Consider the following 576,716-nt stretch of genomic DNA (forward strand, 5'->3'; position numbering starts at 1 on the left):
AGAAACAGTAAGAAAGAAAACCCAGCTGGCTAAAGAAACTATGCGACCATCTATAACAAGAAAGGTGTAGGCATGGCATCCTCCTTTAGAAACAAATGCCCACAGAGGTAGAATTTGCCATTAGATTCAAAAGAGATATAGTTTCAGTCTGGTTTTAAAACTTCTATATACAACAAGTCATTTATTTTTGGCAAGTGTCTATCAGAGGCTATATAATGTGCGTGTAACATAAAAGTTTAGACAGAGTCACCTGAGGAGACAGAAGCTGCTTCATTTCACGCTTTCATTTCTCTAGCTAGTGAGATAATTTCAATATCTTTTTTTCATGGAAAAGGAAGGCAGTTCCTCACAATCATATCCAGTCACAACAAAATTTGTATTTTACGTTCCAAAACAGCCAGATGATACTGAAAGGTAAAGTCTGTAGTAAATCTCCAAGCTTTAAAGAGCTCATTGATGTCAGACTTTTTCACAGAGTAATAGGAAGAAATACCATGATAAAAATACAAACAAAAATGTTCCAAGACAATAAATTTGACAAGGAGATTTAGCAGAAGCTATGGTCCTTGAAATTTATTTATTTCACTAGTTTTTAAGCCCTTCAGATTCCTTCTAGAGTCATACTCTTCTAGAATGGCTCAGGAAAGCAGATGGGCAGAGGCCAGGATCGGCTCCAGCCTCACCAGGACTACGTCCTGGCTTCCTCAGCCCTGCAGAGGAACCAGAGACGTTCCTTAACCTTCCCCTGCGGGAGCATCTCAGGGTCCTGGGGCAAACGTCTCCAGGGGAGGTGGCATGAAGTGTAAGAATGACTTTGGATGGGCAGACAAAGGCACACAGCTGCATTGCACACCACAGAGACTTTCAGGTAAAATTAGGGGAAGCAATGGCAGCAGCTAGAGCCAGAGAGGCTCAGGCTCCATGGAGAGATAATGGCTGGGGGGAGGAAGAGGAGGTCAGCAGCCAGGTGTCAGCTGCAGCCATGGGGGTGAAGGAGAAGGTGCAGGGTGTCCCCCTTGCCCCAGGAGCCCAGTCTGGCTTCAGGGCAGCTGTTCTGGTAATGCTAAGTGTTTGTCACAGCATCTGGTAGCCCTGAGCCTGTCACCGCTTCGTGTGCTCGCGCCTTGCTGCTGGGTGTTAGCTGACAACATTGTTCCTACAAAGAAAACCAAGGTTCTTGGAAAGTTTGAATTGCAGTCCCATTTTACGGCAGCTCTTTTAACGACTGTGATCTGCAGTAAGCCAGTACATTCCTAGAAATGTGCTGTTGCCAGCAAACGCATGGTTATAAATGGCCAATTCCTGCATTTGTTTCCCTCAGTGAGATTGACAGTATTTTCTTGAATGAGAGACAGCCTTATCTCCGCACGCTAAACTTTAGCCCTCTGAAACATAAACACAAACTCAGTCAAAGGACTGAATAAAAAAAACAGCCAAAGATTTCAACTCCTGAGCCCTGGAGCAGAAGGTCACTGGGCTGATATTCGGTATGAGATGTCTATCTGCAGTGTTAGCTGTGAGGTTTGCATGTATAAATAATACAGTAACTGTGACTATGCCCTGAGGATCTTTTTTTCTACGGTATTCCCAGTGTTTTATGAACACTAATCCAGACTCTTAATCAGATTGCTTTGATGGACAAAAGAAAATTAGTTGAACAACACATAATTTGGTGATGAGAATGACAGTGGATGGGCTAATTCAGAACAGCTTGAAGGTTTTACTCTTTACTAGAAGGTCCTTTTTATACTCTAGCACTGGGAGATCTGGAAACATGGAAATACGAAATACCACATCAGTCAGATAAATATTTAATGTAGTGCTGGAAGCTGGGGAGATATACCATGTGGAGATTCACGCTAAAAATACTTTCTCTTCTGTAGTCCTTCCCAAAAACATCTGCTACTATTTCTGGAGTTACAGTAGTGAGCTAGATGGATATTGGTTCTTGACACAGTATGGCTGATTTTGTGTTCTTATACATATGTATTGGCTTATTCTTGCTTGTTACAGCAGTATATCTCCAAATTGCTGAAGAGTTAAAAAACGAGGAATGAGCAAAATGTGTGGATTGGAGGACAATGAGCATCCAGCATAGAAATGCTATTTAAACGTTAACAGAGAGGGTGGGTGCAACACAATAGCGAATAAAACTGGGTAGTGAAAGGTGCTTTTTGACCGTGAAATATTATTTTATTGCTTATTGCATTCAAATCTAGCTGGCACTATGTGTTATTTTGTATCCTGGGCCACACTCTGCTTGCAGGTTCCTGGTATTCACCTGGTAAACAAGTATTCTAATTGCAATATAGATTTTGAGATGGTGCTGTTGGGAACAGAACTGCACCCTAAGTTAGTTTTGAATTAGCCAGCCTAGAACTAAAGACATTTGCACGTTTTCAGTGAAGAAAACATACAGATCATAGCCATTGATGAAATTCAGCTGATGAGAAAGATGCTCAGTTTAGATATGAGTTCTAAATATGGAAACATGAATAACTGTCAGTATGTACATTTATCTATAATATTTTTTATGGTAGCTTCATAAATTTGTATTACTTTATTAAAGTAAAAATGTGAACTTATGTTATGGCTTGCTAATAAGTGTGATGACCACTTTTCAGAATTTCCTGTGTACTGTTTGTTTCCCCAGGCAAAAAAGAATAGAGAGCAGAATTTATCTGAGGTGATATCACTCAACACATACAATAAACCATTTCCTCTAATATAATATAGCTGACTTATTTTTCCACAAAGCTGATTTATTTTGTTCTGGAAAGCTCATCTCTGGGAAGGATGTTCCGTAGGAATTTGGCTCTCATGATGATCCTTTGCTACCTGCTGCTCCTGAACGAGTTGGGGAAAGGGAGCAGAGCTACCCAGAACTGCTCAGGGGAGATGCCCTCCCAGGATGCTGCTCCCGAGCACCTTTTGGATTTATAGCACTCTGAGACACTCCCAGACCACAAAAGAAAAAGGTGATTCAGAAAATAACCTTGAAATGAGAGTGATATAAAAGTGATACTGATGCCACCTTTCCAATCTCTGACTTGCACTCTCCAGTTTTGCTACACCCAGCAAACAGGCCCACTGTTATACTTTTGAAAAAGCGTTATTACAAGTTGAGGCAGGTTAGTTTAGGCAACACTCGCTTTAAGAAGTCATTGCCTTCAGACGCCTATGCACACGCCTATTTCTTTGTCCATAGATAATTATATGTATATTAGATTATTCTGAATCCTAATTCTGACATAAATTTGATAAACTTGAATGAAAGAGTGTGTGGATATTATATTTGGAAGTGAGTTAATTTTTAAGTTTGAAAAACAGGCCTGAGAGAGGCTGATTTCACTGATAACTTATTTCTACAGTTCTCTTTTTTTATCCACCTGTTGTGTCTTCTTGTAACACTTACTGAGGTAAGAGCTATTTCCCCAGAGTCTGGAAGGCTCTCAGTACAGCAGGACTGCTAATCTTGATTGGAGCCCATAGGCACTAATATCTGCAGAGCGAGAGGCAGTCGAGCTAAGGACTGGGAAGAAAGCAAGACAATTTATGAACCTTCCCTGTCTTGTGTGCCAGCCATGCCCACAAGACCCAGGGACCCCTATCAACTCTCCTCATTTTTCCTACCTCAGTAGTTACCCCAAATTAGAGATATTCCATGTACTGCAAATTAGTCACAATACTTTGATAGTTGGTGTCTGATAGATAGCTGATAGGTGTTCCACATTGTGGAAAAGGTTATCCTGTTCTTACTGATAATGGAAGAATATTCTCTATCTTCCCTTTAATTTACGCTGAGAAGGAAACATTTTTCAATCTACTAACTTAAATGAAAAGGCAGTGACCTTGGAGCTTACAGCTCTTAAAATACATCTCTTGCTCTGCCAGTGATTCACTCCATGGCCCTAAATACCCCCCAGACTTCAGTTTCCTCCTCTGTCAGAAGGGGAGATGAATACTTACTTGTGTTTAACTGCAGTGATGATGCAAGACTTAATTAGCTATGCTTGTTGAAAGCTCTGAAAATGTGGAAATGTCACTGCTCTTGATCATCTTGAATAGCTGATGGCTTGGCTTGTCAGTGTATTACTGTTGGGCCCCCTCTTCAGAAGTGGAGACATGAAATCCTCCGCATTTGTTTTTCTGCCTTGCCTGGCCTTCACGCACAGCTGAAGCTTGGTTGAGTCTTTAGATGTCTAAGTAGGTGGACAGAAACTCAGTGGTTTCAGAAGGGAGGGTCACATCCCACCTGCTCCTGGGCATGCCGGTTCCCGGTTTCCTCTGGGGCCACGCTAGAGAAGGTGCTATGAGTGACTGCCTCCTTAGCCCCGGGTTACATCTGCCTGCTCTACAACTACATTTTCTCATCTTCTGTTTTGTTAACACGACAGCTCATTGGTGGAGGCTATTAAGAAATTATGGCTCCTCTGGCAGGACTCCGGCAGCAGCTGTACCAGCAGAGAACTGCCTAAACTTACAAAAACAAATCAGAGAGGAATGTCATCAGAGAAGAAAATCTTCCATGCTAGTGACTAGGAACTTTCGAAATATGAGTTTTTTCAACCCTTTTTTTTTTTTTTTTGAAATGAGGATGCTCACCTGATATCTGTGGGTGCGGCTTGTTCTGAGCACCCTCTTCCTTGGGCATGAACAACCCTTGGGGAAAACCCTTGCTCAGGGCTGGAGGCTTAGGCAGGCTACAGAAGGAGGAAGACTCAATTCCACAAGGTTGTCGTACCATGCTGCAGTCAAGTTTCATACACCTAAGCTGTAAAATGGTTCTTGATGAACATTTAAGCCCAAACATGGCCAGTTCTTCCTATAGATGTACTGGAAGGAAGGAGATAGAAATCTGAGTTTTGGATACAGTCGTAGACCTTGGCATTTCTTTATGTCTCCATTATATAAGAGCCTATATACTGTATTTATTAGCTCATATTTCACATAGCCTATGCATTTCACATGTCCCATGCAGTATATTTATGCAGTTCATACATTGCCCACAGCTTTAGTGGTGTTCATTAGTACATGAAAGGTTAAAGTCATGCTCATTTGAAGAACAGGTGGAGTAAGTCTGTGCAAGTTACGAAGGCTTTCAGTAGCTTAAGTTTGTGGTCCATGGATCTCTGAGTTGTTGCCACTAAGAAGTAGCAAGTAAAAAAAAGCCTCTTATTGTCAGTAGGCTTCAAATTTTTATGGAATGGTCAAAAGATCCATTGATACTTTTTTAGGGGTCTACATACTGAAAAGGATTGAAACCACTAAACATAAGTTACCCTTAAGAAAGGTAAATAAAGTGGGTATCATGCTATCAAACACAGATGGTCCACAAAGAGAAACGCCCAAGCAAGATGAAACAGTTACAACCTAAAATTAATCTTTCTGTAGTTAAGCTCATATAATTTTGTGGTCATTGAATTACAGAATAGAAAGAAATGAGAAAAATGCCTGGGGACAAAGTACAATTTTGGTGATAAGCAATTTGGGAATAATAATTTAAAAAAAAGGTTATCATGCCCACCTAAATATAGGTTGAAAAACTTAAATTTATTGCCTATTACATATATTTTGACAAAGTTAAAAGTACATACACATAATTAACTGTCTTGGAGGTTTTAAGTGACAATAATGAGACCTGCTATTTTGTAGCTTTCCTTTTAAGTTGTATCAGCATGTCTGTACTTGAAAACTGTTAACAGTTTAGTTGAAAAATCTTGCTATGATTGGCCACCTTTTTATAAGCTGCAATCTGATACCCAGTTTGAACATCTAGGTAAATATTAACCACATGCAGGCAATAAATCAATATTGGGTTTGGTTTTCTTTTTTTTTCACTCTGTGACTAGCCTGCTACAGGTAAGTCACTCGACCCTTCTTACCATCTCTAAAACATACCTTCTCTGAACAATTCACAAAATGAAGACTTTATACGGTGACCTGGAAATTCCTGCAAGGCACAGTGCTACGTGGCATGCACGAACGTCCATCTCCCAGCTGCTGTGAAGGAGCAGAATGGTTTTTCTTCCACAGAAAAAATCATCATCACTCAATTTTATTTTTACAAGACTGCAACACCATTGCTACTACCTCTCTTCTCTCCTCCCCAGCAGGCCACCATTTATTTCTACTTTGCTGAAAATGAAATTTCCATTTCCACCTTCTCTGTATCACCTTGATACTCTCGGGCTGCCCCTGGCCTCTCCTCTGAGCTCACTCACAGGCAGCGGTTGTGGTGGGCGGTCGTATTATTTCAAGCTCCTCAAGCTGGAAAACTTTGCCAGAGTGAATCACTTTGCTTTCTTATTACTGCAGTTAGAAGCAAGCTGAAACTTGCCATTCACAAGGTAACTTTCATTTTGTTTCCCGCATTGTTTCTTTGCCCTTGGCTTCCAGAGCTGAGGTTTTTTTTTTCTCTTCTGCCAGCTCTGCTTGGATCCAAAAACAGGCTGAGTGAAGTAGTTACTCATCTTTCAAACTAACCTGAAAGCTGCCTGGATTCAGGTTACTGCTTAGGATATTTACTATTTGCACAGTTATCTATATTTTAAACTTGCTGGACTCTTCTGGTTGACGTGAACAGTCAAGTTCAGTGCTATGGGTTATTCCACGGTCTGATGAGAAACTGGTGATGAAATCAGGTGTGTCTGTGGCACAGTCCTGTTTATTTATAATCAAAGCCTTGTTTTCCATTAGTATAGGGTAGATCTTAGAAGCAGTTTCTCAGATCTAAATCCTATTTCAGGCTCACTCAAGTCTATTTGTGAGGCTTTTTCTCAGGGCCATAAATTTTAATGTTCTTCTATAGCTTGTTCTTTCAGCTTCATGAACTTCCCATCCCTCTGTTAGACACATCAGACATCCTAAAATAATAGTAAGGAAATTAATCCTTTTACACAGGTCTCTCTTTTGGGTGGTGACATACATAACAAGCTGCTGGTCACAAAGTGGAGTTGCAGCTCCTCTTCATATTCAGCCCACTTGATTACAAATGTTAACACGGTCAGATGGGAAATCATTGCAGTGCCAGGGAGAGGTGGGAACAGTCAGGTAGGGGAGACAAAGGGAGTCCAAAATCTGTGTCCACGTTGCTTCTGGCAGAAGAGTTTTGGCCAGAGAGACAGACGTTAAGAGGAAGAAGAAAACTGGTCCTATCAGCCTCAGGGATCACTGTTGTTCTCTGGATTGCAGGAGAAAAAGGAGATACTTGAGATAATAAATAGGGATTTTGGGCAGGGAGGCGTTCTGTGGTATTTTCTCAGGGAGAGCTGCGCTTTACCAGGTATCTTTCATCATCAGGTGAGAATAAAACAGAGAAAAGCTTCTATAAAAATGACTGTTGAGAAAGTCCGCGCTGGTGGAAGTTGGAAGCGTGGATGGGATTAGGCAGCTCTGGGAACAAAGTGCTGGAGTCCAGAGGAACACCTGCCCCCAGGGAGGGCAGGACTGCCTGGATGTGTTAGTTGCTCCTTGGTAGTAGCAGTGTAATGCTCAGAGCAGATATTCAAATATGAATATGAGCCTGAGCCTCGTGACTCGGTGTCAGTGAGCCAAATGTTCCTGCAGTGTGAAGGCACATCAGGCTCACGACGGATCCATTCCGTTCCACTGTAGACACTAAATCTCAGCTGGAAATGTTGCATTACTGTGCAAGCTCTCTTGTAAGTCAAGGGTGTTGGACTAAAGGCTTTGTCTCGGGCATACCTTTATTGAAAATGACCACTGATGTTGTCTGTTTTGACTGATGAAACCAGTACCTCTGAAACGTTATATATTTCACATAAAGAAAGCTTTGACTGACAGTCCCAGATAGAGCCAATGGCTGGGTGTTGTTGCTTGACCAGTGGAAGCTACAGAGCACAATAACAATATATTCTGCCTCTGCCCTTAAATAAAGTCCACAGAGTTCAATAAAATAAAAATATACTGCATTTCATGTATTTGTTTTAGGATTTCACTACAATTGTTAAAATATTGTGGGGCAAGCTAAGAAATAAAAAGGGATTTATTAATTTCTTAGTTTAAATGACAGTTTAAATAACTGTCATGTCTCTGGTTAGTAAAATAACACAACATGCATTTTTTCCTAAGCATTTCCAGAGTCCATAAATACTGAAAAATGTGTATTTGTCTCTGAGGAAGTACAGCACAGGACTGTTCAGAGCTGAGTGTGTTTGTGCAGTGCTCTCCAAAAACAAATTAATGGCTTCCCTGGTTTGATGCATAAGAAAGCTTGTTAATTTGCTTAGTTGCGGTACCAAACATATATTGAATAATTTTGCATACATACAAGTGCTGACTCCACAGCAGAATAGGCAGACTCCAACAAAATGATGCTGTGAATACTCCTGCCTATACAGTACCTGTCTGGTGAAGAGAAACCTTTGCCTAGTCATTAGTGCTGCAAAACAAGTGTGCTAATGATTATTAAATCAAAACTCCCCAGTCAAACCAGCAATGGTGTTTTACACCATTTTTAGCATAGGTATAAAGCACTACACAAGCGAAATCTAGAGCAACATCTTCCATGTCTGATCAGTCTGGCACCTTTCACTATCACTAAAATTACCTCCAGCCTCCCACACACTAAGACGATGCTTTACAATTAGTTCCACCTGCACCAGTGAGAAGTCTCCTGATGATGCTGACAACTGCAGCCGAGTTTATCCTTCAGTATTTACAGAGACAAGGGTCAAATCCTGCCTGCTCCCACCTGTGCAGCCTCAGGGAAAGCCCTTGCTCAGCCCATGCGTTTGGATATTTGGTTTCCTGTCCCTTCTTTGGGCACTGTGATTAAAGGGAAGCTTTACCTTTTCTTTAGTGGCCGAAGAAATTTGAGACCACGGAGGACTGTGGCTTGCTGTAGGGATGGTTATTTCTCGGCTCTGATGATTGGCAGCAAGAAACATTTTGAGAGGAGAAAACTTCTGAAGGAGAAAAAGGCTGCATTAAAAAAAGATAAACAGAAAGAGAAATCATGGTAGGGATGGGAAAACAGAGAGGCAATGCTAGCAAAAAGAAGCTTCTTCAAGGGCTTTATGTACACAGCTCACACGTCCCTCAGTTGGGCATGCGTTTGTGTCTGCATTAGGGATGAAAAGATTTTTTTAGCAAGCAGCTGTGAATTATTGAAGATATCATGGATCAGTATATGCAAGGAGGAAACGCAAAAATAGAAAAAGAAAGGAATATCAATATTACATAAGCAACAGAAAATCTGAAAAAGTCAAAGGGAATAGATGAAATTGAGCTCTGATGAAACAGAGAAACATGCAACTAGGAAAGTTAGTCATCATATCCTAAAAGCTTGAAACATTAAAAAAGGCAAGAAATTATACTCATTGTATAATAATTAAGAATGCAAGAAGATGCAGCGAAAACAAAGCTGTCCTGTAAAGATGGGCAGAATATATAAAATATTTTTATGATGAACTGCAGGAATCCAAATTTTCAATCACTACAAGAGACGAACAAGTTCAGATAATTGCTCTGTGCAAAACAGGGTGCATGGAAGTAGAGAAGGGAGAGATCTACACATACTAGATGTTTCTTGTCTGGAAAAAACAACCCTTAACTAGGTGCATCAGTAGAAAAGTCTGAACCAAGATGGAAAGGATGAGATCAGACTGAAATTTCTCAGAAAAAAATCACTCTCCCTGCACACAGGTTTCTAGTGAGGCTCTTTATTTACTAGGCTGTCAAAATGATCCTGGCCAAGCAGTGGGCCTTGTGGCAGGCATATAAGTCAAAGCAAATATTAGGCGGTTAGGTACTGACAGAAATCACATAATGTATGAGCAGTCACACTGACTATCTTACCCTTACGATTTTGCTCATGCACATATACAGGCATTCAAATTAATCAGTTCACTGTGAATTTTAAGGCTTATGTGACTGAGCTAAATTTATTCAGTTCATTTTTTGTGTTGTTTAAAAAATATCAAATTATATGGTAAATCTGTATCATAAACCTTTTTCAATTTTTTGACACCTTCTAGCAGCTCCAAGCACAGGTAAGGATTTCAGTGTGTGAAAATATGCAGAGATAGTTCCTTTCTGGAACAAATACAGTGTAAAAAAATGTAAGCCACTTAGACAATGTTGCTAATAGAAAAAAGATAAGAAATTGTCCACATGCTTTGCTTACAGTTATTCACTCAGCAAAAAATAAAGCAAACCTCAGAGAATAGGCAAAGGCAGAGGTCAAGAACACACCAACAAAATATACTAAAAATTCCTGCTAGATCTAAACCAGGCTGAGATCTACAGATGGTAAGTGGTGAGCATTTAGTGTTTCAGAAAATCTGGACAGATAGAATCAGATAGATGTCTCTCAGGCATTGGTAACACCTTCCCTTTAGCCTGAACCACGCAGTTCAAAGCTGTGTGAAAAGCTCCAGCCCGAACAGAGTACTGATCTGTGTAACGGCTCCCCATAATGCTGAAATGAGCAGGGCTAAATATCAAAGCTGTTAATCTCAGAAGACAAAACCAGACAGCCCTCACAGATAGGATGGTGACTCACGAAACAGGCAGCCCAAAGCTGTAACCGGCGACCGCTGCCTGTCCTGCTGTGGACAAAGACAATTTAGCATCACGAAAAGCAGCTCTTGAACTGCTATGGTTTATCGGCCAGTATTCTGAAGTATGTTGGCCATTTCAGGTTGCCTTCGGACATCGTGATCTAAACTGCAGTGATTCAGAGTGTGGCATCTGTCCATCTGCAACATGAGGTCAGCAACCTCCAGGAGCGAGGTGGAGAAAACCCCCGGGCAGGGTAAACTGCTTCTCTCCAGCTTTAATGTACTGGTGTCTATTGCAGCTGCACTTTGCAATGGTAAGAGCTGGAAAACATGGACTCTGTCCGCATCCCCACTCGGTAGTTTTAGATTTTAAAATCTATTTCAGGTGGAAAAAGTATAGAGAAAGCAGCATTCAGTGCATTCTCATTTCAGACTGTGAGCTGGAGTAAGTATTGGATTTAGTAAAGAAAAAAAATTGGAAAACTTCAGCAGTGTATTGATAAATCTTGCAAGGAAGAAAACGCATTTGCAAAACCATGGGCTAATCACCTCTATCTACTTTGTTATCAGTTTCACACTTTAGCAAGAAATTGTCTTCCCTTACAGAAAATAGTTGTTTGACCCTGGTAGATTTTAATTATTAAACTCTTGCAACAGCCTATCTGTAATTAAACTCTTTGTCAGCTTCCCTGGATTTCAGGTGAGGTTGTGCATTGGTAATTTCTGTGGTGTTGGAAAGGCAGCCAATTTTTCATTCCTTGAAAGTGGTTATACTTTCTTTGGTTATAATGCACAAGCATACTAATATCCATGTTTTATTTCCACTGTCATTCTGTATTAAACAATATCCTGTACTAGTAATTCACTGCACTTAAACTCATCAACTTGTGATATAATTTAAGTTCTGAATAACTTATTAGTAACAAGTGGGCTTTTTTTGTTTGTTTTGTTTTGTTTTTTTTTTTCCCAAAAAGAGAAAATAAACTGTAGAAAATATTACTGAAGCATATATAATGCACATTTACTTCCATACAAGGGAATAGCTATTAAACCCGGGATAAACTGAAATCCTAGAACAGATGTCATGATGGATGTAACACCAGTGTCAGCTGGATTAGTGTGGAGCCGCAGTGTGAACTTCTGGCAAATTAGAAGGCTCCTGAGTTGGTAATTCCCCGACAGCAGGAAGTTCGGCAGAGCTAATCTTGTCTGTCTGATCTATCTGTTTTGGTTTGGATGCGTGAATTAATCTGCTCTAAATTCTGCTCTCAAACCTAAATACACAGCCCCTGCAGAAGGCAGCAGGACCTGTGCTCAGGAATGGTCCTGAAGAAGACCATTCTGTAGTTTTAATGTGTGATAAATCCTGCTTTTTAAATACGTTGCTAAGTGTTTCCTTGAGTCCTGCAATGTCAGTTGCTGAAGGGCCTGTGTAGAGGATGTCTTTTTGCTCAGTGAGACAAGATGAGACCTGAGTGAAGACTTTGTCATTGAGCAGTGGCTCTCAAGCTGCTCTGCTGCTGCCCTCCACAGAGACGCTCCTGTGCCGTGCTGTTTTCCATGCATTAGCATAGTCAACAACAGATTAAAAACCAAAAGCTGATCTTATCAAGTGATTTTGTTGTCACTGATGTCAGCTCTTCTTGCCTGTTGCACCTTGATGGACTCGATGTCCTACCTGCACCAAGGCTAAGTTAGTCATCTTTGTGTTGGAGAAGACAAATCTTTGCAGACCAACTTAAGCTGTGGGGCTTCTTCTGTGAAGAATTAAAACATCCTTATGCTGTAAAACACTGCACTGAATTTTGGAAAACTTACTCATTTACTGTCATTATCTTTCAGTCTTGAATAAAATAGATTCCTGGCGCTATGTGACAATCTGTCATGTATTTTAGCTCATGGGGATTTTATTTCATTTGAGACTTCTTTTTACTGATTTCAGCAGCTGCAAATACTTTTAAGGAAGACAAGAGCAAGGGAAGGCAATAAAAGGATGTGAGATGAAAGGAGAAGTGGGATTGGGTATGGAAAGTTGAATGAAGTAGAGAAAGAGGAGGAGAAGAAAGGACATTTTGAGGTTCATGAAAGGAAAATGGGAGAAAGAAAAGAATGAAACAGAGCACTTGTCACCTCTCTCTGATTCTCTTTTTTTTTTTTTTTAATTTCATCTTCTATAAGTAAGGTGCGAATGATCTTAAAAGCAGTGTCCAAAATTCAGCTCAAAATTTCAGTGTCAAAAGTAGATACTTTTGCTCCATTCCTCTTTAAAGGGAGCCACAGATGCTCAGAAGTACTCAACTCTGGTCATAGCGTGTATCTGGAATTTTTTGGAAGTTTTCGGAGAGCAGTTTTGCAGCAGCAGTGAAGGTGACCGTGTGCATCCTGGTCTCACTCCCTGCAAGTAATCATGTAATTAATTCCCTGCTGGTCCTTCATGCTTTGACACTTGTATACTGGCTTGTGCACTACAAAAGGCTTTCTGCAGGTGCTACAGGACTTTGCTCGGGAGCAAATATTTATGCAGGAGCGATAGATAGTGTGTGTTATCAGCATGAGTAGCAGCAGGAGTGCATTTAACTCGATGTGTAACAGAGATGAACATGTTCCAAGTGCATGTCTGTATTTATATCCCTCTAAATTCCTGTGCAAATTGGAAAGTCTCTGCTGCAATATTCTTCCCCCATGCAGTTCTCCCTGTTACCATCAACACAGGGAGAAGCCGAGCAGAGGATATATTTCCCTTCATGCTTTATCAATATTTTCCTGCAATCATCAAGATAACTTGTTATTGAAAGCCGTGACACTATCCCATTCCCTTTCAGTCCAACAAGGATGAGAACAGGGTGAGAAATTAAATAGGAATCCCTAAAGAGGAACACCAGCTGAGAAGTACATTCTTAGTATGTTTATAAACCACATGAATAATTTGTATGGTGGAATATATGTACTATCATGTTTTGATAGGCCTTTTGACTAACATACCCCGTGGGTGTTCCTCTTCATGTCACAGGAAGGTATTTTTTCAGGAATGCTCATCAATAGATAAAACCTGATTGTGGCAAATAATTTGGCATAGCTTCTCCTCAGCAAATGGGTTCCTCTGACAGTATCTGAACTAGTTCCAGCTCTGGCAAGTACTTGACAAACAGAGCCCAGTCCTGTAGCCCTGTGTTGATATTGATTATTCATTATTTGAGTAGGGTAGATAAGGCCCTAGGGCCTGATCCAAAGCCCACAGAAGTCAGAGAAAAGACTCCACAAGCCTTTTAGTTGCTGGAATCCTGTATTTTGTGTTTCAGAGTTTGGAAATTCATGCCAGCAACTTCATTGATATCTGAAAGGCTGGAAGAAAAGCAAAGAGCAAACTTCTGGACAGGCAGAAAGAAGGAAAGGAGAATGAAAACATCCAATAAATTCTTAGCAGAGACAAAATGTCTCCAAGTAGCTTTTGTAGATGAAGGTTGAAAAGATAAGTAACCTCTGATAATTTTAGGAAAACACCAAGTTTCTAAAGACTTTAAGACAAAACTGAAATGAACATCATAGGGTCTTAAAATCACATATTCTACAAGTACCCCATAGTTCAGTCTTCTGTAAATTAAACACATGCACCTTGATTTTTTGTTGTGGTCATAAATCTCTCAAGTTCTATTATTTTTAACAGCTTTATTTTTAGAGTTTTTAATGATAATTGCTGGTAATTGAAAAGTTGCTAAAAACTTAATTTTACTAATGATATGTTTATATGTTTGTGCTCAATAAATATTATAGCAATGACCCCTCTACTTAGATTGTCTAGTATTTTCCATAGTGAGAAATGTTGTGATTATTTTTTCATTTGATAGTTCTTGTTGGGAAGCTCTGATGACTGAATGTCTGGAGCTGCTCTTTGAAATTGGTCAGGGATGAAATTCCAAATCTGTAATAGTGCTTTTTCTTTGTCCTGTGAAATTCTGTTAGGATTTTCTGGTCTCAGCTGCTGACATTCACTATTCCCCTTCTTCCTTTTCCTTTCCTCTGTAAAGCTTGCTGAAACTATAACTGATGGTGGACTTTGGGGATAACTGCGCTCACATCCCCAAAACAAACACATCAGTCACACTAGCATGGCTAGAGCCTGCAGAACAGCTTCCATGGAAGGGCATGGGAGAAGGTGGCAGATCATTCTCCTCCCAGCGCAATCCCTGTGGTGGCTTGCTGTCACTGAGGGCACAGAGCTGCAGACTCTCCATGGCCCTAAGGGCAAATAAAGAATGGCCAGCTCCAACATCTGACTTAGATACATGTTTTGCAGTACAGTGGCATTCAGAACTTCACCTGTATCGTTATGTGAATATGATTCTACTCAGCCCATAGCATGAATACAGTACATGGTACGAGAGCTGGGGCTGGGTATAGTTGCATGAAATGTTTTCCTTACGACAATTCATAGCTCTGGGTATAGGCCCACAGCACCCTTAGCATACACAAAGACTGTTTGGGCATCTGACGGTAATGCCCCTTTCTGTGCTCTGGACACCCTCCGTATCTTCTCTCTTTCCGTATAAGTCATGTTTTTCACTTCTTAGACTTCTAACGGTTCTGCTTCTTTCCCTGTGGATTGTCTCCAAGTGCCCACACCAAAAAGTGACTCAGTATTCTAGCTCAGGCCTTCCCAATTCACAGCACAATGAAGCCATTACTTGATATATCTTAGAGAAAGCACTTTCATTTAAAGTTTGATGATGGCAGAAAACCACTGGAAAATTATTAAGGAAACTATTAAACATCCTTGAACACAAATATTTTAAAAAGTAGTATAAGACCAGTATGGATAAAGACAAAAAAAGCAAAATCACCTATACTCATTCCTTAACCCTAACCACCTTTTTGCTTCCCGAAGTTGCTTGAGGCGCATGTTGGAGCCCCTGGAAAGTTCAACTGCCTTGTGTCTTTTCCTCAAAATCATGGATTCTTCTTTGCTACAATTTCTTCCTTCTATTATAACACAAAGAAAGTTCTTGTCTTCCCAAACTTTGTGAGTCTGCATCTCCTAAGACTGACATTAACACCTGAATGATTCTGTAATTACTTTTTAATGATTTGAGGACTTTCCATTCCCCAAATCCCAGCCTCTTATGAGAAGTTGTAGAAAATAATTTTTTATTCAGCCTCATTTTCAGGCCAGAGCTAGCCACAATTGCTTAATAAGGTTTAATGGTTGTCTCATTTATAAAACAAGATGTTAGGAACCATTGCCTTGCTCCTTTGTGGAAGTACTGTCAGTATGTAGAAAACATCACAACATATAACGGCAGAGAAGTCAACCCACTCCCATAGTTAAAAAGTTATCCACAGAAAGATCTCAAATAGTCACAGAAGTTTTTAATTTGATAACATTAAAGACTCAGTAAAACGTAAAGGATTCAGAGCTTTAAAAGCCAAATTTTTGAAGGTATGGAAAACAAGTTAAGTCTTTACCTAATAACTAAGCAGGAGGAGAGTTATAACAGGTAGGTATCTTAAATCATCAAATCATCATGGTAGCATTTGGTATATTCCCTAAGTGATTTTTACAAATGGCACTTTGAACGCATATCCGGTGCCAGAGTATAATTTTTTTTGTCTGCTTCATATGACTTAGCTACCCCATTTTTTTTTTTTAACTTTGACTTCTATATGATTTTCATAACTTTTTTGTGAAACTTTAATTCTTTGAGGAATACTATTACTCTTCAGTTTGACATTGGTCTTTCCACAGTTCTGAATTAACTCTACTTGGCTTAAGGAAACTTCTATATTTAAAATTGTGTGAACTTCAAACATATTGTACACTGAATCAGTGTTTTCTTGCCAGACCAGGGAATATCTGTATGCCATAGACAGACTACTAAATCTGAACACATACAGAATTATTCCAGAAAACTTCTCTGATATAGGGTATAAAGGCAGGATAAATCGTGAAATAGCTCTGGATTCCACTGCCTGAATATTTTTAACATTCAGTTAAAAATTACTTTTGGTCGTCTGCATTGAGTTGCAAGATTCTTACTCCTTGCATGTTTGCAGTGTCTACAGAGGGGATTTCAACCTGGTGGCCATTTTGAACAGAACTTGAATATTAATCATTAGTAACCACAAACTCTGATTCTCTCCATTCCATGTTCCATCTCCCGCTTCTTCCTGTCAGACAGATAATTGCCTCTTTATGGAAATATTCCAACAATGTACCGGTTAATAAATGAATTGTCAGGTTCTACGGTATATTAGCCCAGAAAAGCTCAACATTCAGAACTATATATATGCCACCCATACTGCAACATGGTGTCCTCTCATTAAGTACATGGAAAGTAGTTGTAATTTTTGTAAACTAGCAACTCTTGCCAATTTTTCTCCTGATTAGTATAATCCTTTTCTCATAATCTCTTATAATAATGTTTTATACTTCATTTATCTTACATAATTAGACCTTGGACAATCTCACAGCCTTGTTACTTTTGTTTGTTAAAGTTCATTCTTCCTTCTAAGACATCAACAAACACTGTACTTGGTAAATTGTGTTCAAAATGCTTTCAGAATGATGTATGTATAAGTTGTGCATGTGCATCTAGTGGGAAAGAAACTCAAATCTCAGAGGTCCTCATTCCTGTTAGTACTATCACTATTCATGTGTGAGTTTTTAAGTTTTGGCCTTAAATCAGATCCTAGAATATACTTGTTTTCTTTGTACTTCACTACTGAAGTTTCCCATTTTACACATTTAATAGAAAAACTATCAATATTTCTTTCTAAACTGTTTTATGGTGGTTTTTTTTTTGGTTTTTTTTGTTTTTTTTTTTTTTCCAGGAGACTGTTAGAACAGCTGGGAAAACTGCCAAGAAACTTGCTAAAGACAGTAAGAGCAGAAATTAAATCACAGAAAAACATGAAAAACCTGTAGCTGTGTCTGAACAGTGAAACAATTACTGTCGACCAGCAACTGTATCTAAGTTTTATAGCTGTGTGGTAAAGTTCCTGATATACAACATTATGTTTCAGCAGATAAATGCAAATGACAACTGAAGTATAATGTCGAATATTACGAAGTCTATGCCACTGTAAAATTGCTTGTTAAAGACAGTCTTGGAAGACTCTCCATTAGACTTCACATTTTTACAGCTGTTTCTGCAAGTTTCTCAGGTGATGTCTATTAAACCAAGAATTTATACCTCTTTCATCCTCTCAGGATGTTCCCACCAGCTCTTGTGATCATCTGCAAAGTACAGGAACAGCAGGTTAATGGAAATTTTCAAGATTTTCCAACAATAAATTTGATGAGCTATGGCCATAAAAATGTGGAGTGTGCTCAGTTGTATCAGTCATGAGCTGTAAGCTGTTTACTCTGGTTTTATTTCATTTCTGCCTTTCTGAACTCCTGCATGCTGCCTTTATTCCACACAAGTGAACACTGGGGATATGATAAAATATAACATGGCAGGTGTGCTTGTCTTCTGCTTTAACAGATAGATGTACTGTTTCTCATATAGAATTCAGATCCTCATCTATATTATTAGTTTGGATAACTCAGGTGGGTAATGGCAATAAAATTAACATCTAAGCTTAGAATTATCTGTAGGTCACCAGATGGACTGTTTGATCTAGTGAGCATCCCAAAGCTTCCCAAAAATGCAATGAGTAGAAAAAGTTCTACGGATTTCGATTAAATTGGACCAGACACACGTGGGACCAAACTAATATAAACTGCCTCCTCCATTTTCTTCACTGGAAGCTGATAACTAGGATACAAAGGGTTAGGGATGCCATTCTCACCTTACCCTTGACTTAATCGGGCAACAATTTCACCTTTGATGTTTTAAGAATGTTGTTAATTCTGCTCCTTAACTGTGTACCTACTAAACCGCAGATAGCTTTGCTGTTTGTATCAGGTTTGAAGTTCTTAATGTTACTAATGCTATTGCTATGGGAACAAGAGTGGACTGCCAGCTGAGACGGCTGCCGGGCAGGGAGCACCAGAGGAGACTGCTGAGGAGCTCTGTGTAGGAGCAGAAGGATGTTGATGTTATGTGCTACAAAGCTTACTTGAACTTCATGTCTTTAGTACCGTGTATGAGTTCAGGAAAAAAAAAAAAAAGCGCTTTCTTTCCTCTGCCTTCCTGTTCTCCAAAGTCTGCCTGCGCTCTGCAGTTAATTTGACTTGTTTCACGATTTCTACCCAAAAGAAATATGTTGTCAGGCCATACTGAATGCCCAGTGAACCGTGCAACTCCATTGTCCTCAGCGAAATCCATGAAAAAACGTGAGTAGTATCTTTGAGTAGGAAATTGCTCAGCGGTTCCCTTGATGCTGACGTTACTGATGATGCACCAGTTTCGCTCTGTGTTGGTTCTGTTGCCTTAGCAGACACCCAGAGGACCACGAAGACCATCGGATTTCGGCTGCGTACGGTGGCCCTCCCCAAAGACCAGCGGGGACAGCCCAAAGCTGCCGTTTCCAGCCGCGCGCGTCCCCCGCCGGTTCCAGGTGTCGCTTTCCCCGCGCTCGCGTCCCTGGGGCAGAGCAGCCGCAGGCAGCGCCGCGGGAGGAGCCGCACAAGCAGCGCCCAGTCCATCCGCCGAGTGCACCAACGCGGGGCGAGGGCCGAGGATTTCCCGGGGCTCCTTCTGCCGGTTCGGCACCGGGTCCGCGGCCACGGGCCCCCGCAGGGCAGAGGGAGGCGGAGGGCGCCGCACCCGCGGGGGCCCGGCCCCGGCACCCCCCTCCTCCCGCCCCGCTCCGCCCAAGCGCCGGGCGGGTCGCGCTGCCGCCGGGTGCTGAGCCTGGGCCGCCGGGCCCGCTCCCCGCTCCCCTCGCCCCGCTCCCCCCGGCCGGCGCTGCCCGGCGCCCCGCGGAGCCGGCCGGCTGCCCCCGCCCCGCCGCGCCGCCCCACGCCCCCGGAGCGCCCCGCCCGCCGCCGCTGCGCGCCGGGGCAGGCGCCGAGCAGGTGGCCGCAGGCAGCGGGCAGTGCCGCGGCATGTGAGCGGCCGCCGGGTCTCGCCGCTCGGCCGCGCTCCCTCGGGAAGGCAGCACCGGCCCCCCTGTCCTGCTCTGCCCTCCCCTCCTCTCGCCTCCCCGGGCCGGCCGCGGAGGCAGGGCGGCAGCGGCCGGGGGCTGAGCGCCGCGCCCCGCCGGGGGGCGGCCGTGGCGGAGGGCGGAGAGGAGGAGGAGGAGGAGGAGGGGGAGGAAGGGGAGGAAGGCTGCGCGGGAGCGGAGGGACGCGGGAGCCCCCCGGCCGCGCAGGATGAAAGTCACCGTGTGCTTCGGGAGGACGCGGGTGGTCGTGCCCTGCGGGGACGGGAACATGAAAGTTTTCAGCCTGATCCAGCAAGCGGTGACCCGGTACAAGAAGGCGATCGCCAAGGTGAGGGGCGCGGGGAGCGGCGCCCGCGATCAATATGGCGCTTCCCGGAGCGGGGAGGGAAGGAAGGGAAGGGGAAAGTCCGGGCTGCCCCGCCGGGGCGGCGGGCGCGGGGCCGGGGGCGGCCGGCGGCGGAGCCCTGCGGGGAGCCTGTGCCCGGCGCCGCTGAGGGGAGCCGGGGGGGGTGGCGGGGCGGCCCCTCCGCGGCGGCCAGCGCGGCCCCCGCGCGACTCCCCGCGGGCGCCCGGCCGGGCCTCGGCCCTTTGTTCGCCGGTGCCTGGCGGCGAGGTGGCGGCCCCCGGGGGTGTCGATGCGGGGGCCGGCCGTGCCGGGTCAGACCCAGGGCGGGCGGCGGGGCCGAGGCGGCGGGGGCCGGGCGGGAGTCGCCGCGAAGCGCTGGAAATCCAGCCCCAGGCTTCCCGGCCCTCCAGGCCCGGCGGGGAGGGGGAGCCCGCCGCAGGGGGTCCGGCGGCGCCCCGCGGGCCGCACCCCCTTCCCGCGGCGGACCGGGGGCCGGGGGGGCCCCCGCAGCGGCGCGGCCGCCCGCGCAGCCTCCGCGCCTGCCCCGCTCCCGGGGGGTTGTCGGGGGAAAGGCTCCGCCTGTGTGAGAGGCATCCGCGGTGCCCCGGGGTGCGGGGAGCGCCGGCCCGGCCCGGCCCGCGGCGGGGCTGATCCGCGGTGCCGCCTGCGCCGGCCTCCCTCAGCCCCATGTTGAAATCCCGGGCTGTGGGTGTGCAGGCAGTTGCACACTTGGCTTTCCCTCCCTCCCTAGGCGACTTGTTGGGCTTTGTTTCTTTTCTTTCTCCCCCACCCCCCTTTTTTTTTCCCCCCTCTCTACTTTCTTCTTGTCGCTGCAAACTTCTTTTTAATCGAGTGGTTTGTTGGGGCACTATGACCACTGCTGGCTGAGAACTTGAGCAGCGCCTTTCCCCTTTGCTCTACCTGATCCATCCAAGCAGTTGAGTGTGCTTTTTCCCCTTAAGCCCTTTAGACACGCTTTACCCTTCTGAACCTGGAAGTTTTGCTTTGACAAAATGCTGACTTCCACACTCTCTGAAACCTGCAGCGGAAGGAATACTGTGAACAGTATATTGATTGGTTTGAAGCGATTCCCAAGAAAATTTTTAAGATCAGTTTTCTTGGAGGGAATTCAAGTGGCTGGGAGGAGAAAAGCAACTGAAGTTCCCATTGCCTCCCTGCTGGATTTCTGAAGAACATGGTTTTGGAGAGGACAAACGTATGCTGTCTGTATTTGTATTATTCCTCTTGTAACGCAGTTGTGATTCTGGCTGGAGAAACAGTAAAACGATTCACTAGGATATGGCAGTGGCTGCATACCAGCTGTTATTTATATACGGCAGTTAGTGCATGTGCCATTTCTACCTGCACATAAGAGACAGTGGCCAAAAGTACGTTTCTGGTTAAGGTAAACCAGTGAACAGTAAAGTGTGTCCCTTGGGGGAGCACTGAATGTCTCATCGGGCCATTTAGGTGAAAAGTGTTTGCAGAATTTGTTCATCAGCGTTGCAACATTAATAAAATTAATTATTTTGATGTGTTGTATTTCAAAACTGTGGCCTGTGTAACTCATGTGGCACTGGACTTGTGTCCTCGTTTCCAACTGTTAAATTGCATTAAGGGATGGCAATTGCGTTCTGCAGTATAATGTTAAGCTTGGAAGTGACTGCAGTAGTTAGCACAGGAGAAACACATGCCAGTCACAAGGAAAAGGTTACATGATTGCAAATGGTGTGGGTTTGTTCAGGAAAGAAGTGGCCCACCTGTAGAAACACAGAAAAATAAAAATATAACTCTTGTTTGAATATGTTATTGTATTTACTATAAGTTTGCAGAGGTGCAGCCAGACTTTGACTCGTCCCTAGTCCCCAAAGCTCTCAATCCCGGGTTTAAAATGACATGGTGGTTTTATTTATTAGTATTTATATGGTGGTTATGCTATATGCCACTGGTGTGGACCTGAGGTAGCCGTAATTACTGAGATTATTGTTTCTATTATATGGAAATACTGTGGTTGAAAACTCAGTAGCAGAGTCCATGGGCTTTCTCTGTTTTATACAGTCACTGTCAAACCTTTTAACTTAAATTTGCTGAAGATTTTCTGTGGTGATGTTTAGGTAGTAAGGGGGTGGATCCTCAGTGTCTCGTGAGTAAATGTATAGTGCTGTTTGCTGTGCTCGCTGTAGAGTAACATAGTAATTTTATGGTTTCAATGGCAGAACTTCATAGATCACTGTCTTTTTATAGCAGTTAGGTGGTTTCTTTCTATGCTAGTGTAGCAGATGAGAAAATCTTCACTTCAGAAAGAGACGAGAGGGGACAAAGTAATTCCTAAACTGAGAGGATGAAAATATGTGTGCACATATGAACGTACGATTTGGCAGCTGGTACCAAGCTGACACTGAAATCTACTTCACCACCACTGTGCTGTTATGGAAAAAAGCATATCTGGTGGAAGATTACTCAAAATATTTGAATTAAGTTTATGGTTTTCATACTTACAGGGAAACCAGCATTTCTCATCCTGCAAAAATGTGTGTGTGTCTGCTGTGTGCAGCAGTTTCTTCAGAACTACTCGAAGCCTCTGAGAATGGAGTTGTCAGCCCTTCCCAGATTACCTCCCGCTTTGTCATGGTTTCCAGGTTGTGATTAGCAATAAGTGATCTGCACGACGAGCACTTCTGATGTACCTGTGCAATCGTGCTGAGGCAGCCTGACATCGTGCTTGCAGAGTGCCAGGAGCGAGTAACTTCAAAATTTGACCTCGGTTTTCTGGCTTGGTGTTATTTAGGTGGAAGAGACATGTCGAGAATGGAAAAAAATACTTATGGAAAATAATCCACATAATAGTAAGGTTCTCCTCTCTGTAAAATTTTAAGACTTAAAAAGCATATAGATAACATACCTAGTTACTGTAGTTAGTTCTGAATGCAATTGTCTTTGCTTAGGATTCATAAATCTCAAAAAACTCATTATGGGTTAACACTGCTGTCAATACTAAATCTTTAGGTGTGGAATAAGTTATTAATATGACAGGCTGTGCTTGAAGGTTGGTCTGTGTAGCGTGTATAGGAAATCTTTCTGTTCCTTTGCTTTTATTTCAAAAGGAGCTTTGTGTCTGAAGCTTGATTTTTCTTTTCTGCAAGTTGTGTGTAGGGAATGAACAAGCAAATGATAAGAGATATTTGAAAAGTCCACCTTGTCCAGGGCAACTGGAGTCAGCAAAAATTGATCACGCTTGCTGAAAACTTGTTTGCATGGTGGCACACTAATGATACTCTGTTTGTGTGGGTGGACTGGTGCAGCCTCTGGCACAATTTCTAAGTGAGTGTTAAATCAGTACAGTTTGGGCAGGGGGCAACTGGCCTGAGAAATGGTAGGTGCGTTTTCCAAACCCTGTTGATCTGGGGCTGTGCAGGTTTTGTGTTGATGTAGTTCTGCTTATGGCTTCCTAGCAATTAATTTAATGATGATAAAATGCTGGCAAGAAGGTAAGAGGGATTTTGAAGAGGGGAAGTCAGCTACACCTGACTGGTTTCATGTTAGTGGGCAAGAGAAGATGGGCTGCTCTAAAAGGGAGCAGACAGACAGGCAGCTGAGATGAAACATGTTTATCAAATGGTTGACTATAACCTAGTGTTAAAATGTGGAAAATTATTATAAAAATATGTATCAAGTAACCTTTTAGCAAAAATAAGTAATTGCGCATCCTGCACCTTTGGTTTGATCTAGTTGTAGCCAGAGACGTTTCTGCCTTTTTTTGGCGATTTTTGACTGTCACCATAATCTTTGTGTGCTTTGGCTTTTTTGGGATATTGTAAGTATTTCACCATTTATCTTCTTTTTCTTGCAAGTATAAATAAGCATGCATAGGTAATGAGTAGGTATAACTTTAAAAAAATTTAGCATTACTATATTGTCTTTGTGTGATATATCGCACAAACACAGTAAACAAGAATAGAAAATCATAGATTTACAGGAGTTGTTCAGTCTCATCTTCAGTCCCTACAAGGATCGTACGGTCTCTATGATAGTTTATAGTCTGATGTCTTGTGTATCATGTGCTTGTAGCGATGTTCCTAGACCTTGTATGTAACCCTGATTTTCTAGTTAAAATAACTAAATTAACAGTTTTCCAGCTGAATCAGAAAGAATTTAGGAGGACTCTTATTGAGACACCTTTCCCCTCCTCCTCACCAAATGCTGTGGGAGATGAAGTTTTTGGGCATTTGTGATGTCATATGGAACAATGCTTGAATTGTTAATTTAAAAACTGTGATGTGTTAATATTTGTGAAAAGAAATTGTAATCTGCTCTTTGATAGCATTTGAAGGCAGTTGCTGATAAGAGACCAGAACTCAAGGGAAGTTGGCTGTGTAAGCAAAGGTAACAGGTGTCAAATGACCATATTCTCACTTAATTTGTACATAGGAAGCTTGGGCCACCCAGAAGTTAAAGCTCCACCTCTTTGGTAGGTCTGATATTCATCAGCAGGGAAGTGTGAGAGGCGAAGGTTGTAGTCAGTGAATGTGTGAAGCTTCTTTTTTTCTGTTTTTGTTTTTTTTTCCCAGTGTCAGCTAACTGGGACTTCTCAGATTATTTGCTTAGAGCTCAGCTCCCGGACAGCAGGTTGTCTTCCAGGTGCACAATGGCGACTTTGATGCTTTTTACATTCTGCAGAGCAGTTTCACAGTTGCTTGTGAGTGTGTCACTGGGGCACTGTTTATAAGTCCAAATATATAGGGGTGGGTGGGTTGGTATGAAACTGCCAATTTTACTTGGGTTTTGTACTGGTCTCAGCACATTCCCCTCTTGAGCCTGGTGGCTAGGTTTTGGGCACAGGCTTAGCTGAGTCCTCCACAGTGTCCATGCAGAGACCCCTTTAGAATTGTAATGAAAACCCTCAAGGGCGGTGGTGGCTGAATTTAGCATTAAAAAGATTTAAAAATTTTTTTTGGAGTTAGATTTTGTTTTGATATCTGTGTAAATCTTGAGCCTGTTTTAAGTAGAAAGAAGTCTTAAAGACTGTTTTCAGAATGTGCAGGTACCCTCTCCACCCCAAAAAAGAACCAAAAGCCCCCAAAATTCCTTTCACCCCTGCTGCTCAGTTGACTGTCGGTTTACTTCTAGCTGACACCACCAGGATGAAGTCTCTGGGCTCCACATTTAGTATTGGCTGGGTAGTATTTCAATGATTTACCTGAGGTCAACCAGGGGAGCCCAGATTCCCTGGGCCTGCTGGCAGTTTTCTCAAGCTGACTCTTGACCTCTTTGCTGATGTTGGGCTCCCAACAGCGGCCGTGAAACACAGCTGACGGGTAACATCACTCTGCTGCAGCTTGGTGAAAGCAGTGGAGAGCTGCTAATTTAAGGAAGAAGAGTACTGAAATAGGTTACGATTGCTTCATGTTTAGAAAGCTGTTGTGTGATCCTGCAGGTTTGGCAGTTGGTGCTGGAAATGCAAGGCTATCTCTTGCACATAGTGATTTAATTCCCTCCACTTATTACGGAGAACTTTCTTTTAACCTCTTGTCTCCAACTCCCTCTGTGTTTTCAGCCAAATGAATGTTTTTCTGTCGTTGTCCTTATCTGTGAATACAGGTGACTCTCACGCATTGCATGAGAAGTTGCAGGGTGAAGGTAGAAACGAACCTTTGGATCGAGCATGGCAGCGGCTGTGGAGGTCCCTTGCACGGGGGCTTTTCTGTACAGCGGTACTGTGCCCGAGGGGACCTGTGGCTCGGGAGGCAGGAAGCTGCACAGGCCCTGCCGTACCCCAGGCAGGGCTTTGCCGCAGTCCCTCCCTGCCAGGTCTTGCCTGTGTTCAGCCATCTGTGGTATGAGGCAGGAGCCTTGTCTCTGGGAGTCCTGAGAGCCACGCTGGGGCTGTACCCTTGTTGTTTGAGCAGGCAGGGTAAATGCTTTTGGGATTATTCAAGGCTAGTAAAGAGGAAGACTAAATTCTGTGGCGCTTATGAAGAGCGGCGTAAAAAGTGGATAACATGAAAGCCCTTCAACTTTGAAGGTGTTTTCAGTAAAGGGTATGTGTGGTACTACCGTGGTTGGCTGATGTGAGCAATACCTATCTTTAGCTGGATGGGATACATCGTTGATTTCAGTTTGGCATTATGTGGTTTCTCAGTATTTCAGTGTTACTTAACGGTGATCGAAGTGAAGTGTGTTTGTGGAAGAGTGGCTTGAGAGTGATTTCCCTTTGAGCAAACGCACCGTTCGGCTGCTGTGAGCAATTCCTGTAGCTCTGAGGGGACAACTGTGGAGGAGCCTGTGAAAGCACTCAGCGTGTTCAGAGAACAGTTCCTGGAGGCAATTTGGGGTTTAGGGAGCTGCCAGCCTTTCTTCTTCTGGGCGATAGCCTTCCACCAGTGGAAAATCATCTGATTCTCATAGCTTTTTACACTTTAACTTTGGTTATAAGAGTCACAGATGTTTTAGTTCTATTATAAAAACACCACTGGAAGTAACACTTTCTTAGTCGTACCAGACTATGACATCTCTTGGTCGTAGCACATTTAATCCAGTAAAATAAGATGGAGTAAATGGGGGAGAAACGCTGGTGATGTTAGTTATACAGAATACGGTTCATGTAGCTTTAAAACAATTTCCTGGTTCTTCAAAGGAAAACAAACCTTTTCATCCAAATATAAATTGAATGGATAAAACATGCAACAATGCTGAACCAATGCTTATGTATATTGAAAATAAAGTGGAATTCTTCTAACATCAATCCAGAGTATAGCACAGATGTTCTCACTCAGAAATATTTTGTGAGCAGTAAGAAAATAAAAAGTGGAGCAAAAAGTATTAAAAAATTCTGCAAGATACTTAAGGGCATCTGTGCTTTATTTTTTTTCTTCCTCCTGTTTAATATACATTGTGTGTTTTCCTTGTTTCTTTGAGGTCATTTTACTGTAATGCTCAGCAAGCCCGGTATTGGAAGATAGTTAAAAAAACACCAAAGAGCTAAACTGCCTTTGAGCTAAGTTACATAATCTGCTAGTGCTGTTTATAAAAATGAACAAGAAAAAAAGAATACAGCAGCACAGACATACACAATAATACTTTTCAAAATGATTGATATTACTAGTGAAAGAGAAATTTTAACTTGGGGAAAAAATAATTTTAAATTAACAGTGAACATCAGGGCCTTTTTGTTTTTTAGATAATCACATTAATTTTACTTGTTGCAATACTTTAGCAATGTCAGATTTTTTTCTTACTGGTAGCCTTAGTTATTTTCTCAAATTGGTTCCAGATATTTGTTAAATTGGAAATAATTTTAATAACTATTTTGTTGCAACATTTGCTGTTCTTTTTTAATCAGGTAACAGGTACATGACAGTAACTTATTTCTTACTTCAGTTTCTTATTGTAAAGTGATACACATTAATAACCTATTTAGTCCCAAACAAAAGGAGAAATGGATCCCTACTAAAACTCCTGGACTAGATCCCCCACCCTATGTCTCATGGCCAGGGTCTCCAGTGGAGGGGAAGAGTAATAAAAACCAAGTGTGTTTCTGTGCGAGGGTGTGCAACTCTTGCTGCCCAGGAGCAGAGATGAGTATCCCGTGGAGCTGGGCCCTGGGGTGCTGCTGTGTTCCTGCCAGGCACTGTGCTCTGGTGCTGGAGCAGTTGGCTGGTGTCACCTCCTGGATCGCTGTGTCTCCAGCTCCTCAGGACTTTTATGGTAACAGAGACAGGGCTGGCGGAAGGGAATTGATTGTGAGGAGAAGAGTGGTCTTCTGCAGGGGATGAAAAAAAGGATGGGATGTCCTTGGAAACTGGTGAAAGGAAATGCTTTTGGGGTAATGATAGATGAATATAACTCCTGGTGTCTTTTCTTTGACCTGAGAGGGAAACAGGAGTTTGCATGGAAGCAAGACAGTAACAGAGTAAATTAAGTACTGACAAATATAAAGAGCTGGAGATGGGAAGAAACTGTTTAACTTGCTGCCCTGGAGGTAAGTGGTCAATTTAGGAAGAGGATGAAAAATTGACCTCAATGACACAACAGATGTCACCCAAAAGGCTTTCTTTTTGAAAAGAAACCTGTGGAATTTATTATAGGAAGCTTCCCTTTTCGGGCAATAAGCTTAGTGAAAATAGTGAATCTCTGATTTGGTGGGGAAAATAGACACTATTTTGGAAAAGCGATGTCACGTTTTTGGCCATACTTTCCACATTCTCTCATGCTCAGCCTGTTGCTGATGCAGCGAGATTTTGAATCCTTTGCAGGAGGAGCGAGCTGGTACATCGTTAGCAGTTTTCTTTTTAAGTGGCCACATTTATAGGATTTTTGTTCCGGGTATGCATGTCTTTACAGACTCAGAATGGCAATTTAAAATGTTTCTGGTATTCATGTTGTATTACTAATAGGAGAAAAAAAAAGTTACGTGGGTATAAATTGTTTTAAATGGAGATAGGCCTTTTGGGAGTGCCTGTATGTTTGCGTGTGCACCCACTTAGGTGTTTTCATTTGTTTGAAGAAACGTAGTCACACTTACTAAATGAAAAAGTAGTTTCACCTTACCCCATCTTTTTTGCATGTGCTTTCAAAGTTGTTGAGTTACTCTATCTTCCCCCTAGGCAAAGGCCACATAATGTTTTTTTTTCCTTCTCTATTAAATGTCAGAAGCAATATCCTACTTGTGAGAAACTTGCAGAGATACACTTCTTTGTGCATGTAATGAGAAGAATGACTTTGTTCCAAGTTCTCTGAGTCCTTCTGAACAGGAAGGAGCCAAAGCAGAAGCTAATGAAATACGGAAAAGTTACTTCTAGGGATGCTGAAGTGTCTATGAGACCAGGTAGCCTGAAAGTTTTGTTGCTATAACAACTTAAATGACTTTTTTTTTTTTTAAAAAAAAAGAATAAATTGGAAGCTTCAGAACCTTTAGCTTCTTTAATAAACCGCTAAGTGGAATAACAAGGCTTGATTTAATTTGGTCTCTTCAAGAACCTGTTGTACCAAATGTTATTTGCATTTTTTTAAGTGTGCATTTGTTTGTGCTGTCAGTTTTTTCCCCTCTGCCTTCCTGTGAAGACTGCTCGCCTGCAGCTGCGAGCGCTGGGAAAGCGGCCAGCTACCAACTAGCAAAAGAAGTAGAATTTAGGCAGCCGGGTTGTGGTGGCCAGGCTGTGGTGGCCAGCCGTTCCTGGTGAATAAGCCTCTGGCCTCAGTGCTGTGTACAGCCTGTGAAGATGAAGAGGGAGAGGATTTTACCCCCCTTGAAATGTCTCCATCTTTTGGCAGTACCAGGCTGCTAAAAGACTACTAGCCTGAAGCATTAGGCTTTGCTGAAAGTTAAAAAATATTGTGCAATCGTAATAATTTATCCAGTTGGAGGGTAGTCATCTCCATACATCTCACTTGTTCTGCTAGATGTTTCTGCCTTTTATTATAGAGGGATGAGGGCTGGGTAAGAGGACTCATGTTGCTGCTTTCTGAGGGAGATGAGAGGAGCCCAGCTTGGCCATGGATGTGGCTCTCCCGGGCTGAGCTTCCCACTTCTACAGGGCTCCTGTGAGGTGTGTGTGAGGGGGCTTGGTGCTCAAGTGGCACTTCAGGTTTGGATCAAGGTGAGGGTGTGTCACAAGTTAATTGTTTAATGCTGATGAGGGTGCTACTTCTGTTGCCCCACTGTAGGTCTGAGACAGCTGGGGATGGAAGAAAGGAAAAGCCCCAGCACAAGAAACTCCTCCATTCTTGCTCAAACTGAGAGTCCTGTCTTCTGGGCATGGTGCAAGTTCAGAGCGTGGTTTATAAATCCTGTATTGAATGTGTTTTTTTCTTTCTGGCATTGAGAATACTAATTTGAGAAGATAGGTTTGATGTTTTCTCACTGAGTTTTCTTAACAGCAGCTTTTATTGCTTTTTCTAGTTTTTCTTCAAATGAAAAATAGCACAGATAAATGTGGTCTGTAATAATTCTGGAAAATTTGAAGTCTGAACTAAGAAATTGCAAGAAAAAGTGGACTGGGTAAAGTAAGTAGAGCTTTTAAATTTGGAGTTGTCTGTTAGTGTAAGCTCTGTGTTGTAAAACAGTCAGTGAATGTGGTTTTAAATGTCTCTAACTGAATGTATGCAAAATATTTGTATGTTTAAGTGGTGCCACTTGTTTAAAGAGAAAACCTGGATTTTCTAGACTTAGCTAACCTGGTCTAAAAAGAAAATGTTATGCTCAGTATGTAAAACAGTGTATTTAACTTGCGGTTGTATTAGGCAATGGAGTAGTCTCACCCTGTGCCCAGCAGTCACTCAAGAACATAATGCTTTGGTAAACTAAACCCAGATGTTCTTATATGTGAAATGTTATTGTAATCAGTGTCTTATAAATCTCCCCTTTATTAGTATAGTTGTTTGAAGTAAATGCCTGATGACCCTTTTGTTGCTTTGGTGTTGCCACAAAATATCTGTTGTTAGCTTGAAGCCCCCTGCTAAATTGTAAGCCACAGATAATGAGTATCCAATATTGTATCTTTTGGAGTTTATAAAATATTTAGGTGAAAAGGCTCCCAGTCCTCACCCTGTATCTGGAGGTAAGAAGTTTCCTTTGCTGGTGGAATTCCCTAGATGGGGAATGAAAGCAGCAGAGAAGGGGAGCTAGCTTGTACAAAGAGCTAATTTGTGCTGAGTTAAGTATTCTTTTGATATTTGAATATGAAGTAATTAGCTTGGATGTAGTGCTGTTTACCTTTTAGCATCTGGAGAAGTCTAAACAAGCTGCTGAAGGGAACCGTATCATAAATCTATGTCCAAAATATTTTTGACAATCATGTATTTCAAATTGCTTTCCCTGGTGATATTTTTCTGGTGGCCAGTGACTTGTGGGAAAAGTGCTGGGCTAAAGGGTTAAGGAAAGGTTTGGGCAGTGGTCTGATGTCTTTCTGTGGGCCATATGGGGTGATCAGATAGACTCATGTGGAAGTCCCCTTTCTAAAAATGCTCTGAAGGTGGGCCTGTAATTGCTTACTCATGGATGCTACTCTCTCCACTTTTGTTAAAAAAAGGTAGTTCAATATTTACCATAGCCATCTATTGTACTTGAGTCCAATTTGTAGGAGATGGTCTATTTCGTTCTAAATTATTTCCATTTCATAATTCAGCACTTGCCTGGTCTCATAGAAGAACAAAATTAAAAGAGTTTTTTTTTCTTTGTTTTATGTGAAAGTTATTAAATTATTTTGAATCTGTAAATCATAATAGCTAATTTTGTAAAATGTATGTCCTGTTTTATGGGTGGTCTGTGTTTCCCTTTATTAGACCATATATTTTGTCTATGATTACACAGTGTGTGAAGACTGCTCTACCTCTAGCTGCCCTCAAGTTGCTTCTGATTCAGTGTGCCAGTGTTTTGTTGCCTTCTGAAAGGCTTTGTTTCCAAAGGTTGGTGGATGCCAAAGACATTGTGAATAGAGGTCCGTTTTAAGACACAATGAGTACACATTTTTTTCTTGATCGCTTTTGGAGAGTGAAGTTGTATGGGATACTGAAATTAAAAAAAAAAGTTTTTCTGTAATTAAGTTATGTTTTAGAAACATGCTGGTTTTTATCCAGAATTTTCCTGTCACTTTTTCCAAAAAGTGCGTTGTTCCTTTCTGAACTCAAGTGTGGAGTGTAATAATTCATTTTGTGTTTTGTGTTAGTCTTCAGTGTAAGCTACCAGCTGAGATAAGAAGCAGAGATCTGAAATCAGTTTATAATAAACAGCCCTTTGTAGCCTGCCTTTCACCTGATGCGCTTCTCAGAAAGCTGGCCTTTGGTGAAGACCGCATAGCTTCAGGTTTGTAAACTGTGCCTAGATGCAATAAATAGGATGGTCTGTTCATTGCAATTGCAAACTGTGCCTTTCTCAGTGTCAGCAGCAAACAGGAGTGCCCAGTGCCAGCCCAGTGCTGCTCACCTGCTTGCTTTGCAGCTTGTGAGGAGCTATAAAATCAAACGCTGAGCTCAAAGATGCCAAGATTTATCTGTTTTAACTTTGTATCTCCCCTCTCCCTCCATTCCCCTGAATAAGTAGGCCTACAAATCCAACATGATATGTAAAAGCAAAGTTGTGGAGTCCTCTCTCCCATGTTTTGCATCCTTATATATAGTTTGTTCCACAGACCAGATTGTCACACCTGCTGCCAGCCTCTTTCAGAGAGCAGATTGCAGCCTTGCAATTAAGTGCTCCTGACATCTGTTGGTGATACGCCAGCAGCAGGACAAGGCTTTTAGCTTCAATCGGCTCTGCTCGTTGGGAATGTTGTTAAATGGAGAAGGGAGAAACAAAATATCAGAGCAATTTTAAAATAAATGTGAAGTAAATACACAGAAGGAAAAAGTGGAACTAATAAAATTTACCACTTCATTTTTTTTTTTAAGCATGGATTTTAATGCATATTATGCTCAATATAGAACTTCTAATTAAAACTAGATCTGTGTTTTATTACTACTTAGGTCACTTTAATGGTGATGATACTGTTTAGCAAGAGCTTCATATCACTTTTCAAGTAATTTTTATAGCTGTGTACTGGCATTGGACCTGTCCATTTGGGAAGCCTTTGGAAATCAGCTAATAAAATCCACTTGAAATTCAAATGTTTAAAAGCATGAAGACTTTTCCTCTTTGTGTCTTCGTGTCACTCTTGCCCAGGTCATTGCCGTGGACTTGAATTTCCACAGTCTGTATCCAGACTTGCTGCTGCTGTGCTGTGCTTGCTGTGTGCCATAGAGGCACCAGCTCTCTTACTGTAAGGTGAGCAGAGGCTCTGATTTGAAATGTGGTTGGGCTGCCATTGGCGTATTCCTCTCCAGTAGATAATGTTTTTTATAGCTTGCTTTCGTTATAGAATGGAGTACTTTGAATTGCCTTTAACATGGAGGAAAATTATGCATGCAGATTGTACAAGTTGTTAGTAAAGACCAAATCTTTTTTGTCCCTACACAGTTAAAAGATTCACTAACTGAGCTGGAACTCAGAAATCAGAGTGTCTTCAGAGAAGTTTAATGTGACTTCAGTAATATATTGTAAAAAATCGAGGGGTATTTGTTTTATGACAACTATTCCTTACTCCATTTTAACAGATTTTCAAGTGCACAGGAACCTGAGGTATGAAAAGAGGTATATGTAGAAATGAATAGGGGAGGCTATAAATGCTGTGGCTAGTATTTAAGAAAATGGTTGTAGTGCCTTTTGGTTCCTTTCAGAAGCATGGGCTGAATCCTGTGGTGAAGATACAGGAAATATCTAGTTAGTTTTGCTTCACTGATGCTGTGACTTGAGAAGGGAAATGTATCAATGCCCTGCTTTTTCTGGTGTGAAATAGGCACACAGAGTTGGAACAGGCTCCTTTTAATCACTGTTGTCCCAACACAGCCCCACATTAACTGGGAAGCTGCATAGATTTATTCCAAATACAGATCATGGAGAATAGGAGTGCTCACCTGGGAGCAGCATCATGTATTCCCGTGGCTCATTCTCTGCCAGGACCTCGTTATCTGTGTTTCACAACAGCACGATGTTAATTGCAGTGAGTGGGTACTTGCATGAAGTCCTTCTGTGGTTTTTCTCTGCATCTTTGTGTTACCTTAGGAAAGAGGAAAGTACTTTGCTATACTGGTCGTCTGTGCTGCAGCAAAGCTGCGATACACCCATGAGTTATAACAGCATGCAGCACCCAAACTAGGAGCAAGGAGGTGACTCTCCAGAGCCTTCTCCTTTTAATTGGGTAATTTCCTTCTGCACTTCACCACTTTATCCCTTCAGAACCCAAATCTGCAAACAAATGTGGTAGCATGAGTTTGGAAAGTATGTAATTATCCCCACGGAGTGTGTGGAGAAGAGAGGCACAGGAGGTCTCTGGCTGGTCCAGGGCTGCACAAGCAGTTGGGCACTGAGCTGGAAATAAGAGTGCCAACCTGCTGACTCCTTAACCACAAGACTATCTTTCCCCTCTAGTAAGGATGTGGCAAATACTGCTGTATTTAATCCTTCTGCTCTCCTGTAGCTCAGCCTCTGTATGAAACGACCTGCTGTGCTTTGCCAAGCTGAAAAGGGAGTATCTTGTGGTAACTGGCTGTTTAAAAAGGAAGTATCTTCCTCTTAAAAAAGTATGGAGTCTGTCGTGTTAAAGCTGCTTAATTTTTGTCGCTTATGTAATTTTTTTTTTCAATTTACTCATTCTGTGGTTGAAACTTTTATATAGAAATCTGTACTTGGCAGTGAGGATGTTGATTCCAGTATTGCATACTTGTTTAAATGTTCATAGCTTAGAATGAAAGCAAAGGAAGTCCTTATGTTTGACTTCAGTATAGCTATCTAAAGTGATTTATGAATAGTGATTTTAAAATTCTTTTTAAAGCTAAGCCAGAAGGAGATCTGTCAGTGATGTATTTGCTTTAAATATGAAAAATTTAGAGAAGGGAGAATATTGATCCCCGCTAGTGGAATTTAAGTCTTTTTTTTTTTTTTCTCATTAAAGTGCTGTAATTTTCTTCTGATACAGAAGTGTTGTAAATAAGTTGGTAATGAGCAAAAAAATCTGAGGTAATCAGTAAATGCTCTAAGTGTTCAGCTGATTCTGGTAAAAAAGAATTGTTTTCATGCCTATGCATTAGTTTTAGATTGATGGGGTTAATTGCCTTGGTCTCAACTTTGCTTGTAGACTACTGTGCTACTGATGCTGATTTAAAAGGAACTCAATCTACCAAAACTTTTTAATCCCTTCTGCATGCAGTGCTGAAGAAAGCATGTTTTCCCCTTGTAGATGTAAGCTTTCATGATTATAATGTCATATTCAGGATCTCTATACTAGGGATAAGGAAACATGCAGAGCTGCAGTAGGGCTTGAGAGAGCAAACACAGGAGTGCTTCTATAGTACATATTAATAATGCTAAACCCTGAAAATTGGGATTTTGCAATTATAATTCTACCCTAAACCATCTTTTTTAAAATGACTAGTTTGAGTTTAGTAAGTGGTGATTTATTTGTCTTTTAAAAAACATGCTACAGCAAAACTGCCATTTATTATTACTTCTTTTGTTGAAGCCTTCAGGTTCTGTTAACAGCTGTCATAGTTGTCATGTTATCTTCAGCATTGTGCAAAAATGCAGCTGGTGGACTATGCAAATGGAAGCATTTACTAAATAATTTTAGATGACATTATAACCAATTGTTCATCTTTTGCCTCTATGTATTTTCGAGTGACTCTGTATGCCTTAACAAACATGCTGTTATTAGGCATGAGGACATATAATGCGAAGTAATTTCTTGAAACGGGATAGCCTGACTGATTTCAAATGAAACTAGTAGCAAATATGATTTACATGCATTATTTTGTGTGTGTGTCTTGTTGTGGCATATCCCTCTTATTTTAGACATCTCTCTTCATTAGAAGGTCTGTGAGAAAGTAAAAGCTGCTTGTATTCAGATTTAACCATCCTGAAGTTAACAGTGAAGATTCTTCGCTTCCTTTGCTGCCTTTGGAAACAGCTATTTCTGACCTGTTCAATGGCATCATTGTTCTTGGCTTTTTCATCAAAATCAATTCTGTTCTACTAGTTTATAGCCTCTGCTATTTTTTTTTTTTCTGGTGTTGTTTCTGATTCTTGCAGTTGATTGTTGCATAACAATATCCCCTTCTACACGCTATATGCACATCGAAGGCTCTGGTTTAGAAGGTTTCCTTGTGCATTACTGAGTTGCATAATGATGCTATGGAAAGAAATCATAGGGAAAGTAGTACTTCAGTTGTGGTTGTTGCTTCATCTACTGTGTCCTGCAGTAAAGGAGGAGAAGGTCTGTAAGAGCTTATAAACAATGTATAAATATCTCTTCCTTTACTCTGCCACATATATGTATTTTTTTTTGGCTGTCTTTTAGGCTTTGAGCTTCTTTTTTGCTGTCTTACTTAGGCTATTCCATATACCAGGAAAGTAATCAAGGAATTCTGTACTGTCCTATTAATCTTGCATCCTGATTACATGAGCTGTTCCGTAAGGCATGCAATAACAAAACAAAAGGGGTGGCTGGTGTGCAGGAATGATTACAGCAGCGTACTTTCTGTCCAGACTCTGTCATGCTCTTACGTGCTGCACTGTTCTCATATGCCTGAACTCGCCATGTGAGGAGGATGCAGACGGACAGATTTTTCAGCTACCAGCAGTACTGTCATGGGAGTCCTGCAAATGCTACTGAGTCAGGACTTTTAACAAAAAGTTGAGTTTTATTGAAAGCAATTGAACTGCAATGCATGGTGATGAATGAATATGTGATGGTAGGACTCTGCCAGTTCAGATGTTGCTTCTTTTCTGTTTGCTCTGTAGTTTGTAAGTGGGATATGTTTCCAAATAGCGATTGTTCTGAGAATGATTTAAAAGGATATTTCTGTGTCTGTTCTGTCCCAGGATATACTTAGATTGAATTTGTGCACTCTTAAATAACTTTAACCTCGTGTATGTTTTTTAACAGCTAGTGAAACTTTTTTTCATGTAAACACTTTTACTAATGTTAAGAGGATGTGTAGTCAGCATTTCAGCAACAACAGACAGAAAATGTATTGGATGGGCTTATTGCCAAGGAAGCTTGATATAGAAATCAATATTAGGAAAAAAAAACCCCAAATGATCAATGTGAAGGAGGGGAAATAGTTTAAAATGTAAGTAGGTAATTGTCTGTATTATACGACTGTATATTTTTCACTGAAGTACAAAGCCTATAAAATCAGGTATGCTCGCTGATATACAGGTTGCTCAAACATGACTGTGATCTGAGTCAACTGAACTTCTTTCATAAGAGGAAGCAGCATATCCTGAGGATCAGAAACACTGAAGGACACTCCTTTTTTGAATCTTATGTTTCCAGATGGAAAGGGAAATGTTCTTATTTTCCTCTCTCTTTTTTTTTCTTTTCCCTCCCTCCAGCCCCCCGCCAACCCCCTCCTCAGCTGATTGTAGCTGTAGAGCTAACAAGTCCAGACTGTCTGCTTTCAGAAACCAAGCACACTTTCATACAATTGTGCTATTTGCTTGCTGCTTTATCAGTCCAGGGCAAACTGTTCAATCTATTTTTTTACAACACCTCTTTTTTATTACACTTGCACAGAGCATGGGCTTGGTTGTTAACATTCAGCTGGACTGTGTACAAAAAAATAAATAGGAGTCATCACAGCTCTACTGGCCATTGAAATACATTATCTTCTTTTCTGTTTTAAAAAGCCTATTTGCATTTTTTCCCTGTATCTCATCTGCAAAGCACAAAAACTTTGCAAACATCCTGTAGTTCATGCTGTATGAGTGAATGGAGAAAATAATCTGCTACGTGTCTGGAATTTGATATTTGCATATCAAATCTGAAAGGTAGAGCATCTGAAAGAGAAAATTATCTTGACCCAGCTTCTGCTGTACTCTGTGAGAATATCACACTTACTAAATATAAAACCACTTTGAGTCTTGGGATGAGCATATATGGCACCAGTCCCCTACAGGAGAATGATTGCTCTGTTGTTGTGTGTTATGTGATCAGGATCACATTTGGGTAGAAACAGGGTGGAAGCACCCTCAAATCAGCAGAATTATGTCCAGACAGAGGGATGTGTCAGTACAACTGCTTGTCAAATTCTGGAGCTAACTCTTTAATGGTATACATTTAGCATTATATGACTTGCAGTTCCTTCAGATAGCAGCCCTGTGGTTGGATACATGTCATGAAATCCATGCAGTGCAGCTCCCCACCATGAGCAGAGGTGGTCTTGATCCCAAGGGTGATCCTGTGCAGTTCACAGCTCTGAGCAAGGCTGGTGCTTTGGGTATGTGTTGATCACTGGGGATTACTGGTGTGCAGAGGCAGCAAGCAAGGAGGGTGCGGAAGAAGAGACAGAAGGATGTATTTGTATTAAGCCATTACACGGACTGTCCATATCTGTAATCCTGCTCTTTGGAGGTGGTGAATGTCACTGATGTCACTTGCTTGGGTCACTCTGCAGTAATACCCATGGAGGGAAGTGCTACATAGGTGATTGTGACATCTAGGGTCAGAGGGGACCTTATGCTTTGTTAGCCTGACTGAGTGTTGTTACCCTTCCCGGAGTCCCTGTGGGGTGATATGCCTGATTGAGCAACAGCCACTCCTGGTCTCCTGTCAAAGAGGTTCCCTACAGTTGGCTCTGCTGTGGTTTGAAGGACCTCTAGTGAAGTCGAAGCCAACACATTTTTAGGTAAATGTTCTGCTGAGTGATTTTCTTGCTATCGAGAATGTGCACTTTATTTCCGGTCTGAATACAGAACATCAGTTTTCAGCCTTGTTTTATGTTGAGGCCAGTGTGGTGGGTCTTGGGTTTTCAGGACCAGATTCTGTTCAGAACTTTTCTGGTGGTGCTGGAGGACCCCATGAATCAAATTCTTTGCCTGTGAATACTTGTGGGCTCTGTGACGGCATTTGTTTTTCCTGTTCTGCATAAGTCGTTTGAACTAAGTATCATTGATATGGAAAACTGAAGAGAAAAAGGGGTCATGTGATAAGAGGCTACATTTGATCTTGCAATGCCTTCTCTTCAAATGTAGTCTCACTATCTTTATTTGGGCTCTGGATAATCACAGGATTGAATTTAATTGGATTTCAGTTACAGGAACGGAGTCCATAATTAAGGAGTTAAGTGTATGGTCCTGAGGATCAGGTTACTGATGTTTTGAGGAGTTAAGTGATTCTGCTTAGTTTTTGTTCAGGGGTTGAACTTTTATGGAGTTTTACTAATTTATTTTGGTATTTTTTTTCATTGTCACTCTCACACTTGCACACACATACAGAGATCCTTCTGAAATAGAGTTTAGTTGACTTACCAAGAAAGCATTTGGGTTTTGTTCTCAACAAAACCCCAAAGTTTCTAGAATGTGTTTGGAGTGCTCCACTGAAATGTGTATGAATGCTTTCCTGTGACAGAGAGCCTCCAGACGGGTACCATTTCTCTTCAGGGTGAAGGAGTGGTGGCGCATGGAAATGCTCAGGTATTTAGAAGTCTGTCTGCTCCACTGTTACAGGTTGGGTTGAGCATGCAGATTGGTTTTGGGGTGATTTGGTGCTACTGGCATCAGCTGCTGTAGACAGCCTGCTTCCCCTCATGGCCGAGGCTTGAGATTTCAGTCTTCCTGCTGGTCCAGGTGATGTGGTCCCAGTGAGAAGGCTGTTCTTCAATTGCTGATAAATCGCATGAGTGTAAGGATCTAGAGAAGGGCTCCCTCCTTTCTAGAGAAAGCAAGCCACAATGATGTAAACCAGTGATTTTTTTCCTTCTAAATTGTATTTTCTGCAGTTCTGCTGAATTGCTATTCATGCTCATGAGCAATGCACACGCTTTCTGCAGTGTCTCTGCCTTTGCAGCTTTGTGCCTACAAATGTTAAAACTCTTTGAGAGAAGCCTGTTCGCTGGTGAATGGAGTCAGCGATTCAGATAGCTGTTTGCAAGGGCAAAAGAAAAACCAGAAAATCTGAGCACAATTTTGTGGTGTTTGGAAATCAGTTTTCTCACAAGAAATGAAGCTTTCTTTTAGCATTCACAAGCACTGGTGTCTCTAGGCTCTCACAAATATACAACACTTGCTCCTTTAGTAATACACGGCTCTTGCTCAAGTGGGACAGGGAATGGAGCCAGCCAGCCCCAATTTGGGATGAGAGATCTAAGAAATCACAGGTTTCATAACTCCGCACACTCGAGAGTCAATGCAGTGATTGCTTTAGCACATTTATTCATTTTATATTTTAGATTCAGGATCATAAATGCTGAGTTCTTAAGTACTGCATTCGTGTAGCCTTGCGTATTGACAACTGTCCTTCAGTCTCTAGAAACACATTCTGTATCTCATTGCCTGGAAGCCACCTCAGATACAAAAGTTGCCCTTGCTCATTTGCTGCACAGAAGCGCTGTAGTAATTGTAATAGAACAAGCTTAGAGATATTTGATTATAATCAAGCACTAGCATATCTCATGTTCTTTCCTGGATATATATCACCCCCCCCCCCCCCCCCCCCGTATGATTTAGGTTAAAAAATTGTTCATTTGCAGCAGTAAACGTGGTTCTGAAGACTAAGCAAAATGATCATTTTAACATGGGACATCTTATGTTTCCTGGACTGAGTCTTGTTGGAGAACATCCAGACTCCTTCTGCTACTGCTGTTTCACAAAATTAATACTCATCCCCCAAGAAGTCAGTATTCTTAAAATAATGATAAAAAAATCCCCAAACTTTACTATCCTGTGATACACAGTATCTCTTTATTTAATGAAATGATGCCAGACACCTAGTGAGCACTCTGAACTTAAGTAATACAAAATGTGAATCATTGTGAAAGAAACCAAACCCAGTATCATTGCTGAGGGTAAATGCACTGCTGGTTAACGGTGTATCTTTGCAGTTGGAAGCCAACAATAAACGCAATAACGAATCAGCTAGCATGATAACTGAGTCAGGCAGCCAGCCCTGTTCGGGTGAGGGAGTGTGTGTGTGGACTCTGAGCGCAACAAGGCTGTATTGAAGCTGCAGGCATGTATTGAGAGAGCATGTTGAATTTATGCACTCACACTGAAGTGGGAGTGTGTACCAAGGTGTCCATGAGAAGGAACAAAAGGGTCACATTGCCTTCAACAGGGAGAATAAAGATGTAGAATTTTTCATTGAAAAGGCTTGTACTTGTCAAGATTTAGTCATAGAGACTGTTTGCCACTAGTAGGTCTAATATCAGAGTGTGTGAGAGCTGTTGCACATCACTAGATGTGCACACTGCCACCACCAAAATCCTTATCCCTGTTTTTGTTTCATATTCCATACTGAGAATTAAAACTGAGTTTGGAAGAGTTACCAGGTTGGTCTGTGTAACTGTCAGTATCTCTTGGATAGTTTAAGATACTTTTGTAGCACAGTTTCTTATATTAAATGCTGTTGCTGTACACAGGGACTCGACACAAAGCTGTAATTGCAGCTCTTTTTCTTACTGATGTTACAAATCGATATCCTCATGCTGAGATAGGTTATCTTCACCTCCCTCACCCCAGCTAAGTTTGATGTGTAGAGCAGAGTTCATGTAACCTAACTGTTAATCTATAAGATTGGTGTCTACAGCTGGTCTGGGCACCACAGACTCTGTTTAGAGGTGGTGCAAGAAATACATAATTTTAAGATGTGATTCACCTTGTCCTGAAGCAGCCATGTGAAATAGCTCGTTTTGTAGAGTTTGGGAGCTGGCAGCAGCATGCCTGTGATTACTTAGGCACACACACTTCCAGTGCAGACTGTCCAGATTGCTCCAGTGGATCCCATCCATTACATATGTCCTCTTGTCACAGGTTCCCTTTTATACTAGCATGTGATCTTGCTGAGTGGCTGCTTGCTACATGTGAAAGTAAGCATATGCATTGGAAAAACCCAAACTACCTCCCTGAAAATCTTTGCTGCTAGCTCATTGTATGGCCATAGGTAGGTTGCACTTTTTCTTTACTTTGGATAAAAATGTTCATGCTTTGCAGGATGTTGTGAGAGCTGGACGATATCTGTATGAGATTTTACTTCACTCATTGATGAAGTACAGAATTCTCTGTACTCTGGGGGAGTACTCAACTCCATGGAGCTGGACCATGTTGAGAAAGGCTTCTTTACATCTATTCTCAGGAGGAGGGATGGGGACTCCCCAGCTCCTCTCACCTGAGGCATTTAATCCTATTTCATCAATAATTTGACGATTTTTTTTTTTTTTAAGGTCAGCCACTTATGAATCAAAATGTTTAGAAAAATCATACATGTATTTTTCTAAATAAGCTCAGATAAACTTTTCAACCCCAACAGGTGTTAGTTAAGGTTTACAAAAGAGCCTGTTCATATTGATCATCTAGTGTTTCCCTTTGCTGCTTCTTAGTTGGATAAAACTTCACGCTTTGTTACAAATGATAGAGGAAACAATTTAAAATTTCTTATTTCAACCAAATAGCGTACTGAACTGAAATGTGTTTCAAGGTCTGCATCCCTGCTCTTTCCACAGCTTTGAAACCAGATAGCTAAGTGGTGATCGGATAGAGGCAAGTGGGTTCTACATGTGCCTTACTCTTACATATGAGATGTGATGAATAAATATTGGGAGCCCTGGAAAAAAGTGCAAGAGAAGTACCAGGGTTGTATAACCACTTTTGTGTAGTGAAAAGTAGTGTCAATCAGATACATAGGCGTGTTGCAGCAGATCTAGAAGCTGCTTGAAAATAAATCAGGGCAATTGTTTCTTCTAATGTAAACATTTTGTAACTCTAATTAAAATGTATAAGAAGAAAACAGTTGTTTCTGCAAGTAGGGAGTTGTTATATAGTGTGTTGGGGGAAACAAACTGTATTGTTTTGCAATTTATAGACAGTAATTTAAAAACTAAAGTTGTTCTTAGTGGAATGCCCTTATGGATGTAGTCAGTGTCAGGTAAACCTAACCTACAGACAACCTGTTACAAAGAAAAGCAGGTCTATAAAGTTACAGGCTGTTACTTGCACTTTTTTGGAGGAAAGTTGAAGCTAACGGCTTGGCAGTATTGGTAAATTTGGCAGTAAAACTTTTGACAGTTCTTTATAAGAGTGTAAGAAGGAAAGTTTTCATTATATCTATAATGTCTTGGCATAAATACTATCACACACAGTCAAGTTGTCACTGTATGTTGAATTCAGAAGTACTGGGAGGCGAAATACTCATTTGCAGTCTTGAAGTGTAATGTTTCCAGTTCAGGATGGGCAGGCATTCGGAGTTTTGTACCACTGCTAGTGTTATTCTTGAACAGAGATTTTTGTAATCCCTATTGTTACAATATTTATTGCTTGCTATTGCTCAGCAAAATACTGAGAATTGTTTCAGGGCTGTGAACCTCTCCCATTCCAAGCCTGCAGTTCACCACTGAAACAAAGTTTTAACTGCCAGAGCTGTATTGTGTTGCAGTTACAGAGTCTGGAAGATCAAAACATATTTCTGTTGGTTGCTTTGCAAGCCACGTCTTCATTTATGTGAGCAATGAAAAACCCAACTACCACCTGGTGGGTCTTACCTTAGTGATTATAAAATGGTTTTAAAAAGACTTTTTTTTTTTTTTTAAATTAGAAAACCTCCACAAACCCCACCTTCTTTCTCAGTACTGGGTACTGGTATGTCTATCGGGGAGCTTTCTCTTTGGTTCTGCACTGCTTATCACTAATTCTTCATAATCCTCCCTCTATGTATCACTGGTTTACCATTATTATTCTTCCCAGTGTGGGTCTTACCCAGTGTTTTTCCTCACGGTATTTAAGTGTGTGTTTGTTGAATTAGCAGATAAAGCGTGTGTGCTGGTGGTCACTGAGCACTCAGGAACAGAACGGGTATTTTAAAGCAGTTCTGCTCCTCAGTGCAGATGGGCCCTGTGATCTTTACCTGTTTTTCCTCAGTTTCCATTTGGCATTTTCCTGCTCTGTCCTGGTGAACACTGATGCTTATACCTGTGTATACTGAAGTTGAGATACAGCATTGTTTTGTGAAGCTGGAGGAGCTGTTTATGTGATGCTAACAGTGTGTGTTTTTGAACTCAGAGCTGCTCATGTCCTTAAAGATGCTTTGCAGCTGGGAGATTTTTTGTGAATCTGTCAAATAGAAGAGCCAGCATAAAGGTGAGGAATCTGAAGTTACAGCATTTTTCCTCTGGGTAGTATGAACAAATACAAAGTATCATGAATAGCAATTACCATGAAACAGTAAATTTGGGCGTAGTGAGTTAGTGATCAAGTGCCAGAGAACCCATTGGTACAGCTAAAGGCTGTTGAAGGGTGAAAGATGCTTTACCACCTGCAGTGACCTCTGAAGCAGTCTGGGTGGCACGTTGTGCGTTCAGGGTAAAAACCACATTCCTTGCCAATGCACAAAATTTGCCTGGTCAGGCCTTACTAGTGTGAAAGTTCACACCAGGTAAATCCTAAAATTCTGAGTTCAGTACTTACTTCCTTGAAGTTTTTAATTTCTCGGATTATTCTCTTCAGACATTTGCACAAATTTGAGATTCTTGGAACTCTTGCTGTGCCAGTGTTGCCAGGCCAATACAAGCAGGCTCTGAACATCTTGAAGTTAGCAGTGGTTTGAAATGAAATATTCCTGTTAGCAACTCCCAGCCTTAAAAGGGACTGCTCTAAAATCTTTATGTTCTGCATGGTGGATGTTCAACATAGAATTTATTATGAATTATTTAGGATGTCTCTGCTCATTAGGTGCTGGTATCCCAATGAAAAGAATACTGCTATCTAGCATTGTAAAAATACATACCAGTATCAATACTGGCTAGAAGGAGGAATTCTTCCCGGGAAAATTTGTTAGGCGTATATCTTTCAAATACATTGCATTCAGATGTTGCTTATTTTACTGTAAGTTAAAATATTATGGGGGAAAAAGAAACGTTGTGGGAAACTCTCCAAAACTAGGGAGAATTAGGAGAAATTGCAGACTTCATCAGGGAGGTTGGTCTACAGTTGCCCGCTGTGATTTGGCTTTCTCATTTCCACTGTTTCCTCTTAATTCAGAGTGGTCCTCTAACCTGGATTTTGAACTGTGGTCTAAGAAGATTTATAATAACTGCTATTGCTTTGTAAAATGGGGTATACTTCCAGAACTGGTAGGTAGGTGGGGTGGGGTTTCCTCCAACTTTCAGAGTTTTAGGGTATTTTATGGATACCACTGGCAGTGAAATCAATAGCAGGTCCAGGCTCTATGTATTTGTCATCCTAAGAGTGGTTTTTGATCTTAAAACATGAAACGTGTTGATTCTCACCTGCACCAGGAGCCTATTGCAAGTCAAGATGCTGACTCTCGTAGAAGTAGCAGTGCTTCCCTCCTGTACAATGGACATGGGGAGGGAGCCTGTGCACGGTGCTTGCCATGGGGCTGTGGGGATGTTACTTGTGGAGGGGACAGAGTCTTCTGCTGTGAATGGGTTGGAGTCAAAATGGAGAAAGGTGTGGTGTTTTTTTTTTTTTTTGGAGTGAGTTGAGCAAGTGGTCGCTCTAGCAGAAGCTGTGGAAAATGTCAGCAGCAGTAGGAATGGGGAAGAACCTGATGAGCAAGTAGAGTAGCTCCCAAATGGAGAAGGGTAGGATGTTGTAGCCAGAGGCAAGGAATAATAAGGCCAAGAAGGATAATCATCCCTCCAGTAATGCCTGTGCTGAACAGGGAAGAAGGTTCAGTTACAGCCCTGCCAGCAATGCTTTGAACTGGACCAGAAACTCCTGTAGCCTTTGGACAAAATTTGTGAAGAAAAAAAGTTGTGAAAGAAATTTTTTTTGCTTAAAAGTTCATTGGACAAAGCTGGGGGAGGGGAAGGGAGGACAGTCTGCCTACAAGGAGCAGAACCAAGGAAGCATTTGTGCTGCGTGTGAAAATAAAGATAGGAACCAGGAAAGGAAATGTTTGAAGATTGCAAGTTTGTGTGTAATCATGGGAGAGCTGGAGGAAAGCGAAAATTGCATGAGTGTACACCAGGGTGACTTGGAGTTAAAGTCAACATGGGGTCAATTTAATGTCCTCCTTGAGCTTGTGAAGGGATTACCATGCTGATGCTGCCATCACTGTGGATAACAAAAACCTACCCAACCCAGAAAGCCAACTCCCACTAAGAAAGACTGTCCTTCCCTGCAGCCAACTTTTTGTTTCATTTGGTTCACATTGTAATAGGGCATTAATAGCACCAAATGCATGCAGGCAATGTCTTTCTATCTTTAAATACTTGCACACTTTTTTCCCTTCCCCTATTTAACAGGAATGCTTGATATTCACATTCCTCTTTCTACACAAAGCGAAAACTAGGGCAGCAGAATGTTGGGGCTCTATTTCAAATACTGTGCCCCTACAGATCCCAGTGAAATCAATAGGAGGAATATGTAGAGGTTTTTCCAAGTTTGAGCTGTGAGTTACTAATCTATAATTATTTTAAGAAATATTGGACCTGGAGTCAAAATTCCTCCTTTTTGGCCATCACTGTCTTCTGCCTCTCTGCAGCAGAGAAGCTAGTAGGTCTTTCTCTCCCCTCATCAGTTATGCTCATGTCTACTCCTTTATAAATTATTGGCGTGTTCTCCAGTTAGTTCTTTGATGACAACAAAAAGAAGCTTGTATCTTGTTTCAGTAGACAGCAATTTCCCTGAGGTGAATATCTCATTGCTTTTGCATTGCTGCATTGTCAGCTTCCATGATCCCTGGTTCTTGCTTTGTAAATCGATTTTGAAAAGAAAAATAAAATAATGAAGGATAGAAATGGAGTGTTTTGTTCCATTACAGGCATTACGTTATCTGAATGATGCAGCTGAGAACAGAAGGAGAGGGGCTGGAGGTATCTGCTTTTATGGAAGGAGCAGAAGGGTTAAAAATAAGATGGCTTTCAAGGATAATAAATAGGAGGGATATAATTCCAGTGATGTGGAATATGGGCATGTTTGCTTTGGGGAGGGGATGCCCTTGTGAGGATGATAGCAAACTGATTACAAGCCTTGATTTTGAGTGGTGGTGATGATTTTACTGAAGTTTAATTAGTCAGCATGCACCCTTGTTTTTGCTGTTGAGCTACTGTAGTAGAGAGGGATGGGCTGGAGCCTCAGTGTTAAGCAAGGTGGGGATAGTGAGGTAAATGAGAAACAGAAAGACCTGAGCTAAGTGAATCTGCTCATCTTGTATTGTGTCTTTGTGCTGCGTCAGAATGTGGAAATCCTGCTCTATTTGAGACACACACTGTTTTTCTTAGTAGTGTGACCAAACTACTACACAGACTCCAGAGTGGTAGGTGATAGGATACATACATATTAGTATTTTTCATCTTTAACTGAGATTTCTGAGCTCTGTCTGTGAGCTGGACTCCGTCCCTGACTAAGATATCTGGAGGCAGAGGAGGAGACAGTGAGATGTGCAACTGCAGAAACCAGACTCTTCCACTGAGGTTTGTTTATAATGCTGCCTGCCAGCCTCAACAAGTGACTCTAAAACGTGTCATTACTGGATCTGCAAATAGATCTGCTGTAATGTAGAAATCTGCTGTTTTTCCTGGTGGTTGGTACCCATCTCTGCAGCTGATGCCTAGTAGTGTGACTGCCCCACTCAAAGGGAAGAAATGGGGTTTCATTGTGTGGTCCCACTAAAATATGTACACAGTGTCTCGAAGGTGGGATCTCTCCACATCCTGTCCTGGTACTATCATGCTTTGCCTTCCTCTCAATTTATTGCTCAGGCATTTATTAATTTTGTTTATTAATGTGTTTATTAGCAGAGGTATTTGTGAACAATTACATTAAGTTTCATTGTTACTTTTTTTTGGAGGCAGTCTTGCTATTTGTCTAGTCACCTGCAGGGTTTTCTGCTGCTGCTGAAAAATTTCAAGTTCAGGATCTTGCTAATAAAATATTTTAGTATAAAATCAGTTGTTGTTGAAAAAGGGAAGAAGACTCTACTGGTGTGACTTCATTTTTCCAGTAAAATTACAAATTCTGTAGTAACCTCCGGGTGGGTGGAGATTGTTGTTTTAACCACTGAAAAACTTCAGGAGATACTTCTGAAAATAAACAGAAGTTGGTAAATCCTTTCCATGGAGTAGTAAATCCTGATGAGGCAGATGACAACAGCATTAAGGTTACCCTCATGTGTGTTTCATTGCTTTGTTACAGGTGCCTTGATTGAGAGGCCTGTGCGTTCAGCCTTGTGCATGCTACAGTACTGCTGATTTCTGTTAACTGGCCAGAATTGCCCCAGTCCTGAAACAAGTTATGAAGAAACTTATAGTGACTGAGAAAGAACTGTACTGCAGAGTAGATGCTTGTAGAGATTTAAATTTACTGAGGAAGCTCAGTAAGTGGTGCACTGTCTTCTCTGGGACCCTCTACACCTGCAGTAGTTCTTCCCTTTGGCAGTGACTCCTTGGGCTTCCCTGGACATGGTGTGTTGGTCAGTCATGGCCCCAGCAGTGCTCCCTTCTCTTTTGCCCTGTCCCTCCTGTCCCCACTTCAACTCCCCACTCTAGCAGCCCGAGCTGGGTGTACTGGTTGTTGGAAGGATTCGAAGTGTTGCCACCCTACCCGTGTTTGCAGGTGTGCTTGCTGTTTGTGGCACCGGCAGCAGCTCCTTGCATGGCCGTGCTGCCGTAAATCATGTGCAGCACTTAACAGTACAGATATTTGTGGCAAGTGGTATAGGTGCCCATTTAAAGTTTGTAATGTGTTTTGAGCATCGCTTGTGCTTTTCCACTGGTAGGGTATCTGTTTAGTAAACATAATAATTTAGTTAACAGAGAAGATACATAGTATTTATAAGGATGCCTAATACTGGAAGCTTTTGTAAGCTTGTGGAAGGCACAGGATTTCATGAAAAAATAATTTTTTTGTGATGTTTCACTTACACTGCAAAATTCTTCTCACTTGAGGTTATAAAAGTGAGAGTTACTGCTCCAAATTTTCCAGTAGGAGTATTCCCATCAGATGCTGTAACAACAGAAGGCACTGAGCATTCTGCCTGTTTCGTTAGAACAGAGTTCTCTATAGAGTTTTTGAAAGGCAATTCTAACTATATTTATACAGCATTATGTTAAATGTACTTTGAAATGAAAAGCAGGTATTCCCAAATCCACTGCTCAAGTACTGTTCTTGCAGAGAAATTATGCTTTTCTCCTAAATCTTCTGACACTAGAGGATAGCTGTGAAGTTAAAATAATAATAGATTAAAAAAAGCACAACAAAAAGCAACACCCAAAAGCAAACCCCAAAACCCCAGGCATGTATTCCCCATACCCTCCTCCACTCCCTCTGCTCCCACTGTATTTACTTTTTTTTTTTCCTCTCTCAAGTGAAAGAGGCATGTTCTTTCCAGACAAAGTGGGGGAGACTTGCCCATAATTTTTCTTTCAGATTTAAAAAATACGAATGTCTTTCAGTCTAAATCAATGAAAAAATGTAATAATGAAAAAACAAATTGTTTGCATGTACTTAAGTTTGCTGGCAAGTGGATAGTGTGTTTTTAATGGAGGCAGGAATTTGCAGAAAATGGAAGAGACTGCAGAATATACATGGCTGTTGCAGAGTCTTTTTTGCAGTGCATCGTAGAGGGTTTCTGGCACCAGTTCTGAACACAGCCTGTCTGCGTTTCAGAGTGAGCTTCCTTTCTTAAAGCTCTGCACTGGAGAGAGATGAGACACTGGCGAGTATAAATGTGCACTAAGGGACACTGGGAAGGGAAGCCTGAGCCCACTTAAGTGGAATGCACATCATTGATTCCTGCAAGAAGAATTGATTAATCATAAGCATTTAAAAAAAAAAAAAAAAGCTGAGCTTGTTTAAAGTACAAGCTAGTAAAAAAAAAAAGCTAAGTCAGGATGCTGTACAAGGCCTGTAAATGTATCTCAATGATACATGGATTCACCAGACTTTTAATCAAAGGAATAATTTTATAATAAAAAAAGCACCTGTGGGGAACAGAAGGAAGTTGGAAGAACAGAGGTAGCACTTTACTGTCACCCATCTATATTTCCTTTACCTGTCTTTGCTGCCATACTTCAAACTGCATTTGCAGTGAGGTGTTTACATTCACAGTCCAGTGACTCTGGGTGTGAATATTCAGTGGGGTTTTATTTACTTTTGTGTAAGTCCTGTTTACTTCTGGTTTGTAAGTTGTAGATATAAGAAACAAAATGAGATACCCAGGCTCGTTATTTAAAAAATAATATATCAAAAAAACAGTCTGCAGGAGTTTTTAAGACCAGACATCCATAACACCAGAAGCCAGAGTGCTGGCTGGGTGCTTGTGCACGTGCTTTGTGCAGGGGGGAGCAGCGGTCTGGCCCTGCTGGGTTTCTTGTTTGTTTTTAGTGACCGGACTGGGATGAATCTGTGAAATACTGCTGAAAGCAAACCCAGTTTGCTATAAATTATGATTTTCTCTGTCTTACCTAGTGAACTCAGCTAACTGAGGAAGCTAGCTTACATTCGTTTTGGTTTTTGTCATTTTTGTCGTGGTTTCCATATTACATGATGTAGCAGCTGAATTCTTGGGTATGGAACAGCTTTCTACACTGTGCAGCAGTAACTGCATTTTAATGCACCAATAGATATATTTCTCCAGCTAACCTCTGTTATTTTAAAGACTCCGATAAATCAGGTATTTTTTTGGTAAGCATTTTTGGATGTAATTAGCTTTAAAACTTGTGTATACAGGCAAAGGCACATTAATAATACTGTAAGAGTTGGAGGAAAGCAGACGAAGTATTTGCTTTGTCCACAGATTCACTTCCCATCATTGTGGAGTACTTGCTTAATTTCCTCTGAAATTGTAATTTGATGGAGCCTGTCATTTGACTGTCAATTTTGCTGCTTTCTGACATCTTTAAAAAAAACCCAACTTCCCTCCAGTGATGTATGCTACAAACCACTCTTTTTGGGGGGGGCAAAGTGGTGGCTATTTCTGATTTTGTTACATTTTTATTTATTTTAATATTTAAGACATTGCAGTATCAGCAAAGCAAGTAAGTTACCAGAACAGCTTAGCGTTCTTCTGCAAGATTTCTTGCAAAATGTGTAGGGTTTTTTTTTTTTGGGTGTAATGCTTGTTTGCCAGATGATCAAGGCTTGATCAGAGCCAGGGTGTTTTGAAGGGCTCTGTGTGAAGTGATACAGATGCTGAAGCCCTTTGGTATGTACGTGGTGAATGCCAAAATGCTGCCACAGGTGTGACAGGCTTGGGCACGTGGTGTTGGCAGGAGAGAGGAGGTTGGAGCTTGGGTGGTTGTGGGACACTTTGTCTTAAGGATCATTGAAATAACTGGATGCATGTGATTACTCGGTGAACTTCCTTAACCCACAGGAGGACTGCCTTCTCCCTCTGCATTTCTCACCTGCCAGTAATGATATGTAAGGAGCTGGTTGTGGTTGTGGATTCATGCTACAAGCCTCAACAGTGCATTTTGTTGGGAATGACTCCTGTTGTTCTCTAACAAGCAGCAGGGATGCAGTGTGTAAAAACGGCTGCTCAACAGCAATGTAGTATTTGGGCAGTATATTTCTGAGTGTATTGAAGACCATTTGTGGCCTCATTCTCTATGATCACTTGGTTTACAGTAGCTGCGGCATATGGGTTTTTTCTTCCCCCAGAGATAGGTAGTATGCATCCATGATTTCTGCTATGGTATCTTTTCCTTGGTCTGTGTGGTTGTACTCCTTGCTTGGCAGAGGGCTTGGAAAACCCTACATAGCTTAAACTTTTTTTTTTTTTAACAGGAGAGGGGAGAAAGTTGGGAAGGATCTTGTTACCTTTTGCCAACCTACAGTGAATTTGTCCACTGATCCTCCCATCCTCCCTTACCTGTATGTTCTGTGATAGTCCATGGCAAAGTGGAGGAGGCCTCCATGCCTCTTTGGTTTTGTTTACCTGAGGTCACATGGTGCTGGCTCTGGTGAGAGGAATAGCTGTTACCATCCAGCAGACCGAGGGTTGTTGGTACTGTTGGCCAAAGTGCCTGTCGGTTGAATTTGAGGCTGCTTTATAGCTGTTGAATCCAGCCTGAGCTGGTGCTACCACTGGTGTTGCATTCCCCGCTGTGCTTGGCTTTGCTGCAGAGGCAGCATTTGGGAGCCACTTACCTGCACAGTGCATGAAAGTCAAGTGAGGAGACAAAAGGAAAGACCCAGGTCGTGCTGAGGGATGCAGAAGCAGAGCTTGGGGAGGCCTGGGGACCTGAGCTTGCTTAATGTGCTTGTATTGCCAGGGGCCACCCATCACAGCACCTCTGGGGATGAGTGGCATTGGCTGCGGGTCAGCATTAGGTGTGTGGAGAGCCCATCCCATCCAGTGGGTTGCGATTAGAGCCTTGCTGATGCCTGCTGTCCTGAGGGGAACATGCTTCCCTGTCCAACCTGTCAGGCACCTCCACCTCCCTTCCATCCCCTCTGGATTGGGGCAGCCCTATTGCTGCTCCTCTTCCCTGTCCCTACAGTCATGTGTCACCCACTCCAGGAGGCCAGACTTCCACAGGTGGTGGTGCATAAATAAATTACCGCAAGAATGTCAGTGTTAGCATTTTGTTTTGAAGACTGAACAGGTAAATAATACGTTCTTAAGTGTGCCTTGGTTCTCCCTTCTGCTTTCCAAAGCAGCTGGAAAAAATCTGTATCATGAATTACAAGATAATTTTAGTCTAGATTTTACTTTTCTGAAAACATTTTCCAGTATTAATTCAACTACAGTAATCAAAACACTTTTATCAGCATAAACAGGAACAGAATAAGCAACAAAAATGTATATAAAGAAAAATGAACGGGTGGGTGGCTCAGACCTTTGCAGTGATGTTTTTCCAGGGACAGGCAGTACTGTTGTGCTGGGGAACATCATATATGACCTCCCGTTGTTTCTGTCTTACACGTTGTAGCTGACCAAAACTTCTGGTAATAACATTACACTGAAATTCCTTAATTTATTCCCTGCTGTCCCTGAAGTCATGTGTGATATGTCTGAGAGTTTTCTTTTAGTTGTCATCTGTAAACCGAATCTGCTCTCATCTGGTGAAGGAGGGACTCATATAAACTAATGAGCCGTCTATTACATAGACATCTTATGTATAATGACACACTTTCATTATTTATTCGTATGTGCCAACTGTCCTGTATCACAGCACAGTACCTGCTTTATAGCAAAATGACAATTTTCCTCTTTACTCATCCCATGTGTTAGGAATCAGATGTATTTCTGAACTTCATTTACTTTGTTTCCTGAGTCATTTTTGTGTACCTGGAGTTCAAAATTCTGCAAATGTTTGTTAACATTGACCCATTGTAAAGACATAGCATGCAAGAATTTCACTATAATAAAACATGGTCTTCTATGCCAAGTTAAAATGCTTTCTGAGGGTGACCAAGAAAAACAATGTGGATGTGCTATACACATCTTGGCAGAAGACAAGGGCTCTTTATGGTATATCTACCATCACTGCCTGAGCCTGGCAAAACATTCCTGTAGCATATGTATATGACTTTTCAGACAAATGGTAAATAGAGTTTAATGTGGTGTTCAAGTGCAGGCTGAATGTCTCTGGAGTTGGGGGCACTTTCTCCTGACTTTAGTGCCATTTGAGCCAGACCAATTATGTGGTTTCACGTTTATCTTGGCCTTTCAGGGTAAGTCTCTTTTGGATTTGGTCTGTAATCAAAAGAGAACGTAAGAAGCAGAAGTCTCAAGTAAACTTTCCCTGATCCTCTTTTGCCTTTAAGATTTGAAACAGGACTTATGTAGACAGAAATATTCTAAAGCTAAATACAAGTTAATTGCACAAAACCCTGCGTTTATCTCCTCTGTGTCTGAGCTGCACTGTGAAAACTTGAGCTGTGAGTTGTAGTCCAAAGACAAACTGTATTTTTCAGAGTTTGGCTGAAATGATGATGATTTTTCCTTTTAAAGGACATAGATCTGCTAGTGATGACAAATTCTGTTGGGTTTTTTTGTTTGTTTGTTTTTTTATCTTTTCCCTGTGACACTTTTGTGCTGTGTTTAGAGCTGCTTCTGCACATCTTCAAAAGATGGCTGAACATCACCCACTGAACTGCATCCTCTGCTCTCCTGCTGCTTGGCCTGGCTAACCCATGTCTCATCCATATAATTTAGACTCTTAAGGCTTCTTGGTGTAGGACAAAACCCCTGATTCTCTGAAGGGACTGCAGTGGCAGTGGTTTGTGTAATTTCCCCAAACTCTTTTGCTGCTGGTTAGAGTATACTAGTGTTTACTTCTGGTCTGAAACCCTATTTTATTTTCTTCTTTTGGCTTCAGAGGCAGCCAGGAGAGCAGAGAATAGAGAAGCGAGGGGGGAAGAGCCCTTTTCCCATGCAGTGTAACAGGCGTGAAGGCTGTACTTCAACCCCATCAGAGAAGTGGAAAGTGCTTCTTACGTCATTGAGCTTGCACCAAAATAGGCTGTGGATGCCGATTCCAGAATTAAAAGTAGCTGTCTTTGCACAGGTTGACAGGTTACGAGCACCTCTTACTTGTGGGACACCACTGTCCATGGCACAATCTTCTCTGGAAATAGTAAAATGAGTTTTAAGAAATTCAATTAGGTAGGTCAGTATAATTTCAAGTAGATCAACTAATAGCTGTAAGCTTTGGGAGGCAGATGCTCCCATCTTTGGGAAGGCAGGACTCTGGTTCCCACTGAAATCTCTAGCTGCTGTGGTCATGTCAGTAATAAGCTGCGGTTGGAGGAGGAGGACATTCCACTGAGCTTCTTGTCTCTGTCACCACACTGCCACGGGCAGTGTGCCCGCACTGTCCGTGCTGCTACTCAACTGCAGTTCTGCTGCCTGCACCCCTCTGGAGCTGAGCTGGTGGTGCCCTGTGCACTCCGCCTGAGCTCTGTTTCAGTTAAGCATTTTTAACAAGTACCTATAGCCTCGCTTGTTTCTGATGCACGCAAAAAAGGTGAGCTCAGAGTAGAGCTTTGCATCTATATGTCTTTGGATTTTGAGGTGTGAAAATCCTAAAGCAAAAGTTTCTTTATCCTTTTTGATCATGATGGTGGTGTGAAACAAAATACAGGCATCTTTTCCGTTGTGACCAAGGTCCAAATTTTGCATCCTGAATATCTCTGTACAGATTAATATATGCAGACATAATTACTTATGGAACTATTTCTGATGTCTGTCAGTGGTATATTGGTCTTAATTGTTCCAGTGTAACATTGTCTTTTGAGCACATGTGAGTATGAAAGCTTAAGTGCAATTTTTTTTTTTAAATGTTTGGAAGAGTAGCTGTTGTGAAGACATGCCTTTTTTCCTGTGAACCTTGAAAGAGGTGTGTAGCTTATCGAACGCCATGTGGTGGACTACTAAAATTTCAAGGAAGTCTTTACTTTTTAGACATCTTTAAAATGTCTTTAAATCAGTCATTCAGATAAGACTGATTTAAAATTCAAAGTATAAGAATTTTTGTTACATTTACGGTGTATGAGGATATAAATTATCACTAAAACATCAGTGTGCTAAATTCTAATTGATGTGTTTGATTTTTACAAAATACGGCATGTTCTGAATTAACAGCATAAACATGTCTGCTTTTACTCTTACTTTACAGACCAGTGCAGGGAACAGCTTGAATATGTTCTATTGTATTTTGCAACGGGACTGTACTTCTCCTAGGAAGTATGAAAAATTCCAGAGTTAAGAGAATGTGCATTTTTTTCCCATCTTATAATTTTAGGAGAATGTTTGACTATCACAGTATTATGTTTGATCTCATTTGATTTAGATACTCAGTCTGAAAAGAAGGTTTTCTATGAACTTGAGAGGTCTGAAATTTCTGAGTCCAAGGCAGTTTAAATTTTTTTTTTTGTTTTGGCTAAAGCTAAGTAAATTTTAAAACAACTGTGGTTTTAAATAGAACTAGCTAGGGAACAAGTTTTGTATTCTGTGAAAATAAGATTTGAGTTTCTTTACAGCATTTCAATGAAGGGGGGAGCTTTTGTAAAAACTGTTTCCTAAAATGCACGAGAGGGCTGTTTCAGAGAGGGAGTCTCCATGGGGCAGGAGGCTCAGCTGGGACGTGGGAGGTCCAGCAGCAAGGCCATACTCTGCAGAGTGCTCCACAAAGCTGCATCTCTTTCAACCCAGATGTCAGGTGTCTTAAACTCTGACACTGGTGTGTCTTTTAGAAAAATCTTTGTATCAAATGAAAGCTTTGCTAGAACTGACATTTTTACTTCAAGTTTGTTTTCAAGAAGCTTTCATTTAAGAAAATTTTCTCTTAAGGGTGAGGATTCCTAGTATCTCTAAGCTGTCTGAAATATTAATCTTCTCTGAAATGGCAAAATTTTACTTTATTACTGATTTTTGTGTTGTACTTTGTCTTTCTAGACAGGAAGGTAACTGCATTCCTAGTGTAACAACCTGCATGCTATGTAAAGGAACACAGTAAAATGAAATCAGCCTTTTAGGAAATAGGAAGCATAGAAATGGTACGAGTCATCCAGCAAAATAAATTGGTATTAGGGCTAAACTTTACTGTTCAGTGCAAGCCTCCTGATGAAATCCATGCGTGTGAACTTGGAACAGAAGTTTGGCCTAGCTGAGAGTGTTACTGTGAGTCACTGTCTGATTCATAACAGCCAGGAGAGTGTAATCCCTCCTCCTGCATTACTGTGTGTGCCCTGTCTTTGTGTCCCCCCACCTACTTCATGGTCATGCAGTCTATTGAGATCTATTACATCTACTTGTATAAACAGTCTGGTTTTTAAATTGAGGACTAAATGAATAGGTTTCTTGCCTCTTCCTTTTCTTCAGCACTGATGCATAAAAATCCAGCAAAACTTTGATATATATTCCCCCCCCCCCCCCTTTAGTTTTGAAGGGATATGGGGCTGTGAATTGGAAATGCTGACTACCTGGAAGATAACAAAGGCCCCTGGCCAGCTTCATCTGGTGGCTTGCAGCCAGTAGATCTTGCTCCATGGTTTACCAAAGTAAGAAAGTTCATGATCTCTCAATATCTGAACAGCTTGCTATATATAGACTGGGATCTTCCCTGAGAATTCTCGCAGCAGCCTGGCTGGCACAGCCATGGAGCAGCTCAGTCCCCAGGTGACAATTTAGGTGGTGTGTATAAGTGACTTGGATGTGCAGTTGACTTGTCCTGCCTGTGCTGGGGCTTTCATCTGTACGTGGTTGCGAGTTACTTGCCTGTAGCAAAAAAGCATGTAAGAGCAGCTGTATGACTTTCTGCTGAGTTGCAGAATTCTCAGCTAAAAAGCAAGCCCCCTGCTCCTGGAAAATGAAAATACATGTTTAGGCTCTTGACAATTATTTTCTTTTCCTGACTATTTTCAATTGTGTGAGCATACATAATTCTTTTTCTAAATCAAAATAGCGCATGACAGAAATCTGAGAATCCAAATACAAAAATCGTTTGTGGCATGTTTCTTCTTTAAGAACACTGTTCTTGGCTTTAAGAACTGGAGAGTAGGGTTTGTATAGAAGAGTGGGCATATATATATATATACACACACACACACAAAAGGTGGTTGTTTTGATGCTTGTAAGCTTCTGTCAGCCCAGGCATCTTGCTATTTAGAACAGTATGAGAGATTTTAAAAAAAGTATATTTTTATCCCAGTTATTGAAACTCATTGTATTTTTAACAGTGCTGTTACTATTAATATAGAAAAGACATAAAAAAGGCCTGTTGATTGTTAGGGGAAAACTTGCAAAGTTAAATTAATTTGAAGTGTTTTGCAAAAACACATGGATGGAGGCTTGTGGTTAGATGAAATGGTTTAAAACTTTGGTTAGCTTGATGCAGTAGTGGCTGGGGAGCTGTTAGCGTATACTATCTAAAACTTATGCTAAAACAGTCAAAAAGATGCCATATTTTAATCTATTTCGATTCATTAAGCTCTTCCTTTTGTTCTATTATGTGGCAGAACAGCAAGCAGTTTTTTCTCTTCAGTGGAGCCTAAGATGCTGTCTTAATGTACGTAACAACAGCATTGGTTATGCACTGATTGTTCGAAGTTACCAAGAGATGCTAGCACCTTCGGTCTGCATTTTGGTGGGGCACCAATTGGAGAGATCCCAGGTGAATAATATAAAACAGGTTTTCTGAAAAAAAAGTTGTGTGGTTTCTAAGAACCTGTTTTTTTTTCTACAGCCCATTAGACAGTGTTTGCTGCTTGTTCTTAGTCTTAAATATACTGTATTTGTTTTAAAGGAGTTAGTTACAGAAAATAAAATTTGCAGTACTTTAAAAAATACTGCTTCTCTGAACATGAGCTGCACATAAATGAATAATGAATTTTTCTAATTGTTTTTGTTTTTAATCAATGCTATATGAAACTTATTTTTGCCATTTGTCATGAAGAATTCTCAGATTCTGTATATATATATATAGGGGTGTGTGTGTATATAATTATGCTGTTACTTTGAAAACATTTTCAGTAAAGTCAGTTTCTCAAAGGACATAATGAACTAGAAACAGGAGGTTTCAAACTCAGGTTTGACCAAGTAGAGGATACTCTCATAATTTGTCTGGCAGAAGAGAAGAAAGATAATGGCTTGGGTTTTACAGGGCTTGAAGGTATAATTCTAGGTGGAATATTATGGTACATTTGAGTATTTCTAACATTGTTACTCTGCATGCAATTGCAGTCATTACTCTGTGTCTTCTGCCAAGGTTGACTTTGTTACAAAGATAGGAATTTCTAATTTAGACCACATTATAAGTTATGACTGAGAACACTGAAGTGTCATATCATTCTTATATTAATCAAGACTTCTAGAGTACAAATTGTGGTGCCCTGAGCAGGAAAAATTAAGCAGTTTTTACTGTTTCCTATATGATATACTCACAGCTCAGTTGAGAAGACTTGAAGGTTTACCTCTTGTTCAAAATAGGGCTTGGCATTGCTTCACTGGTTTTAATGGTTATTTTTTGTTGCTTTCTTTTCTGGTCAAGAAGACTAGCTGGTTTTGCTTCTCTCTTAATAAAGTCTTCTGCCTTAATTTTGACGAGTGCAAACATGCTGTTAGAGCTTTAAGCAATTTTGAAAGATGTGTAATGGGTTAGAGTTCAGTGTACTGCTGTTAGCTGCTCCCTATCACTGAAGGTGACAAGGGAGAAGATAACTAAGGACGTAAAAGGAGGTTTTATATGCTAACCCCTGTCTTCCTGTGTTAGTGGATTCCTTGTCAGGGCTTAACTTGGCAAGCTTTGCTTATGTTGATGTTCACTAATGCAGCTAGGTTTGTGAGGGTATCGGAATGTCAAGTTGGGAGGAATACTGGTGTAGCAAATGGAAGGGACATGCTCTTAAATAAGTCTTTTTCAATTAGTTGTCATCTGTTTGTTTTAATATCTTGGAAATGCTCTCTATTTCTACTGCTGCTCAGATATGGAGGTGATGGTGAGCCACAAGTAAATGTGGATGATGGAGCAGAAGAGTGGGTTTCAAGAAACCATAGGAGGAGGGAAGGTTGCAGTGCACCTGGCAGCCATGGGGGGGGTGGGTGATTTTTTTTATATCAAATTCTGTAACTGGATATGAGATTGAGGGAGGAGTTTGAAAATGAGGAGAATCACTGGTAAGTTGAAGGTTCAGGGCAAGGAGAGGAGTTAGGGTTTTCCTGTTATGGGCTTTCTTCACTACTCAAGAGTGTGGGAGTGGGATTCTGTTTTTTTCTGGTTAAACTGGGGCTAGCCTCAACCTTAAACTCGACCTGACCTTAGTTATTGATTTGAAAAAGAGGATTATTGTGGATTTGTGAGGAGGAACCATAACTGATGACCTTTGAACAAAATATGGATGTAAATTGAAATGTCAGGAAAGGTAAAATGCAGAGTTGGTAGCACTCAGTTAGTTATGTCTTTATTTTTCATAGTGAGGTCTCCAGCCTGCAATGGTGCTAACTGCATTTAAACGTGGTAATACCCTGCAGCATGGTCAGACAGTAGGAGTAGAGCCATGGTAAACCTAAGGTTACCTTAGGGTCAATTTTTTTAAAACAAGTCTTTATCTTTAGGAGTTCTGAATGCATTTGAAATCAAAACAAGTAATCCTTGAGATTACTGTTTTTAGGAGTTTGCTTTTGAGGTATTTTGCCTCCTTCACCCTAACGTGGAATACTGCACAACATTTCCTGCTCTGGATTAGCAGTAATCAGAACTCTGAATTCGAGAAGATTTGACAGATCTGTTTTATTTAACCTTATAAAATAATCACGCTTATAGTAGTTCAATTTATATAGTGATTGTTCTCAAAGTTTCAGAGAAATGCTAGGCATGTTTAGAAATGAGTGACTACACACTTAAATCAGTACCACAAGAAGGTATTGGAATTACACTGCCTCAAAAAGATTGGGGAATTTGGAAAAGTAATAGATAAATATTATTGCTAAAAATTGTTCCCCAGAGATGAAAATAAGGCCTGTTTTGGTTAAAGTATCTTGAAAAGTATTTAACAGATAAATTAACATGCTACTGTGATTATTTCCACATTGCCTTTGCAGATACTAACTGGAAACTAATTTTCCTTGGTGGGTTTGACCTGGAGGCAGCTGCGTGTGTGTGCACAGGCATATGTTAAACAGAGATTGTTCCGTGGGTGTCTGATCCTTATGGGTGAGATGGTGGAGTGGTGGTGTGCAGGGGTCCTCCGGCCTCATGGCAGCCTACTTAGGCAATGTAGCTTTTTGTAGGAGCTATAATGTGCACGTAGGTGTGGAGAACAAAGGGAGGGAATATAGTTACAGTCTTGAGAGCAGTTTTATAGGGCACAGTGGAAACTGCTGAACCTTTCAGTCCCCCACTCACTCTCAGCAGGGTTTTCCTACAACACAAATCAGTAGAAATGCTCTGCATGTCTATTCAGGGTCCTAGGACCCAGTATTGATTTGTAGGTCTTTTTCAACATATATTAGTTTATCACTTTTTATTTGTGCCATATACCTGCTTGATCCAACAAACATATGTGATGCATTGCTTCTCCTCTAAACCAGACAGGGAATTACTGTGTCGGCAGCAGGCGGTGCCCAAGCAACCTGCTGCTCATGTGCGCAGCTGTGCTGAGGTGCAGGGAGCATGGGGGATCTCTTCCCACATGCACCCTGATTATAGCAACTGCAGAAGAGGCAGGGAGAGCTCATGGGTGCCCCTCTGCATGGCTGACCGGGTGGCAGGGGAGAGTAAGGCATCTGGGATGCTAAAACTCTAAATCCTATCAGAAACCTAAGATACTGTAGCTGACCTAAATTGAGATAAACTTTCCTGTGATTCACATAACTTGTGCATTCCTTCCACATGGCTCAGCAAAGCTGTTTATATTGCAAAGTCTTACCCACCAAGCATTGACTTTGAAGCTCCCAGAGGAATAATAGTCATCAGAACAGAGAGTGACATTTCATATTTTTTCCTAACTTCATAGTTACAGTGTGTCAGAAATATGAGTATATAATAATGTTTTTGCAACTCTCTCTGTATATTAATCATTGGTTAGAGTTCACATACTACAAGATTAATTGACTGTGCCCACTTGGGAGCACATATCAAAATTGGTTGTTTCCATCTTTAATGGGCAGTACAGTGTTATTCAGTGCTCGCGGCACTGACATGAGGGAGTTTAGAGATACAATGTTAACTCCACTCAATATATTTTTCTTGCATATTTAATTCTTTTCCCCCTAGCAAAGAGAAGATTGTTTCTGCTGTGCACAACTATCAGTAGTCATGGTAGAAATGTGTTAATCTTCCATAGCTTTATGGATTTATTTCTATAAAGCTTTATTCTTAATTTATTAATTCTGAGTTGGTTGCCACATACATTGCAGTGGCAGCACAAAATAACGTTTCCATTTTTGTAGGTGCCTGATTTGACACTAATAGCAGAGTCCAGTTGTTGGTGGGGTGCTCAGGAGCCTGGACCTGCGCTTTGGTGGTGGCACCTCCTAGTGGTTAGAGGGCTGTGTGCTGTGAAGAAATGTCACTAATGTTGCTCATTGTCAAAGCTAGTGACGTTTGCAGTGCAATATTTTTGGAATAGGCTGCCAGGAGCCATGTGAAATGCAGCCAGAACCCCAGGGCCTGGGGGTGTTGGTCGACAGTCAGCTGAATTATGAGCCAGCAGTGTGCCCATGTGGCCAAGAAGGCCAATGGCATCCTGGCTTGTATCGGAAGTAGTGTGACCAGCAGGACTAGGGAAGTGATCATCCCCCTGTACTCAGCACTGGTGAGGCTACACTTCGAATACTGTGTTTAGTTTTGGGCCCCTCTCTACGAGAAAGACACTGAGGTGCTGAAGTGTGTCCAGTGAAGGGCAATGAAACTGGTGAAGGGTCTAGAGAACAAGTCCTCTGAGGAGTGGCTGAGGGAACTGGGATTGTTTAGTCTGGAGAAAAGGAGGCTCAGGGGAGACCTTATTGCTCTCTACAACTACCTGAGAGGAGATTGTAGTGAGGTGGGTGTCAGCCTCCCAAGTAAAAAGTGATAGGATGAGAGCAAATGACCTCACATTGCGCCAGGGGAAGTTTAGACTGGATATTAGGAAAAACTTCTTCACCAAAAGGGTTGTCGACCATCCTAACGGGTTGCCCAGTGAAGTGGTTGAGTCACCATCCCTGGAGGTATTTAAAAGACGTGTAGATGTGGCACTTAGGGATGTGATTTAGTGGTGGACGTGGCAGTGCTTGGTTAACGGTTGCACTTAAAGGTCTTTTCCAACCTAAACTATTCTGTGATTCTGTGCCCAGGCCTGCACTGGGGAAGGAGGACACTATGTAGTGACACAGGCTGAGGCTGGGGCTGGAGCTGCCCTGGGGCTGGGGATCACAAATGGGCAGAAACCAGCTCTGCACCATGGCAGCAGGCAGCGTCCTGCGCTGGATCAGCAAGGCATAGCCAGGAGATGGGAAGGGATCAGCCCCCTCTGCACAGCATGCGTCGGTCTGTGTCCAATTCTGGAATGTCCTGAGGTCCCTTCCAATCTGAATTATTCCATGATGTTAGGTTATCGGGTCATATGGAGATGATGTGCAATTTAATAGGTATATGCAGCATGTAGGAAAGTTGATTTAAATTAATGATAGGATTTTTCGTGGATTGGTATAGATTGCTTCTAGGTGAAGTGGATGAGTTAAAAAAAAAAAATCCAGACTTCTGTGATGCACAGAGTTAATGCATTAATAGGAAGAACTTGCATATCTGAAGACACAGTCTTTTGTCTAGAAAATTGTAGGGTAGGAAAACAGGAAGGGTAGCTCTAGAGTACATCTTGGACTACTTTACGGATTTAGGAAATCACCATTTCTTTTCATAAAAGCAAGAGATTCATATATATTTGAAAGTTTATGCAAACTGTGTAGTGGCTAACAGCCAAAGAAAATTTACCATTTTTAATACCAACCTTTTGCTGTTTAAAGCAAGATCCCAGTAGTTCCTTGAATCTTCTTTTGTGCTCCAGTAGTAATGCAGCACAACTCGATATGTAGTAGTGTTCCAGTGGTTTACTGACCATATTATTTCAATTTAGTGGGTTTTAGGAGACATTTAATTGCTTTAAGTGGAGGACTACTTGGCTTATTTTTTTGGCTATTAGACTTCTATGCCGAGGGCTGAAACTGATAGTGTAATGTGATCAGTTTTTAAGTAAATTACTGTTGAAAGTGGACATGCAGGATGCATGGAAAACCTAACATTACTTTTTTTTTTATTTCATAAACACCCTTTCCAACATTTCAATGTCTCAGGAAGAGTGATACTGGCCAGATGTTCAGTTTTTGTCTTGGATGGATTTCTGGTAAGTTAAAGCCCTTTTAGCAAGGCTGGGAAAGCATTGGTGAGTGTAGAAGTCAAACAAGATGCTTCAGTGATTGGACTTGCATGTTCTTTTCTTTTTCATAATTGGTTCATATCTGGGATCAGTATATACCTCTTGGTTGAAGATATATATATACTTGTATGTTTGAAAAAATTGAATCCATGACCAAACCCTCCTCTAATGGCATTGTTTATAACCTTCCTGGGTGTTCATCCCTACTTCTCAGTAATACAAAATACCAAGAAATTAACATTAGTGTGGTACATCCTCAGAACAAAGAGCAGTTTTAGAGGTTAAGGAATAAAAAGGTGAAAGTAATGAGGCTTATTTTTTACTGTACGGCATTCAGCTATTTTCTGTAGTCTTCTGTAGCCCTGTTTCTCTTGACTTCATGGGACACAGGACAAGGTGGAGTAAAGGTATAAGGGGAGTGATTGCAGATGGAATGTGGTCAGAAATGAGAAAGGTAACTGTCCCTCCAACTCGGCGCCTGGTAACTTTAGAGTTGTTACAGGTATTGGTTGCTTTCTGAGGCCTACTGGGCTACTTTCATTAATGTTAAGTATTTTGCCGGCTTGTGCCCTTGCAGGGATGGTGAATGTACTTACGTTGTATCATTACTGCCAACTGTCTGTGGTGCAGTATCAGCATACCTTAGAGAGTACAATTGTCTTTGAAGCCAATTTTTCTCCTGTTGCTGCTGTTGTGTGTTACACAGCAGGTCTTTGTGTCTGTAATTTGAGGAGACAGGTGATGGGAAGAAGATGCAATTCAAACCCAGGGACTTGTTCTTGTTGGGCTGTGGAACGTAACTGGAATCCCGCTGACATTGTGAGTGTTCATGACTTTCCTTTGGCACCTAACTGCTTGTTTTGATGGTTCCTTCCTGCAGCACAGAGCTAGACAGGGAAATGAATGAATTCACTGGCAAATTTTCAGATATATTAGGTTTTTTTATAACCATTATTTTCCTTTCAGACTGTGTTAACACACCCAAGTGCCATATGCTGCTGAGCAGACAAGTCTGGTACACAAGCCTGATGATTTAGTTGGTCTTGATCTGCGTGTACTCTTTTGTATGAAGGCTTTATCTGTTCTCAGAAGACTCAAACCAGTGAAGATAGCCACACTTGTGGCCATGTAATCTTAGATTCCAGATGGTTTTAAGCAGAAACTGAAAATATATACTTACTTTCCCTTTATCTCCTCTCCTCCCTTATAAATGAGAATTTATATTGATACCATTGGATCTGCCTCTGTGCTTTCACTTGGCCTGGTGGCGAGTTCATTTTCCTTTGAGAAATACACTGAAATACCTGTGCACGACTGGTCAGTTGACAGTGTTTTTTAAAAATCATTTAAGGATCTGTGTACTGAAAAAGATCTTAAAGCAAAAAGCTGTAAATTATATCTAAATTTAAATCCCTTCAGTTTTAGAAAGATGATCTCTGATAGGCACAGAGAGCCTTGGTGAGCTCAGCTTGGAAATGGCAATTCGTTTCCCCACTGCTCAGTGGTAAGAAATACTCTTCTTATTTTGGCCTGAAGAGTTTAGAAAATATAGGGATGTGTGGGGGAAAAAAAATCTGGTTTACTTGATTTCGAGATGTGTAACAAATGGTAGTGACAGCTACAGTTGCTCTGCACCCAGCTGAAAGTTGCAGTTGGGAAACCCGAGTTGTTATGGTCAAAGGTTAAGAACAGACACCTCTTGGGGAGGGCTTGCTGTCCTACCCCAGTAGTGCTCTCTGGGTGGGCTTCAAACCAAACACAAGAAATTACACCCCCCCCCCCCCTCGACATCCCACCCACAACTACATAATTGTAGCCATGCAGATAAAGTGATCTTCTTGATGCTTCAGGATATACTCCTGGCAGGCAGGTGAGATTAAGTAACAGCAGTGGGCATAATTTGTAAACACTAAGCATTGTAAGGTGGCTTTTTAGGAGCCTGATTTTCTGCTGTTAAATAGGTGGCTACTCTTCTTGGACGTATTCTCTTGTGGTGTTCTCTTCTTGGACGATACAGACAAAATATTTCAAAAAATAATCTTATTGTAACTTTTTATGTTAAAGATTTCTATACACTTTTGAAAAGGGTACATTTAGATCTAAAGGAATAAGAAATCTTCTATGCCATTAACAAGAACACATTGCAGTTTCCATTCCTATTTCTAGATACTGTTTTCCACATATGGTCCTTGTTTCCATTATGTGGGACTATCAAATTGTTAGCTACAGAATACTGAATGGTATTACTTCAACTAATGGTTTTCTCAGTTTTTCCTTTGTGCTTTTTAGAAGTAATGTTATATGGAATAAACAGAATATGAATGGCTGCATTCTTACTGCCTTTGTAATGTGCTCTTGCTTCCACTCAGTGCTGGTGTTCACTTAGCAAATATTTATCTTCTATTATAGAGGACTTTGGAGCAGAAAATGTAGTGCTCATGAGTTTAAATTATAAATACCTTCATAATCATAGCCAAGTAGAATAGTTAAATGGGTGTACACAGGAAAGAGGAGATCTGACTTGCTTAGACTTGAGCTGAGTGATGCAATATTTAAATGAAGATATTGTAAATCAGGTTTAGCATTACTTCCATCCATGTATTCAATGAAGTGAACTTGCTAGTTCTTCTGCATGAACTAGTGACAAAGGCATCTATACAGCTTTTACAAAATAATTGCACATTGCTAATTTACACGTTGGTGGAGCAATGTAGCTAATGAGTTTTCTATCAAAGCATGTTTTTATATCTCTAAATGCATTGCAGATTTGGAGAGTGCAGTACCCTTTTACCCAATTGTAACAGTGCGAGAATATAAATGTGGCTTTTTTGTTGACCAAATGTTAAAATCTAATTGTAATATACAAATTCAAATTTTGAAACAACAGCAAAGCTTCTGACTCTGGGATGTTCTCTTAAACCAGAACAACTCTGAAGCAGGTTTCTTGAAAAGCTTCTGAGTAATTTTTAAAGTTTTGTTTAGTATTTGTTTTCATCTTTACGGAAACTGACTTTTGTAGTCTTGATAAATGTTGCACTTTCCTTGTTTTATAACTAGAAGACATTTTCCTTTTCACTTGTGTAAGCACCCTGTTACGTGTGCCCTGAAGCAGGTCATCTCTCTGTGGGTAAGTGTTGGAGCCAGTCCCTTGTTTGTGACATCTCACTTGAGTGCCTGGCACTGCCACCTGGAGAGGGTGACCCCAAAGGTGTTTTGGGTGTCCTGAAGGAATGATTTGGGCCCAGTTTACCCTGCCGTTGAAGTTGTGTAAACTCCAGTAAAGTCGGGTAATTGCTGATTTCCACTTTATGACTCAGTTACTGGTCTAAGCCAAAACAATATTTTTGACTGCTTCAGAAAATGCTTGAAGACTGACTGTATTACTGCCGTTGCCTAGGGAATTATGAGTATCTGTTTACTGGCTGTGATTGAGAAACACAACTTGACAAAGCTGTGAATACAGATACCCTTGTAACCTTGATGTAGTAGTACTTGAGTTCAAATCAGTGTTAAGTTTGGTCCAGTTTCTTTTGTACTTAGCAAACAGTGCATAGGAGCTGACTCTTATACAACATATGTTCATTGTAGACAGAACACAGAATAGGAATTTAAATGTGCACATCTATGCAGTTTGGTTGGTTAATACATAGAATTAGTTGTTAAATTTTTGGAACCATAAATAGCTGTGAATTTTCTTAACTCTGAAAAATCACTAGCTTCAATGTGTGTGTATTTAGGGGTGGTTTTTTTTCAGTATTGTGTAACTAATCACTACAAAATGTGAGTATTCCCCTCCCCCCCTAGACCTCTTTTTCCCTCCCAAGCCTCCTCCACCAAATCCTTGATTTATGTAAAACCTTTAATAGAGTAAAAGGGCCTCAAGAGAACGACAGCTCTGTGAAGTTTGGAGAGGGCTTTAATGAAAAGTTTCATTGTTATTTCATATTTACTTACCAAATCCTGCCAGAGTAAATTCTTGCCAGACTAGTTTTATATATTTCTTGTCTGGTCTTGCTAACGTATTGTTTTGTATCAGGACCTTGTCTGACAGGAATAGCGACCAGAGCAGTTCAGGCAATGGCACAACAAATAGGTGATGCAGGAAAAAAATGAAGTCTAAAATGTCTTATGCAATATTGAGAAACTTTTAAAGGAACTAATTAGCAAAAGTGATGCAGCTTATATATCAAAGCTATTTTTAATGTGGATTGTGCATGCTGAAATAGCACAACAGTACTTTAGAAGTGGGCGTTTCTACTATTGATTCTGTAATCATGCATGTTTTCCTACATTTGCTTTGGAGGTGGGAAATACTTGTGGTAGGAATCAAAAAATAAGGATACAGGAATATTCAAGTTGTAGTTTCACTTTGGGTGCTCTTTGTTTTGATGGATGTAGTCAAGTCACTGAGCCAGTATTGCAGTTATCTTTTTTAATGTTTCCATTCTTCAGTAAGAAGATTAAGTGATGCAAACAAAAATGGTGAAGTGTGTGATATGAGGGATCAGACTGTCTTAAAGCCTAGTCTAGGTTTTCCATTTCTGACTATGGTTCAACTCAGACTTGGCTTTGAGATGGAGAAATTAGCAGAGGAAACCTGAATCAAGTCCTTTAGGAATGCAAGATGCTTCGTAGCTTGTCAGTTTGGTTTTGTCTTCAAAGCCTGGGTCTTCCCAACAGTGTTTCAGTCTCTGGTGTAGGTATGAGAGGCAGAGGAGATTTCTGTTATGGGCGGAAGAATGAGGAAGGATTCTCTTTCTTTTTAGTTTGAGAGCAGAGTTTACAAAGACACCTCTTCAGTTGACTTCCATTTAGAACTTGTTTGTTGAGGAACTTTGAAGGATTTCTGGTGTACACAGAAGGCTTTTTCCAGCCCTGTCTGTAAGTGTTAGTGGAGTATTCAAACTCATCAAAAAGTTCATCCTTCTATTTGCATTACATACCTTTTTTTGCAGAGTAAATTTCCGTGTAGCTGTGTGTGCACCTCTGTATGCATGACAATGTGAATAATGTAGTACTATTTTTAATTATTCCTGAATTCTTACTTTTAAAAAAATGGGTGCTGAATTATCTCCTATAATGTGCTACAAGAGTAAGTGCTGTTTGGGGAAAAGCCATATAATAGGAAAATCAGTTAATTGTATAATAGATACTTGCTTAGAAGAAATGTAAGGTAATGATATTTAATACTTGGTGAAATTAGAGAAAAAAAATCTGTAATTTCTGAAATGACTAGCCTAAATGGCTGTAAAATGTCATTCTGAAATCTGATCATCTGATAATGATGATTTATAGCAGTATTTAAGGTGGATGTACTTATACAAACAATTAAGTAAGTTTCATGATTATCACATTTCTCAAAAATCTTTGACCTAGGCATATATATCACATGCAATTAAACAGAGTTCTAGGATATTAAACCCAAAATTAATATCCCTTGATGTTCTTTCATGCAGCATGCTGTCCAAGATTTTATGCAGCATGTCCTGTCAAGATTTAAAACCACATACGGATTTAGAGGAATTCTGGTGGTCCCATTTCTTGTCCTGTTCCATCCTTTAAGAAATGAGATTATTTTCAAGTTCTTTAAGGGTGGAGTACGTTGGGTTTTTTCGTGGTGTGGGTTTTTTTTGTTGTTGTTGTTTGGGTGGGTTTTTTGTTTGTTTTGGTTTGGGGGTCTTTTTTTTTATTTTTATTTTTTTCTTTTGACTTCTAGACACTGGTACCAGAAAAGAATGTAATATTAATTGCTGTTTTTAGGAAGTCAGGCACTCTGCAAGATGTTGCAAGTTCGAAGGTCGTCCACACATTAGTCACTTTCTGCAGTCCTGCCTGTTCACTGAAAAGCAGGGAAGCTCTTACTGCTAGACACTTAAGAACAGCCTGGGGCATTGGCACTGTTATGGGGGAGTATTTGAGAAGCAAGAAAAGATTATGCATCATGTTCAGGTTGTGTGTTTACAGTGCAACTTTCCCCTGTTAGAAAACAAACCATTTAAGAATAGCTCCTTGAGTACCAAACAATACTCAGGTCATGTAGTGATATGTAGAAGACACTTTGTGAACACAACCTTATTCCTTACGGTTTTCTTTTGTATCAAAAGTAATAATGAAGACAATAGAGCCCATATACTGAAAGACTATGAAGTCTACCAGTTACGGGTAGACACATCTATACACACAAAACCATACATAGAGATATATGCGCATATGTGTCTGTGTGTGTGTATGTATCTTTTTAAAATTAAAACGTGGAAAGTGTTCTTTGTAAAAGGTTTAGATATCCCATCTACCAACTCCACCAAAGCACAGGCAGAAAGCCCTTTGATACCATTTGAATACTGGTTTGTACCCTCTATAGCTGTCCTCTAAAAAACCCCTGCGCTTTACAGCTGTCCTGTAACATTTTGTGCCTGTTGACCACTGTCTGAGATACTTTATTTTTGAGGACGATATATTTTCCTTTTATGTAGTGCATATATTCAGTAACACTGGGAATGCTGTTCCCTTGCGTGTCAGTGATGGGACTGTGACTCATGCAGGGCTGATAAAAGTGGGAAGCGTATGTCTCTAATCTAGGGCAATTTAAAAAAAGAACTTTGGCTTTACATCTCAATTTACATTTATTTACAGGAATATGGCCTAAATGGATGTTTTAATGTCAAGAATTTGTTGGACTGCGACGTTTAACTATAAGGTGGAATAACCTTTTTCTGTTGCTTATGTGATATCTGATATTATTTTCTTCTCCTTTTATGCAGGATCCAAACTACTGGATACAAGTTCATCGACTGGAGCACGGGGATGGTGGGATCTTGGATCTCGATGACATTCTTTGTGATGTAGCCGATGACAAAGACCGTGTAAGTACGAATAGCGATGAAGGCAGCTCAGCACATGCTGTATGTCAGAGTCTCAGCGTTCTGTGTTTCCTGCATGTGTCCAAAAGTGGGAATCAATGCAGATGTTTTAGGTTTTTTTAATATAGTTTGCTTGACAGATGTGAGAAGTCTGTTACTGTTATGTTTTTAAAAAAATACAGGAAATCTTTTACGGAAATCGTGGGTTTTCCATCCTTTTTGGTTCTTTATAAGTTCAAGTAAGAAAAGGAGGCTGCAAGAATGAGAAAACTGTCATACAGTAGAACAATAATGCAAAAAAAAAAGAATATGTTAAGATTTTAGCTTCATGTTGCTGGCTGAATATGTGCAAAAAACCTGCTGTTTTTAAACTGGGGAGTGTTGGTGGATTGTTTCTCAAGAATCTTTTTGGGAGGAACTGCGAGTTACACAGAACTTGAGAAAATAACTATACACTGCTGGGTCTTGAGTGGTTTTATTCTTCTTAAGTAGAAATTTAGATCTCAGTCAGCTAAGAGGTTTTTTTGGTTATTGGCTGGCTGTTTGAAGTTATAGATACTTGCGTCTTTGAATTACATGTTCAAAAAGGATAAGGTAAGAAACACTGTGGCACACTGTAAAGTTGTATGTAAATATACCACTTTTGTCTGCAAAGTTGCATGTGTTTGCTGAAGCTCTTGAGAGCATCTGCGCTTAATACAGACTTCAGTCTGGAAATGTGTTTCAGGACCCTGCTCCTTCACAGACAGGATCCTTAATTGCCTCTGTTGGAAGCAACAGGCACTCTGAAGGCTCCTTGAAAACTGGCCAAATGATGACTCTTAGGTTAATTTTTCAGAAATAAATACTTTGCCTGCAGTTATTTCTTGTGACAAAATTTAATTGCCATGGTTATTTCAAGCAGGACTTCATTAAAAAAAAAAATCATGTGAGGAGTCTTGGGACATGGAGATTCCTCACCGTCTGAAATGTTGGGATTACTCAAGCTGTATAGAGTAACAGTGCTGAGTTTTCAGGAATTTCTTCCATAAAAATAGTGCCCAGCTAAGATTTCACAAAAAGCTAATTAAAACCTCTAGTTAGTTATCTCATATTGAAGTGCTCAGCTGCATGATTAGTTTATCTTTTGCTTACAGGCCTCAAGGAGGCTGGTGCAAGTTGTCACTATATATATATATATACACACACACACATATATGTATTAGTGTGTATATATAAATTTTTAACTTAGTGAATCATGCGCTACTTTAGCTCCTCACATGCTTCTCCCTTCAGAAGGAGAAGTTTGAATTCTGGTGACTTCCAAGACCTCATTCTTTGGCTGTTACCTTTCCATGCCGCCTTCAAGTGGGGTAATTCCTCACGGTGAAACTCTGTGGGTGTTTTTATGTGCATGACTAATAGCTGAAAAACTCTGGCTGCAACTGAAACAGGCAAAGTCATTATTACAATATTGTTTTTGTGTATAGATGGACAAGATACCTAGTAATTAGTAGTATTTATTTCTGCATTTGCCAAGCTTATATCCTCTGATTTGATTCTGTGAATCTGGCATGTGTCTACTGATAGCACTTATCAGTTAAATTTCCTTTTTTTATAGGACCTTGTAGCATTGATTAGGAAGGTGCAATATAAACATGCACTGTGCTATACTGGTTTATATCCTTGAATTAATCATTCTTACTTGACCTTCACGTTTGATTTTTTTCAAGCATTTCAGTCATTAGTCATTGTTTTTCAGTTTTTCATCTTGTATTTTACAGCTGACCTTCCTGGTTCTCTTTAATTTTTGATTGTTAGCTTTGCAGTTGATGCTTCCTCCATAGCAAGTGTGTCAACTAGTTTTGTGTTAGCAGAACCTGATATAGGTCTCATTAATGCAAGGTTCTGAATATATCTCCAGTTAGTGATATTTTGTATATATACACTTAAGCATATCTTGTTAAAAATCACTTAAACAGATCATGCCTAAACATTTAATTATTACTGAGGTCTTCAGGATTAGTTATGCTCAAAAATTAAACAGTCTATATGTATATATTTTTTTAATTGGGACAGAACTATCTAGGATATTACAAAACCGAACACTTAACATCTTTGTGTTCATTTTCACAAGGAAGTTCTTTACATTCTTGAAGACAAGTTTGTTGTGCTATTTACTACCTATCATCTGTACTTTTGAAGATAGGTTTGCTCTTATCATGGGTCTTTAGATGTAAGGATCATTCCCACAGTGATAAATGTATTTTTTGTCTTTTTGAGGTTGCTGTTATGCCATAATTGTTTGTACGGTGTCATATAAGCACAATACAGAATGAGAAACGGCTAAGGACCAGCTTGTCATCTTGATGAATTTATTGCTCTGTATAGTCAACTATATTAGTAAAATAAAACTCTTAAGTAATGTGAAGAATATATTTACTCCTGTTCCACTGTCTCCATGGAGAAAATGTTCTATCTTGTAACAAATACAAAGACCCTTAGAGACAGCAGCTGTTCTGAATGGAATAAGAGAAGTATCTTTCATGTCCCTCACATTAAAATGCAGCATGGTAGGGTGACTTTATTTAGCTGCTTCTGTCCCTATATTTTGGTATTCTCTTGTCACTTACTAAAACTGAATAGACAAGTAAGGGTTAACCAGTTACTTTCTGGAATAATTTGTGATGTTCCTTTCTGAAACAGCTTTTCTTAAGCCCTTTAATGTAGTTCATTGAGAAAGTTCATTTAATGCATTCTAACTTAGCTGGCATGCAGCTTCAACACTCATATTACACAATATCACTACACATAAAGTTGCTGATGAAAACTTGGTTAATGTAGTTAATGGTAGTACCCGTATTAAACCAAAATTAATAAATGCTCATTTGGATAATTTTTTCTTGGAAAACTTTTTTGTAATTGACTGAAGTGCAAATTTTGTCCAGGTTTTATTAAGGAAAGATAGTTTTCGATGGAAATATATCAATGTTTTTTATATTTATCTGTCTCTCTGTGTACATGAATACAAATGGGATGTCTTGTTTTTGTTGTTTTTGAAAGACATTTGGCTACAAGAAACAAGAATCTGTTTTCAACTAGTGGCATCCATTCCAGTCTTAAGTATGAGCATGTTTGGTACTGTTTGAGGAAACTCCTTGAGAAGCTTGGGCAGATAAATATCCAAAATCTCTTTTTCAGAAATGAAGGAGAAATAACTCCCTTTAATTTGCTTTTGGTTAGCTGCATAACCTGTTTTTGTCATTTTAAAAGTGCAGGTTCTTGTGCATTTAGTGATTAGAACAATATTTTAAACACAAGTTAATGAGCTGTTTTGCTTGGGTTTCTGTTACTTGTAGAAGTAGCCCTTTCTCTGAAGGCTCTCAGAAAACATGTCAACTTTGTCAACTTTCCAGCTTGATGATAACATACTTGATCGCCTCAGTTCAGCTCTTAGTAGGCAGACATACTCAACAGCAAAAAAACCCCAACCAACTGAAGAACACCACCCCCCCGCTCCCCGGCTCTCAACCATCCTTAACCATGGTTTCTCCTGGCAGGCTGAGGCACATAGACGCTTCAGTGATCCTTGTACTTTGGGTGTTATATGAAAGTACTTATTCAGGGATCTCATAGGCCCTTGTTTATCCATGGAAAAAAATACTCAGGAAATTGTTATGTAATCTCCCATTTTAAAAGCCCGTGTATGAATATAACTTGCTTCCAGTTGAATTCTCACTGAAAGAGTCACTTGTATTTTGCACAATGTAAAGTAAATTATTTCATGTGCAATTATATGTAATCTTTTCCTGCACAGTAATGCTCAGACTGTTGCTCAGTGAAAGGCTTTGGAGATCAAAATGTCTATGTTTGGTGTAGCTACATTTCTGAAAAATCAGTCTTTCCTTCCCAAGAGAACAAGGATCTGCCATTAACAGCCACTGGTTTTGGTGAGCAGCTGGGCAAATAGAGCTAGTTTGAAACAATGTAGGGTATAAACCTAATGTCAATTATTCATAAATTCACTTGCCCAAATGCATTAGGTTTTTGGTAGCTTGGGATTAGCAATGTGTAAATGTAAAGTCATCGTCATCATTTCCTTCATCACTGTCCTAATAAATTCAACACTCTAGTTCTCAAAAATAACCACTGTATTTTGATGTATGCTTAACATTACAGCCTGGATTTATTTCTCTAAATTAAGGAGTTTGCTTGACTTACCATTTTGAAATATTCAGTCAGCTCTTCACCCTGCATAATTCATACTTACACCCACTGAGTGCAGAGATAAAAACTGGAAGAATATGGTTTGGTGTTGACTGGAGTGAAGTTTCGTGCTTACCACAGTGTTTGTGTGCATGGTGTTTGTATCTGGTCCAGGTCACCGTAAGATCAAGATGATGTTGGTGCTTACTGCTAGTTAGACGTACTTGAACCTTCTAGAAAGGCACGCATGAAGTTGCTGTTTTGAGTGGAATACTGTTGGTGAGAACAGGGTGGAGATTAATTTCATAGATCTGTGCTGAAATGGAGTTTGCAAACATTCATGATCTGGACTTAACTATAAGTGATCAAATTGCTGCAGAAATCCAGGGAGATCAATTATACTTCATTTGTATCTGCCTTTAGAGACCTACAGAGACTCTATTAATATTATTATGAATTTAGTGCCTGCTTACTTCTAGCATGATGGGGGAAAGTCTTTGAGCAGCTTCTTCATGTAATATGAAGGCATATTAGGAGCTTTTCCCAGTGTGGTGGAAAGGAAATGAACTTTTGGTTTTTGTTAAACAGATGGTCAATTCTAAATAATACTGGTGTTTTGTTTACTTCCTCTTGGAAAGCACTGTTGAGTTAGAGAGACATGTGATACACAAAACATGGGTTTGGAAAGGATGACTATTTTGTTTGTAACAAATGTTAACTTGAAACCAACACGAAATTAAGTCTATTTTGAGCAAATGCATTATGATGTTAAAGTTAAAGGCTGGCTAGGGACTGGACAGCTGTGATTACATTATTTTGCCGCTATTGATTTTTGTTCTGTCACTCTTATTTTTAGGGACAGTTATGCAAGACCCCAGTTCTATAGTAAATTCTGTGTAGACCAGTGACAACATGGTGCTGATAGAAAGAATGAGATTCTGGTAACACTGCATCTGTTCATTCTCTCCAAAATGTTAAAGAGCTTTTGAACTTGATGAACGTTGCACAGATAAATTGTGTTCTCTTTACATTTCCATCAGCACATAATCAGAACACTTAAAGTAGTGTTGTTTGTTCTAAATTTGGGTGTCTCTCTGCCTCATTTAAGCAAACTTACAGCTGAATTTACATTTTGAATTCTCTTTGACTCTGCAATTTAAGAATTTAACCCTAAAACCATGAACAGAGAAGAACAACTTCTTGTTTTACTTCTAAAGTTTGTTTCTGCCATTAACAGATTAAAACTGTGGAGGAAACAAAAGACTGTCTAGGTCCAGTGCAGCAACTCCAACAGCAAAACCTAAAAATGTTGAAAATTTACTCAAAAATATGATTCTTAGTATTTACAACACCATGATTAGTATGCCCTTCTTCCTTTTCCCTCAAAACTTTTCCACCAAATTAAACTTCAGTTATTACCGTGATTATCTCTGCAGCTTCTCTCTTCTTGTTCTGTGACTGCCTTCCCTGTATCCCAGGAAAACAGGATGACCTTGAAACAATTTGTTGTTACTCATAAGTGACTTGGCAAAACACATTTTGAGCATAAGGCGTTCTTTTCTTGTAACAGCTTAAAATAACTATTTGAGCTACTGAGCTTGGGAGAGTATTGCTACTGGGAGAAAAGCTTTGTGTAACAATTCCATGATTCTTTTCTGTTAAAAAATTTAAAAACTTCAGTTTAACAGTGAGCTCTTAGAGTCGTTTAATATTCTGCAGTGTTTTTAATTACATTTTTAGAGATTGGCAATTTGATATTAACCGAAGTTCTGACAAATTGGAAAAACCAGAATGTCTCTGTTGCAATTAGGCTTTCTGGCATTACTCTATTGAGTCGTCATTACTGGGATAGCCACATGATTTTTAGATTGTTCTTGCTGATAGATTTAAAGTAGAAAATCAAAGTTTTTACGTAGTCTTTATTCCCAGCTGCTATTTAATGAAAACCTACTTGGAAATAACATACTCCAAATATAAATATTATCTTCTGTCAAAGAATGGAATTTAAATGCTTGTAGTATTTCTAATAAACTAATTTTTAACTTCACAGTGTTTATGGAGGAGACTAAAACCCATGGAACTGAGGAAATACTGGGCAAAACATTAATATTGAAATGTGCATTTTCCAATCACTAAGATATTAGATGTTAACTAAATGTTGTCTCCCATCTGTAGCTCTTAGTTTTTCATCTCTTTCAGCACTGTTCTCCGAATTCTTAATCTCATCATCGTTTACTTTTTCTAGATCTGTGAAGACAGCATTTCCGTTCATGATTTGTTGTTTATTTTTGGGATAAACTGCAATATCCCAGTTCTTTTTCTCTATTACTGAAGTACTTGTATCAATGCAGTAAGAATTCCGGGGAGGGTGAGGAGTGACTTTTGTAAATTAGTTTCCATGGAGATCTGAAGAGCTGCAGGTAAATCTGACATCTGAAAATGGAATAATTTGGTAAAAACTGTTCTATGAGGAATAGCAGGCCCATGCATGAATTTGATATACTGGCGAAGACCATGACAGTGTTGTGAAGAAAGTCATGCCTCACAAACCTGCCCATATTCTCAGCAGAAAGAGAGAATTGAGCAACAGTGACTGGGTTAGTACAGTCAAAAACCCCACAAACTTATTATGGGATAAGAGGAAGGGTCTTATGGATGTGTAACTGGTTGGAAGATGGAAAAAGTATTTCTTATTATATATTGTTTTGAAAAAAGGGAAGGGGGATTTGAATACTGGAGTGTCAAATTACGTTATTCTGTGTGAAACCAAATGTTGATGGTAAATGCTGGTTATGAAGGGTTGCAGAAGCATCCCGTCATTCAGAGGGATACAATAACATGGTGGATGAAATATTTTGGCAAATGTGCTGTGCTTTCAGAGAGACAGTCCTTTAAATGGACGCAAAAAATAATGAGTTTTGAGCTACCTATTACATTTGGGAAAATGTTTTTGATTTTGTAGTAGGTCTCTGGAAATGTCAGCTTACACTGCAAGGTACAGCTCTGTGAGACATAATAAGATCTAAGAAGGCTTCCAGCAGCTTGCCCTTGTGTCTGCCTCTCTTGCACGTTGTCATCCCCGTCCTGACGCTTACCTTGTGCAGGCTCCACCACTCTTTGCACCCTGTCTTGTAGCAGATTTATTCACTAAAATGGCAGAAGACTCCTCCTTGCAAAAATAATTGAATATTTCTCTGCTATTTCATGAGCATCGTCAGTTCACCGAAGCATCTGGCAAGCTGAGGAGGAAAGGTTGAGGACTTTGCTGCTGGGAGTGGTATGAAGTGTGAAGGAAGAAGTAAGAAGAGGGAGAGTGGGAACGTGAGCAGGCTGAGACCTTCCCTTTCAGTGCAGCAAGGCTGCCAGTGGCCGTGGAGCTGCCGGAGAGGTCCTGGGGGTTAAGCAAGGGGTGTAGAGGAGGGAACGGGTGATGGGATCTTGTTGCTTTACGTGCTAGTGGTTGAGCCCTCTTCTTCTTCCAGCCACAAACCAAGCATCCAAAAAAGATTTTATAGAAATAGCGAAAGCACAGAGCAAATGCCAACATTGATTGCAGGTATAGATTAAATGCTTCTTTACCAGCGGTACCTAAATGGACTCTCAGCCTTGAAAAAAGGATGGAAGAAGCAAACTGTAGATGACTGTAAAATCAGAGGTGACATAGAGGAATTGTTCTTTGTCTTTTTCAGTGCAAGATCTGGGGCATCAAATGAAACCTAAGTTTTCATTAGCAAAGTAAATGAAAGGAGATACGCTTTGTGTATAAAATACTACCTTTTTTTTTTTCAGATGGATTTGTTGAGTGCTTCAGATTCTTGTATTTAGGAGAACTGTGAATAAATATAATCCAGATCTTTTTCTGTATCTTTAAAGATTTTAAAGTCTTCTGTCCTTTTCAGTTTCCTTTGTAATTTACTTTCATTCAGAAATCCTTTCATTAACTCTGATCATTCTTGTTATATTTCTTGCACCTGTTTTAGGTCTAATTTTTTTTTTTGTTGAAGTGAAATGATCAGGATTGTACTTGGTATTGATACAAAGTCAGATGCATTTTAATGGATTTTAAAGTTTATTTGTGCCTTTGTCAGTTTTAATTGCTAAGATTTATTTTTGTGCAATCAAGTGTGATTACAGTATGTCATAAGATTAGCTATCTGCAAAAGGTTTTCAAACTTCCCTTGACTTTAGTTTTTATATTGGAATACATGTGAATTTTATCAAAGGCTGCAGATGCTCCAAGAAGTTTTGGAGGACACTTTTTCTTGAGACATCATCGTTTAAAAGCACATGTAATGCTGAATTGGCTGCTTAGTTTTACTCTTCAAAAAGGTGATCTTTGTAAATCATGGGAACTGGTAATTTAAGTAGAGTTTCAATTTGTGAGAAAGAGTCTCCTTAATCTAAACTTTGGTGAAAACCACAGAGACTGTTGAAATGATGATGGTCTCACAGTGTCTAATATTAGTAACACTGAAGGTCAGTATGTGGCTATGGATGATGACTGCTACAGTATTACAAACCCATCACAATTAAGAGATACTTTGTACTAAAAATATTTAATAATAGATTTTTTCTATGTCCTGTAATAATTACAGATTCACTGCTTAGATGTAGTTGTAGATAATATGAACCAGTGCTTTCTAATTCTTCACAGTGTAAATCTCCCCAGAAATCTACAGTGAATCTAGAATTAGGCCATTACGGGTAGTAAATGCATGATATTCTGATAGCTTTTCATTAATTTTAGCAATATGACTTTGTCCTCGAGGTATATTATTCATCCTACAACAAAGGCAGAAATTGCTGAAAAGGTTGGTTATGGGAATTCATTAACACTACCCTCTTACTACTTGATATCGGCAGGTCTTAAAAGACAGGCTCTTCCAACTTCACAGATATTTCCTAACAGGGGTGGTGAGACTCATACACTAGAGGACTGACCCATATTAAAGCTTAATTATAGTAATGGATAATCCTGCAAGTATAAATTATTCACAGTTGTTTTGTATGTGAAATAGCGTCATGAATAAAATAAGGAAAAGTTTCTGGAAAAGACCCGTGACGATGGCATAAGTTTGTCAAAAGATAGTTTTCATCCTTGTCTTTTAACACAGATTTAAATCTGACAGCATTAGGTTTGCAGGCATATGCCCATATGCACAGCTTTGTGCTTTGGATATGTTTTGGTTAATGGAAATCAATAGCAGCAAGTCTTGGGGCTCTACACCCTTGTAGTGTTCCTTGACTAATACGTTATGCAAGGGAAACATTCCTACCTAAACACTGTCCTGGTGCAAAAGTTGCAATCTCAGCTGTCTGATAAGATTCCCACACTGTCACTAGGATGAGAATTCATTAGCGTTACCTTCTTATCCGTTGATACCAAGAGGTCTTAAGAGAGTGCTGTACCTTCATAGTTATTTCCCAGGAAGGATGGTAAGATTCATACATAGGCTTGGACTTTATTTTCTGGTTGGCTTAGTAGGTCAAGTACTTCATAATTTTGTAGCATGAATGTCTTTCTGTCAAAGAGAGAAAAGGGAATATTTGAATTAGGTTAAAATAGGGATCCTAATGATTGAGGCAGCTACCTCATGCTAAAGGTTCCTTCAGCAAGTGCCTTAGATCCAAAAAGAAGAAAAAAACGCTGTCTTTTTTGGGGAGGTTTCACCAGTCTGACTTTTCAGATACCTTCCTAGCAGTAGCTCAGAAAGGAAGGAGTTAAGAAGATGCTTTGAACCCGAAGTCTTCTGCTTCATCCCCACACCCTGTTGGTGTACTTCCACACCCTGTTGGTGTGCAGGGAACTACCTTCCGTTCACCTTTAGCGTGCTCAGCAGGATAGTCACTACATTTTTCAGATTAGCATCACTGCTGAAGCCTGTTTGAGTTTGTACAGCAAGAAGGAGTTCTACCTGCTCTTCAGTGACATACAGCATTGCAGGACCATCAGCTTTTTTCATTTGTACAACCTGTTGGAAGAACTGAAATTGTTCTTAGGTGGGCTCTGTTCCTTGTACTTCCTATAGGATTGAAGACTGTTCCCTGTAAGCTTGGTGGAAGCTTGACGGTACCAAGTTTTTATTTTCTTGGGACGCTGTTTGCTTGAAGGTAACCATACTTTGGTGGATGAAATGGCAGACACACCTAAGAGGAAAATTACAAAGAAGTCATCGTCTTTTTCATACGATCGCCGGAGAGATTCAGTGAAAGTTAGGAGACAGTCCAAGTCTCTTAGCTTTAAGTCAGCTACACTGGGTGCTCAAAAAAGGCACACGCAGAAAAAGCAGGTTTGTATTTGGATATTTCTCAAAAAAAATCCTTACTTCCTAAATTCTTAAAAAGATTGTAAAACTTGCTGTGTTAATACAAAGCGGAAAACAATCTCTGCTGATTTGCAGTCTGTGTGTGAATACGTATGTGTATACATACAAGCTTGTGTGGGGGTAAAGCTGGATTTTTTTGCTATAATATTTATTAAGAGCTAGCTAAACTTGTGGTGCTAATTCTATTGCAAGAAAAGTCTGCATCTTTTCTGCTTTTAAGATGTGATTTATGATTTCTGTTTTGTCTCAAGGATTTGCTCCTATAGTGTGATATGTGCCCTGCAAGCTTTTGGTAGTGTGTTGTCTGTTGTGCTGCAAAACACGATAGGTACTGAAACTTTTGAAATTATTATTCAGGTTACAACTATTTCACTGCCTTTTGTTATTATTGTTATTTTTTTAATGTTGAAATGTACCAGACTGAGAGCTTTAGGGAGTGAAATATTTTACTTATTCCAGAACAGGTAATGCAAGTCAGCAGCAGCAGCACCTGTTCTGGTGGGACCAGTTCTTAGGGTTAGAGGGCAGCTTAATGCTTGGCAGTGCTGCACTGCCATAGTAAAAGACTTTCATACACAGGTCTTTATCTTTTGTAGTTGGGATCTAATTAAATGAAATTTCTCCCAAGAGAAGATACAGTGTGCACTGTAGTAAATGGAATAAAAACAAGTGAGTCAGTTCATGAAATGCTTTTGTACACTGATCTCCAATATAGTATGAAAGCAGCACAGGATCACTCGCTGTCAGCCATCTCTTGCTCTGTATTTGTGTGCACTGGGTGCCTTTTTGTAGGGTTTAAAGGAACTTTCCAGGGAATTTTTAATTGGCTATGTAAAACAAAGTATTTTAATACTTTGCAAATAGTGTTTCCACAGATGCTTTGAAATAGCCTAGATTTTCATTAGCAGTATAAGTGAATTTCTCATGACCAAATAGTTTTCAGGCCTTGACCACCACATCTGCTCCTAAATTTCGAGGGCAGTGTATCTCAATTCTAAGAGAATTTTAAGTTATTGTGTCCAGCATAAACTTTGGTATTAGCTTAAAACCACAATGAATTTGATGTGTGTGGGTTCAGGTTTGTTTTTATTACTATTTCTGTTGTTCTTGAAAGCTTAAAATGTCTATTGGAATAGCGAAATACTGACTAGTACAATACTAGAATTTTCCAGCTTCAGTGTGTTTCTTCAGTGGTAATTATAGTAATACAATTGTTTGAATCAAAGTTCCAGAAGTTTTAAATTAGGAAATACTTGAAAAAATCAGGAACGCCTTCAAAAGAGCACCAAGGTCTGACTATGCTTTTCTTCCTCTATTATCAGATATAATTTGAGAAGTAAAAATTATAAATCAAATTTTACAAAGATGTAAAATACCAAGTGACATCTCTGACCATTCAAGTTGATTGGATCTTTTGAGGAAATGGAAAGACTACTCAAATTAATTTAGTAATTTCATTTGTAGGTGCAAATCAGTGAGTACTCCTGTATTTCAATTTTCCCAGACCTTCGGGTTCTTGAGGCCTCTCATCTTTTGGATAGCTGCCATGGTTATTGTGTGACCTCTAGTGGTTAATGAAAAATATACTCAATTACTGAATTCAAGCTGATGATTGAACAAGTCCTGAATGTGTTTTCTTGTTGGTTTAATTATTTAATCCTCTAAATTCTATTTTTTATCAAAAAGAAAAAGAAATTCATCTGCTTCAACTTAGTCTTTTATGGTGTCACTTCCAGAAAAAGTATTTTGCTAAAATCATTACTCACATGGATGTGTGTCTAAATTGCAGTACTCACAGATGCAGAATTATAGGAATAGTTTTAAGAAACTTTTACTACTTTGGCTTGGTTACAACATGTTAGTGGGTGAGACAGCTGAAATGAAGCACTCTAGCCGAAGCCTTGTTTTGGTCAACTTGCGTATTGGATAGCTCTCAAGAAAGGCCTTTTCTGCCTCAAGAATGTTGGGGTTGTTTTGTGTGTGTGGTTTTTTTTTTTCCTCTAAATGCCCCAGTTAACTGTAAAAAATGTTAATTTTTCCTACAAGCTTGGTCTTGTTTCAGTCTTTAGGTCATTGTAATTGAGACAACGCCATCCTTACCTCTTCCCCCCCTCGGCAACTACTGCTACACGTGTTGAAAATGCTGTTGAACACAGAACACAGCTGCTTACTGTCGAATTTTAAAAATACTGAAGAAAATTATGTGTTTGAAGTTATTAGAATCTGGTTGGTTTTCAACCAGCCAGATCTAACTCTGCTCAGTTCAGTATAACTTGTGTGATTACACAGGCCTTGTTCCAGGCCTAAGTTAAGTGAGCAGTAGTTCAGTTACTGCAGTAGGAGAAATGTTACTTAAAAATGCCTTTTATTGTTGCTTAAGTGTCTTTCTCCTTTTTTATTTGATTTTATTTTAAACATTTTTCTAATGAATGTTTGACAGCTGAGAATATTTAAAGCTGTGCTTTGGTCTTTGCTGTTTTAGGAGACAATACTAGACTTTGCTGCTCACAATATATGTGGTTTCACGTGGGTAGTTCCCTGCAGGAACAAGACTCTGCCTCTGCTTACACAGGCAGTCAAGCCAAAATTAGTTTTCTAAATGTTTTGGTAGATTGATATCAATCAAAGTCTGTTAATAATACTCTACAAAATCCTTTTCTGCTTCTTTGGCCTTTGTATCACTGACATCTCTCTTTTGCAGAGTTTGATTTCCTTTTTCCTTTTTGTGGTGAAATTTCCATTTTGACCTTTTTTTCATTTAAAAAATAAGATTCTTAAATCACTGGTAAAATATTAATGAGAATCTGAGAACATCTTAAAAAGGTATTTGTCACGGTTTCTGAATTACAATCATATGGCTGTGTTGAAGGCAAATTGCTGCACTTCTCTTGCTTTTCTCTGTTTTTTTGTTAGCTTAGCTAATTTATTAGAAATTGAAGATCATAAAGTGTTCAAACCCAACAACGTCAAATATCCATCTGATGTAAAAGTTAACTTCTTCCAAGGTAACCTTCCCATCAAATCACTTACTACTGCAGATCACTTTTTTAATTCTGTTGATTTCCGTAGACCTATCTGTTCTGAGGTAGAAAATCTGATGGCAATACTTTCACTGACTGCTGATACTGTCATATTAGTTAATCTGGATGGAAGACCACATTACAGAAATATGTAGGTGGTAACTTATCAGGTGTACAACTATTATGCAACATAATCTATGAAATGTTTGATAGTTTTAGGAGAAGTTGCCTCTTTTTATGTTTTGAATTAAGAACAAATTCAGTTACATGAAGTAAAACCTATAAATAAGTTTTAAGAAAAATTTAGATCAAGATCCTCATGTGCAAGGGAACGTAGAAGAGATCCAGTGCTATTTTTAGCTGTTTCATGAGAGCCTCTCAAGTCCAATTTCACTCAGTCATCACCAGCTGACTGATTACCATGACATAGGCTGGGGCCTCAGTGGATTAATTAAGATCTGAAACTGTTTTCCTGATAACTACTTATGTTTTGGATATAAGGCTTTGGAACTTGGCAGGGTTTCAGGCTCATACAAGAGTATAAAGAGCTTGCACAGACTGCAGATTCATGGTTTGTTCCCATATATTCCTAGTTTTTTCCATGGAGTTCTATAGAATTGAGCTGAATAACCTTTTTTCCCCCCTTTTCTTTTAAACTCTAATTCCGGAACTGTGTGGGATGTGCCATCCGCTATCCCAGATGCAGAACAATACATACAAAGAGGGTGTTGTTAGAAAACCTCCAGATCCCTGTGTTTAAATATGATTCAGTTAATAGGAGTGCTCCAGATCCCTTGTAATGAGCATCTGAGAGAAGGCAAAGGCCTATGAGTTACACTTTCTGCTTTCTTATTGGAAGGAAACACTGGGTGGAAAAACAACACTGGAGAGGTTGGGGATGTAAAGGGAAGCGGGCTGCTCAAAGAGAGCAGTGGTTTGTCACATTAAACTCTGGTATGAAACATATATAGTAGATGTGCCATGTGCAGTGCTACTGGTGAGTGACAGGTCTGGTGAGCAAAACCCATAGCAACAATGCCAGCAAAGCAAATAATTTGTAATCTATTAAAATACCTAAGCAGCAAAGAAAAATTAGGGATCAGAGAAATCTCAGTTAATTATTGGACATAATTTTTGAAAACCATAATCTGCAATTGCTTTTCTTCTATTGATTTTCTTCCTATGTTTTGCAAGAGCTTGTTTTAAGGTGTCTTGGGAGTCTTGAATGTACTCTCTGGGGAGAAGGAAGTCAGCTTTAAGTGTGAGCCCTCAGGATTTGTTGTGAAAATCTGATCCCATTTCTTTTAAAATGAAACCAGACAAGCATGTCAAGAGAAAAAGTATGTGATGTGTGTAATAGAGCACTATGAGATAAGAGCATGTAGGTTCCTCTGGCAACTGGGTTGTTAGAAGAAACTTGGCCTATCAGAACTCATTCACTCTGAAGCATGGCCTGCTGGTAACTGTGGTTGTTAGCTATTAAAACTGTGATTGTAGCACGGTGAGGTGGGTCATAGTGGGTAAGGTAGGCCCAGCTTGACTTAAACGCAGAGTAAAATCAGAACAGAGTGGTGTGGTAGTGACTTGGCCATCATGAGCCTTGAGTTCCTGCTTTCCTTGTCTTACTGAGGCTTGTTTGTGGAGATTGTGGTAGATGTGTGTATTAGGGTGCTTCCTACAGCAGTATAAATCATCATGCCTTGGTGGTGTTCACTGTGATGGTGTTGGTTAATGCCCTCCTCTGTGCTGATTTCCAGTGCGCTGAGAGAGGAGTCACCCGCTCCCAGAGGCGGCAGGTTCCTTCCCTTGGTGTCTTGTCCTGGTGGTTAATATGGCATCATGTACGGTCATACCATCTTGGGAAATACATTGTGGTGTTGAAATAACAGCACCTTGCCAGGAGCTTTTCAAATTTAATTGGTGATTTCTTTAATACAAACAAAATATTAGGCTTTATTTTGACAATTTTACAAGTTCATCTGATCTAAATTGAGCTATTCTTTTTAATTCTGCCTGAGTAATTGTTGTTATAGCTCATCTAAGAGTTAACGTGATTAACCACACTTTTGGATTCCTAAAGGTGTGGCTTCGTGATGCATTTTAGCTGATCTGAGGCCGTGGTACTGGGAAGGAGGGTGGCCTTGCGCTCCCCCCCAGCCATGGCTGTGCTTCCCACCTCTCCCTGGCGCCAGCATTAGAAATTTTTTGTTGTGCTGAGGGGGGTCAGTGTGCCAATTGGCCTGAGAACTAGCCCTACCAGGAAAAAAAGGACAGTGGTCGTGGAAGAAGGGGCAGAGACAAAGGTCTCTGCTGCAAGGAGCAGTCTGGAGGCGGGGAGCAGCTTTGCTGTTGTCAGAGCCATAGATGTTATGGCAGAGCATGAGTCTCCCTCAGCAGGGGTTCAACCCTGCCAGCCAAGGGAACGAAATAGCAGATCAGGTGTCTCATTTGGCAGTGCGCAATGGCACCCAGTGCAGAGCAGGAAGGAGGTGCAAAGGAAGACGAGTCCTCAGTCTTGCTTGTACCCACAGACACCTGGCAGTGACCCACAGAAGACCAGGTTAAGTTTGACTAAATGCAGCATGCTGAGCTGATAAGTTCTGCATATATTCATCAAACTTCTCACAGCTGGAAATACCCGCTCTGCCATGGTTGATGCTTTTGATCTGCTGTTGAAATGTAGGCATGCACCAAGGAGAGTGAGAAAAGAAAGTGAGTCACAGAATTGCAGGATGATTGAATCTGGAAGGGACCTCTGGAATCACCTAATCCAAACCCCTGCTCCAAACAGGGCAAGTTTTCCTAGGGCCTCTGGGGTGGGGGTCTGAGCATCTCCAGGGATGAAGGTTGCACAGCCTCTCTGGGGACCTGTGTTTGCTGCCAGGATGAAAAAGTGTTTCCAAAGCCTAATCTGAATTCTTGGTGTTGCAACTAGTGTCAGTGTTGCTTCTCCTCCCACTACTGGTCACCTCCCAGAAGATCCCAGCTCTGTTTTCTCTCTGCCCGCCCATTAGGCCATAGAAGACAACAAGAAGCTTCTCTTTTATCCTCCTGTTAAAACCGAACAAGCCCAGCCCTCTTGGCATCTCCTTATATATCCTGTGGTCCAGCCCCCACCATGCTGGTGGCTGTCCCTGGACATGCCAGCTACACTCATGGTGTCACAGCCCAGTCTGCAGGCAGCTGCCTTCACCATGACAGCACACTCCTGACTCGCATTCCAAGTGCTGTTCAGGAGGGATCTGCCTGTCCTTTTCTGCAAATCTGCTCAGCACCCAGCTGGCACCCAGCCAGTACTGCTGCACACTGATTATTAATTTAAAATTCCTGGTGGCATTCCATAATTAGCAAGGAAGCAACATGCTTTTAAAAATAAAATCTCTGCCTGACTTCTGTTGTCTCTTGTATATATTTTTATTGCTGCTTATTTGCTATTTGTGCAGAATTATATCCTCAAAATACCCCTCCAAATACAAACTAGGTGGAAAAAAAACCCAAGAATGTTTTCTGGACACACCTACTGGTAATGCTCCATTTAAAAATGCTTATATTCCCAGCACTTTAGCAGAAATAGAAAACTAGTGTTTTAGTACTCTTCAGTACTTGAAAGTACCTTTTAAGTGCTCTGCTACTGTTTTTGTGGAACGACAACACTTGCATGGCTTAAAACTTGCATTATTTTGTGCTATAAGCAATATTTTGACATGTATTTTGAACAGTTACTGAAGTTCTGAGTGCATGATCTTTGCTTTCATTTTAATAGTATTATTAAAAAGTTATGGTTTAATGTTACGGAATTTGCAGATTGAAAATGATTGTATCTCATTTCCAACTAACGAGTTTGGCACTTCTATAATAGCAACAAAGTTTTGCCTCATGTTATTCTGTGCAAGAGTGAGTGAGCGTTTTGATTTACAGCAGGTTGATTTTAATGTTTCTTGACAAAAAGGAAGGGAAATTAATTCTAATTATCTAAAAATATGTCCCCTGGCTCAAAGTATAGTTCTCAGATAGAAAGCAAGCGATGTTTTGCTTTCTCAGCGATTTCTGTCACTTGAAGCGTGAATTGATCATGGAGGTAATAGCACATGGGGAAAATCCAGTGGGAGCTGTCTGATTTCATATGTGTTTCAGTTCAAGTACTTACGTTCTTTTGATTTGTGGACTGTAATTTTCACTGACAGTATTAGCGGCTTTTAGAAGAACAGCCCCTGACAGATGACATCCATCTAACCAGCTGCTGCCTAATCTGGCTTCAGGTTGCTGATTGCATTATCTGACTGATTTGAAATACAGTAAATATTAATGACTGTTCATCTGTTATTTAAAATAAATAGAAAGTAGTGAGAGAGTGATGGTCATATTTCACGCTTCCACTATAACTTCTTGTCATCTGTTGTGATGGTTTCAACTTTTGTGACTGACAGATTTTCTTCTAGGGTAATCTATATGGGAAAACTCAAGGTTGTTATAATTTTTTTTTTTTCTCCCACAACCTTTATCACTGTAGTTTTTGGTGTGCTCAGAAATAGTGAGATGTCTCATGTGGTGTAAAGTTAAGAAAATAACAGAAATAGTATATTACAAATTTATATTCAAGCAGTGCCAGAACTCGTACAATGGAGTACAGTGGTTTAAAAAAATCTTTCCTTGAGCAGTTTCTGAAGCACAGGATAGAATTTATGACCAAAAGTTGGAAAGAAGTTAAAGTGTGGAACAGGATGGTGGTTATGGTTCTTCCTAATGATCAGAAAAAAATTTGCACAGGAATTTGAACTTATATCTGCCGTACGCTATATGCATTAAAATACATGGTTAGAAAGCTTACTATAAACTAAAATCTCTTTACTTATTTCTGTGCTGATCATCTTTAAAGATGAGTTATGGAAAGTTTTCATAATACAGTTTTCTACTTCATCTGTTAATGCTTTAAAAATTGTTTAAAAAAACCCAAAAAACAACCCCCCCACAAAACCAAAGAAGCCCCACACAATTGTTTCCTGTTTCCTGAAAAGAAAACCCAAGAAAATTGAGGTAGCAGTGACTCTATCGTTTATTTGGTTTTTATTGCTTTCATTCTGGTTTTATTAAGCACAAAATCAAACATGAACTGTCATATCTTTGTGCTTGTGAGAACCGCAGTGTCCCATAGTCTGTCAGTCTTGAAGTCAATTTGTTCATTAAGGATTGTTGCAATTTTTAAAATATTGTAAACTCGAAACATCCCTATTAAGCTTCCATAGATTCTCTTCTACAGTACTTGCTTTACTGAATTACTCTCTCTTCCTCTATTAGTACTTTGGCATGTTAAAGCAGACTACATTGATTTCTTGTTTTAAATATTAAATCATCCTTGTTGCACATTCTTCATCAAAAACAGCTGTCATAAATCTGTCAGCTGTCAGAAATTGAAGTCAGCTTTGAAAACTTTTAAAATATTGCAATGCATTTTCATTAAAACAACTTGTCAGCAGAGAACATATTTCTTTTCTTGACACTGTTATACTGCATTGATGAATGACACTGGGCAGTGGTGTTTCACTTCATGGCATCAGTGGAGTTCGATCCCAGCGTTGCAGATGCAGGTCTGAGACATCCGTCTCTTCCCTATCAGCCTGCTGCACCTGTTTGCTTTGCAGGCAGGTGATGGAGCACTGACATGGCAGTCACTGGCGGACCTGGATAGATTTGCATTGGGGGAAACAGTTGCAGAGCAGTGGTGTAGTAGTTTCTTATCTTCTTAGAATGACAAAGATTTTCTGAATCGTTAAAAATGTTGATGCTTGCTGTTATTAAAACAATTCACTGAGCTATTTAGTACTGTATGTACAAAAATATGTTCACTTACTGAACTGGAATGAATTCCCTTTTCTTCCTCCTTCCATGCTCTGTTAGAAGTTAGGTGGGCTGAGCATAGACACTTATTCTGATGCAGATGAATTAAATAATGAGCATTGCTTTTGGCTTAATGTCTTGTAGTCAGATGACCTTTTAGATACCTGAACAGTTACATTTGGATTACAGAACAGGTAATTAAACTGCTTTTTTTTCCCTTTCCTGTCAGACATCTTAAAAGAATAATAGGTAATATTTACCAATTAGTAAAAACTCAAGACTTTAGTTCTTCCAGATGGTAGAACTCTGTAGTAAACTATTTCATTCTTTGGATATGTAGCTTCCTTATCGTTTAAATAGCTTGCAAGTTAAAGTTTTGGGACTGCAGGCAGCAGCGTCCAACCAGAGTGGGGTAGGTCTTCAGGGCATTTCTATGTAGCCCTTTGCCTCTTGGCTCTCTGGTCTCCATTCAGATACTCAGTCTTTTGAGTGGCCATCAGATGCAAAAGAGTGGGGGTATTCACTAATAATTTAAAGGATTATTTGCTAAAGATGTTACAGAGCTGGTATATGATGTTTAGTGGTGCAAAGATCAGAATGATCATCTTGATGTACCCACTCATCCCTTTCCCTACCCCTTTCCTTTTTAATGGCTGATGAAAAGCAACTATATTTTCATCTACCAAAATAAAAACCAGGCTGTTATGTATATACTCACTTTACTTTTATTGGGAGGAAAAGTGCTTAACTAGCCCCTCTGAAGGTATTGCATTTATCTTATAGAAAGGTTAAGGTTTCCTTCAGATTTCCGTAGGACCTCTTAGATATCATATGGATATTGAATTCAGGTTAAACAAATATTTGGAACTGCTCTTACCTGTTCTTAATAATTTCCAAATGTAGCAGCCTGGCAATATGGAGCCCAGATAGGCTACCTTTAATTCGCTCCTGAAGTTGATAGGTATGTATTGATGTACTCAGTGAATTTATGTGTTGGTAACTTTGCAGGGATTAACACATTAATCTTTTGCTGCATTTTAGTAAACACTTCATTATTCTTATATCCTGAAATTGAAAACCTGTTGCAGATTTGGACCTAGCTTGTCTTTACACACATATTGTTTAGATCAGTGTTTGGGTTGGACTCCTAGAATGTAGCAGCAGCATGTCATGCTTTGATCAACCAAAAAGAAAATCTATAGATTTATGGATTTTTGTTTCAAGTTTCTCTGTTATAAATCTAAAATTTCACTATAGGAATCATAATCTGAAGAAAAAAAAATGTCCCTTTTAAAAAATACTGGTTATATTAATTTCTAAAATGGAGCCTGAATTTTTTAAGTAATTTCTTCTTTAATTTTTTTTTCCAAGTTTATCTTTCCATCACTACTTATTTTCTTAATTCTACTGCTAGAAAAGCTGGTTTTACAGAGAGACTGAAGTGAAAAGGCATATGGCTTTTTATTTCTGTTGCAGGAATTATTCCTGGAGCCATGACAAAATTAGTAAGAGGGAAAAAAATAGCAGTAGGGGTTTTTTTCCTTGGTTTTACCTTCTGCTTCATTATGTGCTTAGTTCAGTAGATAAATCAATAGCAGCATCTGTAACACAGTGAATTAATTCAATGGAAGAAGTTAGGGAGCAGTAAATTAGTGACATGGCAACAATCTTCAGTGTAGACAGAATTAAGGCAGTACCTTTCAAATTTTTCTTTTTTGGATAAAACCTTTTAAAATTATTGATGATCGATAATCAAAGAAAATAAGAAATATTTTATAGATTTAAAAAAAAGAATTCCAGTACAGGTTATAAGCATAATTTACAGAAATCCCAGTGATCTACCTGTGGTAAGATGTTGATACTTTCCAAGTTCAAACATAGTTTTTATTCAGTTTGCAAGGCAAATCTCATCTATGTAGAAGCAGTTATATTTAATTATGATTTTCTGGTTAACAGAAATAGACACTGGGTGAAGGAAAACGAGTAAATGAAACCTCAGATTTTTTAAGTTGCAAATAAGACTGTCCTTTCAAAGAGTAACAGACCAGTGTTAAACAGGAGAACATGTGGCATATAGTAGCCTGGTTTGTTCAACATCTAGTAGCGTGGCTTGTTCAGTAAATTCTTTTTTGAAAAAGGAAGCATAGCAATTTTAAGACTGAATAGTGAGTCGGGAGTATTCGAAGGAGAGAGGAAAGTCAAATTTCTCTTCTGGAAGTCAGTGGAATAACCTGAGTACCTCTGGGGAAAAGTGATGTTTCACTCCTTCTGTAGCTGGCAGTATTTTGACTCTGTCATAAGCATTCTGTGTGACTGTGGGCAAGTCTGTTTCAGAGAAGTTGTTGCTATGACACATGTTGGCAATGAGGAGAAGGAATGCGGTATGGCCAGCTCTGATTTTGTTATACAGTACAATTGCATGTAAGCAAGAATGGGGTCTGAGTTGGCAAGGAACAAACATGAAGGAAGACTTTATAATTGATTCCTCTTCTTACGTGCTGATGTTTTTATGAATCCAATCTTATGAGGAGGGGTTGACATGCTTTCTATCTCATGAGATATGTTTGTTAATATAAGTCATATTTCACAAATCTGTTGGGGTTCCTCTGGTGGGATTAGGATGATCCATTTGATATTTCTTCTTTGAGTTTCTGAAAGCTGTTTGACGAGGTCTGTCTCCAGAAGCTCTAAAGAAGACTTAACAGCCATGGTGAAGGAGAGAAAGTTTGTCTATAGACAAGGAAAAAAAAATTAAAAGTGGGAAATAGAGGGGAAGGGTAAATACCAAGGTTTTATTGTCAACAGCAGAAGGTCACCAGCAGGTTTTTTCAGAGATGACTGATTGAGACTTGTGCTCTTAAACAGAACTACAGATGAGCTATAGAGGGAAGCAGGAGATGGCAAAACTGAGGGATGGTCCGAAGTTGTTTAGAGTGGTAGAGACTGGGTCTGTCACAATCATCATGTTTGGTCCTCAGAAGATTGAGTGTGGGCAATACAACGATAGATGAAATTGAGTTCAGTTAAACACTGAGAGTTTTTTCTCCCCTATCCAATTTTATGTATGAAGTCATGAGCTTTGAGATAGCCATTACAACTGTCTGAGATCTTGTGCTTACAGTTGCTAGTTTAACAAAAATGTCTCTGTGCTCAGTAGCATAGGATGGTGTATTTTTTTTGTTTTTTTTACATTAGATTGATGCTTTTCGTCATGCTGACAGCTTTGTGTAGGTTTTCTATAGAAAAAGATATTTGCTAATGGTACATCAGATACATTTAACTTCCTGTATCAGCACCAATAGATTAATATGTAAATTTACCTTTAAAAATGTAAATTTCACTTACTACTATGTAGTAAGTAATGTATGCTTGTATGACTGAGCTGGCTATAAATAGGGATTTTAAATGCTAAAGATGTTACTTGTTTGTGGATTTACAGTACAGGACAATATTCATCATACTTTTGAGTGACTAGTTTATATAGTACTTCTTATATATCTACAAGGGTGTGAATTTTTTCACAGCAATTTTAAATTATTTTTTCTAATTGTATTGCAAGCATAATTCTTATTGATAAGATGGAGAATAGTTCCTACTGTTCAGTGATGTAGCAGTGTGGAAATGTATTCACTGAGTGTAAATATGATCACTTGTTTGTATTCTGTCTATAACCTCATCGGTGGACTACTTCTTTATCTAGGATACTTATAGTGAGGACTAAATAAGAAGTACAGTAGTTCAGTTTTATTTTCTTAAAACGCAGAAAAATCTGAAGTAGGCTAGGGAATGTTATTGGAGTAACTGCATTGGCAACCCAGTGAGAAGTACTTCCCTGCTCTTGCTGTCCATTTTGTACCCAGCATTTGTAATATGCCCTGTCTGTAGTAGTCAAGACAATTCTTAATATTCATAAATAAAAAAATTCTGTTAAAACCTTTTCAGATAGTATGTTTTGCTTTGTTCAGGCTCTCTTGTGACAGGTTTTGGCTCTGAGTCCTCCTGGAGGAGCAGCCGTAATTTGGCCTCCCTGAGCCATGCTTTGGTGGAACCACTCTACGGTTATTGACTGCCAAGGCAGTGTAAGCAGATTAGTGAGCAGAGCTAAAGTTAGCTTCTGCAAAAGCCTCTGCAGCCTTGTTTCCAGATGCTGTTGAAGGTCCAATTTAAAGAAGTGTCTTGGGTGCCTAAATGCCTAAATCCCTTGACTTTGACAGAGTCCAGACATCTTACTCAGTGCTGCGAATGTGTTTCCCAGAAATGATTAAATTGTAGGAGCATGCTTGTTATCTGTGTGGCTGATTCTCTCTCACACCTCTTCCTGGTAGCAAGCCCGGTCTTGGCATGCCGTCCCAGCTGCTCCTCTCACTTGCCTTCGTCCTCGTCAGCAAAGAAGCCCAAGGAGCCCGTGCAAAGCCGGGGGCTGCAATAAAACAGTTTTCAGTAAGAGCATGCAATTAAGTGGGGGATGATGCAGGTTCTGGATTAGGGCTCCTGTTGCTCTGGGCCTCTTCTGCTGGCTCTCCAGTCAGGTTGCCTGTGTTTTGTTTTGCTTGAGTTCAGGCCAAAATAAAATGGTATCTGTCTGCCCTAGCTGATATTTAATCTCTTTTGGTGCTTCAACGTGTATGTATTTTCAGGATTCGATACCTCTGGTTTGTCTTGTCAAATAAACGTCAGCATTTAATGAGATTAGCTGGGTAAGAGTATTAGCTGAATTACCTGCTTCTCCATGTTAACAGTATGGTGGTGCATGTGGGTAGTGCTAAAGCTGTTGCAGATACCACTCAAACTGGGAAAATTATATTTTCTATTGAGTGGGTATAGCTATGTTGAAACTTGAGTGTGTTGAGCTGCTTAGGTTAAATATATTTCAGTAAATCTACTGAAGTTATTTAAATAAAAATTGCTGGAATGAATCATTGCTTCAGATGTTTTTAACAGCAACTGAAATGGGTACATGAAAAGGGTAAAATGTAGAATACAACAAATTCAGAAATTATGAAAGGTATGCCAGTTTATCTTATTCTTTGCCCTTTAAAATTTTGATAATGACATTTTTATGTGGAGTAAATGAGCTGTGAAAGGAAATCAGAATTGAAACTTAAGGTCATACTTTTTTTTACTATTGTTTTCAACATCAGGAACTACTATAGTTTAGTTGCATTTATATATTTCTCAAGAACATGGTGCAAAGTTAAGTGGCATGGGGTTTTTATCTCAAAACATACACTTAATAGTGTATTTTTTCCCCCTTTTAATAGCTGTGGTTCCTTACGCTTTGGTAAATTTTATACTATAGAAATCTGATGTGGAGTTCACTGCATACCATGCATTAAATGCTTTTGTATAGATAGTTTTTAGCATAAAACATTAAGTGCTTTGAGATCTATTACTGTAAGATTCTGTGTGGGAACTGGGTACTGATACGACAGTAAAATTTGATTTGTTACAGCATTGAGTATTATACATTACAAGTTACACTTAGCAAAATCTCCCTCGCTCTCATTTGTTGCAAAAGAAATCTCTTGTTGATAAAAATAGCTTTTATTCGAAGTACAGAGTTTTACACCATTCATAGTGCTGGTTTTGTGGTAAATATTAACTGGTAAGTCATAATTTCTTCTTTTATGTTTAGTACATTCATTCATTTGAGGAATGTTAGCCTAAAACTGGGATCCTGCCATTGCAGGGGCATGCCTGCTCTAATGATGGAACCCCGAAGAACAGATCATAATCTGAGATTTATGTATGAATGCTTTTGTATGTTTGTATGCACACACAGGAGAAGGTTACATCTTACTTGAGTAGAGAGCGCTTCAGTTTTGCTAGTGTTTGTGCAAAGTTCCTTGTCCTAAATCTGCCTCAGCTGTATGTTGGTTGAGTTAGGAATCGTACCTGTGACATTAACACACTGACTTCTATTATTAGTATTGCAAAAGACAAAATGTCTGTTTTTGCAAGATCTTGGGCATTATTTTCTGATGCTTTGGCATTTAAACAACAGGTAATATGTACAACTTGGATGAATTATAAATTTTTAGATAAGTCTAAAAGTTCTTTATAAAAGCACCTTTTTTTTTCTTTTCCAGCATATTTACTTCAGGCAGGTGAGCATAAGCTCAGTGCTCTCACAACTGTCCTGTAGCATCTGTTTTGAAACCTGAGCATGTGCAGGCTGCCAGGGAGCTAGCAGTCAGTGCGGCGGGGAGCTGCTCCGGCCGTCTCAAGACTTCTGCGGCATGGAGTTGTTGCTCATAATGAATATTCTCTTTCTGTTCTCAGTGTGCGTGTAATTAATGGGAGAAACTATTTGAGAATGAACTACAGACAGGTACAGGTCATCATAGCCAGGTGTTTAATTATTGTCATTAGGAAGCATTTGGAAGTTCCTGGTGTGCATTTTTAGAAACATAACAGTAACTGAATCCCTTTGGATATTGATGGATTTGTCCATTGTATTAAAGGATGATTAAGATGATTAGATGCATAGTGTTGAAGCATTAATTTTCTGAACATCTTTATCAAGAAGAGATGATAATTATAGTTTACTTGATATGTTATACACATCATACTTCGTTTAGCTGATTTTTTTTTTCTGCAACTGTGCCAGATTTTAATTAACATACTTGAAAACAAGTATGAAAACTTGGGCATGTATAATTCTATTTTCAGTAACAATATTATTTGTGCTTTCAAAAAGGTATACTTATGATACAAAGAGGGCCTAGAATTAGGGTCAGTTATAATCATCCTCAAGAAAATACTGGGGTTACATGTGGAGCAGACGGCATTCCTTTTTATTGGGGAAAAAAGAAGCAGCCTGGATGAAGATACTTTTCTGTGTGGATTCAGGGCTTTGTTATGAAATGACTCAGAGTGAACAAGGTGCTTTCCACAGAAACCAGGAACAACCCACTCATAGCTGTCTATGAATGCTTTGAGCCCAGAAAACATCCGTTTTATCCATCTCACTTTCAAAAACACGTCTTTCATTGTGGCGGCTTTATTTGCCGCTGTTCTCGTTCCTGTTTCAGGGTAGAACATGGAGACACTAGCTACCTCTTGTGTTCGGTCTCTTTAATTACACTCATGAGCTTTTCCTGATCCCCCCCCCCGGCTGGGTAACCGCTTGTTTTTGTTAGATTTCAAATACTGTTATGAAAGATTAAAATTGGTAGCGGCAATGCTTTGCTATTATGCAGAAAGGTAGTTGAAAGCAATATTTCTACCTGTATGTCTTTTAGTAAGATACATATTTTTTTGGAAGACCTAATTATGGAAGAGTTGGTCTTTATTTTGCATTGGTGAAAATTAGTAAAAGTTAAGGAAATAAGATCTGAATTCACTAACTTTTTTTTTTACTTTATATTAAAATGTTGCAAAATCTGTAACTTATCTAGAGATACGTAGGTCACTATAAATGAAGATGGATAAAATAACCATAGGTGTGGTTTTATTGTTATGCATTTTCTAGTGTTTGTTCAAGAGATAATAAAAAGTGTATTGCAAATGCAAACAAATGACTGTGAGTGGTGAATGGGTTTTTTTTCCAGGCATTTGGGAAATCTTTCTGTTATATTTAAACTATGTTTAGGGAGAATCTGGCCTGCTAATGTGTAATATCTAGTGTATCTGTTTTGTCTGAAAGGATTCAAATATGATTAACTTCTGTAGAAGGAACACATACTATACTGCTACAAGCTTTTACAGCATATTATAGTGTGATCCATGCTATTGAAATCAGATCATTACTTTAAAATTCAAAGTTCTGTTTTCTCTTTAGGAAGGTGCTATTACAGGGTAGGGCTCTTCAACCTTCTTGGTTTGTGAACTCCTAGACATTTTCCAGTGGAGGCTCGATACCTTTTGTTAATTTCTGAACCGCTTCTTTCTACTTCTCCACTTATTCCAACCATTAGAGACATATCAGATATATGAACCTGTTTTGAATCGGAAATGAAGAAAAGAGAATCAGAATTTTTATAATTTTTGGAGGGCAAAGACGACTAATTCTGAATGATTTGGGGTGGTAACAATATTGCAATGGTAATTCTGTAGCATGTTTATCTTGTTAATCAGTCAGTTTGAAAAGAAAAAATGCTGCTTTATTCCTAAATTAGTTGTCTGCAGAACAGCAAGGTACAGCAGCATGACTGGCGTCAAGTGCAAGTTTATTGCTTCAATTCCAACATTGTACTTGGTGCAAGCCAATAAAGCTGAAAACTTGTGAAAGTATAAAAAGAAGTATCTGTGAGTGTGGTGGTGTGACATAGTCCATTGCCCTGCAACTGTACAGTAACACATCACAGAAAGGGGGAGATGTTTTGATGTTGGTGTAAGTGTTGTGTTTGGGGATTTCTGTTCAGCTTTTGTTCATCCACATATGTGTAAACACGAAGATAGGCTCTCTGTAACTCATTTTTTTTTCAGCGGATATCTAGTGTCAGCTGTAAGGGGGAACGCAAAATATTAATAATGTACAGGAAATGCCAAAAGTATAGGGACTTTTGAGTGCTTGGCTGCAGTCTCCTCCATAATGTTTTAATATTTTTGAACACAGCAGTTCCTGTTTGTATACAAGATTAACTTCTCAGATGATAAAATCTCTCCTTATCAATCATTTGATTCCCCCTTTATCCTTGAATATCTTTTTGCTCTTGGATGCTTTTGCTTTCTTTTATTGACAGATAGCTGAAGATTTTTCATTCTTTTAGTAGTTTAGTTAAGCTCTGAAATGTTTTTGTTATCTGTGGTGTAGTGAAAATGACATGCAAAATATTTCTGCTGAATCTTCTTTTTCTGTGCATTTTGAAACACCAGAGATGCTTGTAGAGACACAAGGAATGGTTTGTTTCCCATTTCAATAAATTGTGTTCTATTAAGCACAGTATTTACTTCTAAGGGATCTCCCTTTTAGAGCTTTATTTCTTACAGCATTTTATATGTTTCATAGATTTGTACTGTCATTCAGACTTGTATATATTTCACGTTGCCTTGGAATATGCTTTAACTATTATTATTTTTCCAAATAAAAATGCACTTTTCTTCATTATGTTATCACAACGGCTAGTGAACCCAGATGCCATTCTTCGGGAGTTTTGATTTTCTGGTAGCTTGTATCCTTGGCTCGTATTGCACGGTTCGGCTGAGGGTGCCAAGTGTTTGAGCTGTCTTACTTGTTAGTTTTGTCTGGATACAGTTTGCTTATGGGTTTCCCACTATTTTCTGATGTGTGCAAGTTTTGCAGTTTATTTGTGCACAAAATCCAGTGCAGATCCCTTATGAGACTTGTATGTGGACATTTATTTAGATGAGAGCAAAATGGCTTAAGACTTACTTTCAGCTGGGATGTGGAAGCAGTGAGCTGTGCTCCAGTGCTTGTCTCCAAGCTCTGGCTGGGCAGGACAGGGCTGCCTCGTAGATTGATCGTGCAATTGCTGATATTAATACTGTTAAATGACACCAGTTTTGCAAAATAAACATTTTCAAATATATGCATTTTCAAATTTTTATTCACAGTGAACAGTTTATACTTGGACATGGTTAGGCGGTTGTTTAAATACACTACGTTGCAGCCTTAGTGTTTTTCTTCATTTAAGAAATTCACTCAGGTTTTATTTTGCTAAATTAAGTATCTTGGTCTGAATTTAAGGGAGTAAAGTGGGTGGCTGCTGCGTGCACGTAGCTCTGGTAGGGAGGCTCCTCGTCAAGCCTCGGAGAGTGCATTTATGCTCCTATGAATCTGGCTGTCTCCGGTAAATGTTGCTCATGTCAAAGCAGTATCTTTCCTTGGAAGACAGCGCTGTTACTGATGGGCAAGTAGGTAAAGTCACTTCAAGGGGGGAAAAACATTTCACTCTTGTTTTATATATTTAGGAAGCTACTGCTGCTTTTTTTGCTTCCCCCTCAAATTCAGGATATTTCAAGTTGTTTTCTAGACAGTCACTTAAATAAAAACAAACAATTTAAAATACATCATTAAAAAATGTTGTGCCCAAAATGGAGTCAATCATGTGTCCCACAGGACCAGAAAATGAACCTTACAATATTATGGACGATTTAAAATGGGCAAATTTAATTATAGCAGGAACATGCAATTACTGAATGAGGTATGAGAGACATGGGAAATGTTCCCATCTAAATAATGACCAGAATGTGCTTGTTCTAATAATATTCCATAACACATTTAGGGCCCTAGGATTACAACACTTTCAGGTTATTAGAAGACGATGATAATAGTGTGTTTTATTACCAAATTACTACCATACTCTCTGAGGTATGAAGTGATATTAATGACCATTTTCAATAAGGAATAACACTTTGCAACATCAGTAGCATTTAACCATATTAAAATATGTTGCATTGTGTAGTAAAGCCCTGGAGTACAGAGATGAAAACTAAGGAGTTTAATTTTGAGATGCAGTTGGGAAATTATTTGGGCATTCAAAAAAGCTTTAGGGTAGAAATACATTAATGAAGAATGTTTTTTAACTATTTGCAATAAATAAAAAGATACATGTATATTACCTGGTTGTAATTTTGGTTTATAAAAATGTTAAAATTGGTGCATGACCTACATTCTGTTTAGTGTGCTATATAAAATTTCAATTATCTAAGTGTCTGTTAAATCTAGAAATGAACCAATAAAAGAGAAAATTAGCACATGTATGTAAATGAATGCTGGCTGGAATGTATATTAAAAATATTTTTCAGAATGGAGGCATCTTTATAGAATAGGTGACAAGATAACATTCAGTTTCTCTAGTAACATATTCTTTTAATGAGGAGCTCTGTGTTCATACAATTTACCAACAGTCATTCCTTACAGATTTGTCTGCCTCTTTTACTGTAAATATTGCAATATTTGTTTTGCCAAGGTCAGATGCTCAGACTTGGTGGCGTTATTGTCATTGATCAAATCAACTGTAACTCTCACACCATCTGGTTAAGTTGTTATGTTAATTCCAAGTAAATAAGTTAATTCCAGTCACTCAGAACTGCCAAAGACAGGAAATTTGATGATGTCAAAATATGTCTCTGAAGCTAAATAAACCCTCTGTACATATTGTATGTTATGGAATGTTGTAAAAACTAAAGATGCATTTTCCTGTGGGAGCATCACTTTCATTCATTCAAAACAAATCTGAGTTTTATTTAGAGCCATAAAAATATGGAAATCATGTTATGGTTTTATAGTCACTATAAAATACCATAAAATATTTGTAACTTACCATCTTGCTGTTGAGTCAACAATTGGAAGAATTGCATATGATATACATACTAACTGTATATGATCTCATATTATACAAGTATTGTAAAACAGGCACAATAGGATACATTACAGATTGGTTTGCAGCCATGAGCTCATATTTAATGTCAGAGGTGGAAGTGTCAGAATCACAAAGCTTGCCATGGGTCTGTACAGAAATAATGGGAGGAACTTGCTATCTGTTGACTTAGAGCCTTAGTTCTCCTTTAAGATATGAAAGTTAAATGTATCCTTTAATTCTGTGCGAGATCATGGGAGCTTCAGTTTTGCTCTCCCTTAATGTTCAAAGATCGTGACATGAGTGCTGAAAATTCAAGAGGTTACCTTTTAAAAATCCTTGGGATTTTTTGAATTGAATGTTGGTCGTGAGAGTATCATTCTTGTAATACTGTATGAGAATGTGTCTTTGAAAATTGAAGCATTTGGGGTTTAAGCAAAAACCTGTGTCATGAAACTCTGGATTAAAATAACAAGAGTTGGGTGAAATTTTAAAGTCCGAAAAACCAGAAAATTTACGTAGGACTTGAACAAGTCCTGCTGTAGCTTCAATTTGTTGTGTATCCTTTTTTTTTTTTTGCCATACTGTGTCGTGGTTTGAGCCCAGAGGGCAGCTGAGCACCATGCAGCCATTCACTCACCCCTTCCCCCTCAGGAAGGGGAAGGAAAAAATAAAGCAAAAGGGTCAGGAATTAAGATAAGGACAGGGAGGGATGACTCACCCATTAGAGTCATAGGCGAAAGACAGATTCCTTAGGGGAAGAAAAAGAACATCAATTAATTCAGATACTAACAGCAGCACCACTTAACAGACAGAGTAAGACAGTGAGAAGCATTACCACATCTTAAAAACACTTTCCCCCACACCTCCCTTCTTCCCTGGCCCAGCTTTACTCCTACTTTCTCTACCTCCCCCAACCTGCTGATGGGGCAGGGAATTGGGGGTGCTCTCAGTCCTGCTGCTGCTTCCTTCTCAGGGGGAGGACTTCTTGCATTCTTCCTCTGCTCTAGTGTGATTCCCCTCTCAGGGGGATAGTCCTCCACAAACTTTCTCTGACGTGAGTCCTTCCCCCAGGCCGCAGCCATTCCCAAGCTGCTCTGGTGTAGGTCCCTCCCACGTGTTGCAGTCCTTCCAGCACCGAACTACAACTTGGTGGCTTCTTCCTCCCCCAGGGTCTTGTCCTTCAGGTACAGCCACCTGCTCTGGTGTGGGGTCCCCCACAGGCTGGAGGTGGCATCTGCTCCATCAGTGACCTCTGTGGGCTGCAGGGGGCAGCCTGCCCTCTCACCACAGGCTGCGGGGTGGCGGGCATCTCTGCTCTGGCACATACCCCACCTCCTTTCTTCCACTGACCTTGGTATTTGCATGTAGGTGTCCTCCTCACAGCTCCCATTCCACTTCCCAGTTCCCCTTCTTAAATACGTTATCACAGAGGTGCAGCTAATTGGCCTGGCCTTGGGCAGAGGTGGGTCCAACTTCGAGCGGGGGGAGCTATGAGAAGCTTCTCACAGAGGCCACCACTGTAGCCCCCTCCCCTGCTACCAAAAAACCCTGTCACACACAAATTCAGCACACACTGTTTTGAAATGTGTCAGTTTGTGGCTCTTCGGCAACTTGGGACTGTTCTAGCCATTACTCTATTGCTTATCTCAAAATTATTCTAGTATTTAAGATTAAAATAAAAAGTTTAATTCTAGTCATAAAAAGAAACTTTTTTAGACTATGTCAGATAATAAAATCCAGAGTCCTGTGTGTCTTCATGGCTTAGAGCTGTAGGGCACAGAAGAAGTGGTGTCTGGTAGCTTTAATCTTGTAGCATGGCCTTGGGAGCCACTGTGTCTAAATGAATGAGTGACTTGAAAGTCTTTCAGGGAAGGATTAATGTTTGGTGGCACAATATGCAAATTCTTTGCTTGGTAACATGGCATGTAATGCAATTTAAGATGGAATTTTAACTAGTCCAGTTTTATGCATATAAACTTAAAAGCAATATAGAGACTTAAAAATTAAACCATTTATGTTGGTCTCCTTGTTTATTATAGTATATTTGACTGGATATTGTTTAAATAAAATCAAGGTGTCATATGGAGGTGCACATTTGGATCAAATGGCTCTTGTAAGCACTGATAAAAACTTGTTATTGGTAAACATTGATAAATCCAAAATATGTGAGGTTTTCTGGTGGCAGAAACTAGCAAGTGAGCTACTTCTTCCTCTTCTGTATTCAGAAGTAGTGCAATCACCTGCCATGCCATACACAGGAAGGAGGTGTGAGCTGTCTTCTCCTTGCCAACTGATGGCCATGTTCAATTGGGAACATTCCCTGGTGGGGGTGTCCTGGTTTTTGTGGTCTCTAACGGCAGAAGGAAAGTTCTGAGCTGTGGTGATTGTGGAGTGCAAAGTACTGTTTGTTTTATAAACTGGCAATTGATGGCAAAATCATCAATGCGTGCTATGTTTTCCTTCATTAATGGCTTATAGAAATGGTATCAAGTTTGATTTATCATTTTGTAATGATTTGTCAAATAAGAGCCTCAATTATCATTTAGAAATGTTCTGTGAATGCACAGGCAGTTGTGTATATATGTGTGTGTACATATATGCATTTATATATTCATATTTATATAGAAATTTGTAATGTATTCAGTAGGACAGACTGCTCTGTGCTTATGTGCGTTCTTGCCTTACTTAAAGTCTTGCTCTGTTGTGTCTTCAAACTCTTGTATTTTCCAAGGGTCTAAATCCATCAGTGATTCAGGTGCAGATTTCTAAAGGAGAATATTGTTAACTGGAAAATCACATTTAAATTTAAAAGATTGTAAGTGTGTAAATAATGAAAAGTATTAAAAAATATTTAAGCTAGAAGAATATGTATTCTTCTATAATGTATTTAGTTTGGCTGTAAATAAAATGCATCATGTCTCTGTGTACAAGTTCTCCATATTTCATTAGAAAAAAGGGATGTGCGAACAAAGCCACTGTTTATTCAAACCAAAATAGTTGAACCATAGCTCAACTGTGTGAGGCAAGGATGAAGGTAGATGACTGAGTCTAGACCTTTCTAATGGTTTTTATGGTGATCCCCATATTCAGGAGAGAGCCCCAGTATCCTCACAAGAGATAAGTTGTGGTTTTGTGTTTTTTTTCTTTTCTTTTTTCTTTAAACTTGACACTAAGAGGAACCACTTTTTCTGTACTGCTCTATGGGCTGAGTGCCCTGAGACACCTCCTCTGTTCCTTCCGGGTCCTGGAGAAAATGTGGCCAGAGTGTCTTAGCTATTTACTTTCTAACAGGAAAAGAAAGATGATGGATTTAAATCTGTGTAGGAAAGAGGAGTCTGCCAGCAGGAGGAGGTGGTTGCTGTGCCTAGTGACAGGAAGAAAATGGAAGCTATAGAGGGAAAAGGGTCTGAAATGATATTACTTCTACCCACCCTCAGGAACAGAGACCAGAAGCAATTTGAAGAGTTCTAAATTTTTTTGGACTTGTTCTTTTTATCCCTTGCCCCTGGACAGACAGAGCTGTGACTTGGAGTTGTGATTTGGCTTCCCCCATGTAACAGGCAGCATAGGAGACTGTGTAGGGAGAAGGTCGAAGAGGTAATTCCCTTCCCTTCCCACTGCCATGCACTGTGGAGCCTGGCTGATGCCAGGATGCCCAGGACAGCACACTGCTTGTCCTGTTCTGCTGGAAGTCACAGCTGGAGAGAAGCAGTGGTCCAGTGTTGGTGAGTCTGGTCTGGACAGCTATACCTAGCCTAGAAAAGAATTTTGAGAAGTGGAAATATTTGCTATAGTTTGAAAAGCATGCCAGACAGAGATTTCTGAATTTTCTCATTTATAAAATCTAAGTTAGTTGTACTGCAGCTAGTGCTGCTCTCACCACAGTCATTTTTTAGACTCTGGGAGCATAAGCAGCCTGTTGTTTAATTTACTGGAATAAGTATAATCCTTTAGTAAACAGTTGAAATTACTAGGTGTAGCCAATAACATTAAATACCTCACAAAGTGACATATAAAGCTTTGGTCCAAAGCTTATCTTTTTCTTTTGGGTTATCAGAAGATTCCTCCTGATACTCTGCATAAAATTTTATCAGTTTAATATCAAATAGAGCTCTGGGTTTTGTAGCTTAAACGGTGACATTCTTTTCAATATGCTGCTCGTGTGGCTGATTTGCAAGTGCTGGGTTTGGCAGTGTAGCTCCATTTTCAGTCTGCGTGGAAGATGCACCGACTGTTCAGTAGAGGTCACTGTGAGTTTGTGGTTGAGACATTTTAATACTACTTATCAAACTGTAGTACTGAAAATATTAATATTATGACTGGGAAATTCTCATGCCTGCATTAGCTTTGAAATGAAATGCTATGAATTTTAAGAAAGATGTTTTTTGTGAAAGTAGAAAGTGGAGGTGACTATAAGATTTCAGTGAAACTTGAGTAGCCTTAAGAAATGTGGCATATATCCAGAATTTCATCATCTTTGGTATTACTTATCAGGATTTATCCAGTTGATGACTTCTGTAGAAGTACCTCGTCCTTTGAAAATGTGTTGCTCCTCCCACCCCCCAAAAGCCAGATGTGTCAGTGGTCTTCCCTAGCACAAATGCTCCCACCTTCCCAGAGTCTACTTGTCCAACACTTAAAAGCCACAAAATGAAGTCAAAAAGGAGCGTGGCTTTCCTGTTTGTTTTGAGCCTTGCTAAAGGCAGCATTGAAATCTTTCTCCTTCATAATTCAGGGACTCAATTAGTTTCTAAATGTATGGCATTTGTTGTTTAAAAGCGATGTTGATCTTCTGCAGCTACTTTTTGGGTGAGACAGAAGTTTATTCTTCCAGAGACAATTAAGAATCCATGTTCTGGACTACTGCCACAGTAGCCATCTCAGAGAAAGGTGATGTGTGCTCCTGGATGTGCAATATTGTGATCTTTCCAGTAAAGGGCATAGCTGCAAATGAACAGGACACACCTTTCTCCCTGTCTGTATTAGTCCTGTCTGTTATTCTCATAACTGAATCTGATGTGAGAGCTTCAGTTCTCTGACATTACTGTCTTATCTCAACTGTTTGTCCCACCAGGTTCCCTCATGGTGCTGCTTATATTTGCCACAAGCCATGTATCTTCTAACAAAGTCGACGGCTGTGAGCTCCATCTATTTTCTGTATGTTTAGTCTTGTTCCCTTCATCATCACAGTAAGCTTGTTAAGATGTATGGCAGCTTAATAACCTTTTGCTGCTGTTTTCCCCCTGGGCTGTGTACCTCTTACCCTGCTATTGTGTTGGGGGGATCAGTAGCAGTCCTCATCATCTGCTGTTTGAGAATGTCCATTTTCAAACAAACTAAACCAGTCATAGAGCTTCTGAGAAGTGCTGGTTTAAATGTTTTTGTTTTCCTGCTACCTATTACCAGTTATAGCTGTGAAAAGTAGTCCTTGGTAGAAATCTCAAAAGTAACCCTACTTCTAAAGACAACTTCAAATTTTGATTAACCAGGATGTCAATAAGGCTTTTGAATCTTTTGGATTTTTCACTTGATATTAGTTCGTCAAGGGCTTGTGTAATCTTATTATGGAAATAGTGCCAACAGATGTTTGCAATTTTGCATCCGCTGCAGATCTATTACTGCATAGGCTTGGGAGACTGGAAGTTGATTAGCAGAGAAAAGCAGGTGGAGTTAGATTGTTGCTAGGTGTTTTGATGGAACAAGAAGAAGCTCCAATTTCATTGAAGGAAATATAGGAAGGAGGAGTTCATTTAAGCAAGGGCATTCCATGGTGGAAATGATGTTTGTGAAGTTTGCATTAGGAGGAGTCTTTTGTTAGACCAACAGATAGACCCTTGTCCAAACATATTCTCATTTTCTGCTGTCCCTTTGTCAGTTTGTAAATGTTTTTTTGTGGTTGAGCTGCAGTGAGACTGAGGTGAAGTAAACTAGAAACCCAGCATAGTGAACCTTGCAATAAATCATGCATGTATTCATGACTTTGGAAACAACCAATTTTGGCAATTGCCAGAAACGGGAACTGTATTGTTAGTTACATGGCTCTGTGTGGTCCCGTGTCTTTTCAGTTGTATTCTAGTTCAGTTGTGATTCACAGTACCATATCTTGAAAGCCAAAAAACCTCCTCAAAGAGTTCATTGGGGCTGGAAGGACACGTAGTGGTCCATGGCATTTGTGTGTTCCTTCTCCATGTCGTGGTGAAGTCTTTTGAGTATGTCTCGCTCCCAAAGAAGAATCTGGGGCACAGATGGGTGGTGAAGGGCTTGGTCTGCCCCACAGGACAAAGAATTGTGGCTCCAGCTTTGGCAAGGACTTGGGAATCCAAGCACAACCTGCTTGAGTACGGCCCTGATGGTAGGATGGGAGGTTGTAGCCAGCAAAGCTGGAGATGCAAGTCTCAAACTCCCTCCTCTGTTGAAGGAAACAGGTACCAAAAGGCAGGTGTGTACAGCTATGATCAGAGCAGGAGTACTGACACTTCAAAATACAGGTTTTGAAAACAGCACTGTTGGTGTGAAGTTGATGTACTCTTTGTTCCTTTCTCTGCAGGATAATGAGGCAAAGTCAAATAAACCAAAGTGCAGTAGAAGTACTGGGTTAAAGATGTGTAAAAATATGTAGTCAGAATTTTAAAAATATGCAGCAGACTGTGGCTTTTTCCCCCCCGATGTTTCTTCTTTGCAACTGTAATTTCTATAAACTGTTATGTCCCATATGAGCATTGCATGCTCCCTTTCAGTTGGGTCTTCTGAAGATGAACTGTACTAATTAGGCTAACATTGAGATAGTAACTACCCTTAATTCAGTGAGAGCAAATTTTTACTGATAGACCACACCTTATCACAAAATTCCTATTAAAAATCGGAATTCCTTTTTCAGTTGTCAGCTTGAGATATTCATGATTGTTTTTGTAAAGATGAAGTGACTGAGGTAATGCATTTATGGAAGATGTCTGCCTGGATGGAGGAAGGCTTTACACAAAGCGTTGATTACATGCAAGGGTTTGCTATCCATAACAGGTTAGTATGTCCACAAAGTGTCATTCTGTGGTGGGCTGTGCAGGTTCAGTTTGGGATTCCTGGCACAGGTATTTCTGAAGTAAATAACTGCTGCTAAGCAGTTACAAACAGATGATCTTCCGCATAGTGATCTGACACAAATTGCAGGGCTTATGGCTTCTTTCCGTTAAAGAATTTAGTGCCTGTTGGACGGTCTTGGTGTCTTCAGAGCTGAAAGATTTTGGCCATTTTGGCCTGGCTGTCATGTCTAGGTTGGTTTGTTTGTTTGACTGTTTTTTTTAACTTCCCTCCCCCCCACCCCCCCACCCCAGCAAATGCCCATATTGTCTCCAAGAATGGTTTTGTGCATGGTGGAAAAAAGTGTGCGCATATGGTGGGATAACTTAGGGATCTTGAAAACGAAAAGGCAGTGCTTTTTCATTAAAGAGCCTTAGTTCTCTGTTCAAAACTTAAGAGTGCCTAAGGATTGGAAGCAGGCAGCAGCTCGTCATACAGTCTGAGCAATAATCACGTGCATGGCATGAGGGGCTCATGCAGAGGAGATGCTCCTTTCAGTCATTTTCTTTTCAGCCTTTGTCAGTAATTAGAACATTTTCAAATAGTAAAACAGAAATTGCCAACTCATGCTCAACTTGGTGATATAACTTCTTATATCAGTTTTCTGGTCTGATTCTTGAATTTGGTAAACAAAACAGAACCCCCACCTTCTGCTGTATTTATGGAAAATGGCTGTGATGTTGGATTTTTCCCAATAAGGTTGAGAGAGATCATATTAGTTTAAGCTTTTCATAGTAAGGTGTGGATGAGAATGTTGTGGCAGGAATATAATTTTAACACCTACTGTTGGGAAAATAAATTGAAAATGTTCAGTACATGGTGCTGGTGGTAAATAGCATTTCTGCTTGTTAGAACTAATACCTATTTTGTGTGGGTTAGATACAAGATACGAATGTGTTTTATAGAAAAACAGCTTGTTACTATCTTACTGAAATGTATTTCTTACAACTATTAATGCTGTGGTGTGATTTGCAGTCTTTTCAGTGAATATCCATAGCTCTGAGATAAATATTTAAGTAACAATAAAGAAAAACTTTGAAATTCAGCAATATCTGTGTACTTCAAAATGCAGTCCTATGAGTGATTATCCAAACAGGTGAATTGTCTTCCAGGGACCTCAACCGGGTTGCTGGCAGTCTTTTAACAGAGGTAAGGCAGAGAGCACCTTCAGAGTCTCTCAGACTTTGTCAAAATTCATGTCATCGGCAGGCTTCACAGGGAGATGCCTGGTGGCTTCCAGCTGCTGCTGTTTGCATTGGTACATGAAACATTGTTCCTAATCCCCTTCTCCTCCTCTCTATCTCCTTGTAGAGAGTAATTCATTATTATTGTTATATGTTTATTCTCACTTTGCTTAAAAATAAATTATGAAGTGTAAAAGTAGGAACCCCACCACCCCAAGTATTCAGTGTCCAGGTGCTGCCCAGGATTCAGCTGAAGTGCAATTGGAAAAGGTGGTGAAGTAGCTTTCAAAGGAGGGAGACCTAATCTGTATGCTTGCTTCCTTAAATCCCCTTCTCTACCAAACAATGTTTCTTTCAAAATAGTGTATTTAGTGGCCTGTGATACGCAAAGCATTGCAATGGAGATGAGCAGTGAAATAAATTCCTCATTTTATTTCCGCTTTGATTAGTTATTGACATTTTGGCTCTTTGTGATGCTCTGCATATTAATATTTAATATGCAAAAGGCCAGGGTACGTGAGATCTATGCAAACCTTCAGGTTTCTTCCCAGCAATAACCCTGCAATAACCTTCTTAAGAAGAAGTATTGACCAGTTCTTAGGACAAGTAAAGGGGCAGATACTCTGGAGACTTGCTCCTATACTGTAGGTCAGGCTGGTTTTGTTTCTTTGTAGGTTAAGTTCTATGTTGGTGATACCACTGAGTGCTGTCTGCACTGCTTCACATGTAGGTACTGAACTGGCGAGGAAGTTAAGCTCCAAGCAATTACATATACTCCATTGAAAACCAAGTATTGCTTTTGTTGTTGCTATTTTGGAAGTGTGTCTTTGTGTATTTACATGCATATATAAGGATTTTGTAGCAGTTTGCAAGCGATGTCTCAGCTCGTGTTTTGTAGCCAATTATGATCTTTTCTGAAATGGTCTTCTGAAAGAAGTTTTGGATGCATAAAGTAGCTAAATTGTACAGAATTTGGAATTTTTTATGTCCAAATTGGGTTAAGTGTGTGAAAGTTGCTTCTCAGCTTCGTGTCACTGATCCAATTTGTTGATTTAAAAGATACGATTGCTTGACTGTAACTTTAATGTAGGCAAGGTCACTGAGAAAATTTGGAAACAGCTAAGCTGGACAAAGAAGGAATGTTTTTGTGCAGAGCACAGGCTCTGTCTGCAGAAATTAATTTTCTTAGTGGAGAAGGCAACAGTTTTATTTCTTCTCTCACTTTCTGTTCTGAGATTTGTTACATTACTGCATGCATCTTGAAGCTTTCAAAACCATCATAACAGAAAAGTGGAGGTTCTTCTGAAAACCATATACTTGACAAGGAAAACTGGCTGCTGTTAGTGATTAATGTGCAGTTAAAATTAAGATAATAAATAGCTCAGCATCTAGGCTGCCTTGGGCCATGGTAGTATACTATGGCAGTGTTCCCTAAAAATCCAACAAAATCCTCTTTGACAAAGAATCACTTTCTCTGAGAAGGCCAGACAATTTATAAAACTGTCTGTCACTACAAAATGTACATACTCTTTGTATGTGTGTTTGATAGTACTAAATGTGTTTGCCTTTAAATGAGCTAGCATGTTTGCAGCCAAATTTATTTGTCCTCCTGCTGGCTCCTGTAATCAAACATGGTAAGTATGACTGTATAGCATAATAAATTTTTTGACAGTAATGAGGAGACTACTGCATTTCCTTTGGCACCTCAGGTCTTGAAACTGTTAGTTACACTGACGTAGTAGACCATCTACCCTAGCCTTGGTTGGACCTATGTCTGTGAACCTTCAGCAGAAGGTGGAGATTTGTGTTCCTCCTTCTGTTATGCTGAGGCGCAGCAGTAGCCACATGTCCTATGGCATCTCCTCCAGGCTGGGAAACACACACACCAGGAGTAATACAACATTTTGGAGGTGTTTACAAAAATAACTAAGGAGCATAATTCAACATAAGGACTGAATTAGTGGAGATGAGGGCTGAGCAGATGGCTTAATACTAAGATTTATGAGTCACCTGAGATGCTGAACATTAAATACATGCATATTTCTTCCTATTCTTAGGGATCTGTAAGTTTTTAATTCTTCTAGTACCCTTATTTGGTGTCATCTGGCCTTTTGTGATGTGTATTTTTAGGGTAACTCAATCACGTAATAAAGTATTTTTGTTACATGTTTACGACTGGAGAGCTAATGAAAGGTCAGCCGATCACTGTGGAAAACTTCTTTCATTTGTGCTATTACTGCTTTTCAGGAAATTACTACCTCTGTTAATCCCCTGGCTAGCAGAAGAAATCATATAAGGGCTTACCTGCTTCAGTGCGAAGCCAGCTGGCCTCAGTGTTGATCATGGGTGTTTGGACTAACCTGGACGCCAAGGATCAGATCTGCAAATCACACTCAAACTCATGACCTTACTGCACTCTTAAGTGCCAATTTAGCCTCCTAAGTGTTGGGCCATCCTTTTTTTCAACGATAAGATTTATTAATAATTTTCTGCCTTATGTTTATAGCTTTCATTTTTAGAAAACATTGAGTTTAACAGAATCTTAATTTACCTGAAAAATTATTAGTTTTTCTGGATGTGGTTTTTTTCTTTCTTCTTTTTTTCCATGTCACGGCTTGTTTATTTTGAACAGGGTGTGGATATATTTTCATTTCTCTTGGCTGTGTGCCTTTCCCACCCAGCCACATGAACAAGAGTGAACATCTTTCAATTCAAAAGTTGGCAAAAATAATGGAGCAGCAAAATTCCACCCTTGGGAAAAGGTTAGGTATTCTTTTAAGAATGTGAGAAAAGCAGCAGGTTTTGCCTTAAGGTACCAGGGTGAAAATTGGTATCTTTGCACGGGATCTTTCATTAGCACATGGAAGAATACAGAGAATACATGGGAAGATGTACAGAAAATTGCTACTACTTGGAGAGAATATCAGCTTTTCTTTACTAGGGATTTAGGGCATTCTGGATATTCTTCACATATGTTCACTTGGAGTTTTGTAGCTGGTACTGGATGATGTTTCTGGTTTTCTAAAACTCAATTTTCATCTTTACTACCTTTGTTCAGAAGCACTGACATCACTAAGAAAAATTATTTCAGTCCAGTATACTTTAAATTGAAAAATTATTGATCAGTACTGTATATATCTGAGGAGACATATAAGCAACATGTATTGGAATAGCCTCCTATTTTCATATTTCATGAATAAACAAAAGAGGATAAATGATTCAAGTATGAAGGATCAGAGAAGTTTTAGTCTTGATCAGGGAGTGAAATGATTTATGCCATTAACCAATTCTTGATGGTAGTCAGCACCAGATACTTGACTTGAATTTGTCACAGATCTGCTGTGGCAGCTGGAGGGTCCCAAGGGATAATTTGCTGCAACTCAATTGGAGCTAAAATGCAGTTTGCGATGAGATGGGCAGCAGCAGGAGAGTAACATGGGGAGCAGCATAAGAGGAATATGAGCAGCAATCTCTCATGCTGTGTTCTGGCGCAACATAGTTTTTTAGCAGTGTGGGTCAAATTAGTATTAAAGTTAGTGCTTCTGTTGCAAAGTTTTTATTTGGCTGCACTCTTTTACAAAGCGTTTAAGACAAGGTATCAGGATGTCTGCAGATTTTGCATTCAAGTTTGATGTGAAGAAAACCTTTTCTTTCTAAATGTTCACTGTGAAATTTCTTAGTTTAGTAAACTGGGAGCTGTGGTGATATTAGTTGTATTAGTCCTAAGTGCCTGAGTGTGTGTGCTTTCTGTACAGCTACTTAATACATAGTACGAAGAACTGCTGTCATGCTGTCTCTGACAATATCACATATTTCAACTGTAATTTTTACATTGGTTTCTGGTTTATTGATTGGAAATTGTGTAGGCTGCACTAGTGGGAAATCCCAGTAAGTGCAGCAGAGGTTGAGAAATGGTAGCTTGACTGCTAGGAAAAAGAAACCTTCTGTATTATTACAGAGATCATCAAAGTTTATAAAAATGTATGAAGTGGCTGCTTTCTGGAGGGTGTATTTTTTTGCACTATTTAAGGTGTAATATACTGGCTGTGATATTTATATACAATATTCTGATGTTCTCATGTCACTGTTCGTAGTCAAGCTCTGCCATTATCATTTATAGGGCACAGTCAATGAGATCAGCACTTTCCAGGAATTAATCTCCTGGTCAGAGGAGTTCTCATTCTAATTATGTATTTAACATGAATTAATGTATTAATTTGCAGATGAATGAGGATTAGCAAAATGATCAAAAGCAAAAAAGGTATTAAAACTCTTCTATATTGTGGTTTCCTTTTTCGTATGCGTAAACCTGGACTATGCAATCTAATGGAACAATTGTTTCACTTCAAGAATTTATATTTACACATAGATTTCCTATGTGAATAAAACCGTTCTTCGTAGAAGGAGGCAAGTCAAAAAAGTTCTAAAATTGAAGCAAAGTTGAATGACATACTGTGATTGGATAAATTTATAAAAATGAAATTTCAGGGAACGTACGTAATGTATAATGCATATATTGGTGAAACATTTAACATCTGTTTTATATTACTGGCAGTGACACCACCACAGTAGTTTCTCGAGGAACTTGTAATTTCTAACACAGTTACACAGCTTTAAGTTACCAGGCTGCTTGGGACTTAATTCTGGCTTTATTGAACATCTGTAGAGTAATTGTTTTTCTGTGATTTTTAATTCTTTCCCTATTTCCTTATGGGTGTTTTTTGCATAGTAGTAGCTGCCTAATTGCAGAGTCATTGCAACTCTTCCTTCTTCAGAGGCTTGCTAATGTCAGAAATTGATTAATGAGAAGCCACGTTAAGGTGTCATAATATAACCACTGAAATGTTTCTTTCTATTTCATGATCAGTGGCTCTTGTTGACCCCACTGATTAGATCATAAATGCGGAAATGCCCTACTGGAAGTTCTGGAGATCAGCTAAGGGCAGGAAAGAAGATGCTTTTAATACTGTTTTCTTGTCAGGCCGTGTTAAAAAAAAAATAGAAAATTTTATTGATGCATTTCACATCTAGGATATAAGTTGTTCTTGGGGAAAATACTGCTCAAAAATGTAATTTGGAATATAGGCACAAAAGAATATAGATCATTCAATATTTATTCTCTCCATGTGAACCTCATGAAATTCAACAAGGACAAGTGCAAGGTCCTGCGCATGGGTTGGTGCAATCCCAAGCACAAATACAGGCTGGGCAAAGAGTGATTGCGAGCAGCCCTAAGGAGAAGGACTTGAGAGTTTTAGTGGATGTAAAACTGACTATTTGCCAGCAATGTGCACTTGCAGCCCAGAAAGCCAATTATATCCTGGACTGCACCAAGAGAAGTGTGGCCAGCAGGTCGAGGAAGGTGATTCTCCCCCTCTACTCCACTCTTGTGAGGCCCCACCTGGAGTTCTGTGTCCAGCTCTGGGGCCCCCAACATAAGAAGATCATGGACCTGCTTGAGTGGGTCCAGAGGAGTCCATGAAGATGATCAGGGGGCTGGAGCACCTCCCTTAGGAGGACAGGCTGAGAGAGTTGGGGTTGTTCAGCTGGGAGAAGGCTCCGGGGAGACCTTATAGTGGCCTTTCAGTAGTTAAAGGGGGCTACAGGAAAGATGGAGAGGGACTTTTTACAAGGACGTGTAGTGATAGGAGGAAGGGTAATGTTTTTAAATGGGAAGAAGTTAGATTTAGATTAGATATAAGGAAGAAATTCTTCACTGTGAGGGTGGTGAGACACTGGCACAGGTTGCCCAGAGAAGTTGTGGCTGCCCCCTCCCTGGAAGTGTTCAAGGCCAGGTTGGACGGGGCTTTGAGCAACCTGGTCTAGTGGAAGGTGTCCCTGCCCATGGCAGGGGGGTTGGAACTAGGTGATCTTTAAGGTCCTTTCCAACCCAAACCATTCTATGAATTTCAAGAATAGGTATTTCTACTTGCCTTTCATAATGTGTGATGTATACATATACCTGAAAACTTCAGATTTTGGCAAAATTAGTCTTTCATTATTGATTTTATTGTTTGTTTGTCTCCTTTACACAGTCTCAAAAGTCTCTACCTGCATGTGAAAATAATCCATAGTTGCTCATGTAGAATGTTAATAATTACAAAATATGATTAAAATAATAAGTAACCAAATGAAGCACTCCCCATGAAGCAGTGCTAGAATTAAAGCTCTATATGTACATTTTTAATTTCCATATAGTAGTTGATAAGTCTTCTCCTCCTTGGGTGTAATTTCTTGTGGCTGTGAAATGCAAACTGGAAACCACATGTGGCTGATTATTGTGAATTTATTTCTGCTGCCTAAACCTCTGGTAAGGTTGTAACACATAGAAGTAGAGTATTGCCCTCAGTCTCACTTTGCGTGCAGGTAAGCAGGAGATAATCCATATGTTTAACCAGTGCTGTACGTAAGAGGAATATTTTCAGTGATTGACTATGGGAGAGCATGAATGTTGGCTGGTGAAGTTTTCTGCCCCTTTCTGCTGAATTGCATATATTTCACTTGCTCCTTTCCAGCGTCTTCCATCTTGCCTTGCTTTTTGTCTCAGTTCTTTTCCCCGTATAATTCCAGTTCTTCATTCTTCTTGCCCAGGACCTTTTATAACCCAGTCCTAGTCTCCTTTGAAAAGATTACTTTCTTTTTTCTGCCCTGCTGTCACGAGCATCAATTTGAGCCATTATTAGTAAAAGTGTCTGCTGTGCTTGGCATAAGAGACAAATAAAATGAACATGCCCCTAACAAACTGATGATCCTTAGGTGAAAGTTTATAATCTAAATTAAACAGGGTACTAAAACTTGCTGTTCTCTGTAAAGAATTGGTTTCTATAGGTTCCTTCAGGTAATTTATGGCAGCTAGCTGATCAAAGTATTTTTGCTTGTGTTCATTTTAGCAGAGGATTTATTCTGAAATATCTAACTGTTTCAAACTCTGTTTTTCAAAAACTTAAAAATTAAAACCTTTGCAAGATAAATCTGCTTGGTCTTCATGGCTTTTCTGCAGCCGAAGTCAAATGCATTCAGGTTAGCCAGTTCCCATGTTGCCATCCTGTCTAAAGTTTCTTCCGGGCTAGAAAATTGATAAGGATCTGATAACCGGTGTGGAGACAAAACAGAAACATAAAGATCATGTGTTGTGTAATCATCCTGATTACTCTGAGCAGTACTATGCTGCAGGTTTCGCTAATCAAGATTAATTGTGATCTAGGCTATGTGAACTGCCATGTAGAGTGGATTGTAATTAAATAAGAATATAATCATTTTAACATTGTGCCACTAATATGTATTTACAATAGGTAGTACTTTTGAAAAGACTCTGACTCCCTACAGTGATTAGGAAGCTGAGTTATGTTTTCTAACTGCACAGATGTTGTTAAAAGCTCATATTTCAGGCCATAAAGACTTATTAAATTTGAGGTTGTACAGCGATAGAAAAATGGTTTGTGCATCTGTCTATTGTGTGAGGCATTAAAACTAAAAAAATCTGGAACAGTTGAGATTTATGGAAAACCTAACTTGTGTGTATACGTATGTTTTAAATATGTGGTAGGTAATTTATAGTAGGGTATTGCTAACAAAAAAAATTGCTTTGACAGCTCTTTGCAACACAGAGGAAGAAAATATTTAATACAGTGTGTAATAAGAGAATCGCCTCTGTTTCAGCTTTCTCGGTGTGAGTTGACAGGTCTTGACTTCTTTCACATGGTATCTCTGAATTTTTTTCTAGAATTTATTGTACAAATTCTTCTCTTTGAGGTTTTATGAACCAAAATATTTTGGGGTATGTATACTCAGGCTGTTTTGTGTAGGGGGCTAAATCTATATTCCAGAATATTCTGTTGTGTATTTTGACAACTAGAAATGTTATAAGCTTAAGTAGTTTTTCTTTTTAATACGGGAAAAGGGAGTGCATCCTTGGCAACCATACAAAAGCTTAAAAAAAACTTAAGCATGTGAGTGGATTTCTGCCCGTGTGCAGAATGTTTTTTTGGGTGACTTTTCTCTGTTGCTACCGTTTCTGGCTCTTGACTGTTGCTTTTATTAGATACTGCTTTGTTTGTCTGTGCTTCTGTCCTCATGCCACTCGGGTATAATGGAGTATACCTCAGAAGATCTTTAAATATGCCAGCTGGGTGGGTGCTCCACTAATGGGGGCTCTGCCACCCCACAGCTTTCTGCCCAAGTTGGATATTGGTTAGAGAAGGCCATTTATTGACAGTGCATGAGTTCAGCAGGAGCCATGCTGGTTTTGGGAGTGTGTCAAACACTTACAGGGACATTATATTGATGTTGGGGGGGAAAAGCCTTGGTGTCATGAATAGAGCTGTCTTGTGTGCTCAGCTGAGATTTTATCTGTGAGCACCAGATACAGTAGGCTTTTTCTAAATGTGATTTTCTTTTAGAAGATGTGCTTGTTAAAACCAAAGGAAATTAAATTCAAACGTGCTCTCAGATAGTATTAAGTCAAGCAAATAAATGGATAAAAGCAAGGAAGCTCTGACTAGCAGTGTCGGGGGTCTTTCCTTATTCATCATGGACTGGCCTGGCTGCTACAGGTGCGGCGCCTTGTGTGTGGGCTGTAGGATCAGGTCCCACTCCATGGAAGCAAGCTTTGAGTGACTCATGAACAACAACTTACTTAGGAGTCCTCCTAACTTAAATGCTTAGAGAAAGCATTTTTGAGCATTTTGAGCCCAATTCTCAGCTGCTCTTCAGGCAGTGCCCAGGTGTGTGTGCAGGGTGACTTCCAGGGCCCACTGTAAACAACCTGTGTTTGCAGCCTTGGACAGGCTACAGTACATCCCTGTTACTCTGTCATTTGAGTCTAGACAATGAAAATATATTTCTTAAATTATCTCAGATTTTTTTTACAAAAGCGTCATCATAATTAAAAACTACAAAGCATGTGACTTTTTTTTTTTTTTTTTTTTAAACAATCCTCTTAGGCAAAAATGTACAGCCTTTCTTTTCTCAGGCCTGGAAACAGATAACAGAAACACTATTAAAATCGGTCATTTTCATTTATTTGATGTCCGTATGAAAATGTAACATGGTGTGTGTCAGATGGTACGGTACCTGTCCCAGCTCTTCTCCTTAGGAGCAAGTACCTTCACATGACATCTGAAAGTGGTCAAAACAGTCTTATTTACTGGCTGACTTTGAAGGAGAAGAATTGATTTAAATTGCTTGTGCCTCAAATGCTGCAGTGTCAGTAGCAGAGATCTAACAAGGAGCAAATTTTTTTTTCCCCATTCCTGAGCTGCTGAGTGGGTCAGAGGTATAGGTGGCACAGCTGAGGGCGATTGCTGTACAAGATAGAAAATCATTGGTGTGATTAAAATCATCATTTGTTCAACCTACAACTACACAGTATCAGAAAAATTGTCTTTTCTAAGCAAATGTGCAGTGAATATTATTTATTCAACCATGGTGAGGCACTGTTACTTTTCCACCTAAATATAATTAAAATATATGTTATTAAGCCTTAGCAGCTTTAGTTTTGCCCAAATTAACGTGACTGTGAACTTTATAACCATAGTTTAGAATTATTATCTGACACTTAGGTCCTTCTATGGTTCCTGTTTCTTGTGTAACGGTGGATTGTTTTGGAGGATACCCCTGAATGATGGGCAGTTCCTGTGCTCAAGCGTACTCCTGCTGTCTTCTTTTTTTTTAAAGAAGACTTCCATGCTTTTCTGTATCCATAAAACAGGTGGTTTCCTCCCTGTAGACACACTTCAGCAAAGAACTTGGACAGAGAACTGTTACATTCATTTCATTGTGACTATTTAAACTGAAATTTAACCTTGAGTATTAAATGCTTTGCTGAGTCTGGGTTTGAGTGGAATGAGATGATTGCAATAGGAAACGGATCCTTCTTGGCACTTTCCCAGGCTTCCAGGCTTGTAGAGGTGTTGCTAATGTTGTGTGCGGTTAGTTGCTGATTTTGAAAAGGGAGAGAGTAAAGCCATTTTATCACAAGATAAAATGCTTCTTTTTTCCATTTTCTCCTCACTGAAGAAGACCAGATAGCTGAGGGATGTGTCTCAAACTCTTCTTAGCTCTACTTTATGTAAATTTTGGATTGTCAGGAAGTTATGGTAGTACCAGTCAAAATAATAATTTGACCAAAGCTGAATTCTAATTGTGGGCGGAAATAAAAAAAAAAAAAAATTGTTTTCCAGCATCCTGTTATGACCTTTGAGTTACTGATGTTTTTCATACATCTGTTTAACTTTTTGACATTACAGATGTCTCAATTCCACTTCCTTTTTATAAAATTTGATGAAAAAGAACTTATTTCCTTATTCCTTATCTTTAAATATGTTTTATGAATTTTTTTAATTGTTAATTTTGCCTTGTATTTGAACTTACACTGTCTGTTTCCTTTGGGGCTTTTGAAACTCTAAGGAAATCCTTGTTATTGCAAGAATAGCCTTAACTGAGCTATACAAATGTGTGTACAGTGAAACCTCTTTTATATCATTCTGTTCCTACATATGTTAAACCGTTTCCCGTTCACCTTTAAATAGGTGATAATAGTGCCTGTATGACATGTACATACATATTTTGTACATATATATATACACACATGCATAGACATGTATGCTGTGATTTACACTGTTGTCTCTTAAATTCTTACATGAACTGTCAGTCTTATTGTTCCCTGGAAGCTGATTTTCTTTTAAAGCTGAAGTCTTTCTAGGAGATACAGTAAAATGAGATTACAGTTAGATTTCCACTAAGTAATCTGTATGGATTGGCTATTGCTGAAGGCAGTTTTATTTCCTGGACAAAAGAAATGTGGCTTTTTCTGCTTGGGTTTATTACTTTAAAATTAATGTGACTAGTGTAAATCAGAAAGACTTAGTATGCCAAATGCAGTGCTGCTATTTAATACTTAAATGAGATGTACTGGAACAAATGGCAACAAGGCATTTTACAAAAGTACTCATAATGCGGAAACCAAAAGTCTGTGTTATCTCTTGGTTAGGCTTTGATTTTTATGACCAGAAGAGATATTCTGGTCTTCAGAGATGGTTATCATTTATTTAGACAACTCATATGTGATCTGATGGGGGGGGTCTCTATTTCAGTCGTGACTTCATTTTTTACTCTTCAGAGATGCTCTGCAACTTGCTATCAGTCCTTCTGGTATAGAAAATGGGCTAAGGAAGTAGGCGAAGAAACCTTGTAAGTTTGAAGAGGTAAACTGCAATAAACACTTCAGTCTAATTTTAGAGGACTGAAGAGGCCCAATCCACAAAATAACATATTAGGAGAAAACCCTGTGTTTTTCATAATAAAAATACTTTGTGGGAATTGTTCCCATTAAATCAAGCTTAAACAATTGGATTTTGAGTTTCTGTATAATAGACTACCAAATGGGATTGGAGGAGGTCAGGTTTTAACAATAGCTCTATTGTCCAGATATTTATTTAGACTGGAGACAGCTGGCCAGTTTTAGCAATACAGGACATCAGTTGTGGACAGTGGGCACTGGAAGGGCTGGTTCAGGACTGAAATACACTGAGTCACACCACTTTTTCCTATCAAGCAGCTCTGCAACAACAGATGTGCTGGAACAAGGGTAGGAAGGAAAGTGTGCTGGCAGTTTGGATGTATGTTTGACTAGGGAAGGAAACTGGGTAATGAAAGAAGAAAAAAGACATGACAAGGAAGCAGTGGAAGTAAACAATAATAAAAAGTTATAAGAAATGAATCTTGGCTTTCTCACAGAGCCATGAGAAAGAGCAGCAATAGAGTCATTTCACAAAAATCTTCGTTTGCCAAAGGTGTTATTTTTTTTCTCTCTCCTTTCTCTGTTTAGAGTGATAACCTTATTCAAACTAGGAAATTTGGATGAAAAATATAATTTATGAATCTTTGGCTTATCTATTAATTTTCCTGTAATGAAAAAAACGACAAACTCTCAGATTCCTGCTACTACAGGTCTTCTAAGCCCTCTACAACTACAGAAAATGGTAGACTTTTTTCCTATCTAAATCATTTATAAGGGTATGGCTGTTAGTCAAGGAGTCAGTGAACAAAGCAGTGAATCACAGAGAATTGTTCTTATTAGCAATCCTTTTATAAATACATTTTTGACAATGGTCTGATTGAACAGAAATACATAGTTGCATCAAGAGCATTTCGGATACAGACTTACTGATCTGAGGAGGGCTTGGTGTTCAGAAGGAATCTAGTAGCATACGTCCTTAGTTTGTTTTTTTTGAGTTGTGACCTGTAATGCTGGCACTTTACAAGGGCAAAGGAGATGCTTCCTTCCATGTTTAGTAAAGGTCTTAACTTTTCAAAAAAGTGTCTTGTAGCAAAACACTAGCATGTATTTGATTGAAATATAATTCACAGCTGACTACAGCATTTTAACCAGATCTATTTCAGATTAGAAAATGCAGAGAAATGAAAATCCAACTTTGCTCACCAGCTTCTGATAGCAATTAGTCAAGCTTGCTGTTAATTAACACAGTCAAACCTAACTTTATTGGTACTATTTCCTCTACCCAGTTCCCACATAAACTTTCTTAAGTAGTCCTTCGGAGAAGGAATTTTAGAAGTAGGCAGATCAACTCAGCTGTAGTGTTTTAAAAGGGAAGATGATTTCCATGATTATTCTCTCTCCTAATTGATTTTTCTAACAAGGTCTTTTGCACTATATTTGAGATCCTTTTGTTAAGGACAGTTTACTTTTTGCTTTAGAGAAGTGACAAGATTTAATCTCTAATTCCATTGAGGGGAGAAAAAGTTAATAGAACTTTTACTGAAAACACAGCACAACTAAAAATAATGGCAGTTTTAGGCAAATACAAAACTAAAAGCCCATTCTGTACTTCCATGTGAAAAAATCCTTCTGTGGGGAGAGAAAATGAACATAAAATTTACTACTGATTTTGAAGAGACATTTATACACAGGTAGTATAGACAGACACAAGTTGCTCTTATGTGAGAAATTAATGATAAGAATCTTCTAGATATGGCTTTATTTTATTTCTTCAGGAAAAATACTGACAGGTGATTTTGGGATAATGCATAATTTATTGCTACAGAAAATTCAATTTTCTTTTTGAAGCAGAGAAGGAAGAAAGTGTTTTTAATTTAAACAAAATACACTTTTTCATTGTTAACAATAGTCTTATACATCAGCTTTACCACAATATGATGTTTTCTCTCTTTACATGCGTTATGGATATTAATTTATCTGTATTTGCCTTAAATGAACAGACTGGTAGTCTGTTTAGTTTAGTTATGAAGGTGGATTCTCTGTAGTGTATTCTAAAGTTCAGGAAACAGCCACCGCTTTCATTGTTGTTAGATGATTAATTGAGGCTTGTAGCTCTTTGGAGTCTTGTTCCTCTTCAGGTGGCTTACTTCAGAGTTTATGGATTTTAGGTATTTTAATCTTGTGATATAGGATCACTTACCTTCCTATTTTTGAATGTTTAAATTTTGCCTTTCTTCCAAGTAAAATCAATTTTACTCTCCCTATGCTGGTCATGTTACCATCTGCTCTACAGCTTAGTCACTGGATTTAAATACAACTTTTAGGAAAGGTCGAATGAAGATACTAGAGATCAGAAGATGTAAATATTGTTCTAATCTTTGCTTTACTGCCTTTTAAAAATATTTACTCTGACTGTAATTGTCTCTAAGCCTGGGGAACCAATACCTCACTTCTTCTGTATTAAAATGCTTTTTCACTTCCTTGTAGCAGGTGCCTGGACAGAAAGGTCTGACGTTCTCTTCTGTGCAACCTTACTCTTGAATGGGGAACATTAGCAGGAATAGTCACACTATTTGACTTTATTGTTTTTATTCTTATATTGGGAGTATGAGTACAGTATAAATGGAGAACACTGCTTAGGAGTGCTCTGAGTCACCTTTTCGAAAGTTCATCTCACAGCAGAGGGAGCCTTGGTTCAGACACCTGAATTAAATGCATACATTTCAATTATGCTAATACCAATTACAAGTGAATTTTTCCCCATATATTGAGACCGTTACGGAGTTGTGGCTGGCAATACTTTGTGTCGACCACCAAATATTGAGCCTGCTAGCTTGCAGACTTAATTACAAACCCATGGTTTACTTTTGCAATCTGTTGTGCTCAACAGTGCTGGGACTGGTGATAAGTCTATCAGTTTTTACTTGGTCACTAACACAGTACCAGCATTAAATTCTAAATGGCAGCCTCCGCGTTCGCTGTCTCTGCTATCTCTGATAAAACATTAATCATTTCAAGGTTGCATTCAAACCCATTGATAGAAATTGCGAAATGTAATTTGGCTTTGAGAATAGAATTAATGTTTTCTAATGGCTCTAAGCTATTCTATGATTTATTGGTTCCACCGCTTGAGGGTTTTTATAATCTAAATTGGTGACTACAGATGATACACAACATTGTGTATCATAAATAGAAGTTATGTGTCTGGTGAAAACGATAATGGGTTTTTGTACTTGTATGTATATTAGTACATTCAGTAGTATGTTAAAAGCTTATTTTAGAATCGGAAGATAATTTTGCCCACATATAGATCTTCCCAACTCATTCAGTCAGTGAATCTGCTGCTATTTACTGGTTTTCCTCTAATTTGATAAATATGTATTGCATCAGAGCTGTGTAAAATTAAAGGTACACCTGTGGAATCTCATTATCTATTACATGCTCTCCTTTACAGCATGCTTCTTATTTTTTGCTTGTTTTTGAGGAAGGAGTTAAGACCATAATAATGTTTGTGATTTCTGAGGGAATTTTAGTCCAGTGATTGATTGGTGATGAATGTATATAACAGTTATATCTGGGAGGATTATTTTTGCATAGCCAAGTCCACCATTGGCAGACATCTTTGTAAACATAGGGAGGATGAAATGAACGTTTTTGTAGACAATGGAAATTTTATATGCTTTTATTAAAGTTTTAACATGTGCTGTTATTTTTCTTTCCTGACCCAAATTTCCTAAATTTCTGCCCTGGAATGTAGGTGGACAGTATTGGCCTGCTCCTATCTGGATTGGTAGGCTTCCATAAGCATTCTCAACCACCTGTGGCTTTGAAAGGCTCTTGCTGTTGTAGAAATTTAAAATCTGTTGTGATAAAACAAAATCATAGAATCATAGAATGCTTTGGGTTAAAAAGGACCTTCAAAGATCATCTAGTCCAACCCCCCTGCCATGGACAGGACATCTTTCACTAGATCGTATTGCTCAAAGCCCCATTGAACCTAACTTTGAACACTTCCAGCGATGGGGCATCCACAGCTTCTCTCTTGCTTTGAGAAGTTATCTGGAACAACTGGCTTGTAAGAGTGTGGTCTGTAAATTCTTCCTCTAAACCTTCATTCACTTATATAAATTAAATCTTAGGAAGAACAGGTGTTAAAATACCCCAAATATTGCTTGTTTTCCCTTGTGTTCTTCATAATGTGAAGATATGCAATAAAAGTAAATGTCAAATTTAAGTAGAATTAATGATATAGTGATTTTTGATAGTAATTAATTATACTGTGAAACAAGGTGTTTCTTGTCAAACAGTGAAAATAGTTGTGTATTTCTTATTTATGGTGTATACATCTAATTATAGAGAAACTCACTTTAGACAAGCTTTCAATGAAACAAGGAAGTAATTTACTACATTCCTCTTAGAATTTGTAAGGCACTCAGCTTTCATGGTGATGACCATTTATTATTACTTTTGTTATATAAATACTTAAAGAGAAATGGGTGCCAGCAGTGAATTGAATAAAAACCCCAATTGATTAATAACTTGATTTAGTTTAGAATTTCTTTAGAAAATATAGTGGTATTAATCAGGAGAGAATGCTTCAAGTATAAAATTTGATTTTCTTAGCAGAAAATCAGTTTGTTTTATCAAAATCTTAAGGACTCTTTCTTTCCCCCTTTCTTCCCCCATCATACAATTCTTGTTTTGCAGTAAGGCTAAATCAGATTTGTCTGAAGCAGTAATTGGTGATTATCTCCTAACTGTAAGATATAGTTGAGCCTCTTTGGTTAATCCTATCTTGCTTGCCATCTATAGTGAATCGGAGCAGGGCAAGGAAGAGAGAGGACTTGAAATGTGATTTCTAAGATCACTTTTCCTATGAGGTGTAATTATGTCCAAGAGCTCTGCACATTGTGGAAAGAATGGCAATTGTACCTCGGCAAAGAGATGTGAAACGGGTGGAGAATGATTTCCTGCCTCGGCGTAAATGTGCGTTTCAGTGGTGCGGCAGGAGGGATCCCAGGTTGTGTTCTTTTAGTGTGCAAAAGTAGAAACTCTTGTGGAAAAATTTTTATCGTTTGTAAGCCTTCCTGTGTGCTCCTGCATAACCTGTTCATTATTTGGACTAATGAAGTGTTACAAGATGAAATTTACCTAATGGAAAAAATCCCTACTTAATTCTATATAGAAATTTAGAATGAGAAGTGAGGATTATTTATGCGATGTAATGTTCTACATTCTGTTAAAAGCCTGGGTTTTGCTTCACGCTTGGGGAAAGGTTTATGTATGCCCCAAACTTTTACTATTCCATTGTTATTATTATTATTATTAACTGTGTAGTCTAATAAATGTTATCTCTCACTTCAAATCCTGACTTGCTTGTTTTATTCATGCTTCTTAGCATCACTTTGTCAAAGATGACACAGTTTGTGTAGAAGTGAGCCTCTTCTGAGAGATGCTGAGAACCTTTCAAGTGACCTCTGTTGGAGTCAGGACAATGATTTATAATTTTATTAGCAAAGTCTTCTCCTAGAGACAGCTTCACTAGATGTTTTATGTGAAATGTTTTAGAAGTCCAGCCACTAGTTTGTTCTTTCACTCTTATATACCAGGAAACCTCACTTCTCCCTTAGTGCCAGGTTCTTGGCTCCTTGGCTGGAGTCCCCGTTACTGTCAGAGCAATCCTATGCAGTGTGGGAAGAGAATAGCAAAATGGTAATGAGACTGTGATTTCACAGTTTATGAATTCATTATGCATCATCTCTCTATCTAGTCTGTATTGCTTTCAATTTTGGAGAGTACATCAGTTTGATAACTTAGATATCAATCTCTAGGTAGTGCTGCATAAAACTAACAACTGTGAAGAAACTTCTTCATAAATTACTGATACTCATGCTTTGTCTTCTTAAATAGTATTTTGTACAGTATTTTGATTTACTCTTTAGTGATACTGTGGTGGAAAGAAGAATTTTTTTTTTTTTAATGTGAATGAGTCTTTCATATATAATTTTGTTAGTGAAAAAAAATAAATATAAGCTTCTTGCAGAGCTTTCCGATTTTCAATTTGCTATACATTTGAAATGGTATTTTCATATTCTTGCATCAGCAGAATGCTTTGTCATCCTACATCTTGCTGTAGAAAATATACTGAAAATCTCTGCTACCTGGTAAAAATCTATTAGCTGTTCAAAAAAGCAGCTAGACAGTATTAGGACTGTATCTCTTATGTTTGTATAATACAGTAGACTAAATTTTCAGGTCCTAGGCAAATCTTGTGTGTGCAAAATCCATTTTTAGCTACTTTGTGGCTGTCCTTAAATCCTTTCTCTTAAGATGTCAGTTGAGCAAAAGCAAAGCCTCTAAAAGAGCTGTAGCACGACATCTGTGAATTCAACAAATCTTGTGCTTTGCATTTGGTGTGTTGCCTAAGAGTGCCTGGGATTCAACCAGACTCAAAGATTCTAGGTCTGCAAGGCTAACATAGAAACATTCCACATATCAAGGTTATGTTAAACAGCAAACAAGGGAGTTTGGGGGGGGAAAAAAGTATTTTTGGTTTGGAAAAATGTCAGAGACTCTTTTATTATAGTATTAAAATAACAATTTAATTAGTTAATAATTATTAACATTTTAAAACTAAATGACTTTATATTAATTTTTTCCCATGTTTTTGAGATCAACTAATATATAGTTAAATGTATGATATGCTGCAGATCCTTATCACTCTAAGAACTTAAGCAATATTTGGACATACAGTTGTGGTCAGTACGTATATTACTAAGTTTATATTAGCATTCACTAAAGTAATCATATAGTAACTATTGAATTATGGGCAAAACTTCATAAGTAAAAACACCAATGCAAAATAGGTTTTAGCAACGATTTGCTGCTTTTTTTTTTCTTTTTTTTTTCCTGTGGCTGGGGAGCGGGTTATTCCAACAGTTAGAAGAGGATTCATTAACTTTTGTCTGTTCTTAAAATATGAAAGGCGTAACTGAACCAAGGATACAGGAACAATGCATGGGGGATGGGTGCTTGCTTTAGCAGGTACTTTAATTTCATAACTTTCTGAATTATGTTTGGGAACAAAGATGGTTAAAGCTAAATACATAGAGGTTAACATCTCAATCTATTCACACTTCCCCTCATGGTGAAGATCTTGCTTTTAGCCATGTATTTGGCAGTGGCAAGCAACCGGTTGGCATTGTACGGGGTGGTACAGCAGCACGAGCACTAACCTAATGCATGAGATTCTCTGACTAATACTTGCACCTAATCCAGTCTGGTCTTCCCTATGTGCACCATGGTGTCCTGGCATAAGAATGAAAAATGAGTCTATGTATCCTTAATTTTATTATTCTTGTCTTGTACATCTTGCTTTCTATACTTGTCAGTAAGATTTCAGATTCCTTTTTAGAAAGTGCTTTAACTACTGATGATTTACAATTTGTTTTCATTTTGTCTTGGACCAATTGCAGTAGTAGAGAGGAGGCTGTAACTTAGGTACAGTTAAACACAGAGATTTTGTCCTTAAAAGACAAAATATTAATAACTGATGCATCTTGTTTAGGCTAAGAGGCTATGAGAGTAGTCATAATTTTTCTAGTAAGCAGGAAACTGTCAAAGCTTGCTTTAATTTCTGGAAAAATATTCTCTTTCTCCGGAGATATTTTTAGTGCCTAAACAATATAAGTAATGCTCTTTTAATGAATGGAGTTTTGTTTTGTTGAATTGTTAATTGAGTAGTTGTACTGAGAATTGGTATGTGTAATTCCACCCCCCCACACCCCCCCATATGATTGTAAGAAGACACATAGCTCTTCTCCCCCCCCCCTTACATGTTTCTTATGTATTAGACAAAATTCGGAGTGGATGAACAAGTAATAGTAGGCAAATTTCTGACCTGTTACTGTACCTTGTAGTTCTTGCAAGTCTGTCAAAATGAGATTTCTGAAAATGAGTAACTATTATGTAACTTCAAGCTAATTTTTGGGGTAGAATAGCAGTATGGTGCTTTCAGCATTTCCATTTTCAATATTATTGTGTGATGATGCATGATGCATCTGGCTGGTAAGGTCAAAGCGACTAATTTTCTGCTGATGTAGATTGTGGTTTGCTATTCAGAGGTGGTAACAGAATTAAAGTACGTTCTCTGGCTAAGAAATATTGCCATCTCTAGTTGTGTGCTTGCAGATTTTGGGAATGGATAATGTTCATGGATATTTTGTGCTGCAGAAGAGATGTGTACAAAAAAAATAATTACCTGATTTGATTGTTTGAAATCTTCATTCTTATTCCTTACATAGTGAAGATACTATTACATTTAATTGAATGTTCAGCTAATGTAATACAAGTTTAAGTATTTTTGTAGTTGTGATTTCTTTATGTTCTATTCCAAAATAAATGATGAGATGCCTTTTTTTTTTTTTTTGGTTAGTCATTAGTATTCACAGCTCTATCAGACTGCAGTTCAAACTCTTCACTCGTTTTTTTTCATGGAAGATGATGGAGCAAGGTTGCTTAGAAACACTTAGCCACACTCGCAACGGGAGATATCAATCTGTTCTGTGTATTCACCTGCACATGCAGGGGAGAAAATTGAGTTTCTTTACTGATTATGTTAATTCATTGTAAGTTTGTTTTAACAGCAGTATGCTTAAACATACATAAACATGCATTTTCTTTCATTAGATATAGTGAGAAAATGTAGAGTAAAATATTGACTGACTAGAAGAGTTATTTCAAAGTATGAGAGGTATAATTTGCTTGTATGCACTCCAAAAATAAAGTTTTACTATTGTTGGCTGAGTTAATAAAGGACTTTTCTTTTATCGACAAATTTAATAAATTTGAGATTATTTCATGATCTATTACAAACAATTTTTTATAAGTTCCTAGCTTTAGTCTTAATTTCAAGAAAATATGTCTGTTTGACTATCAATAGCAATTATATTTTTTTCCCTAATCTAGTGAAATTCTTGATCTTTTTAAGACTGGCCTAAAAATAAACCAAGTCACTCAAGTTATACAAGTTTTGATCTTTTAAACTATGAGTGATTTGGTCTATTTTTAGGCCAGCTGTAATTGTACACTAATGTGCTGGAAAAGATAAATGCAGCTTTTTATCACCCTAGCTTCTAAGCACTTCAATTATTACACTTATTAAATATGCTGGAAATGCATATATTTCCTCCTATGAATCTAGAATAGACTTTAGTATCTTTTCAAGAGACCTAAATATTTCATATCTCTTAGCTCCTACCACTCTCTAACACAGAAGCTGTTGTATGGTCTGTTGTTGATGTATGACCCTGCTTTATTTTCCTTACTTTATGCTGAACTTATCCTCTTACATCCCAAAGAGCAAGAAATCAGGTTAAAAGTAAAAGCTGCACAACAAAGGGCTTCTGTAAAGCTATAAAATGCTTACGGCTACTTTATACAATAAAACAATAGAAAATAATTCTTATAATTATAGCGGTGTCTGTCTAGTAACAAACCAATAAAATGGCAATTGTGAATAAGCAGGAAATAATTTAATTCTCACTTCAATCTTCACTGTGATTTTAATAAAAATTAGAATTAAATAATACAATTTATTAAAGCATATTACATGTTGCTAATGAGTGAATTATTCTGACGCCTGTAGACTTAGATATCTTTAAACTGTATCCTTGTCTGAATTTGTTGCATGCTTAAAGTAATTGAATATGGATTTTCACATAAAAGATAGATATTGGGAAAAAAACCCACCCCCCACCCCCCCCCAAACGCCACAGTAACTGAATATGGAGTACATCCTTTGGAGTTGTTAGAAAGGGTTTGGCAAAGCTTCTCTTTTTTTTTTCTTTATTATGAACATAGCACAGAACTAAAGAGGAAATAGTATCTCTAGTACTTTAACTTTATGGTGCCACCGTTGTCTCCTGTAGCTTCTCTTTAAATTAGGTGTGGGTCACAAGAAGAAATGAAGATACTGGAACTGTGGTGGTTGTCTTCTTGCATTTCTATTTTTCCCCACATCACACTATCACAATCCCTTTTATATTTTTGTGTTCAACACTACTTCACGTTGTGAGACAGGGTTTGTTATATTCTTTTTAGTGTGACTATACAGTCATTTCCTAGTCCACACAGTTGGTTTCCTTTCCCTTCTCTTGTCACCGTCTGGTGGTTGTTGCAGCAGGTGGCTGTGTATTTTAAACACAGCTATGGACTGGGTGTGCTTAGTTTTCACAGCCCTCCTAATGGCCAAAATATGCCAACGTTTGTATTCTGCAGATATCTGGGCAATTTTTAGTCCCTTAGTTTCTTATTAGGAAATAATATTTAGAAAATACATGCTTATAATGCTACAAAGTCAAAACACTGTCAAGTCAAGGAGGTAACTTGGAAATGTTTTCCTGACAGAAATAGCATGGCGAAGAGGTTGCAGGAGGGGGGGTAGGATGTACTCCTGTGATAAGAACAAATGAGCCTATTACAGTGGCAAAGTGAAAACGTGCATTCTTAGTTACTACACCCTTGTGGTGAAATTAAGGCACTTGTAGCAGGCAAGGGGTATATGCTTGGTCAGTAAAATTAGCTCATCTATTCAGTGGTAACTCACTTGCCTGCAGTAGTCTAATTGTGCCCATAGCTAATGTCATCCTTTCTGTGGCTGGTGAGAAGTGTTTGAGGGAAAATGCGAGATTTATTTTTTCACTCTTCAGTTCTGCAAGTATGCAAGTTATCTTTGTGCTTAGCAGCCAGACACTCCTTTTCAGCAGAGTTTTAGTTAGTTCCCTGCTTATTGGTTCAGCTGACTCCTTGCTACTTGCTGGGCTGCTTTGAATTCAGAGATGCAGTTTTTCAGCGTTTGTAGTACTTTGATCCTCCCAGAGCAGGAGGGCAATTGCCTTTTAGAAAACAAATCAGATTTAAAAATAATTGTAATTAATTTTTAATAGTATTCCTTATTATTGAGCATTTGTTCCAAATTAAAATGGAGCTAAATTGCAAATTACTAATATGTTCTGCAGAAAGGAGATCTTGACCTAGCTCTTTGGCTGTTAAAAGGAAGTGTATTTTATAGCTGTTAAGTATCTTGAGATAAATTTCTATGTTTTTCTCAGTAGAGAACTATTTTAGATTGTAGAATGTGAAGAATATGAAAACAATCCAGGATTAAAACCACCTATGGCACTAACTGCTAATAAAAATTCAGTTAAAAATTGTGTTCTGAATGAGATCCCAGCAGAAAATACAAAACCTCATACACGTATTAATAAGAGGAATTATTGGGGGAGAGTCTGTGCACAGACTCAGGTAAGGCACAGACATAGGGAAGCAGAACCAAAAATATTTTCACGAGTAGAACCGAGAGGGAAACAAGTTGAAGACTCTCATTTTCTTCAGTTTGTCCGTCTCTGTTTCTTTCTCCTGGTCCTGAGGTGAGTCCCACTGTTTCCCTACAGCAAGAGCAACAGCATTTTGTAAGAGCCAGGTGTGGTGCCCAGACCTCTGCCCACTACCTTCAGGCTGCAATGCAGAGCGTGTCTTTTTGCAGTTTGCCATGAGCTGTTGGCATAATTTTAGAGCATTTGGCACTGGATCATGAGGTCCGGTATTGCAGGTTGATAGTTCCGATGGTAGGGGAAGGATAGGAGTGACAATCTGTATTGATGAAAATGGAGTTGGCCGTTACAGATTACAGGCTCCTCTTGTTTATTTGCTAGCTAAGATGCAAGTCAAGCTGCAGAAGGAACGTTTGGATGACCCGTGAATGATGACTGTTGTTCTTATCTCCCTTTACTCACCCTGATGACTATTTGAATTCATATTTCATAGCTCTAGGGTAGGTATCTTTCTCACCTCTCCTGTTCCCCCCGCTTACTGCTGGCCCTCAAAAAAATGAAAATGAAGATGCTCAACACCAGGTGCAGAATTCAGTTTCTGGTATGACAGTGAGTGATAATGGAGCTGCAGGACCATTTTTAATATACTCGAACAAGATTTTGGTAGGCATTTGGTTTTCCTTGGTCTCAGTTTCTAAAAGTTAATACTTTGTTGTGGATGTATATGTGCAGCTTCTCATGACTAGAATGCTCACGTGTAACAAAGGCATAATTCTAATGCTGACTTCTGGAGTGGTTTTAGTAAAGATAACGTTGGGGCTTCTCCTTGTACTAAAATCAGAAGGTAGGAATCTTTAGAGTCATGACTTTTTGAGTTCCTCTGGATGGTGGGTAGTAGGCAGTACACAGGGGAGAGTTCTGTGTCAGTGTTTTAGGAATGAGGAGAAGGGTCCACTAATGAGAGCTCAAAAACCACTGTGCAGTCATTATCAGTCAATATACCAGTCTGAAGTAGCTTGTGTATCAGTGATATTTGGGAGCTTTTGCTCTAATGAAGACAGTGGTCTATGCCTCTGTGTAAAACTCATACATCTTTTACTGCCAAAGAGTTATTTAATTCACTTTGTGTTTCGTGACATTTTTACACGTTGTTTTTGAGGAAAACCAATCTTTATTTCTAAACCAGTACATTGTTGCTGATTTTTTGCGGTGTTATAGTATGTTTTTTTTTTTATCCTACTTGTCTAGGAGAGTGGTAAACCTATAAAATTTCTGAAAAATTCCTTATGATATGGAAAAAGGAATAGTAACTTGTACATTTTGCCCTTTTTCATTATAAGGAAGATTTATGATTGGTAATATGACCCTGCGAGTTGAACCACTTGCTGCAGAGCATGATTTCATCACCTAAAGCAGTAGAAATGATTGGAATGCATGTTTTGCATTTTGATTTCCATCCTATAATGCTGACCTTTAGTTTCTCTTCATTTTTCTCATGTTTGCCTTTCTTTGCGCTTAATGGGTATCAGTGTTGCTTCATATTGATAATGGTTTTCAGTAACTTCTGTCTTTGTTCACTGGGAGAGTTAAATGCTTTAAACCTTGATTAAATGCCATGTTAGGTATTGAATTGTTATTAATAAGACCACTGCTCAAAAATCATGCTTGAATCTCAGTGTATTCTTTATGTTCCTCTGGTACTGTTGACTGGATTCGGTATGCATTTCTGGTACTGCTTTGATTGCCCAGAGTGAAATGGAAAACATTGTGAAAAGACAGAATATTGATTTTTCTTCTACTTAAGCAATGGTTTTCCAAGTGACAGAGCTCAATTATATTATACTGGTTATAGGACTATTTAACATATGCCTTTTTAGTGAAGTGATTCTGGCCGGTAATGTCCTGCATCTTAATTAAACCAATATTGTGAGGGCAATTGGATAGAACATACATTTGAAAATGTAAATGTCAAGTATATTGTACCAAGGCTTATCTGTTAAAATCTGCGAGGTTACAGCCCGGATGAGGCTGCCGTGAGTAATAACAATTGTTCAGCCTTTTCTTCTTCTTCTTCTGTGGCTGTGTAATTAGATCATGACGTTGTCCATTTGATAACTACTGGAAAGTGCAAATTAGAGTAAGTTGGAAGTGAATGTATGAACACAGTATTTAAATTTTTAATTACTGGGTTGGAGTAGATGCAGGCCTTTTGCAGAAGCAGTGTCAGAAAATTCCACTTAATGTAAAGAGAAATGCTGAGACAAGTAATATCTTTTGAATGGCAAAGACAGGTCAGTCACTGAAAGGGATTAAAAGCACTTTTTAAAATAGTTGAGAGGCTGTTAGTGTGTAGTGCAGTCATGGTTTGCCTTTATGTAGAGTCTGTGCTCTGTACATGCTTACTTTGTATTTGGTAGCATCCTGATCTTGCGCTGTGTGGGCATATGGGTCTGTGTGTGTGTGTAGGGAATCATAGATTCACCGAAGCAGTAAATAATGATACATTCATGGCCTGTTTGGGAAGCACTGTATAGATTTAGTTAGGTGGGTCACAGTTTCTATATTGATCGAAAACCATTGCAATTAAAAATAAAATTAATGGTAATAGGATCTCATTAAACTTGTGTTTCTGCACTGATTTATACATGTTAAAAGCTCTAACATGCAGTTTGGATCTTTTGCTTCCAGCTCTTTCTTTCCTTTGCTCATCCCCAAGTAGCCATCAGTACTACCAGTGCCAGGTACTGTAAAGCAAATGTACATACAGAGCAGAACAGTCACGGCTATCAACTGTATCTATGCAATGCAGACATGTTTCTCTATAGCAGGAAATATAATAGTTTGGGAAGAATATTCTTCTTCAGTTTGCATGTTTCTGCTTCCATTAAATTCCATTAAATAAAAAAACCCCCACCTATTTAGGGTGATGCTTTAGGCTAGAGGTACCATAGGGACAGTCTACTACTTCTTCCTGATATGTTTTCAGATTAGCTAAGAATATACTGGCATGGTGTGCTATCCCACTATAGTGTGATAGAAATAGTGTGCATCTTACACAGTAGCACAGTTTTGTATTCAACTTGTTTTTCCTACCGTAGTGTAGACTATTTGAACAGTTGTTAAATGTAGAATATGAAAAATTTAAACATCTTTGAATTTATGAGAAGAAAGCAACTTCTCTATAGTTGAGCAATTAAGATAAAAATATGACATGCTTTGTTTGAGGAATAAGTAAGTGGCCGTCCTGTTATCTCAGAGCTTCTATGTTGTTTTGCAGGATGTGACCTTTTGGTTCTGCGAGCGCATGATAAGGGTATCTGTAGCTGTGATTCTTTCTTAAAATAATGCATAGAGACTAGGGAGAAGAACAAAAACCAAAGGCTTCACCTTGTAAAGTTTGATGGTATTTACCTTCACGATAGCAATACTTGATTGATAGCATACGTGTGTATGCCATGGCTGCCAAGTTCTGAGGCATTTCTCTTTTGGCTACTGCATAGATTTGACACAGTTCAAACTTGTAAGGTTTTTGTTCGTCTGGATTGGTGAAAACTGTCAGCTGGGGGGAGGTCTGTTGAGTGATCAGGTGGTCTGAGTGTAAACCTTCTGTTTTGGAAAAAGGTTAAAAAAGTAGACAAAAGCCACTGTACCTTACTCCATGAAGTTATTTGAGATCTTTCAAGAAGTTCTATTCTATTATATGTGAAAATAAAATAGCATTTCCAAGCAGGTGAAAAAGAGGAACCAGCAGGACTATCCTGATTCGGAAAGATTAATTAAGGCCCTGGAATTTTTAAACTCTTTGTGATCTTTGAGTTCCCCTTTCTTTTTTTTTTTTTTGCCACTTTAAGGGTCCTAAAAATAAAGGCAGAAAGTAATAGAGTTCCACAAGATTATTGCTGTTTTATGATCATTCTAAGAAAACGCACCCAAATTTTTGCTCCTCATTTAACCTAGGATAAGAAGGTATGTCCTTTCTCTCTTAAAAATGTTATTTAGATCTATTTTAAGTATTTTTCCCTTACTTAATAAATGTAACTGAATGTCTTACAAACATATGCAGTTTCAATATTCACAAAAAAGAGAAGATATAAACCAATTTAATTTACAACCAATTTTTTTTTTTAAGAATGCCATCAATATTGACATTATAAGAGCATATGCTTCCCATATAGATATATGAGCCACTGTGAATGAAATAGGATTGCTTGTGCTTTAACAACTTCGTGATTTGTAATCTGTTTTGCTGTCTTCCAGTTAACAGAGCATCCCCTCCTAAGCAAGATTCCCACCGATGTCTTGCTACTCCACATGCACTTTGCACTGAAGATGCAGCTCTGTGGAGAAAATATTTCTACACAGAAATGTTACACGAAAGACGTGTACGAAAAGTAACCTTTTAGTCTGTGGACTGACGTGGTGCTGTCCCATATGAAGCACAGGCCCCAACTCTGTTGACCTTTTTGCATGTCAGGAGCTACCTATGCTAGGTGTCCTATTGAACTTAGGTGAATTTTCTGCACACATAGTATTCTGCATTCCCGCATGTGTTGGAAGCTTTTGCTTACGTTCTTGTGTGAGTCATATTTTGTATGGCTGAGTCTTCTTCTCAAGAGGGAATAATTTTCAGATTTTGAACTGTATGTTGGATTTTGATAAGCTAATATGCCCACCAAAATTGCAATCTGAAAGACCTGTATTCTGTAGCTTGATACCACTGGCAGCAGTGGTGTTTTTTGTTATCTAGAAGCTCCTTTAACACTTATATCTTGATAACTGAAGGCAAGAAATATTATTACCACATTACTTTGTTAGCTTTTTCCAAGAAAAGCTTTGTTTTGCTGTAGTTGCGGACCTTGGCTAGACCGTTGTTGCCCATGCCCTGATAAGTTAATGTCATGAGGAGTCCAGCAGTCACTGTCTCTGGGGGAGAAGTGTGGTGCATGGCCTGGAAGGTTATGAGGAGCGAGGCAAGGGCAGGGTGGGAAGGGTGTGGGTCCATATGTGCTCCTGTCAGTGTGGGAGGGGAGGGGGTTTGGGCTGCATGTGGAGAGCTGGAACGAGTCAGGAGAAACAGCAGAGAGAATTGCTCGATGTCTTTTTCTTGAATGTACTTCTTCTCATCTGCATTTTTTGTTTCTTCTGAACATTACTGAGGATACTGAACTTGTATTTCTGAAAATATTACAATGTTTGTTGGGCCTTTAAATTACAGTAGTTTGCTTTTAGATTTAACGTTAATGACATTATCCAAAATCTCCCTAGAGAGAAAGTGAGAGAAAAGAACTAGTAAAGCTGAAACACATCTCTGTTGATATACGGGGATTAATGTCCTGTCTGGAAAATTATAAAACCATGATCTATTAGAAAGAGCTTGAGGGACGTGATTTAGACTTAGCTATTGAAGAACTTCAGACTTAAGGTGGAAACAGTGTTCAGCCGTACTGTGCTCTGTATAGAGAGTGGCAATTAAAGTAAAATATTTGTCTCAGTCCATGAACTGTTGGGCAGTATGCCCTAATGTTGGCGTTAGCTCCTATCTGTAAATATTCTTGTCTTGCCTGTACATGGGATTTAACTGGGAGGTGTTTGGTCATTGTTTAGTCGGCACTCAAGTATGGAAACCAGCCAGTTTGAGTAAAGCATAGGAGGTTTGTTAGGGTGAACTAGAAATGTGCCAGGCCTCGTGTCTGATGGTGTCTGGAAGACGGTTGTTTCAGTTGCCATTCACTGGTGATCTTGTTGAAAAATTATGTAGAGAGTGTTTCCAAATCAGTGTATGGTCTTCAGAAGATGCCAGTGTTTGGGAAACTTGGACCCTCGGTTTTTGTCTGGTATTCATTTTGTAGTTATATGAATGTATGTTACTAGAAATAGCATTTTTTATTTTTCAGGCAGAGTGCTGGAATTTGGCATAACCATGTCCCACAGTCAGTCTTCATCTCTGTGGTACTGTTCTTGTTCAGACAAACACCTGACTTACCTGTGTCCTCTCTGTTTTATGAAACCTGGGTGATACCTTTTAACCTACAAAAAATAGCACTAGGCTGAATCAATCTGTTTGCAACACCATGTTCAGGCTCACGTACTGAGAATCTCCTGGGAGCGTGAAGTGTACAAACTGGCACTATGCTGCCGGCTCTTAGTTGTCTGTAACTCATATTAACTGTATTTTATGTAGAAAAAATCTTTTCATACATCTGGCCAACAGAACAGCTTAGTTGTTACTGCTACTTGCCGATTCTGACCTAGAAAGCCTTGTCCAGCTCCAAATCAGAGTTTCTTTAGGCTTGTTTGTGCCTGTGACAACATTTATGCAGACTGTAGGCTTCACTGTAATGCCAAGTATGAAACAGAATCTTGCTAAGAATTATTTTTGCACAGCTAATTAAAAAAATTCAAGTAAAAAGCATTTTGTATTAATTTTCAGAATACTATTCTTTAAAGCTTGTCATCTGTTAAATTCATTTTGTATGCATTTGAGCCCTGACAGTAAATGCTTTCTTAAACTATATTAATGCAAATTCTGAAAAACTTTTTTTTTTTTTCCCCCTTCTTCCCCTGTTCATATGATGTTTATATTATGATGTTAGGCACTTTTTCATCGTATTTACAAAATTCTGTTGGATGTGAACTCTGAAGAACTGTTCTGGGGACACATTGTGCTTTCTTCTGGTTAAAATGATCTAAGAAACTTTATTTTTTCCTCACAGATCTTAAAAAAGGCCTTATAAATTATTTGTTAAATACCTCTCTGTTAACCTTCTTGAACGCTGCTTGAAATTAGCAGAGAATAAAATCTATTGACTTGGACATAATGACTCAAATTCTTCTGTACTTTTTTTTTTTATTCACTTTGTAGGTATCCTATGAAATTTGAATTCTGCAAGCATTACAAGCAGCTTGAAGATCGAAATGTTTGCACAGGATACAAAATGTGGGGAACAAATTTCTGACTTGTTCGGGCAGTGGTGTTGGTGTTTGTTTTTCAAATTGTGATTTCAGGAATGTGAAAGGTGGTGTTGCCACTGAATAAAATGTAGGACTAAAATTGAGGAATCCAGGCTTCTGTTCTAGCTTTTACAGATTTCTGACGTCACTTGCATGGGCTTTTAGACTTAATAGCCAGTTATAGGCACTGTCTTATATCACGAAACATTCGGTTGCCTTGGAATGCTAAATAATATAATTTGGACATTTGTATGGAGACAAAAATATCCTATAAAGTAATTTTATATTAAAGCTTATCTGTCCAAGAGAGTAGGTAGATGGAACAGGTATCTTAGTGACTTCTCAGTCTCTGCCTAGCTTTCTGTCAATAACAATTCACGTCTGTGTCCTGTTAGTACTAGGGTGAAGTTGCAGAGTTACACTAGTGTGACAGCAGTTACAATTATTGGGGAGGAAACATAATTGTAAGTTGAGTTCTGGCAGGATTTGCCACATTATGTTAGTCATTGAAAATCAGTAGAAGACTAGGTAAATGCTTGTTTAAAAAAACCCTGAAAGATAATGCAAACACAAATACCGAGTTGCAGGGACTTTCTATACAATAATTTTTTTTTGGTGTTTTAGAGCATTTTTCCACTTTGCTTAATTTGCAGAGACCTTTGAAGTGTCCTAGTGAAAATGCAGACCTCTTGGCAGTGAATTTATGCATGTTAATACTGCTTGATTTTCATAGTTCCTTTTTGTGGGCATGTTTAGGAATGGTTTACAGACCACCAGGTGGTCCAGGGTTGGTGGTGAAAGCCCATTGTTTTAGAGATAGTTTTTCTCAAGTACCTGAGTGTTTGTGTGGTTTTGCTAAAGGCAAAAATGTCTGAAATTTTGCTGGGAGAGAATGGGGTATGTGAAAGGAGAAAATAGGGTGCTGTCTTAGTATGCTGTTAGAGATCAGCATACACATGTATGTCAAGTCCAAGGATTTTAAGAAGTGTTTGATCATTATAGTATTGAAAAGGTCATAATATAGCTGTGTGCAAACATGTAGCAAATCATGTACTCATGCCAAAATGTATTGCTGCAGATTTCCAAGTACTAGATTTATTATTGGAGAAGGTGGACTTAGAATGAACTCTGAAAGATGCCTTACGGGAGGAAGCCAAATACTTGAGGACTTTCAAAAGCACAGGAGGAAGCTAGTTTTCTGCCACACACACAAAGTTCAGAGTCCTGTTCTCAAAGATGTTATATCCTTTTGACTGTTTTGTTTTGTACATTATTGACAAAAAGCATAGAATGGAATTTATTGGTGTAAAAATTAAAAGCTTCTTTCATAAATTTACTATAACATTTTTCATGAATGTGCCAGTGTTTCACACTTCCATTATTGGTTTTCCTTTGGTTTTTGACTAGAAAAAGTACATCTGGCATTAGGATTCAGTATTCCTAGTAAAAGGTCGGAAGTATGTCATCCAAGTCCTATTTTCTCCTTTTTGGCACCTTGAAATAAAAAATTATCATGCATAATTTACATAAAAGTGATATCAGAAATGGAGTAATTAAAGGCTTTTTATTTCAATTTTTATTCCAGGAAAACGGTCAGGGTCCAAAGAGTAGCCAGTAGGGATAATTATAATGGAGGAGCAAGTAGAGGTATCACATCTAATTCTTCACATGTAGCATATTCTAAACTATTTATTACTTGAATGGCCGTGAAGTTGATGTTTACTAACCTTAACTGGCTAGTAGGCAAAAACTCTCAGTGGTTAACAGGCTGTGGACCACATCATGTTTGGCTCTCCTTGTTGGCTTCGGTTTTAACTTCTTAACCTACGCTCTAAAGATCTTTTGAAGGTCTCTTGAACAGTGGATTGCTACAAGCTGTGTCTTGGGAAGCATAATGTGAATTACATGCTGTCATCTTGCATAGATTGAGGATAATTACATGCTACTTTCCTACAGATGTGGAAGTTTTCTGGAAGCTTTCCATCTCCCTTGCACCCTATAGTATATTTGTTGTTTAGTAATTGTGAATTTCAGCCTTTGTTTTACAGCTCTTGGCATATTTTTTTTCTTTGTAGAGAAACCAAAGAACCATTGGTTTAATAAAAACATTTTCAATAATTATACACACTAATGCACTTCTTTTTATTGTGGTATTAATGATACATAACCCCTACTGAATTTGTCAGTCCCAGTCAACCATAAAGATAAATTGGGGAGCTGTGATTTTTAGCAGAATGTTTGAAATATGAGCAAACTGAAAAATGACTGTTATTACAAATCATACTTTTCTGCAGAATTGGTATAAAGCCCTACTTTAATATATGAAATCACATTGTGGATCATATGTGAATATTTCTAAATGGTATCCACATCCATTGTGTTTTTCTACTAGCGACATTTACTGCAGAAGTGCTTTTTTGTTGTTCATGTGTGCACTTTTACTTTCAGTAAGTGAGCAAGGTCAAATTATGTTGCTGTTCTGGAAGTCATTTTTTTAATCATTTATCTACGTTTTTTGGTGGATGAGTAAATAACTGTTTAAAAGAGTGCAGTTCTTCTGTTAGGTGCCATAGGAAGCATATCCTTCTTGTAAAAGGCACCTGCTAGATATGTTGAGAGACTGTACTTATTCCTTTGTCGACCCATTTACTTTCACAGCTATACTGTGTTGGTGCCATATAATAAGCATCAGTCCCATATTTCTCCCTCTTACACTAAACCAAAATACAACATGAACCTGGTTGGTGTGGGGTTTTTATTGCTGCATTATTCCTTTTAGATCTTGGTCCATTAGAAGCAGTTAAGCATTAACCAGGAAATGGTACATGCCAAGACTGTTGGCTTCTGCCAAGGATTTGGACTTTTTAAAACTTGCTTTGGAATTGCCATAGTTACAGGTTTTCCACAAATGTAGAACAGACTTAGACTTGAGAAAAACCTTCTGTGTGGGTGACTGAAGCTATTGGTTGTGTAAGGCCTCCAGACATTATTGACTTCTGGAGGTCTTGATTTGCACCAACGTTGGAAGGTGTCTGGACCAGTGACGCCCCCATCATGGTGTGTTGAAGCCCCCTGCCCACTATTGAAATGTCTCCCTGCAGTTAGATGCTGGGCTTGAAGACAACTAGGCTTCTCCTGCTTGTCTCTCCCTGTTGTACTTTGCAGCACAGGGACTTCTTTGTGGTCCCAACAGTTTTGTGGCTGTGCAGCCTCTTTGCTGCTGCAGATGTCATCGCTTGTACGAACCCGAGATGAGGGAGCAGCGGGTAATTGAGTAGTTGCAAGAGACATCGTAGTTGTTTTGTTGAAGAGCATGAACGGAATAGATACTCCCTGTGCTAATGCATCAGTTCGTAATGTCTAATGTTAATGCAACTCGTTAAAAATAAAATATACGTCTAGGTTAGTGGAGGGCTGATGAGTGAAAGGGATGATTTGTGCAGAAGCCTGTCTTTTCTCAGAATGTTTAAATTAGCCTATTAAGTGTTTTACCTTTCTCTATAAACATTGTTTCATTAAATTTACATGAATTAAACACTCTTGCACTATAGAGTATCTTTTCCTAGTTTCTTTGGTTTGTCAGGAAGCATTTTGTATCAGCTCCTATGTTTCTCAGTGCAAAATCAATTTACTTATAGGGGAAAGCAGTTGGGCCAGAGGTAAGCAAGTGGGAGAAAAGTTTAATTCGGTGATATTTGATGAATATTGTATTGCTGTTTATGGCCTGAAGCGCACATCATTCAACTTGATACACTTGAATGAGACTTAAGTGGGATGTGGTTCCGTTTCCCGTTTTGTTCTTTCAGAGATATACAGAGTTCAATGTGTCAAATTACATCTAAATTTAGGGCAACAGTCCTTGAACAAAAAGTATTTTTTTTCCTTTGTACTTCCAAACATTTCATGTTTATCTTGCATTTGCCCACTTTTCTTTTGCATTTCGTGTAATATGCTGCTTTCACCCTGGATTGCTTGGCAATTAGATTACTACACTGAGATTAAAATCTATTCTTTAACTGAAAGATATTTCTATCTGTGATACATCTTTTGTATTTTAATGCAGCCTATATTTTGAGATGAAAGAATTGTTGCTTTTTACCATATTAAAAAAGACCTAATAATACCAGAGTCGGTGATGGGTGGTGGTGTTAGTAATTGGCAAATAACATTTCAGCAGATACAAGAATATCTGTGAATTGTAAAATGAAACATTTTCTTTTAAACAAAATGGCTGGACATATTATTTCCAGGGAGAGGTAGCAATAAAAAGGGGAGAGAAGGTGTATTAATACCTTGTGAAAAGTCATAATTCATAGAAACATTACTGTCTTTTATTGTATCACAATACATCAGACTTCTGTTTTCAGACTTTTTACTTGCCATACTGTCCTGTGTTTACTTGGTAGTTGAAATTCTTCATCCAGGGAGGATGGATACATACAAAAGGACTATGTGACTACTCTGCATCAATGGGATTTTCATTTGGCTTGCTTGCAATGGAATACCAAAAGCTTTCTCGATATTTTTTTCTTGAAGTTCCTGACTCTGTTTGTCTGTGATAAGACAGTTTTGCTTGTTTTCTTGCAGATCTGCAAAAGACAGTTTGATTAGCTAGAGGATAGTATGCCTAGAAAAATTAGGGGATTTGAAAAAGTTCCTTGTATTTTAGGTAATCTTACATTTTTAAAAAGCAGAAAAAAGTTATCTGAGAAACAAAAATGGACTGAGTTAAAATTCCCAATTCAGTGGAAGATGATGAAACATCAGAAAGAAAAAGTGTGTTCTTTGCTGTGAGCTGTAAGTTTTCATCAATGTTGATTTTCTTTAGCCGAAGTAGATTAGCTCTTCATTTATACAGAAACTTAGAATAGCTGAATTTGTTTTGAAATTTCTTTTTAAAAATGTATGCAGGGGACTTCTCTACACATATATAAGTATTCCTGGTTATTTCTTACCTTTAAACATGTTTGTTCTGGAATAGGATGGCTGCTTAGATTCTCGTTAACTTTATTTGTGAAGTGGAAACTGTAAAATAAAAACAAAACCAAATGATTTTTTCTAGAGCAAGTGTGTCACACAAAGAGCTATTCAGAAACTCCTGTTGAGCTTTAAGTGGACTCCTGTGTCAAATCTGAGCAATAAAGAGCTTGACTACAGATGAAGGTTCATCAGTTTTCTCCAAGTAAATTAAGCTGTTTGTATGTTTTATTACTCTAGGATTGAAATATCAAATTTTTCTGTTTGGGGTGGTGACAGAAATTACATGCTCAAAATTGAGAGATTCTAGGATATGAAATACACAGTGGGGCTGTTTTCAGGATATTTTTTTGCCTATCTGAACAACCGTTTGCTGCAAATTGAGCAGCCTTTGTTGTAAATTATAACCACCTTTATTTTGCCCTTCTCTATCCCTTCTCTCTCATTTCTGTTTGCTATAATACAGAAACAAACTCACGTACTGGCTTATGTGTGTGATGGAAACTACTTTAACTTTTGCCATAAGGATGTATGCAACAAGTGTTTCTTCAGTGTCACAGAAAACTGAAAAAAATCAGAATGGATGTTCTTGCTTTAGTTCACTCCTGCCCATTGTCATGACTTCTACTGGCATTGACAAAATCTGTAGCAGGGTATGTGTTGCTACTTGTGGGGTTGGCAAGGAGGAGACTGCAGGTACTAAGACAACTCGGATCTCAACATGGAGGAAAAATAACAAGGGAGTATTACTGAGAGTTGGTGTAGTTGAAGACCTGTGCTCATTTGCCATACCTGGAAGATGAGTAGTGACAAGGAGAGTAATGAAAGCCTTAAAGTTCGCTGTCTGCCACATCCATGTCTCTTATACCAGTACAGAAAGAGAAGAGAGAAAAAGCATACAATGGGTTTTTTCCAGGCTGGTACCTTAATGTGTAGGGAATGATTTGGGGGAATTGCAGGGCAGAACTAGATTATGGTTAAGATGTCGTCCTCATGTTGCTCCATCTGTATTGAAAATCATGTCCTGTAGATGTAAGAAAATTATTCAGGCCTTCCTGTGCATCCCTGTAGTGGTGTTTGTCTTAAACAGACACAGATTTCCATTTGCTTCATGGCTTTCAGACTGTTGTTTTTATGGAGACTACTCTACACTTCCAGCAAAGCTAGCAGGAATATTTTACTACTGAACCTTAATTATTTGAAGAATTCAAGGGCCCTTTTCAGTTCAAGTTTTTAAAACTGCTTAATATGTAGATTTCCATAGTCTAGTTCTGCATCTGTTTAACCCTCTACACACGTTAGGTATTTCCTAAAAGGATAGGTACATAGTATTTAGCTCTCTAGCTGAAGACACTTGCCATTGTATTTTTTTAAGGAAAATTTTCCTTAGCAATTCAGAAAGGAAGGAGTATTTTCCTGGTTTGAGTGAGTGGTGGGGGTTTTTGGTAGCGGGGGAGGGGGTTACAATGGTGGCCCCTGTGAGAAGCTTTTCAAAGCTCCCTCAGCTCCAAGTAAAACCTGCCTCTGGCCAAGGCTGGGCCAATTAGCGACAGTGGCTGTGCCTCTGCAATAACATATTTAAGAAGGGAAACCTGGGAGGAGTTGTGAGGAGAACATCTGTGCAAACACTGAGATCAGTGGAAGAAAGGAGGGAAAGGGGAAGGAGGTGTGCCAGTGCAGAGACCCCCTTGCAGCCCATGGTTAGATGGCAGGGCTGCTTCCCCCCCTCCTCGCCACCCATGGAGGTCTGTGGTGGAGCAGATGCTGACCTGTTGTGGTCCCCACGCTGGAGCAGGTGGCTGTGCCCAAACAAGGACCCCGTGGGAAGAAGAAGTCCCCGCAGTTGTAGCTTGGCACTGGGAAGACTGCAACATGTGTGAGTGTTCCACACTGGAGCAGCTAAGGAAATGCTGCAGGCTGTGGGAGGGACTCATGTCAGACTTGGTTTGTGGAGGACTGTCTCCTGTGAGAGGGGGATTGTGCTGGAACAGGCAGGAATGCCAGAAGTTCCCTCCCTCCCCAAGGTGGAAGAAGTGGCAGGACTGACCACAGCCCCCATGTAGAGACATCCGGAGCAAGGCTAAGCCTGGAAAGAAGGGAGGGATGGGGGAAGGTGTTTTCAAGATGGGTAATGCTTCTCACAGTCCTGCTCTGTCTGTTATGTGTTATTGTTGTTAGTGGCTGTATTAAATTTACGTTCTTTTTTTTTTTTCTTCCCCTAACAAGTCTGTCTTTTGCCTGTCACCGTAATGGGTGAGTCATCCCTCTCTGTCCTTATTTTGATTCCCAACCCTGTTGCTTTATTCTCTTCTCAGCGCTGAGGTGGGGGGAAGGGAAGAGTGAGCGGCTGCATGGTGCTCAATTGCCCTCTGGGCTCAAACCATGGCAAGTATGTAAGAGGAGTGATACTCAGGAAAACCAAACTTTCAGCTCAGGCACCTTTGCTTCCTCACAGGGGACTCGTACAGGTTTGTGTCCTCCACGTGATTGGTGAAGGAGATCCCTGCCCAGAGGCACTCCTCTGCCACCTGCCTTTGAAATCCCCTTGTCCTGGGACCTGCAGAAGGGAGTTGTTGCAAGGAGTGTATGATGCTGTCAGTTCCTTCCCTGTGAATAGTGTTTCTTGTTGTCTTTACGCTGCTGTTCTTGCTCTGAAATAGCTAGAAGTCTCTTGCGGGGTATTGTGCTGGGTGACCACATGCTCTCGCTGCTCCTGCAGCCTCTGTGCACCCGTGGGAGCTATGTAGGCTGGCATGGTGTGCACTCCACAGAGATGCAGTTTGGCAGTCAAAAACCCCTCTAGCTACTATCTTCAAATTGGTCTTGCAGATAGAGCTAGCCTGTAAGGAAATGCAGGGCAGTATTCCTGCTGGTTTGCCAAAGGGCTGCAGACTTTTGAGAAATGCTAATGACATCATTGCTTGCAGAGCTTTCTGAAGCGTGAAGACCTTCTTGAAACCAAACTCTCTCTCCTGTTTCAGGTGATGAACTTACTGGTGCTGATTCATTTACTTTACCATTAGAATGGTGGGAGGGACAAAAGAGGGTATTTTATTAGGTTACAACATGAAAGTGCCATCTGTCATGCTGTTCTGCTAAAATAGAATTATCAAATTTTTGATGTTCCTGTGTCTGGCCTGTCTTCTGAAGCACGGTATAGTTTTATAGACTCTGTTCTTGGTCACATGGAGACTCCATCTGGGTGGAATGAGCATTCTTTGTAAATATAAGATAGATTTAAAACAAGTCAGTTTATTAATTGTACATTGGTATATGTGAAGATACCCTGATTATAGGCTGAACCAGTAATGCCTTACTCATCTTGCTTTTTTGCTTTTCATGTGTAAGGTTTGGGGAAAAACCATGAATTGTAACTGGTTGCAAAAATAGATTTTGCTGTCTTTGCATGCAGTTCTACCTTTTGAATCAGTTTTCTTTCAGTGTATGCTTTCATGCAGTTGGCACTGTTTGTAATTACCACTTTTTTGGGGCTGGATGTTGCTTCTCCAGGTTCTTAAACTGTCCCTTGCTCTTCTTCCAAGAAGCCTGCAGTGAAGGAAGCTGACGTAGCCATGAGCTTGCCAGTCCCATGCGAGAAGCATATGACTTCACCTGGGGATATGAGGAGGTCTTGAAATAAATGTCCTCATTTCCCCTCCTAGAACTTCAGGACCCAATCCTATGTCATGTGCTGATTTCTGAACAGTAGGAGATGCAGGTGCATAACGTAGAACCACCACCATGATGTCATACGGTTGAATCCCCTTAACTGAATTTTTCAAAAATATTTCTAGAAATCTTTGAGTAACATCTATATTTCTTAAAGAACTAACTGTATTTTTAAATGATTATAAATGTGTAATTTCTAGGTAGTATTGGGAAATATTGTTAACATCCTTATTTACAAGCTTCTGAGATCCAGTTTACATTAATTTAATTTGGATTTTCCTGACTTGACTCATTAAAGTCCCTGAGAGAGATTTACATCAAAGTTAATTATATCAATGGTTGAATTGCTTAAGTAACTTGGAGAACTCAGTTTCACATAGTTGTAAGATGCTGTTTAGATAGTATGCTTATGTTTCATAAAATGAGACGTTATAAACCCTATAGATTCTCATCCAAGATGCCTTTCACAGGAGTAATGGCCTCTGACAAGGATGATGGAAATTACTATTGTACATATACTTTATAATTGTCTTCTTGTAAATTTAGTTACTGAGTATTGGAAATTGAAAAAAAAAAAAAAAAAGGTAGGTACTGTACTAAAAACAATAATCACAAATAGGGTTCCATGGAAAGGGTTAATTTTATTGAAAAAAAACCCCAAAACTTAATGGAACAAATAGTGATATCACCTCACTATGAAAGAACTGTTCAGAAAAGCTAATTCAAGTTCTACTTTTCCAACAGACTTAAAAATGTGTACATATCAGAACTAATGTAGTTGTCAGGTGTTAAGGCTGAATCTGTGCTTTAGCAATTTTTACTTTGATCTTGAGTGAGAATTTCAATTTTCCAAGACTCTTCTGTTGTGGCAGGAAAATAAACAATTCCCTCCCCGTGCCTTTGGTTACATTTAGAGCACATTTCTTGTACATTTTTCACTTAAAATCGCAATAAAGCCATAAATTTAGGGTTTGGGATTCTTACTTAATTCCTATCCCTCCCTGCTCCTTTTTGTGGCGATGTAGACCTATAAAAATAGCAATTGTAATATATATGATGAAGTACCTGGTTTGAAAGGCATGATGCAATTACAATACCAGAACTTCTGGGTTTTATAGCAAGACTCTTAATTGTGTCATAGAAAGTGAACATGTAAACTTATTTGAAAAGTACTTTGATATATTTAAAGGGTTTTAAAATCTTATTTAGTGGTTGGTTTTGGTTTTTTTTTTTTTTAAGAAAGGAGTATAAATACAACATAATATGATTTAACATAATGAAAACCAGAATCACTTAGCAAACAGAACATAACAGTGTTGTGCTCCTGCTGTTTTATTTTTACTCTAAACAGTTAAGACCTGAAAAACTGTTTATCACTTTGCAGATCAGGAGAAAATACTTGATGATCCTACCATTGCGTGACTGCAAAACTTACGTTCTCACAGGAGGAGGTGCTTCCCTTCCTCCGAACATGCCTTGAAGTGCAGAGAAACCCATCAAAGTTCAGAGCAGCTCTTTATTATTTTTGTCAGTGTTTCCACCGTGTACTGAGGCTTTTCAGAAAGGCCAAGAGACTCTTCTTGGAGAAGGAGCAAAGTGAATGCATTGCAAGAGACCTGCGTTCTGGAGGTAGCCAGACTTCAGAAAGAAACCTGTGTAATTTGTCTGCATTATGAGAAAGTGAAGTTGGATATGAATTCTCTTGCTTTGTTACACAGCCACAACTGACTACATTAAAATGTGAATAATGTGAACTTGTAAGAAGTTCCTTCACATGACTGTTGCACCTGGCTGATGATGCCAATTTTCACACTTGCCAGAAGCTGTTACCCAGGATTTTTTTAGAGTTTCTGTAACCCAGAAAGGGCAGCAACGCAGTTTATTTTATTGGTGCAAATAGTCTTTTAAGTTTGAAAATACAGTGAAGTCTTTAGGACTAAATGGGGCTTTTAAGGTTATTCCCGAGGTTATCACACAGGCTGGATGTCCAGGCTAATTTGGAACATATTTTGAGGTTTGTATAGATTGGGTTGATGCAAATTGTTTTAAAAAAAAAATTGAGAAAAACTTGTTAGGCTTGTAATTTGGAAGTTTTGCTCTGAAATGCGGTGCTTGAAAAGAACAGATCTGATCAGGTCTGAACAAGTGACATAAATAGCACTAAATCCAAGAGTCTGGATGTAGATAACTTTCAAAATATTAGCATAAAATATTTGTATTGTAAATGTATATTTAATTTTGGCTTAAAGAGTCTAAAAACAAAGATAGTGTGCATGGCTTAGGATGTTCCTGAGCTACAAGTCACTCAAGAATGGAGATGGGAAGTATTTTTGCCCTGTTCTTTTGGCATCTGCTGTTGAATGATGTTGAAGGTTAGAGGCAGAATACTGGGATGGACAGATCCAGTACAGTATGTCTTTTGGTGGCCGTCTGGTTTTTATGGGGTGTGTGTTGTGGGCTTTGTTTGTTTGTTTGTTTCTTTTAAAAAGTATTTAGTAAACACCTGGTTTTCTAGAAACATTTGAGAATTGCTTTTCCACATGGACCTAACTCTGTCTTTAATGTACGTAGAAAGTATTGGTGGACTTAATCTGCTCAAATGTCAAAACGACCTGCTCCTGAATGCTATTACATAGTTAATTTGTTTTAATGCCATTTTTATGCACATGCTATCTAGAAATGTGATTTCATCATCAAACAATATTGATCCCTCTGGATGACTTTAGAAAGTAAGGATGCTGAGAGAAACCCTTTGGAGACAACTGTAATTTTGGCAGCTGCTGACTGCAACATGAGGGATAGGCGTTGCCTGGCACCAGTCACTGGGAGCCAGTTATGGTGAGAATGGCCCCATACCATACTGGATGCTCTCCACCTCTAAAGTTGTAAGAAGTACACTTTTCAGTACAACCACTAGTGTTCTGGGAGAGATGAGGTCTCACCGATCTTCAATTTCCACCTTTTACCACCACTTGAGTATGGAGGAAAAATATTCCCTTTCCTTCACTGTTGTACTATGGTTCTATATTTTCGAACTATCATGCAGAGTAGATTGTGCTGTCTAATTATAGGTGAACCTAGTTAAAGTAGGCAATCTCTGTATGTGAACATGGCAGCTATGGTGCCTTTTGTTGTTGACTTTTTTTTAAACTGCATCAGGAAAGAGATTTGAAAGGTGACTGCTTTTGTTTAGTGCTTCTAGGTTTATCTGTCATATCACAAATCTCACTTGCTATGAATTTACTGTGCACTGAAATGACATTACCTGGTTGATTTAGTAGGTATGATTTAAGATATAAAATTTAAGGTAATACTATTTTTTTTTTTAAGGAAGAAATAATTGTTCAGTCATCAGTATTTTGATTTTAAAAAATCATATCCTACATCTCCTTAATAGAATAGCAAAGATACTTCAACACAGTAAAAAAAAAAAAACCAAACCAACCCAAACCTAAATCAACAAGTGAACGAGAATAATCTAATTTTCTCACAAAAGCCTAGAAAAGGGAAATATTTTTCCTTCCCTTTTGCCATTTATAGCTTTTCTTCTGAACATCAGACTCCTAACTTCTTCCCATGTTCAGAATATTTCATTTGAGTTCTGACAGTAATAACTGTGTTTTATTTGGCTGTCAGGGGCCCTGTAAGATGGACAGATAACGTGTTCGTTCTCTGTCCAGTGGGAAGAGAATACATTAACTGTCTAAAATAATGTGAAAAGAACGAGAGATACTTAAGTTGATTTTAGGGAAAATAAAAGTAATATATTTATCTGTAGTGGTACACTGCAATTTGTTGATTAGATGGGCACTGGTAATTCCTTGGGAATTATATAAAACAAGCCGAAACAGACACAACTGTGTCTTTTTGTGAACACAGACATCCACTTGTTCTTGAAATGCTTCCTTGTTTTGGGTGCTTTGAGAGGTTTGAACCTTTCTCCATCCATGTTACAGGAGATTTAAACTCTAATGAAAGTCTGCAGTGAAGTATAGCCTTTAACAGGGAGATACACTTTCTGGGACATCTGGTGTAGAAAAACTGGCTGATTTAAGCCCAAGGCGGCGTGTAACAAGTGGCAACTGCGTAGGCTTCCTAAGCCTGTTTAGTGTGCTGCAAACTCTGAGGAGCCTGTCTTGGGGATGAGGAATAATTCATCCTGAGACTCCAGGAGTATCTGGCATATGTGCGGAGGCGTGCAGAGACTCGAGCAGTTATGTTTTGAGCGATGTGGCTACATCTCCATCGTGGGCACAGCACCATAGCAGTAAGGCATACATGTTCTTCTCAGCACTTGCTGGGTGTGGCATGTGGGGAATGCAGTCTGTATTTGTTTAATTTTTCTTTCGTTTTCTCATTGTCCAGTTGCAGAATGTCAGAATATATTCCTGATTTCTTGCCTGGGGCCCATGGCATGAGCAAAGGAATTGCTGCCCATATATATTGCTTTGCTTCTTGTTGCTCTCAGCTGCCTGAATCCGTTCTCCACCTCAGTCACCTAATTAGTCTAATACTTTTGACTATGAGTCTTTGATGGAAAATAGCCTGTGTGTGGGATTTCAAAGTGCTTGAAAAGATTCATATTTTACAAGAACAAAGTAAATGGATCATTAATAATAGACAGACAGATCTGGAATCCTAAATCTAAACAGCCACCTGCTTTTGCAGTCCCTTAGGTCTCCCAAAGGCCTGTGGTGGCAGCTCTGCCCTAGTTAAGATAAGAAATTCTTTTCTGGTTGACTGTCAGAGCATAACAGGGATACTGAGTGGGGTTATTCACTGAGGAAGGCAGAGTTATACTTGGCTGCATTAGTAGGTTGTGTCTAAAATGACCTGCAAACAAAAACTGGGCTGTGTTCCTTGCACATGCCTGGGAGGGGCAGTTTCAGCCAAGAGTAGCATGGGGCTCAGTGGCTAAAAATCAAATCATCAATTTATTCTCTGCTTGGGGACAATTTCAGGGAAAGTGGGGCAGGCAGCCCATTATTATTTTCAGTTTTTGTCTAGACTGTATATCATTCCTGAGGGTTAGTACCTCTGCGGGTCACACTAGGACCTGCGGGCAGTCAGTGATTATAGCTACATATGTCATGTATGTGGTTTTGGGGATTATGAGCACTTTTACAAGATTTTTTTCTTAACTTGCTTTCACTGTTTTAATTAAAATGATGCTGTAGCTTTCCACGTAGTCTTCTGTGTGACACCAATAAACACTTGACTGCCTGTGTGACTAATGCGGCTGGACGCTTGTCAAGATAATCTAAGATCTTTTCATGTATACACGAGTAAAGACATCCGACCAACCAAATTTTCCTCTGTAGCCTATTCATTTCTTACTTGAGCACAGTCAAGTCTTGTTAGATTGCTGAGTCAAAGATGTGAAAATGACCTATAGTGTCATTTTGATGCAGTTAGAACTACTGCTTCAAAATAAGTCAGATCATAGAATGCATGGTGTTATGAGCACTTCATAGCCTTTTGTTTCTTGCTTTCAGATTAGCTTTAAAACATTAGCCTTGGTCTGGAAAGAAACTGGCGGGCACTCTATTAACAGCCATGTCAGTCTCATAAATTACATTTTTGTAGCCTTTTATTCAGTTGTGCCATGTGGTTAAGATGATGCACAACATGTTATGTTATTATAGTTGTTCCTCTATGAACATATGTTCTGTAGATTTATGTTCCTTATATGTTGTAAATGATATTTGATGGCAGTTTTCATATTTGTTAACATCTAATATTTTAAGAATTGGAAGTACAGCTTTTTAGTGGAATTTGAGTGTTCTTTTTTTTTTTTACCTGCTCCTCTCCGTTTCTCAAATACCTCTGCAGTTGACACAGTAATACAGATGGGTATTTGTGTTGCCTAATTTTAGGTATGTGATTTGCACTGAAGTTGAGCTGGTATCCTCATATCTATACAGCTAGTGGAAGAGAGCTACACTCTCCAGAGAGCCATTCAGCAGTGGGCACACTGAATTCCCTGCTGGTATGCAGAGACTGACTTCTCAAGAATCTAAGATTGATGTCTGAAATTAAGCAATGTTTCTCCGGGAAAAAATACTACTGAAAGTTGGAAGTTCAGTCAATTTTTTATGGCTTAATCTTAAGGTCAGTTTGCAGAGTTAAGTCTGCTGCATGACAGGATCTAAACGGAAGGAGCTGAGTGTGTAGAAGACTCTGGTGCACAGGTTGTAGGAAGTATGGCTGCTGTATAGGTGCCAAGCAATTTAGTACTTGGTGCTCCTTTGCTGGCTAGCTGTTCTGCTAGCAGTCTTGCAAAATCCCAGACTTTGGGGTATCATAATAACATTTTACAGAATATATGTGAAATGCTACTACTTTAGGTTTAGCTGGCATTGATAACTGGGTTCTGGCAGGAGCGATTGATGTGTCTCAGTGAGGCAGTATAGCATGAACATAGTCACAACTTGTATCTTTAAAGCGTATGAAACCTTCTAGTTTGTAACCATCAGTAGTGGGTGCCTATTGCAGGTAAATGACTTAACATAGAAAGTAAAATTTTATGCTTAGTCTCTGTTTTCTAATTTGATGAATCAGACGTTGACAGAGGTATGAGCAGGAGCCTACCAAGGACCTTCATTTACCAACAGTAGCCATATGTCCGACAGGTAGCTCTCCTCTCTTTCTCCTCCTGCAGTGCCCCTGCTTGTGCTATGTTGGCCATCTCTCCTTTCTTTGGTTTTGAAGGGAGCATGTTCTGCTGGAATTGGCAAATAAATTGCTGCATGTGGGAGCCTCTGGCCCTTCCCCTGGGCACTCAGGAGGCTCCTGTCTGGCTAAGAAGCTCAAGCCAACAGCTGTGGTCAACCAGTGTGCATACTCTCTCAGACCAAACAACTACCTGGTAGGCTCTGTGTGGCCCACTGGCTCCATATTGCATAGTCCTTGTCCAGGATAGTTGCCCCATGCTGAACTTCAGTGGTTATGGTGGAGGGAGTTGCAGTTCTGGATTTTTAACCAACCAATTCTGATGTTTTGGGGAGCAGAGCAGATGGGTGATGCATTGATCTGAAATCTTTCATCTCGGATTTGATCATTGGTATTAAATCATTTTATTATCAAAGGGGGCAGAAAATGAGAGATGATCCAAGCTTTCCAAAGTCAGTCACTTAGGGATTAGAGAAAGGAGGGATTAGAGAAAGGAGGAAGCAGAAGCATCCCTTCAGGTTCCACCACCAAGTGCCTTTTGCCAACACTGAAACTTGTAGCTGTTTCCTTGTCTGACTCTGCTTTGCAGGTAAACCTTGCAAGAGGAATTCAGAAAACTGTAGTCTCTATCAGTTCAGTTTGAGCTGTTTCTACCTCACATACTTGCATGTAAGACATACTGGAATTTTTATGAACCATTTAAAGAACAAAACCCTTTCTTAATTTAATGCTATAAAGTAAAAGATTGGGGTTGAATGTGTGTTTCTGATGAAAATTAATTACAGCTTGAATGCCTTAGTTGAGTGATTTTTTTTTTCTGTCATTTCAGCTTTTTGAATTATAAAATGTATGAGAATCTTATACTGAAGTGTTTTACTTCTGCTGTATTTATTTCAAGATTTTATTAAAAAAATTCAGCAGGCTGGGTGAGTCTGGTTAAATAATTTTTTTAATAGATTCTAATAGTTCTGTAGGCACTGGTTTTTGTGTGTCTTTTGGATTCTTCCATATTAGCGGATTTCTAGGATCAAAGTGAACACAGTGAAAAGGCAAGCATGCTATTAAATATCCTCAATTATTTTGTCTCTCTCCATATAGTTTCATTTCACAGAATTTAGAAGGTGTTCTAAAATAGCATTGGAATTGCATCTGAACATGAAAGCTCAGATTCAGGGCTTTCTCCTAAGAAATGTTTGCTGAAAGATGAATGGAAAAATACTTTTGTTTTAAGTGGAATTTATAAGGATCAGCAAAGTATAAATTAGATTCCAATGTACTTCCAATGCAATATTTAGACCAGCCTATATTGAACTGTTTATTGCTTTTGCTCACAGGCCTCAAAAGTTATTTTTGCTTTGTTTCGAAGGGGCTTGGTGACTGATCCAAGCTGTTCTGTGCTTTTGAAAGATGAGCACACTTTGTATTTCTTCACCCACCGTTCCCTATGGTTTTCCACTTCTCTGCAATCAGCTGAGGTGGGGGCAACCTCCTCCTCATACAAAATGTATGTGTCCTTCTGGCCTGGGCATGTGCCGTGTTCACAGGACCTGTTTTGGGAAGCATCGAGGCTGTGTTGCATCACGGTGTGTTGTGCCAGGACACGCTTTGTATTCTTGTGCAGAAGGGCAACGCAAAACACTGAACTGGGTTATAAAAATACTTGTCCTCTTGAGCACCTGGTGCTTCAGCTCTGGGTTGATTCACACCAGGGCCACAGTTTCTTCTCCTTGTTATAAGTAGGTTCACCTGCTGCTCCCTAACTCTGTAGGCATTTGAATACTCAAGGAAATCCCTTTACTCAGCTTTGAGTTTTAGGGGTGGGAGTGGAGTGGGACCAGCACATAAATAGTCCCAAGTGTAGCTAAAGTTTGCTTATGGGAGGGAGTGTTGGAAAACCAAAGTTATGGTGCTCAGTTGTTTTCTCAGAGGATATCTCACATACCAAAACCTTGATGGGATCCGCCTGGGAATCTTCAGTATACAATTTACTAAATTAGAACTGAAGGAAAATTCTGATAATAGACCCAAAATAAACTCGTGAACTAAACTTCCTTCATGCAAGACAACAGATGAAGAATGAACAGAAACGTATATAAAGATTGCAGCTTTCTGGCAGTGGTGGGGGAGTGAGAGGGGAGTGGCCACAGTAGCTTTTTTTGGGGACAGAATTAATTGGCCTCAGAAGAAACAACTGTCATGCCTGCTTCTCGGCACAAGTCTTCCCCGAATTTCAGCTATAAATTAATGACTGCTAGATCCCACCATGGAGGGGGAGGGCTGCTTTGTACATGCTGACTCTGAGATCTATCACTGTTATCTTCTTTGTAGTGGTAGCACGTGTGAACCTGAATCATGTGCTTTAATTCCAGAGCTGCAGCCGCTGTCTGGTCCTTCTGAGCTGGTCCTGAAGCCCTCCACTCCTGCATCCCATGGCCATGAGTCTTCCCCTTGCCTTGGCATCACTGCCTGTGCTGCCACCTTGTGCTCCCACCCTGGAGCCCCTCAGTACCTTTGAATGCTGTCAGTATTCAAGCTTCCAGAGGAAAAAGTTCATTACCTGTCCACTGACTGGTGCATGGAGCCATGATATATCGGTGTTTTATACGATTCCTTACACTTTGCTTATGTAAATGCACCTGTATGCTTATTTTTCACTCACCTCTGGGTGGTGTTGAGGATGCAGTCTTTGAACAGGCATCTGAGATCATAAAATATCTGTATTGAACAGTGCTAAGCTATCAGTGCCAAATTATAAATGACAAGTGTGATACATCTTTTAAAATCATAAGTGTAACTTTTATCTCCCCTCTAGTTTTTTTTATTTCTCTTTTCCTCTTTACTCTCCATTATGTGTGAATGTGAAGGGATGGCTGAGACAGTCCAGGCAGTCTTTGTCTTCCTGACAAAGTTATTAGGCCGAGGGCCAAAACCATCCGCAAAAGCACTCAGTGCCACCCTTCCCCACCTTCCCCACCTCAGAAATACCTGTACCAAAACATCCAAAGTAGGGTGGTTAGTGGGAATAAGAAGCAGCAAGTCCATTTTTGTAGCACAGTGAAATAGTGCTGCGGTTGGTTATGCTTTTTTCTGAAGTTCTAGTAGCGTTTCTGCTTTCATGTCCTAATATTAGATATGTGTTTGTGGAAAAGTTTGGCATTTTAAGCTTTTTTTCCCTTCTCTACACATGGGATTTGTATTTTTGTTATTGAGGTTGGTTTTGAAAGAGAGCTGTGTGGCTGGCAGTGTGTGCGAGTGGACTGGGCTGGGGGGGATGTGCAGCCCCTCTTCTCTAGGCATGTTGGTTTCTTTTTGCTTATGGCTGCTTGCCCTTCTCAGGCTGAAAGAGCATTTGCTCTGGCATGTAGCAGTTTTTCCTGTGTGATTTCTGAGGGAATTTAGTAAAATTCCAGTTTGGACTGAGCTTTGACATCCGTGGCTGTGCGGTGCTGTCAGCTGGGATAAACGCCTGTGCATGTCCTGGTACGAGCACAGCAGTGTGACAGATTTACATTTCTTGTTTGCATTTTTAGGCAGTTGCACAAGTCCACCTCTGAGCACTAATCTCCTTTTCTTCTGCATTAGTTATTCTAGAATTATGTATAAAATGGAACTATTATATATTTGAAACTTGAGGATTTATCACTTGGAATTTTAAGGTACTTAGCGTAGGATTTGAACCTTAAATACTCTTGGTAAACTAGCAGCATTTGAAATTTTAATTTAGATCAGCTTAAGGACAAAATGCTTTATCAGTGATCTGTAAATTGCATTAGCTACAACTCAAAACACAAAAAACCTTCCTTTTCATCCATTTGCCACTTCTCATAAGGAATTGCATAATACAATAAGGAGATATATTGTCTAGTCCTCCATTAACATCATACATTATGATGAAGCCAGTGCTTTCAAACATGTGTGCCCAAACTTAGGTCTAGGCAAAGTGTATTTCAGTACCCTGTGGTGGTTTCCGTTTTAATGGAAGATTTATAGCCGTTCTGTATGTCTGAAACTTGGGTCACTTTTAATGAGCCTAATCTTTACACCAGCTGAGTCAACTGTGTGTTTGGGACTGTAGACAATAAGAGTGTGTACGGAAATGAGAGTTCATTTCCTCGAATTATTGTAATATTTTTCAGATTATATATGTATATACACCCACACTTGGAGCAGTGTATCTAGAGCTAGTTAGATAGATAGTTTTCCAGAGAAAGATGTGTGTTATTTTACTAGTACACGCAGTGCCCCAGTATATACAGAAAGGTAAGTATCAGATTATTAGGGCTGTCAGTGATGGATGGAAGAAGAAAAAAAGGAGGAAAAATTGCTTATTTTTTGCTATCTACCGTCCTCACTGACCATGCAGTCTGTAACAGCAGAGCGTAGCTGGGCGAGTCAGCCAGCAGCAGATCAGCAGTGGTGCTGCCTGCGCCCCACTGCCTGGCTGCACGGCTGGAGGCAAGGAAGAGGCTGGTCCATAACCTGAAGGTTTGTAAACTGGTGGTGCTGGAGTTAATGAGAAGGAGGCTTCCCCTCCCTTCCCTCAGCTTCTGGCAGCTGAGTATTTTGATACTATTCTTGCTCATCTGCTCCATCAGACGTGTGCACATCCTGTGCATTGCCTCTCTCCACTCTGTCACTGTGCGCTTTGCATTTTTACATTATATTCCATTTTGCTCTGTGTTCTCCCCAGGACATTTGAGGTTCCCATCTCAGGAATTCCTGCCAAGTTCTGATCCCAGCATCTGTTCCCGACATTATCCAGATGCTCTGATTTTGGGGCCTTTAAAGATGTGACTCTTCTGATCCTGTGTTTCTCTGAAACCCGAGTAACCTAAAGCTCAGATATGGTTGTGGAAGTGTTAATCTAATGTTAAACAATAGTAAAGTAGTTCTGGAAATGACACTTTTGACCATAAGAGTTTTTGTAATAGCTGGTATGTGCCGAATGTAAATTAATTCATTCTGCCTGGGATAAAGTTACTTTTGTGGAGCTGTGGCTAGATGGAGCTGTCAGAATGTGTAAGGCGGTTTGATTTATGTGTGTAGGCTACACCCGTTAGACTTTCCTGGTATGCACTATTCATTTTAGCTACTTACAGGGTTCAGTGTTGATGCCCTTTTAGTGTTTTAGCATAGATGATATAATGTTTGGTAATTATTTTGGAAAGTAGAGAAATCATTTGGGATACAACAATTAGGCACAGAGACTGTGAAATAAGGTTTGCTTTCAGTGAGGAGTAAGATTATCTCAAAGCAAAGATATTTGAAAAAGTAATGAATGCAAAAATGTGTCTGATTAAATGTGTATTTTTTTGTATTTATGTGGGCAGTGTTGTTTTAATAAGTGAATGGTCTCCAGTGAGGCAGGTAATTTAAAAGTGGTCTTGCACATCAAAAAGGGTGACCCCTAATGAAAAGTATAAAAACTATTCTCTTTAGAAGCTATGCTCTCTCTGACTTTCAGTCTTTGCCTTTTAATATTAATTACTAGGATGCTTTAATTAAAAGCAGATCTTGGAGTTATTATCTGCTTCCTCTGTTTAGTCATTTTAAATGTTAATCACTTTTGACAGCATAATTTACCCAGCTACCTGTGCTAGCCTTATGCAATGTGTCTGTTTTGTGTGGCGTCAAACTATAAAGTGCACCCCAAAAAGGTTTTCCAAAAGTTCATGCAATTGCAAAGATTGAGTCTGGCAGGAGAAATACAGAGAAAGAAGAATTAAATGAAGACTTAACGAGGCAGTGACTCAGAAAAGTGGTTTCAAGATGGCTGGAGCTTCCCAAGAAATGATTCTTACACTAGAGGTAACCAGACCAAATTAGCTTCTGTTTCTGTTAGAAGACATTTAGAGGAGTGGAAGGCAAGAGGTGATATTGGAGGTAGCCTTGGAGCCTACAGAGTTTTTCCATTAAGCAGGATTGTGAAGTGTATGTAGAAGAACACTAAAACAGAGAGAAAAGAAAAAAAACCTCTTAACTCCCCCAAACTTTAAAAAAATGAAACCACCTTAACCTCAACAGTTGCCCATATGCTCTCCATGGCATTAATATTGTTCCCTCTGGCCTTTCCACCCTCCACCCCAGCTGTTTTCCCCTTCCCTCCAGAGCTGGCCATGCTTGTCCTTTGCCAGGCAAAGCAAAGCAAGCTTCCTCTAGCTGCCTTCAGCTGTGGCTGTGGTTATGTTCTGCTTAAAATATTTTTAAGCTGGATATATTTCAAAGCAAAATAGTAATTTTTTTAATAGTCACAAATCAGCAGAGAATCACCAAATCGTACTCAAATGAACATGAATTTAATGAAATATCTAACTATGCCACAAGTGTAGAAGCAGAGTGAGTGCTCCTTTGATTTGCTTTGATTGTATTTTTCTCTATAATTTACCAAGAAATGAAATTCAGCAACAAATTCCTCCCAAACACGTGCTGATTTTCAAGGACTTATATAGCCATGCTTCTTCCAGCCATTGAAAAAAAAAGGCAACTTTTCTTGTGTTGGACCCACAGAGACTTCCATTTTTTTATATTTTAAGGGTGTTTGAAAGACAGTGTTGGATTCTGAAAGATTTGGGAGGTTTTTTTAATATATAATAGTAAAAATTAAAGGGAATATAAATGAATCAGAACACCGTTAGTTCAGTGAGCACTACTCAGAAGAATTTGTTTGTCGGTTTAAAATAAATAATCTTTTGCTGCACACAGCTTGTTTTGTGTGATGTTTCTGAATGGAGCCTTTGGTAATCAGATTCCACACACGCTTTAACCTTGTGCAAAATTTAATGAAAAATAGAGTTACTACTGAATATACTGTTTTGCCAGCTCCACAAAAGATGTTAAGTTCTGCATATTTTTGCATAATAAAGATGAGTGTTGACAGTGTAATGATCCATTTGGCACAGATAAAATCATGAATGATTTTAATAACCTTACAACAATATTTGAATTCACTATGAAATATAGACACTTCAAACAGAGACAGGCCTGCTGCCCTGGCATGGAGTGCCAGCTACTTATAACCTTAATTTTTTTAGGAGAGAAAAGAGGAGAAACAAAGAGGCTAGATCAGCCCAGAGGAGATGGGGAGGAAATAGGGCATCTACAGGATGGAAGGGATCTGTTTTGAAGTTTTCAGTGCAGTCCTTGTCCACAGGTTGAAGTTGATGGGTTTTGTCAATGCTTGTATCTCCTTCTCCAGGCTGGGTGACATATTATGTGTTGGAAAATGCATTCACGGATATAGGCTGAGTCAAGGTAAAATTTAAGAATGATAGTGTGTTCCCAAGTTTGGTAGCTTGAAATGATTGTGTATACAAATGTAATTTCTCTTTCGAGTGTTTATTTTTAAAAAATGTTTTTTGAGTCATCTAGGTGAGGTAGGTCCATTGGTCCCAGTTTCCACAGTGATTTAGGGAACTAATTTTCAAAATGAGTTCTGAAAATAAGGCTGGAGTCTTTGAAGCTTTCACATTAAATGATTGAGGAGAATAATTCCATCAAAAGTCCCTGTTTATGTTCCTGTCTCTTTGGTTATAATGCTCGAGTGCTGCATCCCTATGTAAAGAGAGAGTGCTGTAAGGCAGCGGAGGCTTCTGCAACAAGTAGACAAGAATCACAGACAGAGTAATATCAGATATCCCCTTTGCTATTCATTCCTGCATTTCACAGAAACAAAAGCATTTGACTTCCAGTGAATCTGTTTTGAAGATGGATGTGATGGTATTAACTAGTTAGTTTCCTTCTGAGGTCCTCCCTCCTTACTCTTCTTCCTGCTTTTATTTCCTGTTTGTGTTTGTTTTCATAAGCATTTAGAAGTCAGATTTGAAAAGTCATCAGGCAGCTTTTAAAAGCACAAGTTTCAAAAATATCTTGGCATCTGATTTCTAATGATTTTATGGAGAGAAAACAAGTGAGATGCCTTTCTGCAACCTTATCTGTCAAATTATTGTTGAAAATGTGGCTGCAGATCTTTTTGAAAATGATTTTGGAATTGGGAGCCTAGATTTTAGTGGAAGTCCCTGGGTTTCAGTTACTACGTTGTTTAACTTGGTGTTTTTTAGGAAATAAACACAGGCCCTGTCTTGTCCTAGTAGATTACAGTGTATGGTAGATAGATATCCATCTGGATGTAGTAGATGCACCAAGCTATTTTTTCTTCATACAGCGATCACTATAATCCTCTTGGTTGTAGAAAACCTAAGGGTGTTTAGGAAGAACCGTCTTATGGAGGTTTTGGGATCCTCTCTTCCTAGACTGTCAAATGTTATCTGGTAGGTGTTTTTTGCTTAAGACCAGAGTTCCTTGTCTGGAATAAGTTCATGTAATAATACTGGTGAGTCAATTCCCCCGTGCCTGGGGATTGTGACAGGAGGGGACAACCTCCGCAGATCTGCCGGTACATGTCACTTGCCATCAACCTGGTGCTGTTGGACCGCTACCTTTTATTCTTTGCTTTGTAGGGATGGTCCTAATGGACTGTAAGTTAAGTTGCATTGTTTTCATTATTGTTACATTTTAAAATAATATAAAAAGTTAGTCATGAGGGAACAGTCGTTTGCATTTAAGATTTTTTTAGAGTCTTATTTAAAGAAGGGAAGGCATGAATTGTTGCCTAATGTGCTGATTATTTTTGTCATTATGCACAAAATGAAGAATATTGTTATTGTTGTTTTAAAATGCCAGAGGTAAATGTCTCTCATTTTGATGTTTTTTAATACTAGATAATAAAGTTAGTTAAAAAACCATCCCTATCTCATTGTTTTTAAGACCTCTGAAAAGTTTCTTGGGAGAAAAAAGAAAGTGTTAGCAAAAGGTACACAGAGTTTTACCTTTTTAGACAGACCTTGACGTTGATTTAAAATAAGCCTAATTTAATAGGTATTGTATTGCACACTGAAGATAATTTAGGCTAATGTCAAGGACAAGTGTTATCTATTCCTTTGTTGTAGTGAGGTATCGAAATAATGAGTGGAACAGAAGGGAATCAGAAAATGTTTGAAGTTTTTCATCTGTGTCTCTAGATGGGTATTTTTAATCACATTCTCCTGGCTTTTGCATGCAAATTACACTGAACAGCACACACTATGTAAAATGAAGAGCTGTATTTTACAAAATCTATTTTCTTGATGTTTAATAAGCTTGCAAAGATTGGCCTGTGCTTTAACTAACTAGGTACCTTCTTGTACTTCAGCTGAAACTGAAATCTTGGATTTTAAATGCTGCTGTTTTGATCTTGTAAGAGAGGAATGGAAAGCCTGGTCTTTTTGGAGGTTTCTGAAACCATTTTTTTTCTTGGTACTCAAGAGCTGCAGCTCCCAATGACAGATGAGACAACTGTTAAGATTTAATACATCTTTATTTCAGCAATATATCTTGCTCTGTGACACCAGCCCCTCTAATAACCCAGTGTCTGGATTACTTACTGCATAGCGTCACTGCTTAACTGCTGACCTCTGTGGCAGAAATAAAATACCGAACTCCTGTATGGTCTATGCTGTTGAATTGGAAATCTGCTGACCTGCAGAGTCGTCCCATACACGCAAGCTCAGCTGCATGGAGAACAATCAGGGTATCTTTTTGAGCTTCTCCTTTTAGGAAAGGAGGCAGACTTAGTGCTCTCTAAAAATGTAAAATTGCTTCCAACATAATATTAACAACATTGTCCTCAGTGTGGTTCACGTATATTCATTTGTGCTGAGGGATCAAAAATGGAGGAGATGAAATTGACTTATTCACGTGCTAAGATGTGTCCCCACTACTTTCCAAGCATAGCACTCTCTCTTCTGATACCACGCTTTCTTTACGCACCTCTTTAAAGCCAGGATAGATATATTTTTTTCCTATTTCTTTTCAAAATGACCTAAGGAGATACCATGTTAAACCATATATTGTGGTAATTTTGCAGAGGATGTCCTTAGCCTTGAACAAGAGGGCTGTTTTTACAAAGGGATTTTTGGAAGAAATGTTTCTGTATGAATTGAGGATTTAAGGAAATAACAGGGTAGCATTATACGCTATATGCTTTCAAAGGAAGAGTCAGTGAAGAAACAGCCTGTTACAAAAATTCCATGATAACCTATGATTGCAAAACTTTCTAATTTAGGACAGAGGTATTTTCTCCAGCAGTTCTCATAGCCCAGACAAACATGGAATTCAACATTTTAGTACCTGCTGTGTGGAGAGACTTGTAGCAACTGAGGAAAGCAAACTTATGTCTCAGTGCAATATCTTCACTTTTTCTGAGAAGCATCAAAGAAAAAAAAAGATTGTTTAAAAGAAATGAGAATGTTCTTTTTTCTTGCACTCTCATTTTATCAGTAGTTTTGTGTTTAGTTGCAAGCTCTGGAATCTCTTATTCCATAATCTTAATCATAGCCCTTTTGCAGTGAGATGCGTCTGCAGCGTTTCTGCCTTTTGGATTTTGCATGGCTGCCCCATCCTTCTAGAGATCAGAATGCAGTGATGACACTGCCCACTCTTTTGCCAGGGCTTAGCTTAACAGCTGCTGGTAGCAGTGCTGATTAATGTATTCAGTCATTATCTCCTTTGAGAAGCTGGGAACAGTAGCTAATTCATACTGCTTAGCGTGCTTAAAGTTAACAGCAGAAACGCAGCATTCGGCAGCATGAGTTAACATAACGAACTGGAGCTTCTACCTGTTCCTGGCCCAGGTGAGTATGCCCTACCAGAAGAAACCCACCTACTGGCATCTATGTCCTTCTCTCTATGTCTGTCAGCTTCATGAAATGTAGACTGCTTCTACTTTTCTTTCTCCCAGCAATGCCTTTTGGCCATGTAGGACAGGGCTGCCAGGTTGTCTGTAGGGTATGACAAATGTAGATATTTTCTTTGCCATGGAAGTTAGCTGATGATTAAGTCCAAGATCCAGCTCTGATGTTGGACTTGCTGTGTCCATGCAGTAGGTTCAGCCTGAGCACATCAGGACTTTGCAGGATGATCAGTTTGTGCGTGCTCTGCAGGTATGTGTGTCTGTCAGGCTGCACACATGGGCTGCCAGCTCCAGTCTCATTCAGTACGTTATGCAGAAGTGGTATGTCTGGTATATTCAAGGTCTGAGGTCATCAAAAAGCAAATCCAGCCAACCTGACAGGCAGCTCAGTGGCAGCCACCTCTACTAGCCCTCATAATACTTTTAACACTTGCTCATTTAATTGTCTTATTTCTTGGTCTAAACCTCAGCCTGACTTAACCCATGGAGGTCAAGTAGAGAGCAATTCAAACAGACTATACACAAATTACTTTCCAGGGTGGCATAGTCGTACTTGCTTTTAGTCTGCTGCTCAGCAATAGAGGGGGGAAGGGAGAAAAAGTCTTATAAGTGTATGTAATATATAAACTAACAAGTTTTAAATATTTTAAAATTTAAAATACATTTTAAATATACTTAATAGTCTGGGAACTTAGAGGATAGTACCTAAAACTGCATTTAATTTCTACTGGGAGAAGGTTAGATTTGCAATTTAATATTGGTTCCAGAATTTCTCAGATGAAAGTGCTGTAGGAAATGAATAATCAAAAGCAATGTTTTAATAAAAAGCTTATATATTTACTTCAGAATAATTTCTTAGATTTAAAGAATCGTGAAAGCAGAAGATTTTTAAACTATCTGTAATATTAAAGTGTCCTTCGAATCAATAGATGAGTTCTGATGTTGCAGATATGATTTAACTTGGCACGTCATGTTGAGCTTCAAAAACAAAGGGAGTTTACTTAGTCAGCAGATTTGAGAATGACTTTCAATGAGACCTGTGATGTCTTTTCCATCAGTGATTATTTTATACTGTGGGGTTTTGAGGGGGCAGATTTGGTTCAGCAAAGGCAAATGCAGAGTCCTGCATATGGACTGGAATAACATCACCCAGCAGTATGGGCTCGGGGGCTTACTGACTGGGTCGGAGCAGACCTGAGGGACGACCCAGTGAACGTGAGTCAGCAGTGTGCTCTTGTGATAAAGATGACCAGCTCCATCCTGAGCTATATGAGAGAGACTGTAGCCAGCAGGTTGACAGAAGTGACTATATCTCTCTGCTTCTGGAGTATTTTGTCCTCCTCAATACAAGCATGACATTACCATGATGGCTCAGCCAGAGGCCACCAGGGTGAGTTAGGGGGCTGAAGACCATCCCAGGGAAAGGGAGGCCTTTGGGATGCTGTATGGCCAGGTGGTAGCCTAAGGCATGGCATTCTTGATACAGCTGCTCTCTATCAGGTATGGTGAAGATGGAGCTAGACTTTTCTCTGAGGTGCACAGGAGTAGTGCGAGGGACAACAGACCAAAGTTGCAACAAGGGAAATTTCAATTTGATAGAGGGAAAAAAATTTCTTAAAACCAAGAGTGGTCAAACATGGGGAGAGATTGCCTGGAGAGGGTGTGTAGTCTCCATCCTTGGGGTTATTCAAAATGCAACCAGATGTGGCCCTGAGCAACCTCCCCTCACCGACCTTGGTTTGAACAGGCGCTTGGACTAGATGATCTCTAGAGGTCCCTTCCAGTTCAGGTTATTCTGTGATTCTGTGTGAGCTTACACATCTGTATAATCCACAGAAGATCTAATACAAAGTGTTAATTTGCTAGTATAATGTGATCCTTAAAATGTCCTCCTTATTTTTCCAAAAGCAGTAGTGCAATAAAGTTATTATGAGAATATTGGTTCTTTGACTCCCTTCTAGCTATGTTACTTTGAAAAGTTGTTATGCAAATCTAGTTCTGGCATCATGACTGAAGTTGATTAATTAGGATAGGTAAAGATTTTATTGAAATTATAAAGGTTTGTTGTTTGTGTTACAGTTTGTCTAAAATGGAAACTGCGTTTGCCCTTTTTCTCTTTTTAAAGTGTTGGGTGATGTATAAATCTGTTGAGGGGATACTCAGGTTGCACATATAGCACAGAATGCCTCTCAGATGTTGCTATTTTTAGTAATTGATCTTTTTTTTTTATGTCTGCGGGCAGTAGTGCATTACTTGTGAAAATGTCCATTTTTTCTGTATTTCTTCTTACCAGTTCATTGAAACAGTACTTATATTTAAATGGGTTTTTAATGAGCCATGTAGAAGAGTGAAGCTCAAGAAATAATAAGAATTTGGGACTGCTATGGGGCTATTAACGTCAGTTCAGTCATCAGAAAGCCTACAAATTGATTTCATATTTAGTTTCTTCCATATCTAGATAATAATTGGCTATTCCCTTGCTAATTATTTTCCTGAATTTATTTTTTCTTTCCTCTTTATATTCATCTGTTCATTCACAAGCAACTTGTATTTCAGGATATTTTGGAGTCTGAGATGCCATTAGCTGAAATTTGATTTACTGTTGGGCCTTATTAAACAAGTACTCTTTAGTTCTGCATTGTAACATGGACTGACTGCTTTGGGTACACGTGGTTTTTGCCAACCCTGAAGAGTTACTATAGAAATCTGCTTATATTCTCTTGCAGTCTACTTTGGTTGTGTTGCAGTCTACTTGTTGCAGAGGAAGTGTGTAGTCAGTTCTGTGGTTGCCTTGTGGGTTCACTGTAGAGGCTTGCTTAAGACTGGAAAAGTTTTTTTTCTGAGGAAAGGATGCCAGTGATGCTCATGTTTAAATTTTCTGCCAGCGTTCTCCATGTCCTCTTTCCAGATACTTGCTGCACAAGCCTGAAAGTGTATGGCAGTGCTCTGAGTGATTGAAATCTCATGTCAGCAGATCCGGTGGCTGTCAGAAAGTGGGTGCAGACAAGGACCTATACATTGGGACTGCAGGATAGGGCTGGGCTTAACCTCAGGTTTTAAAGGAAATGCTTGAAGTAGCTGTTTTATGTGGAGATATATCGACAAGGCTAATTTAGATTTTAGAATTGCATTTGGACCATCAAAATCTCTCTCTTCAAGGATCAAGGTCTCCTTTGAAAAAGTTATTTAGTTCAGTTATTAAGCATGAACTGAGAACCAGCATACTTGTCAGCATGGGCTCCTCACCAGAGGAGGGTGTTGAGCTGCTCCATCACTCGGAGCTGCCTCAGAAGGGCTATGCTGTCGATTCTGCTGGAAGTAGAAAATAATCACTTGTGTGAAAGGTTGTTTTGTACACAAATGGCCATCCTGCAGGAGATGTGCATCATAAATGCCAGAAGACCATAGCAGCTGTAAAAGGGAAGACCACATCTGGAATTTGTTGTATGGGCCACGAAGGGAAGTGCGTGGTTCAGCCAGGGGAATGGAGACACTTTTGGTTGTTTATCAGATCAGCTGGTCGCTGAACAGCAGAACAAAGTGGGAATGTCCTTGTATAAAATTATCTGATAAGTGTCCTTCTGGTGAGAAGAAACCAGATATTTAAAATGTCTCCTAATCATTAAAAAAGATAAGTGATTTCAGTTTCACTCTGTGTTAAAAAGAGTGGACAAGAAGTGCAGAGGATGTGAGGACCAGAGGATGCAAAAACCAGAGAATCACTTGCTGTCTTTCTAGCAGGAGAATAGAGCTGTAAATTTGAACTGATGTTAAAATAAGTCTGAAATCATTACTTCTGCCTACACGTGAGCAAGTATCAGATTCATCAATAAATATTACAAAATAATTAAATTTTGGACAGACACTTAGGAATATGCAAAATTCAAGTGATCTTTTTGACAATCTTACTTGCCATAGTGGAGGAAAAAATACAGCAAAAGTTTCTAGCTTTATGAGTTTCTGTGGAGTATTTCTGGTTTTGTGGTTTTCTGCTGGAGAGAGATGACCTGATTGCACCAACTGATAGTGAAGAATTGTTTTATATGGTCTCAGTACTTAATGAAAATATAAACAACTGTTGCTGGTGCAAGTAGTTTTTCTAATCCAGTTAATTAACATTCAATAATCTAGTCTATTAATTAAGATTTCATATGTGTTTACTAATGTTTAATTACTGTAGAATAGACGGAAATTGTAATAATTAATGTTGGAATGCAGACTGCTGCTCCTGTGTCAATATTAAAATAAATCAGTCTTCTTGCTTTTTATTTAAGTAAATATAACCTGGTTAGTATGATCTGTTGAGTCCCAGACAGAGCAACAGAGAAGCTCATCCTAGTATCTGTTTCAGAAAGGACTAAAGGTTGAAGTGTAACTCATTTTGTACAACATGGTGTTGTGGGAAGTCACTCAGATATGCTATAGAGGGCTGAATGCAGTGATCTGCTGGAATGCCTTCTTCCTATCCCAAAGCCAAAGGCATCTCTGTCAAACTTCGTTTTGATATCTCAGGCTGTAGAATAATTTCTTTGTAAACCATTTGCTTGATGAAGCTAGTGTATTTAGCCAAAAGAATTAAATTATGTTGCTCCCTCTTTTTCTGTTTGCTGTTGAAAGAGTCTTTATCAGTTGAAAGAGAAGAGCATCAAGGTAGTAGCTGGTTCTTAAACTGTACTCCTTTTTTTTTTTTTTTTTTTGTCTTTGAAGGATGATGGTAGCAATTAAAAAACCCCTCTTAAAATACAGTAAATTTCATAATTGTGCTTTTTACCACTGGAAGTAAAAACCTCCACTTGAGTTCTTTGTATTGTTCGAAAAAATTGCTGTTGGTCAAACACTGAATGTTGTTGCTTTTAAAAAAAATCGTATCTTTTGTTGATAATTCATATAAGATTATCATAAAACATAGGAATATTTTAGTTTATGCATATTGACCTTTCAAAGACACTCTAATTCCGTTGATGAGATGGAATGAACCTTTCCATAAGTTGTGATCTGAACAAAGCTGCTGTCTTTGTTTCTGACAGTGCTGCTCAATATTTGAAACCTAATTTTTCTTGAAAAACTAGTATACACTTACACTGGGGACCAAATTCTTACCTTATTCAAACTGATGATTCTTCCCATGCTAGCTTACGTTGATGAAGGACGTGAATCTATATTGAAACCTTCTTTCTGTTGCTTTTGCCATATTATAATTAGAAATGTAAACATGTCAGTCTAAATTAAGCCTACCATTTATTAAATTTGTTTTGGGAAGACAAAGTGGCTTGTTGCTACTTGATTTCATTTCCCATTTTCACATTTTTAGTTCAGTGATTGAAAAATGCAAATAGTGTTTCTTGTTATCCCAGGTGATTAAAATGGCTGTAACCTATTTAACCATATTTACTCATCTTTGATACATTCAAGTTCAGGTCCCATGGAGTGGGGGGTGGGTATAACTTATTATAGCTACTACTATTATTATATATATTTTCACTGAATTTTGATGGAAGGTCTTTTAAAGAGCTAATATTGATCTAATATTGAACAGCTAAGATATTTTCTTCTTTGTGCATTGTTATGGTTTGTTCAGCCCTTCTGCTGATCTCTTCTGCATAAGAATGGATGGTATGGTGAGCTTCTCAGGTCACTGCAAGCGATGAGGTCTAAAACTGAGGGACAGAGAACAGGAGGCACAGCTCATGTCAGGTATTGGAAGTAATCATAGAGTGATTCTGGAAAGGAGCGTGCAGTTCCTTGCATTTGAAAACTGGCACTGTGCATGGTTATGGTAATTTCAGTCATTATTTCTTATTTTAAAAAAAAAAAAAAAAAAAGGTCAGCATGGAAGCAGTCTCCCTACGGTAAAGATGATATTGTTTCCAGAAAAGACAATTATCTTTAACTACTCTCTTTGTAAACTTGATACTTAAAGCCTAGCAAAATACCATAGGTTTACCATTAAATGATAAAAACTGGTCTAGTAATCTGTGTTCTATGCTTTGCCAATTTAAAAACATCTTTTTGGCCTTTAAACATGACTGGCATCTCACTGAGAGGCCGTTTGTTTCACGGGCGTAGAGCAGTGTTTATTGCTGTGGATTCTTGCTGCAAAGGATTCTTCATAGATCCAGTGACCTGCTCATGTGGCTTCTTTCTAAGTAGCCATAAGGTGTCTCTTCAGATGTTTTTTATTTTGTTTCTTGTTCCTGCAAAGATGGTAGTTGAGGTGTGATTTCTGGGCTTCCAGGGGTACAAAAGCGTGTAATTCCTTTCCTCATGGGATTTTCCTTGATTAAAATAAAGTGTGCTGGAGAAATCAGAAATGAATGCTTGATATCAGAATACAGTGGAAGATGTTTTGGCTGTCCTTGTTTCCTGTGAACTCATCATCCACAGAGTGGCATACCAAGCTCTGGAAATCAAGATTCAACACTGTTTATGCACGTAAAGTCTTCCAGTCCTGAAGGCTTTCTAGCTTATTATGAGGAATAAGTGTATCTTTGTAACTGTTTTACAATGAACTTCCTAACCTGCTAATTAGATTTGGAGAAAACTAACATGGCTTGTGTTTCTTCACATGTTGTATGCAAAAATATTACAACTTGGTGTGCTTTTTAAGGGAACTGAAGCCTTTTGAGGATTTGATGCTGTCAAAATAGTGAATACCTGCAAAAATACATAAGATCAAAAGCTAAGCTTGAAATGAGAAACACTCATTTTTAGATGTTCTGGAGTCATAGGTTGTAGACTGTCTGGCATAGGCAAAAAGCTGGAGGCAACTTACAGTAGATCATACATATATAGAGATTTAGATAAATGTACCTTTTTACATACATATAATATATATAAAATACTTACACCAGCATGTGTTGAGCAATATTTTTCGGTCATCCTCAAAAAGAATGTAATGTGGGGATTTATCTTGATACATGCCATTCAAAGAAGAAAAAGATTTGATGTTCCATGCCTAGAGTTCTTAAATACATTGTTTGTGTTTTGTTCTAATACCTTACTCATCTTCACTTGTGGATTAATTTATTTTCAGTTGCTGGAGATTGGTAATTAGCTGTTATAAAACAGATAGTAAAAGTGTTATGAGTAAAGTGTGCTGCTTTTGAGAAATATTCTTCAATTTTTGTAAGCATTGGTATTTCAGTGTGGTAGAAAATAAAATTTTCAATACTCCTGAGCTACTGACATTTTAAGTGTTGTCATGTCTCTCTTGTGTGTAGGTTTCTCAAGCATAAAATAATGAATTGTATGTTAAAAACATGTTCTAGCTGTCTGCAGCTGCAGCCTGTTTTTTCTTCTGCTTCCTGCCTTTCAAATAGCACTGTAGAGAGCATGGACTTTTTACCCATTACCAATTCATTCTTTTTGTTTGTGCATGCCAGAGCCTAAATTTGCATTAGGTATGGAATTATTGGCAGAAGTTTGCTACTCTCTGCAATTTCAAAACTACTCGTTAAAAAAAGTTAATGCCTGAAAAGTATTTTGAAAAGCTGAATTCCCAAAAGTTTTCCACTTGGGCTTACAGTTGTGGTTTTAGTTTTTTGTTTTTGTTTTTGTTTTTTTTTTTTTTTACTGATGTTTGTGTAATCTTGATTTGAGTAAAGGGACTAATATTAAAATCTGTAGGAACAGAGGATGTCAAATTCACTTAGAAAAAAGAAAAGAGCAAATGACCTCTCTGATTCCTCTAGGTTATATAAAGCTTTAAGTGTTGTTCTAACAAAATAAACAATTTGCAAAGATCAACATAGATTTAAGTTGATTTGCTCCATTTACCCTACCAATTTGTACAGAAGAATGTAATGCTTTCTTGGAAATGTCTTTCAAATATTACATTATAGTTTAATTTATAGGCTGCAGAATGCTGTAATCCATAAAACTTTTTTATCCATCTTGAAGATTAAGTTCTAAAATGAAATGTGTATAAGAGCTGGCCTTTTCTCTTTCAGTAGGTCACCAAAGGTAAATTGGGATAAATTATTTGTTTCAAATAAAAGCATTAATTTACAGTAGAAAAAATACCTCAGATTTACCAAAAAACACCATGATGTTTTTCCTATTTCCCTTGCAATGGTGAACACAGATTTAGTAAATCTCTATTAAATTAGTGACATGGATAAATTTCAAATTGGGATTGAGTTCTTAGGCTTGTCTTGGAGAAGCTGATTGCAAACAAATACGGAAGTATCTCCATAAATTTGATGAAATAAATTTTGAAAGAGGGCCACAACTTAAATCATATTAACAGATAATAGATTAATAGGTGACAGATTAATAGATGATAACTTGTAGTGATTATAGCACTTTCGGGTGGCTTTGTATTTTGTCTGTAGCTTTCAGTGTGTATTAACATAATTTCTTATTGTATGTTTTTATTCTATAAAAATGTGGTTTTGCTTGTGATTTGACTTTGTAATAATGTTGTATATAGAGGTATCAAAACACAGGTGATAAATTTCAGTGCATAGGCATCGATCAGCACTCAGATAGTTTTCCACATTTCTGCATAAGATCAAGTGGTTTGCTGGGCAAGGTGTGGCCCTTCTTTTCCTGACTTGGTGCTGTTTGTTCTGTGACTAGCAGTGATGGGTTTCATGTCCCATCAGAGCTGTTGACCCTTTGTACTATCCAACTAATGGCTGCCTTTCCTTGGGCTGATGATGTTGTGATCTAGGTAGTGATCTGAGTCTCTGCTGATAGACATTTCTTGCTCTTTGGTGGGAAGAAATGATGAAATGCTGATCTACAATGGCACTGCAATGTTGCTGAAAGTTTTTTTTTTAACAGATTCAATTTTCATTTGCAGCTTGTAGCTGTGTTTGATGAGCAAGATCCACACCATGGAGGTGATGGCACCAGTGCCAGCTCGACAGGCACACAAAGCCCGGAGATTTTTGGCAGTGAGCTTGGTTCCAACGCGGCATCGGCCTTTCAGCCTTACCAAGCAACAAGTGAAATTGAGGTCACCCCTTCAGTCCTTCGTGCAAGTAAGTAAATGTTCTCAGTATCTCGACTTGTTTCATCTTAATTTACAAGCGTGCCTAGTGCTGTTACCCATTCGTGCTGCTGGGAAAATGATTCATTATCTGTCCTTATCGAAAGCTGATCAGAATTGAGAAACTGCATAAATGCTTGTTGCATGCAACTAAACAAACCTGTTTTAATAAATTATTTATAAACTCCTCTTAGGAGCAATAAGCTCCTTCTGTGCAGCCAGTTTAAAATTGTCCTCACACTGAAAATCACAGCAAAATTTCCAAATGCAGTTGCTGCATGATGTAATTTTCAGTTTGCCAGTTTTAGTCTATTTAATGAAGAAAATGATAAAAACAAGCTAACGATGGGAGCACTTTCTACTGAACCTGTCAGTGTTGCTAGGTTATGGTTGTCACCTTTCCATAAAAACACCTGCTGATACGTGCATTTACTGTGTTGCAAAAATACACTTCTTCAAAAAACAGAAACCATAGACAGGAACTTCCCTTTATTTTCTTTATTTCAATATAGGGAACATTCATTGCAAAACCATGAAACAGGAATTATATATCACATTTCTTGCTCAGGCAGGATCTTATATTTCAGCTTACTAAGAAGAAAAATCACGCAACAAAAGTTTCAGTGTAGTTTTCATTGTTAAAAGTACCATGCAAGCAATACAATGTTCGATAAAGCATTGTGCCCTCTTACATGTAGTGTCTATCATTTTGCTCACTACTTTTGAAGTAGTGACTCTGCGCCAGAAAATTCTTAGCAGAAGTTAGTATCAGTCAGTCCTTTAATATTCTACAGATACAGTGTTTTAAAGAGCTATTCATAATTCCCAAGAGATTAGTTTTCTGGAGGTGTTCTTTTAATAGATAAAATCTATGTTTAAGTAATCGGCTAGAAGGCAAATGGAAAAGTTACCACTCTGTGAAGTTTGAGGGGTTTTGTACCAGAATGCTTTCTGTAAAATTAAGAGAACAACATGTAACAATTAGCTTACATAGTCTTGGACGTGATCTTTTCAAGCTATAACTATGCTTCATTACAACACAGAATTAAATTAGGGAAAGGACTTATGGCAGAATAAAGAAGTATTCTGGAATTTGAGGACCCTTTCATTTTGCTGTCACTAGGGTATGCCACTGCTAAATGCATATCTCGTTTCCATGCATAAGCCAAAAAGCTGTCCTCCTGGGTTCTCAACTTAGGGGGGGTTAGGGCAGGCAAATATGTACACGTTTTCTCCTTGGGGTGATTGTCTGGTGTATTATACAGTACATTGATGTTACTGCATCAAAATCATATAGCACAGATAAAATTCAGTGATATATTGGACAGCTCACTTATCTTTGGAAAATACATGGAATATTTAGCTAGTTCACTGGTTCCTAAAATGACCAAAAAGTGCTTTGAGACCTTCCAATACAAAGGTCTATAGGAAACTTTTAAAAGTGTTGGAAAGAATTGTAGCTCTTTTGATACTTTTTATAAAAGCATGCACACATAAAATGGGTGAAAGAATTTGTCATAAGTATGTTATCACAAATCAGAGATGTTCTCTTATCTAATTTTTTTTTTATGTTGGCAATTAGATATATTTTGTTTTTAAATGTTCCAAACCACGGGTTTAGAATCCCAGTTCAGTAATATTATCCCATATTAAACATACCTATTTCAAGAATTTCATTTAAATATACATTGAAAATGGAAATAATATCCCTATTGTGTTTCCTTTATAACTTGTGAAGTGAAGCATAGCATACAAATGGTATTCTCAGTATTTCAAATAATTATCTTCTTACTGTGTATGTTCTATTCAGCAAATAAAACCCATCCAGTTTTGTGGTAGATGCAGATCCTGATTATTACATGTTGACAAGGTCATATATCTATTAATTGGATTGGAGATGGGATACAAAATTGCTGTAATTATTGTAATTTTCTAGCTAATTGCAGGGTTGGCGGTGAATATTTTACTTCTAACAAATGAAAAACAGTATTCCGTCTGAAATTGGTTTATAGCATTTTAGACATTTTGTTTTACATCTCTGGTGCTTTTTGCTCGCAAGCTGGGCTCTGTTTCTCAGCAGTTCGCTTGCAGAAGCGTAGCTTTATGCCATTCTGCTACTGCTCACCTGCACCCGAGGGGTACGGAGCAGTCTCTGTTCAGAGGCACCATCTCAGCGCATTAGGCTGGGGCTTAAGGGCCTGCTGAGATTTTCGTCTCTTTGTTCTGGTTGCCATGCTACCCCTTTTGTTTGTTTATAGATCGCGCCATCGCTCCTCTCCCAGCAAGGGAAAGGTTAGCTAGATCAGGTCCAGCTGGAAAAGTAATATTCATCTGGAGTCCCTCTTTTCCCATGCACAAACACAGCCTGTACTTTGCACGTGGGGGGGTTGTGTCAAATTGAATCTTCCCATCTAAACGTGGAAACAAAAATGAGGCTGGCCCATACCCCCTATGTTGTTTTGCAGTGTGAAAACCCAATTCATCAATACAAGCAGTTGATTTATTTGTTTCTTATCTAGCTCTTTCTCTTTTACTGCTTTTCTGTTACCCAAGTTAAACTTCCTCTTGTTGTATTTAATCTGTTGAGCTGCATTTTTTTCTAAGCGTACAGTACACAAGGCGTTTTTTGTGTGTGCCTGCATGCTTTCTGAGAAGAGGTTGGAAGCTCACTGCAGAAGATTGTTAAAGCAGACTGATGTTTATTCCCTGCTGAAATATAAACTGGAGGCGCAGGTGAAAATTGCCAAACCTAATGAGCAATTTGGCAGATAAGACAGGATGTCAGGCAGTGACAGTTCAGCAGCGGGTGCACTGCCTGTGAACCAAGTTGTTTGTTTCACAGTACTGCATTTAAATATTGTAAATAAAATCCCTTTCCAGCTCCATGAGATACTGTAAAAAGGGTCATCTCTTTGTCTATTTTTCCTTTTAAGTTATTTAGCTCTGTTGAATAACCAAGGGTGTTCTTGTTCTTCGTGTGATTATATGTTACAAGTCTTTCTGAATGTTTCAGCAGTTACAGTTAAAAAGCATTTTTAATATATGACATTATTTGGAAAATATATTAAGAGAGGTCTAGAGGACTGATTTTTCTTTTTTTTTCTGGCCTAAAGTAGAGTAAGGGGGCTGGGAGATCTTTCTCTTTCTTCCTTTCTTTTGTCCTTCCTTCCTTTCGCTGTTTAATGGGAAGGTATTTAGAAGATGAACCGTGGCATCTTCTCACATGGGCACGTTATTGCTGGAGGCAACAAACACAAGTTACGACAACGAAAATGCCAGTTAGATATTAGGAAAACAGTTTTCACCTTGAGAGTGAAACAAACTACTTAGAGAAGTTGTGGCATCTCCATCCTTGGAGATGGACAGAACTTGACTGAACATGGCCCTGGGCAACCTGGTCCTGTTTTGTGTGGAGGGGTTGGACGAAATGACCTCCAGAGATCTTGTCCAGCCTCTGAAGTTACCATATAATTCTGTGACTTCAAATATAATTCATAAAATTAAAGTGTTTGCTCCTTGAAGCTATTATCTGTAAAGGCAAGTGATGTACATAGTGAAATATTTAGCAGATAGTCGTGCAAGCATATTGTGCAGGTGCAGCTTCCCAGCATGGATAGTGACTGTGCCTTTTTACAAGACTGCTGCTTTTGTTTTCAGGATGTCTTTGGTAGGTGCATCAGTTCCTTAAAAATGATATGGGGGTAATGGTAGGGTTCTCCTAACGGCCGGGGGGTGAGCATCTCCCCAAAACGCTGGCCAGAGGAATCTAAGAAATTACTAAGCTAGCTGGAAATGGTGTGCTCCAGTGATGTATTTGCTCAAGTGATTTGTATTGTATCTTTTAGTAGGACTCTTGGCATCAGTTTCATATTCTGGTCACAGAAGCAGACTATGTCAAAAAAAAAAAAAGGTCTAGGTGAGAATATTAGGAAGCAAGTGCATAGTTGGCTGTGAAGATGTACTAGAAGTGCAGAGGAGCACTTGCTGAAGCTTCACATTGTTGTTTACCCAACAGCATGGCTGTTGTTCTGAGGTTCCCAGCATGCATGTGTATTCTTACCCTGCAGTAAGCACAAGTTCATTCCTCACAGGTAAGAGACTCACATGCAGACTCCTCACTGGGAATTCATTGATATATTAAAGTTCATGACCTTGCTTGCCTTTGAATTTGTGGATCTCTCTGTGCTTTCTGAGTAGTTGTTAGTAGTTCACTGACAAATTAGTAGGACATATCAAGTATAATCCCTGAGGGCTCTCTTAGGTTAAGGACTGTTCAGTATTTTAATGAATCTGAACTGGAATATAGAGTATTGCATAAAAAACTAAGATGGAATTTCAAGCACTTTGGATGTCAGGGTTTCAGTTCAGCATTCACTTTGTACATTTATAAACTGTTTTGAAATCAGTGAGATGTGCAGTCACTGCATCAGGAAAGAAGAAGGTAATTTGCAAGGCAATACTAGTGAATGCAGTACAGCGAGAACGATCTGGGCATTAATGCATTATTATAGTTCATTAGGACATTATGCTCTTCCATCAAAGCATCAAAGGCAAATACTGTTGTGGGCTCACTGAAGGAGTTTTGAGCAGGAAGACTTAAGCTGGAGTGACCAGTTGTGGTGCCAGACTTGGAGAAATTCTAAACAAGTTGGAGAGAGCTGAAAGAGAGCAACAGGAGTTGCTTTGGAGACTATGACAAAGCTTTGGAAGGACTGGTTTATTTCATTAACAAAAGATAAAAACTGATAGCATCCGAGTCTTCAAATGTGTTATGTTTTTCTAATTCTCCATGTCTGCTAAGAGAATGGCAGTTGGCATTTCCTGGGAAAAAGCCTGTAAGCCTAAAAAACATTTTTACACCTCATGCAACAAGCAAATCTTTGTGGAAATTGTTCAGAGGTGTGTTCTGTGTGCTGCTGAGTGCTGTCCTGTGCTGTGCTGGAAGGCAGGAAGGCAACCGCCTGGTGGTGGCAGGTCTGTCCTGTTCGTGGCGAAGCCATTGGGTTGTTTGGTAGCCACGTGTGAGCCACTTCTTGCATCCATTGTAAATATGTGTGTGTCTTTTCTTAGCATCTCACAATTTGAGTGTTCAAAAAATCCAGTACTAAGCAAACCAGTTAAGGGCGTGAGTGCATAAATAAGTGTGTGAATTTCAAGTACTTTAAAATTGCTCTTTTAAATATGGCACTTCACTGATTTGATACAAGTATTTATCTAGAGTCCCAAATGCATATTCTGAAAATTAATTTGTTAATATTTCTAAGTGCCTTTGTTTAAAGGCTTGGAGCACTGCATGTTAGTATGTTGGCAAAGAACTGCAGAGGTGAGTTCATATTTGTTCTGGTTTCAAAAATGATGATGATTTCAGCACTCTTTCCCACACATGGCCTTTAGAAACTCATTCTTGTTTGTATCACTTTGACTCCTTATTCAGCTGTGAATCAGCTTTATCTATGGAAATTATGTCATCTTCAAATGTCAAAGAACTAAGGAAGCAAGAGATTAGAAGAGGGAGGAAGAGAAAGATGAGCTCATAAAAAACCAGATGTTTGAATCTTTATCAGATGGAGTTACCTCTAGGGTTAAATAGCTGCTTACAAAACGTAGAGAAAGTCATCCATATTTATAATGAAAGATTATGGCTTTACAAGCAGTGCTTGCTAAAGTCAATGGGAGGTTTTCCACTAGCTCCACTGAGCTTTGGGTCAGGTCAGCTTTCCATGGTGAGTCTCCTCAGTCAGGAACCTTCATCAGTGACCAGCTGGTGTTCAAGTGCCCATTCTTCCAGAGCAGTCCCAGGAATGAATTCCAAAAGACTTCCTAACCATCATTCCCATTTTTACTTCCTTGCCAGGTTCTCAGATGTTTCCTTTACTATGTCGGGTAATATGAAAAGAACCTCAAACTGAGGCTTGCATGGAGCTGTTGGCAGCTGAATAAGGAAGGTTTCTCATGCATCGGAGTTTGAGGAGAAGATTTAGCAAAGTCTGTTTCCTCACCTTCTGGTGCTCTTGCCGTTCAGGAATTCTTATCGCATTTATCCTTGTAGCTTTATCAAGGATGTGATTGTTTTAAAGCCAGAGTTATTGAATCAAAAAATCAGTACCAGGTGCTGCTTTCTTCCATGAGGCTAAATTTGTTCTTTCTACAGCACAGTTCTGACTTGAGTGATCTCCAGTTGGTGTTTTCTCCAAGCGTAGTGCTCTGCTGTTAATTTGGGATTGTTGAGCAGTTAAAAAACCATGTGTTTTTGATGAGGCCGTGACACGTTTGTAAAAACAAATGGATTTTAAACTGCTTAAGTTTCTAAATTAACCTTTAATATCTTCAATCTTCTCAGTATACCATCAAGCAAAATACTATATGTAGCTTCTAGTAGGATTAAAAAATCCCTGAAACCAATAAAGAAAAGAATTTTATAACTTAGTGGATTCTCTAGAGGAAACCTAAGTAATCGTGGGGCACTTCAAGATGTCATTCCATATGATGAAGGCTTCTATCTTTGAGTACTGATAATGGGGAGTAATAAAAATACAGTATTGTATCTGATACCTAGGGGTATTTTGTACCATAGCTACAGAATGTAGTACAGGAGAGATAATAAGGAAGGGTTATAAAGATGCGAAGTATTGAATTTGAATAGTTTAAGGAGTCAGGTTTGGATATTAGTCTAAATTTGACATCTTAAATAGATTTAATGATCACTTGAACAAGAAGCTATTATGGAAATCACAGCTGTATTCTGAAAATGTTTCGATATGCATGTGTGGTGGTGTTGTTGCTGGGTTTTATTTTTCCCTTCATTAAATGAGAGGTAACTTTTTTCTTAAGGGAACTATGGTGTTATGTATACAAAAATGTTATGCCATTTTATCAAATCAAACATTACAGAATAGTCTATTGTGGTATCATGGGTTTAATACCATTGTGATAGAGCTGTTTGTTTATTGAAAGAGTTTGTCATCACACATGTATCAATAAGTGTAATAACTCTTCCTATAGATAATTTCTTGATTACTCCTCTATTTCTTGTTATTTCATTGTAAGCAAACAAGAAGGAGCACAGTGAAGGCAAAGGAACAGGAATCTGAAATGAGTAAGGAATGCTTTTGCGTGGTATGGACAACCACCCTGTGGAAGTTTTTACTTTATGGAGGCATGTGTACACATTACACTTATTTTTATCCAACTTTCTAAAAGTTTCTAAAACTTTTCTAAAAAAATATCCAGTTTCTAAAAACCGCATGCAGGTCCTTATTCTGAAATGTGATAAAACAGTATACTTCAAGGCATCCTTAATATCCAGAACCACCAGTCTGTGAGAGTAACTGGTATCCCAGTCGTGTTTTGCTTTGCTTTGAGGCACCAGCAGTGGTCTCAGAGGGGTGGACTACTGACATAAATCACTTGCAGACAATTTGCCAACAGGAGAGGATGCAGAGTTTGTCAAATGTACTTAATTGTTCACTTGGTCCTAAGCGGGATGATCTTATGGGAAGGGTGTTGTAGGGCTAGTGAAGAGCGTTGTGATGCTGTGGGCTCTGTGCCATGATGTCTGCAGGGTTACCCTGTGTTCAATCCAGCCCCCCGGCCCCAAACAAGCATGTGGTTATGTTTGAGCACAAGCCCAAGAATGTAAGATATTATACTTAAAGTATATACTTAATTAGGCTAAACTTGTATTTCAGTGAGAGCATTGTGGCTTGCTTTTGTTCTTAATTCACATGGGGTCTTCTTGCTCCCTTCTTTATTGTATTTGCAATATGTGAACTCACATACTCTTTTTTTCACGTGGGGATGTGTTTTGGAGATAGACCATCTCTTTTGGTGATCACTGGGAGAAGGTTGCTTTAAATTCTGTGTCTTTTGACATGCTATTTTGAGGGGGATGAAACAGGGACAGATGGCTGCTAGTTGAATAGTCTTGCTTTTTAGTTTATTTTTTATTTACTCCCTCATGCACTGAAAAGGACTGCAAGATGATACAGAAACAAAGGAGTGGATGGGAAATAACTTACCATTAATTTATTGCCTTATTTCATACTTCTAAAAAGATAAAATTTGTTCTTTCTCCCACCCATCTCTTGTTGTAAATCTTAAATGAATTGTGTAGGTGAGATGAGCTCCAGCTTCAGAAATGCTGTGGGTTCGTGTTAGGGGCAGATTAAGCATTTAGGGTGAGAATCAAGCGTATGTATTTAGAAGAACTTATCTCCAGAGATTTTGGCCCCCAGTAACACTGGATGCTATGGAGGTGACAAGCCTGGCTTGAGCCCATGAACCCTGTCTGAGTTGAGACGAGGCATGAGCCCCCACCTCCTCTCCTGCAGCACGGCTCCGCTCAGCTCAGTGTAGCTCAGTGTCCCAGACCCATCCACAGGTAGGGTCCTCTTGTCTCCCCCTCTGTGGCACTGCTGTGGCGGATGGGGTTCCCCTTTGTGACACAGCAGCCTCCTTGCTGTGGGGGGCTTTCACCACCCGGGCTGATGCCAGAGCTTGGCTGTTTGGGATTGGAGGTGGGTGGGGACTCGGGCTGTGTTCCAGGTCTGTGATTCTTGCCTCCGTTATGGATTTAGGTAATTAATTCTGTCAACATTTTTGGATTTACAGAAACTGGAAGTGATTGTATATGTGGGAAGGGAGTTGGGGACTGTGTGGGTTTACAAACAAAAGCAAAAAGTGGTGCTTAGGTTAAGAGAAAATATTTGTATTACTACTTGCATGCATATAGTAAAGGGCTGTACAAAGACAGCAATACCAAGCTGTTGTGTTAGCTTCTGGAAATTGTGCGTACGAGTCGGGGACTAGTCTTCTCAAAGCAAACTTTGATCAACGTTTCAAACATTATCCCAAGGGGTTTAATTTGATTCTGCTCTCTGTACAGCACTGTTCACAACTGGAAGTGAAATTGGGACTCTCTTGGCAATTGCTGGGCAACAGCTGATTCAAAGCAGACACAACAGATGAGGTTAAATACCAACAGACTTCAGGTTCTGAATCTGAGCTAAATACTCAAGGCAGCCCAATTTCTCATTCCTGGAGAGGAATGGACACCTTTAGGGTCAGTTCATGAGATGGGTTTTACAGTTTATTTCAGGGTGAGATGGCGTATGGCCTAGACTAGCTGCACTGTCTAGTCTCCATTGATGGGAGAGAAACAGCGTTGGCCAGTTCTGAAACACATGTTTGTGGATCCCATTCTGCATGTGATTTGCCTCACACTGTAGAAGTAAATTTTTCTATGAAAGATTTTTTTTTTTTTCTTATAAAGTAGGATGTTGCTTTTGTTGCCTTAAAAGTAGTCATTTGTATATTTGGAAGAGAAAGGCTAAGTGGCATTTTACAAAGCCAGTGGCTTCTCAGTTTGACCCAAGGGGGCAATTTTACATGGCCCCAGGAAGGTCCTACACAGCCATAATTATGCTTGGGAAGTATATTTGGGTGGTGGACAGTATGTCATGAGTGCATATAGTCCCATGTTAGCTTTTTTCAGAGTAATATTGGGTTTGAGAAACTTCCGTGGAATTCTGTGGTTAAACTGATGTGTCATTTGCCTTGGGTCTGACACTGACCACTTTATGTGGTACTGCTCCCAAACTGGTAAACCTCTGCAAAGAGGCAGCTGTACCTTTTCTTGCCACGCATTCTCAGACCTCAGAGAATAACAGGTCATGCCATGTGGTATGGAAAAGCCAGCCTAAATCTGGGGGAACAAGTGTGATGTGGAGGTAATGAGCACTGAAAGACTTGAGCTGTCTTTACTGCTGTATGTAGTTGAGTGCCTCTGTACCCCATTCCCTCACGCACCGTGCAGCGTCTGGGTGTTGTGGCCATCCTGCCCTTGCTGCTGTGCAGGGTATCCCGCTCCCCAGGGGCGTGGGAGAGGAAAGCTCTCTGTATGCATGCTCAGCCTCTGAATGGGTGGCTGGGAAAAGGAGCCATCCCTCGAACGTAGGCTATGAAAGGAAATGCCTTTGCAGGTTTGTGGATAGAATAGCAGTGAACAAGTGTGGAGACTGTTTCAAATGGAATAACATTTGAAGCAATGCTAGGAGTTCATTTTTAGGAGATTATAAAAGAATAAAATTATGTTTATCAGTTTCTGACAAGTTAGAGAATGGACACATGTGCCTTGTTAACCAGCCCTATACAATATACAAGATAATCTTTCAATGCTTTTTGGTAAGTCCTCTCTTGATCTCTCTGCTTTTGGCCTTTTTGGAACCAAAACCTCAGAAATGTTTCCTGTGTATGAAAGCTTTCTCCACCAAATATAAAATTGATGCTAGTTTCTTCTGTTCCAACCCATTTTAAGCTCTGATGTTGAAGACCTTCATTAGATGACAGAGGGATTTTAGGTCAAGCACTGCCTGACTTTCACGATGATTTCCATCTGAAGGGTCTTGCACAGTGAAGACTCTTCATGTTTTATTTAAAATTTTAGTTGGGCTCTTGACTTATGGAAAAATAAATAAAAATGAAGGGCTTACTAGGAGTGCTACAGTGAAAAAATTATGGAACTGCTTTTTCAAATGAATTGCATGACATTTATCCATGAGAAATATCCATTAAATGAGTGAATAAAGTTACTGCTCTAGTTTGACATAGTAGGCAATATTTCCATGAGTATTGTACATGTAGATGATTTACCTCTACCTCTGTTTTAAGTTCACCTTTAAAGTAATAAAACATAAGTGGGCAAAGACTTCCCGTAATCCTGCTTTCCCATAGCTCTTTGCTATGTTGCTTAAAATGTCACATTACAGTGAAGTAAGTATTTCTACTCTGTCCACCCATAAGAGTAGGGGGAAATCTGTTTGCAGTTATTGCTGGTACTGAGATAGTAGTTCTAGTTTGCACTTTGGCAGTGACCAGGGGTGCAGGATGTGCAGCTGAAGGCTTGGGGAGAGGGTTTTTGCCAGAGTGCTGGCTCCATGGCGAGCAGGTTGTCTCCAGGAGCTGGAGGAGGAGAAGCTGTGCATAAGCAGTAATGGAGGGAAGGAAGAGAAAACTGAACTGTTTAAAAACCTAACCCCACAAAGGTGAAGGATGAGGAAGCTTCAGTGAAACTGCAGCTGCGAGTACGCATAGATGCTTATTTATTACAGCTTGGTCTGTGTATTTCTTGTGTTAGCTGAAGAGTTTATCCTAAATTGTGTGTGTCTGTTGGCAGTTCTATGCAGTAGTGCATTGTGGTGGCAGCAAATCCAGAAAGCTTATGGAAGATGAGAGTACCAAAAAGGTGCACACTTGAGCTGTGTTCTCGGTGGCGCTGGGAGGGAGCCGTTGCTCTCTCAGGGGTGCAGGCAGCAGGTTTGCTGCGTGGCAGTGGGGTGGCCATGCCTGGGAGCGTGCCCTGGGCTGCAGGCAGGGGAGCACTGCTCAGGGCAGTGGGTGCTTTGCCCGGGCCAGACCCCGCAGTCTTCTTGTTGCGGCACCCTGCCGCCCGGGTACGCGCCCAGTGGGATGAGCTCATGGAGGAGTGCGGTGTGTGCACGTGAGAACTCATTTGTGCTTTTATATTAGAATTTCGTAAAGTTCTCAATGGCTGTGACTTCCGGGTGCTATTGTAATACTGATATTTATGCACTGTTTACCTGGTGTGACTGCTGGTGTACAAGCAAGCTTGTAGGAGTCTTACTTCATTCTGCATTTTACCAGAATGTTTTTGTGGATGTGAATTCTTTGCATGGCATTCCTATTGCAGGCTGAATTGAATATTAAACTACTCATCAAACCCTCAAGGCAGTACATCAGGTTCACTCGAACTGAGCAATTTGTGCTGTGCTGTATGTGCCATGTACCAGCTTCAGGTTCTGAATTCTCCCAGGGCTAGGATTTTGCTTCGTTCTTTTCCATTTTTCATTTTCAAAGTTGGAATGTTTTACTAAGGGTGAAAAATATTTTTAATGAAGTATTTTAATTTGTCCTCATGTTATGGGCTCCCCTCATCCAGATTTCACCCTCTGAGTACATGTGCTTTCAAGGTTTTTCTGCGAATCCAATCGTGTTTAACAGGCACTGAGTCCTTGTGAATCAATTCTGTGTTTTTCTCTCAGTCTCCGAGATCTGGCAGATGTCTTGAGTTCTAGGACAAGAGATCTTTGGTTTTCTGCAGATAAGATTGGTACATAGAATTTCCTCAGAAAGGAACAGACCTCTGTGGGAGGAAGGCATTTCATTGACCACGTTTTGTAGCATTTAGTAAGTTTAGTAAGTAATTAAATCCAATAATGCATCTTAGGCTGTATCAAAAGGGATGGCTTTTGTAAGGAAAGCTTTACTTGTGTGTTTTCTTCACTTTTCCTCTTTTTTTTTTTTTTTTTTTAAATTGAGTGGCATATGTACCATGTAAAGAAAATATGATGTTTGCTTGATCTTATCTTGAAAAAAGTTCTTGATCTTAAAGTCATAGTTTTGGGAGGATGGATGGTAATTTTTACACATAGTTACATGTGATTAGTTCAGAGTTTAATTTGCACTTTGACCATCCAAATTCAATTGTATTTGTTTCATTTTAGGCATAACTATTGTCTTTTTTCACTTGCACTGAAAGATAAATTGTTCTGTGTTTCCTTACTTGATTTTTTTCTTTGCTCTTTTTTCTGTTATTTGCTTTAAGACACCTGAAGGGTCATTTTTAACAATGAAAAGTGAGGAAATGTCAAAGGTAGGGCTGCTTATTAAGGCTCTTCGTGTGCTCTGTACTTTCTGCCTGTAGTTGTCATGCTGCAGAATGTGAGATGCTCAGCATGTGTGATGGGGACAAGGTTTTAACCCGAGAGGTTAGCTGGTGACTTGATGCTCTTTCCTTCTGTTTCCATTTGCTGACTTCCAGATTGAGAACCCAGTGCAGCTGGTTTAACTTGATGCCTCATGGAAATTTTAGAAAGGAGATGACCACTTCATATTAGCCTGTGATCAGAAACAGAGGGAGAAAGGAAAAGAGAAGGCATGAAGAATTAAAGAACAAAGAAGCATGTATCAGAAAAGAAAAAAAAAAAAAGAAGAGGAGCCAGTGGCAGGGAATGCTTACCTCCCTGGGGACAAATAAAAATACATAACTGTTTCCTTGATGTTACTTTGCCATATAAACATTTACCGTAGGAGCCATGTAAATGATGTATGATTATGGAAGAGAAGAGCTGCCTTCCCTTTCTCCCTTTCCTTGTTTTTGCAAAACTATCTGTAGGATCGGAGACCTGGTCCGTGCCAGAAACTGCAAAAAAAAGTTAGACATGAAAAGAAAGGATTATCTCACATGATTACACTTTTGTTATTTCTCAAGTGTTAATCACAAAAAGGAAAATTGTATTGTGTGTAATCTTAGATTTGTATAAGTGCATGATGACATTTTGAATTACCTTTCCTGAAACACAAACTGTGGATGTCTCAAACATAGAAGACGTTCACTGAATTGCAGAGCTTTAAAAATGACAGTCCTGGGGCTTTGATGGATTCTCTGTCTTCTGAAGTCTTGAAATTAAAGTCAATATCTTTCTGTATTTTCAACAGAAGTTAAAAGACTAAATGCAGACATTACTGCATGGTGTACCTGGGCTTATATAGGTGTTTGACAGGATGATCACAGGGTGTCTTCCGGATTTGAGTTATGAGGCTTGTTTGGAGTCTCGCCATAGTGCTGCAGTCTGTGTAGGGAATGGTTCTTCGTATCCTTGGACTTGTTTTTCTTATTTAACATTCTTCTGTGTTTGTTTTCTGAACATTTTCTTTTTTGGTGCAGTTTTTCCAGCTGCACACTCTCTCTCTGTTTACGGTGTCCATTCCAGTCTTCCCATCACCTCTGCCACAGTCTGCCTTTCCCTAGCTATACTGCTGTAATACCCTTTTCTCCTGCAAACTCTCCAGCAACCTGGTTTCTGATTCATCCATGCCCTGCTTTGTTTGTAGGTGGAGAGTGTGGTTTTTTGGTGGGTTTTTTTGGTTTGGTTTGCTTGGGGTTTTTTTGGGAGAAAAAGAAGAAAAATCAGTTTAAAGGTTTTTTGTATTTGTTTTTTGATTCAGCTCCTCCTTAGTGCAGACTAAGGAGGATAGACAGCATCTGGTTCCATCACTATGGCTTGGGCTGGTCTCATCCTTCTGCGGGACTTGCTGGTGACTGAGCTGCTACCCGGGAAACTGGGGCTGATAAAAATTCTGCATTAACTTTTTACACTTTCATGGCCCTTTAACAGAAACTGATCTATTTTGGCTCAGCTAAAAAATGGACATCTTGAGCCCTTTTCTTCCCAGAGTATTCTTCCTCTTTACTGTGTTTCACAGCCAACTGCTGGCGTAGCTGTAGCACAAAAAATTCCCGAGACTGTATTTTGCAACAATGGCTTCAAGTCTGGCCTGACTTAATTAGTAGGAAAAAATCAGCTTATATCTCTGGCTGTATTAGGGGGCTTCATGCTGTTGTGGTGTGACTGTGTATTGTTGAATTTTCAATGCAGAAGACAGTTTACCTTACAGGTTTATTTCTTTTTAAAGAAAAATAGGTTAAAGATGTAAGCCACCACATAAATGCTTAGTATGATTACAAAATGCAAAAATGACGATAATATAAAATTCTGTTAGGAAAGCCATGCAAGAATGCCTGTGGGTCTAGGTTTTTATTCCTTTGCTTTTACAGCGAGATGCTAAAAATGCTTGTGCAATATTAATTCAGGATATACAGCAAATTGGCATTTGGAAGTGTTCAATTTTCTTCATAATTGTTCTCCATTCACTTGGCCGATTATCAGTAATTTCAGGGAATTAGAGATGCTCCTTTTAGAAGTTTCTAGTGAATTCTTTAGAATTGTCAAACAATAACAAACCTGCCACTTAGGCAGCAAATTTTCCTCTTGCTGTCCTCACACTAATGTTAGATCGCTGTTTGAAAAGGCTAGACAAGCAAATGGCCATGTAGTAAATCAGTAGGAAAATTTTTTCAGTCTCATGCTGCTGAGTGAATTTTTGAGCCCAGAATTTTTCTGTTTGTTTTGTTCATGCAAAGACTTTTATCCTCCAGTTTGGGTCCAGGGAGGTTGTTTTTTCTTCATAGCGAGGTCTGCAAAAGTATATTTTGTTAAAGAAATTAATACTATGTTTTTGTGGATTAAGCCTGTATTTCTTTAGCCATCTCCAGGTGAGTCCCACAAGAAGGTAATTCAAGGTGTGTGATGTCCAGGTCTTGTCTTTTCCTCTGCTGTAAAATGAGAAGGGAAACAAAATTGTTAAAACCCCTCAGGAATGAGGTTGTGAAGTGCCCTTTACTGGAAAGGTGGCTTTCTGTCCTCTCTGTGTCACAGGACTTTATAAAGCATAAAGTGTGTGCAGGGACAAGAGCTGCAAACCTTCTGTGGTCAGAAAGGGGTGCTGGGAGGGACTTGATGGGGATGTTTGCAACAGCACGATTCAGTGACCCGGTGGGGTATGTTACGTGCGTACCTGTAGGTTATGGATGTGCTGAGCATCATCATCTCTGCCTCCTGATCTCTGTCTCTCCCTGTCTCCTAGAGTTAGCACGCCAGGGGGACCAATGTCCCAACACTGTCCCTGTGCCAACCAGGAGTGAGGAGTGTGGACATCTGAATTGAGTGTGGGCTTAGGTGGTTTTGGCTCCTAGTCCTCTCAGTGTAGCTGCTTCCCAGCCCTGCTGAGGTGCTGCTGCTGAAGAGGAGCAGCAAAGCTCTTGATGTTCAACTGCTTTTCTCTCCAGCTCTGTGGAAACAGCAAATGTGCCTGTTTAGTTTATTTTAATCTGCCTTATGTTAGAATTGCAGTAGTAATCACACAAAAAGTCCAATGATGGTTGTTTTTCAAGAATGATAAAAACTGAGTGAAGTGAGTGAGGGGTGCTTCATGCTGAGCGTTGAACTGGGAGCAGTCCAACCAGCCCTCCTGTCTAGCAGCAACATGTTTTGCAATACCTGCGTTCAAGAGTCGTTCCTCTGACAGTGGCCTTTCCTCTTTCTGGCTTTTGCATGATGAAGAGGAGCCCCCCTCTTCGAAATTTCTGTTGTGAAGAGGAGGGGACACCCTCCGTTATTAAGATTCAGACTTGATTTCCCACATATGCTTAGTCTTGGCTCACTTTTTAAATTTTTTGAGGAGGTTTGCATTTCGCTTATGTGTTGCGTGACCAATGGATAGGTTTTCTCTGCTCCTAAGTTTGAACTTGAGTCTAAGAGAAAGAACCTTAAACATCCTTTGGAAGTATTTTCAAATGCTTTAAAAATACATAAATTCAAATCTCATCTGAGACACAAAAGTGAACTATGTAATGAATTAATAGCTTTTAAAATAGTTTAATAAATTCCAGAGAAGAAACACAAAGTAATGAACTTGCTCTCAGAAAGCTATTCAGTTTCAGAAACATTTAAGAAATATTTTTAGCATTTCTGTGAATGATATGGAAGATAATGTTTCGGTTTCCGCACAGGCAAGAACCCAACCAAAACTAATGCCTGTCTGTATGAATATAAATTTACTTTTGTTCTGGGGTGACCTTAAAAAACATCTGCTTTGAGGGTTCTCTGTTTCAAATAGCCTTTTTATTTGTAGTGATGAGTGTCTTAGATATTATTTAATGCAGTAGATTTTTTGACATCTCATGAAATATGAAATACACTAGCTCTTACATAGTTGTGAAAATACTCTGCCTTCAGAGACTGCATAAACATAGGTAACTCAGCAGTAATAAGCTATTTTTCTGCTCTCTTATTTTACATGAAATTCAAGATATCTACTTTTATTAAACAGTAAAGTAGTTTTTTGTCAGAACCACCATGTTTAATGTAAAAATAGTATAGTTTGGGAAAATATATGTGGACAATTTCTTAGAGTTAATTAGATTTTTAATTAGAAAAAAGTTAGATTTTGAACTAAGCACTTCAAAAACAGGCGGTTTCCTGCTAGAAGCACACTGACTGCTTGATCCATGCTGCAGAGAAGTTGGTGGATCTGTGAGAGCCTATGGACACTTTCCTCACAGTCATTTGTACATCTTCTCCATGTTTTTTCCGTGAATGTCCAGGTGCTGTGTACAAAACTCATAAGGATGCATGGATTGAAAAATCAATATGCTAGGAAGGTCTTAATACCAGAAAGCTTTCTAAATTCTGATGTAAGATAAAAATGATGATACTAAGACTTGTTCCCTAAAATCCGTTGTTCTCAGGTGGGTTAACGAAATAACTTCATCAGTACAGGAGATGGCTCTCTTTGCCTGTGGCTTTCTTTTAGTGGTTATGCAACCTAACTTTTGTCCTTTTGAGGAGTGGAAAATACCTGAATTGCATTTCACAGAACCTTTATGGAGAACTTAAGTATTATTACAGTGAATTTTACTTTTGGTTATAGCAGCATCATCTTACACATATGCAGCTACAAGCTGGGTAGGGGAAGCCTGTGGATGCTGAGGAGTGGTTGCCATAGTGCTCTTACAGCTGTCCTTTACATCCTGACAGTGGCATCAGAGTGCAGCTTGGGCACTCATCCAGAAAGGTAGCTCCTCCTTTGCATCTCCACATTAACAGTTGGATGGGTAGTGACCCTTCCATGTTCCTGCTTTACTCCTGGATATGTTTTCTCATTGACTGAGGTGGTTAGCCTTGACGCTGCAGGGACTGTGTCTGGGTGCATGGCACTCAGGCAAGTGAGTACTCTGCCCATCAGCCCATGTGCAGGCAGTCCTGGCCATGGCCTGATGTGGACTAGAGGAACTGTACTTTGTTTTCCCTGTTTCTCTTCTGTCCGTCCTCAGTACAGCTTTTGTCAACTTTTTATCTTTCTGCAGGGGAGGCCTTGGAGAGAGCGAGGTGTATGTAGTAGCAGCACAAGGCACTTGACTGCATTCAGGTGCAGAAGGAGGCATTCAGTTGCCAGATCAATTGTAACAGCATTTTTCTTCTGCTTTGTGGAAAATGTAATGTGTTTGAGGGGTTTTGTAGACTACTCCTGTCCAACTAACTACTTGCAGGGCATTTTCTGGATAACCTGTCCTGGGCTATTGATTTTCCTTTGAATCTGTTGGGATTCTTCATGTTCAAGCAGCAGCCTCCAATTATTCATGTTAATGGAAGAGGACCAAGTAATATATGCTGGCTGTCCCCTTTTCTCATTTCAGTGTATCAATGCATTTTGGGCTTCAGAACAACAAATACCTTATTAATCTTCTTTGAAGACTGAAACAGAATGAAAACTCCTTAATAGTATAAAATGAATAATAATAACATTTTAAAAACTTTGTCTGCCTCATGTTCTCTTTCTGCATGCAGATATTTGAAATTGTTGTAGCACATTCTAGGATGAGACAAGGAGGGAGGCTTGTGGTGTGGAGACAGCTTGGAAAAGTTAGCTGCTGGGAACCTGACAAATTCTGGCATGAAGTATATACCATAGTATTTCAGTAAATATCTTCTGTTAGTTCTGGCTAAAGCTGTTTCTCCACTAAGAAAGATGATCTTCATCTCTGGGCTAGAACCAATCACAAATTATAATGAAAATTGGCAACTGCAAGCATGAAAAGTCATTGATCCAAAAATTCACGAACTGTCTTTCATGTAGTGAGATTTCTTTTTGAACTTCAGCTGAGGCTCTTTCTATTTGCTTATTCTTGGTTTTGAACTTTTAGGAATAATTTTTGACTCTCTTCAGCCTTGGCAATGTGAAATAAAAAAAGAGTGAGAGGTGTGTAATTAAGCATGCAGTGTAACCGCATGTTTCCAGGGTTGTAAAAGGGAGGAGAGGAAAAAAAGAAAGGGGGGGTGGTGGGAAGAAAGATAGATGTTGCCAAAGTTTCTCCAAGGTATAGAAGATTTTACTCATTTTCAGAAGAGAACAATTCAGGCTCCCTGTTGTTGTAAGGAACTTTGTAAAGTACATGATAGACAGAAATGCTCAACTTCGCACATGCTTCAAGCAGCAGCTAGTCTCCTACTGCTCATTAGGCATGGTTTTAAAAAAGAAGGGAAATATAGTTTATTATTCTAATCTGTTTCTAGTAAAGAAGAAGAATTAAAGATGTCTGTTGATCTGTCACCCCTTGGAGAACAGCAGATGTTCTGTTGTACTGTCCCATTGTGGGCATTATCGAAACAATTTAACTAACAACTTCCAGTGTAGTCTAAATTGTCTTGCTCCCTATTTGGCTACTGGGAACACCAGAGTTTTCTGCAGAAAGTGTTGTTAACCTTGAGAGTTAATGAGAAGATTTCAGCATGTTGTGCTCATAGTTGAAGCTTCTTATTCCCCACTCGTGTAATTGGAAAGAGCTTGTTTGGATGCTGTTAGATTTGTGTATTCCCCAAATTTTGCAGCTTCCCAGACTGTTCTCTGACCTATCCCCAATGAAAGGTCAGGCACAACATTGCACCTTCTTGAAGAGAGCCACACTATCTGGCCTCCCATGTCATGGGCATGGCAGCTCTGCTGCTGTGCATCCCCTGTGGATGAGGAGGCTTGATGGCATTTCATCTCATTACTTAAACACGGAAATACTTGATTTGTCTTCAGGGATTCAGCTTCATACTCATAGCTGAATGATAGAAAATAATATTCTTGAGATCTTAATGCTTTGTGCTTTGCCTTTAAGCTGTATTAGTTCCTGCGTGCAGAAGAGCCTTCTGCTAAAAACTGTCTATCTGAGCACATGGGGTGGCGTGACATGGCCTTTTCCAAGTTCTGCTTGAGATCTTTTATTCTTCTTGGTCGTCAGCGGCAGATATGAGCTCAGTGAAACGTTAACTTGCAGAGATTTGATAACACTTTAAATGAGAGCGTGTTTTGTGAATGTACCAACATGTTTCTAATAATCCTAGTAAATGTTTCTGTCATGGAAACAAGAACAAGTGCCATCAAAATTGCAGAAGCTGTTAGTCATTTTTAATAGTTGTTCAGGACTATGTTCACTCTATCTTATTATAGATGTTGGTTGTAATTTTTTTTTTTTTTCTGCGTTGGAAACTTGGTAGCATGCATAGAGGTTATTTCTTCCCACACATTCTTTTTTCTTTAAACTTTGTGCATATAGCTATGAAAATGCATGCACAGATCATTTCTGACAAAAAAAACCCCAACCTTTAAATGATTGTAGTCAAGTTTTATTGGTTGTCGTAACTATTATGCTTCAGTTAAAAATATGTCTAAATAATTTCTGTAATGAAGCTATGTGGATTTTGGGTAATGCTAGTTCAGATCCACCTCCAGGTGTTGATACCCCAAAATCATTGTCTCCTCTAGCCTGACAGTGGCCTGTGAGCTGGATGTAAGCAATCATTTTTATATCTCAGAAAAACCCCAGCTTGATTTTTGATGATTCCCGTACTTCTCTGCAGTGGAGTGAGGCTGGAGCTGGCCATGCTTGCCCTAGCCTGCAGGGAGGAGAGGCTGGATGCCCCGTGCCTGCTCAGTGGCGAGGAGGTTCCCACGGAAACGTGTGGCTGTGCCAGATTAACAGCCAAACACTTTCAAAAATGGAGTAGTAATCTGATGACTGACAAAGAAATACCTCTTCCCTCACTGTTTCAAACATAAATGAGGTAGCCATCATGTGTAACTTGTTCGCTGTTCACATAGTTAAGATACCAGTAGCATCCCTGCTGCCACCCATTACTTACCATAACCTGTGTACACACTGGACTATTCAGTGATGGTCTCATTGTGATGGCTTTACTAATCCAGAAGTTTGGTTGTTTTTTCCTCCCTTCTAAACCCCAGTAGAAATGCTGTAGATTTTAATTTCTTTGCATCTGCCCAGGAAGTGGCCGGTGGGTAGGGTTTCCTTTGCTGGGCAGGAGCCACAGAGGCAATCCTAATGGACAGCATGGAGGCTTTGCATTACCTTTTTGAAAAGTCAATTAGCATTGTAATTCATTAGCCAGAGGATGCAGCATTAGGTCCTCATGGAGAGTAGGGAAGGAGAGAGATTCCTATACCACCTTTGTAAGTACTTGTGTAACAACAAATCCCTTGCTAATTACACACATACTTGCTGAATTTCAGTTAAGCGTGTTTAAGTCTTTGGCATCTGGATATGATCCACATAGGAATTCTCACTTCACGTATGAGGTGATGTGGTGATCTATGAAGCTGCGTCAGCAACAGATGTTGAAATAAAGTTTATTCTAGGATAAGTCAGAAATTGCTGTAGACTAACAAGTAGTTCTGAACTCCTAATACCTGGTACTGCAGCATGATGGCACTTCTACCCACCCCTTTTCCTCCTCATATAAAGGCACAGTGGTGGCCTGGGAACCAGAAGAGGGTCACGACACTGGCAACCACAGCAGGTTTTCTCCAGCTCAAACTCACTGATGAAAGAACCATAACATTTATTATACACATGATATCATCCCTGGTACTTCCCAACTGAGCTCTTCAAGTTACAACCTAATCCTGTTGTTGCATCTATATCTCTTCCCTTCTGCATAGGAAAAAGTTGCAAACTTCGTCTTCTTCTAAGTGAGCCTTTCTGACCTACCCAAAGCATTTAGATGATAAACAATATACTGTTTTCACATCTTTGCATTATGTTCAATAACAGCAGCAGTTTTACCATTCAGTTTTAGTGGATTTTTCAAAGTTGTGGTAAGAAAAATATCTGCCAACTTTCAGTGTCTCAGAGTGGTGAAGCATTATCAACTCAAAGCAGCTAGGAATTTGCTCCTGTCACGGCAAACCCTTGCCTGCATTGCAGAATAACTTGTGAATGAAGATGCAAAATAGAATTCATTAGAATTAAATATCAATCAGTCTTATTATCAAGGCATGATCTTTGATGTAAGCAGAAAAACTTCAGCAGCAGCAAAGTTGATGATGCTTCTACTGTCGCACAACTGAAGAAGTAAGGAACAAAGTTTGCAAAAATTTTTAACATCTGTGGGAATAGAAATGTATTTTTCCTACGTTTGTAGCAGTAGTATGAAAATAGCTGAAGAGGTAGTCCAGCATGTTTTAAGGAAATCCATGAAGAATGTAACCAGAAAACTTGAGACTGCAGCTCATTAAAAAATACTGAAACATAATTTTTTGACAGAGACGAGTAGAACATTTGTAAGATCTGACATTTTTGTCTTTTCTTTTGGCATGCAAAGATATTTGCATTTTAGAAAAAAGCCCGGAGAAAGGAGTCGGAGAGGGTGTAGGTAATTAAATTTTAATTTTGGTTTTAAAGATCTTTCTCTAATTAGCTTTAAAAGTCGGTGTCTAAGTAAATTGAGTTTCAAGGTGCAATCATCCTTTTCCTCCTGGATCTCAGTATTCAAAAGTATGAAGAAAGAATAGTAGAGAAAGAGAAGGAAGATTGTTATTTTAAAGGCCTTTCAAGATAAGGATTTAACATTACCTCATTATTAAAATATAACTGTGGCAGGTTGATGTTTTCTTATTTCTGAATTTCAAAGTCATTTAGCAGTCATCGTTGGAAAAATGGAAAACTTAGGTTCTATTAAAAGAAATTGAAAATTATACTAAGAAGGTAAGGACTTTTCTTCTTTCTTTTGCTTTGTAATAAGACTTTTTTTGGTGGCTTGGTTGCATTCTTTTCACTGTCATCCATTCTTCCAGAGATGATCTTACTTTTCGATGAGTTGTTTTTTATCGTAGGCATGCTAATATACTATCTTGTATTGCTTACAGGTATGCTGGCGTGCAGTGGGGTTTTGTTTGTATGTTTTACACAGCCAAGTGTGTTTTCTCTATATTATGCAATGGCTAGAGAGGCACATGCACACTTGTTAGATTTTGCAGGCTGAGTGTAAGAGTCTCATGACCCGCCTCATTCATCTGCCATCTGCTAGACCACGTTGTGCATTTTTAGTGCCGTGGTACGGCCTCTGCCCCGCTCCTGGTGTGGCTGTCTGCCAGACCTCCAACTGCATGGGGCAACATTATGAGGAAAACAGAGTAATTGTGATTTGTCATGTTTTTAATGTGTGAATGCTTATAAATGTGCCATTTTAAAGCTAAAGAAATAAATAAGCAGAGAACAATATTTGATAACATTGAAAATATGTCTGTGAGGAAGTACATAAGCTGTTGTTTGAAGATGAATAGCTAGAAGAATAACTGAAAACAGTTGGGTTTGTACGTGAAGTAGTTATAAATATCTGGAATTGTGTGTTGTTAACAATGATTTCCTCTGTAAGAGGAATGGCAGTCTTGTTATTTAACCAAGAGTTCTGAATGTAGAGGAATTCATTTTAGAAGTTGATGTTTTTAAGTATAAACATATCTTCAAGTAGAGAACTACTAATTATCTGAACTATGTCATCTTAAGCTTTCTTGTAATTCTGAAAGGCAGAGCTGTGAACACTAGATAGTTGGCATTTGTAGGTGAACGATGCACAATTGATGTAATATTTGCAAATGTTAAAGCATTTGATAGAAATTTAAGTGTCTTGGAAATTCCAAGTTAATGTGAGCATAATATGCACTTCAGTATGGTTTGAAAATCAGTATAGAAATCTTAAAAGTTGGAGGCAATTTTAATCTAGAGATTGTTGTTCAGTAAGGTGTCATGAGGATTCCTGTTAGTTTTGGTTTTATTTAACATCTTTAAATCTGGGAGAAGCAGTACTGTAAATAGTATGCTAATTAAATTTCCAGATGTTGATAAACTAGGAAAGGAGAGTAATATGAATGGAGGAAAGATAAATAACCTAATAGAGATATAATACACATACTGGAAGAATACAATTTAATTCAGCCTGAATAAATTGAAGCTAACGTATAAGAATATTGATCTAAACTGAACATATACTTTAATTAACAAGACAAAGATGTTGAAGTGAGGCTATAGAAAAAGGTTTAGGATTTCTGTGGATGTTTTGGATTGATATCATCACAATAAAATACCCAAATGTGATTATTGTTGACTACGTATTAGTGGCAAAGTTAAAAAAAAAAAACCTATAAGGATACTACTTGTAAGACAGCACTGAGGGTATTTTGTAAGAGAAATACACTATTCTGGGTGTCTTCTGAACAAGTTAAGACCAGAATAATATTTACAAAAAATGAACAGCAATAGAGAATTAAGAGAGGCAGAAGTGATGTGCTGCGTAGCACCATTCAGGGGAGAAATGCTATAATTGTCTGTGACACATGAAAAGAAAATACAGTTTTGTAAGAGAATAGGAGATAGCTAGTAACAGGAGGATAAACTTGGGGAAAATAATACAGAAAATAATTCAGAAAAAAAATTCTGAAGATTTTGACCAAGCAAATAGTATTCACTTTGGGAAATTCTGCAAATTCTTGTATTAAATAATCATTACTTAAATTTAATTTAATTAATTAATTGATTAAATTAAATTAATTAATTAATTAAATCATTACTTAAAAGTGGAATGGATTCTAGGGGAGAGAAAAATACTGCTCTGCACCATGAAGAGAGAGTTGGCAGTGTGTATATATATCTCTCTCTATATATATCTTCTTCCTTTGCTGTGATGTCCGAAAGTATGTTTCTGAAAAGATCTGCAACTGGTGGTACCTTTGCGGTGCTAGTGTTTTGCGTCCCTCTCAGCAGGCATCTCCATGTAGCATGCCTGAGTTTGCTTCTGCAGGACAGATGATGCAGTTGTCCAAGGAGTAGTTCTTCACCACCTGGCACTGCTTATGTTTTTAATATTTTTTTCTTTCCTAATTCAAGATGCCTACATTTGACTTGCACTGTTTTGTTAATCTTGTAGAGAAGTGCTGGCTTATGTTAGCTGCTGCTAGGGTTTAATGCAGTTTGTAGATGAGTTCACAATCAGTTTTTTGTCTCCAACTGTTTTTCTTCTATCTGTAGTCCAGTTTACAACAGCCTCAGTGGTCTTTGGAAGTTACCATCGTCTTGTCTCTAGAGGTTTGCAAGAATGAAAGTTGAACCAATTTGGGGATTTGAGTTTTTGAAGGTCATAAGGGACATTTGGCTCTTGCTGTGTCCAGCTGAGTGGAATGAGGAGCTGTACTGAACCTACTGAAATTGGCACCAGCACTCAGGGAGCTCTGCTGGAGTGTGAAACTCAAGGCAAATCTAAATATTTTCTTAAGAGGTATTTCAATTAAATATGGACAAAGTCTTAACTTTCAGTTTCAAGTACTTCAAGCTGAAAGAAGCAGTCCTGCTTTCCTGAGCCCCAGGACGACCCTGATTCATCCTTCCTCTTGGACTCCGGATGAGGATTTGAGCAGTATGATGAGCTGGATGGGTGACATAGGCAGTAAAACTGTTGAGTCTCTATCTCCCATCCCCAGACTGGTTTTTTGATGCTGAGGTAGGATCTATGCATGTCTTGTGTATACAACACACCCTGACATACATATATATCTGTGGGCTCACTTCAGGAACTCTTAACTTGAGCAGCTTCCCTGTTGAAAGCTATTCTTTCCCACAGAGTTTTCTGGATTTACCGATTCATCATTTTCCCAGAGAAGACTCTAGAGTGTGGAGAGAAAAAAAAAAAAGTCCTGTTCAGGTCTACTCATCAGTCATGGGCCTGATGGTCTGTGTGAGGTGGCCAGAAATGACCATAAGATCATTTTTCATTTCTGTGCCTTAAATTCACTGCACACCAGATTGTGCAAGCTGCCAATGGCATTGAGGAACTGAAACATCAGTTGAAATCTTTACAGAGTAAAATATCTTGGCTATACTATATAAATATATGTATGTATTTTTCCAGTCGTGCCCTCCAAGCTGACATCTGAGAGGAAATTGGTATGGGAAGGTATATATTAGTTCTGCTCTGAGAGACCACCATCCTTTTCACTGAATGCCTGCATGCAGGACAACATATTCAGCTTTATGGATGAAATTTGCCAGATCCTCAAATGCTTTTGCTCGTGAGCATATTTGAAAATCAGAGAAGGTGATGACCCTTTTAAAATAAAAATGGAATTGCTGGCAGGAAGGGAAGGTACAACTCTGTGTTCTTAACATTTAAAGATGGTTATAAAATGTGTATTGGCTATTTTTATAATTTATAGTGAAACTGCTGTTGCTTTTAATAAAATGAGACTTCCAGTCAGAATTTCATGATTATGAATGTGAGCATTTTGTTATTCAGCTTGGATTTATCCTACAAATAACCATTTTCTAGCACAACTGTGGCTATATACATAACTTAATAGGATTCTCTGTCACACATAATTCTTTCTGAAGTTACAGTATTGGACTCGTGGTTGAATACTTCAAGTCCTTGACTGTGGCTCAAGAACTGAGTTAGTGGTAACTTTCATGAATTTTAATTTAATTTTTCCTTAATTCTTAGACTTTTAAAACTTCCTGTAATTCATTATTAGATTTACAGTTTCAAGTACTTATTTAAAGGTACCTTAGCTGCAGAAGCAAATCAATATTTACAGTGCATTAGTGCCACAGAGAATTTGAAGCCTTGTGATTAGAGTTCATTGCTGTTTTATCCACTCTTCAAAGAAACCACAGACTTCAAACGGTATCAGCCATCATCCTGGAATCAGTGACATTGCATCGGTCCCATGCGTACTTCATCTTGTGGTTTAATTATTAAGTTCCTTTCTTTTGATTTTCCTTTTACTATTTCAAAGTGTATCCTCTTCAAATCTATAAATTCAAGCAAACCAGAAGATTGTAACCAACAATATATTGATAGAAAAATCTGTTCACTATATTTCTTTTGTTGTTGTTTTAATGGCAAGTATCAAAACTGAGTTAGAACGGTCTCTCAGAATAAAATAGGAGAGAGGAATGCAGGAGATTATATTTACAACTTGTGGTTAACATAGTGTGAATAAGATTTAATTCTTGGATTAAGTACCAAGATACCTGGAGCAGTATTGACCACTGCCAAGCACCATACACTAAAGCTAGCTCCATGTGCTTGTCCCATTCCAATGATAAAAAAATAAAAAAATTACCATATTTTTAAATTTCCGGTTTGACTGGGAAATACATAGATTCAACACACCCAAATTTTTGTCTTTTATAATTCACTTTATTGTGAAGTTTCGTTAGTAATACAAATCAGTTTTCCTTATGTAGGGAACCATACCTATATACACCATATGTATGGAAACAAGACTAGAAAAGATCATGTTATATCTTCATAATGACAGAATTCTTTTTTTTTTTTTTAAAGATCTGGAGAAGCGTTCACTAAATTTCTGAAAATATCTCACTAACTGACCTTACTAAAATGAAGTGGGTCATATTAAAGGTGACTTTCAGTCGATAGATTTTGTAGAGAAACTTCTCATGTTAATGTTTTCTCTGGAGCATATTAATATTTGGGAATTCCATTGCATAATTAACTTCCTGTATTGCAAAAAGTCTCTGCTACTTACCACGGTGCAAACTGTCAGGTTTTCACGACAAAGCAAAAGGCAAGGCAGTAGTAATTGCTCACTCCTCTCCAGAAGTGCTGACTTGAGTTCCAGTTTCTTTCTTTCTTTCTTTGTTGGCAGTTCAGCTTCTCTTCTTACAGAAGTTCACCCAACTGAACTTTTGTTTTGTCAAGCAATTTGAAAAAGTGTAAAAATACAAGAACATTTTGCTATCACCGTGCTTATATATAGATGTACGAGCATAAGGAGCAAGTGAACTCATGTTTGAAAATTGTAATTCTCTGTTGTAGGGTGGGTAGCTAAGGCAAACAGGATAATATGCATGGGCTGCTGCTTGGAACAAATATAGATTGGTATTTTTCTTGAGTGGCACTACATACTACAGAGCCACTTTCTTGCTCAGGCTAATCAAAAAAATGAGTGTGTATGTGCAGGGCTATCCAGCAGCACAGGCACTGCTCTTAATGGGTCACTTCATTACGTGTTGTGGGGCTGTTGCTGGGACTGCAGCTGTGCCACCTTTGTTAAGAGATCTCTTGCGATTTGATAGTGTGCTTTTATTATGTTTGCCATTTAGGGAAAAATGAGGGGCTTTACCTTCAGCTGCTTCATGAAACTTGAAGTAGTTGAAGACAAAGCAATCAAAGAAAAACCCTCTATTATGAGTTTATGAGTATATACTGAGTAATCAAAATCAAAGTAAAGTTGACTCAGACTTATAAATACTTTTCTGCATAAAGTGATTTTTCTCAAATATTATTTTAATTACTTCTAGTTCTGTTAAACACGCATATGTGTGTATACACATATGTATGTGTATAAATATCTTTATACATATTTATAAAACAAAACTTTTTATTTGCTGGAAATTAACTCTTGTGAAGATCTTTGTTATAAAAACAACAACAAAAAATTTTCGAAGGAAAGAAAAATAGTACAACAATAGTGGGGAAAAAAAATTAGTTGATTTTTTGTTATTCTTGTTTACCAGAATGAATATGAAGTAGACCGACTGTTCTGGTGTTTGGTCATGTAACACTTGTGCATATCTCAGCAGCACAAGTCCTAGTTGATGATAAAAAAAATTTCTCACACATTTTCTTTGTGTGGTGTGACTTATTGTATTTCTTAGTGTCGTTTCAATACCGTGCAGAATAAGATTATTTATTTTAATATTATTATACATAGCATTAACATAAAGATATTGTAAAGCTTAAGACCCATCATTTAACAAACTCCTGTCATTGTGTTCTTGTGCTAGTATTGTAAGATGTGCGCCTTCAGCTTCCGCAAGAACTGTTTCATCAAGGCATTAAAACATAGTTCTGGTTATCATTCTCAGCTGTTGCCCAGTGTGCCTTTCCCACCGACTCTGCTGCTTACGTGCCACAGCTTTCACCTTTTCCTTTCCACTTTGTAGTCAAGGTTCCCAGTGCAGCACTAAAGAGAAATACAGCTGATAAATCACGTTTCCTCCATTCTGATGCTGAGTGGGAGAGTGCTAAGAGGTCAGAAATGCAGGCAATGAGACTTCTGTTTGGGCAAGGAGACGATAGATGGGTGGGTATTTGTTGTAGGATAATAAATGAAATTGGAAAAAATTAAGTTGTATTTCAAGAGAAACTAACTTTAATGTGCCATCAAAGTTTCCAGAATGGATTTGACCTCTACATATATTAAAAAAAACCCTATCTCTTTCCAATCAGTCTACCTGCCTGCTGCATCGTTTATTACTAATGAAATACTTTTCTCCTGTCAGTCATGCCAGCTGGAAGGCTAAGGGAATCAGGGTAAATCAGCACAGGTCTTGTTTTAGCTGTCAGGAAGAGGCAAAGGAAGAATGCAGAATAGAAAACAGTCGCTTCCATAAGTTTTGAGAATGAAATGGAGAGTGTATTTTAGAAGGCGAGGAGGCTGCCTTTCGCTGTAGAGGCTGGTGTGCAGCTTCTTGCAAGCATGTTGTTCTGGCAGAGCCCATGTTGCAGTCGTGGTATTGGAGTGGGGCCATGCTGTCGTAGTCCACCCCGTCCTTTGTCACCTGGCTGTGGAATTTTGGCTTTTGGCTATTTGCTTTTTAAAATACCTGTAAGTCACCTTAGCCTCTCAGTTGTTCGAGCTTATGCTGTTTTTCTGTTTTATACAATAGCTGACAGATAGTAGTGATGCTGTGTTTGTACTTGTACAGCCAATGAGCGATGCTAGGTTCAAAGAGTTTGGTTTTGCACTCATTTTCTCCTTGTGCGGTCAAGCAGCAAGGGTGTGGTTTGGCGAGGATAGACCTTGTCGTTGAGGAGTTATGCTGAGGTCAGTAACTCCACTCTGTGAAACGACATTTGGTCAAAACCACCCATCCAGAGCTTAAAAAAATATTTTTCTTATGTGAAAAACATTTTAAATCTAGCCAGTATTTATTTACTGTCTGTTTTATTCTTCAGATATGCCTCTTCATGTCCGACGTAGTAGTGACCCTGCACTGATTGGCCTCTCAACCTCTGTAAGTGACACAAATTTTTCTTCAGAAGAGCCTTCACGGAAAAACCCTACAAGGTGGTCCACAACAGCAGGCTTTCTCAAGCAGAACACCCCTGGCGTACCCAGTGCTCATGAAAGAAAGGTATATTTCTTTCCGCCTCTTTATTCACTAAATGACAAATGCGCATGAATCTTGAATTCTTGTTTTGTCTTTCTCTTACCTGCTCCTGGTTTAAACTTATGTTTTTTGACCAGGTCCACCAAACCCCATCATCATCAGAGGAGTGTCTGAGTTGCACGTGTATCGTGCCCATCATAGACTCTCAGTGATGCCCGCAGCAGGGGCTCTAAAAACTTGATTTTTGTCATTAACTGTAGTTGAAGCTCTGATTACTCATTACTCTGCAAAGCAGGGCCTAAATGCTGTCACACATTTTCTTTGAATGCAAATAGGCCATGTCTATAATGATTTTTACTGATTTCTGTAGAAGTCCTAATGTCAGTGAATAATCTGCATGCCCACAGCTGTTCTAGTCTGTCTTTCTGACACAGCATTGCTAGTTTTTACTTTCTGAGGCACTAGTCAAGTAATACAAAACACAAATTGCAAATGCCATCTCCTTGATAACAGTCTTAAAACCAAAACAGTGAAACGGAGAGTATTTTTTCCTTCATTTTTTCAATGTGATCTCAGTATCTCTACATGAATTGCATTATTAGCTGGAGAAGTCAGCGGGAAGCTCTCTTCTCAGTGCATTATTGAAAAGAAAATTAGAAGAAATATTCCCTGTTGTACAGCCCCTGACACTGCCTATAATTGTGAAAGTAACTTGCAGACAAATTCAAAAGGAGAAGCATATGTCTATTTTCCAATAGAAATGTGTCATTTTTAAAGCAAGTTGCATTTTGGGTTACCATTCTGAGTGTACAGCACAAAATCCTGTTGGAAAATATGCAGCTAATTATAGCTATTTTTTTTTCTTTATTGTTACTGTTTCTGTATAGTATAAATTCAAACTGTGACTCTTCAGCCAGGACTCCCACACCCCAAATAAAGAAGTCTTTACATGCTGCTAATGAACTGAACTATCTTGGGTGGACATTTGGTTATTTCAGAAACATCTATAAAAACACAGTGCTCATAGGCATTGAGGTCCACGTTCTTACAGAGGTGTCAGTTTAACATGGTATCGTTAGGTCTCTGCTTGATTGGGATATCAAGTAGGTAATGGTATATTTTCTGTCATTTGTACTGGCGTGGCACAGAAGCACATGTTGTTTTGAAAAATTCTTTTATACCATTCTTATTTGGAGAAGAAAAATGATAATCTAATCCATTTGAAGTGTTAACATTTTCAGTTAATTTTCTGAAATCATAATGAGACTGCATTTCATTACTCCACAAGCATAGATATGGAGGGCCATACATAGCATAATCAGATTTCTTTGAGTGTCTGAAGTTAGCAGAAATTAGAGAGAATTGAACAGCAGCTAATCTTTCACACTAGTCTTCTTGCATCATTAGTTGTTCAGCATGTACTTACTCTTGATTTTTGTGAAAATATTTCACGTCTACTGGAGCGTGGTGACCAAACTGGAAAGGTATGCATGTGATCTCATGTACTGATGGGAAGCGAGGCACAAGAGAACATTAAATCAGGAAGGTGGGAAAGAATTAACGTAGGTTAGTTAGTACAATGGATACTGATAATTTATTTTATCTTTTTTGCACAACCTATACATAGATCTTTTGAATAGAGCAGATCACACAGTGCACTATTTTTAATAGATAAGATGCAGTAAACAACTAATTAAATAATAATTGCTTGTACAAGATATGTAATGAATTAATCCTAAATTCAATTGTGCTAGACTGTTTTTTTTTTTTTTCCCCCCCTGTTTTCAGCATCTTGATTTCTTCATGTGAGTCAAGATTTTGTCGTGAATCCTGTTTCTCTTAGGAATGGATATTAAGAATTCTCCTTTCCTTTCCCATTATTAGCAACAATTTCCTTTGTAGTATTAATCTAAAAGGTGCATTTTTGAAGTCTCTGTCACTAATCACTTAGCAGAGTACTAACACTGAATTTTTACAAATGTATTTTGGTTATTTGAACTATAGCAAGTCCTAGCTACTTTTCTTAGATTGTTTTCTTCAGCTACTCAGATAACAAAAAGAGATGGCTGTGCTTTGTTCCAGACTGTTTCGTTGATTATAGATGACACAGACATTTCAAGCAAAGCAATGAGAACAATCTTAATTTTCTGCTTGGTGCATTGGGCTTGAGCACCCATATATCTTTTGTGGGCGGTTGGCACTACGTAATGTTTTCACTGCAGTTCTCTCTCTTGACAGCACAAGAACATATGTTCTTGGGCTGAGATTTGCAGCACAGTTGTAGATTAGCAACTTTGCCCCAGCAGTATCTTGCAGAAACAAGAAAAGCGTTTCTGGGAGAGTTGCCAAAAGCTTCATCCACCTACTGACTCTAAGAAGTGACATTACTTTCAGCCCGTCACCTCTAAAGAGAAATAATTGACAGGTAGAAATCCTGTCCAATTTTTGGAAGAGTTAGCAGAGGGAAACTGCATGTATCTGGCAGAAGGGATTTATTTCATGGGGGCAAGCGAGAGAAGACTCATTGGTATTTGTTTCATTTTGGGTAAGAAGAATTTGGAATGGCAGGAAAATGGGCAGATGCCCAAGTTGAGATGAAATGAAGGGGTGGGAGTGCTGCCATGCACTGAAGGCTGTGAGGAGCCAGGACATATGCCAGTAGTTCTGGGCAAACAGAAAGGGAAAAGGGCACTGGGGAAAAGGAGAAATGTGGGATGTTTGAAGGATCCTGTTGAAGAAACTGTAGTGCTACCTGTAGTTATTAGGGTAGATGAAGTAGAACATCAGGCTCTCCTGTGTCCTTAGGGAAAGAGAGAATGACCAGAGAGGGACAGTTTGGTTTGGAGGGGCCTGAGTAGGTCCTGCGAAGATTTAGATGTGTATTGAACTTGAGATGCTTTTCTACTACAGTAAGTAGGATGTTTTGGTATGAAACCCTTACACTAAACTGGATGTGCGCTCTCATCCATTTTTTGTACCATCTCATTGTAAAGAAATGTCATATTTATTGTCAGGATATCACAATACACGCTGTGTTTCCTTAGAATTGGAATCTAGATAATTTCTGGTTTCTGTGTTGTTCACCTGTAAGAGCAACTTGAAATCAGATGTTCTGTGTCCCAACGTACTTATTTATTTGAAGAATTATAATTATTATTGATTATTTACAAGTTATTGTAATGTTGGTAACTGTACTCATCTAGGTGATTTCTGACCTTCTATCCTTCCCATGAGTGGTCTCAACCAAATGATTAGGTCTCCTCATCTGTGTAAGTATTCAAAAAATTGGCTCATGATTATCAGCAGTTTTAGTAGGTAAAGTCACTTTTCAGGATTTTTAAACTGAATATTAAAATCACTTTCAGGTACTTTTTTGTGTGTGTGAGACATATCTGTATTACCTAGTGACTCATGGCTTGACTTAATCCCGTCTCTTGCCTCCTTGAGCCATTCTAATGAAACAAAAAGAAATCTTGTAGTAAAAATACCTTTTCAAAGGCCTGCAGTAATACCTGATTTGCAAGCTGTAATTTTGTTTGAATTGTGTTGAACTGTACAGCTGAGCAGATTGTGTGCAGTTGAAGCATATCATGTGTGCTTTTTTCCACTGCAGTGAAATGTTTCACATGTTGTTTTCTGAATAACTGTTAATTTGAATCACATTCTTAATAATTCAGTACTAAAGCCTACTGGCTGGACTAGCTGCCCTTAATAGGTGTGAGTTGCATTAATGAAAATCATGTTTATTTTGTCTTAGATGTTTGCGTTACTGTACTGGAAGAATATAAATGCAACAACCAGATATGTTGTGTCTTATAAAAACTGCGAATTAATTATCCCATATATTTCCAGTGTGTTTTTTTAAATTTGCATCTCCATTTGTGGTGAGGAATTGCATATCATTACAAATTAGTTACCTGCTTTGATCCTGCTTCTCTGAAAGACACAAGGCTTATCTAGTTAACTTGCCTTGCTTAATGCAGGGATATACCATGGTTAACTGTTATGAAAAATTTCCCACTGTGACTTTCTGAATTTGATTCATATATTGTTGCATCAAGGATAACAGCATTGGTACAGCAGAAAGAAGTGAAAATGTACCATAAGAAGGAGAGCTCAAGAGAGAGCAATGAGAGAGAAAAATGATTGTGCATGGGCTTCTGTGCCTCTCTCACTCCTGGATTCACCCACCTGCAGCAAAGCAAATGGCATGCAACGTTCTCTGTGGGGTGGATCGAAAAACAGCAAACACATAGCTGAGTGTACTTGGCACAACATTTAAAAAAAATGTTTTTTCTTCTCTTTTTGCCTTTGCCATTTAGTCGGCAGCCAGGTTTTTTTGCATGTTTGTTTTTCAAATGGGTTTGCCCATATATGTATTTTGATGTTGAAAATAGCCATGCCTTGTAGGAATAATTATTTTTAGGATATGCTTCCTTCCTACTTGGAAACCTAATCTTTTTGGGCCCTGTAAACTGCAGAGGGAGAATTTGAAACCGCATGGGAGTGATCTAAGTCTCATCTAGTGTGAAATCCCTTACCTGTAAAGCACTGTGTTGCCCACATCTCTTCTTGCAGGTATTTTTGCTGTTCCTATGGTTTGAGACTGATGAGTACAAATTTTCAGGTTGTCGGATTGTAGGTTTTTTTTATTTATGTGAAAGATGCACTGCTTTCTAATCCTTTTTGTAAACAGTATAAAAAAAAAATCTCTAATGAAGTATGTCTAGATAGGAGAAAAGCATGCATGCGTTATATGAAAAGCTTCCACAATTATAGTATGTCATGTCAAAATCAGATTTAAAGTGAAAATTAGTTTAATTTAGCTTTGAGTCTTTTTAAACACAGCTTAGTGAAGTTTGCTTTATCACTGTCACCAAAGACACAGTATTTCAATAGATTTTAACTATAATTCAGAGGATTGAAGAGCCCTGTATTAGAACTGTGTGTGTTAGTGTCATTTTATAGCCAGGGAGTCTGAATTGCAGAGTGTGAATCGATTAAATTGACTAGGGAAGACTGTGGACTAAAAGACTGGGCATCGTTCTGGGAACAAGAGACTCAAGTGTTGCTGATACTTCTTGGGAACCTTCGTCTCTGATTTGTACTCCTGCAGAGGGAGGTAGCGTGTATCAGGTGAACAATGTTGGTAAAGTGCTGTAATACAACAGAATCAGCTGAGGAGAAGTACAGGATAAATGCAAAGAGCCTCGCATTCCTGTCATGATACTAAAACTCTGTCATGATATTAAAATCCCCACTTTCAAAATAAAAATGCAGTGTTTTAAACAAAAATTCTGAAGGAGTCAATAGCCATGAATATTTTTTCATCCAGGTTTATTTGAGCAGGGCTTTTCTTTTTTTAGTGAGACAGTCACAATTTCTGTCTTTTCTGATGTGATTTCACGTTGACTGAGAGGAAGGGAGAATGAGAGTGAGTTATCCACAGATGATGGAGTGTTTTAATGTGGAAAATGTTGTAGGAGTGAGATTAGTGGAAATTCAAAAAACAAGTTACATGTGTTGATTTTCTTTCTTTGTGATAGCAACCTGTTGCTGGCACTTGTGATGTGATGATGAAATACCCAGAGTGCAATGTAAAACAAACTTTGTATGTGCTATTTTTGTCCTGGGTAGAGTGTAAAATTAATGACTTTCACAGAATCACAGAACAGCTGAGGTTGGAAGGTACTTCTGGAGATTGTCTAGTCCAACCTTTCTTGTCAAAGCAGGGTCAACTAGAGCAGGTTACTCAGGTCTGTGTCCAGTTGTGTTTCGAGTGTATACATCTCCAAGGATCGAGGCTGCCCCACCTCTCTGGGCAACCTCTTCCAGTGTTCAATCACCCTTTTAGTAAGAAAGTTCTTTCTTATGTTTTGATAGAGTAACTTGTATTTCTTTGCACCCGTTGCCTCTTGTGCTTTCACTGGATACCATGAAGAAGAGTCTGCATTTCTTCAGCAGAGCAGCTAGTGATATTTTAGTGCAATAAAAAATAAAATCCCTCTCAAAGATCTCAACATTCCTGACTTTCAAAATGTGACAACAAATACAGTATTTTTTATTATCATCAGCAGGTTGGGAAGGAGAGACACAAAGTGAAAAATCCTTGCACAGTGCACAGAGAGGAAACAGCCAATGTGCATCACATGATGCTGTGCTATTCTGTTTGCTGAGTACTGTGTACATGGACAGTATTCAACTGTTTGCATCCAAAAGTCCATCATGACGAGATGTGTTAAGGAGGGAAAAAACCAACAAAAACCCCAACAAATCCAAAGTGAAAGTGTGATTTTTTTTCTCATCTCTTCTGTTTTACCTCTTTGCTCTGAGTCATCCATTTGTGGAAGCCCATCTATTTAATTTCCTCTCTGCCCCCAAAAAGAGGCAGATTATTAGTGCAAGATACTGGAGAGATGGAGAGCTGGTGATTTTTTTCCCACTCCTGCTCTGAGGCTGAGCAAGTCTGTTGATCACTCTCAATCTTTGTTCTTAATCAGTAGCATAGGAAGAATGTATATTTTTCTCCCAGTGCTGTTCTATCCCATCTCTCTTTCTGTGTGATGGGTGAGCAATGTCTGGTCCATATGTGAGGGCACATGGTACTGCATCATGAGCTGGGAATGCCAAGGAGGATCTGGATGAGTGAGTCTCTTACTGTAATGGAGTGATGGAACATGCACAGGTTGTTTGGCCTTTCACCTCAGTAAATGCAGTGTACAGCACCTCTCTCTGAGAGACAATAAAAGCTCTGCTGAAAACAGAAAGCTCTCAAGTATAGGATAATTGAAGTTGTAATGAATGGCTGGTTTTCCTCTGCCATTCATCTAAGTGAATGTGTACTTTGCAAATTCCCATGTTTAAATGTTCATCTCTATTTCTTTTAATTTTTTATGTTCTTGCAGCTCTCCCTGGGTTTGAGGGTGAAAAACTCTGGGCTGAAAGAGTAGATTGATAAAAGATTGAGTAAGTTTAAAAAAAAAAAAAAAGAGAAAAAGTTGGATGTTCTAGTTTAGTGATTTTTTTGTTTTTGCATGTTTAGAAACACACATATATTTTCATTGGCAATAGTTGGATCTGGGTTTGACGTGCTTTCATTTAGTTGTAACCCACAACCATGCATTTACAGCATACGCTTGTGATTCAAGAGTTTCTGAAGATTCATATATTTGTCTGTCTTGTTTTCATATTATCAAGATTATGTACTGGTGCAAAGCAGGTTTGGATTTTAGCTGATTGTGTTGCTAGCAAGAAAAAGAAGTTTGAAATACAATCCAGGTTGCAGGCTGTGCTTCCCTACAGTGTTCTGACATGAGCCTGCATGGTTTAAACAGTGATTATTTCAGCCTTTTTTGCTGTATTTGTTATATTTTTAAATGAACTTATTTCATCTTGCAGTGAATATTAATCACAAAAGAAAACAAGGAAAGACAACCAGGCAAAGTCATCTCAGAATAAAATTCAGACCCATAAGTGGAACTAATCTGTACAAAGGGGTAGTGTGGCTGGGGGGGAGATGGTAAGCTTTAATTAGTGGGGAAATTCAGCTCCAGTAAATACAGGATTTCCAACCAGGAACACGTAGTCACCTTCTGGGCTTATTTCTGTTATGACTAAATTTGGGGCTGAAACAAATGTCACTTAGTCTGGTTTTGTTTCACAGCCTTACAGAAACGGGATGATTATTATGTGCTACCACCCAGTTTTATTGTCTCTTTATAAATGAGTTCTTCAGGTCCTTATACAGATATCCAACTTAGGAGCATTGCCTACCAAGCACATGAAGTAAAAGAAATCTAGATAAAAGCCAAAACCATAAGATGGAGAATGATGGGAAGCTGTTCAGTGTGAGAAAGGCCCATGAGGAAAAGGAGCCGAAGGTGACGGCGCTGCCATAAACTCAGATAAAAGAGAAACAAGCTGCTACAAGCCACCTGTTTGGTACCTATTTGGGCCATTCCCCACAGACCACAGAGGGGATTCTGGCCAAGGTCTGAAATGAATTTGCAGGTCAGATGCTTTGCTTGGGAGCCTGGCAGAGTCCCCTGTCTGTACTGTTACAGACAAGAGGAGGGCAGTGGCGTGGGTGAGGGCTGGCAGTGGGGAGGAGTGGCTGGCTGGCAGTGTGCGAAGGCACAGCCACTTGCCACGGGTTTGGGGCATTGCCTTCATGCTTCTGACCATCAATCACCACTGTTCTCCACACTTCTCAGTGTAATGAAGAAAGATGGGGCAGGGGGGGGTGTGGAATTTTAGTTAGCTTGAGAAGACAGAACAGTTACCTCATCTCTCAGCCTCCTTTCTTTGTTTCAGGAGTGCAGATGCAACTTTCTAAATATACAAACAGCCAGTTGCACCATTTTAGAGATATGGCCACCTGAAAGTATCTACCCGACCCTTAAAAGGATACTGCTGGTGGTTTACAAGATATTCTTCATTTCAAGATCTACATATAAGATCCTTGTGAAGCTCCCTGAATATATTTAATAATAACATTCTATTTGTTAAATCCTATCTTCAGAGCACAGTTTTGAAATTAATTCATTATCAACTTTTCTCTTCTCCTGCAATTTAATTTCTTGTCTTTCCCAAGGAATCAAATGAAGGAATGTCAATATTTAAACATACAACGTTACAAATGGTGTTTCATCTAAATACAAATTGACATAAAGCATTGTATAAATCTGCCTACAAAAGCAAATATCTGATGAAAATGGCAGAATTGTGCATAATTATTGCATTTAGACATGTAGATTCATATATAGCTGGATATACATAGAAACTCTTTAGAGGCCTTTAAAGTGGCACAGCAAAAGAGTATTTCACTTCAGTGATAAATAGTAGAAGGGAAAACTAGTTTCTAAGTATAGTGTGTAGAGGAATCAGAACTGTAGCTTCATGACATTTTAAGTTAACTGGTTCATTTATTTTTCTTTACAATGAAACCATGGAAAGCCATGCCTTTTTAGTTAAGACGCTTACATAAATAAAATCCAGCTTCTAAATTATAATTACAGAATTATATGTTATTTGGGTTGTTTTGCATTATCTCCTGGGAGGTTTATTATGAGATTAATAAGTAAGGAGTGACTGGTAGAAGCAGCTTCTTTCCTGTCCCTCAGTTTGAGAAATAACAATACGGTACTGCCTGGTAATTTCTGCTTTGCATGTATACTTGCAGAGATCATGACATTTTTGATTTTTCCGTTGTAAATGAGAGATCAGTGGAATGTTTTGGATAGGCAGTCTCATGTTTTTTTAGTTTACTCTTAATTTAGCCGATATTCTTTGACACTAAATACTTACCTATAACACTGCATGCACTGAAAACTGTCCGTTCATGATGGCCCCTAGTTACTGCTGTTTTTTTAACGTCAGGCCTTGCTTGTCAATCAAAGGGTACATGGAATATATGAATTGGAATTGGACAACTCTGGAAATTTCTCAGCATAGGGTGATAGAACTTAAGCAGAACACTGGCTTTTCAGTTGCCTTTTTTCTCGTTGGCATCTAATGAGCTATTGTTGATGCATAATACATTAATTCCATTCATGGAACTATAGAGGGGGTCATTTCTGAAGATGAGTCTTTCTGAAAACATCAGAATGACTACAGAGTGGTCATTCTTCTCATCTATTTTCATCATAAATAGGGCATGCAGTTCTTTATTAGACTATTAGATTTGGATCTTCTGCATCCTAAAACAGTTGCTGTAAGTGAATCATGTTCCAAGTCAGAGCTGAGAGGAGGCACAAAGCTGCGATAATTCTTTAATGTGGGAGTCCTCTTTTACTTTGAGATCAAAGGTTGCTGATATTGGGTGACAGGAACCGGTTCTTTCTTACCTGCTGTCTAAAATGGCTAGGCTGTATCTGGATTATTATATCTCCTGGGGTCATGTTCTTCAATACACCTCAAAAAACCAAACTTTGAAACTAAACTGTAGAATGATAAAGTAAACTGAATCTACTGAGAGGAAAAAGAAGCTTGCCCAAGCAGTAGTGTCAGTTTCTTAAGATATATGGGTATTTATAAAGAGTGACCGATACAATTTAGTTTTGAGGTAAACTGTTGAAATTGGTACAATTTGTTGTTAAAAAGCGGCTGATGGATACAGAGAACAGTTCCAAATCTGTCCTCTTTGTAAGAAGTTTTTTTTTTTTTTTTTACAGGGAATTTCTGTTCTTTCAATACATCTATTGGGTTAATTAATTTCCCATATGTAATTTATTTTCCCTGTAAAGTAGACATTATTTATGCAGCCTACAGTTGGTCTTATCCCTCATTTGTTTGTCTAAGGTCCAGTATAAAAAAAAAAAAAAAAAACAAACCACAAAAAACCAACCTAACAAAAAATTCCAGGAATCGTTTACTAGCCCTTTAGACAGCATGGAAAATGGATATGTAAGTATATTACTGCATTTATAAACAGATGTTTACATCAGACTCTATATGAATGTTTTGTTAGTTACAGCTTTTAGCATCCTGTCTGAGAGTGACACCATACTGTTTAGAGACTAACATAGACATAGTGGAGCATAAAAAGAAAGAAGAGTAGCCTTTATAGTGATTCAACAACAATTAATACACTTGCAGACATGAATTTGTCCAAAGTCTGCCAAATGAAATTACAACCTCAAAAGATTAAACAAAGTCTCATCTCTCATCAACTATCTCAGTCTGAGTCCATCACAAGCAATCAAACTGAAGCAAGCAAGAAGCCTTTCCCAAAGTGCAGTGTACAGGAAAAAAGAATGGATAGCAAAAAAAAGTCAGTGCCCACTATGGTCTCTCTTAGTGAAGTTCCTAAATGAGAGGTGGGCAATTTGCTGTAGAAATAATTAACTGAATACTCGGTTTTAATTTTTGATTTTCTTTACAGAGAATTAGGTTGAAGAGATCTTCAGTCTGTTTTACTCCCGTTGTATTGCTACCTTGTATTAAAAAAAACCACCACATCAAAATTTGGCACACTTTACATTAGCCATACAGGAGGTCAAAACAAAGGGAAAAAAACAACTTCACTATTTGGAAAGTGGCCTAGTGGCAAATGAGATAACAGACGTGGAACTGTCACCATACCATGTGGAGGACGTACTGGTTGGGTTAGTGATGCTGGGAGTCCATAGGGGTACAACTGCAGGTTAAAATCACAAGTGAGTTTATGCCCTGACAGCTAGCACTTGAAGTACACAGATCATGCTAATGCATTATTTCATCTACAAGCTGCAGAGTCTTTGATGAGGAGCTTGTTGTGTATTGCAAATCATCTGAAATTAAAAGTACAGCAAAATTGCTTCATTTTTCCTGTCCCGTTTCACCCAACCTTCCAGAAAAGCCCCGCAGGGACATCACGCTGAACTGAAGTGTTAGATTATGTGTCCTCATTAAAAATACTGCAAAATGCTGCTGTTAAGTGTAGTGGTAATATTGTGATTTGGCAGTTTTAGTGTTATATTGATCAATTTCCATTTCAAACATGATAAAGCTGACATGGCCCATGGTCCCCACAGATGTTTGGGAAAGAAACTTTTTTTAAAAAAAATTAGGGCATTTAATTGTAACTGATGATGCATGTCAGTCCTGGTCCCAGGAGGGCTTACAGCTGCAGCTCCAGAAGAAATGACAATTCCCTGTGTGACCCTGATGGCTTCTGTACCATGAAATTTTTTCTTTATGGTATTAAAGTTAAAAGCGACATATACCTTTTCCAGTCAGATGTTGGGAGCATATGTTCTAGTGCTAGATCATGCTCAATAGAAGTAAAGTTTTTCTGGGTTAACATTTGCATATTCTACAAAAAACCCCAACCCAATATATATATATTTTAAATGGCAAACAACATTGCAGCAGGTCCAGTCTCTAAGCTGCAGCGATGTGTTTTTCACCTCCACCTCTACAGTTTATCACCACTGCTATCTTTGAATTAGATCTGGCAGTAGCAGTAATGGAGATCCCTGCACAGATGGGGTTCCAGGTAGCCAGCAGCATCTTACAGTTTTGTTGTGTAGCTGTCTGCGAGAAGGACTGCGTCCAGTAGTTTTAAAAGTGCTGGTGTGTCTGCCTCTGGTCTAGCTTAGTGCTTGCGCCAGTGCTGTCACTTGTGGGGTATAGGGATAGCTGTTTGCCAAAAAGCAATGATGAAGAAAGCAGTGGAGGACTTGTCTATGGCCTGTTGTTTTTCTAATGTTTCACTGTTTGGCTAAAACCAACGACTCTGTGTGTAACTGCAACACTGGTAAGGTATTTTATTCCACTCTAATAATAGCGCTATTTTGAGCCTCTGAGCAGCACTGAGAAACACAAGAAGTTACAAGAAATGTACAGTTGAAGAGGTGGCTCTTTACCATTCCAGCTTTTACTTCTGCTGTCAGAAAAATTGCTGAGTGACTTTGATGCCTTCTGTATAAAATGAACTGGTATAGGTTTTAGCAAGAGAAAGGCAATCTTCTACAGAAGTAAAACTCTTTGCAGAATTTTTGGCTTTCCTATAGATGCACCAAACAGCGGCCTAATTTAATCTCTTAGTTTAGATAATTTCTCTTACATTGTGTGCTGTGGTGTTTAAGACTTTTTACAGCATGGAGTTCTAGTATAAACTCTTAAGCAATAAGTCTGTCCTGCATGATATAGATCAGAGACTTCATGTTTGAATGATTGAAGAACACCACATCCCTTGATGAACTTTTTCTTCCTTCTCTCTTGTTCCTGCAAAACACTCCTATGCATGGGTAATGGGTGCTGTGTGGAGAGAGATTTTTATGTAACGTGGATAAAAATGTCTTTTTAAAAAGTTTATACTGAACATTGTAAACATGAATCAATAAAAAATGGAATTATCTATAAAGTACAGAAATACAGAAAACATTACATAGGAAGAAATTTCTATTCAGACTAGGTGATGGTCTGTCGGATAGTGAGTTATTAGATGACAATAACTCATGCACTGACTGTATGGGGGCTTGTCTTTTGTTATTTCTTTGTCAGATTTTGATTTTGTTGTTATACCTTCCCACCACTTTGAATAAGAAAAATTGTTGGTTTGGCAGTGGAAACTGTGCCACCTCTGTCACCAGAAAAGAAGAATTGAATAAGAGAAGCAACAGGAAAAAATCAATTTGTACACACCGTTCCCTGGCTTTTATGGCTCTGCTAAGGGACAGTTATACAAAGCAGTGACTGACTTCTACTGTCTCTTTCTGAACAAGAGATTGAGGAAGTTTCTAGTTTGCTGTGTGGTTAACCACACTGGAAAACCAGATCTTTTTTTTTAGTTGCTGAAACATGCAAAGTTCTTATTTGTGGCAGGGTGAACTAATTTATGATGGTGATTTGTTAGGCTGGTTACTTGTGCAGACATTTTTACAAGGTTATCTTGTGCTGGTTGAATTCAAACTTCAATGTCTTGAAATGGAAGACTTACACTACAAAGTCTCTTTCAAGAAAAGAAGTTGTCATCAATTAAGAAAGCTTAACTTTGATATGTCTGGGAAAAGACGGTTCTTGCACAGAAAGCTTTTGAAAACTGTGCTACATACCACGGTTATACTGAGACCTGAATTTCCTAGCAAAGTCTGTCATACATTTACAAGAAATAAGTTGTGAAGGACAATTATAAGGGAATTGATGCTACAGTTCATATTTTAGAATAGTGGACTAATACTGTGCCAGGCCAAAGAAATATCAATACAGTAAATAGGGAAAAGATATACTCATGCTGATAAATGAAGTATTGATTTAAGAAAGGGTCAATAATCAGCTGCATGCTGTAAATAAAAACAAAATAGTTTTTAGCTGCAAATGTGCACTGGTGTTTATTTTTTTAGAGATTTTCGAGATTCCTAAAAGCAGTAGATTTGCAAAATATATAGGACTACAATCCTATTTTAAAAATAGATACGCTTTCTAAATTATCTGCTTTGGCATGAAGATAGACAAACACTGACTGGAAAAAACTCTGCTTCTGAAGGAAGGATACTTATAGTAATCCTCTTTTGTAAAGCTAAGCAGAATTTCAGTTCCACATATTATTTCAGTTGGAGAGAACCAGCCTACATAAGTTATCAGTAATTCATTGACTTTGGGCTAAGGGTAGCTCACATCTTTAAGGATCTTCCTCTGTGTTTTTATTAGCTTTTAGTAATCAGACTGGGTGAGGACTAGTCATCTTTAGAAGCTGAAGAATTTGTACAGCTTGTGGGAAAGATGTGTAGACAAACTCATCAATTAAAAAGAAAAAAAAACCCTTTTTTTTTTTTTTAATCACTCAGTGGTTTAAATGTATCTCCATCAGCACAATCTCCATCTGCTGCTGTTTTACAAATGTGACTGTATTTGTATACCTTTAGGCAAACCAAGCAAAACATTATTATGTGGAATAATAAATTCAAGTTTTGAACTCTATAGCATGCCATTCTGGTCTAAAGGATAGTACCTGGAACAGTGAGATAGCTTTGATTGTAAAACTGATTCCATACAGAGACTTGGGAAAATTATATAGTGGCCTTAGCTGTCACTGGATGGACTGTTGTATGGTATACTTGTTTTTGGCGAGAATAAAACTAAGCAGCATGGTGCTCTGAAAGCCTTGCTGTGTATGTACTTGGGAAGTCTGTGCACTAGAGGTTTGATGTTGGAACAGAGTAGTAGTGAAGCACAAGTGGGTGCAGGAGCTACAGATCCACTGAAGGCTTTAGTTGGGCTTCACTGGTGTTAAGGAAGGGGAGCTCTTGCAAATTGAATGGCCGGGCAATTGTGTTGTCCTTGGGTCTAGCCAGGCCTGCGTTCTCCTTTGTCAAGTCTTCCTTTTGTATTCGTTTAATAACCAGCTGCATTGTTAATGTGCAAGGACTGGTTGTTTTTTATAAGACACTTTTTTGTTTCTTTTAAACTAGAAAGATGAAAACTACAGAAGCCTACCACGAGATACTAGTAGCTGGTCTAACCAGTTTCAGAGAGACAATGCTCGTTCATCGTTAAGTGCCAGTCATCCCATGGTGGACAAGTGGCTGGAGAGGCAAGAACAGGTAATATATATGTGTGTATATATATTACTTTATCAATCTAATCTTAATGCTACTCCAAGCTATTACAAAGAAGTGTATTCTGATGTGATATAGGCTCTCTAAGCATGATAGAAGCATTAGCAGCGTGCTGACTAAATTTGTATGGGTTTCCTTCTGCTTACAAAAAAACTGCATTAAGACTGAAATGGACAGCTGCAAATTATTTCATTTTTGAGTCATAAACACATTTATAAAGTATGTTCTTCACAACTGATACACACAGGGTTATTTTAATTAGAGAGTATAATTTTGATAAACATTTTGCTGTCAAAAGCTAATAATATTACTACGGAATAGCCCAATGTGGGTCAGTTTTGGCATTGCATGTTTAAATGCTTGCTATTCTTAACATTGTAAAATATATTAATTATAAATTCAAAGACAGTGTTATTGTATTTATTTAGTGTACATTTATACTGCTTTTGATCTTAGTTTTTTTTTGATACACCAAGTAATTCCAACTTGGGTTTTTTTATTAATAAGCTGGTAGTCATAGACGTTTAAAAATCTGAAATTAAAATTATCTAGCAGTCACTGTATGTATCTGTATGTGTCTGAAATTTTCCAAGAAGTATCTTCAAATGTATAAAGAAAATGCATCTTTACTATGGAGACTGGAAATATAACAGGAAGCCCATATGTTGAATAGTGCATGTGTAGGATTATTACCTCATTTTTCTTCTTTATACAATGTGACATGAAAAAATTGAGCTTTTGCATTGTACATAAATGCACAGATTCTGTATTTTACAACAATAGGGCATAAAACAAGAATTTGCTTTATACAGAGGAGCTTCAAAAATGAAATTTGCCATTTGACACAGACCAAGTTTCTTGTGAATGCCTTGTGAATAGAGGGGAAGGTTTAGAGTCCAATACTGGGCTGGTGTCCTGGGACTGGTCTCCTTCACCCACAAATCCCATACAAATATTTGAAGTCCAGCATTGCCAAATCCTAGGACATTCTGAACATTCTTTATTTATTTTTAGTTTAAAAGGAGCTTAAGTAATATCACAGACTATAAAAACCTAAAAAACCCCTGAGTGTGAGCTAGTAGCTATTTTTGTATCTTGTAATTAGCTATAGATTCATTTAAAATTACATGTTTTATGAAAAAAAATTTGTCTTTGGTCTTTGTATGTTTTCCTCTGCACATTTAATAATAGTGGTAGTTCCATTACTGTTTTCCTCTCAAAAGATGTAGAGTTAGTGCAGATGATTTTAGCTGCTGTCTCCGTATCTGCCTGTGTTGAAATGGAAAGTTGGTGCCCAGATTCGAAGGTATCTCCTGTGATGGTTCTGTTTGTTTGATGTTTTCGAGGCATATGTTCATGCGTCATTAGATTTTCACCATGGCAGTTAATGAAACTGTTGTTTTAGCAAAAGAAGTTGGATTAGGAATCTTAGTAGTCATCATCATATAATATGTTGGGTACATTAATATTTTAATATATGATGTTTTATATTAATTCTTGTGCTGATTTTGATCTCTGAACAGCTTAACTAGTTTAATTTATTCATCAATTAGGTAAATAATTGGGCACTAGTGGTAGCCTGGAAGCATATTTGTTACCTGAGTTACCTGGTTGAAATCTGAAGTTGCAAATATTATGTTTCTTCTGAGCAAGTTTTTTGTTTTTGTTTGTTTATGCTGGTGGGTTTTTTTTAGAGAGAAGGTTCTTCTATGAATGTGTTAATGAATCTGTGTGTACCTGGAAGACCAGGATCCTTTCTTATCAGCAGGAAAAATTAATTAGCCTGAAACCTGTGTAACAGGGTGTGCACAGGAGAAGAAAGCCAGTAGTGAGCGTGGGATGCAAGCAGAGCTCTGCAGAGAGAGGGAGGGAAGGGCCTGGCAGGGATGAAGTAGCTGCAGACGGAGATACTCTTCTACTCTCTTTTGGGTTTTAAACGCTTAATATCTTTTTCAGTATCCTCTGTGGGCTTTTTGTTTCCCACTGGTTAAGCCTTTCACTTCTGTGAAGAAAATAGTGATGAGGTTGCTATTTGGCATAATCAATTAATTTAGCAACTTCCAGTCCTGATCCTGTGTGCTCGACAGAGCTGTGGAGGGGCTGGAGCGGTCTGCACGCCCTGCCAGGGTGTGCATGAAAAGTAGCAGACAGCAAGTCTGGCACCAAGGGTAAGGCAGTGACAGTGCCAAGACACCTCCAGGGCAGAACCCATTACAGATACCCAGGGTAATAATAGGCATGGTCTAACCTGCCTTTATGGCTCTTTAGAGAAAATAGTAGTAAACACTGGATTCATCTTGCAGACTCCAGAGGCTTGCTGTTGGATGAAGGCATGAATTGAGTTACTTCTCTCAAAGCTTGCCTCATCTCATCCTTTTGAATATAAGGCAAAAAAAAAAAAATTTCAGGATTGTCTTTGTCAGCTTCTAATGCACATGAACATTTACTGGAATTGTGCTTTGAGGAGTGAAAGTGTGATGTGCCAAAGAAGTGCAATTATTCTTCCGTGGACAACACCTCATTTCCTATAAACAGAACTATGGAGCAAACTGTAATTCTGCAGCATCACAGCCTGTTCTGCAGATGAAATTGCAAGAGACCTCATTCCTTGGAAATTGTTATAAGCTGCTGTAGCAGAGGGACTAAGAAGGGCACAGAATTGGATATGTTCAAGTAGTTGTTACAGAAATAGTTCTGTAAATTTACCTAGGTTTTAGTGCCTAAAAATGGAGAAATGCATGAAGGCCATCAAAATTCCTGGAAGTAATTGCTTTTGCTCCTATCTATTGTGCCTTACTAGGGCTCTGCTAAATTACAGTGATATATCAGAGAAATTGAAAAGATGAATTCTGCTTTCTGAGTCCTTTAAGGTATTCTCATTGTATATGCTGGTTAGCTGTATCTGCCTAAGGATTGTTCCCAGTTACTACCAGAGCCCTCTGGTTGTCCACAGGGCAAATGATCTGTGTATTTCTCAGAAAGCTGGGTATTTCTCAAGCCTATGAAGTAAGTTATGTGAAACTTTGTACCAAAGAATCATTTCACCACTATAAAGCCAAAAATCCAAATACAGTTTCAAAATACAGTTACAAGGTTAAGGATTGAATTTTTTCCTCTTTCACTCAATTATTTCATTAATTCTCTCCTACAGATTGTCAAGTACTAGGAACAAAATTTGCAATCTTTAATTTAATTCTGAAATATCTTAAAAAAAGAAAAAGTTGGTTTTTGTTCTTCACCTTGCCCTCCATAGCACTTCCCCCCCCCCAGCAACCAAACTTTGAGGAATAGTTGAAAAATCTTATTTCCTCTGAAATGTATTCATATATATGGTAATGTCACTTTTATTTGAGAAATCTTTTTTCCCCTCAGTTCACCTCAAGACTTGCTCAGACCCTGATCAAATCTGGACTCATGCTGTTTCGTACCATGGAGACATGAAAAGGGAACGCATGAAAGAGTTAAACTTTTCCCCAATTCCTTAAGTTTAAGTACACAAAAAGCTTCTCTCAGGTGGTCGTTTTAGTTTCATTAGCCAAATATTGGAACTGGCAGCAATGAAGACATCTTGAACTGAAATAGTATATATTCCTTGCTCTGCTCGTGAGGCCTGTTTGGCAGAAGGATTAGGAGCACCTGGCTGTGCTGTGTGCTGGGAAGGGGTGTGAAAGCAGCAGGAGAGGGAAATCCTACAGCGTCCCTGCCTAATTATGAAGTGGTTGATCAGATTTGCACATACAATGAGACTGGTTCAATTAAAACTATATGTAAATCTATATATTTATGTGTATTTGTATTTGGTATGTATCTGTATTTGTCAGTGCATGAAAGCAAGATAGGAGATGGAGTAAAATTTCATGGTTATTACTGAAGAACAGGTCTGATTCCTACAATCCCAGTAGCTTTCTAGGATCTGGCAAAAGCCAGAGATTAAAGCAAGTCAAATGTATTCTGAAATGGGAAGAGAAGTTGATTACTGCTGCTGTCTTCTTGAGCAGAAATGTGCTGTACGGAACACATCCTGTAAGTTATTCTTGTTCATGACATCTGTCCATAGTAATCTGTAAAGCTCCTCTGGTTCCTTTTTCAACAATATCAGACGTGCAAATAGCATATGGTCTTGTATCTCCAGCTGTAGAGTACCTGTCTTCAGCTTGTATTTTCAGCAAAATAAGGGCTGCTTTTAATATGAATGAATATACTCTCTTGAAACATTTGGATGCTCAAAATTAGTGCGTTTCAGCACTGTCAGTTGAAAAAAATAATCAGAGCTTCAGAGGTAGGTTGGTGAATTTAAACCACTAGTTTCCTGTGGATTCTCATGCTCCAGTTTACCCATGTTGTCAAATTTTTCATTTAACAACAAAAACCTGCTTCTATTTTATGCCTTAACGTAAGACTAGAAGGCAGAAATGCAGCTCGTTTGTTTAGTTCTGAATGTTGATAGTGGTATAGCTAATGTATATAAATATTTTTCTTTTCACTAGTGTATCTCTTTTGTGTTTCTCCTTGCCAACAGGTGTATTTCGGCTTTTGTTTCTAGGTTTTATTATGACTAACTACAGTGGAAAGGTCTGCAACTTCTGTGTTTCATGGCCTGGAGATGGGGAGGCTCAGGGAGGGGAGGCTCTTATCTCAAACTCCTCACATGTAGAGGTTGAAACTGCAGTAAAATTTATGGTCATTAGTAAGGACTTGTGCTTTAAGATTTGGAAAAAGGATTAGCTAGGCTTCAGTTGGAGGTATCATTTTTAACTGGTTATCCATTACTCTGTACAGTACCAAGATAGAATCTCATTGCTTTCCTGTCATGCACTTTATAATTTGTCTCTTGTGATAACAACCTTAATGAACATAGAACCATGACAGCATAATAAATTATAAAATACAAAGATGGTTTTAAAGCTTGTCATATTCCTTGTAAAGGATTTCTGTCACAGAGACAGAGATGTCCATATGTTTGAAGCTCTAGGCCTAATGCAGAGGCCTATCTCTTTTTTGGGACTTCTTCAGTGGTTGGTCCCGTATGAAAGGTGGGGTGTATACGGGTGTAGCCAGGAGGCTCTCCAGGGTTTGTGAAACCAGAAAGGACTCCTCTGAGGCTGATCATGGGAGGAAAAAGTGTTACCAGCTAGTGAACAAGGCCATGGCTCATGTGATTTTCTTGTTTCTGCAGGTAGGGATATAGGACATAGCTAAGAAAGGCATGGCTTGGCACCTGACTTAGTATTAAATAATTTGCCATAGCTATAAGTATGGGCAGGTAGAAGCAGTGACTGCGTTGGTAGAGGATTCGCTTAAGGTTTATGCTAGTCAAAGAGCTGACTGGAAGACCTCAAGGTGCCGCTGCAAGAGTTCAGACTCCCCAGTCCCATATCCACTTGCAAATTCAGCTTCTTTTGCTACCTGAGGTGGATTCTTGGCGATGTGATCACACTGGCTTCCAGCTGATGGGGTTGTCAACACCCCAAGTGCTACAGCAATTGTTTCTTCTTCCTTTTGTACTGTGAAGAAGGTGAAAGGCTTGATTTGGCCCAAGAATATTTTCTCGATGCTGCTGGTAATTAGGTATTGACTGCTCCCTTTATTTCTTTATATTGGCAAAATGTTAACTCCTTCAGCTCAGGAACTCAAATGCTGAGATGAAATACAAGGTATAAAGTGCTGGCTTGACCCTCCACTCAGCAGGAAGAGGGGAAGTTGTATCTAAGCAGGGGCAGTGGTTGCATCTGACTCTGAAACAGCCAAATGCCCTGTCTGGCTGCCGGAAGAGCACGCTGACACCTTGGAGCTGTTACTAAACACAAGTGTGATAATATTTTTCTTTTTTTTTCCTTCTTCTTTGACTAATCATACCTATGGAATATTTTTGTATATGTAATATGGTCAAAATTATTACATAATGACTTCCCACAAGAGTGTAGTGGTATAGGGGTATCACTGATCTGTATGTGGCCACAATTAAGTGATTATTCTGTAGACTTGTTTCAGTGTTTTCCCTGAGTTGCATTTATTATTATTATATTAGAAAACAATACTATGCAAAGTGAGTTCCAAAATGAGAAACCTGTATTTAGGTGTTTATAACATGAGTATCTACATAAAAATATCCAAACTCCCATTGTGTAGAGTCTAGATCTGCATCAAGTTGAGGCATGTGTGAACTCAGCTGGGTTGCTTCCAGGCTGGACCCCGCCAAGCTGCTTCCAGCAGCTGAGGCTCTGGTGGTGGTTAGGTGCCCAGTTCCCACAGACATCTTGATCTGGGAGACTTGTTGAAGCTGGTTCTGTATTACATGTCAGAATGCCTAAAAAGGGGCATGGGAGGGTAAAACAAGCTCCTGTGATGGGTATGTAAGTTCTCTATTTCTGTACTTATGATTTCTGCTTTTAAGGTTAACATTTTTACCACAGTTTTCTGTAGTGAGAATCAGAATCATAGGCCTTGTTTAAATCTGACTTTGAACTTAATTGGCTTCAGATCCAGATTTCTAAATCTAAACATAATTTCCATATTTAAAAGCTATTTGACTTCAGGTCCTAACTTCATCTATTTCTGATTTTTATGTAGACTCTAATTCTTACCCCCTAGAAGAGTTGTCATGTCTTCTGAATTCAGAAGAATGTCTGTATTCTTCTGTATAAATCTTAGATATGAATATACTAATAGATGTATTTATTAAATATTCTCTAAACATTTGTGTACAATCACAGAGACGGAGAAGAAGTCCTGAAGAGACTTATCTTTATGCTGCGTACATCAGTATGTACAGAGACAGAACCAAATTTCAAACTACAGTATTACTTTTAAGAAAATATGAACATGGAGTTAGAAGTCTGTGCACTTTTATGCAAAATGGACATTTGTGGACATGACCTTAATTGTATATTTTGGAAAGAGATTCTTCTTCTTACTCTTCTTGGAGTCATGAACGGATTTGAAGTTGTTTTTCAGTGCTGAGGGTTTCAGTTTACATGAGGTAGGAGGTTGGAATAAACAGCTTTATTGCTTGGGGACAGCTGTAGTGGTGATGCTTTTATAAACAATGTTCATGCTGACATCTATCTTGTTCTCCTTTGAAAAATAATCTGTCATTTCATACTGTGTATTAAATAGGTGAGACAGTTTGGGGCCTGAAGTCTACTTTCAGTTATATGCTGCTGTGTACATATGAATTCAGTGGCAGAATGTAGCTCTATATGTGTGCACTATTAAAAAAAACCCAAAAAACCAAAATGAAAACCAACCAAAAAACCCCCAAAACCAAACCAAAACCAGAAAAGGCAATTTTACAAAAATACTCATAGGTTTTAATTATTATAGAAGAATACATGCATCGTGTTCAGGTGTATATCCTCACACTGAAACACTCTTACTCTCGTAGATGTGTGTACACATACACATAAGTAGGCAGATGGACTGCACTGAAATTTAAGGAATCATACAACAGCCCAGACTGGAAGAGACTTGGTCATCTGGTCCAACCTTCTGTGGGAAAGAGAACCTAGATGAGATAACCTAGCACTCTGTCCAATCCTATCTTGAAAACCCCCAGTGGTGGGGACTCTACCACATCCCTGGGGTGGTTGTGCCAGTGATTGATTCTTCTTATTATTAAAAAAAAATAATTCTTTCTTATATCAAGATGTAACCTCTCCTGTTGCAACTTGTACCTGTAGCCCCTTGTCTTCTCCATGTGGCTGCTTGTGAAGCAAGAGCCTCTATCCTCTTTGTAGCCACCCTTTAAGTACTGGAAAACTGTGGTGAGTCTCCCCCTGAGCCTTCTTTTCTCCAGGGAGGAAAGTCTGAACTCCTTCACTCTTTTCTCACAGTGCAGACCTACTCTGTTCTGCAAAATCTTTCTGAAGAGTGTTGGCACGTGAAGGGCATTTTCAGACTTGCTAGTAACTGTACGCTGTTGTTTTCCTGCCCTTTTGGACCAAACTATTTAAATAATCCTGTTGGTATGGTAGTTAATGGTAATAAAGTTATGATACCAGAGATATAAGTAACACGCTCTTAAATTACATGGAGATGCTCTAAGGAGCTTTAAGTATATTATTGCTGTTAGTTTTCTGACTATTTTCTAAATATTTTGCAGAACAGTATTGTCTCTGGCTTTTTTGACTGCTGTCTGTCCAGGGTAGCAGGTCAGATAAGGACATCTGAAAATCTCTTACTGGGCCTGGAAAAGTGTTTCATCTAAAGGATGTCTCAGGTCTTCCTTTTCTTCTTTTAAGAACTTGTTTTCTTTCTTCATGCTGTGAAAGAGGTTTGTCTGCTCATATGTTTACTTTTTAGTCCAGGCATATATAATGTATTCCAACTAGTTGTTTATAATAGAAATGCTCTCGCTATTTTCATAATGTGCTTGTTGCTGCTACCACGCCGTGTCCTCAGAAGCCCTGGTGGGAACGTGGTGTGTGTTAGTACCACGCAGCCCTGCTCGTGGTGCTGATGGTTGGTGGTGCCTCAGCCTCCCTGCGTGGGCTCCGCTCAGCCCTGCCTGTGTGGGCAAGAGCATGGGGGCAAGGTGGTGGCCCCGTGATGGCAGCACGAGCAATACTGAGCAGGAGCTGCAATTACGGCGTGTCAGAGTAATGCAGAAGTGAAGTACATTAGTAAAATTAAAAATTGTCCTTATTCCCTCGGTGGGTAATACAGTTAATGAAAATAGATCTAACCAAATTAAGATAATTTATTTCATCAGTTTACAGCACTGTAAAACTTTTCAGGGCAGTATAGCCCTTCCGTACAAACCTGAAATAGATGCAGTTCCACTATTCACTTCAAAGACCACAAAGGTTAAAAGTTTTAAGTGTATTAAAGCAATTCTGTTAATTGTGTCTATAGAGGATTCTCCCTTGCCCTTGGTATTCTTAATTTAAAATTCACATTATGCTCGTTCTGCATTCTAGCCTTTTAACCAAAGCGTAAATATGTAAGTGATTACTTGTATCTTTGAGGCTTAAAAAGAAATTCTGCATTTTTTTTTTTTTCAGAAGGTGGTACTGGTAGTCCATGGTATTGATATTTTACCTTTTTCCTTTCTGTTTCATGTTGTTCTCATTTCCTCTGCCCTACCTTCCTCTTCTTCCTGTGTATCTGCTTTGTGGTTTACAATACAGGTTTCTAGAGGAAAGCAACCCATTCCTTGGAAAGAAACAGGTGCCATCTCTATACCCCATCTCTCCCCAAATCCTTTCTCTGTTTTATTTTCTGGAGTCTTGATGTTGTCCTTTTTTATGTTCTATCAGAAAAACACCATTCAACAACCCAAATACTCCTTTTTTTTTTTTTTTTTTTATTCTTCCTTTTGAATTATAAGAAAACCCAAGATTGATAATTTGCTTGGTTTTGTTGCCAAGCCAAGCTTTTATAATTCTGCATTAAAAGTCAGTCTAGACTTAGCTTAAGCTTCACATTAACTTAATTTTCAGCTAACTTAATTTGCATTGTAGAATTTGCTTGACTTGAAATGGAAAAATAAGTGCCTTTTTTTTTTAATAGTCTGATTTTCTTCCTGGTGCGATTTGTCTTCTAAATGGCTTATGCTATTTATTTTAATATATTTATATTATTCATATTATGTTATTTATGTTATTAATTTGTAGTGGAAGTAGTTGTCCTTCCTACAATAAAATAGAACAGCTTACCTGGACAGGAACATGGATGTGAAGGCTCTTCACTTCTCACTGTAGTTTTTAGGTGACGTTCAGGTAAATCACTGCTGAGTCATGCAAGTCAGTTAATTCCAAACAGAACAGAAATAAAGTCAGAGTGGTTATTTTGGGCAAGGGATAAAGGGTTACACCTGAGTGGGAAACTTATCTATCTAATTTATTCAATAATAACAGGATGATTTTTATACTTTTTTCTTTCTGTGAAGTATTAATTATGAGGAAGATGCTTTCAGAAAAGTTTGTCCTTTCTGTTGTGGAAGTGATAGTTAATTTATCTTCCATTGATGGAAATAGGAAAGGTGCTTATTCTCTAAAATCTTGTGTGGACAGGTCATTTTAATGACATGGTTGCACTTTGCTGTAAAGGGGAATGGTACTGTGTAAGTTAGAGTTAATAATTGAGTTATGTGGAAGTAATTTGTCTGGGCTTTTGTTTTATTTTGGGTTTTAAATTTAATCTCAATTTTATTGCTTAAGTATGAGCATTTAATTATTGAATGTAGTACTCTTTGGCTGTATTAAGTGGTTATTGTAATTTATAGGATACTTTGAGAAATGTCATAATTCCTCATGAATTGACACAGCAAGATTTAGTGAGTGCAGCAACTGAGTGAATGGAATTACATAATATGACCTAGTTGATGTGATATACCGTAAGATTTGAATTTATTTCATCAGTATAACTGGACAAAAAAATAAGATAATAGACCAGCCTTGCCAATCCATTTTACTGACTGATTTGAAAATAATTCCATTTTAAAATTATCTTGAAACTACTTGGAGTTGCATATGAAATGGTCAACCTAGATAGTTTCCAGGGCTGGGGAGGGGAGCGAGCTGGAAGAATAGGAATTTGCTTGGTTAGGAAACCAGGATGTCCGAAAAAGTTATTTAAAATATCTATATATGTCAGTTGCAAAACAGAAGAAATAACAATCCCTTTCTTCCTTTCTAAAAAAAAAAAAAAAAATTATTTGATTTGATTTAATAAATAATTAAAAGTGTTTTCATAAGACCCAACAACTAACTGCCTTGTGGCACTGATAATGGTTTTTGCTGAATCCCTGTGCCAAAGAAACAAAACTGATTTGCAACTGATGCAGTTCCTGTGGTTGAGGGAGGTTCCATGCTCGGGATACACAGTATTTAAGCAAAAGCAGGACAACTAGTGTTTCCATGAAGAAGCAATCTGTTGGAAACATGTGAAGCAAGTGGCACTACAAATATTACTGAATTAAAGATTTTCTGTAATATGCTGCTGAAAGATTTTACTTTTGAAATAAATATTGCTTTTAAGTTTTGATCTCTTGTATGTGATATTTTAAGAATTAAAATTGTTGCCCAGATTCCATATTAAGGTATCACTCACTTTCATGCCAGCTGCATGTGAGTACTTTAACTTCATTTGGATTGAAATTTTTTATGCTGCTTTTACAGCCCAGAGATGACTACGAATTTGAGCAAAATCAGTTGGCTATTTTTATTGTAGCACATTTTCCATTTAAAATACTGTTTTCATAGTTTAAAAATTAATGTTAAGAGCAGTATACATATACAAATATTTCCAAAATGAAAAAAAAAAAAAAAGAAAAAAAATATTATTCTTCAGGCTGTATAATGCAAGCATTTTTACAGACTGTGGAGTAAACACCCAAGGAGCGAGGTATCCAGTATGAGCAAAACCTCTGGTCCTCTTAGTATTTCTTCAGAATACTAGGCAGGAAGCCAGTGTTCAATCGCTTTGTATCAAAGCTTAATTTCCTCTTCCTTTTGGATACCCTCATTTGTCTTCAAAAATCCTTACTTTCCTAATGTGTAGGGATTCATGATTGCTTATAATTTCAACCCATTTATCCAAAGCACAGACTAAATTAAATGTCCCAAAAGAAAGCAGTCATATCTGTGAGCATCTCTATTTAAAATTATTGGAAGTTACATTGAATATTCCATCACACCATTTTTATTTATCTTGATTTTCTAGGCAATAATTGTTACAACAAAGCACAGATTTCATAAAGCAGGCCCATCAGTATTTCTTCCTTGTAGTTACACTTCATCACTATAAATAGCTTTCTCTTCGTGAAGACTCTTTTAACTCATCCTCTCATCAGAACTGACGGATTTTGTGTGTGATTTGAAGGTCAGTGAAATTGGTCTCTGTGCAAAAGAAGCACCTTATAATATTATACTTCAGTAGGATAGTGTGTATCACAGCATTCTTGGTAGGTGAAATTAATGGGGCTCAAGGACTCCGACATTTTTTCCCTAAATTGACAGATGACTTACTGAAAAGCTGAAGATTGGGTAGGAGGCACTTCAGCTCCATACTGGTATGTCAGGGGACAGCAGAAAATACTGGGACGTAGGCTGGAAAAAGTGTAGAAAAAACCCCAAATAAATAATTATATCTGAATCTAGGTGAACCCATATTCGCAACACAGTTCCCTGATGACTTTTCTCATTTTACAGCTACTTGTGTCTGATACACTTTGTGCAGGTAAATATAAAAGGGAGGCACAGTTGAAAAGGAGTTGTGCCCTCCCCTGGTGGGCCCTGGGGGTTTGAGCACGTTGGTGTCAGGCATGCTTTGACTTGTCTTACTTGAAAGTCAAACCTCAGAAACCTTGGGTGAATTCAGAGCAGTGCCTGCATCTGCAGCATACAGCTGGGACTCTGTTTTGGGGTGGTGGGAGTTATTTGGAAACCGCCTCTGGGGCTGCTTCAGCAGGGCAGGTGGCAGCTGCTGGAGCTCTCCTGTCTTGCGCTGGCTGGAAGCTGACCCGTGTCCTGGCGAGAAGTGATAGATACCTTGCTGGGTCATCCGAGTTTGGAGCCTCTACAAAAGACAAAATTTATTTGATTCATGACAGTATCTCTCTGTTTGCCAGTTAACGTACAGCAAACTTTCTTGTTATTTTTATAGTTCAGCATTCTTCCTGCTCATCCATAGATACGTTAGAGTTAAATGAAGTACATTTCTGTTCTAGTTTATATACTAGAAATATAGAATACTTCATTAACTACTCACTTTTAGGAGCAGTATGTTAAAGTGCTGTCATTGATGACAGACACTCAAACATTCATATATGTGTGTATCTATACATTTAAATGTATCCATACATAATTTGTAAAACTTGCTTTATGACAGATGTTTTTCTTGTAACTGTTTTTTAAATACATTTGTGTTGTGGAGTTCTCAGTCACCTTCCTGATATTATGATTATCCTGATAACCTCACTAATTGCTTTAGAGGAGAGAGTGCCCAGTGTAAACTTCTTGCATACTGAAGGAGGTAGTAAAGAAATGTAATTTTCTTTTATTTGAATTTGACTTTGTTTTTTAACCCAAAAAAGCAGTAGTCTTTATGGTTATATATCTACAGCTAGCCTGCAATTACGGTGATGGCATAAGATGCTGGGTTTGTTCAATCATGTGTAGCAGTATCAATTCATTTAACAATCTGGTAAATTAGTCTTAACTAATGCATTTTAAATGAACTACTAATAATTATTCATTTCAAGTTCTGATTTTAAGAAGATCTTTCAGGAAAGACTGAACTTCAAGCTTATAGGCACTACACATCAGTTTCTCAGTTTTCAAATCCTGGATTATTTTTCTTTCCCTGTTCAGACCAATGGTCTGAACTGAGATAGCTTTTAGGTAATTGTGGTGATTGAAATCAAGGAGACCCTAAATAAAATTGGAGGTCAGCAAAGCTATTAGCATGGCAGAGTTTAACAGTGCAGAATCTGGGAAGCACAGTCTTGCTTCCATTCAGAGTGAGAAGCTTGTGTATCGTTTCAAGAAGGAATGTTTCAGAAATGCTCAGTCCTGTAGTATTATAAATCTGTAAATGAATTCTGCAAGTCACCTCTCTTATCTCCTTTACACAGTTAACTTTTTTTTTTTATCTGAAGACATTAATTTCACAGTGTTGGATAGTTTAATTTTCTTCCCTTCTTTTTTAGTAGACTGGCAGTGCAGATATCACTGTCTCTGACACGCCATTTTTTCTCTGTACAATACGGTGTATTTTGTGGCTCTAGTGCAGCAGTAGACTGGCCCAGAAATCACAATCTGGGATTATTGTCTTTGTGTATCCTCAAGGAGTAATATTTTAAAGTCACTGCATCTGTTGGTACTTAAGAGCATGATTTCTACTTTTTATTTTTGCCAGTTTTTACCATCTGTGTGTCTGTCTTTTGGCTCCTTGATTTAATTTTTCAGTTTAATTTCTCAGTTGCACTGGGATTTCTTTCTCTTTCTCACACATGCTCTTTTTGACTCATCCATGAACTTATATTAAAAAAAAAAAAGAAATTATTTACAGCAGTTGCATAGTAAAATTCTTGGCCTTCACAATTTGGATTTTTTTAATGATATCTTTTTATCGAATCTCTTCTAGTAAATGCTCGCCATTTTTGGAAGTGAAATAACTTTTATTAGACTTTAAGTTTTAAAAAATTAGTTTGGATTAAATTGAAGCATTTTGGCGGGAAAAGCTAGCTTGGTCACATTAAACACATTCTAGTCTTTCATACTCATTTAGTTTTTAATGCCCAAGAGGGAACAATTTTCTTGAGAAATCTGTGTTATAATCATAAACAGACATAATTCAGTAATTTTCTCATGAAACATTGGCTGAAGTTTTGGCAGTAACGACTTGAAACTCACACAGGCAGGAACATTTTTGTTTAAATTCCAAGAAAAATACTAATGAAATTTATTAAAACAGAAACAAAATATACATACAGCGTGTTACAGACTGTTTTCAATAAAAAGGATTTATCTTCATCAACTGCATGTCTCATGAATTCAGGCATGTTCTAGCATTTCAGGAATGTTCTGATAGTTCTTGAGTCATTTTCTCTGCTTATCCATGAGAAGTTTTTTACAAAAAATTACATTATGTAAATAAATTTTTAATGTATGAGGGTAACTGTGTAGCACATCTATCAAATATTTTGCTTCTGTATGTGTTTGTGAATATTGAAAAGTCAACTGCTGCTCTGATCTTTTCCTTGACATATGTATTTTGCTTCTCACTTAAAATATAATGCGTTCCTTAAGGTCGAATTTAATGGCTTTTTAAAAACCAAGCTGGTTTATTTTTAGCCTCTTTCAAATATTTTGCAACTGCGGATTTTAAAGTTTATTTTTACCTTCTGGTGTACTTGATTGCTCATAGTTGATTTTCAAACCAGAATATGGACCTGCTTCCTTTTTGATCTTTTTTTTTCTCTGGTTTCTAATGAATATTTTGCATAGTGGTGCACAAAACAATGAGTAAGAGTTACATTAAAATACCATCACTAGCAGGTAGGAACATGTTCCCTTTGGGATATGTGGCTCCTATAATCTATAGTACCCTTTCTGTTTGTGTGGGCTGCTTTGAATTATTTCTCTTAACAATGCTGTACACTGCCAAAAGACCAAAAGAAGTACTCTGTTCACTTGAGAAAGCATTTTCTGAAAGGAAGCATTGCTGTGGAATTAGTCCTATTCTGTCTACATATGTATATAGTTTTTCCTAAATACACTCTGTAACCATCTTTTACTATGTTACGAAACTGGGAGAACATGGTGGTTTTTCATGAAGTGATTTGAGCTTTCGTTCCCACTTGATTCCTGTTGTGTTTTACTGAAAACTTGTTGTTTTGGAGGAAGAGGAGTGTTAGTGTCTTTTAAATTCTCAGTTAAAAAAACTTAGTGGGGTTTTCCTAATAGAGATTCAAACAGACACTATCTGAGTGGCACCGGGAATGATTTAAACTCCATTTTTCAAAATCTTTCTAAAATATTTCAAAATTTTCCAAAATTGTCCCAGGCTCTAAGGACTTTATTACTTCCAGGTTTAACTTCCTGATTTCCTGACAAATATTCTGTTCCTGTAAGAAAAGGGGAAAGCTGAGTGAGCAAACCAGAATTTTCCAGTGTACTGTGAGACGTGTACTTCATTACAACACTCTAGTAACATCTATGCTGGAATAGAATTCATTTAGAGTTGATAATATGTGATCAAGAGACCATTTGTTTTCCCGTGGCTTGAATCTTTAAAAGTTGGGAGTATAAATTAAGAATATGTTTTCAGTTGGGAGTATAACTTAAGAATAAAAAGTAGGATGCTTACACTACTACCGTTTGTTGTCCATGGGGCTACTTAGAAAGTGCTGGTGAAAATAATAGTCTCTGCTGTCTTTTTTTCTTGCCTTCCACATGGAAAGCAAGTTGTTCTCATATTCTCATGAGATGGAGCTGTAATAGCATGTGTTGGTCTTTCCATAGTGTCTGTTTACTTTGGGCTAAGAGAATTCAAGCAGTGTTAAGAGAAGGGGATTCGAAGTGCAATGATGAGAGCAATCCATCTGTTTCCAGTAGCATCCTCTCTGAACTAGAGCCTTGCTCCTACCTTGAATCTGACTGTCTAAGTCTAAGGATAACCCGTATTTGAATGCCAGACACTCAGTTGTCCTTTACTATATATTTTAAAAGGCTTGTGGGAAGCTAGATGTAAACTTTGATGTTGGATAGTTTCCCAGCTGACTGGTACATTGAATTCACTGAGAATAGGAAAGGCTGGTTCAATTCATTTCCATCCCTTGTATCTCAGTCATTTTCTGCAACGACGCAGAAGGATTGATTACCATAGCAACAGTGTTTTAGCTTGTACTACTGTGAATGTGGTTAATGATAATAGAATTATCTAGTAATTTTAAATCCTGTTACATTATTAGGTCATCTGAACCATCCTTTTGCTATGTATTGAGTTATTCCCTGTAGCCTACCTTGTAGTTCTTTGTCCATGCTGCTTTTACATGTATTGAGCAGTGGGGATTCTGCTTCTTCCCTTGGGAGACTTTCACAATCTGATGTATCACTCCATTAAGGATTTTCTTCTGATATTTAGCCTCATTTCACCTACTTTCTCCTAGCTACGTGGATCTGTACCCCGTGGAAGTTCTGTTCTGATCTTCTTCCCTATCCAGCATTTGCAATTAATCCTTCTTCTGTACCTTCATCAGAATATAACAGTTTAGTATTTGTGCATTTCAGGATTTTCTTACAGGAAAAAGCAGGTTTCTAAACCATCATCTCTTCTTCTTCTTGACTACCTCATTTTGATAGGAAAGTGCCTAGTACTCAAAATACTATTTAGATGACCCAAACTGCATAGACAAAGAACTTCCAACTTTCCAGTGCTTAAATATGTTTGATTCGCATATGCACCACTAGATTGCTGGTTCTTATGCATGCATCTGATGTCTATAGTAGTGTGTGGTGAGTGGGAAGATGTAGTTTTTTTCTCATAAAGCTCAAGAGGTATTCCTTAACCCTTGCCACAAATCAGCAGAATTAACCTCTCAGTCTGTTCTTCTTCTATGCCCAGTCTAAATGCAGATGGGCATAGGTATCTCTGCTGTCCTCCACATATACAGGTTGCACACTTTATCCTCTCTTGTGGTTTACCATGTTTCTAAATCCCTTCTACCTACATTGTTTTTCCACCATGAAGAGAAATAATTTCCAGTCATGTCCAAAGAGACATACAAGTGAAAATGCAGTTGTCCTGCTTTACTTCAGGCATTGCACAGTCTGTACTATGTGTGGGCTGGCTAGACCAGGAATTGGTTTAAAACAGGCAAAATAAAGTACGTTTACATTTAGTGAGGCCATGGATTACCTGAAGAAATATTACATCATTGTCATAGTCTGTGGCTGTTTTCTCAAAAGTTGTTGTGGATTTGGTAAATAAGACATCTTTCCAGTAATCTCTTGTTCTCACAGCTACTTATCTTTTTGACTAATTTTCTTCATTAATATTTGATGTCATACAGTTGCCCATTTCTTTTGTTTTTATTCATCTACAATATAAATAAGTACATATTACATTAATACTCATCCATACTACACCAAGAGGGCAGAAGACTGGGAATTGCCATTTGAAATTACTTTTAGAGATAAATTTGCTGAAAAAAAAAATAGATGATGAAGTATATTAAGGTTATATTCTAAGGCATATATTGAGATATATTAAATCTACCTCAGTATTATCATTGACTAATTCTTTAACTTGTGGTGATTTTTGCTGGGATTTTTTTGAGAGGTGGTGTGACTTTTTCCATGATTCTTCCCTTTTAGGTTTAGACTAGATTGCATTTCTCAGAATGCATTATCTTATATTTATTTAAGTTTCAATTTCCTCAGTCACCAGGCTTTTCAGTCCACCAGTGTGATATATATATATATCTGGAAACTCTCACAAAGCTCATTGATCATGTTTTAAAAGATTGTTTTAAACCTAAGTTGCATTTCACTGGCAAATTTCGTCACTTTAACTTGCTCTTCTATATTATTAATTCTTTAGGTAATGTTATCTTGCTGTCAGTCCCTTAGGAACATATTAGCTTTTCTGTTTTAAAGATCATTTTAATATTCTTTTGTTTCTGTGAGTGTATACACTCCTGTTCTTTTTCTCTGTTCTTTATTGCCTTCAACCTGGTTGTATGTAGAGAAGGACAAGTGTGTTTCATTAATTTTAAGGATTCCTCTTCCTACACTGTCTATAACACATGTGTGCAAGATATTTCTTCTAAGTTTTGTTCCTTCAGGTGTTATTTTAATGAAATCAGACTGCAAAAAGGTTATAACTATTAATATTAAGGAGCTATTCTGAGCCTGTAAGTAGCTGAGGATAGACCACAAAAAAAAGATCAGGGAACCAGCTGATTTTAGTAAATGAAAATTCACAGGTTTTAAACTCATCTGTTTGTTTCTCCCCATGTTTTCTCCAAATCATATCATTCTGTGAGAACACAATGGGCTTTATTAATTTCAGTGAGAAACCACAGCCTTTGTCACAGAATTTTCTAATTTTCTGTTTTTAAACTGGCCTTGCCTTTATACTGCATTGGTTCTTAATTATAAGATATAGTGACCTTTATCTTATTTCAAAGGTTCATTCTCTAGTCTCTTCAAAGTTAGTGTTCTGTGATGATAAAGCAGATTTTTTTTCTCTCTGTCCCATTGAGTCAGGAGTATTGGTATGCCAGTATTGTCCTTTCTCAAATTTGCTGGCATTTGAGGAAGTACAAAATACACTTCAGTCCTAATGACATCAGACCTAACTTCCCAAGGATGAGCGAAAAGCATGTTGGCAAATTACTCGAGTTCTCTATTGTAGCGGCTCTTGTGCTGTGCTCTGAAATAGCCAGAGCTGGCCATAACAAGGTATAGAATAGCCCAGCTAGTTAGTCTGAAATTTGGTGTATTCTGTGAAAATGGAAGGAAGTGCCCGAAGAACCTGCCCAGGGATGCAGTGGAAGAAACACTCAGTGAAGTTTGATTTCTGAAGTTGCTTCTTACTTGTTCTTCAGGTTTCTTCAAGCATTTACTTGTTCTTCAGGTTTCTTCAAGCTTTCCTTTTATAGTTTGAAGAAAAAAGCTCCAGAATGGTAGGGTAATAGTGCTTGCTTTCCTCTGGTTCCCTAAAAGTAGTTTTTTTCCAGTTTCAGAAAATAGGTATGGAGAGTTGAGGCAAAATAAACATTTCTTCAAGGAGACCTTACGCTGGGCTATCTTCATTGACTTGGCTAGTTTAGGATTCGAATGTGATTTATGGGAAAATGATAACAGGTTCCTGTACATTTTGAAAGCTTCAACTAGGCTTTATCTAGTTTATAACTGATTAAGTGGCAACTAAGAAAACCTTATGTCAAAATTGGAATGTTTAAATGTGGGGTTTAAGAGTGTCTACCTCCTTTTAATCCTAATTGACACAAGTTTTTCTGGTTCCTTATCAAATCTTGTTCTGAAAAAAATGCTATTGTGAACCCTAAAAGAGTGTTTATGTAGACATCTATGTAGTATAAAGTGCTATAACTTCTTGATGAAGAGAAGCACTTGGGCACATGCCTCTCTAATGTATATATGACTTCTATGCTTTCACCTTTTCTTTGGGGTGGGATGGATGAAGAGGAATTCAACCACAAAATGTGTGGGTTTTTTTCCTTTTGTTTAGGCATCTCAGCTGTTAATGAACTCAGGAAATAACACTTAAAAGCGTTGTTGTGCCTCTGTCTTAATTTAGTCTCCTAAGGAAGGTGGTGGAATTTGAGTAATTTGTAGGAAGTTGTTTAGGTAACTACTTATGTGGTGACAAATGAAGTTCTGCTGTAGATTAGAAACTGGCAGGGAGAAAAACAAATTATGGAAAATAGGTCAGCAGTATACAAGGGCAAGAGGGATTTATTCCTGGGAAGCATGCTCGTTTTGAAAGAGGGTGAGTGCTGAGATGGCAACTTTAGTGAACAAGATGCAATTATTTAGATTAGTTGAAAATAGGTGGAATTTTGAAGAGGCGATAGAAGAGGGATGAGATTGGACATAGAGCAGTGCAAGTTACTGCATGTGTAAATGGGTGCCTTGAACTGTATGCAGAACTGCAGGTGAACAGTAGGTATCCTTTCAAACGACAGTCTGAGGCCACAGTATTAGAGACATTTTAAGTCATCTCTGATGCTGAAAGAAGCAGTCTTGGCCATGCTTTGCTTTCTCCCTTGTGCCTCCCTAAGCTTTTATGAGATTGTTAATTAGACTGAACTGGACCAGCCTGGGAAATGTAACCAATTAAAGTTGTTGTTATTAAACATTAATTTTAATTTAGATCTTTTGTGTAATGATACAAATGCTTGAATAAGCAGGAAGGAGAAGGTGGACAGAGGGATCCAGTGATGAACGTGACCATCTGGGGAGTGGAAAAGATGGGACTGCCTCTTTCAACCAACCACATCTGTGGTTTGTGCTGGCCTTGAAGGATAATGAAACTCCAGGCTGAGGTGTTACTATGGGCAACACAGTGGAAATACAATTGCTTGGAAATACAATAATTGTTTGGAAATACTGCACCTCCATCACATGTGCTGAATTCAGTCCCTATTGCTCTGACTGCTCTGGCAAAAAAGGAAGGGAAAGAATCACAAATGGAAATAAGGTCTCTGAAAAGAAGTTTTAAAAAATTAATTATATTGAGAAGCCTTCTACCTCTTCTGGTGCAACAAATGGCACCAAATGAGTTATTTCTTGAAGTGCCTTCATTTTTGTATAACTTGCAGTTAATTTTTAGAGTGCTTCTGGAGCTGTGGTTCTAACACTTGAGTGATGTCGTACACTTTGTTCCTTGGTACATTCTAGGCAAAGAGGTCTTCTTTGGGCAACGAGGTCTTCTTTGGTGGTCCCTGGATAGCTTAGTGAGGTGGTGGTGGTGGTGATGCAGTTTGACTGTTGATCTGTTTCATCACGTGTCATGTGAGAGTTTTGTGTGTCAGTGAGCAGTGTGCACATACTCGTATGGGCTCGGGACAAAGTGCGCTGAGGGAGCCGGTGCTTTCCTCAGCCTCTCCCCAGCCACCAGCCTCCCAGGGCGATGGGGCCTGTGGTGCTGTCTGCTGCCCTGGATGGGAAATGACTTACTGTCTGCAGTGATGAGTCTAGATGTTTTTTTATGTTTTCAGAAATTTGCTTAGTGTTATTTTATTTTTAAAGTGTTATTTTAGCTTCTGTCCTTCTTGGTTGAGTTCAGGAATACATCTGAGTATTTTACGTTTTTCTGAAAGTAAGGCTCTGTCTATCTTGGAGAGATCACCCAAAACTGAAATCATCTAAAGCTGGAGATGAACCTCAAAAATATGGAAAGAAATCTTTCTGTGCCTCAGTTTCCCCAAATAAAGAATGAATTTGGAGAATAACTTTTAATCTTCTTCCTGAGGGTGCAGTGAAGCTAAAGTCGTTATTGTCCGTGAAGCACTTTTGCCATACTGTGCTGGAGGGCACTACAGAAGTACTGAGTACTATTTATTTTAAATTTGATTTAATGCTTTTGATTAAAAAATTAATAAAATTGTCATAGACCAGATTGTAACCCTGTAGGCACTTGGAATGGAGCATTTGTAAATGAAGCATTTACTGAGAAGTTTGAAATTGTTTTTCATGTTGACTTCAGCAAAACAAATTGAGCAACGAACAATGAAAAATGCTATAGTATTTTCTGTTATTAAAATGGTGAATTTGTTTGGTGCCTAAGGTAAAATCCATGTTGTGCAAAAGACCAAAAAAGAAAATGTTACGGCATAACAGGGAAACTCAATTGAAGCAATTTTAGTGGAGTTTCTCAGTGAAGGATGAGGTGAAAAGCAAAAAGTGGCATGCAACTTCAATTTGATGAAAGAGAAGTAAAAGATAAAACTGCAAAATTATAAAATCTTATTACTCAAACTTTGCACAGAAGCCGAGAGCAGGCTTGGGTGCCTCGTGCCTCTGCAGCGAGGCCAGGTGCCTCACACTGCAGTTGCGGTGCCAGGGCTCCCTTGCGGTTCTTCCTCTGCTGGGACTTGGGGCCAGGACCTTGCCTGGTTTTGTTCTTTTAGGGGAGGAAGAGCCGAAATGGGAGGAACTGACTTTAAGCTATGCAAGTTAGAGACCCCTTAGCTTGGGTGTGTTTGTCCATCTATGTGGTGTGTAACACAGAAGACCTTTAAAATAGATATGTAGGTATTTTTTCATTCCACCAGTAGGAATTTAAATCAGAAAAGTGCTGTATGTTAGCAAATCCAAGCAAATGAGAACCAAAGATAAATCACTGTCTAAATGAGAGGAAACCCATGTACTTTTATTTAAGCAAGATGATAAAATAGCATAGTTATGTTTTTTTTCGTTCTTTAGGTGAAATTAATGGGGTGATTTTTAGGAAAACAAAATCAAAACCTTTGAAAGTTTTGTCTCCTGAGTGAGATGAAATTCAAAGTTAAAGAATACATTCTAACTTTAAACTCCCACCAACATTGGGACTTTTACCTTATTGGAAAAGAGATATTTTAATTAAATTTTTAAAAACTAAATCTTCAATAAGCTTTCTGATGTCATCTCTAAACATTCCTGAGCCATGCCGAGAAAAATATCCAGAATTGAATTTTGTTATTAAGATGCCTGTGTGAGTAAATGATGTTTTGTGTGACGGAGAACAGAGCACTATCCTTTTAGCTTGCTTCTAAATTGACTCTTACATTCAGAACTCAAGGGGATTGAACTGTTTTGTACTGGGCTGAAGCTAGTGCAATCCTCATGTGCTGATACAGATCTGCAAATCAAGCAACAAGGGACTATTTCAGATTAAAAAAGAAAAAAGAAATATATAAGGATAAAAGAGCTATGAGACCTGTTTTAAAATTGCCTAATGACAAATTCAAGTTGCTAAATAAGATGGTTTTTGTATCTAAAAAAAATCCTCAGAAGGATGAAAATCATGGTTTTAGAAAAGGCGAGGTGAATAATAATATATTCAGGAGTGTTACAGGGAAAATGTGAAGTGATTTATGCAGAATTTTCTCCTTTCCTTTGTCTTGATATCAAGGGGAAACTATCTGACTCATCTATAATATACCTCTGCAGAAGTCTTTCAGATCTCTAAACTTATAGGTGGAGGCATGTACATTTGGTTTTCTGGAGGGGAAAAATGTGTGTGTCCCAATTTCATGTATCCACTGTCATTTCTTCAGCTTTAAAAATCACAAAGGACTTAATCACTTCTCTCTCTATTTTTTTTTTTTTTTTTTTTTGTAATGACTATATACACAGTAAGCTAACTTGTCAGATTAGAGGAAAAAGTATTTAAAATTCTGCTGCTCTACATTAGTTACAAGCAGGTGAACTCAGTGTGAATCTATTTATAGGAGAACTAATGGATGTGCTTAACTTGACCTACTTCAGACTACTCAACAGAAAAAACAAACACTGTAGTTGTACCACTGCCATGTTCTTACCTTAAGAAGAAAATTATGTCTTTGCTGCTGTGGCCTTCTAAATACATATGTATATTTAGAAGCATGTATCTCTATATATCTTTATTTCCTAGATGCCATATTAATGCTCCATGTTAGAAGTATATTGTGGGGTTTTTTTCCCTTCCATAAATATCAACGTCTCCATATAAAATAGTTTTTTGTTCTTTGCTGGTCCTGAAATCCCAGATCTGTATAACCTGGAATTGTGGAGTAGGAAGAACCCAGGTTCTTAAAGAAAGCTAGACTTCATTTTGTAAAAATCATTCCTGTTGTGAAATAATTCAAGTAAACCATCTTCTACCAATGCAGGGGTGATTTTCTCTATATATGTAGATATTATATGAGTTAACCAGGGGTGTGGTGGTGGTATATAGACACATATGTGCATGTAAGTTAATGCTATGAAAGGGAAAATAAATGATACATGAAGTCATCGATCAGAAGTGTGTTTGTTATGTGACAAGTGCCGCACTTGTGTTGGCTCACCATGTGGGGGTGTCTCTGTAACTGAGGTAATTCCTGCATTATTCAAGGTAAATGATAAAAGAGCTTGCACAAAACTGGACCTGGCCTTTGCAGGGGAATTTGATTATACATTGATGTGTAATTGTAGCCTTGTTTCAAATATAGCTGATAACTATTTCCATTAAAAATATTTCCCATGACTCTGACATCAAAGTCTGACTTTGAATCTGTATTTAAGATGAACCCTAATATTTGGTTTAGGCTGGCAGATCCTGGTGGTCTGTATGTCAGTCTGAATCATATGACAAGAGTATAAAATTTCAGACATTTGAACATGGAAATAGTCTACAGATAAGCCTTATTTAAAACAAACAAAGAACATAGACTTTTGCCTGTGAAACAGATATATTTTGGATCCTGAGGAAAAACAGAAAGCAGAATAAAAACTGTAACCAGGCAGTTACACAAAGTGAACCCATTTTATTTTTAAAGCAACAATCAATTTGAGGTAATTTGATATAGTTGTGCATGGGTCTGTGAGATAAGTACTACCCTTTGTAATATAATGGACACATCTATAATTTGTTATTGATCAGATCTTCAGAAAGGTCTTTAGATGCTTTGGTTAATACTGAAAGTGTGGCAATCCATGCTTTATATATTTCAAATATTTAGCACGTGAGAGGTTAGTAATTTCTTGTTGCATCTAATCTTGTAGTTGACTTTCTATCACAGCATTGCTTTTTAAAAACTCATTTCAGTGGACTCCCCAACAGGCGGCACTGTTAGCGCTGGGATGCCCGGTCTGGTCATGCCAAACCTTTTCTGGCTGTTCCCATTAGCTGTGGTTGATTTTGCTGATAGGTCGCTCTGTAAGTGAACTGTCTCACAAATTCATTATGTGATGAAACGTCTCGAGTTTTGTAATACTTTGTATCTAATAAAATGTTTAAAAAGTGGTTTACAGACTGTAAGTGTTACCAGGTGATAGGAAAAAGAAGAGGTGAAGCTCATCTGGTATCTTTGAGCAAGAAGAGGCGTTTTGTGGCTCTGCATCCTAAGCTGCTGCTGAGACAATTAAGATCCATTTTAATATTACTGCTCTCAGAGTGATGTATCCAAGTGTCATATCTTTATTTGGTGTTGTAAACATGAAGTAGTATCCCCACATATTAATAGAGAAATGCACTTTTAAGTGATTTTTGCCACTATTGTATAGCAGTCAGTGTGAGAATTAAGAAAGGACCAAATGTCTTAATCTTAAGTCTCTTACAAAGAAATAGATCATCGAGGTGTTCTCAAATTCAGTTCTGCAACAATTTACCCATTTGTCAATGAGAAGAAATTTAGGGGACTGAATTATTGTCATTATAGTATTTTCTAATATGCTGTGAGTATTATGGTGATGCATATTATTTGTGGACTTAGAGCTGTTGCAAGATGGCTGACCATGAAATAGTTGCTGTGCTACAGTAACACTTGAGTCTTCTTTAAAATGTCCCTTAAATATGATCTGGTGGGAACAGCTACATATTTTTGTTATCCATTTGATATTTGCCATCTGTAGAGGAACCTTGATGCATGGATTTGTTACGGTAGCTCTCAGTTTACAGCACACCTCCTCCCTCTGCCTCCCACCTTGGACTGTCAGTAGTCCCAGAGAAGTCCCTGAAATGGTCTGGAGTGGGACGCCCTCAGCCTGGGGAAAACAAATGCAGTTTTCACTCAGACAACAAATACAGACTATAAAATGTGATTACAACACACATTGTGAAATGCTTCAGAATCAGCATTGCTTTAGACATTACTATCGTTTTCTTTCTCTGTTATATCCCTTTTTGTGCTGTTTCCCTTGTATGGGGTTGTTGAGTTGCTTAAGTATTTGCAATTTTTTTTCTTTCCCTTTTTTTTGGTCTCAATATTCTTTCTCTGCTGGTAGGCATAGACCGTTCGGCTACATTAATTAACAAGCATGTTCGATCAACAACAAAAAAACCCTCTGAGTTTTAATGCATTTCATGCTGTTTGTTGGCAAGCTACCACTGTAAGGTCATGTCTGAGATTTTCTTTACTGTAAAGAAGCAGAACCAACAAAATGTCTCAAATTAAATTCACTAGCAAGAAAACCTTTTGTCTAACCTACTAAAACTCTTAAAAAGCTCTTGTACTTTTCAGTGCCGTCTGCAGTGCCTACTGTAAAAAAGAATTAACTGCAGCATCATCTAGTAAAATCTTTTTGAGTGGAAGCTCCATTAAATGGCTGAACAGTATTTGTGTTGCACTCCTGCCGTTAGCCTGGCTAGCTGTGCAACAAAGGTGTGTGCCGCCAAATTGTTACAGAATATATGTGTGTGATTTCAGTTATATATCCCAGGTTGCTGAGACTAAATACTTCAGTAAACCTCTAAACTAATACATGCTACAAAATAATTAAGATACTATAGGACTTGCTCAGGTTTTATTAGTGTTACAAGGCTCTTAATATATGCTTTAAGAAGAGTCATTAGGCATGAAAAAATGGTAGTCAAAGCTGAATGAAGTGTCATATAGGTTTCTCAAAGGAAGGTTGTATCAAATTATATTCATTGGCTATCTGGTGTTCTCCTTTTTGGACAATAGGAAATCAAATACATCTCTCTAAATCTGTAAAAACATTTCTTGTCAAGGCGCTTCACAACAGAAATAGTGCCATCATGAAGCCAACCAGTTTTAAGGCTCAGCTTGATCAGTTTATTAAATGGGAAATAAGAGATGATTGCCTGTGATAGCAGGGGATGAATTTGATATTCATCAGAGACTGGGAAATCCCTTCCATTATGCGCTCCTCTGTGTCTATATGGTATCTATTCACTGATTTCACTGAGCAAGGCAAATTTCATTTTAGAGTAGTGAGGCATATAGAAACTGTATGAATATTGCTATTTCCAACTGTGGGATGACCATCCTGCACAAGGATGTGAATAGCATAGCGATGACTAAGATGTAAGGAGAATATTAACTCATATATTTAAAAGATGTAATTGTTTTTTGGTGGTTTTCTTGGTTTAAGTGGATGATGATTTAATGTAAGGTTTCTCTCCCTCGATTACTGATAATAGCAGTACACCTAGTGTAGGACTGATGTGGATTAAACAAAGCTCTCACCTAATTATTTGTGCATATATATGTGTTCAAGAGGGAGAAACCCTATTTTTATTTATTCAATAACTTTGGTTTTTCCCCATGTGATCTTTGTAACTGCTCTTCAGATTTGATTGAAAATTGCCATTCTCTGGAGATTTGGCCGGTTAATCAAGAAGTGAGAACATTAGCACAAAAGCCTGATGCTGGTATATTTGTGCTAGTTAAGACACAGGAAAATAGGTCCCTTAGGAGCTGTTTCCTATCAAGTCAGATCATACAGAGAGAGAACCTACTTTATCTTGCAAGGACCAAACAAACATTTATAAAACACGGCTGCCAGGAGACTAATAGCAAACACTGTCTCTTCTTCCATAATAATTATAGAGAAATGCAAGAGAATAAAAAGGCAAAGATGAAGGGAAGGGCATATTTTAATAACATAAGTGTTATTTTTGTTGTGTCCCGGCTGGGGAAAAAAATACTGGTGTGCAGTCTTTCAGGAACTTGTTATTGATAATGTGTCCTTCTTTACAGTAAAATCTAAAGGACCTGTTGGACATTATATACTGTTCCTTTCTGTTTGGTATTTACAGTACTTTCACTCACTGTGCTAAAATTAAAAAAAAAAATACTGGAAAACAAACAAGCTTGAATTCTTCCAACACATAGGTGCTGTGTTTTGTGTGACAGGCTTTTATTTGCAGAGGGATGTATGTCTGATGTATTTATCATCTGTTGCTCACACAGGTAGCTCTGCCTGTTTACTGCGATGGTTGCAATTGCTTGCCATTTCAAGGCCCTGCTTTCTGTTGCTAATGCTAGTAAAAATGCTGAAGGTGTTGTATAATGAGAACATCCAGCCTGTGCGAAAATACTTTGTTGCAGTTACTCTGCAGATTAGTAAAAATATGAAAGCAGTTTAATTACGTTTTAAAAGACGGTTCCTTTGTATAGCTCTTGTGTGCTCATGTCAGCCCGTCTTTCTGCTGAGGCTGGATCTCTTGTTCAGTTAACAGCTTCACAGGACAGAAAAAAATTTGGTTTGTGTACAATGCAAACAGATTTACTACAATTTACAGCTAAATTTTCCAGACTTTCTCTTTTCATTCAATACATGAAATCTTGGAGTGTGCTTTCCCAGACGAGGGCTCCGCCATGGGACTGAGCCAGCTCCGATGCCGGCTTGTGCTTGCTGTGAGATGGGGCCAGGCACCAGTACCCTGGCTGTCTTGCCTTTCCATAATTTGCTTCCCAGCACTCGGACAAGGTGGAGGATTAAGCTCTCTAAATTGAGTGTAAGTCAACAGCAAAGTCAGGGCTGGAAGGTGTAGGTTTGGGTGTAGCTGGTGTTGGAGGTGCAGGTAGAGACACGAGAGGAATGAATTTAACACTGTGGGTTGCAGAAGTGAACAAGGAAAATATGCAGAAGAGAGGTCGGTGGTGAGACCTTAACACAGCTCCATGCACACATGTATTACAATAAACTTTACTTACAGCTTCGCTTTCTTGAATTTAATTTGGATTTACTAGATAGTTGCTGTTTACGCAATAAGTGACCGGTCAGGTTTTTGTCTCTTGTATTGGTCAGTGTAGCAGACCTTGCCGTGGAGTGTTCAAGTCATTTGAAAGCAGAATCACTCTCTCTCATACAACCATTAATGTTAAAATACCCACTTTCTGAACAATAATGAAATAATTATTATATTCCCCTGAATTGAAAAAAAACCACACCCAAGCCAGATACTTTTACTCTCATTTTTTTCAGTTATTGGTAGAATGGAGATGCTGCTATTGAATTTGAGAGATGGGATTAAGTGTTCAGAGAAGACAGATTTATACATAACCCATTTCCCATTGTGTCTGGCTGAAATAGATTGTAATCAGCACTTTCTCAGACCAGGCACCTAGAAATAAAGATTGCACAAATGAAACATGTAGCAATTCAAGTGACTGCACTAACTTTGTTCTGACTCCCTGGCTGTTACTGAATTTTCTGCAGGTGATTGTCAAGAGATGAGGGAATGTGAAGAAGTTCTGCTTATGTTTTTGGGGAGTTCATTGGAAGTGTATTGAACAGCAGAGATGAGTGGGAAAGTGCTTCTTTGAGGATGAAGTAGTGACTGGTAGTAATTGTGGATTAATCAGAGGCAGGAGCTGATATTTCAGTAATGAAAGTCCAGTAAGATAGGGAAGGCATGGCTGATTTTGAGCTTTGGAAATGACACAAGGCAGTCTTCACTCCAGAATATCTGAGAAAATATAATTAAAGGGTTCATATATATTTAATAAGGTTCTGTTGGCAAGTGTACTGTGAACATTTCTTAACTCTGAGGATTTTGTAATCCTAAAAGGTGATAGGGGAATTTTCTTCAAAAATACAAATCAAATTGGCAGCTTTTCATATGTATTTCATTAATGCTCTGCAGGTGAACTGTGAAATAGATCTCTATAGGCAGAACTGCTAGCACTAATAATCTATTTTGAACGGTAAGATAATTTTTCAGTTTTTCAGTCATTCATTTTATTGCAGAACTTAGAACAATAAGTAGTTGTTTTGTTTTGTTTTTTAGAACAACAGCATTTTAATTTTTGCAAGAATCTGCTATTGTGTACCTGTGCACAAACTTGACTCTTACAAGACACAGGAGTTCTGTACAGATACATTTAAAAGTAAGAATAACTCTTTGAAATCCCTAATTCTCTTTACCTAACTAAAACAAATGTCAAGAAGTTTCCTTTCTGTTTGATGCCATTGTTCAAAGCTGTCATTATATTGTTTAATCTCGGTACTAGTAGCCTAAATACATGACAGGTGGCATGAATGTTTATGGAAAATTACATCCGTGTCTGGTGGCACAGCGAGGCTCAGGTGAGAAGCCCTGGCTGAGTCATCTCAGAAAAAGGGAGTTGGGGGAATTTTACACTGAACACATCAGGGTATGTAGAAGAGGTGCTTTAAATTTTTCTCTGTGCTGTAAAAATGAAATGAACTTTAAATTACTCTATTTCAATTTTGGGAAAAAAATACCATTCTGTCTTTAGTGGCTGTACATTAAAAGTTGTATCTTTTGATATAGCAGGAATTGGAATTTTTATAGAGAAAAGAAACCTTACAAGTTTGGGAGTTTGCTCAAATCAGTTATTTCTGAGAAGTATCTGCAATAATATCTGTCTTGGTTCTCGGAAGTTTTCTTGCTCTTCTGAATGTCCTTTTCCTCATTTTACCTCATGATAGCATGTCCAGGTGGAATTTGCTTTTCAGAAGAAAACTACTTTCCAAATAAAGAAATAATTGCTTGATGCAGAGATTTTCACAGCTAGTTGCTTTTCTTAGTAAATCAGAATTTTAAGTCAAATCCCTCTGCAGGTGTCCAATTTTTCTCTCCGTTCACTTCAATGTAAATTAAAATCTGTGTTATTTTGAGAAGAAAAGAGAGCCTGATTACTATAATATTAAAGATTTTTAAAAGGACACATCATACATCTGTTGATTATGGCAGTAGTGCTTTTGTTAGGGTTGTGATTCCTCCTCTAAGCACCTATTTACAGGCACATGCATGTTTTTGATACAGATCTGTCTGCTGTCCGGTAAAAGCCAGACAGAGGCATGTGGGAGCTGCTGTTTCTTAATTGCTTGGATAACTGACAGTGAGTCTGATTCCAAAACTTGCTGTGTTTATAATTCTTAATAGAAAAGGCACAAAAAGTAGGTGTGATGGTACCAGATAGCATCTGTTTTACGTAGCTTTTGGTTTGCAGTTTCTGATGTGTTTCATCCTAATATTAAAAGATATGGTATAGGCAGGAGGCAGTTAAATTGTCTGTTGCCTTCATCCTGGCTGCTCTTGGGGTTAGGCTGGGGGATGCTCCTTCCCTTGGCAGAATAACCCTCTTGTCCACCAGGTGGGACAGAAGGAAAGAAAATGGGATGTGCAACAAGTGGAGAGGCTTAAGTGTGAGCTGACATTAGGAGGCTTTAGGAATGAGAGCAACGATACTATCAGGGCTAGAAAGTGGTGGAAAAGAAGGTTTTCCACAAGGATTTACCTCAAGTCTTGCATGGCAGACTGTATCCCAGGAGGGCACTGAAAGTGGGTCTATCAAGAGCAAGTCTGAAGGACTGCTGCAAAGACTGAGTGGGGCCAGGGGAGTTTTGTTTAGACTTACTTTAAACTAGTCAAGGGAAAAAACTTGTGGGACTGAAAGATGGTAAAGTGTAGGACCCAAGTGGTGCTAAGTGAATGATGCTTACATTGTGTGTATATAGATGTCTGCTAAAATGACACAGCATAAAGCCGGACATTTATTTGTTAGCAGAGGCATATCTACTAATAGATAGGATGCTATTTCAGTCTCTTCTTAGATGTGTATACACTTTTTGTATGTCTGCTTGAAAAGACCACACATGGAAAATTGCCAAAAACATTGCATTAATAAAGTCGCATTCATTTGTGATGACCTTTTGTCATAGCTGAGATTCACAATTGTGTTTCATCAGCAGCTCTGATTTCAGACTTGCAGGTAATAGCTTCAGTGAAATGTAAAGACTTACCTAGTTTTCTAGAATCACCAGCGTCCCTAACTTCAAAACAAGAAACTCATGGCAATAGTGATCTGCAAGATGCTGTATGAAACAAGATGGAACACTTCTTTTTAATGTGAAACAACTCCAAATGTTCTGATTTTCCTATATATACCTTTTTGCATGTAACTTTAGAATTGTCATGGAGATTTGAATAGTTATTTTTAAACTTCATGCAGTGGTACATATAGAACTTCAGCTGAAATCAGTAAATACAGTAAACACTAACTTATATTTATGAATTATATGGATTATCCTTCATATTGGTTTTATAAGCAACTTCTACTATATGGAAAATATTTTATTTTGAGTTCTTGTTTACATTCATAATGCAGTTCTAGGCAGGTTCAAGATGCTGGTTAACCTTTGAAATGTATTACTTGCCTAGTGCTTAGCAGAGATAGATGACAAAGAAGTGCATATTAAAGCCTCTCAAAACACAGGATCATCAATCTTCAAGTAGCTTGGCTTCATGCAGCGTCCTGTTATATAGGATGCACAAGGCGTATCTACAGCCTATGGAAGCTTGATGCATCCAGCCTCCTGCTTTTGCAGATTCTCGGTGGAAATGTCAATTGGACATTACCAACTGCCTCTGCCTGCCTTTAATATCTCTTCAATAATTTAATATGTTGTCTGACTCTGTGTGCTAAACTCATAGCCTATCACTTATTATTTTACTGACCTAGTGGCTCTGGCTCTAGAATCCAAGTCCGTGTTTGAAACCTACAGTTCACACTTCATAATATTTTCTGTTTGGTCACATGGGTAATTAAAAGCATAAGCTTCTAATGAGTAACGCAGGTATAAGAATGATTTTAGATCTTCTTACTGGTAGCCCTTGAATTACCTTGATGTAAATTTGAAAGTACAGCATTCACAACTTTGACATTAAAATTATACATTTGGTGAATAATGTATGTACTTTTTGGAAAGCCAAATTAAAAATAAAATCAATCGGTTAGTGTTAGAGCCTCACATAACTCTTTGATGTCAGCCTTTTCTGGCATGCTATTAATAAAGGCCTGTGATAAAATGTTAAAGGAGGTCTTGGTACTTTATGGAATTATACAAGCTGCATTTTCTTTTACTGTTTTTAACTCTTTGCAAATGAGCCTCGGTGAGCTGCCTTGTGTGTTTGAGTCCTCAGTAACCTGTCCAGAGAGAGCTAGGAAGGAGTTTGCCTGAACACTGCTGACTGTCAGCTGATTGTGTGCTTTTACTTGTCTACTTTTGAAAAAGATGCTGACTGAGATAACTTCTGTAGTGTTGCTTTTATAACTGTAGTAAAATTATGATAGAAAACTGACTAAATTATAAATATAATTACAAAAATGCATAAAGTGACAGAAGACAACTTACAACAGTTTCAGACAGCAGCAGAAGAGATTTTTGTAATTGTAGAAGGACACATTTCCACTGTACATGTGATAACCCCAATAATCTGAAAATGGTAAAATGGCATTATTAGAATGAGTTAACCTATTAAACCTAGGTTTAAATGATTTTTTTTCTTTTAATATCTAGGATGAAGATCGAACAGAGGAGGACAACAGCAGAGTTGAGCCTGTTGGACATGCAGACACTGGTTTGGAGAACGCTACCAGTTTTTCCCTGGAGTAAGTTACAGGCGGACCACATTGTTTTAATGATGAGTCTTGAGACCCAACATAGACTAGCAAAAAACTCAGAATAGTATGAGTGATCCTGCTCTTAAAACAGTGGGGCAGTCTTTTTTAGGTCATGTGTCATTTTGTTTTTGAACAATTTGCTTCGTGGACCTTTTTAAAGCAGATTTTAAATAGTTTTAAAAGTCTGTGTTAAAGATGAGCATTGGAAACCTGACATTAATAAACACTGATGCTACAGTAGATTTTCTGCCTCAAAGAAGATATTTATTTGATGGGACTCTGAAAACTTGGCAGAAGGAATAGGGTCAGTGCTAGCACAAATAGATCAACAGGCAAGATTTTCAAAGGGGAAAATCTTAATTCCTGTCACCAGTTCACAGTCTACTGGGAAGACATGCATGGAGGTCACATAAGTTGGGGATCAGAAACATCATACTTTGTGAATGGCTCAAAGCTGATGTTGTTGAGGACTGAGAAGCTCCTCCTAATTAAAAAAAAAAAAAAACAAACAGTAAAGTATATTTTATTTCATCATGAGATCCAGCAAGCTTGACCTTTTGCATTTCATTGCAAAGAGCTGATCTATACCTCACTATGGAATTAATGAGAAAACATCCCTTCCACCCTTAAATTAAACCTTTTTAATTGATTAAACTTAAATTTTAAATAAAAATCAATCTTCTGCCTCTATTATTTCTGAATTAAATTATGAATTAGGTGCAGAGGGTTTAAAATGTTAAAAGATCATGGTGACATCTATTAGGCAATACATGCTGAGCTTTACTCAGTTCCATTTACAAAACCTGTTACACTGTAAATTCCAAATGCTGTTTGCTAAGTAGAGTTTGCAGAACTGTCAAATTTAATGCTTCTTGGTGTTGCTTTTAAGTAACTTAATGACTTTTCATCATATGCTACTTCATTCTTTTCCATTTTGATGTCATACTTATTTGTATATTAGTTTGAAATAGTTGGCTCAAACTTCTGAGAAAATCAGGAAGCAAAATTGAAACAATCTCCCTTAGGAAGGGATCAGTTCCTTTTGTTTTCAGTTTTACAGAGTTTAATGTTTGAATTTGGGATGGATTTTTTGGAAGAAAAAATATAAGGAAAACGAGTGCCTAGACATTAAATGTGTGTTTTGGAAAAAAGGAAAGTTACTGATTCAAGCAGTAGAACAAATTAAACAGTGTAGGCTAGATAGGAAAATAGGCGCTTTTTTTTTTTTTTTTTTTTAAATTTAAGCTGTGTTTCCACTTATGACAGTTCCAAGTGAATCACACTGATTTTCACTTGTTCTCTTCCTCAGCTCTCAATCTTCTTTCAAGCTAATAGGAAAGTCCAAAAAAAGTTGATCATAGGGAACCATAGACATATCAGTAGCAAAAGACAGCTTTCAGAGTACATTTTGGAGGTGAAAGACGTGGCTTGATTCCTGTGAGCAGCTTTGCATGCTAGTTAATGAAAACAGCCTTAATGTACAGTGAGAATTAACTGAAGTTTGTCTATACAGAAATTGGGACAGGAAACATTACCAGATGCTGTAATGCTGTCAGTCTGAACACATTGGTCCAGGTCTGAAGAATAACAGTTTTGGTTTATGTCTCTCAGTTCTCCTGTTGATGCAGTACTTTCTTGAGCTAAACAGTGGCAACAGGGGTAGAGACCTTCCATTTGTGTTGTTTAAAAATGAGTTAAAAAAAATCAGACACGACTTGAGATATACAACAAATGTAAAGACTACTTCAAAAACATACTTAAAAAATTTAATGTGGAAGAAATATAAAACAAACTGTAATACAGGATTTTTGTTGACTTCCTAACAATATGTGGTCTGGTTATTCTCAAACTCCAGATTAGGCACTGCAAGCTTTCACAATGGGCCACCATACGATCAAGAGCTCATTGAAGGAAGTAGAAGATCTTCCACTGCTATCATAGGGCATTGGTCTTGCTCTTCTCTCCATTTCTAGATTAAATTTGGTTTGTACTCTTACGAGAAACAAGCCTCTCAAAGATCTGTGTATATATATGTAGTGCCAGGAAGTATGGAAAAAGTATGTAATACTAGAGAGAGGCATAAGCCACAAATTTAGATTGTGGCTTTTGTTCAGATCTCTCACTTCCAGATTTACTGAGAGGTTTGGCCTTCAAGTATTATTTTCTCATTTGGGTATTTAAAACTTTTTATGGTTTATGGGCTATATTCCACCTTTCCAGATGTGGGCATGTTTCAAATGCATCAGAAGATTTGGTCCAAATCTATTTCTAGTATTTTTGCATGTCTCTTTCTGGACCTGTACTTTCCTCTTTCACTTTTTCCCTCTCTACAGCAAAAAGTATAATTGAAAACTAGATGCATAGTTGCTTCAGGAGGATGTCTGGTTGGTTTTGAATGTTACAGTTACATCTTTGGAAACTTTGCCTTGTAAGAAGATACAGATAGAGCAATCTTCCAATAAAATAAATGGAATTACAGTAAAACAAATTAATGTGTTTTAAAACTAGAAGAATTTAACCAATTAAAAATTTAATAACTCTCATTTGATTAAGGGGTAGTTATGTGAAAGTTAATGTTAAGGCTTAGAGTAGGCTCTCTCTAAGATAAAAAAATAAAGCATGCTAGTGCTATGATCAGCTTTTAGGCTTCTGAGGAAAAACTGTATGTGGTATTTAAGGTATTTCTGCTCAGTGGTCCAAACAGTTAACTTCTAACTTTAAATTTAAGCTTTGGAACAAGAAAGAATTTAAACAATATGCATGCAATGATGATGATACCTATTTTTATGTAGCAAACTAAGTTTACAAAAAATTTCTTTGATTTTTGTTTGTTTTCTTAATTGAACTATTTTTGATGATTGATCTTCTTTCATGCCATCAGATTAATCTTCAGGTACGTATCATTCAACAATGCTTTCATCACCATGATTTGATTTCTGGAATGGTTTTGTATGTTTGTTCTGTATGTTTGTGTGGGGTTTTTTGGTTCCTTCACGGTACATGTTCATATTCCCTCATTCGTCATTGTCTCACAGTGATATGGTAAAGCTCGTAGAAGTCTCCAATGACGGCGGGCCTTTGGGAATCCATGTAGTGCCTTTCAGTGCCCGAGGTGGAAGGTAACGTATTGTGTAGGATTTTAATTGAATTGTAATTTGCTGTGTTTTGTTTTAGTTGTGTTAATTTTTGTATTGTGTGCCTTTGCCTTCTGTAGAATATTGTATGTTTTTCAAAAGGCAGTCTCACTGATTAAGAAAGGAAGAAATGCAAGTTTATTGATTCTGTACTTGGAAAAGCTCTGCTTAAAAGGAGTTAGAACTGTGGGGTTTTAATAGAGGTTCTGTTGTAATCTCATAGGAAATTGAAGTATAAAGATGTTTCCCTTTGTACTCTTAAAAAATATAATCTGTTGCTTTAATTCAGGTAGATATTTATGCAACATTTTCTTGCTGACTGTTTAGAGCCACAAGTTCCCAAAGAACAGCAGGAGTCTAAACCAGAGGCATCCTATGCCTGCACTTGATAGGAGTGGAAGAGGAAGCAATCATCATGCTTTTGATATTTGGTGTTGTCCCATCTGTTGGGGTTAAAGTGAAGTAGCAGAACCAGTTGAAACATTCTGGTTTTGGGGAAGGTGAACCTGTTTTAATGTATGACAGGCTGGAACTCCTGAATTTGGATTGATGACAAAAAAAAAGTGTAGTGTCAGTCCTTTACATTAAAAAATACAATGTGGGGGATTATATTCGTAAACAGAATACATCATCTCTAATGCTTTGTTAAAGTATATTTTTAGCATTTCAGGTCATTAACATCTTCTCAGAAAAATAGCTTAACTTTTGTAGTAATTAGTGGTGGATTTGAAGCTTTTAAGTATGTTGAAAAATGATAGTTCTTCAGGAATATATGCAGATTTTATTTTTGTGATGCATATTCTAGGTATACACTGTATTTTTCCTCTTTAAGGAAAAGGGGAACAAATACGTATTTTAAAAACTAATCTTTGATTACCCATGAAGGGGTTATGCTTTCACATGTCTGCTGACCCAGGAGCAATTTCAGATTAGTAAGTAAGAGCAAAACTAACTTGCTATGCATAGATATATGTCTCAAATATTAATATCCTCTTTTCAGAAATGATAAATGTATTTTTCCTTCTATACCAGATACCTTCACAGGATTTTAAACACAGTATAAAAGCTTTATTTGCAGTTGTTACTTTAAACCCAGTGCTTTCATAGCCATACTCACATGCTATGTCAGAAAATGCTTTTTTTTTTTTTTTTTTTTTTAAATTTAAAGCTTACTTTTTCTGAAGACTACAAGTATTAAGAACAAACTTCCGTAAAGTGGTAAATTCTTCTCTTCATAATCTGAAATTTAGTAAATTCAGTGTGGGGATGGAAAGGGCATGAGTGAATGGTTCTTCAAACAGAAGCTCAGAAGTAAATCCCATAAAGTTGGAAATGGTTGAAATGTTCACGCAGTTATCTGGGATTTAGACAGTGTGAAGGCCAAGAAAAAGACTGATTTAAGAATGTTGACTGCCTGTTAAGTTCTTGTTTAATAAAATTGATGTTAGAAATGTGTATTTTGACATTTTATATAAGAATTTTAACTCAAGTAAAATTCACTTCCAGGATGTTGGTGTGGTTGTCAAGTCTGAGGCGAAGCTTAAACTGTTTATACATAATGAGATCATGTAAAATGAAAAAACTGTAAAAACAGAAATAAAATATCTCTTTTTTTTTAAGGATGCTAGCTATGTCAAGAGCTACAAAGGACTTTTAACTCTTTTTTTTTTTTGGTCCTGAGTTTGGGATTATATGATAAATTTTTATTACAGGAGAGCCAAGCTTAAATAAAGATGTTTAGAGCAGGACATACTTGAAAATGAAATTTTATTACAAGGGAAATAAGTTTTATATTAAAATTTATCTACTTTTTCTTCATAATACTACAACTCCCCTATTGAAAAATGTATGGTTTGCGCAATGCTAAGTTTTTTCGAAACACACCCCACCTTCCACCCCCAATAATCTGCTGGAGAGGGGAAATACTTGGGGTGGGTCCATGTCTTGAAAGTTTGGAGGAACAGAGTTGGAGAGGACCTTGGATAATTCAAAAACATTTCTCCCATGCTGTCAGCATTGTAGTGAAAGAAAAGTTCATTGCTTGGTATTGATTATAAGCACTTGTGTTGTACTGCTGATTTGCTGTCAGCTGTGCTCACTCCTCTACGTTTCCAGTGAGAACAAAGACATTTTCTCCAGCTGCCTGCAGCGTGGGCAGGGAAAGGAATATACCCAACTTCAGTTTTGGAGCACTTAGTTGGGGTTTTTGATTTCTTTTTGGTTTGTTTGGCTTTTGTTTTCTTGTTTTTCCTCTTGGTTCCCCAGCTCTGCTGAGCAGATAAAATACACTTGGTTCTCCTTTTGCTGGATTCAGAGGGAAAGCAGATGCTTGGCAGGGATCCTCTTCTGCCTACTTGTTTCTCACTCTAGCACATGGCTCCTCTTTGTTCCTCCTCTGGCTGCAAAACATAATGCTCTGTGCTACAGTGAACTAACTTGAGCAGGGGATCTGCTCAGCAGAAACCTAAATATACAAAATCAAACACAGGACTCAGTGAAGACTTTGAGGGATGTCCAAAAAGAGAAGATCTGATGTATCATATAGCTTAGTCCATTGGCCCACTGTTGTTTTATATTTGCTTGGTGTTCAATTCCAGTTATGGTGTGTTTTCAATTATTTTTCTTTCAGTTCCTTTCTTTTGCTTTTGAAAATGTTACTCAATAGGCAATGGTTATTAAATCAGTAATTTTTAAAAAGTGAAAAAATGTAACATACTAATGCAATTCTCCCCTTTTTCCCCTATGCAATAAGCAGGGGCCTTCTCCCACCAAAAAAACGCCCCTCCCCCAAAGCAAACACCCTAAACCTCTAAAAATTGTATACCGTAACTATGTATTTTGTTTATATTGAGGAAATATTTGACTTTTTCACGTACTTTTGAGGGTTTGGGTTTTGAGTAAGAAACCATATTCAATATCGGCTTTTGATCTTGAACAAAATCTGTAAAGATCTCTGCCTCATCTATATAGATGCTACTAATTATTTCTGTTCCTAGTAAAACTGAGACTTTTTTTAAATGAAAAAAGTAAAAATCTCTTCCTAATTCTGTGGGAGAAGTACTATTGATTTGTACAGACATGGTCAAACTTTCTTCTATGGATGTTTTCTTATTATCCTTCTGTTTTTACCTCTAGAAGTTTATCAGTCCTTTATTGGCCTTTTTGATCTTATGTTTTGGATAATAGAGTTTGTTCACCTTATCAAAAGGAAGGGGGGGAATACATATTCATGACATTATAGTTGTGAAGTTTTTCACGATAAGATGTTTTGTTTGTAAAACCTGCTTGCCCATTTTTGCAATGGCATAGGTGCAGTGCTAAGCAAAATAGGAGGCATGAAAATGAAAGCAGAAAGAAGGACAGAATAGAAGGTGAACAGGAAAGTGTTTAGATAGGGGTAGAGCAAAGAGGAAATGAATGAGAGGAAAGCATGAAAGGAAAGAAAATTTTAAATCTCTGCAAAATTCCCTTTAGCAACAATCCTTCCTTATTAAGTGCTCAGAGGGGAGAACAGTCCCTTAAGAATAGCATTTGAGCGATCCTCGCTGATGGGAGATGTTATGTTGATGCGTAAATGGGGTTGCATCGAGTTCTCCTCTGCAAGCTTAATAGTAATTATAGTATAATTTACTGTTATATGGCCTCTTCTACTTTTAAGAGTCTTTGAAATCTTCTCAAGCTCTGTACCCTAGCTGCTGTTCTGAAATCCTGCCATGTCTGTCTTTGGATGGAGATTGAACTGGCACGAGGAATATATGAGATAACATCAGAAATATCTGTGAATAATGATATGGAAGTTATAGTCCCATAGTCCCAGGAATACTGTGAACTCTACTTAGTAAAACAGAACAGAAAAGGATTTGGACATTCATCTGAAAACCCCATAAAGAACATCCATTAATAAGTATCAGACACGTTACTTTGATGCAGAGCAGTGAGTATATAGGGCTCTGCCAGGTGTTCTTTCTATTGAAGCATGCCACAAAATCTATGATAAACCATACAGCTAAAACTTGGCAGCTAAAAATGTTTAATCTGTGTTTTTATGTTATATATCTTAAATGTCTTAGAAATACTAAGGAAGTCTCAGAAGAATGGAAAAAAAATATTGCTTTTTGTTGGTTTAAATGACAAATTTAACAGATTTTATTAAAAAGATGGAAAACCTGAGATGAAAGTAGGCATTGATGTATACACAATCCCTGTACTAGAAAATTGGTTATATGTTTTTCTGTTCTGTATTTCTTTTATTTTTTTGCTTTTAGTGAAAGTGCCCTTCATTTTCTAGAGTTTATAAATCACGTTTCACTGTAAAAGTTTGGTTTTTACTCAAAATACTAAGAAAACTAAAGTAATATCTAATGGCCATTGTCTATACTGAGAGTCCTTAATACCACCTTCAAGGTGCCTCTCTAACGATCATACTCTGTTTGATCATCTAGGAGGTATGTGTTATCTGCATCTACATTTATTCCTCTCCTGCATTTCCAACCTTTTAAGTCTCAAAGGTAGCCATGGTTTTCAAAAACACATGCATTGGAAGAAGATTCCCTGTGGTGTGAATGTACCATTCCTTCACTCTTTTAGCTGAATTCAAGGCTTTCTTTGTCTGATCTCAGCCTTTAAAAAGTTATATAAACTTAATTTGAAGTATTACTTAAGCTGAAAAGCTGAGGAGCAGTTACCAGAGATTGGAAACTGGTTCTAGACTTCAGGCGTGAAAGCTGATAAAGTTATTTTAATACCTCCGCAGTAGTGCCATGACATCAATCTTGTGCAAGGGAGTTTATGTCCAATTTAGCATTGATCAGCTACGATAATTTAACCTGAACAAACAAGCTCATTTGCCTACTCTGACCTCCTAATCTCAGGAAATTTATACTGTGTTTACGTTCCTGTAGAACTTCTGAGATCTTTCAATGCATGAAACTGCTACACATGGTCTTTTCAATCAGTCATTATTTTTGCCCCCTAATCTAGTTTTTGTTTTTTCCTGTTAGTGACTTTACATAAACATCTAAATTGTTTTTCTTCTGTTCTGTCTGATTTGATTATATTACAGTTAGCTTGCAGGTAATAGGTAAATAACTTCAATGTGTACATACAATAGGTGGTGATGGCTGAATCATATTCTAGATGCTCAATGTAATATTTTTATTACTCTCATAGTATTTACACTGTCAGTTTTTATTAAGACAAATTATCATCATTTCCATACAGCTGGATGGCATGTGGGGAGTTCACTATTTCAAAGAACTACCCCCAGACTAACTCAGGCAATTTAGATGTCAATAAAACATTTGCTGTTTATTTCTAGTTTTATCATTGGTTGTAATTTATACTGAGAACTGAAACGTTAACACATGTAGCTGAGTTTATTTTAATTGTATAATTAGAGTAATGAACCTTGTGGAAATACAGTGGTGCAAATGCTAATATAATCTAAGCTGTTTACATTCCCAATTAGGTTTTTAAAACAAATAAAAAGATTGAGCTCTGCGCTTTGATACTGTTTCCCGTCTGTCCTCATGTCAGCTAACGTTAGTCTAAAACAGTGCAGGTACCAAATTTCCATTTATAATCATTGTTTCGATAGGATTGTATACTTGCAGAGTGTTTTGCAGAGGTTGACACAATATTTAATCTCATTCTTGAGGAAGTTATAGTTTAAAACGGTTGTAATGGAAGAATTTACGTGAGAAAACTAGTTGACTTGAACTGGACAGGATTAAGCAAATTCAGATGGACCCATGTATTTGTATGCTACATGATTGTGTTTAAACAAATATATTTACTGACTTTTGTATTTTATACTAGATTAGTTTACAGGCTTTCAAAATGTATGCTTTCCTAATGTAGGAAACGTAATTTTTAAAATGTAGTAGAGCTATATCTCCACTTATCAGGATTAATGGTGGTGACATATGGCAGGGAAAAAAAAATCCAATTAGTTTTTAGGTTATTGCATATTTGCAATATCAGGTCTACTCTGTTTATCTCCAGTTACTGCAACAACAAACATGGATTCCCATAATGCCTTTTTTTAAGAGTCATATTCTTACATCTAACCATAATATGGTAAAGAAATACTCTAGGAAATTGATAGGCTTTTGTTAATAAATTTTTCAGGAACATACATTTTCTGCAAGTTCTAGGAGAGTTTACTCTGCTATGCAGAACCATATTCATGAAATCGTTTCTGAAACTGTCCAGAGGGACCTTTTGCCCCATGTGTTTATATAAAAAAAAATAAAAAATTAAAAAAAAATGCACTGTGAGGATCCTGTGTTCAGATTTGATTCAGGCTGTTCATCCAGCCTTGAATCTGTTCTCAGTGACTTTAGCTTTGTACGCCTTGGTTAACCTAGCTCTAACATTTGTTAAAAACCAAAATCCTCATGAGCACCATATGTTGTGTCTGAGATGAGCAATCTTGCATTAGTAGAACTTGTAGCCTTTGTTTAATGAGATTATTTGCAATTTTTATTGGTAGTTTATGTGTTGCATTATTTTACTGTTGGTTAGGGTTAGTAATATTTTTACCACATTTGAGAGCTTAGATGAAGTAAATTTAAGAAATTACAAGCCATGCATAAAGATGCATCTTGCGTTAATAATTTAATATAACTTCAGAATGCAAAACAGTTAGAAAGCAGCATTTCAAGAAAAATGCTATGCAATTTATTTTGTAATCATAAGTACATGGACACATTGGGGTGAAATAATCGTATTATTTTGTGCAGTGTATTATCATAGTAGTAATTTGGAGTGTTGTACTTTGTGTAGAATATGTTTTGATATTTAGCATATTGATATTTTGATATTTTTTTATATTTAACCATGTAAACAAAACACCCATTGCAGTTACTGCGTATGCTCTTGTGCAAGCATTGCACTCATCCAAGTTCTGATTTAGAATTACATTACAGAGGAGCACACCTGCCTCAAAGTGCTGTTGGGCATGAAGTGAAAGAACAGGGAGAGTAAACAGAATTCTTTCCTCTCCCCTTCAAAAAATTTGGTGGTTTTCTCTTAAATGTAGCATTCCCAATTTTATATTTGCTTGCTTATCTCTTCCCCATTTAGAGATATCCTCTTCAATAATTTCACTTTGGGGCTCAAAGACATTTTTTCCCCAGAGAAATTCAACAACTCACAAGTGAAAAAGTCTCAAACTTGTTTTCTAACCATCAGTTTTATATATATCAAAACTGTAATTCTGATAATGTAGTGAAGGCACACAGGTCTTTTTTTCTTTTTATCATTAACATTCATAACTGTTAATGCTTTCTGCAAGTAACAAACAATCGAAAAATTTTATGTTTTAAAAATCTGAGGCTGTGTTCAAAGCTCATTTTAGTGAACAGAAGGAAAAAGGGATTGAAGCACTATGTTAAAAAGATTTGTTTTATTTTACTTTCGGTAACAACATACCTTCATAATTATCAGTAAATTTTGTATCATAAAGGGAGCACGTGATCATTAAGTTGGTGTGTGACTGTTGTGGACTTTTAGAATTTTTTGTCACGCAAACTGTTAGAGGATTGTGGACAAGGCAAAAAGAAAACCACCTAAAATTATCTAGATAATACAAGGTGTTTCACTACCTTGGTGACCAGAAAAAAACAACATGGAAATATTGTTTTTGCTTTGGGAAATTTGGAAAAATTCGGTTTGCTTTTTTTAATTTTCCTTTTTTATGGGAGATGTTGGGTTGTTGGATATCAACAACCTTTGATAACCCAAAGGATATCAACTTGGGATGGGGAGGGATAGGGCTAGATACATGCTAGTGTTGGTTGTGTTTTTCAATATTTTTTTTTTCCTGAAATGCATGTATTCTAGAGAAATGATACTTCAGATTTATGGAATCTTTCTGGTCCTTGTGCTCACCAGTGTTATTACAGAGACAGATTGCTAATTGCAGCAGCTGAGCTGAGCTGAGTTAGTGTCAGCGACTGCACCCAAGTGATCCATCGGGAACCCAGTGAGGGTCGAGAAGGTTTGCCCCTGATGGAACCCCTGGACAGGTCAAAAGTGCTTGCCAAATACTCTGTATCAGTTGGAAACAGGATAGTATTGCTTAAATGTTAATGTCTGACTCAAACTTCATTTGATGATTTGTGTTGTCAAAATGCTTTATGTTGTTTTTCTCCTCACAGTCTGTTTACATGTATAGATCCTTTCAACATCATATCTTAATGTCTCTAGGTGATTCCAAAATGGAAATACTACTAGGATCGTTTCTTTTACTCCTTCATCTGCCTTGTAGGAGAAAAAGTATGACTGTTCTGTAAAATAAATGTCTTATTTGCATATGTTGATGATAAATTGGTAAATGAAGAATTTAAAGTGGAAGAAATAAGTTGAAGTTAATTTTGCTTTTCTGAACCATTTGATGAAGTCCTCAAGTGCAGATATAACTTTTGAGCATGAGGAGTCCTTTTAAGCATCATTGACTGCTCATTTACTCTGAGGTATGTGTGAACTGAAGTGCTATGATCACTGAAAGTTTTGTGCTAAAAGACATATGTGGTCTTGCAATTCCTGCCATGCAACCAAGTATTTTTCACGACATGCCTTGAAAAGACTTCAGAAAAAGTAATACTGTTGACTTGGATGATGTGAATTTGACCCACTGATACATCCTGTGGGATTTCAATGTAAAGCTGATCTTCTTTAAAAAAATCAAGTGCAGTGTCGATGCAAGAATAATCCTGAAGATTGAATCCTTCTTCAAACCTAGAGTTCAGGTATAGAAACATTGACTTTTCACACTATCCTACCAGTACCTCAGAAATCCACTCTTCAGGATCCATTTCATAATTTCAGGTTGATACTTGTTTACCTTTTCTAAGAATGTCCTTAAGATGACACTGTGGGTAAGCACTAGACAGAGGTGACCAACTCATTGCACAGAGGCTATCAAATGGTAATTGTCTTCAGTCATTACTGAACCACTTAATTTAAGATAATATGCTGAATTAAAAATGGCTTTTAAGTTTTTAGTTTCCTCTTTGCTGTTTAATAAAAAAGTTAAGGTTTAAAAATAAAAGCATTTGGTTCCCATGAAGTTCCTGAATCCTCTATCCATCCCTTCATTATAGGCTGCTTATTATGTGAGATAACCCCACATTTCACTTGCACAGAAGCAGTAGTGATGGCTGTGGTATTCTCCGCTAATTCAGAAATTCAAATTTTAAGTTGAAATTGTTCAACTTCAGTTAACTAGCAAAAAAGATGCTAGTTGTAAGATGTATGGTGCTTCTTGGAGCTTTTACTGCTCAGAAATCTAGACCTTTTGCAAGAATGGACATGCTGTCATCACACTGCCTGTTCGTTCTTACTTTTAAATGACATGCTTGATTCACCGAGGCTTTTTGTTTCATGGTTAAGGGATAATAATTCAGGTAATGTTTATAAAGGATTTGAAACTATAGTATCCTACTTCAAGGTAAAGATGGTTTAAAATTTAGTTTCTACAGTAATTACGATAAAATATTAAATCAGTAGGATTTTGTATGCTGCAAATTGTTCGAACAGTAATCATTTGTAATCTTAATGTTCCAGAACCCTGGGGCTGCTGGTAAAACGATTGGAGAAGGGTGGAAAAGCTGAACAAGAAAACCTTTTCCGTGAGAATGATTGTATTGTCAGGATTAATGATGGAGACCTTCGGAATAGGAGATTTGAACAGTAAGTGTACTTACCACACGTTACATTGCATTATTCAATCTTTAACACTGCACCTTGCAGTAATTTGAGGAAGAAAAAATTGTCTAAGCTTGCCTTTCTAATAAAGAAAAGATACACTAAGGGGCATTAGTGTTTTTTAATTAGCGAAACTACAAAAAATTCAGGATAATTGCTGTCTTCAGAACATACGCACTTCTCATTTAATTGTTTTTGCACATTACAGATTTTTTCTTCTTGCATCGGTAAATTGTTTATCCTGAAATTCTCATATGACTTGTGCTCTTACACTTGCAATGCATCAATATAAGGGGACAGCATGGAGACTTTATTTTTAACATTTTAAAAATATTTATGGCTTTGTATGTGTGAGAACTAAAGGTATGTGCAGAAACTTCCTGGAGAAGTTTGAAAGATCATAAATATTTGCTCAGCGGACACCTGGACTTGGTAGAATCTCAAAATAGTGAATCAGAAGGACTTTTGAAAGTGAAATCAGATTGTAGTTGACACACAGATAATTGAAAGAGAAAGCAGAAAGAGGTAGGCAGAAAATAAGTGATTTCAAAGATGATACTATTGTTCTGAAAACCCTAACGTGTTGAGGGCCAAAGGAATATAATTTATTCTGATTGTCCTATACTTAATATACATTTGAAATGTGTTTTTTATTTCTTTGACTCTAATCTGCATTGGAACACGACCCTGTACCATATGGTTGAAAGCAGCTTGTCTCTGCTTGTTCTATGGTTCTGATCACAATTTGTTAAGTCTGTGGAGAGACTTGTTGGCTTAGTGTGCTTTGGATCGTGACCTAGAGCCCAATGTTTGTCTGTGCAGTATTAAGCATTTTTTTCCTATTTCTTAATGTTCTGAAAGACTGCTAACTTACAAAATGTAAAGTGTAAACTGGACTTTTTGAAAGATCACATATACTCTCAGTAAATGATGGAAATACATAGTCTTTGAATGAAGTGTAATTTTCATTCTAATAATTCTGTTGTCACTGTGATTACTGTTATCACAATTACTGCAATTAGCAAGGTTCAAAACAAAAGGACACTGCAGTCCTGCCATAGAACTGTCTGCATTTCAAGACCGTGGTTAAAATTTTTGCTTTTCTGAATCCAGTATTTGATACGTTAGTTGTTAAGCATATTTAACCATTGTGTTGCCCTAAGGCAATAAACCTTTGCAAAAAGCAGACCAAGTAAACTAGTGAACAAATTCAAGTTATATGCTTTATGCTTGAATGCAATGTGTCTGTCAGCTCATGTTGCTTAATTAACATTAGTAATTATGCTTATAATGTCTTATAGTCTGCCAGTCCTAATTTGCCAATTTTCTGTTCATTTTGAAACCTAGAGCACAGCATATGTTTCGCCAAGCCATGCGTACACCGTTCATTTGGTTCCATGTAGTCCCTGCGGCAAATAAAGAGCAGTATGAACAGTTGTCCCAAAGTGAGAAGAACATGTACTACTCCAGCCGGTTCAGCTCTGATTCCCAGTATGCTGATGGAAAAAGTATTAACAATTCTGGACTTCACACGTTACAAAGAATGTCTCGAGCGGGTAACCAGTCCGATCAGACAGACTCCTACTCGCAGCTACCTCATAGTGTGAATTCATCAGGGAAACCACCCTCGGGCCTGGTACCATCACCTCAGAAAGTTCTCACCTCCACTGCAAACAGTGGGTATAACACCAAAAAGATAGGCAAGAGGCTCAGTATACAGCTGAGGAAAGGTAAGGCACTAGTGCGCTCCCCATGTAGCATGAGGTATGTGTGCGTAGTATGTGTATGTACATGTGTCAATGCCATTATATTGGGCAGGACAGCTTGCAGTAGCATGGGGGATGTGATGGGTTGATTTTTGAAGCCAAGGGGCTGAGTTGTCCCTGATAACACACCTAGGAGTCCAGCTGTGCATTCGGTGTGTGCAGCGTGTTTGCAAAAGGGTGTTTTGAAGAGTGATTCAACATTGTTTTCTGTTTCTCAACTAATAGAATGCAGTAAGTGCTAGAAATTCTGTTGGCCAAGACCCAGGGAGTGTGAGCTATTTAATATAAGTAAATAAGCTGAAATGGCCCATATTTTGTACTTTACAGTTATCATGACTTTTCAAATTGAGTAACTGTGGTTTTGCTGTTAGATTTTTAAGAGTGTGTTGGATCCAGTTGGTAAATCGGACTTTCTAATTTCCAGCTAAAGCTTTTCTTTATTCCACTGGGATATGAAAGTCTTTGTTTAAATGGTTGAGATGTAATGTGATATTTCCTATCGTGGTCCTTATGCTAATGTAATTTGAATGGGGTGAGAGACTATTTAAGGGCAGAGGAGAAAGGCGTGCGTGCTTATCTCAACATCTGTGTTATATGTGCACATGTAGATGCATTGCTACATCCGTGGAATTTTTATTACGTGTTAAATGTCCTTAAGTGAGAAAATCTGGTATTTTTGTGTAGTTACCATCTAGATGCTTTTAAGATAGTTCGAAGTATAATAAAATGACATTTAGATGCAAGTATTTTTTAGCTCTTGGGAAATGATTTTTTAAAAGGATTATACATGCTGTAAGCTTTATGGAATTAAAATTAGCATGTTTAAGGTTAGATATAATTTGATCTCTAGCAGCAAGAATAGGGTTTACATTACACAGCAAAAAGTTTACCTATATGACGGTATTCTCTGTGAACTCACAGTACATTCCCCTTAGGATATTGTATGTGCTTAGTGTTAATAATTTTTATAATGAGTCTTTTTATCAAAAGGGATTGAAGACTGCATTGAAGGGTAGAGATTTTACAGTTTCACAGGTACCAGGCTACTTGTCACATTATCATTATGCTTTCCTTTCTATGAACTTCACATGAACCACCAGATTGCTTCTTTCTGGTTGCTGAATTTTAAGCTCTACAAACTTGGATGACATAAGGTTGAGTTGACAGTTTGCTTCTGTTGTTGATGCTCCTTCAAGAAATTCTTTAGGCCATCAGCTCAGATCAGCCTGCTTGGAAAAACTTACTGTTATTGGCTGAGTAAGGAATCACTGTGCTTACAAATATGTTCTCAGTCACTACAGTGATTTTTACCTGTTTTTTTGTGTCTGTGGAAGCCTGTAGAAATATCACTCGGACATTCCATAAAAGAATTCATAGCCAGGATTGGAAATATAAATTTCATATAATTTAAAAGCACCAACAAATGAATATAGAATATGGGAACCCAGTATTTTTGCATGAAACAAATGTGGCGTTATGGCTGCTCGTAAGACTCAAGAGTATAATTTTGATGTGTTTTGGATTCTTTTACTGTGATGTGAGTTTACATTTTGGTCATCTTGCACTGGATACTGTTTCATAAATATTCTCCCCACTTCCACAATGTAATTTAGCTTTGCTGGCACCAATATATGCGATGGTTTTAGAGTGAAGGAGATGCATGTTACCTGTTGATGGAAAGTGATCTATAGGATTCTTTAACATCTAGTTTACACCAGAGAAGTCTGATGGCTTTTACACTAGTAAAAGCTTTGAAATCCATATCTAGAATATATTTCAGAAGGTCAGAGGAGATATTTGTTCCTGACAGTTTGCTTATGTGACAATACTACTTATGAAGAAATAGCACCTAGCTCAGATTATAGACAGACAAACAAAAACTATTTAGTGTACTGTATTTTATGCATGGTGATATTTAAAAAAAAAAGTGCATAAGGGAGGATACCTTTTTATCATTGCTGTTGATCATTTATTAATATCCACTGTAGAAAGAGGCATGTCTTCCCATTTTGGCTTTCATTTCATCACTCTGAGTACATACATGTGGAGCAACAAATGAAGCAAAGCACTTAAGGATGCCCCCAAGTAGTTTGTTATAAATATGAGTGCAGTAGGGATGTTGATTGTCTTTGATTATTTCTAATGAAGGATGTTGTAATAATACAGGCTTTATAGATACTTAACAAATGTGCTTTCTTTGTAGCTAGCAGACAGCAGTTATTTCACCAGTTACCATCATTAGATTAAAAACTCCTTGTGGGGTGCATTAAGGCATGCAAGCATGTAAGTCTTCATCTGGAAATTCACTTTCGATTTAACCTGTACATTCTGGTTAATGATGTAGTATATGAGAATTGACTCTTTCAATGCAGACAGACCTTTTTATTACAGCTGTGTTTCTATATATAGCATGAGTTTTATTATATAAAATGACATGGTAAGATAACCCTACAGTATGTGCTTCTGTAATTATGATTTCTTAATATTTATTGCTGTTTTGGCATTTTAAAATAACCTGAACTTTCATAGGATTTAGCTGTTTAATAAAGTCAGAAGAGAAGGTCAGTCATATGTTTCAGTCAATGCAGAATGTTTGTTGGCTTTTCTAAATGAAAATGGATATCTGTTTATCTTTCCTTAAAGGTCAGGGCCTGAACTTTTAGCATATAGATGTAGGGGTTATTGCTGATATTCTAATGCCATTAAGGCTGTATAACAGTCTAGCTTAATAGCTCACACAAATTAAGATAGTGCAAGACATGACAGTGAGCCTATGTTTATATATATTTTGGTGTAAGCTGTTACACAGTAAGTATAAATAAATAAAAATAGTTCTTTACAACTAATATATAGAGAAAATAAGACCACTGATATAACACCCAGAGTGTTTGGAGAGATTTTGACCTCATGTACACCAGGACAATTCCGGAGTGTTTTTTCTTTGACTGCAAGGGTTTGAGCCAATGCAGTTGAGAGGAATTTAGTCCGGCACTTAAAAATAATAAATAACCAATTATACAACAAATTATTCTAAGGCTTAGTCTTTGACTACAGAATAACTCATAGAATTTAGCCTGATACTCACTACAGCATTCAGAAGACTGCTTTTCAATTGGACATTGTATTACTCAGATTTCATATATACTGCTTTTGACACTACTGTACTAAGACAAGCCTGAAGTAGTCAGTCTTTCAATTAGCTTTATTTTATTTGATTGCCCTTAAGTATAATGCTTATTTGCATCGGATCATGTCCATCTATAACTACATATTTTTCTAGCTAAATTAAATACATAATTCTTGAGGTAAAATGTCAAAACTGAGCTCTTTTTTTTTTTTTTTTTTAAAGTTAGTCCTAGTTCCACCAAATATTTTGCTATTTTTTGTCTGAACTATTCAGTGCATCAGGACTTCAGTCCACATCTCCCTGCTTCCAGAGAGTGACTTAACTACTGGCCTTGGGAGTTGTGATCATCTCTTCCTTTTTGGCCCAAAGAATATTTCTCTCTTGCAAAATAGTATAGCTTCAAGAGAAAGAAATCAGTGACAAAGCTGCAGGATACCTTACAGCAGGAAATCTGTAGAAATCACCAAGTCCATTGCAGAAAGTGTGTATCAGCGATGTCTTAGGAGATGGTGAGTTGTGAGAGGAGGGAGACACCTTTGTGCAGTGCAACAGACAAAAATGGTTAAATTGTAAATGTGAGGAGGATTATGAGACTTGTTGCTCTTCACAATTTCTTGTATTCCTGTTTGACTTGCTTGCCCTTCTACGGTTAATAATGCTCTGTCTTACATACACAGCTGAGCTTAAACCCTGCAAGTCTCACCAGGTGACTGGGCATTCAGTGTTGTGACATGGTGACACCCTGCTGCAAGAAGTCATTAGAGACACAAATAAAATGACATGGATAGTTTGGGAGTATGCTGATTTAAAATGGCATCATATTTGCTATGGAGTAAAGCACATATATGGACCTGGGTTTATGTAGCAGAGTGTGCAAGACAGGACCCTGAACTTGTCTGTAACATATCCTGCATCATGTATCTGAAATGTACAGATTTACATGCATTTTTCATCATACTCTCCTGTTTTCCCACACAGTTTCTTGAGCCAGACTTTGAACTGACATTCTAAATTTTTATTTAAAATTTCTTTTGAAGTGGTATGTTCTCTTAGACTGATTTTAGAATACCTGTTCAGATGCAGTAGGGCTGTTTGTCACTTTTGAAATGAAGCATGCAGATTCCTAAATTACTTAAGTGACCTTGAGAAATGAGATTCAAAAGCAAAGCAAGTAATTTTTGGGCGTTATTAGCCACTGAAGAAATATAAACTGCATCAAATTTCATCTTTCCATTTTTTAAGAACACTTCTGCTCACTATTTTTTAGCAGGCTGTAGCAAAAAGGGAAGAATGTTTCTATGAGGTTGATCAAAGATATTGAGATGTCTGAGCTTTGCTTGGAGAAAAAAATGTTGTTCCAAATCACTCAAATACATAAAAATGGGCATGCAATTAATTTGTCTTGCTTGTGCATGTGGCTGCAGAAATTATTTTATAGAGAGCTGAGTAGTCAGCTTTCTAAGCAGTCATTTGCACGTACAGTTACCCTGACTACACATACACAAATTCTGAAAATACAGAGCTTAAACTAGGAGCAGTAAAATAACTTTTCAGGACTTATCTAAAATGTGAGTTTAATGAAGCCCCTTACAGTAAGGAGAACATATTTGCTGTTTGCTCTTGTATGAGGTCCAGTCTGTAATAAAAACTGCTTTCTAACATAAAACAGTAGGGTAATTATTTCAGCAATCACCCATCTGTACATGGATCTCAAGAAACAGTCTACTGTGAAAAAGTCAGAACTTGAAATGCTTGGAAGGAGAGTGCTCTGATTATTGTCAGAGAGCATTTGGCTCTTCTGCTTAGTTTTATTGTAATGTTATCCCTCTCATTATTCTGGATCATTTTATAATCTAATACTTTCATTAAGTGGGGATACTTTATTTTGTAATTTTTGTGATTTTGTGTCACAAACTGTTTATATGTGTAACCAACCTCCCTTATTGTTTTAGGAAGGGGAGAGTGTGTTCCTTGTCTTTCAGAAGAATCTGCACTTTTCTTTAACAATCCTTCATTCCATCTGAGGACTGTTCACCCACATGGATTTTCCATATTTAGGTTGTTCTGAAATGTTCCCTGCTTCTCTTACATAAGTACTAACACAGGTGGTGCCCAATTATCTGGTTATCAAACATTTTCCATTGTTTTAGAAGTGACTTTTTTTTTTTTTTTTTAAATTTATGGAGATCTGCACTGAAGTACCTGTGAACTCATCTGCATTTTCTTAAATTAGAGGAGAAAGAAAGGCATGATTTACTTCTAGCTCTACATGCAGTCCTGAAAGGGAAGATAACTGTAAGAGAAGCATCTTAAGAAGTTGACAATGTAGGTCCTTCAGATGTTCCTTATTGGGTCTCTGAACTAATGTCCTTTTGAGAGGGGCATGAAAGTACTGGAAGCAGTGCAGAGGTGATGCTTTCTTTTTGTCTTGTGTTTCTACCCAGCAGCACATTTTGTTGCTGAGAATTTAGACCTTCACTTGGTGCTGGATGAGGAGTGTTATGCCAGACACAGTCTTTCCACAATCGAGAAGATAATCCTAGCATTAGTGAGAAATCAAATGCTTCTTCACTGCGAGAGAACAGAAAGTCTAGCCACCTTTAGTAAGATTTAAGAATTTTTTTACCATCCTGTCAGTTTATGAACAGGCTGAGTCCAAATAAGATGATGTTCATTCTGAATATATATTTAATTAAATTACATGGAGGTCTTCCCTCTCCTCCCCCTGCCTTTATGCTACTACAACTTTTTTCCTCCAAAACGGCAACTGAAGCATCAAATCTGTCTCTCTTCTGTTTGTACAACATAGTTCTTTTACTATTGTAACTGCCCTTTTCATTCACCTAAAAGTACTTTGTTTTCACCTTAGAGCTGGCTGAGCTCTTGAGGGTAATGTGACCTTAGAAGGCGTGTTCAGCATCATATTCAAGAAAAAAGGGGAGCTCTAACTTGTCGAGAGAGCTGCTGATTTATCAAAGAAGCCTAAGAATTTGAATTACACAAATTAGTGGGTAATTTTTAAATGTTATTATAATTTGGTGTAATTTGATTGTTGTCAGAGATGACAGCTATAGAGGGAGGAAGACATTTTCTACCCTTTCTCTTTTTAAAATCTATAAGAGATTAAGTTGAACACAGCTCAAATAATCTAGACCTTGCAAAGTAAAGCTCCTAGCTTTGTGTAGGATGACCCCCATGTTTTCAAAAAGATTGAAATTCTTTCTGTTTTCTACTTGTGTTCTGGTTCTGCCTGTATGTGTGTCCAGTTTCTCCCATATTATTAGTATAAATCAGAGATATCAGAGGAGCCTACAATATGTTTGCACAGTTCCCTCATTATTATAATGCAGTTTTATATCCTAAGAACTGAAAACATTTTAACAGCAGGAAGATAGTAAGATTTTATATGCATTTCTGTCAACAGGAGAGCTGAAATGCATGGAGTAGAGATAACTGAATCAGTTATGTGTATAAAAAGAAAAAAAAAATCAAACCAGTCACAGAATTTGTATTTAGTTTTGTCCTCAGTCGAATGTGTCCATTTATTTCCCAGTCTTGTGAACTTCTAATTTGTATATAATAAGCACAGGAGTTTTTGAAGCAGTATTATACAGCTAAGGACAGCTATAGTGCATGAATAGTAAAATGAAGCAGAGAAAAGGTAAAAGGAAAATGACACCCAAAAGCTGCCTCATGAAAAGCCGTACAAAGCAGCATAGCAAAATGTAGTCTACTTGAGGCCCCTTCCTTCCACAGAAGCAAGTAATTAGAATTTTATTCTGCTAATATCTGGGCTCAGTGTGGATTTGTGGCGTTCTGCCGGCTTTGGTAAAGTCTTTCTGGATATTTGACAGCAGAAAATGCCACAGTCCCAAATTTATATCCTGTGTGCATTTGTAATGTGAGCATTTCAACTTCTGTTTTTTCCGTGGGGATTTAAAGTGGAGTGTGTGAACCAGACATCTGTAATGATGCCGTAATCAGGCTATGGGGATTAAGTTTATTAATAATGAAATATTGTCCTGGATGTGCAGTCATGTTCTGATATTACTTTAGAAATTTTAGCAGACAAAACCTGTACTCAAAGAGTACAGTATTCAACACAAATCCTTAATATAAGAAAAGGATAAATTCCATAAAAAGCTGAGATGTGACTTAAAAAAGCCTTATACCTATCATCTTCACATGTTGAAAGGAGTTAGAGCTCTATGAACATTTGAAGCATCATTAAAATTGTGAGGTCTCCAAAGTAAAATATGGATGTTATGAGATCTAATATTTTTTTCATCTCTGTGTAATAGCACTGATAAATTTTATATCAGCCTGAAAGTGGATGAAGACTTTCAAATTCAAATGTCAGTTTTTCAGCTGTCTTGAATGCTGCAGAAGAAAGAGAGGTTGTCTCATGATAGTTAGCCTAGGGGAATTGATCTAAATTTCCTGAGCAATACAAGCTGCCTGCACTTGCTGTGTATACATGAAGACTTACAAGATGAAGATTTTAAAAGGTTATGTCAACCCCAGCTCTGTCACCTGTGTCAATTTACCTCTTAACATGATTACCATCTTGATAATAAAATATATTGTACTAAATTTTAATCAAATTGTAATAGTGCAGATTTTGGAAATCTGTATGTGGACTACTGTTGACTATATTGGACTCCTCCTTCCTTTTCACATGTGAATATCAACCTGATCAGTAAAAAAGTAAGACTTAGCAAATGAACATGGAGAACAGTAAGACAGAAATTAATTCAGGCTTTAATCTTGTGGTGGGTTGACCTTGACTGGACACCAGGTGTCCACCAGGCAGCTCTATCACTCACCCTCCTCAGCTGGACAGGGAAAAGAAAATATAACAAAAAGCTCATGGGTTGAGATAAGAACAGGGAGATCACTCACCAATACTGTCACAGGCAGAATAGACTCAACTCAGGGAAATTAATTTAATTTATTGCCAATCAAATCAAAGTACGGTAATGAGAAATAAAACCAAATCTTAATACACCTTCCCTCCACCTCTTTTCTTCCTGGGCTCATCTTTACTTCTGAATTCCCTACCTCCTCCCCCTGAGCAGCACAGGGGAATAGGGAATGGGAGTTGTGGTCAGTTCATCACATGTTGTCTCTGCCGCTCCTTCCTCCTCACCCTCTTTCTGTGCTCCAGTGTGGGGTCCCACCCACAGGAGACAGTCCTCCACAAACTTCTCCAATGTGGGTCCTTCCCAGGGGCTGCAGTTCCTCATGAACTGTTCCAGTGTGGGTCCCTTCCACGGGGTATAGTCCTTCAGGAACAGACTGCTCTAGTGTGGGTCCCCCACGGGGTCACAAGTCCTGCCAGCAAACCTGCTCCAGCATGGGCTCCTCTCTTCCCGGGTCCACAGGTCCTGCTGGGAGCCTGCTCCAGCCTGGGCTTCCCACGGGGTCACAGCCTTCTCCAGGCATCCACCTGCTCCACTGTTAACCTCCCCAGGCTGCAGGTGGATCTCTGCTCCCCCATTAACCTCCAAGGGCTGCAGGGGCACAGCCTGCCTCACCATGGGCTGCACCACGGACTGCAGGGGAATCTCTGCTCCAGCACCTGGAGCACCTCCTCCCCCTCCTTCTTCACTGACCTTGGTGTCTGCAGAGTTGGTTCTCTCACATATTCTCAATCCTCTCCTCTGGCTGCTGTTGCACAGCAGTTTTAGCTCCTTCTTAAATGTGTTATCACAGAGGTGCTACCACCGTTGCTGATGGGCTCGGCCTTGGTCAGCAGCAGGTCTGTCTTAGAGCCGACTGGCATTGGTGCTGTCGGACATGGTGGAAGCTTCTAGCAGCTTCTCACAGAAGCCACTCTGGCAGCCCCCCTGCTACCAAAACCTTGCCACGCAAACCCAATACAAACTTCAAATGGTTCTATAGTTATGTGTCTTTCACCTGATTGTGTTCAGCTTCCCATGGCTTATAGCTGAGGACTGTTGCATAAAAGTTTGGGTTCTGTCTGTCCTTGTGATTTTATACAAAGGGATATGTTATGCAGCTTTTAGGGACCATACCTGATATTGCCAAGCCCTAACTGCAGGTTGCCTTAGTAGGTCAGCTTAAATGTAGGTTGGGCATGCGTATACCTACCTAGTGAACATGAACTGTAGACATATCTTGACAGCCTCTGAGATGTTTCAAATGGAAGTTGTAGATGCTGACACTCTGTCAGGGATGCTCTCCACTGAATAGCTGTCTGGTTTCATGCTGGATTAAGTGTCCTGAATAGACTTGATGTGCAGTGTTGGGGAGGGGGCGGGGGGAGTCTTTCAACACAGAACTTCAAAGGTGAAAGGCTTCTGTTTGTCCTCTCAGCTTGTGAATCTCAGAGCTGGTGGGGTCCTAAGGTACACTGCAATTACCAGCTGTGAGCATAGTTTCTCTGAAATATGAGCAAGTCTCATTTGCCATATTGACTGGACCCCTCTGTGAATTTCTCCAAGCCATCTTAAATGTCTCTGTTTTGCTTCAGTCAGTCTTAGCCAAGTGTAGTCAGTCATCTCAGAAGTGGCAGCCTGGCTCTGCTCCCTGCCTGGGTGGTGGGGAGAACCGGAGTGAAGCCCTGGGGCAGAGAAGCTGTTGACAGAAAACAGCCTGAGGTCCCTCAGAGCAGAACCAATGAGACCACTGAGCTCCAGTTCTGTCTGTCACCTGCTGGTGTCCATAAGTAAGTTGACAAAGCCCCATGGCCAGCAGTGTCATCTGACTGACATTGCTGAAAGAGTTGCAAGAGAGAAAGAAAAGGATCTTGATGAGATCCAGATTGACAACAGGGAAGACAGTGATAGGATATCAGATATGCTTTGTTCTGATTCCTTGTCACTCAGCTCATCTGAAATAGAAAGTTGGAAATATGGCAATGACTTCAGAATCGTCAGAACAGCAAGTTGCAAGGAGGGCCTGCTGAGCTGCCTGTGCCAAGACTCAGTGCTTCAGCTATAGCGTTCCTATATATGCCTTTTTTTTCTTTTTTTGCCATGCAGTAATTCTTACATCTTTTATGTGTGTGTATATATATATATATCTGTATTTTCATGGATTGTATCAGTGAGGTATACATACATTCTGCTGGATAAAAACAATGTGGAATATAAAATGTGGATTTTAACAGGTAATATTCTGCATTCTTTATGCAGGTACAGAAGGCTTGGGATTTAGCATCACTTCAAGAGATGTCCCTATTGGTGGCTCTGCTCCAATTTATGTGAAAAACATCCTTCCGAGAGGTGCAGCTATTCAAGATGGGAGACTAAAAGCTGGAGACCGATTAATTGAGGTGATGAAGTGTTACGTGTTGTTTGTCTGTGTTTTAGCATGAGCCCACGCACCAGTTCACTTCCAAAGGCTCTTAGTAGTTTGTGTTATAGGAAAATGTTTCCCTCCTCTTTTTTTTTTCCTTTTTTTGGCTTTGTTTTTTTTTTTTTTAGGTTAGAGATCAAGGGCTGTGCATTTTCAGTACATAACTGTTTTAAGAGCTGGACCAGCCATACTATGAAAACATGAGCTTACATGTCCTTATGTGAATATAGTGTCATAGTCTTGCACTGCTGTTTAGGAATAAGTTGAAGCAAAGTGATTATTACCTAATAAGTGGCATTAAATCAGCATGGAGTGGCAGACCAGAAATTATTGAAGATGTTGCCAAGTGTGGAAGACAATACCCTGGAAAGTTTTAGTGAATTAACTGAAAGGGGCAAGCTAAGAGGAGGGTAGTGCTACAGAGAATCAAGGCCAGTTCCCTCCTGAAGGGAGGATATCCTCAAGGGAGTTAAATTTCTCTTAGACAGGCGCACAGCGGACATCTTCCTGCACATCTAGCTGGAGTGATAGAAGATGTTACCACCCACAGCTCTTCATTAGCATCCCTAAACCAAATGACACTGGAGGTACAGCTGAGACTGTAACTGCCTCTCAGAGCCCTAACTTCACTTTACTGCAAAATTGGCAAAGTCAGCTTGAATTGTTGCTGGAGGATTGCCCTCCGTAATTACTGTAATTCAAGGTTACCCAGATGACTTGGGTTGAAGAGGTTGGAGAAGCATTTAAGACAACAGCTATGGCATCTCAACTGTGTGAGCTGTGATCTCTTACGAGGGGAAGGAAGAAGATGGTTTGCTGACTTCTTCAGAGTGCCATGGTCACTTGCTTGACAGTTAGCTGATTTGACTTACATTTCCAAAATGTTTTTGAACAGGCAAGCTTGATAATAGCCTTTCTCTGGCTTCTCCTTTACTCAAGTTAGCTGATAGAGTGGGAAATCTGCTTGTATGTATTCCCTTCCTGTCTGTACTGGTACATGGTATGTGGAGGCCAAGCAGTTGGATGACTGAACAAAGGCAAAATAAAGAGTAACTGCTCCAAAGTTATTTTGGGGAAAAAATTGTTTTCTACTTTTGACAGAACTTATTGTGCAAGATGTATTTGGAAGATATGTGTAACACCAAGGCATGTGGAAACAAGACCAATTTTGGATCACACATTGATTTTACCAAAGAATTTTTGTGAGAAATTCTTGTAAAAAATACTGGTAGATTAAATTAGTTAGGTTTAGAGTACACTGCAGTATAGAATTGCTGCTAAAGAGGAGGGAAATATAGCTGTCTTGCTTCTTATTTGTATTCGTATGTAAAGAAGGTGTGTTTAATTAGTTCTATTAAATGGAAACTGTACTGAGCCAATAAGCAAATTACTTCAGTGAGTTTTTTTTTTTTAATACTGCCCCATATGATTCACATGATTTTTCAGTATGAATTTCTACTGTTTTTCCTGGTTTGGAGTCTTATGAATTTCTAATATTTCCTTTGTCACAGGTAAATGGAGTTGATTTAACAGGCAAAACTCAAGAAGAAGTAGTGTCCTTGCTGCGAAGCACCAAGATGGGAGGGACCGTCAGCCTTCTGATTTTTCGACAGGAAGAAACATTCCATCCAAGGGAACTGGTGCGTAAAATAGAGACCAGCTAAGAGATTTAGATGAGTATGAGCAAATGGTTTGATCTTGTCACCTGCTAGTAAACGTGGCCAGCACTGAATATAAGAAAAAAACCCTAAAACAACCCATCTATTTTGCTTTATTTAGAACACTTTACATGAATGGTTTTTATTCTCTTGAGATCTGCTACTGGAATTAAGTATTTGTTAATAATGTGTAAGCGAGAGTTTTATTTTGAGTGAAAATGTTTATTATAGAAGAAGCTATTGGATGGACTTTATTTGGATGCATGCAGACAAGTAGATTATTTCATATCTTTCAAAAAATCTATGTTTGAAAGCCTGCCATTTGTCCCACTACCTGCTCACTAAATATTTCAGAGCATATAATACTATGCCAAAACAGGATATGTAAATGCCTTTCTATCAAAAAGTGGAATATATAAGAAATAGTAGCCTTTTTTGAATATAAATGCAATCTCTGTGGAATGGAAACCCTGCAGTTATTAATTTAGCAGGGTAATTCAGAAAATGTTTCTGAGGAATTTACATGAAATGGAAATAAAATGATGTTTCATACTGTACCTGCTCCACTTGCATAGTATATACAGATATTTCTCTGATAATTATTCAAGATAATTTCTGTTATGAAAAGGTAGACTGTGAATGTAGCAGTCTTACTTTGTTCTGTATTCAATTAAACCATTGAAGTTATTTATTATTTGTATTATCATAGCTATATATAGCTCTAAAAACATCTTATTTGGCTGCATTATCATGAGAAGATAGATAAATATAAGTGACAGATATAAGTATGATGAATAGATTGCTTCATTTTTCTATTGGATTTGTGTTATTTTGAATGCAAAGAGAATGTATTTTTGTTTGGCCATTTCAAGATGTTGAACGTTAGCCTTTTACTTTTCAAAACTACAATTAAACCTAGGAAGTCAAAGTGGCAGGGAAGGTTACAAATGAACCACACTTTTACCTTAATATTCTTGGAACATGACTTCAGGTACTGAAGTGAAAGTTGTGATAAAATGAAGAGAAATTAACAATTTGAAATCATATTTGCCCTACCTTATTACTGGAACTGTGAAAGCAATCTGTTTATAAGATCCTATGATGTAATTTTCACAGTATTGCTATCTTACATAAAGGTGAATGAAAATGCTTTTTAAGTTTTCTAAATAAACTTAGAAGGAAGAAAATGTCTTTATTTTGTGTATATTATTTCTCTAGTAAAATGAGGAAGTTATAATGCATAATTTAACACGATATTTTGTTTAATTGTAAACAAAGATATGATGTGAGTAATGCAGAGATTTAATAGTAATACTTGATGTAGTTTTAAAAATAACAGCAAATCAGCCCCTTTAAATGAGTTCAACCTCAGTAGCCTCCTTGTTGCTGCTCAGGTGATACTCTCTCAGCTATTTTGGCAAGCACCAATGTAGGGAAGCCAGATCTCATTGTGGCTGTGTCAGGTAGTAGGTGGGCTCTGCGCTATGTAGTCAGAGATCAGATCTGAACTGGTGTACGTTTCTGTAACTCCAGTTGAACAAATGATATTGTGAGGATCTGACAATACATGTGTGTGATGATCCTCTGTTGCATAAGGATTTGTTTGTTTGCATTTTGACATGAAGAAATGTTAGGTGAGCTCTGCTGACAGCTGTCAAAGAGCAGGAGCAGAATTGCTGGGGAAGCTGTTGAACTAAAACCCATCATAAGGGCTGTTCTTTCTTCTCTGGTAAGAAATAATCTTAAAAGGAAAAAAAAGTATTTTCAAACAGCTCCTATCATTGTCTTTTACTAGCTTTATGTACAAAAAAAAAAAATATTGAAGGAGGAGGGGAATGATCTGAAATCATGTCAGTTCATCTTTTTCATGTGTAAACCTTCTTTGGTCACTTAGGAACAATTTGTCTTTGCATCCTTCCCTATTTCTGTCATATTTTCTACATTTGTATGCTTTAAATATTAACTGAACAAGATGTGTCTCAAAAACCGTATGCTTAAAATCATGTTATTTGATATTATCCATCTCATAAAGGGCAGGACTTGCTGTTGCTTGCTGAGAAGCACTCAGTATTAAAACCATTTTATATTTGCCAACATTTGTACAGATAGTAATCCTAATAAAAGAGGTGTTTAGATTTTATGTTTGGGTTATGGCTTGTTGAATGACTTTTGAAAAGTTACTTATCCTTCAGTTTCTTTATAAGTAAAATGAAGATATTAAACTTTCAGGAGAGTTGTGGAGTTTAATGTCTTTGATGTATGTTGCCATTACTGTCTGGAAAGGACCTATGAAAATGTGTAGCCGTATCTAAAATTCACAGGAATGTTAAGCTGAGTCCATTTAGGATAGTATGGGATCTTTGTAGCTTGTGTGGTCAGGTTAGGGGGTGTGTGTATGATGAAGAGCCATCATCCAGCGCAGCGGATCATGGTAAAAGTGGAAGCAGGGAATAAAATCAAATTGGCAGGAGTTAACTTTTCTAGCCAGTAAGATCTGGAAGAATGATAATGCTTCTCCAGAATACCAGGCATTTTATTGCTCCCAGAATTACCTAATGCCAGATAGGTAATATATTAAGGCTTGTCCACATCAGTGGGAGAGGCAGATTGTCTCTTAAAAATCTTCCATCCCTGCCCCCTTCCTTTGTGAAAGGGGTTGGGGATAACTCTGGTTAAGTAGAGCTCCTATTATACGGTGGTTACCTCATATAACCAAGCGCAACTTGCTGTGAAGGATTTTCTTAGACCCTGCTACTGACTATGTGAATCCATTGAAGGATTGACTTGGGTTGTTTAGCTTTTGAGCTGAATTTTCAGTATCAGCAGAGACTGGCTGGCAGAGTTAGTCTCCTGTACCCTACAAGTTAATATGCCCATTGGTACATGCAGGTCCTTTACATGTTCCTGGTAGCTGGCTCCTTCATTGTTTTATTGGTTGTTGGGTGCAGGTTAAAGCTAACTGGATGTTTGTGTTACTACTTTGCCACTGCATTTTTGTGCTCAATCATTTGATGTCTGTGTTACTACGTTGCCACTGCATTTTTGTGCTCAATCATTTGAATCTCCTGCAAAACAGCCCAAAGCAAAAAAGTCCAGTAATCCCTAGCATTTCATTTTGGCCCAGCTGAGTGGACATAGCTGGTTAGCCATAATCATCCAGCCAGCAGCAAAGTGGATCCTGGGTGCTCAAAGGGCTTTTAATATGGGTGGACATGGGCTTGGGAGAGTAATAGTTCCTTATGTGTGTTTCCAGAATTGGTTCAGGGGTGCAGAAGGTTTTCCAGTGATGTATGTTTGCCTTGTGTGCCCTGAGACGCAGGTGAGGAGTGCAAGGTACAGGAGGGTCCCGTCTGTAGTGGACTGAAAGCAACCTTCTGTCCTGAGATGCAGACCCAGTGCTGTAGTTCTGGTTCATCCAAACACACTTTAAAGGGGAATCCCTTGTTAAAATGGGAATGAATGTATTAAAAAATAGGTACTTGTTTAAAGTATTTGGAAAGGTTTGTCTGGATTGCTGAGGCCATTCTTTGAAAACTTCAAAGCAGAAGGGAAAGGCCAGGGCAGAACATCCCTGAATGAGAACATTCCACCAACCAGAAAATGGCGCAAGCAGCTATGATTGTTCCTTGGCCAGATAGCCACCTCCCTCACAACCAGATAAAGTCAGGTGCACTGGCCTAAGATCACCGGAAGTTATTTTTATTCACCTCTTATTTAGACAAATTTGAATCAGGGCTGTGACGAACACCCTTCATTTTGCCATTACCACTTCACATCAGAATTAAAGCTCTTTGCTTATCCCCCTGCTGATAGATAGTATATGTCATATGTAGTCGTGTTCTTATTTATTTTTTTTACTTCCTTTAGAATGCAGAACAAAGCCAGTCACAAATTCCAAAGGAAACGGTAAGAGCTTTGTCTTTTCCATACTGGAAGACTCCCAAATGTTTTTAAATTGATATGGCACTTCTCCATCAAAGTTTCACAGATCCTCCTTTCACCTTATATACTGTAGATGGCTCTCTCTAGCTTTACATTTTAAATGTGTTTTTTAATGTAATTTCAAATACTATTTGAATATTATATACAATGTATGTTCAAGTGCTATTTGAAATTACATGTTTTATACACAGCTAAAGGCCTAAGGTTGGAATGATAAGAGCAGACTGTTAGCTTGGGTTACTTGTTGAAACTAATTGTTTAAATCATGATTATATGACTGAAACCTGAGATGCAAACACAGAAATTAGGCAGTTTGGATTTAAGTCTCAATTGTACCCTCATAGCAAACCACTGTTAGTTATTTTTAAGAAACTATAGGGAAGTACTATCAAATTTAACCCTTTGAAGGCTGTAACAGGTTTGTATGCAATGTGTCAGTGACACGTATTGAGGTTGTATACTGTTTATATACCTCATTTTAGTCAGTGGAACAGGATCAGTACACATTGTACTAATGTATGTATGTTTTTCTAAAATAAAAGGTTTATTTTATGGAATATTAACGGAGAATATAACAATAATATAGTTAATGTATCTTAGTTAAAAACATACTTCAAGAAGCTCCATTCAGTTAGGTATCTATTTCAAAATTAAATAATACATTATATTATGGAGAAATTAAGAAGATTTGTGCTGGGATTTGAGATCAGTTAGGCTGCTGAAAAACAGAAAAAGCTTGTCTAGATGATTTAGAATGCCTTACCAGCAATGATGAGATGGTGTCTCAATAAGAAAGTCAAAACTAGGTAAAGAGATGCAAGAGCCATCTCAGTGAGATAGTCAAGGGTATGTTGGTTGATACTATTAATGTTTCAAGCCAATGGAATGTAACTGCTAAAATGAGTGTTTGGGTTGAATGTAGCAATATTCACTTTTATCCCTCTGGCTTTTGATGTCCTTCTAGTCTGAAAGTCATCTGCATAAGGCCTCTGCAAAATCATGGGTGTATCATTGTTTCAGACATGCCTCGCAGTATCTTTTTAGTACATTTAGTACATTTAGTTACAGTATGTATGGTTTTATATTCATAGTTTCTTACCCACGTACTGCTGATACATGATGAGATCAAAGATCAAAGCCCAGGACAGTATTTCTGCCTGTAATTGAATACAATTGAGAATAATGTGTGGGTGCAGCTTTATAAAAGTGTCCTGGTTTTAGGAGTCGAAATTCTGCCCCCAAACCTCATTAAGATCAGGCAGATTGCCTAACAGGAGTTTATATGAATCAGTTGCTCATCTGTTGCAAAGTTAATGTTTTGTAGCAAATTCCATGGTGAAATCCTTTCTGTGCCATTTTTGGGACCAATACCTTGACTTCATCTAAGGAAAGACCAAAAGAAGATGAGTGTATCTCATTTTTTCTCTGTAGATGGAAGCTAAAAATTGCTTGTTAGCCAGGGGATTATGCAAGAGGGACAGGGAGCATATGAGTAGGTAGGTGTTTCTGAAAAATCAGCCAGAAAGCCCTAGCAAGCCTTGGAAATAAGGAAGTGAATTGGGAAACATGTGGAGATGTATTTGGTTAGTGAGGGAAGGAAGCTACAGAGCTGGTCAATACAAAAATCTTTTTTGCGTAATGTCTTGGGTTTTTCATTCATTATGGGTTGGGATTTTTTTGTTATTTATTTGAAGGCTTAGAGCAACAGTGATCAATAGTAGGAACAATAGGTCTCTTTAAATTTGCCTTCTCCTGGGTGGGAATAAAAAATGGACTAAACGTGAAAGGTGTCAGTGGGTATTTATAATGCACAATGCTTTTGCACTTACCTCCCTTCTTCCAATCTACTTTGCTTTGGATAAGTGTGATACTCCAGTTCTACAGAACTAATTTTCCTCAGCTGCACATTAATAATACAGTCACACACTTTTTTATTATTTTTGAAAGTATTTTTCATTGCTTTCCTTTATTCTCCTTGGTTCTGCCTCAATCCCTATTTATTCCTCTGTCTACTTTTCAGGTCTTTGAGATTTCTAATCTTGCAATTTTTATTTCTGTGTCTGCTCTGATCTTTGTGCTGTTAGTTGTGAGGTTTTAGTCTCCAATGTCAAGGACTTGATAGTAGAAAGCAAAGCAAAAAAAACAACAAAAAAAAAAAAGCATGATGAAAGCACTGAAGCTATAGAAATGAGGGAGAGGTGAAATACAAGTCTGTTTTTAATTTAAAGGCAAAATGGTTGTGAATTTTTTTTATTGTTATGTCTGTGTGGGGAAATAGAAGAAAAATGCACCTTTGAAATTAAAAAAGGAAAAAAACCTTGAAAATTGAAGGCCTAAAATGAATTTTATATGTAGACCCCAAAAGATAAAGCCTAATTTATCTACACATTATTAACACTCAGAGGTTACATTCATGTAACTGTTACCTTGAAATTATTTACACTGATATTGTTGGAAATGGATGCAGTAGTTAGTCTTCATAGATGTAATAAAAGAAAACCTTGAAAGATATTTTTTCTTAATTTATCTGTGGCCTGAAATCCTTGGAGAGTTATTTCTTACTACCCATATAGGGAAGCATATGACTTCATATTTTTACACATCATCACAAAATATAGATTCTTGCATTCTCGTTCTTGAACTTCCATATGAGGAGTTTTTATAACTTGCTAAGCTCGCAGAATTTAAGTTTGCTCTCTAGTTATCCATAAGAAATACAAATTGCTAATGCAGCTTCAGCTTCTATCCAGTAACTGTGCCCTGGTGAAAACAGTACTGATGTTTTTACCTTCTGTTTTGCTGACGAACGGAACAGGCGCTCCGTGTACTCCTGAAGCAAGGAAATCTCCTGTATCTTAGTTGAAAGATTGTTTCACCCAGTCACGAGTTTGTGCCATTTGTACAGCTGATGACAGCATGGAACAGATGCACCTATTTCTAAACATGGTGATTATTTGGAATGTAGAAGATTGACCGTAATATGAAAACTAGTAATTTATCATTATTACATTTCTGTTTCTAAGCATAATTATCTTAATCTTGTTACGGAGCATTGAAATGAACTGTTAATTATGCTATGTAAAACATCTGCCAATTAATTTTTCCTCATACTCTTTGAAAGTCAGTAGTGTTTCAGTAATACTTTGCTTTTACAATTGTCATTCACTGTTTGTTTTCTGAATTCAGAACCGACAAGTTAACTTTCATGTAAGCATAATGCTAGAAAAATAATAATTATCATATAAGTATTTTCTAGGGAGTATTGGTAAAAAGAGATTCAAAGTTAGAATTCAAGATTTAATTCCATGATTGTTGCACTCAGCAGCATGGGAAAGCTTCAGTTTTCTGTTCTCATTTGTTTTTCTGTCAAATTGCTGTAAGTGAGCAGAATGTTATGAATTTTAGTGAATGCAGGATTCGTAACAGTGACATAACAAGAGCGGTTGGTGTGTTGGAACAATATATAAATGTTTAGCAGCCCTGATAGAAATTGCAAATGGGATTGCTTTTTATTTTCTTCTGAACACGAACATCTGATACTTCTGTTATTATCTAAATTTAATTTTGATCACCATGTTTTTTCAGAACTCTGGGATAATGTCATGGCTAAACCTATCAGCATTTTTGGGTTCAGTTGCTGTTCTTGCCACAGACTTTTCTGTATGATTCTGAGTAAATTAGCTAGCTACACTCTTTATGCAAAAATTAATCACCCATAGGAATGGGATGATACCACAGTGGTCAGAGGCATTTTGTAAGAGCTAATGTATAATTATTTTTGTACACTTTTTGTTTGCAACTTTTTGTGTTATGAGTATGAGAGGGATCCTAGCAAATGCCTGGAAAAACATAATTTATATTGACTGAGGGATGGAAAATTCTTGGAGCTTAATCTTGGGGGGAAAAAAGCACTGTCAGTGTTGAGCTTTAAGGTGGTGGTGTTCTGGGTGAGTGTGTGTTTGTTTTTTACTTTTGGTGAAAAGCTGTTTGTATTACTTCAAGTTACGTAGTCACTGGGTGCGTATCCATAGCTATTTTTCAAAGCTGTAAGTTCCCACCACTTCATATTTAGCACTTACATAGAACTTCAGCTTTTATAGCATCTTAGTATCATTCAATTGATGCAAATCTTCCTTCATGCAGAACCTTCTTTGGAGAACAGTTCAGAGCTTCATCAATTTCCATTGCTGCAATAGGTAATCCAAATGTCTAAAAATTGAGCCGAGATCGTACATTGACTAATATCAGCCTACACCAATAGCAGTGCTGATATCATTAGATACAGAATGATTTTATCGGAAAAGGAGAGGTTTGACTGATGATTAAGCTGATGCTATTATTGCTTCCAAGCTGTTTAGGAATACTGCAAATAACTGGTGCTGATTATTTTTTTACCTTTTTATTTTCTAATGGTGTGAGGCACAAGGGTGATTACAATGTTTTAAAAGCCTTTTTAGTGCTAATTTCAGTGTTTTCATATTATATTTTTAATAAAGTTGTGACATAAGAAACAGATTGCTGACATATGAAAGAAAGAGGTAGTGAATGTGTGATCTTCTGCAGGATACTGTTGTCTTCAGTCTTTTACCGTAGGAGGTACTCTAGTATTGAACAGCATGTTCTGGGGCATTAATGCGTAGAGCTGAGACATTAATTCCTAGTGAATAATTAATACAACAATTGAGTGACTGTGTTTATGAATGCTCTTTGAGTAGTCTGAATTTCCTGGAACATTCAGTAATAATCCATATAAACTTCTGTGTAACTCTGTGCTTGGGACTGATCCTCAGGCTTATTGTTTTGACTCTGTCATCTGCAGGTGATTTACCTGGCTGCAGTGTGGCACACCCGAGCTGGCTCTGTGCAGCACTGTGGGGCAGCTTTAACCATTTTCTTAACGCTTGCATTGATAACACTTGCTGGCCAATTTTGTGGAAGGCAATGTATGTGTCCATCCACTGACGTTCTGTAACAGGGTTGCCTCAGTGCCACCGTTGCAAAGTCATCCTGAAGCCACACTGGTGTGCACATCATTGTTCACCGTTATTACACTATTTCCTACATACCAACCTTACCTTATTTTGGATAATAAATCGACTGTATAAGGCATTTACAATTCAAACGACAGATAATAGGGTGTGAGACTGAAAGGGTCCACGAGTTCCTTTAGTTGATCACCTGCTAACCCAGGCAATGGGGTCATCAGGTTCTTTCAAACACTTGTCCTAATTTGGGTGAGTGCAAAGTTCACATTGTTGCTTAAAGTTCCTATTTAAACCTCTGAAAACTCATTGGTTGTGTGCAAAGCTTGTTTTACTGCACTATTGGCTTTAGACTTTTGGTGTTGATTCTTTGTTGCTATTAAATCCAGTGAAAATAGTGAGATGAAGTAGTTTGCCATGGTTGCCTGAACGTCTGCAGCAGGAGTAAGATACAGGTCAGTTCCAGCACCCCATATGGGCATTGCCTCGTGTGGAACGTGTTTCTTACCATGGACTTCTACAAAGGCATTTTTTCCCTTTCAACTTTGTTTTTCCGCCTGACTTTCCTAGACACTCTCTATTTGTTTCTTTAGCCTTTCAGGTCTCTTACATCCAATAGGCCAGTGAGAGAAATATAAAGATTTTTATGGAGCTCTGTCATTAGTGTGTTGGGCATTGAACTTTTTCTTGAACGAGGGATAGTGCAGAGAGCTGTAGCTTTACAGGCTTCTTTGGCAGAGCAGACACCTGCTGTGTATCTAATCCCTTGGTTTACACTTCTCTAGGATAAGTATCTTGTAAAGAAATGGGGTTAGCATTACAATCACATGTTTGTTTCAGAACATATAGTAGGAGAACAAAGTCTGAATAGGAGCAACAGTTTGGAACAGGATTTGTTGGCCTGGGTAAAGTACAGTCATGGTAACGACAATGCACTAGTCCCTGTGTGAAGTATTGAGATACATAACCAACGAAATATTTTTAGTGGTTTGATCAGTTGATTTGAAATGTAGAATGTCAACTGCTTAAACCAGTTTTTACAACAGCCCAGATCAGAGTGTTAGCTTTAGGGAGAGTAATGTTAGCACAGACAAGCAATGGCCTTCTCATAGAGATAAATAACAAACATGTGGATGTACTTAAACATGGGCTTTGCAAAGCTTTGGTTTTCATACTAAATGAAAATCACATGCTAGAATTTTTGTGCTTTGGAAAATGTTTAATTTTTTCCTAAACTAATTTTTTAATCCATCAAAAACATTAAACTGAAGATATTTTTGAATATGGAATACGGTTTTTGATATTAAATGAAATCCTTAAAATGGACATAACTGGAAATGTAACGGGCCCATTTTTCAGTATTTTCCCGAGCTAGCATTTCTGCATATAAATACGTACCAACGTTAATCCACATATAATATGCAAAAAACTTCTCCTTGATGGGATTAAAATTAAAGCAGACCACATTTCCCATAAAATCTCAGAATTCAGATGTAGGTTTTGATATTTAGCAGCTGCTGTTTGATTTGAACAAGAGTGCAGTCTTTGCCAGATGTGACATATTAACTTAGCTAATATGAATAATGAGTCTCAGTGTATATGTGCAAATAAGATTCATTAGTGTTTATGTAACATATGGGAGACATTAAAATACTTAACCTAGGAAGAGTTAGAAAAAGAAAGCAAGCATAAGAATTTTAGTTGTTTAGTTGGCTTGAGCCCTATATCATTTTATAAGTAGGTAAGTAGACACTGTAGGCCCTCATAAGCTGTAATGCAACACATGATTGTTTGATTTAAAAGAAAGAAAAAAAAGATAAAAGGCCTTGTTGTATTCAGGAGGAGACTGGGTTGGAGTGTGCGTGTCACTATTGGATCAGTAGGCAGGCTTTTCTCTGCCGGAGGATACTTTTAAATCTGATAGAACTGCTGTAGTTATATTTATCTTTAATGCCTACCCACAGCAGGATCCATCAGCTCCCAGTAATTCCTCCTGAGGAGAGGCCTCAGCTGAAGTTAGAGGTGTGTTGCAGGCCACCTACATTGCTCTCTTTTCAGTACCTCCAGCAGTAATAAATCTACATTTTTATAAGTACTAAACATCACCCCCCACAAAACAGTTGTTGACCAAGGAAGCTGTTTTGGTTCCTTGGAGCTGTTTGATTTACGTGTTCTATGTTTGTGCATGTGATGGCATATGATGAAAGTGAGTCATCATCTTTTGGTGTATCTCAATTTAGAAGGTGGCCTGATAGGACAGCAGTGTCATGCCCCTAACTTGAAGGACAAAACATTTTGAGTCATCTCTGATGACAAGAATGTCTTTGCACAGTAACTAAGTGAAATCTCCTCTCTCTCGTGTATATCATGCATGTTTTAAAATAAGAATTCCATTTTGTTGTAATAATACTGAGACAAACTTTATTGGTTTCCCAGTGTAGAGGAGTTATGATTTCTTAGTATCGAGGGTACCTTGTGAGAAAGAAGAAAATAATGAAAGCTGTATTAAAACCTTCTAAAGATTGAAAATATCCTGGAAAAGGCTGTGATGTTAGGTTGGAATTCCCTATTATTGGAACCAAATGACTAAACCTGGGATTTTGCAATTTCCAGTCCTCTTACTTTTACACCCTGTGCTTCCTAGACGTGGTGAGCTCTTACATCCATGGGACTTCAGACTCATATTTCAAGAACTTGAGACTTTATGTCTGGACAAACTCAAAAGAGAGAAGACACATTTGTGAGGAAAAAAGTTGATAGGTTAACAAAGTAATAATTAAGGCTTACAAAGGCTTACAGGCTTAGGGCTGTGATGGTAGAAGGCTGGACACAACAGATCTGGGGGCAGGTAAAGTGAATAGTGTGGATGGGGTCATTGGAGGCATTAGGTAGGGTTTGTGCTATAGTTACATAGTTTATCCATGTGAATTTCATCATTGTGGTATATATAAGGGTCTGTTTGTATATGTACATGCATATACATGTGCATACAAGATCCCTGTAAATATTTTCATGTACATGTTTTCATATACATAATTTGGAAATATAGGTTACCCTTAAAGAGTGGGGATGCAGAGCTTTATTAATTGCTTCTGTGAAAGGAAACAGGAGCACACTGGAATTTTGCTGAGTCCCATGATTAACATTTCTCTATACATAATCACAAAGTAACTTGCAGACAAGTTTCAGTGACTTAATAGCTACTGAGAAGACAGCATGTCTAAGCTTGCTAGAGAATGAACTTTGCTGGAGAGAATGCAGCCAGATATGTATCTGCAGCGAGCCACTTTGGAAACTTGTCCTAGCTTGACTGAAAATTGCTTCCCCCGTTAGGTGGGAGGAGGCTTTTCTTCACTGTTACGTTTCTTTTTTTCACCTATCTCATGCTGCTTACTCACCAGCTGAACCCTGATGAGGTTTTATAAAGGGAAGAAGTCCCAAGCAAGAAATTTCTTCATAGTATTTAAAACATAAAAGAATAAGGAGGAGATGCTGTTACTAATATGATGAGATAAACTTACTGCACTCTTAGTGTCAAGGTCCATTTTGTTTATAAAATTAAATCAGGTTTTATGAACAGATCAGAAACCAAAGTTACGTAGAAGAGAAAAATAATTTCCCTCCTGTTTATCTTATGGCTTTTTAAAATCTCTGTATGTATTGAAGCACTGCCATAAGTTAGCTCTAGTCAGGAAGTTTATCTTTAAATTGACAATATATTTATGTTGTATTTAAAAAGTGAAAAACCTGTATCAAATGTCATTTAGCATAAATTGATGCTAAGTATGAATTTGAAGCAAAAAAAGTCACCTACATATTTTATCACCAATTGTATTTTTATTACAAATTACATACTTGAGCAGCTTCATTCATCCAGCCATAGTCATTTCAGATGACCTTTTCCTCAGCAGACTCTGTCTGAGCAGAATATTGTTCTGCTGTTAATTGTTTTGGACACAGTATATGAAAAATCTTAAGGGAATTGAATTTTGTTGTTCAGGGTTCACAGTACATAATTTTGCTTGCATGTTTACTTCTGGCCTGTCAAAGTATGTGAAGGAATAAATTTCTCCCACAGATCAACTAATCATGAAAATAGTGTTGAGGTGTTTGATTGACATAGTGAATCTGTTAATTTAGAGTGTATCAAGATCAAATGGAAGTTATTGCAATTAGGAAGTGATTGTGTTCTCAACTGAAATTTTTAAAGCTGCATTTTAGACTTTTGTGCATTTTTATGTTGTCTCATGGATGTATTAGGGAATTTCTGTGGTTTGTTACATTAAGTATCTAAATGTTCAACACAATTTCGGTGCAAATTTTACTTTTTTATAATAGCTGATATTTAATTGGTTGGGGAGAATCACTGCTTCTGTGCTGTAAAGGGCTTTGGGGAACAAAGGACTCAGCCATTTTGAGGTTTTGTTGGTTTTTCTGTTGGTTTGGTTTTGGTTTTGCAAATTTGGTTCAAAATATTATGGTACCAGGCTAAAATCTTCCTGCTTATTTCTCAGACAGTGTCTCCTTTATGGCATGCTTAGAGGTTCCTGACCACTATATAGTTCTGTTCCAAGGTTTGTATGTATGAAGTTGTATTCAATATATCATATATAGTAAGACCTTACTTGGTGCTGTGGTGTGGCACAAAAGTTAAGAGTCAGTACTTTCATATCCATATTCCTTGAATCTTAATGGTTCAGTTATTCTTGAAAGCCACATTTTTCTCCTAAGTATTCTTAGAAAAGATTGTGCAATATCAAAAATAAATGTTTGTTCTCTCTATCTCTTTCTCTTTTTAAAATCTACGTTCAAGCATATGGTACTGACAGATGACAAACAAATTCTAGAGGTCAAAAGGCTTCTCATATCCCTAAAACTGCAGACACAGGTATGGTGGTGAAACAAGCTAGCTTAGTTAAAAAAAGTTGTGGATACCCGATGAAGTCCGTAGAGCAATTTAGCCTTAGCCCAGTAATGATGATTTTTTTCTTTCGATGAGTCAAGCAATTTTCTCATGGCTTCAATACTTCTGTTCCAGCGCTGAGGCTGCTATTTCTCATTTTTTCATGAGCAGGATTGTGATGATCACTCGAGCAGCTGCTAAGGAGTAGTTTGCTCCAAGTTTAGACCTTAAGTTTCACCTGCACACTCAGGTGTCTGTAGTCTGCTATTAGCTTATTTTCTTATTCAAAACTGTAGAAGGCAAGCAAGCAGAAACCTCACATTAAGAATAGTGCTGAGCTGATAATGCCTCTTTGGTCTTGCTGAAGAGAAGTAGCGTAGAGGCCATTAGCCAAGTCCTTGGGGATGCTTACTGAGATGCTCTCTCCAATTGACCCTTTGACATATAGAAGTGCACCCCACGAGGACAGGCTGTGCAGGGAAGCAGTTTAGTTCTCTGCCCTGGAAGGGAGATCACTGTGGCTGAAGTTCTGGCAGATTTTTTAGAAGATTAGAAAATATTGGGGGAGAGGGGAGATTGAGTGTAAATTTATAACAGTAGTACAGAAAAATCCCATAAATTTATGTGCTTCCTTGGGTTACCCATACATCATACCTTGGCTTTATCTCCCTTTTGGCTTGCAAACTTTTATTCCTACTACTGTTTATTAAGGAATATGAAAACTGTCAGTATTACAGAAACTAAAAGGTAACGTGCATCTGTCTCAGATTGTTTTATTCTACAGCCAGCTGACAAAAGATGCATTCAAATGTGTGCTGTAACTAGTGCTTCTGTGACCCAAGCAGGAAAATTAGGGTTGTAATTTACCCCAAATGTGGGAAGTAATTTTTAGATCCAGTTTTTCCACAGACACAGTGCACCTTTGCATTCCTGACAGCTAGCACAGATCTTGCTGTTCTGTGTGGCCAAGAGATGTATTTGGGTAATGGGGTTCATAAACGAGCCAGCCTTGGATAGGGGCTCTTTATTATTTTTTTTAATTGATGAAGCATTATGCTTTGTTATAAACAAAAGATGGTTATAGACAAGCAAATAGTGTCTAGTGCAAGGGAAAGGGCTGGTGAACACATTAAGGTTCATGCTTTTAACCAAGTGGGAAAAGATAGAGCTCCTGTTTTTCTTCCCTCGGCTGTTCTGGTTCTCTCAGCAGTCTGCCTGCCTTCCCATGTGACATTTTTGCATTGCATTTCTAGGTCAATGGTGACACAACTAGCATGCTTGTGCCCAAATTGATCATCTCAGTCTGCTGTACTCCACATGGCTTTCACATCTATCTTTGCTGTAGTCTGTGTTTGGATTTCAGAAGAGCCTGTCAGCTTTGTATTTCCTCAGGTCTTAAGAGACAGGGATGGCTCAGCAGGCACACATTAACTTCTCATGTGTCTTGTCTTGCTTCAAGTATCTGGGAGTAGAAGAAAAATAGGAGCGAGCTTTGCAAATAGGTGAGAGTGATGTGGGAGAAGTCACTATAAAATCAGTGTCAGTAAGGGAGGTGACGTATTTGCTAAGATTATGAAAAAAAAATGGCCAGATTAATTCTTCCAGAGAAGAACTGCTGACTCTTGGACATTAGTGTGCACCTTTTGGTGGACGTTCTCTTACTCTTTCTCCTTCATGTGGGTGAGGAAAAAACAGCACAGTTGGGTTCATGAGCATCTTTCTGGAGGTCAGACACTGGGCCCACTGCAAAGAATTGCCTTTTTAAGGGCGTGGCTGTTTTCTTTAGTTGATAAAGTTATAACCAAAAGTGGTTATAACCACTTCGTTATTACTGAAAGATAGTCAGAGACAAGTGGACAGTGTCTACTGCAAGGGATGGGGCTGGTGAACAGCCTGTGCCTCCCGTTCTTCTTTTTGGTGGCAGCAGCCTCTTGTGTGTGAGCACTCCTCCTCAGGGTCTGACCATTTTCTTTCTTGGGTGCTGTGCCCATGTCTGCTGCCCTCACGAGTGCCACTGCTCTGTGGGAACACCACAGGGTCCCTGCTCCCAGCCTGACGCCACCCTGAGCTTGGCAGGAGGCAAAGCGAGGGGCTAGTCACGTGCACTTGCACGGCTTTTGGGTTCATGGAAGGGGGTCGCTGAGCAGCTCCTTGCTGGGGACTCTGGCAGGCCTAGGATTGCAACTCCAGGTGTTCAAAACCTGGGATTGTCCCAGCCAGGCTAAAACTTGGTGTGGAGGACAGCAAAGAACCAAAGATGTGGGTAAGAGGACAAAGGTAAGGGGCAGAGCCAGGAAAGACAGGAAAATTGGCACTCAGACCTAGATTTGATGCTAAGCCTGGCAATAGCAGAGAGATGTGCTGTTGCAGATCTTAGCTGTGCCATCTTCTGTTTTTCTTAACATAGCTAGTTTTAATCAAAATGAGGTGAATGAATAATTTTTTAATTTAGTTTTCTTGCACTTAGTTTCTCCCCATGACTGCAAAGCTACCATAGATGATGAAGATATTTTAAAAATTCTGTAGGTTTGCAAGTAAGAAAGTATTTCTGATACAGCTCTCTTTCAGCTAATGAGATAGCAGCTTACGTATGACTTGGTATTAATTCCACATTCAGTAATGACACACAATTCAATTATTTTACTAGACAGAGAAGCGCTTAGACACAAACCTAAATTATTTCTGAATCTAGGCATCAGTTGGAGGTGATTGAAAATACACTATTTGTGCATGTTTCTTCAAATAATTACTGTGGAAAATATTGTGGCATTGTAGTTAAAAGCAGGGGTTTTTTAATGCTAATAGCTGAGAGGGAAGAGAATTCCCAAAGAGAAATGCTCTTCTATAATCCCATGCTAATCTTCCCGACAGAAAGCAGAAGAGGAGGAGCTTGTCCTCACACCTGATGGCACCAGGGAATTCCTGACATTTGAAGTTCCACTGAATGACTCTGGATCAGCTGGACTTGGCGTGAGCGTCAAAGGTAACCGGTCAAAAGAAAACCATGCCGATTTAGGAATCTTCGTCAAGTCCATTATTAACGGTGGAGCAGCATCCAAGGTAAGAGGGAACATCTGTGTGCTTTGGTCTTCCTCAGTTTTCTATAATAAGGCTGTTTTGAAAATAACCACAGATTCAAGAAGAATGAGATTGCTCTGTAACTATCTTTTTCCAATTACACCATCAGAGGTAACATTTAAATTTCTACTCAGATTCACATGTTTGCATGTCCCAGGATTTAAATAGCCCTAACAGATTTTCGGGAAGGATAGGAGCCGTCTCTGGTACAGTTCAATTAGTATGCTATTTGTGCAAACAGGTTATGATAATAGCTTGCAGTTCCAATCTATAATTGGAATAGACATTTCCTACAGTGGCTGCAATGGAAGCTGTTATACCAGAGTTCATTTGGCCATAAACTATTAGGACTAAGCATAGTTATTTGATTATTTTTCTTTTGTTTTTTTCCTCTCTCCAGCAGACTAAACTTCTTTTGTGCGTGTTTTATGTAACTAGCTATAATCTTTCCTTTTCCAGGATGGCAGGCTTCGAGTGAACGATCAACTAATAGCAGTAAATGGAGAATCATTATTGGGCAAAACAAATCAAGATGCTATGGAAACCTTAAGGAGGTCCATGTCCACTGAAGGAAACAAACGGGGAATGATTCAGCTTATTGTGGCAAGGCGAATAAGTAAATGCAATGAGGTAATACACTTTTGAGATTGGGACTGGGAGTTTTCACTTCTAATGTATTTGTGTTTTTAGAAGATGTCATGTTTCCTCTGAGACCTGGAAAATAATATTTGAGAAGCTAAAGAAGGAGAATTGCAAAATGATCTGAATTTCAGTGTTAGACATGCCAACTTTATTACCAATCAATAAAGTTTTTCTTTTGAGTATTTTCATCAATGAATAACAGGAAACACTGAATAAAACTATATTGATTTTGTAATTGGATCCCACTGTTTACGTGATTTTTGTTCTTTGGAGTTTTTTATGTAGGTTTATCAAATCTTTTGTTTACAGACTTAGTGTTAACTGCCTTGCTTCTTTGTCACTTTAATTTTTTTTTAATTAGGAGTACATTAAAAGTTCCATGTAAAGATTCTGCAAAACTTAATGCAAATAATTCTGTTATTTTGGATTTTAAATGTGTTGTGTCTTGGACTTCACTGCAGGGAAGTAGGAAATACTGAATTCAGGGTAAAGTGGTGATTCTTTTTCTGATAATATTTGCAACTTCTGTCTCCTCCAGTGCAATGTTAATGTGTTGATGTTTTGAAACATATTCATGATTTCTAATAGTTTATCTTCTAGATTAATGTAAATAATGCTGTATAGTAGAAATATGTGGGCATATGATACTGAGAAGGACTGCAGATGCTGTGGAGGACTGAATTAGACTTCAAAATGATTTTGACAAATTGGAGAAATGCACTGTGTTAAATAGGGTGCAGTTGAATGGTGGGTCAGGGAAGCATCTGTTCTTCAGACATCTAAAAGTCATTCTTTCGTTCTTGTTAACACCGGTAAGGGCTTATCGGGAATGTTATTTCTTGAGCATCGTGCTTCAAATATGATGTGCACAAATTGGTTTAGTACTGCTGATCCTGCCTAGGGGGAAAAGGAATGATTTATTTTTTAACGCATAAAATTGATCTTAGAAAAATTCCAGTCCATAGTGTATTATAAAATCATGTCTGAAAAAGACACTAACCTCTCTAAAAGTATCAAGCTGCTCTTGATTAACTGCTTATACATAGCTTTAGTACACATACGCACATGTTTATATATGAACACTGCTGGAAAGCCAGTTTGGATGCACGTGGTTTCTCACTTGGTATTGAAGGAATTCTGACCTTTTTGTATTTGGTGATGTCCTGTTCTAGCCCTAATTCTGAACTTGGACTCCAGACTGTCCTTTGGAGACTGTTCCTTATTCCTACTCAATTTCAGATACATTTTATATGTTACTACATTAAAAGGGTGAAATATTTTAGACTATTTCTTTGTTTAATATATTTTTTTCAAAAAGGGTGTAGATGATGATCACTTTTCTCTTAGTGAAAGTCTTCTAGAGCAAATGTATCAAGATGGTGTTTTTAAACATGATGAGGCAAACCCAGCAGTAATGAATCAAAGATATTTGTCCTTAAATCCGATAGAATTTTTGCTCGTTCAGGTTCAATAGTTTGGTGCCCTACAACTGCTTGAGATTTAGTGTGATTTATTTTGCAGAAATCACATGGCAAAAATGGCACATCTCAAGTCTACAGTATATGTGCTCCAAGGTGAAAGAACTGATGCTAGAACCAGGTTTTGGTACACTAAATGCATCTGTAGAGGGAGCAGGATGGGGAGCTGCATCTGTCTGGGCCTACTTTACAGTTCTTTATGCGTTTTCCCAACTCCTTAATAAACTAGTGAGATGAGCCATGATGATTTGGGAAAGTGATGATATGCAATTATTGGTATAGTGACCATCTTTACAAAATCATTTTTGTAACTATTTTTGCTCAGGAATTATTGCTTTCATGACATTCATCCAAAGGAAATACGATGTCAATGATGTTTGCATATTTTAATATGATGAAAGCACAACTTGCATGAATGTAAAGCTATTTGTGCTGAGCTGGTAGTGTTCAAGAAGTCAATTTTCTGAAAGTCTTGAAATGCCCAGACTTCAATGAAATGAGAAGTGAAGAGATATTTTTTTTCTTCAGCATTTTGCAATTAAACCCTAGTTCCTTGTTCAAGAATTGGACAGATTTAAACTTTAGATATCATTAATATGATATAATACTGATAAGCTATGATAGTATTATTTATGTATCTTGCGTGAATACCATATATGAGTATGGTATTTAGTCAGCTTAGCCCCTAAGTAATGGATGTGTGGACTGAGACCCAGCTGGAGAGCAGCAGTGTGCAGCTGAGCATTGCAGTGATACTCACTTTCCCATGGAGCATCCGATATTGGCCTTGTCTGGCAGCCTCAGCTATATTATGCTTAATTCAGCAATGTAGATTACTTAGATGCGCTGGTCACAAGTTGTCCCCTTAGAATATTCCTGTAACTGCCACCAGCCTAGTATACAGTCTCAGCAAAGATTTTTAGTATTAGAACAAAAAATAAATGACATCTGACTGGTGGCAAATTCAGGAGCTTGCAGATAAGCAGTAAAAGCATCAGAAGGGCAGACCCTATCTTGATAAATCACACCTTCTACCAGCATAGAATCATAGAATTGTTTAGGTTGGAAAAGACCTTTAAGATCATCAAGTCCAACCATTAACCTAACACTGCTAAGTCCACCACTAAGCCATGTCCCTGAGCACCACATCTACACATTTTTCAATACCTCCAGGGGTGGTGACTCAACCACATCCCTGAGCAGCCTGTTCCAGTGCTTGACAACCCTTCTGCTGAAGAAATTTTTTCCTAATATCCAATTTAAACCTCCCCTCATGCAACTTGAGGCCATTTCCTCTTGTCCTATCATTTGGTACTTGGGAGAAGAGACTGACAGAGAGATTGACACCCACCTCGCTACAACCTCCTTTCAGGTAGTTGTAGAGAGTGATGAGGTCTCTCCTGAGCCTCCTTTTCTTCATACTAAACAACCCCAGTTCCTCAGAAATGGGATTTTACTGTTTTTTCTCAAAAAGAAATGTTTACCTTTTGAGAAAGTATTTCTCTGGTGTTTTCTGTGCTTTTCTCCCTCTTTTGGTTCTCCAAAGGAGTCACCATAAAATAACAGCAACAAAAAAGATCCTGTTCAACTGATTTAAAGATTGGACCAGATGATCCTTGAGGTCCCTTCCAACCTGGTATTGTATGATTCTATGATTTCTTTCCTGTGTTGATTCAGCATTGTATGTGCCCACTTTGTGGACAAAATTATAGCTTACACTCTTGTTAGTCTTGCAGAACCACAGTTAAGTGGAATAAGCTTGATTATATTCCCTTTGTGCATCACCAACAGCAGTGTTCCTTCCCTTCCCATTCCAGTGGCGTGGTCAGTCCTGCACCGTGGCATGAGGTCAGAACTCTGTGCCCTGGGATTGTCCGCCGTGCCACAGAGCAGCCACAAGTGTCTCGGAAAGGGAAGTTGTACAAGGGGTGATAATGCCAATGCAGAGAATAATTATTCTAAATGTCTGGATCATAAAAGCATTTGCTATCTGGTTGTTAAAAAAACAACAGCAAAAAGAAGAAAAAAAAAACAAGCCTTTTTTTTCCCCTGGCTTCAAGTCCAATAATTGTTTTGCATTTGTAAAATCAAACTGTGTTCTTTTGAGACAGATAGGCAACACAGTCTTTTTCTTTCATAAAATTGAGTTTGAATTGGATTTTAATAAAGTTAGTAGTTTGAATACTGTTCTTCTGATTTTAATATTCATTTTCGTTATCAGCCCTAAGAATTGGAGGATGGGTAGAATTCATTTGACAGCACGGTTCTGCAGAGTGCCATTTCTCTGTGTTTCAGTTCAGACCAGAATTTTCACAAGCTTTTTGTATTGGTTGCTGTCAAGAAGAGAGGATGGCTCAGCCCCTGTTTTCCTGGGTTTAGACAGGCAGGGACAGTTGCTTCCAGTCTGCTGCAGAGGAGCTGTTTCTTTGTCAGAAAACTTTCTTAGGCTTCAGAAGTCAAAGTCTACTTAACTTGAGCATAAAACTATTTTAAAACTTTGTGAAGTGACCTCTGATACTCCTTTCTCATGCCAGCATTATTCTCATACAGCTTCACCAGTTTTCATGTTGTAGACTGAGCCTCCAAAGCAATTACAGTAACAATAAAAATGTACATAAACACCATAAGAGTATTATCTTGTCTTCAGAGAGGTAGTGAGAAGATCATTTACATCATCAGCGCTTACATAACTGTAAACTCAAAAGAGACCACAAACTTCCCAGAAGGTGAAAAGTGTTTTTATGCTGTTGTGGTTTTACTGAACTGAAGAGTTGCCTGTAGAAAGAATTTTCATTGACTCACCAGGAGATAGACTATAATCCATCCAGGTTTTCAAGTGAATTATCTTGTAGTAAATATTGATATAAGCATGGAGTGAGTGGTAGTTATGAATGAACTCCAAGCCAAAACTGTGTATCTGAGTTTTTCTCCTGTTTGCATTACGTCTACACAGAGTACAGTAATATAGTTAATTCTGTAAGCTGCACTACTACAAACATTGCAAAGCTTTGTTTAATATCTCAGCCACTGCAGGCAAAAATCACACAGTGAATATTTGATGGATTCTGTTAGATTAGTGTAACAAAAACATTTAGTTTGGGATTTGGATATATCTAAGGTTGCTGCCCCCCTTTCAAAAATGTTAAATATGCTGTTCTAATATGTGGTTTCAACTTTCAGCTTTGCCCTCTGATCAGCATTGTGTGTTGACTCTTCAACTTCCATATATAAATGAAAGAGAGACTTTAAGGTACATTCCCAAAGTTGTGTAGACAGTGGCAAAAGCAGGAAGAATAACAAATAGCATTGACTTGATATTCATATACAGCCAGTATTTAACACCTCAGTTTTCAGAAGATGTGGCCATCAGGTTTTTAGATCTTCAACTCAGGGCTGACATTTTTTAAATTATGAAGATTTAAGGAGAAACACTGGAGCTCCTTGCACCTTGTTCTGTTAATTAGTAATATTATTATGATTAGCCTGTATGGGCAAACAGCTGCTGACTGTATGGCCATAATACATACACAGTGCTTAGGCACGACTGTCAGTCAGATCCGTGCAGCTGGTGGCAGTATGTGCTGATTCAAGAAAATAAAGGTAATTGTTACTTTTGGGGTCCTGCTCTTTTCAGTTCTGCAACCTGGACAGCTTAGAGGCACAGAGTGCTCGTCTGCGCTCTGTTCATGTCACACACAGGCAGCACTTGTCTGCCATTAAGAGAAAGAGCATCACCATTTTCCTTAAAGTGGGAGATTTCAAGGATTTATCTTGTCTATCTCCCTGTTTTGACAGAATTAATGTCTTGCCAGATCTGCCTGAAATGAAGGTTTGCAGATGATTTGAAGATCCCCAAATTTCTTTCTGCATGCCTAATCATCTTTGCTTCAGTTGCTGAGTTGAAAACGGAGCAAACCGTGAAGCAGAGAAACAGTCATGAATCCAGACCATATAAGGACCTCATCAACTGTTTAAATAAATTGACTGGTAGACAGATCAGTGAAGAGACTTTGGAAATGTGTGGTTTCATTATAAAAGAAAGGAAACAAACAAGCATTTTTATTTTTTTCTGGTATGTGTGGAAATATAAAACATTCAGCATTATTTTTCCCTGCATGCATTACCTAGTTACCTACTTTGAAATGGATATGACAGGTTTGGTTTTTTACTTTTCTTGCTAGGTTAGTTTTGAGATGACCTTCTGGAGTTCACTTAACTATCAAAAAGGCTTTAGCATCTTCTCCAAACACAATGATTTCACTGTTCACTCCCTTCTCCAGGTCATTGATAAAGCTGCTCCTCAGCTGAAGCTGTTCCCAGCTCCAGTCCCTGGAGTACCTACAGCTGGCTTCTCTCCATCCTGATGATTGATCTTGGTGTCCAACCCTTTAGCCAGATTTCAACTGAGAAAACAAAAACTTAGTCCAATCTCAAGAAAATTGTTTAACGCCTTTGATATGAAGCCTTGGTAGAGTCTTTTGAAAATGCAAATATGTCATGTCTGTTTCATTGCCTGAGAGCTCAAGAGAGCTCAGTGGTGCCTTTGTGTAACTCCAGCATCCCATTGAGGCAGGATTTGCCCATGGACGTCTGTGTTCCCCATGGACCCATGTCCATCATGCTCAGTGATCTTACTCTTTATTGTATATGCCACCATTTTATCTGGAAGGAGGTCAGACGCCTGGTCTGTCGTTCCCAAGATCCCCTCTAGGAATACAGGCAGCCACCAGTCCTCTGGCACCATGGCCATTTGTAACAGTATGTTGAATGTTTTGGCCAGCAGTTAAGTAATTTCATGTTTGAGTTTCTTCAGGGCTTTTGGGAGAATGACATCCAACCTGGGTGACGTGATAACTTCTCACCTACCCATTTTAGTCTAATGCTCCTGTGTATTTTCTTCTGGCTGATCTCACTCCTCTCCTCTCCCGGCTATCTTCAGCAGTAAAGACTGAGGCAACGAAATTATTTAGCTTCCCCACTGCAGATTTGTCCCTCAATGCCCCTTTCACTCTTGCCATCAAGGGGTGCAACTGATTCCCTGTGTACCTTCTCATGTCAGATGTCCTTAGTGAACATTTTACCTTCAGTCTGAGCATCCTCTGAAGGGTGCTGCTTAAATTCTTCCTTCTTCCTCTCAATTTCTTAGGCCATATTGGTGTGGGTTTTTTTAATTGTGGCACTTTTTACCTGAGCTTCTAATACAGGACTTTTTAATGGTCTCCTTTTAGGTTTCTGGTTGTCTTTGTGGTGCATGATTTTCAGTGTACTTAGATAAACTTCTAATGGTAAACATCCCAAGAAATACTTTTAAAAGTTAGTTGTTGGGAAAGTATGTACATGGTTTTCTATTTTGTAGTATCCTGTTCTGCCTTTCTACCAGTCCCCATTTATTTTGACTTACTTTTTTCTCCTTTACCTGTTTTCTATCCTTGCTATCAACTTAGAAGCTCCATCTTGGCCCAGGTTCGTCTCCATACCCTATATCCTATCATCTAACTACATTTTGTAAAATTGTGTGGGTTTCCTCCCACCATTCAAAAAGCATTTTTTGTCTTCTCCTTGACTTTTAACATTGTCTAACCAGGAGTGTGGTATTTCTTAGAAACACTGTACTAATTTTACATTTACTGATGCATGACTGTGTATCTAAGTCAAACCTGACCCTTTTACTGGCTGTGTGCCTACATTTTTGCATCTTGCAAACTCTGTCCCTAAAGCAGGATCCCAACTTGGGTGGTAACAAAGAAAACCATATTTAATATTGGTAGTAGTATTCTAAAAGGATCTCTGTTGAAAAAGGAAGCAGAAGCATTTTGAATATCTTAGCCACAGTACACAGATCTAAGAAAACAAAAAGAAAGCCTGGAGAATAATTCTGTCTAACAGAAAGAGCTTCAGTACCCTGGATGCAGTGTAATATAGCAAATTTGTATACTGACTTCTTTAAAATCCATAATGCTTGCATACCAGTATTTGGATAATTTACTGTCTGAAGGAAAAAGGGAGTCTCATTATTGTTTCTTTTTTTTTTTTTTAAAGTTTGTTTATGCTTTGAATATTTTGGCAATGTTCTTGTGCATAAACTTTTTTCATATTTATGTGCATAACTTCAGATAGGATGGATGGTGGTATTTAAGTAAAAAGGACCGCATTATTTGTCCTTTTATCATCTAGATAAGCAGCAGCTGGACTAGTTAGTACAGACAGTGCTTTAGCAAACAGCTGGTTCTTATCTGAATGACAAAGGGCCAGGGTAGAGACCTTTTTTATTAAAAAAAAAAAAAAAGTCTTGTTTCTATTTTTATTTTAAGAGAATGGAGAGAAAAGCAGCTACAGGCAATCTGTAGCATGTGAGGGTTTATCACATTTTTACGAATATGATCATTTATTATAGATCAGTGCTAGGACCCGGAGAGGGAACTCTCTGTTTTCAGCCTGGAGAGGAGAAGGCTCAGGAGGATGTTAGCAGTGTCTGTAAATACCTGATGGGGGGAATAAAGACCAATCCAGACACTTCTCAGGGCTGCCCAGTGCCAGGACAAGAAGCAGTGGGCACAAACTGAAATTCAAGAAATTTCTTTAAAGAGAAGTAAAGAAAGTTCTCCTGAAAGGGTGGTCAACCACTGGCACCAGATTGCCTAGAGAGGTTGTGGAGTCTTTGTCCTTGGAGGTATTCAAAACCCAGCTGGACAAGGCACTGGGCAACCCGACCTTGCTTTGAGTAAGATGTTGGACTAGATAATCTCCAGTGGTTCTGTCCAACCTCAACCAGTCTGTGACTGAGCTGACACATCCAGAAGTGCTCCTGCTAGGGGCAGCTTTTGATAGAAAGCATAGGGGCCAGCTGCTGCCTAGCTTGCTTTCCTGGCCAGGCCTTTAATGAACATCAGGAATTCGTACATCTTTGTTTATCTTACCTACTCTCTATCAGTTAATCAAATTAAATTATACTGATAGCTAATGGAAGGAGCTGGAATGTGTAATTCAAGCTCCTTATTAGAAATGCATCAGGGAGAGCAAGTCTTTATTTGAACTGCAATCTTGCTTTGGATTGTTGGTCTCTTTGTCTTGCCCACAGCACAGTTTCCAAAATCAGTGTATTTTTTCTTACACAGACTTTCTGTTAACAATGTAAGGAAAAAAAGCCAGTTGTGGAATTCTGGTCTAATTTTTGCTATTTTATAAAAGGTATTGTATCTTTTGTAAAATATTTGTGTAGTTGGCTGTCGATGCCTTTGTTTAAACCCATCTTTTGAGATGCTAATTAGAAATGGAAAAAGTTTTCCCCATGAACATTATAAAATACGTGATTCACTTTACAAAACATGGCCATCTAAACACAACACTCCTGCTATTTCTTTTATTTACCATTTACTTTACTGTATCACTGGGAGTGAATTTCTATGTATTTCTCTGATTCAGAGCTTTCTTCATGTCAGTATCTTTCTGAAAATCTCTTGTGACCTTCCTACAAATGAGTTTGAAAGTTGATGGGTTGTCACATAAAGAAGGACTGTGCAATAGGGCTCACTAAAAGCTGGACACTTGTTACATAAAGTCATCAATACAGCACCGGGAGAATAAATCCCAAAGCACTTTGGTATTTTCACACCTTATTTAAAGGCAGTGAAATAAAGGTTAGTTCATCATGTAATGCCTTTATCATGCAAGTTTAAGCTCTCAAGCAGTTGAATGTTGCTGTGGTTTTTTTTCTTACACTGTTTCAGAATTTAACATTTCTATTCTTCTTGAATTTGCCTTAGATTCCTTTATAACTGAGGCTACAAATATTGTTTAATTTACTTTTCAGTAAAGCTGTCAGTTGTAATCTGCAATTTAAAAAAACTAATAAAACAAATCCTCATTTCACAATTTAAACCTTATTGAGTCTAATTCACTTGCACTGCAAGTTTATTATTCTCCTGCAGCTTGACGTGCCTCCAATTGTAATTGTGTTGACCCTCCGATGCAGTAAATCTCCCCAGTGCTTATCAAACTGGGAGAGATAAGTCTACAATTTGGAACTTCATTAAATATCTCATTTATATTAAACAGATGATGGCTTTGAACAGAAATAATTTTTACAGATTCTGCGACCTCCCGATCGTGGTCACCTCGACTTTGTAATGCAGCATTTTGCAAACCTCCACCCCTCCATGTACCGGGCATTACACCAGCACCCAAGTGTCAGAAGTCCTTTGTCTATCGGGCTGACTTCAAAGCTTCTGCTGTGGAGACTGTAGCTGGGCGCTTTGTAGCTCTCGAAGCAGATTTTTTAAAACCTTTCGTAGCGTATATTTCTTAGTCATCTGGGGCTTGTGGGTAGAGTGATTAATAATGGGAAGCTGTTTAAAGAAGGGAAAACAACCAACAAACATGTTGCTTGCTATTGTAATTCATGAAACTATAAACTACTCCTCTCATGCTCGGTTAGAGACCAGCCCTTGGAATAAGCATTCCCAGTTCCCAGTGGCTTCAAAGAGTTTGCAGCGTGCTCAGTATCTTGCAGTATCTGGTCCCCACTGTATTTCAATACATATAAAATATATGCCATGGGATTTGTGTAAGGACATTGTTCTTGGGATTCAACTATACACTTCAATACAAAGAGGAGTGTTGGTGAGAACAGCAAATGCTTTGACGTGCGAGTTCATATTATTACCCTGCAAAACGCATCTATTTTTACATATTTGTTTATTTTTTTAATAGAGCTGGATTCAATTCACGCTGTTTAGGTGAAGTGGTTTAATGGTCTAGGCAAAGCTCCCTTGGCAGCAATACCGAGTAGCCAGCAGGATGTTAGAGCTCAGGTGAACCGAGAGCTTTAGGGGCAGGAAGGCTGGATGGTGTGAGGGCTGATTGATGGTGTGGGGAGTCTCTTGTCTCTGCAGTGAGCGACAGGGTGCTCACAAATTGGGCATCCAAACTGACTGGTGAGCGCACGGGTGCTCGTTCTCCTCACTCCCAGGGGCTGCAGTGGCAGTGGAGCTGCCCATGGCTAATGGGGTGTCTAAACCCAGCTAGACAATAGCAGATTATTTTCTTTGCCTCGCACAGGTGCTGCTTTGCGCTGAGCTCTGATCCTCTGGGGCTCACAGAGGAAAACTCAATTTTTTCCTCTCTTTTTGAAAAATGTGAGAGGCATAGGCAGGAAAACAAGGGATAACTAGCTTCTACCTTCTACAAAGGCTGAGCTGGGAAGTTGCTCAGGGGAGCCTTCTGATGGAGAGCAGCTAGGGTGGGGAGGAAGCCTGTACGTGCAGTCTTCTCGTCTGTGCATGTGGCCAAGCAGCCCATCTCCATCGCTTCTTCCACCACCTACCTCATCTGTCTTGTAATGCCCTGGGGCGATCTGCCTGGAGTCATGGTGGGCAGGGACCCAGCAGCTCTGGGGGTTGAGGGTTGGCCTGAGGAGGGCACCTCAGGTCTTGCCAGTTCTGGATTTTGTGGCTCTGTCTGGATGCTGCAGCAGTGCCAGGGCTCAGGGAAGCTTCCAGACTGAACAAAGCACATGAGGTCTCTGTACCCTGCAGCCAGAAAAGGCAAAGCAGAGAACTCACCATAAGTAGAAAAAAAAAAAAAAAAAGTTACTGTGAAGTCTGACTACTTTTTTTTCCTTTCCCTCCTAACTACAGACATTTTTGAATGTTTGCATATTGGTTACTAATATGTTGTGGTAGAGTTTCCTGGGGGTTTTCGCAATGATTACATTTGAAAGCAAATTGCAGCACTTCAAAAAAGCACCAGCAGCCCAATTCCAAATGGAGTTCCTGCTCCGCGCTCCTGACAGGGGCCACCTTCTGACAGGCTGTCAGTGTGGGAAAGATGGCCCAGCTGTCTGCCTGATAGTATTGAAAAAAGCCAAAGCTGTCTGTTTAAGAAATTATCCAATAAAGAGACACCAAAAAGCAATGGTTTTTTTCACCAATTTTCTGTTGAAGGGTTTGGAATTTGACAGGGCACCATGGGAGGTGCAGTGTAAAGTGGCCCAGAAAGTTGGTCATTAAGCAGAGCTGTCACTGCAAATTATATTTGTCCAGGGTGAGAAGTTCTATCTCATTTGGTGCCCAGACAGGTCTAGGCCTCAGGCAAGTTGTTACAGTTCCCCCATGCTGCTAAATGGACCCTGGGCATTAATTTTCCTCTCTCTGTGCAGTTGGAGTCACCTGGGAGCCCCTCTGGGCCAGAGCTGCCCATAGAGACTCTGCTGGATGACCGGGAACGGAGGATTTCCCATTCCCTCTACGGCGGCATTGAGGGTCTCAGCGAGTCGCCCACAAGGAACGTGGCACTGAGTAGGATAATGGGTGAGTCAGATCAACTCTGCTAATCAGGGCGTGTTTTTATTCCTCTCTTGTGATTCATCAAAGGGCAATTAATGTATTATGTGGGAATCGGAGAACATGAAGGTTGCACTGACCAATTTAAAATGTACCTTAAAATTGTTCCATGCAAGCTTTCTCAATAGTTAATGTGAGAAAGAAAGTCAAATGAAATTACAAAGTGAATTTTGTATCCCATGACAGGTAAAAAAACAAGTAACGGTAGCATTTAACATGGTTTTTTCAGTGTCTAATCTGGAACAATAAATTACTGGTTGGTTTAGTCTCCATGTTGAGCCTTCATTCACATAAAAGTCAGTGACTCATGGGAATCTATAATTAATTTCAGCATTTCTTCTCCTCTGTTCCAGTCATACTAAAGTACAAAAATAAATAAGGCAAACTTACATCCATTTATGCTTATTAAGACATTTCATTAATTTGTTTGAATTTTTGCTTTGCAGGACACCAATTTTAAACCCTCATAACTAATTTTAAGCATCCTTTGTGTAGATTCTGTGCCATACCATCTGCATGGCCCCAGTGGATAATGAGGTTATTAGCAGTTGCTCTGCAGCAATTCAGCTTCCAATGTACAGAGTTAGGTAATAAAGACTTGCCTTGCCACAGGAGTGATCAGATTTACTGACTAGGATGGGATTAGTTTGAAAGGATTTTCAAATTTAAACACAAAAAGCATCTTGATGAAAATAGCACCTGACAGAAGACACGACGATTGCTTGCTTGAGTTGCAAGTTTTAAACATAAGACGTGGCCATTAAATCTGGGACATTTTTAGTGAGCTTGGCACACACAGAATATATTAGAAGATGCTGCTATAAACTTGATATGAAGCAAGGCTGAACTTAGTTTTTAATTGCTTCAGATTGATTTTTTCAGCCTCAGAAAATTAAAGTCCACCACTTAGGCTTTTTCCAGTCAACAGTTTGTATATATATTTCACTCTGCTTTGGGGTGGTTGTTTTGATTTGTTTTTTTAAAAAAAAATTTTATTTTGGGGTTTGCTTTCTCTTTGTGGTAGCAGAATAACACTTGTTAAACTGAAAATCCACAAATTTGCTATTTAAGATGCTTCTTCAGTTAAGTCTTTTGTCTTTTTTTGTGCATTTGGGCAACAGTAATTAGAAATAAATCATATTCTGTTTTATTGCATTACATTTTGTGCAGCTTGTAAGAAAAATTGTATACTTGAGAATCAAGGAAGCATGAAACCTTTTCACCCATAGTCATATGCTCTTAAAGAGAACAATTTAAAAAATCTATTTATTTGTTGACAAATTTAAGGAGTGATAAAATAATTTGAAGTCTGTAACACTACTCTTCCATAGAAGGGACTAGTTCTTGTGGTGTCATGGGTTTAGATAAAACATTGGCAAAGCACTACCTTCTGCTTTTTCCATCAGTGTTGCAGAGGATTTACACATAGAGCTCATATAAGCGTTAACGAGTTATCACTTAAACACCTTGTCCAGTGATGGGGGAAGAAACCCTGAGAGAGTCTGTGTGCATGTGTGTCAGCAATGCAGTTTACTTACACATCAAAGGAACACAGGACTTGCCATACCAAATCAACTAGGGGTTCATCAGTTTGGTATCATCCCTTTAGCAATAGCCAGTAACTGATGCTTCAACAAAAGGAAAAAAATCTTTCCAAAGCTCTTACAATCTATGCTTCTGGATACCTCTGCAGTATAGACATCGGGGGAAAAATACATCCTACATTTCATGTTTTATAACCTGAAGTAAATGTTTTAATTCCTCTGAATCATTGTTTTTCTGTGTTGTTTTCAGAAATCAGGAATTATATAGAAAATTGGTTGTGACTTAAATCCATTGATGCTTTGGTTGGAAGCACATGGAAAATCAAGTTGTGCCTGAATCACATAGTAAATGTGATCTAGTCCAGCGTAACTGAAAACTGGTCATGCCAGAACTGGGTCATTCCCTTCTGCAATCATGGCACCTTAACAGAGTTAAAACCCAGTTGTTAGGGAGCAATCAGTTTTTTTAATATGCATTTTTTCTGAATTAAGTTAAAACTACAGTGTTTATAATCTTTTGTGATATCATTGCATGCATGTTTTCTTGCAGTGCCATATAACAGAGAGGTATTATTACCTGTTAGGAGAGAGAGGTAGAGTTGCTTCTTTCAGAGTAGCTAACATTTGTAAGACTCAATAATTTATTATGCAGCAGAATTCCTGTCCTATTAGCATTGATAAAGAGAAAAATCTCAGAAATTTTATTGAGAAATACATGGTATTTGTATATGTGATGTTACATGACTTTTCCAGAGTTTTCCTTCTCTCTTGAAAATAAAAGCAAGGATTAGTCCTAAGAACAATCTGTCTGAGGAAGAATGGAGGTCTGTACCTTCCCATGAAGATCCTGATCATGAAAACAAGCCAAAAGGAGTGCTTTATTCAGTGCTGATTCCCTTGAGTGGTCTCTCCATATTGAGGAGCCCTCTGACTTATGGGCTCTCTGAATCACCTGATGTCTTTTTATTTACCCCTCAGTGGATTTAACTATGTAAAATTTTAGTACTCTCAGTACCTTGTGGTGAGGAGGTCACAGTTTGGTTTCAAGGGTGAAGGAGTAGGTCTTTCTGCTTCTTTTGCTTTGGATAAAATTGATGGGTTTTGAGTTTTCTTCCTTCCTAAGTTAGACTATTCAAAAGTGATAATCTCAAGGTCTGGAAAATGCCTGTTCTTTTCAGTTATTGCTTTAAAGTTGGAACAAAACTTCTAAGAGAGTTTTGTTTCTTTTAAATACATCTAATGTAATTTTCAGGAAAGGTATTTAAGACAATTTCCTTACTCTTTCAATCCATAACTGACAGCAAGAACTGTTTGTCAGAGCCTTGCTGTGAGAGTGGGAATAAAATACCAATTTTAGAACGTGATTTAAATTATGTAAAATAATGTGTGCTTACTGCAAAAAGGCTACATGAATCTTATAATGTTTCTGATGATTCTTATGTTGATCTGCTTTTCTAGATGATTATTGCTATTATAGGTTTTCTTATGCTTTTTTACTTGATAATATTTCACTGAAAATTTCTGATGGAGATACCACTTTCTGTATTCAGGGAATGATATTTTTGTTTTTGATGAGGTGGTTTTTTATTTATACAAATTGGGTCTTCTAAGAATTATAGATGGCTATAATAAACCCTTAAGTTTATTTATGTTTAATATTTTCAGGTTCCATGTTATTAGTACATACAAAATAATAACTCTGTTATGCTGGTTTGCTTGGCTCTATGGTTAAAAATTCAAGTCTCTTCTTCTGATACACTGTTCTTTTATATCATCCATTATGATCCTGAGTTTTGCAATACGCAAATACAAAGCTTCTGTCTATATAAATTATTCTTATTCAACAAACAGCTTAGTACAAAGTCCTCTTTCATCTCTTTCTTCTAGTTGCTGATTTTTTTTTTATGAACATGGTGGTTTTTGTTGCTAACAGTGATTAAACAGAAGTTATTTATCAGGGTGTACACAAAATGACAATAGCTTGCACTGAACCTGCTTTTCATCCTGAAGGGTCCCCCAGAACTTTGTAAAATTTGATAGTTCCTACACAACAGGAAGTACTTTGTTCTCTACGTAAATAATTGTTATCTTAAGGCTAGAATCAGGAGGAAGCACTGCTGAAAAAAAAATTAGCTAGAAATGTGGAGTGTGTGTGTCAATGAAATGAAAATAAACCTTTACAAGCAGAATGCAGTTCCCTGGCCAGGAATCTGATTAGAATGTGGTGGTCTGCTACAATACTCTTGACAGATCTGAGCACTCCCTTGAAATCCAAAGCCTGGATATAGTGGAGACATTTTTGTCCTTAGAAGTTCCCCAGACATTTATTCCTAATGCCACCTCTATTTATCTTGGAAAATTAGATGAGTATTGGTGGGAAATTTTGCCAAAACTCAGTATATTGCTGACATCAAATATGCTGTTAGTGAAAAATAAAAAAGAAGATCAGGAGAAGTTCTAATTTCTCATTGCACAATTCTCTGTATTCCTCCTGTAGGAAGTCTCATCACTACTATTATAATCATCATCACTATTTTCTTTGATTATTATTTCTATTATTTATTACTCTTATTTATTACTTTGGTTAATACTTCATTCTTCATCACAGAGTAGCTGTTGCAAATTTTTTGTCAGGAAGGTTAGGAATCACTTGCCATGTCAGAGCAAGAAAGGCCCTCTACTTGTGGAAGAAGCTTAAAGCATACTACTGGTCTGAATCCCATGATATCAAAATGCTTATGGGAGTCACTCATAAATGGTTTTGAACATATCGCAAGGGTGTTCAACAGATTTCTTCGACCTTCCTTTAAAGAGAAAGCAATAGCAAAATCACAAGACCCAAGCCAGTTGCAGTGCCATGACAGTGCGGTGTAGTATGGGAGCCAAGTTATCGCAGCAGTTTTTCAGGGATTTTCAAGATCTAAAACGACCTGGAGTAGTTTGGTTCTTCATGAGAAAGCCTGTTGTTCATTTTATGTACTGTGTATGCTCAGGGGTTTTTTGGAGTGCGTTACATTGGTGGTTTAATTCAGGTCCAAACTGTTTTCTGGTCTATTATAGGTCTAGGTTGAAGTGTTTCTGTTTGGCATATTTTTCCTTCTAAGGTCAAAGTTCTCATAGACCTGGAGACCAGCCATTTGGTACTGGAGCTCTGAGGCTTCTTTTTGTGCACAGACAGATGGGAACCCTTCTTACCCCATAGTTCGGTATGGTCCTCAGGCAGTGCTTGTTTAGATTTGTAACGTGTTCAAGAAATTTGTGCCTCATTGTCCTGAGATGAGACACACTTGAAAGGGAGAATGTTTTCCTTTCCTTGTTATGCCATCCAAAAGACTTTACATTATTACAGATTACCTCAGTTGAATTAACATATGCAAAACTGGACTTGAAGCATATTCATAGTCTAAACTTTATAGCTCTTTTCTAGCCCGAGGGAAATTTATTGTCTTGAAGAGGTTTGTAGACAGCTCAAGCAGCATCTTAGATTTGTACATCAGTCAAATATACTGATGATTACTAGGTTTGAAGTTTCTTTGATGTTTCCTTGTAACGTTTCTCACAACACTTGCAGAGTTGCTTTCTCCAAGGGTATTTTCTGTCCACTTCAGCTGAGCTCTCTACAAAGGATGTATTGAATCTGTTGCTGAGGTCTGTCTAACCATCTGCTGGAGGTGAAGCCTTTCACCTGTTTTTAGCTTCATCTGCAGTGAAAAGCATAGGCACGTCAGATGGGTTTTCTCCTTAATTCCAAAGCAACTATTAAAATGTCAGTCTTCACCCTTGTCAGATATAAAGAAGGGTAGTGAAAAGTTAAAAATGTTACTGAATTACTGTAGCCTCTCAAATGGGAAGTTCAATCTGCCGAATGCCATAAGGTTATACCTTTTCACAATCAATTCTTTGGAGACGTTATTAACTACAGAGTTAACAGTCTTGTAGGCATTATGTTTGGAAAGAAGTACATTACCAGGCTAAACATTAACCTGTCCATCAAAGAAGCTATTGCTGGGCAAAGAATCAGCTGTTATGCAAACTGAACACATTCATTTCAGTTTGACAGTGATGAGATGTTCACCATGCAGTACCTTTTTCTTCCAGCCACTTGTTCAGCCTTCTTCAGTGATCTCTTTTGAAGGCAGTTTCCTTCCCTTTGGAAAGCTATGTAAAATGTATTATCTAGTGCAGTGATCATTTTAGGTAGCTCTTCACGCGTATGGTTTTATTTGTTTTTTGTTTTTTAATAATTTCATGCAAAGGTAGTGATGGTAACTGAAACCTTTCCAGAAAAGAGGAAAAAATTCTTTCGTCCTGATTCTACACATTTTTTCCCCATCTGTAGAAAAAATAAAGTGTGAAAATATTTGATGTGTCTATAGAAGCAGTGTATGTTATGGAAATATAAGTTTTGCTATATGTTATTACTGCGGTGCGTCGTAGTTTTAGAATAATTTACAGTTTGTTGTCAGATTAACAGTTGATTAAACTGGTGCTTTTCTTCTCAAGAGATGTGACAATTTCGCTAATTGTTTTAGTAAGATAATACATTCCCAGGAATGAAATTCATGTAATGTCATGATCATTCATTAGAAATAATGTTGCGTGTAGTGAGAGAAGCAAACATATTAAATGACAGATCTTTTTAAGTCGAGCATCAATATCCAGGAGGAAAAAAATCTTTTGGAAGGTATTCTATCACATACAAAATTATGTGTAGCTAATGTGAAAGAATCACACTTAATAATTAGCCATTGCCTCAGATAACTAAATAATTTTCATCCAGATTTCCACATCTTTATTCTCCTTAAAGTAGGTTTTAGCTTAGTGCTTCTAGATGCTGAAATAACCTCTGTTTATTCCAAGTTAAAATTTTAAAACATAATTCTCTATTTCCACTGTTGTCCAAATAATATCATATAACCCCCATCCTCCCAACTCTATATCTCATGCATGTATCCTGAAAAACAGATTTATTCAGTTTTAAACCATAGTTATGTTACAAAGCATTGCAGTGAAAATATTCCTTCTGATATTCTTTATAGATTTTTAGTCTGTTTTGGTGGCATATAGTTTTCTACAGTTTTAAAAGTTCCTTCTGCTTTTTATACAGCAGTTTGACAATTGTTATACAATTTTATGCATTTATATGATTACTGCTAAAATATAATTATGCCTATATATTTATTTTCTAATACAAATATAATATATATTATATAGCATATAGAATATAATATATAAATATATAATTATGCCAAAATATATTTATGCCTGTAAAAGCAGCAGTGGTAATGGGTTTATCATATATGCACATCAAAACTGTTTTTTACTTGGAAACAGTGTTTTACTAGTTTGTAAGAATCCTCTAAATACCGTCTTTTAACTGCTACTCTCACAAATTAACCCAGTGAAGTCTGCCACCGAACAAAGAATAATGTTGAGTCCTTATTATGTCTCTTTCATGTATGTGATAGCTCTAGTTTAAGCATTTTAACAACAGTGTTAAAATTCGCTTGAATTTGGTGGTAATAGAATTAGGTAATATTTTTTTCAAATTTTGCATGTGTGCCTCCAGATTATTTTTTTTAAAGGAGAGAATGAAAATTTGGAATCGTTCAGCTTTAGCCATGAGTTCTCATCACCTTTCACAATTCTTGCCTTTGTGGAGTCATTATTAAAGGGTTCCAAGTTCCAATAGCAGTCAAACAAGTTTCAAATTTCATGAGGGCAAGATTGATTAGAAGTGATGAGCTCTGTTAGTCCCTGTTGAACTCATTCTTCTTTTCTGCCAAATGATTTGATGCAAGAGAAGACATCATTTTCTGGGACAGGTACTTTTCAGTGGTTCCTAGTGACAGGACCTGAGACAATAGGCACAAATGGAAATGCAGAAGGTTCCCTCTGAACATCAGGAGACACTTTTTCACTGTGAGCGTGACTGAGCACTGGCACAGGTTGCCCAGGGATGTGGTGGATTAGAAATATACAAAAGACATTTATTTGGTCAGGGCCCTGGGCAAATGGCTGCAGGTGTCCCTGCTTGAGCAGGGGGGTTAGACCAGACGTGAGGTCCCTTCTAACCTGAATCATTCTGTGATCTTCCTGCAGTAGGCCGCAGATACAACTGGTGTGGTATTACTTTTCAGACCTCTGCATAGGAAGATGTATATAAAGTGAGACATAGTTAATTTTGTTATCTGTGTTGTGTCACTCTTACCAGTAGCACTGCAGTTTAACATGACATTTTATCAGCTGTGATTATATATTATTCAAGGTACTCTCCGCCATTGTTTAGTTTTTGGGTTTTTTCTCCCTTTTATTGTTCAGGCAAATATCAGCTGTCTCCAACGGTGAACATGCCCCAAGATGACACTGTCATTATTGAAGATGACAGGCTGTCGGTGCTCCCTCCTCATCTCTCTGACCAGTCATCATCCAGTTCCCACGATGATGTTGGGTTTGGCACTGTTGATGCTGGTGGATGGGCTAAAGCTGCAATTAATGAGTCTACAGACTGGTAAGAGCATGGTTTAGTGGAAGGAAAAAAGAGATGCCTGCAGTTACGCCTTTTCCTTTAGTTAATTTTTGACTACTGCTAGTATTTTTTTTTCATCACATTTAGATTTCACTATTTTCAAACTGGTTATTGTCCCTGTTTCAGGAAGGAAATACGTACAGATGATTTGTTAGACTTTCTGCTTCTAGTTGCAGTTTTGTGCTCTGTTAAAGCACATTTGTGGAAATGTTACAAATTGTTATTAAGAGCAAATCAGTATATAGCTGTGTTAATTTGATGATTTAATATTAGTTTAGTTGCCAACAGTGCTAGCTTTTGTAAAAAAAACTTTGCAAAATTTGAACACTTGAGTTTATGAAAGGTGAAAGAATAATTCTGATTGGAAATTTCAATTGGAATTGTAAATATTTCTAAGTCTGTAAACCAAAGATTTTATTTTTATATTCCAGAATATATCTAGGAACCTTTCAATACTTCTGTACACTTTCTTGATATTCTTAATAATGTAGAGTAATTTTAAAATCTTCTTAGAAGTCAAGGCAACTTTTTATTTTGCCTTAGTATTAGTGTTTGTGCAACCAGAACTAGTTAAGATATCTTTCTTAGGCATGAAGAAATACCTTTCATATCATTATATGATTTGTAACTATCATGCAAAGGCAGTGTACTGTAATAGTGCTACATTTAAAAAATGGAAAGTAATAGTTCCACATTTAAAACTATGGAACACGTAACTCGTAACTTTATATATTTAATCAGTAGTAAAAATAATTTTTATGAATTTTAGGTTGACTCTCTAATTACTTTTATACAATTTAATATAAGAGTCTTAATGAGAAATGCATTGAGCTCCATTATTGACTTGCTTAAGTTCCTGTCAAAGAAATACTGTTTATTGTTTAGTTAGTACAATTAATACAGATCTAAGATTTAATTTGCAAGTCCTGTAATTATCTATAGTAATAGCAAAATAAAAGTACACTGCCACTTCTTGAAGCTACATAATTACCACAAGTAGTGAGAAATATATGAATTTTCTTATTTTTCTTGTCCCTTGAGCCTGTTATGAATGTGTCAGCAATATCTTAATAAAACAGCAATAGCACCTGCCAGCTGATATACACCTGTCAGCTTCTTCTTTGCTTTATGTTAGTTTATTTCATCTTATGTCCAGGAATTGAGTTCTGTGCTTTATGCACCGTTTTAATGATTGTATAACAAGGTAATTTTTTTCATCCTCATTCGCGTGTTTTTTTTTAACGTTGCAGCTCTTCTCTTGGACAAGTCATACCTGTAATTTGGGCCCTTGAAAAGTCCATCTGTCTTTTGTAAAATCTTTTAGAGCAGATTCTGAGATGTTTAAACAGAATAGTGCTCAAGCCTGCACATAATAGCTTATTGCTGAGGGAATTTTTTTAGCTGAATATGAGCAAAAATCTACAGCAAAAAGTAAGAGCCAGTTTGAAACCTGCTGATGCTTTTACATTTACTTATGCAGCGTATCTTGCTATTCATATACTTTGAAAAGGAAACTAACAGTAAAGAAAATAGACACTGGATATTGTGGAACTGATCACACTCAAAACCTTTAAACCATGTGTATGAGAAATTGTAAAGGTCTTCAGATAGAATTCCACTTAAAAGAGTAGATCAGGGCAGCGCCTTACCATCTAATGTATTCTATTTGTAAAAAAGTAAATAGCAGTAGAATTAGATTGTTGCATTAATTTCCTGCTGCTAATGGATGAAGGAAGACTTGTAAAATGAAGGTGCATTGTATGATTTTGCTGGAAGGCACAAAGGGTAAAACTAAGAATATGGATGAAGGGTTATCCAAACAAGAATGGCAGCTGTTCTGAATCACAGAAGAAAATGTAAGCTTTTCCAGCCTCACAATATCTCCCTAATCCTTGATGAAAATGTTATGAAAACAAAGGACCAATAAGACAGGATTAATAAGTGGAATTTTAATAACATTGAGGGTCAAAAGACGGTTACATTCTTTTAAGGATCAGCTGTCATTCCAGAAATCTTATTTGTTAAGTATGCTAGAATATAGTAAATTGCATTTGGCATTGCTTAATGACTTGCACTAAATTCACCTTCTGTCTTTTATTAATGTAGTTGAAAAATATTAAAATGAGGCATTTTTAGGGACATTAGTTCTTTCTCTGTGCTCATTGGCCTTTCCAGTTGTGTATCTTCACAGGGGCTTTTGAATACTTTTAGGCAATTTACGTGCATTCAAACTCCTGGGATCTGCTCCTTCCTTACTTACTAAAACATGCTCTTGGGTCATTAATAACAGAAATAAACCAGGACATGAAAACTGATGACTCTACCTAGGACTCAGATATTTGTACTGTAAAAAGGTGTGAGATGTTGTGATGTCAGAGAGCAAGTAATTTTTGGTGCTAAGTATGCTTTTAGTGTGCAGGATACTGTGCAAACACAGAGTAATAATCCTCCTAATAAGTGTGTGTGGAAGGTAGGTGTGATAAGGGCAGATAAGGGAAGCAGAGAGAAAGCCCCTAAAGGCAGTGGCATTGGAAACGTTGGCATCCAGTCTCCAGAATTCCTGGTTGCTGACGCTGTGTCCAGACCCCACTGTTCTCTCGGGGACCTCTGGTGCCCTTTTCGAGTTTTATGTAACTTTGGAGTTTTAGTCTGTTCTGAGGACTTCAAGTTGAATATATATGTGCATGCTGTATTTACATGAAAATGACATTCAACTTCATTAGAAGCTTTATATATATATAGATCAAAGCAAGCTCATATGAAAAAAAGGAGCATACAGCCAAAACAAATAGTTTTAGAAATTCACCCTTTTGAAGAAAGTGTCACAGGATACATTTTGTTCGTCAAGATGAAGCCGGTCATCTTTAATGTGAACTGTGTTAACAGATGTTGCTAGAGAAAATTCTCACTTAGTAAAACCACATTTTTCTGGCCTTCAGAGACAGGGCTGACTAGCAGTGAGCCAGAAACTCCTGTGTGGCCTTGGGAAAGTCATTTATGATCTGATTACGAAAGGTGTTGAAACCCTGTAAGTTCAGCTGAGTCACTCGGAGAATGTTTTCAGACTTACATGGTTCTTATTCAGCTACGTGTTGCACTGTTGTAAATGCTAGAAGTGTATATTGGCCTTGTCTGTTTTATCTTTCCATCATGTGGAGATAATTTTTTCTCTGTTTTGTGGGAGTGAATGTGAGGACTAAATAGTTATTTTTGAGTTCAGGCTCTGATTCATCAGAGCTTTTAAGCATATGCTTCAAAATGTTGCTAAATTGTACAGACATCTCTGAAATAGTTGCAGTAATTAAATGTAAAACATTATGAGCCTGAGCCAGAAACATTAAAGTCAAAAGGCACTTGACATTGACTTTATTCATATAAGCTCTGATCCTACTCTCACTTACGTATTATATGCTTGTCACGTGCACGTATCTTATTATTTGTAAATCTGCCACTACTAGACTGAATTTCTGCTAGGCTGCCTGGTAATGCGGATAGTGATTTTCATCCTTTATAGTACTTGATGCCTTTGTATACTTTTCCTTACCTCTCTTTGCTGTTGTGCCTAATACCCAGGTGTTTCTTGATCAAAGATGCTTCTATAAATTATACTACCTGGCATACATAAACATGTGCATGTTACAGAATTTAAAAGTATGAGCTAGTTTCTGCAGAAATTCACTATTTGTCTGTTTCTCACTACATATGAGATGTGTATTATGCTTAGCCCTAAAAGTAGAAAATAATTCTCTTGAAACATGTTCCTGAACAGTAGCATGTATGTATTCAATATTTTGAATGGCATTTAGTCTATTTAGAGATCTCAGTGACAAAATATTCCACTTTTTTATCTTGAAGTACAACAACAATCAAAGAGAGGATTTTGAAGGATCTTTTCCCAATAGAATAGGTAACAGTGGTGCAGAATAGTGAGTTTTTTGGTATTTTATGCTTTTGATTTCTTTTTGTGCCAGCTGAAGTAGAAATCTAAATTCTTTGGGCTTGCCTCAAGCTCTTCTTAATACTCTCCCCTTTTCCAGGAGTTAGAAGACCTTTGTGTGAATTTCCTTTCATATTATTAGCAAGAAGCAATCTTGCAATTTCATCTATTTTTTTATTGTTTTTAACATGGGTTGTGGCCATGGTGACACATTGCAAGCCTAGGGCTCAGTACACCAAATTTTGCCTGCATTCTTGCATTCATGATTCTGCCAACATTTGACCAGCATGAATAAATCTATCTTCATCATGCTTCTGATGAAGCATGGTGAAACACCAATCACTGCTGGCTGAAGACCTGATTCTCTCAGCTGAGGTCAGGAAAGAAACCTGCAGAACAGACAAACCTAGTCCTGTTACCCCCATTTCTGATTTTAGTGGTGGAACCATTGTGGCAATACTTGCTCTGTAGGGAAGTAATGAGTAAAAATATGTTTGTCTGTTGTAGCCACGTAAAATCCAGGAGATGCTGTGAAAAATTTACAAACAATTTCACATGTGGAGAGAAATTTTGATATAAAGTCTTTAAATGAAGAAGTTTAAAGCTCTGTTGTCTTCAGGCAGGACAGATTCTGTTTATGCTTTACTAAAAACATTTTGTGATGAAAAATCTGATAAGTTGCTATCAACAGAATTTATTTGTTTCTCATGAAGAAAAAGGAACTGTTTTAGTCTCCCTCAAATTATTCCTGTGTTTGGGCTGTACATTCTGATAGTATGTGTATAGTGCACCAGATATGTATATCTTTCATTAAAGCTCGTAAGTGAAATTCTTGGTACTTTCAAATAGAATTGCAGTAAAACAAATCCATCGTGTGTGTAACTGACTACTTGCAGTGGTTTATTTAAAAATGTGCACTTTATCATTGGTAGAAGTCACGTGCTAAATAAATGCTTTTCTCTGCAGAGTGAAAGGTTGTGTGATCTTGATAAATGTTCGCATGATTTTTTTCCCTTCCTACAGCACTCTTAGTCCAGATGTTGATCCAGTGCTTGCCTTCCAGCGAGAGGGTTTTGGACGCCAGAGCATGTCAGAAAAGCGTACAAAGCAATTTTCAGATGCCAGTCAGTTGGAGTTTGTTAAAACACGAAAATCCAAAAGCATGGATCTAGGTAGTGAGTGATATTTTTTCAATTGCTTTATTTGAACCTGATTTTCATGTTGTAAGTATAAAGATTTTGTCATTCCAAACACACTGTTTATGTCCAGTACTACTACATGTAATGTCTACCGGTGGGAAGTAAAGTATTCTTAACATGAATGGCCAAGTATTGTTTGTACCACTTGCAAATGTCCATACATTTAAATATTGTAGCCCTCTGGATACATGGTTATACATAAACATTAAAAGTATTTATTAAAATGGAGGTGAAAAGTGCATTTACCAATCCGTATAGAATAACTGCATAAAACTGTACCATGCTGTGGTTCTGGGTAGACAGGATTATTCTCAGTTCATTATTATAATGCAATTAGCCTTAAAGATCCTTCATAGTCTCATTTTGCAGATGGATTTTGATTAAGATATTGAAGATGCAAGTATTTTTTTTTAAAGAGTTCATTCAGAATTAGGAAATGGGGCTAGTCTGTTATCTGTTTGAGACCCAAGTTTTAATATTTATATCAAAAGCTCTATAAAGTAGCAGCAGCTAAGACAGGCAATCGACTATAATCATTTTAACTGATAAAACAACTGAGAATAAGTAATTGCTAACAAGCCCATCTATTTTTCTGCCATTGAATTTAGATTCTGAAGTGCAGACTCTAGTAACCTTAAACAGTGAGTTCTGATTGTTTAAACACGCAAAATTCCCTACTCAGAATGATAAAATATAATATGATTTGCTCCTTTTCAATAATTGTGAATATCTTAACTACAATCCCTGATTCACCAACTTCCTCAGGGGACAGTAAGGTTGGTGGTATTGACTTGTCTTGACTAGTTGTCATGTGCTAACGTGTAAATAACATATTGTACCTGCCTGTGATGTGAACATGACTGACATTGCATGAAGGTTACTAGTTTGCTGCCATTTCTACCCAGAATGTTTGCTTACTATTGCAGTTTATTTGCATGAAGTATGACATTGCTAAGGTCCCCTAACTTGAAAAAAACCAGAAAAAACAGAAGGAATGTTGGATGCATGTGGGGCATGGGCACTAACTGGGCTAACCGTTATACATTTACCTTTTAACAGTAGCTGACGAGACTAAGCTCAGTACAATGGATGACCAGAAAACAGGTAAGAATTGACAGTAAGGCTGTTGCTATAGAAACCTTGGTCAAAGCAGCTTACCACAATTACAGAACTGCCAGTCAAATTGCATGAAAACATGAATATTCCAGTACTTGCATGGCTGCTTTCTATTGTTGTGAATAATCAAGTCGTAGAGAAAAAGAAAATTCTCTATAGAGATAAGTATCTAGGGTAGTATATTCAACCAGGTCATAAATGTGACTGTAGGTAGACACCTGTTTCTACTCTTTGAACTCATAAATATTCACAGTTGTTTGCATTTTTTATCCTTTTTAAAAAATCTTGGAAAATCTCCTAGCTTCAAACTCTAATGTACAGAGAGATGATGTAGAACAGTCGAATGTTTGGCTTATTACAGTGCTAACACAGTGCTTGGAAATAATTATTTTAATTAGAAAACTGCTACCTTTGCCTCAAGTGGTCATCAGATAGATGTTGTGAGTTGAGTTGAAGAGTATTAGTGCAAGTTGATTTGCCTTTGGAGCTGAAACCTGAGCATCATAACAGAACAAAAGAATATGTAAATAGAATCTTTTCCACATACCATCGATTGTAATGTTTCTCACAATGATAATGAGAAATAGCTTTCAAAGCATATTATTTATTAGTAATTAAAATAATGCACCAACTGCAATTATGAACCTTTATGATTTATTAATATAAGTTAGCTTTTGACCTTTGGAATGCTATTTTAATTAGGCTAGATCCAGAGGACACCATAACATTACTTAGCTCTAATTAGGAACAATTCACCTTTTTAACCTGAAAATATTATTTATTTTAGCATGATTTGGGGACTAGAGCATTCCATACAGAATTTACAATTAACAATTCACAACTGCATCTCTGTTTAACCACACTTTACAACATGAGTAGGAATACTGAAAAGCTGTAAGTAATCAAGTGATAAAATTATAATTTTTATTTAAACAACTAAAACTTCTAGCTCTTAAAATGTTGCAGAATATGACCACAGACATGCCGCTTTACAAATTGAGAATGAGTACATGAAATTAAAATGTATGAATGTTTTGAAGGATTAAAGCCATCAGAGTGTGAATATATGAATTGTGTTAATGGTTGTGGTAAGAATCAGTGCTTAGGAACTGCCTCACCCCTGAACATTATTCACATAAAAAGGAGTTATAGATCAAACTCAAAATTATTGTAAGTTATTTTTCATTTTCTTATTAGCCTGCCTATTTGAATGGGATGTGATTATAATGGTGTAAAACCTGTGTGTTTTAGTAAAATATGATGCTTAGGTTTCAAAAGTGTGTAGTGGTTTTGGTGGTATCAATAGAGGGTGATATTAATCGAGTGTAGTTTTTCTCTGTGTAACACCTGGATTAAATTCCTAAAAATAGACAAGTCAGACAACTTGGGTGAAAGAGCATGACCGTAACCATCTGGACTAAGCAGTTACATATTTTGTGCACAGCAAGCTCAGTGACTGAAAAAAGGAAAATCACCTTTTACTGTACTTTTATTTATTTTGTGTGCTTTTAACCAGGTTTTGTATATAAACATGGGATTTCTCCCATTACTGAAGATAGATGTGGTTGTTAAACAAGCCACTTACTGTAGTTTGGCTTAAAAATCATCTGGTTCTAAGAAAAAAAATGCTACAGATGTGTGGTGAACTATGTTTTAATGAACTCTAGAAGTCAGAAAACTTCAGCATATATTTACTTTAGAAAAAAATAAATACAAACTCTGTTACAGTCAAAGTTGGACTTAATAGTATTGGATGAAAAGGAGAGTGTAGAACTCACCAGTGCTAGTTGCTATAATAGATTTTTAATTATTTTTCTTTCTATAGTTCACTTGAAGTGCCTAATCCTTGCAGTGTTTACAGTTCATCCTAGAGGTTAGAAGTATATTCAGTAGCAATTGAGCATGGCTCATTTAGTGAGTCCCAGGAATACTGTAGTTCTAGATGGTTATTTTTCTTTGTACACATTGTGAAAATGAAAAGGAAAGGGGAAAAAAAGTCAAACACCACTTTATTTATTTATTTATTTATTTATACACAGTGTTTTTAAAATAAATGTTTTATTAAATAGAACCAAAACTAAACTATTTTTGGCGCAGTTGCTTGCTCTTTTCCTCCCCTGCTTTCCCCAGCCAAAATGATACTTTTAGTGTATGAATTGAACTAGAAATACAAGAATTTATCAAATCTAATGGAGCAGATGTTAGTAAATAGACAGACTTGCTGCTAATGTCCTTTAAGAAGGTGTTTAGAAGGTTGACTTTGTGCCTTTGCAAAACTGCTTTAATCAAATCAAGGGAAAATTTTGGCATCAATTGCTGGTAGCGTTTAACCCAAGAGTTAATAAAAATAATGTTTCTGAAAGAAACAAAATTATAATTTTAAATTATTTAAAAGAAAGTGCTGATGAAAAATTTACTTTATAGCCATTAAAATTAGTCACTGAAGGAAACATTGTATGTCCTTTGACACCATGCTTTTTGCCTTTGCAAATTGCCCAAGTGGATTTGTAGCACCATATAAATACTGAAGATGAGAGAAGTGGAAGCACAGTGAGTTGCTAAACAGTGTCAGCACAAGGGAAAAACAAAGGGCTTGGAGCAGGGAGCAACATGTAGGCCTCATGTGATCTATGCGTATTAAATGTCTCGCTGTATCTGTATGTGCTGTGGAGTTCTGTGGTGGGGGCTGTCGGTGCCGTGTGAGAGCAGATGCACACGCTGCCAGCACAGTCGTGCATGAGCAGAGGGTGGTTGCATGGCCTGAAGGGCAAGGCTTGGCCGTTGTCACCAAGGGCTGGCCAGCTGGGGACACAGGGAGTGGTGATGCATGTGTGGTGGGCAGGGGCTGTGCTTGGCGGAGTGGGGTGAGCATGTTACAAGGCTTTGAGAGATGGGTGGGGGTGTGAGGTGTGTAGAGTAGAGCCTGGAAGCGGAGCATGCAAGGAGGCTGCGCACATGGTGGCAGTCATGGCGGGGGGGGACTGCTGTGGTGTGGGGGGATGAATCTACCTCAGAGGATAGTTGTTAATATCCTTGTTGGAAAGGAAAATTTTGATAAACTTCAAATTTTAAAAAATATAAAAGAATCCCATTTACCCCTCAGGCATATAAAGATGCTTTAGGTAGATGTGTCTTTTTCTCTTCTGTTTTTCTAGTTTAAATTCTGGTGTCAAAATAGAAGTAGAACTTGTTCTGAACAGATAACATTTCTGATGATTACCACCAGCACTGTAAAGGTTGGAAGAAAATGCTGACATTTTTGTATTTAGAACACAAGGTTTTGATGTGACTCATAAATTTTAAACAGAATAATTTTAAAGAAAGTTTGCTGTTTCTCGATGGATTATGGGTAAACAACTCACTTTCTAGCTGGTGATTTCTACTAATAAATTCTGAACTCACTCAGTTTACAGGGAGGCTTAACTATATATTTTGAAAATAGTAAACTTGCTATGAAGTGGCCATAGAAGATAGTGAAGGTATTAAAATGTACATAGCTTTATGATCACAGTGCTTAAATTGCTTGCGAAAGGACATTTTCTCTTTCAGATTCAGCAACCTGTTCACATCTGTGTTCATGGCCACCCAAGTTCAATAAATATTCCTATCATTTCTGTAATCCATTATTAGTTTTTCAGTACTCAAGGAACATTAGGTCATATCCCATCTAGCTTTCCCTTTGGGAAAGCACAACTTACATAAACACAGTTTTCACAAAGATCTGTATTGGGTGGCAGGAAATGGAATTTTCTTTAACGTCCTTTATGAACATAAATGGGCACATAAATGCCTTCTTTATAATTACTGTTTACAAAAAGAGCCACTCAGTAATTAGGAGAAGATATATGAGCATTTCATTTAGAAGGCTGCAAAGCAGAACCTGGAATAAAAAGTTTACAGTAAGTTGCCATGTAAGAGGATACCCTTTCCTTTTGTATATGAAATTGAATCTGTCAAACAGCTGGTTTATATATGATTGTCCCATTTCCTCTTTTTTTTTTCCTTCAAAATGTTACATTCATTTTTCCCAGTCTCATGGACTGTTTTTAACAAAATACAATCTCAAAAAGTAAAAAACAAATCTCACTTCTTGTGTACTGCAGGCATTAGTGGAGGAATAGCAGATTTTGACATATGCTAGAAAGTGGACAGTTCTATAGGGCACTGTCTAAATTGGAGTTCTTTTACTTGGTAAAGAGAGTGTTATACATAAATACTTGACTTAGACTTCAGTCCATGTTCAGAAGTTTGAACCTGGCCTGCAGCTTGTTTGCACAGCTGGGAAGCCACCAAACCTCCCTTGTCCCAGCTGGCTGCTGTTGTTCACCCCAACAGCTGTGTTGTGCCCCCAACTTTCCTCATAACCCTCGGCCCTCCAACAAGTATGGGCTGTGAGTGAGAGTGGCTTCTTCTAGGAGATGTGAGTTCATCAAGATAAAATTTCTCATTTATTGGGTTGTATTAATTTCTGGCCAAGGGTGCAAGCAGCAGGACTCTGGACTGCGGGGGGAACCAAACTGCAGGAGTTGTGTAGACCTGTGAAAGAGGATTTTTGTTTTGTTTCTATTTACAAGCTCATCTTATCAGTAGGGCAGCTGAAGGGGAATAGTTCGATGGCTGCTGTTTGAATTTATTTGATGTGAGGGATTTCAATTTAACTTAATTGCTCAGACTTTTAATAGCTGAGTGGAAAATGAAAGCATTTGCTGCCTTGCTCCATCTCATACCAAGTTAGCAAACAGCATGGAGAAGACTTGCCATGCTGCTAACCTGCATCCCTTCTGTCAGTCCAGCAACCCCCTTCCTCCTCACCTAATACTCAATAGTGACAGAAGCTGATTTTAGTAGCTCAGTAGCAGTTTTTCGCCATGTAAGGTAACTTCACATACCTTTGTTAAACAACAGTGACAGATACTGTCTCTCTTCCCTTCTAATATCTGCCAGAATAGGGATCAACTCCAGAGCTTTGTATTATTCTGAGATAAATACTTTAAAAAGATAATTTTCCTTTATCATGTTATTCACACCAGATCTTGCTTATTGTTCATTGGTTTGGTATTCCTGAAGGTTCCATTCTTGGCTCTGTCTCAGTGGTGGTTGGCCTTGAAATTTATCTTTCTGTGCCTCTGTCAGATGAGGATAGGGATATCAATAGAGTAACAACCCACCACCTGGGACTGCTGTGGTGCCACAGCACCCTTCTCTGTTCTGCTTCCTTTGGGTAGAGAAAAAGTGGGTTTCTGTATTCTAGGCAAGGGCTAGAGACCAAACTTCAGGAAATCCAGCTAATGATGATGCTGTCCTACCTCATTTTTCTCTCCAGTCACAAATCTTGTGGAAAATCTGGACAAGACTGTACTGCACTTTTGAATAAAATAGCTTCCAACTAATTGCGGTGATTTTTTTTTTTTCCCTCTGAAAGATCTCTCCCAGTTTTAACAATAATATGAGATCTAATTGTGCAGTTGTCAGCTGATTAGCACTGTGAGTGTGTGTATCTAAAAACAGAGGCTAGACATTTAGTCCATGAACCTGAGAAGAAAAGTCTGGATGGGGAAAGGCTTTTGCAGAATACTGTCTGGGACTGTCTTGGCACACCTCCAGACATGCTGCAGCAATAAGAGCTGCCCTCAGCCCCAGCTGTAGTGCTGCCCAAACATCAACCTGGTGACTGCCAGGAATGCATTTCTTTTCCAGCTGGGTAACTGGTATTGCCTGACTAATTGGGTCCTTTCCTCAGATATTTTTAAACAACTTCACAAAATCCCAGTAAGTCAACTGATATTTCTCAGAAACATTTCATTATGAAATTGTTAGCAATTTGATGCAAGTCTTTAAAACTCGATTAAAAGCAAACAGCATGTTCCTTGAAGACAGAAGTCAGGCTACTTTGCATGACTGTTACTCTAAACACAGTAGGATTCATGCCCATAATCCACGCTCTGTTCATGAGTTGCTAGTACAGATAAAATTTGCTGCTCAAAAGTAGTTAATAGTTATGTTTGATGCTGGTAGATATGAATTTGCTGTTTTTATGAGCTGTATTTTTAAAGCCCCATGATTACTTTATCATTCAAATTGTTGAAATAATAATAATAATGGATGTTGGTCTCTCTTCACTGATTTGAAAAGCCAGACGTTGCTAACGTTGTCGGTTTCGTTGACTGTGACTTGACATACTCATTCACTTCTGAGACCAACAAATCTGTGGAGAATTCCCTACAGATTATTGAGAGATGATGTGAATAATGTTAAGTGTGTCCCCAAAGACTTTCAGGATGGATATGCATAATCAAGCATGCAGTTCTCAATACTAATTCTAATTACCTTTTTTTTTTTCCCCTAAATCACTAAGGTTCCCCAACCAGAGATGTGGGGCCTTCATTAGGGCTGAAGAAATCCAGCTCATTAGAAAGTCTGCAGACAGCCGTTGCTGAGGTGACTCTGAATGGTGATATTCCCTTCCACCGCCCGCGCCCGCGAATTATCCGAGGACGAGGCTGCAATGAAAGCTTCAGAGCTGCCATAGACAAATCCTATGATAAACCTGTAGCAGATGATGATGATGAAGGCATGGAAACTTGTAAGTAAACTATTGCTGTACATAAAGAATGATAACAACATAGGTTAATTCCTTTAAAAAGTGATTAAAAATAGTAGAAGATAATTTTAGGATTTTTAAAGAATAGAACTAACTTCTCTTCATCAATTTTTTTCAGACTTTTTCCCTTCATATGCATTAACAGATTGCAACACTCTGCAGCTTCCTTTCTAAAATAAGGAAATAAGATTATTAGGAGTGTGTTTACTTAAATTGCTATGAAAATTTTCTGTAAGACAGCTAATTAATTTACTAATGTAAATTAGAAAAAAAGTTATGCAGAAAGACAAAAAAACACTGAATTTGTGTTACAAAAGTATGGTGTGCATCGAACTTGGAAAGAGTACATTTGTAGTGTCTGGGGGAAAAAAAGAAATCACTGCCCTTTAATTAGAGTGAGTAAGGCTGGCAGATCTAATAAAATATAAAGTTAATGATCAGCTATTACCCACCCTAATGGGCATTCATTTACATTTTCAGTTCTTTAACCCGAAGTATGACCCAACATGTGGAGAATGTCATTAACATAAAAGAATCACTTCAAAGCTAACCTTATCATTATTGAACTATGTAAGAATGGGCTGGTAAAATGACAACTCGTATTGAATGAAAATAGTATGAATGGTAAATTACCTCAATCAGGGGTTGTATTAAAATCATTGAATTTTTAACCTTCATGTTGTACTACTTTCAACTTGTCACAGACAGCAGAATCTTTTTTAATTAACCTGCAGCTGGTTAGAAGTTTATGAATGAAGGTGGTGGTGGGAAGGTTGAAGCAGTAAAATATTTACCCTGAATGTTAACAGAAAAGGCTTGAAAAGAGATTTTTTCACTTCCTGCTCTTTTAAAAATTTTTTAGTTTCAGAAAGTCTGTTTCATAAGCCTCATTCCCTAATATTCTTTTATAAGCTACTTTTGTAATCACTTTTGTTTTTTCAAAACTATTTGCTTTTTTTAAAAAAAATCTGCCTCTGACCTCTGAAAGAGAGGTCATTTTACCAGTCACTTTTCTCAAAGGTGGTTATGAACTGAATTAATTCTGCTTCGCTTTTGCAGCACCTAGCAATTTCACGCAGCAGTGAGGCTAAATGCTGGTCTGGTGCTGCTGGCTGTCAGTCTGATTTTGGCCAGTAGAAGAATAAGTATGAGAAAATGTGTAGTGATCCTGCTCGTTCTCCCAAACTGCATGCCCTTGGTCTTTGAGACATAAGACCATGTTTTTCTAAAATGCCTTGTTTGGTGTGAGCCCACTGATAGTAATATCCTGTTTTGAGACATCAGATAACCAAGGCTTATCCAGAAGTTACAGATGGTTTAGATTCATTTGATCAAAAATATAGCAAAGCTGTTGTCATGAAATGATTTCTAGATGAGTATAGGTTTATGAGATTACTGTAAGGGGTTTTGAGCTTGTTGATGCAATGCACAGGGAGTAGCAAGGAAGTATTTGGTGGCCTTTGTATCCTTTGCACGGGAGTAGTGGAAACCAGACAACACCTTCTGGCTGAAATCACAATGCCATGAGCCGAGTCTTTGCCCTCATCTCTCTGTGTGGATGAAGTCGTCTAGCACTGGTGGGTCAAGAGCCATCTCAGTGTCATGGGGAGAGCAAGAGTGAGGCTGTTCTCAAATCTCACATGGTAAAGAAGGGCTAAACAAAGTGTGACCAGAGCTATGTTCATAGAACTACGCATTCTGTTGAGTTACTTGTGTTTCAATAGCTTCCACAATTATAATAAAACATTTAAGAAGTTATGCAGAAATTTGCAGTGCCAGGTTCATAGAAACAGATGAGTAGCAAAGCAAATGTAGTAAGTTGGTTGGACAGAATTCAGTCCTCAAGGTCTTCTCACGGTGGCCATGGGAGCTTAAGAGCTGGCCCAGCCATATGTTGCCTGAGAGCAGCACAAAATGCTAGGTTCTCAGGTTTGTCTTTCTGAAAACACGTCTGTATCTGTATTAAAACTGAAAGCACTGTAGTCTGCTCCACTTTGTGTAAATTATATGTGGCCTCAGGTTCCAGAGAATTTGCTGAACAGTGTCTTCAGCTGGACAAAGCCTGGGCACATACGAATATGTAGAAGTTAATTTAACAATCTGGTCCTAACGTAACTAATGCCTCACTGCTGCCATAACGACATTGCCTAAGTTTTTTTTAATTGTATTTAATTATTCCATAATTGTTTGAAATTAAAATGTGGTTTTCTCTCATTATAAAACCCAGGCAAACACGTTGGTGGTCAATTTGCTGATGCCCTTGAGTTTGGATCCGTTTGTTTTACTTGAATTTTTTTCCTCTTTCTCCTCCAAGTGTTTCAGTGCTGAGTTCTTCTTTCTTCCAGTCAGTGACCCTCTTTGGAGTAGCAAATAAAAGCACTGCAGAAAATTGTATAGAGGAATTCTTAACATGTCATCACCCCATATACAAAAGCCATAAAAATACAGGTAGCATATGTGGTGAAGGGGCTGACTCTCTTCTGAATGTACTTGCTGTCCTTTGAACAACGTGCTATTAAGTTACTAAATGTAGGATGAAAATCAGATAGCAGTGACCAGTTCTGGGGTAACATTTTAAAAAGTATTCGAGAAGATGCATGTAAGTTTTAATGGCTGTAAAGAAGTAACATTTGTGGAATGGTGTGGGTGTTCAGCTTTCACTGATCATTTCCCCTGCTTTTTTTTTCTTCTTCCTTAATACTTGACATAGCTGACTGGAAGCAAAATGTTTATCTTTAGTGTCTTGAATGAGAACAAGGCATTTGGACTAGGAGAGATCGACAAAGCTTTCTAATCTTTTGCTGAATCTTAATTGCTAGAATCTGTGGCTGTATTAAATATCACAATAAGAGGCCTAGAAGCTTAGTGGCAAAACAGTTTCACGTTAAGTAGCTTTGATTCCTCATGTGCATCTTTTCCATTTTATGGCCTAATTAGGAGAATAGCTTCATAATACCTGTTTGTGTAGTTCTCCATAGTACAGTGAGGTTCATGAAATGACACTAGTTTTCAGGTTTAATTGATGTTTAAAGTATACTCCAATTTAATTTTTTGGCTTCAGCATCCTGAATGGGGAGGCTGCAGGAGGTTGCAGGAAAGGAAGGAAATAACAGCACCAAAACAAATACATTCTGCATTTTGCAGTAACCTAATGTCATTACTGCAACTTAACAAAAATTAGAAGTTTCATTTGTAGCCTGGGCTTGAATTTTAATTGAGCAGCATTTGCATTTGTTCTAAACACTAGTAATTAGGTGTATGTTAATTGCAGAACAACTGTGCTGCATAAAAGTGAAACAAGTTTCTTCATGTTGAGTCCTTTCAAGAAAACTGGAAATCTATTTACTGCATTAGACACCCCAGTGTTTATTCCAGGAGAACAGGCAACCTAGTTCACAGGGCTCAGTCTAAGCTACAGAGTTAATTGCAAGCAAACTGTGTATGATAGACAAATATTTATTGCAGCACAAGTAGGGAAGTGAGGCATAGAATATGCAAAATAAATAATAAGAGGAAGCATTGTTATGACAATTTGTTCAGCAAGTCAGCATAGCACAGTACACTTAATACATATTTAGGATTAATTTAATGTATTGTTATATGAATATGAACAACCATAGGTCAAAACTGATTCATCTTTAAAATTCTAGCAATGAAGTACCAAGTAAACATTTGACTTCAAAATTTGTCAGAAATTGAATGCATTTTTTAACTAATTATATTTGTTTGCAAGTACAGTCTTTTATATGTCTAGTTGGTTTTAACTGGAACAGATTGTAGCTATAAATTAACATGCAAAAAATTAGCATCTCTATTCCAAAGTGGTTTTCCACTACTCTTTTAATAATAACTAAATATCATCCCAGACACTGATTAAGAAACACTGTGACCAAAAAAAGTACAAGTACAGCTAGTACAGAGTCATGTATAGGACAGGCCTATTAATTTTCTAAAATACGATTATCTGAATATTAAAATTGTGCCTACAATTGAGAAGCTGTATCATCTACTTAAGTAATAGCTGTCCTGAAGACAAGTTAACATGAAATGCCAAGACCTGTCCTTTTTTTTTTTTTTTTCCTGGTGATTTGTATGTCAGAGTACTAGTTGACTTTTAAAAATAGTTTCTAAAGTTGAGATTTATCCGACATGGAATGTGAATAAGCACTAAGTCTATTGGACAGGTCAGTGTATTGTAATATTAATGAATAAAAAGTATTTTGCAGGCAAGTATCTGAGAGACAGAAGAGACGATATCGAATGGCTTTCAGTCAGTGATTTGTAGACTTTCAGGTTCAATGAATTACTTGTAAGGTGAATATGAATGATGACTAAGAAAAGCAAGTTTATATTCTGCAGTAGTTTATGAGAAATTTCTAAAGAATTACACACTTCTGTTGGCTGCAGAAGAGTTGCTGAGCTCTAGAAACAATGGTATTAGCAGAAATAATAATAATAAGTAGTAAACATATGCTAAACTAAAAAAATATTCTTTTTTCCTTCTATAAGCTGTGGCCATTTCCAAATCTTACTGAGTACAAAAAAAAATTTATTTTTCATAGACTGTGTATATATAAAGCAATACCATATTTTTCAACTTCTACTGCCAAAAGTTGTTTAGACCCTTTGTATTCATTAGAGCTACAGGACACAGCACAAAGTATGCATCTGTGATCCTCATCACTGCTTTATGCTGTCTGTTGGAAAATTGGGAGATGGTGTAGCCCTACTAATAATGTGATGATTTAAAATGTTAGAGCTTCTGGAAGGACACTGCTTCACCAGCCATGCAGTATAACTTTTGGATTTGGCTTTAAGTGAAGTCAAAATGGTTTCAGCATTCTGACCCACAAGCTTGGAGTGCTTTATTTCTTTCTCACTAAGCTACAGGGGGAGTTTTCAGTCTTTGAGTGGATTGTTTCTTTTGGTCATTTTTCTTTCAAACTTTCTGAAATGCATATGCTTTGTTAAATCTAACATTGGTCATGCTTAGGGATACTCTTAGGTCTTCTCTTGGAGACAGAGAAGAAACATGTTATCTACCTTTAAAGGATTTTACTTGTTCCACTGCATGGAATCTCCCCACCTGAACCTGCCAGGCTGTCCCATCTCAACCAAGAATAAAACCAACAATAAAAACCATGGTACATGATGTGTTTTAAACTACTCCAGGAAAAGAAGTAGTGCAACACAACCATTATGTAACTTGCAGCAGAAGAAAAATCTATTAAGGCGTATATTGAGGGTTAACAGTCCTTAATGACTTTTGTATTTTTATGAGATTATTACTAAGAATTTACTGACAGGGCATGCTGCACTGCTGTTTCTTCTTGCAGATACTTCTAAAGCTCTCCTCAACTGATTAGATACTGAAATGAAATGGGCCAATTAACATCACTTTGCTAATCTTCTTTATTAATCCATACATTATTCAGAATACCCACAAAGCATGAATTGTGTTTTGCAGAGAGTTCTGCAAAGGTGAATTCCTTGCTTTTAAGGGTTTAATAGTACAAATGAACATTCCAGGAAACTCCCACATGAGCAGATACTGATTTTGAAAAAAAAAAAAAGGGTATTTTGTGGTTGTACGTATATCCTGCTTCAAAATACATTAGGCAATATACAAAAAAGCCTGTCCTCGTTGTTTGTTCTTATCTCACTGATGTTTCTTAATTTATGCTTTCAGTGGAGGAAGACACAGAGGAGAGCTCAAGATCTGGTAGAGAATCTGTGTCCACAGCAAGTGACCAGCCATCCCACTCATTGGAGAGACAGATGAATGGAAGCCAAGATAAAGGCGACAGAAAAAAGGCTGGAAAGGAAAAGAAGAAAGATCGAGATAAAGAGAAGGATAAAATTAAGGCAAAGAAAGGAATGCTGAAAGGCTTAGGAGACATGTTCAGGTAGGTGCTTTGCAATCAAATGTAGAATGAATTATAAAAAGAAGTTTTATCTTTTAGTTGTTCATTTATATTGTGACTGCTATATTTTACTATACAAATATATACACGATGATCTCTCAGTTGTTGAGCCTATGAGTGGTGTCATGGAAGGGAAGCAGTTCAGAATGGAAGAGGAGGAGATGGCTGGCAGGCTAAAGAGGCTGCAAAGGAAAAATTGGTTTTAAGCAACAAACTCTTTGGTCTTGAAAAGAGTATGTGGTGATGTCTAAGTAGTGCACATGTCCTTTGACAGGTCAAACAGTTTTGGAATTTGTTTTTTTCTTAAACTGCTGTTCTTAATGCTGTACCCAAAGCTTATGTTTTACTAAATGAGTGGTTTTCTTTGCTTTGCTATTAAGAGTGTTTAGTATCATGGAGGCATGATGTGAAAGGGATGAATCAGTTTGAGATTGAAAACCAGCATGCTTCTCTTAAGGAAAACAGGATCTAAATAAGTTTGTGTGCTCTGAGAACCCACAGTCTGGAGAATGGGACAGTGAAAGACCTGATTTTTACCAAGCAGTGAGTTTTTTTGAAAGGAGTCATCTCTCCAGCAGACATAAGTGTTCTGAAAGAAGCAGACTGCTGAGTGATACCCTGCTGTTCTGGGTATATGGTGAAACATGGCAAATGCCTTTGATCACTTGTGGGAAGGGGTGAGAGAGCAAGAAAATCAGTCTTTCTTTTAGCTGGCTAGAGTAAATAAATATATTTTCAAGAAAAAACAATATTAAGGCAGTGTTTGTTTTCTTTTGTGTATGCAGTGATTCATTACTTAATTTTGAAGTGAGATACCAGTATTATTTTAAAGATTTATTAACAGTGATTCTTGTCTGAAAACATGTAAGTGGACCTTCAGTTAACTTTCATCCTGTTACCTTCTTTATCCTGTAAAACATTAATTGAACCTATGTAGTAACTGTAGGTTCTTGAGAGTTGTTCTGTGTCTGTGAATCGTATTACAAAATTAGTTAATAGAAAAACTCATTAGAAAATATTAGTTAATTAGGAAAAAAAGTAGTTAATTAGAAAATATTAGTTAGAAACTATGTTTAGATAACACCAAATAATGCCAGGTTGTTAGACAGCATATGCCACAGAACACCAAAAGAGCCAGAGGGGATAGTCCCTCATGTCAAATAGGAGGAGAGCACTTTAGCCTGGTCCCCTATGAGTCCCATGGGGATGCCTTCATCTTCCGGACATTTGCCTGCCTAAATTCAAGCCTGGAGCGAAGCATTGCACCCCGTGCTGGGGGAGGGTGGAAGGTAGGAGATACTAAATGCTGACTGGTTCTTTTCTGCAGTCTCTGCCATTTTTATACAGCAGAAATGACAGGTAAAATTGAGGCACATTATACACAATAAATTCAATGGCTCTAAGTAGCATGTTGGATACCATGAGTGCTATCTCTCAAGTTCAGTCAGAAAGTATTTACAGCATCTAGAAAGCTCAGACAGCTCCTTGGTCCTTCGTTTCCTCCTGTGTAACATTCCCAGTACCCAGAGGATCTGTGAGATAGTTGCTTCACTTTGCAAGCTTTGGCACGCAGGCAAAGGGCTGACTTGCAGAGTCCCATCCAAAGACAGGAACCTTCATGTTCCAGAGAGTCAACTCGCTGTGGGGCTTATTGGCTCCTCTCTGCCCTCCAGCCTTAGAGTCTGGTGTTCCTGTGCGGCTTTGAATGCTCTAGATGTAAATGAGTGCAAAAGTGGAAATTCATACCATTTTTATCAGGTGCTCCCAGCTAAATAGGAAGTAACCTTGTCTGTGTGCTTAATATGATGCTTTTGAAATCTGGAAACAACAGTAATTTGACTGATAGGAAGATCCAATGATCGCTTTGTTATTTGCTCTTCATAACAGTCAACATTTCCTTGAGTTATTTTTTTCCCTCACTACCATTTCTGAGTGAACTTTGCTTTTCAGCCTCCTCTTAATTAACGTGGGAGCAGTGCTATCTGAATTCAGTTGACTCCTCCTGGATCTGTAAATTAGCTTGCACCTTGTCAGCCCACCCAAGAGAGGTGCTCCTGGCAAGCAGGAAAATGCTGATTGAGGGAATTAAGCATTATGCCTCATTTCCACTCAGTGCTTGATTTACTTTGTTGACAGGCTTCTCAGTAATGTTTGAGACATGGGCTTTATTATGTCTGCAAGATAAGATACTACTTCTGCCTATACCATGCTTTGTTTTTCTGTACATCTGACATACATCATAGATATCGAGTAATCACTGAAGGAAGTTGTGCGATAGAAAATAATGATGACAGTAACATTTAAAATTCAAGCTATGATCAAAGCATAATTGGATATTTTGGTTCTGTGCAACACTGTGATTTCTTTGTAGTTATTTTTCTTTTCTCCTTTTTCACTTTTTTTCTTCCTTTTCAGTGCTCTTATCTGAAAATAGTCTTTCTTCATTAGGTTGTATGGGCACGAACACTTGCGGGATGGAATTACTGTTAACTGACACTTTATTCCAATGTCTGTATTTAGTCAGGCGGCTTTTTATTGCCTGTATGCAAACTGTCAGCTCATACAGTGGAGTCTTATGTGATGTATAAAAATAAGTCTCCTTGCCTTCAGTTAAAATCTTAGGATTTGCTACTGGGATCTTCATTAAACTGTACTGTGAGATGGAAACTCCCACCAGAGAACCCTAGGTTACATTCAGCATCTAGTCGTCATTTCCAAGAAATCCCTGAACGATTCAGATAGCAGGTTAAAATCATAAGTAAATCTTTTAAACACTTCCATTATTTTACTGCTTGTATCAAACATAGTAAAGAGGATTGACATAACTGTGAAGGAGAATTGTAAAATGAAGGGTACAGCCTGTGTGGCTCTGACACGCACAGCTCCCGTTATTTCCAGAGGACCTTTGCTGATATTGGGCTGCGGACAGTCTGAAAGTTCACCCTTCTCACTGTGAAATAAATCTGTCTGAACATGTGTGTATTTCTTTTTTCAAATTGACATTTCAGGGCAGAGCAGAATACTTTATTTAAAGTTGTCATTTGGCTGAGAAGTCTCTTTCACTTTACAGATCAATACAGGGCAGAAGTTAATCTAGAAAAGTGTTGAACAAAAACACTGATCTATTGGAGGAGATGCAGGTGCTGCAGAGCTTTGCTTACACCTGAATGTATTTGTTTTACCTGAATAGTTGCATCATACCCGTCTTTCTTACCCCTTCAATAGGATCGTGTGCCATGTCCTGTGGCTGTAATCTCATAACAGATGAGAGGCTGTGCAGTTCCTTCTTCTCCATTGCTGGCATTTAGGAGTGCCTGGATGGCCACTGCCAGCTGAGCAAATAGTTTTTGGGAAGGTGATATGAAGTTCTGCTAGTTTTTTTTGTTTCACCACTAGAGAAGGCTTGAGTGGGTATATGTTTTGACATCAGAAGTTTATAAAAATCTTTATGCTTCTCCAAGTGCAATCTAAAATATGTTGACTCATTTTTGAGTCTGATTTTGTTTATTTTTAAATAGAGATTTTGCTTCTTGATAAAAATCAACCAGACAAAAACAATCAATTGATGAATAAGTCATTGTAGTGCTGCCTTAAGAAAGGCTTTACAATTTCAAACAGTGCACCTGTAATTACTGCTGGTAGGGATACATTAATTTGATGGGCTTCTATATCATGTGATTCTTTGACATTCCTCTCCTGAGAGAGAAAAATTGTATATGCTGCCTTCTTTTCCACTCCTCTTGCCCCTGTCATGCACAGGGTATTTTCATTTATGAAAGTGGATCCCCTCAGGATGTAAGATAGGCAGGTTTGAGATTGTTCTTATTTGTAGGTTTTGGATGATGATGAAATGACACATCTGCTGTGGTGCTGCTGATCACTTATGATCCCTGTACTTCATTCATGCATATTGCCAGTGTACAAGCTTGGATATAGTTTCTAGATGGGTGACTGAACTGGTGAAGTAATAGGTCACAGGCAGCTGAAGTGTAGCTCCTCATCTTTCCCCAGCTTCCTCAAGCCATATATAATTTTTCTCTGTGGTTGTTCCTGAACCATGGTTCTGTAAGACAGTGGCATCACTGATACTGTGATTATGTCGCTTTTTGGGGGAATTAATTTTGTTTGCAAGAATGTAGACAGCCACACTCTTACTGGTGAGCTTGTATGGGAGGACTCTCATGGGTGAGCTTTATGATAGAAAAAATATGTCCAGCAAGCGAGCAGTCTCAGGAAAGGATGTGTCTGAGGAATAACATCTTTAGAAGAAACTGAACTACCAAGATGTTGAGAATAAGGAGGGGAAAAAAAGCAGCTCTAGTTTCCAGTGGGAGGAAGGGAAGTAGTTGGGAGGCCAAGCTATCTAGTCATGTCTTGCTAGAAATACTAGACGGACAGTCGCTGCCTGATAATAAAAACCTGCTGAAACAAGTAGACCTTGATATGATTGGATAAAAATGGATTTGCAAATACAAATGGTATGTTTGAGTTTATGTGGGGAACTGCTGAGAAGAACAAAAGATGGTGGTGGTAAGCACATTGTACCTTAACCTTGAGTTTACGCAAGAAAGTATCTACATTGGTTTTGGAGGTTGCTTATGAAATAGATGTAATTTGAAGCAACTGTGGATAAGTATGTTATATGAAATAATACATTTTCTACTATAAGAATTAATATCTCAGTCCCACATAACCATAACTTTTCAATGGAGAACATAAGCACTGTGTATTGAAGTTCATGGAACAAGGCAATATGCTTAAAATTCATCACGTGCATAAGTCATTTTAGTACTGGAGGCTGCATGTTTCAAGATCTGGCCTGTAATGTTGATGGAGATGTAAAGCCATAATGTATGGTCTTTAATTTCTCTCTTATCTATTGTAGCATACAGGTGGGTAAATCAATGCACTGGATAGCCAATGCAAATGTAGTATTCCCAGATTACCATTAAAATCTAATCCTAATTAGATTTAATTACATTTAAAATGATAACTGGGAGCCCTGCAGTGTTGTAGCTTCCAGTTCTGTGAGAGGAAATAGATAATTTAGTTTGCAACCTTGTTTAGCTGAAATCAGATACACTGTTGTCTTTTTTTTTTTTTTTTTTTCCTTACACAGCTGCTTCCAAGGTGCAGTGGACATGTCCAGATTCATAAACATATTATTTGTAGCTTTGAATTACACATTTCAACCACATTAGCCATCTGAGACCTCTGACTGGGCATTTGGGAGAATAACCTACATGGATTACTGTTGCTTGTTACATGACTTCTTGTATTGCCTATTCTGGTTTTCATTTTATTTTTCTCATCATAATGTCTGTGAGGAGATGAAAAGCAAATCACAAGGGTTATACCATTGATTTAGTAATTACCTTCTTTCTCTTTCATTTAATAACAACCTTCAGACTTTTAAGCAGGCACATGACAAAAAGGTATCTGAGTTGTGTAAAATACTGTTGAATTACACCCTAATCAACAGGACTGGCAAATACCTCGAACTCGATAAAATAAAATCTGTGGTCTGATTTTCATCATTCAGTAGTTTAAGAAGCAGCAATAATGGCATTTACCTTGTAAACATGACTAATAGGACTTCGTATGGGTGAATGACACTTACTGATGTATGGACTTAATAGAAAACATGGGAACAAGCTCCGAAAGTTAGAAATTTATTTTTCTTTAGTGCTCTGCTCATGGCACAAAACACCATAAATCTTGAGCCTTGGAATACAGAGGAGGAGGTTATTGCTTAAACACCTGTCAGCTGTATCATTTCAAACTTGGAAGCTCATTGCTTGCACACTGAATTGCGCCTGGGTTTGCTAATGTTCATCTGAGAATGTCGCCGACAGCTTGCAGTGCTTGAACTGAGACTTTCATCAGGAACGCTGAGCTGGGTTGTTGCTCAGGTAAATGGAATCTGGGGCCATTTGCGCTCTGGTTTTTGCCTGTTACTACTATAAGCCAGCTGGCACAACTATCATTAAGTCCACATCTGCTTCCCCTCTTCTGCCACGAGCTAGAAAATGTGCGACACACTGCAATCCTAGATGGAGGGTCTAAGCACGATGCCTTTTCAAGCTTCAAAGGAGGAGCAGAGTCCTCATCCTGGCTGCAAGTTGGATACTGTTAATGGCACCTTCTTTTCTGTGCTGCTCTGGGCTACTATGTCCTGATCCATTTTCAAAGTTTCAGCCGGCCACTGGGACGCACAGAATCAGAAAAGCCTTTCAAATGAAATCAGCCATGCAGCAAATTGTCATCTTTGATGCAGACAATTACCCAGGACTCTTATAAATGTCTTTCAAAGCATTTTCATATTCTTCACTTCCTTCTTTCCAATTAAAAGTAAATAAGGGACTGAAAGAGATAAGCTTGATTGAAAATAGCTTTTCTTTTTTGGAAAGGCAAGCCATGCTCCTTCCTTACTCTCCACACTTTTTTGCCTTTCTCTTTGCTGCTGCTTGGTGGAATCAGTTGCTTTGAGGAAATGTGTGTTTCATTGCCTGCAACCCCAAACACACCGGCTTTTGACTAAGATGTCATTGGGGCGGGGAGCAGTGGAATGACAAATTCATGTTTCAAAACCAAACAACTTCACATAATCTGTCAGCGGTTTAAGGAATGCAGCTTCATTAAGTGGTTAGTAAACTCTATGACTTTTAAACGAAACACAGAAAGCACTGGTATGCAATTGTGCGAGGGAGATTTGAAGTGAGAGATTAACATAATCGTATGTGGCTTTCCAGTTTGTCATTCTGACAGAAAGCAGGGCTTTGCTCTATGTATTCTTAACACTGGATTTTCCCAGAGTAAATCTTGAACTTGTAAATCTGATGGGGATTTATCATATGGGTTTGGTGTGGAGTTTTTTTTAATTTCAATAGAATCGGGGCTTTTGTTTCTAACATCCAGAAATAAGTGTCAGGATGACCTGTTACTAGAGGCGAGTTCATAGTGGCTGCTAACATATTCGCCCAGTATTCTTCCTTTGCTTGTCAGCGAGTTTAAATAGAGAACCTTTGACACCTACAGCACCGTCTCTGCCTGCAAAGCAAGCGAGGAAGGCAGGCGGTGTGACAGCTGAGCCCTCCGCCATCCCGCGCAGCGTTCTGTGGCGCTTCTCTTCCAGGTCTGCCGGATGAATATAGAACGCAAGTGTCAAGGATGACACCTACTTTATAATCTCTGCAAAGCAAGCCTTTTCAGAGAAGAATTTGTTGACAGTTCAGAGATTCAAAGTCAATTTCAGTTTTAGCTTATATAGAAATAGGATTTTTTTTTCCTCCACCTGATGTGATAATTGAAGACTAACTAGGCAGTGTGTGCTAGTCCATAACAAAGTATGGTAAATAAATACTGTCTTGAGACGTGAAGGATCTGTTAGATGAAAAGCTCTGTTAATGACATTTGTTTCATTATCTGTTGGAAATGTTCTTTGGAGATATAATTTGCTACTAATAACACCTGTACATTGGTACACATTAAGGATGCTGTAGATGTTTATAAAGGATGTTTATAAAGCAGAGTCTTCTGAAAATCCTGTTTAAAAATGGGAAAATGTTGCCTTAGATGAAAATTAATGCAACCTAATATATTTTTATAGCTGAAGATGACATAGGTTATTAAGTCATAGTTCCTTGAGGTACCTAAGTTGTCAGCTGCAGGACAGCTGATCCTTTTCTAAAAGGCAAAGCTCCAACTTACTAGTGCATTGCACTTCCTGGGAGCAGTGATCTGTATTTGTGATGCGTTGGCAGGCTGATGGATTTCCACATGTCCTACTGTTGTGCAGAGAAATAGTCATTAAAGACAGAATTATAAAACGCTTCAGTGAAAATGGCAAAATGGGTATAAGCCAGTGTGATTTATGGAATAGAATATACCGGAATGGAAATAGTCTGTGAACCCCTGCATTTCCCTGAACGTAGTAAGAAAATAGTGGGTATAAGGCATTCAGAGGGCTTATTTAGGCTTTTACATTGTTGTTTTGGGGAAAAGTAAGAGGAAGAAAAGTTTTGTAGAAAGAATAAGAAAGAAGGAAATATTAGAAACACAATACCAATGGGGTATGCAAGTAGTATTTCCCCTGCTTTGAATCCGTTGATGAATTCTTCTGAAGGGAAAAAGAAGATAGAATTAGGAGGAACTTAAGAGATATCAAAAATGCTGCACTCAGAGTGATTCAGGCAGGAAGGGATCTCTGCTTGGTTCAACTCCTGCTCGCAGCAGTCCAACTTCAATGTTTCATGAGCTGAGTGTCACGCCCAGTTGAGTTTCAAATATCTCCAAGGATGGAGACTCGGCAGCCTCTCTCAGCAGCCTGTTCCAGTGCTTAACCACTCTCCTGGTGAAAAGTATTTGTCCTTGGTAAGAGGAGACAGGAACAAGTTACACTGAATAATCACCAGTACAAAAAATCTGAATCAGTCCACATGTACTTATCCTTCTCATGAAGCAAAACCATATAGATGTACAAGATTATAAACCAAAAAGTTTAAATTTTAAAGGCTGTTTGTGATATGTGATTACCCTCAGGGACTTACTGTCCCCACAGTTCCTTGAACACCAAGAATATATGAAATAATGCAGCTAAGCATGCATTAATGACTGTGAGCCACCCATTACATGCTAAACGTTAAGGAAGAAGTTATCTGTAAACAGTTATTTTTGCTGTGCTTCCAAGCATCTCACTCTAAAGTGTCTTGGATGGACACCAAGCTTGATTGGCTGATATGATACCTAATAGTGTCTGAGATGATCCACTGAGCTAGAAAAGGTGATTATTTTCTGTGGAACTGAGGAAGAAGCAGTCTACAGAAATCTTCCTTCCTACTATTTCATGCTACACCAGAAAATGTGACCTGGTTTTAATTAAAAACACAACACTTGTATTAATGCTGATACTTCTCATTTTCATGTCAAAGTACAGATATTGAGTAAAACCTCAAGCATTTGTAGTTCGAACAGCCAGTTACAAAAGAAGGAAGTTTATATTACTTTCGGAGGGGGAGAAAGTATTATTTTTAATTCCTTCCATGTTCAGTAGATTCTCTAGAGTTTACTGTAAGAATACAGTCACACAGAGTTGAATGATACCCAGTATGTCCCTGTGTCCCAATGCTTTGTCCCTGACAGTGGTAAGTAGTAGCGCCCAAGGGTGGGGTACCAGAACAGTGTAACCATATAGCACTTCTTCCCAGGTCTATCTTCCAGGCTTTCAGTGATCTGCAGCTCGAGGATTTCTTGAGACGTTACCTTTGTGCTCAAGTACAAAATATGGTGTGTTTATATTCTATTCTGGGCAATTTGTCCTGCTACTGATGATTTGGGGTGGATTTACTTAATTCCAAAATACTAACAAAATCTGTAGTATATCATATACAAAAATGTCATTTAGAGATTACTTTCATTATTGTGGTATCCAGGAGCTGCTTTTACAAGTGCAAAGACCTGATTGCAATGCACTGCAGTAGATTTGACTCATTATGTTGGTATTTTATGGCACTCAGGTAAGCATGTTTGCAAAGTAGCAGTAAACCTTTTTGATGTGCAATAACATTTCAGTAGTTAATGTAGTGTTCCACTGCATATTAACTTTTACTGCTTCTGTGCAAACTTAAAATAAGCAGGAGTGCAAGAAAAGGCCGTAGATGTTTGTAAAATAGACCCTGCTGGAATGCATTCACTTCATGGACTAGTTTTACAGTGTATGTTTGGGCTAGCTGCTGAGGTGATTAACAGGAAATTTTGAATCGTTTGCATCTCTGTACACTCAAATTCATAGTTTCTACAAATTTTAACAGTTTTTTCAGGACTTTTTTGATATCAGTTTTGTAGTGCCTAGTCCTAAAATGAAAAAGAACGTGGTATGGTTTCATGGAACTACTTGGTGTTCTTAACTGTTTTCAATATAATAGCACACTACTGGTATGGCTATTTTAAAGGATTTGTATTATATGTTGAAAGTATGTCGGTAATGCTGTATTGGTAGAGAAATTGTCTGTTAGAAATAACTAGTTCAGTAGATATATAAACCTCATAGACCTGGCTTTGTCAATGGAATCTGCAGAGTTCGTCCTTACACTGTTTGTGCTTGCAATACAGAAGTCTCCTGGAGTTTGGCAAGTTGCTTAAGCTTTCAAGAGAAACTGTTTTCTCATTTTAAAAATGGGATATTACCTTGTCCATGCCAGTGTCTCCAAGGGCTTTGATGTCCTGTGGTGTTTCCTGTGTTGTAGAAATACGAAATATTTGTATGCTAAAAACATATGCTATCTACAGCTTCCAGATGCTGCTGTTGAGTTTACTTTGAAGGTGGATGGATGACTGAAAATATACGTAGATTTCTTTTTTCTGCTATGCTGTTATAGATAGTACTTGGTAAGAAAATGTCTAATCAGAAACAAAGTTTATGGATTACCTCTAAAAGTTCTGCAAAATAGGATTTAGTAACAAAAATGCATCTAGAATCTTAGCTGTATCAGCATTTTTGAGTACCACAATAATGAAAGTAGTATATTTTTATACCGATTGCAAGTGCTTCTAGCATATTCAACACCAGGTGTGCCAGCAGTATTTAGAATGCAAGTTGAATCGCTATTACACATTTCAACAGCAACATACCACAAATAAGTCTCAGATATTTCACAGTGTTATTATAGATGCTATCTTTGTCTTTAACTCATAGTGCTAAAGTCCTGAAATGCAGAGCACAACATGCTTTCACAAACAGGAGTTTCAGATGTAGTGTTACAGTTAAAGTGATTCTTTTTTCTGATGTTGCTGAGCAGGTAATGATACCAACAGTATTATCATCTGTAATCATTAGGAGTCGTGATATCATTTGTGGAGCTCCAAATACTTTGCTAATTCTGTTTGCCTTTTATAACTGCAAAAGGAAGAAAACTGCTTGTGTAAGATAAATAAAATGTGAAGACTCAGTGCCATTTTCATCGGTATGGTTCTTTTTTTTAAGATTATTTTACGCTCTATATTCAGAAGCAATATTAAGATGGCAGTGATAATTGCTGTATACTGTGTGCAGCACCAAGTATGAGCAGAGCCAATATCATTTGGAGAAGAACGTCTCAGGAGCTGGGTATCTTTGATGTTAAGGTTGGGTTTATTTTAAACATCATCTGTCTGGGTTTCTAAATAAATATAGGCCCAGTCACTCACTTCTTATAGTGCCTGAGTGTGTATGAATGAGAACAAAAATGTCAGTGTATATGGGGCTGGTCCTGGTCTGTGATCTTCTGTGCTAGGAGCTTATTTGTATGGTGGCTGGAACCAAAAAAAACTCCCCCACCCCACATCTCTTGCCTGTAATTAGTCCCATGCAAGTCCTGGTTTGTATTCCTTTTCAATCTGAAATAAATCTCCACTCCCAGCTTGGCCCTGAAATAATCACCAGTGTAAATCATAATTGATATAGTTATTTCAACTGCAGTTACCATGAAGACAGCTCAAGCTCTGAGTACTGGCAGTTACAGGATGCTGGGTGTCTCCAGGGCTCCAGGTAGCTCTGGGCAAGCCCCTGCACCAGCTGCTGCGGGGACTCGCTGCCAAACTGACTTCCCAGCGATGGTGCACCTGAGTCTTGTTGCATCCGCTCCAGAGATGGTTTGTTCCGGTGGTGCTGCTGCAGTGCAAAGTCTCGCTCTTAATTTTCCACCCAGAAGATACTGCGTATGGAAACTAAATTTTCATGCCACAGGGCAGAATATCAGCTGATAGAATAGACAGAGGTATGTGAAGCCAGCAGTGGCATGTTAATGAGTGTGCATTAACCATACTAACCAGAGCCTTGGCTCAGGCTAAGTCCTGTGCCTCAGCCCTGTGTGTAGCAAACTTTCAAAATAATGTATCTGTTATTTTTTTACCTCTGTTTTTTATGACAATGTAGGGGCATTCAGCATAGCTTAATTGAGTTGTGCTCTAGAGCACCCTGTAAAAGTATCCTAATGGCCTTATTTATTTATTTTTATAATTAGGGTTTATTTTTTATCCCCAAGGAGACTTACGTGTCACTGTGGAACCCAGAATGGGACAGGAGACCCTAAACTGTAACCTACAGCCAGCAGCAATTGGGTGCTGCAGCTCAGCAAGAGGAAATGCTGTTTGGTGGTGTAGGCATCCCCTGAGAAGAGAATAGCAGCTGTACACTTGTCTGGGTTTTAAGGATATTTTGGTTAAGACTGTTCCCACAGATCCTGCGATGTTGTCTGTTGTCCTCATCTGGACATAGTCTGTGCTTTGCCTACCTCCCATATGTGTAAACACGTGAATGAGGCTAAAGATATAGAGACATCACCTATTGCTTAATTTTCCCTACAGAGGTTATTTTCTAGGAGATGTGTATCAACAAAGATTTTTCAGTAATTGACAGAAAAAGTGCTGACTGACTTACTAACATTTCTAGGTAATGAGATCTGTAGGGAAGTTTTAATCTTTGGAAGGTTCCAGATGAACTGCCAGTAGTTTGATTAACTTTGTGTGTGTCTATGTTAACCTTTGCTGATTTTATACAGTGTAATTGCAAGGCTGAAAGACTAAGTTGTTGGAATAATGTTACTGCAATTTCCTGGTTTAACTAGCTGGTGTGTTACATTTGTGTCCTCATTTCTCTACCTGTTGCATGTGCTTAGTGAACATCTTTAGTGATTTTCTTGTTGTAGCTCACATTTACGTAGGCAGGCCATTCTCATAAATATGCAAACAAGCATTTCAGCTGTAAAATGGAGTTGTGAAGACTCTTCGTATTACTGAGGGTTTTTTTCCTTTTCTGCCAGGAAAGTGTTGAAGCAAATTCCCCTTGCAACTTTTTTTTTTTTTTCTTTTTTTTTCCCCATCTCTTGAGTGCCAGTAAAATGGGTGGGTTTTTATGTTTCATTAGCATTTCTTATAAGGTCTGCCTTTAGACCAGTACCCATTTTCTAAATTGTACTTCTGCAGGGTTGGAAAAAATCATGGTAACCAGATGCAGTATTTGTCTCTGGCCTGGCAAAGTGTTAGATTTAACAAAAGAAGCTAATAGAAATGTTCAAATTGACCATTCTCATCATTTGGACTTCTTGGAGCTCAATCAATCTCTCATTATTATCAGAGTTATTCACACAGAGGCAGAAGTGCTAGTATTTCTCATAATCAGCCCTTGAGCCAGACATAATTTGCAATTTTGAAGCATTGTATTTTGAAACAATAATGCATTAAAATGAACAGGGCAGGAATTAGAAGTATAGTTGTAGAGAGAACATGTTGAAGAGTAGCCATGGTTTAAATGCTTTCTCTAAGCTAAACGCTCTTAGTGGACACTGGTAATTAGAGGCATACAATGTAGTATTATTAATACCTAAATTGGTCCACAATTTTTAAACTGATGTGTAGAATGTGACAAATGCACCAACAGAAGCGAGCCCATCCCACTGCATGGTTGCAGGGCAGCAGTTGTCAGGTGGGGAATGCTGGGGTAAGGTTTTGTGAGCTGCTCGGTACAGTGTGAGCAAGAGGCAGTTGGCTGGACTTGGCACCCAGCACACTGGGAAGGAGCATTTTACCCTGACTCAGAAAAATTGCTTATGTTATAGAAGAATAACTACACTGTACTTCAGACAGTCAGACACCTGTTAATAGTAGGCTTCTGTTGATGCTTAGAATTTGGGAAGGATTTTTTATTCCTATATATGGTATCATGTATTGCAAAGTAGAGGGTTGTATGCCTGCTTTTATGTATGTAGTCTGTGAAAGACGAGTTGATATACTGGAGGCCTTCATTCAGACTTTTTCAGGAGCCTGCTTTTTACTTTGTAAGTGAGACTTTACTTTTTGCAATTTGTATTTACAGTTTTTCAATTACTGTTTAGCATCTTACTGCCCAGCACTGAATTACTTAACAGGGCACTGCAGTCTTGATGGGCAGATTCTGTCTGAGAAGGGGGACAAGAGCATTTGTAAGTGCATTAAATGACAGTAATGAAAGGATATGTTGCCCATTAAGATTATATTATCTATTAAAAGACTGAATTAGCTTGGCTGTGTCACATGTATGAGCTACTTTCTTCAATGACAAATAGCACACACTTAGTGTATCAGATTTAATCTTGGGGCAAGTAACTTTGTGGTCAATAACCACTCTCTTTTTTGAATGCATACACAACATTAAAGAGTTTTTGCCACACAAGCAAACTTTAAAATGCTTAGACTGTTATGAAACATCCATTAAAATGTCATGTACTGCTTCTGTGGTTGCTCCCATCATTGATGATTGCTAACACAGTCGCATCTAAGCAGAAGCTTTCTTTTTTATTCCCAATTCCTTCAGGGATGCCACAATCCACAGTTTAACAGGTTTTGGCTGACCACCATGAAAATGAGTTATTTATGGTGACTTTTAGTACGTTGTGGTATTGCTTACTGTGTTGATTCGGCCATACAATAGAAGAATCTCTTGTCTGTTTGCTGACTTGCTGCTGTCTTTCCAATATTATCATTGTAAAATTATCCCTACTTCCTTTGACCTTCTCAGCCCGTTTTTAAACTGCAGTAGTTTGGATTAGTTGTTAGTTTTTTTCTTATTTCTATTTATTTATTTATTTATCTATTTATTTATTTATTGGAGCAGTCAATGGCTCCAGCTAGCTTTAGGCGATCATGAGTAGCAATGCAAGAATATTATCTTCTGTTTAGAAATTTGCAAACAGATGGTCTCTCCGTAAAAGAAATCTGTTTTTAAAAGTTCCACCATTTTATGCTAGAAGTAAATATTACAAATGCTTAAGTTGTGAAAAGAGAACGACTTGGTGTGAATAATATTCTGCCTGTTGTGTCATGCCTTTCAGGAAATGTTATCAAAACTGTTTATGAAAATAATTGAATGAAACCTCATGACATGTCTCTTGGTTTGGCATTATACCCATTTCTGTGAAGTTGGGATACTGACTCACAAAGACAGGCAGATTAAGCTTCAGTGGCTGGAAACGGTTACTGGTCCCATATGTTGTTTCCACTTCTTTCCAGGAAGTTGTTGTGGGAATCACCGGTGATGTTGCACATGAAGTATTGTGATTGATGTGCCGTCCTGGCTGTTGTTTTTGAGTAGCCTTAGTTTGGTGAGATGTACTAGAATCCCCACTTGAACAGTGATGGAAAATGGTTCTTAATGTTTGGAAAGTGAGGCAGAGGCTGTTGGGAGAAAATGTGTGAATATAACACAGAAGACCTTCATGTGCTTTACAGCACTTGTGCACAGGGTGGCAACTTCAGAGAGGACTGATAATTTGGAGTGATAACCACTTTGGTTCTCCTGCTTTAAATTTCTGTGTTCATGGCTGAGCACATGAGTTTCTTTATTGCTTGAAGGCAAACTTCATTGCTCTGACAAGGTACAATGTACCTTTTCAGAGGTATTCTTCATTTTCATGAGTTACCTATGCCCTTTTGTAATGTATTTTTCTTCGTTTGGGACAGCAGAGTTCTCCAGGAACCCTCCTGGCAGGAGTCTTCTGCTGAATGTTGCAACCGAAGGAACGCTGCTTCATCAGTTTTAATATAGACAAGGAAACCCTTGGAAAATGAGAAGTTATAAACATCCATTTTAACTATGCCCACAAGCTCCTACATCAAGGTGCCTTGCTCCTGCTGCCTGTGCATCAGTGCTCCTGTATCATCTCAGGATAGTGCTGCTGCTGTCACTCTAGCAGTCATTCCACTCCCTCCTAACAAGCAGAATTTGATTTACTGATTTGATTAGATGTGATAACTGGCTATTTCTAGAAATCCATTGCAAATATGTAAATGTTTGCACTTACAAGCATATTTTTAAAAATAGCACTTGCACAATTTTGCTTCAAAAGGAAGGCTTGTAAACCCTCAAGTCATCACTAACCAGGGTGATTTTTGTTTGTGTGCTGTGCTGAACCCTTGTTTATGCTTATTAAGGGTTTTTTTAGCAACAGAGTGTTCTTGTGTGTCACCGTAATCTTTTGAAATATAAATCTTATGATTTTGCTGATACAGCAGGGTGAAAAAGATTACAGAAATCATTGCAAAATCCTTTGAGTAGTGTTAGGGGGGGTGTGTGTGAATACTGTTTGTTACTATGGGGAAAAGAGCATGCCTTGAAGACAGAGAGCACTGATAGAATAGCTCAAGACACTTAACCATTTGTTAATTTTTAATGATGGCCTTTTTTCTGTTAAGGAACATAATGCTACTGAACTTTTGTCTCAATCAATTTTTGTGTTTTTTTTCATTAATCAACTAATGCATGTTTCTTCTATAGCTCTTTATTCTAATGAAATAGGTGGATGATTTGGCAGACGACAATGATCTCATCAGTAACGCATCAGAGTAAAATCCATTTAGCAGATTATATGTATATTATTTTTGTTATATCGAGGGTGCTGATACATATGCTTTTAAACTGAAGATATTTTTGAGATAAGTTGTAAATGTGGAATTTCTGTTGCTACTACTCATACATCCTCCTTTCTTCATTTGTTCTGTCTATATATTTATGCAAAATCATTTACATGTTCTTTATGTCTACATGTGTATATTATATACATTTCACATATTTTATATATATGGCATCATATTGTAGCTTGAGCTTGTTCTTTAAATGTTCTGCTACACTGTCTTCTTTGTTGAGTCTCATACTGTTTAGTTGCTTTGATGCATTGGCCCAAAGCCACTGAAGGCACTTGCTAGTCAGTGCCTCTCTGTTGAGTGTGATAGGTTTTGGATTAGGTCACCTCCTGGTTGGTGACGGTCATTCAAGCAAGTAAGCTTGAAAGTAAGCCAGCTAGGGACTGACAGAGAGGTTTGTGTATGCATTTTAGTTTGACGTCATTTTCCAGAGTTCATGGGATTTCCTATTTGAGGGTCAAGCTTTGGGCATATAGGTCTGTGTTCTAGTCTTTTTATTAATAATAATGTAACAAGCTAGTATCACAAGGTGTGAGGATGGTCCTTTCCTCTGATATGACTTGGCTGTTCTATTCTAGAGCTCATACTTTTGAAAAATGGTCCTCTTATATTTTTTAATTGCTTCACTTACTGTGATTGCTATTGTTGCTGAATTTGAGGATTAAGTCTGTGGATCTGTGAATATGACTTTGAGCATTTACACTTATCTTGCAACTTTCTCTAACCCTTAATGTGAAAGGAGAACTAAGAAGCTATAAATTAAGTAGAACCCTGGAGTCTCTTGGCAATTAGAGTGAACAAGATTTCAGCTGCAGTCTTTCATCAATTTCTCACACTCTTGGATAGACAGGGTATTTTTAATATACAGCCTATATTTCAATTAATTGTAGAAGTTTTTTCTTCAAGCTTTTGCTTATGCAGTTACAAAATAAAATGAAACCAATTTTTAGCTGTACTTTTTATAACGGGGTTTAGATGACAGAGCTACTGAATAAACTAGCTGTTACGTGAGGTAGTGTTACTATTATAAAGAGACTACTCCATAACTATACAGTATGTGGCCTCAAAGAAGTATTAAGCTATGTCTATGAAAGAATATATTTGTGAACAGACGGGTAATTTTTTTTTTTATTATTTGGGGTTTGGAGGAAAATTTGCACTTTCTTTTGCTCTTTGTTTTCCACCATGAATAATATTCTGCTCTCTGCTTCTAAGAATTCAGACTGGGGGAAGTGATGGCCACAGTTCAGTGCTGTGCTGCTATGGCTGCAGGTGCTCCACAGTATCTGGTGTAGCTCAAGGTCTAGCATCACATCTTTTTTCATCGTTAATATGTTAATTCTGTGAGGCAATAGCGTATGTAGTTTTTCTGCACATCATGCGGTAGCTTGTGTCTGTGCATTGGTATCTTGTGCACTGATTTAGGTAGGGCTTCTATAGCTCACAGTTAAATTGTTGGCACTGAATTTAGCAAATGACAGAAGCTTGGAATTAGATTCCCAGGACTGTCTGAACATCAGTGTCACAGATGCTCGTTTTCTGCACTGTTTTGATTTTCAATTCCAACAGTAGTTCTTACCTTTGTTTTTAAACGCTGTCTTCCTTTTCACTAATGCAAGGAGCATTGCTGTGCACAGATCCTGAGCTGGTGGAGTTCTCATGTCTGCTTCAGAAGGAAAGTCGTCATTTCATTTGCATTTGTAAGAACTGCAACAAGTATCCCAGCAGCCAGCCTCACAGCAATGAGAATGAGTTCAGACAAGTGTCTGAAAATCTCCAGGTGCTTCAGGCACTCGCTAACCAGCTGCGTGCAGCAGTGAACAGCTCCTGTGTCCATGAAGTGAGCAGTGAGGGCTGGGATCAAATCATTTGCCAGTATCCTCAAGGCCATGTTCTTGCAAAAGTCTGGAGTCTCTCTGACACAGGACAAATGGATGGTGATTGCTATTTTACAAGGGAAATATCGTTAACAATTGCACTTTGGGAGTTTCTAGCCTTAGGTTGTTATCATTAAGTGAGCAATTGCTTCAGTGGGGGAAGTTATTGCGTGGGTGTGCCAGGACATTCAATGTAATATGCATTATGGAAGAAACAGTATTGGAAGCAGTAAAGTTCCAAAGTTGCCATGGGTCATGTATGGGGCATACATCCTAATTCCTTCCCTTCCTTTCGAGTACCTGAGCAGTAAAGAAGTAAGCTTTGCTGCAAATGCTGGTGGGTTGCTGGGAAGGTGTCACTCACGCATTAATGTTCATGGGGCAAGTCAGGGACTACACAACTTGCAGATTTTAGAAGGTGAAACTTTTGCAAAGGTAAGCCAGATCTTTCCACTGGGCTGATGCATTCACATTGGGGTGTTTTAAATACCGGGAGTAATTCGGGGGACCTGACCCACACTTTGCTTCTTCTGACTCACACAGCTACAAAGGGCCACTGGAGAGCAGCCGGGAAGGGCTTTACCATGACTGTGAAGACAGTGCAGGGTGGCTGTGGGATGTGAATTTGGTGTTTTGAAAGGATATTGCATAGACTGAATTTCAGTGGTCTCAATACTCTTATTTTTATTTCAAAGTGTCCTGTTTTTCTTAATATTCTTGAATCAGAGTAGGAAACATCTACTTGAGGAAATTAGGACTGGTGATTTTGATTAGCTTGACACCAGTGTAGTCATCACAGTACAGTCGAGGGAGTGTTGACAGCTCACTTCAATGGTGTGCCTTAGTATTGCTGGATGTTGCTCTTCCGTAGTTAAACTTGGTTTGAATATGAATGTTAAATAATTTATAAATGTCTGTTATAAATTTGGAGGAGAGGATGCTGATTTGGGCTGTGGGTTTCATTATGACTATAAATCATACTTGATGGAGCAAACACTTTTAATGGAAATAAATAGCAAATGCATTTATTGTTAGCAAGAGTAATCTAACCAAAACCTTTGAATGATGTTTGGAGTGAGGAGCGTTGACTGGTTCTACAGAAATAAAAGGGGGGGTGTGTGTGTACATATGTATCCCCATTACAGTTCTTTTAAATATGTTTCTCAAGTGCTTGGTGGAGCCTGGAAAATGTGTTTCCTTTGTTTGTCTGTTACTTCTACTATTGTAAGCTGAAGCTTAACAGAGATGCTGTTAGACTTGCAATCTCGGTGGAGAAGAGAAATCTTGAACTTGTAAATATTTTTGCACAGAGGTTTTGCTGAAAGTATGCAGATTTGTTCAGAGCCAGACTGATTTAGGGCAGTGTGTTTCCAAACTGCTCTGCAGCTCCATGGCTTGTGGGTATCATGGAGATGCTATCTGTGCAGGTGATGGCGTTAAAAACATGAAGCCACAATCAGGGAGGGGGAAGAATGGTGTTGATTATTCTGGGTTCAGGTGTAGGGACAGCGCAGTTAATGTTGCTGAACTTGTTACAGGCAGTGGTGATTATGGCAGATATATCACTTCTGTGGGTGACAAAGTCCAGAGAAGGCAACTTTGCAAGACCACCATGGTTCATACTCTGCCAGGCTGTCCACTGCTGGAATGACCACAAAGCTTGTCAGAGATGGGCACTGGAAAATCTTCGGTCAGAGTGGGAACAATATGGACACCCTTTGAAATGCCTGGGAAAGGACCTGAGATGTCTCCTGGAGACCTTATCAGGATGGTCCCCGAGGGCAGAAGGAACATTCATTCCCAGATGGTTGGAAGAAAACCCTGGAAGAGAAGGATTGTTGCCACAGCTTGCTCATGAGCCAAAGCAAATTGAACCCTCCTGATGCTCCGAGTGCTTCCTGTGCGGTAAACATACCTCTGTCTCTGTTGAAACGCAGCACGAGCGTGGTGTGTTCTGGACTTGGATGGTTGGATCTGGAAACTCAAACCATCAATTTTTGCTAGGTTTGCGTTGCATGTTAACATTAGAAATGCTCTTCCCACAATCATGCAGCCTGACCAGACATTTACTAGATTGCTTACAAGGATTATTAGAAATTTCCTGTGTCCTTTATTTTTGTTAATAAAAAATCAATATATTTCTGTTCATACTTGCAATGAATTGATTTATGGTGGTAGAAATTCTGAATTCTGTTTTGCTGCCAAAACACAATGGGTACTAACTAATTCAATTTTATCTATTATTTCTTTTTTTTTTTTTAACCACTAGTTCTTTTACAAAAATAAACTGGCTACTCCAGAATTTGGTTCCTTTGCTTTGCCTAACATTTTGAATGGGTCAAGGAAGGACAGGAGACACAACCAAACACGGGCATCCCAGAGATGCTGTGCTACAGTACCACATATGTTGTGTGTCTCCCTGCAGCTCTGTGTGTTCTGTCAGTCAGACCCCTGCCACCCCCAGCACTCTCTGTGTATCAGGGTAAAATGGCTCAGTTCCACTGTTTTTCTGCCAAAACTCCTCTCTTGGCTAGAGGATTTAGGGCTATTTTAAATTAACCATTCTCTTTTGTCTGGTGTACGACATCCAGTACTTGATTTGAAGCTCTTGTGTCATATATGTAAATGTTTTGTATAATGGTTTTGACTACTCTCTAATAAATAGGTGTATGTTTTAAAAGATATATGCTGGTGTTTCTAGTTACTGAATTGAAGTATGTCAGCTTTACGTATAACATATTATAAAATCAAAGGCTTTAACTTCATGTCCTCTTTTGTGATTTTTAACCCTATCCTGTCCCCTGCCTTTCCCTTTTCAGATTATTATTATTAATGAACAGTTTTAGTTTTCAGATGCCTGAATTACTTTGAAAATGATCAATCTGGGAACTGTGGAGAACAGCCATGCACTGTAAAGTTTGTGTACAGGCTCCTAAACTGTATTTTTCTGTTGTGTTTTTAAACAGCTGCCCTAAGAGCCATAAACATGGTTACACGGCATAATATCTCTTGACTGAGTGGCCAGAAATTAATTATTCTGCAGGGTCACTGTGTGGTATGTCTTCAACCCACACAGTGGTTTTGTACTAGAATCAACAGGAGCAAAAGGGAAAATATTATAAATGCCTGGTGGACTCTAAGTATTTCAAACAGTTTACATTCGTGGGTCAGAAGAAATTTTTAAGAACTCTGTGGTTTATTTCAGTGTTTGCGAGCATTTGCAGTGTCCTGTCTGTACCATTGCTGGACTTTGCATGTTTCAGTGCTTTCACTTCACTTTTGATGTGAACCTGAGTGTGAAGTGCCACAGGTGTCAGTCTGCTCTCATCTGAGCTTTTGACTGAAAAAAAGGAAAATTCTTGCTGCTTTTGGTTTGACAAATTATCCCATATTTAATAAGTATGTATTATAATAAGATACTGTTTAACAGATATGTGTTATCCCTTCTGCCTTAAATAGAAAATTGTCATCTAAACTTTAGATATATTTAAGGGCTATATTTAAGTGTTTGTTTAGTTCACTCTATACAAAACTCATTCCTTTCAGAGTAGGTCTGAAATATCTAAGAAATACACGCATTTTTGTCCTAATAATAACGGTCTCAAATGCCAAACTGTGCTCTCCCTGAAAGTTTAAAAGGAAACAGTGGAATGTGCAAATACGGAAGAAACCTAAAATACTTGAAATATAGCCGGTAGAGGGGAAGAGGAGACGTGAAGAGGGCAAACACTGGGTTGGCAGCATCTCGCTCTATCTGGGACAGCCCAGCCAGCTCCATCCCTCCACTCACCCATGGGGGAAAAGAGTCACAAGTAATAAAGTTTAAAAAAAACTTGCTGAAAAATAATAAATTTACATTTTTGAATGGCATCCACTGTGTGGTGAAACTGCTCTTGTGGGGAGGGTGTTGAGGGTGGTACTGTGTTCTGGGCAGTTGTCAGACATACAGCACTGTATCTCTTGCAGTTCGTACATGAAAGTCTTCACTTTAATGTAAACTTGAGTTGCATTCTTTGGCAGTGATAGTGTTGAGTAATTTTGAAAACATTGTTTGACTGTATTTAAGAATAGTGACCCCAAATCCTGGCAGAAAAAACCGAATGTGGTCCTGTTATTCTTTTTTTTTTTCGTTCTGTTCTTTAGTGAGGAATTCTATAAACTTTTAAGAGGAGTGAAGTAAAAATAAAGTAAAAACAACCTATGCAAAAAACCTGAAAGCAGCCTGAGAATATTAAAAATTGAGATTCTGAGGTCTTTGCACTTCCCCTTCCTGGTTTCCAAGCAGCCCTTCTTGGAGGACTCACTTTTTCATAGGAAAAGGAAAATACAGTTTTGTTCATTTCACAAGTTAGATTCTTTTTTTGTGTGTTATTAACAGGTTTGGCAAACATCGCAAAGATGACAAGAGTGAGAAAACTGGTAAAATAAAAGTGCAGGAAGCTCTTACTTCAGAAGAGGAGAGAATACGAATGAAGCAAGAACAGGAGAGGTAGACTTCAGTATTTGCTTAAACTTTGATAGAGAGAGTTTGTTTTTTAAATTAAATAACTGAAGTTCAATTTTCACTGATGAAAATTCCCAAATGTCGATATGTTTATATACTTTCAATAACAAGACAAAGCTGGATTTATTTTGGACATAAGTATCAACAGCTTCTTTGGCTGCATTAAGCATCTTTTATAGACCCAGAGCCTCCTTCCCTTATTGAGGAGACTGAAGTAATAAAATGAAATGTTTTCCCTATATATTCTATAACTGATTTTATTGACATTTTCAGAAAACAAATATTTATATAGAATGAAGTATGTTTTGTATTTTTCTTCAAAGTCTTGCATATCTAGTTTTTTCATTGATATATTTAGAAAGAACCTAAAAGTTATACTTACCAGTTATTTGTCACTGGAGTTCAGCCTATTTATGTGTCATGCAGTCTGTTTATGGAATGATATGTATATTAAACTGCTAATTGTAAAAATGAGTGGTGAGTACCTCTATTTTTCCTTGTCAGCTTCCTTTAACATTAAAAGCCTATATAATATATATGTCATATGCTCTTCTCAATATTTCCAATCTACTTTTCATCCTGTCTCTTGTAGCCCTAGATATTTGGGGCCAGACTCTGATATCTCTTATATCAATTTAGTCAAAACCTTGGAAAGCTTAGGTCGTAAATTAGCTAGTATTCAGGGATGTGTGTGGAGAGAAGACCTCTTTGAGTAGACAACTCTTCAGTAAAGAGACAAACTTTAAACGGTTACAAAGTTTGAATGCTGAATGGTAATAGCAATGAAAGTGAACTATGAATCGGAATGATTGCTCTAAAAATTATGCTATAGCTCAGCCATAAATTGAGGATCGATGTGGGAACTATGAAGGGAGGTATGACTAGTTAGTCCTAATGATCCCTTTAACCATCATGTCTATGTACCTTGGTCTTCTGTGGGTAAGAACAGAAGTTTATAAACAATGGCTTCATCAGCTTAAGAGCTCACTGGAATAGCAGAGCCACAGTAACTCTTGTGTAGTCTCCTCAGTTAAACCTAAAATGGTTTGCTTTCAGTTCTTTTGAGTGATTTGCATTACAGTTAAGGCAGGATAGGAGTATACTTTCATTAGTTAATGAAGATCAGCAGTAACTTGTTAAACTGCAGAGACTTTATCATTTGTGACCATCTGTTTGGATTACATTATGGGAAATTTTTTACTCTTTAACAGATATACTTGCATAAATTGATGTAAAAATTTATTCATGTTTTTCTCTATCCATTCTGACAGTAGAGGGTGGCTGGATCACAGTGATAGGTTGTTTTTTATTTGTCTAATTGTTTTTTATTTTCTCTTTTTTAACAGAAGTGAATGAGGGTCGTTAAATTTGTTCCTGTTTTTAAGAGTAATGTGCTTTCAGATTAAATGGTAAAGGGGAATACTGGAACTGAAGGAAATAAATTATTTTGGATATGAGGGTGTTGTACAGGCAACTTCCCTTTTCATGGGCAGACCAGCCACTTTGTGGATAAACTCATGCCAGGGGTGTAGAGCCATTGAAAGCTGCCTCTGTCGCTCCAGCCAGCTCAGGGCAGGGGGAAGGTTAGCCACACGTGCACAGTGCTGATCCCTGGCTTAATACGCTCTGCTGAATCCAAGCTTGCCCAGCATAGAGGGTTTCTTAGTAACATTAGGTCCCCAGAAAATCAGCCATAAACATTTATTCAAAGAAGAAAGACTCGAGGTTTGAGTTAGTAACGTTTTCTCTCTCTTCATTCTCTCTCTTTGTCTCTCTGTGTGTCTCTGTCTCTCTCAGTAAGAATGGTGAGAGTATAGACTGTCCATGTGGTGATGTAAGAGAGGTTGCAATAGTCACGCTGGGTACCAAGGTAGAATGGTGAAATTATTTGTATAGCCCTCAATGCATGGAGCAAATTCCTGATCCCTGTCCATCAAGTTATGCTAACCAATTTGAATCTTTCCTGGAATCTCACTCCTCGTGTGTCATAAAACCAATTTATGTGTCACTGAAACTGCAGAAAATGCATGTGCCAGAACTTCGTAACAGCTTGATGTTATCATAACACAGGTCTTCCTCCTCCCGTTACTCTCTTTCCCTAACTATGTATTTGCTTTCCTTTGTGTTATGTCTATAAGAGAATGCAAGTTCTTTGGGGTAGTGGCATGTACAACTAATAAAAGACAATAAAATAGCAACCAAATGTGTGAGGTGCTTCCTTATGTTTCTGAAAAATTCACGTGTTGATTTGGTCCCCAGAGACTAAATATTTTTGCAGTTAGATTGCAGAGAGTTTCCTTTTGATCCTGTAAAATAATGATGTTAGATACATGCTATTAATGAATCTTGCAAATTAACTGAATAGTCCCTCAAAATGCTTGCTAGGAGACAGAGTAAAATGTTACTGTCAGTGTTGGTTCACAATGGCTGCTATTTTAACTTTTTTTTCTGTTTTTTTTCCTCTTCAATGTTTTTAGCAGTACAATTCACTTGCTCTATTTTACTTGGTATTTGATACTATATACCTCTATAATGATGCAATACTTTGGGGAAATAGGTTGGATTTAATGAATTTACTATGTATGAGAGGCTAAGAGCAAAAATCCTTAGGGGGTCAGAGAACAAGTGAATGGTCCATTAAAAAAATCAATCATGCCCACAATTTTATGTAATTATTATGCCTTGCCTTGATAATTTTAATAGTACTGTGCTTACAATAGTATTTTCTTTAAAATCTTAAAAGTAGTGTTCATATTGATTAAGAGACAAATAAGCAAATTAATGTTCTTCAATTTATCATTGAATAAAATTCTTTTATAAACATACTAGTTTCTTATTAAGTAGCATATCTCTTAAACTGTGTATGTCTTAAGCTGTATAGGGTACGTGTTTACTGACAATCTTAAAGTAATTTTGAACAAAAAATGAAGTTATCTAGTTGAAAATACAGGCAGCTTTCAATGAAATAGAATACTGGAACAATTAGGAGCGTCATCTGAGGAGACCACCCACCAATGTTACCAAAATTGCTGTAAAATGCTTGCTATTTTTAAGTTCTCGAAATGTTTGATGAACAGTTCATCCAAGGCCATAGGATATTGTCCCCATGTCACTATTCTTTAACACCAGTTTATTCCAGAAAAAGAAGTCTGCTTGCATTATCCTTGAGTATCTGCCAAGCACTGAAAATCCAGATGGGCTCTGGTGTGCTGTTAGAAAGGCTGCTTCTCCCAAGCAATGGCACCAATCAAAACCTTAAGGCAGGTTTTCTGAACTTGGCCTTGTGTCTCCTAAGAAAGTGCAGAGTCTTGAGGAAGTCAAATAAGACCTGAATTCAATTAGCTCTATTCCTGTGCCAGATCATACCTGTTTTATATATATATGCTAACCTGCAGCCCCTCTTTTCCATGCTGTCATCTTGTCCATCACTGGACTACTAAAACTGGGTACCACTAAGATGCTGCAGTCACTTGGACAGTCTGAGAAAACAGCCCTGGACCCTTCATGGTTTTTTTATAGAAGGTCTTCTGTCAATTTCAGAGTCTCCTGATGTGGTTGGCCCATCTTCCTTAGTGTAATGTCATGGATTTTACAGATTGGAGATGCATGGCATATCTTAAGCTTTCAGAGATGCTTCAAACTACTTACAGTCTTGTACAGCGTTGCTTTGTAGGATAGACTTAAAACCAGATTTTAAAATTTTCATCAATGACCAACAGGAGTTAGTGTTACAACTCAATTAGTTTTCATGTGGATGGTCACCTAATGCTGTGCTACTGGATCTAAGCCTTTAGAAGCCCACAGACCTTTCCACTTTAGAAACTCTCTACATCTGGCTTTTCGATGGGCTTTCGATGGGGTTTTCTCAGTATGCAGCCAATGTGTCCATCAGTATCCTGCAACCTGATTGCCCTGAAATATTTTCTGGCTTCTTCAAGACCCTGTAGTATAGTCTCTTTCTTAGGAAATGTGAAGACAAAACTGTTCAGAAAACCTACTGCTTTTGTCTGCTGCTTTTTATTGATGGTCCTTGCTGGAGAGAGACACTGCTGTAACAGCAAGTTCTGATACCTTCGTCTCTCCCTCTTTCGCCCATGGATTTTTCCTTGGATTTTTTTTTTTTGTTTCATTGTTTGAGGTTTTTTTGTGGGTTTTTTTTTGCCCTGCAGCTGTGTTCATTACAAAATAAATCTTCAGCAAATCAGAAACCTTGCCTGTGTTCTGCCCTTCTTCAGCTCGGGCACATGCAGTTCTTGACACCTGCCTGGCAAGGCCATGCGTGCTGGCCCTGTCTTCAGCTTTGGACTGACTTCCTCTAGCAAACTAAGTGCTCCCCAACCCAAACAACTTTACTCTTTGTACCCAGGTAGTAGATAATGGAGGAATTAAATAAACATGCTTCTTTGTGAAGTTTTCAAGAAATTCAGCTGTATGCAGCATGGTTCACTGCTAGATAATGCTTAAAAGATGAAAGTTGCAATTGTAATGTAATCTCATGATTCAGAGTATGTGATCCCAGCTATGGACGAGTAGTGCTTACTCTCTAATCTGCCTCTAGAGGCACTTCCTCCTCTTGAAGGAAGAGTCTACAGGATATTTTCTCTGGTTAATACACTGACTTAAGAGCTTTACTAATGTTCTGTAAATCTCTGGGTTACAATTAAAGTGTTTTAATCTTAGTATTGTATTCTTCCTCAACTTCCACTGAAATGGATGCAAAATCAGGTGCTTAAACACCTGTGTTGCAAGGATCAGTCTTGAGAAGATAAGGAGAAACCTTTTGGCAGAGAATTAAAGAGCTGTACTGGTGGAAGCACTGTAACAGAGGCTCCAAAAATACTGGGAGGATGACAGAGCAGTTAGATGGGGGCTTTTGGAGCCAGGGGCTTCCTCTGGTCTGAAAAAGCAGCCGTACAATTCCAGTCTGTGCTATTCTTGTTGGAGGATGATTAACACACAGCAAAGCAATACTGCGCTTTGTATGTTCCCGTGTATAGTTGTCATCTGGAACAGAAACCTGCTTCTTTGCTTGTTTCCCCGCTTTCTAGTTTGGAAAACATAACCTTTTGTTCCCTTAGGTTCCAAAGGGAATTAGCTGTACCTAATTCCGCCATTAGTGCTCTCCATGCCCACGCAGGTGTCCCGGGTGCAGGCACAGGTGGGGTCGGGGCTGGGGCTGGGATGGGGAGCTGCTGGCTCAGCTCCCTGGGCGGGGGCTTGCGGCCCTTCATGACCATGTGCCCAGCTGGAAACCCCTCCGGGGCTTTGTACAGCAGAGCAAACCTTAACACCTGGCTGTCAATGGGGGGGCAAACTCTTTTTCTGATGGACACTAGGGCGATGCTTTGCGTGGTTGGAGGTAGGAGGCGATGTGTCGGCGGCTGACGGAGTATGGCAGAAAGAGCAGGAGAGGTGACCGAGGATCTTGGTCTTGCAGAGATGCTGCCTGGGGAGGTGGATCAGGCATTTGTCTCTGTATGGGCAGATTTGCTGTTACTTTTGGAGATCAGTCAATAGGCTGACAGCATTTTTTGTGTGAGTGTAAACAAGGCTACGATTTCAGTGGGTGTTGTTCACGTAATGATTTTTCCTAAATTTAGAGTGAAACATTCTGTCTGTTCATTAGTAGTTAAAATAACATCGATATTTTTTTCCTGAAGGATTCGGTCATTCCATAAAATGCTTCTTGTATTATATGCTTCCTAAGGGTATAAGGGTCTTTATCTCCAACATATAATAAACTTCTCTTCATCTTTCTGTAGCACCATTAAAGCCACAAGCCCTTTGTTGTAAAAGTATACTAATGAATAGAAATGTTACAACAGGAACAGAAGTCTTGTGTTTTCCCTTCATCATGCATCATCCATTTTAATTAGTCAAAAGGGTGGTGAGTACTGTGACAAGAGTCTGGAATTAAAATCATTAATTGATGTCAAGCTGACGAGAGACTGCTAACATGAATTTACTGACAGCAGGAAAGAAATTAACCTTATTACTTTATTTAGTACATTGGGACTATTTATTATATTTTCCTATGCAAGTTCAGTATGCTCCATTTATGATGATAAAGACAAATAATTAATAAAACCTGCATAAAGTTTTATTACCTCCTATCAGTGAAGTTTACATGAAAACCACATCAATAACTTACAAAAAACAAACCCACCACATCCTTCTAATCAATGTAACTCATCAAAACCATTACAGCAATATTTTTTATATTTTAAATGAGTATAACATGCTATGCTCTCTCACCAAGTAGAATTGCAGAAGTGATCTGATTTAAAACCATGCCTTAGTTTCTTAATGTCAGTGTTGCAAAAAATGAAACATATTTTCTCCAGCAATGACATTGATTGGAATAAGTGTCTGGTTTGATCATCATTGGAAGGTCAGCCTAACAAAGATGAGTTTTAATGTTAAGCATCTTTATTCTTTAGATGAAAGAGTACAACAGTGTCTTACAGAATGACAGCAGTATCCTATAGATAATTTGTGACCCAAAGGTCATAATAAAAGAATAGATGGGAGGTCATCCTGTAGTAAAGGCCATCTGGAACTGTTAAAGTATCAGATGGAGTAGGGGGCTGAACAGCAGGATACTCTTGGTGCCTTTCCAGATTTCCCAGAGAGACCATAATATTTTTATTGGAAAACCCCAACTTTTTTCCCCTTAAGCAAAATATTTTCATCAAGCAGTTTCATCTTTTAGGAAAAAAGACAACATACTGTGATAAGGAGAGGATTTTTGTCTCTTAAATAGCCTAAGTGTTACCTGCACCTTTAAAAACACAAAGGTTCAGCTTTAGTTTTGCTGCTGCTGTATTTTGATGCTCTTAACAGCTTTCATAAGAACTATTACCTCTAAATCCATTATTACTGCAAACATTCAGAATATAAATATTTTCTAAAGTGACTTGTGTAAAATCTTTTCTGATAAAACTTCCACCCCCTTCCCAGCCTGTAAGAGAGGAGGGAAAAAATTCCTCTGTGAATCAGAAAATCAGAGAAATGTGTTTCTCATTCTCACTTATTTTGAGATGGAGTCTGCTTGTCAAGGGATATTCCAGTTTCACTGAGATTTGTAGCATTGTTTTTGGCAGTGGTTTTTTATATAATGGATGAGGGTGCTGGACATGAAAACAAATCAATGGCAGCAATTTTTGTAAGAGAACACAGAAATGAAGCATTAGAATATTGAGCTTTGGCAAAAAACATTTCAGATCAGTTCCACTTCATAAAAATACTGACTTCAGGAGGTATGTAAATTCTGTGGAATAATAGTTGCTGAGATAGTTTTTTAAACAAAGCTCCTCACGTTCTCTGGCTACATATTGTAAGTATAGAGATTTTAAGACATCATGCTAAAAGCATATTTTCTGTATTACTCCTCTACAGTGATTCAAGACATTGTACTGGGCAAGGTCTGGCCTAGTCCCTTGCAATATGTTTTAAAATATGATTTACGTGATCTTTATAATATTCTGAGTTACAAATTTGTTTAAGGTGTCTTGCAGATCATACGAGTTCAGCACTTTCTTAGAAATTTCAGTTCTAAGTAAGAGCACTAATACGTTGTGTTTCACTTTAGAATGCCAAGAACTTTAGGATAAGGCAGCAGTATGTCCTCTGATGTCACATAAACTGTGCTGTTAGTGGTAGAGTTGCTGTAGCATATACTTATTTGAGAATTAAAAAATCTGTACCATAATTACTAATTTAGTGAACTTATTGTTGCTGAGTTGAACAGAACTGAAAACCCATCAGATTTTCCAGACTGCACTACAGGAGTCTTAACAGTAAGATAAATCACTAAACCCACTCTTTTTTCTAATTCTTCAACAGAGCAGGAAGTATTTGACTAACCAGAAAGACATCTAATAATGCATTTAGGACAGGCAGATAGGTCTCCCCTCCACCCCACAGCTGGAACTTTTATTTTGTAACATTTTAATGGGTTATAAGAAACCTGGCTCTGTTTCTGGCCTTGCTGTAGATTTATGGTCTCACTTAGAACTATGACCCAGCAAGATTTTAGAACTGAATCCTAAGAGGTGTTGTGGGTGCAAATTTGTGGGTCCTGAGCAAAGATAGTGGCTTATAAGCTATATTCTCTATTGGTGTTTGTGGTATTTTTCTTTTCCTTTCTTTCAATTTCAGTGTATGAGATTCACATAATCCCTTGCTTTGTGGTGAGGTTTTTTATTGTATTTTTTTTGTCACTTCAGATGGTTTCATTTTCCAACTTCAGGATTAGGCTACTTTATATATAGTACTCTAGAAACACAGAATAATGGACCTGAAATAAAGCTGGTGGCAGAATTTTATACCCGCTTTTGTTACTAGACTTCAGCTAGAGGAATGTAGATGCTGGATAGGCTCAGCTCAACCAACCGATGACAGTATTGCAGCTGGACCTCCGGTTACTGCCTGCAGTATCTGGGAATGACTGATTTGATATATGGAATGATATATGGTACCATTTGATATATGGTATGCTTGTGTCATTAGTTTCTTGCACATACAGGAACAGCTGCTCCTTACACATCTAACTGCAGAATTCAGATGTTACCCACCAGTGCTGCTTTCTGGCATTGTTCTTTGGTTGGGAAAAAATCTAGGGGAAGAAATGGTCCAAGAAAGCCTGTCTGAGGGAGGAAACCAGTACTCTTCAAGTGAGGAGGGATGGAAGCAGGAGCTCTCCCAAGTCATGTTGCAGCAACAGCTGAATGTCATGTTCTTCTTTTCTACTTCAGTCCAGTAAAAGAGCTAAATAGGAGATTAGAGCTAAATTAATCTAATGATCAGGGATCTGTTGTCATAGATGTATGAGCTCTTCTGGCCTGCTTTCTAATGCAAAAGAAAAACTAAATTCCATTTTGCTTACAGACAGCAATGATCTTTGATGCAACATGGTTTCCAGCAGGATAACAGTCCCGGTTGCCCATCTGGGTGATCCTCCACTGCTGGCATCACTGACCCTTGGATCAGACATGAAAATAAGGAAAGAAAATTTCGGTCATGGTAGTGTTTGTTTTGGAGATGGGAGGATCTATACCGCCTATGTATCTGATACATTTGCCTCTGGTTGAAACATATCCTTTAAAAAAATACAGCAGACATACCCTCCACCCCAAAATACTGCAGACTGTTAAATGCAAAGTAGTCTAAAAGCTCCATTGAAATGTAAGTAAGGTGGTAATTTACAGATTTTTTAAAATAAGCAAAGATTTTCACTTGTTTACTCCGAGATCCAAGAAAGCAGGTTTGAGATACTGTGCTGGGGGGATGTATCTTCACTTTGGAAAGACAAAGGACAAATCAAGATGGTCAGGGGATAAGGAAAGGTAGGGGTGAAATACAGGAGAGATTCCACCAGGTTAGAGGAAATTATTCTAATGTCTCCTTTAGTTTCATCAGTGTTGCTTGGTTTCAAATTGATGTTTGCATTTCACCTGCTTATATGCATAATATTTACTTTCTCTCCTGCATTTTTTTCATTTTTCATCTTCATTTGTATTTTGCTGCCTTCTTTAATAGCCTTATTTAATATAACTCCTTATAAAAATGAGCATGTTTTTCTATTCTTTATGTATTAGGGCACTTACAGTAATCACCTTATCACCTTTATCCCTCCCTCTTTTTTTTTTTTTTTTTTTTTTTAAATACAGCCCTCCTGTGTTGTAGCTCATTAAAAGGTTTTTAAAATTCTCATGCATCTCTTCTGCATGTGGGATTTGAGGAGGGGGGAACTTCAGAGAGACAGTAAGTACTATCACATATTCTAATTGGCAGATAGTCTGTGATTGTTGAAGGAGAAAGAAAATTAAGACTGTCTGATTGTGTAGATGTATTTCCTTAATTTCGAGGTGGTTGGCAGGTTTGGGTTTGGTTTGGGGTTTTTTTTAATATGTACTCCCTGTTATGTTTCTCTGTTGTTGAAGAATCAGTACATAGGAAATACATGTGTGTAAAATTTCTATGTAGTTGCAGAATTATAGAGCTAGAGGAGAGATCATGTCACTTTTCCAAGGTAGGTTCTCCTGGGTATGCCATTCCTGCAAGATGTTCGTTTCATCCTGGGTTTTTTTTCAGTTTACAATGATACAGACTCTAAAACTTCCCATGGCAATCTTTTCCACGACCTTTTCATTAGAAAATTCCTCCGCCCGCAGTATCTAGTCTCAATTATTCTTGCTGCAGTTTAAATACCAAGTACTTGCATTAGAGATGGAAAACTATTCTTTTCTTCCTTATGTATCTGGAGACTGCTGTTATGTCCCCACTCTGTCTTTTTCCACAACAGCTTGACATTGTTGACTCGTGAGTATCTGTTATCCAGTAGAACTTCCAGATCCATTCCTGAAAAGGCAACTCACAGATTTTTTCCCCTACTTTTAATTGGTATGCTTAATTATTCCAACTATGTAAATTACCTTCCAGTTGCTGTTATTGAAGTTAATTCTATTTTTGAAGTCTGCTCTGCCTATTTTTCAAGAACATTTGAAACATTAATCCTTTCCTTCAAAGTTCCTTCATTTGGGTTTTCTGCAGATTCAATAGCGTCCTAATTAATAATGAAAACCCTGAGTAAATTCAGAGAGAGATCCATGTAGAAAATGTCTCGGTCCACCCATCTAGCATGACTCTGAATTGCTGAGAGCTACTCTCTAGATGCTCTGTAGGAACGGCCTGGTTCAGGCTATTGTATCCATCCCATAGCTGTTTTTCTTAGCCTGGGACGTACTGTTTCTGCTCTGTTCATGAGGCTGTTTACTGTGTTGTAGATGGAAATCTGACTATCTTGACCAATTCTGTTCTTGATAAATCTATGGTGGCTGCTGCTCATCCCATTATCTTCTCTGTGCTTACCAATAGTTTGTTTCAAAGGGGATTGAAGTTAAACTGATGAGTCTGTAATTCTACCCCTCCTGTGAAGGGTGTTTGACTTTTTCTAGTTTTTCAATATTTTAGCTGTCATCAACAAGTTCTCCTGGTTACTGAAAAAGGTCTGACACTCAGTCCCCAGACAGCTCTGTGTGTCGGATGAAACTCAACTAGCTTAACCCGTTTCTAGCTACTTCTTTTGCTGTTAGATTGGACATCTTTTTGTTATTGGTGGCAGTATCAATTGTGCTGGCCACCTGCTTGCAATCAACCATTTCAGTGAAGACGGATGCAAAGAAAAGAAACCATTAAGCCTTAGGTCTCCTCAGCATCATCTGTCAATATTATTCCCTCACTACTGAGCAGGGGAGCAACCTTTTCTTTGCTCTTCCTTTTACTGCTAATGCAATTACACAATGATTTATTGTTATCTTTAAAGCTCCCTGCTACTTTTATTTCACATTGTGCCTTGGCCTTTCTGATTTTATCCCTGTAAGCTTGTGCTTATCCATAGCAAACTGACCACATTTTGTATGTGTTCTTCATGTGTCTGAGATCAGAGGACAGTCGTATTTCAGCCAGCTGGCCACACGTGTGTACACAGGAGAATAGTCAGAATTTTTCTTTTCATGACTTGAAGAAGGTTGGTCTCCAGCCTTTCAATTTAAAAATTATATTTATGTAGCAGTATTTTTTGACTTTTTTTTTAATAAGCTGAAGTTTTGAATGAAATGGGGGGGCAAATGAGGAAGAGGAGGTGTCTTTCTTGTTCCAAGCTACTGCTGTTGCTGCCCATGATTATCTATTGCCCACACTGATCCTTTAGAATGACTTCCCCAGGAAAGCAGATGGCTTTGCTGAGAGGTGGTTATAACTGTGATAACTGACTAGCTCTAATAATGGTAAGAAAAGCTAAATGTCATATGCCGGTTCAGAGGGAAATCACAGTAATGCCTATAATCAAGGTACCCTCATTAGAAGAGTAGTTGTCAGAAAAATTCTGCTTAGATCTAGACAAAGGTCAAAGAAAAATACAGGAGAGGACAAACTCCCATATTGACTTGATTGCCAAAAATTAGGAAAAGGGCCGTTAAAGCCCTGAAGGCAGTTGAGGAGAGAGGGGGAGGAGGAACAGCAAGACTTGGCTTAGTTGCTGGTGCTCTGTGCCTGCAAGGTACTTTTCACTAGAAAAGGAGGAGGGGACAAATTTGACAAGATTTGGCTACTGGCCAACGCACCTCCTAACCTCTTTATTAGAAATGATATGTGGCAAAAATTGGACTGAACGCATTCATCCCGTCTGACTAACTTAAACAAGCTGACTGGCTTTATAAACGTGTCATCGTTTTTCTCTGTTTTCAATCCATCACCCCAATGCATGCCAGTCTGATGGCAGAAGAACTGAGAACTGGCAGCAGTGAATGGCTTGTCATTTAGCTTCTGTCCTTACACAATGCTGTTTTTATCCTTAATAAACATTGTCAGCCATCTCACATATGTGGAACTGCAAGTGTTCAATACTGATTTTTGTAAATGAGTGAGCCTCGGTAGAAAAGATGAGGTTGTGGATTATCACTTGGGCAATAGCTGGATGCTGGCAGCCGGCAGGAGGATTAATTGAATTGACCAAGCAATTGCACACCAGAAGCAGCAGCCAACTTTGTTTCTGTTCTTCGGGGAGGGCTTTGCTGCCATTGCAATAGCAAATGTAATGTACTAGCCATGAATATCCTTCCCATGCTGTGTTCATCAATTAAGATAAGTAGGTGATTTTTTGCAAGGATCTAAATCACTAATATGAAAAAATCCCACAAAGGAGACTGAAGCTCCCAAAGGATTGGGAATTTATTTATAATTTCACTCCTACATGAAATTAGGGTCTATTTCTTTTGCCAACTTTGCTTATTCACTTTTACTCAGAACAGCTCTGCTAGCAGCACAGACTCGAGTTTTCTGTTGCTGGAAAAAGTTAAAGTTTAGTCCAGACAGAACTGCTGTAAACATTTGGCTCAGGGTGGGATTGGAGTCTCAGACTAATATGATTATTTAGTATCCACATATGAGCTACATGACTAAATGCCCTTTGTGGTCAAGGGAGGGGTACTCAACATAGTTGATAGAGGCTGGAGAAGGGTTTGGCTTCACCTTAAAATGTTCATGTTACAGATGTTCAACTGAACTGCTGTCTAGACCCTGTGCACAGCTGCCTGGTGTGACTGAATCTTGACCATCTCTTCTGGGAGTCTAAAACATATGTCAACACCTAAATTTAATTGTCTAAAACAGTGATTGCCTTCATTGGAAAGCTGAATCTCACTCACAGAGTTTTGAAGAAGGGAAGGAGGTGGCTGCTGTTTGCTGGGGACAGCAGTGCATAAGCTTTCCCCTTACTTTTGTGACCACTTTTTCACGTGCATAGGAATTGCTATACAATGGGTATGTCTATCATTACTGGATTAGCTTGCAATGAAAAACTCTTCTAACAATTACAGGAAGTTCTGCAACTAACAATATAGTCATTTGAAGCAGTTATTATTAGCTTTTGAATTGAATGGCACACAAATGCGTGAGGATAGTTTATACTTTACTGAACGTTATAATTTGAGTCTCAAAAGCATGACAGTACATTGTTGACATTTACAGTATTAACACTTCAGCAAGAAGGGTTTAGAAACTTCTTGGGATAGCTTTTATATTTTTAAAAGTTCAGTTTAATTTAAACACTGCAAAACTGATTAGCAGTTTTTGCAAAATTCTTTGAAGATGAAAAGAGTTATCTGAATGCTAAGAATTATTTTTATTGTTAAACCCACACAAAATCCGCAGGAAGGCCATAAATACTCAAAATTAGCTGATCTGAAATTTCAGACATATGCATTTTTATTGTGCCATGTCATGAAGGAATATAATTCAGTGAAGACAGCTTAATACACATATCCACATTGTGAAACCAAAGCACTGTGGTCAAACACTTTTTCGGATACTGGATTTCAATAGTGGGAGCTATGCTGATTAGGGCTGAAGTACAGAGCAAATTCCAGGTCCTCATCTGTGCTGCACAATGTGTTTACATAATCATTTTAGTCCTTCCCACAATAGTCTGCACTGGCATTTCCCGTATATATACTTAATGCGGTATATGCTAACAAATTAGGCCATATCATGCATATACACACACACGCACAAGGAAGGGGGTCAACATAAAAAATAACGTCACATTAAGTTCAGGTTGTTATATAAAAACATATTCAGAGTTAAAAACTGTTATAATTGCAAAAGAGATAGTTGTTACTCTTTTCAAGAATATTTCTACATATTTTTCCCTGGTCATTTGGTTCCTTTAAGTTTGGAGACAAAACGTTTAAATGCAGTATGTCCTGGAGAAGGCAGAAACAAAACTGTATTTTAAGCAATACACAAATATATGTTAAGTAATCAGAATACCTATACTTTTGTCATGTGAAAATGATAGGACTTGCGTCCAAACGTATTAAATAGCTGATAAGCAGATACATGAGAAAAGTTGGTTAACGTAAAATGGAGGGACACTCATGTCTTCATCTGTGGAGAGTGACATGACATTCATGGTCAAAAGTTAGATAAATTCTCTGGCATCTCTCATAGCAGTCAGTATAACATTGAGGCCAATATGACCAGTTACCACCAGGTAATTCTGTTTTATAAGCACTTCAGATAACAATGTTTTCTTCTGACTGAAATACTCTATGCCACATTATTGCTATACTGTCAGATTTCATACACTGAAATTTTGGATTTTTTTTTGCTCATATTGGTGTCAGCCAGAGTTCCAATACACGATGATACATTGTCCATTTAAATTAAAATTAGATATACAGATGTATAGGAAATTTCTGATTTCCTTTGCTTCTCCCATTCAGAGGACAAATATCAGTAGACAAATGCATTCCTCCACAGGGTGATTAACACAGGACTACAAATTGGAAGTGAAACCTGCAGAGAGAGGAATCAACAACTGCAGGTCATTTTGAGGCCTGTTTTTATTTCTGCATAAACCCTCCCACATGATTAACTTTGTAACATTTCTGAATTACGGCTTTGAAGTATAGGACAATATATTTTTTTTTAAAAAAAGGCATGCAGAAACGCAGTTTAAAGTTGAAATGGGTTTTAGATTTAAACCTGAGTCCTTCTTCAGTGTAAATTAAATGAAAAACAATTCTAGTTTGATGTTTCTGAAATTGTGGAGGAACATGCTGTCAGCTGAATACTGTTACAGTTTTCAGTTCCATTTTTCCCTATTAAAATTAAAGTAACCAGTAAAGAAAATAATTTTGTATTTGCAAAATTGCAGAATTAAAAATTTATGTTGGTTTAAGTTAAACTTTTGCAGATTTCTTCTATTTGCTTGTTTGGGTTTTTTTGGTATGGTTGTTTTTCTTTCTACTGTGACTGAATATGAGTGAGAGTTGTGACACACAAGTCAGTGGTAGTAGACATAAAAAGAGGAATTATGCTGAGGTATGACTTGGGGCATATAAATGAATCACTGGACCATCAATGTAGGTGACACTGGCTGTTGAAGGGAGTTAAGCCAAACAGCTGTATCCCAAATCAGTATCCTTGGTCAATACTTGTAGGATTTGGAGGGAAAATAGGTCTGCCTGTCCATGCCATCCTTCTATTCCCTTCTTTTGTTATGGCAGTCTTTGTTAGCATGGAAAGAACAATCTGCTTGGTACTCAATCTGATGAAGACACTTAAATTTAGATATTCATGTACCAGCTCATGGCTGGGTTCACATACATGAACACAGATGTGTAGTGTCATTTGATTTATCACAGTCTCTGAGATGTCAGAACGGGGCTGGCAGATGCGGCAAGGACCTACAGGAGTCCTTGCCCCACGGTGGAGGTCCAGCAGGATTACCTGGGGATGTCAGGTGCCCATAGCTGATTATGTTTGAGAAGCTGAATCAAGGCTGGGTATCCAAGCTCCCAAGGAAGACCTAAATAACAACATCAAAACTATCTGTAGAGTGACTTCTTTCATGCTCGGACACATCAACTAGTGTGGCTGCTGTGTAACTCTGGATTCTGCTGATTTAGGACTCCCTGGACTGTAAAAAGGGAGCCTGCACACATAGCTGGCATGACCTCACCTACTGCAGGCACCCAAATTCTGATGTCTTTATCTGCAGCCTGAATCCCACCCTTTGTGTATCCCCTTTTCTATTTGCAAAGACTAATCTTGAATGGGGCTAAGTTTAAAATGTCAGTTACCTAACTTTTTGGCTTTTCTATTTTCAGAAGAGACAGAGGCTTTGAGTAGGCTGCTTTTGTTAAGAGTTGGTGAACAAGCTGTCTTTGGAAATGGCACGTAACAGAGGTGCACAGAGCTGTAGTCTGAATGTATGGATGCTGTCACACTGTGTAGCCATGGCTGTATTAGATGAAAAAGGAGCACATTTTACTAATGGAAGGGAGGAGCCAGCCGAGTGCTTCATTTTGCAATGATGACAGAGCATTAAATTGGTCTGGGGAGACAATGCTGGGGGGGTGATTTTCTCAGTTCACTGTGCATGTGTGTGTGATACATCAAATTTTCTAAAATGCCAAAGAACTTTGAAGCCCAGATCAAATTTTAGTAATAGCTTTGTGTGCTTTTGAAAATATGACTGGTACTGTTTGTGTTTGTCAGATTCCTAAATGTCATCTGTTTTTATCTGTCACTTTTTATCATACAGCTAAACAAGTGCATCTAGCTACAAAATCCAAGTACAGCATTACCTTTCATTTGTAACTTTAACATAAGGCACTTTTTGAGAAGAAACTGCCTACTTTTGAGAGATGCCAGATTCAGTTTGTTTACATTTTAAACAAAACATGCACATTTTAAATGATTCATACAGGAATCTACTTCTGCTGTTTACTGCATCTATGCATGCATAAATATATATATCTGTGTGTCCTATCCTTACAAAGATTTTAAATTCTGAAAGAAATATGATATTTTTAGTATTGGGCCAAGAAAGTTCATTAAAATTTTTCTCTAAATGCATTAAATCTGTTAGGTTTTGATGGAGTACAATACAACATGAATGGTGTCCGGCCATTCTCAGACAGGTCAGGTAATAGCACAGGCATCCTAAGATGCATGAAACAACAGGTAAATTCTTTTTACCAACAGCTATGACTAGTCATTATTTAACTTAAAAATGAAAAAAAAAAGAATGGATAGTCAGACTTCTTCCTTAAAGACCAGTGTTGATTGTAGCATTGATTCAATCTAGGCTTCAATATCCAAGGTAAACCTGAGACTCCATGACAAACTGAAACTGGAAACACTTCAGTGGTTTTCATTAAGATGGGCTACCTAAAGTGTCTACTAACTGCTGCTGTCAGATGATTGAGGGGAAAAAAATTAGTTTCAGCCTTCTTTTAATTTTTCAGAATTCAAGCAAAAACTCGAGAATTTCGAGAGAGACAAGCTCGTGAACGTGACTATGCAGAGATACAGGATTTTAACCGGACATTTGGCTGTGATGCGGACTCAATGTACGCTGGGATTGCTTCCTATGACTCTTCTTCAAATAGTGGCACAATAACACTGAACACCCGACCACAGAGCCCAAGGGAGGGGCAAACAGTGGAGGCCTTGTATGCCCAAGTGAAGAAACCACGGAATTCAAAGTCTTCACCTGTAGACAGGTAGGCACCAGGCATCAATCAATACACTTTTTCAAAATCCACCCTTGTAATGCTTTTGTTACAGGAGATGACTGTACATCAATTGGAAAGTCAGAACTGCATTTTTATTAACGGCTTTTTAAAAGCCTTTATGTAGAAAAGTATTGGGCTCGTACAAATCAAACTGTAACAGAATGGGGCGTGAAACTTATTTTCTGCAGAACAACTGCTTTTCTTATCATTCTTCAGATAGTTTGGAATTTTGGAGCCACCATTTGGTATTATTCAAATTAAATTCAAACTTGTAATGTCACCTGGTTTATTACCAGAGCTCTAACTGATATGGTTGTGGAATACATTTCCAACCTATTCACAGCAGTTACAAAACCTCTGGAAAGTTCTTGTTAAAGCAAAAGTGGGTTAAAGTTTACCTGGATTATAGTCCTACTGTAGTCCTGAACTTCAGTCTAACAAGTTGAGCTTTTTGATTATATATAGACCAAGCTTGAGTAAACTACAAGCTTGACTCATGAGTTACTTTCTGTTCTCAGGCTGTAGCTTAGGATTTTGTACTCTTCCTGTGGTTACATTATCTGAACTGTGTCATGCTTGGTTTTATGCTGAAATTGGGCAAAAATCCAGTTTCTGTTGATGGAGTTTTGAGTTCATTTGAAAACCTGAAGCTAAAACAGGCATGTAAACTAACATAAAGTAGAAAATAACCAAAAGCAAAATTCACATCATTTTTGTACTTTAACAATGAAAATACATCTGTTTTCTTGGCTTGCATCTATACTCTTGTAGTTATTCATTTTCTCAGCTTTACAAAAACTAACACTAAAATCCTAGTGCAGGAGATATTGTTAACTCATTCAGAGGTTATTAATCTAGCTCATAGTAAAACCACTTGTTTTGTTTTCTACCCCATTCTTTCCAGAAGAAAAATACTGGACGTTCGGTTAAATCAGTAAAGCAGTGTCTTTGGTTGCAGTGTTTGAGATCTATATAGCTCTACATGAGGGCCAGCGTTCATCTGGCGTATTATGTTCTAGGTGGTAACAGTCATTTGTATTCGGTGTTAAGGAAAGTAGTAGTTGTGCAGAGTTCAGCTAATTGTCTAAAACTGTTTTTAATCGAGAACTGAGATTGGTGTATTTAACCCTCCACTAGATCTAGTTTAAAAAGGTCCTTTACATAATATTTGTAAAAATATATCCTCTAACATGACAAATAAGAAAATTTCAGATGCATTGTCAAATGCATAAATTTTTACTAAAATTCAGTAGCGCAACTGTCTTTTTATTTTCTCAATTGCACTGCTCTCTTGTATTGCACTGTGTAAAAGGTCTACTTTTCATATTAAATAAACATAATATATATATTGTGGATATGTACATTATTGCAGTGAAGGACACAAAATAATTTTAAAAGACAACAGCTTCATCTGTGCCCTTGAAATTTTATATTCCTTAGCCTTATATTAACTGGTGCTGGTATGCCTGGGTGCCTGACATTTCAGCACTTTTGTGCCTTTGGAAATCAAGATAGCTTGGTTGGATATGGCTGCCACATGGTGACTCTCATGGCTGTTTTTGTTAGACTAAAGGCAGTGTTTCATGCTGGAGTTGAATGGCATCAGTGTCACATCAACAAAAAAAAAAGTTCTTTGATGCAAACCTGGCACGGCTAAATGTAAGACCTGCATGACCTAGCTAACTCTGTGTGATTGCTGATAAAAGAGCTGGGAGAGAATGAGTAAAAACTGAAGATAACAGAGTACCAGAGGAATTTGATGTTAATCGTAAGGGTAGGACTGAAGAGCAGTGTGGTAGTTTTGCACATTCAGGCTGCTCCTGGAGCACATTGGGCCCCATCTCTCACAGCTGGGTCATGCTGTGACAAAAGGAAAGACCCAGCGCACACAATGGGCTGGAGCAGAGGGAGAAAATGCAAGTCGGGGATTAGAACTACGGCAAGAAAAGCCACCCCCAGTCCCGTGATGAAAGGGGCACACGTTCAGCAAGAAACACCTGGAAAGAAATAGGCAATTCAGATGGAAAAAGATTATTATTTGCTATAAATGTGCTCTGCAGTACCTGTTCAAGGGTCTGAGGCATGAAGGTGTATAGTGTTTGGGGTTTTCTTTTCTCTCTCTTCACACCTTTATTAACAGCCAAACCGCAGAGCTGATTAATCCCACCTGGCTGTGGGAGACCTTTTCAGGAATGTTGCAGTGACTTGTGCAATCTCAGCCTCAAATTTAACTCTCCCAGTTGTTGTGTCTGTACCTTGGGCCCGCCACTGAGAGAGCATGTTGCCTGCTTTGGGCATGGAAGAGATACAACAACTGTGAGGGAGCAGCTTTCAGTCTTCCTCAAGGTGTGTGAAGGATGTCCGGGAGCCTGACCCCATGTAATGTTCAGCAGAAGGGCCTGGACTGTGGCTGAGCTATCTTCCCAAGGCTGCTCTGTGTTTTACAGGCTTTATCTTAGATGTATTAAGAAAGTATCATCTGAGCATCATTTTAAGAAATAGTTGAGGCTGTGTGGGCCTGAGGTGCTTGTTAACTGTTGTTTCTCGTCTGTAGGATACCTGAGTCCTCAGCCCATGTGCATTGCAACTTGTTTCTTGCTGTCCCTTTCCAGCAATGAGACCTTCCCCCTTCACTTGACATCTTCCATGCAGCCCCTTTCCACACCAAGCATCCAAGTGCCTCTTCATGAGGCTCTTCTCCAGGGAGCAATCTTCTCTGCAGTCTGCTTTATCCTGACAATGCTACAAGAAATTTGAGGAGAAATGGTTGGTTGCAGTTCTCCGTCCTTAAAATATGGTTTACATTAGTGTTCACCTTCAGCGAGCATTATTTTCAGCGTGTTTTACCCCTTTGCCCTGCCATCCTTTCTTTCCTTTCGATGTTTCAGAGGTTACCTAAATAGAAACAGTCACTTCCAGCCTTTGTGGATGGGAAGGGAAATCACTTGCAGCGCATTACCCTTGCGCTGAACTGCCAGGAGCTGGTAGCGGCCAGGCTGTCTCAAATCTTTAGCACGTTCATATTAAAAGCAGCATTGTTTATATGGGAAATGTTATTCCTATTACAGTTTGGTGATTAGTGCCAAACAAAATTTGACATTTAAGTATGTCCAAAAGATTATTTTAAAGTCTCTTACAAAGAAGCCTATAACAAAATGTCCCATAATAGTTTGCATACCATTGCTGAACTCTTATGACAAATTTTTCCTTAACTTGCAAGAGAATTACTGTGCCTGTGTGTGAGGCCTTGTCAGGGTTTGTTTTTCTTTAATATTCCTCCAACTTCTCTCTTATTTTCATCAACACATGCCACCAACTGATGTAAGTTAACTCTGTCATGGCGTATGAATGATAACAAAGTGGAGCACAAGTATTTAAACTGCTCATCATAATAACGGAGAATTTTATTTTATTTTTTTGCATATTTAAGGATATTATGAAGACAACTATTATAGTGCTTCAATGAATGATGGTACTGTCAAGTTGTCAGACAGAGGTCCCCCCAGTTATTTTATAACCTAACTTAAAACTGATGTTAAAAACAGGCCTGTTTCTTCATTCTCATTCTTGGATGTATTTTATATTTGCATGTATCCCAAGTACTGCAATGGTAGACAGACAGTAAGAAGAACATGGTTATTCCTTAAATAGTTTGTCCATCCATTTCTCTAAATTAGAAAGTGAATTGTATAATGCCAAAGTTCAGCAAAGGAAAAAGAGATGTTAACTTACTCGTTGGAGACTTGCACATCTGTATGTGTGTAAGTGACATTGCTTTACCCAGCTTACCAACAATGGGTATTAAAAAAAAACTTATAAATCTTAAATTTTACTCAAAAATATCCTTACAGGACTTGAAGATGGTTTAGAATTGCTTTAATGCAGGTTTATGTTGCATCAGAGTTAAATCATTGATGGATATTGGTGGGGTTTGTGGGGGGAGGGGTGTTGTTTGTTGGTTTGGTTTGGTTTCTCAGTGATAGTTATTATCTGTTAAATATGTAGTTGAAGTATGGGATGTTCTTTATTTTGGACTTCTTATGTAATCCATGCATACAAGTAGCTCCTGTGAATCTTGAAACACTTTAAATTCCAGTTACACTAGTCATAGCAAGTCTCTCCAGTAGCACTAAAAAAAGTTTTCTGTTCTTGATCCTAGAGAATTAATGCAGATTCTCTTTCTTAACAGAGGAGGAGTTTATTGCTCGGAAGAAATGATCTCTAGCAATAAATAAATAAAAAAATATGTTGGGAATGATTGGGGATCAATTGGTGATTGGTGATAGCTGCATATACATCAGCTGCCCTTGCAATGTTAGCTCCATCCTATGAATTGAGAGCTTACAGAGACGGGCTGCTAAGAAGTTTTTCACTTCTTATGTTAGGCATTAACAGAGCGAAATTGAAGTAGAATGTATAATCTATGTTTATTTTACAGTTCAGGAAAGAAGTGTCTTGAGAACAATGTTCTTGTGGATAAAGCTTTTAGCTTAGCTGAAAAATGTCTCTAGTATGTTTTGCATCACACGGGAGAGAAGCTGCTTGACTGATCGATAGTGTTTTTCATGTAGATGACAATGATGCTATACAATGGGTTTTTATAGCGATCACCTGACATCCATAGCTGAGCAGTATGTAGAAAGACAACTCCTAATGGACATTTACTGGCTGTCACTCTGTAATCATTTCCCACCAAGAGTGCATTGTCCTGAAATATAATTGAAACAAAATAGGCACTGTGCTGCTGTAAATCTAAATAGCTTGAAAATAGTAGGCTAGACTCCTCCAGCTTGCTGAGGACATTTTAATGGAAACATAAATACCATAATCATATGCTTTTTGCATGAATTTTGCCATTAGAAAGAAAAAATGTTCATTTTAGAAGGGAGACCTTTATGAACTGGTTTCTTTTCGATCAGAAGTGGAATCAAGTTATGTCAAAGGAATATCTGGGAACTGAAAATAACCCCACTTGCATTAACTGTCATCTGTTCAGTGTGAAGAGGCAAGATGCTGTTTTTAAGGTCAGGCCACATACTTTGCTTGCTGCTTTTCCAAAAAGAATGGGAGAACATTTTATTAAGATGTTAACTTTTGTTCACTCAGTAGTATCTTTGTGCTTAAATTGGCATGAGAGCAATGAATCCCGGAAACTGGAAAGAAACACTCTAAAATAATATAATATAGGAATATGTAAAAAGTGAAATAAACAGACCCTGTCTTTCTAGTTTGTGTAAAATAACTCTTAGCAATAGCAGAATGGGTCATGAAAACTATGAAATACTTTATTGCCATGCCTGGATAAATATTTGTTAAAAAAACAAGGTGCTTGTTCAGCTATATTAAACTTCTTTATTAGTAGTGTCAGTCACAGGAATGTTCTTAAGTCTGTGGGATCATTTATGCATAGGGATCTGAGCTTACTGCCAAGCCCACCAGAGATGGAGATAGAAGTTATTACTCAGGGTGATACATCTTGTAAATGCTAGGGTATTTCTTTTTTCTTAAATGAAGAGATTTTTTGACAGTTCTGGAAGTTGACTTGAAGAGTGCTTTCATGAAAGCAAAGGCCACGGCACTGTAAACCATCTAACCAATGACATTTAAAATCTGCTGAGCTGTGCAGAAGTCTAACAACCTAGACTGAATAAGATTATGAGTAAGCTCTTTTGTCCTACCTCTGTTTACTTCTCTTCACTGATGTGGAAGCATTTTCCTATGCCTGGATCCCTGTTCTTTGTTGTTTATCACCCTCTGCCATCAGAGCCCTACAGATGATGTGCCACCAGGGGAAGGTACCATTTGTGTGGGTAAATAGGCTGTAAATAGGCCAACAGGTTGCAAGCATTTCAGAGCAGGGACCCGTTTCTTTTCCAAGCTCCCTAAATAATCGGTAATGTTTCAGAAATTAATAGTAATAGTTTTAAATCCTTATCTTCCAGTTAGTGTCACCCTTTTGTGGCATAATGAAGCTTCATTTCCTGTGAGAATCTGGCTTCTGCAAAGACTTTCCTGGCCTAGAAAATGACACATATGCCATTATGGTATAATCAAACAGTCTTTCCAAGACAACCCACTGGAGACCAGTGGGTTAATGAATTATTTGAAGTTCTCTAACATGTAAAACTGTAAATAATACTTGGAAGTCATTGTGGTATTTTTCCTCCTCTCTCTGTGATAACCCAGAGAAGGATTAGTTAGAGCCTCTGTGAGACTCTTCATGGGGTTTAAATTCACTTTAGCGCTAACACATTGGGGTTTTTTGTTCCTCTACCCTTCATCCTATAAGCCAGTAATCCTTGCCCCCAGGACTGCCTAAAAATGAGCTTGGTCTCTCATAGACCTATATATTTAGAACCCAATAGACACTATTAGCATTGGCATTTTATTATCTTAGGTTGGTTGTTTTCTTTTGTTCTTCCATCTTGATAGAATATAAGACAAGTTTTAATATAAATTCATGAGGATTTATGTAGGCTCCCTATTGTGAAAGTATGCAATTGCACTCCCCTGTTTGGGTTACCACTTCGGTGGAATAAATGGCAGACTTACAGTGAACTCTATTCAGGTTTCCCATTTTAATTACTTGAAAGTCCTGGTTTCTTTCTGAATAGATACCAAGCACTGATACTGTTGTGAGAACCATGTCTTTTTCCATTTACCACAGCCTCAGCCTCACTTAAACCCTGGTGGTTTTGCTTCCTCTCTCCTCCAGTCGGCATGCTGTGTAATCTGAAGTGTGACAGCTATTTGTTTGTTTTTACAAAAGCAGCTCGAGTTAGTACCTCTACAAATGGTTGCAGTGGGAAAATGCACAGAGAGATAAGAGAGAGATGAACTTCCCGCTCCGGGTTACAAAACGAGGGCCCACCAAATGTGCCCTTAGCACTCCTATTCTGAAAGACTGCTAATGAGCTCCCTTTGCTGGAAATTAGGAGTATCTGTTTAGGTTTGTGATTTTCAGTTCTTTAAGTGTAGCTACTGCTTATGATGAGAGACTATACTTGTAAAGGATAGGTCAAAATTTGTCACTTTTCATCCATTTAAGGGTATAACATATATTAGGATTTTAAATACATTGTAACTGAATTATGTATATTTCATTAGTATATTAGTGCAATTTGCACACAGATATATATCAGTTGGCCATTTTGATGCTTGGAGAAAAAAAAAAGAACAACATTTACTCTTTTCAGATAGTAGAAGGTAGCATTTAATTTAAAAAATATATATATATCCCAGTATGAAACAAAACGGGATGTAAAAACTAGAAAAGGCAATGTCTCAGGCCTCAAATGGTTATTGTATGGCTTGAGATTGCAGTCCAAAAAATCAGCTCTGTGTGTAACATGCACATCTTTATTTCCCACTAATGCCATCAATACAATTTGAAGTTCTTCATCCTGAGAAAATTATGGGGAATATTTAAGTACACAAAGCTAAAAAGGAAAAGGCTCTCTCATTCATTAAATGAAGAGCTTTGATCCTACCACTGTAAACTGTTAAAATCTGTTCTTTGCTAGTCCTGCTAACCAAAATTTGGATTGCGAACTGATGTTATACAACACTTGAACACCATAATTTAATCAGTTTAATTTGTTGTTGCTGTTGAATGTGGCCCTTTGTAAATAGAATACAAATTTATGATTCTTCTATCTTTTATGTCCCTCCAGTCAATCCATCTGTTCCTCTTTGGTGAAGGATTTAGGCTTCTCCTCTCCAAGCACTTAAAGAGCTGGTGTTTTGCATTTTAGAGTTGGCTGATTATAGGAGAGGGGTGCACAGGCAGAGCTTGGAGGAATTGCTGTGTGTTGACTGAATCCTGTCTCTCCACTTGCTAAAACTGAATATACAATTTGAAGTTAGATCTTTAAATTAATGTAGGCTAATGGATGAAAAATAAAATAATTCTTTTTTTATGTTTTTCTAATGTTGGAGGGGTTTTTGTTCTGTTCTCTTTTTTTTATGAATCGTATTTCTTTCACAGGTGAAACAAACTATATTTAACTACATTGTTTATCCTTGTGGCCAGTGCTGTTTGTTTATGTGACTTAAAAAGCATCCTGCTTACAGTGGAAGTAGTTTGTCACTGACAGAAGTAGTCTAATTGTGGGGAGGAATCCTCTGCAGTAAATTTTAGGAAGGAAAATAACATCACTACATATACGTTGGGAGGGGTGTGTTTAATTCCTTTTAATGTCTTGTAAATTCATTGAATGAGTGCTTATGAAACATATCACATTGGCAACCCTGGAAATTGAGAAACTGCTGAAAGATCTCATTTCAGTTTGTTCTTCACTGGAAAGTTGAAAACCAATGCTTTTCCACTCATCACTCAGAAAACTGTGTATTACTGCAGCCTTATACTTTATAGCATACTGTTAAAAGAATTGGTTTATAAGGTATTTGAAATCTTGTAACTTGAGGCTCAAACACTATGATATGAGACATTAAAAGTTTCTTACATGACCTATTTTATATGATTATGTATTTCTGAAAAATGTTGTTCTAACGTCAGACTTATTTACTTGCCACAAAATTTTTTTCATTCCTTGAAATACTAGTGACATTTAAATAGCTTTTCAATCTGATGCATTCATAAAAGTCTTTCTTACATGATGGATATATGAAATGTTATTACAGTAAATAGATCACATACTTGTAATGGATAGGTAATTTCATCTGCCTAGAATGTAGATGGTGATATAACATATAAGACTTAAATTTATGAAAGAAAAAGCAAGGAAGCAGATTTTGCTTCATTTTAATTTTTATGTATAGTTTTGTAACAATAATGCATGGCACACTTGAGTTGCATCTCATTCTGTAATGATATGTCTTCTGTGTGCAACGATTCAGTCTCGATTACAGCCTTCCTCATTCCTAGGTTTCCCTTTAAAAGGAAGCACAATACAAACTGGGATGAAAAGAGAATGCAGAATTTCTACTACGAACATTTTTAAAAACAATTAGAATCTGTATGACTTCAAGAGATATGAAAACTAATGTCCCTCTGACTTCTCACTTCCACTTATCTTTGGGAAGGAAATTTATTTGCAGAAGACTGCAGTACCAGCAGTAACAGGCCTCCTAGGTAGTAGGAGTAATTGTCCTAAAAGCGCTCTGACCTGGCAAACAAGAGACAGAAAATAGTAGCATTGGTCTTTATTTCCTGAGACATAGTTCATGGCTCATTAATAGTTGTAGTATATATTACTGGGTATTATATGCTGCAGGGGAAACAAGGAGAAGCTGCCTGGCATTACTTTGTAATTGTGTTGGTAGATGTAGTGTAAATAGAAAGAGAAAAACGAAAGAGAAGGTTTAGCTATGTGTTATTTTGTACATTATCTTAAACTGTCCTGTGTCTGCTTGCTTAAGATAAACTCTATGCATATTTGCTAAAATGTTGTCAAATTAACCTACCCATTTCTAAGGATTGCTAAATGCCCATCAAGGAATGGAGGGATGCATTGAAGCTATTTTAATTAGCAAAGTGTGATTTAAAGGTTGCTAAAATCAAAAAGAGCTTATTCATTTTTCATCAATAATCATTTTCCTTAATATTTCATCAAAACCTGCTGATTCGGAGACCACCTTCTGGGCTTTGATTCATTATGACTGCAGACATAATTTAATTTTTCCCCCTTTCCTCATTCTGTGAAATGCTCTTTCATCTTTGAGACATTGTTAAGATGTTTCTAACATTCACAGATTGCTAATTGATCCAACTTTTTTAAAACTGTACTTAAAACAGAGGCTTCTTTTCTGTGGAAGCAATTTTCCATGCATTTGCTTTTACAACTGTTTTTTTCAATCTCTGATAAAGTATAAATTCTCAAATAGACATATTAAAACTTGAGGATTTTATATATGGCAAGTGAGGCAAAAATACTAGAGAGATGATAGAGGGAAATTAAGAGAGTTGGTACAGTCAGTAAGACTGCACAGACACTAATTTAGGCCTTTATAGTTCATCTAAAACTAACTTGGAATTAAAACGGTGCTGTAAGTAATGTTTTTGTATCTAAATCTTTGGGGGATCATGAAGAAAAGCAATTATGGGAATTTATGCAAAGGCATTTTGTGAAAGAATGTACAATTAAAAGAAATTGCTCCTTTCACTTTAGTAGGGCTGTTCATCTAAGTTTTGTCTACATTATCATACTCCGGTAATTTCTAGTCCCAAAATGCATTTGTGTTACTATTTTAAGGTGAGATTCATAACCTGTTTCTTCTTGGAAAGTCTCCCTGTAGAGTAGTATCCAGGAAACTTTCCATTCAGGTACCGTGTTAAAACAACCAATGGCTGGTTACTCAGAATCAGCAGAACTTAGTGGGTTGAAGCAGTCCAAGTGCTGTGGACTGTATTCTGATCCTTTTCGGTGGGTGGCTGGAAAACGGTCACAATCTCATTTTCCTTTGCTCATCTCTCACTCATGAAAAGTGTGTCACACTTGGTAAATGAAGTTGACATCTGTTGTGTGCACGCACTGTGATTTAGGGTAGGGCCACCTTTTTATTTTCTTGTAGACATTTTCCTCAGTCCAGTCTAATTAGAATTTCAAAAAATGTCCACTATGTCTTGCTTGGATGGTCAGAGCTAAGTTGTTGTTTGTCCTCTTAAGCCACATTGAACAGTTCATGCAAACTGAATTTCATTAGCTTTCATTAGTTGCACTATTCTGATGTAGTTAAAATTGCTGCAGCTTAAGATGTCAGAATTTAACAGGGAAATAGGTAAAACCAAGATAGCACTCAGTGTCAGGAATAATACTATTTTATTGAATCTCATGCTTATGTTTTTTAACACTCCTTCTCAGACTCAGAGGCCTCCATCATTTATGTAGCATGTCATATGTGAGTGTGTCTCTGCATTCAGTAGAGCACACACACGTGCAAAATGAAATGCAGATGCAGGATTTTTATGTCTGCATGTTTATTTCTGTCTGTATGTATTACTATAAAAAAACTTCTCTAAAAATTCCTCCACTCCAGAGGAAGTGACCTCCAGAGCTCATCCAGTCCAACCCCCTGCTCAGAGCAGTTTTGATCAGGTCAGGTTGCTCAGGGCTGCAGTTGTTTCCTGAATATCTCTGAGGATGGAGACTTCATCCAGCTCCCTGGATGCCTGTTCCAGTAATTGACTAGCTTTGTGCTATCTAAAAAAGCAAAAGCGAAAAGAAAAAGCTTCTCATGTCTGAATTTCTCATGCTCCAGTTTGTGTCCATTTTCTCTCATCCTATTGCTGTACAACTCTGAGAAGTATGGTGTGTGTGTGTGTAAGAAAAAAGTTAAAATAATTAATTAATCACTGTTTAAGATTTAGAATATGAAAAAAAAAGATTCAAAGTTTTCAGGCATCAAAAGAAATTTTTTTAAATAAGGATTACCTTACAAAATAATACTTCATTGTTATAATTGAACTTTTCCTAGAACAATTGCCCAAGTTGGCTTTTTTCCTAAATCACCTATTGTATTTCCGTATTTCAGAGTTACACTGAGGTACATGGCTTGTTTCTCACAAATTATTTTGAATACCTATGTTGTCTTTTTCTCCACTACACTGTTCAAAACTTGAAGAAAAAGTTTGAGTACACAGTATAACTCTTCATTCCTCTTGAAATATAGGAAGCTGCCTTTTCTCCTTTATTTCACAGGGTTTGTATTGTGTGTACAAGATTCAGCTCCATCAAAAATGATGCATCTGAAAATTAAAAAATTACTCTGAGTTCTGTGTGCTGTTAGATCGCATATGGTCCTTATGCATACTTAGTTCTTGCTTTTTGGTCAGTCTCATTCTGCCGGTGGAGAATTGTGTTGCTCTCCTACACGGGCAGGAATGCTGCCATGTGGGAGGTGCTGCCCTGACAACCTCTCTTCTAAAGGATTTTTAGTATTTCTCTTAACACTGAGGTTCTGCAGCTCATTGCACAATTTCCAGGACAAAAAGACATCATAACTCCTGAGAAATGATACTGTGTTGTCAGGGAATCGTGAAACAAAGGCTTCCAAGCATTTCTGAAAGCCCTGCTCACCTGTGTTCATTCATGAGCTAAAATCTTCAGATGGGGAGTGCTGTGGCATTGCAGGAATGCCACAGGAGACATGGGTGCCTCCTGCGGAGCTGAAGGGCTGCACTGGAGGAGAGGGAGGAGGAAATGAAGCAACTCTTCTGTGGAGATCAGGAGTGCTGCAGGACAGTGATCAGGGAGAGAAAGCTACCTGCTGAACTTGTTGTGGCAAAGGGAAGCCAGCTGGCCTCTCACCCTCAAAAAAAGGAATTAAAAAAAAAAAAAAAAATCAACCGCCCTCCTTGTAAGCACAGATGAGGCATAGGATGGTTTATACAGGGTTGTCTTTCATCTAGATAGTATATTTGCAAGGACCCTAAAGAATTTCATAACCTTTAATGGGGACTTGTAGTCAATATAACGACCATTTCACTCCACGGCTGATCTCCTCACCACTCCTGTCACTGACAAGCAACCACCTGTGCAGTGAAACACTGCTGCTGTTTAATTGCATATAAATCAGGGCCAGGGAGTGAAGACAAGCCAGGAGAGTCTGGTAGGAGAATTGAAGTGAAAAAGGTAATTACCTGAGCTGGAACATGGCCAGGGCACCAAGGTTAACACCTGTACGCTTGTGAGAAGTGCCTGGTGATATTCTTCCAGAAACCATTTTCTACTGAGTTATAGAAAAGACCTTGTTAGTCACTTGGTCTGACTCCCTCCATACACGGAATTGATTCCTGCTGTGTTTATTCCATCACTCGTGTAGTGCACATTCAGTCACTTTGAAATGGGGTTTGTCCACCAGCTTTATGTGGAGAGATAGCCTACTCTTTTTCTTTTATAGCTCTTGTTCGAGAAGACAATTGCCTGGTATTTAACCTAAATTTTTATTTTATCACCGCCATGTTCTCTTGAATGTACTAGGGTCTAGGGCAGAAAGACATAAAGTGTCTGAAATTCCTGGTAACTCGCTGAGGGTGTCCCTTAAGATCCTAAGGAAAAAGGAAAAAATTACTTTGATGTGTGTTCTTCAGTCACAAAATGGTAAATTAGCTGCTGCTGAGACCTCTGTTGTGGTGTTTAGACTGCTGCAAAGACAAAATCTAGCTCAAATATCACCACATCACACCACAGAAGAGACAAACCCTTACCATCTTCCTTCTCTGTTTGGAAACAAATGAAACACCTCTCCTTTTGTGAGCTTAGTTTAATCATATTTTTCATATTTCACCCTCTTAGTTCATTACTCCATCTTCAGTCAATTTATGTTCTCTGTGGACAGCACAGGAGTACGATTTGAAGCAGCTCAACAGTCACGTCCTCCAGCTTTCTGCCTGAGCTACTCAAACGTACCGTTCATTGAGGAGATATGGAGAGCAGGGTTGCATACTCCCTCCAGTCATACAAGAACTCTGAAAAGTATTTTTCAATTTATTTCTCAGTAAGATATTTATCTCATCTTAGAATCCTCCGTACTGTCATCTGAAGATGGCTAGCTCCTGAATACCTCTCTAGTAGGAGGAGAAATAAATTTTGGTTTGCTCTTGACCTTGTTTTTGACATGTGTTTTTCATTTGTAAGAAACCTACAGCATTTCACAAGGTTGTGCACAGTGTGTCCTAATTTCATATTATGTCTGATGGTGTTACTTGAGTAGCTCTTCAGAGGAGGTATGCAGGACATTGTGGCATTGCTCATGTGAGACTGAATGTGGACATCTAGAAGGAAAACTTTCCTACAGGTTGAGCTAAGTCTCAGTAGCTGTGGCTGCGATATTTGTATTCCTTACAGATGGGCACTGAAATGGACTTCTGCACATTCAGCAGTTGGTTAGACAATCTCTACATATTTAAGCTAGGCAGTTTAAGATCTGATTTTTATTTTTTGTTGCTATTACTTTTTATGGTTGATAGTGTAGCAATCATTAATATTTCACTGACATTTATTATAAAAGAGAATTATATTGTAATATTAGAGAGAGATGTTGAAACTTGCATGTGATTTTAAAATGATGTGTACCCAGACTGACAAATTGTGCTAGCTTACAGGAAATAAAAGGAGCTAACGGAAGTTTAAAATCACATGAGCAGAGAAAGGCAATTTTATACAGTAAATGAATAAGATACTAGGAAAGATGACATAAGAGAAGTGGTTGGTGTGAGAGGAACATGACAAAATAGGAGGAAATGAAAGTTAGAAGCATCAGGCTGAGGACTAAAGAGTGAGAATGAGGTTGTGTGTCCGAGGCAAAAATTGCTCCCAGACTGGGACTCGGAGATGACAAGGAGTGGGGATCAAGATCATTACAGGGGAGAAGAAAGGTAATTACATTTCATCAGTCCTTAGTCCTTAATCTGTGTCAGTAAGCTCCTTGGCTATGATATAATTCACACACAATTCACCAGTATACAACCAATTAAATTCTGCTGTAATGCTTTTTTCCCCCCGTATGAGCTTTACTCCAGGATTCACCTGAGATTACGCAAAGACATTTGAGCTCACTCATTCCCTCCCTGCAACTTCAGCAGTGCTGCAGATACAAAAATGAAGCCTTGACTGCTACATCCAGCTGCTCTTCCTTTTAGTATCACATCAGAACAATTTAAAGAGGCATGAAACAGCAGGAGCCGCAATGTAGGTGTTTAGGTTCTCGCTGCTTGGTCACATTACTATCTTGCTGTATCTGCAAGGGTGTTGCAAACTTGATTAAAAAAATTAATGATGAGAAACAAAGGGATAAGCAAAGAGAACAAAAGAAAAAAGTGAAGAGAGCGTGGAAGAAGTTTATTGCATGCAAGCCATCCAATTATCCCTCAGAGCCCAAATCCCTTGTCTAATTGCCTTAGTTGATCCTTCAGGACTGAATGGATTAAATGAAATAGCAGGGCTGGTGGAAAGCAGCCTATGGGAGGCATTTTGTGAACAGGCTTGCATGAACAGCAGAATAGAGTTTCTGTTTGTTTCTGTTTGTCTGGGCCTTCTGTTATCAAAAGAGTAGCAAAGAATGAAAAATATGAGGGCTTTTGATTAGAAAATAGTCCCTTCAGCTCAGCGTTGAGGCACTGGGGGGTGCTGGAAAACCTATCCTGATGGTTTTTATGCTGTGCTAGCCTGTATGGTATATCTCTCTCTGGGATCATAAACTCTCACTTTACACTATATTAAGTTCATTTGAAAAACTGAGGAAAAAGAAAAACTTCTTTAAAATATCTTACTGCAAAGTCACTAGACGCTGGAGAATGTCAGGATTGAGCTGGCGTTGAAATGCAAGCAAGCTGCAGCCCACATTGTTGTCTCACAGCAATTGTGTGTGCCAAGCGCACAACCAAGAAGACTGTCAAGCTTAATGTATTAAACAAAAGTCCTTTAAGGTACATTTCTCTGCATACGCACCAGATAAGAAAGAGTCCATCTAATAGTCTAGTATGTCATTGTGTCATGCAAAATATCTCCTGCAATTATCCCCTTCTAGACAACATCAACCCCTGCCCCCAGCACTAGTGGTGGAAAATATTGGGAAGGGAAAGAAAACAAAAATCCCCTGTAAAAGAGTGGAAAGCGGAGGAAATTAATCTTCTTCCACTCTTGTTTCCTGTTGGCCAAAACCTTCAGTTTTGCCCAGTACACTGCCCTGTGAAAGAGGACTTTCAGAACATAAACAAATCCTTAAGCAGTGATGCTATCTTACTTTTATTTATATGATGCCATAGAGTGTGGTGCAGCACTTTATAGAGTTTATAATAAGATCAGGTCGTCTCCCATAAAAATCTTGCAGTTGTTATGTGAAATGTTAAGATGTAAGACAGCATTAGAAGGAAAAGAGGCTACAGAAATGTTAGGTGGTTCTTTTGAATGTCCTCAGGTGGCATCCAGCTAAGAAATTAATTTCCTGAGAGAAACCTGCAGCAGAATGAAAAAATTATCTGAACTGGAAAGAGCTTAGCAGGGAGGACAGAAGAAGAAATGCTTTCTAAGCATTCCTAAACCTGACTTATATCTACTTATGCCTTCTCTAGTTATACCTCAAATTTTAGTTAAGAATAATAGTTTTTAAAATTCCTACTCAGTTATTTCATCAAAACCTTTTTCCAAGCCTGCTCTGTGGTGAACACTGAAATGATTCATGCAGTCATACCGTTCTGACTGAATAATTAATACATTTTGACAGGCTGAATGTACAATGGATTACATTTGCTTCTCAATATATATATGATGATTAACGTAACTAGGTCTTACGTGTGCTCATCAAGGGGAGAAAATGCCCCAAAGAGAATATTATTTGATGGTTCAATGAACTGAACTTTGATACTGCACTTAGACTGTTGATAGCATTAAGATAGTCATGATAGTTTATGGATCTAGCTGTCAAATTAGAAAATTTCACTGAGAGAGAAAACTTGGTGAAATGTAGGAAATGTAAAGAAAAGCCACTGACGTGCAGATCCAAAATTCCTCTTCTAAATTCTCATCTTAGCTTCTGGAGGATGAATGGATATCTCTGAAATACTCTGATTTAATGTGGTCCCATTGGACCTAAATCTGTCGGGATGTGTCCTAGCCAAAGCCACAGAGGTTCCACATAAAATAATTCAAAGCTTTAAAAAGGAGCTTATTCATGCCTAAATTAGAAAGCCAAGCTATCTATATAGTCAAAGGAGAGAACTAGTATCCTCAGGAGGGCAGTTCAGAGCATCCAAGTGAGATAGCTTTAGGCAGAGTTGTAAATGCTCCCTACCCATACATATTAATCCTGCCCAGAGGTCATTTAGTTACCAAGTTGATATGAACTCATTAAGTCCAAAGTCAACCAAGCTTCCTCTCTGTGCATGGTGCAAATGGAAGTCCATTCATGAAGGCTTGGCCATCCATAGCTCTCCAGGGATTGCCTGTTTTGCTCTTAGGATGTTGTATACCCCTGATGAATGTACATGAGCATGACTTTTGCATCTACCTTTGCAGTATCAGAATGAAGTGTGGAAATGCTCAGATTCTTATAAAATGGAGGCACTGAGGAGGATGTTCACACACAGTTAGTATAGGTATTAAGAGAGAGAAATTTATATATAGTGCATAGACATGTCTCCACATGGTAAATCAAAGCACTCTAGGAACATGCCTTTCTCTAATGTCTATGCAGGAAATCCGGTTTTCATAACGTATGCACTGAAAATTAGATACGTGAATATCCTGTGAAAGGCAAATGCAATGCCTAAATGTGAATGGTCAGAGCAACTCTGAATGTCCTAAAGCATGCAAACCCAGCTTTATAGCTCCAGTCAAGAAGGATGTGGGGGTGCTCTAGGTCCTTTTCATATCTGCCGTTCCTGTGGAAGGAGGTCTTTGGGTAACCAAAATGGCACTATGTTTAGGAATCTGAGTTGCTGATGCTCACCAAGTGACTTGTAGCTACAGTTGCAGTAGTCTACAATGGAAAGTTAAATCTGACTCATCTACATGCAAAATCAGGATTAAAACCACTGCGCCTGCCTGTCCTTTGCTGTTGGTTAGATCATTCTTTGTCCTCATTCCTGTGCATAAGAAGACAAATTAATATGTCTGAATATGACAGCATCTGAGTGGCTACTGTATACTCTCAAATTCTCACATGCACTTAAATGTTACAGATTTAAATATGTGTAAATGCTAAATGGTTATATGTCTAACAAATCCTATGTAAAAGTATTTGATTTTGAGGATTTTAATCATTCAGTATTTGGACATTTCATTTGCCTCTCCATTATTTGGAAAGGGAACTTAGATTCATAACTGCCCTCATAAGCTGTTTTCTGGGGCAGGAATATATGCAAAAAGAAAACCAGTGAAGATTCAACTTGTTGAATCTGTCCAGTTTTAAGATGTTTCTGGGCTTGTGTTCATCTGGGGACTCAAAAATCATTAACTGAACACTACCTGTCTCGCTAATTCAAAGCTTTTTTTTTCTTTTAAGGTGATTTAAATACATAAATATCTGGTATGTCTTACCGGTTACTTCTTTTTGATGGCTATTTAGATAACACAGAGCCATAGATCCAATTACCAAATTGGTTTTGTTTTGTTTTGAAGAAAGATATTGTTTCCGTATTGTACTATACAATTTTATATGCTTCAGTGAAAATAATGCCTTAATTGTTGTAGTTTTTGAGTAAACTGTGCTGTGCAGTCTCTACCTACTCAAACTTGAGTTTGAAAAAAGAAATGTTGTTTACAGACATTTCCTCAGCAATTTCAGTTGCGTATGGTAACCCTAATTTGTGGCTGAACCTCTGAATGGCTGCTGGAGAAGAATTTGCCTTTCAAGGGCAAAATAGCAATTGTATGCAGTCATCTACTTCTACTTGTTCCATTAATACCGTTTACTCAAGCAAGATTAGAACCTGGTTTATAAAGTATTTTGAGAATCTGTAAGACCATAAGAATTTTTGCTTTACGTAGACAGTATAGTATATGATAGATTGGGGGAGACATTGTTCAGAGAATAGTTTGAAACAGCATATAAGAATTCTGATATCTCAGCAACTGTAATATTGCTAAAGAAGTCATGGCATAATGTTGTTGATCCCTTAAAATGCAATAAGAGATTATTTTAAGATTTGTAATGGAATTTTTCTCACTTGATTATTATAATTGGCTCTGTAAGTAACACATTTTAAATATTTTTTGTTGGCAATGCCAGCATAACAAAGGACTTAACATGACAGAAATGTAAATAGACCTTGTTTTACTTCATATGCAATAATTATTAATGGAAAATTGGTTCATAAATGAATTTCAAAAGGATACACATCTTTTCAAGAGCTGGTCTTTGCTACTATCAGACTCTGAGAGGCACTCTGACATGACCTAATAGGTTTCTCAAAAGAAGGAAATAGTCTCTTCTGCCTATTACTTGTGCATGGGACAAAAATATTAGATTTACAGTGGAAGTTAAAAAGGCATTTTTGTCTAGTGATAAGGAGGATGGAGTACTGGAAGTAGCTTGCCTGTAGAGGTTATGGATTTCTCCAACATCAGAAATCTTTATGGTCAGGTGAGGCTGGCGTAACCAGGTATAGCTGATTCTCCTCAGAGCAGAAGACTTACAGGTCCCTTCCAGCTCTACTCTTCAGCCAGGGTAAACCATTTGAATTCATTGAGCATTTTTGAGTTGACTGTTATATGGTGTTGTATAGACTTCTGATGGAAAGTTACTGATTTGACTTTTTTTTCTTTGTAAGCAATTATTATTTTTCTGCTAGTCATGTAGGATTAGATTTTTTAGGAATATTAATTCCAGTAAAATAATTTTTTTTGGTCATGCTAACATACTAAGTTGTGGAGAATGTTTTGCTGGGGCTAAGAGGAAAGGAAAAGACAAGGAGAGCTGTTAGAGGTGATAACAGTTATTGCAAGGACTCTTTGTGCTAAGTAGTTGAAAATGGAGTAAATTATCTTGCCCTTAACATAAACTCAATATGTTATAGGAAGTTGCAACTTCAGAGCTAATGCTCTGAAAATTGGTAAAGAAGTAACTTTGCCAGAGAGGCAAATGTTTAGTTGTTGTATGTCTGAAAAATAAAAGCTGTAACTACTATGTTTAAACTGCTGTTATAATAAATATTTTTAAATAAGTATATTGCTTTAGGTTCTTTAAGAAACACCTCATTATTACTGCAGTGGTCTTCAGGGTGCTTTTAATCAGAAAATCATGTAAATTGGTAGACTAGTTGGCAGCTAATAGACTTCAAGCTTTGGATGAATTATTTTGTGCTCATACAAGTAATAGGCATATTAAATCTGAGCATTTCATCATCAGATCTCTAATACAAGTGAAACACATTGAATAGTGATACTTAGCATTTGTAAAGTGCTTTACTGCTCTGAAGCATTGCACAGGCAATTGTTATTGAAACCCTGTGAGGGCTAAATTGTTATCTCTGCTTCAAGACAAAGTATCAACCCAGCTAAAAAAGTCTGTAATGCAAATTGCATTGACTGGAAGTGTATATCAGAGAGGTTTCTTTATATGCTTGTACTCTTCCCTGGATATTTGCTGTTGGTCATTGTTAGAAGATATGGAGCAGATGGATCTTTTCTGTGATACAATTCAACTGTTTTTCTTTTATAGCAGAAAAATTAAACCAGAGGAAAAGAAAAAAAAAAAAAGCATAAATAAGAAGTCTATAGTTTTGTGAACTTAATAGCATACACAATTTTCTGGCTTCTTGAATCCACTTGCAGGCAGTTTGCAAAGCAAATCATCCAATTAGACGTAAACATACTCTGAGCAAGTCACCTGAGCTTTGCTTATAGAAAATCAAAATCTAATTAATACGTTCAAAGGGATCTACAGTGTAATTTGTCTCATCCTAAAGCAAATGTTTAAGTAGGTCAACTAAATATGTCCTAACAGTCTTCTTTATGTTAATTGACTGAGATAAATAATACAGATATAGATGTCTCTATTTTATTAGGTGAATCTCACTCTCTGTCTGGCTCCAGATACTCGTGAAGTTGCCATTTAAATCGGTGGCAATATGCCTGACTGTAGTGAAGAACAGTGCCCTAAAGCTGTATGTATTTGTCATGCAAGTACCCAAATTTTATTTTGGAGGGTGGTGAATGGGTGTTTTTGTTTTACCATTTCCACTGCTAATGAAGACAGGTGTTGAAAGATGAAGATGGGCTTTGGGGACTACCACTTCCAACAGCCGTAGTAAAAGTTACCACCACTTGCAAGCGGTTTACTATTTTTTAGTACCTCACCTACTGCTTAGTGTAGCACAGTTTAGGGCTGTGGAGGGGAATGGGAATTACGCAACTGGTATACTAAATTTTCCTGGCCAGATATTGTTTGCCACAGTTTTCTGACTGCTCCGTATTAAACTTCTGTAGACTCATTTCCAACTGCTTGCACCCCTTGGCTATATACTATCCTCCATCAGAGAAATGTTCTTGAGTCAATCACATGAAAAGCAAGGCATTCAAAAATATAATCCACATTTGAATTTTTTTTCCCTGAATTGACTGTTAGAATGTTACGCGGAGGCTGTGTTGGGAACCCAGTGCTGTACACCGCCCCACGTGCAAAGTGTAGCTTTGAGCTGGGTGTGTTGCCATTCCTGCTTCCAGATTGCACTGAAAGAGCAGGCCTTATGCCACACACATATTTTGTAGAAGAACATAAGTGGTTTGTGCTGGTTTAGATTAAATTACATTCCATCAGTTCTCTAGATTTTATTATCACCAAAAGAAACATTCAATTCATCTGCCATTTAATCTCTCCTCTTCCTCCTCTCCTATTCAAGACTGAGAAAAAGTGTTGAATGAAATTGTTTTAAACCCACACATTTGGGACATATTAAACTTAAATCTTTCTTGTCCTAGGATGCTTGTAGTTGTCTGCTTTGTCAGTTATCAACACTCTGGCTTCTGCTGGACTTTCTTCAGCACTCTTCTGTTTCATTATAGAAAACTAAATTAGAATTGTGGGTTTAGCATATATTTTCTCTTTTTTTATGCAGTCTTTCTGAGAAGTGTAAGTGTTATGTTTTTAAGTATTCAGATTTTTAATCTTCAACCTAAAATTTTTCTTTAGAACTCAAGTGACAAGATACATTTGCTTATGGAATGCCGCAATGTCTCTTCAATATAATACTGCCTATACCCTAATTACTTTCTCTCGATATCTATCTATTAGATTTCTCATATATTTATTTACTGCTTAGGAGCCATTTTAGCATTCACTTTGTTTTTGTTTTTTAAATAATGCATCTAACAGTAGGCAATGTTATTTTTCTTTCTCTTTCATGAGCTTTGCGCACCCACCCACTTCCTTTTTGCCATGATGAATTTCCTTTGTAGTTGATTACAGTGATTTTCTGGTTTGACATCCCTCAGACTCTGCCTAGTAAATCAATATAATCTTTCAGTGAATGTTGTTGTTGTGATGAGCTTTTTTCTCCCATTTAAAGAATTCTTTAGACTACACCTAAGTGAAGATTTTTTTATGATGTGTCAATTTACTTGTTCTTCATATGCCTGCTTCTCAGTCAAATCTGAATCAATTGTTGTCTAAAGGTTTCTCATTTTCTACTCTTATAAATTGCTACGGTCCAGTTTTTTGTTTCCCAGCCTGGCATTTATCTTTGTTGTGTAGCTGTCCACATTTTGAAGTATGCAAATACCATAGACCTCTGACGTTCCTTCATTAAAGGTATTTGAGGTGTTGACCAGATTATGGAACTCATCAATTCCCTCTTAAGACACAAAATGCATCTCAAGTTCTGTGGAAGAGGGAAAAAAAATCTTTGTTTGCTTACTCATCTGGGAAACTACAATCTGTTGCCAAAGCCAGTTATCATGAGCTTTGATTAGAAATCAGCAAAGACAGCTGCTGAAAAACATAGTGAGAAAGATTGTATCTGGTTAGAGAAGAGTTTCTTTGACTTTGGAAGAGCAGAGGGACATCGGCAAAGGGATATGAATATGCATTTCTTTTAATATGTAGATGCCTATGGATGTAGATATTCTAGCTGGCAGTGATTGTTGTTGTTATTACAGCATCACTACCCCTCTCAAGACTTCCTTATGACCCAAGGATGCTTTTCTCTTTAAATTTAATTATTTGTGTTGTATCTATATGTGTAGGCTTTCAGTATATAAAATTTTGTAAAATGTGCCCGTGAATGCATTTGGCGTTAGCTGAGTGATCACCAATTTGCTAGTATAAAGTCTTCCCAACAGAAGGAGTGGGAAATGATGTACTGCTGTAGAAGTACATAGTTAGTTGCTACACTTCTGAGTGGTTTTGTCTATTTATCTGGTGTCTTCATCTTCTGAAAACAAACTTTCAACAATAAATTGTTAATTCAGAATCTTAGAAACTTTGCTGAAAAGGCTTATTATCCTATGAAGCTTAACTGCAGCAATTTTGGAGATTTCCTTGGTTTTGCAGTTTTGCCAGCTTGCTAAAGGATTTTGTATACAGAGACATCAGTGTTGTTGAGAAAGTGAACCTGAGGACATCACCACTGATGTTAATATCTCCATATGGAACCAGTTCCCATACCCAGAGCTCTAATTCTCTGCTTCTGTAAACAACTGAGCTGGTGTGGTGTTTCACAGCCACCAAAAAAGAGGAATGTTTTGTTGCCCTGTCAGCTTCCTCCCATTTCTGATGGTCTGACCTTCTCCCATTGCCAGCTTGGGAATCACAGGACCATTTGCTGGGCTAGGTCCGCTCACTGACTGCACAGGAAACTATCTTTTCTACCCCAGTTAATTTTCTGCTGAGCTAGTTGCATCGCTAGTCTCATGAAGGGCCTGGTGATTATCAGAGCTGGAGTTAGGTGAAAATGGTGTTAGGTTATGAGCACTGAGGTGGGAGAGGGAAGAAGGGGCATGACTGGGTAATTCTGAACACTTGGATTGCATCACCCTTTTTTGTGAACTGGCAGCCTAGTGCGAATTCATGTCATGCTGTGCCTTTCCTACTTTAACCTAGAATGATATAGAGCTTCAAAGTTGGGAGTCTGGCTTCTTTCTGTCATATTTCCATGATATTTGTATTTATTTTGTTATGTTAATAGCTGCCCATTAAGTAAAATACAGGGTAATACTGTTTCAAATCCTGTAAATTTCTCGTATATTAAGGGTTTTATAGGTTTTCGATAGGATTTTCGTTCTCTGTCATTACTATAATTGACAAAATAGATGTTCTATAAGGCTTGCTTCAGCATTTCAATTTAAGAAGTCCATACTTAGGGCAACATTTTCCAATTTAGATACTTAAATTTGGTCTGCCATCTATTTTCTGTAATCCAGTAAGATTTATTTTCAATGACATAATATCCATGATTTTGAAAAATGTGCTTGGGGTTTTCTGCACTGAATTAACCCATTTTGATTTTGGTGCCTAAGAGGAGCTCTCAGCATTGGAAAACGTTGACCATATGGTATGCAAATATCACTAGATGAAGATGAATAGACATGGACATGTGTTTATCCTGGGAAGCAACGTCAGGTGTTTTTAGCATTTGTGAAAGTGTATGACCTGAAAAGAGAAAATGAAGATGGCGTGAGAAGAAATACTATAGTAACTAATCACAGATCTTCTTTCGATATTGTAAGTACCTGATACAGTGTGATAGCAGTAATATGAAAATATGAGGATCAGCTTTGACAGAATGACTAGAAGAAAGCTGTGAGAAGCATAAAGAGGTCATTGTTACTCCAGACCAAGAAGGGCAGTCCAAGCAATGTCAGTGACCCCAATGGGAGAAGATATAAAGTGAAGCTTTTGGGCTCCTGAGCCTGAGTTGCTCAGGCAGAGCAGATGCTTTTAGTCCTCAGCTGGCTTCTGCTCAGTATTGGCAGTGTCCATGGCGTAGATGCACAAAACCGATGCTAAGTGGATGTAGTTGACATGTTTTTCTTCTTTTATTGTAGTTGCTGGTTGTCCTTTACTCTTCTATTTGAAGTGATGTTGTTTAGAGCAGAGCAGCAGTAGCTCACATTCCATTTTTAATTTGAAAGCAATGGGATTAAGTTACCTGGCAAGAATTCAGTGGTCAGAGTCTTGACACTTACAATAGTTTATTTTACAGGTTTAGACAGATTTCTTTTTCATCTTCAGTGGTTGAAACAGTTAAGCACATTCCTTGCATTAACAGAAAAAACACTGACTATAGAGAGTGTTTAAGTAACTTTTAGTCTCTTTCCTTTATCCATTAGTTTTGTAGTTAGGAGGTTACGATCCACTTTTTAAAGAAAGTTTTTTCAAAATTGTACTAATTTCTTGTAAAATTGTATTTCTATTCCAATTAATTTGCACTCTGCCTTTCAATGTCATTGGGAAAAGCAAACATAAAATACATTTCTTGTATGGTAGTGAACAGAATGGTATATGGGATGCTGCAACAGAGCCATGAATGCAATGTCAATGTATTTTGAAGGTGAGACATAGTGTATCAGCTACAACTGGTAGTCAGGGGGTCCCTCACTCCAGATAATGTTTGTCAAAAAATAGCAAGAGCTTTTGGAGAGGAAAAGATGGTGAGAAATATGTACCATGTACCCCACATCATGCTGCTTGAACTTCCCTGTGTTCAGGGAATGTTCAGTGAGAGCTGAATTAGCTTTTTTTTCTAATACCTCTGCCTAGGCATCACTACTATCTGATCTTTGATTTAACATGCATGTTGGAGAAGCACCGTGTAGGTCAGGCCCCACTGTGCTGTGTGTAACTGTATAGCAAATAACTAATCTTGACCCCTTGCTGCCTGTAGTTACAGTACAAGTGCTACCCCTGGATGACACAAACAGAAGCAAGAGTAGCGCCAGAATAAGAGAGATGGAAAAATACCAGATACTTACAATTTTTAGCAACGTTCACTTAACAGAAGATTATAATAGTGTATTTTGTACTGAAGTATGTGCGTATATAAATAGGGATTATATGTTTTGTAATTATGGGGTGTGATTATGTGATGCATTTTGTTCCTTACAAGGACATATTAGGCGTTAGATAATCATACAGCAATGATACCAAATCTGACATTAAAATTAGTGCTTTGAGATTTATGACTATTTTTTAGAAAGACCTTAAACAGTAAGGCCTTCAGGTATGCAGAGTGTTTACTGACTTGTTAGGCTTTAAGATGTTATTGTGGCCCTTCCTGATTCTTATTTTAAAAGCTTAACCCTTTCAAATATTCTGTTCAGCTCATTACTGTAGCAAGCTGTGACACTTGAAAAAACCCTAAAGATAACATTCCCATATGAACAATGGATCACAAAAAATTCTTTCTTTCATCCTCTCTTCTGACCATCTGTTTAAAAAAGTCACAGGAAACCAGTCTGTAATCTGTGGTTAAGAGTTTAAAATCACATGCATTTTTTGTGACACGTATGTGTAGAGTGTTGTAATAATTTGTATTAGCTCTAAAGGTTGGGTGATTTGACCTTGACATCTGTCAGATATACCCAATCCTTTCACACACACACACACACACACACACACACACAAAAAGGCTTTTTTTCTGTTTGAAGCTCACATATGTGTGTATGATTTCACTTCCCTTAAAATTACCTTCCCCGGTATACTATGTATTTTAACTGCTGTTTTTTTAAACCATTCACATATATTTTAGTGTTATTTTCCTATGTGATAAAACTGTTACATATAATATATATGTATATGCATATTCTTTTCTTTTTGAATAATTTGGGTCTGAGAAGTAGTATTTTCGCACTGATTCCTCAATGCCTTCAACAGGTAGTCTTCAAAACTAGAGTGATGCTTTAACTGGTAGCTTCTAGACGGAGGTTGATCAGATCTCATGCAAAAATTTCTTAAGAAATCCTGAAGCACACATCAAGGAGGAGAGAAGATTGTATACAAAACGAGGCTGCAATACCTATATAAAAAAAAAAAAAAGTGAGAGGCTTGTATTAGTTTCTGTAACAGATGAATATTGTCTCTTTAGCATTGTTCTCCATAGCATCATCACCAGGGTAACTTTAACCAACCTAACATTAAATCCCTCAAATAATGGAATATCCATTCTCATCCTAGGAAAATTTTTCCATACTAAAAGGCAGTTGAACCACCTGATTTTTTTTCTGAAGGTGACTATATCTAACTTATTTTATAAGTCAGCATAAATACCTGCAGAGCAGCACCAAGCCCAGTGAAGTTATTTGGGGGTTCAGTAGTTAGACCTGTACATTCTGTTCAAGCTTAGCCTTTTACTGCTTGGGGAGCACTGTTTTCAACTGACTTTACAGAGACAGGGGAAGAGGAAAAAATGTTCATAAATACTCTAGGCATATTCCAGGCAGTCTGAACACAACGTCTTGACCCTGGAGAATATTCACTTCTCTGTTTTTTCAACTGTTCCTTTAGCCACTTCTATTTCAAGAATACTTGATTTCCCTGATTTAGGTGTTTGTGTAAATTTTATTAATGGACTGCAGTGACCCAGAAATCATTGGGTTGTTGTTGGCTTTTTTATATATAATCATAGATAAAATAAATACATTAAATCTTAGGACAAATCTAAGACATTTCAAGAAAGTTACAAGAAAGAAACTGATTCAATGGTGCTGTGATTTATATATCACCAGTGGGAGGTGGCATGTTTAATAGCATGTACAAGCATAAGGCTCCTATTGTCAGTGGTAGTATTTGAAGTGTATTTTTCCTGTCTAAATTTGCAATCCATAGCTACAGCAACAAATAAATATAGCAGTCACATTTACAACACAGTTATTGTGTTTTGCATTTGCTATAAAAGGTACATTTTAAAATAATTCTCAGAAGATAGATTATAGCAGTTTTACATTAGGGTTAGCTTCCTAATAGGTCCTCAGAGTGAAAATGTGCAGCATTTGCTGTTTACTAAAATGAACCACTAAGTTTTCTAGACCTGGAGTTAATGCTATGAATTGCATTAGGAATTAGATTTTCAACATATGCATGTGATTGTATTTCAAAATCCTCTGCTCTTTTTTTATATCGATTATCTCATTAATTCCATGGTTAACTGCAGTTTGCCACAGTTATAAAGCAGGAACTCCTATTTATTGGTCAAGTACTATTTTTGTGTTTGAACAAAACACCTATTGTTTTGCTTTGCTTATCAACAAGCACTACTGTTTTCAGCTAAGGTTACATTTAATAATTAGGTTTTCTAGGGCCAAGAAGTCAACTATATCTTTAATGAGTTCAGTGACATCACTAGGGCCGCTTATGCTTCTTGGCAATAGTCTGCTTTGTGTGAGCAGATCACATTAGCTTTAAGAGTAGTGCAGATGCCAGGGTCAGGGCATTGGTAAGTAAGAGATCTTTGAGTAAAATAAAGACCTAAAGCTAAAACTATCCAAGGCAAGGGAACAATGAACTGCTGTTTTGCAATATGGTAGCAGCTCTCTTAAGAAGTTATTAAGCAAGTTCTATGTTTAAGTGTTTCCTATGTATCCTCTCCCTGTGAATGTTGTGTGGGGAGCAAGGAGGATCCTGAAGGTCTGATCTAGGAGTGTAAAAAGAAACAAATATGCTGATGCCATTGTAATACTGTCCCTTCTACCATTTGTTATGTTTGAGCACTCTAGATGTGATGGCACTTTTAATCTATTAAGTGACCCTCATAATCAGTTGGAAATTCGTAAGAGGAGAATTGGGAGTAGAATTATTTTTTAATACCTGGTTGAGAAGGCCTACTTTTTGTGGTTGATCTGTGTTTTGGCATTGATATACGGAAGTATAATACAAAAAGGCTATTGCTTTATCTCTGTTCAAAAGGTGAAATTGGCAAATTCCCATCCATTCCTACTTCAGAGTATTCCTTTAAATTGTGTATAGAGGAAGAACAGGACCTGCTTTTTGCCTTGAGTCAGAGAGAAGACCAGGAGAGGACAGAAATAGTACAAAGAAAATGGAAAGGAAGGCAGTGAAACAAGTCACTGAAGAGAGAGCCAGGAATGAATGTTACAGCAGGTAGAGAAGATGGGAGAAAATGTTGAAGGAAAATAATTTGAACTGGAAATAGCCTTCAACCAAAACCATAGAGTGTTCAGGGAGAAGTGGTGGAATAATATGCAGACATTTGTATGAGATTTAAAAATTGCGCAACCCGTCAGGCTGAGTAACATTCATCCATGTGTTGCGTAGTGTTGAAAATGTTAATTTTTCTCAGGCCACTTGCCAGCTTGCTCTCATAGATTCAAAATGCAGCCTCTACTGATTGTGTTAGAGCTAGCTGAGGAATAAACATGCCCAATTACTGAAATATGTCAGACAAAAAAGATTCCATACGTAGAACGAGTGGAAGGGGAAGATTGCTTTTCCCTCAAGGGGATTGGCAACAATAACAGTATAAAGTTAACTGCATGCATGTGTTCCAAGTGATTTGAAAACATAAAACATTATATCATATTTTTTATGTGATGGCTTTAACTCATTTCCAGGGCAAGGTAACTTTACTGCTGGGATGTAGAGCTATGAAAGCACTTAAACCCACAGCAAGACCTACTAGTTTAGAAGCTCCTTAATGACTAATGCCTAAAAAACGAGGTGCCTAAACTGGGGAGGATGCTTCATGTTTAATTTAGGATTTCTCGGGTGCCCTGAGCTTCACTTCTGTACGTGACCAAAACTGAGCTAATCCAAGTAGCTTGACATTTCTCTGCCTACTCCCATCTGTGTGCGCAGAGCACAGCAAGTGTGCACTGACTCAGCTGGAGGCCTCACACAATGTGTCTCGATGGCTGCTGAAACAAAGAGGAGCCAAACTCATCATCTAACACCAGAATGGGTACAACAGCTTTTAGGAAATGAAAGGCAGGAATTCACTTCTCACCTTTTTGTGCCTCGTTTCTACCTTTGTCACAACTGTGCCACTTTAGAGCAAAAAATTCCTTGGGCCAGAGGAAGAGACTATGAAACCTTCCCTGAAGGTCATGGCATCCTGCTGAGGATTCCCAGCTGTTTATACCCTTGCCTTTCTTCTGTCCAGTGACTCTCTTAATGCATATTGTATAAACAGAACTCCAAATTGTTTAAACTATATCTTTTATTACATAAGTCCCAATTCTACAAAGCAATGGGGTAACAGAACTGAAATGATTTCTCCTGTCATGTAATGTCATACTCACTTTTTGAGATGCTGCTGCCTTGAATATTTAGAGGACAGCGGCTTTCTAGGGAAGGGGTTGGAGGGCTGAGGAGGAAAATATTTTCCTCTAAGCAGGTTTATAGGAGCCACTTTGCTGTGATTGATTGTGAGAATCTAAGTGTTTGAACGCCAAAACAAAGGCAGGAAAAAAAAGGTGGGGAAAAAGGAAGAGAAACTGAGACCTGAGAAAACAATTTGTTCAATAAATACAAGCCATAAGAGCTCCTTCATTCTGTATGTGGCTTGCTCAAGTTTCCATGAGAAAATCTTGCCACATCACTTTCCAGTAGGAAATGACAATACAGATTTTAATGCTGCAGGGAGAAGCGAGAGTGCTAGATTGAATGCTGGCAGATTGCTTTCTTCTGGCTCAGAGCTTTGATTGTCCCAGTCGCTGTCTTCAGCCACTGCTCCCAGGTTAGTCCCCTGTCCATCACAGAAGCTCATGCCTTCCTGTGCAGTTTGCCATCAGTGCTTTCCACTCCTGCTGAGATGATGCTTTTCTTCTGTATGAAACAAAAAATGCAACTGGTACCTTAAATCCTAAATAAAGGAAAACAAACATCTTTGAGACCTTCTTTGACAGATTGGAAACTGGCCAATGTGATGCCTATCTATGGGAAGGGTCGGAAGGATGATCCAGGAAATTACAGGCCTGCCAGCTTGATGTCGGTGCCCGGGAAGCTGATGGAGCAGCTCATCCAGAGTACCATCACACAACACATGCGGGACAACCAGATGATCAGGCCCAGTCAGAGTGGGTTTATGAAAGGCAGGTCCTGCTTGACAAACCTGATCTCCTTCTACGACAGGGTGACCCGTTTATTGGATGAGGGAAAGGCTGTGGATGTAGTTTACCTTGACTTCAGTAAGGCCTTTGACACCGTTTCCCACAGCATTCTCCTGGCAAGACTGGCTGCTTGAGGCTTGGATGATCGCACGCTTTGCTGGGTAAAAAACCGTCTGGATGGCCGGGCCCAGAGAGTTGTGGTGAATGGAGTTAAATCCAGTTGGCGGCCGGTCACAAGTGGTGTCCTCCAGGGCTCGGTTTTGGGACCACTCCTGTTTAACATCTTGACAAGGGGATTGAGTGCACCCTCAGTAAGTTTGCAGACGACACCAAGTTGGGTGGGAGTGTTGATCTGCTCGAGGGTAGGGAGGCTCTGCAGAGAGACCTGGACAGGCTGGAGCGATGGGCTAAGGCCAACTGTAGGAGTTTCAATAAGGCCAAATGCCGGGTGCTGCACTTGGGCCACAACAACCCCCAGCAGCGCTACAGGCTTGGGTTGTTTAGTCTGGAGAAGAGGAGGCTGAGGGGGGAGACCTCATCACCCTCTACAACTACCTGAAAGGAGGTTGCAGAGAGCTGGGGATGAGTCTCTTTAACCAAGTAATAAGTGATAAGACAAGATGTAATGGCCTCAAGTTGCGCCAGGGAAGGTTTAGACTAGATATTAGGAAGTATTTCTTTACAGAATGAGTAGTTAGGCATTGGAATGGGCTGCCCAGGGAGGTGGTGAAGTCCCCATCCCTGGAGGTGTTCAAGAGGTGGGTTGACATAGCGCTTAGGGATACGGTGTAGTAGGGATCTATCAGTGCTAGGTTAACAGTTGGACTAGATGATCTTCAAGGTCCCTTCCAACCTAAATGATTCTGTGATTCTGTGATTGAGAAGAAGTCTCTGTTGGTTAGCATTATTGACCAAATATTCTTCATGAGCTCTTCAGATGCTTTCCTGAAGCTTGCCATGCATGAAGGTTCTCCTTCTCCGCATCCTTTCCAGCCAGCCAGAGCTCTCTATGCTCTGTCACTGACCTTGTTCCCGAGTACTGCGCATATCACATGCCATGGGATTAACAAGGATTTATTTCTGTGCTTTTGTCTCCTAATATAGTATCCCAAATATTTGGTTTAAAACTGTAATGATCAGCTTACAGGACACCTTGTTGATTCTGTTGTATTCAAATAATATGTCAATGGAATAAATGAGGAGCTGGCCCAGCAGATAGTGCTGCTATTTAATGAGAGCTCAGTGCTTCTCTGTAATATCTCCATAATGAATGTGTTCTCAGACATTGATATGTTATCAGATGTTAAATAGTGTAGTATTAGCACCATAGCCTTTCTTTAGGGCCTGCTCATGACTCAGGCTGATGTTTTAACTCCAATCCAAGAATTTCACTGCTGGAGAAACAAAACCTCTTACTGCTGTGGCATATGTGCAGTAACTTTGTGCCAACCTAGCAGACCGTAAATGTGCAGCAGCTATGAAATCCAATGAAAACTGAAATGCAGCAGTTTGCTTGGTTTATTCTGGTTTGGAGTATCAGGAACTCAGATCTTGAAAACTTGGTAATGGATCATATTATACTTTGCTGCTGAAAAGCAACATTAAGAAAGTTGTTGTTTGCCAACGTTTCAGATATATGCTGTCAAATAAACCCATATCTTAGATAAGATAGGCATTGCATTAAAAACCTCACAAAAATGTAAATTAGTATTTGGCTTCCTTCTAGATAAAGTTCATTCCTTAAAGGTATATCTTTTCCATCAGAAGTATTCGCTATGGGTTTTTATTAGACCCCTTGATCATGGTTTACCACATGTCTTCCCTTTATGTTTCCAACTGCCCAGATAGTGTGGACTCTCTGGTGAATGATGTGGTGCTGAGTTTGATGGATAATTTCAGCAAACCTGTGAACTGTACAGTTTTGAGCTGGAAGAAGTTCAAGTTTGCCCAGACCAGCTGTGTGTCATGACACTTTATGCCTGCATTTAATGCACCAAATGCAGTTATGCAATGGAGGAGAATATCAAAGATGTTTTGAAGGTTGCAAATGGGTTTTATGAGTGAGAATCATCCTTTTTGTTGCTTCCAAAGATGAAAGCGTTCAATTTTCGCACACATGAAAAAAAAAAAAAAAAAAAGACTGTCAGATGTTTTAAATGTAAAAACTGCATAATGTGGCTTCTTGTCATATCTGTGGTTCCCTTGTGGATGAAAATTTTAATCAGATGGTTTTGTACTTTAAAGATTTTTCATTTGATTTACAACTTGTAGGAGTGGAGTAGCAGTAAGCAATCAGGGAGAATGCTATGAAGAGGACAAAAGGAAGGTGAAACACAGCGTTAATAATTTAGTTTCAATAACCTTAAAAGGTTTACCAGTCACTTTTAACCTTGTATCAGAAAAGAAAAAAGCACAAAAAGCAAGCTACTGCAGTGAATCATAAAAACGTTTCTTTTAATTTGTTACTCATTTATCTAAGTCCAGATAGAAAGCGACCAATGCATTTGTTAAACAAAAGGGTCAAAAAGACAACTACACATCAATTTGACTTAGTCCTTTTGGAAGGACTGCCTGCAGTTTCTCCTGAGTCAGTAAAGTCATGAAGTAATGTCAATTGTAGCTGTGAAAATGTAGAAGTGTTATTAGTATTTCAGACTAGCCAAAGCAACATTTTAAGCCTGCAATAGGGCTTTCAGAAGTAGTTAAGCATCTAAATGTTACTAATCTCAACTCAATTGGAAACTCAACTAGTCCCAGTCTCAGTTGGGAGATACCAGCTCAAAGCCTCACACCCTTTAAAAAAACTGGTAAGCACTTATGTTCAGGTTTCTTGCCTGATCGCTTGCAGGGTCTGAATCTGTATCTGGTCTCCTATAAGCCAGGGTAACACAAAAAGTGACAGCTTCGAGATGGTGGTGTGGGAGTTTTAAAAAAGAAGTCTAGTTTTGGTTTTTGTTAGGAAGGATCAGGATGTCATAAAAATTCTTGTGGCATTTGTATACGTAGCTCCTCAGCTGAACAATTGTGCTTATATATTTTGAACATGTACATTTTAAATTTTGCCGCAAATGAGCTACATGTGTTTCAATTTTTGGCACAATACTTCGAAACTATCTTTGTAACTCTCTGTCTTCATAGTATTAGGCAGTTTATACAACACTGTTGAAACTGAGAGTGTCCCTAAGTAAAAGAATTAAATGCCTGAGATTCAAGGTTGGGAACCCAAACTTTGGGATCTGCTATGATTTAGTTTCACAAAAATTGTCTAACACTTAAATGTTCAGGTACCTGGGCTATATCATGGACTATGGAGTATTTTTGTATGCATGTGCCAAATATGGCATAATAATATTTTGTCAATTATAAGATGCTTCATTATTTTTATACAACAAACCTTAAATAGCCATTTGTATATCTTCTGCACAACTCTTCTTTATACAGCCAAGTTTTAAAACCTTAGAGCATTAATTACTCAAAACTGCAAGACGGGCTCCCTTTTTTAAGTAGACTTGTTACCATTTGACAGGAAGATTCTGTACTTGCTTTTGTTTTGCAATTTTATATTAGAGTTGAAAAGATTTTGAGCTCCCAGTATACTTTTTTTTATACAGATCAGAGGGAGTAATCGTTTATTTTCATTGCAGAAATGATCAATGACTTCACTTGTAGGTATAAAACAAATACATGTAAAAACAGAGTCCCTCCTCCAAGGAGATTACTTCTTCATTATATTGTTAAGCATCATGTAAGTGTGGAAAATAGTAAGGAGAACGTACATGATGATTATACCATTTTTACTATTGCCCAACCTGATGATTGTAAAGAATCACATTTCTTCTTTTTTAAAAATGTATGAGCTGGTAAAAGGGATTATTTCCAGCTTGTGCGTTGTTGATTGGCTTATTACTGTTTACCAGTATACCAGAATTGTTTCTCTGAGAAGTTGTTGAATGAAAAGTGAGGGCAGAAAATTCACAGTTTAATCCAAAGAATGGGCAGGTTGCATTAAAACAAAGTTGAGATTATAAGCACTGAGACCTCCTCAAATGAAGATCTCCATGAGTGGGTCAGTAGGCTTAGAAATGTATTCATGTTCTTAGCTGCTTTTCGGTATGAGTATTTTGCAGAATGGTTTAGGAGGGATTAAAGTAAGGTCTTTCTGATTTGTTTGCATTTTAATGAGAATGTAATTTCTTAGTTTTACATCCATGTAAAACCCCACACTGTCAGATTTATAGGGATATACATGAGTTTAAAAGAAACAGTAGTTAATTAGCATTTGGAATATACTACGTCTTTGAAAATGTGGATGGGGGTAGGACAAGTCTGAAACCAAAATAGACTGGCACATTGTAAGTTTCTATTTGAAGTGAACTAATTGAACTAAATTAGTGCTTTTTGTATTCATGGATAGTCTGTCTGCTCTGATTTTTATTATTTTTACTAAATTGCTCCTTATTAGAAATGGCTGTAGTTGAGTCCATGAATTGTGGAAAAAAGAATCTCTTTAGCTCTGCCTTTGATTATTCGTGCTGTGCTGTTGATCTTTGGAATAATGTTCTGTAGTTTCAGCTTTTAGAAAAAGAGTAAAACTTTTATAAACAGAAAGAAGGGGAGTTTCAAGAGATTTTAGGCCAGCTATGCAAACTCTTTCCATTTAAGTTTTTGTCCAAGAGTTTTCTTCACAGTAAATGAACAAATAAGCTGATAGATATCAAGTTGAATTTTTTAAAATTTTACTCCAGGGAGCATCTGTGGATACTTTTTTGCAAAATTTCCTCATCTGAGGTATGCAGTATGTTGTAAGACCTCTACTAGTAAGCAACTTGCTTGTTAAGTAATGCACAAGTATCTAAATTGTAATCGTGTCTTTATTATTTCTTAATCTTAGCCTCAGATGTATTGTTCCTGGAATCTTTGCCGAGTTTATTTCCAAGGCACTAACTCATGGGAGCAGTCCCATGATTTCAAGCTGGTGGTTTGAAGTAGGCTTTTGTAACATTTTATTTATGGAGTTCATTTGTTGACTTTTCTGTAACGCTCAGCACTGTAGTGTCTGAACACCTCATGGACACTAACGCATCGAGCAAATCAGCACTCCAGTGCAGTTACGGAAGTTTTATTTTATGGGTGGGAAGCTGAAGCATTTAAAAACTGACACAAGCACACCGGCACTTTGTGGCAGAGTTGAGGAAAGAGCCTCTAATTCCCACTCCAGTACCTTGAGCGAAACACCATCTCTCCTTTCTAAACAAGTTTGCACTTGTTTTCCAGTGACAAATAGACTGTCAAAGTAGTTTAAAGGTCTGTCATGGTTGGAAGCCATCAACTGTGATTCCAAAGTTAACCAGAAGCTTAAATTTCCTCTCTGGTGGCAGTGGCCACTGCCCCTTGAATTGCGTGGCACCATAAAACCCCCGAGGATGCACCATGACTTCATCATAGTTCAGATGAAATTGAAAAGTCTGAGTGTTTTGGGACACGGAACAGGCACCAGTGAACTGTGAATTATATATATAAGTATTTCTATATCTTTGCTGTGAAATCATTGATAACGCTGTGACAGGTGCATGGCTAGAGGGGTCTCACGGGACGATGTGGAGCCCAGCCCATGTTACGGCTGTGACAGGAGCACTCCCGTCTGCCCAGATGCTTTGCTGAGGCTTCCCCATGGCCAGTTCTGACATATGGGGCAAAGCTCTGCATTTCTGGGTTTTTTTCCTTCAAAAGGGAACATAGGTGTGTTGTCAGCACAGTAGGAAGATGAGAAAAATGTAATCAGTTTAATTTCTTCCCTTTTGCTTTCCAAAGGAGAGCCTGTGTCAGGGTTTCTTATACCTGATCTAATTTATTGTCAGAGACTGTATTATACCAGCCTAGATACTGAAGTTACTTGCAAAGAAGCATATAATTTTCATGTGGAGAAAAAAAAAAGAGAGGAAAAAAAAGAGGAGAGAGCAATGTAATTGCCAAAAAAGAAGTGGTTCCACATGGGAATATCATCAGAGTGGAGGAGGGAATGTTGGGAAAACTATTCTGATCTTCAAAGTTTATTTTAGTTTGGTACATCTGTACAAATGCAATCTACCTTTAAGCGTAATTGGCTGTCATGTTAAGCTCCCTGTCCACCGTGAGGAAATCACTGTTATAGCTTTCATATGGGAAGGAATTCAGGAGTGCCTTGTTTACATTGCTACCATTTATAAAACATTTAAAGCAGCTATTCTGCTGAATAAACATTCAAGAGCCTGAAGGATAAGCATATCGCTTAAACTTCTTAAGACTAAACTTTCCAAACCATTTCCTGCCAGAGGGACCTAGCAGTAAAATTGCAAACTCTGTGCTCCAAGATGAGATAGGCAGAATTAGATTAAGCAGCTTACTGTTGACATGTCTATTGATCTGGGTTCAGCGCCGTTTCCTGTCTCTGCTAGCAGTTAGATTGCTGTGTACAATAACACAGTGGCCTGGTTTATGTGAAATTGGGGAACTCCGAGCATCAATTACTCCAGGAAGGCAGTGGTACTGGGAGATAAGGTTAAGCTGCTCACAGTGTTTAAGACTGCTGAAACCCAAGCAACATATTTGCTGTCTAAATTGCTGCTTATAAATTTGACAGCATTCCATTTATGTTGTTGATTTTTTTTTTCCCCCTCTCCAAAGAGAGATCATCCTGTATTATTCTCTGCAGGTAGCAGTTTGCTTCTCATTATAAACACACATTGTTCGTTAGTCTTCCCTTCCTATCAGCCCTTTGTTAAAAGTTCCTAAGCATCACCTGGATATTTGAATAGAAAATAGTTAGACAGGAGAGAAAAAGGCATGAAATGTTATAGAAACTATCCATAATAAACTAACAAAATTTTCATGGTTGTATTGATTCTGGTATTGCATTAAAGGAATTCTTTCTTTTTTTTCCTTGCTGTCTGGGAACATGTCACTGAATAACGGTGGCAAAGAGGAAAGAAATCTGGTACCCTTGAATTTCTCATTTAGTCTTCTGTTTTCTTCATAAGCAGTTCTCTCTTATGCCATGTTACTTTTTTATCTTTCTCAGAGACTGCTAACAGAATCAGTTGAAAGCAAAATGATGCTTTTCACATTTAAAGAAGCCTGGAGAGAATTGTTTCAGGGGTCTGCTTGTGATGAACTCATCCTCTTTTTTTTTTTTTTTCCTCTGAAAGAGGGTCACGCAAGAGTTTTTCTCCAGGGGGTACCTTTTAAGCCACTTTACAGGTGGCTATCTTAGTTTTATGCCACATGCGTTGCCATTGTCTTAAATTCAACCTTCAAAAAGAAATTCAGTATTCCCACAGAAGTATTAGCAAAGTTGAGTCAGTTCTGGCATTGCAATGGGAGATCTGTGCTGTGAAACTGATGAAAGGAAATATTTTAATAGTGACATTTGAGTTCATTTATCATGACATTTTAGGGACTTGGTGGTACATATTTTTATCTTTGAACAATCTCTCAGCAGTCTACTGCCATTAAAGTGGGGGAGGGCACTCCTTCCACACAGAACACAGTGCTATAAAAGTCCAAAACGATACAGCAGTCAAATGTGATGAACAGAAGTAGGAGTTCTAACTGGTATGCAACAAAAATGAAATTGTCTTCTTTTATTAATTTAATTTTTAAATAGCTTGACATGCTGTAATTAACATTACCCTATGCTAAAATTACAACAACATCTGAGCTTCTGTATATTGGCTCATACCTTGGTGCTATAACTGAATATAGGAATATTGGAAAGCTAACAGAACATATTTCAAATATGTTTTAGCATTTCACTGGCATAGTTCTGACTTTTATTTTAATGAGTTGCTGATCGATGTTATTGTTGGGTTTTGTATAAAAATACTAAGGTACTACCAGCAGGTGGGCACTAATAAATACTTTATATTGCTTAAGATTATAACTATCAATACAAAACCTATTCCAATTATGGCAATGAGGCTGAAAGCACAAAGTCCGATGTCACTGAGATTTATAATTCCATCCTCATCTAATGCTATTGTGCAGGTACATGTGTGATCTTTATGGGGAGTAACCACTTTCAGGTGCTGCACTGCCTCATCACAATAGGATTCTGTCATTTAGTGATTTAAATTACATCCTTTTATTTTGTTAACTCCTTTAATAAGTGTTTTAAACTGCCACCTTCTGCTCTTTCTTTCTTGCACCTTCTCCCTCCTGCAGAGTCTCCTTGCAGGCTTGCTAATTCTTCAGGGTTTTCCTGACACCTTCCTGTCTGTCAGTCCTGTACAGTTAATCAAGGGAACCAGTGAGCATGCAGGGGTTAGCCCGGAGCGGAGTTAATCGGGTTTGCTTTGACTTAATTGTGCCTATTGTTATATGGGAAATAAGCACATAGTGCAGGAGGCCGGTGCTGCTGATTGCTTGAGAGGCTCAGCTTGCAATAAGATGTACAATAAGGTGTACTACCCCAGAGTTGCTTCTGGTCGTTAAGAAACAGTTCTAACATTTTTAGCCTAGAAAGACATGAAAGTAATAGCTTTGAAGTAGATAACCTCTTACCCTGGGAAGAAAAATAAAGAGCAAATGAATAATACTCAATACAGATATTGTTTTGAACTGCGAAAATTGTATTGGAAGTGAATCGGTTGCAACATATATATTTAACTATGAGCACTCTCTAGCATATCTGCACATCCTCTAGCATAGCCATATAATAAGAAGGAACTATAGAAAAGTGATGTGGAGTAGCACAAATCAGTGTCTTCAGACACTCAAAACCCCATGTTATTTTAAGGACCAGCACAAATTTATCACAGAGTACCATTGCTTATAATTTGGCTCTTTTCCACAAAAAATTAGGAAAGTGTATACCATGTTTAAATGCTAAATTCTCACTGAAAGTGAACTCGTGTTACATGCAGAATAGTTGCATTCTTTTTGGCTTTGATTAAAAAGCAAGCTGAGAATAAGGAGATTCGGACAAAATAAGTCTTTTGGTTGTTGACTTGCAGATGCTTAGATGACTACAGACACTGCTATAGCTCTGCAGTTGTGTCTCTTTGATGGAGTTGATACTACAAAATGAACTCTTACAAAGTAAAACATAAAATAAGACATATCAAATCATTAAAATCCAGCAAAAAGCAGTATAAAACTCACACAAATTAGAAAAGAATAGAAATGGTTCTGCAGATGCTGTCAGATGAGCTGTTACCCGATAGTCTATCAACAGAAAATTACCAGTTCAGCCTCACAGACCACATTTTTATGCCACATTTTTTCATAGTCCCTAAATTCCCCTGTGTCAGTAAGATCCAGAGGACACAACGTCTTCAGCTATATGTGAAGTACTTGTCATAGTGTGATAAATAGCTCACATACAATATAGGGTTGATGAACTTTCTCTTTTCCTATCAGAAATATCTACATTGGTATCATTCCAATATAATAGTAAGGAAAAAAATTCCCATAAGATTATTACTTTCCATTATTTAAAATTGTTTTCCTAGCTAAGTATGAAGGGAATGAAATCTTTTTGAGGTTTTCCAGATGACAAACTCCCAAATGGTATCAAGGCTTTCAGCATTCAAAGGACTGTATTGTAGAAAGGTAAACACTACTTTAGTAAATCAGTGGATTTTATCAAATTCATTCTAAAATGAATTTATAATTTTCTAAATAATGAAAAGAAACACCCCTGAAATAATTTACATTTTCTTCTTGGTTTCATGAGACCACAGCTTGAACTGAAATAAAAGCTTTGTCTTTCTCCTAGTTAGTGTCTCTCCCATACATTTTGATAGATCACTGTTTCATTATATATAAGATTTCAAATCCAGTGCCATTTTCTCAGCCTTATTTAATCTATTTGTTTTTAAACCTGTACTCAGGATATCCTACAGCTTTTAAGCTGTATCAAAATAATTTTTAGCTATTTTTTTTTCCGTTTGATGCTGAATCGTTTCTCAAGAGTAGAGTTTGCTGTGTCTGAAGTACATGAAAGAATGGCACGTCCTGTTCATGCTAGCTTTGGGTCCAGAGATCTCATGATGCAGTCACTTACAATTTCACTTCATTATCTGTACACTTTTTTAAAACTGCAGGGTTTTGCACTTTGCCACAGAAGAATAGCACTAAGTTCACTACAACCTATTTCCCCAGTTTCTTTGTAATGCACCGTGACCTTTCCCAGGGTGGTGTTTCTTTGTAGCAAGGTGAAGAGGAAGAAAAATAAAGAGTTTGCCCTTTCCAACTAATTGGCCAATGTTTGTTTTAAAGGTACTGTTACCTTTTTAATGAAGTTGCTAAAGACATAATTTCTTTACTCCTTTGTTCTATTGAATTTTGCAGCACTCTGAAACTACCATAATTGCAATCTAAAGTTTATAATATAGAAATTGTAACTAGAGTTATGTTCAGTCTGTAATCATGTCGCTGTGGTTGCAAGTAATACCATTGGTAATGTTTATTACAATACAGTAATAACAGTTACAGTAGATGTTTATTAATTTGTTCTCCTAAATGCATTTTAACATCTTCATCTTTAAAGGATGACCTACAGGAGGAGGAGGAATTTTTCAAAAGATATATTAAGAAATAATAAAAAATCTTTTATTTGTAAGTAATTACTTTTAGTCTTAAAAACCAAATAAAATTCTATGACTAAAAATGAAATAGTCTATAAGAAAATTTTTGGGTTTCTGTGTTTTCATGAGGTAGACTTACTTTTCTAAAATGTTCTCAAGAAGATCTGTGGTCTGAATTGCACAAGCAGTTATAAAGTGAGACTCAGTGAGGAAATAAAAGAGCTTTGCATTTACTGATTCCTCACCCAAGCCATATGTTTTAACATGCATGGGGTTTGTTTTGCTGTTCCAGGGTGGAGAAGCAGTAAAAGCAAATATTCACATATACACACCCAGCAGACTCTAAATTCAGCTCTTTCTGAACATAAATTTGCTATCTTCCAAATAGGAATGGAAGGTTCCCCGTGATGTGGCAGAAGCCGCAGCGCATAAGGCACCGTCGTACGCTGGATAGATAGACATTCTCAATACGTCAGACTTCTCCATGCTCAATTGGAAAAGCTATTAAGCAGTGACTGCAGGGCAGTGTTTTTACTTTTTCCATGTCTTGGCTTGTTTATGTTAAATCAGACTGCAGGAGGTCTGTTGCGTTTCTCTGGCAGTTATTGCAAGGCTTGCTGTGGCAAATTCTATTTATGACACTTGCTGTATCCTAGGTGCAGTGAATCTTGGCAGACAATCTGGAAAATTTCCCATCTTTGTGCTTGCAGAATATAATATCTCAGTAATGGTGTGACTGTGGTGACTCACTGTAAAGGTCCTAAGTTCAACTGCCACAGTAGCCAAAAAATCTAGACACACTTTAATTGCTGGCATGACATTTGAAGTATTCACTTGACCACTGAACATAAAATATTAACTTGAAACTCCTTCTGTTTTGGCTAGAGTATATTTAAATTGAACATAAAATCCAAGAGTGGCATTTCAGATGTGTAGGATAATGGCTTCTGGCCAGTATTTTTTACCAATGCGATGGTCATGTCTATTAACAGGAAATAATTTTACACGTATGTGTTTTGGTACTGCAGCTATTCTCTCTGATGTGTGCAGTGTCAATCATGCAATTATCCTACACAAATAACACATTGATGATTACAGAGATCTAGGATTCTGTTATGGTTCTACATGAGTGTAAACATGTTATCAAAAATCATTTATCCATACACTAAATGTCATTGCTTATTCCACTGTTAAGTCTCTCTTTAAAACTGGTGACCAACTTTTCGTTATGCATATCTTCCTTATAAAACCAGAGGCCATTACAACTCTTTGGAAACCTACTTCATATTCACTTAGAGAATCTTAGCTTCTGAGAACAAATGCAGTTTATTTAGAGAATGAATAAAACTAAGTGACAGTAGACAGTTGAGCTATGCTGAATAAGTTTCTTGTGGGGGGTTTAGAGTCTTCTGCTCCTTTTGTTTTTAAAATCTGTACTTCATGGTCAAGCAACAGGAAATTAATCCACCTATTTATAAAACAAAACAAGCCAGCATCTCAGGGCCCTATAATCTAAGTGAGAATGATGATTTTATTGATGGCCATCAAAACACCAGTGCTCATATGACTGCTGGGTGAATAAAGAGACTTCTGTGGGGGTTTTGGTGTCTCAGCTTTATGCTGGACTACTGATGTGGTTTGATAAATGTGTAAATCTAAAGGATCCATGCAATAATTGGCGCAACCTCCCCAGATCTCTGGGAGGTTGCCCAGAGCATCTGCCCATAAGGCATGGCCTTCAAGCTGAGAGCGCAGCTCTGGCAATGCCACGGACTTACTTGCCATCTTGCCATTAGCTTCAATGTAATGACAGAGCACACGGGTCTGCTCGGTTGCTCTGTGGAGGCTGCAGCAGCATGGACTAACCTTTTCCCGGTGACTCTCTTTTTTTTGTGCCATATCACATTTCCAAATTCTCATGCAGTTTCATGTGTCTGTCATTGGCATGGAAGAGTTGACAGCTGCTACATGATGGCAAGGCAAACGTATCTTTGCCTCCTTGCAGTCCTCCTAGTTGTGACTCGCATAGTTTGTGTAAAGGAGTGTAAAAGGACTTTAAGGACAAAGAATTTCCTTCCACACTTTGGGAGGCTTTTTCTTTCTCATGATAAAAACCACCAGAGCAATATATTTTGCAGTAGGGGACATAACTGCTTTTAAAGAATGATACCTGTGGAGTATCATAATTAACATGTGAGTCTAAAAGTGGTAAGAGAAGACAAAAGAATTGGAAAAGAGCTCAGTCGTACTTCCCAGCTGCTGACGCCGGTGACTTCAGTAACAAATGCCTATCGTGCCAGAAATGCAAACAGCATGTGGACAGGGGTTTGTTTCCATTGTAAAGAGATAGCATACTTAATTAATTTCATGAGGCCTCTAGGCTGCTGTTGACAAAATGTGCTTACACCACAAAGTTAGGTTGCGGGTTAAGGCTAGGGTTAGGGAGGGTTTGAAGTGCTGATCCCTAGACTCAAATTACTTTTAACGTTTTCTTTAATGATACAGATACAGTAGTTTTGCTTAATTACACTTTGCTGTCTCAGGCAATCTTTCCCTTGAGTCACTGAAAGTTTTATTACAACGCCTTAATCTGATTATGAAAATTAATGGACTTGTACTATCTTTTAATTTGCAAGAGTAAAATCTCCTTTTTTAAAATTTCAACCAGATTAAAAGTGTACAGCAGAGTTGTGAGTTTGAAAGTCTAAAATCTTGCAGTGTGAGGTGTTATAATAAAAAGCAACATAATAAAAAGCAACAAGTTACTGACCTGATGCAAATCAGCACAAAATTAATTTTCAAAATATTTAGCAGTTGAAATCATGTATCTTGGATCACACAGGAACTTGGAGGATGTATAGAAAAGCACACTCATGAGAAAAAGGGAGGGGGGGGAACCCGTAAAATGATCGTGAAAGACTGCTAACACACATTTTGTTTCCTACCCCTTGTATGTTTTGGCTTAGTTGAAGTGGGATGTATAAAGTGTGTCTTCCCTTTCACCGTCGACTTAGAGCAGCCCTGCTTCTAGTACACTGGCTGTGTCCCCAGTAACCCTAGGCTTGCACCTCTGTTGTGTATGCCCTGCAGAGAAAGGGATACCCCGAGTCCCACTTCAGAGGCAGGAGCTGTGGCTTGGGGGTCTCACCCTCGCCTGGCTGTTGCAGGGACAGAATCACTGGGGGCTGCTCCAAGCACACACTTTTCTTGATCTGTGCTGAAGTCCTTCAGGCGTGAGCTATCCCTGATACTGTGCTGAGTTGCCAACACCAAGGATACGATGGAAGTCAGATAAAATTACACTGTGGCAGACGGTAGGAATTGGTGCGTATTTTAGCAAAACACACCCACGATTATTTCCTGAGACCACTTCTGCACTGCAGAGTTTCCTAATGTGCTTGCTTAGAAAGCTCAGCTGTAGCACAGCATCCGTTCTGCGTTTTTTACCTTTCTTTGCCTTTTCTAGCGAGTTCCTGATTTTACATGTGTGTTACAGAAGCATCGGGATGTAATGGGAGACAGGTTGGATGGGATGAGGAAATAAACTAAGAGAGTTAAACTATGTGCAGTCCTTAAGGAATGAGAAGTCATTGGCCATCTTAATTCTGAGAATAGGTATGATTTAGTACCGGCTAATTAGAGATACAGCTGGTAGTGAGGAGGAATGTGCCTACATAGGAAAATCATACCTTTAGAAGACTGAGAAAATATGCTGAATGTAGGTGTGAAATTACCGAGGATTTATTTGAACACATTTTAACAGAAATAATCCACAGATAGCACAGGGCCTAAAAATGGTGGCAGAAACACTTAAATTTGCACATGTGTGTTACACCATTTTTTCATTAACAGTTCTGTACTTCCCCCCACCAGCCTGGCAAGGATTGGGGCCTATAAAATTAGTAAACTGTAAATTCAGAGAAGAGCCAGAACATATCAGGCTGGTGATTCACCTTGCTAGGACAATAAATCCTCTTAGGGGAATGTCCTGGTTTAGCCAGGATAGGGTTAAGTTTTCCCAGCAGTTGGGGGGTTATTCAATACCATGCTGACGTCACCTCCTGGCGCCCAAGTGTGGGAGCGCGGGAGAGTCGGTGAGCGCGTGTGTTATGCCATCTCTCTGCTCTCACTGCTGTATTGGTGCATATCTTGCTCTGTTCATTGTTATTACTGTTATTGTTATTGTTGTTGTTTGTTTTGTTGCTGTTGCACTGTTGTATTAAACCTCTCCTTATCTCAGCCCCGGGGCTTTGTATTTCACTCCCTTTGTGGGGCCGAGGGGCAGCGGCCACGTGGTCTCAGACCCTGTCAGGGACTAAACCATCACAGGATAAAAAAAGAAAAAGTTGTATTTTGCATCTGTATACATCAAAAATATTGCTGGATTTTTTTTAAAACCTACTATGTGGAAAAAAAAATTGCCATTTCTGAGAAGTGTCATTCGATACTTAAAGATATTAAAAGCAATTTCCTAAGTAAAATAAGAAAATAAATAGTCAAGACATTTTCTACAGAAATAATATTTTCATTTAAAGTCAAAACGATGAATTTCCTTACTACCTTTTTTCAGCTTTTCCTGCAAATTGTATGTAAATGAATGCAAATAAGCAGTCCTCACTACTAAGTTGCTTAGAAGTATAAAAATGCATAAAATTAAGATGTTCAGACAGAGCTGTGCATCTCATTTATGTAAAGAATGTTTAAATTTAAATTAGATATTTCAGCTAGAAGTGTTATTGTTTCAGGTCATTAAATGTTTTTTGTGCATTACGGAGAAAGTGCATAGAAATTTTGTTATCTTCTGAAGACCTGGTAGTGTATGTGGGAGTTGGTCCTGTGTCAGCCAACCTAAAAACAAAAAGAAAAAACTGGGAAATAACTAAAAGTTCAGTTCTACCATTTTGAACATCTTCCACCAACATATGGACTAAGTTTCACCAGGTTTCGTGACCTGTTGTCTGCCTGTCTGTCTATTCAATGCTTGTGCAGTGAATAAACCTGAAACCTCGTGGAAAAGAAACCATGAAAACCACAACCATGGAAATGTTCTTTTTAGTTCAGACCTGCTTAAAACCTGGTGCTACAGCCAGTGGACTCCCCACTCGACTCTAATGGTGCTATACATCATGAGAAAGGAAAATTCTCTTTGATTTTCAATAAGATACCAGCCTTGAGTAATGCCTGTGGTGCTGTAAGGGATTAATGATCTCTGTGCTATTTATAACCATGCAAACGAAATTGTAATTTTTTGTAGAATTACCAGAGTTTTATTGTGCTGCCCGGACAAATTCAGTGAGTAGGACTCATTAGTGTGTAAAATGGAGTTAATTTATACTGAGTATCCCCTGTCTTTGGATAGGTGGCTCTATGTAAATCATCTATTCTGGTCATTAGTTTAGGCTGTTTGCATTTCCTTTGCTGTGTGAGCATAAGTATGAAATATTAGCTAAACTTCCTTGGCAAAAGTACCCCCTCATGCCTCGTACTTGATGTGGAAAACATTTGCTCTTCTTGCAGACCTCCTATGTAATTGAAGGATGAGGGCTGTATTATGTAGCTGAAATGCCTAGTAGTAATTGGGATTTAAAACAAATTTCCGTAGCTCTAGAAACCGGAAACCAAGGTATCTCTAGAAAGCCATTTGATAAGCACTTCTGAAATATTGGGAAAAGTGTAGTGAATCTTTCAACAGTTAATTCCATCATGATTGATCTTACAGATTTTTGAAGTAATTGATGGTATTACTTTAGTTCAGTCCGTTAGTGCAAATAATTATTAATCAATATGCACTCAGCTCTTACTTTAGAAGATAATTTTAACACATGATTTATTCTGAACATTTCAATTGAGCTACCTTTACAAGGAGAAAATCAATTGGCTAGTGGTCTAAAGCACTTTAATTATCTGAAGAGCTGTGTTCTTTTTTAGGCTTTTTTAAGGGTTTTTTTAATACATTGTCCCATAGTGATAAAACCCTTCTGCTGGGCACTACTTTGCTATCCTCAGAAATACACTAATTCTCTATTTCAGGTTATTTTGTCTTAAAAGTTTTCAGTTCAATACTGAAAACATACTAGGATTAAACCTCAACTTTGGAAATTAAGTAATACAAAGTAGAGAAAAAATAGAGCTTTTTCCACATGAGAAAACAGTTGTGGGGTTTTTTGGAGTATGTGTCAGCACATTTGTAATTTCTCTGGATGTTTGCTCATTCATAGCAAGCGTAGCAGTGGAAAATTACAGTTAATTTGAAAGGATAACGTGATGCCAGAACTTAGACAGAGGTTTGAAACATTATAGTACAAAAGGTGAAATCATTAATTCATTTGCAGTGGATATTAAATTCCTGAAATATGCATTACTCTCTCATTATGTTTATATTTATGTGTTTTAATATGTCTGTAAATATTATTGTGAGTCTGAAGCAGCATTTGTGCAGTGTCCATGAGCATGTCAATACAGCCTTTCAAAGTAATTTGCACTTGGACTGAGGCATAAGGTTATGGAGCCATCTGTCATCATGAAAAATCATTAGAATAAAGAGTGTGATATAATTTCACTCATGTTCATGATATGTTTTGTATCAACTACACCAGTACAAACTTTTCTCAGATGCCCTTGATAGGCCTAACAGGGAAACTTGAAAAGAGTCCTGTGCGCAAATAGATCAAATGCCAGTGGATTCACACCAAAATAAGACTTCAGCCTGCAGACAGTCCTGTGGCTGCTCTTCGGGATGTAGGGTGGGATGCCCTGGCAGTACACGGGTAAGAATTTCTGTCTATAATAACAAAAGGAGCTTACGTTCTTGAAACGGCCTGAATTTTATGTTTGGCTTAACATCCATTCTTTATTGTATTTCTTGTATTTCTCCCAAATTAGACAACGAGTGTATAACCATAAACATCCAGTTTTCTATTTAATGAGATTATAGTCATTGTTTCTGAGTTCTCGTGGGTTTCCACAATACTGCAAGAGATGAAACAGTTTTTCCTTTGGCATTGTACAGGAAATATTTATGAATTTTTATCTACCAAAAAAAAGCTGTATATCTTCAAGGTAAGAAAGTTCAGATCTTAGGGCTGTATTTTGCTGGAAGCATCCCTTAAGAAGATTTCTTAGAGGATGTTAGTAATGTAAGATTTTTAAAGACTCAAATAATAAAGAGAAAGCACTACAGTCTGAGGACCCAATTACAGAAACACTTGTACATATGTTTATTTTTAAGTCATTAAGTACTGTGCATATGGAAAGCGTCATGTCCTTAATTTCTGAGCCTTGATCTTCACATGTAAGTGTTGTAGAAACAGGGCTTTTGAACCTTATCCTATTAGGTGCCGAGTGCTGTCTGAGCTAGTGGGAGATCTGACTGCTCAATAGCTTGTAGCAGGTAGCTCTGTTATCCAATTAGAAAGGAAGGAGTGGTTTTGCTTTAGGATGTAAAAATATATTTTACTTGATGTTAATTCCTACAGCTGACTAAATGACTGGCTCTGAATGACCTCCCAGAGGATGTCTGAGAAGGAATGTTATGGTGGTGTGTATTTTCCTGCTAAGAGGCTGTGACTGATGACCACACTTTAAATTATGTTTTAGATGAGCTAGATAGAAGCAAAAACAATGTGAATATTAGAATAAATCTTTGCTCATTTCAAGTGGGTGATTAAGGTTTGTCAGTAGCTTGATTTGGGATCAAGATTTCTATAAGAGCAAGAGAGGGGTCAGTCTTTAGATATATTTGCTGCTCTTGCTTTGTGTCTGAGTCTGTGTGCTATTGCCCCTTCTTCTGCAGCAATAACAGCTCTTTTGTTTTACTCTGTGATGATATTTGCAATCTGAACTTTTCTCTCAGTATATCTAGCTAAAATTATTAATGAGAATCCTAACCTGGTTTAAATCAGCTAGGTTTTTACCATTCAGTTCAGTTAATGGTGTATCTATTTTCACTCAATATTCTTTTTGAAGAACAGCTTTTAAAAACCTGGGATTGGAAGCAATGCAATATCTTCTGCCTTATGAGAAAATACAGATGAAGAAGATGTGTTCATATAGCTGATCAATAGTTTTTTAACTTGGCTGCTTTAACTGTATCTATTTTTGGAGGTGATTATCTCCATCACCTGATAGTCTGTCTAATAGGTATAGTAAAGGTGATCTCTTTTAACTTATTTAGTTCAACTTCCAACAGAAGTGAACTATTCAGGAAGTGTATTTAGAAAAGTCTATTTTTAAAGAGTTCTAACACTAGAACAAAGGACAGGAGATCATGATGATATGCTGGTAGGACTGCCATATGTAGAAGTACAATAGCGAGCACCTCTGACTGAGGAGGAACTGTTGAAGCACTGTAAAATCTAGTTGGTATGTGTGAAAGATCAAGCAGGTTAACTCCTGGGATATTTTCTATCAAGATACTTTCTTCCTTCCATTCTGTTGCCTGCTGTCTTCAGAGCACAGTGGTATTGAGGCTCTGCAGATTTAAAACATCTGTCTTTCCATCTCCAGTGTACTACAGAAGAATAGCTCTCAAATCGAGCAGTCGTAAAAGTTTTAGCTGACATGTTAGGCTGCCTTTGTTTTTAGGAATTTTCATCCTTCGTGAGGCTACAGGCTAAGTAGGTATGACAATATTTTCTATGATGTGACCCTATTGTTAATTTTCTTTAAAAAGTCTTTATAGCCATTATTATGGAATTCAGATCTAGCTAATTAAGTCAGGATCAGGGACCTAAATTATTTTGTATTGCCCAATTTACTGTTTTCATCAGTATTTGAATTCTGATTCTTGAGATGCATGAAAACAGCAGGCTTGGTATTATTGTAAGGAAAGATTTCATAGTGTAACAGTAAAATGAAGTTGGAAATAGATTAATTTTACTAATTTTAAGTAGTTGATAATGTACTGTAAACCACTAGAATTTTCATATTGCAATGAATTTGATGGTTTTGGCTCATTGGGTACAAATAAGTACGAACTAAAACTTCATATACACTTCTGTCATATGAAGGAGTGTGCATTAAAACCAGGTTTTGAGAATAAATGATAAAGTTTATGTTTTCAGGTTATACAAGGCAAATATAATTGTAATGTCTTTATTGGTACTCACCACAGGCTTAAGCTTTCAGGTTTGAACTCATATAAAACTGTCTTAATTTATGAGCTATGTCATGTTAGTGTTGGATAACTAGCTAGAAGATAAATCTGTACTTAATACAAATCTGTCTGAGATGATGATGCCGGATATAATTTATATAGAAAGTTTAGTTTTGTTGTGAGAAAAAGAGCATTTTATGTGACAGCTTTTAGATGTAAGCATGGTTATTAATCCTCGATCATTGCATATATTCTCAGGAATATTTTTGTATTTTGCAACTTATTTGGTATTTGAGGATGAGTTTAGGTTTTTTTGATTTTATGCTTATTCATAGCAAACGTGTATTGTAGTGCTAAAGTTTGGGGGTTTCTATTGTTATAGCCATTTTCCCTAATCTCTGTTGAGAACTAATTCTGCCATATTCAATAAAAGCAAGTTTCTGGGGGAAGGTCTCAGATCTTTGTTTAGATCTGATATGTCATCTGGTGGTGTTGAAAAAGGAGAAAGAAGCTCACTGTGTCTGGTGATCATATAGTATACAGGCAGTTATAGGTGACTCCCTGTTGCGGTTTGGGAGTACAGGACCAGAGACTCGTGGCTTATTTCAGAAGAGGTCTCCTTGTCATTTATTAACTGGATGTAACATGAACCAATCTCATAACTGATTAACATGGTGTGCTATTCATAAATAACATGCAATTAGCATATGCTAATAATAAGCACTATTCAGCTGAAATGTCAGCGTCCAAGCAGCTTAGACAACATCTGTTTGAGCAAGACATGCAATACACATTATCCCTATTTTGCAGAACATCACTTAACCAAAATTCTTGGTTAACCAAAGTTTGCTTATATCCCCCAGGGTTGTACAGCATACAGACACTAGTCATCTTAGCTGAGCATAGTCGCTGTAAAGCTGGCATTTTGAAAGCCAGCTGGCATCTTTCTGCTGTATTCTGGGATTCAGAACATGAAACACAGCCTGTTTGGAAGGAGAGGAGTCCAGCGAGCCTTGGAAAAGCTGAGAAAATAATTTCCTTTCTGATAAAATAGATGATATTTTAGCTGAAGGTTTTGATAGTCCCTCAAGACATTTGACTAAGCATCAAGATGGAGGTGTAGAAATGTGTCACTATGGCATATCTGCAATTCTGTATATATGATGCATGTATATGTTTCCATATAAATACTGATGTGTGGGTGAAAATAACACAAGAAACTAAGAATACATTTCTAAATATAATATTCTGCCAGAATATTAATTCCCTTTTTCAAGACGACCATAAGCTTCTTTGCACTGATAATTTATTTTAAAAAATTGATAACTCTGCTCCATGTTTGTGGTCCTCTGTGAACTGCGCATTTTTTGTAGGGCCTTATTTTAAAAGTCAGCTTTTGTTTCTAATTTAAGTACTCCTTCCTCTCTACTGGTCAGTGTCCAAAGTATTCTTGTTTGTTCTTATTGCTCATGCCATGGTTCTATGGAGTAATAGGTCTTCTGCAGTCAATAAAACAATTCCTTTTATTACCAAGCTTATTTTTCCCACTATTAGCTCAACTTGAAGAATGAATTTGCTTCATTGTATTAGAGAGAATATTTTCTGACAGCTTTTGAGTACAGATCATTAAAAAATTACCAGTTTGAAATGTTGACTTTTGTCTCTTTCTTTGTCTCCTATCTCAAAAATAGCTTATCACATCTTTCAACTTTCTAAATAATTAAATCTCCTTAAAAACTCATGCATATTCTGTGGTGGATAGAACAGGTTGTAATTAAGCAGAGTTATTAACGATTTTGTTGTTGATAAATTTGGGCCCAACTCTGCTCCTGCAGATATCAGTTGACTTTATTGGTCTGATCTTTCTTCATAGGTTACTGTTGTAAAACTGGAGTAACAGAATAGAAAACTATACCAAAATCCTGTTTACTATATGAATAGTAGAAGATTTATGGTATCTTTAACTGCCCATTTCTTTCTTTGTATTTAACAGCTCCTGTTCTGTAAATGATGAGATAGACAAGTGCTTTGTTGCCACTTAACAAGTATTAGCTGATGTAGGAAATTAATTATATTTACTCTTTTGGAATAAAACAGGAACTCTGTACACTGGAGTGTGTCCAAGTCCAAGCCGTGCTAACACCAAGACCATATTTAGGAACTGTCTCTATTGAGCAAAGGATATTTTAGGATGTTTTGTCACAACTATTGGTATCAAAGAAGAGCCTTACCATTTCCTAGCTGTATTCTTAATAGTAATCTCTAAATAATGGATTTCCAAGTAAGCCCAGTGCATTTGTTGTTTTGAAGTTTATCCATCAGCCACATAAAACCCCCAGATATTTGCATTGTAAATTAGTTTATTTTTGTTCTCTTTCTCACATACCTATCCTTCCTTCACTTGATTTGTCTGTATGAAGACCTTCCTGGTCCATAGTTGAAATTACTGAGTGGTATTTTCCTGTGACTGTTTCAGTGATGATATTTTGTGAAAGAGCACTGCTGCTAATTTTTCCTACAGCAACATCCCTCAGTTATAGCTCACAGTTTTAAGAGGAAGTAACCCAACCCAAATCACTTCACTAGAGCTTTGACTGTTACATTATTCAAGCCTAAAATGATACTCCCCTAAAACATAGGAAATGTAAGAAATTACAGAGGTTTCAACCCTTCATATTTACATTCTTGCACTTTGTTTTTCTGACAAGGTATATCCAGGTTACAAACCAGAATGATTTTATTCTTTTTGAAAGGAGAGCTTTTATGCAGTAGAAATGTGAGCTGTAATAAGAAGCGCGCATTTATCGTGCAGATTAAAAGGTAAGCAGAGCTTCATTGTAGCACTTGGGGCAATTCTTTCATCCTTAACTTTCAGTATGGAACACTGATGCACAGGTTAGTCTTCCCCAGCTGTTTACTCAGTAGAGTCTGAATTTTGCTTCCCAAAAAGCCTGTTTTCCCCTCTGTTAAGGGCAGCCTGCTAAGGAACCTGAATTGCCTAACCTGAGTCACATACAGTTCCCTCTCCTGCATCACGGTCTCCTTATCCTGAGGCAGTAAAAACAGTGTCAGTGTAGCTTAAGACAGTAATGTAAATACTCTGGCTGTATCACCATGAGAGCAAAGAGAGGCTACCAAATCACCTCTGATGTTCAGTCGAAAGGACTGACCTCCCACAATTTTAGAGGGATCTTGTTGATCATGACATGCTATTAAGGAGGGAATAGCTGGATTTCAGTGCTTTGGGGTCAGTTTAATTGCTCACTGGACTAAAACTTGCAGAGAATAAATGAACAGGAGAGGGAAGATCAGGATCAGAGGAGGAGACGGAGACACTGTGTGAACTTTTAATCGTTTTACCTAAATTAAAATCCATCTGGTATTTTAAATTTTTTTAAATGCATTAGACAAAAAAGAGTCCATTTCTACTTTCATAAATTTATTTTTCTGCTACAGTGACCCATAAGCTTGTATTCAATTATTTATAATGACGTACCAGTAGCTGTGGAGGGTTCCGATCTAATATGCTACTGGCAGTATTGTATTGGCATACAAACTTTAAAATGAAGTGGAATGGAACATTTGAAAGTAATGTTTTAGTTTTTTCTCTCTATTAACCCTTAATAGCTTCAACTCTTGTGTGCAGATGTAGGGTTTTTTTAAGGAACAGTTGAATATGAGTGTTTAGAGGTTCATTCTTTCCATAGATGCCTTATAAGGTTCTCAGACACAAACTCATGAAAATGACAAAATATTTACATCAAAAGGTTGCATGTAAAAATTGCAAGTCCGTGTTCAGTCTGTTATGAGCAATACAGCAGATACCTTTATGATTCCGAATCTGTTTTGCAGTGAATCAAGACATAGTACATGAGGACAATTTAGACCCCATCCTCAACTCCTTGTTCATATTCCCTGTGGGGAAATTCCCCTTCTGTATTTCTCTGAACCTTGCATCTCAGATGTGTTCCACTTTTAAACAAGGATTTGGCCCTGGCATCTTTTTGATGTAACTTCTTACAGTATTATCAATGCTTGTCATCCCAAGATCATGAGGGTGCTTAAAGAAGTCTTGAGATTAACATTTTTCTGTTCTTTAGACTCACTTTATTGATTTTTGAGCCTTAGAGATTTAGTGGCTTGTGTTTGCAGGTTTTTCTGTGCCAGCCTGTGTGAGTAGGTCTTTAAAGGAGAAAAAATGGGGTTTTGAGCAGCAGAACTGAAAGTCTTTTGTCCTGCAGATCTTTGTCCTGTGCCTCCAGCAAGATACCATGAGCTCCCTTCCTATTACATTCCCACCAAAAAAGAGGCAGCAATTGTACGAAGTTCAGCATGTCTAAAGCTATGTGCATGCTGAGAAGCCAGGGCAGGTATGTTGGTCAACCAGCTGGCAGCTCCACAGCAGTGTTTCAGGGCTGAGTTATGACCACAGTTACAACGGAAGGGTCAGCAATTTCAGCTTTTGCCCTTGACCCAGACAGTGATTTGTATAAAACTCTTAGGAACTTAATTATCTTTTGAGACTTTTATCTCTAATTTTAACTTAAATCAGCCTGTAGGTTCAAAAGTTATTAGAAGGCTCTTCATAGATTAAAATACAGACCAGTGTGATCATAAAAGCTTCCTTTTCTTAGGAAACCAGATTAAAAATATAAGGAATGTGTAACTCCCATCAGTTGACACTTTGGGAAAATATATAAATGTCATAAGACTAGGGATTAAATCATGAGAGTTGGATAACAGAACTGCTATATGCTGCTCATAAACTGATCTAATTTCTCAAATATAAAATGTGTGAGCAGGCTGTGCAGTTTCAAGAACATTTTTCCTATTTACCATGGCAGACTATTGGCAGGAGGAAGCAAAACTGCCTATTACATAGGCATGATAAAACTATAGCAACTAAATGGAAGCTGAGGTGGAAACCCCAGACAGAGGGCTTTCATTAGGAGAATAACAGCCTCTGTTCTCTACCAGCATTGCTAATCACTTCCTATTGGTGATTTTATAACCACAGAAAGCTCTGTGAATTTAATTGCTGGAAGTTACCTTTTTATTTCTTTTACCAGCATCTAAAATTCATGCTCAGGGACACCAATCAATCAGGAAACAAATCTTTGCTCTGAGTTAGCCTTTGCAGGTGGTTTAAAGAAAACTTAATTCTTTCCCACTTGGTCATGTGCAACACCTTTATCCTCTTGATGAGGTCAAAGTGAAAGTCTCCTCTGAGCTCACTGTGAGTGCTGCTGTAGTTGACTGGCAAGCCTGGGTGCTAAAAAGTTGTGCAGGTGGCAGGCTTTGCCCCTGAGACAAAGCACATCCCCTCTGTGCCTATTATTTTGCCTGAAAATACGTAACTGAACCTTTCCCAGAAGTGTCAGCAATAAACAGTTGTACCACTTACAGCATCAGAAATTTTAAATGCTAACTGTACGTGCTAATGGATAAACATGGGGGCTCTTCTAACAAGAACATAATTTATACTTCTTTTTTCCTTTACCATCATGTCCACAGTGCTCTAATTATTAGGTTTACTGCATGTCTGTTGTGTGGTAACTTTATAGTATTTCTACTGTGTGGTGGATTTTCTATACTAATCTGCAACTTCTCAATATCTTCCTAGGTTTTCTGCTTATTTCCTCCTGAACATATGTCATGCCATTTGTCAAGTGATTTAATAGCACCCCTTGACCTTAAAAATAAAATAAAGCTAGATCAGTGTATAAAAACGTGAGAAACTTTAAAAGTGGCCTCTGCTGCACCTTCTCCCACTCAATCCAAGAGCTATCAGACAGCATCATTCATTATTCACTGTTCCTGAAGTAGATGAAAAGACATGGTGTAAGTCTCCTTATTTATAATAATGTTTGGTTTATATCATGAATGACTTAATTTTTGGTAAAGAGATGTTATTAAAGAAAGGTACAGAGAGAGTGATCTGTTACAGTACTGAATTATTTATGATATACTGAGTGTTAGACAGAAACACTGACTTCTTAGTTCATTGCAAGCATCAGTACCAGTATTTTTATGAAGGGTGTTCTTTATCACTGAACTAACTGAGATCACATTTACATTAGTGCTTAAATTCAGTGGAAGAAAACAATGTGGCATGAATATGACAAATGTTCCATAAGAGCTTAAACACCTGTTTTCTGTTTAGTAATTTAAGAGATTTGGAAAGCGCAAGCACAATGCAGACCTAGGGCATGTGTGACAAATAAAATTTCTCTTTAGATTCTCAGTCATCACATAAAAGTGATTGTTTCAAATGTGGGGTTTTTTTGTGATATTGCAACTTCTTTTTTCTGCTGTTGTGAAACTGAAAATTGTTAGTAATATCTTTTAAAATTTGGGCAATTCCTCTATCATATGGAGTGAAATATTACAGTGCTTGAATGCTAGATTATCCCAGCTCAGTGACTGGTGGAGAGGGGCTGCTCTATCTGTTCTTCAAGGAGGAAATTCTTTAGACCTATTTGCAAGCGTGAATCCAGAGTGGTGTCTCAGAGGTCAATGTATTGCCACATGGAAGTGTATTTCAGTTTACCTTACCTTTTATCCTTTATGCTTGTCCCAGCATGTTCTATATATGAGAAATGATAGCAGGAAGTGTTAAGTGGAAAGGAGGAAGTAATATACTTACCATATGACTGATTTAACAAAAGATTGTAATGTACAGTGCATCATTTTTAAAAAGGGTACTCTGCTGTGTGTGCTAAAGTGGCTTTTGCTTAGCGTCTGAGGGACCCTGGAATAAAACTTGCACAAATTCTTTGTATTCTTCAATTAGGATGCCACTCTCACCTGTAAGAGACAGTTTTTAAAGAAAAATCTTTGAGAAGGTTACATGGTCAAGTTCAAGAAGTCGTTTCTATCTATTTGTGGGTCATCTTTTTATTTTTCCAAGAATGCAGTCAGTAAAAAAAAAAAAGTTAAGAGTTTCTTGGGGCCAACCTTAATCCCTGAGTCCCTGAGATAGCCACGACCATGGCATTCTCCTCTCCCCTCCTCTCCCCTCCTCTCCCCTCCTCTCCCCTCCTCTCCCCTCCCCTCCCCTCCCCTCCCCTCCCCTCCCCTCCCCTCTCCTCTCCTCTCCTCTCCTCTCCTCTCCTCTCCTCTCCTCTCCTCTCCTCTCCTCTCCTCTCCTCTCCTCTCCTCTCCTCTCCTCTCCTCCCCTCCCCTCCCCTCCCCTCCCCTCCCCTCCCCTCCCCTCCCCCCTCCCCTCTCCCTCTCCCTCTCCCTCTCCCTCTCCTCTCCAAAGGGTACTCCCCTGAAGAGGGAGGTTCAAGGGGAGTGCCAGCTGAATCAGTTTGCCTTGCCAAGGAGTCTGCCATGCTAGGCAGAATTTCAATTTACTGATGTCCAGCACAAAATGGAATAGAGCTAGAGATCTGCCCCATGTCAGCTAAAAAGTTCTCCTCTTTCTGAAGTGGAGTCTGAAGAGCTGCTTCAATTGGATAGATCTAATTGTGTGTATACACATGTGCAGCCAAACACACACACGTTTTGAGGAAAGCAATTACAGTGCATAATGAACAAAACATTTTAATGTATATTTTTTAAAGTATTCCTTTCAGCTTTGTAGTTCATTTGTTCATCTAAAATAATACATATATTTCTTTTTGTAATGAGTGTGTATTATTATGCAAATTCCACAGCTATTAGCAAATCCTTCAATCAGCAGAAAAGTTTAACTCTTGCTTACCTTGCTATGACTCTTGGTTGATTCAAAAGTAAAGTAAATAATGAGGGCTCTTGCACAGCCAAGTGCCTTTTGACTCTAGAAATACTATAGTGCATTTATCATCATAGCTGGGAGCTCTGGGAGTAGTCCAAAACAGCTCATTTTCAGAAGGTAAAAGTGGAGGGTACATATTAGTTTACTAACTGTTATACAGAGCTGTCTTAGGCTTGTACCTATTGTTACAATCTTGTTTACAATGTGGGTTTCAATATCTCATTGAGACCACAGGCTGAGTTGGTCCCTGATGATGTCAGATACCATTTGAACATAGTCTCATTTGAAACACAACAGAACTAATGAATAATATTGAAATGCAGGAGATAGAATCAGTAAACATGGAAGAACGTATGTTTATTCTCTTATTTTTGGCATAAAAATAATTTACAAAAAGTATTAAAATTAATTTGAGCCCCACAACTCCTCTGTGAACTAAGGAAATATTATCCATGCTGAATGCTTAACACAGGTGATATTTGTCTCTGTGCCAAAATATGTTCCCTGTGCAAAAGAAAAAAAAAAAAAAAGGTTTACTGGTCTTTTGAAATTACTTCATACTTTTCATCTGGAATTTCTTAATCAATTCCTCTTTGCCTTGTTAAATCTGATATTTCTAGTTCATCTAATTTCAATTTAAGGTTTCAGATGAGAGAAAAAATAACCACATATATTGTAAATTATTCCAGAGGTTAATCACCCTGTGATAATATATACTGTTCTTTTAGTAGACATCCGTTTGAAAGTGTGGTGACAAGAACTGCAAATGACTGTTATCAATGTCATGTGCAGATATAGGTGACTTTTCTGATCCTACATTGCACATCCAGGTGCAAGAATCCACAAAATACGCTAGTTCTGAGAGTCACTGTGCTATAGTAAGAATCCATTTTCTTATGGTTATTTATTAGGTCTGCAAAGATATTTTAGTTATCACTGCTGTCCACAATTTTGTTCTGAGGTATTTAGGTTTTCAAATGTATCTTGAGTCTGCTGCTCAGTCCTGATGGCTCTTTATAATGCACATCTTTACAATATCACAAAAGATATTCCCATTAGGTGTTGGTTCCTCATTTACAATTTCTTTTTCAGATTCTCAGTGTTCTTTATCATGTTTCATATATAAACTGTGTTGATTTTGTGCCATGCTACTTCTTCATCAGAGAGATAACACGGAGAGATATTTATACAGAAATTAAAGCAAGTATTTTCAAAAGTTATCTTTATCTACTGAATTTGTAATATCATCACAAAATGATATGAAATTCCCTAAGACGACCTGTTTTCTATTAAACAGTGTTGATTGGTATTAATCATGCTACCACTCAATCCAACTGATTGCCTCTTTTAACATTATTTTCACAATTTTTCCTTACAATGATGTCATGTTGAGATGATCCCATTTACTTCCTTGAAATGTTGACACATTGTCTTTTTTCTAGATTTTAGAATTTCTTTTGTGTTACAGTAGATAATATACTTCAAAATTATTGTCCAAAGGAAAGCCTCATACCATTCCTTGGAAATTATAAACCACAAGTAATCTGACCTTGCAGATTTGAAAACAATTAATTATAGATGTTTGCTCTTTAGTAATCTCCTTATTTACTACTGAATTGACAGCACTGTTTCTCCAAAAATAGAAGAAAAAAATCATTCCTTTGCATTATTACCAATAATTTCTATGTAGTAAGGGACATGGAGATGTTTTTCATTTCATACATGTTCTGTGATTTTTTTCTCTTTAGAAAGATGTATCTATTACATTATTTAAAACAAAAAGTAAATGGAATGATCACAGAATTCTCTTTTCTGTGCTTTCATGAGTTTGGGATGGGGGGGGTGGTATTGCCATTGGCTGTTTAGCCCACAGTAGAAAGCTCTGTGTGTGTGTGTTGTGAAGTTTAAAATTAATGCTACCTCATCATAATTTTTCTGTATTTAGTATCAACCATTAATGCAAAATTGATCCAAATAATTATTACTTCATATCCTTAATAAAAGTATATGAACACCAGGAAAATGTTTCAAATGAATTTTTAATCTGTGTGGCTAAATATTCAGTAACGGTAGAATCTAACGTATTTCAAATCATATATGCCTTATGTATTGGGTATACTTGGGTTTATTTAATTTTAAAATCCATTTAAGTCTGTAGGTCTGATGTTGTGCTTCCTTACATCTTCTTTAATTTTTATTTTGACATTGGCAAACTGAGTATACAAATGCCAACAGAATTCTCATACTGTGTTGAGAAGCTTTTTAGTAGCCCAGGCAACTGTACGCCAGGAGTTTGAAAAGCTGGAGGCTCTTTTTTTCTATTGAGCAGGAACACTGTTTGAAAAATTAGAGCATAATTATTGCTTAGTTTTAAATAACAGTCCAACAAATACAATTTAAGTTTGCATCATAAATTCAATTCACTTTAACAAAATGACCAAGATGAAGTTTTCTTTTTGCCTAGGTTAGAAAAGAATAAGTTATCTAATGCTTTCTTGCTTTGAAGAGCTGTCTGGTTTTTGAAAAGGCAACACTTGCAGATTGCCTGGTTTGAAATAAAGGGTTGTATGGTCTTGCAGTATTGAAAAAACAGTCAAGGGAATACTAATACTTTTATTGTTCCTGGGTTTGTTACTTAAAAGAGAATCATGTCCATACTTGCAACATTTTGCCAGTTTCCTTAAGGCTTTTTACAGCATGCATTGATTGTTGCTACTAATTGGAAGAGTAATTAAAAAACACCCGCCTCTCATGTTTTACAGCCATGCATTGTCATTAGCAAAGGCTATGCCCTCTGACCCCAAGAGCTCTCAGGGGTCAAAATATATCATTCTATTGGAGCACAGTATTTCATAACAAAGGCATAGCAGTAGTACAGCTTAAACATTTTGGGGTTTTTTTAGTGAAAAGAATAGCTTATCAAGGAAAAGAATGACCTGCTAACTATATTTATCTTACACTTTGAGTAACTGCTGGCAAAATACAGAGTCCTGAGATGCGCTGTGTAAATATTTTATGAAGGAAGCTTCTCCAGCAGAGATGTTAATAATTTAAAATATGATGTACTACATACTGAGTTTTAGGCATAGACATTTAGTAATAAATTTGTATTTTGTATGAAAGCCTAGTAAATTACTCCCTTGCCACATATTTTGTGTTACAATTGTGTTTGCATGTCTTACTTCATAAATTATGCCTACGTATATATATGTCACAATAAACTTGGATTTTTAAACCGGACATGATTCCAGGGTCCATTTAGAAAGGATTATGGGTCACACCTAAAAAAGAATTAGCCGCCATGTCAATAGCGTGTGCCTCCGATAAGCCAGTATTTTGTTGGAGGTGTATATTTACTTTGTTTTTCCTTCTGAAGCTTCCTATGCAGCTAAGAGGGCGATTCAAGGAAGAACAGTCCCCCAGAAATGCAACTATTGTTTTTAAGTCAGGTTTTATTCTGTTAAGCATAGCTGCAGTGAGAGTAGCATTCATCTTTGACTCTGTAGCCAGTCAGTCAGTTAGAAAAGTTGACCAGGAAACGCAGGACCTACTTTGTAGATGCTTTTCTGTTCACATCCCAGTCTAGGCACATAGCTCCTCTGGATTGAGCTTTAAATTCACTTTGTTTAGAAAACTAATTTACAGTATTTTGCATACTGCTTGAACTCTTTGGATTGTTTCAGAATAATGTTGTGGTGATAAATATTCACACTATATTTCCAATTTTCATGGTATTCATGCTGGAGAAGCAAAGTAGATAGACCACACAGCAATAAATCAGTGTAAGGATGGGCTTATAAATGTGTCAGTCAAAATATCTCTTAATTCTTACAGTTTAAAATTTTATTTGCCAATTCTGCTGTTTATACTGCACTCAACTTTTTGTCCTTAGTTGCACTTGCTGTTTTATTATCCCATGGATTTTTTAATAGGAAATTAAGTCTCTGCTCTATGTAGAATTAACCAGAGAGAGCATCCAGAACAAGCAGCTATGTTCCAGTATGTCAGAACAGGTTTGCTATTTCATACATACATGGTATTTATGGCTGTAATATAATAAAAAATTTAAAGTTCAGATTATATCTCTTCTGTACTAAATTTCAGAACATTTTCTGTCAGGTAGGAGTATTACATCTCAGCATTAACTCTGTCTCTCTGCATCAGATAATGCTCCCTATTTGTATTTGTTAATGAGTGCAGACATTCATATTTTAGTACCTGATGGAGATGTAAGAGACAGAATATAGATTTTTTTTCCCCTAAATTAGAAAATTATCTGAATGGATGGTTGATTAATAATCATTCTAAATTAAAGTGCTTTCATAATCTACCATACAGAACCTCACTTTTAAAAAATCAATCTTTCAAATCTGTCACTTTTGTCGTTTGTTAAGCATTTGTTGAGGAGGAAAGAGAATATTTGTCCTAATTCTGAGCTCCCTAAGCTGTGCCAAGAGAAAGGAAAAAAAAAAAAGTCATCCTGCTAATGCACTGTATTGCCACAGATATTAAATTGATCAGTCTGCTGAGGTATTTCCAAAGTGTGCCTTGCTGTAATACCTGGATTCTGTATTGGTGTGTTGTATAGAGCACTAATAAGTAATAGAAAACATTTGAATAACTAACAGTATATCTAATTCCACAAATTACTTCTACCATGGTGGATTATTGAAGCCCTAAGCTTGAAAGGTTGAGACTTTGGTGAAATGCTAAGAAGAAAGGAGGAGCAAATTTCTTAACTTGCGTTAGCCTTTTTTGAGGACATGATGGCTCTGAGCCTACCCAGGGAACATTCTCACAGACGTTTATTGCAGGACTGGGACTGAGACCGAGGGTGAGAGACAGTAATTTATAAGTACTGATCCTGGATCTGTCATCTCCTCTCTGAGTGGTTTTAACACAGAATTCTGCTGCAATTTCCTCTTCTTAATGAGCCAGTGAGGATGAATCAGTTAATGTTTGAACATATCTTTGAAAATGTTACAGGCTGTTCTTGTTTGACTTTCATTAAGCTTTTATTTTAATCTAAGAAGACAAGTCAAACACAAAAGATATGCAAAGTACTTCATATTTTGGCCAAAGCCTATTTAGAATACAGTACATGGATATGGATATCTTAAAAAAAAAAAAAAAAAAAAAGGAAAGAGAGAGGGAGAGAAACTGGATAAAACCTTAAGTGCATTTACTGAGTTCATGTCTCCTGGTATGACTGACCTGGAATACCTAATGCTGAAGCTTCTTGCCGAGAGTCTCATCCTGGGTCTTGCACAAGGCCCAGCACACACTGGGGTAAGAATTTGTAGTTTTGCCGCTGGTGAACTTCCTGTCATAACAGATGTGTTCAATAAGCTCTAGTTATTGAAATTAACACAGAGTCTCAGTTCTTAGAGTAATTCAAGGAGTTTTGGACACTAAAACCCAACAAATGCCATTTCTGGCCTCTTAATAAATTATAAATTTATTTACGCAGGGGCTCCTCTCTATTTAAAACAGGGAAACAGACTCAGGGAAGGAGCATTCAGCTGGACAACGTTGTTCTTTGTTACTTTCTTCCTCTGTAGTTTCTTTTATTGCCTTTGGACATGCTGTAAACAAACACCAATCTGTCTCTTCGATCACGTTAACTCACAGGCTGCTCAGCAGACCTCAAAGTCTCACAAAGATTGTAACATTTCTTTAATCATATCTAGTTTACTTTTCCTGTGGCTGTCCAGTTTCCATGCTGTTGTGTCAAAAAAAAAGCATGTGATATTGACCTTTGGGTATTTGATTTGTTGGTATCCCCGAGAGGAAGTTGAAAGGAGACAAGATCACAGTTTGCTGATTGTGTTTGTTGTTCTGAATTTATATTGTATTTAATTAATCCCACACTTCATGTCATCCATTAGTTACCTGAAAGGGCCAGAAATACTTTCACTTTGCAAGGCAGGTGATTAGGGAACAGGGCCTTTGTCCGAAGTTTCAGAGCTTAGTCACATCTTGGGAAATGCTGATGCTCCTCGTCACACTGACAAACACTGCTTGTGTGCTTCATGCTTAAACTCAGGGATGAGCTGGACACATCAGTTGAAGTCAGGACACTTTTTCCTAAGGTCATATTGGTAGAGACCTGTATATGAAAGGGAAAGGTTGGTTTGTTGTGAAATGTAGTCCTCAAAGGACCCATCTCGGTACTTCATGTAGCCTAAGTCTTGGTGATGCCTGTAGTCTCTCTTTCCACAACATAATGAGTTTCTTATGCTTTTAATGTCTTTTGTACCAAGAGTTTAAATTTTTTCTTAGAGTATTTTGTACTTTTTGAGCTGTTCTGGCTAGAGAGTGGAATAAGAGGACTCTTCTGAAGTGCAGTCTTGTTAAACCTAAGGCTACAGGGAGCAGTCCTGCGCTGTAGTGAGACGTTCACCTCCTGAAAAGGCAGAACTACCTTTATTCACCAAGTTTTCAGACTAAAACCAATGGGATGCTGTATTTCCAAGTATAAAGTCTATGATCTCAGAGGTCAAACTTTGTTATTTCACTGTATGCTCCAAAGTTGATTGAAACAAACTTTCTGTTAGCACTCTACTCCCCAAGATTTATTCCCTCTAGTGACTTTTCCTTCTCTGCACACTTGTGTGATTTCTCCAGGCTGTCTTTTCATTCTCATGTCATTTTGCCTCATCTTTATTTCTGCCTTCACTTGCCTGTGTCTGGTCCTCCTTCAGTTAAAATATTAGTCTTCACCTTCCCAGTCTCATTCTTGTAGTGTGGAAGTCCTTTCTGTATTTTGGCATATACAAGATTGACTTTGGTCGAAGTCCCCTTATATCCAGTAGAAAGAAAGAGGGCTCTGTAGAGGGCATGTCCTCTGGGATCCTTAGGTGTCTCAGGTAAGTTTTACAGCTATCATTCATTGTCTCTGTATACTGATTTCTCTCTCTCTAAATTAAAAACTGACAAGCTTTCACTCAGACATTTAACTTTAGAAGTCTAAAATTTGAGTGAGATGATCCTCACCATTATTACTTAAGAGTTTCCATTGCCCCTTTGAAGGTCTTTGTTTCATTACAGATTTTCTAAACCCCATTCTTCTTTCCATCTTTTCCCAGTAATGCTGTCACATTTTTATTATCCTATTCTCCTTTTCCCCTTCAGATTTGTGCGTAATTACTTCATCAGCCTTTAAATCTCCTGACATCTCCATAAACATATGTTTGTTCCTCTTCCTCCCCCCTAGAAGTTCCCTTAGCTCTCCGCTAATTTAAATTTACTCTTCCAAAAATTGCTTTATCCCACATGAGTTCTCCACAATCTTCATTTCTTTCCTAGCTCATCTGCAGAAAATAAGAGCTGAGAGGCAGAGGTGTCTTGTATAATATCTTTCTTACTTTTACACCAGCTAAAGCATGATTGAGGAGTGCTCAGCCTATTTTCACTGCTGTGCTCTCCTCCTCCCCATTCCCCTCCCCAGCATCCTACAACACTGCTAGGAATTTCCCAGCTTCATTGACTTTCTTCCTTTAGAAGGCAGGTGGTGAGATGCTATGGAAGGCAAAAACATGGATCTAACCCATGAAGAGCAGATGTGTGTATTGGCCAGCAGTAATAGCCTAAAACCCCTAGAAATCCTTTCCCTTTACTGAGAAACAGCTATTTCATACTACTGTAGTTAACATTTGCCTCCTGCAGTGGCCCATTATTGTTTAAAGTCTCTGACACATAAAACCAAAGTCTTTATTTGAGAGGGAGTAAGCAGGGGGAAAATATGCATTCCATCCAGCAAATTTGCTCTATTACCATATGTTCTTACTCGGCGGCTTCTTTCCCTGACTTTAAACATGGTTGTAGCACCCTGAGCAGCAGCACCACCTGCCTCTCCCTGGCTTCCCTTGAGCACTCTTAATCAGTTCTACTTCACCCCCCCTCCTCCATCTCAGCTGCCCTTAGCTTGCTACTGAAGAACGAGGCAGGAGGCGTAGCATTTCTTTCTTGTTTCTCATCTGCCTTACAAGCATTTTACTTGTACGAAACTCTCACCTTGTTGTAACAGAGGAGTGAAAAGTCCTTGTGAAGGGATCAGATCTTAAGCAAGTTTCTTCTTTAAATTCTGCTTACCAGACACCGGCCTCATCGTGTTCCATGCCACCTAAGATGAGGATTGTAGTAATTTAATCATAACACTCTCCTTTTACCAACTTGGTCAATAACTGAATGATATGAAGGGGTCAAGGTTTACAAACTAGTGAACTCTGCTCTGGGATACTGTTGTTCTCCTACTTGCTTTTCCCATTGAAAAGTAATTGCTTTGAGCACCAGAAATGATTGCAGAAGATTACACATTTTAAAGCAGGCTCAGGATCTCGTTCTGAGGAAGAACACAGCCTATAAAATGTTGTATGCCTCGCCCAGCAATTACTCACTTTGTTGTAGCTAATTTCAGAAAGCATAAATTGCCCATTATTTCTGAAGAGGTGGGGGATTTTTTTGACCAGCAGTACTGAAAGTGGATGCTTTTCCAACAGATTTTCATATGGCTTCCACATAGTTGCACAAATGAGAAATAAAGAGTTTTGTTTCCATTTCTCACATTCTTTTTTAGAATTTAAAATGTATTTTATGGCAAAATTTGTTGATGAACAAAGTTTAGTAAACCATTGGAACTGCTTAAAATATAAGTTTTAATTTTTCCATATTAAAGCTATTTCATTATGAAGATGTAATTGCAACATATTATCACAGGTCAGGCAAATAAATCCACAACAAAATATTTTAATTTGTTAAACAATCTTTTTTCATGTCAATGTTGCCAAGTAGCATTGATATCTTCTGTGATAACTCATTACTGGATGTTGTCTCTCATGAGGTGATATAGTCTTACTTCTGGTTGAATTTTTGTGGTGTACATCATGAAATACCTCATTTCAGTGAAAAAATCCAAACTGTATTGGCAAAGAGCTGCCTGAAGCACTTACATTTCAGTCCTTGAGAGCTTGTAGCAATTTGGGAGAGCACAGGTGTTTCTTGAAGTGATCCCAAATGGAACATGTACAGTTCAGGTGAACTGAAATGAACATTTTGATTTAAGGAATAATGAAGTATTTCATGTTGGTAGATAATTTTAGAACAATATTTTTTCACCATTTCTGCATCACAGTTTTTTCCATAGCTGCCTCTTTCTTGGAAGAATTTAGTATTTTGACTTTTCACTCCAATCGGAATTTTGTACCCTGTAGACATTCCATTTTTTGAAACGGAATGGGTTTTTGAAATCAGTAACCTCTTGTGCATTTCTCAAAAGCAGGAGCTATATTGAAAACACTGTCTTTAGGAAAATGGTACATACAACTGTCTGTGTAAGCCTTACTATAATGCATTACTAATAAAATGTAATTTTAAGAAACTTGATTGTATTATACAAAACAAATTCCCTTAAATTATTAAAACCAACATAACTGAGGTAGGATGAAAAGGCTGTGGTATTGTACTGAAATACATAGTATTCTGCCCTCTTGCATGTCCATGTGAGGATGTAAAGAAGAAAGAGTTTCTCTTACTCTTTTCCTCACACTGCTCCTATTTGTACTGCTCTGGGATGACAGTGACCATCTCTCACAGAATCCCTGTGTTCCACAGGGAAATGGGCCAGATTCAGGATGTCCTGGGGTATGTTCAGCCACATGCACTAAGAAAGCGCAAGGCAGGCAAATACCATTCATCGCTGTTTGCTTTTTGGACCCTGTCTGAGGAAGTCCGACCTCAGGGCTTGTGGCAAAGCAGGAATTTGAGAGCATGGTAGATTATTTGCTAGATATACTGTTAGATAAGAGACATCATTGAATCTTTCAGGATGGAACTAGAATCGTTGTGATGACATTTGGTTTACCACAGAAAGTGTCTGGTCTGTCCTTCGTGGAATATCAAAGGGAAAAGACAATCAGTCAATTTTAAAAGCAGGTATATTTGGACAGTGAAAAGACACAGCACAGTCAGATCCAGACTACTAGGAGAACAAGAAAATTAAATCTCACCTAACTCTAAGGGACCATTGTGTTAACACTGAAAAAAAGCCTTATCTGAAATGAATTCTAGGATGGCTGAATATCTGAACAGTTGAGCACAGTGTGAGCAAGTACCTTGGTGTTTGACACACCAAAGCCTGATTTTATTTTAAAACAGAGTGCAATGTTTGTCCAAGACTTTCATCTGTCTGCCCATGTTGCAAGGTGGGGGTGTGCATATGCTAACACATGTATGGCATTGTGCATTTCCTACATAATTGTGAGATCATCCCCATTTGTTGGATCTGTAAGCCCACACTCACATAATAAAAAGGGAGTAGTAATGCTTGAGTCTCTAGTGGGCAGGGGGGTAGGGGAACCAAAAGAAGTTTATTACTCTGCTCATAAAAATAAAGCTACCTAAGCTCAACAGTTTTTCCATAACAGGCATTATTAGGAACTGACTGATCAGCAATACTACCCACTTCAATCTGGCATTGAATTTCCCAAAACCAGAGCTTTTTCATTACTTTAAAAAAAAAGAAAAAAAAGCCCTGTATGCTTATAGGGTAAATCCTACTCCTTTAGTGCCCTGTTCAATACATAACTTTCTCTGTCAGCTCTTTACACTGCAGCATCAGATGGCATGGATCGAAAAAGTAAGTGCCCAAACCCAGAACAACAGAGAGCTATAAGAGATACTTTCAAGTGTAGCCAGTGCCTTATAGAATAATTCAGTTTTCAATTAACACATAGCATCAAAAGACAGATAGACAAAAGAGAACTAGTATTGTATGTACTGTAATGACCATGAAATACAGAAAAACGCTGACTGGCAGCAGATGAGATCTGATTTATCAAGTAAGGTGTATTAAACAGATGCTTTCAGAAACTGGGGGGACAATGATTCCTGATTATGGAAGGAAGCAACAAAATACCTGCTGCTTTTGTCCCAGTTCCCTTATGGAAAAGGGAAGAAGCAGGCAGAACCTGTAAAAGGTGACAGCTCCTGTGAAATCTAATCCTGCTGGTTTACCACTGAGAATAATTTTAATTTCCAACTGCCAACGGCATTTACTATTCTGTATATAAAATCACCCTTAGCTGGTATTTTTTGACTGCTGATGAGCTTTATTCCATTACTTGCTGGATACTCCCAGCTCCTGTTGACTGCCGGGGGCACTGGGGACACTGCAGCAGTTAAAAAGCTCTCCTCAAAACATGTAAATGCAGGGATGTGAGTGCTGGTTCCTGTACACTGCTTGAAGTCAACTTCTAGCTAGGTTGGTTACCTGGGAAACAGCTGTCAGCACAGTGGAAAGGAATCTATTTAGTGTTGTGGATAGGTGATGGTTTTGAAAAAAAGAGAGAGAAACAACAAAAACCCCATCATTCCTCCATAATTTAGCTTTTTATGTGTATCATGAAAGAAACAGGAGATTGGGTGTACTTGTTAAGGAGTTTGTTAAGAATAAATTATTGCCCAAACTAAATAGTCTGGAACTGCAGAGATTGCTTAATTTATGGGAAGGGTCTTTTTTATAAGGGATTTAAATTTCAGTAGTAGCTCAAAATTTGTTTATAACAACAATACTGAAAATAACGTAATTTTTGCCAGTTATTTTCAATTTGTATCCTGCAAGTATGCCATGACAGAGAATAGTTAAATTGTTGGCAGTTTTTATCTTCAGGGTTCTTCCAGAAGCATTAGTCTTTCGATCACCCCTCCAATGAAGTTAAATATTGTTGGATTTTTCAGATAGTGGTTCCTAAAGCTGCAGCAGAGACAGGTTAAGAATAGCTTTTCCAAAGTTGTCAGAATTAAGAATTGATCTTCCTGAAAGCAAATCATGTGGAAGAAGAAATAGAAAAGAAATTAAAAAATAAGGTTTTTCATTCAGCTCCTTGATTTGGATAGCCATGTGACTTCGTGAGCACCTTGTGGCTCGAAGGTTGAGGCAGGAAGATTTAGCTACTGAGGGCAGAACTTCTCCACAGCAGCCAGCACTTACATCTGTTCAAACCAAGTGTGAAACACACTGCAGTTATCTTAGACTGTTTTGAGAATCCTAGTCTAAAAAACCCATGCAGTTATTCTACAACAATAATCTCCCGGTCATTTAATTTAATCCTCTAATTTAAGATTCAAGAAATTACTCTTCCCAGGTGTTACAGATAGTGAAATTCCAGTTAACTGATGTGAGCATCCCATCAGTTAGCTGATAGGTATACATGTAAAGGCAGACATAGTATAAATGTATTACAATGCAGGAAGAGTTTCAGGTATTGTATAACGTATATGTGTTTGTTCATGAGTGTGACAAAATTAGGCACGGAATAGCTCTGAGCTATTAAATTAAAAGGAAGTCCCCTAGGAGTTGCTAAAGTAAAAGCAAATAACATGTTTGTACCTCCACATATCATAAAATTCTGATTTTTTTCTCAGAACTGTCTTTTGGAAAACTCCATTTAGTCTAACTGTTTAGTCCATCAGCTGGAAAATTATTATCTCAATTACCCATGTATTCTTGTTCGAAGATCTAATATTTCCCAAGATTCCAAGATTAGAAAAGGTATCATACACCATTAGTCTGGAACACCACTGCTCCATAATGCTCGGTTTCCATTGCTAGTCTTGCTGATCAGTATCTTCAAAACCACAGTCCTTAGCTTAAGTTAAATATAACTGTCCTGTAGGAAAAATAGGAAGGAAGGAAGGAAGGAAAAATATCCTGGAAGCTATTTGAAGGGAACTAAAGTTAGCCAAGAGCAGGTGATGAGAGGAAATGATGCTAGATGAATGCAGTTTATTTCATGAGTTCATACTTTCTGGTTCTAGAAATAAAGGTGCTTATCCCAAACAGAATGTATATGGGGTTTTTTTTAAGCAATCTGATGACAACGTTATTGCCTCCATTATCCGTTGTGTGGAAAGAAATTAAGGCTGCCTAAAGGAACTAGGCTGTATCTATTCCTGCACAAGGAGAAGCCAAATTTAGCACAAGAGCTGTCTATGAGTAAAATGATGTGGCATGGAAAGGTTCCTTCACAGAAGAAAATTTCACATGACTGTAAGCATACATTTATGTTAATTAAGAACACATCTAGGGTTGGAGAGGCTTGAGAAATGGATATTACTGTACAGAATATATATGATCACTCTTAAATATGTTGTGCCTGTAACTGCATATTACTATATGCTCCACACTATACTTAGTAAGTCTGTCTGTCAGAAAGCCCTAATTGCTTTATGTGTGAGAACATTAAGCTGCAATAAATTTATATACACAGCTGTTCCATTACTGTGAAACAAGTTTTATCTCCTAATAAATTGATGTTTCTTTTTAGTGTCAACTCAAACCAAAATTTACACCCAAGCAGGTGAACCTTAACATCACATAATTAGTTCAGTGACACCAGTGGTAATAGAGGGTACACACTGTACATCTCTTAAATGTATTGATGGAGAAAAGTTTTGACTTCTGTTAATTGTTTCTTGAAAGCTTAATTGTGATTAAGAGCAGCTTTAATTGGAAAAGGAAAAAGAATCATGACCTTTAAATATACACTGCAAATAGCATGTCTGCATTTACAAGGAGTTGCACCATAACGGAAAAAACCTTAAAGCCTTTTTTAAAAAAGCATTGTGGTTCTGTATGGAGTCACATTTAGGTTAATGGAACAGAAGCTTAGACTGCCCTGGACTTTTGATTAATATTTAATTAATCTTCTGTAGAAGACTCTGATTTGAATTAAACTGGGTACTAATAAAGGAACCAATTCACCAAAGAGTTCACATAAATTTGACTTGCCATTATGAGAATTTAAATTAAAATGACCAAAGTTTTGTTTTCTGCTCATTTTATGCCTGCTTTACATCAAGTGCAAGTAATTTACTAGGAGTGATAGAGCTGGGAGAAATGCGACCTGAATTGGGCACTAGTAATAGAGCCATAGCTGTAATGTAAGATATACCATTTGGTTTATTTTAAATAAGTACCATGAGCTAATGAGTTGTATTGTTCTCTCAATGCAGGCTTTTACAGCCCTTGCAAAAGAAGCAATTACCTGTACACAACCAGGGGAAGTATAGTTGCTTAAATATAATCAGATAACCAGACTTGTGTCTCTGTCTTTGGTTGTCTTGTGTTCAGCTGACAGGAGAATGAAAGGAGGAGGCCTTATGTGAGTCATGAGACTGTTACTATTTTATTTGTGCCAATGGCTTAAAATAATATTGTCTGTTTAAAAAAAAAAGTCCCCAGAATGGTTTTGGGGAGCTGTTCATGCTTCTATGTTGTCTCTTACTCAAAGTGGCTGTAAAAATGACACAAATTAAGGTTGTCCGCAACTGCTCTGACTTCCTTGACTCCCCTTTCCATTGTGTGCAGGGGTGGCTGGAGTCAGTATTGCCTACTGCAAAGACAGGGAGGGGCTGAAGGGGCTCTTGCAGGATTCTCCTTTTTACAATCCTGATGGATATTTAGCATCTACTTGACCTCAGCGTAGGAAAAAGGAGTTTGTAGTTATTTCAGCCACAACTTTTTCTGCCAGCTCTTTTCACAGTCATGGTAGGTACCATCACCATCTTGCATGCTAGTCAGCTCCTAACCTAGTAAGTATCTTTGACGTGGCCCTCTCCATAAGTTTAGATGATACCTAAATCCCACAGAATTTCTCCAAGTATCATTTGTAAAGTGACTTTAGAAGTCTGCTCTGATACCTAATTCATCTGGGTTTAGGTGTCTCCAGTGTAGTCCTGTATAGCTCAGGTCCCTTTCCAGTCAGTGGAGATGCAGGCACTGAGCTGACCACCGACTGCATATGTTTGTTGTGGGGAAAAGAACTGTTTCACAAACGTGTCTGTGCTCCATTGTGCAAGAGCAAATCTGTTCTTAAACTGTAAAATCTTTGGTTAAGGGCTGGTTGTAGGCAGTCTGTGCAGTGTCTGCTGCAGATAGGGTTCTGCTATTTGAGTAGTGCTTAATGATGCAGAAATCTGGCAAAAATAATAAAAAGTAAATAGCAAAAGGGCAGCAAAATCAGATCTTTGTGGGTCCTGCTTCCTAAGGATATTTATCATTCTTTTCTTACATAGGCTCTAATTCCTGGTTTTGGTTTCCCTGAAAAGAGAATTACTGTGCAGCTCAAATGGGAAAATTCATGGGAATTGAACTTTATCTGCGTTACCAGCATGGCAACATAAACTGCTCTCTGGAAGCGATGTCTTGCCTTAGTTCATTTTGAAAATTCCCATAGATACTCATAGAGTTTGTTACCTTTTGCAGGGAAGAAGTCATTTTCAGAGGAGGCTAGTGCTTACACAAGTGATGTGAAATGTCTTCTACTGCTGCCCTCTTTGAAGGATCATGGCAATCACACCTGAGAAAAAATACAATGTGACCTGTTACAATATAACCCTTGAATTATGAAGACAATCCTACATGATGTGTTTATTTCAGAGATTAATCATAAACACCAGTGCAGTTTGGTTGTGATGTTTATTAGTCTGTCACTTAACAGCTCATTGCATTAATAAGACTCATTGTATTGAAAAAGATTTAAAAAAAATAATTGCTTTTAAATTCAAGAGGTAGAAAAAACTGTTTAAATACATTTTTTTAAATAAATACATTTGTTAAACATAACATGGTCTTCTATATAGGCCTCTCAGGCAGTTCAGCCTACTTGGTTTTTTGACTAGTGAAGAATGATCAATGCTAGTAGAAACAAGCTTATAATTTGCATTAAATGGAACTGGCTCTGCAGTATTGCTTATGTTAATAGCTGCAGTTACTTTGCTTGTAATATTTCATCCTGTCTTTTGGGAGCATGAAAGAGCATTTTGTAGGTATGGATCAAATTCTTCAGGTCAGCTGGGTTCATAGTTATGCAGGCTCACAGATCTGCAGATTCATTTTCTTCTGCTGGTAGGAGTTCCTCTTTGCTGGACATACCCGAAGGAAACTCTTAAAGAAGATGTGGAAGGCATTAAAATGTCAGGGTATGACTTAGCTTTCTGTCATTTGTTTAAAAATTATACATTTTTTGGTGTTGTAACAATTAATTCCTTTTTCTGGAGAGTAGTTATGTATGAACTTTAGATGGACTTATTAGCTCTTTCCCTGGAATATAAATTGTTGCCATCAGTTGTTTGAAAGATTCCATTTTCATCTCAATGTGATTCTGTCATCCCACCAATGCCTTCAGAGTCTTAATCCTGAAATAAGAGAGGAAGGAAGTGAAAATATCTTAAATAATGAGTAACAATGGCAAAATTTTGGTTTGGGTGGTTGTTTTTCAGAGACATTTGTTTACTGTATAGATCAAATGTTTAGTGTGTCCTTTGACAAGTGCAGTCCATTAAATGCTTTATTCATGAACTGGGATCAAGGGATTGTCTCAGTTCTAGCCTGCTCTCTGAAATAAGATAATACAAGCAATTTCTATTAAATATTATGCTTTAGAAGGGGGGGGGGGGGGGGGGGAGAAGAAATTCTTTAATCTCTTTGATCAGATTTGAATGGCAGAGAAATCTTATGCATTAATGTTTAAAATTAGAGATTTTATCAGCAATCATTTTAGTAAGTAGAACTTGGGCTGCTGTGCTGAATAAATATACTTCTTAGTACGTGTAATGTGTTGATTTCCCTGGAGCTGCTCTTCAATTCATTGTAGAGAAAGAATGAAGAACTAGTAAATAACAAAAAGAAGAACCTGAGTGATACTGCTGTAAGCAGACATGTTCAAATTGGTGTGACATGCATCTTTCTGGTAGCCCAGGGATAACTTACCGGATCATTTCTATAGCAAATTGTTTCAGAATCAATCCCTGAATTTCATACTGGTAACAAGAAGCTTAGAGCTCAAAATTATTCATTATTTCTTCCCCTAAAACCTTTTCAAAACTCTTAGTCAGATCTTCAGATGCCTATAAACTCTCAAAGTTTGGTTGGATTCAATGGGTCTAGACAGGTTTGTGCTAGTTAAAGCTCAAGCCCAGCATTACGTTTTAGAGCTCTGTATGGGAACTGGCATTGCTGTTCTTTAGTTAGAATCACATATGTAGCAATTTCCATTTCAGTGAAGCTTATGAATTAGAAATCTCACTTTTTTAATAGCATTCAGGAAATAATTTCTGGTTTCTATACAGGGACTCATGAAGTGAGCGCATGTCAGACACTCCAACGGCAGCAGAAGGTTCTGGTTTGCAGCAGTGCTTTTGCTGCTGGGCCTCCTGCCTGAAGTGTCTGAAATAGAACTACAGTACAATTTATTAAATGGATTATCATGCTCTAGAACAAAAAGCATTTTCATGTTTTCATGATCTGACTGAGGATTTGTGCCATGTGACTGATCTGTTATATTTTGGGATATCTGGCCAGTACAAGTTTGAATGGCACTAATGTGTGCTGCACAGCCATGCTTAATATCTTCAAAACTTTTTTTAGCACTTGCCACTTGGACTGAAATCTTCCTAATTAAAGATGTCAAAATAAACCAGTGTCTTAGAAATCCAGCTGAAACTAGGTAATGATCACAAAATAAAGCGATATCAGTTTGGATATATTTTAACATGATGTCAAAACACATTGTCATCAAGATCCCCAGAGACACCATTATGGTGTCGAAATGAAACATTATCAACCTAAGACTACAAGAATAACAACATGAAATAATACCATTGTAACTTTGTAATGTAATGCCAATATCATGCAAAATAAATTTGACGTACTAAGTGGAATTACTTATTATACATATTTCATTTCTTTCTGTTTACTGAAAAACATATGGCAGTTATGTTACTCAAGAAAACCTTATAGCATTTGCATAGCATTTGCTGAAGTAATGTGAAAGTTGAAATACAAATTAGCCATACTGAGGAGATCTTAACCACAGAAGCTGTTATGTTGCAATTCTTGTCTTATCTCAGACATGGCTATACATGTCTGTATGTTTCAGAAACTAAAAATCTTAGGGTTTTTTCCTATAAAGGAGAATTTCAAACAGTACTATAATGTACTCTGTAAAGAACCATTAAAATTACAGTAAATGAGAACTGTTCGTTGTATAGACTTTATACGGGCGTCTCAAAACACTTCTTAAGGAAGACTAAGTGGATATGTGAACACAAACATGGAGAGGCTGAGTGACTTAGACAGTTTTATTCTAATTAATTTTTCTGCCTAAGTAATTGATTAAACTGTTGGGTTATACCGCCATGCCAGCTGATCATCACCTTCTACCAGGCATTCCTAGTACTAGATTTTCTTAGGATGATTCATTTTTCACATACCTTGAGCCCACATTAGCCATCTAGAGTGGGATTCATATGCCCTAATATAGTTGTCTAAAGCTACACATCTAAGCCTGAGCTCATCCCTCTAGTCTTCTTTGTCAATGAAGAAAAGTAATGAGCTCTCGAGGGTAATCGCATCCTAAGGTGTGTGCTGTGTATTCCCGTCTGGAGTAAATTTTTTTCTCTTATTTCCCTTAGAAAGGGTCTATATGGGTAGTTTTAACTACATGCCTGCCTTTTAGATGATTAAAATTGGTTGAGAAAAATCTGTTTTTACCTTTGCCTGGTAAATAAAGTAGCTTTCCTATAGCCTTTATCAGGCTAACTGTCTCGGTAAACCACTGAAGTAGTATTACAAGTAAATGTTGTATTTCTTCTGCAGCACAAGAAATACATACTCTTGGGTATCTGAAATCTGCACTTGGGTTGAGACTAAGCAGCCCAACAACACTAAATATTAGAATTCAGGATTTCTAATCCAGTGTTTCAAAACATAGCAATTACTGAGCATATACATAGCAATTACTCAGAAATTACTGAGCATCCGGTACAGGACATTTTCAACATTTCCAAGAGGAAAAAGAAGTAAAATAACTTGAAAATACCTTAAGTAGTAAAAGTTGAGTTTCAGCTGACTCGCTAAATAACCATCTGAATTTCTGAATAAAAGGTAAGTGCTGTTCTTATCTCTCTTGCCTGGAATTGATTATTTTTTTGAATATAACTGTAATTTTATGTCAATTTCTAGTTTTAAAGTTAATCAAGACAGTGGCATGGTAAAGCACAATTAAAACATCTATTTATTAAAATCTTCATCTTTACAATAAAATGCTGAAAGATTTATCCAGAATCAGTTGTTTTGCAAAATATCATATTGATATGTTTTTAATCTCCATATGCAAATAATATTTAATTAAAAATCTTAATTAGTTTTTGTGCTAATCAGTATAAATCTTAGCGACCAGCTTCATAAGAAGACATCAGCCATGTGAATTTAGGCACCAATTCAAGTAATCAATCTTAGCTTTGATTTTCATTTTTTCTTGGTTGAGTCATATGGGAAACTGCGTGCACAGGCACTAAATGATGAAATTCTTAACAGTAAGCTCAGATCTAAAGTTTTATTTAAAGGTTTCAGATTATTTAGTGCCAAAAATAAAACAGTGATTCCACATTACTCTGTGTTTTATATAGAATTTCTGATCTACTACTGATGCTCCTAGCAGAGAGAGTCTCCCCAGGTTTTGAATTTGGGAAACCATGTGAAGCTTTGACCTAGCTTTGATATCCTTAGGCCAGTCATTTTTGTTTGTTTGTTTTTAATGGACAGCTTCCCATTTTGCACTTGGAAATTAGCCTATAGTTAGAGTAAGATATAACATAAAATCAATCAAAATATTATTTGGAGATTTATAATGCAATAGCCCCTCTGTCAAAGAACAGAAATAATTATACTATAATTATGTTAGTGACTGGTAAGGACTGTGGGAGCCATGTGACCTTTGCATAATGTATTATCTTTTTAAATGTTTGAGCATTCTAAAGAGATGTCTTTGTCTATACATCACTGTTTGTCTAGTGGTGTACTGCTTGATACTGTAGTTTTAGTTGTACTTTGAAGTAAGATGCTATTTTTAGTGAGGGCAAGTGTTCACAACAGTCAAAAACATTCTGTTGTGTTTTGCTGGTTGCAACACCCTGATACCTATTTCCTAACCAATTTCTGTGGTTAAAGAGAAATAAACTAACATGAAATATTTTTGGGTTTCCAGTATAACTTATGTCAATGCATTAAGCAAGACCCAAATACCTTTTAAATAAGTTTTTTTGCATTGAAACAGAGCTACATTTCACCATTTACAAACACAGTGTAATGATGTGTGGTTTGAATAAAATATTACTCATTTTTGATGAATTCTTCAAATCAAATGGTACAATCAGGATCTCTTTTTTTTTCTTTTTTTCTATTTTGTGATGTCTCTAAACTCCTCCCATGAAGAGACACGGGCTTTTTCTCCAGTCTTGTGCTGGCTAGAGTTGGACTCTGAAGCAGATTTTATACTGTAAAACATAGTGTCACCACACGGCAGTAGCTGAGTCATGTAAAGTGTGCTAGTATGAGCTGGGTTATACCCGTGTAACAACATTCACATTACACAGGTGGAGTTGCCTATGGACAGATATTCCTTTTTGAAAATAGCTGCCATGCTTTAAGAAGGGACTGCTCCCTTGCTACTTGTTGCTGCCCCTCTGCTGAAGGTTTCTGCCCCCAGGTCTCATCCAGAGAGGAGATCAGAGGGAACTCTCCCTAAATAGCTTCCAGCAAAGCGGCTGTATTAGCTTTGTTTAAGACAAAGGCCGACATGGCCTAAAGCCCACTAGGGATCTCTCTGATGATCCCTTCTGCTGGCACAGGAATGGCCAGCTAGGTCCAGGAGAGGATTTCTTCTCTGTGGTCTTTGTTAAATGTCTTTATATTACTGTGCCAGGCAATACTCCTCATGTTGACACAAAATAGCCTGTGATGCCTAATTGTGGATATTCATCAGACCTAACAGCACTGGAGCCATCATTGTCTGTTCTGGTTAGGATAGGAAGATACTTAGAAGGTCAAGAGCCCACTTCTCTCTGCCTGCCTTTGAAGTAATTTTATATATCATTTAGAATCAAAAATGCAAATTTCTCCCTTGCTTGATCACCAGTATTTTTATTTTCTTTTTCCATGATTATTAAATCTTTGTGTGTGTATTTCTGCCGTTTCCTTAACACCTTCGTAAGAAATTCACAGTTAGATGTCATGTATTTTCTTTGAAGTTACATGAGGTGTTCTCTTTTTTCTTTTTTTTTTTTTTAACTCCGAAAACGCAATACCCTATGACAATGGCTGTAACAAGTTGTGTGTGGCTGAAAATTGGCTTGGCTTATATCTGCAAAATCTAACAGCTCCAAAATAAGGCTTAGACTGTGTGATATCACAGTAGCTGAGTATCTGTTTTCAGATGTTTATAGCAAGCTCCTAAAATCTCTGCTTTTCTTTTTAGTAGTATTCCCCTGAAAAGTAAGACTGGATTTCTGTCTCTGGTGTGCAGGCTCTGACAGGCTAATAAGGAAGAGTGATGGTGGCAATAAAAAGGGTCTTGGGTGCATTCTTTAGATTTCACTGGTTGTAAAATGATGGTCCTGCTACAGAAGGGCCACAGAGGGACTCAAAGTGAAATCTAGTCTGGAGAGTTTGTAAAGACTGTTGTGGTGAAGTGACCTCCCTATCAGCTCCAGCTCTCCGTGTTGTTTATAGCCATCGCGTCAGAAGCGAGTGCCGAATTAAGAGCATTTGAGACTACATTTTTAACCAGAGAATAAAGATGTATGGGGTTTTTTTTTAATTATTTGCTCTGTTGAAATTGGTGTGAAATGATCAAAAAATCATAATGTCAAAATTTGGAAATTAATTTCTTTCACTGAAGAAAGCGAGTGTGTTTGGGGACTTGCATAACTTCTTGTGGTATTGGAGTTGATGACTACCACTGTGGAAGTAAACTGGAAATGACAGAAAACTTCCTGATGAGCTGATTTCACTTGCATACATATTGACATAAATCCTAGGTTTTAAATCCTTGTTTTGATGGAATTAATATGCTGAAGTGTGTAGGTATGTGTACAGGTAACATGTTAGATCTTGCCTGTCACATTAAGCCAATCCCTGAATTTAGCTGCCTTTAAAAACTGCAGACTTTAAAGGATATATCATGCCCTATATTCATTTAGCAAATATGAAATGGCAAGAGAGAAGGATTTTTACAACCTTGTGAACAGTAGAAATAAGCCAAGATTGAAAGAGATCTGGGGGAAAAAAATAAGATAGGATGCATACCCTTCAGCATGCAAGAAGCTGCCCTTGTTAGAAACTAACTTTGCATGCATAATTAATTTGAGCAGCACATTCCGTTTCTTACAACTAGACGAGAAATTGAATTCAGGTGTTTGGTGAACATATGGAGGATTTACTGTGAATTTATGACCTGTGGTTTGAGTGTAAAACCCCAAGATACTAGCTGATAAAACTTAATGAAGCTTGTGCAGAGAAGCTATTTTCATTTGCAGTTTTGTAATTGATACATTTTGGGGTTTTTTACACCTCTCCCCCACCTTTTAATGCATTATTCCCAATAAATTATTTGACACTTAAGAAAAACAAAAGTAGTGTAGGATGAACCTTTCTATACCTCCTTTCAGGTTATAACTGACCTATGTTACAAGTAAATTTGTAGTCTAATAAATTTGATCTCTTGCTTAGCTGATTTTTTTCTCAGACTGACTATAGCAATTCTGTAATCACACAACAGCTCTTTTATACAACACCAGCCATGGTTGCTCCTGTTTGTGTACCACGTCAATAAGTGGTAATATCCGTGTGTTCGTGGAAAACATATTCCGTGGTGTCTCAGAGAAGGACCGTATGTAGGGCACACTGGAATGAGAGGACCAGCCAAATGGTTACAGTAATGTAAGCTTGAGGACTGGTATTTAGATGTCAAAAAATAAACCATAGAACAAAATAATAGGAAAGGACCAACCTGCTGCTGGCAAGCTGGTGACAGGAAGGAGATGGTGCAAACTCTGCCGCTGCTCAGCCTCATCAGCCCCGCGGTGTGTGGGCACAGTCATCTGTGTCACTGACGATTAACAAATCTGTTTAAAGTGAACAGACCAGCAGACCATGCATTGGAGTACGGTGCTAACTTTAAGCCTGGTAAAGGGCATACTTTCATTTTATTTTACATCCATGGCTTTTTGCAACAACTTGACAGTTTCTGCTTATCCACCCTCAAGGGCCATCCAAAACAGACAAATCCATCTGCTTGGAGTAAGCACCATGGCAAGAGAGTGCTCGAGTTTCATTAAATGTAGCAGAAGCTTTTATATTAGATTATAAACACTCTGCTTTCTGTTGCGCTGTTTTCATCCTGCTCAAATCATGAAGGAAGAGACTGAATTTTGTAGACACTGAGCTGGTTCTGAACTTTGGCAAGGATGCATGCTGCCAACTAAGGCATGGCCACCAGAGCGAGAACATCGTTAATCCACAATGGGATGGAAATAAACTCTTTTTCTGCTCCTCTCCACCTGTAGGCACAGATAGATTAAAATTCAGCTCTTGATTTTTAGTATGACGCGAGTAATCTGTCCAAATGGAAAGGAATTTATTTTATACAAATAGGTGATAGTTATTTGCCAGCTTGATGTAAATAAGAACCCATCTGTGTTTTATAACTGCTATCCAGAGATCTAAGCAGCTGGTCAGACCAGTGAGTCCCTGGCAGCTCCAATCTGCGTTAAAAGATTTCAAGGTGTAAAGAACACTCTTTGTTTACTAACCTTTTGGTTATTCTAGTCATGTTGCAACTGCCTGGTGATGTTGTTAAGACCCTTTTCCATGCTTTTTCAGGCCAATAAATTTTTTTCCAAAGCTTTAGTCATCCCTGTTCAGTAACATGTTTGTATCTACTTTATCACACTAAAAATCTGTCTGTTTTGAAAGGATTACAACTCTGTACATGAGTGCATGACATCACACTGAGACATTGCTTAATGATCTGAGACTCTGATGGTCATTGCTGTGGCTGTTTGTTTCTGGAAGTATGTGACAGCTCTGGCCTATCTAAGCCTTGCTTACAGTTGCATTTTTAGTCCGTGCTGGCAGTCGTGTTTTAAAGCAGCACTCACAAAATAGCTGATTGTGAAATGTGCCATCTGCAGATGGAAGGCAATGGGATGCCAAGTAGAGATGTGATACAAGGAAGCCCAGCTGCTTTGCAGCCCAAGTTAACTTTGGCCCTAAAAGCCTTTCCTTGATTTTTATGTCTTTTAAGAACATTTAATAATGACAGCACTTTGAAAGAACAACATCACTTGCATCTGATGCTAGGAGATGCTTGTTATCTTCTGCAAGTTCACAGCCATCCTGTTGTTAAGTAGGCATAGGGAAAGGTTGTCTGGGCAAGCTGTGGTTACTGTAGAGAGTTGTAATTCCAGTTTTGATAAAATGTTTAAAGCTAGCATAGGTCAAATCTTCAATAAACTTTGAATGATTTTCAAGTTAAACTTCTTCTTTCCTGATAATAGTCCTGAATTCTTTAAGGTGAATTTGTCTTCAGATTTTCAGTTAATTTGAATGAAAAATTCAAACAAAACATGGTGCATTTAATTAAACTTTGGAGGACTTGCACTATACATCTGCAAAAGTCAAAATGGAATTTAAGCAGCAGGAGCACCTGCATTCCTGCATCCTAGTAGTCTGTTGATATGACCCTACCTCCGTTGGATGAATTTATCCAATAAATTGCTTTAGACTGGCTAAGGACTCTTCACACTGGATATAATTTGTTTACATCTGTCCTAAGGAATAATTATGTGACTTACATAAATAGTTGTAGATAAAAGAGAACATCTCTGAAAAGGAATAAAGTTAGGTTTGCACTTTTAGGTTTACACTCCAAAATTTTATTTGTAATGATTTTTTATTGTGATTAGGATTTTTGCATTTCCCTCCTCCTGGAAGTAATGATGGTTGGCTGGGGGTTGAATGACATATCAAGTGGGTGTACCAAGTGTTCCCTGAATGCAGTGTGAGTGCAGTGGGACATGTGAAAAAACATAGCACAGATTATAAAATTAACTGGATGAAGAGAGGCATGGAAGGAAATGGGAGACAGCATGACAGGCCAGGATGGAGGTGTGCAAGCCTTCGCTGGTGCAAAGGTTAGGGCAGCTGAGTAATTTAACCTAGAGAATCAGAACAAGGTTGAGAAGAAAATGGAAACAAAAGGAAGCCAACATGAGATATAGTCTAAGCCTTCAAATAATCTTTTCTTAGAAGTATCTTAGCTCCTCCTTAGCTGCCTTTCTTTTCCCTTTCCTCTTCTAAATAAAAATGTTTAATTTTTTAAATTATTATTGTAAAACCACTGACTTGACCTCACTTTCTGTGTCTCACAGACTTTCTGAGCACAAAGAAATTGGAGTAGATACAGAAGTGGTTTTGTCTTTTAATTTAGCTCTTTCTTCTCTGTGAAATAGTCCTTTTTTATAATTCACTTCTTTTGCAGTTTTTTAAATTTGGGTCATGTCCCTTGCTTTTCAGAAGAAATAGAAAGATTGCTGAAAGATTTATCTTTCCTGCCATTATCAAACCTTTTAATATCTTTGAATAACTTTTCTTAAATCAGCTTGACTATTTCCTCTTCTCTTTTTCTTTTTCTTTTTTTTTTCTTTTTCTTTTTCTTTTTCTTTTTCTTTTTCTTTTTCTTTTTCTTTTTCTTTTTCTTTTTCTTTTTCTTTTTCTTTTTCTTTTTCTTTTTCTTTTTCTTTTTCTTTTTCTTTTTCTTTTTCTTTTTCTTTTTCTTTTTCTTTTTTTCTTTTTCTTTTTCTTTTTCTTTTTCTTTTTCTTTCTGTTTCTTTTTCTTTTCCTTTTTTTCTTTTTTTTTTTTTTTTTGTCATTAGAATAAGTTCTTCGGTCTGGAGACAAGTTAATCATAAATCCCAGGATCCTCCTTGTCCTTTGTTGTTCCATCTCTGCAGCATAAAGGGTGTCAAATTCATGCATTTGCTGTTCAGGAGGAGACATACATTTTGGCTTCATGGCATGGACACTATGCATTTGTTTGCTATCCCTCTGTTGATATAGTTGTTTTAATGAGGAGCAATCAGAAATGTGAAGAAGTCCTCAGATCTGTAATAACCCTTCCAGTAGCCCGTTTTGGGGCTGGTAGAATGTGTCTGTTCCCTATAATGCACAGGATTTAGTGCAGTACTTTTGGGGTTTGCCTTCTGTTTTTCTTTGCCATTGGATAATTGCTCCACTGTCACTTTTGCCCTGTGATCCCTTACAGTTTGAAACAACCTTGATTAAGGAAGGCTGATTATTTAGTGGTCATCTTAAGTACTTCAAGGTGTCTACATATGGTATTTTCCTAGTAATTTTGCACCAAAGTTCAGTGGCATTTCTCTTTCAAACGTATGTTCTTATACCTGAAATACTAATACTTAAAGTATTTTGCTACATTTATGTGCAATTTATCTTACAGAAAACACAGTGTACAAAGTATTGGACTACTTGTTTGTTAGATTAACAATATCAGTTTTAAAAATCAACAGACCATTTTAAAGTATTTTGTATGTCTTGTACTGGATTGCAATGATTGCATTTAAAATGTGCAGTGTATAGCAATGCATGGGAAAAAACAAGTAGTTGTGTAGTAAAGCTGGGCAGAATTTAAAAATAAGGAATAAATTTATGTAACATAAAACTGCAAATGAAGATAAGCCATTTCACAAAATTATGTCGAATTAAGGAAATAAACTTAGCAACACACCTACAATGAAGTGGAGATTTTGAAAATGCCACAATGTTTTATTTCCGTCTCTTCTACATAAAGCTTTCTTTTAATTGTGCTTTTCAAAATGGTAATTTGCACATGGAAGTTGTCCTACCCCACAAATAAAGCATTTCTTAAAGCTCCCATTTGCAAAAACAATGAAAGAAAAAACTTCCTTAAGTTCCTTCCTTTTCTTTGCCTTTGGTTTCAAAGAAAAGAATAAAGAACCAACCCTCTTCAAAAATTAGCCTTTGCTAGAACCATGTTAATTTTTCTGTTTGGTTAACCAAGCACCGATAAGCTCCATTTAATGGCACTGAAAAGAGTGGGAGGTAACATCTCAAATATCTACAATCTCCAATCCACTGCACCTACCAGTCCCAAAAGATGTGGAAAACAGTCACAAATGGACTCCAGAATTGTCTCTTTTCATATGAGAGAAGTCATGGGATATAAATTCACTGTGTTTTATTGTACCCTGTGTCTAAGAACTGGAACCTATGGAATTGCTTTCTATTGTCTCCCTGCAGATTTCTCTTTTGAAACAAAGTAATAGCTGACCATTCCTCATCAGCTCTTTTGAAATAAACGATGAGATGCAGGGCTTAAGAAGGCCATAGCAGAAAATTAAACTGCTTCTGGTCAGTCTTGATATAACATATTTGTTTGTCAGGCTTCCTGTGATTCCTGCATTAACATGTTTGAAATACAGTGAGGGTTGTAGGGGTCAGGTGTGAGCCGCACAGCTGGAAAAATGGCAACGAGATTAATAAATATCCACTTTCTCTCTGCCCTGTGAAAGAAGCCATTCCTGTGCATATTTCATTATGGTTTCACATAAACCTGTGCTACGAAAAGCAGATTACCTGTGACAAGCGTTGTGGAAAAATTTGTGGTTTTGAAGAATTTGAGGTTCTGGGTGTAATGTTATGTAGTGGTACCTCTGGGGCTGAGCCCTCCACAGCCCACCAGCGTCCACAGAGCATCAGCCAGTGCTGGTCTGCTGCCCAGATGCATTCCTGCTTATGGCACTGTCAAGTGGATTGCTTTTTACTGGCCCCCAAGCCCTTTAATGCTTTCAGACTGATCAGTTTAAAAGACTTGTTAAAAACAAAACTAAGGGATGACAGGCTCTTATTGATTGAGGAAAATAATCAAATTTTATATAGGTAGGGTCTTCAGATGTTGTAATGAATTTGATGTGAATAAGGATCTGACAGTACTACAATTTATTGATTGTGAAAAAGTATCTTTCATGTTTATTCAGTAGCAGAGATCATTAGGACTTTTCTCTTAATTTCCCTTTATGTTAAGTCTGACACTAACACATGCATTCCTCTTCATTTCTAGAAGTAACATGGACTGAAAAGATGCTAGTAAATTTTGGTGATTTTTAGAAATAGCCTTATTTGTCTTATCCCTACACCATCTGAAGTTTCTTTATAAATCAAACAGCATTAATCACCTTTAAAAAAATTGAAGATCTTTGTACTAAATGCTTGATAGTTATTTCTAAGTCTGTACTCCTGCACTGTAGTAGCAGTCCCGTGCTAAGAAATTAGTCACAGATGGCAGTTCCCAACTATATTGATCATTTCCATCCTCCCTGTTTTAGCAACAGATCAACCCCTAACAATCATGACCGGATACAGCGCCTGAGACAAGAGTTTCAGCAAGCAAAGCAAGATGAGGACGTGGAGGACAGGAGACGTACTTACAGTTTTGAGCAGCCATGGGTAAGTACACGGAGCCTGCCAAATCTGGAGACGTTGTCTGACTCGCTGTCCCCAGGCCGGTTGGAAGCAGACCGATAGGACGCAGGGTCCTCTGCCTCCACACTTCTGCCCTTTCTGTTATCCCCACTTTTGGTTTAGTGATGTTTATTTAATTTTTAAATTTCTTCAGCCATCTGTCCTTGTGCATATAGCATTATTTGCTCTGTGTTTAGACGCTTGACTCTGTGAGTTACTACTTGGATTTTTTTTCCTCAAAGACAATGTCAATTATTCTGAAATTTTCTAGGAAAATCAGAATAAAACACATACTAACGATAAATAATTTAGAGGAAACATGTAACCTTGTAAATGGTATTTTCTCTGAAACAATATCACTGTGATGAGTTCTTTTCCTTAAGAGGAAGAGCTATGTATTTTCACAGTAAAAAAGGAGAGATATGCATAATAGCATGCTTCACAATAGTACCCCTTTGCCACTTACATTAGCCGAGACAGTCTGTCTTGATATATTTGTCCTAATTGATCATTTAAATCCTGTTCAATCTGATCTAGTGATGTGATAAAATTATGTAAATCCAAGTGCTTATCTTGTTTAACATAATTGAATGAATCAGTGTTGCTTTTTAATCAATTACATATCCTAAATTAGGATCCTTTAGATACAGGACAAATATTTTACTGTATTTTTGTTTGAAATCCCACAATAAAGACAGTGAACAATTTGCTTGTGTTCCCAAAAAAGTGGGAGATGTATGATGACAGCAGTAGAATCTCTCACAGCTCCCTCTAAAGTGGGTGTAGGTGATGGGTTATTGTTACTCAGCATTATGATGCACACGAGACTGAGGTGGAAATAGCCAAAGATCTGCATCTGTGTGTATGAAGTCACTGAGAACAACCTAGGTAATATCATAATGCATATGTCATCTTTGGTTGCCTATTGTGGTGGATATAGAAGATTTTTTGACTATTGTTGGGTCTTTGTGTCCTTGTCCATCTCAAACTCATGAATTTGAACCTGTGGTATTTTTGACATGCAGCATGGAGAGGAACAAAGGTAAATGTATCCCTAAATGACCTAACACTGCTTAACATACTGTATCAGGATATAGGCTTCTCTTTTCCCATGTTAGAAAACCTCTAACCTTCTCTGAAATTGAACAAATAAAATAAACATCTTTTTATGACCAGATGTTTTTTGATTTGATGTGGTGAAGATAATGTGATAGCTCATCACAGTTATAGTGTAGCAGTTTTGGGACGAAAGGGGGCTGGGTGTTGGAAGTACTTTCCATTATGCATATCAACTGCTGTTTAGTCTCCAAATGAGAGATTTGAGCAGCATTCTTGGGAAAACTGTGTATGAGAAAAACTTGCACTCTTGAAGACTTGGGAACTTAACTACTGAAGGTCATGGGCCAAATTGTTGTATATCTAAATGCCATAGCAACTTTAGACAGGCAACTTGGATTTTATTATACTTTCTTGTAATGAGCGAGGAGGGAATTATTTGGATGACAGGCTGATTACCTTAGGAATGGAATAATTTCCTAAATTGTGGGTCAGAACACTGACCTTTCCTTTTTCTCTTATTCAAACAAATGGGATCTCTCTGTTTACTCCCCTTCTACAGATCATGCAAATGAGCCTGAAGTGACTAATTCAGCTTAATGTATTAATATTAATTCTGAAGCTTATTGTTGCTTTTGTAGGAGCTGCTTTGTTGTTAAATACATAGGTGGCCAAATGTTTTATTTTAGATAAGTACTTTACAAAAAATTGGCCCAGAGTATTTTTGAATTATAATTTATTTTTTTTCCATCGTGTACTCCAGCCTTTCAGGATCACAATACTTGGAAAGGATAAAGCAATGATCTCATCCATTTCAGCAATTCACAGTCATTTCAGTGTTAAGGAGCCATAACCCTCTCTCTTATGGGGTGTGTGTTACTTTAACATATTAGTCTAAAATGATGGACTTTGTTAAGACACCCGCTCAAAACAGATCCAGATGTATTATTAAATGCCAGTGACACAAAAAAAAATACAAAAGTGGTTTATAATACATATGCAGGAAAAGTACTTAGATACATTCATCAACATCTTTCCAGTCTTCTCCATCTGTAAGCTCTTGGTTACAAACTGCAGCAGTGAAAAGTGCACCTGTACATGGACTGTTGTTGAAAAGTGTGTTTTCACCTGAGGGAGGTGGGTTGCACAGCTTACATAAACAAAAGACTTTACATCCAGAGAAGCCTCTGAGTCGGATGACAGCAGCCAACTCTGACCTGGTTTGGACAGAAAGAGGGGAAAACCCCATCCACTGAGTGTATGCTATGTGGTGATAAGTAGTTTGCATTTCTCATTAGCAAGTTGATGGGAGGGTTGAGGATAGGGAACAAAGTGCTGATGTGATGTGGGACTATTGGGTACTTTAAGGAAGTGTGAATGAATACAAAGTTTGCAGTCTAAGTAATGGATACTGATGGAAATCTGGCAACTCTGAGGATATTCAGAGGAGCTCAATAGCTCAGAAACCTGCTAATATATTATCAAAATGATCCTATGGACATCACCAACTCCAATCCATCCCGGACTGTTAATGGCCTGTGACACAAGAGTCCGGTTACCTGTGATGAATACCTTCAGTCTTCTCCACTTGTTGGAGGCACATCTCCATACCACGGAGCACTACATCATGCTGGCTATGAGCGGTAACTGTGGCAGAGAGACCAGTGCTGGATCCCATCCCTTTCTGTCTGTGCACATCAGGTGAAGGCTGTTTCTCTGTAGATGAGCGATGTGACAGAGCTGGACGTTTTGCCTGGCTGTGTTTGCCCTGCCAGTAAACAAAATACTTGACTGGCTATGAGTGTTCATACAGCATCAGGCAGCTTAACAGACACAAAAAGTGATAGTGCTGGAATGAGATGACACTGTCTATTAAGCAGCATAATATTTCTGCTCAAGGCCATTTGAATGACACACTGTTAAGGTTTAATAACTGACTAACTTGCAACATCAAGCCATCTCTAAAACCCAGTAGTTCAGCAATTGAGTCACAGCTTTATGAAAAGGTTTTTGCATTTGTTTATTTTAAGATAACTTTCTCAGGCTTAATAATTTTTTTTCTCTTACATGGCTTTTTTAGTTTTCGTGTTTCAAAAAACAAGGTACAAGAGGGTTTCAAGGGCAATACTGTATGCCTGATGTTGCACGGGGAAAACAAAAAAGAAAAATAACATAAAATATGATTAATTCATTTTAATCCTGCTGGTGTTAATTCCAGTCAGAGTTTGCAGAAACGTGTATCTGGGCATGTAGAATTGCGTGGAATCACAGTATGTCTGCTAATATTTAAGGCCCTTGCTGTTGTTATGACATTTTTATATCAGTGCAGGATTCTTTTGGGGCTGATTTTTCTGTTCAGTACCAAAGTTGAGCCTCTGGATTTTGTTCTTTTCTGGGTAGTATTTGGTCTGCTGAGGTTTATCCTTCCTTGCACCAGTCCTGGGGTTTGGGGGATTTTGGTTGTAATTTGTTCCATATCTTGTATTTTTTCCTAGTCACATCTTAATTAACAGATCCCCACCTTCAATAACAAAAACACAGCATTATAGCCTTAAATGTCATGGGAATGAACAATCCAATTAAAAAAAAAGAGCATATTAAATCCATTGAAAACACTACAACTGTTTGCCAGTCCTGCTTGTAGAAGCACACCAACAATCAAAAAACCCCACAAAGATGCAGGAGGGACAAAAGTTGGTGGTTTCTTTCTTCATCTTTAGTAAAAATATCAGTGTTAAAAATGGAAAGTGGCTAATTCCATTCACAAATACATTCATCTCCAGTCATCTCAGATCTATTTGGATGGTGGGAGAAAATTGTCATCAAGAGAGCAGCTGAGCAAACTCTACTTTAAATATTTAGGAGTCAAATAAAAAGATAACAGCTAACTGGGTCAAAATAAATACACTACCTGACTTGCCTGAGTATAGCTTTAATTATCTGCACAGATTTGTGAAAGGTAAATAATTGCATATTTTTCATAGAGGAAAGACTCCAGAAGTCCTAATAACATACTTAGGCATGGCCAGATAGATAAAAGTTCAGAAAATTCAGGGACTATGCTTTTTTTCCTGCTGTTTGTTGGTGTATAGATCTTGTCTCTAAGGCAGATTTAAAGAAAAAAATAATTCTTTTTTTTTCTGTTTATGGTACTCGTTTCTTATGCCTGTATTCAGGTCCTTGACCTATTCAAAGCCATAATGAATTCTAAATAACCTAAAATTATTTAAAAAAAAATGAAAGCCTGATTTTTATTGCTGTAACTTTGACTGTAACATTAATTTTCCCTGGAAAAATGAATAACAGACTATATTCAAAACAAACATTGTAAAGTTTATATCAGTCTATAAAGTGTGTAGAATTACTCGACACATTAATGAGAAAGAAAGGTAGTATATTAATTCTTTCTACTATGAATCCATTTCAAGAGTCTCTTTCAGGATATTTTATTCAAGATATTAGGCAATATCTAATGGAGCATTGCAGTAGACAAAGAATACCTTAGGAGCTAAATTGTTGTGTCTCCTACCCCAATCTATTTCAGAGAGGAAACCAAAATTGTGCAGGGTAGCCTCTCCACAGGTAGTTTCTCTTCAGCTGTGTATTTAATATCCATTCTGTGTCAAACCTGAGAAGGATTTAATGAAATACCAGCAATTTCTTGCCAAGATGTAGGCTCTGACTTTAAAATTCTATATTTTAAACTTTTTTCCCCTACTAGTTTCAATCTACTGATTTATGTGAAACGGAAAATGAAGATCAAAAATTTTTAAAATAAATGAAATCATTTCAGTTTGTAAGCAAACATAGTTATAGCTCATAGGCATGCAGTGCCTGTAAATACCCCAGGCAAAATTTCAGGGCTCTCTAAGTGGTTTGTTTCTACCATACTGTATTTTCTTTCTGCTGCTGCTATACATATAATAGAAATCTTTGTCCCATACCATGCCATTCAACTTTCTATATATACACCATAGAAAGATGCACAAAGGGATGGGTTTTTCTTATTATATGGTGTTTGAATTAATACACACACCTGTTGGCAATTTTTAAAAGAAATATTGCTATATGTTCTGTTCACCATAGCAACATAAACAAAAAGATGGAAGTAAAAATAGTTTTCAAGGATATCTCCCAGAACCATTGAATGTTTTTTATCATTCTGAGTTTTGATATACACAGTTACTGGATTGTCTGTCATCTGTGCCAAGTACATTTACACATAAAGCAGGCAAGGTCTTTTAATCTTATTTATTTCTGATTAATGATGAACTGTGGACTTTTGGGGGACCTTGTGTCTACCAACTTCCCAGGTGAATGTGAAACTTCTTGGTTAAACACAGAGCTTAATCTGGAAAATAATTAGCACACTCAATATTAAATAGTGATCTTTTCTAATAACTGGGAAAATACTAAGGGACTTGTTCCTTTAGTAATCTTCCTACTAACTGTTTCTTTATCAATACAAAGGAATACTATGAGTCTGAGCAAGCATTTCTCCAAGCTTCTCCCTATGGCAGTAGGCTGTCAGATAGGTGTGTCATCTCAAATGCTGGATCTCTGGTAACCTGAACTGGTTGGGTCTCCCTGAAAGCCCAGGGCCCCAGATTGCCCTTGTGATCCGTAATTCTGTGGCAACTTTGATCTGTGCCGGTCCTGCAGAATTCATGCTGCCACCATGCAGAGCTACCCTCTGTGGGCTGAAATGCCATTCTGCAGGGAAAGAAACTGTGTGGGCAGCCAGTGGTTTAGCTAGGAAAGAGAGGAGAGACCTTCACCCCTAAAATATGCTGCCCTTTACTGCCGAGAGTGGTCAGTGCAACATGAGCTGTGGGGATACATTCTCTGTGAAATGAAAAAATGTTGCTTGCATAAAGTGAGAAATCCATAGAAACTTTTGACTTCGCAGCCCTGGTTTTAAATTAATGCCTCTTTGAGAAGAGAGCTGTGTAATTTCATGTATTTTAAAGCACAATTTTACATGCTGAGTACTGTTTAACAATGCTGAATGCAATAACTATCATTGCCACTTAAATGTATTGTGGAAGACACGAACATACATTTATTTGTATAATGCAGCCTTGGTTGTTATTGTGGCCTTGACCGCATCTTGATTTAAAAGGTCAGTGCTTGTCATACATCTCATTGCAAACAAGGCCAGAGTTCTTATCAATCTGTACTGTGAAGACCTAGCTCTTGCTAGGTTTGTTGGATGATTTCAGGTTGTTATAATTGTACTTAGCCTTGTGTTGATATCAGTGTTAAAATTACTGTGTTATGTGTATTCCTTACACGTTTTTTTGTTGCGGTTGGAAGATGTGAAAATAGTTCAACTTTTTTTTTTTAATTATCTCCATTTTGTGTTGACAGAAATGGGGTATGCATGTATATAGATGTGTGTCTGTGTATATATTTTATATAAAAATATATGTATGAAAGTATACTTTGAGAATTGAGACAAAATTGCCAATTAGCTTTTGAAGACTAAGGTTACTTACAATATAAATATTTTTGGTTTATAATCAAAAGCATGTTGAAAAGATAAATTACTGTATGGAGATTTGCATTTTTCTGAACAAGTTAAGAATCCAAAAAGTTATATGTTAAGTCTTTATATCATCATGACCATATATCAGTGTCATTCATTATGGTATCACTGAGGCTTTTCATTAAAAGATTTGAAAGAAAGGCCTTTTCGTTAATAAGATGGAGGAATGTACCTGTCTGTGTGTATATATGTTATGGAATATGTGATTGCATACAGAAGCAGTATTTTTATGTCTCATTGCCTATTTTTGGATGCTTGAAATCAAGTAGCAGATTCAGTTATATGAACAGCTTATTGTAGATGTGAACAACATGCAGACAGGACTCTAAATAAGTATCGTTTTCAAATTAGTTAAATATTGCAAATCTGCTTAGTTTAACGGGGCATACGGGTACGCATACCTTCAGAAAATCGGATAATGGATTTTAGATGTTTTCCTTTAGACCCATCAAATTATAAATGCTGTCCATTAGATGAAATTCTTTGTGAACTGCTGAGAATCCAGACCTAACTCCTCAGATCCAGTCACTCTGGGCATGTGTTACAGTGAGCAGACAGGCGTGATAGTCCTTGCCTCTATTTAACCATTGGTTCCTGTGTGCATTAAAAAAAAATATCTCTAAATCTACGTTTTGATCTTAGTCCATTCATAGTCCATTAGGGCTTTCAAAGCCTCTGTCACTTTAGTAAAGGCTTTTGTGGTAACTTCAACTCTCTGCACATGTGTGTGCATGTACTTGCATTCATGCTTTCTAGATGATGCATTTTAGTATCTTGTATAAACCTAAATTGAGCAGCAGCTCATTCTAGCTCCACCTGTTTGGTAATTTAACCATTCCCTGAACTGTAAAATTCTTTAATCTGTTATATTTACAGTGAACTGAAAAAAATGAAACTTGTGTTTTCAAATAAGGAGAAACAATTCTGATTTTATGTCTTATCTGTGATAACTACTTTCTCACATATGACGTAATGTAGCTGGAAGATTTCCAACATTGTTAAAGTGGAACCCATGAAATGAGGAGATTGGCTCTAAAATCTTAGTTTAAATGTTTTTATTCCTTATGGAGAAGTTGAGATGGGAACTTCTGAGTTTCCCTCTGGTTCTCTGTAAGCTGCTTATAACCACACTGGAGAGAATTCACAAATAAATCTTGTGATTTTCAGGTAATCACTCGCTTCCATAAGCTGAGCCCTTCAATAAAATACCAAATGTCAGAAGACTCTCAATAAAGTCAAGAAAGTTAGAAATGTTGACATATGCAGTAACTGTAACACTGCTCTGTATGTGTTGCCCTTATTTAATATAGTAGGAAATCTCCATGGGGGTTGTTGGTTTGGCCATACATATGTACAGCTTATTCACCTCTAAGAAAATTTCCCACAAGGCTGACACACGATTCTGTTTTCTCAACTTGTTGCTTCATCATACCATTCCTAAAGTATTTTCATAAGAAATACTGTTTTACTGAGGTTTTACAGAGTAAATCTATTCTGAAATAGACATCAGTCTTGCATTAAGGATTCTCTGAAATAAGTTCTCCGCTACTCATAGTCTGTGCTTTCGCATTCTTTGCACAATAATCTTCTCATAAATCTTGTAATCTTCTCATAATCTTCTCTGGGAAAAGCAGTTATTCACCAAATTTTATCTGTTAAATTCTGAGCCGAGACTGATGATCTGTCTGAAGTGTATTGTTATTGAAAATCAAGTTTCTAAAAGTTGTACACCTGTTTCAAATTTGTTGTGTTTCTGGCTACCTGCAGGTACTTGGCTATATAGTAAGACAAAGGAGAAGTTTATGTCACAAATGACAACTGTCTAGTTTCTAAAACTTTTCTTCAATGTACGAAGCTTTTCAGAAGCCTTTTATCTTGCAGATATTTATAAGCCATTATGATATCTTTCTGCTGCAGAAATTATAATGGCAAAAAACAAGAGATGTTTGTTTTGAAGGAAGGCACAGATAAAAAGGAAAAAAGTGCTTTAACAAAAGCAAGTCTGAGACAAGTTTTTTCATTCCCAGACTCAGACAAGTGGTTATGCTTCCTAACCTTCCAGTGAGTAGACTTATGTATTTTGAATAGAACTGGAAATTTTAAGCCAATGAAATGATGCTCTGTTTCTTTGTTAGATGAAACTTTATTATTAAAACAACAAGAAAAGCCCATAATACTCTTTGACTTTTGTGGCACCCTATTTTGCAACTTGAAATCACAAAATCTGAATAAAGTAGTAATATAAAATGAAAAGGGATATCTCTACAAAAGTAAACTTTTTCATAATCCAAAGTTTGAATCCAGCCGTTCTGCCAGATCTTGACCAGTAATGCTCTGTATTCCCAGAAAGGCCATCCATGTTCACTTGCTCCTGGTATTGGCCTCAAAGTTTCAAATTGTCGCCTCATTAAGATGTTATCTAAAATCCTTCTCAGAGATACAGGATTCCCCATTGTCCACAAGAGACTTGCTAAATTTGTCTACTTGATCATATTGAACCAGAAAATGTTTCCCCATCTCTCTGAAAAGCAAGCGGTGCATGTCTGGGCCAACAACAAATAGGATGGTTACACTAAGGGAGAGCATCCCTTGAGCGTACTGGTGAGGTTTGAAAGAGCTGTTGTGCTCCTTCCTCCCTCAGATCCTCAGTGTGGTGTAAAACTTAGCATTACCATAGCTAGGCTAACTTACAGTGTCTGAAGATCTGTTCCACTGACTTAATTTAAATTTCAGTGTTACTATAAAAGCATAACGTATTCTGGACCAATATTTTCCTGATACATCACAGAAATGGTAGGTCAGAAACAGAATCTGTAGCACAGGCCACTGTTATGGGTCAGAATTTAACCTAATTATTATGAAAGACCTACTTAAACCACATGTTGAAACAAACATAACTGTATGTATGCAATAACAATTTAAATGATAACTCTTTTGTGGGCATTTTTCTGCTTTGTTTAAGACATTTTTGTTTTCATTTTGTAGCCAAGCACCAAGACATACTCACAGAGTGGCAGACACTCAGTATCAGTAGAAGTTCAAATGCAGCGGCAGCGGCAAGAAGAAAGAGAGAGTTTCCAACAAGCTCAGCGGCAGTACAGCTCATTACCCAGGTATGGTAACTGTCTGAAGCTATTCAGTGCATATGAGCCTGGAGCTAATTTCATTTGTGGAAGGAAAATGTTGTACTTAGTGCAGACACTTTTGTTTAGCGTTGATATAAGGTAGAATGTATTCAATGTGGAAGAGACATAAAATTTCTTAAGTGAGAGCACGTGGTAGATGTTGCTTTTAGGAGAATTACTTCTTGCTTGATTTCAGTGGGATTTGATGACACTCAGCACCCAACAGAATTGAGACATTAAAACAAAGCTATTTTTTGTGGGACACCATTCAGTTTAATTTTCTGCAATAACGGAAGTCTCCTGAGCATGACATGGGTTGTCCCCTCTTGACATGTCAGTGGCCTAATTCCTTACTAGGTAGAAATTCTATCTTAGTGATGTTAATGCAGAGGAAAAATTAAAAGGAAAAAAAAATCTCAAGACCTCAAACAAAAGAATATGAAACTGAGAAACTCTGTCTAAAAAATCAGGACCTTCAAGTTTCAAGTATATACATTTCTTATAAGTTCCTGGGTCATTAGCAATGGAATGCTGAAAGTTAATACACTTTTCATCTAAAAAAAAAATCTGTATTTTTAAAAAATCTTAGATTTTTTGAAATGAGCTGTTTGGGCAAAATGTCTTTTACTTGATATTTAACTTTAAAAAGTATTAAAAGTTTACCCAACTTGTATTGTAAATTAGCTATTATAGTTAAGCATTATGCAAATAGTCTTTGCATTTTCAAATATCAGTGGCAGTGGTTGAATGAAGAGTCATTTACATCGGAGGTTGGTGTCAAATTCCCTTCCACAAGGTTGTGTTATTTTTTGTGCTTTGTGTGGAAATGGTGTAGAGAAAAAATTTTTGTGATGTGTTTTACCAAGTGTATCATAACTCCTTTTTTGGAAACAGAAGCTTCATAATCAAAGTTATCTAATCAGGATCCTACCAACAACTTTGAAAATAAAACATCAGTCAGATTTTCACATGCTATAACACTTTTCAGTGTAGAATTTTTCTGTTAAGTTTGGAAGGTAGGAAAGGAAAATGTAAAGTTAGTGTGGTTTTTTTAGTTTGTTAGTTCTTCATTTTGAAAATCTTAATGTTCACTTTACTTCTTATCTCTACCTTGCTTCTGAAGTGACCACACCTATTACTGCCATATTGTTTTTCCTGAGAAATTCTCTTTCAGTTTTGCTAGCCCCGGCAATGCACAGGTTGAGTAGAAGAGCATGGATGCTAGTGTCACTTTTAAGTTGAGGTGATTCTTAAAATTTGCTTCACTGTCCTGCTCAATCACTGGTAGCATTTAAAAGTTGGAAGTCAGTTGCAATGCAATTCCAGTGACAGAAATTAATAACTGTAAGGAGAAAATTAATCTACAAGAAATTTGGAAAATAATGCTTTGGGTCATAGAAAGGATTGTTTTGAAAAGAGTGACAGAACTTCACTCAATGTGGTTTTCAACATGAGAAATGACCAGCAAACTAGCAAAGCATGTTACTGAGTAATTAATGACAATTTAATGACTTTGCTTGAGCACTCTGGGTATTTGAGCTGTGCTGCAGAGCAGACAGAATTTCAGGACCTTGGCCTAAAGTTGAGCACTGTAAATACCACGATACTCCTATAACAAGCTGGGATATCCAGTTCTCCAGCTTTACAAACTGTTCATAACTCTGTGACTGATCTTTAAAGAAATCTTTCTGTTACTCTGAAACTTAGGTCCCAAGCTTAATGTTGCAACTGTGGCTTTGTAATGATTAAAGTTTTGCACTGGCTTCATTCTTGAGCTTTGTTGCTTTTCATCTTGCATAGTCTTTAGGAGACTGCTTTCTTCTCTTTATATATTCAAATCATTAGTACTGAAGACAAATAAAATTGAGTCAGTTTTAAAGGATCTTCCCAGAAAGACAAGGAATGTGGGCCAACTAATTTTGAACAAGTACCAGAAAACAGTCAGTAAATTAAATTAGTTCAACTAGTCATCCTCTTGTCCCATGTGAAACTGTAAAAGCAATGTTTAACTCCAAGTTAATTTTCTAGTACTTAAAATTTATCTTGCTCTAGATCAGAAACCTGACAGTTTCGTAGCCTACAGAGGTTCGTTCAATTTGCTCTTGTTCCAGGGAGTGATAAAACATGGCTCAGAAACATCGTTTCTTTGGCAAAGTTGCATATGTGAATATCGAGAACAGCTATAAAAATTTGCATAAGAATTTACATTATGTTGTAATTTATGCTGTAATAATTTACATTTACCCTGAATAACAATTTTCATCCAGAGGTCTCAAAATCTGTTATAAAATAAGGTGGATAGGGTCATTTTCAAATTATGTGTGTGAAAGGAAGATTGAAAAAACATTAGGTGACTTTTTACTTTTACTAATGGTAGAAAAATTCTCTGGGTCTCCTGTCTCTCCACTGTTGGATGAGGCCACATTGAGTCATGTGTGTTGACATGAAAAACCAAACCATATATAAACAACTAAATTATTTTCTTATTGATTAATGTCACAATATATTTTGTTCTACTGCCTGATTCTCATACACTAATTTCAATCTCAAAGTGGGTATCTCTTTTGCTGCAGCACAAAATTGTTTTACTTTATCATCACCAATCTTATTTAAATTCATAAAAGCATCTAGCAGCTTGATAGTAAATTAAAGCTATTTCAAAACCATAATCCGTCTTCAAAATAATGTGATGATTTATTGTGAAAAGAGATAAGAATTTCTAATTCCTACATGTATTTGATTTATTTAACTACCCCCTGGAGCCAAAAAAGGAGCAAAAAAGGTTATCTCTGCCTTTTCTTTTATGAAAGCTATAGCAAACTGGGTAACAGTCCTGATAGCACAAAATTTCTTAGTTCTGGAAATGGGAGGAAGAAACTCTCATCTGTGCGACTACCTATCAATAATGAGCTTTATCTTCTGACTTGTGCAGTGTTAGAGCAAATGTTTTAAAGATCTGCCGGTTGCATTTTTAATCAAGTGTGAATCTAGATTCAAATCTTTCATGAGTGACTTTACAAGTGCTGGCTGTTATCTGGTTTCTTAGGAAGCACAACAATGTGTATGGTCTTTCCTAGTCTGCAAATGAACTGAAGCACTTTTTTCTTGAGAACAGGATGGTGGTTGTAACACTGGATGGGTTTTCACAGCATATTCCTCCTGGAGAGGCCTAGAAATATAGTTCAACTCTATAGGAAATGTTCTCCCAACAAAAGAGGCAAGATGCCTCTTTGGGGCAGAAGAAAACATGACTTCTGGAGAATGCTATAGCTGGGGGAAACCTGATGGCATTGAAGAAGCACCCTTCTTCCCAGAGATTGTCAATAACAGCATAAGGGGAATGAGAACATTTGTCTTAAAAGCCTCTTCCATTTTTCTTTCCAGGCAAAGCAGAAAAAATGCCAGTTCAGTATCTCAAGACTCCTGGGAGCAGAGCTATTCCCCTGGAGAAGGGTTCCAGACTGCAAAGGAAAATCCCAGATATTCCAGCTACCAGGGATCGAGGAATGGCTATATGGGAGGACATGGCTTCAATGCCAGGGTAATGCTAGAAACACAAGAACTGCTTCGTCAAGAGCAGAGGCGGAAAGAACAACAACTGAAAAAAAAAACTTCTTCTGAAGGGCCTGGCAACTATGACTCATATAAGAAAATTCAGGACCCTAATTATACCCCTCCTAAAGGGCCTTTCAGGCAAGATGTACCACCTTCACCATCTCAGGTAGCGAGGCTGAACAGATTGCAAACACCAGAAAAGGGAAGACCGTTTTATTCTTGAGGTGAAGAAAATGAAGATCAACTTATCATGCAATAAGGAACATTTTCATATAAAGACTTATATTTTGAAAACTTTCTAAACTAATGGTACTAAGGAATATATCCATTGTCTGTTTCAGTGCCTTTAAAACTATGGGCAAAGCGTTGGTAGGCCTTATGTCTTTGCCGTTCTGTCTCAAGTGTTGAATTCATGGAAGGATGTTCCACCTTTGACAATCATAGCGGAAGTGAGCAACGCCGCCCCTGTGTATCGAGTCCTGTAGCCCAGTCCAGTAGTTGTCAATGGCTTATTACTAGGATTTGTTGTAATGTGTTTTACTTTGCAGTGACTTATTACACCAACATGCAGCTTTGTGGCATAAAATTAATGAATTTGAAGTTGAAGGAAGCATTGACATGTCCTTTTTTATTTCTCTTGGGTCAGGAGGAAGGTTACATATCACTCTTGAGTGGATAAGGCTTAGCTCCAGTCTGGATTGCAGTTGCAGTTCTAAGATGTTTTATGGCGGAGTCATTATGAGTCTTTGTTGATCAATATTTAAGTGTCTATATGCTGAAAAACTATCCTTCTCCTATTATGCACATATGCACTCTTTTTCTCTCTCTCTCCCCACTCTGAGCTTATTAAAAAAGCCTTTATCCTGACTCATGAGGAAAACAATATTAAGCTTTCAGTTATCCTGAGAATCCTGTTACAATTGCCTTATAATCTTAATACACAGTCCATTACAAATGAAATAACTGGAGAGAAACTATACAGTCACAGCCAAGCCCTTGATAAGTATATTTTACTATTTTATTAAAAATGAGAAATTATGAACAAATATACAACTGAGTTCTGCTTTGCTTTACTTCTAAATGAATTGGTCATATGGCACCTGTGTCTAGGAAGAGAACTAGGGAGGGTATCATCCCTTGGTCATCTGATACACAGTTGTCTTTGGGCAGATTTTGGAGATTGCTTGAAGCAAGAGCAGAAGAAATCAAAGTTTTTCTTTGGATCAAAAAGCTGAAAAGAAAACAAATTCTTCTTTTTATGATTTGTGAACCTTTGTGGACAATTGCTTTGTGCTTCCGTATACTGTATTGTTACATCGTGATGCTACATTAAAAATAAACCTTTAAGTATATGAATGAGAGAGAAGTGGAGACAAACTGTTACACATCATCCTGAAAACATGTCAGTATCCAAAAATAACTAAAGCAAAAAAGATTGCTCTAGCAGTGAGTAATATTTGAATGTGCATATGGGATATGAGAATTTCTTTTGCAGCAGCTGTTTTTATATTTGTTGGTCTGAACTTCGTGTATTGTAAAAAAATATAGCTGGGTTGCTGAAGTGCCTGCAAATCCTGATGTGAAAAGGCTTGAGAATGGATCTCAGCCTATCGTGTACAAAAAGGAAAGAGAGAAAGCAAGCAAGCAAGCAAGAAAATCATGTATTGCGTGATTTAAAAAAAACGCCTATTTTTTTTTACTGGCACATTTTATTTTTGCGCCAACTCGTTTCTAGAATATATGTGAAATATCAGCACACATATCTGTGTATTTTATGCCTGTTTGTTAACAGTTTTTGTTGTTAATAATGTACTCCATGTTTAAAAGTTGTTATTAGTGTAAGCACAGTGACATTGGATGACAATAGCTCTTTTACGCAGAATTTACAAAACTGTGTAAAATGGCTTTCCATGTACATATGAAATTTAGAATAAAAGGCTGTTTCCATCCTTGTCTTGGTATTGTCTGTAGACCCTTATGAGAACTGCTGCAGACACTGAGTTTAAAAAATATTTAACAGATGTTATTTTATCCTATTCCTAATGGTTTACGTGTGTCTTTCTGTGAGCACTTATAAACATCAGAAAAAAAAAAAAAAAAAAGAAAAGATTTACAGCCCAGCTGAACACCTGAAGACTATCCTCAGAGGGAAAAAACACTCAGTTTAATGTCCTGTGTTATTTTAGGCCATACCTGTGACATTTAAAAGGTACATTCTTAAGACTAACCTCTGTTGCAGAAATCTTCCATGCTGTAGCATGGAGTCCTCTCCCCGAGGAGAGCACTGTCAGAAGGGCACCTGCTGTGCTCTGGCCAAATCCGGGCACGTGTGAGGAAGCCCCCTCTGCACTGAGTGTGTGTTTTGGGCTCTGATGGGAGCCCTTCACAGGAATGTTGACATGGTGAAAAATGGGAAAAGGCAGATTTATGAATAAAGCAATATTTACGGTGTCAGTGATACTCTGTTTCCCCCATTAGTATTGGAGCTGTGTCTGGTTTTCTCCCTCTTCCCCTCATTCCTCCTTTTGTTGGATACTGCAGGAATGTCAATCATAATTCTGTCTATGCATGACATCAGGCTGTTGCCATGGCAATAACGGTGTCAAATTATTCACTGTGACTTTATTGTGGGATCTCAAGGGGAAGAGTAGGAGGAGCTGCAAGGTGGACAGGCAGCTTTCGGTGCCCAAGTAAACTAAAGGCATGATTTTGCAAAAGATCTAAATTGTAGTGGCTTGTAGTTGCAAGGAAATAATTGCATTTGCGATTTTGCAGGCCTTGCTGTCTCATCTCCTGACTGCATTCCCAGATTGCATAGTTTGATGTTTCTATGGAATTATTTGGACAGGCAAATAATTGCAAGCACTAAAAAATGCATCCACAGGAATGGAAAACATGCTGAAGTCCTTTTCAAAATGAGGTCTTTGATAAACTGTTGTAGGAAAAAGGGCATATGTTTGGAAAAGTATGAAGTACGGGATGTTTTACGTGTGAGAATGGCATATGTTAAAGTTTACCCTTCTATGAAACTCCTCTTCAAGGTGTTAACAATTTGCCATAATTAGATGTGTTCATGAAAGAAGGCAGATGTTCTCTTTGGGCCATGTCTGTGTTATGTTAGTAAAGAATAAGGTCTTTTTCTGGCTTCATCATCTTGTCTTCTTCCTGACATAGCGTAGACAGGATTTCTAATATTAACTCCCATAAGTTGCAAAGGGCGATAAGGAAGTGGGAGGGAGATATTTTAATAGAAAATGACCTTTAGTTCTGCATAGTGAATAGATTCAAAAGTTAATTGAGCTAACTACATTACTGCAGTAATTTGTTTGTGGACGCATTATCATTATGAGATTAACTCTGTAACGTTAGTGCATTTAAGAATGGTCACAGGACAGACTGTAAGGGAACTTACAACATTGAGGAGTGGGTGTAAAGCTTGCATGTTTTTCTCTGTTGAAACCCTAAAAAAAATCATCTGCAAAGCCTGCAGTTTTTTATCAAAATAATTTGTTAATGCTACTGAAATTCCATGGGAAAGTTTAATATTACTAATGCAGAAGACTGCTGCCTTTCTTAAAAAATATACTTCCTCTCTTCTTATAGGGCCTCTTTGGAAACAAGAGTGCAGCCCCAGTGAGTTATTGCATGGGACAGAGAGTTTAATATATGTCTTTGAGAACTCTGCCATCAAAAACAGCAAAAAATGGCATAGAGCCCAGCTGAACATGGTCGGAGAGTACGATTGCCATTTATTGCTGGCAAACAGCAGGAAGAACAACAAAACAATATTTAAACCCATCATGACTGTAGATATATGGCCTGCCTTTCAAAGCTGTGCTGATGTTTTGCTCACGTTCGCTCTGTTTATGAGTGTCTGTAACATTACATTTATCTGTGCTGGGTATGTTGAGAAGGGAAGGGAAAAAACCTTGGCCAGACAAGGAAGAGATGCGGATTATCGGTGTTGGCTAAACACAGGATATTCTTGAGTAATTCAAACCTTTGAACTTGTGTTGTTGAGACTTAAAGTGAATTTGGCTGTTGCATGTCCTGGCTTGCAAGTCTATTTTCAAAATATTTCCTAATTCTATTTGCTGTGCATGACTCTTTCTACATCTTTCTCTCCCGAGTCTTCAATCTAGTTCCTAGGAGTTGTGAGGAATCTGTCAGGAATGCAAACACAGAAAAAACCTCATTTTTTTTATGCTGCTGTTGTGCCACCACACTCTGGCCTTCCAGACTCAATTTAAAGTTCAACCCTAACTTGGCAGACGAAGAGCAAGGGTCAGAAATTCAGGATGGGGGACTGACTTTGTGAAAGTAGGGTTTGTGTGTGTGCATGTACATGCGAGGAAGCAAGGAAGAGAGAGGCACAGATTGGATTCATTTGCCTTTAATTCATGTCCAGCTTGAAACCCTCTTCAGAAAATCTTGTAGGATTTCTTCAGAGTTTTTTCCATCTGTGCAGAAACCAGCTGATGATTTGATGCACATGGTTATTGTTTCATGCACTCTTGTACATCTCTTCTATTTTGTATCAGCATCACACTCTCTCTTTTACATCTGCTGATTAATTCTGTTGCATTTATTTGTGTCTCTAAATGGCATGCAATTCATTCATATCCTAGGCTGCTTCTTGCTAGTGATTGATACTTCTCTCTTAGCTTTGCAAACATATTTTAATATTTTTCTGTCCCTGGGAGTAGTGTTATCTTTTGTAATTTACACTTTAATCACATTTTAAAAATTGAGACTGGAAGCTTGAGTTGGGATTACACAAAAGCAGACAAAAGAATATGGCTTTGCTTTCTATTCTGTGTGCAGCCTACACGTCCCAGGCAGTTGTAGGAACTGCACGGACTACTGTCTGAATCAGGTAAAGAAAAACATCAAGCCCAGGAGCTTTGGAGAATAAAAAAAAGTTAAGGAAAGTTTTGAAAATATTTATGCCCACTGCATGCTATCTACTGTTGAAAAAAACAGTAATTCCTTAGAAGTATCACTCTGTCTGACTGGTTTCAGATGGTTTCAGAGCTCAGACAGACGTGACTGTGGTTTAAAGAGAGACGGATGGAAGAGGAAGCTGCTTGTGCCCTTCCAAAGGATGCCAGGACCCACTTCCCTTGCAAATTGGCTCCCAAAATACTGTTTTCAGCTGTACATCTTACAGCAACCAAGGTCTGGAATGGACTTAGATTCACACATTGAGCTGAAAACTGTAGTGACATCTGTCAGAGAGGGAGGGATGACAGCCGTGGGTGATAATAGCTTCAGTTATCCGATTTTAATCTGCTTGTTTGTTGGAGTAATCTTTGTCTTAAGAAAATAAGAAAAGAAATGAAGACTGAGGGAAGGGAGTAAAATGCAAGCAAAAAGGCTCTCCGCTCCCTTCCACTATTGTCACCATTACAGCCACTGGTAGGTAGTTGCCTTTTTTTCCCCTTCATGCCCCAAAGGCTTAAAAAGAGCTAAACCAGTTGACAGTAGCCAGTGCAAAACTCATGACCCTCCTAGAGATTCACTCTATTGTGTAGCCCATAAGATGTGAATTAAGAACACAATAAGTAAAACAACTTTACTGTCCCTCTGTTATTTCCTCTGTGGGTTTTCCTGGAGTGTGTTTAGATTGTCAGTCCTTGGGACTAGGGGCTGTGTTTAGTTTTTTATCCTATATAGAACAGAATACTATTGTTGTCAGGAAGAGCTAGTAAGTATTTGGGGACTTTTCAGTGTGAAAGGAGCTTTTTTAAAGTTGGTTTATATGGATTTTTGCAACAGGTGCCTGACTGTCCCATTTTTGATGTATTCCTAGCCCTAGCAATATTCTCATTTGTAAGTACAGAGCATATTGCTGGAACCAGTAATAGCTGGGGACTTGCTACATTTGGCAGTTAAAATGAGTTCCTCAGGTGTCTTCATTTAACTACTACTTCTTTAAAGCTTTTATAGAGGGAGGGAGAGAGATCTCTTCCTAGTGGAAATAGGAAATACATTCTCATGGTCACTGCTGGAAGCTGAAGAACTATCTAGAGGAATTTTAAGAGATTTTGAGAAGCTACAGCCTTCTGCCAGGAGCCCAGAACAGTTATCACCTTTGTGTTCAGCAAGCTGGAGAAGACATTAGTTTTCACTGTTCCACTGCTATAATTCTTATTCCCACTTAGAACTTGCTGAAGTCTGAGACCCCCTTCTGGGTACCCATCACATTTTATATCTTCCTTAGGGGCAAATGCAAAGCTTCATAATACTTCAGCTGTAGCCAGGCTATTAAAAGGCAGTAAGGTCTTAGGAACAGGAAGGTCTTTGCTTAAAACTTTGTGTCTAATGATGATGTATGTTTTGTTTCATTCTTTCAACCACCTCTTGGTTCCTGTCCATGACACACGTCTTCCTCAGTTTTCTCAGCATATGGTACATTCAGGCTCTGCTCTGTGGTCCAGCCCAAGCTCAAGAATCATTTTAATAAATGTTTATAAATAATATCAATGATAATTTATTAATACCTAATCAATTGTTTTCTGGGCTGTGGGCTACAAAGGAAGGCAAATTTTTGCTCGAGGAGCTACTTTTGCATTTGCAGAGGAAGTTTAAGAAGTCTTTTCTCACTTTCTCTCTTCTAAAACTCACTGAAAGTTAATCTAATCAGCTGTAGCATAACAGGGACTGGAAATGGCAATGTCTTGTTTTAGTGCCTGGTTGATAGTTTGCAAAAGTCTATTTTATAATCTGGACCAAGTTCATTGTAATTTTCCACATAGTGTTCCTCACTTTGAGAACTGTATGAAATCATATTAAAAATAGAAGCCACTAAATTATGCAACCTGTTGCTGACCAAAAGCTCAGCTAACACTATAGCCAGCAAAGTAGAGATATTTTGTGTGTGAATATCCCATTCTTTGTATAAAAAATAATGCACAGAAATTTTTATGAATAGTAGTATACAGAATTTTACAACAGTTCGTTCTTGTTTTTTAAAGTCAGTTTGCATGAATAATTTTCTCATCTTAATGCAGAAATTTTCTGCATTTTTGTTGACTAAAATATTACTAATCTAATTTCCTATTAAAAAACTCATTTCCAGCATTTCAGAGCTGAAAGGTGCTACCAAGCATTTAGTCTTCAATTTACATACAACAAACCCTGTAATCTGATGGGGGATTTCACACAAGGATGGCTGCATGCAATTACATGGGCAAAGAAAAAATTTCCTCCAAGGCTCTGCTCTACAATAATTTCATCTGTTGGTCTCCCATTGAGAGTTCTCCTATTGTTAAAGTGCTTATTGATGTGGACTTAAGAGTAGAAAAATCTACACAGTGTTGTCATTCTAGGTTTTCAATTCTGTTTGCATTTTTTTTTCTTCTTTTTAATTATAATTTGCGTTTGTTAGAAAGGGACAAAGTAAACAGATTGGAATAATTCATTTGAGTTAACACTCATTGACGAGAAAACATTAAGCATTCTCCAGATGAAGCATCAGTCATGAAAGACAGAAGGATAATCCTAACATTACAACTCAAGTAAATTAGTTTTTGGATATATATTCCAGCATTGCATAAAGCTGGACCAACTCTTAATACTGGCATAATAATATGCACTTTTAAATGATGCCAGAAATCATCATTACAACAGAGAGAGGATTGACTGTTTGTGTTTATTAATGTGGGAATGTTGGAAGAGTATTTGATATTAAATGTCACAGTCTATGGTGACTGGAGCTAAACAACTCTAAAACTGATTGAGAAGATTTGAGCAGATAAATGCAAATGGCAAACAGAGCTCCACATGCTGCCATGGTGGAAGCACATCCTGCTGTTATGCCTCTGGCATCGCAGAACAAGTAGAGAACCGTTAATCCAGTGCAGCCCCTTTGGAAAGGTCGTGAGAGAAGGTGGAGGGTGCAGGACAATGGTAAGTAAGCATAAGCCTGAAGCACATTTGCTCCTTCTGAGTACAAGGGAACCATTTGTACCTTAGCTGGCCCGCATCTTTCTCACTTTTGAAGACTCACACAATTTAGCTGTGTTTGTCCATAGGTGGACAACTGAGGTGTGTTTTTCTTAACTGCGTGAGGGTGGATGCAAAATTCTACCCTGTCACACTCTGCCAACAGCACCATGTAGTTGCTCTTCAGAGGCTTTGACTTAAAGCTGGTAACTCACTGTCCTTGAAGGCCAGGACATCTTTCCTCCAAACGGAAGGTGGAAGGAAAGCAGGTCAGGGGACTACCTCGCTTTGTCTGTATGGTAGGCTGCCATTACCACAGAAGAAGCTGTTGCAATAATGTTAGTTTAAATTAAATGTTACATTTCTCTTGAATTAACTGATATGCTGTGAATTTCACAGTACTGTCCTCTGATGCAAAATGTTTGAGATGCAGGACTCAGTCTGGGAAGGAGTCTCTGGAAATCTGACTTGGTACTCTGCAGATCTTAAAAAAAAAAAAAAAGAAAAAGAAAAAAGGTACGTTACAGAGCAGCTGATCTATCTCCTAGTTATACCACATGTGTTCTCCCAGTCCACACTAGACCATAAATGAAATGTGGTTAAGGGTTTATCTCCCTATAAATACCATGTATATTTATTAAATGGTGAGTGATTTGCATTATTATGACATTTGATCGGTGGTGTTCGGATCCAGCTGGTAAAGTTTCAGCAAGGAGCTGGGAGAGCAGCAACAGTCCTTCTATTGTCTTGAGTTGGCACTGTGAGGCAGCAATGAAAGCAATACAGCCAGCAATGCAGTAATCTAATACAGAATACAGGCTCCTTCTTTTGTTAAACATCTTCTCCTAAAAATGCTGGCAAGTACACATTGTTTCCTTATCGTTTTTTCCTCTTGAGAGATTTCAATTCCATTTACCCTACGGGCCCAAATCCTTCCTGAACACGAGTTAGACAGCAAGGAGGATTACTAGAAATAGTGCAGACAATGACCAAAAGCCATCTCGCGTGCCTTTTCTTTCCAGCCACCCACCCATCTTTCATTATCAAGGGGATGAATACCATATCTGACTGCATAATCAAAATCCAGTGACCTGTCAGAGCAGGCAGTAAAATAAAGCTCTCTTGCTGTTTCCCTTTGACTAGGCTTCAGTTCTGGAACCCTTTTAACCCAGATTTTCTGACATATTGTTAACTTGTAGGCATTTAAGGATGCAACCACTGAGCTAATATGTTTTAGATTGTGTCCTTATAATATATATGGAATATTTAGTGTCACAATTTCTGGTAAAATTGGAGCACCCTGATGCCAAAGTAATAGCCTTTAATTAAAAGAGCTACAGCAAAGAACAGTTAAAGTATGTTGAACAATAGAAATCCCTGCCCAGTTTTTCCAGCAATTTTTCTGCCTGTGATACTTGCCAGCACATTCCTGATGAATGTCTAAGGTAAAAATGAATGCTCATTTGGATCTTGAATGCCATTCAACATATGGAAAGAACCACTTTTATTTAAATACAGTCCCACATAGCCACCAATGGAAAAAACTTCTCATTTTTTCATTTATTTTCCCCACTAATTCATTACAATGCTCTTAGTGGATTAATGCTGGACTAAAGTTCGGAGAAAGTCATATGAGGTGCCAAAGGAGCATATTCTCCTGTTGCAAAGTCTAAGCCTAAACTCTGCCCCTTAGAGCCAGCTCTAGATTTTGTAGAGAATGAGGGAGAGCTTATTTTTTAAATGTTTTTCCGTACAGTATGTTTCCCTCTTCCCTCTTAGCTGAGACAAAAAAAGCAGCACAGCTCAACACAGGCATAATACACCTTTTTGTGGTTTGGTGAGGAAAAACAGAAGGGCTGGTTTTCACACCTTCACACAGGATAACTGTGCTACCAAAGGGGGTCCCAGAGCAGGTGCCCTGCTAAGCCCCATGTATCTCTTTGTGTCTCTGGGGTTAGAAAGTAGGCAAATTTCTATGAAGAGTCTTCTAAAGGTCTTCTCAGAAGGTTACAATATAGAGCCCCTCCACAGTCATTCCATATTTCATTTTTTAGACTAGGTAGTAAGTAACATGCTGACCTATTTTAATAATAGCTTTTCTGCACTTTTAGAGAGAACAACTCAAGAAAAAATTCTGGGATTTCTTTTTTTTTCCCTTTTCTCTCCTTTCACAAAGATGTTAAGTTTGTTCCCTACCCACCCATTTTGCCCAAAGAGGATGAAAAATGGTTCATTTTGTAACACAGATTCTGAGGCTCTGAAGGTGAGAAGTGTCATTTGTCCCATTTATTAGCAAAATGTGAATAACTACAGAATTCAGCCTATGAGCATGGTACCAAACTCGGCAGCAAGCAGCAGACTGCCTGATTGTATTGTGTTAACACTAGACCTAGATATGTCTAAAAGCACTTGACAAGCTGTGTCTTGGCATCGGGCCCTGGAGTCTTTAGTTAGCATTTTTTTATCTTTGAACTGAATGAAAATTTAAATTTTTAATACTGCTATCTTTCTAATTGGCTGATTCTTTGAGTATTTTCAGATTAGGCTGTGATCCTAGGCAAGTAGACTTTTATAGACAAGATCTGCACAGCCATAGACGCATCTCTACTTAGTCTGCAGAAGTAATATTTCCTAGACATCTATTTTGTGTGACAGAGAAGAAGTATCGTAACTTAGTGGAAGATATTAATTTTTAATATTTTATTTCAAATTTTAAGGTGTGCAGTTTCTGGATGATGAAAAATACTTGGAAGCAAGCATTTTGGGGGAAATGTACATGAATCAGAAGGATGCTTATTTTGTATTTTCACTTCCTATGATCTTCAGAAAATGCTGACTGCAGTCAGCAATTTTGGCAATGGTCCTTTTTCACAGAACCCTTGAAGTATTGCAATACCTCATTGCCCGCAACAGCCAGCCAGGCTTTTAATAAATTAGTCTTGAATGTATGGAGAGATTCTGGAGAGATTCTGAGGTCAGAAGAGACTGCTATAATAATCTAGTGTATTACCTAACTTCCTTTTTAACACTGACTGTAGAATTTCGCTCAATACTACTACATCAAACCCAGTAACTTGTGGCTGAAATCAAGAAAAACTTTCAGAAAGGCATCCAGTTTATATTTAAGATGATAAGGGATAGAGAATTCACTACATCCTTTTGCAATGTCCTTAGTTTTTAATTGCTTGCACTGATAAACATTTATGTTATCGTCAGACTGAAGTCTTCTAACTTCATCTTTGATGATCTTGCTGTGACTTTTTGTTTGCCCAGTTAAAAGCAATATTACATAGATGTAATTTTACACACTAAGCATACCAAGCCTCAGTAAGACCTGGGTGCCAAATGAGAAACATTAGTCTTGAGTCTCAGAAATTCTGAGCATGGAAAACATGAGCACTTAGGTCATACAAGAGGAGAGAGTGAGAGAGGAAAGGTGAAGCCCAGAATGATGCTATGTGCTGAACTTCCATCTGCAACTGGACACAGTCAACAGTAGACACCAATTTTGAAAACTTGGCCTGTAAATACTACAACTCAGAGTCAGAAATACATTTTCAAGATAGTGCCTGCTGTCAGGTTAACATTCTCTTGATGCTTCAATATCTCCTTTTTAATGTTTTTGATGTTTCTGTAACTGAAACCAGGTTTGTTTTACAAAGAGATGATTTGCAGCCTATTAGCCATTACTGTGACCTAGAGATAATTCTTAATGCTACTTCTGTTGGGTATAAAATCATGATACATTGTCACCTTGAACCTACCATCCTCTCATAAAGGGCTTTAATCTTATTCTCCTTGTTAAACAGAGGCATTCTCATATCCTTTTGTAGCCAAATTGTAGGATCTGACTGAAGCTGTTTTCAAAGAAAGGGATGTATTTGATAACTGAAAATTTAAATTTGATTTGAAAAGCTAAGATAAATATTTTGTATTCTAATAGATTTTTATTTTTGCATCGAGGACAAAAAGGATAGCAGGAACTTCAGCTTCAAGATAAAAGTCTGTTGAGAAAGCCCAAACCAAAACCAGTACTCCAAATCCATTTTTTCCTTTTCTTTGCTTTTCTCCATCTCTTCCTCTAAACACAGAGGATATTTGCCATTGCAGTGATAAAACTGTGAGCAACATAATGTTCAGTCATGCCAGGGAGAGAATATGATACTTTACATGAACATGTCAAGGTAATGTCAATTGAAAAAAAAAGAGAGAGAAAAAAGAAGCACAGAGTGACTTTTTAAATCTTTCACACAGATCTTATCTATTCATAACCCAAATCAAAGCAACTCTGATTGCTCTATCAAGTGTAATATATAATTAAGGCAATTCAGACCTAAGGTTTGGGGTTATCGCAGTTCTTTTGATTTGAGTTGCTGATTGTCTTAGTGAAAGAGCTGGTAGAAAATTTTTTGACAGAAAGGTTTTCATCTTAAAGAAAAAAAACAATCTTTCAAATGGAAAACTTTTTAGTGAGGACAAAGCCTGCAGAATAATCAATAGCCCAGGAGTTACAGCACTCACAAGAACATGGTGGTGCAAGTCCCTGCTCTCAGACAGGGCAATGACCAAACCACTGGGCTGCTGTCTAGCTGTGACTGCATCAGGCACTCTCTCCTCTTGTCTTCATTTGATTTGTACTGCAATAAATGCCCTAACTTCTGGGCTGTATATTCAATCCCTCTATCTCCCTGGCTGGTTTTGATTTGGCCCTGATATAGGAGTGAGAAAGGTTTGAAATGCTAAGAAAGCACTCTCCTACACTGCACATCTTAGCTGTGAGATCTTTGTGAACTCACCTGCCCCGAAGTTTGACCTCTGCAGTCTTTTTGCATGTTCATTATACCAGAGACCCAGAGCATACATGAATTTCAGCATGTGTAACTCCTGTGAGGTTGAAGGAGCCATGCATATGCTTGCACTTCTCTGTACTCACAACCACCTTCATGAATCAGGGTGTGAGCAACACACAGATTTTAATATTGTTTAATGGTGAGGTTGCAGAGGTCCTGAGGAAGGGTCTGTGCTCATCTATACTTATACAGATTGCACTTAAAGCTACACGTTAGCAGGATACAGTTAGGCTGAAAGGTGTTAGTGGCTGCCAACAGGGATGTCCTGGCTCCAAGAAAATAACAATCCTCGTTAAAAATAATGGGTGTGCCAAGTAATCGGCCAGGCTCTACTAACAAAGCAATCAAGCCCCTTTATGAGGTAAAAGCAGCTGGTGGCTGAGGAAATACCAGCGGCACTTGGATGTAGCTTTACGACACAGGAGCTTTGGCAGCAAGGAGCTGAAGGAGCTTGTTCCTTCCTGCCCTCCCTCCCTCCAGCCTGCTGCCCCTCAGCACCGGCTGCTTATGGGGCTCTGCTGTGAGCTCAGCTGCACTTAAATGGGGTAAAAAAGTGGGGTCAGTGATGGCTGGGTAGGACAGGGTCTCCCAAAGCTGTGGCTGCTACCAACACCCCATCAACAGAAATAACATTGAAACTGCAACCTTATTTTGTTCCACTATTTTTTTAACCTTTTTGGTGGTTTGATTTTTTTTTCATGGTGAATAAAAGGGAATAAAATAATGCAATTTCTGTATTATCTTTAGAATAAGAATTTAGTGCCTTATAACATATTTTACTGAATGTAAGACTGAGAATTAGGAACTCACAAATTCCTATCCCAGCCATGCTGCTTACTAGGATGTGTGTCTTTATCATGTGCACTCTGCTCAGGGTGGGATTTACTTTATCTAACTTCAGCTGTCTAAAAGTTAAGTATCTAGGATAAGTTACTCATATAAACATATTCCTGAGCCACCTACACAAGGAACTCCTGCCTATCCTAAAAAGGATTCAAAACTGGGTGCTGAGCCTGGCCTCAGCCTTAAAGAAAGCCTTGATAATTGGCAGATGATTTTTAGAGTACTGAAGTTGGATGTGATGAATTCCACCCTTTTAAAATCAAAATCTTGTCCCACTGAAATTTAAAACAAGATTCTTGCATATTTCAGTAGGGTCAGGCTGTGTCCTTTACACCTTTTTGAGAGAATTTCTTGAGAGAAATTTGAGAGAATTTCTTTCTCATATTTTAAGGGGAATGGATGCTAAAGTACCTGAGACCCCAGATCCAGCTGAATACCTCCCTCCATGTACCATGACATGATACACTGGCAATGGCTACACTGGTTAGTGCTAAGTGAGAGAAAAAAACAGCTCACCTTGCTTTTTGGTAAATCTGTTCCTGATCGTTATCTACCTCAAAAATCTGGAGCTTTGGAAATGTAATTAATATTTGTAAAATGCTTCCTAGGTAGAAGACATGAAAGCCTCTCTGTTTATTAATAACAAACACTTAAAAAGTGAGCACTGAATGCTTAGTCCTAATCATATAGGCTACTGCTGTATTATGGAGGAGTTGAGAAATCCAACATATCTGATCATCAACCTGACAAACCATGCAGCCTCAATCACAGAAATCACACAATTCCAGCTGTCCTTTTAAAAAAATAACATTAAATAAAAGCTCTTGTTCCAAAAAGTTATATTAAAATACCCACCATCTGCTTTAAACTCACAATAGCGAGGAAATTTAGTGTCTGAAAATCTCTCCTTAACTCATCCCGTTGTGCCCTGTAGATGGAAAACCTATTTGCATCTAATAAAACAATACATGCCAATAGAAATCTTATCTCTATTGGCAAGTTGTGTAATTCTTTATAGCTATATACCAGATCCAGATGCTTTGGCAAGGCATATCTTCCTTCAGGAGTACTGCTTGAGGGAGCCTGTATTGATTGCCTTTGCAATTACAGATTGGACCATGGCAATCACTAAAGACAGAGAAACACTTTGATTCTGCATTGTACAGGCTCATTCTTGCCTTTAAAAACAAACAAAAAAAAGCCATCTAATTTTACTGTCTGTATATTTTTAGCAGTGCATCATAAAAAAAGAAATTAAACGGGCTATTAAGGAAGCTAACCAGTATGTCCTGCAGATGTTTCCAGTCTTCACATGAGACATTCAACAATTAAAATAATACAAGGATGGTCCAGCCCAAAATTCCAATAAATAACTGCAGATCAAGACAGTGATTGTCATTAGACACTTCCCTCAGCCCTTGCTAATGACTCTTTAGCTATCTAGGGTAATCTGCAGCCTGGCTGCCACTTCAGAACAGAGCTAGAAATCTGCAAGTGCACTGGTGGCTGTTGCTCCACCGCATACACAGTTGCCTTTGTACTCAGAGCCTGTGACTAGACACAAGACAGATTAATTTGTCTTAATTCAGTTTAGTTAGATGGGGGCAGCTTGTAGGTGGGCTTATATTTAACATTAAGCAAATCAATTTAGCATGAGCATGTGGCTTTACAGGCACATCTTTAACAGACATAAGTAGTGTTGTGCCAAAAGAAGGCCCATGCTGTGGCTTCTTCTGGCACACACAGATCCAATTCAATATGACAGTGTAAAGTTACATTTGGAGATATCTGTAATAATTTCTTAAGTTTTAGGTGGCAGTTATAATATTTAGTAGCCTTTTAGCCTAAAGATTCAGACTTCAGTATACAGGTAGAACAGGGGTTGCCATCAAGGAGATGTTTGGAGAACTGGTGTTTAATCTTATCTCAACAGAAATGCCCAAGGAAACAGCTAATCATCTGTGGACATTTTCTATGTGTTGCACCCTCATTCTATTCTACTCCATTGATGATTTATTCAATAACTTGCATGCATTCATTGATGGTAATGAGTTTAGTGCACATGATTTCTTTAACTTTGACTGATGCTTTTCTTTTTCAGTAGTATAATTAGCATAACATGTTTAAAAGCTACCAACCTGACACTTTTGAGTTATTTACCTTAAGTGAGTATGCAACTGGCACGGGACAGTTTTGCTCTAACTTGCACATTTCACAACAAAAAACTCAGCTGAGGATAGTATTCCCAGCCTCAAGAGAACATAGCCATCAAAAAAAATGGTAGGAGGAAAACAAAACTGGGAGTGTTATTTTCTTTACTTAGAGAAAGACTAGCTGAGAAAATGTAAGTATCACAACTTTGAGTTTTAGCCATATAGCATGAAATATGAAGCATTTCCCTTGGATAAGTCGCACATAACAAACAGAAGCAATAATGTTAGACAAAATTTTTCTGTGGGCAGATTTCATATTTTGAGAAAGCTTGAGTTCTGCTTTGTCTTTCAGAGTGACAGGTTGCTATAGGGAAAACACTGAATTCTACAAATAATCACAAAGTATGCTGGATACAGTTTATTAGCTTGATCTTTCTTATTTAATTGATGTTTGCTGTAAAAATACAGTTCAGCCAAGCAGAAGGGGGGAAAAGTATGTTGTGCCACATTAATTTTACTTGTATAAGCACACAAATGGCCATGTGATAGTTCCATAGGTTAATTTCAAACCCCTGAGAGAGGCTCAGTCTGGGTTTTTTTCCTTGTTAAAACTTCACATTCATAAATAAAATTGAATTTTCATGCCTTGCTAGACAGTCAAGATTCGATGAAAGACATCCACTACCGCTTGTCTTGACCACTCTGCTTTCATTTTCCCTTGGGCACCTTTTAGGCAAGATGAAATATTGTGTCCCTGTGGCTTGAACCCCTGTTCTCTAAAATATGATAGAGAGGAATGCTTTTCAGCTACAAAGATGATTGTGGTGCTGTGTTCCAGACAAAAAAAAAAAACACAAATAGCAGCACAGAATCACAAACGAACAGATCCAACACCATTTGACGTAAATGAAAATCTTTCAATTCACTTCAGTAAGCTTTAATTGGACTGGTATTACTTTATTTCCTAGCTTTGTTTTGAAGTATCCTTTACACTTAGAGATAAGAACTAAAGCCGTCTCCCCCTCCTGCTTCGTATTTATGATACAGGCTTTTGTAATAGTAGCATTTCCTTGTAATGCCTGCAGAATACCAATGAAATATTTCTTCCCACAGTGACACATACAATCATCCTCAAGTGGGAGGAATGGTATTTACCATATCCTACTAGACTCCCTCTTTAGCTCACTAGGTTCCTTCATCTGTGTCTCATGGCTTATTACCAAATGCTATGAGAACACAAGGAACACCTACACCTCACTAGAAACACAAACTAAATGGCTTAATACACATAGTCTTTCAATGACTGACTCACAAATTTTCACTTGGAGAATACAGACTTTATTGTAGCTGTACTACTGTGCCAAACTGTAGTCAACAAAGTGACATAGTAGATAAATTTAGATGAAGGTGTTTACTGGTGGATAAGCCAATAAAAACTTGTGGCTCAAATGTTTTGAACTCCTGGACATTTTCCCAACTTCATTTACTTTTTAAATACACAGCATGATAGAGTTACTCAGTAGACAGTCCGGTTGTATATGGGACTCTGTAATGCATGTTTGTTTTTAAGCATTTCTAATGCTGTTACGCTGATAGCAGTCAGGGTTTCTGGAAATAATCAGTGAATCCCAAGTCAGAACAAAAGTGCTAATGTGGTACCCAGTTCCTGAGTAAATAAACAATTGCTAAACAAAATCTTTTCAACAGCATTGTATGTCTGTGTCAACATTGTGTTTCCTCCGTGACTCATCTGGTCAGCAGCACTCCAGCTATGTAAAAGAGGTCATCCACTTCCTACAGCTCTATGCTGAAGACTGAAGTTTTGTTACAGCATATACCAGTCAAGAGTTTCCTGTGAGCCACAGGAGTTGCATTTTTTGGTGGGATTAGAGACAAAAATCAGAGGGTAAGAAAATCCTGATGGGCATATTTGAGGTGGGAAAAAAAGACATGAAAAAAATGTGTTTGTGCCAGTCTCAGTGGCCATTAGCTATTCAGAGACATAGGAACATGTTTGTTCTTTATCACCCAACCACAGAGATATAGAGATTTAATACATGGGAAGGATGCCTCAGATAGTTTGTATACTGCAGATTATTAGGAAATAACTAACAGAGGGGGAAAAAAAAGACACCCTCACAGGTACTCATTTGCTTATTTCAAATATCCAGCACTTCAGTAAAAACCACAGATTTCATAAATGTTCAGAACTGGAGCCAAAAACAGTGGGTACCTACTTTTTAGCTCGGATATAATGGAGTAGTCATTCTCCTGAGATTTTTTTTGATCAAATGTGGGAAACCCCACAGAACTCCTTGACTTCGTGTGATTGCTACTAATTAAGAGATGTAGAAAGCTTACAATAATCAGTTCATGTGATTGGTAAGATTTTTGCCAAGGCAGTTTGAAAGAGGCTGAAAAAATTTTGCAATCTGTGTGTTGGTCCTGTTTCAGCTTGAACCTGAACTTCAGGGTCTGCTTTTTAATGTCCCCTCTAACCACTGCTTAGTTAAGCTTCTTATCTCTTGTTGTGTTGCTTTTCAGAGTCCAAGCAGAGATATTCAGCCTTTTTCTAATACAAATACAGTAAATCTCTCCTCTGTCATCATAATGTAAGATTCTTGGATGAATCACTTCACAAATTTCGAACTAATAACTTATTATTTTTCACCAATATAACACGTAGGTGGATAACATTCCATCACCAGTGACTGTAATCACCTTCAGCCCCAATTCAGCATCCCAGGTTCTGGCTTGATTAAGTATTTGTCGCTTTTATTTCATCCTCTCCTGACAGAGATAACTTTGTTTTAATTCAAACTGTCACACTCTGGAGTTCAGGAAGGACATGAAAATGTCAGGTAATAATCCCTCCTCAATCTTGTGAGTAGTTAACACTGCTAATATGCAGAACCATTAGTGTGTTGGCATGATTTTAACTTAATCACTTGCAACAGCCCAAGCTTTATTGAGATCCATTAAAGCTGATCTGGATAAGCGTCGCCCATCTTTACACGCTTTACTCTACTTTCAGTGCTTAACAAAATGCACGTTTAATCTTGCAACTTCTCCTGTATCTTTGTAACTTTATTTAAAATGAGTTTCATCAGTAATTTGAACACTTCATAAAAGCAAATACACATTTTTTCAAGGAAATAACCTTTTGGAAAGTAATCCAGCCCAAACCAGGGCCTCTGTGTGGATACTGCCATCTTCGGATATTTGAGACTATCATGCTAGCATAGTTAGTCATACAAATAAACAGAAAAACTGCCTACGTTACCACATTAAACAGATAATCAAAAGCTAAATAATGCCTGAAGAAACTTTCACACATAAATAATGACTGGTTTTATGTCCCTACCCTTCCAGCTGTCTTTGTCTTTAGTAGGATGATATCTGGTACCTCATTCCCTAATTCTCTCTCCAACTGGAATCATCAAGAAGGATAATATTCACCCCAAGAGTTAAAACTTCAGAGACAGGGAAGAAGCATTATCTTTTTAAAAGTTGAATACTTGACATGTTTATACTACAAAGGTGCTAAATGTAAGGTCTCCAAGGCCTTTGTCCTGTTGAAGACGAAATTGAGTTTCTATCTACATCTTCTATTAGATGATCTCATCATTCTGCTTTAGCAGGCTGGGATTATTGGTGTAGTATATCCATCCACCCACCTACCTATCTTCTCTGACTTCTTTTATCCTTTGAATCATTGTTTTTTTGTTCTATAGCATAAGTCAATAGCAATATTCAGCACTAGTTCACTTTCTTATTACTTGAATATACTTGCTTGAAATGCATGACACCTGCCATCTCTGTACCTTTAGTAATGATGACTAAACACAGCCAAAGGGCAGTTTTGTAACTGATGTCAATTTAACAACAGGAGTTGATGACATACTCTTTTTTGTAAGTCTTTGTGAATGGTCAGAGCAAGCACTTCAGAGATGAAGAAATTTTCTGGGCTGAGGACTGCAATTTCTTGTATGCTGCCCAGTTCCTCTATAATGTTGCATAAACATATAGTTTCTATGCTTATTCACAAAGCATCTGCTTATGTTTCTGAAACCCTTTAATCTGAACTGGATATCTCTTGAAAAATCTTGATCTTCTCTCTTCACTTCATTATATTTATAGCCTGCCTACAACAGCAATGCATTAAAAGCAAATATTTTCCTTTCAAGCTCACAACCCATCAGCAAACTAATGGTCACTAACTTATAGCTTGGTTGAATTCAAGTTGTTTCCATGAGTTCAGGTTAAACCAGAATTGATGAGATGAAAAGTTTTCCTTGTGGGAAATCAGAACAAGGTCATAATCACCTTTCTCTCAACAACCCTTCAAGGTGAGCTGAGGTCCTTCTCTGAGAGGTTATTTTCAGTTTATCATTCCTGAGCTTTTTGGCACAGTTATCTGGTTTCCCACTTTCTCACTGGTGCCTATGGCTTTTGCCATATCACCTGTACTTATGTGGTGCCCCTATGTGGACCAGAAGTTACTGCCTGCTATTCGTTTCTTTCATTGTTTCCTGTGGGGTTTTTTTTGAGTTGTAGCAACAACTAGGAGATCCTCTTCAAAACTTCTACATCTTTGACAGAACAGCCACAATAACACATTTACTTAGTCTTTTCCATTTCTGTATGCCACAGTCTCCATTTCTCCTGACAGCAAGTGTTTGGATTCTGGGATGTACTGGAGCCTGCAAAAGCTGCCTCCAATAGCTTTCTTGAGCTCACATAGAATTAAATAAGACTTCATAGTCAAGACTAATCTTCACTCTGCTTCACACACATCAAATTCCCTATGCTAGGGGAAAAAAAATCTCTGAATATTTCAGAAGTAAGGTGAGGTCTGCTATGAGTGACTATTGTGCCCAAAATGTCATTCTTTGCAAAGTATGCCTTTAATTTAAAAAACACTTTTCTGGCTATCACTTTGAACAGCTCCCAGGTATAGTAGGAGGTAATTCTCTCCCTCCAGACTAGGCAGAAGGCATGCATCTTTCTCGATTGTTAAAATTCAAAAGTTAGGAATCCTTGTAAAAGCCAGAATTCATTTATTTGGTGTTTCTAACACATCTTTTTCCTTGCAAGAACATATTTTTTTCATTTCCCTTTATGGTGTCACAAAGTCATTAGTATTTACTCATGAAAAACTATTTAGCAAAGATTAAGTCTCTGGAATTCATGAAGGATCTGGTTATGAGGGATCAAATTTAATATCAACAAGATTAAAAGTTTACCAAGAACTGATTCTGGCTATTTCTGCTCTGGCTTTGTAAAAGAAAGAAGATGAAAGGCCAAATTCTCAACTGGTATAGATTGGCATTGCTTCATACAAAGAAATTGGAATACATTCCGATGAACACCAGCTGAATATCTGGCTTTGAGATCATCAAAGCTAGCGTGTATTAACCCCATGTGGATATTGGCCACACATTTCCCATTATGATGTGCTGATGTGAATACATTAAATATCCTGTTGGGAAATTAGCTATTCATATTATAGGGAAACATTAATCCTTACAATATAAGCAATTTCCCTGATGGAGGTAAAAAAAAAAAAAAGAAAAAAAAAAAGAAAAAAAGAAAGGCTTTGGGAAGTGGAAGGTGTTTCAGAGTTTCTCCAGGTGGGAAGTACACTTAGTTGGATCAGTATATTTGCCTTAACAGGGTGTGATAGGTATGCACCTTACTGTATGAATTCGTTTTCAGGAGTGTGTCTGAAAGCAAAGTTGGCTGAAATCAAACTTGTGTTTCACAGCACCAGAAATCTACATGTACATTACAATACACAATATGAGAACAGAAGTAGATGAATCCTCAATTGTTAATGCCCTTGGAGGACTGTGAGTATGATATTCAGATATATTAAAAACCTTGGTGGCCTCCATAAGGGAAAATAAATGACAAATGAGAAGAGAAATGGAAAATAAAATGGGTGTATTTGGTTTTGCTGTTCTTCCTTTTTTTTTATTGCATTTTTATTTCCTGCTCAGATAATCAAAAGAAAACTATATATAGCTTAGAGCAAACTTTATGACAAAAGGAACTTGGTTTGAGGTTGTCTTTATTACCAGCAGCTTTTTAAAAGTAGCCTTTAATATGATGGACTGATATTATGAAAGAATCTGAAATAGTGCAGAGGAAAGACATTTGTTTATTGCTATCCATAGGGAACTGATTTGTTATTTGTTTTATTTTTCATGTTGTAATTATATTGGTTCCTTGATATCAGCTGAGGAGTAAGCTGTAAGTTCCTATGATTCCTATGGTTCAGTAAGAACCCAGGATAGCTTCAAGAGAACACTGCGTAAACTCATAATTCAACAATTCCCTATTGCTTCTTCCTGCAACTGACTTATTTTAAGATAAGAACAAGAAAAAAACCCAATTCTTTAAATTATTTGCTAAATCCTGGTAGGCAATGTGAATCATTGTCACATGTGTCTATGTGCAGTGCTTGGATGGCTCAGTCACCTTTATTCCTTTCTCTCACCCCAAAGATGGTTACGTATTTAACAAGTTAAGAGTGATAGAATTCATGTAGGAAACATTTCTACAGGAACTGTGAATGGCTCATCTCCCATCTCACTAAACTCAAGTTGTACGATACCACTGTTTCTTGTGTGTTTTGAGTTTTGCTCACTGATAGAGGCAGTATTTTGAAACAGTTTACACAGAGTCACCAAAACCCATGAGCCAATGTATTCCCCAAACTAAAATTTCCTGGACTGTGCTGACGTGCTCTCCCACCCCTTTCTAAAATGTCTGAGAACCAGTTTTTCACTCTGAGAGTTAAATCTGTTTTGAAAGCCATAACAGGTCTTGGCTGTTTATAGCAGATTTATTCTGTGGTAAATGCCCCTTTTCATGTAGCTCTAGTAATTAATTTGGCAGACTTTGGAAGAATAAAGTCCTATTAAATTATTGTCCTAGAGACTAAATCATTTAACCTGGAAGTCATACAGCAATTGTCAGGGACTGTGTTTGCAGGCACAGTGAAAGATGAATTCCTTTAGGAAAAATTGTGATTTTAATTATTGACTTCTAGGAAGACATGATTAGCAAGAGCTTCTCACCCTCAGTTATCAAATCCCCAGTGTGTGCTCCTGCACTACTGTTTCTTAAGTAAAATCCCCAAACTTCCTTCCAGTTCTTAGAGTAGCCTCATTAAATCAACTGTAGTTAAACCTTCAGTAGATTAGAACTTGTTAGGGGAATGTAGATGTAGCACTTGATTACCTTTCTAAAGCTGATGACATGAATTGATTTTCAGAGACTGGTCAGCCCTGCCACCGCCAGCAAGCCACCTCCTCCACAAGCACAGGAGTTAGCCCATGCATTTAACAGGCTTGCAGTAAACGAGCTCTTCTGCTCATAGGTAATTGATGAAGTTTTTGCTCAGAATAAGAAAGCTCCACAAGTTCTGTAATCCACTGATACTGTATGTCTTGTATTATCTTTAGAAAAGACTCACTACCAGGGAAAAATGGTGTGTATCATCACAGCAGGAGACCTTGAGCTGTTTAGCACTATGTAATTGGATGTAGGGCTAGTCCTTAACTTTTATGAGGCCAAGAGCAGTTACACCACTGCTGTTTCCACCACAATAATGATAGGCAGAGGACCTAAACACACTGCCTGAAAACTGATTGTAGTGGAGTGGATGCATTTCAGTGTCAAGTTTTCGTTCTATAATGTCCCTTTGAATAATTCTTGGTTTCTTTTGATCAATACACATATGAATTCTATCACTTAAAACACATAGTAATTTATCAAGAGTAATAAAAAAAAATGTGTCCTAAAATAATAATTTTACTGAATCATGATGTGCCTTAGATCAATTTTGTAATAGTCTGCTTTGGCTACCTAACAGATGAACAAATGCAAAGCTTAAATCAAAGTACTGTCTGCTGCTTTAATACAAGGTAAAACTTTATCCAGTTTTAATGAATTTAATTTAATGTTGGTATTTTATTTCTTCCATTGGCTGTTCCTCAAGCCATTGTAGAATATTATTGATAAGTAAGTTAGAGGAAGCAGAGCATTATCCCTCTATTCCTTATTGGCTACAGGACTAATTATCAGGTGAATTTTAAGGTTTGTTCGCTAACAAGGCCTTGCATAGCTTAACTCATCCTTTCAACATTATTTTTTGATTGCTTATTCACAGGTTGTTTTCTTTGGTTGTCTTCCAAGCTTTTTCATTTGTCTCATATATAGACAACAAATGTTTTATATGGTTTATATGCATTCACACAGTATGTGCCCATGGCAATGAAGATTCACTAAAAATGTAATCATTTCTGAATCAACCGTCCAATTTCTATGCTGAAGTTATAGTTGCAAAATCTTACTGGCAGTTTATTTCATTGTAAAAGCGTCATATAGTTACTTGAATTATCTGCTTAATAAAGGATGCATTTAATGATCACATTTTTTTTTCTCATGAGCACATTTCATACTAGGGAATTCTCAAATTATATTCATGCAAGAATTGTCTTCAACCACTCTTGAAATTCAGTGCTGAAAGGAAATAATAATTATTCATCTTTGACCAAAAATGTCTGGAAAAATCCCTTTCTCTAATAAAAAGTGTCATGGCTTTCTACTGTCTGTGAATTGCAAACACAACTCCACTTTATGGAAGATCTTGCCTGTGAAATATTCTGTCCTAAGCTTCATAGAGCACAATTTGTCTCACTTGGAAGAGTAAGAGTAGGGTTACTTGACTGTGCCAGTTTTGAACCTACAGTTCAAGGGAGTCTAGGTTTTTCAAACTTAGCTTGGAGCACTAGAACAGCTCCTCCAGTTTTTGAAGTGTCAGCTTAATGAATCACTCCCCACAAAATAGTTGCTTCTGACATTTCAGCCAAAGCCCTGCTGCTTTTGCAGAAGCCTATATGCTTTTATCTTGCACATTGGTCTGAGCTGCAAAAATGTTCCAGTTTATCACATACTGTTCTGTACTGTCACTTAGAAATATGCTTGTGCTTGCTGAGTGAATATTGATAAGATACCTTGAGACTGTGATAAAAATGGGGCAAAATGAAGATATCTTTCAAATTTGATAAATAAAGTCTTTAAAACAGTGATAAAAGACTTCTGAGAGTTCATTATTGAGAATGAATTCTCAGAGGTGTACATGAAGTTGGGGGCTTATTGTTTGGTCATGCTCTTTCAAAGGTTTAGGGCTTTTACTCTGTGTTTCTAAGAAAAAGCTCTTTGAAGGTCATGTTTGAATTCAAAGCTGTACTTATTGTCTGTTTTTCCATGCTATCTACATTAGTGTTGCATATCGCATTTGGGAGCCCAATAGTTCCTGAAGGTAATATTTTCTAATTCCACTTATCCTACCTGCTGGTGTAGCATTTGTCAGTGCAGGTTTGTGTCTGCAGGTGTTGATAAGGTAGAAAAAACTACCTGACTAACATTATTATACTGCTTATTTTTTCCTAGGTAGTTTGAAACGATTATCGCCGCTGGACTATAGTCATGTGCTAAAAGATAGCATGCCCTCCTTCTGCTATACCACCCTCAGCACTTCAAAGCAGTGGTAGCTGTGCAGATTACCTGGTAGTGAGAAATCTTACTGTAACAGAGAGTGGGTGGAGGGAAGAGAGTGGGAAGGAGGGCAACAGGGAGGAGCTGCTTTTCACTGCTTGTGTTATTCTTGTACTGAAGGCCATGGCTCCCTGTTCAGGTATCTGAGTGGGCAATTAATCTCTTGCTGTGAGAGAGTAGTGCTGAACATAACCACTAAACTACTGATGGTAATGGTGGTCACTGAAAAAGAAAGGAGCACTAAAACTGAGCCATAAAACCCTCTGAAGTTGACTTTACTCTGTGAGAGGCTGGATTCTCCGCCTACAATCCTCAGCAAGTGGGTCCCCCAGCCCTGAGAGAGGTTCATATGGACAGGTTGAGGGGGTCATCCCTGTGGGACCTGCCAGGCATATGAGTAGCCTGGCCACACTCCCTGAGGCTCATACACCTCTACACCACCTCAGTCTGAAAATTATTTTTTTTCCATCCATACTTTTTTTAGTGTAAAAAAAAAATAAAACCATCCCACCAAACCAGGAATGGAAACAACCAGCCATTTGATTGTCACATAATCTTCACTTGGCATTTCTATAAGAGGTTAAAAAAATTAACTGTGTGCTCGAATCATAACAAAACAGGAGACGTGCTCAGGAGCCTCAGGAGCTGTACAGATAGCTCAGCCCTGTCACCTCCACTGCAGCTCTCCATCCTTTCCTCAACAGAGCATCAGGCCAGTTGTAGGCATAAATACAACTTGGCATGTCCAAGCAGACTTGTCTTTCAACACCTCCCGTGTGACAAAACATTCCTCCTTTCTGTTTCTGTAATAGAAACAAGCTCTCTAAAACACATTTAGCTCTAATGGAGACAGTTTACTGCAGTCTTTCAAATCCCTTTTTTCCCCAGGCTCAATAGTAACATAGCACTGGGATCAAAACATAAGTAATAAGCACATTGGAAAAAGAACATGTTTCTACATCATAGAAAATGTCTGTATTTTCAGCACTCCCCCCCCCCCACACCCCACCCTTTTTGTTTTGTCTTTCTTTTTACTTTCCTACTCTCTCAACTTCAGGAGCTGATGCAAGATACTCTTCATTTACTCTGCATATCATCATGATGACCAGTGTAACATAGGTTGGTAGCTAGCTCAGCCTACATGGGTTGTGAGTCTGTGTCATGAGAATCCAGTATTTCAGTCAACCATGTGAGTGTGAACAGATTTCTTACTCCAACATTTTCTAACAAAGATATCTAAAATGCTATCCCTGGATACATGCAAAATAGGTGTTTGTAAGGATAAATAAATGGATAATATTTTTAGCTGCCAATTTATATATATTGGACTAATTCTTTCTGCCTTAGCAACCATAGGAGGATAAAAATTAATTCTGGCCTGATTCATTATGTAATGTGTGAAAGTAATGGAGAACTCTTTTCTGTGACTCTCTCACTCCAGTTTTGGAGCATGAACTAAACCTTAGTGAGCTTATTCTCAAAACCTCCTTACAGTTTGGGAATTATTATTCTCATCCACATGCCTAAACTCCAATTAAATGGAGATTTAATCACACTTCAGTCAGTGCCTAAACAGAGGCATTCAGTACACATTATCAAATATGAGACATTGCTTTAGATGTGGCACCTGTGAGAGACCTGTTATCCCCTTAAAGCAGTATCTGGGGACCAGAGTGGGCACCCACAAAAGGTGCTAGACAACTTGATGAGAGCAGTTCAGCTGAAATCCCAAGGAAAAATGCAAACTGCTCTCTATTACTCTGAAAAGCCTGAAAGTTCCTGGGGTCACTAAATATATATATATTGGAGCAAAAAAAAAAAATTCCTCAGGCACTGTAACAGAGGCTTCTGCACCTGATCAGAAGTCCTGGCAAGAGAAGTGAAGAGCCATGCCTAAGCAACCCTACAATCTGCACAGGGTTTGAATGACAAGAGAGACCTTAAAAACTAGTCATGTTGGGCTCATATTGCACTCTTTTGAATAATCAGATAATTTCCCAGAATAGCTTGAGTGGTTGGCTCTCCTGAGCATGAGGACAGTTTGTCTCCACAATTTCCATGACCCAAAAGACTCTCCTTAATATCTTAACCAAACTAGGGCATATTCTGCTGTGCACAGCCCAAAGCTAGCCACTGCCAGAGTACTCATGCAGTGGAGCTGGGAGACTCATGCAATAATTGTTTGGCTGTTCTGAGAGGATCTCACCCCATCACAAAGGAATGTACCATCAGGCTCGAGGCATACTATGAAGGGGCAGTTCCCCCACTGAATCTGGTTTTCATGACATCAGTGATGTAAGATTAATTGGACCAGAGTAAAAGCAAGAGTAAGAAGGTAAGAAGTGTGCTCTGCTGTTTTAGTGATGTAAGGATCCTACACAAGGGGGGAAACCTCAGTTTGAGACCCATCTGCGGTGTCTGCTTTTGCATGTATCACTGGATGAAAACATCTATGTGAGCAGGGACTAGAAACCAGGACACAGCTTATTTCCCAGAGCCATCTCACTTACATACAGCTTCAGGTATCTTGGGTCTGTAATGGTTTTGGATTCATGAATTTTACATTAAAGTGTCAGAAAAGGGGATTGATTGGGAGGGGCTAGAGGGATCTTTGTCAAGAAGTTAGCATAAAGACAACTGCCATACTTAAGGTCTTCTGGAAAAAAGTGGCATTAAGCAGGCTTTTGAATAGATGGAATATTTTTGATAGGCTAAGTCAAACCATGGACCATAGACTGGACATTTTTGCTCTAGTACATGGTAGAAGAGAAGCTGACACCTTGCTTTCTTGAAACTTCAAAAAATACCTGCACTCGAAATAAGCACAGTGTTTTTAATCTCTTATGACTAGAGGTATGGCTGGGAGCCCTTGAGATAGGTGCTTGGTCAGGCACTTGCAGTGCCCAACTTTCTTGGCTTTAGGCTTCCTGCTTGACATCCTCCTGCACTCAGGACAAGTCTCCCTGGTTGCTAATGAGGACAGATGGTTCTCTGAAGATCCATCTGATTGCTAGAGAGGTCACAGGAGAAAACTAGGCTTTTTCTAACTTGTGGAATTTATCTCACCATCTTCATACTCCTTGTGAAATGGGACCATTTAGCTACCCTACCTGTCCTGAGATTCAGTGCTTGAAGGGGGAGGTAAGAATATGGACCTAAGCCTCTCAAGATTATATCAGAAGTACATAGCAGGAACTGAAGCTACATCTGCTGAGATTGGGTCATGGCCTGAGGATCTGGCAGCCCACAGCTTTACTATTTAACTTTGGCTAGGAGTACAACATTCCTTTTTTTTCTGCTATGATGCTTTTTTACGATGGCAGCTGTAATTGTAATTATTAGTTCTGAACTCAATTGAGCAGGGGAGAAGGAAATGCTGTTTCTTTTACTACCCACAATATTTATTGTCCTAGATTGCTTTTCAGGTAATTTGTGGTGAGTATTTAATTTTGCTTTTTAAAATTTCCTCTTTGCTAGTATCGCTTAAATTTTACTTTTAAATCTTGTTTTGGTAGCCTATTAAGTTTTTGATTAATGATTAAGATTTCTACAGTCCTACTACTTCATTAGAATATCCAACATTTACAGTCCTTATAATAAGCACAGATATAAATAGAAGGTGTGTTCATTTAAGCAAGACCTGGTAACATTTTTCATAGTAATCATCACAATAATGAACAGTTGATTAAATTATTGATCTTTCAGGACAAACGGTACCTTAAAAAGATGTAGAACTAGGTATTTGAAGCTGATGGAGATACTGTTTTTACATTGTGGAAGATCTGACCCACGAATATGATATGCCCCATCTGGCTGTGTACATACTACCCTTCTCCCCAACATTTTTCTTCAGAAATGAGGAAACGATCATTACTTTATGGCTATTCTAAAACCAGAATAATAATTTGCTTCTAGCTGGTATGGTCATTATTCATGCATGCCTCTTGTTTTAGCAAAAGCTGTATTTCATAAGATTGAAGTTCCATTTATTCTAAACATTCTTGGCGATATGTAGAAACCTCAAAGTTCATTGTTTTCATTTCTGACAGAAAACTATGCATGACACATGGTTCTTTAATGAATTTAACATATGTAGAACCTACTCTATGGCAAAATGTACAAAATTAATGACGTATAGCTGTTCATTTGAATTCAGAACTGATGCATGGGCAAAACATATGCACTTAATCTATCAATATAAACCATTAAGATTAACCTATCCTGTACCTCATTCTCAATGTAAAGAGGTTTTCTGCTGTGATAAGGTAGGTGAATTATCATGCGGTACTATTCTGGCTCCCAGAAAATGCAATAGTGACTCAAATAATAGCAGCTTCTACACCTACACATCATGACTTTCCACGGTATTTTTACTGCAAATCTGTGTAAATCCATACTTTATTCCCCCTGCATGAATTTAGGGTGATAGAGTAAACCACTATTGCTAAGGAAATAATAGCAATCAGGGAGTGAAGGTTGTGCCTTGGTGCTTTAGTCCAGCCACAATAATAAGAGTAGTTCTCCAGTCATTCAAACCATTTGGTTTTGAGCCTGTCTAAAATGCTTTTAGAATAACTTGAGATACAAAATGGTCTGTTTCTTCAATAAAGAACTCTAGTTGGAGTAAGTTCTTATCAGTAGTTTAAACTATTCTTTTTTATATCATGATTACCATGTTCATGAGCTGGTTTTGGCTGACATAGAGTTATTTTTTTCCATATTAGCTTGTATGGGACTATATTTTGGATTTGTGCTGAAAACAGTGTTGATAACACAGGGATGTTTTTGTTATTGCTGAGCAGTGCTTACACAATGTCAAGGTCTTTTCTGCTTCTCACCCACCCCACCAGCAAGGAGGCTGGGGGTGCACAAGGATTTGGGAGGGGACACAGCTGGGACAGCTGACCCCAGCTGACCAAGGGGATATTCCATACCATATGACATCATGCTCAGCAATAAAAGGCTAGGCGAAGAAATAGAAAGCAGGGACATTCACAGTGATGGTGTTTTGTCTTCCCAAGTAACCATTATGTGTGATGGAGCCCTGCTTTCCTGGAGATGGCTGAACACCTGTCTGCCAATGGGAAGCAGTGAATTAATTCCTTGTTTTGTTCTGCTTGTGTGTGCAGCTTTTGCTTTACCTATTAAACTGTCTTTGTCTCAACCCAGGAGTTTTCTCACTTTTACTCTTCTGATTCTCTGCCCCATCCTGCTGTGAGGGGAGTGAGCGAGCGGCTGTCTGGGGCTTAGTTGCTGGCCAGTGTTAAACCATGACAGTTTGATAAACTGAACATCTGATCATATGTTTGTCCCTTCTGCACCCACAAAATCTGCTGGTACTTTAAAATATTCCTTCACCTTCTGAAGCTTGCTTAGAAAAAGTTTAACTTGCACTAGGGGTTGGAATATAAAAGCAAATTGAAGCATTGATTTCCCCATTTCGTCACCTCTAGAGAACAATTCATAAAGCATGGAAGTTCTAACTAGTCAATCAATAGTTGCTACTTAAATCAGAGACACTGCAGATAGCCTGTGTTTATTAAAAGTGTTCTTCAGAAGATGATAATAAATGAAAAGAGAGGAACCAATTCAACCTCTGGAGTTCAAGACTGACACATCAAGGGAAGGAAAGCTGTACATGCAATTTGTTCTTTTCTCCAAAGGCAAATGGGAAAAGCATATTTCCTTAAAGACTTCCCAACTCTTAAGAGCAAGGATGACCTGAGACACCAAAATATTTTGTGAAAACATCCTGACTACAGAATGGCACGGAGGTCTCTGTCAGATCCCTGGCAGGTTGCTTGAACCCTTGACTTCCCAAGCCCAACCCAGAGGTCTAGGTCTTTCAATGAAGCCTGCTTCTGGGTCAGACACCCTGATGTTCCTGAAGCAGAGGAGAGGTCTGAAAGTCTCAGGACCTAACAGACCTGTCTGAACAGACAGTCTGAGCTGGGAGTCCTCAGGCAACCTTAGAGCCAGGCAGTTTGAGTGTTTCATGCTCCTGCACAATTTCTGGAACAGGCTGAGGAGACATGGGAGTTAGGAGCAGCCATTTCAGGAACGTGAGACAAGGTTTTCATTTCTCTGGAAAACTTAAAAGATTGTTATTTCATTCTGAATGAAATGCAGGGGTTGGGGTTTTAGTTTTAAAAAATCATATGGAATGTGATTTTTAAGCTTTGAACATTTCAGCTACAAAAGATTTCACAATACTCATGCAAATGGTGCAGCTGACAAATGTGTTCCTCTATGTGATGGCAATGAAGGAAACTAAAATTACAGCACAAGATGCGGTTCTGTGTGATCTCTTTCTGAAGCTAAACTTTAGAGTTGTGAATAATGCACATTTCAAATTAAGCTGATTAGGCTGTTTATCAGCTATTGGAAATCTTGTTATTTTTTCACATCCCTTATGAGGGTGTGCTTCTTGATATTAGTTGAGGACCTGTGCACATAAACAAATAACATCAGAGTGGATAAGGTATGATCTTGCTGCCTTTCAGCTGACAGCATTCAAGTTGCTTGGGCACACGAGCTAGATCACAAGCAGCAGGAGCCCTGGTGGGCAACTGTGCGAGTGGAGGCAGGAGGGACCACCATGGGACAACCTGCCATGAGGCAGAGGGAAACAGTAGACGAACCCTACTTTGCATCAAAAATCAACCATTGCATGTGTAAATTAACCAGTTAACCATCAAAGAAGCACATGGTGATCATGCTCAAACATATATGATAAAAAATCTTGGTGAGGGGCATTCAACACTAAGACACATTGTGTCAGGGACACTCTCGAGGGATTGCAGCCCATGGGTGGCCTGCAGTGTGACAGGGACATGCAGAAATTGCTTGCATTCACAGCAGGACACAATGAAATAAGAATGTGTACTCAGGGGTTTTCCCCTAGGTCTCGATGCACTGCAGACCCACACCCTTCCTTATGCTGCAGTAATGCAGCCATGTGCCAGGATACCTGTGCCCCAACTGGGAACAGATCACTTCTCTTTGCCTTAACCACTATGGTGAAATTTTCTCACACTATTCCATCAAGAAGACCAGAGAAGCGAGAAGCCTGTGTCTGTGAGAAAATACTGTCATTTAAATTCACCACCTCGTAATGTTTGAACAGATAAAGCTGGGCTTGCTGCCTCTTTGTTCTTTAATAAAGGGGAAAAAAACCTCTGTTAAGCCATGGACAATGAACTGCAAAATAAGATTTAATGTTTAAAGATACTTCTACAGTTATTATTAGAATTAGAGACCTCCAGCTATATCAGTACCCACATATCAGTGGTAGGGTCAGTGCTATGCTGCTTATCCTGCTTAAGAAAACATTCTTTTTAGCTAATAAAGTTTTCTGAATCTGTGATTTTTCCTCTATTGTTCGTCTCAGTACTCTTCTGTTACATTTAAACCATATTTGATTTACAGTAAGATGCCATTGAGATGACATCCAGTGACCTACTTGCATTGGCTATGTCTCACATGCTGATGTAATGGTGCATGACCTATCAGCAAGACATTCAAAAATGCAAGATTGATTGGGCTAAGTGTTAATTGTTCTATTAAAGGGGAAAAGAAATGCCCCACACCCTCCTTCTCTTAACTTCAAATCTGACCCCGATACTATCTGTCACAACTCAACATATCCTTCCTACTTCCACACCTGTACAATTAACCCTAAATAATTACAGTCTCTAATGGACCAAACATGTCAGGTTAAAACCAGATTCTCCAAAGAGATTTGATAAAGTGGGTTGAGGTAATTCTGTTTCAATGTGGCAAATGAAACATACATTACTATTAGAAGATATGAGATGATGCTGAACTCTTAGAAGGCCCCTCTGTCTGAGAGAAGCGGAGATAATATGTCACCAGGAATAAAGGCAGTGTGGTAATGCTTTTGATGTGAAAAACATATTTTACAGTATGAGTGTGGGACAGAATTGCCTAGCTTACAAACCTGAGGTACTGGCACTGAACTGAGAGTCCTTTGGGAAAGGTTTGCCCTGAAAGTGGATTACATTCACAATATGCCCAAATTCTCCTCCGGTGGGTAGGTAAACACCATGTTTGTGATTCTGCTCAGTAAAACGCTGAAACCAATGTCAGAAACAGCAGTAATGTTATGAGGCACAATGGGGGAAAAACAGTCAGCTTGCAGAGTGAGAAGTGACAGCCTGCGATTTTTAATTCATGACTGTCTGCTTTTCTTGAGTCTTGGTAGTTGTCATGCTAAGCCTTGCAAAACATGTATGGGATAATAAACAACAACGCAACTGGTTAAATTCATGCTGTAGGAATAGCATGAGAGGTCCTGAGCTGGTAGCCATCTAAACCTCATATTCTTTCCAAAGTAAGCCAGAGGTTTCCAGAAAGTTGATCATAGTCTAATCAGTCTGAGTCTAGTATTCACATCAAACAGGAGATTTGTTCTATTGCAAAATACAGCTGTTTGCATGACAAAATCCTCTGGATGAGCTTGGTGACTTTGTTGACAAACAGTGGTCTATTCACAGGCACTAAATCCAGTGGAATGGCACTGGCTGAAAACAGTGCAAGGCTCCATGGAGGAACAGAAGATACCAAAGATGAGTAGAACTGAATCAGTAAGTGGTTGTTGGGAGAGCTGGCATCAAAAATTATAACTAGAGTTCACATTGTATGAATTTCATCTCCTCTGCAGTAATTCCCTCTTTCCTGAATTTGAGTAATTTATGGTTTTCACAGAATGTCTCCCAGAACTACAGTATCACTTGGTAAAGGGCAGATGTAGGCAACTGTCAGCCACTCTTAACAGGAAAGAATAACTGGTGAATTCATTCAGCTCCTAAATTACCCACTTGAATCTCATGCTTTTTAATAGATGTCAAAAATTCTTACAGATTCAGCCATATTGTTGACCACATAAAAGAAGCCTCACATTAATGGTCACCTGTGTGCATCAGCTTCCTTTGAAATAGCTTCAACATAGACCAAAATTCCTCTGTGTGAACCTACACAATAGGGTGTAACAGAAATACAAGTTATTATTTGAAGGCACTATTTCTGCCGGAGTAGCATGAACTTTACCTTTAAAATTGTGTCCAATTTGCTAAACTTTTCATGGGAAACAGATTTGGGAACATGAGTAATATTTTACTTTGGCATGTGTATGATAATGATGGTTTGTAACAGTGGCTAGTGTGTGTCCTTTGTTAAACTGAATTGCTAAGTGCTAGGTCTTTAAAAAAAAGTCCAGTGTAGATGAAATGTTTAGAGGGATGCATTAACTCACTGACTTCATTCAGGATGTGAAGGCATGTAACTGCTCAGAGAAGCAGCTCCAGGAGTCAAGCCTAAGTCACCGCTGCAACAGTGCAACAGGGAAAAGAATTTTTCAGGAGAATAAAACTTTAAAGGCACTAAAAGGACTCAGAACTATGAATCCCACTGTCTTTCAGTGGCACAGGTTCTTAAACACTCGATGACCCAATTTGCAGAGGTATTTAGAAATCTAAAATTTAGTTAAGCACCTCCTGCCATTGCAAAAATCATGTGTTCCACTGCCACGGAAGTCTGCATCTTTAAGTGAAGAATTACCTTTGAAAACATGTCTGAAGTTGCTTTAGAAATTATAACACTCTTGACAGTTAGACATTTGAAAACTTTACAGGATGATATATCATAAAAGCCAGGAAAGAAAGCCTCCCAATTCTTCCCCAGCTCCTCCCCAAAATTAAAGGAAAATAAAACATTATCCCTAAGCTCTTTAAACTCACTAATTGCATGCACACTGCATTCAGATCAAGTTTAAATGTGACTTTTTAAAGTTGACAGTATCTCTTTAAGGTAAGTACTTTCAAATGGAACAACTGCCAATTTATGGAAATTTTAATACTTAACAACCATGACAGTGTCCTGTTGATTAGCCTGTAAAAATGAAGTTGCTTTTGATAGGAAAGTTCATTCACTTCTTTAAAGTATCTACATATTATCCTGGACAATCTGAATATCAGCATGCTGTCATTGAAAAAATTTGGAATCACATGCAATTTTGTACCAGATTTTAACCATGAGAAACAAAGATCTAAGTTGTCTTCTTTCTTAGGCTGCTCTAAAAGATGTTTAGATCCAAGTAAGGGGTTTTTGTGCTGGACACAGAAAAAAATTAAATAGAAAGATAAATGTCATATTCAGGTTTAATCACACATGATGACCTTTTGCAAGAAGGGAAGAATTCATTTGGCTTAAGGATATAAAAGTAATTTTATAATTTCAGAATCATGTGTTCCATTATTTCCTGTAATTCTAGCCAAAATTAACCAGGTGAGGAAGTTACTGCATATAAAACATCATATGTAGTTAGCCAGAATTTGGGCAAAATAAATTAACTATAATTATAGAGGGAGGATGTAAGAGCGGGATAAGCTGTTAAGATCAGATCTCTAACAAGTAAAGAGGTGGCTGGTGGATACAAAGAGATGATGTCTGATGTTTAAATAAATCCAAGGACCATGTTCTGCCTTCACTGAACTTTTTTTTTCCCCATAATTACATTTAATGCCTAAAATCTGATCTTTATATTGGCCTGGCTGCCCAGGAGCTACCTTAGGGAAATTATGACCTTGTCAGGACCAGGGAAGTGATTGCTGAGTGACTGAGAGAGAACAGGATTTTTAGTCTGACATTCTGGGGTTTGACTTGCTGCTTCTTTACTGACTTCGCTGCTGAAATAGCTGCCTCACTTGAGTAAGTGGTACCAGTTTGCAGTCAAGCCCTATTAAAAAGTTAGCTCAAGCTCTCTTGAAAGAGCATAGTGGAATATTTTAGAAGCATGGCTGGGACTGACACAATAAAGGTATTTCCTTCTGCTCTTAGACCTCTGCTCTCCCCACTACCCTATTTTTTAAAAATCAAAACCAGAGCTTTTAGCAGAGTTTCAGTACCCTTAAAGAGAGGAGATATTATTTCCCTGAAGTGTGTGAAGGGCTTTGACAAAGCTACTACCTGTGGTATGTATTAGGATGAAACTCTTATCCATTCCTGTTATCCCAGCATCTCCTATTTTCTCCTATTTTCGAAGGAGAGCTGTTTCTATGTTCTGAGCAATTACCACAGTCTTTTTTGTTCTTACTCTCCCACTTTTCTACTCTATTTATTCCTTCTTGTCACCTCTCTCTTTGCTAGCTCCCTTCTCCTTGTGATTTTCTGCCCCTGTTGTCCTCTCCCTGTCCCATGGCTGTATGCATCACTGGCATCACTGCCAGCTGTGGTGAGGGGCCAAGGCACAACAGAGGGAGAGGAGGGATATTCGACCTGGAGCTGCAGCTGGTGTTGTGTCTCTCTGTGGGTAAGTTACATCTCTTTAACTTTCACAAGGAACCACCAGAGAAGGCAAGTGCAGAAGAAACATTGAAGATAAAGCTATGGGCTACAGGATTGGTTCTGCAGTTTTCAGCATGTCAATGGCTTGAAATGCAGCAAAGTTTAATAAAAATAGTGATTAACAACAACAACAAAAAAAGATGAGTTCTAATCCCTAATGGATGTGAAGCATCCTCATGAAAGTCTCTTCTAGGCTCCTGACATGAGCTCAAAGCTTGTTGGTAGAACAGAGGAGGTGTTATAATAGGTTATAAGTGCTAGAACTAATATTATAGCTAAGACTGATATGCTGATCTGTATCTAGCATTGTTCATACAAGATCTGATTTTTTTAAGTTCATCATGTTATTTTGAAATATTTTTCTGCAACTGGGATTTAAAGAGTTACTTTTGTCATGGTTGGCAATACATCAAATTTAGAAGTGTTTTGATCAGCTGTTATTGTTTTATTGCTTATCCAATACTAGCTTAAGCTATGTTAAAACTAAGAATGCATAATTTAAAATGGAAGAAAGGATGTTTCCTTAGGAAAGGTTTTAATGGAAGCATTGAGATTATCAAGTCCACAGGGTCTTTTTCCAAAAAATTATGAATGAGGGAAAACAATACATAACATTAGAGGCCTGACTGAAACATTAAGTAGAATTTTTGTTACCATGAACACTATAAAATGAAATGCACTTATCTGCATAGAATATATAGCTCTTTTCTGAATAATATTTTCAGGGCAATAAAAGTAGGAACAGTCACAGTGCAAATTCAGTTTCACATTTTAAAAAAGTGCCTTATGTTTGCAGCCACTTAAAATGGGGATTTTTACACTGGGCAAAATAAGCATATTTAGCTTTTTAATGAGTATTATTTAATTTGGATTAAAAGAAGCTAAAGTGAGAGTAAAAAAACCTTTTTAAGTCTCCTATGAAGGCAACTGGAATTTCAAACTGAAACAAATCATTAAAAATAAAGATGAAAATAACGGTCCACTTGTAAAGCCCTAGTGAAGAGAGTTAACTGTGCATTCAGCTGAGCACGTTTATCCTGCTCTGCTGAGACAGACTGGTAGGGTAGAAGATTTTCAGCATTTGTTCATTTAAAGATAAGGATAACTTTGTGCACAGAGCACCGCAAGCAGAATGCAAAGAGACTCCCTTCAAAGTCTGCTCAAGTCAGTAAACAGACTTCTTCAGCTTTATAAGAATTCTTGCCCATCCTCTTGTAATTCCACAGGCAAACTCTGCCAAGGCAGCTACTTCTAATTTCTGTTAAATGAATGATGTCTTATTCAACTCAGACTGATAAATAATTCTTTCAGCTATGGGTCTGAACTTGCTATCTCACAGAGACTCTGATGCTTTTGGTATAAGAATTAACATTATGACTCATCTGAATTATGTTACAGCAAAAACCTCATTTGGTTGCTAGAGATTTTTTTCTATCAGAATGAAACACAAAATAGCTCTTCTTCTGATTTGTCTCTCTCGCCCTGTCATTCATTTTCTTGTGTGCATTTTTAATACAGAAACTGATTTTCTGAGAATGATATGTTTTCCTAGGGCTCAAAAAGTGACAGATGACCTTACTTGTCTTTCATTATTTCCTTTACAAAATTTTTTATTCAAATATTGTTTCAAAACATGTGCTCACAAAATAAACATACCAATATCAACATTTACCATTAAGGCAATCGCTTCCATTGGGAAGAAAATCAGGTTTAGGATCTGAGAAAACAAAGTGGAATATATTCTTTTTGCCTGTAGCTTTGGAAGCTTGGAAAGTCCTATTATCCTAAGAATTAAATTGGCTTACTCTAATGCATACAGATGGCAATGCCTTGTGCTAGGTACAGCTGCCATTTTACTTTTTGTCCTGAAAGGAGAGGGAAAAGTCTAGTCTTTCCACCTGCAACAAACGATGAGTTTTCATAACATAAAGGTGAGTTTGAGGGTTTACTCAATATAGTCCCATATGCATGCTTTGAGACATATTTTTATGCATTTAATAATATTTTCAACAAAGATATTTTGGAAGTGACATTTCTTGGAAGGAAAACAGAATTAAAATGTGATGCCTGCTGAAATGTTAAAGAAGTAGCTGAACCCTGTGGTCAACAAATAATATTCGCAAAGCAACACATCAACATTATTTTTTGGAACACATCTATTCATAATATAGAAAGGGAATCGCTATAATCTTCATTAGACAATCTTTAAGAAGCCTACATCAAAAGAGGAATTTTCATTTCAGTTCATCAACTATTCATGCAAATACATTTCTAACTTGGTGGTTTTTTGTGCATGGCAGTCGGTGATTTTGCTTAAATTGCTATTTTCCACTCTCAAGGCAAACTCAGCATCATTTTCAGGCTCAACATTGACTGTAAAAACTTATGAATAAAAAATTCAGGCTTTCAACTCTGATACTCACAACCTTTGTTTACAGTGAAAATGTGTAGGCTAAAGCAAATACTCACAAGGATGCTCATAGAAAGCACAAGTTTCACAGTACCTGTGAATAGCTGCTGACAAAACTACACAACCAACTGAAATTCCTGTGATGTCTTTCTCAATTTTGATAATATAAACAATTGCCATCCAGTTAGGTTAATAGGTGAGTGTGACTGAGGTGAAGGTACTTGTTCTTAAAAAATGCGAGTAAAAGATGTAAATAGGTCATAATCTACAGTAAGATGGTGGTCACATAAAACGTTGAAGTATTCCAATCATGTATATATATTGCCTAATTCACATTAAACTGATACAACCCTTATACAATAAGGGGATGACCTTATCTTGGCTCCATTCATGTAGGATAAACATGGATGATCGTTTCTTCTTTAGAAAACTTTGGAGTCATTAGATTCACTGGAAGAAAAACAACCTAAAGAGAAATAGAAAAGACTGCTAAAAGAAAAAAATTAAATCTTTGCATGTTAAATAAGGACAGACACAGTTTTCTTTAAACTGTAATGAATGCTAAAATGAGTCCCAAATCATGAATTGTCTCAGCTGTGCGTTCATAGTTTTTCTGTCTAGGTAAAATTTAGTCAAAGTCCAATACTCAGAGGACTTCAAGGGACAAAATGTAAAAAGAACATTTTATTGTCATTGGACCTAGGGAAAACAGGAGTCCTGAAGATGGTATTTCTTAGGATTGTAGGTAAGAGGCTTCTTTCAACAATCTGTTGCCAGTCAGATTTGAAAACAACTTTGTATATTTTTTCCTACCTTTTTAAGTACATACTCATACTTCCTGTATGTTGTGAATGAATAAACCAGCCCCCAAACAAAGGTTACCCTCTGCTCTTAAATCCTTCTGGTCCCTTGACATTTCTGACTGACGGAAATTGGATGTAGAGGCAAGGCAAACTACTCTGGCTAAATGCTTCTGAATAGGATGATGGTCTGCTGCTACATAAATCCTGTGTGCTGTCAGATCCCTGGAGCATTCTTTGTTCTGGCCTTGGAGAGATTTCTTGTCAGCCCACCAGACAGTAAGAAGTTGATTCTGTCAGAACATCACACTAAATGAACAAAATGACATTTCTCCCTACATATATGTTCAAACTTCTTTTTCAGAGCTCCCCCTGGTTCTAGCTCAGTTAGAACAGGCTCCAGAAAAAAGACAAGCCACCTTTTAATTATCCAAATGTTCTTTTCAGAGAACAGCTATCAGTGTAATTTTCTTGAATGACATATAATTTTTCTCTGCAGAGTATTGCAAACAAGGAGAACGTAGGATAGATTGGGAAGAGGAAAAGGTGATAAAAGGAATAGAAATATTGTGCAAGAATTCATCTAAATCTTTCCTTCCTGATGTACTGTGTTGTAATCATACACGACTCATGCCACTTAACACTTGAAACTGCAAGCAGTAGAGATTAAACAATAAGCAGTTATTGAGGAAGTAAGAGTGGAGTGATAAAGCTTGCTGATGGGACTATTATTCAGGGTAGTAGAAATGACAGCCAACATGGATGAAGTGTTGTAGAAGGACCTTATGATACTGAATGATTAGACAATAAAATGCCACATGAATTCAATATAGTTAAAGTGATGCACACAGGAAAGAAATTCTAACTTCACCTATAAAATTATGAGCTCCGAGCTGATGAGGAATTTAGGAATGAAATTGTGGGGTTATAACTGACAGTTTTGTGAAAACATCAGCTCGGTGTTCATTAGTAGTCAAAAAACAAATCAAGTGTTAAAAAATGCTAGGAAAAAGATAGAAAACAAAACAGAAAATATTATACTACTGTATAAATTTATTATTTATCTGCATCTTGAATAATATGGGCAATCCCAGCTCCCTCATTTAAGATTTAACTAAGTAGCCAGTCCAAATAACTCTTTGGACTGGAATAAAGCCACCTGAGATGGACTATGACAAATGTGTATAAAATCATGAGAGGCATAGAGAAGGCGAACCTGAATCTCTTGCAGCACAAGAACTAGGAGACCAGCTATACCTACAAGCTAGTAGTTGAAAATTTCAACATAAAAGAGGAGAAGGTCCCCATGGCATATAAGCAAGCTGTGGAATTTCTTGCCACAGGATATTGCAGATGCTAAAAGTTTATGGAGTTCAAAAAGCAACTGCAGAAATATATAGTGTGAGGGCTAACAAGTTCAAAGTCACCATCCTTAGCTAAGGAAGCTCTGTGTTGCAAATCGCTGGATTGTATTTTGGGCAAGTGTCATTTTGTGCTTGCCTTGTTGTCATACTGCTAGAGAAAAGATGCTGAACTAGATGGACCAGAGGTCTGGTCCAGCACAGCTGTTTTTATGTTCTCTTATGATAAATGAATAGTTACCAAAGAGGAAAGGATGAAACTCCAGCGCTACTGAAATAAAAAATCACCACTGTCTTCAATAGGAGCATGAAACAAATGTCATTCAAAGGCTCTTTTTCCAAAAAGACCTCATTCAAATATATATATATATTTGCACCTGAAGTGTACACATGGTGGCAAATACAGATTTACATATGGATTTCAAGTCTCCCAAGGAAAGTTGCATTGATTCATCACATTATAGAGATCGAAGGGAAGTGTGCAAAGTCTAACACAGAGGTACTTTGATTCAGTGGCTTAAACTCATGCTTGCAACTTACAACAACTTTGTTTCTATTTTGGTGGAGCCAGGACCATGATGTGAGACATGGTCAGGTCAGGTCATTTGACATTTTTGCCATTGAAGCTGGGATATTGATTTGATTTGTCTGGGAAGGAAGGCATTTGTGGGGGTATGTATCTGTAACTACAGTTTATCACGTCTGTTCTGTCCAGTAGGATGCCCTCTGCTTTATTTCTTTACATTAATTTTCTGCACCTCAGTGAATCTAAGATACAAGGTTTTTTCTGACATTTTAGCAAGTAAAATGTGATTCTGAGAACTCTGACAGAAATCATGACCTAACCTTTTCCAGCATAATGATAATAATGATACCATTTACAGGAAAAATTGCTTTAAATTGGTTAGAAAACACTTATGCTAAAAGACACCTTACTAATGTGAAGGAAGAAAACTCAAGAGTACATTTTCATAGTTAATTTTGGTTAAATAGGCTAATGAATGTTTTCCGCATGGCAGCCAAGATTGCCATGTGGCTGCAATCGCTGCTGGGAGAAAATGCTGCTTGTTTTTCCTTTTCAGTTTGTTCTTGGATTCTCTGCCTGGCTTTATATGGATCCTGTGCATGGTGTCAACAAATTCAAAAATGACTTGTCTGATGCCTAAGAAATAGAGCTCCTAATATGGTGCCATGTGTCTGGTCTATTCAGAAGGTGGATTTTCACTTAGTTCACAGATTTTTGCATGCCATTGTCTGTGTTTGAACAGAGAGAGTGCAACATCCCCATAATCCATCTCAGCAGATATTGGGTTCTGAACAACAAAGATCTGGGGTGAGATTAAAACCTGGTAGTACCCAAAGTATCCAGCTCTGCCTCAAGCTGGTTCCTGTGCAGAAGTTAAGCTTGGAGCATGCTAAGGGGTGCACAAATCTACCATGATTGTACCAGCATCTGTGCCAAACCCTCTGTTTTCAGCACGAAAGGAGTGACTCTCCCTACTATTAAACTTTTTGGCATGAGATTTATACTTTGTTTCATTCCTTGTAGATGGCTTTATACAGTCCAAAGTCCTAAAACCTTGAGTTTTACTTAGAATAAGGTTGTCAGAGAAATAACTGCTCAGCTCTTTTCCCTTGCCTCCTTCTTGGAGCCCTGAAGGAACACTTCAGTCATGTTTTCATGATTATTCTCTGTAATTGTCAGCGATAATAACAACTTTTTTTTGTTTGTTTTTAAGAAAAAAGGAATCTGGTCTTTATAATCAACTGACAGCAGGAGCTGGGGTTTCCGAAAAAGCATGACAGTGAGATTCATAATAAAAATCTGCCTCAGGAGAGCTGCTTTCATCTTTTACTCACTCCATCTTTTTCCTTGCTTACAAGTTGCAGCAGTGGAGCCCTGAATAAGCCTCAATATATATTAAAAAAAAAATACTTTGAATCTGATCCATAGTGACTGCAATGAATACTATTGGGGTGGCAGCAGTTTGTCTATTCTTGCTGCAGAGCTTTTGGATTTGAGCTGTCCTGCACTAGAAGCTACACATGGTGTGAAGCGGACTTTGGTCTGAAACTACAGGGGCTGTAATTAAACTTAATTGAAACCATGTCTGTGAGACAGAAGGACAAATGTGTTTAGGAGCATCACCACAGCTGCATCTTTTCTGAGTAAAGACAGTACTAGTGAGGGGGAAATAAAACCCAATACCAGATACTAGGGGTAAGCTAATGCTGTGTAATGCCCCAGATTGTACTGCAGGAAGAATTTATGGTAGAACTATAAAGCTATTGGGGTTTTTTTGTCAGTATGAAAAGCTATAAGGATGAATAGTTGTTTTAAATATATGTATTTCCTTGCTGTTGGTTCTTTACAGGTTATTTCACTATGTTTTTATTGCTTATGTCTAGCCACAGGGAGAAGCTGATTAAGTGGTCTAATTTTTCCTTATCTCTTATCTTCACTGTTTGACCTTCCTGTTAGAGTGTATTGGGTATTTCCAACTGTGTTTCTATTATGAAATCCAGATTGTCTTCTGGAAGTACATTGGTTTTGATGAACACAGGTGTGTTTCTGATAGCAACATGCCTGAGTTCCTGCCAGCTCATTTTGTGGGCTGCTAGGGGCTTCAAAGCAACTGTGTTATGCAGAATCTGCCATTTTGAGAAACTCTGTCACACCAGTGCCCTGGGGCTAGATTTCCTGCAAGCCTACAGACTCCCTGCCATACATGCATGAACCACAGGAGCCTTGGATTAGTTTTGCAGGTGGGATCTGAAGTCTTTAGGCTCATCTTCCTTTTCAGCTGAGATTCTTCAGTCTGCAGTGGGTCCTACCATGGAACAGGGATCCCAGGAGCCCCACCTCCTGATCAGAGCCGTTGTGTTGCCCAACAGACCTTTTGATATTGTTGCAGCCAGAGGGAAAAGATGAAACTGGGAGTAATGGGGAGGTTCTAGCACACTCTGCAGAATTACTGTGATGAGCTGGGGAAAGGCAAATCTCTCTGCTTTAGTCTCCTGCCTCTGTAGCAAGGAGCCTGGAAGGCCTCAGGACTTCAGCTCTGTTATTCAGCTCCTGGCTCTGCAACACTGTCTGGCAGCCTCAGAGATCCTCCTCCAAGCCGGTGATCTCACAGCTTCAAACCCATTGCTGTGGGAGAGCAGGGAGCAATTTTCCGAACTCAGCTGTAAATGCCAGCACTCCTAACTTCCTGCAGACAGAGGAACTGTGCCAGGTACCTTACAGCTTGTGCTTCTTCCAAATGGTGTTGTGGGTGTCTCAGATGGTACTGGGCACATATGGTTCTGCTGCAGAATTTCACCCCAAGTTTTCACAACAAAATATTTTGATTCTTTCAAGCAGAATCTTACTACAATTCATTTTCAAGTGAAATTTATACTCTCTACTTACCATTTCATTCTGAATTGAAAGGCCATTTTTCTCCGAATTTCAGAAGTTGCTGTAAAATGGCAATGCTTCCTTTAGATGAGTCAGCATTGGCTTTTGAACAGGCGGGACCTGGATCCCTTCTGACTCTTTCAGACCTCTGTCGATAGAATCTCCTTCTTGGCTTCTTCCAGAGCATTTCTCAGAATACTGATGCTCACTTACAATGTCTAATACTCAGTTAATCTAGTTTCCTGTCTAAGACACTTCACAAATCATTGTAATATTGCCATTTTCATTCAGAAATATTATATCTAATTATGCTGACCCTGCAGCATTGGTTTCACTGATGAGATCAGCTTCTATTTGATCCATTTGAATTCTTTTCCCTCAAATACCATCCCAGGCTGCCCCTTTGGGATGAAAACTCCCACCAGTCCAGTCTTCTCTTGGTTGTCCTTTCTTCCAATCACTTCCACGCATTTGTTGCTCACTCCTATTGTTTATCAACTTTTCTTGCAATTATCCTATAATGTACGTTTATAAAATGCGCATAAGATCTCCAGTTGTGTAAATACTTGTTTTATTTAAATGCAATCATAACTACTGGTTTTTCCTTCTTCCTATTTGCTTGTGTCATACTTGTGTTGCTTCTAGGAGTAATTAGACCCCAAGTTTTCATGACAGGGAACACATTTTCTGGGTTGGCACAGTGGGTCCCCATATTGACCAAGACTGGGAGGCATTGCTGTCACATAAATAGATAATAACATCTCTGAAAATCTTTTCATCACCTTAATGGCTATGTGATCTCTGTGCATTTTTATGATTGCTGTAAGTAGTTGTAGAAAGCATTGTGATAACGTCAATAGAAGCATGGTATGGTAATGTAAAATTAATGAGCTAGATGGTAATCTTTTTAGGCAAATCATGTTCTGTAATACAGCACACCCTCTCAATTAGTCTGTTCTTAGGAGCCAAGGAATCAGTGTATTGTGTGTGAAGTGCACAGTAAAATTGACTGCGTTACTCAGGAAGATCAGTGTAGCTGATAGTCAAAGTGCAATAACCTCCTATGGAATCTGACCTTATAGTGAAGACCATTAGAAAGGCAATTCATGGTACTTTCACATTTATGTTTTTAATGTCCCACAGCTATTTGTTAGTAAAAGGAAGGAGACTTTGGTGACTTCTGTTATGAAAACCAAAATAAGAAAGCTGGGCTGATGTCTTCTGAAAGCCTGAGCTCTGCCAAAACACTGATCAAGTCATTAATGAAAGGTATGACTAGCAGAGGGTGTGAAGATCTGTTTCATACTCTCCATGGCAATAGGCTTTCAAATCACTAGGGTTAAGATTCAGACTTTCTTACCTAGTGCAGTTGATATCTGAATCACTCCATAATAAACACTGTGAAGCATGATATCAAGTAGAAAAGGGATGTGATGTGCAGTCATGACAACTGACCTCCCACTAGACTCATCAGCGCAAAAGGGATGGAGAAAAAGGTTCCTTGGTGGAGGGAAACCTGGGGGTTGTGCAACACTGTCAAGGAGTAAAATGATGCTGTCTTATCTGATACTTGCAGAACACCAAGCAGAATTTCTTTCTGTCTTACCTCTGTAAAATTGTCATTTTCACCCATGTATGGTAAGCTCTAAACAACACGGCCACATGTACATGTACCATCAACACAAAGGAGCTACGACTTGATGTGTAAAACTCACTGCAGTAGCAGTGATACAAAGGATACATTTGATCTTATAGTGCGCTCAGAGAAACTTCCAGTTTCTTTAATGAGGTCCATGAGAATTTGATTAAAGATTGCAGATTGGGTTCGTTATTTCTGATGAAGGGATAGGGAAGAAATTCATTAATGGAACAATTTCTGGAGGCTAGGACTTAAATTCGGTTTACATCATGAGAGAGATTCATTTCATCTCAAACTATAGCTCAATGGACATTAATCTATATTACAGTTGTGCAGCCAGTGAAAGTAGCAATTTGTGTCTGGGATTAGAAGATTGACAATATAGCCAGTTCTGGGTCAAACAATAACTAGTACAAAAATTTTCCAATTTTCAGAAAATTTTGACCTGATGTTGATTTCCTGAAGATTTCAACTTAAAATAATACTCCAGTTTGTAAAGAAGGTCTTGTGTTTTATTTTATAAACCAACTTTAAACATGTCCTGATTCATTTGAATGCTTGAGGAAAGTGTGCATTAACCCCAGCTGGCAACTAATCACCACACAGCTGCTTGCTCACTCCCCCCACCCAGTCTGATGGAGGCAAGAATCAGGGGGGGGGGGAAGAATGAATAAAACTCATGGCTTGAGATAAAGACAAGAAAGAAAATAATAATGGTGGTAATAATAATAAAAATTATAATAATAAAAGAATTAGAATATCAAAACAAGTGATGCACAATGCAATTCCTCACCCCTCACCAACCAATGTCCAGTCAGTTCCTGAGCAGCGTCCCTGCCCAGCTTTCCCCCCAGTTTATATACCGGGAATGATGTCATACAGTATAGAATATTCCTTTGGCCAGTTGGGATCAGCTGTCCTTGTTGTGCCCCCTTGCAACTTCTTGTGCACCTCCAGCCTTCTCGCTGGCAGGACATGTGAAGCTGAAAAGTCCTTGACTTAGTATAAGCACTACTTAGCAACAACTGAAAACATCAGTGTGTTATCAATATTATTCTTATATTAAATCCAAAACACAACACTATACGAGCTACTAGGATGAATATTAACTCTATCCCAGCCAAAACCGAGACAGAAAGACACCTTAGGTTACAGAAATGAGAGACTGATGTTGACTGTAAAGGAAGGTACTTATCTTCTATTTTAAACCACTGCATGCTAAGATCTCATTCCCATTCTCACAGAAGAAGTATCTCCACAAGGTCAAAATAATAATCATGGTAGAATAATGTTAAAGACATATCAACCCATATTTTTCTTTCTGTGTGCCCAAACTGTTAAAAGAAAAAATACATGCTCTGTTTGAAAATTGCAACAGAGGCCAAAATAATATTTTATGTTTTCCCTCATGTTATTTCACAATTTTTTCATTCTATTTTCTCTTGCATTAGATGACTAACTGAAAACCTTGTGCTTCTACACTGGTGAAATACAATTTACTGCAGAGACATTAGTTGGAGAATATCTGGTATTGCCCATTCAGGAATGTGGTTTCATTCATTTCAAATAGCAGGCATCCCTTTATGTCATAAGCAATTGTAGTCTACAGTGTTAATGGTGTCTACATTACTAAAGTTCACTTTATGAAAAGGCTACTGGACTATAATTTATTTTATTTATTAAGAGTTTTGTGGACTCTATTTTCATCCAGGTCTTCAGCAGTGGATAAACAAAGGAGCTATTGATTATATACAGAAAAGTTTCTGACAGCTTCAATTAGAAAAATCTTCCTTTGTTCAAATGGCAAATCATATTCCTGGAAAATTTCCTACCTCTTTGGGTTTTGTCTGAAAGTTAATTCATCAGTTGGCATACCACTGGGTCCAAACCTGTTTTTACTGAAGTAAGTGGGACTTTTGCCATTGGCTTCAACAGGAGCAGGTGCACGCCCCTAATGAGGTGTGTAATGGAAATGGTGTACACACAAAAAACCTGGACACAGTCAGCATGAGAAACACTGGAGAAGAAGAAAGATTTCTCAGAATCCCAGAGAATGTGAACAATGTGTTGCAGTGACATTTAAGCATTGACAAGAAAAGTGAAGAGATCAAGTGAAAGAATAGAACTAGACAAGAAGATATTGTCACACTGGAACAATTCACCTCGTGCTTGGAAAAGTTTATAGAAACCTTGAATAGGGAGGGAAAGGGCAGCATGATAAATGAGAGCACCTAAGCCACATTAGATCAGCTGATAACACAGTCATCTTTGCCAAAATCCCTGAAGACCTTGAAGCACTGATGATAGAATTAATCATGAAGAGTATGGCTTGAGCAATTAGGATAGGAAGAGCTGAGTTGTTCCCAGTGAAACTCGACCCCCAGCCTTCACCCTGTATTGAAATCATGACCTAAACCTTCACTGAAGTATGAAAAAAAGGCAAAGGAAGTTTTTTCACCTCATTATTTCTCATTTCATTCACCATATCCACTATAATATGATGTGGATAATCTCAGACTGGTATCAACTAAAATAGCACCAGAACAGCAAGACACTATGACTTTCTCAGTATTGCATCCACAGTAATTAGTCCTGCTTCTCAGTGGTGAGGAAGGGCGTGTTAATGAGACTGAGTGCAGTGCTGTACTAATCCTGTGGAACCAATTCTGTGAAGCAAGTGAGGTGCTTTGTGCTGGTCTGCTCTATGGAGAAGTGTAGTGTTATCCTGTAGTGTATCCTGTAGTGTTAACTGGGGTGTCTCCAACATAGCGAGGTCTAGCACACAGCAAGGCTGATGTGTGCATATCCTGGGTGATGCATATGCCAGGATGCTGCAGGAGAGGTTGTGCTTGAAGGAGCTCCATAGTATCTCATGCTCAGGAGGCGGATGGACAAAGTAGGAAGAGGAAGACTGCGTGCACCTTCTTGCTGCAATCTTATGGCAAATTATGTGTTTCAGCCTCAGGTGAGATACCTTATGCAGAAAAAAGGAGAAAAGAGATGCAGAGGCCAGTTGGTACTCTACTGTTTCTCCTGTTCATCAGCACAAAGTTTATTTCCCAGCTGTGATGAAGGAACCAGTCTTGTTTTGCCAGAAGGTACTAATGACTCATGTGATGAGTGCAAAGACTACTCACGTCCTGAGTCCCTGGCTGTATGAGGCAAGAGTGGGTGTTTGCACTGCCAGAACCAGCCTGTGCCTTGTGTGGAAAAATGGAGGTGTTCTGTGGGTCTGGGATTGGAAGGGGTTTTTTGTACATTTGATGCTGGTTTGTTGGGGTTTATTTTGCCAAATATGGCTCTCAGTCTGGAAGGAATCCTAGAGGGGCATCTTTGTTGGACATAACTACTGTTTTCCTATCCACTTTGAGTGTTTTATCTTGGCCACAGACTGAAGCACACATAATGAGGAAAGCAACATCACTCATTATTTGTCTTCTTGATTGGCAGAGTTGCATGGGTGAAGGCAGATGTGGATCTCTGCAGCTATTGTGGCAGGAAATTTTTCCAGTTAGATATTCGAATGAGATCTGAGAGATGAATGTAATTTGTCTCTAGTTTTATTTTTAGTGATTTCACTTTTCTGGCTTAAGTATTTCATTCCCTTTTATTATCAAGATTTATTGCCAGCACTGTTGTGAACTGCAGCCAGTTCCAGTCCTCCAACTCCTTCTTCCTAAACTTAATTTTTGTCAATGGAATAGTTTCCTGTAAAACATCTAATTGTTGGCTTATTGGCACATTACATCCAAGAGCTTTTTTAAAACTTACTAAGGCCAATTAAGTGGCTGGTGCCAAGTCCCTTAGTTGCTGATGGAATAGATGAGAATTTCAGTTGTTTCAGAGCTGACCACATTTTTGGACAGTGAAAACTTAAGAACTTTAAGTTCCCAGTTCCTAGCTACAGTATTGGTATGTTTATGTCTATAGCTCCATCCTTTGACATCTTTAATACATTTATTGACACAACTTTCCTGTTGGGTAGGAAATGCTGTTATCATTATTTTTCAAGTGGGAAACCATAACCCCAAGAAACTATAGCCATTTTTAAAGTACATCACATGCAGGAGAAGAAACAACCTTCCCTAGAGGGAACAGTAGGTTATACGGGACTGCTTTTTGTGATGAACCTTTTATTTGGTTTGTCAAGAGATAGGCTAGACTGAAAAAAGGGAAGTCCATGCTGTAATTTTGCATCTATAGCAGGAGATTTTGTTCATAACAAATCCTTGGAGAAAACCATACTTCTAACTTTGTAGTCAAAACGGTTTGCCCAGACCATGGTATCTGGGATGGAGAATGAGGCAGATTCTCTGACGTGAGAATCCCTGGAGGTGAGCCCTTTCCCCCATAGCCCTACTGAAGTAGGACTTCCCTTGTCGCAGGCAAAAATGCCTGCAAAAACAATTACTACAACTGTTTTTCTTGAAAGCAGTGACTTCCACTGAGTAATATTTGGGTCCAAAATACAGATAGAAATATTTTTGTCTTCCTCTTCACAAAGACAGCATTTCCAGGGCCTCTGTATTTGCGTTTCTATCAGTTGGCATGTGCTTCTTCTGTACATATTCTTTGAAAGTAGGAAACACACCACACTGTGATTAAGAGTAGGTTGTGATGAACATCTTAACTCCAGACACACAGAGTTTCTCTGTAATAGACAAAATAGTCACATGCCTTAAACTAGACCTTAAGTGGTGGTTCAGCTCCTCACCTATGCCTAAAATTTATTGCTCAAACTTGTTTTTAACCTGAACTTTAAATTATTCTCTACTGTAAAGGAAAGGAATAAAGAATAAAAAAATAGGGAAAAACACATGGGTTTCACTATAGTTGTGAGTTATGTCAAAATATAAAATTTTATGGGTTATTTTCTTTGTTTATGTATGAAATCTCATCTAATTCTTTGATGAAAGCTGATTTCAAGTATTTATTTTCCTTTAGACTTATTCTCCTCCCTCCAAAATATGAAGAAAAATGTTAAGAAGTGAAGTTTGACTTTGTGTTCCTGAGTTTCCTTTAGAAGTCATGATAGAGCTACCAGGATGATGAGTTATTGGTTGTCAATAAAGTAACTATTGATCATAATCTTCCAAAATTCATCCTTCATATGTGTGTAAAAACAGAATATGCTGTGAACTGCAGAACAGAATTAATTACTTTGTCCCCGAGGGAAGAGCAGATAATTACCAAATAACATTTCTATCAAAGCTGTAGCTAAGTCCTGAGAGTTACGTGAGGCAAATTCCACACTCCTACAAAATGAATAAACTTGTCAGTACTTTCACACAAATTAAACCTTGTAACATTTCAGTAAAAATCCTATTAGGAAGGTCCTCATTTTTATAATTAATTAGAATTTCTTTAAGGGCAAAGGAAAAATAGATGTTGGAAAGAGTAAGCATATATTCAGAAATCTTGTGCTCTCCTGTGGATATTTTTAACAGATTGGTTTTATGTTGTTAAGTTTTAAGGATTCTTTTATCACTTGTTGATCAATATAGTTTTAAAGACTTTCATATTGCTGAGGTCTGTACTAAGATGGTTGAAACATACATTTTGGAAAGCAGTACTGTAGTGAAAGGATAATACATGTTTTGCAATAACTCCCTCCTATCTATTGACATAAATTACAGCTTTGAGACAAGGAGATGCTTGAAGTTCTCATTATTTTATGTACCAACCTATGTTCAAAGAACAGGGTAAATTTTGCAGCTAACATTTTGCAGGTCATCCAAACCATTTTAGTGAAACTTATGCAACCCTCCAGAATTCAGTGGAGATTACTTCTATCAGTGAACAAATACTCATCATTTGTGCAAAGCCAATTCTCTGTTTTAGAATGCAGGACTTTCTATTGGAAGAAGTTGAATTATTTATTGGAAATAAACTACCGAACAAATGTAGCTTATTTGCCTTGTTTGCAAGTTAAGATCTGATTCTGGATTCCAAGAATGTATTTGTTATTCTGAAGTCTTTTCCAAGAAAATGAAATACTCTGCTCTGCAAACTGTCTACTTGCTGTTTGTAGTACAGGACCAGTCACCTCCATAGCGCATGGCATAATTACTCCCTTAACTATAACTCACCAACCAGGGGTGTAAATGCACTTCCCAATCCACCTACTTCAATGTGTCTAAATTATGGGAAGTCAGACCCCTTGTCAAGAAAAGGAAACTTCAGTCACGCTTCACAATATGACCTTTCCTTTAAGTGCTGTAATGAACAGTGAAATTGCCAACAATGCAAACATCTGAACTGATATTCACTTGTCATTTGAATGACCACCTCAGGGCTAGGTCATAAGGACACTTCTTTTGTCTTGACTAATGCAGACTTCCTCTGCTACACCTTCCCACTGCCTCAGCTGGTGAGGCTTTGTGGTGAACAGGCTGAAAATTCATCTTGAGGGGAAGATAAGAGGATGACTGAGCTGGACTACTTGCTTCCTGCTGCTGCAGGAGAGAGATGTTATTTCCCTGCCCTCTCCTGTGTTCTCCCTGCTTCTGGCTCCTAAGCCTCAACTGTGCCCTATGCATCCTTCCTTTCCTCCTCCCCAGCTTGCACTGACTCTGGCTCTTCACTGAGATGATTTAACTTACAAAGCCCCCCCCCATGACTTCTGGTTTTCTTTGGCCAGCTTAATTTTCTACCTAGTTACTGAGCTGCATCAGTGCTTACAAGAGTCTGTTGAGTGCTAGTGCTGGTGCAAGAGTGAGAAGAGTATGACCTCCCCTTTTAGACAGTAGTGAGCTCTCTACTGTGAAAGTTCATTTAAAAGACTGATCTGAATTATGAATTTAAATGTGTGTGCAATGACTAGAGAGACTCTTCTATCACACTCCTAACAAGGAAAATCACTAAATAAATGATTGCCCATTTAAGTGGTACCTTCTGAGAAGGAGAGTATATTAGAAATAATATTCATAGGGAAAAGTGGCCGTATTTATAAGCAGACTACAAAGAGGAAAGGTTTAATTCCCACCTTTCAGAGCCTTCCTTCTTCCTGAGCCAGAGGTCTCTAAGTACTCTGCAGGGGCCTTTCAATCTCTGGGACATGGAAATAGTGTCCTTTACAGGTCCAGAAAGCAGCCTGAGGAAGTTAAGATGTGTGGAGACCAAGCACACCAGAAGTGTGATGTTACTGGATTAACAGCTAAAGGAAACAGATCTGAAAAGCAGAGAAACATCCAAAGGCACAATTAAAGATGTAGGAATCTCACACTCCTGGGATGGATAGACATTATGGACATGGCAGACTTCTAAATAAGGACTATAGTTTCTTAAGGTCAGTTGCCTTCTTTCCTTTAAAAAGAAAGAAGAAAGTGCAAGAACACTGAGGCTCTGGTCACTGAAATGCTCTGAAACATTAAACACTGATGCAGTTACAAGGAGAAGTGGATTTTATTTGTTATACATTGCCTAGAGCAAGGAAGTGCAGAAAAGTCTTTAGACTTTCACAAACCCATTTACTGTGACATTGGTTTGTACAATATCTGGGAAAAATACTGGAACTGGAATCAGGTTCTTAGGACTTGGGAGGTTTCCCACTCAAGAGTTATGAAACTGTCAGGAGAAAAACACAGGCTGAGAAAACAGCATGGGAGAATGGGTAGATCAGAAGGATATTTCCAGAATATCTTTTGCAGGTCTGTGGGAACAAGCTCTGCTTTTGCTCCAACACAGTTGTAAGCTTTGAGGATGTGGCTAGTCCTGTGCCGAAGCCCAGCAAATACATTCTGCTATAAAATAAAACCAGTGGCAGCAGCAGCTGTCTTGGAGTCCAGACAGTGTGAGCTCATATCTGTTCTCAGAAGACTGCAGAACAGGACCATGGGAGCAGTAACAGTGTCTCTACAGCGTAGGCAGAGACTTAGACCTGAATGTGCTTTCCTGCATGTGTACTGGCAAGATGAACCCTCATGTTGGAAGAAGAGCGTCTAGGAGATGAAAGTTGGCCCAGTATTTTAAGAGCTTAGAGAAGCTGGAGGAAGTCCTCTGGACTTGTCTCCTATCCTAGAGTAGAGTTATTTTTCTGTACATGCAGCCTTGGTGCAGAGAGCTGCAGAGGAATGAGAAAGGTCTAGCAACTATTTCCGTTGCCTGAATCAGAAGCAGGGATGTGCTGTTAAAACAAGAATGGTGGGTTCTGGGATGAATTAGGGGAAGGAAGGGAACCAGCAAAGGTTACTTTCTACCTTTCATTCTTGTCTTCTGTGTGCAAGCCTGAGCAAACAAGAAAAACCACTGCCTGCCCAACTGAACATGGATGGTTCCTGAGAGAAGAAAGGGCAGAGGCTGCAAGAGTTTGCTGGAGGCAATTTTCATGGTCAGTTCAGGAACTGAACTGCCTCCAGCACAGCTTTGCAGTGAGATTGTATTGTGCAGCCACTTTAATGTGACAGAATATAAGAAAAGAGCTGTTTATAGAAAAGTATCCTTTTCCTATGGACAGCTTGACAGGTATTTCTTCTGGGGGTTAGTAATTGTTCAGCCATAATACATGGTAGAGTAACGACCTAACCTAAGGGTACTGAGTTTTGTAACACCAGATATGTTTTAGACATCCACATCTTAGAGGGATTTGAGAAGGAAAATATATAATCAAACAGACATATCCTCTGAAAGCTGCAGCAGTGGTCAGATGTTTCAGAGTGAAACGTTAAAGTTCTCAGACCACTGTTTGGTCCAAGCTCAACCAAGAGTATATGGGACAGTTACTTTTGGCTGGAGTTTTTGGCAGTGAAGTACTTGTTTACTCAGTAGTGCAGCTATAGCTAGGAAGATTGAAAGCATTGTTGGGCAACAAAACATACTGTTTAGGAATTTTATGTATCCCAGATGGAATGGTGGATATTGAGCAAGCAGATCCTGGTAGCCTCCCTCTGTTCTCTCTGAGGATATTTGTATACAGCAGATTACAGTCAAATATCATGTGAGAGATCTTTGTAGCCAGGATCTGTAAGCCAGAAATGTGTGGACATGAGGGTCTTTAAGGAAATAAGGAAGGAAATAACTCTATGTTGAAGGAGAAGACTGGGAATCAGACAAATTTGTAAAAAGCTTGAAGACAAAGCCAAGGGCATTATTCTTTGCTGTATCTGAAGGGTGTAATGGAAAACATTATGTAGGGGACATCAAAGAACATATAATTTTGTAAGACCCACTAGGCCAGAGGGACAAAACGACTGAGCTTCAAAAGCAGGGAAGAAGGTGATGAACCTGAGCTTTAGCTAAATATGAAACGGATTTCCTTCCCTGTCTTAGAGCCCTGATAAATATTGTTGTTCTACTGACAGGATCATTGATCTGGCTGATCCACAAAGATGAGTGCCAGTGCACTGAGGACACTTTAGGACTATTATAGCAATGTGTTTTAGGAGTAAACCAACTCAATTTTCCGACACCATTTCTTGCAGTACCGCAGGAGTGACAGAGAGGATCAGGACTCCTGCGCATGACTGACAGAGATTCCTCAGCTCTGTTGTTGGTGAAGGATGCAACTTCCCTTGGGGCAAGCAGTTGACAGAATAATTAAATTTTCAGGTTTATAGAGCCCCTCTGTATGGTTTTCAATTATATCTTCGATAGTGGCATCTTATCTTGAGTTTATATTACAATATAATAGCAGTTGATGTGACTTAGAAGCACTTTTCACTTTCCTTATACTCATGAAGAATGAGATTTTCGTGGACTGACAGAATGAGACTTTATTTGCAGATTTGACCAGAAAGTATTGTAAAGCTCAGTGAGAGTAAACACCATTATTCATACTCCGTTTCACATGTAATTTGGGAAATCTCTACCTTATTCTTAACTAGTAAATTAATTGAACACAATTATTATTATTGGCCAGTTGACAAATGGGAAGTATGTTTCTGTTATATAAAGTTTTGGCCATATAGTGAACATAAACAAATGCCATCAGCCTCAGGTGATCATTCCTACTGTATAAATAATATTATGATAAATTCACTGGGTGTGTTATCTCTAATGAATAATTCAGCCAGTTGCAGCTATAATGAAGAATGTAGTGGAAACTCATCTACTGAACATGTATTTTCGGGTGTCCATTACAACACCCTAGGCAAAATTTTACCAATCAGGTTTTATTTCTCAGGGTTCTCTTTCCTGTCATGGAATATTCAGTATTTATTTATATGGGGAAGACGGAAATTGAATCAGTTGATTTTTTTTTTCCCAATGTACATTACTCTGCTTCATTTGCTTTGACAATACAGCATTGTGAAGAATGATACACTTGAAATATTAATCATTTTGCTAGATGCCTGATCTTACAGTTCCTCTCTGTGCTGAACTAATTCACTTTGATGTCCATGTGATTTTTGCACACAAAATAATTACATGAACAGAACCTAAATTTTTAAAAATTTGTTATACCAATAACAGAAAAACCACACTGAGATAATTGACCTTGGCTTCTCATACATGCGCGCCTCTTTATCTTACCATGTATAACATCCAAGATGGTTAAATCTGTTCCCTTGCAATAGCAACAAGAACGACTGATACTTGAGCGGATGCTGGAAACAAAGTGATTGCAGCACCAAATGTGAGCTGTGAGTCTGTTGATAACATACAACCTGTGATAAGAAAGGCATGATTGTCTTATTAATTATTTATATTTGGAATGTGCTTATAATATTCTAGCAGAGGCAAGGTTTGTAAGGAGATATAATTAGGAATCAGTTGCGCTAATAAATGACATACCAAAATTAATTTTAATTAGATTAGAAAAATATTCCAGAGAAGTCATGGTATAAGAGAGGAAAATGAATAAACACACACCATCTCAACTGTTCTTTTCACAATGTTAGGTTGATAATGGAGACTAAATAGCTATTAGTATCTGTGTAGTAGGCTGCTTCTTCTGCAAAGGTAAATCTAACATTCCTCAGGTTTGAGGGTGGCCCTTTTTTGATTGCAGCTTTGGTAAATTTTAATACAAATTATAATTCCGAGTTATGCTGGGAGTGTCCAATTGTTCTGGAAAAAAAAAGGTCTATACTGAAAAATGAAGGAGAGCAAAAAACTGGAAGTTGATTGTTTTGCTAGTACCATGCAAAGGTTACAAAGTCCACTCCTGCTCATAATGACATTCCAAAGCAGTATAGGAAACGTGCTGGCTTCAGCTGTCAATCACTGTTTAGAAATGTCACCAATAATTTCTACTCTGGAAGTGCTCAATGTGTGGACCCCTCGCTCTAATTGGATCTACTGATTTCAGCTAAATCTTGTCCTGTCAGCAGCTCAGCAGTAGGTAGGATATTGAAGCTCTAATGAAACCAGTAATAACTTTAAATTGCCAACCGGGATTATTTTAAATATTTTTACTAGTGAAAATAGTTTTGCTTTCCTGGGGAAAAAATATCTTGAATTAGTTCTTATATTACTATGCTAAATTACTGACTAAGCAGGTGAGACATAGGCATTTTATATGAGTGTGTGTATCTGTACGGTTCCTTTAGTAGAGAAAAAGAAAATTAGGAGAGAATGATGTCCAGATAAGTTGGATCAGAGAAATACAATTTCATGCTTTGGTCTGGCAAGCATACAACTAATTATGGAAGTAAACCTTTTTTCTAAGAAGTAGGGACAAGAAAGCCAGAAATCTGTACAGAAACCTTTGTTTATAAACTGTTGTTTCAGTAGCTGCTTTTGTGAGGTATAAGCAGTGCTGCTGTTTCAACTCCTGAGTTTCATACCCTGGTTGTCTAAGGAAATGAGATGTACACAACAGTGTTACTCACCTGTGTCCATCTGTCTGTCTGTCTGCTCATGTCTGCCCCCAGGAATTTTAGAAGCAGTAATGAAAGTTTAAGAAATTTGACAAAGGATTAAATGTCTCACATATCAAGTACATACAAATTTTATGCTTACCAATGTAGAAAGATACTATTCAGGAGAGAGAGTTCAACCCCCATTGTCACAGTCAGCCTGCTTACAGCTATGCCATGGCAGCAAGAAAGCCATCCTACCTGGCCATGGAGGTGGTAACAGTGGATGAGTATGAAGCCCTGGACTACCAATCCCTCCATCCCCTGCCTAGTTGCAAGGTCCGGCAAAGGATCCTTAGTGATAAGAGGAAATATCTCAGGCTGTTGTAGTGGGGGTGACAAAGGCGCTCCCCATTTTGTGAGGCAAGGATGAAGAGACACAGAAGCATCATAGGGGGCAGAGAGGATGAGGAAAGCTTCTGGAGGCTCTAGGGAGCTTGGCGGGTGGGGGAACATGGAAGGCAGCTGCAGTTAATGCAGGAGTATGGTGTGGAAGTATTGGGAGATACCACACACTAGTGGTTTTGACTGGCACATGTGAGGAAGATTTAGGGATGTGCAGGTGGAAGATTAGGAAGAAACATAGAGTTACTGGTGATGCTGGAGAACACGGGATACAAATCCAAAGGCAACAAACCTTCCTTAGCTGTGCAACACATGGAACAGTTAGGTTTGGTTTGGTTTAGTTTGGGTTTTTTTTAGACCTGACTCATTTCTTCCTTGATGTGTCTTGTGCTAAAATGACACTGCCTTGATATATAAGACAGCAGGAGCTATCAGTCAGATGTAGCATGAATAGTTGCAAGAACACCTGGAGGTATGTTCTTGTGACTCTTTCTCTAGGCTAAAGTAAAAGGTATTTTTCACAAATATGATGAATCTTTTTATTATCCAACTACATATATGTATATTGTGTTTCGTAAAGCTGAACAAGGTATACAGAACCCATATCTACAATATCATCATAGTTTCCTTGTCCTAGGAGCTGAACATATGTATCCAAAAATATATGCTCTGTCTGAAGACATAAGTCTCAGTTATTTTTTGCCCCAGCTATTATGCATTCATAATAAAATCAATGAACTAGAACTAAGAACAACTTTTAAGGCACTGACTTTGTCCTTTGGTAAATTGTGGACCTCATTTTGTATTGCATATGGAGTAGTCATTTGCATGATCATTCTGACCTATACTATTTTTCCACCCTGCCCTATCTTTGTGTGGTTAAAACCAACAGTAATAATTGTAAAGTAATAGCAAATCCTGTCTTGTATTTATAATTCCAGTTTTTCTAGTTTAAAATTTTCTGGTTTAAAATATTTTCATGACAAGTTATAGCTTTGCTTGATGATTATCTCATTATTAAGATTTGGTTTTCTGATATTCTCATGAGATATTCTTTTCCCTTAGTCTAGCCCCAGCTATACCTTCATTTACTACTTTCAATATTTGTTCTCCTGTCTGAATGCTTGCAATACTTAAAAACCATTTTCTTATGGTCTCAAAGAGTCTGAATTCTGTCACCTCTGGCCACATTGAAGAAGACCTGTTTGGATTTTAAGAAAGAGATATGCATGTGTTCCCTAGGCACTGGAGAAGCAGAAGAAAGGTTTTGTATGTGCTTGACTGACTGAGCTTTCCTGAACTGATTGTTTGAATACATCTGTGATTCAGTTGTACTGCTAATAGTGTGCTAAGACACTGAGAGTCCAGGACAGAATCTTGCCATTAATGCTTCATGCCAGATAAATGAATATTGCACAGGTATCGCATTCCCCTATGTCATAATTTACCCAGATTTTAATGTGACTTCATTCAGACTCTCAATTCTTTCAGCTTGTTTTCTCTCAGTTCCCTTTGATTTGCCCACATCCTCCTGATGCTGAAGTATCCAAAAGAGAGGAGAAGAAAGCTTTTGCAGAAGCAAGATAAACTTGGAATGTAGGAAGCTGCGGTTGAATTATTTTATGTGTAAGCTAAGTTGGAAACTGCAAGCACAGTACAGAAAGAATATATTCAGATTTTGGCTTGCAAGAAAAGGAAGAAACTCATATGAAAAATGACCACAAAAGGAAATGGGTAGCTGAAGAACAGGAGGACGTAAGCCTGCCACCTGCCTCCTTTGGAACGAAGTAGCTGGTGTATGCATGTTTTGCTTGGATTCGTTTCAGTCCAGCTTTCTAAACTTCTGCTTTCCTTAATCTTGGCTTCTTTCATGGTGGGATCTCCCCAAAGATCTGTTATTATTTTGCTTCAGGTAAGTTAGTTACTTTATACTGCTGCATCAGCCAGAGCTGCATTCCTATGAGCAAATGTTGCATAAATTATGAAGGGCGAAAGGAGAAGGAGAAAAAAAAAACATTAACAACACTTGGATTGTAAGTGTCTGATAACTGTTTTAATAACTACATTTGTCTTAAGGATCAAAGACTCCAAAAGGCAAGTATGTGGATTTGCAGCTTGTTTTCATTGCTTTGTATATCTGTAGGTGGAGAAACAAAAATAAACATAGATAACACCAAATGGAATGAATGACTGGAAAGCTAAACTCCTTAGCCCCTTTGAGGTATTTTATCCAGCTACCAAAGTTTTCCTAGGGATATGCAGTAAATGGCAAAGAAACAGTATTATTTAATTAGCTAATATTTGTAATGTTAGTGTTGATAAATTAGTTAATGGCCTTGTTTCCCTCCCCCCAGAGCGCTGCTAAAAGAGACAGTCTTTGGAGGAAAGGAGAGGTTGCAGCATAAGGTGTCTGCAGCTTCCCTTGTGCCTTTGCTGGAGATACAGAGGACAGTTAACATGACAGCAGTGCTGGCTGAGGGAGGAACAAACAAGGAACAGTCTTATCCGGTCCTGTGCTTTACTGCTGCTGTCAGTCTTCCTATTGACTTACCCTAGCAGGAAATTCAAGGAAAATGAGAAAGGAAAGTGGAGAGAAAGCTTCCTTGAGGTGTGCACAAGGTGTATGCACATAGCTTCTCACTGAGGGTGTGTCAGGTTTCAGGGAGTGCAAAAAATATATTAAGAATTGGATGTTGTGAGCGTACGACAAGGTTCTTCAAATCAGAGAGGTCTGAACACAAAATGCTGCTCCAGCCATGGTTGAGGTCTTGGCTGGGAATCTTACTAGCCAGGGAACCAGGACAGGGAGGTAAGGCTAAAGGCAAGATCCTATTACAGCCATGGCAGAAAACCAAACCAAAACAGCAGCTAGGACTATGTGAATGATGACTCCTGTATCTGTAGTCTGAACGGCTGGCTGTATTTTGGGATCATAAAAATGTCTGAGTTGATTTCTTCTGCTGTGCTATAGCAAAAGTTCCATTTTAGAGCAAAATGTACTTCTGCAGGTGCCTCATCCAAAATACAAGTGTTAAAACAGAAAAGCTAGGCCAACACTGCAACAGAGGAATGTTTGGGAAATATTAACTGGAACATTCACTACTAATTTTTCTAGGGTCAGATTTTCAGCATTGAGTTCTCTCCTTGAAGATAAAATTTCATGCCTGTAAATAATTACAAACACATTTTTCATATAAGCAGTCATGAAGTTTTCATGCAAGTTTTAGAAGCTAAATACTAATATTTACAACTGCAAATCAAAGCTCAAAACTAGACTTACCTTTACTAGACTTTCAGGTCTACATCATTTTTGCAAAAAGTCAAACTCTGCTAGTCCCATTTAAGTAGTGACAAAAACTCTCACAATTTTCACAGCAACAAGGCAGGAAAGAGCCCATGGATTATTTTCTAACTAAAACTAGCAATTATTTGAATATAAGATCTAAGTTGAACAAAAATGAGAACATTTTAAGGAAGAGATATTTTCTCCAAATACTTTTTTTTTCCCCAAGATTTTTGGCTTGCAAGCCTGCCTCAGAAGATTTGTATTAACCTTACTTTAGTGTTCTTCCTTCCAAGCTTATTCCCAGGGACTCACCTTTTCTTTGACAATGATTAATCCAAGACTTTTCAGTGCCCCTCATACACAAAGGAACAACTACTGCTCTGTCTCTCCTATATATACATCTTTCTTACTGAGGGACGATTGTCTACCTCTTTTATATACATCGCATGCCACCATGGCATCATTTGTATCAGACAGCGAATACACAACCATGGCAGTAACAGTTGCTTTTGAATAGCTGATTGCTCAGTAAAGCTCTCTGTAACTGGGGATACTGTAATAACTTTTTGCCTTGAGTTCAGAGTCCCTGACAAAGGTTGGCACCTTCAGTAAGTGATGTGAATAAATTCACTATACTGAGCGCAGAACCATGAGCTTTTTCTCTCCTGGTAACTCTTTTGTGACATGGGCTACATTTCTCTTATAAGTTATGCTGTAAAGCTGAAGACATAGCTCTTCTACCATTCAAATGATTACAAAGCCCCAAGTTGCTTCCCCAGGGCAGCTGGCCATGGGTGCAAGGCTGTGCCACGGGAAGGGCTAAGCGGCTCTTGCTCTCCCGCCCTGCCTTGCTGCTTTGACTAGGACTTTTCTCTGCCCTGTCAGTCGTTTTTACCCATGGACTGCGAGCAGTTCTCCACCTCTGCAGCACTCACTTGCCACTTCTCGAGTTCACAAACAACTACTCAAGCCCTGGAAAAACCCAAAGTGGCTGCTGAGTTTTAATTCAAGTGTTTGCAGGTAGCTGGCAATTAGTAATAACCTCCCTACCCCTGTCTGTACAAAGACAGTGCGAACTAGCCCTCCTTCTGTTTGATTATGATTGGTAAGAAAGACTGGCTAAAAAGTGTCTGAGCTGTTCCCTCTCTCTCCGTCACCCAGCTGGCTCGACAGTCATTGGCCCTTTCCATTCAGCCTGTAAAATAGCAGTTAGCTGAAGAGCAGAGGTTGAAAAATACCAGTCACTTTTATAACCATATGGTAACCACATTCACTGGGTAGCTGTGAAGGGCTGTGATGTTGCCACACATCTGTAATTTTTCTGTTATAATGTGGACAACCCCAGGTACAAATTTAGCTTAAGCCATAAGTAGGTCTGAGCATTTCCTCTGTCTCAGGTCACACTGTGCAGTAGGAAAAAGAACATTTATTCCTACTTGTAAAGCAGTGTTGTGAGTCCCTGAAGAAAGGAGCTAAGACTGATCTAAGAAAATATTCTGATATTCTAGGTGTAGGAGAAGCCATCACAAAAGTTTCCTTTTTACTGTCTGTTTACTTTTAAGTAATATGCAGTATAGTATAAACAATAAGAAAAACAATGCATAAAATGAAGCCTGAAACAAAAGGTCTCTTCTACCTCACTCCTCCCTGGACACTTACTCCTGCTCCTTGCCTCTTGTTGATACATCTGTGTGGTGGCAAGGTGAGCTGGATCAACTCACTGAGCCAAGAGACAACCAATCCTGCAAACAAAAGCTAGTTTTTGGGACAGTTACACACTCGTGCAGATGGGTGCATGGGACAGGGCAGGAATACCTGGAACAAGGGACAAGCGCTTGGCATCTCACACTGGTCATGGGAAGATGGTGATTAGACATGAGAAGCAGGCACTCTGCTGAGAGGCATGGTATTTTTTAAGTCACCTTCTGTATTCAGTGACCTTGCAGTCATCAATTAGTTATTATGTAGCTGCTACATTTCAGAAGAGGTGTTTTTCAGAACAGGATATTTATCCTTATGTGGACATTCAAAGCTAGTGTAACTAGTAAACAAAATGTTTACTTGACTTGAACAGAAGCAGTAGGTTGAATGTAGTATTATTCTTTTAAAGTACAAATGATCTACTTTGCAGTAGAAAATTGTATCATTGTTGTGGTTAAACCATTCACACTACTTGTGACTAGGGGAAGTAAAAATACTTGCCTACCCCTCATCGTGATCTAAACACTTGAGGTTTTGGCAAAGTTAGTGCTTAGCTGGAAGCATGGAGATACATACGCAGAGATTCTCACGCTGATCTGTGCAGCATACATGGTTTGAGAGGTTTCAGGAAAAAAAAGTTTCAAAATTCTTTCTGGTTAAACATGACTAACAATGAGGTAATGGTGGCTCCGAAACATGTTGTAGTTAAGGTTGCACTCTAGAGACTGTGGTTAGCTTCCCAGGCTCTGCAATTGGGCCAAGAAAAGTAATTACAGTGATTAATAATAATGTTTGATTTGCCAGTCACACAGTCCATTCCTCAGAGCTGGTTGGTCTGGAGGAGGGGGAGGTAAATTGTAGGAAGGAAATTAGAGCAACAAAGTACAGTTCTTGCCATGTATAATCCAAACACTGCTGGAGCCAGCTCAGCCTGGCATCAGCTATTTTTATACAGCCATATACTATGGCTATGGTTTTGTGCTGTACAGCAGGAGTTAAGTTATGTATCTGTATATTACTGCTATGGATGTGTGCAGTACAGTATGGGATAATTCATGTACTGTACACTACAGCTGTGGTATTGTACTGTGCAGAAGAGGCTGCTTCGTGTAACTGAACACCACACAAATGATGCTGTGCTTTGTAGACAAGCTATTTTGTAGGTTTGAACACTACAGCAAGGATAATATTTTGAATTTCTGAGGATGAACAGCTATGAGTACCTCACCTTTCTGATGGGTATTTACCGTGAATGCAGCAGTAGCCAGCAATGTGTGGCAGGGCTTGAAAAGGGAGCTTTGGCTGTGACAATAACCATAAAACCTTAATAACATCTCATTGTGTGCTTCCTGCCCTTGCCTTCGGGTGTGACTGTGGGGAAGGTGAGGCAGGCAGGAGGAAACAGCGGTGCAGCAGGGGTCTGCCGCAGCAGAGCTGGGAGGAAAAAGGCAACAACTGATCCCTTGGCAAAGTTGGGCTTCCAGATTACAGGAGTCCTTGGTGGCACCACAATGAAGAGGAGTTGCCATGGAAACCATTGCAAAAGATTAAGCATATCAAGGAAACCTGATTGTGAGAGAATGGGTGGAAATAAGAGAATTAAAATAATGTAGAAACCATGTTTTTGTTTCATTTCACAAGTCATGGTAGAAACCTTTACATTCACAAACATCCAATTAAGAGAGAAGTTACAGTGAAATCTGCAAGCCCTGTTTCAGAGGAGCATGATTGCTCTATAATTAAAGGAAAATAAATAGTGGTTTACTATCCAAAATGAAAATCCAGTGGTGCAGACTCTGTTATTCTTCACTTTCCCACTGTAGAATCTGCTGAGTTTTTTTGACATTTTAAAGCAGACAGGCCACAGTGACCCCTTGGGATGTACTCACAGGTGCAGTGGCTTCCAGCCATGGAGTGGCCAAATGAATTTCAGATATTTGAGAGAGGAAGGGAACACTTAACTCCTCATTCTCTTTTGTCACATGCTGGCCAGGCTCCTGGACCAGCTAAACTGTGCTCATTTGCAAGTTATGAGAACAGAATGGCAAAGGTCAGCAGTTTATTCTGCCTGTGATGGGCACTGCCTACGCCAGTCCTTGGCATAAAGCAAAGTAGGCTTCAGTCTGTTTTATAGTGATGAGAAATAACTAGCACAGCTGGCTTAGGCAACTGGGAAGAAGGTGGGCATGGACTTCATGACCACTCCTCCCACTCCTGGTAACACCCCAGGGACAACCAGGACCTTGGCATCTGGACCCTACAAAGGGGACTAAAGCCAAGTAACCGGTTAAAGCTTTTATGCAGTGCCAGAAAAACACAGAGTATCATGGATGGACTGGAGAATCCAACCCACTGATTCCTGCCCTTGCACCAGCACTTTGATGTGCCACCATCAGCAAGGGATTAGCCTCTTAAAGATAGATTTCTGGCCTAGTATGAAATTAATGACACTGGTTTCACCCTGCTGCTATGGGAACGTTTCTGGGAAAAAGTGGAGATAGTGCCTCATTAGTGCAAGCACTAAACCCTGTGTCAAGAAAAAGCAATTAAGTGTTTTGCAATAACACAAGACACCCCACGAATGACAGAGTAAGTGTGTGCAGAGGTTCTTTCTTGGTCTGGAATAGATGTCTTGGACAGACTGTGTCATTAGGGCTGTCTTGCTCGGCTCAGAGTCTCTGAAATAATGACACTGGAACATCTGCGGAACACAGTTCCTTCATCTCCTCCTTGGGCTGAGTTGTATCCATGCATCTGTATAGCTGGCCAAAGCCAGGGAGCTGAGGTTTTGTCCAATAGATCTTCATTCACTTTAAGCACCTGTCCATTGACTAGTCACAATCCAGTCTCGTGTAAATAGAGTTCCAATTGCTCAAACAGTGCTACTTTTAAATGAAGATGCCTAGGGAGATAACAGAACCATTAAGTTTTCTTGCCATCAGTCAGGAAATACAGAGCTGCATTTTTTTTAATCAAACCTATGTGATGACCAATGTCTGACTTTTCCATTTGCTTAAGGCATTGCCTGAGGTGACAGAAACTCACATCAGAGAAGACAAACACAGTCCTTCCTGATTAATTTTTATTAATGAACCCCAAAACTTTCATCCAGACAGTGTGGAAACCTGAGTTGGTGCAGATGATTGTTTTAGATTCTGTGAAGTGTCCCGATACTGGGTGATGAATGTAGAATAAAACCCCAGATAAAGAAAATAACTGCACCAGAAGACACAAACAGCTGTACTGGTTTCCTGTTTGCATCTGGCTTCAAGTCAAGCTGCTGAGATAGCTCTCTAAAGTCCTGCATGGCTGGAGTCCTGCTTTGCTGTGACTGCCTCAGCCTTGTGGTAACAATTTTGCAGTGATATTAAAAGCCAGCTGAGATATCCGTGCTCATATTTTGTTGCTGGGGGCAGCCAGGCAGAGTGGAGTTCTCATGGTCTTGTCTTCTGTGTTCAGCAAGAACAAACAAGATGTTTTCAGGGTCTGGCATCCAATTCAGCTTTCCTCTCGGGCTTAGCCAGAAGGGGCTTAGCATTTAGTTTGTTGTCTTGGTGGGTTTACATGCTGGCACTGATCAATAGCATGACATGTAGTGTTTGTCACTACTGCACATGGATTCCGAGTCTTATATGGATCGAGAAATAAATAAAGTACAATGGAATGAATCCATAAAAGCATGTTTTCTTTTTCATTCTAGCAGACAAGGGAAATGTATGGAAGAGAAGAGAAAACACTTTCAGCTCTTGTCATTATTTAAGGTTATATCTCAATGTGAATCTCTGTTAAGAATATACAGTGCTGTAGTTTTTTCTTTCTTCAGCCTTTCCCACACTGTTGTGCTCTACACTTTATTATTGCTGTCACAATCTGCTCTCTGTCCAATATGATTGCTATCCCCAAAGGTTTATTCTACATAGCAAACATCCTGTAATAGTGACCTACTCTAATAACAGGAAATTTATTTTTAAACTGCATAATGCCTGCTCCATATTAATCTGTTTCATTCCCCAAAAAATTTTGACATGAAAATCTGCTAATATTGCCCAATGCCTGATTGGTTTCCACAAAATTTTGTATCTTCTGAAGTCTACAGTGTTCACTAATTTGAGATAGCAACAGGCAATTTTTCTTTCCTCTTCTGGTCAATAAATACTAAATAATTAATATCAACAAACAATATCAAATCAGTCAGACATCAGAGATCAATGCTGATCAGTCCCACTCTTTTTGGAAGCAACTTTATTCTCCTCATTTCAACCAGTAGCTGCAGAAAGAAATCAACCCTTGATGTGCATAGATCATGGTTTAAAATGGCTTGTGACTCTCACCATTATGGCATTCCAGAATAGGTTAATTTTTTTCTAGCTGCATGCCTCTTCCTTCCTTCTTTACCTAACCTTGCCTTTGTATTATCACTTTGGGGTCAATGACGCTGTTATCCAATGGGTGATAAGACATCAATGTTGATTTTTCAGTCTGTAAATTATTTTCTTGGGAAGCAAGAAAACCCATCATGTCAGATGCTTCTTCAAAGGGCCCAGTAAGTTTGTATTCACTACGTTTGCTGGAATATCTGATGAATGGGTGTAAGCCTTTTGGGTTTGCTAAGACAAAGAACTAATTCATCTTAGACCATATTTTAATACCCTTAAGCCTAAAGGGTCACATTATCAAATCCCTCTTCCATCAAAGTATTTTCAATTGTAGCTTTTTTTGACTCCCTTTAAACATGATTTGACAGTATTTCTTCCAGATCCATTTTATATTCTGTATTGCCTGCCTCAAGGATATCATATGCATCTCTGTCTTAATGAGGTTGAGTTCTGTATCTTCTACCAGGCTATTTTCTCCCAGATAAATCATCATGTCTGCTTCTGTCAATGCATCTAAAGTCATGCACAGGTGAGAACACCAGCTGATTTCCACCCGTCTTTCTTCCCCCTGTATCACGGCACTCCGTACTGAATAACTAGCCCCTAGTTCTTCCCTCATCACTACTCTGACACTGATCACCTTTATGCTTCATGGTTTTCCTTTTCAGACCTTTGGTGGGGCCTCATGCTCTCAGACCAGCTTTCAGGAAAGAAAACTTGCTCTGTGAGTTAGGCCCTCTGAGAATTCAAACAAAAAATAAAACAAAATTTAGCAAAACTTCAACATAGTTTTCCTTCACAGCTTGGCTAAGTCCTTCTTCAGATAAAATGCTCACAAAGCTGTCATTGATTCCGAAGGGAAGGATGTGCTTAACTCTTTACATTGGTGCTTTCCCCTGTTAGCATTTGACTTGGGCAACATTTCATAAAAAGCCTAATGTCTCATGTCTTAATACTAGAATTGAGACAGAGTAGAATGTAAAGCCATTAATTTTTGTATCTGGTGCCAAAATAGCCTGGGAATGAACAAAGTGTTAACAGTTATATTTGCTAAAATGTGTATGCTGTCCACTGCCTGACAGGCTACTGTACTCTTTTTAAGGATTTTGAGTCATTAAAACAGTTACAAGATGTATGGTTGGTTGTGCTTCCAAATCTCTAGATGGATAGTGACTTTATTTGACTTGTGTCTAATTAAACTTCTAGATAGATGACAAATGTCTCTTCCAATTCTTTGATGTACTTGTTTTTGAAATGCTAGTTGCATTTATAGAATCCCTGTTGGGAAGCGGATATGGCTGAAGCTGCTCTGCCTGCGTAATGATGAGCTGCAGCCTGTCCCTCCACGCTGTCATGGTGACAACTGGAAACCAGTGCACTAAATCCTTCATACTCCCATGGACATAAGTGATATTGCTAGGCAAAGTGGTCTTTACATAAGCTTGTGTTACCATTTTTCTCTTTTCCTTCTCTTTGGCTAGGTAGGATTAAAAGTGCGTTAAAAACAAAGAAAAAAAAAAAAAGCACCTCAGTCTGTTCCCTGTATAGCTAATTTCTTTTGTGTACAACACCTTCCTTTTTAATTCTGTTTCATGTTTCAATAATTCTACCACATGCAACAAAAATAAAAGATATAAGCATATCAGAACACTTAGGTTTTTTATCCATCTCAACATATGCACTTGCTCATCCAAAAGAACATCTGTATACATGAGGACCCTGCAAACAATAAAAAATTAATAAAATGCAAAATTTCACAGACTTCTGTAAACAGTTGGGAACTGTACAAGTCCTGCCATGTGGACTGCTGTAGCAACATCCTATTCAATTTTCCTAGAATTATTTTCCATATAAGCAAACTGTCTTTGATATTTTGTTTAAAAAAACCCGCACCAGTTCAACACAGTTTTGCAATAAAAAAACAACTGGCTGACTTGTAGAGAAAGGTCTCTCCTGCTGGAATGACCACAATATTTATGTAAAAGTAAAGATTGCACCTGTTATGATCACTAGTTTACACCCTTGTTAAATAACACAGCAATTTTCCTCTCAGATATAGTTCCAGCATTCAAAATCTTTACAAAGACAACTGAATACTAGGGTCAGATGCAGTGGGGTGGAGCTTTTCACTTTCTGGCACGAGACTGTTTCTGCATTTTTGTACTGAGCAAGCCAAAGCTTGTAAAAAGTAATTTATTTTAGGGATCTGGTGTAGTTGGGAACTGTCAGTTAGGTTAACGGTTGGACTAGATGATCTTCAAGGTCCTTTCCAACCTAGATGATTCTGTGATTCTGTGAATTTCGATAGGAGTCCATGCTTGAAGAGAAGACAGTTGGTTTGTTTATGGACAATAATGAGGAAGGTAGCAGGATGCTCTGGAGTTTCCACTGAAAACATGCAGTGGATGAATAGAAAATGAAACTTGAAAGAGATCTTTCCTTGGCATTTGCATCATCAAAACTGTTCTGACCTTTAATTGGTACATCCAGCACCTTAACCTAAGGCCTATGTCTGGGGTACATTTTGCTAACAAGGATGACCTAGTATTAAAAGTAACTACGCTCATAACTTTCACTTGACCACCAGCTGGCCCACATTAAAAATATCAGGAATATAGAGAAAGAACTACAGATTCCAAAGAAAAATAATGTATTGTAAGAAGAGCAGCAATAAAGGGGTGGAGGAAATAAAGGCAACAGCACCAAATTAGGATCATAGTAGAATCTGGCTTGGAAGGGACCTCTGGAGGTCATCTGGCCCACCTTCCCACTCAAAGCAGATATCAGGGAGCATCCGGCTATAGATTAAGCAGAGTGAAGTTCACTTGCAAAGCAAAAATTTGAAGATAAAGTATTTTTCTATAGTAAGCTGCTTGCCTTCTCTTTATCTGAGACATAATGAGGTATGCAAGGTGCAAATAAACCCCTCTGTGATACCATTCAATGCCCAGAATACCACATTAAACAGCCCTCTGTATCAACTGCTTTTACTTCCAATTACTGCTTCCCAACCCGGCTCCTGCTCCCTGCAAAGACTAACTGACCGACGCTGCTGAAGTCACATAAATGCTGATAATACCAAGAATTTGGCCTGCACTTTATCAGCAGCCCTCAAATCTCATTACCAGGTGGGTAGACATCATTATCTCTTTAACCCATTGGGAATAACACTGTGCAGAGAAGTTCCTTGCTGAAGGTCATACAGCAAGTCACTGGAAGAGTCTGAAAGTGGAATTAAGGTCAGCTGTATCCTCATCACAAACACTCACATGTTGATAAAGCTGCTGGCATTGCACCCATGCAGTTATCAGGACCATTAACTGAACCTCCTTGTAGTGGTGATGGGAGGGCTAGTGACTAAGAACTGTCAAATGTACCTGTTGGAAAGATGATCTTTTTCCTGAAAGATAAGAACTAACTAATGTTTGCCTTATGCTTAAAATTCAGGCTTTTCTAGTGTTCCATGCTGATGTCATATTTTACTTCTTGTTGTGTAGTGGGCCCATACAAAGTATTTCTTCTCCCTTAGTAAAAGTACAAAACACATGAAACTGGAAGTGTTGCTAAAGCCAGTACATATAACCTGAACTAAAATGAGCATTTCAGGTGTATCCTCTATGGAAGACTCATGAAGATAGTAAGAGGGGCCACTGAGGCTTACCTCTGCTATGATGCTTTTGCCAGTGATCTAGCAAAAGCTGGTAATTTTTTGTTACTATTTCCACTGATGAGTTCTGTTTCATTTCTTTGTCAGCCTTTTGTAGGATCTGGCAGATCTTTCTGTTTATCTATGCAATTATTTTATTCCTTGACTCTTCTTTTTTCTTTCCCAGGAGACATCTATATTCATTAGATCTGTAAGTCTTTTTCTTTAAGTTCTCTAGCTATGAAATACAAGATAAAATCCCTCAATTTATTCAATTTTAGGAAAAAAAATCAACAAAAGAAAGGCTCAGAATATGTCATCAGATTTATTTCCACTTCAGTATTTTAGACAACAGATGATCCATTTACAAAGCAGTGATGTGTGTCCAGGACTAGACTATCCTGACAAATTGATGTACAAGGCAAAGCTACACATTCTGAGTATAATTTCTATGCTACCTATGACAGGTACCTGAGGGTGTCAGTCTCTTTTATAGTTTGAGAATCTTTGTATGTCTCTTTATGTCAAGAATAAAGTCCTGCTGATTTGAACTGAACTGATAAACTTTAGGGATGAAATGAGCTCCTGATTGTTGCCAAGAAAAATGATATGATGTTTGGTTATGTTATTAAACTTGAGAAAATGCTTTAGGGTAAAGAATTATTGTTTCAAATATATGCAAGCATTTTTGAAAAAAAGTAGAAGAGCTGAGAGTAGTAGAAGAGAGGCAACTTTAAAAAGAATAGAGGATTTTTTTTTTTAATTCAAGCTGCTTAAAATAAATTTAAATGTCTGTTCCTGGTGTAGTGTCTAAGATAAGCTGCAGATATTCACTGTTGCCAAGAAGGTGAAGGTGCAGTGAAAACACCACTGAGGGAATTAATTTCAACCTATTATTCTTCAACATGTATATTGTTCACAGTATAATTCTATTACCAGATACTATACTGAAATAGAGCAGGCAGAGCCAATTGGAGTGTGGGGATCTTGAATAGATGCTCACAATAGCACATTCATTTTCAGCCACTCTACAATATGCAAATGTATTCACTGTGATTTGTAGCTGACCTTAAAACTTACCATCTACATGCCACAATTCCCGTATGGTGAGTGCTGTTCTCAGTTTTCCTGCCAGTTTGACAATAAAGCATCTCATCACAAACGTTTCATAAATATAGAATTCAGTCAGCAGTATCTTGACAATTTTTTTCCTTGTTATTTCAGAATTAGCCCTATTTCAAGGTAATAATTACATGGGGCTTGTGACATATAGCATGACTTAATAAATAGAAACAATTCCTTTTTATGGTTTATAGAAATAGAGTCATCTGAGTGGGCAAATGAGATTCCTTTGATGCACAACTGATACACATAGTGTTTGGTCATAGAGGAGGAGAAGTTAACAGAACTCTGTCTCACCATCTTTTCAGGTTCTGGTGAGATGCAGGAAAGGACAAGTACAGAGAAATCTGTTGCCATAGGCCATGGGGGTCAGAGTAGAGTTAATGCCTGAAACAGTCAGCACTGGATGTGAATGCTTCGGGATAGTGTTAGTGGGCTGACTTCCCTAATTTAACTAGGGAAGTTGTTCAGGTGCATGGCCATAATACAATCCTCTGCAGAAGCACAGGCTCCATGGATCAGTGCTAAAGGAATGGGCTACACCACTTTACCTCTGGCCTGCTGTATGTATGACTAGAAGAGAACGAACATCATGATGGATTTCCTGCTCTGATGCTCCTTCCTATCCTGTCCCTAAAATAATTTAGTTTTAACCCAAAAGTACTACTGGGAGTAGTAGAGGAGATGAAAATGGTACCAAGCCATGCAGCCAAGACACTCCTTGATCATGGTGAGAGCTGAAGATGGGATCATCTCTATCATGCATCTACTGAGATGCACCATTGTCTTTCTCTGTCTCTTTCCCTCATCAAGTAGAAACAGTTATTGAAGAAACCTGGGGCAATGGGTAGAAGGTACTTTTTACAAAATGTGAACATTTTCCTGTTTTGTGGGGGTCTGACAATCTGAAAGTGCTTCTGATCATTTTATTCAAGGGAGAATTTTTCCACTGTCTTTCCTTCACATTTTGAATTTTTAATCTGAGAAGTTCTGCTTGACACAGAGAACATTTTAATGTCCAAGATAAATACTATTCTATTAAGCAAAACTATTCTGTGGAACTATGAAACCTACTCAGCTTACCAGGAGGCTCAATAAGGGATAATAGGAATGGAGTTTTAAATTAACCAAAAGACGATTGTAAACTGAGATCTAGCCAGCATTTCTGGAAAACTAGGAATCAAGAAAATAAGGCCAGCTATCCAAATATTCTTATCCCAGCTATTTAATTTGCTAAGCATACTTGCATTGTGTTTATATTGTATGTTGTATTGTATTTTACAGGGGCTTGGAATATTGTCTCTTGGTAGAAAGGAAGTTGTTAAACAATTGTCCTTTTACATCTGTCAGCTCAAGGCTATTCAGATTTATTCTAGTGGAAGCTGAACCTTTCAACTATTTCCTCACATTCATCTGTCTTATCCCTCCCACGACAGAGTCGTCCAAAACAAATCTGAGAGTTTTGTGAATGACAGGTTACTATGTGCAATTGTGAACTCCTCACGTCGTACCCAATACAAATAGATTAGATATTGCCTGATTATAAGAAACCTTGTCAGAAAAATGCTGTTACACATTTCTCACATGCTAGATACTCTTAGGGACCAAAATGATGATGCATTACACATTTTGAATAATCTAGTTCATGCCTAATGTAGGACCCACTTGAACATTGTCGTTTTGAAAGTTTGTTTCAAGCTGATAACAAAAGACTTCATATTCCACTAATAAGAGATTGTAGGAAAGGGGGAGAGAACAGAGAAGACACAAGCTAGTGAAGAGTGAAAATACAGAGACTGAAAAATGAAGGCAAGCATGTTCATCCATCCTTATTACTTACACAAAAGTTAAAACAGGACAGGAATAACTGTTGAAATGCAGACCAAAAAAAATTGGTTTCTGGCATCTCTCAGCTCTTCAGAAACATTCCTGATAATTTGTATTTCACACAGGAAATCATAGCCACAGATGTCATTTTGCAAAATTCAGACTTCTGAGATTTGAAAAGTTCCTCTATTTTTCCAGCACAATATAGCTACAGTGCTTTAAATGATAAGGGAGTAAATCAATAATAAAAGACTTTACTTCAGTGGAGTTTGTCTGGATTTACATTCTTGCAATTGAAAGTCTTGTTGGTGAAAAGCCATTAGATGTTACATGTACTTGTTCCAAAATGCAAGAGGTCTGATTGCTTATCTCCACAACCTGAGTAATGAGACAATTTCTTGCATTTTTCAGGGAGCAAATCATTTGTATGAGTTTTTCTTTAATTTATTTCAAGTAACAATGAACAAACACTCTGAAAATGGCAGAGAGGAGAAACAGCAGCAGGTCTCTGGCAAAGGCAACACATTTAGTGACTCTATTAATAAAATAATCAAGGCCGAAGCATGGGCACAGGCACCGGCCTGAGACAACACGGCCCCTTCCCGCATTAGCATGCTTTGCCAGAAACGGTGTGGGCCAGGGCCGGATCCTGATACCCAGCTGGGTTGGGACGAACCTGTTTTGCAAGGTAAGAGAGTTTAGCTGTGTGGGTTTAGCTGAGTCATGCTACCTGCTGCAGAGCTCAGAGAACCAGCCACAACTTGTTTTATTTACTGTTATAGAAGCGGTCAGTGAAGTTACTCAAGAGTCATGGGAGGGAAATGAAGCACAGCCACTTTGCGAAGGGAGCAGTTGTTGGCAACAACTCTTTCTCCATATCAGTAAACACCTGGAAACCATTTGATGAGGGAATGAAGAAGGTTCAGGCCAGTTCTCACTTTCATTAATTGTTGGAGGGTTTTTTTCCTCCTCTCTTTAGGTGTGAACACAACAGGCTAAGAGAAACCCTACTGTCACTGCAGTTTTCTTGGGGATAGGTGTGAATGCTAAAACAGACAGGCTGTACCTAGTGGCAGAGAAGCAGCAGCCTGCAATCCCAGACTTTATAAGAAGGAGAATGACCTGGTGGTTAAAGGACTTCTGCACTGATCCAAGAGTTGGCAAAATGCAACTTGATGGGGCAGACACTTCCCACAGACCTCTTACACACCCAGATCCAATGAGTGGATATATCTGTCACACACACTGGGATGCTGCTAACACCCACATGGCCCTGTGAGAAAAATGCAAAGGAAATCCAGAAATGCTGGCCTTGATTCCCTTCCTCATGGTCTGCCCATACCGGTCCTGCCGTGGCTCTCTGCCCTGCTTCCTCCCCAGCCCCCTATCTTAACTCCACTGACTGAGAAACCAACACCTGCAGGAGACTGCGGCATCCCCGGCTGTTGGCTCTGCCTACGAGTACCCTCCCGCTGTCCCTCCCTCCCCTTCTGCACCCATGGGGTTTCTTTAGTTTGTAAACTCTTTGGGGCAGCAACTGCTCATCTGCATACAGCACTAATGGACACTGTTCTTGGCCGGCCCCAAGGCACAATCAGAATAAATGTGAATAACAACAATAGTGACAAACAACATCAACATTAGTAATGACAATAATAATTATTATTGTTATTATTATACAGTCTACCAGAATGACTTGGTAATTATTTGCATAATTTGTATATATAATTTGCATAAGTAGAATAAAAGACTGTTCCCATATCCAGAGAAGATCTCAACCATAATGTTTTGTTCCCTGTATGTGCCAAGGATTCCCACTGGTGTCAGTGGGAGATTTTTTTCCTTACTTATTCTCAGAACCAATTGCTCTGATGACAGAAATCAGTGGGAGTCCCAATAACGTGTGGCTTCATCCAGTGGGGTGCTGAAGGTGCTTTGCTACCTTTATCTCCAATTAAGCTCTTTGCAGATGAAGGTACTCAGCACTTTTCAGAAGCTTCTCATGATGTGCAGGATTGAGCCCCTCAAGACAGCTGTCTTTGGGCTCTGACTATGCAAAGCTAAGCAAAGATTTTTTTTCTTCTTCTTCATTTTAATTGTCTATTTACAAAACAGATTCCAGCAGCTCAAGAGCATTTATGGCCTAATGGAGAAAGTCACGGTGGGTGGCTTTTTGGCTCTCAAAGAGTGAGAGCCTCATCAGTGACAGAGGGAAGAAAGTATAGATTATGCACACAAGACAGGGCAAGGAGTGCAGGGGAAGCAGGGGTGGCTTACAGAGGTGTTTGCAGAATGCTCTTCCAAAGAGCCTGGCAGTGCCTCCAAGCTGCACTGTATTTCAATTTTGTACAGAGAATAGACTTTGAAAGGCACCAAATGTCTGCGGCAGTGAGTGTTGTCATTTCAAGGGTGTAGTGTCTTCGGCTTCTTGCACAGTTTTTAAGTTCAGAAGCTCTTGCAGGCTGTGCCTGGGTCTCCGTATGAGAGGTGTAGCCCCAGGCACATAGCATTGGGCACTTTGCTCCAAAGGCAGCTTGACAATTAAGTTAGAAGTACGTTAAGGAAGGGGCTGCAATATGAAAAGCTGACATTATATGGGATGGCAGGGCAGAAACTTCAGGTGGCCACAGAAGAGCCCTTTCAGGCTTAGGATTTGTGGTTTAATGCTGTGCTAAATTCTCATATGTTGAAACAGTTTTACTTTCCTTGCAGACAAACAAGAATCAGCCTCAGAGATTAAAGATTGTAATGCAAACTCTCCAACGCCCAGAAAGCTCAGGGCCCCTCTCTGCCCCTCCATCAGCCCTCCCTGGGCGGGGAGCAGGGCTCTGCACAGGTGCTCACCACCAGCGCTGCTCTGCTGCTGCGCCTTACTGTCCTCCTGCTGGGGAGCCCAATAGAGCCAGATGAACGCATTGTGTAAACTTTCTTCATCTGCCTTAATACCAGCCGGGTTAGATTATACTGCAGGCAAAGGCATGTTTTCAATGTTTACTTTCTTGTCGAGTAGTCAGTGCTCCCTTTTGCTTCTGGAACTGCTCTGGCTCTGAGGCTGGAGTGGAGTGTAACAGAGGACAGGCTGAAATTGCTGCTATCTAAACACATTATTAAAAATGGGCATGCCAGATCTTACAGGGATCTGGCCTTTCTGCACTTGTTTAACTTAGCACTGGGCAAGTCAGATCTTGCTTCCAGTCCATGCAAATGCATCTGCACAGAAGTGGGAATTTCAGCTGCTTAAGTCTGTAAACTGACAGGAAAGCTAATTCGTTGGGTGATACTAATTTGTCTTTTGTCTCTGTAAAAGTGGCTGACTTACCTTGATTGTGAGGATCCTCCACAGACCCTCAGAAAAGGTACTTTAAATTAATGATCTGTGACCTTGAAAAAAAACATAGTGATCCTTCTGACCATAAACCCAGATATACTCACAGTGCCTGTATTTTGTATTTATTTTACAGCCACAATAACGAAGATTCTGGGTTGTATTTTTCATGCTGGCAAACCTTTTAACCCAGCTATTCAGCCACCTCAGTAATCTCTTTTCTTAACTACTATCCCTCATAAACCAGCAACCCTACACACTGTCAGCTGCAGGGTTAGGTTGGTTTTCACAAAGGCCACATTACTACCCCTGTCCTTACAGCTTCTTCCCTTGGGAAAAGTCTGGCTGTGTACCTTGAACCATTTGTTCCACACAAGATTTTAGTTTTGAATATTGACAGATGATCTGAGAAGGAAGGCATTTCTGCATAATTATTCACCACCTTTGGGTAACAGTGTATGTCCAGGAGAAGAAGATTTTAATCTCTTACTTGTAAATTCAAAATGCTGATTCAGCTTTAGTGGACGACAAAGGTAAGTAACCTGTACACTAACTATGGGAAAACAAAAAGTCCCTATAGATTGTTCCTCATTTCTCATTTTATGTGTGTTCTCATACACACAGAGGTTATTCCCAAAGCATATCTTTTTCTTTTCTTGTAAGTGAAAAAATAGCATAGTGCCTCTAAGTCAGAAAAGAACCTGTTCTTCAAGTTTTTCTCAAAGTGAATCTCCATTTTTCTGCTGCTCTCCTGGTAATAGCTTCATCTTCCAGAGTTAATTTTCTATTCACTGTATTTCTATCTCCAGGTTACCAAAACTGACTCATAGTAGATGCCCATACAACATTGTTTTTGCGTTATACAGCATAGAGGTCGGGATGTGATTATATTACTAGATTTTATATGTGAAAGAAGTATCTGTATTTGAGGAAGCAGTTTGGAGGAGCAGGGGAAGGCAGCCTTTGTGCCCTATATTGAAAGACTAATCCTTAAGGCTTGATTTCGTGTGTAACCTTGGTTTTTTGCACCTGCATGAAACTAAAGGCATTTACATGTCTAGCTATTATACCTCATTGCTAGCTAATTACGTGTGTGAGAAGGGAGATGGGGGAGGAAAAATAGATCTAAAAATAATTTTTCATTGGTGTTTTAGATAAACTGGGATATTTCCCATATAAAAACCTTTACAATAAGAAACTTTTGGCAGGGAAGTGAGAGGTATGTCATATGAATACCATTACAAATACCATTTTCTAGCCATGGCATCTGAACATAAGTGAAAACATGTTAAATATTCTCCCAGCCAAATTTCAAAGCCAATTAGTCTTGATTTTTTTCTTCAAATGTTCATTAAGGGCTGGAAAAGAAAACACATACATGTTTCAATACCAAAGGTATAGCAGGTTATTTTGTACATGGCTTTGTCAAGCAGGACTGTTTGCCCTAGGACTGTGCTGTTCTAAAACTCATGTCCTCACTCGAAACAACAGTGTGTGGAGTACAAATGATTTGCTGTCCTCAATGCTGTAAATCACAGCTGCATCAAAGACACTTACTAGAGGGAGAGGACGAGGGAAGATAGAAAAGATTGTATTAGGGCTCCTGCATTTTTCTTACTCTAGAGAGGATAAGAAAAAGGAAGAAATGAGAAAGAAACTTTGTGTTTGTTTGTTCAGTAATGGAGTATGCATTCATGAAAGCTGACCAAATGCTCCCAAGTATGCTCATTTTGTCTGGCATTATGTAGAAGACATTTTCAGGGGTGCCAGGTTACTAAGTCCTCAAATCCATTTACTGTGGCCTGGAACAGTTGTTGATTTCCATTTCAATAGTTATTAGGGTTTTTTCTTTAGTCATCAGTGAAGCTTGAAATAAATACATTTTATTAGAGTTGGCAAGTCTGAGAACAGATGTGAGATCTCCCATAATCTAAAGGCAGAGAACCCATGGGACAGCCGTGTTCAGGATGAGGGCTGTTTTCTTCTAGAAAACATTGGCTGTGGAAATTCTCAAAGTGTGTGAGGTCTGCACATATTTCAGTTATGCAAAAGGAGAACTGAAAGGTATTTTACCCCGTTTGGGTGCTTGCTGTTTTATTCTGTTAATACAGAGTGAGCTATAACAGATTCAGTCATGATGTATTTATTTACACTTGTTTGTGATGCCTAGCCCAGATTGCACAGACATTTTACAGTATTAGACCCCAAAACCCAGACCCATAAATCACAGAGAACATCTGTTATTCCCTTGTGGGAAGGGTCTTAAAAGAGTGTCTTCTGAGCATCTCTGTTGTATGTCATTTATTACAAGTGGGCCCTCAGCCTGGAACAAAAGAGACCTCCTACATCCTCTTCCCCAGGCAGCAATTAACTGACCTCATCTTCCCACCCCCTTCATCAGCCCCCACAATCAATTATCCCAATCAGCCCTTCTGAAGAAGAAATCTGGGCAAACAGGTGGACCATTATTCTAAATAGTTTGTGGCACTTAGGAAAAAAGTTCAATACAACAGAGTACTTAAGCAACAGTGGCTGCATTTGTAGAGAAACTGATTTGCGTATGGGTATATGATTGCAAAGATCATTACAACATTTTCCATGATTTTTTTCCTGAATACATGTTTGTGTACATGTGCCTGTGTGTGAAATAAAATTTCATAGATCTTTGACATCTTTCCAATTTACTGGCTAGAGCTTATCCAAGTAGTAGTAATTCTATATACCTGTTGCTGGCCTCTCAAAAAAAGATCTCTTGGTAGGATTGTATAGCTCCTAATTATTGTCAGAATTAAAATGTGTGCATAGAGGCTGACTTCAGCCCACAGGGTTAAATAGTAATATGATAGAGGGCAGCACAATATGGTTAAGCACAGCAGAAGTGCTTTTGATCCCTGGACAGTCACAGTGGGCCACAGTGATGAATACATAAACTCTGTCATTCAGGTGGGAGATGCAATTAAGCTCCTCCGTGGAAGAAGACAGCTGAAACAATAGATGCTACTGTCCAAATCACTGTCCTTGGGGCAGGCCTTGACTAAAGGAGAAGAAGGGGAGATTCCCTGAGTGGGAAATCAACATTGCTTTGATTATGAGTACAGAAGGAGAGGATGAAGAGAAAGTTGCCTAGATAAAACAGGAAGATCACTGACCGTGTGGTCTTGGGAGAAAGCAAAAAGAGAAACAAGGTCCTTTGGACACATAACTGGCAGTACCTGGGATTGAACTTCTAGACAAGAGAGCATTTATATTGGTCTTAGGAAAAATGAAAATAGAAAAAATAATATGCAAAAGTGCAAAAAGTTGATTCTTTTCATCAGTGGTATCACAACAAAAATATTACTGAGGTATAAAGTACTAAGAAAAATATATGATAGATGCATGAATGAAAATGTTAAAGAATATTCTCCAGATATTAATTAGAGAAACCACTCCCATATATTTTATGTGTTTCCTTTCTCTTTTCTGTGCAACTGTCAGCTTACAATTAATTTAAACCATATGAAACTCTGCTGTATCAATGGAGCTGCATATGGGTAGAAGAATTCTTGTGCATGTAATAAACAGAAAACTGGTACCACACTGAGTACAGTGTGCACATACACACCTTTGATTCATACCACAGATTGTGCCTCAGATCTCAGAACTAACGCAAAAATAATGTGTCCAGCTTTGTAGCATTTTCCAGGCAGTCTATCTTTTAGTAAAGTAACAAGTTTACTGACTGCCTCCTTCTTGTCTGTCTTCAATGACTTCAATATTCAAAATCTCCTTTCTCAGCTTCCACTCTGAAATATAGGAAATCAGAAAAGTAGCTGTTTCTAATCTGATTGTTTCAAAGTCCATTCTGAAACCTGTACCCTGCCGAATCAATGGCAAAACTCCAACAAACTTAAGTGGAGCCAAGATTTTATCGATGATCTGGAATAAAGGAGTGATTTTTCCAGACTTTCACAATAAGTATTTTAATCTGCATCTTATTTATGCACTATAAAAGAAATTAGAGATCTTGGCATTCTTTTATTGGTAGCATTTTGCCATTATACTTAGTATTCTGCCAGTTGACTAGAGATGAGCCCCAAAAGTACATCAAAATGTCAGGCCTGCTATTAATGGAGCCTGCAAAAGATAGTCTGGCTAAGGAAGATGTTGCTGGTTTTGCCTCAATATACTGGAACATTTTTACTATGAACAAGCCTTTTTGCTTTATTTGAACTAAAAATCTAACAGAAATAGGACCCCAAAATTAGAAGCTGTCACTTCAGTTACATGGTTACATCATACAGTCTTGGTATTTTGAGTTGATTCACTGAAGCTTGCTTAAATATTTTCTATCATTGCATTTGTTAAGTTGCATTATTATTACTCATACTGTTAGCAAGATCAAGTGATCTCCACTTTTCAGAAAACACCCAGCTCTTATTTCCAAAGCACTCAATTACACAGCAGATAAGTATTATTACCCCATTTTATAGACATGGAAACAGAGCGGGCAAAGTATCTTTCTTCAAGGACAAGAGTTCATGTGTTTTGTGTCTTAGTCTAGTCTGCTATGCAGTAGGCCATACAACTTCCAGCTGGGTGCTGGTGATTAGGTGTTTTTATAGCGAGTTCTTTGTAATTCTTACTTTTTCCTAAGGTAAAGGATTGGTGCATGGCTGTAATGTCTATAAAATGCTAAAGCTGTTAAAACACACTTTTTGTTGTATGTCATCCAATTTGCAGTTGGGAAATGGTAAAATTTGCTTAAATTGAAAACATATGTTGTGCTGGAAAGTAGGTAATAGAATTGCCACCTTTGCATGTTTTAGTCCCATGCCTTTTCTGCAATTTACACAATAATAAACCTAACTAACGAAGCTATTTTGGTCATTATAGATCATTTTATTTGGTGATATAAGAGTCTTCATGCTAGACCTGGACAGGAAACATTTTTTATGTCTTGTAAAAGCTTTCATGATTTCAAGACTGTTCCTGTTCAAAATCAGATGAACCTAGAGGCTACTAAAAGTGCAGTGCAAAAGAAGCGTCTCACCCATCCCAGCATGTCATAAGTAAAAGGCCAGGTACTCCTTCAGGATATGCTCAGCTTAGAGCAGGTGGTACCTTCTTATTTTCACCAGAAATTCCATACTTTATAACTGGTATAAACATTTTAAGGAAAAAAAAATGTTTTCAATGAATCTGTTTACCTTGATTAAAAAAATACATTTGAAAATTTCTGTCAAACACCCCTTTATATTTTCAACAAACATACGGTGGCTGAGATATATATCCTAAGAGACTTTGGGCTGAGAGATTTTCTTGCTCTCTGCACTCAGAAATGGGCACTTTTTTGATATTTATTTTATGAATCACAACCAGCCACCCTTAAAGCATGGATTCAAAATGTACTGTGAGAAAAGCCTGTGACAGTGTAACACAATTTCTCCATTGCTGTCCTTCCCTTTTCTTCTTTCTCTGCCACTGTCTCACTGTACTTGTTAAATGTCTTTAAAGTGAAGGTTTTGTATTTGCCTTCAAACCAATGTGTCTTAGGTATTTTATTTTCCTTGGCTGTATTTTAAACTTCTCTTTTAAACCTTGAATCTTACCTTCCAGAACTTCTTCCTGTTTTACTTGACAGTTTTCTTCCTGTCATATCTTCCTTTTTCTTACTATCTTTGATTGTCATTCCCTTTAGGATGGGAAATGGCTGCAGGCCAAAAGTCAGAGAGCAATCATAAAAAGCTATCAAAGGATGAGCAAAAGATGAGAGTAAATATAATAGTGTTGTCTTGTGAAAGCATAATGACATCACCTACTTGTCTCATGTGGCTATAGACAAGGATATGTTTGGGAGTGTTAGAAAGATAAAATTGTATATTGTCAGACACATGACTAATTCTGAGTGATCACTAATTAAATTATGTTTGATAAATACAAAAATATTACCTGAAATTTTGTAGAGATAAGAATGTTATTACCACTACCCAAGCCCTCAAGCTTTGATGGAGACTTTGCTTTGAATATGAAATAACGGCAGGAAGAAGGAATGAATTTATATTCCCCTCCACCCTAGTCTACTTAACACCACCAAAGGTGGTGGCATACCCTCTGCTGATGTGATGAGCTAGCAAAAGTAATGCAGCATGTGTCCCCTGAAATTCACTTGCTACTTCAGCTTGTAGTTGCATCTTGCTTTGTATTCTCTCTGCTTTCTACAAGAAAACACCACTTGACCATAAATAAAATCAAGTCAAATAATATTCTTATAATCCATCAGTAAAGATCACATTTTAACTTCCTTGAAGTTGACTTGATGAGTATTGTCTAATTTTCTTCTCCATTTCTGCTGGCCAGTGCAATCTAACATTTCTTATATCAGAGAACATAACATTAATAAAAACCTCACACTGAACCATTGTCCTTTCTCATTATTTGAGCTGCTTTCCTCAGACTGCTGTTTACCAGTATGGATGGGCCAAACACCAGGCACATGCAGGAAAATACTGTGAACTTTGGTGCATACCCATAATTCTTAGTTCCCCAGCTGAGGGAGGAACTGGTGAGAAAACCTGACGTGTAAAGGCATGGATGAACTTATAGAAATTTATTTTTTCACAAAATAATTCTTCACCTATAATGCTAGAAACTTTATGTTGTTGAACAAATATTACAACAGGAAACATCTGAAGTACACTAATAATCACCTCCTCTCTTTGCCCAAGAGTTTAAACAAGCCTCTGTTAAAGTGAACCAATTTGCTGAACAAAAATTGTTTCTTTATCTTTTTATGCGTTGTTCTCATTTTATTGTTATCATGGTTATTGCCATTATAATTAGTCCCTTTGCTTCTGCTGTTGTGCCACAGTCATGATAAAAATCAGATGCTCTTTAACAATTCCTGTTGCAAGAAGAAAACTTGCAATTCAACCTCAGAAGTGTCCTCTTTCTCCTTCTGCTGAGCTTTTACTCCCATATATATTTCAGATCCATATCTCAAGGACACCTCTGACCTTTTACAGCCAAATGTCACAGTCTTAGCAACTAAGGTTATATTATTGATGCTTATGACATGCCATCTTCCTTGTTACATATTTGTGCATTGCCTAAACCACTGGATTTCTAATCTATAGTTAAGATGTCTGGATGACAACAACAACACATTAACATTCTTACACCATCTTTGATGTTCAATGCCAGACATATTCTTTTTAAAGCTACCAAGCAGTATATTAAAATTTGTTTGGGCAACTGCTGGAGTACAAAGTGTATAGCTGATTTACTTTACTAGGAAAAAAAATTGCACTGTGGATCTGCCTCTTCCAGTTATAACTCATCATAATTTGCTTTCCCATTTAGGATCTGGTGAGGCAGAAAAAAAATGTAAGAGTATTACCCTCTAACAGTGTCTATGGAACAAACCAATATCTTAACACACTCACACTTGCCTTAAGAGGCCAATGTAGGGATTTAGCAATGTTATGAGCTTAATAGAGTTAGTCTTTGCATAAACTTACGTCAGAACTGTATTCACCACGTTGGGGAACATTTTGACATGACCTCATGCTGGAAGCAGCTGCTTGATTAAAGTGATTTCTGGAACAAGTTTTTCTGCTTCAATACATTCCTTTCTTTTTTTCATCATTATACTAGAGGTGTGCTTCAGCTGCAAAGACCAGATCTATATTCAAACTCCTTCAAAGTTGTGGAGCATTTGATGTCTAAGGGCAAATGAAGGTTCTGCACAAAATAAGGTTGCAGGCGAAGGCACGTAACAGTTACTATGAGATGCAAGATGAGAGTTCCTTGAAAAACATTGATGCTCTTGTTCTTTACTTTGTTTATGGCTCTAGGGATGAGTTTCAAGAGGCAAAGGAGTGGAAATAGGCCAGGATATGTCTCTGTTGGGCAGTCTGCTGTCCCAGATGTTCTTCCAGAGTTCTTTGTTTATATATGCCCATGTCTGATTTTCTGCCACAGTAAAAAAAATATTCCCAGAGAAAGCAAATAGTCTCACAGTCTCTGGAGGCAAAATCAATGCAGTGCATCAGACTGTGTCTTTGAAGTCCCAGTGCAGACTGGAGAATGAGCCTGAAACAGAATCTCATACAGACTGTATGAGAGGTCAAACATCCATGAATCCTGCTGGCTGCAGCTCTTGCTGCTGACACTGAAGGAGAGTGGCAGGTTCATGGCAAGATGTGGTGGCACTGACTGGAAAGGGCTAGAGGAGGCTGTGCAGAGCCCTTAGCAGCTGGAAGGAGCCCTTGGGAAGAAGAAAAAGTCCTAAAGGGAATACTGAGACAGGCATGAACAAGATAATAAAGGAGAAAGGATAATACTACTAACTAAATCTCACTGTGATTCTGGCTTTATCTGTCTGTTAATTAACATCCCTGGCATGTGCAAATTTAGCTGCTTTTACTCAGTTTCATATTAACAATGTAAGGAACCTGGGCAACTCTGCCTCTTTTTCCTTTGTTAGCACTATACTTTAATGGTTGTTATCAAAGAAGGGTTGAGGTTGGAAGGGACCTCTGGAAGTAATTTAGTCCAAGTGCTCTGCTCAAGCAGGGCCACCTATAGCCAGTTGCTCAGGACCACATCCAGATGGCTTTTGAATATCTCCATGGATGGAGACTCCACAATCAAAACTGTACCAGTGCTCAGTCACCCTCACATTGAAAAAGTTTCTCCTGATGTTCAGAGTGAACCTCCTGTGTTTCTGTTTGTGCCTATTTCCTCTGGTCCTGTGGCTGAGCACCTCTAAAAAAGCCTGGCTCTGTCCTCTTTGCACCCTCTTGTCAGGTATTTATATACATTAATAAGATCCCCGCTGAGTCAGCTGGACAAAATACTCCAGTTATGGCCTATGGCTTCACCAGTATTGAATAAAGAGAAAGGATCACCTTCCTCAACCTGCCAGCCATATTTTGTCTAATGCATCCCAGGATACCATTAGCCTTCTTTGTCACAAGAGCACATTGCTGGCTCATGCTGTCTTGCTGGTTGTTATGCTAAAGACTCATTTCAGACATAAACTCCATCACTGGCTTCTTACTAGCCACCAGCTAGACTGCATCACCAGGCATTGCCCCCTGATTGCTCAGGAGAAGCTCTGTTCCCCAGAAAGTTCCCCTGATGTTTCTGGAGAACTTGCTCAGCTCTGCCACACTGATAGGCATGGCAGAAAGTTCTGCCTTTGCCAGGCTCTGAGCTCAGGGCTGAGTCTGTGCTTCCTGATGGGACTCTTTGGACCTCCTGGGTTGTGCACAAAGGCAAAGAGCTCTACTTTGTGTTGTCAGTTCAGCTGCCCCCAGGTATGGCAAAGCAGAACAGCTTCCTCTGTTTGTGGCAGGGAGGCTTGCGAAGATCCTCATTTTCTGCACAAGCTAGCTCACAGGTTTTGTCTATGATTTGCACATTAGTCATGCTTTTTTGGTATTGGTACCTGAGAATGGGATTAGCTGCAGTCCCCATCAAAAGCACTGAGCTCTAAAATAGTTCCACATGGCACAACATAACCCCAAGTGACAAAGCATGCATTATTTTCCTCTCTCAAAGTGTCTGGAACAAGCCATACTGAATGATGTGTCACATATTAAGAACAACTTTATTTTTATCCTGATGGAATTCCAGGAAGCTAACTCCAGTGCCCTCACACTGACTGAAAACGCATGACGTGTCCTAATAGCTACAAGCAGGACAAGGCAAGTATCTAAAAGGGACATTTAATTAGTTGTTTCTGAAGGAGCTGAAGTGTTGTTACATAAATGGCGTGTTTCTGACAGGCTTGAAGGTATCTAATGATTTATAACACTAGAAGAATTTTGATATATTCAGTCTAGAAAGGCTGCGAAGTTTATGAGACAGAACATTTTAAGTTTCTTTAGTGAGGCTTATTGGAATTTAAACTAAATCCAAGAGAAGACCATGTCACAGGTCATCTTAGCCTTGTTGGAGTAAGACAATGTCTCCAAGTTCAAATTGTTTCAGTTGCATCTTTCAGTCCTGCAAAAAAGTGGAAATCAACATCTTAAATATGATGGTATGGTTGTTCTAATTCAAGTTTTAGAACAATTGCAATTTATTATCTATGTGCAGTGTAACACCTACGCAAGCTTACTCAGTGAGCAGGGCCCCATTATTCTCAGCATGCTGCAGTTAGATCTTGTTCTGTCTGCATGCGTCAAACAAAATGTGTTTGCGTTTGAGCAAATTACACAGTGTATTGAGGTGAATGCAAAGATACATAATTCTTCTGACCAACAACATTTGGAACTCTCTTATCAAATTCTGCTATTGTGCCTCTTAGATTTCTGGCTACATGTGTTTTCTACAAGTCTTTCTTGAAATACGGGATTTCTAATTGTGCCTAGCAGCCCAATTTGAGTGCCAATCAGATCCTCAAAATCTGTGACTCATGAGAGATTTTTCCCAGTGCACCAGAAGTATCAGATATTCCTAGGGTGGTGAGGGGAACTGAGAGGGAACCAGGAAAAGCAGTGTTTGGAAGTGAAAATCATCCCAGTGGCCAAAAGCTTTTTCCAAACTTCTTAAATCATTTAATCTGGAAAGCAGCTCCAGCCAGATGCATAAGATATTATACCACACTATGTTCTTGTCTCTTTGAAAGCAGCTAATGGAAACAGTTAGGGTTGTTAAAACAAAATTTAGGTATGCAAATTTTCATACAGAAGGAGGCATCTTAGGTGTTGTGATTCAAAACAGTGTAATTACACCAAAACATTTCAGACATTTAAATGTCAGGACTAGGAGGTGCTAAACGCTAAACGTTAATAATATATTAATGTTTTCTGAAGAAAAAAAATGTAAAAGGTAAAAGAAAAAATAATTAGTTAACATAATAATAGTGCTTAGCTTATAGCAGCTGCTTTACATCCTCAAACCATTGCTAAATTATTAACTAATTGATACCAGATCCTCCACACACTAGCTCAGTGCAGAGTCACGGAGAGGATGCCAGCAGAGTGCTGTTGTTGGCTGGGTAGGTAGACTAATGTTGCAACGTGAGTGGTAGGAAGTAGTAGCATTACCATATGCAGCACAGTACCAGGCCCTCCGAGTACTGGTTCTAGCAGTAGTAACCTTGCCTTCGAAAGGATATAATTGCTCTTATGGGGTTGGCTTACATGGAAACCAAAATTATATCAAGCTTTAATAATTAAATTATGCAGCAAGTCAGAGGAGGACAGATTTGTTCTCAATAGAACACAAGAGACTACTTGCTTTGGTGACCTAATTGCTGCAGTTTTTAAAAAAAAAAAAAATTATTATGATAGCTGATTAAAAGGAGCCAGGGATCTTATTCACATTTGCCAAGAGCACACAGCAAATCAAGCTTTACGACTTGAAATGAACTCAGTGCATTGTCCAGATTAAATTAAGAAAGGAGGTCACCAAAGTGAGGAGTTCAGAAGAGCACTTGAGACTGGAAGTATGAGAAATGAACAGCAGAACTGAAATGAGAAGGGCATAAGGAAGACAGAAGCCATTTTCTCTTCCTACCATTAATTTTCTTCAGAGGCTAGTGAGCAGAGAGAACAGAACTTACTCAGGAGCAAGAAACCACAACAACCAATCCTATAAAACTACATTAAAAATATAGTCATGAGAGTGAGTAGGCAGCAATGGGAAATCTTTGGCACACATCTAATTGGTACTACATAGGACTGCTGCTGTACCCGGACACCATCAGGAAAACTCATTTTGTTGACCATTTGAAGAAAACATCTCACAAAAACTAAAATAAAATTAGAGGATTCTGACCCTAGAGGCAAAAAGCAGTTTCTCTATAACATAAATATGCTTTTGGGACTTCATGGTACATTCTGTGTTTATAAAGAAAAAGCGGTAAAAAACATTAATGGTGAAGGCCACAAAGGAGATTCCTGTGCAGCATGGCAGGCTGTCACATTCTGGCAGCCTCAACCTTTCTCTCGCTGCATAGGCAGGATCTACTCACCTAAAATAGGGAGGATTTATGTATGTAAGATTTGGATTCCTTCATCTGCACAAGGCACTTCTGTTTCCTCAGTTATCAAGAGAACAAATTCCTCTGACCTCTCTTAGGTGCACCCTTCAGGAGATGAATTGCTGTCTAGATGTACTTTCTTTCTGTTCACTGTGAGTGAGCTTACGCGGACTGAAAACAGTCTGCTAATCTTTAGTTTCCCATGTTAGGGCACGTGACTCGCAAGAAGTGGCATCACTAAGCTGTTAGGCAGAGCCAGGAGATTATTACAATTAAAAAAACAGGGGAGAGAGAAGCAGGTGAAAGCTCTTACCCTTTAATGTGATCAGCACATGGCTACCCCAAGGATTTGTGACAAGAAATCTTCCCTTGGTATTGGGGTCCTACATCTCCTTGCTGCTCTAGCCCACTTAGCTGTCAGCAGAGTGGCACACTGCAAAGGCAGAGGAAGTCCTTGCTCACAGTGGAGCTGCAGAGAGGCAATCAGCTGGGAAATAGGAGAGGTGGACAGATTATAAGGTGTTATTCCAGCTCTCTCCAAATAGTTTACAGTCTCCTGGCATGTTAAACTGTAGTATTTCAGGTTACCTTTCCAGGGCCGGTGGGGGATAGAGGTTTTAGCTCAGAGCACATTGTGTCCTGCCTCACTCGACCAACATGAGGGAATGCTAAAAATCTCTTCCACAATTATATACATATGCCACTGGCAGGATTTTTGCCCATTGCCATTAAATAACTGTGCTATTGTTCCTGCTATGTGGAAAATGTCTCAAAAGCAGATTTAACAGCATGCATATATCAGCTGGCCAGATAAACAGTCACCAGTGCAAGAATACATTTGGAAACGTGAGTATATCAGATCTTGCTACTTAGAGAGCAGAGCAGCATATGAAGATCCTGACAGACTCCTCAACATCTTCACACTTAACAGGCCATGAATGTTGCTGTGATGCTCTGCACTGAAGGTTTGTTCTGAAATGCAGCCTTGTTAAACATTTTTCATGGTCCTTTCCTGAACCTGGGCTGAGTTTTTCAAAGGTGTCTATGGGAGTTAGCTGTTTCCCAAAGATGTGCAGTGGAAGTTGTTCTTTGTACTTTTGAATGTCCCTGTATGGGCAATTTATGGCAGCTGCTTAAAAATGCTATTGAAACTTAATCAAATAGGTGACTTGCTATGTTAAAAAATACATAAAGGAACCATGACATTTTTAATGAGGCTTTTCCATTGGTTTGTATGACTTCTGCTATTTTGTGAAATATGCCTCGTCCATTACAAATTCTTTTATTGAGAGAGGGAATCTTGGCCAGGGCCCCAAGGTTATTACTCACTGTATTCAAAGGGTACTTGGGGGATCTTTAATTTCCAACTGGAGGGCTGGCAGAAGGACAGTAGGTTTAACATTTCCTCTGAAGGATGACACCTCTAAAAGTGCCACACGCTGCTTATTACTGCAGTACACTGGATGGGAGCCAAAGTCCCAGTATGGGACTTGAACCCACAAGTGGTTGGCTGTGAGACAGACATGCTACCCACAGAGTCACAATGACACCTAGTAGCATCTTAATTTAATAAACCACTTTTTCCAATGGCAGTCTTTTGTCTTGCATTTTTATAGTCTGGATCACTGAAAGTTTATTTTTCACTTCAGTATGCATTTACGGAGAATGGCACTCTTTTTTCCTTTCCTGTATTGCTGTTGGCAGCTATGAACAATATACTCTACAATAGTTATATCTATTTAAAAGTAAACAAAGATTGTCCATTTTATCACCAGTTCCTCTAAGCTCCTTTAAAAGTTACAGCAAAAAAATAAACCTAACTTGTTTTAAAAATAAGCTGGGGATTTAAAAATAAGCCACAGAAGGCCACTGCAGCCATGAATACCTTTTTCAGATGTTTTCATAGATGTAAAAACTTAAGACATCCAGTCTCAAACACTTAAGCCAAAATTTTCAAACCAAAAGATTTTGATTGCTCTTGCATTTGAATGTTAGATTTGAGACACCCTATAAATGTGTCGTTAGCACTTCCTGAAAATCAAGTCTCTTTAAGGTACCTCAAGCTGAGTCCAAAATAACAGGAGCCAAACTCACCGGTTACTTTCTGGCATTTAAACTGGGGAATGTGAGTCCTGCTATAATATATCTCAGTGTTTGAATTTGCAGCAACCAGGTGATGAACCTGCAAAAACATAGGCAAGAAAAGCAGGGACATGAACTGGGGCACCACTGTGCAACTCTCAAACTGCTGCAGCCCTTGTGTGAACACTGACCTGATGTTCCTGGAAAAAATACAGCATGGGGTGAGGCAGAAGGAAGTGGGGTGCAAGGGGGAAGGGGAGGAGGGAGTCTGAGTTGGGGGAGTGAACGCATCTGATGGAAGACAAAGATGGGCGACACTGGAAACACTTGTGGCAGAGCTCCTTCGTTCTGGCACAAAACCCCAGCACTTCTGCCAGTGATGGTACCAGCGCCGCTGACAGGGGCTCTTTGTGTGTTTTGTTTCTTGGCTCTTGGTCTGCAAAAGGTTGGGCAGGCATTGCCTAAGCACAGATCCAGATTTGCAGGTGCCTGGGAATAGAGCTGAGGGAGTGCTGCCCCAAGCCCTCCCGGGCCTGCTGCTCCCCTTGCTTAAATGAGCTTCCCTGTATTTGAGTGTTTGCATAATCCAGGATTAAACTGTGAGAGCTTTACAATCTGTTTGCCCTCCAGATCTGAAAGTTTATTTTTGACCATAGCTAATAAATAGTTAATACTCACATTTGATTAAAAGAAACCTTTACTAAGAAAAAAACAAACCCAAAGCAAAACTCATAAACTCCTTAAATATCAGAGAGATTTTAAAAAAATAAATATATATAAATAAAACATTAGTGCACTCAAGGGAAAATAATATCATTTTGATCTCAGTTAGAAAATATATTTGTCAGCACTTAAAGAAAAATATAAGCTGTTCTGTCAGGTAACTAATGGGATTTTTAAGACTGGTGAAGATGATACCACTTCAAAAGCACCGCCACTAATTTATCTGTTCATTTGAATGCATCAGTTTGAACACAATGTGTTCTTCACTGCAAGATGAAGTTGGTGGGATTTTTAGCTAGCAGGAATTTCCCCATGGGGCTCTCAGGCCCTGCTTGGACACCAGTTCTCCAGTAACCTTCCAGCAATGTCAGATGGTGCCTGTTTTTCTCCAGTGGCTGTAAAGATGACATGAGGTCACTAGCACTTACCTGGAGAGCTAACTTTTTGATATTTGAAGTTAGATGATCTAGTCTATTGTCAGTATGAGGTATTTGAAAGACGCATGCTTCCTTAGCAAACCACATTTCTGAGAAGAGCAACCTTATCTTTTAACAGTTCATACTTCTTTATCTTTTCTTGACTTACTCTTGGCATTAAAAATTGTTGCAACAACAATGCCATCAAGGATGATCTACAAAGACAAAAAACAGAGGAGGAAATTTTTTTAGAGATGAAAAACCATCTATGGTATTCTTTGCTTTATGGTTGTCTTGTGGTTGGAACCTGGCCTGCACTATTGATAAAACCATTAATTACTACAAATAATTAATAAATGTTTTCAGAAGTCTAATCCCCTCATTCTTCCCATAACAGTTTTGGGCACCCATAACAGCTTTGCATATGCTCAGCTGCAGAGCAGGGTCCCTATCTGAGATGTGATCAGTATGTCTGTCATCTCAGACATCTAACTAAGAAGTACATTTGTCAGCAAATTTCATTATTGAGAAGTCACTCAGGATTCATATAACTGTTATAAAAAAAAAAAAAGAAAAGTAATCGAGGAATTAACTGTTGGACAAACATTTACCTATGAGTCTATTAATTAGTTAACCAGCAGTTCAAAAGTAATTCTCACAGCTTTAACATGGAAGCTATTGAATGCAAATGTGCCTATTTCAATTCCATTTTGAAGGGGTTATGATGCTACCAGTTCCCAGAAGCTCCGTTCATTTGATATTTTTCTGAAAATCTTAGTTTGGGATTAGATGAGAATTTAATCTCTAATTTGGAAAGCAATGGGAAGAGCAAAGAAGCAAGTACTGAAACTGGGAGTAGCATCCCAAGAATTCTAAATCATAGAAGTTAAAGAAAAAGAGCCCAAATGTTATTTTTAGTCTAATAGTTTATAAGCAGTGTCTAGAATACAAAGGATGAACTGGTAACCTGAATGTTTTTGGGCACCTGGGACTGTCAATTCTTCAAATAAAAATAAAAAGTAATGAATGAGAAGAGTGTATTAAACAGGGACAAGCTGCTTTACAGAAATATGCAGGTAAGGTGTATGTAGTAAACATGCCTCATTGTCACTGACATTTGCAGTTACAGAGTTAAAGAACTTTGAGAGCCCACTCCTCAGTTCCAAAGCATACATTGCAAGCCATAGAAAAAGGAAACACTTCTTATGAATCACAGTGTCACAAAAAGTGCAAAAATTACTGCATTTTAGCCTACAGTAAAAAGATTATAGTTAATGCATTAAGTATGAAATCTGTTAAATTCAGAATTTTTCACTTCAGCAGCTCTCAGGACACGTGAAGTTTTCTTGTTTGTCTTTAGAGAGACAAAATGGCTGTGGGCCTAGATTGTTAACTCAGTAATTTTCACTACCATTCCTTTAACGTGGTGTTCAGGTTTGTAAATTCTATAATTATTTTCATTGGAAAGCACTTTTTAACATCTGGGAGTCGTTTGAAAGAATGTAATCAACTTTGTCCTTGTTTTTGGAGAGTATCTTCTGTTAATATTTAACCCATAACTGATTGCATGATTTACCAATTTAACCCTGACCAACTTGTGAAATTTATCATCCTTGGCTGTTACTACACAAATCTATCATGGTAACAGAACTTTTTTCCAGTTCTGTCTGTATACAATGCTGTTCTTGTATATGGCTGGCTGCTCCATTCATGCCACTCTGCTGTGTTAGCAGGGCTAACACTGAGAACAGGAATTCCCTAAATGTAGTGGAACTTCTTCAGGGTGAAGGTTATTTTTTGATTGTAAAAATCCCTTCCTTTTCAACAGAGGGCCAAACCCTGACATCCATCCTTATTTTCTACAATAAGTCTTGTGTTTTCAGTCTTCACTCAATCTAATACACAATATTATATAGTATAATTGATCAGATAATATTAAAAGAATGCAAAAGTGATTATAAATACACACACAGCAATACTCCTGGGATATGGTCCCAGGATTCTGTGACCTCTCACAGTTTCCCAGAAAGAAACTGATGCCCAAACAACTTCCAGTTATTTTTCAAAATTCTAGTGGGCTAAAATCAAATCTTATGGAAATTGGTGTCAGCTTCATCTTACCCTCACTTTCCTCACCCCCCCTTCTTTGAGTGAACTATGAGGTCAAAGAGGGGCTGAGGAAAATGGCCAGAAAGAACAATATAGCAATAGAAAGGGCAATATATGTCTCTTAAATAAGGTCTAGGAAAGTTCAAATAGTAAAGAGGTGAGAAAAAAAAACCAAAATAAAAGGGCAGGTGCAAGTGAGAGAACTATTAAATCAGAGATGAAATCAAATTGGGGAATAAATCAAACGATAGAGTCTAGACAGAAGAAAAGGTTGCAGGCCCTAAAAGTGCTGGGAGAGAGAATACATCAGTGAAGACATGACAAATCAGGATTTTCACACTTCTAGTGAAAGAGCACCCAGCAAAGCACTTATTATAGAGGGAGATGCAGGGAGGAAATTTATCTTCTGTGTGTACAGTGAATGTGCAGAAATAAGATCAAAATCAGTTTGTGGCTTGATTCAGAAGGACCAGCTCTGATTGCTTAAATATTGTGTTCCTCATGATGGAGGAGAGCAACATCCTCTGCCCAGACAGAGACCCAGTACTGATAATAATACCAAATGTTCATGCCCGAACGGAGAAGGGGGGAGTTGAGGGAGTTCCCCAGACATAAATCATCCCATAGTTAAGTAGAAATTGAGTCTCCCTTCCTGCCACACTAATACCACAGGCACTCCGGTGCATGATTTAATCTGGTTTGACCCCAAACTTTTGTAAAGATAAATTTCTGCACATTTTTGGAGAGATCTCATTCACTTGAAGGTAAGAGTCGCAGTGGTTGCACACATGGAAGATGGATGGTTTTGCTGTTGTCTGATCCACAGAGCAGTTATGCTGTAACCATGCATATTATTGCCCCTGTAATTGCATCCATCATACCTCCTGTAAAAACAAACAAATGGACTCCCAAACTCACTTAAAACTAGATAAACAACTGTTCTTTGGCAATGTGACAGATACTTATTGCCTGCGAGTAGCCCATAACAGATAGGAAGGACAAGGATTAGGGTGGATTTGTAAACCATAAATTGTAGAAATCCACTCAGAGTCTCCAAGCCAGACTCTTCCCTTAACTTTGCTTGAGTTATGCCAGGGATAAATCTGTCCTTCTGTCGAAACTCAGTGTAACTTTGCGCAGTCTCCTTTTACTGTGTCTGTCATTATGTCTTATGAAAGCTAGAGCTTCAGCAAATCTAAGTTAGTCTGGTAATTTTTTCCTTTGAACTTGTAGAAGGATGAAATGTTGCATTTTCTGTGGCTATGTTTTGCTGTCTAAAACTGTACCAGATGAAATTCATTAGAAATAAGTGAAAATTCTGAAGAAACGTGATTTTATCCATGTTGGTTCTGAAAGAGCTGAAAACAAAATTGCCTTTTCTATATATATATATAGATATATATAAAAATAATTCAAACTTCTGCTTGTTTTTCTTTGCCCACAGTAACTAAAAGTACAAAGCAATTAATCAAAACTAACCCAAACCAAAAAAACCCTAACAAGCAAAAAACCCAGAGGATTAGCTAACACTCTAAACACTAAATTACTGTGTGGGTACACTAATTCAACATTAGAACAGATGTGACATTATTTATCCTAATTTACTTGGCCCATGTGGATTTTGAATGCAGTGCCTGGTGACCAGGGGCAAGCCAGCCGTTTGAGCAGCACCTTGCTTTGGGGCTGTCCTGGCCACACGTGCGTATCTGTTAACTCCAACTGGAGTGTGTGCACGAGCAGATGTAATGCTTGCTGCAGCATACCCAGGAGCTAGCAAGCTCTAATTGTGCTATCTTAGCATGTCACTGGTGCCCAGGTGGTGCTCTGATCTTTCAGACTTTATCGCTGAACGAGAAAGTCAACATAGGAGTTGAAAGCAGTTTAAGTCACAGAGAAATGTTCATCACAGGCAGCTCTGACAATTAAAGATGATCAGTGCCTCAGCTTTTTGCTGCTCCTCCTCTGCCAGATGAATGGTTTGAGTGCACTTCTAAATGCAGTCCAAAGTCACTCAGGGTGAAGGCATCGCAGGTTCACCAGAGCTTTGCATCCTGCACAACCTTGCAGTAAGCAGCCCAAAAGACCAAAAGCACTTTTTAAACTTGAAAACTAGGTTTTATTTGAGTAAAATCTGAAGGAACAAACTTACCATGGAGGAAGTCTAGAATAAAACGCAGTAAATTGAGTTTTTAAATGAACTTTTCCCTGCACTGTGTCCTGGCGAGACAGAGCCATTCTGACAGGGCTGCTCTGAGCTTCAGCAACTCAGTGATGTTCTGGATTGTGACAAAAATTACAGTCTTTTGGTTACTACACCAAAAATCTTTCTTTCTGTAATCTGTGTTGAACCTGTGTTCCCCACACTTCTCAATGGTCTCTCAATACTTCAGTCTCTGCCCTCCCTTGCTGGGTTCCTCATGCTTATCCTGTGCTCCAGAAACGCCCCTTTTCCTGCACCCCACCATGCTCTGTTGTTTCCTCAGAGGGCAAGGCCTCTCTCTTCTTCAAGCTTCCTTCTGACCCAGAGTAAAAGAAGCAAGGAGGCTTCTGTTGTACTTCTCTCTGAAAAAAATGTGGCACACATTAACGTATGGTTCCCATGAAGAACAGAAGTCCTCACAGTAAGCTCACATCACCAAGGGAGAAGGTAATAAGCTTGTCCCACCATCTATAGTCCAGTGGTAGCCATATTCAGCTATACGCCCCAATTGCAATCCATTTTTAATACCTGTTGCCTTTCAGGTTTGCACCCAGGTCATTGGGGAGGCTCCTGTTCCTCTCTGCATATGTGCCCTCAGCCTGGGGGCACCTTCACTCTCCAGTTTACGGTGGGGCTTGGAAATTCTTGGTCTTGTGCTCTCTGAATCAGATGCTCTGAGAAGGATGACATGTTCCTGAAGGTGAGAAAACCCTTCTGATCTGCATTCAGATGGGTTAGACAGCCTTCACATCACACTTTCCCTGGGCAGGATGGTTATTTCTGACCACCAGATGGGAGACATTGGGAGCTGCACCATCTGCACTGCTACCTCCAGAAGTAGATCTCTGTGGCTTTGGCCAATCTGTATCCAGTTTTCCTGCATGTCTTCCTGTAAACAAGCATTGCTTTGGTTAACCTGTATTTAATTTTCCTGTATGTCTCCCTGTAAACAAGCATTGTGTTTCAGTTTAACAACATCCTTAGCAGTGATGAGCATGAAATATAGCAGAGGGAGACACAACAGCACAGTGACAGGAGCAGAAGAAAGCCACCTGGAAAATCTGACAAATACTCTGACTGCTGGTTCGTGTTTTCTGACTTTAAAATGGGACAGGTGGGAGTATATACATCTAATGGGACTAGAGGAGGCAGAGTTAAATTAATAAGATAAAAGCAGAAATGGAACAAATGGCAAAGATGATGTATGGATAGGGCAGTGTGAGGACACTAAGAAAAATAAAGGACTGGAAAGGATACTGTTCCTCCTCAGATGTAAAGTAGTTGCAACCAAGAGCAGATTTAGGGACTAAATAGCCAGAAGCAACAGAATCTTTTCCCTTTTTTCTACGTTTTATGGTCTGTGTGACAATAGTTTATTATTTTAAGTCACAGAAACTCAGGCTTACATCCATTCCTGTTCCAGGAAGGCAAAACATAAATGAAGATGCTTTCCAGAAGTAGGGTGTCAGTGCAGATCTTCTTGGGGAAAATACCTAACAGTTCACTTAGGTTTGAATCCTTGATGTTTCATTGTTTTGAGTTAATAGTTTAACAACAAATAGTTATTTCTTCTTGTGGAAATGTTGGTGGGTACAGATCATTTCGCACGAAGGGGTAAGTCTCCTTTGCTTGTCTTTCCTTTCCTGTGAAACACTTAACACTGTTATTTGGAAAGATCTCAGCTATGTGCTGCATTTGAATAGAAGGAAGGAGTGTTGTGACAGTTAGCATGGGACATAGCAAGGTGTCTAGTGTGGTTGTTTACTGTACATTACTCCTTTTGATTCTTCTGCACAGTTCTGTACAAAGACAGCTGGTGCAGATTGAATAATGCATCTTGAGCATATTAAATGTATCCTGCATATTCAACACTGAAAATAAATATCAGATTCTCGTACTATTGTGTATTGTTCAGTAAATTTGGCTCATTGTGTGCCATTTCCCTAGCATGGTTTGTCTTTTCTCTCTTCTGCCATTTAGCATTTTATTCACCTCCTTTCTTTTTAATTTTAAGATATTATAATCATGCCAGTATTGTTCAGATGGAAACAGGACTTCTCTTCTTGGAAAGTCCCCAGGTGAACTCTGAAATAAATGGAATATAGTTGCTGTTGTCCGATATTTATTTGGATCTGAAACTTAAAAAATTTATCATTCACACTGTAACAGACTGTATTTTACAATCAGGAGGCCAAATCCATGGTTGGCACAACTCCACTGAACTCACTGGAGTTGAACTGCTTTATTGAGTTGCCTTGTGATCCTGGATATTGTAAGTGGATGTGCTGTAGTCCTTGGAGTGGAAATATCAATGCCTTTCAACATAGCACAACTTAAAATATAACCCCAAACTCCTTTAATTCCTCTAAGGACATTATGTTAGTTTTATTAATAAGTGGGGATGGTCTTTTCTCCAATATGCTTCATTAGCCTATGCTGGTAGATAGGCTGTCCTTTGAGTCTATTTCAATTGTAAAATTGGAAGTATCTCTATGACATAACCACTTTACAGGGGTATTTGAAACTGGAACTGTACTTCTGGGAATGAGATCACATCATAGGCATTGACCAGTGTGGTTATTTCATTGCTTTAAATACTTGGGGGAAATCACTTCTGAGAATTACTTTGCTATTTTAAATGTGTTTCTGTGCTGTATATCCCACCCACCTCCAAGTTCCAGCCTGGCCTTCAGCTACCTGGACTCTTGTCCTTCCCCTCCACTCAGCCAATGTTAGCTTTAGCTCATTTCTCTTTGATTTTCCAGTTCCCAAATGAAAACTGTTTCCCCATGGACCACTGTACACATGTATGTTCACCAGTCTACCACCAAGGTCTCTCATTTCAGGTCTCAAATTAATGCTTATCTGTCATTACCATCTCCCACTTCTGCCTATTTTAGCCATGTCTATACCAGCAAGTAAGGCTCAAGTGCTCATCCACAGTTGTTTATATGGTTTAATCACCAGCTTGCTTCTGCCACGCCAGACACCACTCTTGCAGGTGGGGATTTAGGGAGCAGTGTGGGACAGAGATGGTTCCCAGAGGGCAGCAAGGGTCAAACAAGTTTCATGGAGGGTGGAGTTCTGCTATATCCATACACGCTGCTCTCCTGACCTGTTTGATATATTAGCTGTTTGATATATTAGAAGAGATGTAGCTGATTTGTAAATTCTAGAGGGTCTGATTACAATTTTCCTGTTCTGACTGAGAAATGATGACCTGGACTGGGACTATGCCATAAGTAACCACTGTATATGCTGAGATGAGAACTGGGATCTCATTTTGGTTGTAGGTTGCACATGCTATGATAAAGAACTTCCTTTTTCTCTGCTTTTAGTACAATGTTAATCAAATGAGTACTGATACAATACATGATAACAAATAATTCTATTTTCAAGTCTTAATCAAAATTACATTTCACCTTTGGAAGAAAGGTTATACCTTGATGTTGTTTATTCTGGCTTTCTTGCATGTACTTACTGTATATTAGACTCTAACTCCAGGTGATGAATATCCAGAAGTTGATGGATTTTAGGAAATAAATTTTTCATTAAGAGGAAGAAATCATAGCTCAGTTTATAAAAATATTCTGAATATTTATTTCTTGCAGTAGCTAAAGCCAAATCATAAATTGAGCTGCTAAAGTTCTGTTTGGATGATTCCATTTTTCAGAAAAATCTCTGCATTGTTCATATCTGTGCATCCAGATACCTGAATTTCTCTGGATGTATCCTAGGAATCAGACAGATAAAGTATCTATGCCAAAATAATAAAATAAATATTTAAAATTATGTTGGTTTTAGATGTCTTGAACATATTGATTAATATCAATACAGCTAACAGCACCTGTTCTTTAAACAAGCAAGAAACCTTAGCAAGAAACAGGAACATGTGTCTGTACTCCCCTTACTCCCCCCACTTGTACAGACTATAAGAGAGCTACTCCATGTGGAGGACTAGCTAAAGATAACAGTAGCTATTCAGTCACTGATCTTTAAAAAATACTCTTATCTTTGTGTAAGTTATTTGTTCATGTGGACTGCTAGTAGTTCTTCGTATGTATGTTTCTTGGCTGGTTTGCTGTCATGTAAAGCAAATCTTACTCATTTATTCAACAATCTGTGCAAATTTAACATAATTTGGTTAATGATTTCCCAGCCAAATTCAGAGACAATTGCATTTAACTACGAACCTCATTTTAATATCCCATTTAAAAGTCTAATGGAACCATCACTATTTTGTCTTTGATTTGTTGTATCTTTGTGTGTTGTCTTGGAGATTTTGATGTTGCTTCCTTCCAGCTCTATTGATATTTATAACATGGATGGCATGTTTCTAGAGGCATAAAAGGGTGGAGAAGTGCTCTCTGATGGGATACAGTTCAGGTTATGAAAGGTCTAAGGGGGACACTTTCCTTCTATAAGATGGAGATGCTCTATTAACAGCAATGTTAAAAGAAAACAAGCAGCTAAAACTGGAGTACGTGTTATGGTAATCATGTTCATGGAATTAGACATGGAACTTCAGGTTCAAAAAATAAATGCTAAACCCAAATCCAGCTCTTTGAAGATTTCAGGAAAAAAATAGATATGTTAACATCTGCATATAATCCTTTCTAACACCAAGAAAAATACATAGATTAATAATAAAAAATGGTGAGCCAACATACATTCCCAATAAGGCAGTTTGAATGTAAAATACCTCTTGTAAAACATGTCTAGCCTTTGGTG

The 576,716-nt window shown here is 38.2% G+C and overlaps 1 protein-coding gene across 16 annotated transcripts; it reads left to right on the forward strand.

The window, feature by feature from the left end:
• Positions 1 to 19,491: 19,491 nt before the first annotated feature.
• Positions 19,492 to 476,663, forward strand: PARD3 (par-3 family cell polarity regulator). Of its 16 annotated transcripts, none has more exons than XM_074832438.1 (25): positions 19,492 to 19,902; positions 70,030 to 70,131; positions 173,396 to 173,576; positions 203,320 to 203,498; positions 218,369 to 218,500; positions 251,731 to 251,822; positions 254,870 to 254,953; positions 264,539 to 264,664; positions 266,027 to 266,409; positions 276,733 to 276,872; positions 278,407 to 278,535; positions 282,421 to 282,459; positions 295,252 to 295,440; positions 295,918 to 296,088; positions 307,735 to 307,885; positions 315,784 to 315,973; positions 320,952 to 321,103; positions 322,187 to 322,231; positions 328,599 to 328,826; positions 334,534 to 334,750; positions 357,455 to 357,565; positions 374,899 to 375,156; positions 461,296 to 461,416; positions 471,021 to 471,148; positions 474,545 to 476,663. In XM_074832438.1, the coding sequence occupies exons 1-25, from the start codon at positions 19,783 to 19,785 to the stop codon at positions 474,936 to 474,938; spliced, it is 4,062 nt and encodes a 1,353-aa protein (XP_074688539.1). In that variant the 5' UTR covers positions 19,492 to 19,782; the 3' UTR covers positions 474,939 to 476,663. The 16 variants fall into 16 exon arrangements, 15 of the variants coding, with proteins under 15 accessions (XP_074688539.1, XP_074688556.1, XP_074688548.1 ...); XM_074832455.1 differs by having other exon boundaries at positions 322,190 to 322,231; XM_074832447.1 differs by having other exon boundaries at positions 320,952 to 321,100.
• Positions 476,664 to 576,716: the final 100,053 nt, after the last annotated feature.

The sequence above is a fragment of the Strix aluco genome, chromosome 1 (genome assembly GCF_031877795.1).
Source record: "Strix aluco isolate bStrAlu1 chromosome 1, bStrAlu1.hap1, whole genome shotgun sequence".
Taxonomy (NCBI): domain Eukaryota; kingdom Metazoa; phylum Chordata; class Aves; order Strigiformes; family Strigidae; genus Strix; species Strix aluco.

Excerpts from the sequence above, each read along its gene's own strand:
- PARD3 (XM_074832438.1), top strand. The coding sequence starts at position 19,783 with ATGAAAGTCACCGTGTGCTTCGGGAGGACGCGGGTGGTCGTGCCCTGC. Across the intron at positions 251,823-254,869 it reads GCTACCAGTTTTTCCCTGGA|TGATATGGTAAAGCTCGTAG; the intron begins GTAAGTTACAGG and ends ATTGTCTCACAG. Across the intron at positions 295,441-295,917 it reads ACGGTGGAGCAGCATCCAAG|GATGGCAGGCTTCGAGTGAA; the intron begins GTAAGAGGGAAC and ends TTCCTTTTCCAG.